Source organism: Myotis yumanensis, unplaced genomic scaffold, assembly GCF_028538775.1.
Source record: "Myotis yumanensis isolate MYYU_CA2020_CCGP unplaced genomic scaffold, mMyoYum1.0.hap1 SCAF_10, whole genome shotgun sequence".
NCBI classification, from domain to species: Eukaryota; Metazoa; Chordata; class Mammalia; order Chiroptera; family Vespertilionidae; genus Myotis; species Myotis yumanensis.
Window position 1 is genome coordinate 25,015,732 of NW_027223761.1, and position 576,716 is coordinate 25,592,447.

Consider the following 576,716-nt stretch of genomic DNA (forward strand, 5'->3'; position numbering starts at 1 on the left):
TTCACCGAGGTCACACACCTATGCTGTGGAGGGCATAGGATGGTGGAGGGAGAATTTCACATCTGGATTAAATCAAAGCATATTGGTTGCAGCTTGCAGACTGCAATTTCTTGCCAATGTACTTGTTATTAATCCCTTGGTACCATTAAAGAAAAAAAATATGGTTCTAAACTCTTCATAAACTGGATTTGAGCAACAGCCATGGTGGACAACAGGCAACTCAGACTTGTTGCATGTTAACAAAGCTCTTCCCTCACTTCCGGATGCTGAAACATGGGAGGTCTACACACGTGGAAAGAAGTAAAGGGGACAGGTTTTGCTTCTGGCCATGAGTGAAGTGAAGGGGAAAAAATGTGCAAAGCCTGAAAGGGCTGAGAGTAAGAAGTCTAGCTAAAGGTTTATCTTTTTTTTTTTTTTAATCTTTATCAAAAAACCCCAGCTTTAGTGTTGTTGATCTTTTCTCTGGTTTTTCTGGTCCCCATTTAATTCTGCTCTGGTGTTTGTTATTTCCTTTCTTCTGCTAACTTTGGAATTAGTTTACAGCTATTTGGTGCTCTGTAATATATTTTTTTTCCACTCTTCTTTATGTTTTGGTTTGAATATTTTCTATTGCCTTATTTTCTAGCCCAACTTTTTGAGGTCCCTATGAGTTCTGTGTATCAATAGTTCTTTTTTTTATTGTTGCTAATCATTAATCTATTTTGAATTGATGTATAATTTACATACAATAGCCTATTAGTTTCAGGGATACATCATAATGTTGTGATATTTACATACATTACAAAATAATTTCACAATAAATCTAGTAGAAAATTAAGTGTTTCCTATTTTGGTTTTGTCCTTTCTAAAGTACTTTTCTTCAGCATTGTAGGTTTTCCACCTCTGCTGTCATAACCATGGAATACTCTTCTGAACCTCCAAAGTTTGCTTAACTTGGCATAAATACCTAGAAAAATTCCAGCAAGGCTCCCTGTGGCCACCATCCAGAAACAAAGCCCAGATTCACTACTGGCCTATAACTTGAAACCTTGACTGCTAAGTCAAAATGCAGGGTTGACTTCAGCTCAGGAATGAAAGTATGGCTCTGTGGAGTAATTATGTTTTTCTGGCCTTTGCTTCCTTTCATTCTCATTCCAGTTTAACTAAGGTACTATACAGCATGACTTCATTAGACAAGAAACCCATACTTCTTTCCAAGGAAAATGGTATTTTCAACACAATGTAATGTTTTAATCAAGACAGATCTGAGTCTGCCTTTACTCTGCCATTAAGAACTGAGTGCCTTTGGGAAAAACCACAGGAGTTCTATGAATCTCAGTGTCCTCATTCATAAACTGAATAATAATACATATCTTGTAGAGCTATTGTGAGAATTAAGTGAATAGGTATAGGGAGGGGAAGGTGGGTTGGAAGAGATCAACCAATGATCTTGTATGCATATATGCATAACCCATGGACACAGATAATGGGGTGGTGAGGGCCTGGGAGTGGGGGATGGGAGCAGGCAGGAAGAGGTTAATGAGGGAAAAAGGAGGACCTATGTAATACCTTCGACAATAAAGATTTAAAAAAATAAAAGCATGGAGAACAATGCATGAACATATGTTAGTTTCATCTTTTATTTTCTTATTTTTTAAAAATATATTTTTTATTGATTTTAGAGAGGAAGGGAGAGGGATAGAGATAGAAACATCAATGATGATAGAGAATCACTGATTAGCTGCCTCCTGCATGCCTCACACTAGGGATAGGGCCTGTAACCCGGGCCCTGACTGGCAATCAAACCATGTGCTCTGACCGGGAATTGAACCATGACCTTCTGGTTCATAGGTTGATACTCAACCAGTAAGCCAAGCCAGCAGGCATGTCAGTTTCCTCTTTCTAAATGTCATGATGATGACTTTTCATGGTACTTAAAAAATGATAGTACTTGCAGTGTTGAAAATAAAAAATAAATGTATAATTCTATACATATGGTTAGGCATATGTATTTAAATATGTTCATATGTTTTCCACAACTATAATTTATTTGCACAATTTTTTCCTAGTCGGCTGCCCAAAATATTAAATGTCTTTGGGGAAGGCAAATGAAACAACACATGCTCTGACTTGTCCCAGCCAATTCTTTATTATTTAGACAGACTATGTCAAAATGCCATTGTTCTCATGGACTATATATAAGTAAGTGTACATGAGTGCTCACACCAGACCCTTACTCAGTCTTGAGAACTAATCTACATTCTTTTCATGCATAGCATGTGATGATTTTCTCCTTGACATCATTTAGGACAAAGATTCCAATTTTTATAAAGATGAAAATATACTGTATATTCTACCCTCTGTACACAGAGGACTGCATGATAAAGGGATTTGGTACCATAATCTGTACTCTCTGCTCATTTTGCTGTGAACCTAAAACTTCTCTAAAAAAACAGTCAGTTAAAACAAACACACAAATAAAATAAAACCATAGAGATTCATTCTCTCAGAGATCTGGAGGCCAGAAGTCTGAAATCAAGGTTGTCATCAAGGATGCACTTCATCTGGGAGAATCTGTTCTTTGTCTCTTCCAACTTCTATGGCTGCAGGCATTCCTTGACTAGTGGCCATATCACTCTAATCTCTATCACTTGTATGGCCACATTGCCTCCTCTTCCTCTTTTCCTCTGTGTGTTTCTTGTAAGGACATTTGTCATTGAACTTGGGGCCCACCTGGATTAAGTCAAGATGCTTAACTTGATTACCTCTGCAAAGATTTATAGGTTCCAGGGGTTAGGACATAGAAATACCTTTTTGTAGGCCACTCTTCAGACCATAATAATGGTCACTAGATCCAATCTTGGTCAATAGACCTCGGAAAGTCTATTCAAGTACTTCTAGGAAAGCTTTTTTTCTTTATTTATTTTTCTTCTACTTATTAAAAGGGATGCACAAGAGGGAAAAAATCAACTTCCTTTTTATCTTTCTGTGTAGTTGTAAGAGGACAAGATGCCAGGAGCAGCAGCAGCCACTCTGGGTCTAGGAGGTAACAAGTCTGAAGACTTGTTTGAGTTTCTGAAAAAAAGCCTGAACACATATACTTCTGAGTTTTATTCCATTTGAGGTTATAAATGTTCTTATGGTTTAAATGGTTGATAATTGTGATTTTTGGTACTTGCAGATCAAAATATCCTGATTACTGAAGTGGGAAAATGCAGATATAAGGAAAAAGCTGATATCCACAGGTATAGAAGTCATTTTTATAGGGTTAGAATGCAGGAACATAAACAGCTATCTCAACTGTCAAATTAGCTAAAGAGAAAATTATTTGGGGGTTATGCTAAGAACACAGAAAGAATCATATTTATACTTAGGAACAGGCATGAAAAGAAATAGCCTAGCTGGAGAGGTAAGAAGAATTGCAACAACCTAGCCCCGTGGTCGGCAAACTGTGGCTTGCGAGCCACATGTGGCTCTTGGCCCCTTGAGTGTGGCTCTTCCTAAGCCTTAGGAGTACCCTAATTAAGTTAATAACAATGTACCTACCTATATAGTTTATGTTTAAAAAATTTGGCTCTCAAAAGAAATTTCAATTGTACTGTTGATATTTGGCTCTGTTGACTAATGAGTTTGCCGACCACTGACCTAGCCAATGTGGCTCAGTGGTTGAGTGTCGACCTATGAACCAGGAGGTCATGGTTGATTCCAGGTCAGAGAACATGCTCTGATTGTGGGCTCCATCCCCAGTAGGGGGCATGCAGGAGGAAGTCAATCAATCATTCTCTCTCATCATTGTTGTTTCTCTCTTTCTCTTTCTCTCTCTCTCTCTCTTTCCATTCCTCTCAGAAATCAATAAGAACACATTTTAAAAAAAGAAGAGTTGCAACCAACTTATCCTATCTAATAAAGAGGGAATATGGTAATTGACCCTCATGCTGTTGCAAAGATGGCAGCGCCCACAACCAATAGGAGGGAATATGTGAATTGACTGCTACGCCTTCAAAGATGGGGATAGCCCCAGCCAATGAGGAGGGAATATGCTAATTGACTGTCATGCCATCAAAGATTTTGGCGCCCACAGCCACAAGATGGCGATGCCCAGTCCCCTTAGCCCTGTTGGGGTGGCAGGTGCACAGCAAGGCCGGGCGGGCCTAGCCGCTCCGCGCTTCTGCCTCCGGAGTCCCCAGGCCCTTCAGCCCCCCAGCCCCTTCAGCTCTGCGCGCCTGCCCGAGGCGCAGGCAAGCCTCAGATGGTGGCTGCCCAGCCGCCCAGGGCTGCCTGAGGCTAGCACTGCCGGCAGTGGCAGCAGCAGAGGTGTGATGGGGCCTCACCTTCCCCTGATCACTGAGACGCCTCCCGCCCCTGAGGGCTCCCGGACTGTGAGAGGCTGGCAGGCCAGGCTGAGGGACCCCCCCTCCAGTGCATGAATTTTCATGCACCGGGCCTCTAGTTGACTATAAATTCCATGAAGTTAGTTAGAATTGTATTCACATGAATCTATATATATAAAAAGCCAGCAACTGTAATGCCATAACGACTGGTCACTATGATGTACACTGTTGCCAGCGAACCGACCAATCATGTTTTCTTTTTTCCCCATTGACCCAAGAGCTCTCTATATGGTTTGCTGATGCTGATCCCTGGCCAGCATTGCAGCTTCACTTATTCCTCTGCTCAAATTTGCTCTTTTCCCATTCTTCCCAGTTACTGTTCTCAAAAGCATCCTTTAATAAGTACTGCCCACTACAGGACTCTCCCATCCTGACTCTCCCTCCCATCAAGGGCGGCCGGCCAGCCAAACACCCCACCTCCTTTCCCCCAGCCAGCCCCGCCCCTGATTGGCCTGCCCCACCATGATAGGCCTACAGCCTCTCTCCCTGGTTGGCCCCATCCCTGGTCGGCCCCCACCCCAATAGGGGGTGGGACTGGCTTGCCAACCTCTTGAAGCCCCTCCCCCCATCCAACCCCCCCCCATGGGTCCCCACCACCCTGATCAGCCTGTAGCCCTTCCCCCAGCTGGCCCCACCCCTGATTGCCCCCAAACCCCAATAGGGGACAGGGCCAGCCTGCCAACCTCCTCCAGCCCCACCCCCACCCGACCACACCCCAGATTGCCCTCCCCCCCCCATCAGGGGCAGGGCCAGCCAGCCTACTACCCATGGCCCCTTCCTCCCCCAATCGGCACGCCCCTCCCCCTTTGGGGGTGGGGCTGGCCTGATGCCCACAGCCCCTCCCCATGGCCAGCCATGCCCCCAATTGGCCCCCAACCCAAATCAGGGGCAGGGCCCTGTGGCCAATCACCGCAGCCCCTGCCCCCAGCAGGCCCGGCCCTGATCAGCCCCGATTGGGGCGGGCTGGCCAGCCAACCTCCCACCATCTCCTCCTCCCGACAGGCCCAGCTCTGATCCTCCCCAATTTGGGCTGGGCCGGCCGGACCCCACCTGTGCACTAATTCGTGCACTGGGCCTCTAGTGTACACATAAATTATATCAAACATAAAGGTTCTACTTGTCTTGCTTCCAAACTTCAAGATCCCATGGGCAACTTTTGAAATCTCGCTGGGTATTGTAGTGAAGCTATATATTCATCAAATTGAAAACCTCAGACTTTTATTTGTAGCAACATGTAAACACTCTTGTGCAGTGGACAGAGTCTGATGTAAGTACTGCATAATCAGAGCTGGATTTAACACAAATCTTTTGTAATAAAATGCCAGTCAATCTTCTGCTTCTATTTCTACTGCTGGCTCCCTTAGCAGTAATGAAAGGGTGATCTAGACAAGTTCTCTTGTATACACATAGCCTGACATGCAGCCAGGGAAAGCTTGTGAAGATTATAAAATAACCCTCCATTATGAAGTTCATGGATCATCCCCTCAGTGTGATTAAGTGAGCTTTACAGCTTTCAACGCCTGCAGCTCCCTGGTAGACTTGAGATAGGTCTTTTGCAAATTCTGTTTCTTTTTAACATCTATAAAACAGAACTTGATTTCACTGCAGCTAGGGCAGATCTATTTTGCAGTCAGCAGGTCTTCGACTTACATAGACGAATTAGGTCCTGGTCTGACAGTCAGGCTGTCTTTTTTGCTGCCCCACCATTGTCCTCATTTTCTGCCTCTCAAGGCTGTCTTCACTCTTACACACATCTTAAAAAAGTAAAGCACTATTCTTGCCTCATGTTAGAATCATGAGATATTCTCAGAGGCTCAGTCACAGCATCATGAAACTCCGCTTTTGTGGTAGAGACTTCCCCGTACCATACCTATCAACCCGAATCAACAGCCCTCCAATCACAAAGAAAATAACCCTGTAGTTTTCTTAGTACCTGAAGAATAGTCTCTGACCATTTTCAAGTTTTAGGTCAGAGGACAGGTAGCTTCTAGTTTTAGAAAGAAAGATATTACATAATACTTAACCAAGACAGGTGTCTTGTCTTCATAATAGCTGGCATTTATTGTGCAATATTTATGACTCCTTTAATCAAGCTATTAGTAGGGACTACAATGATCTATTTTCTAGCTGAGAAAGTCCCCCTTATAAGTCAAATCACTTAAGGAGCATCACTAACTAGTAAATGATGGAGAGGAAGTTCAAATTTAAGTCTGCTTATGCCTTTTTTTTTTTTTTTTTTTTTTTTGGTTAATCCTCAGGGAGGATTTTAAAAAATTTATCTTTATTATTGAAAGCATTATAGATGTCCCCCCCATAAGCCCCCTTATTCCCACTCCTGCTTCCTCCCTAGGCCTTCACCACACTATTGTCTGTGTCCATGGGTTATGCATATATGCACATATGTTCTTTGATTATTCTCTTCCAGGTCCTTCCCTCTTCCCTCTGAGAGTAGAAGGGAGGGAGAGAGGGAAGAAGAGAGAGAGAGAAACATTGATGTGAAAGAGACACATGGATTGGTTGCCTCCTCAGGATGGAGGATCAAACCTGCAACCCAGAAAGGTGCCCTTGACTGGGAATTGAACCCAGGCCCCTTCAGTGCACAGGTGGAGGCTCTAATCACTGGGAAACACCACCCAGGGGTGTTTATGCTTTTAACTTTTGTATCTTCTCACACTATTGAGATATTTCCTGGAGCTACATTTACATGGTAGATAGCTCTGCCACCCTGAGCTCTAACCTCCAGAGAAATCCCTGCCTAACCAAACTCTTAAAAGTAGTGGGAAATACTTTCTGCAGGGCCTATCAAGGCAACAGTCTGTCAGTTCAACTTGGCAAAAGCGACCAACTCCAATTATGCAATTTAATTTCAGGCTCTGTCTACTTCATAATAGCTTTTACATGCTGACAAAGGGATAGGACCAGAAATATAATATATAGAGAGTTTGGGTCATGATGAAGATAGTTGCTTTTGTCTGGCACAGAGGGTATAACTCCAGGGAGAAGGGGGGGAGTGAGTTTAAAATTTTGGATATGAGATAACAATCAGTGAATGAAGGAAGAGATGGAAGTCCCTGGAAGAGGCCACATGTGTGTACTAGAGGTGGGCTGGGCAGAGGATGCAGGTAGATTTCAATGTCTCCATGCACAAGCAATATTAGGATCTAGGATGCCTCCTGGTCTTCAACGAGACAACTGGGGAATCAAATCTAGATGCCATTTCCCCCCAACCCCACACACACCCACACCATCTATGACAGTAAACCTTATTCCTGCCCATTGGTTTTAAAATGATGGTGTCTTTTTGGGTGTTAGCTGTGCTAAGCAAAATACACGAGTCACCTTAGTTTGTTTTTATGATACTACTACAAAGGAAATTGTTCTGTATCTTTTATTTTCAAAGATTCTGAAGCTCAAAGAAATTAAATTCCTTTACCTCCTTCTGGTGCTTATACTTGAACTTTCATTCTGATTTAAAAGATGACAGAAAGTACCACAATTAAATGATACGTGTTCATATCTAAATTTGAGTTCAACTATCATGTACAACATCCACACAAGAATGAAAGGCTGGGCTCCAACAGGTGATTCAAATGTCGGTCCACAGATGGTGATAGCGTGTCTCAGATATCCCGATATGCCTGGATAACTTTAGATATTTTTTTAAGTAGCTTCAACATTTTGCCTTTCCAGGATTTCAGGAATATAGCCTTCTAATATAACATGGAATAGGAATAAGATGGCCTGGGAATAGCCCATGCAAAAAACTCAAAGAATTTAATCAACTTGAAATGTGTCTGTGGTGTGAACAAGCTGCAAAGTGAACTAATTAAATTTAGACTTTCAAAATAAATGAATCAACATGTAATGAAAACTTATTTTCATCAAGCCTCTATTTCTTTTCTTTGTATGCTACACACTGAACTAAACCACAATGGCTGGCCAATTGTTACAGAACCACCCTGTATGGCCCTCATGTGTCATGCAATGTACTATTCACTAAACATTCCAAAACATCCCAGAGACTTTTCTGGTGCATTGGGAGCAGGCTCTTGTTGACCAGTTCAGAGATCTGTTCGTTTCCTTGGAGCCTTTATATAACACATCCCTTCAGTGCAGCTATGAACATTCCTCCAAGATCTGGAGCTCTGGGAACCTCTCAGGGTGTCAGAAGCAGCTACTTGAACAAAGCCTTTTGAGAGAAGGGGCTGTGATTTTTCAATTGCCACCACCATTGGATGAATCTTAACATCTGGGAGCTGCTCACTGTTGATTTATATGTGTTGGTACGTGTCGAATTTGGGAAAAGGCCCTGCTTCAGCATGACATTTAGCACCTGTAACTGGTTTTAAGAAACAAAAGCCATTCTATTGAAATCTTTTATTAGAAAACATATCCCACAGTTTACCCAGTTCATTCCAGGCCTTTTAGCCAATGAAGTGTTTATAAGTTTTGAGTTGGGTAAAAAAGAATTGGTCAGGGGTATGTCAGTGTTTCCATTACACCCCTTCTTTTTTTACCCCAAAGTAGCACAAGTTTATTAGTGTGTCCATAAAAATTAATATTCCACTGAAACCTGGCACCAAACCATAAAGTAAATGTTTACATACCCCTTCAAATATTAACTTAGTGGTTTCTACAAAATGATAGACCTTCCAGGTGTGAAAATTCTCAATTCATAGCCTTTCTCAGCTAACTCAGTTGAACTAGTCTTTCAATGACTAAACTTAGCTAAAAAAAAAAAAGCACCTGAAATGAACAGAATGCCAGAATAGGGCTCAGAGAGAAGTTTATTAATTATCCAGAAGCTTCCAACATGAGGTCATCCTAAAAAGTGGAAACTATCAAACTAGGCAAGTATAGCCAAGCAGGAGGGTTATTTTCACCCAAACATACATCCCTGCTCTTTGTCATCTACATCTCAGCTGTCAGGAAATAGCCTGAGGGCCAACTAACAAGTGGCTGCTGTGGGAGAGGTGTTTGAGACAGAGTTGCAGATGGAGTGCTAACTGAGCTCCTGGCTGATTTGGCTGACCCAATGGAGGGGAAGCCAGACCTCCATCTGTGCTTAAGACTTTAGGTCTATTGTAGGAAAATTGACAAAGCCATTCTCTGGATGAGAGGGGCCAGTGAGGACAGGGGGAAGAAGAGTGTGGTGAGATCATGAGTGAAAATAGAAAAGAACTAGAGAGCCCGAGCCTCTTCTTTTGTCAACCCCTATCCTAGTTTTGCTTGGAAGGCATCCTTGTGCTGATATTTTTGTCTCCTTCACTCCTCCCATGTCTTCCTCTAAATATCTTTTATAGTAAAGAGTATCAGAATTTGAAGACTTATTTGCTTTAAGACCTGCCTCCACTACTTACTAGGTGTGAAGTTTTGAGCCAGATAGTTTCTTACCTAAATATTCCTTTTTTATTCATTGAGTAAACAACTAGTAAAGAGTTCTCAAGAAATACTTGGTGGTACACAGTGGTATCACTTTTACCTGACATGGTTAGGGTCAGAATCACATGAGCTGACACATATGAGACTATTTGGGTAATAATAGCAATAGTAATAATGATAAGCATGTATTATGTGCCCGACAAGATCAAGAATTTCATATTAAATATCTTACTAACCTATACAAGCAATCTATCTAAGCAATTTTTGTTTTTTTTTTTATTAGAGATTAGATACTAAACCATCAGAGGAAAGGTGGGCATAATGCCCATAATGGGCAGCAAGGTCGTAATGACCTCCAGATGATCCTGATCTATAAGGCTCTAGGGATCTATGCCTTGTAGAACATGTTGTTTCTAAAGTCAAAATAGATGGGTGGCCAATAAAAATCAATAGATAGTCAATAACTCATGATCTATGCATTGCCTCGTTTCAAATATCAGGTCAGTTCTAATCCCCAGAACCTATCAGTTGAAAGAAAGTCCAGGTCTTCTTAGTAGTGAGTCCTTTGATCCTTCCCCAAATAAACTTATGGACATTTGTTATGGAGAAAGAGAAAAATATCAAATTTTCAATGTCTTTTGAGTAAAGTCCAAGCTGATATGAACCAAAGTGCCATTGTGACTCTCCTGTTAGAGTACAGGTGTATGGAAACAAAGTAATAAATGGTGTCCTATCACTGGCCTGTCTCACAGTGGGTTTACTGCATTCAAGGGTGTACCCAGTGTTCATTTCTCTGGTTTCTGAATATGTATTTGGAATAGACATACATGTGATTGGCAGAGTCCTAAAATTGACTCCTCTACCCATAGAATAAAAACAATTATAGTAATAAAGTTACCACACTTGTTTAGAACCATATATAGCTGACTAGACAGAATTGGTTTTATGAAATCCAGAATGGAAACATCTAGGCTGGCTTCCCAAGATAGATGTCTATTTTGAGATCAAATAACTCAACTTAGACATATTACTTAATCCCTAATTTCTTTATTTTTTGATATCCCTTTGAGTAAAAACCTTTTTATACATGAATATCAAGAAATAGTTTATCCCATGGCTTTAACTAGGAATTGTCAAGAACTGTGAAGGGTCTGAGATTTCACCCTACTTGTAAGCTAACAGGTTAGTCTACGTCAGTTTCATGGATGCTGACAGAAGATGTGATAGTTTTAGGTCAAAAACTGCATAAATCTTGGCATAGCATGTAGCATGAACTGTATGTTTATATTGATTCCCTTTGCCCTCCAAGTTCCATGGGAGTTAGATGGAGCAGCCCAGGTGGATCCTGCACATGTGGTCCGTTGGCATCACAGTTCAGGAAACTCAGACTTCAAAAACTCCATTTAGTGGACCCATGAAAAACAGCCTGACATCTGCCTTAGTGAGAGATGCTATCTCTTTATACCTGACACAAAACAAGTTTTCCCTCTGCTCTACAGGGAGACATTGTCTTTATCTAAAGCTGTTCACTTTACCAATATACTTGAAAAAGTAATCTCAGAAAAAGGCAAGATGTGCGGAAACATGGAGATTTGTCTCCCAACATTAATATATCCTTTTCTGTCAAATTTTGTTAGAAAAATAAATATATCATATGAGACACAATCGCTATTGGTAGACTTTTGATTATTAAAACACTATTGATTATAGTAAACCCTAAACATATCATCTCAGCCTCCACCATTGATAAAAAAAAAAAGCAGGTACTTTTTTCACATTAATTTCAACATTTTAAAGGAGTTTACACTCTTTCTGTTCTTACTTTTTCAAATACCTTCAGTTATTTATTTATTTATTTATTAATCCTCACCCAAAGATATTTTTCTAGAGAGAGGGAAAGACAGAGAGAAACATCGATGTGAGAGAAACACATCAATTTGTTGCCTCCTGCATGAGCCCTGAACAGGGCCCAGGCCAGGGAGGAGCCTGCAACCAATGTATGTGCCCTTGACTGGAATCAAACCCAGGACCCTTTGGTCCACAGGCCAATGTTCTATCCACTGAGCAAACTGGCTAGGGCACCCTCAGTCTAAATTTACATTCTAGATCAAGACTGGGATTTTTTGTGTAGCTGAGACCATTGTTTTTAGGTCTCAAGAGAGTTCCCATGGGGTTAATGTTAATACATTTATTTGTCATGCCATTCCATTTGAAACCTTCATCATCAACTGAGAGTGGGATTTCCTAAAGGGGCCATCAACTGAACTCCACATTTTTTCCCAACCCATTTCAGCCAAAGGATAAATTGATTGTTTGATTCTTGGTCAGGGTACATGCCTAGGTTGTGGGCTCGATACCCAGTGTGGGGCATGTAGGAGGCAGCTGATCAATGATTCTCTCCCATCTGTGGGGAGCCAATATAGGGTTAACCCTCGGACTGACCTGTTGGCAAAGTCACAAACAAGTCCCAGCTTAGAGGGCACAGTCCTCTTAGCATAATTAGGCTTGACCTTATGATGCTCCCTAGATCTTATCTGGGAAGCTAATGGGCTGAGGAAAGTGCAGCAAGAACAAGAACAAAAACAAGTGAAACTCACAAGAACAGTGTAACTTTGGTAACCACTACCGTGTTTACCTCTGACTATAAAATAAAGGCTCAATTTGCCTCGAGATCTTTCTCTGTGGCCTCAGCCAGGCACAGGAAGATTCATGGAGACTAAAGAGAGCTAGAGAGCTATGAATGCTGTCTCCATGTAAATCATTCTTCCCCGACTCTGTCCACACCTTTGGGAACCCCTGGCCCGCCGGGGCTGGACCCTGGCACTCATCATTAATTTTTATATCTCTCTCTGCCTCTCCTTTCATCTATGAAATTAATAAAAATGTATTTTTTAAAAAGAATCATAGCCTAGCCTTCCTCTGGATTATACTTAAATATTAGCTAATGGTCTATAGTTCCAACTTTGAAGTCCTCATGGCTTTAAACTTCCCTCCTTATAATGACCTGGATATCCCTCTACATTGAATGTGTATATGTATATTAGTGAAACCACTTTTAAATGTATATTTCCCTTTGACCAGGAGATTACACTTCTCATAGTTTCTAATAATTAAATAATAGCACATGTTATTTATATATTCATTCTAGATACATTTACAGGATGGTCATTAGGCACAGTTTATAATTTTGAATAATTGCCAGTTAATTAAATGAGCAATGTGTTACTGAAAGTAAAAATTAGTTGGTAAAACAATAGTTATATAGTGAGATTTAAATGTTAAAGTAGATGTTTGTATGTATGACTGAACTAAATTTTAAAATGTGGATTACTGAGTATCTGTTCTCCTCTCCTTATCTATACACACACACACACACACACACACACACACACACACTTCCTTATACCCAATGATCTTCTAGACCAGGAAGTTAACATTTCCTTCTCACTGCTTTAAATAGTCTTACATACCTACAAGATTTGGATCCAACAATCCTATATAATAAAGAGGTAATATGCAAACTAACCATCATAACTTCACCCAAGATGGCTGCCCCCATGAGGTCAAAAGATGGCCACCACAAGATGACCGGCAGGGGAGGGAAGTTAGGGATGACCAGGCCTGCAGGGGAGGGCAGTTGGGGGCAATTGGGCCATCAGGGGAGCAGTTAGGCATTGATCAGACTGGCAGGGGAGTAGTTAGGGGGTGATCAGGCTGGCAGGAAGAAGCAGTTAGGGACAATCAGGCAGGCAGGCAGGCGAGTAATTGGGAGCCAGCAGTCCTGGATTGTGAGAGGGATGTCCGACTGCCAATTTAGTCTAAGATTCCCCGACCAGCAGGTGGACATCCCCCGAAGGCAGTGGTTCTCAACCTTCCTAATGCTGCGACCCTTTAATACAGTTCCTCATGTTGTGGTGACCCCCAATTTCATTGTTACAAATTGAACATAATTAAAACATAGTGATTAATCACATAGACAATATGTAATTATATATGTGTTTTCCGATGGTCTTAGGTGACCCTGTGAAAGGGTCATTCAACCCCCAAAGGGGTCGCGGCACACAGGTTGAGAACAACTGCCCGAGGGGTCCCACATTGGAGAGGGTGCAGGCTGGGCTGAAGGACACCCCCTCCCCCAGTGCATGAATTCCATGCACCGGGCCTCTAGTCATTTTATAATTCAGAAGGGCAGATTTTGATCTCCCTCACAAATAGAAATTACTATAACAGAGAGCAATAAAATCTTCACCTTTTTATTTAGAACACCTAAGGAAGCTCTCTATCAAAGGCAGTTTCTGTACTCACTAGAAGCTTAGAACCACTAAAAGTGATTCTTATCAGTCTTCAAAAAGCTATGTCCTCAATCTCTCTGTGGACAAAAGTAAAGGGACATAGAGGGAGATCTGAAGAAATGTGTGAAAGAGATGCTATTTATAGATCTCATTCAAACTCAGAGCTGATGGTGGTGCACAGTACCCAGATGGGAAAAGAGGTACTAAAACAGTCATGAACAGCATGCCTCTATAGTGAGCAAAACAACTAGTTGTGGGAAGATGTTGCTGATGCAAGGATTAGAAATAAGGCGAGCCCCTAAATTCAGGGGTCCTGGTAGAAGACAAAACATACTTGGGAGCCAGGCAGCAAGGCAAATATCTTTACTTCTAGAAGGGTGCACACACATGGTCTGGAAGCAGGTGCACACCAAGCAGGCAGTCTGCTCAGCTTTATAATCTCTGATGCATGTGACCTGTCCCTTGTTCTTGATTGGAGCTCAGGTGCACAGTCTTTTGCAATTGGCTAATTCAAAGGGAGGGGTTGGCCTTTGCTGTTTCAAGATGGCGGCCCCAGGGGAGCTGTAAGCCATGCAGCCAACATGGCGGCTGCCAAGTCATGCAGTCCAAAATAGTGGCTGTCTAAACTGTTCTTTGACAGAAAAGATGATTTGTTTATTCTCACACCAAGATTTAGCTGAACTAAAAGGAGAGGATTATTTTATTTTATTTTTTAAATATATTTTATTTATTTATTTTTTTACAGAGAGGAAGGGAGAGGGATAGAGAGTTAGAAACATTGATTAGAGAGAAACTTTGATCAGCTGCCTCCTACACACCTCCTACTGGGGATGTGCCCACAACCAAGGTACATGCCCTTGACCAGAATCAAACCCAGGACACCCCACTCCACAGGCTGACACTCTATCCACTAAGCCAAACCGGTCAGGGCAAGAGAGGATTATTTTAGAGATCTTGAGGGACAGGAAGGGAGAATGAGGGAACAGTTGACTCTAATATTTAGGATGATAATCTAGAAGGGAGAATTGAGCGATGTGTTAGATAAATCTTCAAGTGAACAAGAAACTAGAGTAGAAGCCAGGAGGATCAGAAGCAGTTTGTAGAGTTGCTCAAGTCAAGCAATTAGGGAGTAAATAAGATGGTGGCCAAATATATGATGCCAGGATGTGACAACAGGTCTTCATTGGGAGGGGTGGTTTTATGATGCAAAGATGGAAGGGAAAGTTTAAGGAATTCTACCTTAATTCATGGGTGACTGACTCTACATTTCTACTACTGTGGGCTTGTTCTATGTTTCAGTCATGATTACTGGATTCCTGCTTCTAGTTCCTGAGACTATATCTTTACCATATGCCTCTTTTGGTAATTGGGTCATTGACTCCTTCTGTTACTCTTTAGTACCATTCTTGATAAACTAGGCAGTGAGAATCTCATGTCCTTTAGAATGTTGGACTGAACTTCTTTTGCAAGGAACCAAATTTCCATATTTGAGTTTCAATCCTATCTATAGTCCTGAGTATGCAAGGAAAAATAAAGACTTAAGAGAACATTACTTCCCTGCTAGTTTATCACAGGCATTTGTTGTCAGGATATTTGGCATATTATTTTATTATAAATTTTCTGTTTTTGATTCCTCATTACCTTCCTTGTATTACTGCACATTTTCACTTCTCTCTAAAATAGTTTTAATCAAAAAATTTTGGGGCATAATGGAAATATTTTGTCTCTGTCTGAAGATTAGCCATTAGCTAAATATGACTTATTGAGCATTTGGAATGTAGTTCCTGCACCTAATTTTCTCTTACTTAATTTTAATTTATACTTTCATTAAATAGCTACATATGTTTTGGAGCTACCATATAGAACACTGTAGTTCTTGAACTTGACTCAGTGCAATAGGAATGTCTACTTCTGAGTTCTAATCCTATCCATCTTGCACTTGGCTTTCAAGTGCAATATCACAGAACAGAATAAAGCATGAATTCCAGAATTTGTCACTCAGGCTGCTAAATCCTATGAATAAGCCTTCAGTCACTGGCTGGAGTTCAACCAAATGAAAGGGGCCAATCAGGAAAGGAAAGGCTGCTGGATTCTAGTGCATCCCCCATTTTCATTCGACAGTCACTTTGATTTTGTTTGACCTGCTATCAAATGTTCCCATTGTGCTGGTAGCTTTTAATATGAATCATGACTGTGGATTAAGAACTAGGCAATAATTACTGAATAATTCCAGCCAGGTCATGTTCCCAGCCACAGAGATTATGTATTAAGCTTAATAGCCTTAGGTAACACTGAATTGATGCCCAAAAAAGATGAGGTTATAACTCCTTTTTCCAATTGTATCTGACTTTCCTGACTCAGTCAAGTCCCAGGAAGTTATTCACTGTTCCTTTATGCTATTTTTCTGTGTCTTGTCACCAGAAAGTTTAGTTGCTGTTATTCTCCTATAGCTTCTTTGTTTGAGCTAAAACTTTTTTTTAACATTTTCACTGTTTGAAAATTTATTTTTATTATTTAAGGAATTTGTACAATCATAGTATAGTATAATTTAAAAAATCAGCGTTTTAAGGATTGGGCGTTTACTAACTTTTTAATTGTTTTACATTAATGTTCTTTTTTCATATGTGACAATATTGAAAATTCTACTTTTTATTGGAAGATTCCAGGTGATGATTGACTTCTTTATGAGGAAAGTGTGCAATCAATATTTGGCTTAGAAAGTATGGCATTGAGAAAACAATTTAAAATGAGTGGGCAACATCAATGTACTATTTAACCTGTTAAAAATGATATAACTAAAATGAAAAATAACACCAAATGCTGACAAGGATGCACAAAAAGTGGATTGCTTATACATTGTTGGTTAAAATTTAAAATTGGATGACTATGTTAAAAAATAGGTTGACAATTTCTCTTAAAACTAAAAATGAACTTACCATGTGACGACCCACCAATTGCACTCTTGGGCATTTATCCCATAGAATTGAAGACTTATTTTCACACAAAAATTTATACACCAGTGTTCATAGTAGCTGTATTTGTAATAGATCCAAATATTGACATTTCATGGAGTCATTTTTTGTTTGGGGCTTTACTATCAACCTAAGACTTTGGCTTCAGAATAAAGACCAAACATGTTGCTTGTTTGCCTAGATGGACTCTTTGGAGGAGCAGGAAAAGTACTTCAGGTGGAATAAAAATTATGTGCAATGAGAGAATTGTGTGTCTTCTCAAAATCCCTTCCAGTGGTGAAATTTCATAAATCCATTTCTTAGGTCCCTCATGTTGTCATAATGTTCTTGACATCACTGCCCTCTTTCTGGTTTTGGGTAAGCCACTAAACCACTCCGCTGCTAGTTTTCTCATGTGATGAGTGAGAATTCGGGCTATGTCTCTCCAATGCACATTGTGGGACTGATGTAAACCCATGGCCTTGGGTGATGGAATGGGACAGCATGGGGCATGGACTCAGATGACCTGTATTCAATGCCTGGCTGTGCCACATCCTAACTTGATGATCTTAGAAAAAAACAACAACAAAAAAACCCCCAGGAACTCAACAGCCAGGAACAGGGCCATGAAGATGAGCAGAGACAACATACTATTTCCTGGCAACAAAATAAAGGAACTTCATTCCAGCAAAGAAGAAAATTATTCCTCTAAATTGCTTTCAAATTTCATTGGCATTCCATTCAACTGGGCTTGTTAAGCATAGCTTGCTAGGCCCTACCTCCTGATTTAGGAGGTCTGGGGTGGGGCCCGAGAATTAGCATTTCTCACAGTTCCCAGGTGCTGCTGCTGGTATTGGGGATCACACTTTGAGAACCCCTGTTTCAGAATACATTGTCTACTAACTAATTTTCAAGCTGTTCCTTTTTTAAACCAGTGAATGCAACTATTTCTTCAGCTCTCACGACTCTTCATTTCAGATACTACCAACTACCACCAGAAAAATGCTATAATGCGAAGATATGAACAAGCAGATTTTTAATCATTTTAATATGCCAGCCTCTATCCCAAGCCCCTATCTTGGCTGGGTCTTTCATTTGGTCATTTTTTTTTTTAAAGTAAATGGAGTAATTGGTCAAGTCATCAGAAGCTCCAGAGGGTTTAAATTACTCAGCACAACTGGTTATTTTTGTTAAGGGCTAGGAAACCACTTATAATGATTTTCTTGAGAATTTAAATGAGGAGAAATGCAGCAGTATTCAAATGGTATTTTATCTCCTCTTGGCTGCCTTTTTATGTCATTTGACAATTCCCACTTCCACATGATGAGAATTCAGAGGTTTATATTTCTTCACTAAATTATATCTTCTTTTTCACAGTTTTTGTTTCTTCCATCCTGGAGGAATGGCTCCTAAAAAATTTGCTTTTCATATTACACCATTAAGAATTCCTGGCATGAAAAAGTCAAAACCCAAGCCATAAATAGTCAATTGCTAATTCTCCATTTGAAGCAGCCAAAGTCTCAACATCCGTGTAGTTTATGTTTATACAACATAATCTTAGGATAACATCAATTAACTTAGGAAAAGATTGGGTTTGACACTACAGTATCTTCATCTCTGCTTCTCCTGGTAACTTCAAGGTGCCTTGCATTCTCCTAACATTTGGGAGGCATCACCAATGGATGCAGGTCTGATAGAGGACCAGTTGGGAGAAAAAGAGGTAGCTTAACATGTACAATGTAACAGAATAATAACACCTCATTGTACTCAGGAGGCCTTGAGTCATTTTTACAGTTAATATAGGCAGAGCTGGACCTACAACTTAGGATTCCAAGCTCCTAATCATGCTGCTTTCTGAGTTTTTTGGGGGGTCTCTCATTACTTCTTTTTAAAAATATATTTTTATTGACTTCAGAGAGGAAGGGAGAGGGAGAGGGAGAGATAGAAACATCAATGATGAGAGAGAATCATTGATTGGCTGCTTCCTACCGGGGATCAAGCCCACAACCTGGGCATGTGCCCTGATTAGGAATCCAACTGTGACCTCCTGGTTCATAGATCGATGCTCAATCCCTGAGTCTTACCGGCTGGGCTCTCGTTACTTCTTTCAATGTCCCTCATTCTGCTGAATACCTTACTCCTTGGCTCTACTCATTTTCTGCTCCACCCAATAATATAATTGCCTTTAATAACTACTTCAAAGTTCCATGGTGTCAAACCTTTTTTTTTTTATAAGCAATTCACAAAATTTAACAGCTTTTAAGACCTAATAAAATTAATCTTTATTGGCTAAAGTGGATCTCCTTGAGTAGCGAGTTTTCCTTAAGTGTGCCCATCACTGAATTAGCCTCTCTGACTTCAGATCAAACCTGACCTGGAGTCTGTAATTATCTACTTTCACTTTGTCCCAACCCCAGGTCCCCACAACCACCAGGGTTTCTGGACTTCCCTTCTACTCTAATAAATAGGGTATGCCTTCTCTTGCTCCTCCAAGAGATGAGACTGTGTACTTGAATAACAAACTTTAGCTGTTGCTCAGAGTGACTAAAGTCCTGAGAAACTGCCCATGGTGGATACTGGGGAAGGTGAAGAAAACATTTCAAAGATTAAAGAAAACTTCAGCCTTGAACGGGAGGACTCGCTAATATGATAGCAGAGTAAAAACTCTTTTCCAGCCCTGATTGCTCTTAGGCTTAGTGGATAGTGTCAGCCTGCAGACTGAAGGGTCCCAGGTTCGATTCCAGTCAAGGGGCCTGGCCCTGGCCCTGGTTGGGTGTGTGCGGGAGGCAACCAATCGCTGTGTCTCTCTCACATTGATGTTTCCCTCTCTGTCTCTTTCCTTCCCTTCCACTCTCTCTAAAAATCAATGGGAAAATATCCTCAGATGAGGCCTAACAACAACAACAACAACAAGAAAACCTCTTTTCCATGTGACTTAGTTAACTACAGAAGAAAGAAGCAAGTTTAGAGAGGAGCATATCAATTCATTATGTTTAATTTAATGTAAGGTCTCTAAGTGCCCACAGTCACGGTGACTGACTTCCCTTTTGACAGAAATTTTTTCCATTTCCCGAGCTTCTTCTTCCCCGTATTAATCTCCAGCTACACAACACGGAGACATTCCTCTTATAAAATAAAATACTGTATTTACTGGTCGCCTAAGGCCACCACATGCACACATAGAAAGTGGTAATTTAATAAATAAATCCTGGCAATGTAATTTATACTCATATGATTGCATCTCTTAGTAACATTAATAACAACTAAAATCAGTAGAAATAAGTAGCAAATTAAAACAAATACTTCTGGCTTTATTTATGGAAAAACCTTCCATCTGTGTAACAATCAACAGTTTACAAAGTGTTTTTGCATATTATTCTAATTGAAGTCCCTTGTGATATATGTGAGAGGAAATTATTATTTTTATTTTACAGATAAGAAAGTTTTATGACTTACCCAAAGTCACACATCTGATTTATAACAGGTAAAGGCCTCAAAAACATGTGCACCTCTTTGAACTTCTGTGCTTATAATATGTACAAAAATATTGGAAAGATGGGGCAAAAATGCCTGTATTCTCTTGGTTTCCCTAAGAAGGTAATATGTTGTTTTTTTTTCCTTCTTTCTAATCGGGTATTATCCTTTCTGTATCTTGGCCAGTTGATCATTGTCTGCCAGAGTATGAAATGTTGGAATTCCTCAGTTTCTGACCTGTCTTTTCACCTCACCTCACACGCTGCTTAAATAACTCTATCCATTCACATGGATTTAAAATTATGCCCACATGCCAACAGCTCATAAATATTTTATTTCCATCACATTCTCTGTACATACATGACTGTCATCCTTATATCTTCACATACCAGTGCAGGTTTAATTGGTCAACCATTGACCTCTAAACTTATTTTCTACCCACTTTCCACCTGCTCACAGACACTTGTTTCTTACCCAGTGTGCCCCAAACCAATAATGACACCCTCAAATAACTAGATGCCAAAGTTCCAAACCAGGGGTTATATCTATGACACCTTCACCTCCTTCAATTCCCACCTCAAATTAATAAGCAAGTCCTCTTAATTTTCTATCACTCAAACAGGTCTTAACTCTGTCCAATTGCCACCATTCTCATTATCAGCATACTCTAAATCAATGATACCAATTCTTTCTAATTTGATCCCTTGAATCTAATATCAACAATGGAAGAGAATGAATTTTTAAAAGTAGAAATTAGGCCATGTCACTCATTCTCTGCTTACAAATCTTCAATGGCTTCCTTCTGTCTTTTGGAAGACAAATTATTAACATAACTTATAAGGCCCTTCTCTTATCAGCCTTCATCCAAACCTCCTCTCATGGCCCTCTTATCCTTCCCTACTTCACTACATTTCTGAACCCTGCACTCCTCTTATTTGTTTCAATGTGGCAATGTCTTTAATGCCCCAGAGCTGTTCTGCATGCTGGTTCACTTCCTATAATGTTCATACATCTCACATCTCATCATTCTTTAAGTTGCAGAGTAAGTGTCATTTATTCAGAATGACCTTTTCTGACTCTCTTCCCTTGATCTAAATTAAGTCTTTCTTTTATACTATTTCAAGCATCCCAATCTTTTCTTTAATAGTACTTCTAACAGTTTTAAAATATTTAATTTCTTGTAAGATTATTCCTGTTCTTTTTTATTCTATAACTAGAGGCCCGGTGCACAAAAATTTGTGCATGGGGGGGCGCCCTCAGCCCAGCCTGTGCCCTCTCGCAGTCTGGGAGCCCTCGGGAGATAACGACTTGCTGGCTCAGGCCTGCTCCCAGGTGGCAGAGGGCAGGCCCAATCCCTAGGTGCAGCCCCTGGTCAGGCTCAGAGCAGGGCCGATTGGGGAGTCGGGGCTCCGCCCCCTGTCATGCACAGAGCAGGGCAGATCGGGAGGTTGCGATGCCACCCCTAGTCACGCTCAGGGTAGGGCCGATTGGGGGGTTGGGGAACCGCCCCCTGTCACACTCATGGCAGGGTCGATGGGGAGGTTGCAGTGCCACCCCCTGTCACGCACAGAGCAGGGTCAGTCAGGGGGTTGTGGCGCTGCCCCCTGTCACTAACAGAGCAGGGCCCATCAGGGGGGTTGGGGCTCCATACCCTGTCACACACAGAGCAGGATCGATCAGGGGGTTGGGGAGCTCCCCCCTGTCACGCACAGAGTAGGGCCGATAGGGGAGTTGGGGCACTGCCCCCCATCACACACAGAGCAGGGCCGATCAGGGGGTTGGGGCGCCGCACCCTGTCACACTCAGGGCAAGGCTGATGGGGAGGTTATGGCTCTACCCCATCACACACAGAGCAGGGCCCGTGGAGGGGGGGGGTTGGGGCGCTGCACCCTGTTACACACAGAGGAGGGCCGATCAGGGGGTTGGGGAACTGCACCCTGTCACAGACAGAGCCGCAGGGCGATCAGGGGGTTGGGGAGCTCCCCCCTATCAGGCAAAGAGCAGGGCTGATCAGGGGGTTGGGGCGCCTTCCCCTATCATGAACAGAGCAGGGCGGATAGGGAGGTTGTGGCCCCGCCCCCTGTCACACACAGAGCTGCAGGGCAATCAGGGGGTTTGGGCGCTGCCCCCTGTCACGCTGATCCCGGGTTCGGGAGGCCTGCTGATCCCAGTGCTGGGAGGCATATTACCCTTTTACTATATAGGATAGAGGCCTGGTGCATGGGTAGAGGCTGGCTGGTTTGCCCTGAAGGGTGTCCTGGATCAGGGTGGGGGTCCCCACTGGGGTGCCTGGCCAGCCTGGGTGAGGGGCTGAGGGCTGTTTGCAGCTGGTCACACACCCTTCAGGGTGGGGGGTCCCCACTGGGGTGCCTGGCCAGTCTGGGTGAGGAGCTGAGGTCCGTTTTCAGGCTGGAGGGTGACTGAAGCTCCCAACTGCTCCTTTTGTTTTTTTTGTGTGTTTTTTTTTTATTCTGGGCCAGCTTTAGCTCTGAGGCTTGGCTCCAACTTTTAGGCCTCAGCTGGTGAAAGCAGGTACTGGTTTGTTTGGGTTCTATAATCAAAACACTGTTTCAACTCCAGCTCTGAGATCCCGGCTGGCTGAAAGCAGGTTTCTGGGGTTTTATTTAGCTTCTATATTTGTAACAATGTTTCAAACTGCAAGCTCAGAGGCCGGCAGCGGCAGGCGGGGAACGTTGGAGTCCTCTGTCACTGAAGCAAGCAAGCCTCATGTTCGCTTCAAGCTGCCTGGCTTCCGGCCGCCATCTTGGCTGGCAGTTAATTTGCATATCACCCTGATTAGCCAATGGGAAGGGTAGCAGAGTGACACCAATTTGCATGTTTCTCTTTTATTAGTGTAGATTATCAGTAAACTATAATATTGGTCACAGCAGGTATCAAATCTGTTTTGCACTCCTATGACCAGTAACCTAGCATAGTCCCTGCAGGTATAGATATTAGTTATATCTGAATAAATAAGTAAACAAATGAGTTTGTAGAATTTATTACATATTCACCTGGAAGTGAAAAACCCTAGTATCTAGTTCTTATTCTGAAACCAACTGGCCATATGACCCAGAGCAAATCTCTTTTGTGCCCTATTGTTTTCTTATCTATATAAAGAAGTGACAGTCTGGGTTTTCTAAGTTTCTTTTCATCTCCAAAATTTTCTAGATCTATAAAATTAGTAAAAACATGTCTAGCAAGTGAGGTTGGAGCCTCAGAACACATTAGTTGATCTTCAAGTGAAGGGGAAATGTGTTTAATAGTACTCTAATGACATTTTGCCAAATTCTGTTATTTTTGTATATTTAGAAGTAAATTTAGGATTATATTGCCTGACTATGCCTCTCTCTCTCTTCTACAAGGTTTATTTATTTATTTACTTTATTATCTACTTTATTGGGGTGACATTGGTTAATAAAATTATATAGATTCAAGTGTGCAATTCTAGAGCACATCATCTACACACAGTATTGTATGTTTACCACCCAAGTCAAATTTCCTTCTATCCCCATGTATCCCTTCTATTCCCTCTTCTACCTCCCCTACTCTCCTTTCCCTCTGGTACTCACCACACTGTTGTCTTCTACAAGATTTAATAAGATAAAGCTTATGCTTGTAAATCATGAACTGGATTGTGTGTGTGTATGTTGTGGTGTGTGTGTGTGTGTGTGTGTGTGTGAGAGATCTCATCCAGGTCTCTATCTAAAGGGCACCTTGTATAAAGTTCATTCAGAAACTTAAATGTCATCTTTTTAGTTACGTCTTCCATTCCTTATATATAAAGTCAGAGGCTATTTTATTAATTTGGATAATAAAAATTATAAAATAATCCAAATGTTTATTTTATAGGCTCTTAGTGGTCCCAGCAAGTAGGAATCTGTCATGTTCATTTTTATTAGCGTCTGTCTGGAAAACATTACAATAAAATGGACACCCTTGTATTTATAAGTAAATATTCAAACAAGTCATCACCACTCAGAAGACAAAACACTCCTTCCAAATTACCAGTGTTTATCTTCCTCTGTGTTTCCTTGCCTACATATGATATCTCCTGTCTTACCCAAGTCTTGCTCTCCTTCTATTATAGATCACAGATGTTGGGCTAATGGTTTTATAAACTAGTCCTTACATTTTGCTTTAAAATTGGTTCCACATTTATAAGACATTTTTGGAAACTTGTATGAACTAAAATATTTATGATTGTTGCTAACCTCAGAATTAAATATGGCCTTCCCCTTAAACATGAACATTTTTAAAATTAGGTTCTGGAAACTTACTGGCTCTACTCTCCAAGTAGAAGCTTAGGATCATTTATCCTAAAATTATCTGGTAGTTGGGAAAAGTAAAGGGGACATTGGGGAAGCCAGCCCTCCCACAGAAAGAATGGGGCATGAACAATGAATGGCATGCTTTTGGCTTGGCAACTGACCCACTTAGGCTCATCTCCAAAAGCTCAAGTTAAATACATGACATTTTTTTCTTTCTCCTGCTTAGGATCTGGGTAGAGGAGTAGGTGTATTTTTGCATGTACTGGAATTTCCCAGAGTAAGGGATTCATGTATATGACTTCAATTTTTTAAATTATTATTTTACTACATTTCCTTTGAAAAGATTTTTAAGCAGCAAAATATAGGGTAAAAAACACACATGTGTTTTGAAACCACATAGAGTCTGTTCAACTCCTGGTCCTACCACACTTTGTTCCAAGCCTTCACATTCTCATTCATGTGCTGAGGACTATGCTACATATCTCACCAGGATGTCCTAATTTTTAAAATGATGTTTTTTTCTGATACAGTGTTTACTAGTTATTGTTTATGGACTCCAAGATGCAACTTTCTACAGAAAAATCATGGTTAAATGATGTGTATCTATAGTGAGGAGAAATGAGGCAACTTTCAAGAACTGTTGAGTCATTGCCTTTTGGTTCTTTGGTAATAATAATTTAAGTAATTTCACAGCTGCTATGCTACCTTTTCTTTCAACCACTTATCTAACATAGTTACAATAAGTAATGTGCTTACAGTCACACAACTAGGAAAGTAGTAGATCCAGGAGCCAACCAAGATTCTTGAGTTATGGTTCTAGGCCAGCCGTGGGCAAACTATGGCCCGCGGGCTGGATCCGGCCCATTTGAAATGAATAAAACTAAAAAAAAAAGAGACCGTACCCTTTTATGTAATGATGTTTACTTTGAATTTATATTAGTTCACACAAACACTCCATCCATGCTTTTGTTCCGGCCCTCCGGTCCAGTTTAAGAACCCATTGTGGCCCTCGAGTCAAAAAGTTTGCCCACCCCTGTTCTAGGCCCTTTCTATTTTGACAATAGACTTTTTTCTCCTAATTTAAGAGAACAAGGATAGCTTTCCACACCTTCAAAAACAGTGATTTATAGTGTGTGTATTGAATAAATATTTGTTGGATAAATTAATGAGATTTTTGTACCATTACTGTCAGGAGCTGGGAGATTAGTTAAAAAACTGAAGGGTCTATTCAACCATATCTGACAGGAAGACAACAGAAAAGAGTTGCTGTGGAACACTTCTCATTTATTAAGGGAAATATTAAGGCCAGAACATCTACCCTACACCCGTAGTGATTCTTAGCTCTATACATGGCAACATCATAAAAATTTTACCTGTAGCCTGAGGAGTTAGCTATAGCCAATAGATTGGAAATACGAGAACCAGGGATGAGGAACAGATGACCACAGGTTTCTAGCTTATGAACACAAAGGATGACTGAGATATTCACTGAGAAAAGAAAACAGTAAAGAGGAGCACCTTTAGGGAGGCTGGTAAATTTAATGTTGGGAATCAATATGAGATTCTCTGAGCCATATGAATGGAAAAGTCTATAGCTTGTTTGCAGTATGAAATCGAAAGTCAGGTCTAAGAACAGGATTTTGGATCCAAATTTGGCAGGTACTGAGGCCACATTGGTTGCTGAAACAATGGAAAGAGTTACTGTAATACCTGGATTCTTAATATGTATGCAGACACAAATATACACTGAGTGGCCAGATTATTATGACCACCCCATCAGTACTTCATTGACACTTCCAAAAATACTGAGTATTAAAAACTTCTTAAGCAAATACTCCCAAGGTTTTATTATTATTATTATTTGCATGACTAATTCACTTCATTGTACTGATGAAATGGTCATAATAATCTGGCCAGTCATAATAATCTGGCCTCTCAATGTGCATTATAGTAGATAAACAGAAATTACAGAAGAAAGAGGTGATACATAACTATCCCACTTACTTTGCATAGTAAACATGAGTATCCTCATTGCTACTTACCAGCTTGGTCAAGTTACTGAGGACATCTGTACCTCTGTGCTATCTATATGAATAAAAGCCTAGGTGGCTCTCATGCCCTCGTGCCCTCACGTCATCACAAGATAGCCACTCCCATGTCATCACAAGATGGCTGCTCCATGTCATCACAAGATGGCCGCCCCTATATTGTCACAAGATGGCTTCCACAAGATGTCTGGCAGGGGAGGGCAGTTGTGGGCGATCAGGCTGGCAGGGGAACAGTTAGGCATTAATCAGGCCAGCCGGGAAGTGGTTGGGGGGTGATCAGGCTGGCAGGCAGAAGCGGTTAGGGGCAATCAGGCAGGCAGACAGGGGAATGGTTAGGAGCCAGCAGTCCCGGATTGTGAGAGGGATGTTCGACTGCCGGTTTCGGCCAGATCCCCATAGGGGGTCGGACAAAAAACCGGCAGTCGGACAACCCCCGAGGGGTTCCAGATTGGAGAGGGTGCAGGCTGGGCTGGGTAACACTCCCTCCAGTGCATGAATTTCGTGCACCAGGCCTCTAGTCTATAATAATAAAAGTGTAATATGCTAATTAGACTGGACATCCTTCCGGACAACCTTCCAGTTGAAGCTGCAGCAGCGGGTTCCAAGACAGTTGCTATGGCGGCAGGGGCCGAGCCCCTTGCACAAATTCTGTGCATTGGGCCTCTAGTTAGCTATAAAATAAGGCTGATACTAGTACCTATGTGACAGGTGGTTGAGAGAATTAATACATTATTTTATGCTTAGAAATTATTCAAATAAGTTCTGGAATATGATAAGATCTAGATAAATGTTAACTTTGATTGTAATGAAAACATGAGCACAATGCTTTGATTTTAGAGAAGAAGGGAGAGGGAGAGAGAGAAGGAAACATCAATGATGAGAGAGAATCATTGATCAGCTGCCTCCTGCACGTCCCACACTGGGGACTGTCCTGAAACCGAGACATTTGCCCTGAATGGGAATTAAACCTGCACTCCTGGTTCATAGGTTGATGCTCAATCACTGAGCACACTAGCCAGGAGAGAAAATGTATTTCTTCCTGAGAAAGTCAGGAAAGGCTTTTCTCTTTCTCTTTCTAGACTGCTCTTTCTTGATCTTTTCATCTGCCTTCTCATTTACATTTGTCCCTCAAAACCCACCAGATTTCATTTTTTTATGCAAAGCCTTCTGGTTTCTCTGCCTCTCTTTGTTATCATAATGAATCACTCTACTTTTTATGCTACTAGCTCCTTCCATATCTCACCACCATTGGTTGAATTGTTTCTGTTTGCTTTACCTTTCATTCTTAACTTTGGTGAGAATATTGATGATTATCCTTTGAACATGCTAGTCACTTAGAATATTGTATATATAAATAAAAAAGATAAACAGTAGAGAATTAACATAAAGGTCTGAAAATGTACATAATACATTATATTATATTTAAGGTGGTATTGTCGGTGATTTTTATCTTCTCTCTTCATATGTGTAGAGAACCATGTTTTCTGGAATACATGTGTAATGCATTTATAATTGGAACATGCTATTGTTATTATGAAAAAAGACATTGCCCAAAACCAAATGGATTAAAAATAATACACTTCTGTGGTTTCCAATGGCATTAACTAAACACTTGGAAATGGTCATCTTAAGGCCTTACCCTGTGTAATTAGAAACACAGCTGTGGAGCCTTGCACAGGAATAATTCTAGACCTCAGATTATGTTTTCCTATTTTCCCTTCTTTTCTTAACTTTCCAGAGCCCAAGAAAACAAAACACCATGAATTATTAGTCCATGGAAAAATTACCAGGGGAAAATGGCTATTTTTAAAACCTTCAGTCTTAATAAATAATTTACTTTTTTTCTAGGACCTAAATGTTCAAAACACCCATGATTTATGGTTTAGAATGCCAGAACAATTTCCCATGGGATGCCAGATACATTTTTCAGATGTGTTGTTTGTGAGACTAGATTATTTATCACAGGTGTCAAGGGTTTTTTTCTCTTTAAAATTGTTTAATTAGCCAAAAAGGAAAAAGGAAGCCTGTTTAATTCATTTTAGAAACAGGATACAGAGGCAACATAAACAGCTCAGTCTCAAGATAGATGGGCAAGAAGCTGCCAATTGTGGACATATAACAGTAACATATATTTGGGGTGGATTTTGTAAAGATAGCTTTTCCTAATTAAAAAACATATATTGCTAGCATCCTACAAATGACATGATTTTATTTTTTATTTTGTAATTCACATACAGTGTGAATGTCCAATAAACAAATGATAGTAGGGTTCTAGCTTATATTGAGATACCTTTACATTTCTTTACAATATTCATTAAATATTAACTACATTTAAATATTTTTATCATGTCTCCTCTCCATTCCTTTGTTGAAAGTGAACTCTCTGTCCCTTATTAGGACTCTTCCTTAGGATAATAATGTTGATTTTTCTACTGCTGCTAATAATAATGACAACCTCCACCACAATAAAAATGTCTATATTTAGTTATTTTCTTTATAAGAAACACAGCAAGTCTGTTATTATTATTTCCATTTTATAGATAAGAAAACTTACCTGTTAAAAATGTCTAGATAGTAACTGGTGTAATGGAATTCAAGTCCAGGTTTGTCTGACTCTGACTTAACCATGGCATAAAACTTGTCTTTGCCAATAGATTCTGGAATTTAAAAAAAAAAGATGTTTTTATTTTTAAGAAAAAATAGAATGTAAATGTAAAGTGCCTTTTTGTACCATCCAGTATATTCTTGGATCTACGGTTCCAATTTCTTTATGGTATTCTATAAATTCTTGTACACCTGTATAAATCGGGTGTAGAGAAAAATAATACAAAAGGTGACATCTGTACTTAAGATATAAAACACTAGCCTAGAAGAAACACAGAATGATCTCCAGCTAATACCGAGCTTTGGCCTACAAGCCTAGTGCTTTATTTTTTGGGCCTTATCTCATAGCCTTTCGGAAGCTATTTGGCATATCATTCTCAAACATGCTTGATTGTATCTCTTCCCTCCGGTTTATCACAGGAACCCACATTGTGGATCTCAGATTCTAAAGGTGTTCTTTGGAGTTGTTTTTTTGGGGAAGAACTTTAAGAGGAACACAAGCAGTCATGTGCTGAGTGAAAGCAAAGAAATTAAACAGTCAAGACAGAACTGTTTTAAGCATATACATATATAAACATTATTGCTTTCATTCCTTTAGCTCAAAAGTTCCCCTACTTTTCCTCAAAGTGTATCTTTTTGCCCATGATCTGGATTCCACAACCTCCTATCTATCCAGCCATCTTGATCTGTTAACCTTCTCTTCCCTGGATTCTCAACACATGTTTTCTATTGGCTATTTCCTTTCAGCACATGTTCTCACTGTTCCATAACCCTTCCTCTTCCAAAAATCTTTTTCCAGCTCTGCCTCTACCTCTTTCTCTTGTTATTATTCTATCTACAAACTTCTAGTTCCAGTTGAAGTTTCCCTTATTTCCTGTTTAAATTGTTCTTTGAAATCTCTTTCTGGTCTCTCCAATTTCCAATCCATGCTCCATCCCGCTAAAAGAGATCTAACACTAAAGGGGAGTTGAGTAGCTCCCTTCACCTTCCTGCTAAAACACAATCCTTCATGTGTCATGTAGCGTCCCTTACTCAGATCATCTGCCTGTTTTGCAGCTCTTTCTCTGCCGTTCTATATACTCTTTCAGTGTTTGTGTTCTAAGCATCTGTGTACTTATCTCATCTGGCCTGTCAAACTGTGTCCTCCTTGAGAATAGGACTTGAACCTGGTAATCAATGTTTATTAAAATAATTAATGACTACTGGCTGGCATGGCTCAGTGGTTGAGCATTGACCTATGGACTAGGACAGGGGTCCTCAAACTTTTTAAACAGGGGGCCAGTTCACTGTCCCTCGGATCGTTGGATGGCCGGACTATAGTTTAAAAAAAAACTATGAACAAATTCCTATGCACACTGCACATATCTTATTTTGAAGTAAAAAAACAAAATGGGAACAAATACAATATTTGTATTTGCATTTGGCCCGCGGGCCGTAGTTTGAGGACCCCTGGACTAGGAGGTCATGGTTCAATTCCCGGTCAGGGCACATGCCTGAGGTGGGGGTTCCATCCCCAGTGTGGGGCATGCAGGAGGCAGCCCATCAATGATTCTCTCTCATCATTGATGTTCCTATCTCTCTCTCTTCCTCTCCCTTCATCTCTGAAATCAATAAAAATACATTTACAAAAATGAGTGACTTACATCTGAATCTAACATTGGCCTGGTAATAAAAGATCAATATGGTTTCTATAGCCAGTGGCTCAGAGTAAGGTCATGACACATATGTGGAATTTATTGGCAAAATAACCACTCCAAGAATTTTAGCAAAGCAGTATACAGGCTTGTTCTATAGAATCAATATTGTAAATGTTCTGTCTTTTGGTCAGATTGTTAAGTATTTACAAATCTTAACTATGGTGTAACTATGCAGTAGCATGTCAACTAAAGATCAGTCCTGGAAGTATGTGCCTTTAATTTTGGTCCTTTTTCACACACCGGGGCTACACACCTATTTTCAGAGCTGTTCTACCTCTCACAGCATTGTTCCTCCCTTGGCCTCTGGGAGCAGTGAAGTTCTAGGAGAACTGTTCCTTTTTCTTTTACTCATGTTTTCCTTAAGGTCTAAGTAACTTGTATTCTAATTAGGGAGGACATGAGTAAATGCTATTTGCACTTAGAGAAAGAGACTATCTTGGGTATTAGCTAAATAGCCCAGGAAGTAGAGCAGGCATGCCTGAGAAGCTGTAACTCAGTGCATATGTGGACTCCCAGTTAGTCTAAACACCCTTATGTGACAGCTGCTCTTCATTATATATTGCAATCTTTAAAGTTTATTTTTTGTGTTTATTCCATCAGAATAAAAATCTTCTCCATTGGCCTTGAGCAAACAGAATTTCATAGTCTGCAAGGGTTAGACTGTGACCACAAGCATTGTAATTAGGTCAATGAGTACTAGAAGCAGTTGTGCTTATGAAACTTCTGAAAATACTATGCTTAACATTGGGGTGTTGTGGAATAATCCATCTGGAAAATAACCCATATGGCCTATACTCTTGAAGGTAGTTTTCAAAGGGCAGTGTTTCAGAAGAGCATGAGCTCAAGAATCAGGTTCACAGGGTCCATATTCTGTTTCTCTGTTAATAGCTGTGTGATTTAGAACAAGAACAAGCTACTTAATCTCCCTGCACTTTGTTTTTTTCATTGAAAAATGGGAATGAAAGGGTGCCTACATCACAAGGTTATTGTGAGGATTAAATCAGATGATTCATATAAACCGTTTAGTCCTCAGTAACCACTGAATATATGAGTTCTTTTGATTATTATAAAAAATTTTAAAGATTAATTAATGGAAGCATAGAAAGCTTTAAAAAGTTGCCTGAGATTGACAGCTGGTAAAAAACAATTAGAAATAGGGTTTGGATCCAGATGTCTTTAGCACCAAATTCTTTGCATATTCACTTCAGCATGCTGCTTGAAACGAAAACATCCCATGGCATACTCAACCATATGTTTCACAACTCCTTGCTATGAGACACCCAAGTTCAGGTTCATTTTATCTGCTTCCCTTCTATGCGAAGCTGGCATGGTATGGGAGGGGTTGTGTGGGAGGGGTCTAGAGAAGGCAAACCCATCACTCTTTACTTGGTTTCCTGTGGTTGAACTTCAGTCAGTTAGTAAAAGAGCCAGAGGATGCCATGTTCACTGGGGTAGATTCAGGGATACTAATAAAAGTAGTTAGTAATTGGTTTAGCATGAGCACCAAAAAAATTAGAATCGACACTGTGACTAGCCCCAGATGGAGATCCTGGAGGTCCCTTGCTTTGCCAAGTTTATATCCTGTAGTTGCTAGATTGTTGGGAGGTCTGTGGGCTGGCTCGGGGGAGAGACTCTTACAGACCAAAGGAAGTATTTAAAAATCTTAACTATGGTGCAACTATGCAGTAGCACGTCAGCCTGGAGGTACGTGCCTTTCATCCTGGTTATTGGTTTGTCTTCCAATTCTTCATTTAACAGCGGTTTTTAAGGTGAGTTATATTCAGTTTATTGGCAAGTGAGAGCTATTTTAAATCCAGGCTCAAATCTGATTTCATAGCATGCATCCTCATTCCTATGTCACATTAACACAATCTCAGGATAATAAAATAACAAAATTCAACAGCTTCAGTTCATAGTTGAAAAACTGTGACCTTCATGGCTGATAGTGAATCAGAACTTGAACTCAGAACTTCTCACCTTTCATCCAGAGCCTTTTCATCACATAACATTTGCCTCTCTAATCAACATCCAAAAAATAATATTAGTCTCCCCTGTAAAAATCTTGCTCCTTTCATTATTTCAGCACCCTGGTTGGAAGGACTCTGATAAGAGAATGTCTGCTACACTTTAAATCAGGGGTGGGCAAACTTTTTGACTCGAGGGCCACAATGGGTTCTTAACCTGGACCCGAGGGCCGGAACAAAAGCATGGATGGAGTGTTTGTGTGAACTAATATAAATTCAAAGTAAACATCATTACATAAAAGGGTACGGTCTTTTTTTTTTTTTTAGTTTTATTCATTTCAAACAGGCCGGATCCGGCCAGTGGGCCGTAGTTTGCCCACGGCTGCTTTAAATCCTATAAAGTATTTTCAATGATCAAGTCTCAACTTATGCAATAACTCAGACTCCTGTGCAATCCATCCTTTCAAACTATTCTTTTTTTACATGAGTCATGGGGGCTAACTACACTGTTCAAACCAAATAAACACATTTTTTTCATTTCTGTATGACATACATAATGTGTGGTATTTCCAAAACTCAGAACTTATCACAAATTCTCTCATATCAAGATGAGCAACCAATTTGTGGAACATATTGGCTTAGTCAACTACCCTGACATGCTTAATGAAATGGTACTCTCTGGGTCTGTCATCTCCATTTCATGAAAGGAGAAAATCAGGGGATGAGCAGGGTGTATATAAGCACATGGATCAGACAAGTATCTGCATGAGGCAAACTTGGCTACATGTTTGTTTATTCTTTCCTGTCTTGCTTAACAATAATTTTAATTAGGTTTAATTTTTCTTTATCCAATTTCCCATTTTCTAATTGTCTCTCCAGATTTCTGAGGCATGAAAAATAACCCGTGAAACTCATGCCTCTAGAAGTAATATTAAAATGGTTGACAAGTCCTTTAAAAACAAACAAATCTAAGTTCAAGGCTCTGGACAACTCTCGGTTTCCATAAATAATACAATTTTTAATGTTTTCACTTACTTATTGTGTATTTTCCTAAATCATATCATTATTCAACAGTTCACATTTTGCTATGATTATCAGGCTTAAGTTGAATTCCTATTTACCTAGCAGTCATATGTCATAATAACTAAAATAGTTTGTTTATTTATATTTCTACTTAGTATCTTAGTTTTCTGTAGGACAGTCCTTGTATCAACATTACAAGTTTGTTGTGAGTTTTAAATAAAAGTCCATGTAAACTCCTTAGAAAATTGGCTAGCATTCATTAGTTATTAATAAATTTTACTTCTTAAAAGAGATTTCAGGTCTAGTCTATGAAATGAAGGGAGTACAGATCCCTAGGTATTCTTTCAGCTGATGGTAGGAATGTCTACACTTTGGTTTGGGGGCATCCTTGGCTATTTGATTTAGGATGAGCCCCGAGATGCCAACGCTGGTTCTGCAAGCATTGTGCTGTCCAGTTCTAGGAGGCACAATTCACACATCCCTGAGGCTTACAGCAGCTTCTGGGTAAAAGCCACTGCTGACTACCGTTCCTTCATAATCAATGGGCAAGTTGGGAAAATGCCATAAAGAGTTAGTTTCTATACTTCAGTTTTCTTCTTTTCTGTCCTTTCAAGCTATGTTCTCTGTCTTGCTGTCCCCACTTACAGTTCCATTGCTTCCTATTCAGTGTTTATCACTCTGGACTTCTAGATGGACACATGTTGAGGTTGTCTTTCAAATGCCTTTGACACCACATCCTGGCTCCATAAGTTTTCCCATCCCACGCACATATGGATCTAGTGCTAATATCTGGATTTCCTTCTTGCCTGGACATGAAATCCACATACCTGTATCTATTTTTTCATCTTTCCCAAGTCCCTAAAGAGAGCTACACTCTATAGAATTTATGGCTCTTAGGCTTCCCTCCCTCTGGCATCCCTCATTGCTCCATCTCATTCTTATTAACTCAAGACTTCTCTAAGTGTGATCCCCAACTGTTGCAGAATTATCAAGGAGTGAGCCACAGGAATCTGAATAGTAAACTCCCTTGAGATTCTTTTACACCTTGAATTATGAGGATGACTGTTTTAAAACTCATTTACTTCAGCATCAGATTGCAACTGCCTTCCGTTTTATACCATTGCCTTTCTTTCAAAACATCCCTTCTTGTCCTCCCTCCTCTTCCTGCCACCTAATATATACCCTACCTGCATCTGTATCTAAATGCTCTTTCTGTTACTTTGAATGGACTCTCCTTGAAAGTTGTACAAATAAGACACAGATTTTTAAATTGATTCCAGAGTTAAATTTATAGTAGTATAAAAATATGTGTCCTTTTTTTACCCAGAAGAAGGAAGCAGGAGCGCTCCTTTGATGAAGTTTTATTACTGAAAGAAACTGAACTGCTGGTTCATAAATGGCATAATAAAGAAACATAGCCTGTCAAGAATTTTGAGAAAATAGAAAGGTATCTGGTGAAACATAAAATACCCAAAATGAAACAAAAACACTGAAAATTTGAGTATGGTAACAATTAAATAAATAAATGTAAATATTGATTCCAAACCACCCTTTTCAACACCCTTCCCAAAAGGGCACTGAAGAAGTGCTTTGAAAGATGAATTTCACTGAACTTTTAAGAGAAAGATAAGTTTTATTTTGTGAAGAAAATAGTAAAAAAAAAAGTTGCTTAACTAATTTTTTGTTGTTGTTAGTTCTCACCCCAGGATATTTTTTTCCCATTGATTTTTAGAGAGAATGGAAGGTAGTTGGAGAAACACTGATGTGATAGAAACACACCAATTGGTTGCCTTCCCCTTGTGACCTGATTGAGCCTGCAGCCAAGATACATGTTCTTGACTGAAATAGAACCTAGGATCCTTCAGTTCAAGGGCTGATGCTCTATCCACTGAACAAAACCTTCTAGGGCTGCTTAACTAATTTTATAATGAGAGTCTGTTCTCCATATCTATGAGTCTGTTTCTATTTTGTTTGTTAGTTTATTTTGTTCGTTAGATTTCACATGTAAACTAAATCATTTGTCTTTCTCTGACTGGCTTATTTCACTTAGCATAATACTCTCCATATCCATCATGCTATCTTAGAAGGTAAGATTTTCTTTCTTTTTTTCTTTTCTTTTTTTACCACCAAGTAGTATTGTATTCTATTGTGTAAATGTTCCACAGCTTCCCCCCCGCCCCCACTCATCTATTGATGGGCACTGGATTTCCAGAGAGAAAGGGGGTGGGGGATGTAGGAGAGTGTAAAGAGGGAATAAATGGTGTCAGAAGAAGATTTGACTTTGAGTGATGAACACACAATACTATATATACATGATATATTAAAGAATTGCACATCAAAAGTCTATATCTACTCTTACTGATACAAATAAGAAAAACTCAATGGATACATTTGTAATGGTGGCGTGCTATTCAGAAGTTAAAAGTAATGAACTAGATTGATAAAAACAACATAGATTTAAAGGAAAAAAGTCCTGATATTTTAAAAAAGAGAATTAAATGCACCCCTATGTTCATAGAGGCACAATTCACCATAGCTAAGATTTGGAAACAGCCCAAGTGCCCATCAGCAGATGAGTGGATTAAAAAACTGTGGTAGGTCTACACAATGGAATACTACACTGCGGTAAAAAGAAGGAATTCTTACCATTTGCAACAGCATGGATGGGACTGGAGAGCATTATGCTAAGTGAAGTAAGCCAGTCAGAGAAAGATAAATATCACATGATCTCACTCATTTATGGAATATAATGAACAACATAAACTGATAAACAAAAACAGATCCAGAGACAGAGAAGCACCGATCAGACCATCAAACCTCAGAGGGAAGGTAGGGGAGGGTGGGGGTAAAGGGGAGAGGTCAACCAAAGGACTTGTATGCATGCATATAAGCCTAACCAATGGACACAGACACCAGGGGGTTGAGGGCATGAGTGGGGGGAGGGGGGTTGGGAGGATAATGGGGGGGATAAGGATGCATATGTAATACCTTAATTAATAAAGAAATTTTAAAAAATAATAAAGGGAATGATTTTGCCACAAAAAATAAGACCTAGAATCTAATAGTTTTTATATAGATTAAAAACATAAATACACATAAAATAGTGCTACAGCCCCGCCATGTGGTTCAGTGACTGAGTGTCAACCAAACAATCGAGAGGTCACTGGTTCAATTCCTCATCAGGGCTTGTGCCTGGGTTGTCGGCTTGATTCCCAGTAGGGGATATACAGGAGGCAGCTGATCAATGTTCTCGCTCATTGATTTTTCCAACCCTCTATCCCTCTCCCTTTCTCTCTCTTCTTAAAAAATCAATTAAAAAACACACTTTAACAGTTGATAACTCACTTTCCCCCCTTTTCAGGTTTAACTGATTTGAAATAATGGGTGAAGTAGACTAAGCTTTGAACAAAGAAAATTTATCCTCCAGACATTTTTTATGGGAATACATAAATGGTAAAGTGTATGGTACAAAACCAACAGCAGTAGATGAATTGAAGGCACACAAATACCAAACGGAATGATTCTTGATATTTGCAATTCCATTGCTTTGCATCATCAGCAGTGCCTGGACCAGAATGATCATCAGTTTGAAAGCAGGCATTGACCAAAAAATTATTCATTTCTGTAGATTCTTTTAAATTTTGAAAATAAACTGTATGTTAATAAACATTGACTTTATAGTCATTAAAGGGTACATATATATTTTAGGGACACCTTGTGTATGTGAATATGTATCTGTATATATATCCCCATTGAGCACTTTGGAATAGGATTACCTCAAAGGTAGGGGAGTAGGAAATGACAGCAAGAAAAAATAAGGAGAGTATAATAATAAAATAAATACAACTAAATAAAATAAGAAAGGGGCCTTACTGGGATAACTGAGTATCACATGCAATAAAGTAAGAATCGTGAGTCATTTTTTTCTGTACCTGCTGTCTAAGCAATGAAGTTGCCTGAGAAACCAGGATATTTTGCCAGAATGATTAAATTGTGAAGCTGTGCTCCACTTTTATTTCTTGCCATCAGAATTTCTCAGGAGTTCAGTCTCTTAGAGACTTATGTTTCTCTTATGCCAAAGAATATGCTTTTTTTTGGTCCTAAAACATATGGAACACCCATTATTATTAATAGAATTTGAAGATATACTTGAGGGAAGCCAATAACCATCTGGTGAATTACTAACAAAGCCCATTTTCACATGCTATATAGCATTTCTTCCCAATGTTGTACTTTTAAAGATGCTTATTTATTCATGTGGCTCAACATTTCTGGCTGATAAAAACTGCATGGTATTTCTGTAAGGCTACTTGATAGACAACAGTAATGATACAGTCTTCTAGTTTACTAGTGCTTTCCTGTGTGTGTGTACATATCATATCTATATCTATATATATATATATGACCCTAATATGCAAATAGACCAAACATCAGGACAGCCGAACAACTGAACAACCAGTTGCTATGACATGCGCTGACTGTCGGGGGCACACACAGAACATGGTGGGTGTCAGCCGCAGCAGGATGGTGGAGCAGGTGAGTGGGGGGGCGCCAGACCAAAGCACACAAATATCAAATGAAATTATTCTTGATATTTGCAATTCCATTGCTTTGCTGTCATTGGGGTGAGCCTCTGGTGGTTACTGAAAATTCTTTGCTCCTGCGCACCATGGTCCTGCCCGGCGCTCACACCTGCTGCTGGTACTGGAGTCGTTGCTCACATCTGCTGCTGGTGAGGGCCCCCCTCACACCCACTGCTGGCACCAGCCCTGCTTGCACCTGCAGCCGGCACTGGAGCTGCTGCTCGCATCCACTACCAGCGTCCAGCGCTGGTCCTGATCATTCAGCGCCATCAGCGGGTGCGAGTGGCAGCTTCTGGCCCCTATCACTCCTGAGGGCTTCTCCACCTCCCCTGCTTCTGAGGGACAATTGGGGCAGTAGCAGCTGCTCACACCCGCTGCTGGCACCAGCCCCAATTGCTCCGCACTGTCGTGGGTGTGAGCATGGCTGGCACCATCAGCACGTGGGAGCGGTGGCGGTGGGAGCAGGGCTGCCGGCAGACAGGGGACCCGGGCCATGGAAGGAGGGGCTAGGTAGGGGCACAGAGGATGGGCCAAGTCCCGCTCCTGTTCCCACTGCAGCCTAGAGGCTCACAGTTCCTTTCAAGGTGCATGAATTCATGCACTGGGCCCCTCGTATGTATATAAAACACGTGTGAATATAAATGACACACATGTATTATTTTGAAGTTGTGTGGAACTACTGCAGAGCAAATCATAGTCTGAATATAGATGTGAATCTACTATGTATGTAATTTAAAAACTTTGTAAGTATAGAATAGAAATAGCAAAGTAATTTTTATGCTCTTCACTGAGCCCTTACAAGGCTAGCTGGTCCAGAGAATTAAGTGCCCAGTTGTGTATTATGAGATGAAACATGCTAACTTTACAGAAGTTCCCTTGCCAAGTCCTTGAGATGCTGGAAACTGTTGGGAAACTTTCAGGCAACCTTATATAGTGGGGAAAATTCTGGACTACAATTGTGAGACCTTTCCTTTGATTCCCCATGTTGCTTCTTTCGAACAACTTTCGAAATCATATGATATCCCCAAAACTAATTTCATCATCTGTAGAATGGGGGATAAGTAGTTCTTAGTTGCAAGATAACTGTAATATTCTAATGACATAGCAAACTTCAGCTGTTACAATGTAAGGGAATCTAGTAGTAATCCTGGGAGTGTACCCTACCCTAACCATATCACCTCATCTGCTTGAAGGTGAAAACAAAGCAAAACAAAAAGTGAGAATGGGAAAAAAATCACTTTGTAAGTAAGGCAAAAACAGAAGAGATTCTGAGGAACTCTGCATCCATTGAGACGTTAAGGAGAAAAAGTACATCAGCCCAAGAACCTAGCACAATCTCCCCTGGTTTCTTTCCAGTGTTAAGCTTTGGGCAGACGGAAGCCCTGAAGTTGAAGCTTACTTCCTGGCCCTGTAAGTTTAGGTTCTTCAGCCAGATCAGAGTTGAACATTTCTGTTTCAAAAGGTGAATATTATAGTATGGAAGGGAAAAAACTGGGTGAAAATATTATTTTTTCTTTCATACTGAGGCAATTCTATGAGTTATGGAAAGTACAAGCACAGTAGGGCTATTTCTGGCAACTGAGACGTACTGGTATAGTCCCTCTGGGTAAAGCTCACATTGGCGTTTCCAGGGTCTCAGTAACTTATGGCTTAAATCAGTTTACAAATGCAGTAGCAAAACTGACTTCCTCTAACTCTCTTCTCACTAACACAATTATGAGAATCATGGGATTAGTGCTTTTTGAATTGTGTTCCTTCCCAGCTAGTTTATGGAGTCCCTGGAGAGGAACTCCAGTGCTTGTGAATTCATTTCACTTCGCTTACATTGGAATTTTTGCCATTTCCTCGGACAAGTGTTGCGAATGTAGCAATTTCCACTGCTACGTTACGGTACCAGCCATTTTCACTCTACCCAGACTTCCCGAGTCATGTCTCGGGTTGCCACCTCTGGTGTGCTCTTGGCTTCTCCTCCCATCCTGAGCTTGTTCGCTTGCTTCCCCTTGTGTGTATTCACAATGTAGCCATCATCTTTTCTTCCAGTTGTTCTTTATGCTCCCTGTCCTCTACTGGCTATGAGACATCACACACAAGGTCATAATCAAAATTTTAGCAGAATCACTTATATTTTAAATGATTGTGTCTGCTCAAGACTCTGGCACAAGTGCCTGGAGAAAAACATTGAACATGTGGATAATACAAATAGCTCCACCACTATTGTTCTAAAATGAGTCCCTCCATTCTGTAATTGTATATTTGTCCTTTTAATAGTTTAGGTGCCATATCTCTCTCCTCTGTGGACTGATTTTTTTTTTCATAGTGATTATTGGCTCTTTATAACAATGCAAACAATTGAGGAAAATAGTCTCTAAGGGGGGAAAAGTTTGATTAAAGACATAGCAGCAGGAATACTTGAGTTCATACTATAAGATTCCCAGGCTGCTCTCCTTGAAGGATACATTTTTGGGGAAGCAAATAAAACCAGAGTTGGCTCAACTAACAGTTGTCACTCACTTCATGCAGAACCCTGGAGTTGAGGCAGTAGAAGAAGGAACCATTGTAGATTTCTGAGCTATAGGTAGCCATGCACAGTCATATTTACAGGGTTGGTTGGAATGGGTAAAGATTATAAATAGAACAGCAAGGAACATATGATGCAAATTTATGTGATATAAATTTGATGATATAAATGTAGAGTCTTGTGGCAGTAGGGGGACAGATAGGGTTAGAAAGGAGCACGAAATAAATTTTAAAAGAATAATTGACATAGCTAAGTCCTCAGGAGAATATAAAAATCCCAAGTCCATTTCAGGGAGTTGAACAAATTGAAATTCATTCATTTCCCCTTGGGAGTGTTTCCCATAAGGTGATTTCACACAAAGGAATCATATCTTAGAGTTGCTCTCTCACTTTACTATCCTGGGATGTAGAATCAAGCCCAGCTGGATGCAGCCACTTCATCAGGATCATCTGATAATGCCTAGATTTAGGTTTATAAGCTCCTGGTTCTCCTGGCTCAAGGCTAAATGTCAGCTCCACCAGTTACTTACAGTGTGGTATTGGCAGATTTGATGTGAGCAACAAAGTATACTAACCATCAATAGCTTCTAGATTTTGACTCCAAAAAGTTGGAAAAATCAAAGCAGTCCTGCAAACATGGGAAGACGGAGGTGACATCAACATCGAGGGCAAGGTGATAGCTTTGGTTTTGAATATGTGATATGATTTTGGATATGTAGCTATGTGGTGAAATACACAGTAGACAAAAGTAAAGGATGGCACCTTCCAGAAGGTCAGCAGTAAAGATAAATATTTGAGTCACTGGCATAAGGGTCCTAACTAAAACTCATCACCTATCACAGTGGAGAAAGTACCTGTGGTTTCCCCTACAGAACATCCAGCCATGAGAATAGGCTATTTTGACTGCATGGCTGTATTAGTGGTGTGACTTTTTAATCATATTGCTGATTGCCTGAATTGTTCTTAGTCACCTAAGCTGGGTTTTTGCATCGCCTTGACCCTTGTGGTCTTCCACGGCACCTGATCTAGTGTTTCTGATAGGGGCAGAAATAGAATGTTAGGGAACCAGCTAGAAGTATAAGAAATATTAATCATGCCTTGTTAACCATAATTGTCTTGTTCTGATAAAAGAAGGCACATTCTAACCTGGCTGGCAGTTTCACACAGGGGACTTGGGAGCTCACCTGGAAATGCAGCCCATTCTCCCCATTTGGAGCTGCCTATCATCATGGAAAGATGAACAGCTTTGTTGCAGAAACCAGAATCACCAGCCCTTTGAAGACCCCAGCCCTTGCATATCACTAGCCCTTTGAAGACTCCAGCCATTGCATACCCACAGGCCTTTGCAAATCTCCAGACCTGCTTGGCATGCCTGTTTGCTTACTTCCCCAGATAATCCTTGCCCTTTTATCCAATACAAGCAGCTGGTGGGGTATGGTGGGATGCAGAGCAGGTTTTTGTGGATGACCTGTTGCTCTCCCGTACTGCTGGCAGTATTGGAATAAAAGATTCAACCCTGTCTCTGCTTAATTGGCTCAAATAGTGACGGGCAGCACAGACCCATCGTTTGTCCAGTTACATTTCCAGATGGACTCATGTATCCTTTAATGTTTGCCCAATTACTGCTGTATGAAGATTTACCCCAGAAGGAGAGTTGAAATACTACTTTCTGAGTTTTGGAAATATAAGGAAATCCCATCATTGAGTAAATTAATGCTTCTAGTTTCCCTCACTTCCTACACAGATGTCATTTAGCTTTCTGCCTCTGACCCCTCTGTCAATGTCTTGGGGAGTGGGACTGAGAGCACGCTGGGAGCCACCACTGTCTTCAGGAGGTCACAGCAGTTTTCAAAATGCCAGCTCAGCAAAAGACACAAGCTTCAGAGGCCACAGCCCATGATGTAATATTCACAACCACAGTGAAATTGGCTCAAATAATTTATTTTGAAAAGTTCCAGACTGTGGCCAAGGTATAGAAAAATAGCTACATAATTTATAGGTCCCATTTAAGGCTTCCCCCTGTAAAATTAAAACCCACCCTTTTCCTACTTCTTGAAACAGCAATTTCCTGGCATTGCGGACAAGCATTGCTCTGGAGAGTTCAGTGAAGACTGTCCACAAGCTCCCGATGAACCTGCCAAATAACTGAATTTGAAGCCATCGTTTGGGAAGAATCAAAAGAGTCCTGACTCCATTTTCCAGATGGATTGTTCCAAGGGCCAGAGCATAGCTGGCCTAGAAAAAAATCACTTGTGGTTAATGAGAAGGAAAGCAAAGTATGGAGCTTTGGGATGATATAATTCTGGAATCTAGTCCAAACTCTTTACAACCTCAGGGTCTTGGCTTTGCTGTGCCCCATGCCCAAATCACAGTTCTCTTGGCTTAGCTTGTTACATTGCTGACATCTCAATTGTCACTTCTCCAAAGAGGCCTTCCCTGACCTTTCCTATTCTTCCTCTCGTTATTATCATCTCAATCCCGAGTTTAACTCCAAAGCATTTTTTCTTTAACTGTATTTTTTTTATTTATATGTTTACTATTTTTTTTTTAGCTTTCTCTTCCCTCTAAGGGGCAACTTACTTTTGAAAAGCAGAATAGATAGTATATGGTTCTCAAACTTTTAGGTCTCAGGATCTCTTAAAAATTAATGAGGAACCCAAAGAGCTTTTATTTATGAGTTTCACCTATCTACAATTACTTTATCAAGAACTAAAACTAAAACTAAGTTTAAAAATATGTTTATTAAGTCATTCAAAAATAAGAATAGTAAAATCTATTGCATCTTAAAATAAATAATATTTTTTATTATAGAAAACCTATGTTTTTCCAAACACACAAAGATAATTAGTGCAATTAGTGGCAATGTTTTATATATTTGCACACCTGTTTAATAACTGCCTTGGTAGATAGAGCTACATTGCACATATTCTTCTGCATTCATTTTGTTGTGATATACTATTTTGGGTGAAGAACAAAAAATTAAAATATGGCATAAATTTTTTATATACTAGAAATTGACAAGTGGTAGTTCTTTAAAAGTTAGTTGCAAAATGGAATGTGGAATCATATCAATGAACTTCTCATGCTATGTTACATTATAATTCATTGGTCTTGTACTTTGAAAGAATCCTTTAGGAATAATTTAGTAACATCGTGCATTGATCAGCTAAACAAATATTGGTTAACTGTCTTATGCCTTTCTCTCAAATGCTTACATAGTTTATGATAGGATAAGAAAATGTTTCATCTGTAAATATCATCACTAATCTTATGAGAAAAAATGTTAAATATTAAGAAGCTATTAAATTCACAGTGATGATATATATGGTTTTCAAAATTCTGGTTTTCACTTAAAATATTAAATTTTATGAATGGCAACACATACTGTCAGCTGTTTGTATGGCAGTGATAAGCTCGCTTGATTCATTTTTTTAAGACTTTATTTTTTTAGAGCAATTTTAGGATCACAGTATCATTGAGGGGAACATTGGAGCCCTTGGTATTATTTCAGACTATCACCACTCAGCTGAGAAGTTATAAAAGACATCTGATTACATGATTTGGGACCAGACAGAAGTCTTTGAGTCTTCCTTTGTGTACTTGAAAACACTGCTGATGTACATAACATATCCTCCATCTATCTACTCAGGCCACATAGAACCAGCACATCACACAATGTCCAGTCACTGCAAATGTTTTTTGTTCTTGTTTTTACCATTCAAATCTCTGAAATCAGATTGAAAAGTTAAGAACCAGACAATCTGATGTATTCTCCCTTTGCACTGACAGTAATTCTTGAATAAAAACCTGTATCTGAAATGCCTCAAGTCCTACTCACAGGGCAAGAAAGAAAAGGGTGCAGGAGTAAAGGAGATGGAAAGAAAGCAGAGGAAGAGCAGAAAGGGCTGTGACATAACCAGGGCTCTTTTCCAAGAACTAAGACAAAATTACAAGGCAAATGTATTTTCCCTCCAGGAAAATCAACCCTCTCTTGTTTCTTTCCATTGTTTCTGAGGGGTTTTTTGTTTGTTTGTTTGTCTGTTTGTTTTTTCTTTCTGATCTTTTTGTTGTTTATTTTTAAATTTTTCTTTGTCATGGCTATTTTTTAAGTGATCCAAAGATAGCACTAATGTGTCCACATGGCAGTGTTCAAGTAACCTGGGGAATTTAGCTAAGCAAGTTGTGGGATCAAAGCTGCTTTTTTGGTATAAACGTTTTTAGGAAAATCACCTGTAGACAAGAGCAGGGCTCAAAGGGCAGCCATTGGCCTTCTACCTATAAGTCAGAATCCAGACAGCATGTAAAGCGGTCTCACAATCTAGGAACACAAAGATCCACTGAAACAGATCATAGGACTGGTTTCCTTTTCTTGGCCTGAAAAGCTACTTAGGCTTAAGTGATAGTCAGTTGAGGACACTTTTGTGTCCCTGGATATCACTTCCCTTCTCTCTGCCTCTTTTTTATTTGAAATAAGGTTAGAACTGTTGCTCACCCAAGGTCCCTGGGATCCTTGAGGATTTAGGAAAGGAAGGTAATGACAAGAAGCGTAAATTGTTTTACATATCTCTGGAAGTTTAATGGAAATCATAAGGCCTCAAAAGTAAGCTCTGTTAAATTTGATTTTGTTTGGAATTTATCAATGACTTGAGATCATATTGGTTATTTAAAGGTAATGGAAATTGCTAGCTGGCTATTGTAATTTTATGTTTCTGGGATGGGATTGATGGGTCAGAGAATGGTAACAAAACATAGGCACCTTGGTCATGACCAAAGAGTGAAGCTATTAAATGGAAAAATAGACAAAATGAGTCCTCACTCATGAATAGATAGGAAAGTTCTGAATAGGCAATGTGTAATTGTCCCTCAAGTCCTCACGTTCTTTAGTCTTACGTTTCTGATTTCTATGGCCTAAATTTGTCATGTTCATATTTTAAATTGTTTATTTCACTTCCCAGGATTAACTTCTGAAACTCACCCTCCCATGAAGAGGCCAAAGGATGACATTTTTCCCTACAGAAGCAGTAAAATTTCAATTATCCTTCTTTACTGCATGGTAGGTACAATTTAAAGAATAAAAGCATTTAGAAATGTGAATATCCGTCTCTGGGGGGCACTATTGATGTCCTTAAGCACACTGAGAATTTTTTCTCTGTTTTTTTTTTGTAAAGCTTTTTTTTTTTTTAAAGAAATATTTACTTCAGTCTTCCTTCTGGTTAGTGACAGAGATAGAATTGACAACCACAGGAAAAATCTCAGTGCCCACCTTCTCAAACTACAGGTGTTTTTGTGGCCAAAGCACAGTCCCTTTCTTTCCATAATGTACTATTTTAGGTCTTCAACATCTGCCATTGGTATTATTTTAATAATTGGTTTCCTGGCCTCCACCTTACTATCTTCTAGTTGCTGCCAGATAAATCTTTCTAAGCCACAGTTCTGAAAATGCTTCTTGCTCAAAATCCTTCAATAGTCCTCACTAAATGTAGAAAGAAATTAAATCTCTTTAACCTGGGATTCAGGGCAATGAAATATATATTGGCCTTGAAATTTATTTCAGACTTCCTTCCCATTACAATCTTCTCCACTTTTAACTTCAGCAACAATACTGTACTTACTGTACTCTACTTTACCATGCATAGCCTCCAAGTTTGTGCTCATGCTGTTTCCTATAGCTGGATTTTTCTTCTTTTCCATTCCTTCATTTTTTATTTAAATAAATCATTAACTATCTGGGAACCAGCTTAAATATTTCTCAAAGAAACATAAAATATTTTCAGCAATTCTTCCTCTGTATTTTTATAGAACTTAGCATATATTTTAGTCATCCTCATGTGGTATTATATAAACCTGCTTGTCACACTTGTTAACTGCTAGAGATTAATAATTAAGTTGTTTCATCTTTGCAAGGTCTTAACAGAATCTCTAAAATAATTTATTAGCTGTCTTCAAAGCGGTGAATTGCTAAATTATCCCCTAAAACTTCTCATAGAGTGACACAATGACTATGTAAAACAAACAAAAGAAATAATCTTCCAGTTACTTTAGAGCTAAAAGGTGAGACTTTATTCAAAAATGTTCATGTTTAAGATAAGCCCCACGAATCTTTATTAAAAGCTTTTCTCAGCCATCTTAGCCTTACCAAGTTCTGAAGTGGCATGACAAAATAATCTAGGTTTCTAAATTAAAAAATAATAATTTATTTCAGAGAGGAAGGGAGAGGAAGAGAGAGAGATGATGAGAAAGAATCATTGATTGGCTGCCTCCTCCACACCCCTACTGGGGATGGAACCTATAACCTGGGCATGTGCCCTGACTGGGAATTGAACCATGGCCTCCTGGTTCATAGGTCAATGCTCAATTACTGAGCCATACCAGCCAGGCTCTAGATTTTTTAATTTCATTTTTTCCAGATCAGGAGGCTGGGTCTCTGGTGGCTGCTGATGGGAAATCACCCCTACACCAGGTACTCACAGAGGGTCCTGAGCAAAGAGTCCACCTGAATGCAAGGAAGAGCATGCTCCCAATTAATAACAAGTAAATGCCTTTGCATTTCTGCAGGAGCCAAGGAAGAGAAGCCTGGAATTGTGGGTAGGTCTTACCAGAGCTGCTTAGAGGTAACAGGTACAGAGGAGGGTCCTGAAGAGAACCCAATGTGATCAGTTCCCAGGTGGGATGTGGGAAGTGAAGTGAGCTGGACAGTTAAACACAGGGTAGAGTTCAAGAAATACATGAGACTCATTGTCAAAAGGAGGTTAAAGGTTCCATTTCTTAAGGAATTGTTAATTATTTGCCGTTGTTATAAAAAGCATACGAATTTCTATGTTAGGGTGTAGAAGGATGCATCCACCTGAGCTGAGATGGTTCTAGGCAAGGAAAAACTCTTGGCATTAGCGCTATTATGCAGCTTTATTGTGATAAAATATATGATTACCATTCGATTTCAAAAATATTGAAAATGGCTTGCAGACCCTTATTATAATCTTTGTGGATCCCTAGGAGGCTGCGTTCTAAATTTGGAGAAATCATTTGAGTAGATCAATCCCAATTCTTTTTTACCTTTATTTTTGCAACATAAGAACTTAATATTTCCCTTAGCTTTACTGCCAGAAAGTAAGGTCTTCATTTTAAAATCCTCTGTTCCCTCTGAAGCCACCCATATATTCATGACTCAGGTTTGCTAACCCACCATTCCTTCATGAAACCTCATGCTGCCATCTGCGACTGTTTGAAGATAAAGAGGTCCAGATCCAAGCTTGACAAAGAATTTTCTTTAAGGGGCGCTTAAGATGCACAGTATGGAACCAACTGGGAATAAGGCCTTCCCAGGCTGCTGGAGAAAGTCCTCGATGGGGTGAGACCAGAGGGGCTATTCCTGTCAGTCAAGATTTGCGGCATCACCCCCACCTTCCTTTCAGCTCATGAATAATCTGTACTCAGTGACCTGACATTTTCTCTTTTTATTCATTTATTTTTAGTTATAAAAACAATATTTTGGGCATGTTATAAAAATTATAAGGACAGGAAAATATCAAATACAAATCTAAATATTTTTTTTACCATGCCCTTAAATTCCAGTTTTAAAGCCAGTCCCAATTCAGTATGTATCCTTCCATCTCTTTTTTTGTCTGCATGTAATTGAATGTAGCAGCATATGTGTTTTTTTTTTTTATCTTTATACTAGAGGCCTGGTGCATGGATTCGTGCACATTGAAAATAAATTAATTAGAAGGTGGCTGGTAGGGTGGGACCAGACGAGATGGGCCAGACACACCCTGGAGCCAACCTCCCAAGTTCTTCCCCAGCCAGCTGCACCTGTGCACCTGGGCAGCGCTCGAAGGGCATCTGTGGAGTGAGCGGGGTCCCTCCGGCAGGTGGGGTCCCTCAGCCTGGTCTGTGGGGATTGGGCTCCCTCCTCTCTGGTTTCGAGGTGGGTCACCCGAGAACCACTGCTGCCCAGTCACCGCAGCTCGCAGCTCGGCAGCTCTTGCATTGAGCATCTACCCCCTGGTGGTCAGTGCATGTCATACTTACCGGCAGGTCAGACGGTCAATGGTCACTTAGCCTTTTATATACATAGATAGTTTTTTAAATTTTAAATATGATATAATTCTATTTCACAGACATAATTTCATATTAAATATCATGTCAGGGATGAATATTGTTTTCACAATCTTATTGTGGAAATGAACTATAAGTAGAAATGTTGTCTTTTTTCCCCAGGCCAATTCCTTGTCAGAGCACATGTCTGGGTTACAGGCTTGATCCCCTGTGGGGGATGGGGAACATGTAAAAGGCAGACAATCAATATCTTTCTCTCATCGATGTTTCTAGTTCTCTATCCCAAAACAATTGATGGAGAGAGACCAAAAGATGAAAGAATCATGAGAGTTCAGTGTCTTTGAGTACCAACAACAGCAGTATAAGCAACATGAATGTCTTATTCATGAGAAGAAAATCCAAATTCATTATTTCTGATAGTTCTTTATAAAAATATTTCTCCATGATCATATTAAATCATAGTTTGCAGCAACCAAACACAGGCCATGGACATTGTCATCTACATCATTTTGGAAACTCTAATTGTAATGCAAACATGATCACAAACTGCTTGATTAAGCAAGTCAGGCCAGTAAAGAGTTCCTAGGGATTCTGGGGCCTTTTACTGCATTGATTCTAAATGATATAGCCCTGTCTGAGTACTTCATTATGATGTAAAGTGACCAAAGCTCACCAAGTCTCAATTAATTTTATACTAACCCTCAATACTGTGCTTAGTGACATGACGCCAGAGAATGATACAACAGTATGTCTGCCATCAGGACCACAGTTCAGTTGAAAAAAGTGGGAAAGACATAATGAAACAACTAGCAGGTTTTGGTGGGCTGTTACCTCTGAGACCCAGGGCCTTTGTGAAGGAACTATGGCTTAACTGAGTCTTAAAAGTTGAATTGGATTTGAATTAGAGAAGAAGAGCAGGAATGGTATTCTAAGTAATGGAAACTGCATGAAGAGCATCTAGGAAGCAATAGTGAAGATGGCATTGCTGTGGAAATATTAGAAGAAGAAAAAAAAATATGGACAAGCCTAAATCACTAGCAATAAGTAATAGTTAAATAAATTATGCACCCATGAAAAATATTTCTAAATAATTTTTAATATCAAGCATAAAAGCTCATGGTATTAATATTTAGTGAAAAGGGTGGGTTGCAAACTGTTTCTATAATGTGAGTTTAACCATGATAAAAATGTTTAAGCAGAGAAAATAGCTTATAAGTAATTAGGTTAAAATATTAAAAATGGCTATGAGATCATAAGTGATTTTCTTTTTCTAATGTATAATTTTATTTCCCAATTTTTCAATAAAGAATATAAATTGTTTTTATAATCAGAAAAAAAAATATTCAAAGAAGAGGAACTGACGAGAAAGGTTCATGTTGGAGAGCAAAGAGAAGAATGATATGGTAGAAGTAAATGAGACTAGCTAATTAGATCTGTTGGAGTCTATGCAAAATAGTTTCACCTTAAAATGAAAAATAGGGGTTCTTGAGAAAGATAAAAATAGCATTTCAAGAAAATTACTTTGTATAGATTAGCAGGATGGATTAGAATGGATGGAGATAGGAGGTAGGAACATTGTTGAACAGTCACTGTAAAATATTTTGTAAACTAGAATGCATAATTCAAAGGCTTATAAATGTGAAGGAGAACCAGAAATAGACTAAAATCCCTTGGAATGCAAAAGGCAGAGTTTGTTTAAGAGAATTTAGAGGAAGAATCCAAGTGAGTTGGAGGCACCTCTCAGACTAACAGCTAAATTCCACATCCAATCTATTTCTGGCTCCTGGCAAACAGTGAGCATACACAAAACTTGTTATGTCTTTAAAAAAAATCCCTGAAATTAGTATAGAGGTATTCATTTAATTTACAATTTAAGGACCTTCTATTGATACCTATTTACTATTTCAGAAGGTGTAGAAATGAGTTATAGAGCACAATAAAATATGATAAATTAGCCTGGATTAAAAAATGAGGAGAGAAAAAAAACAGGAAAATTATAAAAGACTGGATATAAGAAGAAACCATAAATAAGGCTTGTCATTCAAACTATAATGTGCCATACATATAATATGGGTGTGAGCCAGATAATTTGGCTTTAAACTTTCAGGCAGCTAATACCAAAAGGGGAAAGAAAACTTGGCAATTAAATAAACTAACATTATCAGATAAAACCATATGAATTATTAGATGGAAGTTTATGTAATCTTGGTTTAAGTGATGTAATTTTAGCAGGATAGCCTCTAATTATGTGTATTTCAGGTGAAAGTTATTTTCCTCTGCAACAAACTCTCTTTGTCATTGTTTCTCTCAGACTCTTTTTCTCTACCCCCTTCCCTCCTATCCACACACAGTCTACACACAGATATACACACAGAGAAAAGCACTATTATGTAGAGAATAGCAATGTCTAACTTTGGCCAAATTAGCTAGTTTTGATGGATAACTCAACACTCCTTTTCCTCCTCACCAAAAGATAAAAATAAAAAACCCCATAAAATAGTCGTTTGAGGTAAAAATATAGAATTGCTTATTGTAATCTTATGTCTTGTGATGGACTTGATAAAATTAAGAATTTACAGATTGATAGGATGGGTAAGGAGAGAAGTGGGAGAGAAGAAAATGGGGTTTTCATTTAGATTTTTTCTATAATATAAAAACTAAATCATAAGCCAGTATTTGACCTTGATTGCAATAGGGAATTTAACTGAATATATTCCAAGAAGTTATCTAAATTTGGCAGGCAGATAATGTTGCATACCTGAGGAAAGATTAGGAAACTTATGCAAGTCAAATGTGAAGAAGATCAAGTGCTAGTTGAAATAACATTTAGAAATAAGAATGCAATGTTATTTGTAGTTAAGTACAATGACTGCTTGATTTGCTACTGTGATCTTTGGAGAAGAGTGAAGAGTTTATGTGCAAATCCCATGCCAAAGTGAGTTCCCCAAATAAGAAAGGGCTCATTTGAGTATAAGGTTCCTGCTTCGTAGTTTTGTCATAATGATAATCAGGTCCTTCACAGCAAGGAAGTGATAGATTCTTGCGTTTATAGGCAAGACCACTACAAAGTCTTGGGATATTTTCATTTTTGTTACTTCCCAGCTACCGATCCCAAAGGATTCTCTCTTTCTAGTTAGGGAAAGTGAAATTACAGCTCATACAGTAGAAAGAATGTTTTATTTTAACAAGGGGGAGTTTTATGGAGGCTATTCAATAATATCCTCTGAGCAAAAAGGGGGCATGACTGTGGTTAGGGTTTGAAAATGAATTAAGACTAGTACACATATTGGGTAATATCCAAGCATATTCATTATTTGAAAATTGAAAGAAAGCTCATGTGGAAGAAAGCAGTAAGTCATAGTGAAAAGAATTATACAGGCCTGGATCTGTGTGCTGCTTCTGGCACTTACTAATAATATGGCCTTGGGAAAGTCAAACAACTTTCTCAGTCTCAAGTTCCTCACCTATAAAATGGGAATAGTGACACCTATTGCCAAGGGTTGATGGAAAACATAAGAAGACACACTACTTAACACACCTCATATAAAGCCAGGCACTTAGGAGGTAATCAATACAGATGGCAACTTTTCTTTTTCAATATAGTTTTGGATATTCTGGGAGTATACAGACATAGTTCTTATTCTCAGGAATGCAGAGTTTTACACAGTGGTTCTCAACCTTGGCTGCACATTAGAATCACCTGGGGATCTTTTTAAAATCCTGGTTTCTGGGCCTCATCCTCCGGAAATTCTGTTTCTTTGTTATGGGTGGGGCCAGAATTAAGTTAGACTTTGAAAGGGAAGATACATTTTTCTAAAGCTATGGAATTTGTTTTTTTGCCAGTCAGAACTATGGATGGTTTTTACCAATTTTAAGCAAAAGAATGACTGGTTCAATCTGCTTTAGAAGGAACTCAGACTTAGCATATATTATCTCATTTAAACCACTATTAGAGTTTGCATTTTACAGATGAGGAAAAAAAATTCTGTAGAGGCAAAGTAATTTGTGTCAAGTCATAGAACAATTAAGTAGTAAAGCCAGAGTTTCTACTCACGAGGTCTGGCCATTCTATACATGATAGTGCATGATACAGTCTAGTTCTAGTAATTCACTGTCACACTTGACCAGATCCAATTTTTAAAATATGTTCATGAGCCAAATCTCATTTGAACCTCACAGAAAATCTTTGAGATAAAATTAACCCTTTTGATGGATAGCACCATTTCATAGAAATTGATGTGTCCAGAGCAGAGGCCCACTGGATCACTATTCTGCAGATAGTGCAATCCTCTTTCTCATATTCAGGGGTGAGCAAAATAGGCTTACAGTTATGAGTATGTGAGACATGGAGTAAATAAAGCTATTGTAATAATCATAACCTGCATGTCTTCTCCCATATGAGTAACTGTAAACCTACTTTTGCCTGCCCCTGTATAACCATTGCTCTGTGAAAGCCTGCATTCTGTCAGAATGGAAACATCAAAATCCTAATATATAAAAGTCCAGGGTCCTAACAACCAATCACAACCAAAGGCTGACCTACCCGGAAGTCCTTCATTCAGCACTGGGTTTCCCCGCTGCAGCCTGGCGACCCAGCACTGACTGCCCAGGTATTTGAGACCCAGAGAGAGAGGCAGGGTCTGATCCGCAGCCTCAGTGGCAGCTGTTGATCAGTACTTGCCTCTCTCTTTCTCTCCCTCTTTCTTTCCGGATTTTCCCAGCAGCTGGACTTTTTTTCTCTTCCTGCCTCCTGCAGGGCTGCTATTCAGCCCCGCCTCTCTGATCAGGCCTGGAGATAGGCCCGGAGATGCTGACTGGCATAGGAACCGACCAATCAGAACCAAATGTGGGTGCTGTGAAGAACCAATGGCTGCCTAGGAGGCGGAGCTTCTGATGCTGATGGGCATAGACATCGACCAATCAGAACCAAATGTCGGTTCTGTGGATAGCCAACGGCTGCCTAGGAGGCAGAGCTTCTGACGCTGACTGGCATAGAAACCGACCAATCAGAACCAATTGGCCAGAAAAGGAGGGCAGCTGGGGGCAAGATCAGGCCTGCAGGGGAGGGCAGTTGGGGGCAACCAGGCTGGAAGGGGAGGGCAGTTGGGGGTGATCAGGCTGGCAGGCAGAGGTAGTTAGGGGCGATCAGGCAGGCAGGCAATTGGAGAGGGTGCAGGCCAGCTGAGGAAACCCCCTGCTCCATGCATAAATTTTGTGCACTGGGCCTCTAGTATCTATATAATTGTCTGATGCTTACACTTCAATTTCCAAATGGCAATGTGAATGTATCTGTTATGTCTTTTACTTTTGATCAAACATTATTTCTAATGAAGTCTAAAATATATACATGGCTCAACTTCAAATTACTTGGGCAGTGTAAATTCCCTTTCTTCTGTTAACAACCACTAAAGTCCTTTCACCAAGTTATAACATGTTGGATGAAGAAACAACTAACAACTAACTCCTTTTAGCAGAGTGTGAGCAGGGGGGCTTTACTACACTTTGCTGACTAATACCCTCATTCATTTTTAAGCTCCAGCAAAAACACAAGCCTATTTTTACACCTTTCTTAATAGGCACATTCACTGCAAAAAGACATAGTCATCTTATAAATAAATGGGTGATGGTGGGTATAGACATACATATTTATCTTGTTAATATTTCACATTAAACATTGGCTCTTAAGTATGAAGCAGAAAAGGAAAGAATGAATCCTTGTGCTTGCTGTAATTTCTGAAAAAAATATGGGGAGAGAGAGAGAGAGAGAGAGAGAGAGAGAGAGAGAGAGATTTATAAAAGATTTTTGAAAATTTCCTAATCCAAAGTTTCAGGAACAGCAGAAGTAAAGTGAAGGGAAGGGCAATTGTCTGGTTCACTCAGGCCATAAATTCTTCCATCCAAAATAATGACATGATGAAAATTACTTGGCTTTTGCTTGAATGATCAGAAAAAATGCATGAATACTGCACTTCACATACATATGCTAGTAAATATATTTTTTATACCATATGCCTTACCATTATAGAATCTAGAAGAGGAGCTGGCAAACTCTTTTTATAAATGAACATGTGAGCAGAGGTATTTAGCTAGATATTAATAAAAGGAGAGAAGCAAAGGGAACCAGAGTTTATTAAGCATGATCAATTAGGTAGCATAAGCCTGCTTCACTCCAGCATTCATAAGCTCCCTAGGAAATGCAGCATCCTCCACCCTCAGGACCTAATCCTGAGCAGGCGGAAAGGATCATTACTGGTCATTATCAGGGGATGAATAAAAACAATAAAAGGAAATTGCCCTGCTGGGTGCATGCCCAGTAGAAGCCAAGATGGTGCAGGGACAGATGCTTCTACTGTGAGGCATGTGCAATAAAGCTAAGATAGTGACCATACAGCTCTGTTGGTCTAGCCCAGGAAAAGGATGAGCTTGGATAAGGGACACAGAACCCCAGAACATCTAGGAAATAGATTGGTTAGAGGGATGATTCAACACCAGCCCTTTAAGGAATGGGAATTTGATGGGTTAGTCTGATAAAGCTCCTGTTCCTTTCCAAACCCAAGATAATACAATCCAAGCTGAATTACTCTGAAGAGAAAAGTAGGAGGATTTTTATTTAGTTAGTTGGCTGATGGATTTTGCTCCTGAGGAGAAAAAAAGAGAGAGAGAGAAAAGGAAAGAAAGGAGAAGGGATGATTAACCAAAATGTAAAATGGCAACAAACAAATAACTTTAAGAATAAGGATGGCTGGTATTCAGTTTCAAGTTGTTTGCAGGTGGTGATATACACGACCCTCCCACCCTCATTGTCCCCCAGAGGTTTAGTAAATTTTGCTCTATTACAAGCCCTATTCAAGCTTTTTTGTATGTGTAAATCAAGAAAAGAAGACAGTGTTTCTTTTTTTGGATGGTGCTGTCTGAGGTTATGTGCACAGGAAAGAGAAACCCACAGTTGGATTAAATATGCATTTTTTTTTCTGAGAATGAACCACTAGGATTTCCAAGTTTGAAAGTGGCCCCACAGTAACCAACCTGCCACCAAGTGGCTTATTGGTCTATTTGAGCAACCATGCCAGAGGCTACTCTAGGTGTGGCTTCCACTTGTACACCAAGTTGATCCATCCTTAAAGCAAACTTGGTCCTGCTTCTGCTCCATCCTGAAATTTCTATCTTATCATGGATTTCTGCTGGAATTCCTGCCTGGCTTTGTGACATGGTCAATCCAACAGAACCCAGTTGAGGATGGGAAGTTTCAAAAATATGGTCACTGGTCTCTGTGACCAAGCTTACTATTTCTTTCTTTTCTTTTTATTTATTTTCAAAATATATTTTTATTGATTTCAGAGAGGAAGGGAGAGGGAGAGAGAGATAGAAACGTCAATGATAAGAGATAATCACTGATCAGCTGCCTCCTGCAAGCCCTTTCCTGGGGATGGAGCCCACAACCTGAGCATGTGTCCTGACTGGGTATCGAACCATAACCTTCTAACTATTTCATACATTGGTGCTCAACCATTGAGCCATGCCAACTGGGCCACCCTTGGTATTTTCTACTGGAGTAGAGACTCAGGAGAATACCCACTGGTTCTGCTGGGGCTTGACAAACTCCTCCATGCATCTTTTTCCACCAGTGGAAATACTGTTACCCACGTGGCAGGTCCTTAGACACTGCAGCTTAGATTTGCTGCAGAATGCTTTTTTTTCCCTCTCTGGGCCCAAATAAAGCTGACGTCCTTTCACAGCATCTAATACATAGGCCAGAGCAGTATTCCTAAGTGTGAAATAAGTTGCCCTCAGAGAAAAGAGACTTCTAGGAATTAGATTTCTTTGTGGAAGAAGAGGCAGTGTGCATGGTTTGTTCTTTACCATAAGGGAAAGTCACAACACATCCCTGACTTCTGGCTTCCTACAGTATTTTATTAAACTGGCAGGTCTCTAAATATTCATAGGGTTTATCTACTAGTGTCTGTAGCACTTGTGACTTAAAGGTTTTTGCATGTTAGTCACCTCTAGCTTATTCTGGTCGATCAGTATGATGTCAGTGATGGGTTAGATCAGTGTGATACTTTGTAGGTGCCAGGATAGTCCAGATCTCTTCCCTATACTATGACAGAGAGAAGAGTTCCCATAACCCTCGGGTAAAATTGTGAATATATTGTTGTTCGCTTATTGTGAATGGCAAGTAGTGAAAAGGTGGCCCACAAAGGTGCAGTCCTTTTCTTCTCCTCTCCTTCCATGGGCTGGGAACAAGGTTGCATAGTGCTCCCTTATTGAGTCTTCTGTTATGTGGAAAGATGGGATGTAGAATCAACTTATAGATGGATTTCTTCTGACATGGTTCAGATCCTAAAAATTACTGAGGATGTCTCTTTTACTCTAACAAGTAATGTTAATTTTTCTTCATACTGAATGACTATTCCCTGGGTTGAAACTTTACAATTCACGACCTTTGGTGTAGATAGGCAGCAATATCTTATTACTAGACAAAACAATGACTAACAAAAGCCAAAGTCCAAAAATAAATGTTTAACTGAAGAAAAAATAGGCCTGTGTGTATATAAACTATTAAGCAAAGTTTTTAAAATTGCAATGAAGTAAGATTTTCTTATAAGTTGTGTCTTCATGTTATCCTCAATTGTAAGACCATATATTGAGTTATTATTTATTGAACCAAACCTACAGGCCTGGTACTGCATTATCTTAACTCCGTTAGAAGCATTGTTTTATTAATCCTTACAGTTACACTTCATAGTGTAATTCCATTTTACATCTGAGGAAACTAAGTCTCAATGTTTCCATAACTTTTCTCAAACCTTAATGTGGGGCAGAGCTTGGGAAAGAATCCAAATTTGACCAAAGTTATGATACCCTGTCTTCTTAAAACTAAATGTTTACTTCTGCCTTACAAGGTCACTAGTTGATTTTTAAAAGCCACCTCCCTCCTTTCTTTTTTTTTTAATGTCATGCCAGATTTGCAAGTTCAGTTGGTTACTCAAGGCCAAAAAGAAAAAAACCCTTTAATCAAATATAGTAAGACCACTCTGAGGATATCAGGCTTATAATAAAAGGACAGGCAGAGCCACACTTTCTAAAAGTTGAAAGTTGAATTGTTCCTCTTGAGTAGGATCAATGGCTGTTGATTCTTATGAATAAATTACATAGATATTTCTAAGTCTAACACACACGGATGTTTCTATTATTAGGTATTATGAGGTCTACTCACTCTCTGTTTTCCTCCTTTGAAAGTGAGGTTGACGTTAATCCTAAGGGCATATGGGGCATTTTTATTCCTTGGGGACTAAAAATAAACACGTAATAAAGTCAGGGTTAGTGGCAGGAATCAGGGCATCAAAGCACATCAGCTGCAGTGTGTAGGCTTTCCTCCACCTGAGTGAGAATGCTGTGCGTCTGTGGGAGAGAGCTTTCTCACAGGATGCACCCTTTCTCGATTGCAAGCCTTTCCCCAGTGGAGATATTACCAGGGCATGGGGGCTGCAAAGCAGAACATTCTGGAACCTCCAGTGATCAGAAACAAAGTACCAACTACTGGCCTAAGAGTTGGCCCGAGGCGATTGCAGGAAGTCAGCGGAATTCATGCTCCCTTTCCAGTGCCTGACATACCCCTTGTTGACCATAAGTCTTGGTCTTATATCTCTGCCCCAGTATCCTTGTATAACGCTTTTAGAGTTCATAATACAGAATAGTACGAAACCCTCAAAATAGCCTTTTGAAATAAGTTATAGTGTCTTTATTTTAACAAAGGTTTTTTGTTTGTTTTTATTCAAGTTCACGCTGCAGTTTAGTAGTAGACTCAGTTCTTTTCACTTCAAATCCCAAATTCCTTTCATTCAATATTTTTTAAAATATTGAAAATGGGGAAAATAGCTTACATGGTGATATCCTCAACATTTTAGGATTAATTGCACTCTCCCACTCCATCCCAACCCTCCTTCATCAGGTTCACTAACCACGGCCTTTCTATTTATACAGATAATGAATTCTTAAAACAAAAATCAGTGCATAACTTTGGCTTGCAATGTTTTTACTAAAATTATTCTCAAAAGTGCTTTTAGCCCTAGACGGTTTGCCTCAGTGGATGGACCACTGGCCTGTGGACTAAAGGGTTCCAGGTTCAATTTCAGTCAAGGGCAACATACCTTGGTTGCTGACTTGATCCCTGACCTTGGTCAGGGCACATGCGGGAGGCAACCAATTGATGTGTCTCACATCGAAGTTTCTCTCTGTTTCTCCCCTTCCCTTCCACTATCTCTAAAAATCAATGGGAAAAATATCCTTGGGTAAGGATTAACCAAAAAGAAAAAAAGTGCTTATAATTAAAAATTTCACAGTATATCTTTCTCATTTGATAATTTTTGCTACTAACCCATGTTTTCCCAATAGAAAAGCAGCCACTATCCTGGACAGATCTCACAGACCTGAAGCAAAGTCTAATAATTTGAAAAGGTACTTGGCAGGGACAAGGCGTAAGCTCTGAAGTTGAAATGTAGTAGGTAAACACATATTATAACCTGATCCATATAGCCATTCCCATATATAGATATATTTTAAAACTAGAGGAAATTAGCTTCTTCAACCCATGTTTGTCCCATGGAGGCACTGATACTATATAAAAATATTTTTATAAACCTTTCTTTATAATGCTCTAGAAATGTAAAATATAGTACATAGCAAGATTTTTTTTTTGCAAATATGCTTTCTTACATATTCTTCTCTAAGTTCTAGTTGTTATGATATTCCATAATGTTTTGCATCATGGTAGGCTATAAAAACACTGATTTGGGAAAGCTTAGTACATTTGCAAAGTGGGCCATACACTTGCTTTCCTAGTTTAAAGAAGTACAGGAAGTTATAATGGCTGTAAGTACCTGTAGTATCACAGGACAAAGTCAGTTATAGGCTTGCCTGACAGTTTCAGCAGAGCTAGAATTTTTAGTACATTTATAAGGACATTCCAATCCCAAGAAACATGAGCTTGTGTAAAAAGAAAGAAAAAAAGTCATATTAAATGAAAAACAAAAGACGAATTACATAACTGCAAAGAATTGTGAGGACATATTACAAATAAAGAACAGAGCAAATAGCAAGGGAACTCCAGATCAGAAATCTGACTTTTGTCTCCCTGGATTGGGAAGTAAATATTTACAAATAATAATGAAGTATCTCCTTTGTTATTTCCCATAGTCTTTGTGCTTTCCAAAATAGTGTTGAAAGTTCCTGGTGCAAATGTTGAAATATGACAGCTGTTCCTAATAGGGATATGATAGGTACCATTTATGAAGTTCTGTTGCTGTGTAAGCTAGTTGATACCTGTCTCAAATACTCACAACGATGTAGTGAAAGAGATTATCGCTATTTTAAAGATGAGCAACTAAATATCAAAGAGATGAAATAAATTGTTTAAGGTGATAACATTAGTAATTGGCTGAGTGAAAATTTGAGCCTCGCTCTGACTCACATCTTCTATATAATAAATGCCTAATATGCTAAGTGTCCAGTCATCTGGTTGGCCATTCAACCAATCAAAGTGTAATATGCTAATGATATGCTAAGGCTGCTCAACCGCTTGCTATGATGTGCACTGACCACCAGGGGGCAGACGCTCTGACCGGTAGGTTAGCTTGCTGCTGGGGTCCGGCCAATCAAAACTGAGTGAGATGGGCTGGACATGCCCTGGAGCCCTCCCGTGGTCCCTCCCTGGTTGGCTAACCTCCCGCATCCCTCCCTTGCTCCAATCCTGCACCAGTGTGGTCCCTTGACCTGACCTGCGCCCTCTCACAATTCAGGCTAATGGACGCCCCCCCCCCCCCCCCCCCCAGTGCACAAATTCATGCACCGGACCTCTAGTTATTAATAAGAGCTTCCACTTATTGACACTTAAATATGTGTCAATCACATTTAAGTTTGTTAAGTTATTCCAAAATTATAAGCAGAGCCACCAAGAGCCAGCTTTTATATATATATATTTAAAATATATTTATAAATATATTAAAATTAATTAAAAATGAAACTTTTAATCTAGTGAGGAAATCAAGTCTTAGAATCAAATTAGAAATCATGGAATGATAATAGAAATCCAAAAAATGATTTTTTAGATTAGAATTCCAGGAGGCACAGAAACAAATATTACTGAGAAACCCAGCACTTAGAGAAGAGTCAGTGACCAGTGTGGGTGGACCTCTGTTATTACCTCTTGACCTCTTCTGAAGGAAGACAATGATGTCTTTGATGTCACTAAACACTTAACATAATCACCCAAATCCTGGCTTCAGATGAGTCACCATGGAAGAAATGTACTGTGTAGTTACCATACACAACACATTTTTGCAAAGTTGCCTTTGAGGCTGGGACAGATTTATTTGCATATCTGTAGTAAGGACAACTATTCCATAAATTTTAGTATAAGAAATATGCCAAAGTTATTCATTCATGGTGGTAGGTAGTGATGGCAGGAGTAGCATGATAAAATTGGTAGGAAATGAGGGACTAAAGTGTTTTTGTGGTAACTGATAAAATTGTGTCTGAGCTCACCAACTATATTATATGTTCAAATGCATGTCAAGAGAATCGGAGTATTAACAGTCACTCAATATTAAAACTATTTCAATTGAAATTTTATTTGTTTATAAGGTACTTGAGAATATGACAATATCATAGGTTCGACACAAGAGGCCCTGGGTATCACTGCTCTATTTCACTTGATTATCAATGCTCAGCTCAAAAGGTAGACCCAGACTTCTCTCTATTACATTTAAAAGGCCCCCTATCAGAGCTAGAAAACTGAGTAAGCTCAAATAATCTGTTTTTAAAAAAAAACTCAGTAAAAAAAACAAAACATTGAATTTGGAGTAACCCAGGTTAGACTTATGATGAAAACTACAACTTAACAGCTGTATGACCTTGATCTTGACCTTGGGCAAAGCACTTTAATGTGCTTTTATTTTTTTCATTTGTGAAATGGGACTATCAACACATTTTTATAGCCTCTCATTGCCATATAAAGTCAAAATTATATCATATATAATAGTGTCAGACACATAGTAGATTCTGTGCCCTTTTGAAGCTTATTCAAAATTTTTATTTTAATGCCTAGAAGCCTGAATCAAACAAAAAAATCCTCTCCTTTTATGCTTATTTAACAAAATCAAGCCCCTAGTAAATCATGATGTGGTTTCCACTTTGCCATTCTACAACAGTGGAATTGCTTGGTACCTAAGGACAATTAGCAAAGGACTTTGATCATCATGCTCAATTGCCCTCCCAATTAGACATTTCCTTTAAATGTTCTACTTGTTTTCTGTAGAACTTTGCCTCCATTAGTCTGTTTTAATATTAAATAATGTTCTCTACTGGACTCTGAGATTTGCCTTTTAAAGTTGTAGTTACCATTTCTTCACACAAGTTAAGTCTATGTGAACTGAGTAAATAAAGTTGTAACTGCAGTCACATTTAACTAGAATAAATTCGGGAATCTGATAGGATGTCATATAAATTTCAGTTTTTATTTAGATGGCAGATAAATATTTCAGCTTTTTAAAAAAAGATTGGAATATTTTTTCTTATTTATTTTTCCCCAGTAAAACAAGAATTAAGCATAGATTATAAAGGTGGGTGACACCACTTGAATTCATATAATTTAGTTTAATTTATTGAGAAACTTCTAGGTACCGAGAGTACTTCAGAGAACAAAATAAACAAAGCCATTAGGGAGCTTATGTTCTTGTGGAGGAATGTTAACATTTAAAATATCATGTAATATATTAGTAGGAGATATATTTCTTGGGGGAAAAAGAACAGAGTAGAAAGAAATATTTAGAATGTGGTTGTTTGCAATTTAAGTAGATTAGTCAAAGAACATCACATTTGAGAAGACTTGAAAAGGTGATTTAGTTACTTACATTAGTCCCACGATATAATTACTAATATACTATACCATCATTTTTTAAAATTCTGTAGCTAAAAACTAGAGAAATTAGTTATGTCCAAAATCATACGATGGCTTAGTGAGAAGGTACACAAAAACTTGGTCTTTTGTTGCAGATAAAGGATGTTTTCAACTATGTCACAAAGACTTGGAGAACAAATATTTTTCTAGTATATGAATGAAATTCAAGTGTCAGCTCATGGATGTTCTAAATCCTCCAGCTAATTTATTTATTTATTTATTTATTCATTCATTCCTCACCCGAAGATGTTTTTGTTGGTTTTTAGAGAGAGAGGGAGGGAGAGAGAAAGATAGAGAGAGACACATTGATATGAGAGACTCATCAATTGCTTGCCTGTGTTGTACAGGCCTGGACTGGGATAGAACCCACAACCTAGGCATGTGTCCTGACTGGGAATCGAACCTGCAACCTCTTTTTGGTGTATGGATGATGCTCCAACCAACTGAGCCACTTAGACAGGGCAACCCTTTTTTTAATTTCAGAGAGAGAGAGAGAGAGAGAGAGAGAGAGAAGATTTTGAGAAATGTCCCTGCCACCAGCCAGATTCCTGTACCATTTCCTTGTCTTCATTCTTATGCCAATTTTCCAGTACCATTCCCCAAGATTTTAAAAAGAAAAAAATAAAGCCTGTTGTCTATAAGCGGAATTTCATTGTCTTTGCCACTTCGTCCTCAGACCAACCCTTTCTATATCCATAAAAGTGCCAGCCAATCAAGAGACCTCTATTATGTGTCATGTCCTTTGCAGTTCAAAGGAAGAGCAGAATCTCTGGATTTTCAGTATTTTTGCTTCATGATACAATTCTTGGATATGGTCCATTTCTCATCAGTCTTCATAAGCAGAAGTAAGCATTATATAGAATTATCTTCTTCAAAATAGGAATTATTCAATGTAATTGGGAGGCAGAAATGGCTATAGTCCTTTTGCAGTTTGATACAAAGCAGTAATTCCTGTTCCACTATCACTTGGCGTCACCAGCTTGTGTCCTAGGGATTTGTTAGATGGCATGCGTGGTGAGAGCAGCACTCTGTGGGAGGACAGTTTTCTCAGGTTTAAGCAGCTTACTCACATTGTGAGGAGTTCTTGGAGACATCCTTGATAATGTCCACTGGAGGGGAAAAATGCATCATGTAAAATTATTAGAGTAGATGAACCTCTCTGAGGCACACTTTTTAAAAAAATATATTTTATTAATTTTTTACAGAGAGGAAAGGAGAGGGATAAAGAGTTAGAAACATCGATGAGAGAGGAACATCAATCAGCTGCCTCCTGCACACCTCCTACTGGGGATGTGTCCACAACCAAGGTACATGCCCTTGACCGGAATCAAACCTGGGACCCTTCAGTCTGCAGGCCGACGCTCTATCCACCAAGCCAAACGGGTTAGGGCTGAGGCACACTTTTGATCTTGCTACTTCCTGGTTTAAAATCAAAACCAAACCAAATAACATCCATTTACCTTACTACTCTACTCCTGCTTCCACTGGCTTTTGGAAGCAGTGCAGTCTAGAATGGCCAAGGCCCATCCCAGTATATTTTCCTCCTTCCTATCCCAGGCCAAAATACTAGTAATCACCGTGTGCATTGTACGGTATTAGCAACATGGTTTTCTTTGGATGCTCTATCTTTACAGGATCCTCCTGTTGGTAGCAGTCCATATCCTCAAACTCTCTTCCTCTTTTCCAATATAATTTACTTTCTCTGTGCATCTTGCAGAACTATTTTACTCTACAGAAACTATTAATGACAATCCTAAATCTAACCTACTTATTAGGGGAGTGTGTATGTGGCAGGTGATGGTGTTTACATTCTAACAACCTTACACTAAAGGAATAAAGTGTCGATGGTGGCATTCGTGGCACCTGCAAAAGGGTGTAGGAAATATTGGGGTTTCCTCAGGCCAAAGAAGCATGTTTTCCCTTCCTCCCCACCCCCCATGTTAATATTTCAGATATAGGGATGTGCTTTCTAGTTGATGTAGCAATTGAATGTATTGGTTCTTTTATTTTCCCTGAAAAGTTATTAATAAGTTGATGCTATGCCTTATAATCAGAAAAAACCTTGCATAGAGTGAGTTTTTATAAGAGAGTTTGAAGACATGGAATGCTACCAATCCTCTCTTTTATACCCTTACCTCAAGTGAGAGTTAAATGAACACATTGATGCAATGCCTTATAATCAGCAAAATGTTGCAAGCGGAGGCACAAAATTTCCTTCACATCCCAAACGATTAGCTGCTCTGCTTCCAGGGTGTTTTGAAATCCAAGACTAATGGAGTTCATGTAGATGCAGGTTAATTAAAACTAGCAGTACTCATTGATGCTGGAGCTTCAAGCTCCTGGTATTTAACTTGGGAGCATCACTGATGTAATAATAGTGTCTGGAATTAATATTCACCTAATTTGTACAAGTTGTTTATGTGCCTTGTGGCTTCAATACTAATGCTTAGGTGGTGTATAAAATAGTCAAGCCTCTGAAAGCCAGAATTCTGATTTTCTGCTGAGATCATTACAAACAAAAACCTGTTATACAAGTGGAATACCTTATGATGAAAAAAATGAAAAGCTTTAGGTTAAGGTAAAAATATTAAAGACATCCTTTTTTCCTTAATCCAGATCATATCAACTCTGCAAACTTAGAGGAGGAAGGTAAGCAACATGTCACAGACAGCTCTTGGCAGAGTTTTTGCATGTTTATTTGTAACTAAAAGCACATTTCAGCCATCAAAGTTTTCTGTGGCTTAAATTCATGGAGCAAAGTAGGGAGTGAAGACAGTATCTAGACTAAACAAATAATCAAAGATTTATTCAGTGACCTGGGTGTCCAAAGCAAAATTAGAGTTTCTTATGTTTGATAGGAAACGTTTCTGGCCTTGGGCATAATGGATATTTTTTTTCTTTTTTTGTTTTTAAAGTATTTAATTTAAATACAATTTTAATTTTCTACAATAGCTGTTACTCATTACACTCTATTGACAGGGACTTGTGCCTCTATCTTTAATGAGTTGATTATCTGACCAACTCATATAGACATACATATAGAGATGCTTTGAAATAGGTGAGGGTACTTACAGATTACAAAGTGAGTACCAAGGAAGGTCGAATCCTACAGGAGTTGGGTGGGGAAGCAAGAAGTGTGAGTCAGGAAGGGCTTCCAGGAGCACAGGAGACATGAACTATATCTTGTGGCATCGATAGGCTTTGCTGAGGTGGGGCTGGGAAAGGCCTTGAGAAGAAAAGAGAAGCATAAACAACACTGAGCAATTGCCACCAAAGGCTTGCTGGGGATACTTCAGAGCAATCAACAGAGTTTAACAAGAGCACAAACAAGTATCTATAACTGGATTTCTACCTTTTCTCATTTGTCTTGGTCCTAATTCTAACTAAGCCTCTAGGACTGGGGTGGGCAACCTTTTTGTGAGTGCGTGCCAAAACCAGCAAAATCTCTGACTCAAAATTCTTCTGCGTGCCAACCCTAATTTTTTGAGAACATGTTACACCTACTTGATATCTCTTAAGTTGTACGTATGTGAAGAACCGTGAAGAAATAGTAAAATTCATTCGAGCGACAAAAACACAGTGTATGATGATGAAAAAATACATTTATTTTTTAATGTATACATGTACACTGATAGTCCGACAGAAAACTTTATGACTCTGTTTGATATTATCAGTGGGACTTTTGCTGCTGCATCACTGATGACAGAGATTTTACATCAGGTTTATATTTCGTGACCTTCAGAGATATGCACGAGCTACTACTTTCATCCGTCAGGCTACGCCTATTATGAGACTTAACAAAATTCATCACTGAGAACAAAGATTCGCAAGTGTATGTGGATGAAACCAAAACACTGGTCGGATCTAGGAAGACAGGGAGAGTTAAGGCAGAGGCATAGAAATTGCTCTTCCCCTCTCTCGTCAATCCATGTCTATGGTCTTTAAGATAACTTGTTATGTAAAATTATTTATTTATCTAAGATGCACCTACACTGAATTTATCTGAAAAATAAAAAAGTCGATATTAAGAAAAAAATTGTAAATGGAAGATTACAAGAGAGGGTTTTGTGTGCCAGCAAAAGTTACTGGCGTGCCATGTTTGGCACGCGTGCCAGGGGTTGCCCACCCCTGCTCTAGGTACAAGTATTGTAAATTGGTCAAAATGAAGGAGAGATGGAGACGATCAAGCTGAGGACTACAAATAATTTATTAAATTTTTGGTAAGTATTTTTTAAAGCCTAGACTGGAGAGAATCAACTGTTAAGTTCAGTATGCTTCCCTGTAAGCCAATAAGGTAAATATTATTTTTTCATTTTAAAGATCAGATAAAAGAGGGAAAGGAAATTTGAGACTCGTAAAGACTCATAACAACCCTGTAGGATCATTATTCCCTTGACCATATGAGTCTCAGAAAGGTTAAATGATTTGTTAACAGTATCACAGCTCACTGAAGCTTCAGCCGACTTGAGCAAAGGTCTCCTGATTCCTTGGTCTTTGCTCCTTTCCCTCCACACTCACTGCCTCAGGCGATTGCAGGTTCACATCCTCCACCCTTCCTCACTCAGGACAAAGACACCACTGAGGGGGTTGTGTTTGCATTTTACAGATTCCATTTGACTAATTTAAAATGCTGAGGTGGTCAACCTGTATCACCTCTGTTTCCCAGTAATGTTTAACTTTAAGTTTTTTTTAAAAAAATCTAGCAGATAAAAGAGCATGTTATCTGGCAAGTCCATTCCACCTCCAATCCCCCACCCCCACCTCCCACTTGGTTATTAATTTCAGAACACATCTGAATTCTTTCTCTGTGGCATATGCTTGAGTAGAGGAACAGACAGCTCCTGGTCAGGGGCAGATTTCAAGTTCTCATCTGTTGGTACCAACACCATTACCAGATTCCTCCCTGTAGTCAACCTTTGAGATCTTCCCTGAGTACTGCTTGGTGTCTGAAGATCCACAAAGGTGTCTCTGGTCATCGCTCTCTTCACAGAATTAGTCTGCTCTCTCAGCAAAGCATCTGCTGTACTGAGCTTTGCTTCTGGAAGCAACTTTTCCCTGAGACCTGGTTGAAAGCAATTCTCTGGTGTTAAACTTCCCGGCATGGAGGTGAAGAACTTTGCGGCTTGGGATTATGTCGTATTTGCAGCCCTCTTTATCATTTCTTCTGGAATCGGGGTGTTCTTTGCTATTAAGGAGAGAAAGAAGGCAACTTCAAGGGAGTTCCTGGTTGGGGGGAGACAAATGAGCTGTGGTCCCGTGGCGTTGTCTCTGACAGCCAGCTTCATGTCAGCTGTCACTGTCCTGGGGGCCCCTTCTGAGGTCTACCGCTTTGGGGCCTCCTTCACACTCTTCTGCATTGCGTATACTTTTGTCATCATCTTCACATCAGAGCTCTTTCTGCCTGTGTTCTACAGATCTGGCATCACCAGCACTTATGAGGTAAGACAACTCTCCCCTTATTCTTTGTTTTGGGAGGAGTTGCTATTTTCTCTCCACTTGATCAATCTTTTGTTGTTTTTGCTTTTTTCTCTAATAATACACATCCTCTTAATAATAATATGTGGTAATTAAAGAATACTCACCTATTTTTAAGAAAAATATTATAATGCTATTGGAAAAAGCTTAAGCTTTGGATACAGACACAGTTGTTTTTTCTTATGTAGAACAAAGTCATGGAGTCAACACCATGAGACTATTTCAAGGATTAAATGAGAACCTGTGTATGACTACTGAATGCATTGCCTAACTTTTAAGAGCTTCTCAATGAGAGAGCTAAAGTTATTATTTGTATTATTATTAACATATTCTGAAAAGCCCACAGAATGAATATCATGAATATTGTCATTTTCTGTAGGAAAACAGAGATAGTACAGGTGAATGACTTAGTCTAGCTTGTATGGTGAGTGAAGCCTACTGTGAACCATTTTGTCTGTATCTTTTTCCATCAGATAGTAGAAATGAGCATTCTAATACAAATTATTACTATGCTCCAGTTTTTAATGGGGAAATGGTAATGTTTTCAAAAAATAGAAAATATTTTAATGAGAAAGAATTGCTCAATAATACAAATATGGGGATTATTTTAATGAGAGGAAATGAGGTAGTCGTGTTTTGACTTTGCAATAATTCTCAAGAAAAATGTCAAGTTAAAAATTGAATTTGCATGTCCAATATTTAGTTCCTATGAAAAAAAGTGTTTATTTTCCTCATCAAACATCCTTACTAAGTCACAGCAGAGGACTCTTAACAGAAGAGGGCTGTTTTTCTTTTTCTTTTTTTTTAATCCTTTAAGCTAAATGATTATTAAATTAGTACAGAAATAGAAAAATATTTACAATATCAGTGCCTCCATGGGACAAACATGGGTTGAAAAAGCTAATTACTTATTGTTTTAAAAATATATTTACATATGGGAATGCCTATAGCGTTATAGTATATAAATTTAATTTACAAAGTTTGTTGCCCTCAACATATTTTTAAATTCTCCAATAGTAAGAAATCAAGGTTATGTAAAGTACATATGAAGTTATTTTGGGATTGTCTCTTGCTCTGTAAGAACTGGCAGTGTGGCATAGGGATTAAGAGTATGGACTCCAGACTCAAGTCTATTTGGCTTTGAATGACAGCTCTGCTATGACTTTGGGAAAACGACTTAACTTCTCTGTGCTTGATTTTTGCATATGTGAGATAGTGATGATAAAATCACCTATCTCAAAAGACATCTCTGAGTAGTAAATGCAAAACCTTTTTTATTATTTTTTCAATTACAGTTGACATTCATATGCAAATACTTTTAACACATCCTGGCAAACAGTAAATGCTACATAAGAGTTTTGTATTGTTATTGTGGTTGTTGCTACTGTCCCCAGATTTATATTATGACTTAGTCTATCTATCGAAGCTTGAATTTGTTTCTTTGTTCATCATCCATTCCCTGTTCCTGATCCATACGGTAAATATTCTTTCTGGGACTGTTTAAAGCACTAAATATGGGAGGGGGTAGAGTCTATTTCCCCAGCTCTTGGCCTTGTGATTTGTTTTGACCAACAGGATGTGACAGAAATGATGTGTGTAGCTTAGGCTTCATTAGGCTCAGAGTTTCTGCCTTTGCTTTCCTGGAATGCTCTCTTGACACTGCTATGCCAGGAAGCTATTCCATTTGGTCTAGCTTCTGGAGCATGAGTGGGAACACAGAGGGAAACAGAGACACCCTAGTCACCAGCCATTGCCAACTAACAACCAACCAGAGGCTTTAGTGACCTTCTCACCCAGCTGATCTTCCAGGTGATTTCAATCCCACGGGAGCCCAGGGGAAAAAGTAGAGGAATCACTCAACAGATCTTCAAAATTATGAGAAATAATAAATCCTTGATTTTTAAGCCCATGAGTTTTGGGGTGGATATTACACGGCAGTAGCCAACTGATTTAAATGCTTTGATATACAATGAGATTCAAGACTAAGATATGCCATCTGTGCTACTTTATCACCACCCTGTCCCCTGTCAAAGCATAAGGAATTGTTCTCACCCTCAAGTTATATATTAGGCTCAGCTCATTTGCAATATCATACATTTTCATTGTCTCCACTTAGTTTATAATTAGTCTCATCATGCTGTCTCCACTTCAATTAATGTTATTTTTTATTTTTTATCACACAGTAATAAATCCAGTTTGTTGTTTACATCTAACACTAGTTTAGAGACTGGTGTCTGATCTACCTGCTTTCTCATTTTTCTTGGACTTATCAAACTGTATGGCTTCTAAACTCCTTACTCTTCAATTCAAACTTTTTTGTTGTAAGAATACACAGGATATTATTACTGTATATCTTCTTTTATAGTGGTTTTAAGCATTATAGATTACTTTTTTGGTAAATTTCTTTCCTTTTTATTTCTCTTTAAGTTAAATTTGTGGTATCATAGCAATTATATATAAATTTTGAGAAATTAGATGGATAGGTATATGATATCACTATTGATTCTTATTTTAGCATAGTAAATGATATTACAAAATGTTTGTTGTGAAATAGATATTTAAGGTCTGATAGGGTCTTAATCAATGTTATGAAGCCTTTTAGGTCATTGTAAGAATTGATTTTTACTGTGATATGTGTCATTACCATGTTTGGGCAGAGGAGTGAGATGATGGGATTTGTATTTTGAGTGTTACACTACCTGGATGTTGAGAATGATTATAAGGTTTTAACTGCTGAAGAAGGGGGTCTAATTAGTAGGGTATTGCTATAATCTAGGCAAGATATGATAGTATTATAGTGGCAGCAGAGGAGATAACCTAAGTAACTGTGTTTTGAAATTGGGGGGTAGGCCCCACAATTATTTTATGAACTGGATGTGGACAGTGAGAGGAAGTGAGGAGTAACCATGTTCCATATTATTTGGGCTTGAACCAACATGAAAAGTTGACTTGCTATTTCCTGAGATGGAAAATAATGTGACTAAATCAGGTTTGGGGTTTTGAAAATAATCGAACATGATGTTAAATGTTACCTGTGCAAACCCGAAGCGTGCAACTTTTCTGTTGAACTTTCAGTTTACTTTTGACTGCAGTAATAGCTGTAGACACAGCAAAGATGGCCATTGAATGCTCTGAATAAGCCAATACATTCTTTCATATGTAAAATTATACAGTTGGAACAGTCTCTCTTATTTCACGGATGAGAAACCAGATGCTTAGATCAATGAGTGAGATAGTGGCAAAGCTCAAAGTAGAATTCAAGGAGTCTTTTTATTTATCTAGTTATTTTTTTCATGTACCCTTTTCTCCATACTGTCTTTATAGTTTTACTTAAGATAAGAAAAGCATGGCTCAGACAATAGAGTGTTTGGAATATAAAGCATCCACAATGCAGAATAAAGATTTTGAGGAAAAGAGAGACATAAGCAGAGTTCCATTAAGAGAAGCAATGTGGCTTGATGTGTGGTTAATAGAATGGTGGGAAGGATTGGAATTCAGGAAATCAGTTATGGAGCTACTACTGTAGTCTGGGAAAGATTAAATAAAGGCCTGAAGTGAATTTTGCAGCAATGGGAACATAAAAGGTGACAATGGCTTTAGTATATCCAGTAGGAAAATCCTGAGTAGCAAGCCAGAATGCTCATATTTTTTTAAGCAACCTATTTATCTTCCCTGATTATCTTGAGAAGCTTGAACAAGTATTGAGCTTTAATATATATTTGACTTTAAGCAATCCATATTTTTTCTTGTTCTGCCATGTATGTACTAGTAGCATACAAGCACACGGCAAGTCCAAAGCACTAAATTCCAAGGAATAACAAAAAAATGAAACTTCTTAGCAGTTCTAGGTAAGACTCACTGACTCTTTGCACGTTCTTTATTCTTTCTAGTACTTACAACTACGATTCAACAAAGGAGTTCGCTATGCTGCAACAGTCATCTACATTGTGCAGACGGTAAGGATAAGGGCAGCTACAAATGTGGAATTGTGGGTGACAAGATACAGGTTAATTTATTTCAGGTGGTAGTTAACTCAGTTAAGAGAGAAATTTGATGCCTGACCGGTTTGGCTCAGTGGATAGAGCGTCAGCCTGTGGACTGAAAGGTCCCAGGTTTGATTCCAGTCAAGGGCATGTACCTTGGTTGCAGGCACATCCCCAGTGGGAGGTGTGCAGGAGGCAGCTGATTGATGTTTCTCTCTCATCAATGTTTCTAACTCTATCTCTCTCCCTTCCTCTCTGTAAAAAATCAATAAAATATATTTTTTAAAGAGAGAAATTTGATACTAAGAAGAAAATAGTTTCTTTTAAGGATAACACTTTTGAGATATGTGATTTCATCTAGTTATCCATTGCATATACTCCATATATACATACAAATAATAGCAAACCAATGTATATCATAAACCACAAAGAAAAATAAAACATTTTCTTAATATTTACTTCAGCTCTTTTTTAAAAAAAAATCTGTATATGTTGCTTTGGATATGAAGATATGAAATGGTCTGTTAACTGATTAAGAAAAAGTCTAGTTAACTGAGTTGAATCAGAAATACTCGTTTTGTTGAAAATTATTTGTAGACAATATTTCCACTCCCACTTGCCCCTTCTGGACTCCTCTCCTCCCTCCCAGGCTCTGGGGTGCCCTCATGCAGCCTCAGCTTGCATGTGGCACACCTTTGGCGAGTTTCCTACTACTCACCAAGCATGTTCTGCTGAAAGATAACCTTCTTCCTCTTTCTTAATCAAAACTCCCATTCACACAGGCTGAAGGATTTGAGAGAAATAAAAGGATGAAAAGAATGATCTACGATCTGTCTATAGGTGTTTACCTTTTAAAGCCCTCATTAAATCTCTAACTGGTGAAATTTCATATAGAATGAAATGGCACTGCACCCACTTCCATCAGGGCAGTGGTCACAGTTCTGGGAGTTAGGAGCTATACTCATTGTGCAGATGACCCACATCATTAGTCTTCTCTGCACAGTACTTCCTCCTCACAGATGCTTTCCATCTTCCTAAAATCCATAGCTTACAAACTGCTAAAACATATTTGTGTCATTATGATATGTGTATGAGGGGAGAGGGCGAGGGGGAGAGAGAGAGGGAGAGTGAATCAAAAACTTAACTTGAAGCCCATTTTTCTATCCTTTAGAAACACACCAGATCTAGCTATAAAATCCCAAAATTTGCAGCGATCTTAAAAGCCCAACCCTATTATTCCTCCACCTAACACTTATACCCCTTCTGCAAACTAGCTACAGTGGTCAGCAACTTTCAAATTAGAGTAGATGGGAATGAAATGCTTGGTGAACAAGTTGAAGGAAATTCATTTCAGGTCAATAAGGAACTTTCTAGGCAGCTTTCCCTTCCATGTGTCTTCTCTCAGTGTTTACCTCATGCTTGTTTCTCCACCAGATTCTCTATACGGGAGTGGTGGTGTATGCTCCTGCTCTGGCGCTCAATCAAGGTGAGTTATCAACAGTTCCCTGGGCACATTCCACCACTGTTATGCCTGCATTCTGGCCTTGGGAAATATTCCTAAAACATGTTGGGGAGACATTCCTGTGTTCGGGGTGCCCTGAATTACTGTGGGAGTCACAATATAAACCTCTAAAAGTTGAACATTGAAAGCAATGCAAATAATGAGTTACCTGATTTTGCCCACATGGTCCAAAACACACAGTTTAATCATTTGTTTTTTGTAATCACTGCAATGATGGGAGCTTTGGTATTATACATGCACAACCACTACATAAGATCATCCATAATATGCGGTGATTTCTCAGTGGTTTCATAAAGCAGATAATCTGAGTATAATAATAAACGGTGCTTATAGTCATTACTTCAAGATTTATTCTTGACCCTTTTTGAGAGAATAGAATCCCAGAAACAAAAAGGAAAAAGAAAGTGAAATCAATTTTATAATGGTATCTATGATATGTGGAAGTTCTCAATATTTAGTTTAATCATGCTATCTGCTTATATTCAGAAATATCAGTTCATGGCTGATGTTTATTTGGTTTTGATATACTCAAAGTAACACAAAAACAAAAGACAAATAATTGGTGCATATCAGAAGCTTCAGGATTTTAGGATAAAAAAGTTGGCTTTTAACATTACATGAAATTTATGGACTCAGTGAAAGTATAAGAATGTGGTAAAAGAATCTTTGTCAACGTGAGAACATTCAAGAGAAAACTCTAATTTGATTTTCATTTGCCCATAAAGAACACTGACAAAAATATTGTTACTTTTTACTGGTCAAGCTTGCTTTTCTCAGAAAAACTTCTTTCAATATTCTTTCTCTTTTTGTAGTGACTGGGTTTGATCTCTGGGGCTCTGTGTTTGCAACAGGAATTGTTTGCACATTCTACTGCACTCTGGTAAGTATCTAGCTGTGAAAAAGGATTTAGTCCTATCTCCTAATACAGGATAAGGGCAAATCTCCAGCAGCAGGGCATCTAAATATAGAAATTGCTATTCTAAAATTAAGTAGAAGTATGTGGGCTTATCTGTTGCAGTTTCCTGAGGAAAGTGCTGATGTTTTATTTAAAACTATTTTTGGTATCAACCATTAGTGGAATTTAAGCTCTGAGCTCATTTGAGAAAGTCAGGGCTAAGAGAAGATTTAATGAATAATGTACCTCCTTGATCAGAGGATTAGGTGACCAAATATAATTTCTTTTTTATTTTTTAATACTTTTTATTGATTTCAGAGAAGGAGGGAGAGGGAGAGAGAGATAGAAACATCAATGATGATAGAGAACCATTGATTGGCTGCCTCCTGCATGCCCCCTACTGGGGATTGAGCCTGCAACCCAAGCATGTGCCCTTGACCAAAATCAAACCCAGGACCCTTTAGTCCGTAGGCCCACTCTCTATCCACTGAGCCAAACTGGCTAGGGCCCAAATGCAATTTCTGAGAAAAATACAAATTGCTCAATTATAGTGATTATAAACCATGGTTAGAGTTTATTATTCACTGTGCAATGGTTGAGTAAGCAAGGATGGCTGGTATTTTGTAAATCTGAGCATTCCACAGCTTGCTTTTATCTCTTATTCGTGGAGCTACTATGATAACATTTAACATTTAGCTTTACACAAGCTCAGTCTTTAACCAAGAAACCTGGTTGTTATTGGCAACATTTATATAATTGCTATAATTCACTTAGTTCAACAAACTTTCATTGAGTACCTATTATTTGCTATGCCCTGCCATGGGAACCTTTATTCCTCTAAGCCATTTACATCATATACATTGGCTATAAGTATCCAGCTAAGAATACAACAATGGGTCTTAAGTAGCTGGATTCTCTTCCCTCCTTTCTGTAGAGAACAATAAAGTACTTGCTGTATTATCGCATAGCAGACCTACATGTATTTTGGCATTATGTGCATACCACATACTCTGTTAACATATATCATGAGAATATGCAACTTTTAAATTAATTTATTTTTATTGTAGAAAGTATTATAGATGTCCCCCTTTTTCCCACCTATTGACCCCCTCCTCCCTGATCCCACTCTTTCCCCAGAATATACTGTTTTAAAATGCCCTTATCTCTCTTTTATCATCTTTGCAAATCTCACCAGTTGTTTATGCTACAAAGTTTCCATTCTGTTCTCTCTACCTTCCATTCCAGGCACAATTCTCCCTAAGTTAAAAATAGACTCCTGCTCCTTAAGCATCTGGCTTTATCTGAGATTAGTTGTTCTGAGGTACCTGCCTATACAGTGATGAGGAGATACAGTGCTAGGGATGCTAAAGACTGACTTAGCAACAACAGCAGAAGACAGAAAGAGTGGAATAACATCTTCAAAGCAGTGAAATAAAACAATTATCAACCTATAGTTGTGTATTTAGCAAAATGATATTTCAGGAGCTGACTGTGAAGAACCAAGAATATTTACCACCACCCAGCCAGTGTGGTCAGTGGTTGGGCATTGACCAATGAACCAGGAGGTCATGGTTCAATTCCTGGTCAGGGCACATGCAGAGGGTTGCAGGCTCGATCCCAGTGTGGGGAGTGCAAAAATCAGCCAATGAATGATGCTCTCTCATCATTGATGTTCCTAGCTCTCTCTCCTCTCCTTTTCCTTCCTCTCCGAAATCAATAAAAATTTACTTAAAATAAAAATTTATGGCAAAATTTCAAGGGAACTCATTTAAATAAAATGATCAAAGTGGAAAAATGGAATTAAAACAAAGCAAAACCTCAACTGATTTATGCAAGAGAAGAAAAGAGAAAAAAAAACAAAAAACAGAAAAAGTAGAACAAATAGAAACCAAAAAGTAAGATGTCAGAAACAAGTAAGGATAGTTTAATCATCACAGTAAGTTAAAATGAACTAAATGGACTATTAAATTGGTGTCAGTTCTTCCCTCTACCCTGCTAGCTTCTGGCAGATTAAAACATCCATTTCTTCATGCCACTTGACTGACCTAATTCTCCCCATTGTTTACATGATGAAGCATAAGCTTCTTAGCCTAGTGCTGAAAGTCTTTCATTAAGTGAATAAATCCACCCTTCTAATCTCTTCCCACCACACCTCTGTCCCTTCTCCACCTTCTAGCCAGGTTAGGGGCTCCAGTGTCTCACCAAAATGGTGGGTTCTTTATCTAACATGTTTGCTCACATATATCGCAGTCTCTTTACACAGATAATCCCATGGCTGCATAGCCTAAGACAACGGAAAGATAGTAAAAGAATAAGAAGTGATTCCTGCTGCCCAGGGGTATGCACTCTAGGAATGTAAGCCCTGGTTGCAGTCTAGTAAACGCAATTTAGGAAAGTAAGCAACACAGACTGATTAAATATTTCAGTGACACTCATGGTACAATGATGAAGCCTGTGATCTTTTCACAGAAGTTCTTGGCACTCTGGAGGAGTAGCAAAGGAAGATCATTCTATTTTTTATTGTTAAAAATACCATGTGCTTTCTCATAGTGCTATTCATTTCCAAAGCTCTTTTATTTTTATTGATCTATTTATTTTTATATATTTATTATTGAAAGTATTACCTATATCCCCCCTTTTCCACCATTAACCCTTCTAGCCCACCCCCACCCCCAGTCTCAGGCCTTCAACACCCTATTGTCTATGTCCATGGGTTATGCATATATGCCTACTAGTTCTTTGCTTGATCTCTTTCTGTTATGGGTTGGCTCAACGAGATAGACCACCGACTCAGAATTTAAATTTAATAGCCTTTATTAAGCTGGCCAGCTGACCACAGCCCGTACCTTCCCCCTCTGGGAAGCCTTGCGGCATGTGGCAGAGACCAAGGGTGCAGTATGATCCTTTATAGCAAAACAGTGTTACCTTAGAAGTTCACAGAAAGTTCATAAGCACAAAGGGGGGGTAAACAGAGTCACACCTGACTGGTCTAAGACAATCTAGCAATTTTTCTTCCATGGCTCCTAACCCTGCAACCCCCCTCCATACGTCAGTCCCTCCTCCCAGCACATACACAATCCTTCTTCATATCCTGGCAACACAATTCTTCCTCATACATCCCCCTCCCTCCGAGCACATTCAATTTCTCATGTTTTATTTCCTCCCCTTAGCACATTCTGTAGCATTCTGTAACCCTTCCATGCCGCAGTCCCTCACCCTAGCACATTTCCACCCACCTACCCCTGCCTTCCACTTCATTCAATCTTTCCTAATTTGCTTGTTCCACCTTCACCATTGTTCTGAGGGACTTTATACCTAGATTATTCTAGCAGCTTCTTTCTTTCATGTTTTCCTCTGGTCCACATGTTCTCAACTAGAACTGTACACTAGAATCACTTGGGGATTGTTCAGAAAACACTCTGAGGACTGATTTCTACCCCAGATCTCAATTTTCCTCCCGGGGATGGGGTTCAGACATTGTTCTTTGTTGGTTTGTTTTCAGTTTCTCCAAGTGACTCTAAAGAGGAGCCAGGTTTGATAACCCCCTTTTGTTGGGTCTTTCCTTCCCACGTCCCGCGTGGGTCAGGGTTCAGAACCTGGAAGCAGAGCCGCATACAAATGAAAATGAAAAGACAAGAGATAATTTGAAATATCGGGGGACCAGGCGGGCAAGTCCAACTCAAGGGGAAGGACTTCCTCCCGTGCTCAGGCTTCACCAAGCTTTTATTGATCTGGGATGCACCCATAGTATAGCCCTTAGGCAGGCGACCCCTGGCAACAGGCAGACTAGCCCATCAGCAAGGATTTACATAATAATGAATGGGGGAGTAGTTTTAGCTACCACTGTCTGGACAAATAGAGGTGGCTCCTAGCTCTGACTTTTGCTAGGGCTTCAAAGGCACCCAGCCTTGGAAGGGGCGGGGGAGGGGGGGGGGGCGGGGGGTGTCTTATGCTTATCAAATAGTGAAGGCAATAAACAGTTTCCCACACCCTTTCTAACCTTTTGTCCAATCACACTTTGTTCTATGGTTAGATCCATCTTCTCGACACTCTAGTTTGTTCATCTCACTATTTGACCAGCCTTCAGCTCTTAAAACTCCTTTCTCCATTAATATCCAGATTCTACCATTCCTTCCTAGTTCTTCTTTTCTTTCTAACTATTCTACCATCTTGGCTTTCCAAAATTTATTCACTGTCACTACAAAAGAAAAGAAATCTCAGGTTGCATAAGTCAGACATGGGTGATTATCCTCAATTTCCTCACTTTCTCCTCAAATGTATTCAATTAATCACAATCTACGTTGGTTTTACCTCCCAAATATCTTTGAAATCCATCAACTTCTATTTCTTCATTTGCAGTCATTTTGCACATGGGCTACTGAAATAGACTCTGAGTTGGTCTCTCAACTTTTCTCCTGTGGTCCTTGCAATTTATTGTCCTCACAATCATTACTGCAACTACTGAGAAACAAATAAAGCTTTCATTATATAAATCTATTTAATGTTCTCTTATTGCTCTTGAGAAATCATTTAAGTGGCCTTGTCAAAATCTGGTCTCTAGCAAATTCAGCCACCTCCCTTTGGGCATTCTATATATTCCTCAATCTGTACATTCTAGCTCTCTTACTTCCTCAGGCAGCTTCTCCTTGCTTCACACATGCTGCTCCCCTTTCCTCATTGTCCTCTGTCCCTGATAAATTCCTACTCACTTAGAACTTAGCTCTAGTGACACTTTCACAAGACCAGGTCAGGACTCCCTGCTCTATGCTTTCATAGGAACCCTTCCTTTTTAATTGCACTTTCCACAATTTTAAGTAAAATGTTACATTATTGTCTAGTATCTGCTTCTCCCACTGGATCCTAAACTCTGAAATTAAGGAAGAAATCTATCTCTCTTCATCCCATGCTTAACATCATAGTTGACACATAAAAGGGGCTCAGCAGCTGTGCTGAAAAAAAGAAAGAAGAAAAGGGAGAAAGAAAGGATGAGGAAGGAAGGAAGAGAGAAGAAAGAAAGAAATATGGTTCATGTTTACAGCGATGGAAGTTTGCAGGCTTCATTTTTAGAACTCTCACCCATTCTCTCCATTTCAGGGAGGATTGAAGGCGGTGGTGTGGACAGATGCATTCCAGATGGTGGTCATGATTGTGGGCTTCTTAACAGTCCTCATTCAAGGATCGGCTCAAACTGGTGGATTTTACAATGTATTAGAGCTATCAACAAATGGATCTCGACTACACATAATTGAGTATGTCCAAGGCTACTTTTTCCATGTTTTATAAAGGTTTAGCCGCATGATCTAATCCCCTAAAAAAAAACAAATCTCTGTTCACTCACTTCTCCCTGCCTCGTAGCTTTGATGTCGATCCTCTCAGGCGGCACACTTTTTGGACCATCTCAGTGGGAGGAACTTTTACGTGGCTCGGGATCTATGGAGTTAATCAGTCAACCATCCAGCGATGCATTTCTTGCAAAACAGAGAAGCATGCCAAGCTGTAAGTTATGAATAAAGAAACATCTCTATGTTTTCTCTGCCCTTATTGGGCACTCATCATATGCTTCCTAATGTTGTGTGTGTAGAAAAGAGACAGAGAAACAGAAAGATTCGTTTAATTCTTCCAACAATATTTTGAAGCATGCATTACTATTCCCATCTCAATAAGGAAGTGGTAGAGCTGGGGTTTGACCTTAATAGTCTGTCTGCCATGGCTCTCCATCATTTCCTGCCTCCATTTATTGAGAAGTAACTAGGTTAAATTAGGTGTGGGTAGTGAGTGATGCAGAGGTAAGCAGCACGTATTTCTTATAGTTTCTGTGACAAGTTGACCTTTGTCACTGATTTGATTCAGCATGGATATACCTTTAAAATGTCCAAGGGGAGATTGAAAAAGAAGACAACCCAAGGTAATGAGGCAGGTCAGAATGGGGCTCTCGGTGCTCCAAGTCCTGCCAGGATATCCTTGCCAGGCCTGCTCACTCCAAAGGACTCCAGCAGACACACAGCTTGTCAAGCCTCTTCCAGGCCCTGCCAGCCAGCCCACGCTCTCCAGTGGGGACCACAGGAAGGTACACACTCTTTTGCAAAACTGATAGGAACAAACGAGCATAGCTTATATCCCCATTGCTGCTGTCCAAGGTTCCAGACTCCCCTGACTTGTCAGGATGCCCTCAACTTTTCTTAGAGTGAGAATCAGTCGCTATGAATATTCCTGCAACTGATTTTAAAGTACTTTCAATGCACAGTGTCTTAGGTAGACTGAAAAAAAAGATAAAATTGCCTGGGCATGGTTTACCATGTTGTAACTTGCATTCTAAAAGGGAATATATCACTTTACGTGTTTCACACATTCTCAGAAGTGAAAGTATTATCTAGTGTTTCAGCAATTCACTAGTAAATACTTATATCCTATGATAATAAATAGTATTAACAAATCCTCTACACACATAATCATCACTTTATCAAATAGCTGAATTTCTGAAAATGCATTTAAGATTAAATGTGTCTTTGATCTTGATATTCATCTAAAATTAACAGTCGTTTAAAATTCTGCTTTAAATTGAACTAGAATTGAAGGTATCGTTTATCTGTTAGCACTGCTGGCAGGAAGTGGTGCTCTGAGGGTAGGAGGAGTTGATGTAGGTTATAAGACCCTTCTTAGTGCCATCCCATCTCCCAGCTCAGACCAGCACATCCAAGCACAGTCACTTATTTTCCATTCCCATTGCCTTTGTTTACTTTCTTTATATTTCTTATTTATTTATTTATTTATTTATTTTTGGTGCCTGTGACCGGAATCGAACCTTGGACCCTTGAGTCCACAGGCCAATGCTCTATCCACTGAGCCAAACCAGTCAGGGCTATATTTCTTATCACATCAAAGATAATCTTATTCATTTAATTGATGTCAGCAGTTATTACTTGCCTCCAGTCCTAGAATATCCAGCTCCATGAGGGTGTCTGTGTGCTCACTGCTATATCCCATGTACTCAGAAGAAGCTGGTACACAGAGTTACCTGGATGGAGGAATAGTGAGAGTGCAACCAATGCCATTCATAAGTATTGGTCACCTTATGTATCAATGGTATTCCCAAAAGGCTATCTCTAATTCAAGCCCCTACCAATAAAAACAAACAAATGAAACTCAAAGGTAAACATGGTTGGACTACTCCCAAGGAAGCAACTTTTGAGATAAGACCCTTTGCTAATGTAAATCATGTAAAATAAAAACTTTTCAATGGGATAATTACTTAACTTATTTGCTTAATAAATAAATACTTTGATTGAAGGGTTTTGTGAAAGTTAGGTATAGCTGTACAGCACAGGTTTTGGGGGCCTTTGAAATGAATGTGTGTCCTTACAGTTGAATGTGGATGTATTTAATTCCCTTCAAACAATGAGTGGATCCAAGAAAATGCTCAGTGTTGCTCTCCTGGTCCCTGCAACTAGAGACAGATTGAGATTTATTCTCTCAGACGAATGTAAGTTTAGCCTACTTTCAAGTCTCCTCTGAGATTAAGAAAATGAATAATTGACTTTCAAAGGTCAGTCATAAATGCAAAATAACCAAAGAATGCTGCAAAATTATATGCATAATTATCATTAAACATATCTGTATATCACAGAATAAAACAAATTGCTCCAAAAAAAGATAGGTAAAATGACCTTGGGCTTGTCATACTTTCTATTGCCTCTTTAAAAAAACACTTCAATTTTCATGTGAATGAATCTCCAAAGTGTGTGTTTACAAAACTTGTCTATGCCTACATTTATCTTCTTATCCCTCTGGAAGGAAATATGTTAAAATGTAAGTTGGCTTTTTGACAGTTTTGTTAATTGAGTGGGAGGAACATCACTTGAAGCTATATGTGAGTGATTGTTATGTGAAATTTCATCTAAGAAAATAGATCTCACACCACACATTAAGGTTTTGCAGAAAAACTCCTAATTTCAAAAAGAAAATCCATCAAAAATCTATTTCATTCAACTTTTGTAATCAGTCTAAAAAATGTAATGTTGTCAAACACACAGAAAAGCAAAAATATAAGATGTAATAATTCTTGAAGACTGTAGACTGTAGAATTTTATTTTTAAGCAAAAAGGTGCCCCAAAGTTTTACTGTGAGTGTTTGGTGGTGACTTCCCAATAATATGGCATAGAGGCTACCAATATACCCATGTGTTCTTCTCTAGAGCCTTGTACTTCAACCTGGTGGGTCTCTGGATTATTCTGGTGTGTGCTGTCTTCTCTGGCTTGATCATGTACTCCTACTTCAAAGACTGTGACCCTTGGACTTCTGGCATTATCTCAGCGCCAGACCAGGTACAAGTTCCCTTTGGGAAATGGCCGAAACGAGCATGCTTTTAGCCATTGATGGGTAATGTGGGGTCTTTCTCTTTTTCACCTGGATCTATAACCACTTTCCACACCCCAAAGACTAGATGGCTTTCATCTCCTCTGGGGTGTATTACCACACATGAGGTTCTAATATAAGGGAATAAACATGTAAAAAGAAGGTATCTCACCTTTTCCTTGAAGACAAGGCCAGGAACTAGAACAAGGCTGAGGAGAGAGGAAGGTGGGATTAATGAATGGGTTTGGTTGTCAATGCTACCAAAAGGTTTTGGGTTCAATTCCTAGTCAGGGAACATGCCTAGGTTGCAGATTCGGTTCTGGCTAGGGCATGTGTGGGAAGCAACAGATTGATGTTTCTCTCTCGCTCTCTATTTCTCTTTCTCTCCCCCTTCCTGTCCCTGAAATGAATAAACAGATCCTCAAGTGAGGATTAAAAAATTATTTTAAATATTTTAAAAACCTCCCTTTGTGTGCAATATGATCCCCTATATATTCAACTGTCTTCCTGTATCCTATGGGGACTTCTCTCTCACAAATCTGACTACAGAGTAGAACTGTAATACCTAGATTCTCTGAAGACCTGGTTTTTTGTGTTTGTTTTTTTTGTTTGAAAATATATTTTTAGTAATTTCAGAGAGGAAGGAAGAAGGAGACAGAGATAGAAACATCAATGATAAGAGAGAATCATTGATCGGCTGCCTCCTGCCCATCCCTCACTGGGATAGAGCCCACAACTGAAGAATGTGCCCTGACCAGGAACGGAACTGTGATCGCCTAGTTCATAGGTCGTCCCTCAACCACTGAGTCATGCCAGCTGGGCTAAAGACCTGTTTTAAGCATTTGTTTCTAGGGTTTAATTGCTAACTTTAACAGTAAACAAAAGATGTCATACTTTGCAAAAAAAAAAAAAAGAAAAATTTTAAATTTTGAACCTTCTAAATTTTTTCCAGCCCTTTTTCCTAATACTATCTCTTTTCTCCCCCTTCCATGCCCCTACAGCTGGACCTCAGGTCCATGGAATTGGATTGATCATAACATCATTTGCTAGTATGCAGCTACCTTAGTCCAGGCACACTCCTCTATTATTATTACATTTGTATTTTTTTTTCACTTTCTTTTGCTAAAAAGCTACATTCTCACAGTTCAGACACTGCTGATGAGACCACTAATCCTATCTTGTTTTCGTCCTCTTCAGCTGATGCCGTACTTTGTCATGGAGATATTTGCCACGATGCCTGGGCTACCAGGACTTTTTGTGGCTTGTGCCTTCAGTGGAACTCTGAGGTTAGTGCTGTGATGATAATGATGGTAACTGTAAGGATGATAAGGGGGATGGTGGTAGTGATCACTAGTATTTACTGAGTATTTACTGTGTGCCAACTGCCCTGCTAAATGCTTTATTTGTACTTGCTCATTAGTTGCCACACTTTACATGCAACTGAAACTTTACTCATATTATCATCAGTTTATAGATAAGAAACGGAAATTTAGCAAGGTAGCTAAAACTTACCCAAGGGGTCATAGTAAACTGCAGGGGCAGGATGTAAGCCTAGGTCTGAGCCTACACTAGACCTCTCTGGTTATTTTCTCAACCTTGTCTGATGCCCGCTCTCCCATAATTTCACATCACCCTATCACAAGGCAGCTCGCCCAGTGGCATTTATCATTCAACAGATCTATCCTTTGCAATCCATTCTCCCCATTTTCAATAGCACACTCAGGCAGCTAATAACGCCCATCCTCCACATGTAGACATTGTTCTAAATACAAAATTATTCATACATTTATTCAGACACATATTTTAGAAGGTTTATATTATGCCAGACACAGTTGAAGACTGTGGGGAGGTAGGGATACTGCGCAGAAACAGGACTGACATCGCCCTCATATGGAGTTTGCATTCTAATTGACGTGGAAGATAAACAATATATAAGTGAACAAAATAAACTAGATATAGTTTGATAATGACAAATAATTTAAAGGAAATAACAGAGTGATATCTGAGAGAGAGGTGAGGCCTGGGGGTTATATTTTTCATAGGGTCTTTAGGGATCTCCCCTTTGAGTCGGTGACTTTTGTGTTGAGATCTAAAGCATGTGAAAAAGCCAGGTATTGAAGAGCATGGGCAGGAACCTGTACAGGCAGGTAGAAGAGCAAATTCCAAAGTCCCTCCCCAACCCCCGAAGAGAAACTGCATAGAATATTTTAGGGATGAAGAGTTAAAGCATGAGAAACTGGGAGGAGAGGAGAGGAGAGCAGATGAGGATGAGTTTGAATTGGGGAGCAGGCATCAGATCATGGAGACCTTCCTGAAATGGTAGAGTTGGCATTTCAAATGAAATGGGAAGGCATTAGAAGGTTTGAAGCAAGGGAATGAGTGATGTCATACAGTTAAGACTCAGTTTTCCATGTGGGGAAGGGACTATAATAAAAACATGAGTGGTGCAAGTAAGTAACCTGTTAGGAGGCATTTGTCTTAATTCAGGTGAAAGATGATAATGATTTGGAGGGGCAACCGTGTTAGGAGCAATGCTCTAAAACAGTAAGATAGTGTCATTATTTTCCTTTAAGCAGGACCCTCTGCCTTCCTCCACATGTAGACATTATTCTAAATTCAAAATTATTCAGAGAAATATTTTAGAAGGTTTATATTATGTCCCTTTATGAATCAGAGACTCAGCTGGTGGGAAAATCTTGTTTCCTTTCTTGGAGCTCAATTGCAAAGAATCAATTACAGAATTGTTAAAGGCCAATTTTAACATAGTTACTTTATCAGGGTCAAAATTCTAGCAGTTTCAGATCATAAAAGTAAAAATTTTATATCTTATACCTCAAACCCCTTGTCACAACCCACTGTATTAATCAGTGTTAATGATTTATTAACAAATCAGAACATTTTTTACTTATGTGAACATATATACCTTTTAGTGTATAAAAAAAGAGATCATATTGTATACACTATTTCTTTTTTCAGAACATTTAAAATATTTATTGGATTTATTGGGGTGACAAGGGTTAATACAATTATGTAGGTTCAAGTGTACTAATTTTTTTTGCAAATTGTTATTTATTTTCATTTATTTTTTAAATTAAAAAATAAATTATTCACCACCACTGGGGCTCCAGGGAAGTTGTTAGGCCTGCACCACACTCACTAGGCACCTGCAAGGACCCACTGTCAGTGGCAAACTGTCTTTTATTTAGTTAAAAATTTTAATGTTGACATTATTTTAGGTGATACCCTTTCCCCTGCCCCCTTTTCCTACCTGCATCCAACCCTCCTCTCCCTCTCTAGGCCCTCACCAAACTATTGTCCTTCCTTTTTTACAACCAAGTAGTATTCCATGGTGTAAATGTACCACAGCTCTTAAAAAATGTTTTTATTAATTTCAGAGAGGAAGAGAGAGATAGAAACATCAATAATGAGAGAGAATCATTGATTAACTGCCTCTTGCATGCCACCCACTGGGGATAGAGCCCGCAACCCAGGCATGTGCCCTGATCAGAAGTGAACCCTGACCTCTTGGTTCATGGGTCAACACTCAACCACTGAGCCACACCAGCCAGGCTACCACACCACAGCTTTTTTACCCACTCATCTACTAATGGGCACTTGGACTGCCTCCAGATCTTGGCTATTGTAAATCATACTGCATGAACATAGGGGTGCATATGTTCTTTCTGATTGGTGTTTTGAGATTCTTTGGATATATTCCTAGAAGTGGTATCCCTGGGTCCAAAGGAAGTCCCATTTTTAATTTTTTGAGGATATAGAACTATTCAAACTAAAATGAATGGCTTATTATTCTGCATTATCAAAGAAGAAAAAGTTTGAATTTTCTTTCATACCTTTGGTGTAGCTATAGCAAGTCTTCAAATGTGCAATGGAGGATAACAAAATAACTACTCATGAATGTCCATGGAAAACTGAAAATAGCTAGTCAGGCTTCATTCATTAGCTTGTTTCTGTTCCAGAACTTTGGTTTGTAGTTGTGATTTTGCACCATGTGAATTTAATATGGTTATCTATTCTCTGGCTGAGATATTGCTGGTCTCTATAAGGAATTCAATAAGATCCCATGTCATTCCACAAAGAAAACCACAACTTTCAGGTCCTCTGTCACCTAAGTGAGTTTTAGGGCCATACAACTGAATTCTGATTGGAAAGTCAGAGCTTTCATGAGTTTAGGTCTTTGGCTCCACCCTAGGCTTACCCTTTGTCTTTTACTCCCTTACTAATTACACAGGAGCCCCTCTCATGGCTCCAGGCTGTTGAAAGCAAGGAGCTTTCAGGAATTTAAATGTAATTTTCCTTTTGTTCTAGAACATCATTTCCCCAAAATGCATGGGTATCTTCAGTGCTTACTGTAACCATCAATTCCTAAGGGGAGAATTTTTTAATTTCATATTGGTTTAGGTCTCTGAGAGACATGTTGTCATAGCACTTTGTTATTTTCCTTTGTCACAGTTTTTACAATTGTTATCAATTACTTAATTGGTTGTTAAATTTCCCTGTGGCCAAATGAAGTGGGAGATCTTTGTCTTTCTTGTTCACTATTGTATGCCTAGTGCCCAGTATGAATAAACAGATGCATGAACGGTATTGATGAATGAATGAATCATTACTGAATGGCAAAGTGAACTGACACCTGGGTTAGGGCAGTCACCACTTCTTGCTTTAAATCCAATCTAAGCTGTCCCCACCTTGCCACACCCAAGCAAACACCCACATACACAATTTCTGTTACTCTCTGCTAACTCATTTGATATCTTATTAAAAGAAATTAGTTGGAGTTAAAACATGAAAAACTAGCTTTTTCGGTGGACTTTGTGGAAGAATTAAAAGAGCATTAAGCACAGAAGCAGCGTGGAAGAGTGAGTAGATAGGCCATGTGGTTCCCCTGGAGTTCTGTTTTCTTAGAGCCCTTATCTATTTGCCCTGGAAAACAGTGCAAGTTGGTGGCTTAGCTTTATTTACTTGGACTATGTTTTTGCTTTTCTCTCCCTGTAGCACCGTGGCTGCCAGCATCAATGCCTTAGCAACAGTGACCTTTGAGGATTTTGTCAAGAGCTGTTTTCCCCATCTCTCCGACAAGCTGAGCACCTGGATCAGTAAAGGCTTATGTAGGTATAGCCAGGGGATCTTCATTCCATGTCACGAAATGTACATGTGCTACATGTCAAAGTCCTGCACATGCCATTCAGGACACAAATGGAATCTCACATGTAGATTCTTATACTTGCAAAGATACCAGGAGGGGACCAGCTAGCTTACCTTTCACCATTCTTATTTTTTACCTCCTTTTGTGTATATTTCAGATTCATCACATCAACATCTTTTGATTATGCTATGCATTGATCATATTAGTTCCTCTACATGGAAAGATATTCTGCTCACTGTGGCCAGTCCCTTTCTAAAATCAAATTCTTTTCTAAAGAATCCTGTATTACTCAACTCCCAGTAACCTCACCTCAAATAAGAATTTCTCTTTGTTTAGTCATAAAATTGCATATTACATTTTTAATCACAATAACACTTATTATCTTGAATTATAGTTTTATACATTTTACTTCTAAGTATGAACAAACTATATGCTTATTTACATATTATAAAAATTTAGGTATTTTGGAAGACATATGAACTTGAAAAATTATAGCTACCTAATGATGTCACCTTTTTTTAGCTTAAAATTTAAAAATGTTTCTATTATTATCTCTTTTTTAAACAAAAAACATTGCCTATTCATGTGTAGTTTTTCTTTCAGATTAACTTTAAAATAATATATTGCATGTTACCTAACTGCACTCTCCCCCATGGCATTGCATTAAACCTGAAAATGTATTTGGGGAGAATTGACATTTTTGTAAGTTGTACACCTAAATAATAATTTATTTTTTTCCATTTTATAATATAACAACTTTGATTCCAGATATTAATTATGCCCATGTCTTTTTTCCCTCCTGCTTGACCCCCTCTCCTCCTCCTCTTCTTCTTCTTCTACCTCCTTTTTTCTTCTTCCTTCTTTTTTTCTTCTTTCATTGATGTTATCAATGAGATGCTTTCCCCATATTTCCTAAACTGTTTATGATCAATGTGGAAAACCTATATCTTTTTGTTTTTATTTTATAAAGCATATATATTGCCATTTCCACAACTATTATTGATTTTCAAAATTTCAATTGTTTTTCTAGTAAGTATGGTAATTGCCTGCTAATATTGGTAGTTTAATCATCTCCTTCTTCTCAAATGTTCTTCTCATTTGGGTTGTTTGTTCTCCATTTCCTTCAGTGTTTTTCCTATTTCCAAAACTTGGCTCTTTTCCTCTAAAAACATTTAAAGAAATCAAGTTTTTTTTTAATGCCAATTTTTAGTTCTCCACAAAAAAAGTTTAACAATAATAATTTTAATTGTGCTATTTGTGTTTGTTCCTTACGTTTTACTATAAAAATTAAGTCATGCAGCAAGGTTTGGATACTTTTGCCATGAATGCCCAATATATCTGCCACCTGAATTCTCCATTAATATGTTTCCAAACTTACTTTTTTACATATCCATCCAGATCTCTAACCATTCATTAATCAGCATGTTAAAATACATTTCCCCTAATTTTTTTCATTCATATTATTAACTAGAATTCAATAACTGCTTAAATTTGTCTTTAATGCAAAATCTATCTTTCATTCTACAATGAAATGGACACATGTTAAGTTTATGTTTGCTAAGTTTTGACATATTCATACACCTGTGCGATACAGCCATTGAAGATGTAAAGCTTTAGCATAACCCTGGAAAGTCCTCTTTTGCTCATTCCAGTCAATCCCTGCTCCCACTCCCCTCCCTTAGAGGCAGCCATTATTCTGATACTTTCCTCTTCTAGAATTTCACATAAATGGAATCACACACTTTTTGTAGGACTCCTTTCACTCAACATAATATTTCTGAGTTTAATCCATACTTTGTATGTGTACCCATGGTCCATCCCTTTCCATTGCTGAGTAGTTTGAAATTGTATGGATGTACCACAGGTTTTTTAAACTTCTACTTCTATTGGTAGACCTGGGCTATTTTAGTTTGAGGTTATAATAAATAAAGCTGCTATGAATACTTTGGTACAATCTTTTTTTTTTAAAATATATTTTATTGATTTTTTACAGAGAGGAAGGGAGAGAGATAGAGAGTTAGAAACATTGATGAGAGAGAAACATCGATCAGCTGCCTCCTGCACACCTCCTACTGGGGATGTGCCCGCAACCCAGATGCATGCCCTTGACCGGAATCGAACCTAGGACCTTTCAGTCCGCAGGCCGATGCTCTATCCACTGAGCCAAACCGGTTTCAGCCAATCTTTTTTTTTTTTTTTTGTAAATACATAAGAGTGGAAGTGCTTGGTCAACTATCATGGTTTCTATTTTCTTGTGTTCACTCCTGAATCCATCTTCACCTATATATATTGATGTTGCACCCTGTCTTGTTTTTTTTTCATCTCATTTGTTTCCTCTTGCCCTTTTCTTATTTGCTTCATTGAGTTTACATATTGTTGCATCCTATTGAGATTGCCAAACAGTTTCTAAATACTTTTCTTTTCTGGTTCTTAAGGTAAATTACTTCCAGAAAGCATAGTCTTTACTTGAGCATTTAGATGAATATATTTATTCCCTTGTTTGGCAATATTTGCCATGAATCACATATATTCTGTTTCTTTGTACTTATGCTTGAACAAGGAGAGATCAACACTGACCAGATGCTTGTTATCTGGTTAGTTGAATCGCCTGGATCTATTTACTACCTTGCATAATGAATTAGAGCTAATAACAGGTGGATGGGCATTGCTCCCAGTATGATCCCAATTTCTAGCAGACATTTATGAGTATGCTGGGTTGAGGTACAAGTTTCTTTATGCCCATGGTTTATTGTCTGATCCTCTGGGCTGATGCAGCACTGGGAAAACCCACAGCATCTGCTGCAACTGTGGAGTTTCCTTTCCCTCTCACATTTGCTGCTTTGTCTGTAGGTCCATGTACTCCGGGTCTCTACAGAACCCCCACCAATTTCTCTAAACCCCCTGACTTGCAGGTTGCTATTGATTGCAATCTGGTGGAAGTATAAAGATTTTTGGGAGAGGAGGCTGGATCAATTCTCTAGTCAGCACAAAAGCAGAATTCTTGGGTTGAGGGGTGGTTGCCTAGATTCTCACTTGAACACATAACTGTTGGTCTAGCAAAAGGGTAATCAATAGTCGAGAGGAAACATATCTTTTGTGACTTTCCTCAGGAAGGTAATGTTGTTCTCATTTATAAAGCAACACGGAATCAGGGCAAACATTGTTTTCTGCAATCTAATCTATCATCTTTAAAGATAACAGGAACAATTTTAGAATTCTGAAATGTGTTTATTGATCAAACTTGGTTTTAGTGTTTTGTGAGTTTCCTTATTTTTCTGTGTCAGATTGAGAAGTTGGGAAATACAGCATAAAAGTTGCCAACCTGATTTAATTTTGAATGAGTTCCTGATCATAGCAATCATTTACTAAACCTGAATGTAATAATAATAAGTAATAATATTGGCAAAACATAGTACTTGCCTGTGTATCAGACACTGTTAGATATATATTTACATGTATTTACATGTAGTCCCTTATTAGAATGAGAGATCCTTAGGGCAGGTGTCAAGTTCTAACTGTATAGCACTGGCATCTAGTAAAGTGTCTGACAAAATGGAATTAATAGTCCCATTGGAAACTGAGCTAGGTATTTAGCTGAGAGAGAATTTCAAACAGAATGAGCAAAATCATTTTCTCTCTGTTTCTGTCATTGTGTTTCCCTCTAGGTCTATCTCCAACTCTGTGTCTCTTTCCTCTTTTTTAGTTTATGGGTATCAAGTGTACTCTTAAGGTGATTTTTAAACAAAAATACACTAAAAATCTATTTTTAAAAGATGATTTAAAAGAATACATGTTATTTAAAAGATGACTAAGACGTATATGCTGATTCACTCAGCAAGACCCTATGATGCTAGAGGCACCATTCAAGGACCTCCAGAGTATGGTACCCGATGGCCATTACGGTTCTCCAACATAGATATGCAAAACAAGTAATTCATTACACAATATACCATAAGGATAGTATGCATAAATACTATTGGGAAATAGACCAGGAAACTTTCCAGATTTGCAAAACCTCTGAGGTAAAATATATAGATGTTTAGTGATTTCCAAGTTGAAAAACTATCAGAATCCCAGAGAGGTTAGTATCTTCTTCAGGTGATTGTTGGTTGGTCGAACTGAAATTAGTTTCCACTAATTTAGTCTGGATTAGCCTCTGTGAGCGCCCTTTCCATAGTTTCATGTTGCTTTCACATGACAGTTTTCTTCTTGAGTCCTGGATAGAAAAGTATGTGACACTTGCTAGGTTCTAGCTCTTTCTGCCTGACCTAGGAGAGCTAGTTCTGGGGAGAAAATCTCCTAAATGCCCCTCATGGGGCTTGTGAGGACTGAGAAGGGAGGATGGTTCTCACTGACATCCCTTCCAATAGGGCCTGGTCAGAGGGAGTCCTGGGCAGAAGCTAAAGGAACCCCTCAAAGCCAGTTTGGATAATGGTAACGAGGTGTTTTGTTTTTTTTTTCCTTTCAGGTATCTTATTTGGCGTTATGTGTACCTCCATGGCTGTGGCTGCATCCTTCATGGGTAGCGTTGTGCAGGTAATAAAAGAAGGAAAAGACACATTTATTTCATAGCAATATTTTACCCATGTCTTTGCTAATGTTTTGCCTATTCCTCCAAGCCACTCTCTGAGGCCGGGTCCAAATTAGACATGCATGTAAAATTTCAACCAAAATTACCTGCAGAAGAGGAAACTGTTAAAAACTAATAATGGACTCAGGTATACAGCTGTGTGTGTGTGCACATGCTCACTGCCTGCATGATAGTGCCTGTGTATGTTCAACAAAGCCAGGGAACAAGGCTGTAGGTTGACAGCAAATTGGTTTAATGAAAATCTTTTGCCACTTCTCTGGGTTCAACACCTTAGAGACTAAGAGACGTGGAAATGCATTTGTCAAATTCCCTTAGTTTGCAAAAGGGAGCCATAAAAGTGGTATATGGAATATGCGTGCCCAATGGCTTCCCCACCATACCTCAACTTAGTGCTTTAACATTCTTGAGGTGTTCTGAATGAGATGTCAGAGGCAGGGTAACAGACAATCATTATCAAAATACAATTGTGCCCGGCCACTGTGGTTCAGTGGTTGAGCATCAACCCATGCATGGTTCCATTCTGGTCAGTGCACATGCTCAGGTTGGGAGCTCGATCCCCAATAGCCGGCATGCAGGAAACAGTTAATCAATGATTCTCTCTCATTGTTGATGTTTCTATCTCTCTTTCCCTCTCCCTTACTCTGTCTGAAATCAAGAAAATCATGTTTTTAAAAAATTTAATACAATTGCTCAAATAGCTGATCAACTATGTAAGATATGAAATATGTTATAGGTATATTTATTTGGTACATTATATAAAAACTTTTTGATAAAATAGAAAATACAAACAAACCAATGAGTTTTAGCTTGAGAAAACCTATTTCTAAAAATCATGGTTACCTGTGCATACACACATACACACACACACACACACACACACATGCACGCACATGCACACACGCACACAGGTTTGTTTGTATGTATTTTTATTTTATTTTATTTTTAACAAAATACAACAACTTTTATTGTTTATAGTATTACATGTCTCCTTTTTTCCCAATTAACCCCCACCACTCCCACCCCTGAGTACAAGTCCCCACTGCCCCAGTGTCTGTGTCCATTGGTCATGCTAATATGTATGCATACAAGTCATTTGGTGGATTTCTAACCCCCTGGCCCCCACCTTCTCTCCAAGGTTGGACGTCTTCTCAGTGCCACCTTGCCTCTGGATCCATTTTTGCTCATCAGTTTATGTTGATCATTATATTCCACATATGAGTGAGATCATGTGATATTTACCTTTCTCTGACTGGCTTGTTTCACTTAACATAACGCTCTGCAGTTCCAACCATGCTGTTGCACATGGTAAAGTTCCTTCTTTTTTACCTCAGCATAGTATTCCATTGTGTAGATGTACCACAGTTTTCTAATCCACTCTTCTGCTGATGGGCACTTAGGCTATTTGCAAATCTAAGCTATTGTAAATGTGCTGCTATGAACATAAGGGTGCATATATCCTTACTGATTGGTGTTTCTGGTTTCTTGGGATATATTCCTAGAAGTGGGATCACTAGGTCAAATGGGAGTTCCATTTTTAACTTTTTGAGGAAACCCCATACTGTTTTCCGCAGTGGTTGCACCAGTCTGCATTCCCACCAGCAGTGCACAAGGGGGTTCATTTTTCTCCACATCCTCGCCAGCACTTGTCGTTTGTTGATTTGTTGATGATAGCCATTCTGACAGTGTGAGATGCTACCTCATTGTCATTTTGATTTGTATCTCTCAGATGATTAGTGACTTTGAGAATGTTTTCATATGTCTCTTGGCTTTCTGAATGTTCCCTGTCGAAAAGTGTCTACTTAGGTCCTTTGCCCATTTTTTTTTATTGGATTGTTTATCTTTCTTTTGTCAGGTTGTATGAGTTCCTTGTAAATTTTGGAGATTAAACCCTTATCTGAAATAGCATTGGCAAATATGTTCTCCCATGCAGTGGGCTTTCTTATTGTTTTGTTGATAGTTTATTTTGCTGTACAGAAGCTTTTTATTTTGATGTAGTCCCATTTGTTTATTTTCTCCTTAGTTTCCATTGCCCTAGGAGCTGTATCAGTAAATATATTCCTACGACATATGTCTGTATTTTTATTTTTTTTACACAATGTTTATCATTGAGTTCAGATGGGAGAAATTATTTCCAGAAAACACATGATTAATAAATGGCACAATCAGGACTAGGACTGAATTTTTTTACATATATTTTTTATTGATTTCAGAGAGGAAGGGAGAGAAAGAGAGAGATGGAAACATCAATGATGAGAGAGAATCATTGAGTGGCTGCCTCCTGCATGCCCCTTACTGGGGATCAAGCCTGTAACCCTGGCATGTGCCCTGACTAGCAATACAACCATGACCTCCTGGTTCATAGTCCGATGCTCAACCACGGAGCCACACTGGCGGGGCAAGACTAGGGCTACATTTTATCCCCAGTGTAAGAAAAAGGTGGTCCCCTATGGTTTATGAAGTCATGATTTCGATGTACTTTCTCCACAGGCTGCGCTCAGCATCCACGGCATGTGTGGGGGGCCAATGCTGGGCTTGTTCACCTTGGGAATCGTGTTTCCTTTTGTAAACTGGAAGGTAAGGATCCTGCACCTCTCTCTTCTCTCAAATTGTCCTGGTAATTTGTCTTTGCCAGGAAAAAAACCAAAACAAAAACACAACACAGTGGCTTCTTTCCATGGAACTAAACAAAACCCGAGCCCTCCTATCTCTGACTTCAGTGAAGCCATTTCAGAAGCAGAAAACAAAGAGATGGTCCTGAAATAACAAATGTCATGGCATCAAAGCTGATTATTTTTTAAATATATTTTTATTGATTTCAGAGAGGAAGGGAGAGGGAGAGAGAGATAAAAACATTAATGATGAGAGATAATCGTTGGTTGGCTGACTCCTGCACATGCCCTGTGGACCCTACTGGGGATCGAGCCCACAACCCGGGCATGTGCCCTTAACCAGAATTGAACCAAGGACCCTTCCGTCTGGAGGCCAACACTCTATCCATTGAGCAAAACCGGCTAGGGCCCAAGCTGATTCTTTAGGGTTGACATTGTCTTCCCTAAAGTAAGGGCTCACCAAATGAAATTTAAAACATACAATAAATTCAGAAATAGTTTGTTAAAACAAAATTTTTAAAACTTCAAAATATATGTAAATGTTTTCTATATTTGTACCTAAATTATAACTAATTGAAGTTAATGAACTAATTTAAGGAGGAATGTGGAGATGAGCCCTGCATATTCTGAGAGCTGAATCTTCTTAGTTTGGCTAGCTGACAAACTAATAGGTTGTCTTTAAGTAAATATTGGTTGGGTGACTGTGTAGTAAGTATAACTCAAAATGAACATCTATTTGGAAAAATAATAAAAAATATTTAAAATTTAAAAATATTTTAAATATCATAATCTTTTCAACGTAGCATGTTACTGGTTTTTTATTATTGCCATTTATTCATATATATATAATTTCGAAAGTTTGCAGAAAACCTGACTCTATGCATATTTTTAATATACTATGGGGTGCTAGAATGCCTGATCCAATGGTATACCTAAGTAGATATTTGTGGCCACCTGACCATTATTCTAGATAAATCTTATGAGGCTAGGTAAAGAGATTGGACAGGAGGGAACTGCACTACTTCCCCTGCAGTCTTATTAGAAGATATTTTGTTTTCATCAACTTTTCTGATATCAAGGTTGACAAGGATAGGCATATCCTTGGAGATACAGAAGTGGGAAGGCAATCTCTTAGCCACAAAAAAATTAATAACTAGCCATATAATACTTTAATGCATTCTAAAAATTATTTTGTTATGTATGTTAGTGAATTATGGCCCTTCTATTTAGTTGGGAAAACTACCTTGTTCTAGATAAAAAATAATAAATACTACAAATCTGTATCACCTCTCCCCTTGCCATTGGCCATGGTGTATCCTACTAATCAATCCTGGCTCCCTCTCCACAGAATGTGGATGCAACCTCAGAATTCTTCTCAGCATGGCTTTCAAGACAGCTACGCTAAGTCAGCCAGGGTTGAACTTTCTACTGAAGTCCATTCACCCTTTACTGGTAGGCCCTATAGACCTCAGCAAGCTGCACTTTTCAAGCCAAATTGAGCCATCTTCCCGTTTTTGGTGTGGCTTGCAAGCTAAAAATGATTTGACGTGTTTAAATTGTTGGAAGGAAATCAAAAGAAGAAGAATGTCCCATAACACATGAATATTACATAATATTCGCATTCCAGGGCCCATGAATTCTACCGGAACACAACCAGTCTCCTTTGTTTGCATATTGCCTATGGCTGGTTTTATGCTAAGTGGCAGAACCCAGTAGTTGTGACAGTCCTGCATGGTCCTCAAAGCCTAAAATGCTATTAGCTGGCTTTTTATAATATAAGTTTACAGACCTCTAGTCAGACCAGGGTACAACTATTCAAATCGCATACATGGCTTTAGCTTTCTCAAATAATGGTGAAAGGAACATTTTAGTGCTGTTATTGGAGAAGCTTTATTCTGAGTAAATAGAGAAACCAGCAAGTTGCTTTCTCTCCCAGAGAAGGCTCAGCTATCCAGGAGAGCCAGGAGAACCGAGATTTTGTTTTCCAGTGGTGCTGGTCTCTGTTCAACTGTTTCCTTTACAAAAAAAAGGTGACTTTTCACTGTTTAGCAAGAAATATAACCCTGCAATGAAAGGGCTAGTAAATACACATGCTAGAACTTAGACTCAACACTCCAAACCTGGGAATCAGAGACTCTGCCAGAAACACTTGGAAGAGCATATGGGAGTGGAGCTTCTGTATTCTAGCTCATAATGACTATTAATGATAAATTACCGCAACTGTCTCCATTATCTGAAGTTTTCCAAAACGTCTGAAACTCAGCTACTGGGAACTGAGGTTTCGACAGTGTTTTAAGTGAGTGATAAGTGAGAGAAAGAAGCCAAATGGAGAGAAGCAAATTCCTGCTAGGAATTGAAATATAATAATCACTATAAAATTATCCAATATTTTCATTTAAGGAACCAGTTATTTCTAAATAAAGCAGTGTCGAGGGAGTTGGAAGGAAGGCAGTTTGAGTGCGCTGTTTCCAGAATGTGTGGCTGAGATTTGGGGTGGAAAGCCAGAATCTCTGAGGCACAGTATTCCTCACCTCATTATGCTTTCAATGGCTTTGCCATTAACTTTTCCTTTCCTTCATCAGGGTGCACTAGGCGGCCTTCTGACTGGAATCGCATTGGCATTTTGGGTGGCCATTGGGGCCTTCATTTATCCCGCACCAGCCTCCAAGACATGGCCCTTGCCTTTGTCGACAAACCAGTGTGTCCCATCAAATGCGACGGGGTTAGTGCCTCCAGCACTATCCAGCAGGTATGGTGTCTTCAAAGGCAGAGGTAAATCCCAGAGGGTGAGCCACCAGGTTAAAAGAAGGAGCAAGGCAAGACCAATATTGCTTTCCTGTGAGACTCCCTCTGGGCAGCACACAGCATTGACGTCCATGATTTCTGTAGATATCTATTGCTCTACATTCCAGTGTGGAACAGTAAAGGTGACAGAAGGATTAGCTGGAATATGAGTGCAAATTAGAAAAAATAGTGAAAAGTTTGAAAATAGAATATGAAGATTATAAGTATTTTTAAAAGAATAAATGCTCTGAGTAGAATAGTTTTGTGGGCAAGATGGAGAATGATGGTGGACATACTACTGAGATGGGAGCAGTGCTGAAAACTTATAGTTTCTAACTCAAACTGTACAGGGACTAGCAAAGGGTTGTCTTTTCTATTTCTAGCTGGGATAAGTAATTTAAAATACCAAAATACAGGAGATAATGTAGTGCAGAGAGAGGACCATAGACTTTGAAATCCAAAATACCTGGTTTGGATTTTGGTTGTATGATTTATCCATGCTGCACAAGTTAGTAACTTGTCATGTCTCGATTTCTCACAATCCTTAGAGAAGGTAATAATTACTGGGACATTGCTAGGATTAAACATTAGTAAATCATATTACATTTATATCTCTATATTAAATTATATCTGTCTATTGAACTCTAGCTATTATCTATCATCTATCTATCATCTATCTATCATCTATCTATCTATCTATCATCTATCTATCTATCTATCTATCTATCTATCTATCTATCTATCATCTATCTATCTATATACAGGGAGAGAGAATGAGAGGAAGAGAGAGCAAGCCAGGGGCACTGTACCTGTCTCTAGTAAGTGTGCATTCTCACATCTAACTATGGTCCTGAGGAGGTGATCCTTTCTATATAATGTATGAGAACTACATTATCTTGCTGTCATTTGCCTCTGAGTGTCATCTAGTTTAGACCTATTCTCTCCACAAATCTTATGGACAAGCAATATTTATAGTTCCCAGGTCTACCATGTTGTTTCTTTCTTACTGCTTATGCGTATAGTATCCTCTTTTCTTTACTTAGTTAACTCTTAACCATTCTTTGAAAATAAACTAAGGTGTCATTTCACACATCAGCCTGGGTTTTATACCCTTTCTAATACTCCCAGAATCTTCTGTGTCTATTCCACCAACGCATTGCCACTCCATTTTATGATTGTTAACTCCAATATATAGCCTGTGGCTTGCTCATCTTTTAATCTTCAGTGCCTGTCATAATTTCTGGCACTAAATCTGGATTTAATAAATGTCTGAAGAATAAATAATACAAAATAAGTGGAAAGCATAGTTCTCATTGTCATTGTAATTCAGCAGCAATATTTGTAATCCTGGGATAGATGGGCTACAAACACAACTTGTCTAGCTTTGAGTTTTCAAAAAATAATCAAATGACAAAAAGTTGAGCTTTGGGGTTTTGAGCAATGCCAGGCCTTAAAACGAACCCTGAGCAGTTCTCTAAGTCACTGTGAATCGTAACTTCAGAACCCACAGAACTGGTGACGTGCTGTTGTCCTTCCTCCACAGGCCTGCGATCGCTGACTCCTGGTATTCGATCTCCTACCTTTACTACAGTGCAGTGGGCTGCCTGGGATGCATTGCTGCTGGAGTAATCATCAGTTTCCTCACAGGTTGGAAACTGGGTCTTCTCTTTGGGGCCAAGGAAGACATGGCCTAGTTTCATGCATTGGTGGTCTTGGTAGCTGGCTAACTGGTGTGATTTTGGATCCACCACAAAAATCTCCTCTTCTCCAGACTAACATGCAAAAAAAAATCTCTTTTTATATAATTACTAGAGGCTCAGTGCACAAAATTCGTGGTCTGGCGGGGGGAGTGTGTCCCTCAGCCCAGCCTGCACCCTCTCCACTCTGGGACCCCTCAAGGGATGTCTGACTGCCTTTTTAGGCCCGATCCATGTGGGCCTAAACGGGCAGTCAGACATCCCCCTCACAATCCAGGACTGCTGGCTCCCAAATGCTCGCCTGCCTGTCTGCCTAATTGCCCCTAGCCGCTTCTGCCTGCCAGCCTGATCACCCCCTAACCACTCTCCTGCTGGCCCGATTGCCCCCAACTGCCCTCCCCTGCCAGCTCGGTCACCTGTAAATGCCCTCTCCTGCAGGCCCGGTCCCCTGCAACTGCCCTCCCCTGCCAGCCCAGTCGCCCCCAACTGCCCTCCCCTGCCTGCCTGGTCGCCCCCAACTGCCCTCCCCTGCTGGCCCGGTTGCTCCCAACTGCCCTCCCCTGCTGGCCTGATCACCCACAACTGCCCTCCCCTGCAGGCCATCTTGTGTCCACATGGGGGCGGCCATCTTTGACCACATGGGGGCCGCCATTTTTTGTGTTGGAGTGGTGGTCAATTTGCATATTAACTCTTTATTATATAGGATAAATCATATATATCTAATACATATGATTAATAATGATTCATATATATAACATATATATGATTAACCATATGTAGCATATATTTATAGATATCTCCCCTATATATCTGATTTGGTTCACAACTGAGAGCTTTCCTAAAGAAAGACATTGTATAATTTCTGCTATCACTTCTGTTGACCTATAAAGGGTACTAGTAGTAAGGTTTTCCATAATAACTATTTTAACATAAATGTGTTCTCTCTGTTTAACTCTATAGCCAGGATCTTGCCTGACCTGACAGCTTGTGGATGTTTAAAAACCAACTCCCACCACTTTGAGCAGTGACTAATGTCTGTCTATTAACTAATCGGGCCTGATTTTACCTTGACAACTAAGTCATGACCTGCTTCTCAAGTTGATGATGCCTCAGTCCTCAAAGGAAGTCCTGGAAGGGTGCAACCACCTAATCCATCTGTTCTTTCATTTATAGGACACCAGAGTGGCAAAGATATTCAGCCAATGCTGATCAGACCCGTCTGCAATCTATTTTGCTTTTGGTCTAAGGAATATAAAACACTGTGCTGGTGTGGAGTACAGCATGACCGTGGGTCGGAGCAGGTGAGCTGATGTTGAGCTTCTGGAAAATAGACACTGGCTCAAAGGGATTCCCTTTTGCCCCTTTAAACCATCTGCACAGGCAGGTGTGTGGAGGGAAGGCAGTGAGTGTTAGAACTTGAAGGAATCTGGGTCTCAACTTCAGATATCTCACCCAATTAGCTTTTTTTCTTTTTTACAGCTTTAATTTATTTATTTTTATTGATTTCAGAGAGGAAAGGAGAGGGAGAGATAGATAGGAACATCAATGATGAGAATCATTGATTGGCTGCTTCCTGCACATCCCCTACTGGGGATTGAGCCCACAACTGGGCATGTTCTCTTGACTGGAATCGAACCTGGGATCCTTCTGTCCACAGGCTGACACTCTATCCACTGAGCCAAACCAACTAGGGCTCAGCCAATTAGCTTTTAAGCAAGTAATTGTGTTGTAGCTAAATGTGCCTCTGGGCTAAATTGTTATCTTTGCAAGTGATCAATTTCCAAAATTCCTTTGAACCCTTCTGAGGGTGAATTGTAGGAAAAATATAAAAATGAATGCCAGAAAAGGGGAAAAATAGGAGCACAGTCTCATAAAATGGTGAAAAGTATGGGCTTTAGAGTCAGCCCTGGGTTTAACCCTGCTTCCATGTCTTACTTTCCTTGGGTTAGTTACTTAACCTCTCTGAACTTCAGCTTTTATCTTAGAACTGGGGTGGACTGCAGCACAACCTGTGCACAAACATCTCTAGTTCCATGGAGAATGAATATAAAGTAAGATTTATTGGGGGCACTTCTTCAGTTAGAGAAGCAGCAGCAGGATACAAAATTCTCCCCACTGCTCTTACCCCACTGAGAACTGTGTTTTGGCCAGGCAGGGCTAGAGACACTGTCCAGGTACTACCGGGATCACATCATCCAAAGACCAAGGCCTGTGGTTAGACCAAATTAGACTTACTGACTTGATGCAGCAAGAGTGGGGGGCACTCCAGGGGAACCAGGGAATGCCACCCTCAACAGGAGGGGAGATCGGCATGTATTTTGGGTTTGGGTTGCTGCTGAAGGATTCTGGGAGCGGTTGAAGGGAAGCGAGTATGAAAACAAAGCTGTCTGCAGCAGCGTGGGCTAAAAAGCACTAACCACTAGAAAGTTGCTGTGGCATTTGACAAGTGCAGAACCTTGAGGGGAGCAATGTTTCTGTTACATTTGTGTCTGGTCTTATGTGTGTCTATCGTTTTAGCCTGACTAATGGCCGACGTGTTGTATTTTTTTTCCCCTTTTTAGATAGAGTTTATTATCATCCTTTCAGTCCCAGACATTTCATTCTTTTAGCATTGTAGGAGGGGGACTCCTCACCCTAACCACATCACCTAAGGCAGGGGTCCTCAAACTATGGCCCACGGGCCACATGCAAATAAAAATATTGTATTTGTTCCCATTTTGTTTTTTTACTTCAAAATAAGATATGTGCAGTGTGCATAGGAATTTGTTCATAGTTTTGTTTTTTTTAACTATAGTCCGGCCCTCCAACGGTCTGAGGGACAGTGAACTGGCCCCCTGTTTAAAAAGTTTGAGGACCCCTGACTAAGGTGTCAATTGTTCTCCTTTCCCCCAAAACACCGTAAGAACATGTCCATGAAGTGAAGCTGAGTTGAACAGTTACTTCAGTAAGATGCGCACCATCTGGACAGGGGTTCCGGATGGGGAGGAAACCTATTCTGCTGAGGAGGCAGCTGGCTGAGCAGTTTATTGTTTGGATGAGTGGATTTTGAATAAGTTCTAGAAGGAAGGAATCAAGTTATCAAGTAGTTTACATATTTATCTTTCTGGGCAATATTTTCTTGAAATAAATGGTGAGTTCTGTTGATGCAAGCAGTTTCTGGTCCCAAGGATGAGTTGAGAGTGGGAGGGAACATGTAGCATGTCACTATTAGGCTCCGCTGCCAAAGAGTATCATCGAGCAGCCTCTGTATAGGAGCATCTGTATACAGGTACCCAGTTATGCCCCCACCATACCACTATCAGAGACACAGGTACTCTCTCCTTGGGAGGTAATGCCACTATGTCACAGGTTTGCTTAATAAGATATATATATATAATTTTTTTCACACAACACACGACATACTGTAAAGGCTCACTAAATTATTCTTTTTGATTGTATCATCATTAGAAATAGTACCTACATGGATTGAGGCGTCAAAGTTATCAATTAGAAAGTGCCCTGGGTCAGTTAATTGTGATACTTTCATATTTACCAGTACATATCATTTTTTTTGATCAGGAGGCCTAAGTAACAGTCCCTCGATTTGCTTCCTAATACATCAAGACGATTTCACTAATATGTGCCTTTTCCCTTTCCCCAGGAAACGCTTGAGAATGGCAGTACCTGGAAACAAGGAACTGAATCTGTCTTACAGAATGGACTCAGGAGAGAAAGCCTGGTCCACAGTCCAGGCTACGATCCCAAGGACAAAAGCTACGACAATGTGGCATTTGAGAAGATTACCCATTTCTAAGGCAACACGTGCATGCGTGTGCACACAAACACACACATACACACACGTAGACCTACACAGTCCACATACTTCTTGCTTATTGGTTAGTAGACTTGTGTAGTTGCCATTGCTAGAAGACAAGGATGTCTAATGTCTATTTATAACTTATTTATAACCTCAAATAAAATGACTGTTTCCCAGGCTATTCTTTGGATATCAAACTTTCAGGTGAGAAAAACAACCAAGCCTTAAGTGCTCTGGCAATGGACATCCTTCTTGAATAAATTAAGACTGGATTTCATCATAGAACAAGAAATTATTCTGTTTGCTTATTTCTTAGTGTTTTGAATAGTGCCTGTAATATGGGAGCTACCCAGGGTTTAGGACAAATGTGTGTACACACACACAAGCATATACACAGAAGTTACTATTAAGAGATTTTTATGACTTAACTAGTGGCCTAGTGCACAAAATTCATGCACATTAAAAGGAAATTAATTAGAGGAAATATTTTAATATTGCTTTTTGCCCTTTCTCTGTAATAGCAATGTCAGAGATGAAAGAATATTAGTAAAAATGTATATGAAAACCTTCCACTTGTCAGAGTCTGGGGCATGCCGTGGGACTCAGAGTCAAGTTCCTGCCCACCCACATGCGCCTCGAAAGTGCACGAGAACCAGACCCGGCCGGCCCCACCCACATTGGGCAAGATCCAGACCTAGCCAGCCCCACCCTCGTCAAGCCCCGCTGGGCAGGGGTTAGAGCCTGAGTTCCCCTGCCCCAGGCCAGGGCAGGGGGCGTGGCATGAGGTCCCCCAGCCCAGCGCTGGAGTGGGGGGCATGGCCTGAGGTCCCCTGGCCTGGTCTAGGCTAGGCGGTGCACTTTGAGGTCCTCGTCAAGCCCCGCATGGCAGGGGGCATGGCCTGAGGTCCCCCGACCCGGCACTTGGGTGGGGGGGGCGTGGCCTGAGGTCCCCTGTCAAGCCCCACTAGGCACAGGGCACAGCCTCAGGTCCCCTGCCCCAGCCCAGTGCCACGCAGCCTCAAGTTCCTGCTGATTGCTCATTAAGGCTTGTTATGGGAACTTGGCCTCCACTGTGGGTACGGCCATCTTGACCATTACAACATGACAGTCAATTTGCATATTCCCTCTTTATTAGATAAGATAGGTTACCTTGTCCTTCTTGTCCTCAGAAATTTCCAGAAACAGCAATATATCTGTTTTGTTTTTTACATTTTAGAGCAAATGTTTACAAAGCTGTTCACAACATTCAATTAATTCCCAGTTACAGAATCTGCTTTGACACATTAAAAAGCTAAGAATAATCACACATAATGTATTGATTTAATGTCCTACTCTAACTGCCATGTAAAAAAATACATGAGCAATTCCTAAATTTCTTATTTGTAACAGTAAAATATAGTCAGTCAGAAGGTGTAGAGAAGTGAGCATTGACTAATTTGGAATCAACATCGTTAAGGTTTATGTACCTTTATTGTTTACTATTTTCCAGAATGCTGACCCAAAGACACTAGCTTAAAAACTGATTCAGTTTATTTCAACAGACCAACGCTCCCTTAAATTGGCTTTCAAATATCTTATGAGAGTTTGGAAGAAATGTGTAATGGTTAACAATAATATATACCTACTAGAGGCCCAGTGCACAAAATTTGTGTGTAGGTATGGTCTCTAGGCCTGGCCTGTGATTAAGGCCACCTTCCCTGGCTTCCCACAGCTGGCCCCACCCCCTGCCGCCACCTCCCCCCAGTTCCCCTTTCACCATCAGGTGATTGGCGCCTGATGGCCGGGGGAAGGGACTGAGAGTTCAGCTGTTCCCGCCCACTTGCCGGCCCTGCCCCTGCCATAGGTCACCCTCTGTGTGTGGGACGACTGGCGGGGCAGGGGCCTTGGCCTTGCACCACCCACATCCCCCGCCACCCACCCTTGGTTCCCCGATCACCACCAGGAGATCAGAACCTGCCAGCCAGGGAAAGGGACCGAGAGGTGGTGAGTGCACCTCAATAGTGACTAGTCTAGCGGTAGTTCTGGTTGTTCTGCCTTTAGGGTCAATTTTCATATTACCCTTTTATTATATAGGAATAGAGGTCTGGTGGATGGGTGGAGACCTGCTGTCCTGCCCTGATTGGGGCCCTGGATCTGGGTGGGGGGTCCCCACTGGGGGTGAGGCCAGCCTGGGCAAGGGGCCATGGTGGTTTGCAGGCTGGCCACACCCCTAATCAAGGTGGGAGTCCCTTCTGGGAGGGCAAGGCTGTCCTGAGCAAGGGGCTGCGGTGTTCTGGTCTCTGGCTTTTTGTCTATCTATCTATCATATATATATATATATATATATATATATATATATATATATATATTAGAAGCCCATTGCATGAAGATTCATGCAATAAGCCTTCCTTCCCCTGGCTGCCTGCACTGGTTTTCCTCCGGCACCCAGGACCCAGGCCTTTGGTCTGGCCGCAGCAGAGAAGCCAAGCCTCTTCAGTCGTCAGTCTTCACTCCGGCCTGAGCCATCAGTCTTCGCTCTGTGCCTATATATGCAAATTAACTGCCATCTTTGTTGGGTTAATTTGCATAGTCACTCTGATGGGCTGGTGGGCATAGCAGAGTGACACCAATTTGCATGTTTCTCTTTTATTAGTGTAGATATATATATTTATATGGATATAGATATAGATATAAAATCAATGTCTATCTATATTTAATCTATATCGATATCTTAGATATCTAGAAAGAAATAAAAAACAATATTTACAAACATCTGGCTAAATATATGGCTGCAACATAATTCCTTCTATTGAGAATAAAAATGGCGAAATCCACTCTCTCCTCTGGCCTTTCCCATATCCCTCTTCAAATACAGGACTCTCAGCTCTTTTCTACTTGAAAAGTACAATACAGAAGCCAACAGCCACACATCCTAGAAAGAAATCATTGCTTATATTTTTAAACACAGTTTCATCTTTAACATTAAGCTCGGCTGGCATGACTCAGTGGTTGAGCAGCAACCTATGAAATAAGAGGTCACAGTTCAATTATTCCCATTCAGGACAATGCTGGGTTGAGGGCTTGATCCCCAGTCATAGGCATGCAGGAGGCAGCAATTAATGATTCTATGTCATCATTGATGTTCCTATCTCTCTCTCTCACCTCTCCCTCTCTGAAATAAATAATGATTTTCATCTTTTAACATTCGAAATAAATAGTTTTATTTTCTTCATTTGTTGTCTATTTTAAGATTTACAAGGTTAAATATAATAAGCTTAGTTTTCAGTGGAAACTCCAGCTAATGAACAAATTTGTCAATTTATTTTAAATGAATTGTTTTTTTAAAATATATTTTTATTTATTTCAGAGAGGGAGTGGTGATACAGAGGGATAGTGTTAGGGTTAGGGTTAGGGTTAGGCTTTAGAGTTAGGGTTAGGGTTAGGGTTAGGCTTTAGGGTTAGGGGTTAGGGTTAGGGTTTAGTGTTTAGGGTTAGGGTTAGGGTTAGGGTTAGTGTTTAGTGTTTAGGGTTAGGGTTAGGGTTAGGGTTTAGTGTTTAGGGTTAGGGTTAGGGTTTAGTGTTTAGGGTTAGGGTTAGGGTTAGGGGTTAGGGTTAGGGTTAGGGTTAGGGTTTAGTGTTTAGGTTAGTGTTAAGGTTAGGGTTAGGGTTAGGGTTATGGGTAGGGTTTAGTGTTTAGGGTTAGGGTTACGGTTAGGTTTTATTGTTTAGTGTTAGGTTTAGGGTTAGGGTTTAGTCTTTAGGGTTAAGGTTAGGGTTAGGGGTTTGGGTTAGGGTTATGGTTAGGGTTAGGGTTTAGTGTTTAGGGTTAGGGTTAGTGTTTAGGGTTTAGGGTTAGGGTTAGGGTTAGGATAGGGTTTATGGTTAGTGTTAGGGTTAGGGTTTAGTGTTTAGAGTTAGGGTTAGGGTTAGGATTAGGGGTTAGGATTAGGGTTAGGGTTAGGGTTAGGGTTAGGGTTACGTTTAGTGGTAGTGTTTAGGGTTAGGGTTAGGTTTAGGGTTAGGGAATAGATTTTGATGGTACCATAAATTGGATCTGGTGTGAAATATGAGTCTATTCTCTATCAACCTGTCTGCTTTCATTTTACTTTTCGGAAAAAAGATGCTTTAATGTAGATGTGTCTTGGATTCTGTGGCTATAATTCTTGTCCTCTCTAGAAAGAGAACCATCAAATGTAGTCATGTGGGTGCTTTTACAGATGAACCCAAATGGCAAGTTTAATTGATGGTAACATCACCATAGCAAATACATACTAGTAGAAAATGAACCTAGACTGGTCACCTTTCAAGCAAAAATCCAACCAACCTTCCCTTTGGACTCTGTATTGTTGTCATATTTCACTCTGATTGGAAATGCCGTATGGAAATGTTTACCTCAGAAGCTGGGTTTCTCAGACCCTTCCAAAGGTTCCTTTCTGAGCTATTGAGAAGACCAAATATGAGGTAAGATTTTAACAAATTCCCTGGATATAACCTACAACTATTTCAAAGTCTGTTATAATACTCTGATTTGGGAGGAAATGGAGTGGAAAAACTTGATGATACTCGAGAGTAAGTGTTCACTGGCTTTACACACTGAAAGATATGCCTAGCAATATGTGTGAGTACACACAAACCACACACCCTGAGCCTATATCTATCTGCCCCATATTGACAGACTAATCAATTCGGCCATATCAGTTGAGTAACTCATTAGGCAATCTCAATTTTCAATTTTGAATATCAAGTAAAGCAAAAAAATGGCCCTAACTGGTTTGGCTCAGTGGATAGAGCGTCGGCCTGCGGATTGAAGGGTCCCAGGTTCGATTCCTGTCAAGGGCATGTACCTTGGCTGCAGGCCCATCCCCAGTGGGAGGTGTGCAGGAGGCGGCTGGTCGATGTTTCTCGCTCATCGATGTTTCTGACTATCTCCCTCTCTCTTCCTCTCTGTAAAAAATCAATAAAATATATTTTTAAAAAAGTAAACGAAAAAAAATGGTGAATTTGTTTGCCTGTTGTTGACAGTTGGCTGTGGTGCCCTTACATGCATGCCCTCCTGCCCTCCGCATGAACTATATCTGTGCTAAAATTCCTGTTCTAAAGAGATTTTGATGATAATTAGTACCGCCAGCACAAGGGTGAAAAAGAAGCATTGTTACCCTTGTAAGAACTAAGCAAGCTTTCTCTCCCATCTGTTTCTAGCACACATAAAATAAATTGATCCTACTATTAGGATCAATATGATACTCCACTACAGTTTCATGGGCAGATGTCTTGATTATAATGAATTTATCAGAAGACAAAGTTTTTAAGAGTGGAATAAAGTGCTTGCAAGAACAAGAAGCTACTGTCTTGAAGAGCTAAAGAATGAGCAACCCCCTCTCCCCATATACACTCAACAAATCCCAATATTAAATTTAAATATTAAATTTTAATATTTAAAGATCAAGTAGAATTAAATTTAACATGCAAATCATCAGAAAAAAATATCACATGATAATTTATTGAGTGTGAAAGATTCCTTTTCATTCCATTTTACAATAAATTGTGCTGAGAGTTGTTTTAGGGGAATGTGCAGCACTTGGAAGTTGTACCCCATGCAGTCACTCAACAGCATTTTATCTAAAAGTGCATGCACAGGCTCAGACAATTACAAATGATTTCTGTTACAGTCACAATGATTTTCCACACACAATACTGTGAAAGCACTTGGGCTTTGAACAACTTGTCAAGGTTAACTACATGCACATTTGTAATAATTTGCTTGAAAAGACAACAATTTAGAATATGAAAATATATAAGCAGCATTCATGTAATACAGAATTCCTGAGAAGAGTGTGTGCTATATAAATCTTTGAGAAATAATTTGTATTCATATGAAAACCATGATATAAAATATTTCTCTCAACTAAAGCAGAGTGGTCTATAACTAACATACTGGCAGGGCTGTCAAATTGTCAACCATGATGAAGGCATAGCTAGATTCTTACTACATTGTTTCACAAGAGGAAAATTCCAGATACTTTTTCATTGTTTCTCTAATTTTCTATCATTTTAAAAAAGATCAGAAAAGGCGCTTTCTAAATCAATGCATTATATTTTTATTAAATAATAGAGGCCCAGTGAACAAATTCGTGCACAGGTGGGGTCTGGCTGGCCCCAGGCCTGTCAGTAGTAGGAGATAGCTGGAGGTTGGCTGGCCGTCCCCCCCCATTGGGGCCCGATCAGAGCAGGGCTGGATGGGGTGAGGGGCTGTGGGTGATTGGCCGGCAGACCCCAGCCCCAATTGGGGTTGGGGGTCGATCGGGGGTCAGCAGCCAGGGGAGGGGCTGTGGGAGGTTGGCCAGCCAGCCCACTGCCAATTGGTGAGGGAGAGCTGATAGGGGGTGGAGCTGGCTGTGGGGCGGGGCTATGGGTGGTGGGCTGGACAGCCCCACCCCCAAATGGGTTGGGGGGCCAATCGGAGCCCAGCAGCCTGGGGGAGAGGCCATGGGTGGTTGGCCAGCCAGCCCTGCCCCAATGGAGTGGGGGCACCAATCGGGGGTGGACCTGACTGGGGGGAGGGGCCGCAGGCTGATTGGGGTAGTGGGGGACCATTGGGGACAGGGCTGGCAGGGGGTAGGGGCCACAGGCATTGGCCAGCCAGCCCTGTCCCTGATTGGGGTGGGGGGTCAATCTGGGGTGGGACCGGGTGGGGGGAGGGGCTGCAGGAGGTTGGCCGGCCCCACCCCCTATTAGGGCAGGGGGGGTAATTAGGGGCAGGGCTGCCCATGGAGAGGGGCTGTGGGCTAATCAGGGTGGTGGGGGTTCATCGGGGTGTTGGGGCCCCTTCAGGGGTGGGGCCAGCTGGGGGGAGGGGCTGCAGGAGGTTGGCCGGCCCACCCCCTATTGGAGTGGGGGGGGGGTGATCAGGGGTGGGGCTGACTGGGGGGAGGGGCCTGGGAGGTTGGCCAGTGGCCCCACCTCCCGATCGGGCTGGTTTGCTGGCCACAGTGGGCGTCATAGTGACTGGTTGTTATGGCGTTAGGGCGTTAGGGTTGCTGACTTTTTATATATATAGATACTTTTTTGTTTTTCATATTTTCTCTCTAGCCAATCAACGTGATTTTAAACTTTTATGGTGTTTATATAAAAATAATCCAGAAAGAGAAGAATTCTTAATGGCATGGCTATCAATATTCTATTCTCTACCATAAGATAAATGTCTTTGTCATGTGTCCCTAATTTGGAAAAGACATTTATGTCTTTAAGGGGCATAGAAAGTATTTATTCTCAGGTATGTGTATACATTTAACTAAGAAAAAAGAGCAAATGCAGATCCTATGGCAATAGAGGAGTTTAAAACTCCTGTGTGCAGTTAGTTGCTATGGTAACCAGATGGCAGAAACAGAACATCTGTGGACTCTGGAAGAGTTGTATGTGGCAAAGGGCATGGAGGGACATTTAAAATCCGAGGCACTTCCTCTTGCTCCAAATCAGAAGACAAGTAAGGAAGTGAACGTTTTTGTCAAAAAGCAACCAACCAATATTATCTATCAGCTTTTTCCTAGGAAAGAAGGAAAAGTCATTTTTTTCAGTGTTAGAATTATAGAAATAGTTTCCTAGTAAGAAAAACATTAAAATTTTCTTACTAGAGAAAACCTAGCATATATACAACATAGCTTTATTGCCATTGTGTTTAATTTGGCCTTAATAAATTTTGAAAAATACTGTGCTTTGTTTAATTGGACAAATAATAATAATAACCACCACCACATGTATGTATAAATGTGTATGTATTATTTCTCACCTCATTCCCAGGGAAGCAAAACTGAGATTAGTTTTGACTGATTTGCAAGAAAAAGTATCTTGAATTCTACCATACATTTCCTTAATTCAACTCTTCTCTTTCTTCTCTTCCTGCCCCATAGCTTATACCTTCACCAGACATTCTTTAGTTCAATGTCCCATCCTTCCAACCTCATCCATCTGTGAGCAGTCACACTGACTGATACAGAGTTGACATTGAAAGAGCAACTCCACAACAAAGCAAATTTTTCACAATTTGCCTTTTCTACTAGAGTTTTCAAAAATAAACTAAATCAATCTATCAAAGAAATACTATCCGAAAACTCCCTTCAGTAATGAAAAGAGAGTAAAACTCAAAAATATGTGTGCCAGTTCTACAAATAATATATATTTATATTCATGCATTGTTTTCATTAGCTCATGAGCAAGAGTGAACATTGGTGGGAAAGCATAAGAGTTGCAAAGCATCTGGCTTTAGTTTTCCTGAATAACAAGTCACAATGGTGTACGATGTAACTGGTTTCAGAGCTGCATAAACTAACTCGCATTACATATTGTCAAGGTGCAAAGATACAAGGGAAACCAAAATATTTACAGCATTTCAAATTATTCTGTGAGAGTTGATGTAATAAATCAGAAAGGGAAAAATTAAATATACAATAAAATAACCTTCCATGGTTAAATATGAATTAGTATTATTGTAAATGATATGAGAATAAACATCCATATTTTATAAGTATGTGGCTCTTTTGGCATTTTGTAAAAAAAAAAAAAAATCTAGTGCAATTGGTTATGCCAGTGATACAACAGATTTGAATAGAATGTTATTCTAATGAATAGTATTCTTTTTAGAATCTCAGATTTTTGGTTCGACAACTAAAGCTGATGTGCAACTCCTCAACTGCATAGTCAATGTAGAGCAGCATAAATTTCCTGTGGCACAGATCCATAACCTCAGCAAGAAACAAGGGACATTCTTGTGAACGTGTAAACTGAAGGGACCTGGATTTCTGGCAATAAAGGCAACAACTTCAGTCATTTCTTATTAGTATCTCAACTCAAGCTAAGGTTCCAATGTCAGATTAGCATGTGAGCAAAAACCACACATGCCTGGCTTGTGAGCATTTACATGGAAATCTGTCTCTGGAAACCTCACCATCGCCCTTTTGGATTACGCTATAGCTGATGGAAGGTGGAGGTCTCCAAACACACAATTCCCTGAGGCTTCTTCTGAGAATTAGATCCTGGCTTCCTACAGTGCCCACCTAGTCATTTTTAATGTCCCGAGTCACCTTTTTCTTTTCCCTGGATGTTTGGATATTCTAAATCCAAGAGATGGCTGTGATGCATTTCCAAGTATCATATTAGACACATGTTTTGGCAGGAATGCTTTCCTCCTAGCTCCCACCTAGACTTGGAAGTTGCTATCATTCCCACTGATGGCATTGCCCCCACTTGGCAATAGGTATCTACTAAGGCCATTCATGGTGAACAGGGTGACCACTTTTTCTTCGCTGTTGTTGCAAATGCTCTAGCTCAGCTTCATACATCATTTCTTGGACTAAGTACTTTTCCCGTCGTATTCGGTCATAAAGGTTCTTCGGTACATCTGGAATCAGGTATGCAATGAATGACTTGATTCCAAACACAAGGTGCTGTAAATTTAAGAAGGAAAAGTACACTTTTCAAAGATTCTGAAATGCCAACTATAAATCAGAAAAATCATGAGCAATGCTGCATTTGCCTTACAATCAAGCATCAAAACTCAATATGTATCATCTAGAATATTAATATTTTAAAAATTACATTGGGAATACTACTGTTGCCTTATATCCCATAGGTGTTAGAAGGAAACCAAATTATTTCATCTTTTCACTGCCACGTGTTGATATCACCTTTTAAACATTGAATGAACCTTAAATTCTTTTATGTAAAATCTTTACACACCATGCAATGCTATTATGACATGCATTGTCATACATAGATGAGAAAGATCACATCCAGGGAAAAACCATGTCCCATGGATGATAATCCACAGCCTACACACTGAAAGAATACAGTCTGCCTGCGATGCTGGGATTAGACTCAAACTCTAGCATGTGCATTTTTCAGAGCTTTTACTCTACTAAGTTCTATATCATTATAACAGCTTTAAAATTTTTATGTCCATTGCACAATCATTCTATGATAAAGATATTTTAAAATGTAAATTGACAAAGTATTATATATAAAAATCAGGAGCAAAAATCTAAAGTTAATATGCTGTGGTTAAAAGTACAGATGCTACACCAGCTGGTTTTGCTCAGTGGGTAGAACATCAGCCTATGGACTGAAGGGTCCCAGGTTTGATTCTGGTCAAGGGCACATGCCAGGTTGTGGGCTCGATCCCCAACAGGAATTATGTAGAAGGCACCCTCTTCCTTCCTCTCTCTGAAATCAATCCTATATAATAAAAGCCTAGGTGGTATCACACCCTCCTGCAACATCGTCACAAGATGGCCACCACAAGATGGCTGCCACAAGATGGCCTACAGAGGAGGGCAGTTTGGGGGGACCAGGCCTGTAGGGGAGGGCAGTTGGGGGTGATCAAACAGGCAGAGGAGGGCAGTTGGGGGCAATCGGGCTGGCAGTGGAGGGCAGTTGGGGGCCATCAGGCTGGCAAGGGAGCAGTTAGGCATCAATCAAGCTGGCAGTGGAGTGGTTAGGGGGGCGATCAGGCTGGTAGGCTGGCGAGTGGTTAGGAGACAGCAGTTCGTATTGTGAGAGGGATATCCAACTGCCGGTTTAGGCCCAATCCCTAAACTGGCAGTTGGATATCCCCCAAGGGGTCCCAGATTGGAGAGGGTGCAGGCTGTGTTGAAGGACACTCCCTCCCCCCCCCCCCCCCATGCACTAATTTCACACACCGGGCCTCTAGTAAATATATATTTTTTAAAAAAGAAAAATTTGATTTGGGGTTCAAGTCAAGAACCCTGTAAAAAAAAAAGTACAGATGCTGAATAAGACTCCCTATGTCTGAACCCTACTCTGACACAGCTGTGCAACTTTCTGAAAATCACCTATTCTCTGTGTATCACTTCTAAAGCAGTGATAATAACAGCATCTCTTAAAGGTTTGCATAAGGATTAAGTGAGTATAAGCACTACTTAAATATAACATACTAGAGGCCCAGTGCACAAAATCATGCAAGACCCAGACCCCTTGCACTGCGGGACCCCAGACTCCCTCCCATCGCCACTGAGAGACCCTGGACTCCCTCCTGCTGCTGCTGCGGGACCCAGAGCTCCCTCCCGCTGCCATCGCAGCACTCCAGACTCCTTCCTGTCGCCGCCATGGGATCCCGGACTCCCTCCCGCTGCCATCATGGGACTCCGGACTCCTTCCCACTGCCCCCGCGGGACCCCGGAGTCCTGCCCGCCATGGCCACTGCAGGACCCATCAATGCACCTCCTGGTGAGTCTTGTTTTTGGTCATTACAGTGTTATGGTCTCAGGCCTTTTATCATATAGACTAGAGGTCTGGTGCACAAAATACATGCACTCGGGGGAATCCCTCAGCCTGGCCTGTGCCCTCTCACAGTCTGGGAGCCCTTGGGGGATGTCTAACTGATGGCTTAGGCCTGCTCCCTGCGGGAAGGGGGCCTAAGCCGGCAGTTGGACGTCCTTAGTGCTGCCACAGAGGCAGGAGAGGCTCCCACCACTGCCGCTGTGCTTGCCAGCCGTAAGCCCGGCTTCTGGTTGAGTGGCGCTCTCCCTGTGGGAATGCACTGACCACCAGGGGGCAGCTCCTGCATTGAGCGTCTGCCCCCTTGTGGTCAGCGCGTGTCATAGTGACCGGTTGTTCTGCCGTTCAGTCAATTTGCATATTAGCCTTTTATTATATAGGACTAGAGGCCCAGTGCACAAAAATTTGTGCACTCGGGGGGGTCCCTCATCCCGGCCTGCGCCCATTCACAGTCGAGGACCCCTTGGGGGATGTCCACCTGTCGACTTAGGCCCACTCCCTGGGGAATCAGGCCTAAGCTTGCAGTCAGACATCCTTCTGGCAGCCAGGGAGCCCTCGGGGGATGTCCAACTAAAGGCTTAGGCCCCCAAGGGATTGGGTCTAAACCAGGGGTGGGCAAACTTTTTGACTCAAGGGCCACAATGGGTTCTTAAACTGGACCGGAGGGCCGGAACAAAAGCATGGATGGAGTGTTTATGTGAACTAATATAAATTCAAAGAAAACATCATTACATAAAAGGGTACGGTCTTTTTTTTTTTTTTAGTTTTATTCATTTCAAACGGGCCATAGTTTGCCCACGGCTGGACTAAACCATTAGTTGGACATTCTTAGTGCTGCCACGGAGGTGGGAGAGGCTCCTGCCACCACCACTGCGTAGGCCAGCCATAAGCCAGCTTCTGGCTGAGTGGCACTCCCCATATGGAAGTGCACTGACCACCAGGGGGCAGCTCCTGCATTGAGTGTCTTCCCCCTGGTGGCCAGTGCACATCATAGCAACTGGTCATTCTGCCATTCAGTCAATGTGCATATTAGCCATTTATTATTATTATATAGGATGTCCCTATTTGCCCCCTTTTGCCCTTCTACCCAGATCTTGCCCCCACTTCTCTCTGGCCATCACCATACTGTTGTCTGTGTCCATGGGTTGTGCATATATTTTCTTTGGCTAATCCCTTCTTTAAATTCACTTCTTTAAATTTTTATTTTCAGATAAGTGCTTATAACTGCACTATATTTTCTACTATATCATTTAGAATTAAGATATCTTTTAATTGAACCCTTGTAAATTTTAGCACAATTTAATAAATTATGCTAGAAGCAATTAGGAGATTTTTCATGTAATGCATACACATTTCAATTAATATTTTATTAATTTTTAATTTTTTAATATTTTAATTTGAAATAATCTCATACATGTAAAAAAACTATAAAATACTACAGCATATTATATGTACCCTTCACCCAATTTCTTAGGTGTTAATAATTTAAACATAATCATTATACAACTAACAAAACTTGGAATATATTTTTCTTATAATCTCTTTAATGTTACTTAATCCATTTACTTTGTTTTTGTTAATCTTCACCCAAGGATATTTTTCCAATGAATTTTAGAGAGAGTGAAGGGAAAGGGAGAGACACATTGATTGGTTGCCTCCTGCACATGCTTTGATAGGAACTGGGGATCAAGCCAGGAACTGAAGTACATGCTCTTGACTGGAATCGAACCTTGGACTCTTCAGTCCATGGGCTAATGCTCTATCCACTGAGCAAAACAGCCTGCAGCTTAATTCATTTACTTTTAATCTATATGTGTCTTTATATTTAAAGTGGGTTTTGTTTTTGATTCACCCTCATAATCTGTCTTTTAATTGGTGCATTTATGCCATTGACTTTCAGAGTGCTTACTGATAGAGTTACTACCATATTAGGCGGCTGCTGGGGCTTCTAGGGCGGGCGTGCCTTACCGCCCTGGGACCCGCCAATGGGGTCCCGGGCGGCTGGCCTGCCCTGGATGGCGGCGTGCTGGCTGTTGGCGCTGTCCTGCCCTGTCTTCAGTACGCAAATTAGCCGCCATCTTTGTTGGTGGTTAATTTGCATATCATGCTGTTTAGCCAATGGGAGGCATAGAGAAGGTACAGTCAATTATCATGTTTGTCTATTATTAGATAGGATTATCATTATAAATACATCCTCCTGTTTTCCCATGAAGTAAAGATCATCTTTCAGTTTCTCAGGAAAGAAAAAAATCTAATATTTATAGAGTTATCTCGATCTATGGAAAAGAACTTCTTTTCCTGAAGGACTTTGTGGGAAGGAAGAAATCAAGGCACTTTTAACTGAGTTGCTATATGTGTCCCAGGAAACTGCATTGCACAGTGGGTCATAGTAAGCAGGGTATATTTTCCCATAGAAAAGCAGGTCCCCACTATTCTTTTCTCTCTCTGATTTTGGCCATAGGAAACATACTCATTCAAAATTTGTCCACTGTATTAATCCAGTTGCTGTTTACAACACTGAAAAAAAACAATAATTCTGTAGCTTCTCTAAAATTTCTTCATGGGACTACAATTTAATATTATTTCCTGATTCTGATAATAAAAATATATGCACTTTTTATAAAAGTGTTTTCAGGTATAACTGACTGAATCATGCGATGTCCCTTATACAACTATACAGGACCAACTGTAATTAGAGTTGGTTCTTCAGAAAATAAGTTTTTGATATGAATTATTTTATCAGATGATGAAAACCAACCTTTTCTTTTTAAATTTTGTTGCTAGGAGGCTCAAAACCATGTTTTCAGTTAAACTATGAGTAGCTTATTTTATCCTAGTTTTCTGGTACAAATACCCTCTAACCCAACTTCTTACATTATTGTGCTCTTGCTGTTTTGTGCTTGTTAACAGTGGTTTCATTTTATCTGAGCCTTTCACTAAAACATACTCAACTCCCTTTTCGGAAGTCAGTGAGGAACTTACTTCAAAGAGGCAACTAATATATCAGTTGGAAAAATGTCTACCTATAGTTATTTCACCAGTTTGTGACTAACCTCAAACACGATAATGAAGGCCAACCGAGCAGCGAGGATGTGCCAGTACTGTAAGGTGAACTCATAAGGTTTGGAACTCCAAGGGGGACCTCTGTAGTCTCGGTACCTAAAATCCACAAAAAAAAAAAAAAAAAAAAAAAAAAAAAACACTTTGAAGAACAGAGATCAAAGTGTGGAGGTCCCAAATGTTCTTGGTTTGCCCAAACTCCAAAATGACAGTTTAAATGAGCTCATCAACATGTAGAGGGAAGAGATGGAATAGTGAAAGCAAGAAGAAAACTATGATTTATAAGGCAGTACCTGCAATAACCAGATTTTCCCAGGCCAAGCTCACTCAGGTCAAAGAAGGATAGGCTATTGTTGACATATCCCTTTAAACAACTGGGAGAAAAGGAAAGCATCCGGTGATTCAGAGATTCATAAACTTCTAGTCCAATTTCTTAATTACAAATGACAAGATTTAATAGCTATCATCATTTCTTTCATTCTAATTAGAAATTCCTAGTGTCTCAGCTCTGATTCTATTCCCTAACTTGCATCTATAATAATAAAAGTGTAATATGCTAATTAGACTGGACAGCCAAACAACCATCTGGACACCTTCCAGACAACCTTCTGGACGAAGCTAGGGCTGCCAGGGCTGAGGCAGCTGCCGCAGCTGGGAGGACTGAGCCCCTTGCACGAATTTCCTGCATTAGGCCTCTCGTCCTATATAATAAAATGCTAATATGCAAATCGACCAAATGGCAGAACTGCTGGTTGCTATGCGGTGCACTGACCACCAGGGGACAGACATTCAATGCAGGAGCTGCCCTCTGGTGGTCAGTGCGCTCCCACAGGGGGAGCGCCGCTCAGCCAGAAGCTGGACTCACCCCTGGAGAGAACAGTGGTGGTGGCAGGAGCCTCTCTCGCCTTCATGGCAGTGCTAAGGACCCCTCCGGGGATGTCCCCAGAGAGCAGGCCTAAGCTGGCAGACAGACATACCCCGAGGAACCCCAGACTGTGAGAGGGTGCAGGCTGGGCTGAGCAACACCACCCCCCAAGTGCACAAATGTCGTGTACGAGGCCTCTAGTTACATCTATAATTAATGAGACAGACTAATTTTCCCACCAATAGTTTCTATCTTACACTTTCACTTGGCTTATATTTAGTTAGTGTTTACTATGCACTAGGCATTGTGGTAATTACTTCTTATGTATTAAAACTTTATAAATATGTTTTATAAATATGCATGTAATACTATTTTGTTAATTATAATTAAGTGGCCAATCAATAAATATGTCTACTTGTTATTTATTAACTCATTGAATACATTATTTATTAAAAACCTCATTTTGTTAGAAAAATTCTACATGCTTGGTATTCAACAGTGAACAAACAGGTAAAAAGCCCTATCCTGGCAATTAGATATTAAATTGAGGTCAGGGTTTTTAAATAACCTGAGGATATATATAGTCTTAATCTTCATCACGTAAATTAAAGAACTAAGGTTTACAGAGACTAAATAACTTTATCTAGGTCTGTAATTCTTTAAAAATGTTTGGTCCCAGGTATCCTTTATATTTTTTAAACATAAAATCTCAAAGACCTTTTGTCTTATGGGTATATCTACTGACTAGAGGCCCGGTGCACAAAATTTATGCAATGGGTGAGGCAGGGAACCCTCAGCCCGGCCTGCACCCTCTCACATCCGGGACCCCTTGGGGGATGTCCAACTGCCCATTTAGGCCCAATCGCACAGCGGGATTGTGCCTAAACTGGCAGTTGAACATCACTCTTGCAATCTGGGACCGCTGGCTCCTAATTGCTCACCTGCCTGCTTGCCTAATCACTCCTAACCACTTGCCTGCCTGATCGCCCCTAATCACTCACCTGCCTGCCTGATTGCCCCTAACCACTCACCTGCCTGCCTCCCTGATGGCCCCTAACCACTCACTTGCCAGCCCCTAACCACTCTGCCTGCCTGCCTGATCCCCCCTAACTGCCTCTGCCTCGGCCCCAGCCGCTGCAGCTTCATCCAGAAGGACATCAGGAATGATGTCTGGAATGACATCCAGAAGGTCATTCAGCTGTCCAGTCTAATTAACAATTATGCTTTTATTATTATAGATATTTAACACATTAGAAATTAAAACTGAGAAATTTAGAAATATGTCTCTAATAATTAACTTAAAATAGCTATCAACTCTATTGTAAGTTAATAGAAATAACACATTTTTAAGAAAAAATAGCTATATTTTCAAAGAGGAAAAGTGTGAAAAAAAAAGATAGTTTTACATGTTTGCAAATTTCTTTAATGCCTATCTTAATAGAACAGCTAGACTTTCATATTTGTTTCTGCAGTTAATCTGTTGCAGTATGGTTTGTGAGTTGAAGAGTAAAAAGAGAATCTGTCTTCAAAAATATAAATGTTTGGGAAAAGGAGGACTATTTTAATCATATTTCAAATAATTTTCAACATTTTTCTTTGATATTACACCAACATTCTACATCTGGTCATTTCTTATAATTTAGTTACAGTGTAGAATCTAAACATATCAATAAAGTTTCCATATGTCATTTATATTAAAATCCATAGGTCTATCTTAAACTTTTAATTAATTTCTTACCCATAAATGATATTGTAACATCCAATATGGGTCATTTGGAAAAATTTATTCCCTCAATTATATAGATCTCCCAAATGTTGATATACTCTTACTATAATCTATGAAACATCACAAATATTAATACTACCATTGATTTTTATTAGAAAAAATCTGACTTCTAGGAAGCTTTTAAGATCACAGTGGTAGATAAAAGTTATTTAAAATTCTAATTTTCACTTCAAAGTCTGAACTTTATTAATGGTAACAAATACAGTCAATTATTTTCCTTAAAATGATAAGATCATTTTGTGCATTTTATAAAAGAGTGTCTGCTAAATACCCAAGTCTGAGTAATCATAGTTTGGCTATCCTTATTTCATACTAAAAAAAAAAATTGTTTAGTTTGCAGCTCCAACAAGTACAGGGTGTTTTTCTTTGAGGTGACAATCCCACTTTGATACGTAACAGACGTGCTTTATGCATATTTTGCATTTTGTCATATAGAATATTAAAAAGATATTTATTCCAGATTAGAGATTTGATAAAATTAATGGTTATTATGTTTTCATCAAAGACTTTCTAAAATTTCTCACTGGCACTTTTAAAATGGTGATTATATAGCTGTGAGAAATACAATCATTACCAGTACTCCTTGGTACCACTGCCTTGAGTTAGAAAAATGTATCCCCATTGCTCTTACATCACCAGTGACAATGTTAATATAGTGAGAAAAGGAAGTTATGTCTTAGTATTATTATTAAAATAGTATTGGCCTCATGGAACCTGAAAGAGATCTGCAGAGCCCACATTGAGAACCACTGTCCCAGGGTAACAGTTGTTAGAACCCAGGTTCAAATGCCCATCTATCTTATTCCAAACCTGGAATTTTTAATTATAAGGCACACTGGCGTCACTCCCTTACCTATCCTAGACCTCATAATTTATCATTTCTACTTTTTTTCAGGTCAATATCCTCCTCTTCATTGCCCTTTTATCCTTTGTCACTTTGTCCTGAAAATTTACAATCTGAATGAATTTACTCCAATTTAACTGCTAAGCATAGGTGGGAAAAATTAAACAACAGGCCTTAAGTATATGCAGTTTCAACTTCACATAAGCTCTCCACATCTCTTGAAACTATTCTACATCCTTCGTAACAGTTAAGATGAAGAAAGGATCAGGTGCTATCTACCTGAAAGGCAGGTCCCAAGCAATCACATTTTCTTTTGCCTCTAGGTGGCAGTAAAGACACCAGCAAATGATGCTTCTAAGAGCTGTTAAACATGTTGTCCACACATTTTAAAACCTTAAAATCTGCTTCTAGAGCATTTTGAATTAATAATAAAAAAATAATATTTTTGGTTTTCCACTATTAATAGTACAACCACTTTATATTTATATAGTGCTTTACAGCACATAAAATGTTATCTCAGACATCATTTCTTAATCATAGGTCCAGATTGATGAATAAAAGGTAAAGTTAGAACTTGAACCTAGGGTGTTAGACTTCAAGTTAAAATCCCTTGAAAAGGCTCTGAAATATAAAATAAAATTTCATGCCTTTATTACCTTTCTTTGAAAAACTGAACTATTTATGTTCAGTAAGGCACTACAGGGTTCTGAGAAAACGTCATCAGCAGATATAAGGGCTGATTTTGCGCTAAATCAGGGCTCAGCCTATTGGGGCACATGCCCTGCAACTAGATAAGACACATGCCTCAAACCACCCCTGAAGGCAGAAGAAGAAATAGCTTCTATCACTACTTTGTCTCCTATCACGACTCCCACACCTAAGGCTAATCTCCTCCTAAAACTCAGTCTCTTATTTTCCCCTAATACCTCCATGCAAGGAGGAAAGAACTGAACACCCTATAGCCCCTGAAGCACTGGTTCTAAACTGGCTGACTTTGTCATCCAGGAGACATCTAGCAATGTCTGTTCACATTTTTTTATTGTCACAGCTTGGGGAGCAGGGAGGTTGCTACTGTTAACTACTGGGTTAGGGCCAAGGCTGCTGCTAAACATCCTATGATACACAGGACAGCTCTCTGTAAATTACTTTTGAAAAATCTCTAGTCATAGAGCTGACGGTTCCTTCAGATTCTGTATGTCCCCACCAACTAGCTTTATTCCTTCAGCAATTTCCTGAACCAGAGTGGGCCTCAATTTCCCCATCCACACAGTCAAACATTGCACTGGATGATTTTTAAGGTCTCTTCCAGTTCTAAATTTGATTTCTAAATACACTCTAACACTTTAAAACAATATTTTGATGTGTGATACATTTACAAGTGAAAAACACAGAGATGCTAAAGTTATTTGCTGTGAAAGAGTTGTTCTTTTTATCCCACTTGATTTCATTTAATAAACACATTATAACTGCAATGATCAGAAACATTGCCCTTAATGGTCACAGAACAAAACTTCCCAATAAGTTCCCACTTTAATTGCGAACATAAAATATATTAGAAGGATGCGTAAGTTTCAATCTTACTTTTCACCATATTCAAAATGACCTGCACAGGGGCCATATTTGTATTCATAGACAAAACGTGGGATGTAATCAGATGTGATAGCAATTACAAATGCATTGGTGATCACAGCCAGTATACCAATTCCTTCAAGAATTCCATACCAGATACCTAGTAGGAAAAAGATTAAAGATAGTGAATAAAGTAAAATAAAAATAAAAACCTTTGAAAAGAGTGTTTTATTTATGTTGGAATCAGAGCTCAGTCGATTATTTAATTTCTGGGTATAGTATTTCGCTGCAGATTAAACAACTATTGAATGCTTTGCCACAGAGGGAAGGTAGACTCCCATCTTGAAAGATTTGAAAATTAAAATATCATTAGGAATTGGATCTTGCCTATAATAATGAGGCATGACAGTTGCTTCAAAGCCTAATTAGAACTTACTGAAGTAATACTAATAAACAAAAATCTTCAAGTTCTACATCATTAGGTAAAGTATGAAATATATGTATTCACTATGGGCTTTGCCTTTACCTATGTCAGTTGCTCTGGCCGGCAGAGGCCTCCGCCACTGGGTGACAAATTTGTATGCATCCAGCCTGATTTCAATGATGTTGTTTAACAAAGCCAAAAGAGGGGCCAGAGGAAAAGCTGCAACAAATATGGTGGTAAAACCAAATTGCAGAACTGTAAAAGGAGAACATTAGAAAATTAGTAATGTAGTGTCATTTATTGAATTACTTCATTGTGCAATATTAAGTGATTTATATAAATTGCCCTTAATCTTTTCAATATCTCTACAAGATAAATATGTTTACACCACTTTAGAGTTGGGAAAACTAAACCTCATATGCGTTCAGTAAACTTTCTAAAGGGTAGATAGTTAAAAAATGTTAAAACCTGCATTAAAATTCAGATCTCAGTAGACTGGAAGTCTATGTTCTTTTCACCTTTATACCATGCAGCACGAAGAAGGAGTAAAGACAAAAGAAGCAGAAATCAAAGAGGCCTTGAAAAATGCTTAGCTCTCGAAGGGACCCAAAAGACCTAATCTTGCCCTCTCTCTGTATAGCTGAGAAAACTGAAGGGCAGAAAAAAAGTAAATGCTCCTTTAAACTATGTGCTCAAAAGCTAGGTGATTTACAATGAATCTTCATTTTTGTTAAATATTATGGCTGGCAAATGTTACGAGGACAACATGTGGTAGACTTCCAAGGGCACTACTTTCATATCTTCTCTAGCTCTGTTGAGATAAAGTTGCAGATGTCCTTTAGAATGCTGGGTTAGAAAGGAGAGATGGCTTTCTCTCTTGAACAAAGCCTGCATGAAATAGAAAACTAGTATCAGAAGGTCAAATAGCTCTGCAGAAGGTTCTCTCCTTACCCATTTCTAAGTATTCATCCATTAGTCCGTGAATATTCATGGGCTGCAGATTCCAATCATTTTCCCACTGAGGTATAGAAGCATCTTGTATTCCCCGCCTGATTTTATGTCGTGACCACCAGTTCTGGATCAACCTACACCACAGAGCAGACAAAGGACTTTTGAGCTCTTTTTTAAGTATTTGGTGAGCAATTTATAGTATACTAGAGGCCTGGTGCATGAAATTCTTGCATGGGTGGGGTCCCTAGGCCTGTGGGCAATCAGGGCTGATTAGGGCCAGGCCAATAGGGGCCTGAAGGCCCTGGCTGGGTTGGGAGAGAAGGTGATGGTCGCTGGACTGGGTGTGGAAGGAACAGATGCCAGATGCCAATGCTGCCCTTGGCGACCTGCCACCCCCTTCCCTTGGTGCTGCACTGCCACTGGGTCCTGCTGGCCGGGGGAGGGATAGGAAAAGGGGCTGGGGAGGTTTTGATCCCTAATTTGGAACATGCGGGAGGCAGCCAATCAATGATTCTCTATCATTGATGTTTCTATTTCCCTCTCAAAAATCAATCAAATATATATTTTTAAAATGCAGTATTTTTAGAGGAAGAAAGATAGGGCAAGGGAGCTATGACAGGGGGGCATTTGAGATCTTGCTCACGTTTCAGATAGGATAACATAAGGTGGTCCTCAGGGGGTGACAGGTGAGGAGTGGCAGTGGGTGGAGCAGGGCACTGCAGGCTGAGGAATGGGCTATAACGACTGGGTATGTCTGTGACAGTGATACTGAGCGTGTGTTGGGGCCATCGCTGGGATCATTCATCCCCAAGAGGTTTCGATTCTGGATGGTTGGAGAATCACGGAGATCAGTGGGTCTTTCTTAGCCTACATACAGTGGTTCTCAACCTTCCTAATGCTGCGACCCTTTAATACAGTTCCTCATGTTGTGGTGACCCCCAACCATAAAATGATTTTCGTTGCTACTTCATAACTGTAATTTTGCTACTGTTATAAATCGTAATGTAAATATCTGATATGCAGGATGTATTTAGGCGACCCCTGTGAAAGGGTCACTCGAACCCCAGAGGGGTCGCAACCCACAGGTTGAGAACCGCTGGCCTAGAAGGTGAGGCGGGTGGCAGGAGTGGGCAGCCCTGCTTCGTTACAAATGTTAAACACACAGTGTAACTGCACATGGACGTCAGTCAGCAGCCAAATCAACGCCCAGCCAGCCCTGGTGGCTGTGTCCTGCCACTCTCTGGCTGTGCTGCAGAGCTATTGGCTGGGAAGGCTGAAGTCACACCCCCAAGCGCACATAGTATATGAAGGGGAGGGCAGGAAGCCAGAAGCTGGAAATCAGAGTTGAGGAGGTCCAGCAGCGCTGCCTCTGCCATGGAGATGGAGGGGGAGCAGCTGCCAGTGAGACTGGCTTTAGAGTCTTTAGAGTCAGGGGGCTGTGCTTCCTGCACGTCACCGGTGAGTCCCCGTGAGCCTGTGGTGCACCAGCTGGGCCTGGCGGGGCCTGGGTAGGCCCTTCCCTCCAGGCAGGCTGTGTGGGCTGCTTTTTTTTTTCCAATTTATTTATTTTATTGGAAAGCAAGTTCTGGGCTTGCAGTTCCTGGGTTCCCTGGGCCATAGCATGTGCCTCCAGGCCTCACTGTGTCCCTCTCCTCCTCTTTCTGTGTTGAGCATCTGGCCCCTGGTGGTCAGTGTGCATCATAGTGACTGGTCAACTGGTTGTTCTGGTTATTCCGCCATAATGGTCACTGGGTTTTTATTATATAGATTAGAATCAATTACCCTGAGACTACACTAAACATTCCTGGGAACTGAAGATATTTGTATGGTCTCATCTTTCAAGTTTAGCATGAGAGTCCTCAGCCTTCCAGAACTCTCCTAGATCCTATAAACATCTACATATTTATCTACACTTAGATGCTTCCTGATATTGATTAGACAAACATTTGTTTATATGACTGCTTCCCACAACTCATCTATATAAATACTTAGACTCCTATGTTGCCTGTTGTGGTCGCATCTGAGCCCTTCATTTCTCATAACTCCAAATCTTCTGGGCTATGCTTTCTGAACATGAGTAAAAGCATGTTCCACATAAAAAAAAAAAAAATGAGACCTAGAGAGAGTTTCAAGACATGCAGTTTCCAGTCCCTATCCTTCAATCATTACATGGTGAGTTTTAGCAAGTCACTTCACTTCTCTGAGTTTATAAAGTGAAGGGTTTGGGCATTAGTGATTACGTTCTGTTACTATAGTGAATGATAATTTACAGGCAATTGGTGTGTGTGTCTGAATTCATTTCTCAGATTTGTAAAGAAAGTAACAATACTCTTTCCTAAGCCCAGGGACAGTCTTGAAATTAAATGACTCAGAAATATCTCAATATGTATATATTGTGGACTTTTGGGCAATTAATTATTTTCAATTAGATTAAAATGATCTCCGGGGTGAGCTAACTTTCACAGGACTTGGTAAGCAGTACACAACTCTCAATTTTCATTAATTATGGACCCAGAACTTCAGTTGGAAGAACCAAAGGTAGACCAAAATGTCAGGCAATGCTTCAATATGTTCCCCATGGGGGCTGCCTCTGAGAGCCCATGAAGATAAAAAGGGGGTAGAGGTTAGAATTGAGGCAGGTCTGCTTGCTTCTTTTATTTATTTCAGTTCTGCTTAAGATTTGACTTGAAAAAAGAGAGCTGTGGTTTAAAAGTTTGAAAAACATGCTTTAGTGATTGGTTTACCCCTGTGAGATTTTCTTCAACAATGTCTTTGCCCAACTATTGGACAAACACCAATAATATTTCCCTTGTCATGGTACCGTTGGCACTTGATATGCATAATCCAGGTTGACAGCCGGGCAAGGCCTTGGTAAAAATGTGCTGTTCAAAGTACATGACTTATACAGAAGTCCAGGACAATGAGTACCATAGAATCATTCTTCATACTATAATTACTACACCATCGTGATGGTGCTTGTAAAGAACTCACAGCATGTCAGATCCTGTGCTAGGCAATTAATACCTAATTTCCTTGGGCATTTTTAAATGATATTCCCCAAACCCTATGCTAAAAGGAGATGAGCTAAGGACAGGAAGGGATATGAAGGAAAGACTAGGCTTCCCAATCCTCATCCCCTATTCTCTGTTTAGAAGAGATTCATTTAAATGTGTTATAAAAATCTCTTCACAAAAGGGATGTCACGAATTGACAGTTAATGAGCATTGGGACATCTCAATCTTCATAAATACTTATCTATATACTAGAGGCCTGGTGCACAAAATTCGTGCACGGGGGGGGGGGGTGTCCCTCAGCACAGCCTGCACCCTCTCTAATCTGGGACTCCTCAGGGGATGCCTGACTGCTGGTTTAGGCCCAATCCCTGCAGAATCTGGCCTAAACTGGCAGTCAGACATCCCTCTCGCAATCCAGGACCACTGACTCCTAACCACTCACCTGCCTGCCTGCCTAATGCCCCCAATGGCCTTCCCCTGCTGGCCTGATCACCCCTAAGCTCCTGCCAGCCTGATCTCGCCCCTAACTGCGTCTGCCTTGGCCCCCACCACCATGGCTTTGTCCAGAAGGAAGTCAGACATCTGGAAGATGGCCGGCTGACCTGGTCTAATTAGCATATTGCCCTTTTATTAGTATAGACTAGAGCCCGGTGCACAAAAATTTGTGCACTCGGGGGAGGGGTCCCCAGCCCGGCCTGTGCCCTCTTGCAGTCTGGGGCCCCTCGGGAGATAACGACCTGCTGGCTTAGGCCTGCTCCCAGGTGGCAGAGGGCAGGCCCAATCCCTAGGTGCAGCCCCTGGTCAGGCTCAGAGCAGGGCCGATTGGGGGGTTGGGACACCGCCCCCTGTCACACTCAAGGCAGGGTCGATGGGGAGGTTGCGGCGCCACCCCCTGTCATGCACAGAGCAGGGCTGATCAGGGGGTTGGGGCACCTTCCCCTGTCATGAACAGAGCAGGGCGGATAGAGAGGTTGTGGCCCCACCCCCTGTCACACACAGAGCCGCAGGGCGATCAGGGGATTGGGGAGCTCCCCCCTATCAGGCACAGAGCAGGGCTGATCAGGGGGTTTGGGCGCTGCCCCGTCACGCTGATCCCGGTGCAGGGAGCCTCGCTGCTCCGCTGATCCTGGTGCCGGGAGGCATATTACCCTTTTACTATATAGGATAGAGGCCTGGTGCACGGGTAGGGGCTGCCTGGTTTTCCCTGAAGGGTGTCCTGGATCAGGGTGGGGGTCCCCACTGGGGTGCCTGGCCAGTCTGGGTGAGGGGCTGAGGGCTGTTTTCCGGAAGCGGGTGACTGAAGCTCCCAACCACTCCTTTCTTTCTTTTTCTATTCTGGGCCAGCTTTAGCTCTGAGGCCTCACTGCTGAAAACATCGATACAATGTTGCGGTCCGGCTGGCTGAACCTGGCTGACTGAAAGCTGGTTTCTGGGGTTTTGTTTAGCTTCTTATTTGCAACATAGTACATAGTTGCTTAGAGTTGCAGCTGAGAGGCCAGCAGCAGCAGGCGGGGAACGTTGGAGTTCGCCATCACGGGAGCAAGCAAGCCTCCCTGCTCGCTTCAGTGCATGGCTGCCGGCCGCCATCTTGGCTGACAGTTAATTTGCATAAGGATATGCTGATTAGCCAATGGGAAGGGTAGCGGTCGTACGCTAATTACCATGTTTCTCTTTTATTAGTGTAGATATAAAAAGGCAGCTATCGTAACGGCCATAACGACCTAACAACTAGTCGCTATGACATCCACTGTGGCCAGCTAACCTGCCCAATCAGGGGGTGGGGCCGGCGGCCAACCTCAGGGCCCCTCCCCCCTGCCAGCCTGCCCCTGATCAGACTCTCCCACCCTGATCAAGAGCAGGGCCAGTCAGCCAAATGCCCCCTTCCTTCCCCCCTGGCCAGCCATGCTCCTGATCAGCCTGCCCCACCACAATAGGCCCGCAGCTCCTCCCCCTAGCCGGCCCATCCCTAATCACATGCCCTCACCCCAATAGGGGGCGGGGCTAGCCAGCCAATCTCCTGCAGTCCCTCTCCCTGGCTGGCCATGCCCCTAATGGGCCCCCACCACCCTAATGGGCCCACAGCCCCACTCCTGATCACCACTCCACCTCAATAGGGGACAGGGCTGGCCAGCCAACCTCCTGCAGCCCCTCCCATTGGCTGGTCATGTCCCTGATGTGCCCCCACCACCCTGATTGGCCTGAAGCACCCCCCTGGCCAGCCCTGCCCCTGATCGCCACTCCACCTCAATAGGGGGTGGGGCTGGCTGGCCAACCTCCTGAAGCCCCTCCCCCCACCTGGCCCCAACCCTGATCAGCTTCCCCACCCTGATCAGGGGCAGGGCTGGCCGGCCAACCACCCATGGCCCCTCCCCCAGGCCGCTGGCCCCTGATTGGCACCTTGCACCCATTCCATTTGGGGGCGAGGCTGGCCAGCCCAGTGCCCACAGCCCCTTCCCCTAGCCCGCCCTGCCCTGATCTGGGGCCTTGATCGGCCCTGATCCAGGCGGGCTGGCTGGCCAACCTCCTGCCATCTCCTCCTCCTGACAGGCCCAGCCCCAATCCGTCCTAATTGGGGCCAGGCCAGCCGGACCCCACCTGTGCATGAATTCATGCACTGGGCCTCTAGTTTTACAAATAAAAATAATAACATTTCAGTAAGGTCAAGTAAGTTATATTTTTAGCAAGGGACAGAGAAGGAATTTGAACAAGGTCTCGGTAATTTCATACTCCATGCTCTAGGACTGCTTGGAATTTACTACAATACTTTATGCTTGATTTCAGGGTTAATATCACCTTTACAGCCCCAAGGTCTCTGCTGAGAAATGTCCTGATGCCATTTGTGGGCCAGCAGGGAGAAAGAATCATGGTATAATTTGATGATTAACCCTAAACTATTTTTACATCACCTATCAGCTAACCAGTTCTTCCCTCATCGTCAGGATATTCCTCAGAATAGTCTTATTTCTAATCTTGATTTCCCCAAATCTTACATACAAAATTGTTTAAGATACACTGTTTCACTGTATTCTGTAGGATAATCTATTTAGTAGATGTAAGAGTGGGGATTCAGGATCCTTCCATGTCAGCAATTCAGACAGTTGAAACTAACCTAAAAGGACAAAAAAAAAGTGGTGTTGATCTGATGTAATCACAATCAATCTTGTTCTAGTGTGTGTGTGTATGTGTGTGTGTGTGTATGTGTAACAAAGAGTACAAACCTCATCCATCCATGAATTTATCTTTGTTTTACTCATTTTTTGAGGGAGGGATGTGTGGAGATGGAGTCTCTATTACACAATAACCGTCTTGGTCTTTTGATAACCAAAATAAATCAGAAAGTTATTTTTATCCTCAAGAACCTGTACTATCAATAATGTTTTAAGAATAACAAATGTCTTAATGTATTGATCAGAGTACCAGTTACTCTATATCTATTCGTATTTCTTTAGTTCTTACAATTGTTCTTGAGGTAGCTATAGCTGTTGATCCGCTTGTAGAAATCCAGAAACTGAGGATCAGAAAATTTTACTAACATACACACAGTCACACATTTAGTGAGAAGCACAGCGAGAACGGAACCCTCACCTACTGCCAAGCCCAAATTCTTAAGAACTATTCACACTACCTCTATCTTTTTTGTAACTATATATAAGGCAATTTTAAAAATAAAGTGCTCACGGATATCCCAATTCCATGAAGTTGTTCCATATTTGCTTCAAAAACATGATAACACCCATCTGGAGGCAGAGGTCTATCAAACAGCCACTAGGATGACACTGAAACAGAACAAAAACAGAAATGATATCACTTTTCTCAGTTGTCTCGAGCATCCCCACCTTCAAATTGTAAAGCAAATTCTTATGTCAGGTCACACTAACTATCTCAAGATGAGGACACTTGATAAGGGAGTTTTTTAAGATTTATATTGGAATTTTATTTTATTTTTTCTTTTGGATCTCTTATTTTTTTAATTTCTTTATTGATTAAGGTATTACATATGTGTCCTTATCCCCCCATTACCCCCCACCCCCCACTCTATATTGGAATTTTAATCAAAATTATAACAGCAATAACATCAAATATAACTCTTAATGAGCACATACTATCTGCTAAGCTCTGTGTTAGGCATGATTACCTTCAATAAATGTTCTGGAATACTACCTATCTATTAACAGTCAGGAGACAGACAAATATTTCATTCTATGGAAAATGCTTATAACATATTCTTTTTAAATAACCTTTTTATGTTAGAAAACTTTAAATTTCTAGAAAATTTGTAAAGGTGATACAGAGAGTTCCCTCCATTGCCCCTAATACTATCAAGGTATATTTGTCAAAGCTAAGACACCAACATTAGTACATTGCTATTAACTAAAATCTAGACTTGATTTAGATTTAAATTTTCCATTTACAGTGGGGCCTTGACTTACGAGTGTCCCGACTAACGAGTTTTTCGAGATATGAGCCGTCTCTCCGCCGATTTTTTCCTTTGAGTTGCGAGCTAAAATTCGGGTTACGAGCCAGCTTCAGATACCCCACCGCTAGTTGGCGCAGCGAACGTCACAGTGAATGCCACAACATCAGCCCAGCATCACGTGTCATTGTAATGGTGAAAATTGATTTGACATATGAGTAATTTGAGTTACGAGCTCCGTCACGGAACAAATTAAACTCTTAAGTCAAGGACCCACTGTATATCCTATTGACCCAGGATACACAAAGAATTTATTTGTCCTGTCTACCCAGTCTCCTCTGATCTAGACAGTTTATGAGTTTTTTATTCCTTGATACTTTTAAGGACTGCTGGACTAGTATCCTGTGGGAAAATCCCCCAATCTGGGTTTTTCTAATGTTTTCATATGTTGAGACTGTGGTTATATGTTTTAGGGATGAAGGTAGATCACAGAAGTAAAGTGCCATTTTCATCAAATCCCATTAGCAGCTACATAATTTCCACTTGATGTCACTAGTGATATTTTATTAACCTTAATCACTTGATTGATGTAGTAGTGTTTTTCAGGTGTTTCTACTGTAAAGTTAGTCATTTTTTTTCCCATAATCTTTTCTTTAGAAGTAAGTCACTAAGTCTAGCCCATTCTCAAGATGAGGGAATATCTAAATATATTAGAACACATTTTTAAGTGATAAAAGCATGCCCCCAAATAGTTTGTCAGTATGATCTAGATTTTTCCTTGTGTTCCTCTGCATTTTTAGATGTTCAACAAAAAGTTAGCATTAGACAAAATTGGGCACATTCAGGGTAGTACTGCCTTAACAAAATAGAATCAATTCATGGAAATAGACTCATGGATACTGACTGGGTGAAATAAAAAAAACAGATTAAGCAAAATTTAAAAAAAAAACACACACAAAAAAAACCCCATAGACACAGACAACAGTATGGTGATTACCAGAAAGAAAGGAGGGTAAGGGTAGGTAGAAAAAGGTAAAAGGGGAATAAATGGTGATGGAAGGAGATTTGATTTGGGTGGTGAACACACAATTCAATATACAGATTATATAGAATTGCACACTTGAAACCTATATAAATGTCACCCCAATAAATTCAATACAAAACAAAAGAAAATTCTACCTCTTAAAAAAACATTAGCATTAGAAACCCACACAAACAAAAATGTGATTACAATGAACAGTGCAATCAATGTGTTATGCTCGTAAACTATGCACTTAAGAAGACATCTGGGCAGAAAAACATGAGTCTATTTCTTTGGAAATGGGTTCATGTCCTGCTCATAAAGATGATAGACTCTCCAGCTTTGATCCAGTTTCTATTTCTATCAAATAGGTACCAGTGGGACTTCAAAGAGAACAAATAATTAGGACAGGAAGAGCCTGATTTTCCAGTTTCAGCACAGTAATTTAAAACTCCCTAATCTGAGCAAGTGATAGGGTTTGCCAGTGGTGATTTTTATTGTGTGAAAAAGTCTCAATTTTCCCATCCAAGCCTGCCCCTTCTTTCTAGGATGATTTTAGGACCCCCTGAACTCTGCCACATGTATACGATAAGTGGGTAGGTAGAATGTCTGAGGCAGAATAATTACTAAACTACAGAAGCAGATCACAGATCACAGCTGCAAGCTGAAACTTCATTTTTGTGGTCTCAAAGAGGCAAATTAACTTGTCCAAGGTCATGCAGTGTGACTGGTAGTGTGGGAATGAAAGCCTTAGTCTCATTGTACCCTAGTCCACTGCTCTTTTACATAAAGCTAACGGTGACTTCTTTTTACCAAATGTGTTTGTTGCCTTGAGGGGCTGGTTCAGAAAAGCCTACACTTAGGAAGACCCAGGCTTCCATTCCCATTGCACCACTCAAAATTCCATGACCATGGACAACCCAAAGAAAGCTGGGAGCCTTCATCAATTTATAAGAATGTTTCTATCATTAGAGGCAAATTATATAACTTTTCTAAGCTTCTGTTTTCTCATCTATAAAATGAGTGTAATAACAGAATTTTTGTGAGAAATAAATGGATTAATGTATATAGAACACTTGGAAATGATTGCTGGAATATGCTGGCATATAGTAAGTCCTAAATAAAAGTTAGCTATTATTGCCCTAGCTGGTTTGGCTCAGTGGATAGAGTGTAGGTCTGCAGACTGAAGGGTCCCAGGTTCGATTCCAGTCAAGGGCATGTATCTTGGTTGCGGGCACATCCCCAGTAGGGGGTGTGCAGGAGGCAGCTGATCGATGTTTCTCTCTCATCAATGTTTCTAACTCTCTATCCCTCTCCCTTCCTCTCTGTAAAAAAAATCAATAAAAATATATAAAAAAAAGTTAGCCATTATTAACATTTTATGTAGATTTACATAAAATCTTATGTGAGATATTATAATAGCTATTCAGAAATATCCTAAATTGTAGTATAGTACTTTTTCTCTGTCTTTATAATGAATCCCATTATTTGTGCCAGGGGCTTTACATGCATGATCCAATTTGATCCACTTATCACCAATACTACTAAAATAGCCATTAATATTACAATTTTAAAAAGACTAAACCTGAGACAGAAATAATTAAGATCACGCATCTGGGTGGGCAAGAATTAGTATATAGACTGTCAGACTTGAAAGACAAAATATTTATTAATTACCCAGCAGAGGCCTTGATTATCGTATGTGTCAATAAATGCTTATATAGTTGAATTCATAGGGTCAGTTCTTATCTTCCATTATATATACTTTTTATATCTATACTTCTAGGATTTTTAAGGTTTATCACAAACCCAAATTTTTCATTGCACAGATTTTTTTCCAAAATAATCCTTTGTTGAAAAATATGGCCTCTATCTATGTCATATGTATATATATGGTGGAAAATGTCTTAGATGGCTATAAAACATTTTTCCTGACACTAGTATTATAATTATTTCCTTGGGACTTTCAAAGGAGAATAATGGCTTCTAATAATTTCACAAGAATATCTAATTAAACAAAATTATTGGTGGCACCAAACATACAGATCTACCTGCCTATAGCCACTCCGTTCCCCACACAACCCTTGCTAACTTCAGTTGGACACTCCTGGAAAAAAGTAAGCATTAGTTCCCAAATTGGATAGTTGGATAGCCTTTTAGCAGATTTAGTCATTCTTCTGAGCTATGAAAGAAAACTGCAGGTTAGATTTGGGGGTTTTCCCAAAACCTGGGATTTTGAATGGCCTTAGTCTGCTATTGGCCAATAGAATAATACCTGGTTAGCTATGGAGACAGAACATTGATAAATATCAACTATAATTTATAGAGTATCTACCACAGGGGTTGTGCTAATTCTGTTAGATAAATTATTTCTTATCTATAACCAGCTTTGCAACCTAAGTATTACTATTACCAATTTACAGATAAGGAGAAAGATATTCAGAGAGGTTAAATGAAGGGCAAAGAATTAACAAGTAACAAGGTTAGCATGTGAGCCCAGTTTTCTATAATATAAAGCATATGTTCCTAGAAAGGTTTAGGCTTCCTCAATGTAATCCCTTCTACCTTCTCTCTCCTGTCCCTCCCACAGTCATTGGCCCACATCCATGCATATCCCCACACCCACCCCTGCAAGGTTACTTACTTCCTCCAGCCTCCACCGGTTAAAGAGTTTATTGTAATTTCCTGGGTGGCCTACAAATCTGTAAAAAGCCATTTTAATTCGTTAGCATTTATGTGGGTTGACTGAAGAACATCTAATACATCACAAGTGCATCTGTGGGTAGACATAAAGGTTCATTGGTGCAACTTGTTCCTAAGTGGTTGACTTAGGCCAAGCTTACACATCAAAGTACTTGACAATATAAAGAATATTATAAACTGTTGAACAAAAATAGATAGAGGCAAAGAAGCATCAAACAGATTGTCAAACTACAGGGGGAAAGTAGGGGAGGGTTGGGGAGGTTGGTAAGAGATCAACTGAAGGACTTGTATGCATGCATATAAGCACAACCTATAGATACAAGACACTGGAGTGGGGGGTGGTGAGGGCAAGTACGGGGCGGGGGGTAGAGGAGACCGGGGGGAGGTCAATGGGGGAAAAAAAGGAGACATATGTACTACTATTTGTAATACCTTAAACAATAAATTAAAAAAAAGAAAAGTGCTGTGTGAATTCAATACCAATGAGTTGAGAAAGTACAGAGAAACCAACTGAATGTATTTTTCCACTTTCACCTGTAGAGTTTTAATGTCTGGTTGACCGAGTTAAAGAATATTAACATAAGAGCTAAATAATCTAATTTAAAATGTTTCTAACTTCAGTATGCTTCCATAACACTGGCTGTAGTGTTAATCATATGTCAAACTAGAACCAGTAATTTAGTATGATTTGTTTCCATATTTTGCAGCAAAAATAGAAAAAAAAATGTTAACATGATTGGTAGAAGAAGTTTCCACACTAAGGAGCTGTAACCTAGGGTTATTCAAAATTTATTTCCTTATTTAAAAAAACACATTACTGATGACAGGATAGTCATAATTCAACCCATGTAGGTATATAGGTTTTATTCTTTTATGCCAGCTGTAATTGGTTGTGGCAGCTGGAAGTAGTATTCTATAATCTTTTGACTCAAACATGTGAAGACTGATTAGCCCAGTTTTCCATGGCTGGGGATCAGAAAGTGCCACCTTTGTTAACAAATTGGAAATGGAACTGTTGAGAGTCTTTTTCACTTTATAAAGATGATGTATATAAAGCTGACTTACCTCCCCAAGAAGAAAGCGATATAGAAGATAGAACTGTTTAAATTAACAAACTGGAAGAGGAACATCTTCAGGGCAAAACTGTTTTCCCATTCAGATTCTGTTCGAGGATATTCTAAAAGGAACATAGAGTTTGTTTATACAGATGAGGTGAATGACAATAAATGCGGACACAGAATCAGAAGCCCATGTTTAAGTTCTGGTTCAGTCATTTGCTAGTTCTGTGAGGCACTCAGTAAAGTGTCTGTCAAATGTGAATGACAGTATTTGCTGTACAGAGCTGATGAAAAGTACCAATGAGATCATCTGCAGACTTTTCCCACAGGTCCAAAAATATGAGGCCTGATATTAATATCTACAGGTTTTTCAGGATTCTCTCTGTTACTGTCATTTAGCAATAACTATAAATATTAAATCAGTCTTTCACCCTGCCTAGCTAAATTGTCCATAGAGTTCTTTGAAGGATGAATATTTCCTGTGCAGACTTAGTGAATACTTAAAGAGAGAAAAGAGGGCTACACCCGTCAGAAGAGCTGAGTTCTTATCTCAGCTTTACACCCAACTGCTGGTCATCTCAGGCAGGTCTCTTAATATTTTCTGTAATAAGTTTCATCATCTATGAAATAAGAAACTTACATGAGATGATTTAAAGAACCCTGTCAACTCTCACATGGTATGGCTCTAGGACTCTTAAAACAAAACAAAAGATAATGAGAGAGATTGGATGAAGATGGCTGCTGAACAGCCTTTGCTCCTACCCAGTATCCAAATAAATGACAGAAAACACACACACACACACACACACACACACATGTGTGTGTGTGTGTGTATAAAATACTGTAATATAATTGAAGAATTCAAGAAAGGTAGAAAATTAGATGGGACCTAATTTAAGAAAAATAAAATATGCCAAAATGTAGGCAAGAGTCAATCACAGAATAAAGAGGGAATAGGTCCCAGGGAACTTCAAGCCCAAAGGGAGTAGGCTGCATAAATAGAAGGGTCTGTGCGGCACCCACAGAGTGACTGGTTGGTGGGCACTGTGACAGCACTCGGGAGAGCGGACATTTCCTCCAGGAGTATAAGGAGTATATATTATGGTATTCCTGGTTCTTAGCACAAATAACTGTTCTGTTTCATACTATTAATTAAAGCACCCAAACCACTTCCTTAGATTTGCTGCCATCCTGGGTATAAGTTCTTTAAAAGAAAATGAATATAGGTAATCAGAGCTGGAAGAATGCTTTGAGACAATCCAGTTTAATTGCTTCATTACCCAGCTGAAGATACTTTAGCTCAGATAATGAAATGTTATTCCCATTTATTGAGCACTTGTCATGTATCAGGCAGCCAATCTACAATGATGAAATAGGATCTGTTCTCATTCTCATTTTCCCAATGAGGAAATTGAGATTCATAAAGAGGAGGCGAAACAGAGGGAAGAGAAGGAAGGGGAGTAGGAGGAGAAAGAATGGGGAAAGGAGAAAACTTGCTCATAGTCACATAATGTCCTAGTAATATAATCATTTAGCTCTAGAGCATGAACTAGGGCCCAGTTGTCCCCTCTATACAATTTTCTTCTATTATCACTTGTCCTTGTAACTACATTACAGAAGTAATATATTACAATAGAGTATATAGTTTCTCCAGCAAGTGGAGAGTATCACATCTGTATTTATATTCTACTTATTTATCTTGTTTCATAATCCATAAAATAAGGATCCTACTGTCATAGATATATGGTTACGATAAAACAAAATGATGAACAAGAAGTGTTTAGTACAATGCCTTGGATCTGGTGAGTTCTCAAACAATAAAAGATAGCTACTCAAATAGCTCTGTAACAAAAATTCTGTCCCCCAAACTGAAGATCAAACATAAAGCTAAAATACAGAAAACAAAATAACTTTTTGACATACAAGGTTTCAAGAAATTTATTTTCCAGGGAGCAAGAAATAAAGCCAAGACAGATGGCGATATAATATCCTGAAAGTAGTATCTAACTGAAAAATAAAGGTAAAGGAATTCCCAGAGCGCTGGTGAAAGCAAGAGTAGATGTGGCTGACCACAAGCCTAGAGGGTAACCCATTGAGACTGGAACAGACAGTGGGTTCAGGAAGGATAACTCTAAGAAGAAAATAAAATGAGTAGAATTCTTGATATTTTTTAGTATATTTTGAGAGAATTTAGAGTTGAGGCAGAAAGTTTGGGATAACTTAAGAAAATATCTAGAAAATTAAGCAAAATGTGCTTTTTAAAAAACTATACCTTACTTAGATAGGAAAACAGAAATACAGACACAATAATGTGGACATCAGTAACTAATCTGGCTAAAAATGCTGATGTGTACTTCCTTTGGAAGGAGGAGAAATAACAGTTGTGTATACAGGTGATGGATAGGGAAGTATGTGAAGACAGGACACTGCAGGGAACATTGTGACCTAAGTTGTCTTTGTAATTGGACGGCAATAGCTGTCTAAAACAGAAAAATCCAAGAATGTCAGTAGAGGCGTGTTATTTAGAAATAGGGTAGGGCATACAAAAGAAACTGATAAAATTGGTAAAATGTAATCTGTTGGGGACATAAAAAATAAGAATGGGTATTGTGGCAAAGGACAGGTTTTCACTATAAATTTTTTAATATTATTTTGCCTTTAAATTGTATACATGAACAATATATAAATAAATGTATAAATAGTGTATATGTTGTAAAATATTTTGAAAAAATAACATTGGGGTGGAAAAACAAAGAACTGAAAAGGTAGAAGAGAAGAACATTTCAATGTAGGAAGAACCAAATTTGCTGATTCTCTATACTTACTCAATATGGTCCAACATCCTATGGTGCTTCTTTTACTTTTATTGACAATTATATAACTAAAGTTGATATTAAAAATATTAAAGTACATAAACCAACTATAAGCTGATAGGCCCCAATAAACTATTCTTCTAGTAAGGAGTGAAGAAAAATAGACTTACCTAAATTAGTGAGAAGATAAGCAATTTTTTCATAAGCCTGTAATAAGAGAACAATAGTTACTATTATTATTTTCTTTAGAAAAGACTGTATTTACATAATCAAAGAAACATCTAAAGTGTATTCTACAAAGTATCTACATTTTTATTAACTAAAAGCATGTTTTTAGGCTAGTGCTTTACATATACACACACAATGCATGTGATATAAAAGTGTTGTAAATATATGATTTCTGAAATAACAAAGTCTTTTTTGGTAGCTATTGTTATTTCCATTTTATAAATAAAGGAAATAAGACTGGGATTTGATTATCAAATTATACGTACTTTCTTTTTTACTACACTGGAGGGGGCTAAGTGGAAGCTTCACTTCTTTTACATTGATAAAACATTTTCCAAATAATGACAAAGACAGTGTGCAAATTTGCATTTCTAAAGAACAAAATTGGTTTGGTAGTTATTTGAAACAAGATTCATAAGTCAAATCTGTTTAATCTATAAGCTAGCCAGGCACATGCACAACCTATTTTTATAACGTTTTTCATCTTCTGCCACCTTCTCCCTGTCCTGACATGCTCTGTCCACAACTCATGCAGACTCAAGGAAAGAAAACATCCTATATAATAAAAGCCTAATATGCTAAATGTCCGGTTGTCCATTCAATCAATCAAAGCATAATATGCTAATGATATGCTAAGGCTGCTCAACTGCTCGCTATGATGTGCACTGACCACCAGGGGGCAGATGTTCCAACTGGTAGGTTAGCTTGCTGCTGGGGTTCAGCCTATAGGGACTGAGCGAGACGGGCCAGACATGCCCTGGAGCCCTCTCACAGTCCCTCCCTGGCTGGCCAACCTCCCTCGTCCCTCCCTGGCCCCAATTGTGCACCAGTGGGGTCCCTCAGCCTGGCCTGCACCCTTTCACAATCCAGGCTTGAGGGACCCCAGGCCTCTAGTGTTTTATAATAGTCTAAGTAAATATAGTTGGAAAAATATATTTTCTACAGACAGTAGGGTTTTATTTGTTTGTGGATATATGTGTTTCCATATAAATATTACTATGTAACCCTGTAATTCTACAAATTATTCTTTAAATTTCAATAACCCTGCTTGTTGTCATGCAAAATTAAAAGGTAGGTATCTGGACACTTTAGAAGTTGTTCACTTCCCTGTCTGTTCTTTCAATAGAACTATTGTGGATTATTCATCGTAGTCATGATTCAAACCTACTTTGTCCTAAGATCTAAAGTGTTATGTTGAGATTGAAAGATTATATTGAATACAATAGTCTCACTCTATCTCTTGTGTAGGTGCTTTGTTTTTTTATTATTCTGAAGTATACACACAAGTAAATTTTAGGACAAGATTAGCCTGAATTCATGAGCACCTGATTGCAAAATATTATTTTCCCCACCCTATTTATCAAGTCAAATGATTATAGAAGAATCTCCAAAAAATATAAGACTTGTCAATCAATAAATACTACCTAAGTGGTATTGTGCCAAATATCAGGCTCCTTACCTGAGATGACACTACTAAGTAAGTAACAAAGTCAGGATTTGCACAATGGCTCTCTTGTTCCATCTGCGCTATGTCTTGTCACATAAACTATTTCAGATTTTTGTTTTAATTCTTAGCACATAGAACCTGTCTGCAGGCCTGGGAAGGTGATGTCTGAAGCTGATGCCCCAAGGGAGCACAGAAATGTTTGGAAGAATGTTATGAATCACAAAAGATGCTCCTCCACTTCTGGAAATATTACTCTTGTGAAGCTTTCTGGGGCACTTTGGAACCTGCATCATCCAAGGCCCAGATGCTAGCCGGCTGGCACCAGCATGAGGATGACTCACAAAATCTGGCCACGCAGAGTGACTAGTCAACTCTGAAACCACCACAAAGTCACAAAGTGCACGAAGATCTATAATGTGAACACATCCAACTGTATGGTGCATGGCAGCAATCATTTTGACAGGAGAGAGAGATAGATAGAGATAGAGATAGAGATAGAGATAGAGATAGAGATGATAGAGAGCACTCGTGCAAGAAAGATATGAAACGAATATGTATTTGGGGAAAGAGAAAATAAGGAGCGTCAGTATTAACTGTCTGGCCACCACATTTATTAGTATATATAGAGAGAATACTCTTTCATGGGACTTCAATGCCAGTGGCCAGAAAAAAATGACACACACTTGTGCAATTGGTCAGGAGACGAACATTACGATAGGAAGATAACGGCTTTGTGGATAGAGAGTGGTGGTGGGCACTGAGTATTATCTTAGAGATTGGTCAGGGAAGCCTCTCCAAGAGGGTGGCATTTGAACAGAGAACTGCATGAAATGAGGGAGCCAAGCAAAGATCTGTACTAAGTTCCTTGGAGACCCAGGAACAGCAGGTGCAAATAGCCTGAGACAGGAAAGCACTTGGTGTGTTTAATGAAGGGCATGGAAGTTAGAGGAGAGGAGTGGAGGCAGTAAAGAAGCAAAGTAGGAGGAGATGAGTCAGCAGGTCCTCAGAGGAAAACAGTATTTCAGGGCCTGGGAGGCCATGGTAAGGATTTTCATTTTGAGCTTCCCACTAATGCTTTGTTTTGAGGTGCTATGCACAAATCAGCTGGGAAAAATAAGAATGGCAAAGGCAGGGAAAAGACAAGGTTGTTGTGAAGGGGCATATTTAGGAGTTCTACACTTGTCTTATTTTCTTTCTTTTCTTTTCTTTTCTTTTCTTTCTTTCTTTCTTTCTTTCTTTCTTTCTTTCTTTCTTTCTTCCTTTCTTTCTTTCTTTCACTGTTCAATGCATGTTTACTATTTATTTATTTTTTAATCTTTATTATTGAAAGTATTACATATGTCCCTCTTTTTCCCCATTGACCCCTTCTAGCCTACCCCCACCCCTCACCCCAGGCCTTCACCACACTATTGTCTGTGTCCATGGTTTATGCATATATATGCATATAAGTTCTTTGGCTGATCTCTTCCCACCCACCCACTACACTTGTTTTAGTATTCTTTTTTTCTGAGTTAGAGTCTCACCATCTAACCTTCACTGTAAAAATAAGCTCCAAATAAGCTTTTGCAGAATCAAAAGGAGATTGCTTTTCCTGAGTAATAAACCTTTTTTAATTTCTAGAAACTGTGGACATAGACGTGAACTAACTAAGCAAATACACTTTTTAAAAGAGCCAGCCATTTCATCAAAGGAGTCAGTTGGCATCCTTTCTAGGTTAAGATGTGAGGCCCAACTCTTTGATCCACCCTATTCCCTAATAACCTGCATTGTAATTGGTCACCTGTGGTAAGTAGGTGTTAAGGAAAACTAGGTACATTTTGAGATCTTCAGTGATCAGGCCCATAAAAGAAACAGGAATGTATGCTCTGGATTCTAGGGATGGAAAGAGATCAATAATGTGGGAGAGTCCAGAACTAGCACAGACTACTTACATTAGTCACATGTATTTAGGGCTTTTTGTTGTTGCTGTTACAGTGCACTCATTACTTGTTACATGCACTTTAAAGGAGTTTATTCTTTTATTGACCATGTTGAAATGGCTTGGTTGGCTTAATCCCAGATATTTCAAACTACAAGAGTACTTTTACTGTGACTACACATTAATCATGAGCCCCAACAGCTATAACCTATTCTTAAATTAATTAGGGTATAATTGACAAGCAACAAGAATATACATTTTGGAATAATTGCACATTTTAATTTTTCATTAAAATCTTCTTGGAAATATTTCCTGATATTGAGGTGGAAACTGGTCTTGCAAGGCGTGTCAGGCCATAAAAACTGAACAATGCACTGCCCTGTGGCGGGGGTGGGGTGGGGGGGTGGGGGGGGGTGGGGGGGGTGGGTAGGGAAGGTCATTATCGCTGGCCCCAGGAAGATCATCTGATAAGACCTGGGAACCCCCAACACCTGGGGGCCTTCCTGTAAACCCACAAGGGGGCGAAACCATATCTGCAAGACAAAGACCCCAGAAGATTATAAAAAGCAAAGCCTCTGTATGTTACTCACTCTCTGATTTGGAAATTACTTTCCTGAGTCCACTAGTCACTAGTGTTAATAAATGGGTCCCTCCCTTTCTCTAGGAAGCCTGCTTGGTTTTTCTTTGCTCTTCTGTAACAATATGATGGTAACATTTATGTAACAGTAATCCTGCTACCTTTAAATAACACAGCATTTTCATGGGTGGCAAAATAAAGAAGAAAAAAGATGGGATTAATAAAGAGCAACTCATGGTTTCAAATCCTGGCTTTGTGGGATTTTAGCTATGTGCCTAGTAAACAGATGTTAAAAATAATAAGTTAGAGTTTTGATTATTGTTAAGTTATTTCCAATTATCTTTGGAAATGTGGTATCTGACCTTGGCTATGTATTTAAATTACTTAGATCCCTTGAATCATTGATTTCCTAATGCTATTTTAGGGACTGAATGAATCAGAATCACTTATACTTTTTAAAATATAGATTGCTTAGCTCCACAAAGGAGATCCTGAATGGAACTTTGGATCTGTCATTTTGCAAGTGACTCAGCTGATTTCAAGCATAGTAAGAGCAGAAAACATTCCTTAAGTTACTCTCATGATCCTTAAGATGAACTTGTAATCAAATTTTGATTATTTTAACCCCTATTTTTATCCCAAATATTTACTTAGGGATACCATCATGTATCTGCTCTTAAATCTTAAGATAATGTATATTATTTGGTTACTAGTTTGAATAAAAATAACAAGTGCTGTTAACTTGGAAGACACTGAAAACATAATTTCAATAACAAATAATTTTGAACACATGAAACATTCAAGATGCTAGGATATTTGGAGAATATAATAATTAAAATATAGTTTAAATATAAATTGCCTAGGCAGTAGGCAGGGATCTGGAGGTACAAAAATGAGGAAGCTACTACGAAGTTTACACCCTGACAGAGGCGGAGAGGCATGCCTGTATAGAAGAGTATTCACAAGAGGACTGTTTCCTTCCACCAGGAGAATCTGATAAGGAGGGAGAATAGGCCTGTCCATCCACCTTGTGAGGAGAATGGACACAAAGAGAGATTATTCAGTTCTACATATGGGACTGAAAGAAAACTTTATTGAGGAAGTGATCCTTAACTAGAATTTTCAAAGATGAAGAGATATGCTTCAAGAAGTCAAAAGAAAACACACACACACAAAACAGCAGATAGAGGAAACACTGTGAACTAAGAGACAGGGTTGTAAAATAGCAGAATGCCAGGGAGCAAGCAGAGTGGTTTGGTAACTGTAGTGCAGCCCATGAAAGGGAGGGAGAGACACTCCTTTGGACCAGAAGCTAAAGGAAGGATGGCTTTAAATAATGGAGGGACTCGTGTGCCATGAAAATGAATTTAGAATTTATATCAGAGGCAATGGCAATCTGTGGAGCAGTTTCAAGTACAAAATAAAATGATCAAATACAGTTTAGAAAGATCCTTCCAACAGTAATGTGCTAAGGAGAAAGGAAGAGTTGAAAATAGAGACAGAAAGACTAATCAGTTACAAAGCTGCTGCACCAGTCCAAGCTAGAAATGTCCCAAGTAGTAGTGAGGATGGTGAGGAGGGAATAGATAAGAGAGATGCTACAGAAGCAAAATTTACAACAGTCACTGATATGATGAAGGAGACAAAAGAAATGCATGAAGAATGACACAAGGTTTCTGCCTGTGTACATTAAACATCGAAAGTTCCTTATTTAACAAATATTGTTTGGTTGATTTAAACTATTTTTGCCAAGCCTACATGCCATAATTTCATGGATTATAGCTGAAAGGCACATTAGATTAATAAAATATTTTTACTGAGGCCAAGTCCCTCATTCGAGGGATATGGACGCACAGGGATCACAAAGTAGAGCTATTAAAAAACAAAAAACTGTATATTTAGTGTTGGTTCAAAAATAACAAGTAGCATTTGGTTTTCTAGGTGAATCTTTTTAATGGTATAGTTTTTTAAAGAGTCTAGCATTTTGATATTAATTATTTTAATTTATACATATTGAAGCCCTGAAATTAATCCTGCGTGCTCAAGTGAGTCAGAAGGGCTGTTTAGTAATCTGTGAAGTATCTTAACATCCTGAGTAGGGAGGGAATGCATGAATTCAGAAGGGAATTATTGTTTTACACTGATAAAATCTGAGGAATATAACATTCTTTTCGCATTTGTTGAGTTGGCATTGAGTTCACTTCTTTTATGCTAAATCCATTTTTAAATCTGCGTTAGTTCAAGAGCAAAGAAGAAGTATTTATGGTCTATCCACTTTCAATCATCTTTTAATCTTTGTGCTGAAATGCAAAAAGACACATGACAACAGTATGGTGATTGCCAGAGAAAGAGAGGTGGGAGGAGTTGGAAAAAGGTAAAGGTGGTGGTGGTGGTGGTGGTGGGGGGAATAAATGGTGATGGAAGGAGACTTGACTTGGGGTGGTAAACATATAATACAGTATAAAGGTGGTATATTGTAGAAGTGTATACCTGAAATCTATATACTTTTATTAACCAATGTCATCCCAATAAATTCAATTAAATAAAAAGGAAAGTCAGTCCTGTCTTCTCCCAGCAACTATGGATGATTATTATAGCACTAGGCAGTTACTCCTGTCTTTAATAAAACAGAACTAGTGGAATTTTGAGGATCTGAAAAGATTGTTTTTGGGACAAAAATAGTACTATCTTCACCTCCCTATTGAGCTCTTATTTCCATAAGTAGAGATACACTCCAGTTCAGTCTTTGTTATCTGAGAGATGCATTAGTTTAGAAGAAAGAATATATTAAGCCTCATCATACATAGAAACTTAGAATAAGCTGCATGTGAACCTTCTGCCAGAGAGGACTGACTACATGTATGAGGGTCAATTGAGATTCTAGGGAAGGGGGTAACTGAGGCTAGGAAGTAGATGTGGATCAGGGTCAGAGTTTAAGGGATTGGTGATTAAGAAGCAACTGGAATAATATAATACAAGAGTCTGGAACAAAATGGAAACCTCAGCCAAATTCAATTTTGCAATAGGAGTGCCTTTTATATGGAAAATGTTTGAGGATAAAAGTTTCTATTTTTTCAAATGTAGATCTAATCATGACAAGTTCTTCAGTTTAACTGAAAAGAACTTGGGTGGGAGCTAAGGCTTGAACCCTGGATCTGCAGGTTCTGTTCCCAAAGCTGTCATGCTTGTTTTCCCAAGCAAAAGTTAATTAATCACATTTGGCTTGTCTTGTCTGTGAAATATTTTCCTTCTTCAAAGATATTAGGCCAGTTCATTAATTCACTCAAGATGTTTTTAAAGATCAGTAGATCTTTGGAACAAATTGTCAAACACAGGAACACAGGGTTCTCTATTGAAGATCGGTAATAAATAAACATGAAACCATTAACATTGATTATATTCAATGGGTACAATTAGTTTATGGTAGGAAGGGAGATGAGTGGCATTTTGGATCATATCAAGTAACTTTCTTAATATTTTTAATGTTTTTATACTGTTAATAATAATCCTATCTAATAATAGACAAACATGGTAATTGACCATACCTCCGACACACTTCCCATTGGCTAATCAGGGCGATATGCAAATTAACTGCCAACCAAGATGGCGGCCGGCAGCCAGGCAGCTGAAGCAAACAGGAGGCTTGCTTGCTCCAGTGATGGAGGAAGCCAAGGTTCCCTGCCTGCCGCTGCAGGCCTCTCAGCTGCACTCTAAGAAACAATGTTGCAATTATAGAAGCTAAACAATCCCCATGCTTTCAGCCAGCTGGCTGAGCTGAAGTTGCAACAGTGTTTCAATTATAGAAGCCTCAGAGCTAAAGCTGGCTTTCAGTTCCAGTGACAGCCATAGCAGGTAAATAAATCCCAGAATAAAAAAAAAAAAAAAAAAGGAGAGGTTGGGAGCTTCAGTCACCCGCCAGCCTGAAAACGGCCCTCAGCCCCTCACCCAGGCTGGCCAGGCACTCCAGTGGAGACCCCCACCCTGAAGGGGGTGTGACCAGCTGCAAACAACCATCATCCCCTCATCCAGCCTGGCCAGGCACCCAAGCGGGACCCCCACTCTGATCCAGGACACCCTTCAGGGCAAACCAGCCGGCTCCGACCCGTGCACCAGGCCTCTATCCTATATAATAAAAGGGTAATATGCCTCCCAGCACTGGGATCAGTGGAGCAGTGAGGTCTCACTGCCCCGGTGTCAAGTGGAGCCCTGAGGCCTCCTAGCATTGGGATCAGAGGAGCCGCGAGGCCTCCTGGCCCCTAGAGCAGCGTGAGAGGGGGCAGCGTCCAAACCCCCTGATCGCCCTGCGGCTCTGTGTGTGATAGGGGCAGGGCCACAACCTCCCTATCCGCCCTGCTCTGTTCGTGACAGGGGAAGGCACCCCAAACCCCTGATAGGCCCTGCTCTGTGCCTGATAGGGGGGAGCTCCCCAACCCCCTGATCAGCCCTGCTCTGTGGGTGACAGGGTACGGAACCCCAACCCCCCTGATGGGCCCTGCTCTGTGCGTGACAGGGGGTAGTGCTGCAACCTCCCCATTGACCCTGCCTTGAGTGTGACAGGAGGTGGCGCCTCAACCCCCCAATCGGCCCTACTCTGAGCGTGACTGGGGGTGGCATTGCAACCTCCCAATCCGCCCTGCTCTGTGCATGACAGGGGTTGGCGCCCCAACTCCCCAATCGGCCCTGCTCTGAGCCCGACCAGGGGCTGTACCTAGGGATTGGGCCTGCCCTCTGCCACCCAGGAGCAGGCCTAAGCCAGCAGGTCATTATCTCCTGAGGGGTCCCAGACTGTGAGAGGGCACAAGTGGGGCTGAGGGACAACCCCCTGCCCCCGGCCAGTGCACAAATTTTTGTGCACCGGGCCTCTAGTGTATGTATAATCCAAAGTTAAGAAAAATAAAAATTACAGACTTTAAAAAAGAACAAATAAGAAGACTAAAAATTAACATAATAGTTACGATTCCTATATGAACTAATTAAAATTTCAAATTTCCTAATATTTAGACATTTATTTGATAAAAAGACATAATACAACAACTTTTTTGTGCTCTTTTCACAGATCACTCTGAGTCCTTAAAACTTCATGAATCAGTAATAGATAACATTTAAAGAAATAAGAGTGAGAACTTATATATAAATGCAAAGTTGGTCTGAAGAATTTAAAAAGACCAAAGGAAAAATTATCAGCATTTCTATCTCAGGGACTTAAGGGACATAAACTAACTTTATTATTTATAATGAGAAAAATAGGGAAATAAAGAAAATTTTGGTATTTTGAAAGAAAGGAAATACAGACTTAAAATAAGAATACATTTTTAAAATAATTAAGGGCAACAAATAGAAAGTTAACATTTCTTGATCTATTTTTCTAATATATTCCATAAATGTATGTTTCATAGACACTTCTTGCAATTTCAAGACAAACAGCATACACTTCTGTGTCTCTTTACATCTGTAGGATGAATTTCTTCAAATGATGATCCAGTTTCTGCAAGGATCCTCTTTTTTTCCCTCTGAGTCTCTGATCCACTATCACAACCCCTGCTGTACCCCACCCCTCAATTTCAGATGCAATTGATGGCTTCCTTCTTATCTTACTTAGGGCCTTTTGTGCTTCATCTGTGAGGCAATCTTCATTGTGCATTGGTTCCTTATTTCCACTAGTCAATAAGATAATGGGTAGCAGCACTATGACCAGTCATTTTTATGTCAACCAACTTACTAAGAATAATAAATGGATTCAAGTTAAGATCAGGCTGGCTGACTGCTAGTGTTGCCTAGAAATAAACACATCAGCCACTTAGCTTCCTTTTCTTGAGATAATGGGGCTCTAACCACAATCAAATCTGTCTACTGGAAAACCCTCATAATATAATGATGTTAGAAATGAGATCTTTCACCATCTACCACAAGAGTATTATCATAAGTATAAGAATCTAAAATGGCTATGTGATGAATGGTTCTCCTTCAATGAGGTAACTTTGAGCAATGCACAACCTATACTATCATATAAACCTCCCAGTCCTAGTACTGTATTTTTTTTTCAGTGTTTAATGTTCACTTTAATTATGAGCCAAGGGCATAAACTAAAATACTGTATGACTTGTTTCAAGAAGCTGTAAACAACATTCTCCTTTTACAAATGAAAATGAACCTGAAGAAAGCAGACTACAGTGGAAGGTATTAACTATAACCCTTGTGTTAAAACTTACTCATTGATTACAGTGACTATTCACCTTTCTCTTAAGGCCTTCTCTGATTATTTTTAAGTTAAATAGCAAATGGTCCTAAGCCTCTCTAAGCTAAATAAACATGTAATATCAGTGTCAATCCATATTTGGCTCTAAATACTTATTACTGGTATGTAATATCAACATCATTTTTGTAGTACTGATAATCTATTTACATGAATTATCTCATTATGTCAATATACTCGCACTGACACTTAATATATGCATGATTTGGAGCAAGTTTTTAAGTTTTCCAAATCTCAGTTTCCTCCCTTACCTAATAGAGAGAATACTGGCCTTGTGGAGTTGTTGGATGAATTGAAGACATTATCTTAAATGTGCCAATCAGTATCTCCTGTCTTCAGACACAGAGAAAATAGAATAATGCCGTCCATAAACCTTGCTAAAGAGGTAGGCCTAGGCCTAATGTGACCCTCTCAGGTATAGACACTGGTTCACAAGTCAAATAGTGTATGTGATGTTAAATAAAGCAGGTGCTGTCTTTGAGAAAGTAGCACATTGAAATAACTGGATGATCCATGTTAAATAAATTATAGATAGCTGATCATCATGGTCATGTAGTTAGAGCCAAAGAAGAAAGCATGGTGATACCACAGCACACTGGACTATGAGAGAAAGACAGGGCATGACTAGGCAAAGATAGCTATCTTCCTGATAGAGCAGAGTAGACATGCAAATAGAAGCACATGCAAATAGGAGAGAGAGAGAGAGAGAGAGAGAGAGAGAGAAAGAGAGAGAGAATGGAGAATAGAGAAGAAAAAGATTAGAGAGAAAGGAAAAGAAATAAAAATGCTAGTTTCAGAGAAAGAAAAATGGAGTAACCCTTCACTTTCAAGATGTTCCTTTACCTTTCCAATAAATTCTCCTCTGAGTTTAAATCTGTTGGAATGGTTTTCTAATTCAAACAATTCCTTACTTGAGTGAAAGGAAGGTATCTTTCTAGCACACACTAGACATTTAGGAATGATCACCAATCAAACTATAAACTCAAGGGAAAGGAATTTTGATATTACAACTTTTATTTATTTTAATTTAAAGGAATCTATCATCTGAACCATATGGATAAAATATTTTCTGCTAAACTGAATAGTCTTTGCCAGAAATGTGGCTTGCTCTTATTTTGGCTTCCTATAAATACAACCTAAGTGTAAAGGAAACATAGACCTCTATCCCTTTGCACATATTGAAAAATTGTAAACACTTACAAGATTCAGGACCATGATGATTACAAAATTGATACAGACAGCAGCAGCAGATGTTGCAAACTGCCAGTGTTGTTTGATGAAATTCCATTTGAAGGATGCAAACTGTTCCATGACAACCAGGCGATACACCACCACTGCAAACACTGCAGTGATCACCAAAGAAATCTACAGCATGGAAGACCAGAAGAGACAGCAGTATTTTGTATTATTAACAAAACAGAAACCTGAGCTGAAGACATTTATTTTTCTAAAAATGAATACATAAATTTCAGTTTTTCCTTTAAGGAACTAAGCTACTTGAGTGTCAAAATAAGTAGAATAAAATTTAAGTTGTTATTGTGTAATACAATTACCACACTAAAATGAAAACTTTGTTTAAATTTCTACTATTAAATGGGATACTTCATTTTAAAACAAGATAACTAATTTATCAGGGCAACTCATATAATTTCCATTTTACCTTAGATCTGAGGTTCTCAACCTGTGGGTCGCGACCCCTTTGGCGGTCAAACGACCCTTTCACAGGGGTCGCCACAGACCATCCTGCATATCAGATATTTACATTATGATTCATAACAGTAGCAACATTACAGTTATAAAGTAGCAATGAAAATAATTTTATGGTTGGGTCACAACATGAGGAACTGTATTTAAAGGGCCAGAAGGTTGAGAACCACTGCCTTAGATGATCTCTTGTTTCTCCCACAGAGTGTTTTACTTAAGAATATGCACAAACTCACTTTGTGACCTGCTGTGATTTTCATTCTGTTTAATAGTGTGTATTGCGAAAGCATTGAACAGGATGTGGTTTCTAGCATTATCTGGGTCACAAAATGAGTTGGCATCCTAGAACTTCCTTCTAACCCTGGAAGCCCACAACGTTCTGATATTATATTAACGGTTATACTTTACCATGAAGAATATTCCTGATATAGAAACAAGAAGACGACTGACTTTGTCTGAAGATGGCTGATGTGGCTCAGGTTTTCCACTAATGGGATTCACTCTCTCCATCTTGTAATATTTTGCTTCAAACTGGGGACGAAGTGTTTCCTATGAGAGAAAATTACAGTTACCTAAATATCAAAGTAAAAAAAATGTTTAAAATTTTACCTGCGTTGATACAACATTCCCTCATCTTGGCCTATTTTTATATCAAGTTTTGGCAAAGAAGCATATTTTGAAAAATAAGATGCAAATTACTTTCCAGATAACCCTAAATTATGTTTTAATTAGCCCAACTTTCCAGTAATATAGTTTAAGAAAATATCATAGAAATGCTTTGAAAAAAATTACATGATCTCATCATTGATTTTTTTTCATTAAATAAGAAATCTTGTTAGTCATAAAGCATCAAGGGAAAGCCTAATTGTGTTTAGCTGCTTCCACTTTAGATGTTAAGAGCAATGAACACTTGTCTGCAATATTTGTAACCCAGTTTCCTTATCTTCTGTTTCCTAACATCTTACCTCTTCTTCTTCCCATTCAATAAGGTCCCAAGTATAGGTCAGTGTACTTCTTCTTCTTTTCCAAAACTCCAGGAAGACTGTGGCTATAAATAATAATAACATTATTATAATTATTTACCCAACTGCATTATGTTCTTTCAGCATTGCTCTTCTTCTTTGGATGCATTTTCACCATATTATTGAATTATTAAAATTAATTAAATTCACAGTAAATTCATTCAACTGGAATTTTGTTTTCTCTCACCGTGTTCTCCCTGTCTCTGTACACTGCATTCCTAGAGAGGAAGTAATTTTTTCATTGGATTAAATAATTGGAGACTTCTGTTAGCATGACCTATCAAAGTGATGCTATGAGAAGTCAATATTAGTGAACAAATATTTATTGTTCTTTTTGACTTGTTCATGCTTATTCAAAATTATCCAAAAAGCCTAAATAAAGCGTTCTCCAGGAATGACAATAAAGGCCAGACGCATCTTCTCCAAGATTCCGAGAGGAGAAGGCTAAGATGGGGGAGAGAGAGGAAAAGAGCAAGGTTGTCATGTCTCAGGCAACTTCTGCTCAACAAGTAGGGTGCTATGCATTAATCTAAGCTTGCAGTTTGGCCAAAAGTAGGTATAATTGATACTAACAGCAGTATGCTTTTGGTGCTGCCCATTACATTAGTACACTCTGGAAACAGAGAAATTCTTAACTTCTTCCAGAAAACAAACAAACAAACAAAAAACAGTTCTTATGTTTCAGAACTCTTAAAGATTATCCAATTAACTACAAATTTATCAAACATAAAAATCTCTTGACATTCAAAGTAGAGGTAATCACTCGGTTGACATCGCTGCTAAGTTAGCTGTATTAAAATAATCGCATCCCCTAATGAAAGCTATGCTACCAGTTGAAACAAATGGGGATATAAAATATAACATTATGGAAGCACACTATTTATCTGTTCAACGAAACAGCAAGAAATGGTTAGGAAAAGGCTATAAATATCACCCTAAAACAGGGATGGGGGACATCTGGCCTGTAAGCAGTAGAATGCCCACAAAATCATTTGTTCTGGCCTTGTCAAGCCATTAGGGGTGAGTTAATTAAATGTTTGACCAAAAATAGCAGGCTAATTTTTAAGTTGATAATTTTACATTGCCCATGAATGATTTTATAAATATCCAAATGGCCCTTGGCAGGAAAAATGATCCCTACCCATTCTCTAAAAGAAACTGATGGGCAGGTCCAAATGACCTACCATGCCTCTCTGATTGCATACAATATCATATGTTACAATATGTATATGACTTACTTTATTGGGACACTCAACTGACAAAATGGTTTCTTAGGGAAACAATACTACTGAAAGCCATCACCAAGATAGCTTCCTAGGTATACGACAAAAGCCAAATCTGGCTAATGTACAACCCAGGAAATCCCATTCATACCTGTATGGGGCATTTTCCCTTGTGCTAATGCCCCATTGAGGACTGGCAAGTCAACTCTATTCAAGGATACAAATACGTGATAGCAATGATTTGTATGTTTTCTCCGTGGTAGAAGCATTTGTATGCTGCAGAGCCATAGCCTCAGTAGTAAAATAACTCCTAGAACAGCCTTCCTACTTGGGGAATCTCCTCAGAGCTCCATATTGACTGGGGAACTCACACTATAGGACACATTATTCAATGTTTATAAGATCTGGCTGATCTGCAATATTTCCATTGTGTACATCATCACCAGTCCTCCAGTCTCATAGAGTGACTAACTTGGTAATCAAAACTCACCTGACAAAACTGGTGTAGTCTTCTAATCTGCCTTGGCCTAGGGCTTTTCCCGTGGTATTGCTCAATGTAAGATCTACTCTTTTCAGCAAACACAGACTGTCTCCTTTTGAAAGTATTACCAGCAGACCAATGAGATTAGATCAAGGGATGTATGAACTTGCACTGCTTAAAGGAAACCTCCTGATTTACTGTAAAGAATATCAGGGCCCTTAAGATTAACTCTTATAGATTAACCAATTAACTACAAATTTATTAAACATAAAAATCCCCGGACATTAAAAGTAGAGGTAATCACTTAAAGAAAGCTCCTGGAGCCCTAGCCGGTTTGGCTCAGTGGATAAAGTGACAGCCAGTGGACCAAAGGGTCCTGGATTCAATTCCAGTCAAGGGAGGTACCTCAATTGAAGGCTCTTCCCCAGCCCAGGCCCTGATTGGGGCTTGTGCAGGAGGCAACCAATCGATTTGTTTCTCTCACATCGATGTTTCTCTCTATATCAATGTTTCAATATTTCTCTCTGTCTTTCCCTCTCTCTTCTACGCTCTCTAAAAAATCAATGGAAAAATATCCTCAGAATCTTTCCATTACACACTTCTGGGAAATGGAAATCTATATCATGATCTCCAACTCAGAGCATTAAAACTACCATCTCTGCCCTAACCAGTTTGGCTCAGTGGATAGAGCTTCGGCCTGCGGACTCAAGGGTCCCAGGTTCGATTCCGGTCAAGGGCATGTACCTTGGTTGAGGGCACATCCCCAGTGGGGGGTGTGCAGGAGGCAGCTGATCATTGTTTCTCTCTCATCGATGTTTCTAACTCTCTATTCCTCTCCCTTCTTCTCTGTAAAAAATAAAAAAATATATTTAAAAAAATACCATCTCCATAAAGATTCCCCTTAGTCCTGATGGAAAGGGCCATATCAGATATTACTAATTAGCCTATTTGCCACTAAACTTAAGGATGCTGACATATGCATTCATGTTTCTCATTTAAAAAGTACCCACACACCTGAGTGGTTATGTCAGCCTACTGGGTATCTGAAACATAAAATCTTTAAACAATCTAAGACTAACACTAGAATTCTCATTCTGGGATCAAAACAGATGGCACCTGACATAGATGGTTCTCCCAAGACCCCAGACCAGGCCAGGCATACATGATGCCATCCAGCAACTTTTACACTTGGCCTTCCTTTTGATCACTTTTTTTCATTTACTAATACTACCATCATAACCTAATTTTTGCCTGAACAAAAACTCCTAAGAAAGCATTATTCATTTTCATAGTTCTTTAGTCTAATTTCAAGATGAACATACTCAGAATCTTATGTCTGCTTACTGCAATGACTATTCTAGTTACCTTTCAACACCCTTTTGGTCCCACTGCCCAACAATTATCCAACAGTGCCAATTTAACTCACAGTTGGATACACACCCAAGCTAACCATACTTATGATAAACCAGATCAGTGGCTTGGCACTTATGCCTTGAAAGCTTACAAAACATAACTGGAAATAACACTGAATTTAAAGTCCTTCTTTATTCTTAAGCCTCTGTGGTAGGCAAGTGTGTATGATCTACAGAAAATACAGTAAGAAAAGTTAGAGCCTACCCTCAACTATAAGTTCTTGGTCCATCTAAATATACTCAAATTCTAATAACAGATAAAATAAGTCATCAGCAAGATTTGTCCCACTTGCTCACATTTTTCTCCTGGATTAAATAGTAGATTCTAATAAGTAAGTTAGAGATTCTAGATGTGATATGGCGGGTTAAAAGTTTTAAGGCTTCAATTCAGTCATTTTGTTCTCCCAGAGAGTATCATGAATGTAATCCCATTCTTGATAGAAGAGAATGAGAAAAGGTGTTGAACTAGTAGCTCACTGAGGATTGACTAATGGGTTTGGAAATTTCAAGGAGAAATGAGAATCTCTCAAAGACTTCATGAGCCAGTGACTTAAATAAATGTCTATAAACCATGAAAGTGACAAGAAAACATATTCATTTTATTATAATTGCTGGTGACAATTTTGTATGCACAGTTAACTCTGGGATCCTGGCTAGACAAGGTGGTCTCTGAGGCAAGTAGCAGATTGAAAGAATACAGGAGTATTAAGACAGAGATCCCAACAGGTTTTAGCAGGGGTGAGATTGTGGGGAGGGTGGAAGAGCTGGAGAAGTGAAGCAAGATTTATATAGTTTTAACATCACAGAGCTTTAAAAATATCCCAATGCCCATACTACATCTCAGAGCAATTAAATCAGAATCTCAAGACAAAACCCAGCATCAGTTTATTTTTAAAGCTCCCAAAGATTCCCAATGTGCAGCCAATGTTGAAAACCACCTCCTAGAGGAAAAGCAGCCAAGCTCATGAAAGGTGAAATGGAAATCAGTCATGGTTACTGAGGCAGGAGAACATTACCACTAACATTGTTTAAGGTCAAGCTGTAAGAAATAATGGCTGTTGTTCTGTTTTGATTTCCAACTATTTATAAAGCATTTTAGCAATCATTTTAGATACATTACTTCTAATCTCTATCACAGTCATTCTCAAAAACTAACAAGAATATAAATAGCAACATGTAACAAGTAAATATGAGATGTGGCATAAAATGGCTATTGTTATTATCCTTGTTTTTTTTAAGATTAAAAATTGTGGGGAGCTGATATAGGGTTAAGCCTTGGACTGACCTGTTGGCAAAGTCATAAACAAGTCCCAGATAAGAGGGCACAGTCCTTTTAGCATAATTAGGCTTGACCTTATGATGCTCCCTAGATCTTACCTGGGAAGCTAATGGGCTGAGGGAAGTGCAACAAGAACAAAAACAAGTGAAACTCACAAGAACAGTGTAAACAAGTGAAACTCACAAGAACAGTGTAACTTTGGTAACCACTACCTTGTTTACCTCTGACTATAAAAATAAAGGCTCAGTTTACCTCAGGATCTTTTTTCTGTGGCCTCAGCCAGGCACAGGAAGATCCACAGAGACTAAAGAGAGCTAGAGAGTTCTGAACACTATCTCCGTGTAAAACATTCTTCGCTGACTCCGTCCACACCTTTGGGAACCCCTGGACCACTGGGGCTGGACCCCAGCAAAAAATTTTGGGGTTTTGAGAGGTTAGGAGACTTGCTAAAGTCACACAGCTGATTGGAACCTAAATCATTTTAACTAAAAAATTCATGCACTTTGTATCATATCACAGTGCCTTCCTGGATAGAGTTGAAATTGGAGATGCTAATAGGTGGAATGGGGATGTAAGAGCAAGCTGTAAAAGTCTTCAAGAAATAAGTATCCTGGAGATTGGCAGATGTGAAATGTAGAGAGAGTAGTAGAAATTGAAGAACATGGGGTTCAAAAGATAAAACTATAATACAGTAGGGCAAAGAACAATGGCTCAGAATGAGCAATGTGACAGAGACTGGGATGGTAAAGAGGAAGGGAAACATTAAACTTACTTAATATTATTTAAAAATGCTTTAAAAATAAAGTATATAAAGTGAAATTAATTTCACTTACTAAGAATGAAGTGTCAATACAGATATAGATGTGTAGATAAAGTAATAGAAATGCATATATATATATATATATATATATATATATAATATCTAATAATAAAAGTGTAATATACAAATTGACTGAACGGCCATCCAGTCGTCCTTCTGGACGACCTTCCGGACAAAGCTGGGCTGTAGCCATGCGGCTGCGAAGGCCTACTCTTGCACGAATTTTGTGCATTGGGCTTCCAGTATAATATGATATGATATGATGATATATGATATATATGATATGATATAATATGTAGATAGATTAGATATATCATAGTTATAGATACATAATGCCAAAAAGAATATACCAAAATGTTAATACTGTGATAATTACCTACGGATTATGGAACACTTTGTACAAAGTATACATTGTCCCTGGAGTATCCACTGCCTATGGTTTTCTTACCATTCTATGTGGAAAGTTTAGCAACTATTCCCATTGGCCCCATGAAACTGGATTGAGGGTGGAGTTGGAGGATGAGGCCTCAGTGGAGAAGGACAGTTTGTTATCAGGGGAAAGCCAAGTTTCACATGAGTCATGGAGGTAGAAGGAATATTGTGAAAAGGCTAAAGATGATACTTCTGTTCCTTAGCAACCATACATTGTACTTATTTTTTCATTCCTGCCTTTCTATGACAAACTTTTTCCAACATAAAGAAAAAAAAACCCAAAGATGCACATGCTGCATCTATCCAGTCCTTGTACGTCCATTTCCTCATGTCTATTCCCAGTGGCTTTCCTTTGTGATTAAAGTCAGTGGCACAGAGGAAAAGAACCATATGGTCATGTATGTAAAAGAGGTTAGATTCCATATGCTGTTTGTTCCAAGTGGTTTATTTAAATTTACAGAAAACAAGGCCCAGAGTGACTGACATATTATCACTGACCTTGTCCAGAAATCTGCAACACTTTATTACACTTGTTCCCATACCTGCTTTTTCTTACACTGGAAGGTAAGTTTCCCAAAGTGCCTTTTTTCCTCTAGCATTTTGAGTTGTTGGCAGACTGAAAATGCTCAATGAATGTCAGTTAAATTGAACTGATTGACTAAATGGAATCCAATTACTGTGACCATAACTCCTGGTCAAGTGTTCTTCCCATTAGTCCAGACCTTTTCAAATTACACCCCCCTGGAATTTCACTGGAGATATACAAAGGGGCCCTCACCAGAGAAGCCCCATATTTATGTGTTGCATATATTGATAAAGTTCAATTTTACTTGGAAAAATAATGATTAATTTAAAAGCTTGAAAATGACTTCCCCATACTTAGGCATGAGGGGGGAGTGTGTCATGGAGGGGTGGTGCAGGGGAAAGAGGTCAATGAGGTCAATTCCAAACACAAATGAACTTAAATATATTTGAATATGGAGAACAAAAAAGAATTCCAGGCATTGTTTTCATCAGAAGAGATAAAGATTTGAAGTCTTCCCAAAACAAGGCCCAGCTGAATCAACAGCAACAACTCTGAGACTGCCAATTTGGATAACACCCAGACACTACTAAAGACTCACCTCCATTTCCCAGATTAATTTTCAGCAACATCCTCAAGCATATTTGTGCTTTCCAAAACACATGGTATTGCAACATCACCATCCATGAGGTAAAAATAGAAATCTCACTAAACAGGTTGGACAATTAGCAGAGGGGCTATGAAAATGGAACATTTTAAATTTCCATGTCTGTGGAATGTTACTGTTGATTTTTCTATTTGGGGGGTTAATACCTTACAGGTGTGAAATTAATGGAGTTCTGTATATGAATATAGTATAAGCTAGTCAATATAAGGAGCCTCTAAATATTTGTGAGGCAGCAAGTTTTGAATATTTGAGCTGAACTGTACTTGACAGTCACACATGTCTGGTTAAATTTCCTCTGTGTCTAAGAATATGGGATTTCTCTCTAACTTTACTTCCAATTTCCTTCCCATCCTTCTTTCTCTCCAGCAATATTAAATGCGAAACAAATAACTAGCTTCTAAGATCATGGTATCACCAGCATTTGAACCTTAAACACCAAAAATCTTCACCAATTCCTAAAATCAGACTTAACATTTTTCCTCCCTAATAAAATTCATTTAGAAATAACAAGCTACATGTAAACAGCATCATGTTATATTAAAACAATGAGAATTTGCACCACAGTCTTGACTAGAGGAGACTCAAGTTTTATGTAAAAGATCTCACTAAAGCTAACTCTTCCAGTTGTAACCATGCAGAAATTTCATTTCTTCAATATGACCTTTTCTCCTTTCTTTCATTTTGATTCGAACTGGCCATATCCAGCATCCTGACTCACCTGCATCCTCCACCCTTGCATGTCCACTCCCTTAATCATTAAGCCCTCAGTACAATGAGATTCTGATCAATATCAAATAATCTTTTGAATAAAGCCTCTGCTCTGTTGACCCCAGTGACAGAGTTTCCTTCAAACAAGAGATAACATCTAGGCTTCAATTGTGTTTCAGCTCCTGACCTAGGAAATAAGCCAAACCAGATAAAGCTACACCATGGCTGACATCAGGAGTACTGATCAACTACCCCTACCCTAGCCTGATCAATTGGTAGAGACCATAACCCTATGGAAGGTTACTGGATTAATGTACCTATTCAAAAGCAGAGGATTTCCAACCACCCCAGTCATTCTTTTTAAAGATTTTCTCCAGATTCAGCACAAAAAATATTTTTCTGTAGTTACTAACACATGCTTTCATTATGCCCTACAAAGTGTTTAGGGCCATATAGTCCTTTAAATGGATGTGAAAGCCACTTGTCATTGTTATTTGCTGCCAGTAAACTTGATTTCAAAATCATCTTCAGGTCATGAAAAAGTTTTCTTTTTCTTCTACCCCAGATTTTGAACCAAGGAACAAATCCAGACTCTTCAGAGTGAAGAGACCTAGCATAGGCATTTCATTCACCCTGCCCTCACTCTGCCCCTCTCCAGGTCATGGCTCAGTGCAGAAAACACTTAGCAAATCAACTCTGTGCACTGTTGCTACTGAGGTTGTTGTTTAGCTATTATAACTTTCTAACCAGAAAGAAACAAATTAGAAAGGCTAGAATGTTCTAATTATCTGACTTAATATATATTTTTACAAAGCATTAATAAATCACTTGGATTTTTCCTAAAGGTGGCGAAATAAGTTATATTATCAATCTAGTAGTTTTTGCCATCTTTATATTATATGTATGCCTAGTTGTATCTTTACTTAAACCCATATAAAATTGATTACATAATTGATAAATTGGTCAACCATAATCTAAAGAGGTTATACTCTATAACTAAGCTAGTGTTCTAGAATAAGGAAACATATAACAGTATACTCCATCATCTAGGAATGAATCAGTCATGTGCCATTCCCACACAACAGAATATCTTGTCCTTGCTAAAGAGAGCAATATTACTTGCTGCTACTTGCAGGGTTGAAAAGTTGATTCGGGTACTAGGAATAAGAGGCTTCACTTCAGAACTTGTCTATGCAGGAACCCAGAGGAAACCCAGAACTCTCAATCTTGGCAAGATGTCCCCATACCCATATCCTACACACACCTTTATGTCTTGTCTCACTCACACTTGGATCCACCAGTATTAAATCACTGTGCTCTTCAACTGTACTCATATCAGTTACCTCAAGAAGACCAAAATTTTCACATCATCTCGTACCCTTCTGATTTTAATCCTCTAGTTCTAGGGAAATGGGGTTTGCCTCCGTGAACATCCCTACTCCTTCCAACTCTTTGAGATACTTTCACTATGTCCTCTTTTACTCAGTCATCAATAGCAAAGTCTTTTATGTCCCCTCACCTTCTTGCTCTGAAACCTGAGATGCTCCTGAAACCCCACTTTCCATGTGGCATTCTTAGCTGATGGCTATTTGTCTCCCACACTAATAGGTACTGAAGATGAGGTAGAGAATTTCTGGCTCCTCATTGATACTTCAAGATCATTTTTCTCTCTCCTCCTTCAAGATTCACAGATTTGAGTCTCAGATTATGAGTCCATACTTCTACTATCTCTTCTTGTGGAAGTCATCTAACACTTTCTGGAGACACTTCCTAAAACTTTTCTGAAGATTTTTAAACTGTTGGCTTACTGCAACTGTTACCAACATGGCTCACAAAATCATTATTGGAAATTATGATATACGCAGGTAATCTTTCTAGGACCTTGGCTTCTCAGTTCTTTTACTTCTACCCTCAAAGTTAGTTTCTCCTACTCTACATCACTCATGTAATTCCCTGGAATACTTTTGATCAATAACTGCAACCCCCTGCTCTTACATATACAATCTCCAATTACCTTATCACCCTGACTATAGTCAAGCCCGGGACCCTTCGGTCTGCAGTTCAACACTCTATCCACTGAGCCAAATAAGCTAGGGCATGACTTGTCTTATTTTAAATTGATTTAAGTGGATCCTTGGGTCTGCCATGCTGTCATCCTTTCTCTTCTCTCTTAACATCCAGCACCTACAATCCTCTCACTCTCAGTTGCAATTTTGCTGTCAATCTCATCATTAAAAATAAAGCAAGAGAAATACACCCAAATTATATCTACCCACTTATCTACACTTGTGCCTATTGCCTTTTATTTTCATCCGCTAAAACAAAAGATATGCATCCATGGCTAAAATCAGCTCTTCTTATCAACTAGCTTCTCTCTCTTATCTCTTATCTCAGTGGTTCTCAACCTTTCTAATGCCACGACCCTTTAATACAGTTCCTCATGTTGTGGTGACCCCCAATTTCATTGTTACAAATTGAACATAATTAAAGCATAGTGATTAATCACAAAACAATATGTAATTATATATGTGTTTTCCGATGGTCTTAGGTGACACCTGTGAAAGGGTTGTTGAACCCCCAAAGAGGTCATGACCCAAAGGTTGAGAACTGCTGTCTTATCACCTGCTAAAGGAAACTGGTCATATAAAAATAAAAAGGCAGATTTAAGATCTGCATGAACCAAAAATTAGAATAATATTCTAGGTAGAAGAAAAGTGAGCTAGCAGATATCTTAACCTTGGTATATTCTTTTTTTGTTTTGTTATTATTGTTAAACATATTTATTTGTTCTCAGATATATATATATATATATATATTCACTCATTTCTTAATTCATTTATACATTTATTGATAATTTAGTCTTTGCCAGGAATTATTCTAGCTCTGTGGATAAAGTAATGAAGAAAAACAGACAGAAAATGCTTGCTTTCATGAGCTTTCTAGTACAGGAACAATAAATAACAAAATAAGAGAGTATGCTACTTGGAGTCAAGTGCTGTGGGGAAATTAATGCAGGGAAAAGAGCTAAGACAAGCCTTTAAATTTATTTCCATTCTATTTCTACCTCAGAATAATATCCTATATAATAAAGGCCTAATAGGCTAAGTGTCTGGTTCTCCAGTTGGCCATTCAATCAATCAAAGCATAATATGCTAATGATATGCTAAGGCCTCTCAACTTCTCGCTATTATGTGCACTGACCACCAGGGGGCAGAAGCTCTGACTGGTAGGTTAGCTTGCTGCTGGGGCCCAGCTGATCAGAACTGAGCGAGATGGACCAGACACACCCTGGAGCCCTCCCGCAGTCCCTCCCCGGCTGGCCAACCTCCCACATCCCTCCCCAGCCCTGATCATGCACCGATGGGGTCCCTCAGCCTGGCCTGCACCCTCTGCAATCTGGGGCCCCTTAGGGGATATTGGAGAGATGATTTCAGCCTGACAGCAGAACAACTGGTCACTATGATTTGCACTGACCACCAGGAGGCAGATGCATAATGCAGAAGCTGCCCCCTGGTGGTGAGTGTGCTCCCACAGGGGGAGCGCCACTCAACCAGGAGCCAGGCTCACAGCTGGCAAGCACAGCGGCAGTGGTGGATGCCTCTCCCATCTCTGCAGCAGTGCTAAGGATGTCCAACTGACAGCTTAGGCATGGGGAGCAGGGCTCCCGGACTGCAAGAGGGTGCAGGCCGGGCTGAGGGTCCCCACCCCAAAGTGCACAAATTTCATGCACCGGGCCTCTAGTCTATATATATAAAAGCCTAAGCAACTGGATGACCAGCCAGTAGCTATGATGTGCACTGATCACCAGGGGGCAGACACTCAATGCAGGTACTGCTGAGCTGTGGTCACTTGGCAGCAGCAGTTCTTGGGTGACGTACCCAGAACCAGAGAGAAGGGAATCCGATTCTGGAGTGTGTCACCTGAGAACCACCCTCTCACAATCCAGGACCTCTGAGGGGATGTCAGAGAGCCAGTTTCAGCCTAATCCTCACAAGCCAGGCTGAGGGACCACACTCGTGCAAGAATCCGTGCACCGGGCCTCTAGTCCTTTACATTTATGTCTAAAAGTGTTTACTGATTATCTTGTCATACTTCTCTGAAACAACAAAGAATATAGATAGAAATTAAAATTATTTTTTAAATTTCTTGTGAACATGAGGCTCTTTAAAAAATAATTTGGATTTACTTATCATTAATATTAATAATAAAACAATAGAATTTATTCTAAAATTTAATGAATATTAAACATAAAATCTAGGATTTTATTATTAAAATATCTCCTAAGGATATCATGTTTTTCAATTAATTCAGGTATCCTTGTATACCTTCTAGTTCTTATTCCAATGAGATAGGTTTCAGCATCAACTCTATTCTAGTTTATTGTATTTATGAAGATATTTACCAAGGAAACACATTGACATAAATGTGTTGATAGGAATGCAATAGGTTTTGCTATAATTATGTCATTCAATTCCTTGAACCATGGCTGAATTAAAGTTTGTATGTGATTTAGCAGATTTATAAGATTTCTTTAGCTCTCCATTTGTACCCATGAATATATGTATATACTATGTCACAACTTCTACTTAATGAAGGGCATAGATCTAGAAAGCTTTTAGTGGCCAAAATGGAGTTTTTAATTTTTTCATAAAGTTAGTCAAATGAAGAAGACCATATTATAACTCCATGTGATTTAATAGGAAAAAATAAGCTTGTTTGTTAAACAACCATTAGGTGAGAATGACCCCTCTATTTCTCTTCGCACGGAATACTGAAACAACTATCATCATCCCTAAAAAAATTTTCCAGTCATCAATTTCCATTGTATTTATAATGAACATCATAAAATATATAACCATTGTTATTTATTTTTTTATTAATCAAATATGTCTTTGTTACGTAGTGTCCATGCTTCTATATAAAAAATATGAATTCAGTTTCTATTCTGTTTCAAACTCATCACATGCTATTAATGAATTTGATCTATGGAAACAGATTCCCTGTGTGTGGCATCAGCATCAGGCATATTATGTTATAGGATTTAAAAAATAAATAAATACCATCGTAAATCTAGAACAATGTTTTGATTTTGAGACATGGTCCCAAGCTACTGTATTTTCAGACCCGTCAGTGACAATGTGTGTTTCGTGTTCTGGAAAGTCCACTTGTGAATGGTTCCACTATTTCAGACAAAGAGAAGGTGTTTCTTCTTCCGATATGTATTGTGAGACTTAATTAATGGGTGTGAAGCAGTTGGTGAGTGCCAGATGTAAAGCACCACAGTAGGTAATGACAAAAGAAAATATGTAAGCATTACACTACGTGTCATCTCAGCTGCTTGAGTTAATCTGGCGAAAGAAGATTCAACATGGGAATAGTTTTCCTAGAACATGGTATATACCTGGAAATGTATCGAAGTGAGACTTGTTTGCTTGCTAAGAAAATACTTTTTAACTTCAACTCAGGTGATTTTAAAGGTTTCTGATCACAACCAAATGAGTAAAGTAATAACTAAGGCATTAAATTTACCCATAGTTTGCATTTTTAGCTCTCTTCCAGTATGCTCATGACAGGAGAGTAAATGGGGTCTATTTCTAGGGTCAGTTCTAATCATTTGGTTATGATTGTCAGGAGGACAATGATGAAAAGGATTCTGAGGCCATAGGGCAGTGAAAGCAGATAATTTTAGCAAAATTGCCTTGTAATTTCTATGTATAGTATAGGCCATAATTAATGGTTAAGTCAGAAAATGGTAATGATATTCATATATTTACCTAGGAAAACTCCTAAGGGGGTGACACACCCAATCCTGGCAACTCATGTTCAGTTCTCTAAGTATGGATATAAAATATGTTTTCAGTTGAATTTTTTCCCCAGTAACTGACTGATCTGAAAAGAACCAATTGAATTCTATTAAGCCATTGCTTAGTAACCAGTGTTTGATCAAATTTAACTTGCTTTTCTTCATACCAGTGCAGTTACAGCTTAAATATCCTTTGAGCGAACATTTTTTTAGGGGTTGGTTTAATTTATAATCAAACTCTAAAAGGCCTTTGGGCTTCAGAAAATTGAAAACTATAGAATTACCTTGTTCTTTCCTGGGGCCAATTAACTGGGCAGATTCTTTGCATTCAACTTGAAGCTCCTGGACCTTAGCTAAAGTTTCATTTTCTCACTCAGCAACTGGAAACCTATCTCCTTGCACAACAGAAACTAAGCAATGAACCTCAGGCATACTGAGTTGAACAGACCTTGGCGCCAGCCCCCAAATATTGATGTGCAGAATATCCCAGAAAGCGCAGTTTCACTCTTCTCCCTTTCATAAGCCTTGAAAGGAAGTGAAGGAAGTGTGCCAGGTTGTTATTCAACTCTCGTATTTAATCAAGCATTACCTGGGCACTTCTGAAACTCTCCAGCTTCTGAATTGAGAGTAAAAGCAGAGAGAACACAGGATGGAAACCACTTAACCGAGAAAGCTCCCAGGATTACTCAGGATCATGTGGCCATTTTGAGACTGGCCCAGGTCCTCTCCAGACTTCTGAAAGTCAGCAACAAACCCCATCTTGGTCCTGGTGATTATTTTTAACTTAAAGCTTACAGCTTTCAAAAGGATCCCAAAACACATCAATTCACTTTGTGTTAAGTGTAACTGTCTCTAAAACGGATCTCAGTGCACTGCAGACCAGGCTCCTCGCTACTGAGTCCACTACATTTTCTCCACTCAGGTTATAAGTTCACAAATAAAACATCCTACTATGGGAAAGGAAGTTTTGTTTCTGAGTCAAGAGAACGACATGCGGCCAGCACACAGCAACAGGTGCAGGGCGTGACTCCTTTTGGTTTCCTCACCTGCACAGTGGGAACCCATTATGGGTTAGAAATTCCTGATATACCAGGGACGTTACCAAAGTCTTTGTCCCCCCCCCCCCTTTTTTTTTACTTAGGGCTAGAAATAAATGCCCCTTGTTTTGCCACCGTTTAAGACAACTAGCCTGCCCTGAAATCAAAACAACCAGCCTATGAAAGCTGGAGGGTTGGACTTATTTTTTTAAGGCCTGAATGGAGGTGGTATCTTCATGCTGACAGCTGAGAAGCAGGTCAGTCAGGTTCTGGGGTGCTGCATTACACAAGCAAGATACAGCCAGCTCCGCCTAATTTTGTTTCTCTGGCACCCTCCTGCTTAGTGGGACGGCGCCACATTTAACCCATCTGCTTTCTCTAATGCACGGCAGACTCATTTTAGCCAGGACAGCTGTGATATTTCAGTTCCTGTTTGTAAATACCTCCTAGACTTGAAGGTAAGTTTGTGCTGGGTGCTGGGTTACACAGAATCCCTCCCTCCCCCAACCCTGTGTCTGTCTGTCTGCCCCTCTCTCTTTCATTGATTTTCCAAAGAGAATAAAAATGATCTCAACTTTTGTCAGAACAGTCTGGGAAGTAGCTACAAAGACCTTTATAGAGACAGGTAGCTATTTCATTAAGTAATTACCTTCAAAATGAGCATTTGCACTGTCAAGTGAGTTAACTTTAAGAATTACTGCCAAATTTGCTAGATGACGAAACCAACTGAAGAGCTAAAATAAAAACATTACTTAAAACATACATGACTAGGAGAGCCTACAGGTCATAGCTTAGTAAAAGTTTTAAAACATTTAAAGTGCAAATTGTAGCAGGAATAGAAATTGAATATTTAGATTTAAATTATGCATTTGGCCTTCCAGGTTGTTGTTAAGGTATTGGAATATGATAGTTAAAACAACAACAACAATTTTCTAACATAATGAATTACATTCCCAAAGATTTTCTTTAAAGACTGGCAAAATATTGTGTATATAGTTTTACTTAAGCATGGTGGGTACACATGTCCACCACTCATTGGAGATCGAAAGGCTAAGTCATTGCTACAGAAGGCATCCCATGGAAGAAAGATGTAAATACAGTTTCTTAAAATTAGTTTCAGTTGTAGCTATGTAAGGTTCCTATGTGAGATGTTGGTTTACCGTTCACCCACCTTCTATTTGATCCATAGAGGCTGTTTCTCTAGACAGTGAAACTTAACAGAAGGCTGCACAGCCCATGCTTGGGAATCTGGGTCCAGAATATTTCTTTTGGAGACATGTCATTCTTTCATTCTAGGCATGACACTCTTTTTACCTAATTATTTCAGTATTGAAATTTATGACTGAGAACACCCAAGTTAGCAGGGAGTATGACAGTCTATTTTTCTTTTCTGGATTTATGCATCATACCGTGATTTAAATTAGATGATGTTCACAAACTTCTGAAACTTGTTTGTATGTGTTTTTTTCTGAAGGAAAGTCAGGGTTTTCTTCCCCCCCTTTTCTTTTAAAACAAATAAAAGTAAAGTGAAGTACCTACAGTTCTCAGGTACAGTCCTACTTTGTGTTAGATAAGTCTTCTCACCTTTCACAAAAGAGGCATATATAGAGGCATCATTTCTTATGTCCTCATTTATTGTGGCTCTTTCATATAAAAAAAGTAAAATACTGCCCAAGATTGGAAAAGCCACTCATAGTGACGCTCAAGGTTTGCCTGGGACACTGGCTACATGTCAGACTGAGTTTCCCATGACAAAGACAAACAAAACCCATCTGTCTTACTTTGTAGCCTGAAAGCTATAACTAGATATGATCAACAGCAACTGAGAGAGAAGTAGCACAGTAAATACTCTTTATTTCACTACAAAAACATGTTTTTATATTATCCTCTCAGCCTACCTGAACTAATGCTTTTATTTAAAATTTCTGGATTTGATTGAGTTTAGAATGACTAGCATTTCCCTTCCCTTGCCCGGGTTGATTACTTGACACAAAGCAGGATACTCCCTTACTTTCAAAGCTTGGTATAAAATGGGCATGACTCAGAACAGGGACACTGGGCAGAATAATGACTTTGTGCATTTAAGGAGAAGCAAAATTATGTACAGAGAGTGTGGATTTGCCTCTCTGAATGGCCACAGTTGCTTCCTCTCTCTCTCTCTATCTCTCTCTCTCTCTCTCATCACCCCCTGCAGCCCTCCATGCAAAGTAGAAATGTGAAACCACTTTTTAGTGCCAGCACCAAGGAAAGGGAGAAAATAGTGTTCTTTTTCTCCTGTAAAGGAATTATTTAAAAAACAGTGAAACTCACACTGTCTGAATGTATATTATACAAGTTATTAAATACTAGACATAAGACAAACATTTCAATATATATAGAAAGGATTAGAATCTGTGTTTAAGCTGTCACAAAATGGATGGAAATTCTCTTTCTCTGTTCCCTTTATGGTTGGTAGTTCTAATCTTAGAAGTTGTGTGTGTGTGTGTGTGTGTGTGTGTGTGTGTTTGTAATGATTAGAGCTTTGTTCCTATGTTACATCCTCAAAATCCTCATTACCACCTAGGGGCAAAAAGAAGCAAAGAACAGGAGAGTGAATGATGCTATCTGGTTGGTTGTCCTGAATTTCTCTCCCATGACAACTTCACTTTTCTTTCATCCCACCTTCTGTTTCCCTCTGTACTGCACCTGCTTGACAAATGAACTTGAGCACACACAAGCATGCCATCCATCATCCAGCATAACTTAATTTTTTACATAACAAGTACGCAACATCCTCTAAGTATTTGAATTCTAGAGATGGAGACAAGTTGAGAGGAAAGTGCAAAGAGAAAGAGTACACTTTTATTTCTTTGCCTTCTGGAGCTCCTGTACCATCTCCATTAGCTTTTGCTGCTTACAACACGCTTATTCAATTCAGAATAGATTGAACATAAATGAAATTGCTTAGTCTTTGCTCCAGCAAAAGTCTGAGGCTAAAATTTAATTCCTGGCTGCTTCTATCCCTTTAAGATGAAGGGGCCTGAGGAAGAGGTATAAGGTGGTTCTCTTAGAAGCCAGAGAACAGAAGCAAAGTTGTCCCCCATTGCCATGCTTGGACAACATGAATAAATCAATACAGTGGGGGCCTTGACTTACGAGTTTAATTTGTTCTGAGACCGAGCTCGTTAAGGAGCTTGTTAACTCAAATTACTCTATCAACTCAATGCAAAAAATCGGCCGAGAGACAGCTGGTATCTCAAAAAACTCGTTAGTCGGGACACTCATAAGTCAAGGCCCCACTGTATTCCCAAAAGCCTTACCCACACTGGTATTAATTTAGGAATAAACTGAAAATAGTATTTACAGCATCTGACTTATCCCTCTCTGCCCTTTCTTTTCCCTGGAGGTAAGTTATAGGCAGTAACAGAATGCTTAGCCCATTTGGGGTATTCATTCCTTAGGTTTTCACGTTGCAATCAAAAGCTGGGTGAAGGGTAGAGAGATCTTCTTGGTTGCTCAATGTTACAGGCAAAGGGAAACAGGAACTCACTTTGTTGACTCCTGATATATGGATTCTCATTATGGAAAGGGAACAAGAAAACTCTACCATGTTCCTCGTGTAACATTATGAGAAAGTTAGAGGAATAGCTAAAATATGTTTTCCCCTCTAGTGACCACTTCATTAGGAAGATAAAATAACCAGAAAGCTTGGGTACATAAAACCTAAATCAAGCTGCATAATAATAAAAATACAGGCCAAGTACAGTTCATAAACTAACCAGATCACTGGTAGTAGATAAAAAAGACTATAATGTTTGCCACAAACGTGACAGAGTTCACAGGAGAAGGGAGTTTTTGAAAAGGTCCATGTGAATATTTTTCAATTAAATGGAATCACATTTTAAATGTGCTAGGTGAGGAATCAGCTTAATGAAATGTTGCTGAGCTTACATAGGTCTGGGGAAAATCACTTGTTTTGTTACTGCTAATCTGTAAACTATACACTACAGGTGTCCATCTAGAACACATAGAGACAATTGTTAAAATTTTCTTAAATTAGGATAAAAGTGTATTTAGTATGTTTGAGAGGTATTTAACATAGAAGGCCCCATTTTTCCAGTATTTAAAAATGGGGTTATAAATTGCTCTGATTAAAATAAAATTTGTAAAAGCTGTGCTAAGACAATGTTGATGGGAAGAGTTCTATCAAGCAGCTAAGTACCAAATTCTGTATTCCTTTGTAACATTTCTGACATAGTTGAGTGATTACTAGCTTTAATGCCAAGATTTGAATCCTAACCCTATTTCTTTTTTAAAAAAAATATATTTTTATTGATTTAAGAGAAGAGGGGAGAGGGAGATATAAAAACATCAATAATGAGAGAGGACCACCCTAGCTGGTTTGACTCAGTGGATGGAGGGTTGGCCTGCGGACTGAAGAGTCCCGGGTCCGATTCCAGTCAAGGGCACATGCCCTGGTTGCAGGCTTAATCCCCAATAGGGGGCGTGCAGGAGGCAGCCAATCAATGATTCTCTCTCATAATTGATGTTTCTATTTCTCCCTTTCCCTTCCTCTCTGAAATCAATAAAATATATATTTTAAAGAAATAATGAGAGAGGGCAATTGACCAGCTGCCTCCTACACACCCCACACTACGGATTGAGCCCACAACCCAGGTATGTGCCCTGACTGGGAATTAAACCATGACCTCCTGGTTCATAGGTCAATATTCAATCACTGAGCCATGGTGGCCAAGCCTAACCCTATTTCTTTAGTGTGTCTCTAGCTGTGTGTCCTTGGACATATTATTTACATTTTATGCCCTATTTAATCATCTGTTAAATAGGATTAATAATCCCTTTCTCATTGTGTTTTTAGTAAGAATTAAAGGAGAAAAAATGCGAAAAATGTGATATAATAAATGCTTAATAGCAATATGTTTTCCAGTTATTTTTAGGACCTAAATCCATTTTCTTGGTAATGACAAAGAAATAAATGAAATGTAAATAAACAAACTTATCACAAATACAGGCACCCATGTAACCCCTCTCAGGTCAAGAAACAGAGCATCCCGAGCACAGAGAAGCCCTTTCCATGCCTACCCAATATTTCCTCTCCACAGTGGCCACTTTCCTGACTTCTAACATTCCAGTTTGTTGTCTGTTTTTGAACTTTATATACAGAGAATCACCAGTACAACTGGCATTTCAACTCTGCATTAATATTTCTGATAATCACCCTTATTTCTGTATGCAGCTCTAGTTTGTTAATTTTCACACATGAATCTACACAATTTATTAACCATTCTGTTAGTGATGGATGTTTAAGTATGTCTGCTAGCCTTGATTTATAAGGAGGTTTTATATGTCTGCTAGCCTTGCTTTATAAGGAGGTTTTTCTAAAGTGATTAGTATAGGGCATGAGAGATATTATATCCTAAAACCCCAGGAATCCACAAGTATGGACTGCTTGCTAAAAGCTTTTGAAGAAAAAAAGTATAGCAGTATGTATTATAGGTATATTTAAGTTGTACCATTATGCAAGAAATTGTTACGCAAGGATGACAAAACCAAAAGATAACCAGAGGTGTACACAGGAGCTCTTCAGATCCTACTGAAAAATCATAATGGTTGAAAATAGTTGTAAAACATTTCTGGGAGAGCTTTTAAAAGAATAGCTGGTAATAGTGGACCAAAATAATAGCAGTAGCACCTCCTCCTTTTTCTTATCTCAGTCATTTAGGAGAGTTTTAATGAAGAATAAGCTCTGAGGTTTAATTCAAAGAATACAAAATCAGTTTTCAGACTTTTTTTAAAAGGAGAAATAGCCTAATTTTTTAAAAAAGAATAACTTTCGCCTGGCTGGCATGGCTCAGTAGTTAAGGGTTGACCTATGAACCAGGAGGTCACAGTTCAATTCCCTTTCAGTGCATATGCCCAGGTTGCGGGCTCGATCCCCAATGTGGGACATGCAGGAGGCAGCTGATCAATGATTCTTTCATAATTGATGTTTCTATCTCTCTTTGACTTCCTCTCTGAAATAAATAAAAATATATTTGAAAATAAAATAATAATTGTTTCAATGAAAAACACTTTACATTTTAGCAGCTAATTACTTTGGAGTCAGTAGACTTGCCTTTCAGTGTTGCCTCTTCCATTTACTAACTTCCATTACTAGCCACTATGAACCTCAGTTTCTTCATCTGCAAAATGGGAATAATTAATTAATTAATACAACCTATTCTTTTTGTCTGAAGAGATCATTGTGATGATCAAGTGAGATATTATAAACTTGTCCAGTGCAAAACACTTAGAGAAAATTATCTTTTAACTAGAGGCCCGGTGCACGGATTTGTGCATGGGGGGGGGGGCGGTGTCCCTCAACCTGGCTTGCACCCTCTCGCAATCTGGGATCCCTCGGGGATATAGCAGTGCACCAAGTGGCAGTTGGACAGGGAGGAGCCCGAGCCGGTGCCGCACTGCTCGCACTCATCCCGGCCCACTGCACCTGCCACTGCTGCTTGGTAGCACTGATGCGGAGTTGGGAGAGGCTCCTGCTGCTGCAGCTGTGCTGGCCAGCCATGAGCCTGGCTTCTGGTTGAGTGGTGCTGCCCCTGTGGAAGCACACTGATCACTATGGGGCAGCTCCTGCGTTGAGTGTCTGCCCTCTGGTGGTCAGTGTGCATCATAGCGACTGGCTGACTGGTTGTTCAAGTCCTAATGGTTGCTTAGGATTTTATATATACAGACTAGAGGCCTGGTGAACAAAATTCGTGCATGGCGGGGGGGTGGGTCTCTCAGCCCAGCCTGTACCCTCTGCAATCCTGGACCCCTTGGGGGATGCCCGACCGCCAGCAGTTGGACATCCCTCTCGCAATCAGGACTGCTGGCTCCTAACCGCTTACTTTCCTGCCTGCCTGATTGCCCCTAACCATTCTGCCTGCCTGATCACCCTAACCCCTCTGCCTGCCTGCCTTATCGCCTCTAACCACCTCTGCCTACCTGCCTGATGCCCCTAGCTGCTCCCCTGCCAGCCAGATTGCCCCTAACCACTCTCCCCTGCTGGCCTGATTGCCTCTAACTGCTCTGCCTGCCTGCCTGATCCACCCCCGCCACCATGGCTTTGTCCAGAAGGATGTCCAGAAGGACATCTGGAAGACATCTGGTCTATCTGGTCTAATTAGCCTATTACCCTTTTATTAGTATAGATAATTAGAAATAAAGTTAATGTCTATTAACTGCTTACTTTAGTCCAGATAGTTTTTAGTGTGTTTGAGAGGTACTTAAGGTAGAAGGCCCTCTTTTTCCAGTGTTTGAAAAATGGGATTATAAATTGCTCTAATTATCTCAAATGATTTACTCAAATCATTCAATTTAGAAAAACAATGTGAAGTCAGTGTAATTATGATAATGATGATGATGATAAAGCAATTGCTTGTTATGATGATTGTTTTTCATAGATTATTCATGACAGATGCCTGAATTTTAATATAAATCTAATTTCAAAAACCTCTCCCCCTATCCTGCTATCTATGAATTTGTAGTACTTCCACACTTATAAGTAAAATTATGTGCCTGGGTTGGAGGTCAGGACTATGGTTTCAAATCCCAACTTTGCCACTATCTAGCTAAGTAATTTATTCCACACAAACTCCCAAATATATCCTTCATTGACACAATAAGGAAATATAATTAAAGATTATCATAAAATCCAAGTCTTTCTGATTTTCCTAATCTGAAATTAATAGAATGGAGAGCATCATAAAAAGTATTTTGAAAAACAAATGTTAATTTCAAATTCAAATAACTCAAATTAGGTATAATAAAATCTTTTCAAGTGGGGTCCCTGACTGACTCACTTTAAAGTGGTACATTTAGTGTATATTCAGTAACATCATTTTCATAATATTCCAAATTACATCTTTAAAAAAAACATGTTTTCCTAAATAGGTTGAAGAAACCAGCCAGCTCTACATACACTGTATTTATATTTTAAAAATTTTACTTAGCAGTCCATATATATAGTGTGTGTGTGTATTTTTAACTTGGCCCAAGCTAAATAATCCTTGAAATAATGGAATAGTGGTGTCTGGCCTGACAAAGTTTCTGCATGGCATTTCCTTAGAGCAGCGGTTCTCAACCTGTGGGTCGCGACCCCTTTGGGGGCCGAACGACCCTTTCACAGGGGTCGCCTAAGACCATTGGAAAACACATATATAATTACATATTGTTTTTGTGAATAATCACTATGCTTTAATTATGTTCAACTTGTAACAATGAAATTGGGGGTCACCACAACATGAGGAACTGTATTAAAGGGTCGCGGCATTAGGAAGGTTGAGAACCACTGCCTTAGAGGAAGAAAAATGTTATACAGAATATAGAACTCAGTCATTCTAATTTTAGTACACAATTCAAAGAAAAGAAACTTATGGAATTGAGAGTATGATATTATCATCTCAGCATTATGTATCTAGATTTTTCACCACTTAAAAATGTAGATTTTCATTTAATAATTCAAATGGTTGTTATTTTCTTTCAGATCCCCCTATACCAAAGAAGGCTACAATGTTGACCTCAGCCCAAACTCTATTGCTTTCAACCTTGTTTAGTTTACTATTATTTGTAAGCCATGGAAAAGAACGTCTGGAAGTAAACACAACACAAAACATTGCAGAAAGCTTAAAAGACATGGCAAAAGAATACGTTCCTTTGAAAACTGGAGCAGATTTCAACTTAGGTAAAGAAAATAGAGAAACTTCCAATCCCAAGGCAAGAAATTCCTCTCTTTGGGATCCATCAAGTAAAAGTGATGAAACAACAGATTTTGTGGATAATTTGACCACAGACTCCCCCAGGAGTCCAAGACCCACACCTGTATTTTCTGAAAGCACTTCCTTGATCCACAGCTTTGTTTCTAAACTGCCTCAGAACTCATCTGCAGGAGATGAAAATTCTCTGTCCGTTTCATCACCTCCCAATGCTACATCTGCTGTATCCTCAGTGGGATCCCTGGCCAATGATACCATGAAAACTGACAACAGTTCCATTACAGTTAGCATCCTCCCTTCAGCGCTAACCACCATGAGGCCCATGACAACGGAACCAGATGGATGGCTTAACATTACTAATGATAGCTTTGTGGGGTTTACCCCCTATCAGGAAATGACTCTACAGCCCACCTTAAAATTCACCAATAATTCAAAAATCTTTCCAAATACATCAGATCCCCAAGAAGGTAAATATAAATAAATTTAACTTTCCTTTGGTGTGAAAGAATCTCCACGTAAATCATACAGATTACAACTATAGAATATGCCATACCAGCAGGGTTGGGGAATGTCGGGTCAGCAGGCCATGTAAGGCCCGGAAAATTTGGTCTGGCCCAAGGCATTAAGGGGAGGTAATTAAATTTTTGACCAAATATAGCAAGCTAATTTTTAAGTTAATAATTTTGTATGGCCCTTGAATGATGTTATAAATATCCAAATAGCCCTTGGCAGAGAAAAGGTCCCCCACCCCCGTGACTAAAGAAAAAGAGGCGATCACAGTAGCACAGGTAGTTCTCCCTTTAAGGGTAACCATGATATTCACTGGAAATAGTGAAGGGGTTTTAGAACTTAAGTCAGCATATACTTAAGTGGGACAAAATGAGAAGTAGGGTAGGCTGAAAAGACTGAAGTAGTGATACAGCTTGGAGATACTGTGTAACAATTTTTACTGAATTTTAGAAAGACTACTTGAAATTTCACATGCTTTTAAGAATACTGTACAACTGAACTTTAAAAATATATGAATGTTGGTTTTAAAAATTGAAGTAAATGAATTTATAAGTTATCAGATACCACATAATCACAGGAAAATAGAACACTGATATTTTTTTAAAAAGTAAATAAATTCAACAAAAGGAAATCCTCAATTTTTAGTTTAGTACTTAATGATCACCACAAGAAAATTGTAATATGGGGACAGTTTTATGTTTCATTCTTAGGAATTATTACATCAAGCTTTAAACACAGAAAGTGAAAAATTGCTAATATTTAATGAAAATTCATTATATTTTATTTTTTCAGGTCTAACCATGTTTCTGCTTCCCTGAAACTTAAAAATATACTAGTTTCCCCTATGAACTCACTAATTTCCAATAGAATTTATTTACAGATTATATTAATTATATAAACACCAAATCATCCATATATCTATATATACTTATATATATATATATATATATATATATATATATATATATTCCTATTTGAAGTTGTTGCCAGTGAACAGTGAACAGGAAAAGTTTTAAATACTGAAATCTAGGCTTTACTATAGCTCTGCAACCAATGTATTGTATGTACATATATTTTCATTTTAACTTTAATTAAAAAAATTTTAAATGTTTTTTAAATTAATTTCAGAGAGGGAAAGGGAGAGAGGGATAGAAATAGCAATGATGAGAATCATTGATCAATTGCCTCCTGCATGCCCGCTATTGGGAACTGAGCCCCAAACCTGGGCATGTACCCTGAAGGAGAATCAAATCATGACCTCCTGGTTCATGGGTTGACACTCAACCACTGAGTCACACCTGCTGGGCCAGTTTTAACTTAAACATATCAGTTTCATTCATACATACTCTAACATCCCATCAGAAATGTATTGCTTAAAAATACTATCTCTTTTGTCTCTCTAAACTTAAAATACATATTGAAAACATATTACTTATTCCTACCAGGTAACTTTGCTTCATTTTTGTTTTAGTAATAATTTTGTTAACTTCCCAGTGTGGAGGTTAATTTTTTAAATATATAAGGTTTCATATAGAATCAGAGACTCTTTAAGACACTTTACCTACCTAATTAGTAAGCTTTTCAAGAAATTTTAAAAATCATTAAAAATAAAATACACTAAATTTGAGTTCATGGAGTGTAAGTAGTTTATTTATGATAGTTTTCAAATAAGGTACTTAGTAAAGGGGATGATAGGATGAAATTTTGGGTTCTCTTAAACTCAGACCTACACATCTGTTCCCTATGTGTAATGCACTGACAATATATTGCTTTGATCATTATTCTGATTTTTCCTTATAATGCCTTTTCACTTGGAATTTTGTGGATTCATTTCCTATTCCCCACTTACTCCTATTAGCTTTTTACTTTCAAATTATTATAGAAACAAGATCAAAGCTCATTTTACCATTAAAGTTCATCAGAGATTTAGAATTGATTAAAGACAATATAGCATTCAACACAGAAATTATGTCCTAATGGAGCACACTCATGGCATTTCAGTACTATTCATGTTGATGAGTAATGAGGCATAGTTATAAAACTAGGACTTACAAGTAATTCAAAATAATTCAATATTTAAGGTTTGGTTTTATTAGGAAATATATTTTGCCAATATATCCCAAATATTCAGTTATTCAGTACTTTATTATATATATATATATATATATATATATATATATATATAAGCATTATCTAATATTTTTTAAAATGCTAAATATTCTTTGTGCTACACATGTATATATGTCTGTACTTTGAACAATTATTGCTATTTCTTGTTTATAAATTATTTTTCTTTTTTCTCTCTAGAGAATAGAAATACAGGAATAGTATTTGGGGCCATTTTAGGTGCTATTCTGGGTGCTTCCTTGCTTAGTCTTGTTGGCTACTTGTTGTGTGGAAAACGAAAAACGAATTCATTTTCTCATCGGAGACTTTATGATGATAGAAACGAACCAGGTAAAAACAACTTTCAGAACTTCACCTTCAGAACTTTCATTAAGTGGGGATTGCTAATGGTTATTACATTGTCCAGATAGGGTTCAGAGATTCATACAATAGAAATAGACCAAAGATTTATTCTGACCTACTCTCTGTTCCTCAAATAGTAATGGACCTGTGAGAAATAAATTTAAAATAGTTGAAACTGTTGTTAATTGCATAACAATTGATTTTAAGTAATAATCCCAGAACCTAAAATAAATCCATAAAATTGGAAGAGAATGGTATGATATTAAGAAAAAATGCGCAGTTTTGTTAGTGATTGCAAAATCATCCATTGTCATTATTGTTGTAGTTTAGTAGCAGTAATTTGAGCAAAGACATATTCTAATAGGAGATCTTCAAAAGTTTTACAGATATAGTAACCTCATATTAATTATCTTAATGAATCTCTAAAACAGGATTTCTAATGAGTTGCATATGTAGCTACATAAGTCACAATTTACCTTAATTCTGTAAATTCATGTGGTAAAAAACCATAATACCTATGAATAAAAAAATGGAACTGTTATGAATGAAGCACTGAGTAGGACCTTAATAACAATGTATAGAATACAAATGAAGTCACTTCAAATGCTTGATTCTTCCCTTTATTAAACTTCAGGGGGAAAAAATCACAACTGTTTTCTGGTTTACAGGAGGGATTCTTGCTTCCATAAAAAAATAAATGACCCTAGTGAGTCCCATTGATAAAGTTTTGTTGATTTTTGAGAACCTCAAATCATGTGACATATGGTCCTTTTCAGAATCAAATCCACCACTTATAAATTTGACTGAATTCTGTCTAAGGGATCCTAGCAATAAATGTTTTAAAAAGTGGCATTTTTCAAAATAAAAGGATATGATTTTGAACAACATGGGTTTCCAAACTTCTTTTTTAAACCTCTGAATTTTTTATTTATTTGTAATCACTGTAATCATCTGTAAAAAAGCTCAGTTTATTAAACTGATATAATTCAATATATTTTGATTGAGGCCTAAGAAAATAATCATACCACCTACTTTACTCCTTCAAGACAGATTAGGGACCCTCTCCCAAATCCCTCAGAGTTCTGGGAGACTAGTTTGTGAAGAGATGGCTGAAGAAATTGATAGGATATGAAAATACCTCACTGAATAATTAGATTACTAATCTAATTAGTAGTTAATCACTGCTTCAGTATTTAAAAGTACCTACTTATTTTCTTTGAAAATAAGTTCAAGCTCATTAAGGAAATAATAATTGACTGTTGAAAAAGAATCCTTTATTATCAGTCATAAAACCTCAAATACATGATAAGTTGGATCTATCAGCAGGAAACACAAGCTTTTACAAATAGATTTCTCCTGTCTCCATGTTCAATGGCTCAGCCATAAAGACATGGAGACATGGTTTAGAATAATGGCACTGATTTTCAAATTAATGCTCTTCACTTTTTTTAAAAAAGTATTTTTCACACCAGAAGTGAAAATTCTGAACTAACTGATAAGACTGTCACGAGATTCAACACAATGAGACATATGTCTATCCTCCCTAATACAAAGTATTACTACACTTTCGTTGTGCTCGCTCCCTTGGTTCCTTTAGTTTTGGTCCACCAGCAGGGAAATTCTGAAAGTTAAATTGTTCTCTTAGTCTTAGAAAGAAATGTGGCTTGAAAATATTTACTCATTTAAATTTCAAAACTAATATCTGAAAAGCCCATATAAAGGCCAGGTACACTTACCCATCTAGAACAGTACCTAAGGCCTGGCAGATGCCTGAACACATGTGCATCTTTCAAACTGTGACTGAAATACCTTTTATAAAATACCTTTTCTTGGTTACTTTTTTTAGTTCTGCGATTAGACAATGCACCGGAACCTTATGATGTGAGTTTTGGGAATGCTAGTTATTACAACTCAACTGTGAATGATTCATCCATACCAGCAGGTCAAGAAAATGCACGTGATGGTATTCCAATGGATGACATACCTGCACTCCGTACCTCAGTATAAAACTAAGGGGAAAAGGGTTTCAGATGGCAAGTATTTGCTTACATCCTGGCCTTTTCACCAACCCACCTTCCAAAAGCTGAAGCAAGATCACCGTCATGTGGCTTGTGCCAAGAAGAACTGTAAAAGCCTGAGCCTAGTAGCAGAAACATAAAGAGATGACAAATCATCCAAGGGGTCTCCTTTCTTGCCATTTCTGGCTATGCTGAAGCTTATATGGAGTAACCTTCATTTGTATTTTAGTCTGTTTTCTTCTTAGTAAGAAATGTTTGTGGGATCACATAAAACTAAAAGATTGTACCTTGATTGCCCTCCTTGATAATTTAATTTAAAAACTTCTTCACTGAAAATAGAGAACCAAATCTACATTTATACTTTGTTTTGGCCAAAAATAAGTCAATGGATTTGACTCTTCACTGCTCTCCCTGTAGCTCTAATGCCATGCATCACAGTTGACATTCTGTTGAAGAAGCATTGGAAGTAAATTTTTTTATTTTTTATTTTTTTACATAAATCTAGAAAGACAGATGGCACAGAACCTCTGTTTCTGAGAAATGTAGAGAATGGGAGTGAGAGACCTGTCTTTTAAGTACATTTTACTTTGCTGCCTTAGCTCTTACTAGTACATGGTCAGTCCCTTGAACTGCCAAGTTGACAATGACTTTGCATTCAACAGGGCTGTTAGGAAAGCTGACTCTAACCAGGAAAGTAATTGCTTTTCTTCAAAGGATGTCTGATTTACTTTATGCCTCAATTAACTGGGTAACCTAAAAACTCAATGAGAAACATGTTGAAAAAAGTCAGCCAAATCCTGTACTTGTACATAATTTTTACAGTTTTAAGATGTTAGATAGGAACATAATTTATTATGTATTAGACATTACTGATCAATTGTATATGGAATAGATTCTGCATCTCCAAATAGATGATGAATGAGATTAAAAATAGATAAATGGAAATGTTAAACAAATAAAAAAATTTCTGAGCATCAGTTGCAATAAGTTTAACTTGGATTATGTTTCAGTTTGTTTTTAATTACTATCTGCTTCTGGCATGGAAAAAAACACACAAAACAAACAAAAACTCTTTAGTATAGGTAGGTCCAAGGCTTTAGGGAATCAGATCAAGAAATATATTCCAAACAAAGCAGTGAATGTGGGAAGAGGACAAACAAAGCAATAGACTTTGTTGAATTGATACATAGGGTGTGTGTGTGTGTGTATGTGTGCGTGCGTATACGAGTATGAAAAAATACAATAATAGCCTCAGAGAATGAGGGCTAGGAAGTAATGGAGAATTACTTACCCCATATTGCCATAAAAATAGCAAAGAAGACTGTCCCTCCATTATCAAACAAGTATGTCACCTTAATGGAAAAGAAACAAAACTATTAGTTACAGTGTTGGTTATAATAAGCAGGTGATTGCAAATACTCCCCCTTGGAATCACATTATTCTATAGTTTGTAAATATAAGATATAGATCACTTCATGATTGCTATAGCTATTTCATATAATTTTTCTCTTGGAAAGAGGTAAAGGATCGGCATTTTTCCCTTTTCTTTCCTCTTCCCTTTTATTCCTTATGGACTCCATCTTCATTTCTGCTTAGAAATTGTTCTAGCACCTCAAGGAAGTATTTGTGAGCCACAGAGAGTCAAGCTATAGTGTGAACTGTAAGAAGTCAGCCTTTCAGTTGAGGAATACCTAGTTGGACTTTTTGTTAGCAAAACCACCAGGATTGGAAAAGTTGCAAAATGCAGAATTCCACTAGTGAGGCAGACTCTCAATGGCATGGTATCACAGTGCCATCCCTCCTCTCTGATAGCTTTCAGAATGGGCCATGGCCCAGTAGTGGCTATAGAAGGTAATAAATTCCATATTAAGTTGTTTTTCAGAAGTTTCATAAATCACTGACAGTAGGATATAGTCCAAGTGTTTTTGAATCAGACATTACCTGAAGTTTTAGAGAGAATAATGTACAGTTATGTGATGTTATTGAATACAATTTTCAGGGTTGCAAGAATTGTTTGATTTTAATAAAGTATAAATTTAATTTACCTTTGCTTCCTTTCATTTGCATATTGCCCTTGCTATGTTTATAAGTAAGTGAGAGAGATTAAATGTATACAGTCAAGACAATACATGTTTGGTAGTCAAATACATACTGTATCATCTAGAGAGAAAATAGGGACACTAATCTCATGGGAGAGAGAGAGGCTAGTTAGGGACTAAATAACATTACTAGTATTATAAGGGAAGTGGGAGTAAAACAGTATCTTTTTTGCACAGTCTATAGTTCAGAGGCTGCTCAACAAAAGATGTGCTTATTCCCTGCAATGTAGCAATACTGGAAATATCAGTGTACAAAAGATGTGCTAATTTTGATGGTTTGTGGGGAGGTGCAAGATATCCTAATAGCTGTAAAACTTCTTTGATTGTTAAGGCTCAGAATTTCTAAAAATGCTATAAAAAATGGTTTTCATAACAATCATCGGGTACATATTATGTACAGGAGAGAAAAGGACCATAAAGGAATTCTCCTACAGAGCTCATAAAATTACACCCAGCTGGAGAATCCAGATTTTTTGTTTCCAGAGGCATCCCACAGAGATACCTGCTGCTGCCACACAGCTCAACAGCTGTCTGCTCTCCCTTATCAACAGACCTACTGCAGGGAATGGCCTCTTTGAGTGTTAGAACAGAGATTTTACAAAAGGGCACTTAAAGGCACTAATAATGGCTTTCAGAGAAGTGGCAAGTAAAAACCCATACTTAGCAACAACCAGGTTGCATAGCCATCACTTGTCATAGTTTATACAATATTCTCTGGAAAAAACTTTTCATTTTTTTGATGTTTGTTTACACATATCAGATATTTTTTAACTCAATAAATTTAAACAGTAACTTTTTTAGAAATCTATATATATAAAAGCCTAAGCGACTGTCCAACCATCTGACCAGTAGCTATGATGTGCACTGACCACCAGGGGGCAGATGCTTAATGCACAGGCATGGAAACATGGAACAGACTGATGAATCTCAAAGGAAAGGGGGGTGGGGGAGGGCAGGAAGAGATTAATCAAAGATCTTATATGCATACTAGCGGCCCAGTGCATGATTTGTGCACTGGTGAGGTCCCTTGGCCTGGCTTGCAGGGATTGGGCCGAATCCACGCACTGAGCCTCCTACATCCCCCAAGGGGTTTCGGATGGCGAGAGAGTGCAGGTCAGGCGGAGGGACCCCACTGGTGCATGAATCTGTGCACCAGGCCTTTAGTATACCCATAAGACATAGTATGGTATACATGTAATATTCTTAGAATGTGAGAGTGCATACATGTAATGGGAGGTAAAGGTAGAATGGAAGTTAGGAAAAACTTCAGAACTTGCCCTAAGAAGGACAGTAAAAGTGTAAAATCGCTGTGTTAGAGCCACTAAGCTATTACACGCAGGATGTATTATGATATGGGAGACAATGCAGACAAAAAGAGCAATTATAAGCCTGCAGTTAAAAATGGAAGTGCTAAGGGATTTATTTAGGATGCTGATATAAGACCTGATGAATAAAAATGGGGAAGAGGGAAAAGGAAGCATCAAGTCTAGAGTTGATGGCTCCAGGTTAGATCATGGATGTTTGGCAACAGAATAAAGGGGGAAGAGTCCTTATGCCTAATAGGACAGGAATACTTTCTCAATAAAACTCCAGATGAAATAAAAAGAAAATTCCCAAAGCAACGTAATAGACTTTTCTAAAGCAAAAAATAGGCTTGTCCAATCTACAAATGTATATTTACAAGAAATTATTTTATTAGAAAAACAGCTTACCTTTATGCATAGAGGGACCTATGGACAAACATTTTATTCAACACTGCTGGTGTGAGTGTAATATATGAAGAGAGAAGCAAACTAAGCCTTCAAGAAAGCTGTGTTTAAGCACAAATTCTCCATTAATCTTTAACATCTTATTTCTCTTAGAGAGCTGAGTGTGGCAAGAAGTCAATAAATGTGGGCATTGTTTAAGGAGATAAATTTCACATTAGGTTGGAAGCATAAAGTTGATGTCTCCTCTACTGTAATTGCTAGATTTCTCTCTAAAATTGTTTGATGGGTTAAGAATAACAGAAAGTTCTGGAAACTGCCACTTACACCCCATTAGAGGCCCTCTGGGCTGAGAACAAGGTGCCTTCTTGGGCAGATTCAACCCTGTGGGCCAGGCAGGCTATTACAGGAGAGGGGGCTGGGGGCAGGTAGTCAGAATGTAGTCTGGAGCTTGGGCTTCTCTGACCTCCTCAGTCCTTAATACTGAGACAGGGAAAAATCCATACAGGTGCCCACAGCCCTTGGACCTGGGCACAAGCTACATCAAACATGGACACCTCATTAGCTTCTCCCCCTCCCCATGACTTATTTAGGGCAATATCTTATTTAAATGTGCTCCCAGGAATCAGAATCAGCTGAATCGCTTGTTAACATGTATATTTCTAAGCCTTACCCTTGAGGCCCTTAAACATTCTTTTTTAACAAATGTTCTAGGTCAGTGGTCGACAAACTGCGGCTACCCAAACCGCGGCTCGAGTGCCGCGTGCGGCTCTTTGGCCCCTTGAGCTTGGCTCTTCCACAAAATACCGACATCTGCGCATGGGCAACGAAGTTTCAATCGCACTGTACTCGCACCCGCACATGGTATTTTGTGGAAGAGCCAAGCTCAAGGGGCCAAAGAGCCGCATGTGGCTCGCGAGCCGCGGTTTGCGGACCACAGTTCTAGGTGATTCTGATGAAGAGTCATATGCTGATGCTTCCATAAAGTTTCTTTAAGAATAAACAACCTCTGTCCTGTTTCTGTGGTAGCCTCACTGTCCTATATGATCTGAGGCTCATACTAGGTATTGAATAAATGTTTGCTGCACAAATTAAACACACACACACACACACACGCGCGCGCGCACAAACTAAGAACTATTATGAATAAAGCTCACTTCAAAGGTTGCCTCATTTTTAGAATTACATGATGAAACAATGCAGGACCCTTCTACCTAATGATTTCACTTTAAAATCCTTGCATAATGGAAATTGACAGTGTGGTGTCAGGTGCTTTTAAGTGAGTTTGCAAACATCACAGACTGACTTAATTGCCCAAGTTTCTCAAGTCCCATACTTTTAAAATGTTAAAAATGAAAACAATCATCAAAGAAAACAATGTACTTACATATCATTTTTACACGAAGGAACCGGTTTTTCATGAAACACATCCTTGGAATTATTAAGGGAATAATTACACGGATACACACGCTTCCCAAGAAATAAACACGGCAGATTTACTTTCCTATTACTTGCTGCAAGTGAGGGTGGATGCCATGAGGAATTAACAAGTTCCTAGATAATGTGGCTAAGCGATCATGACCCCACATTGCTTGGCGTGTTTCTTTGATAAAAATCTATTCCCTTATATCTGGCAATGCCCATCAAGTAACTTCTAGGTGTTTATATAAACTAATATTAAAGAGAATGTTGAGGACGCTGACGGCCGCTGAAGTCCAAGATGGCGGCGCCGGGCTGCTCCTGTTGCGGGTGAGGGAAGTGCCGGAAGTCCCGGAAGTGCCTCGGGTGGCCGGAAGTGCCATCTATCACCGGAAGTGCCGCCATTTGACCAACCGGCCAACGGTCTTTCGGGGCCCACAGAGAAGTTGAGCCTCGAGGCCGCAACCGCGCTTAGAGGGCCCGTCGGTCTTGGGGACATCTCTCTCCCGGAGGAGATGGACCTGAAGGTCTTGCGGTTCAAGAATAAGAAGCTAGCAGAGCGGCTGGAGCAGCGCCAGGCTTGTGAAGATGAACTCCGAGAACGCATCGAGAAGCTGGAAAAGCGGCAGGCCACCGATGACGCCACACTCCTCATCGTCAACCGCTACTGGGCCCAGCTGGAGGTAACTGTGGAAGCCCTTCTCCGACGCCATGAGAAGCAGCGGGAGCTGTCGTCAGGTACACAGCCACCTGGGACCCAGGGGGGGCCGAGGTCAGAACTGAGGGAGACCCTGCCCGCGCAGCGACGGCCCCCCCTTAGCGAGCCGGCGTTGGCTTTCCCGGTGAAACAGGGCGCCAGCAGCAGTGAGGAGGTGGGGCTGCAGGGCCGGATGGAGTTCTCCAAGGCCGCCGTGTCGCGGGTGGTCGAGGCCTCAGCCCGCCTACAGCGCCAGGTGGAGGGACTCTGTCGGCGCGTCTGCAGTCGAGGGGGAGGTGAGCCCCGCGGCGAGGCGGCTCGGGCACGCACCCGGGAGCTGGGCTGTGAGAACCGGCGACTTCAGGCCTTGGCCACCCAGCTGCAGGAGAAGCACCACTGCATCTCCTTGGAGTACGCTGAGCTCCAGGATAAAGTGACATCAGCAGAGACCAAAGTGCTAGAGATGGAGACCACAGTAGAGGACCTGCAGTGGGACATTGAGAAGCTGCACAAGCGCGAGCAAAAGCTCAATAAGCACCTGGCAGAGGCCTTGGAGCAGCTCAACTCTGGCTACTATGTATCTGGTAGCTCCGCAGGTTTCCAGGGAGGCCAGATCACACTCAGCCTGCAGAAGTTTGAGATGCTGAATGCGGAGTTAGAGGAAAACCAGTTATTGGCCAACAGCCACATGGCAGAGCTGGAGAAGCTCCAGGTCGAACTTCAGGAGGCTGTGCGGACCAATGAGCACCTCAAGGTGGCCCTACGCAGTCTTCCTGAGGAGGTGGTACAGGAGACGGAGGAGTACCAGATGCTGCAGGCCCAGTTCTCACTACTTTACAATGAGTCTCTGCAAGTGAAGGCCCAGCTAGAGGAGGCCCGGGGACTGCTGCTGGCCACCAAGAACTCACACCTGATGCACATTGAGCACATGGAGAGCGATGAGTTGGGGCTGCAGAAGAAGTTGCGTTCAGAGGTTATCCAGATGGAGGACACACTGGCCCAGGTACGCAAGGAGTATGAGATGCTGCGCATCGAGTTTGAACAGAACCTGGCCGCCAATGAGCAGGCAGGGCCCATCAACCGTGAGATGCGCCATCTGATCAGCAGCCTTCAAAGTCACAACCACCAGCTAAAGGGGGATGCCCAGCGATACAAACGGAAGCTGCGGGAAGTGCAGGCTGAGATTGGCAAGTTCCAGGCCCAGGCCAGTGGCTCTATGCACTCTATCCCGGAGGACTCTGGTCTCAGTGCCCCAGACCCAGGGCAAGAAGAGGGCGGGCCAGGCCCTATTGGTGACCACGAAAGCAGAAAGGAGATGGTTTCAATGCCTGGTGCCACCATGACTACCTCCTTAGCAAAGATAGAGGAACTGGTCCCCTTTGAGGAAGATGCCCAGGCCTTAACTCCCAGGGCCCCAGGCCCCTCCTCTTGGGTCCGAGAACCTGAGCCCAGGCCCCAGTGGGAGCTTCAGGAGTGGGAAGGGCTTGGCCTGGGACCCCAATCTATGGCCTCAACATATTCAAGAGCTGATCGGGAGAAGGCCAAGGTGGAGGAGCCCAAGAGGAAAGAGTCCAAATTTCTCAAATGTCTCCGAGCAGAGCTCAAGAAGGCCCAGGAAAGCCAGAAGGAGATGAAGCTGCTGCTTGACATGTACAAAACAGTGCCTAAGGAGCAACGAGATAAGGTGCAGCTTATGGCAGCTGAATGCAAGATCAAGGCCGAGGTCAATGAGCTACGGAATCACATCCGGGAATTGGAGGAGAGAGATCAGAGGGAGAGGAAGAAGATTGCGGACGAGGATGCCATGCGGCGCATTCGGCAGGCAGAGGAACAGATAGAACATCTGCAGCGCAAATTGGGTGCCACCAAGCAGGAGGAGGAGGCTCTGCTGTCAGAGATGGATGTGACAGGTCAGGCTTTTGAGGACATGCAAGAGCAAAATAGGCGGCTGCTACAGCAGTTGCGGGAAAAGGATGATGCCAACTTTAAGCTGATGTCAGAGCGGATCAAGGCCAACCAGATTCACAAGCTGCTGCGAGAGGAGAGGGATGAGCTGGGCGAGCAGGTTCTTTGCCTCAAGTCTCAGGTGGATGCCCAGCTGCTGACCATGCAGAAGCTGGAGGAAAAAGAACAGGCCTTGCAGGGCAGCCTTGGAGGTGTGGAAAAGGAGCTGATGCTATGCAACCAGGCCCTGGAGCTCAGTAAGAGGAAGGCTGTGGAATCAGCCCAGCTGGCAGAAGACCTGAAGGTGCAGCTGGAGCATGTGCAGACACGGCTGCGAGAGAGCCAGCCTTGCTTGGCAGAGAGCCGTGCTGCTCGAGAGAAAGAGAGCTTCAACCTCAAGAGGGCTCAGGAGGACATCTCACGGCTGCGGCGCAAGCTGGAGAAGCAGAGGAAGGTGGAGGTTTATGCAGATGCTGATGAAATCCTCCAAGAGGAGATCAAGGAGTACAAGGCACGGTTGACCTGCCCCTGCTGTAACACACGCAAGAAGGATGCGGTGCTTACCAAGTGCTTCCACGTTTTCTGCTTCGAGTGTGTGCAGGGCCGCTATGAGGCCCGCCAGAGGAAGTGCCCCAAGTGCAATGTTGCCTTTGGTGCCCATGACTTCCACCGTATCTACATCAGCTGAACCTGTAACTCAGGGAACTCTGGAACACCTATGGACCCTAGGTGCTATGCCCCAAGTTCCTCCCCATCCTTTGTTCTGGATCCTGTGGGCCCAGCTTCTCCCTCTCCCCATCTAGTTGTTTGAGGTCCCTAGTACATGTTAGTGAGCGTGAGGTCAGCCAAGTTCCACCTTTTTCCCTGTCAGAGCCGAGGCACCTCCTCTGCTGGAAAGATACGCTATGAGATATCAAATGGGCCCAGAGCATCCAACTAAGCTTCCTGAAAGCTGGCCCCAACTCTTCTGTCTCCACAGGCCTATCCCAGCCCTAAGGGGAAAGTTCCCCAGGCTGTGACCTCCATGAAAAGGAGGTTGACTACTTGCTTACACACCCACAAGTGAGGATCAGGTGGGTCAGGTCTCCAGTCTCTTGCTCTGAGATTAGACCCTGGGGCCCAGAGAGTCTTTCTTCACTCCCTGCCCTCCAAGCATGGGCAAGGTTTCCCTGCCTGTGGAGTTCCCTGGGCTCTTTGGTGTGGCTCTTGGGATAAGCTCTTATATTCTTTATGGGAGGATAAGGAGGGTGAGGGTCAGGGGGCATGGTCCTCTTCCTCTGAGAAGCTCTATGGTTGCTGCAGTCACCTAGTCCTTATTTTGGAAGTGCTGAACCAAGATCATCAGCTTCTATTGTAATCAGACTTCTCCGAATACCTATTCTCCTAAGCCAATTACCCCTAATGCTTAGCAAGTCTCCAGTGGGTCCCCAGCCCTGACCCTACTTTCATCCTGGTGGCCTTAACTGCAGTGGAGGCAAAGGAGGGGAAGGAAAAGACTAGCAGTTGGATCAACTTTCAATCATTCCAGGTAGAAGATCATCTAACCCTGTGACTGAGCCTGTACCCACAATATTTGCTATGCTGCTGCCCAAGCAAACTCTGGGCTCTGGGGGCAGCAGGAGGGACCTGCAAGGTGGAGCTGCTGACAGGTTCAAGGGTCCATTCAGACCCACAGCCACTGCTCTAGAGATGTTTTGTATAGGTTATATGTTATAAATAAATGTTCAACCCTAAAAAAAATGTTTATTTGCATCCAATGAAGGAAGTGTAGTTCTGATTTTTAAGGTGTGAAACAAGTAGCTACATTTTATTTTAGCCAGAGAAACAAATACAAGACAAATATTTCATCCTGATGGGTTGTATTTCTATATTGTTCCCCAAGGCAATATTCTCCTTTGCAAGCTCCATTTTCCACCTTTCTTTAATAGTTATTAAGTGAATTCTTTATGAGTCATACCTGTCCTTAAATATACTTTTTTTCTACAAGGGAAAGGAGGGATGTAGATACAGCGTGATGACAAAAGCCCCCTAGTCTTTGGAATGTTTCTTCACTTTATCACTTTGCCATATGTGGATGTTTCTTATATTTAGTGCTCAGATAAAGCCAGTGTGTTTCATTAGATCTGTTCAGGTAAAAGTATAAGTAACCTATATATGAATTCGTTGGTGTCCCTAAATCTGTCATATATCTTTAAAATGCATGGGCTAAGACGTGTATATACATTTAATAATTCTAACACAATTGGTTTTTGCAAAAAAAAGTTGACAAAATGCTTCCCAAAATGAGACATCTTTGTGGAATATTTAAAATAATTCAAAACTAAGTATATTTTAGAAATTGAGTAGAGTCCACAGAAAGATCTTGCTTTTGCTATGGGAATAGTGCTAGATAGAGCACTGCTGTATGCCCATGTCACAGCTCTTAAAAATCTTCAGATTTTTTCAAATAACTAAACTACAAAAAAAATCACTAGATATCTATTAGAATAGTTAAAAGGACTGCCCATCCTAAGGGTTTATGATTATATAGAAAACTGAAACTCTCATACACTGCTGGCAACAAAATAAATGGTATAAACATGTTGGAAAATAGTTTGGCAGTTTTTAGAGAGTTAAATATCTACCTATTCTATAAACCAGATATTTTACTTCTAAGGAGTTTACCCAAGAGAAATAATACTTACCTATAACAAGATTTGTAGATAGATAAATGTTCATAGCAGCTTTATTAAAAAATGGTAATAACTTAAAACAGTTCCAAAGTCCATTAATAGATTAATGGATAAACAAACTCTGGTATGGACATATAATGCAATACTACTCAGCAGTAAAGAGGAATAATCTACTGATACATATTACAACATGGATGAATCTCAAAATGATTGTGCTGGGCAAAAGAAGGCAGAAAAAAAAATCACACACTGTATGATTCCATCTACATAAAAGTCTAGAGAGTGCAAACTTATCTATAACTAGAGGCCCGATGCACAAAAATTTGTGCACTCGGGGGGGGGGGGCGGTCCCTCAGCCCGGCCTGTGCCCTCTCGCAGTCTGGGACCCCTCGGGAGATAACGACCTGCTGGCTTAGGCCTGCTCCCAGGTGGCAGAGGGCAGCCCCAATCCCTAGGTGCAGCCCCTGGTTGGGCTCAGAGCAGGGCTGATTGGGGAGTTGGGGCGCCGCCCCCTGTCATGCACAGAGCAGGGCGGATTGGGAGGTTGTGATGCCACCCTCAGTCATGCTCAGGGTAGGGCCGATTGGGGGGGGGGGGTTGGGGCACCGCCCCCTGTCACACTCAAGGCAGGGTCGATGGGGAGGTTTCGGCGCCACCCCCTGTCATGCACAGAGCAGGGCCGATCAGGGGGTTGGGGAGCTCCCCACCTGCCATGCACAGAGCAGGGCCAATCAGGGGGGTGGGGAGCTTCCCCCTGTCACGCAAAGAGTAGGGCTGGTAGGGGAGTTGGGGCACCACCCCCTGTCACACACAGAGCAGGGCGGATCAGGGGGTTGGGGCGCCACCCCATGTCACCCACAGAGCAGGGCCGATGGGGAGGTTGCGGCTCCACCCTGTCACACACAGAGCAGGGCCCATGGGGGAGGTTGGGGCGCCGAACCCTGTCACACACACAGCAGGGCTGATCAGGGGGTTTGGGCGCCTTCCCCTGTCACACACAGAGCCGCAGGGAGATCAGGGGGTTTGGGCGCTGCCCCCTCTCACACTGCTCCAGGGGCCAGGAGGCCTCGCTGCTCCGCTGATCCCGGTGCTGGGAGGCCTCGTGGCTCCGCTTGACACAGAGGCAGTGAAGCCTCTCTGCTCCGCTAATCCCGTTGCTGGGAGGCTCCGATGATCCCAGTGCCAGGAGGCCTCGTGGCTCCACTGATCCCGGTGCTGGGAGGCATATTACCCCTTTACTATATAGGATAGAGGCCTGGTGCACGGATGGGGGCCGGCTGGTTTGCCCTGAAGGGTGTCCTGGATCAGGGTGGGGGTCCCCACTGGGGTTCCTGGCTAGCCTGGATGAGGGGATGATGGCTCTTTACAGCTGGTCACACCCTCTTCAGGGTGGGGGTCCCCACTGGGGTTCCTGGCTAGCCTGGATGAGGGGATGATGGCTCTTTACAGCTGGTCACACCCCCTTCAGGGTGGGGATCCCCACTGGGGTGCCTGGCCAGTCTGGGTGAGGGGCTGAGGGCCGTTTTCAGGCTGGCAGGCGACTGGAGCTCCCAACCTCTCCTTTTTTTCTTTTTTACTTTTATTCTGGGATTTATTTACCTTCTATGGCTGTCACTGGAGCTGAGAGCCAGCTTTAGCTCTGAGGCTAGGCTCCAGCTTGAGGCCTAGGCTGCTGATAGCAGGAATCTAGGGTTTGTTTGGGTTCTATAATTGCAACATTGTTTCGGTCCTGCTCGCTCCAGCTCTGATGGCTGAAAGCAGGTATCTGGGTTTTTTTTTAGCTTCTATAATTGCAACATTGTTTCTTAGAGAGCAGCTCAGATGCCGGCAAGGCAGGTGGGGAACCTTGGCTTCCTCCTTCACTGGAGCAAGCAAGCCTCCTGTTCTCTTTAGCTGCCTGGCTGCTGGCCGCCATCTCGGTTGGCAGTTAATTTGCATATCGCCCTGATTAGCCAATGGGAATCGTGTCAAAGCTACAGTTAATTACCATGTTTGTCTATTATTAGATAGGATTATAATTTAATAAGACTGTTTTACATAAGTAACTGAGATTCAGTTTCTCAAACTTGTATGCATAGTAGAATCACCTGAGAAGCTTTAAAATATGCTGATGCCCAGGTTCCAAACCCAAACATTCTAATTTATTTGTTCTGGGTGTTACTTGGACTTAAGGAGTTTTAAAAAACCTTCAGTTAACTATGAGAGGCAGCAATTTGAGAATTTTTGGCATGTCATTTCATTTTTCCCCCTGTAAAATTAGAAGTATTTTAATTTCATGAGACTTCATGGAAGATTCAAATGCAATCATTAGTAATAAAAATAATCTTTTCCTAAGAAGACTCTAGACATCATTCTAAGAGAAGCTTTGTGTCAATGATGACATAATCAATGAATAAAAACAAAGGAAGACAATAATATTTAAATAAAAATATACTCATTTTGTAATTGCTGTAAGTGACATCTTATTCCATTGTCAATGATGTAGATTGTCTAAACTCTTGGGAACATTTACCTTTGATATAAAGCCATTCATTGGAAGACGTTTTTCCTACCTGGAGTTCAGGAAGGAGAATGTGAGCGTCCACACTCACCTTGGCATAGATACAGCTTTCGTTGAGTCTCTGTAGTGAGCAGTTCTTTTCACAGAGAGGGCACATGAAGACTTCAGTAGCCTTGCAAATTTCTTTGCTTGAGAAATCAAAGAAGAAAAAGAAAGCATAAAGCTTCATGTTTAGGAAGGTGCTTAGTTCCTACAGTCAATCCTAAGGGAAGCAGCAACACAGACAAAAAAAAAAAAAATGGAAATAGTGGGGCTGCAGAAGAACTGAAAACTGTGGCTCCAACTTGAATTTTAGGATATTTGTGATATAGAAATTTCTGTTTGCTTCTTTATTTTTAGATATCTCCACCCAGATAATGTAATGATCATAGGCCATATTTTTATACTTGGGAGACAGTTGTGGTGCTTTGTTGCAAAAACACATTTACACATGATGTTATGACACACAGGATAATTTTGTGAGGAACACCCAAGGGAATTTTAACCAAGTTCACAGGCTTGGAAATGGTTGAGTTGAAATCAAATCTAACTATTCTGATTTCTCAATCTATCTTTCACTTGTATCTTGCTGCCTTAGAATCACAAGAATGAACAGCATCCATAATTCACACAACTTCATAACATCCACTGCAGTAAATCAGTGCATCATGTCCAGTGGAAATTTGAGGGAGTTGACTACCTCCCTCCCCTCCCTTCCTTTCCTCTCCCCTCCCCTTCCCTTCCCTTCCTTTCCCTTCCCTTTTTTCTGTGTACCTGACACACACTGTCATGCAGAACTGACAGTTTTTATTTACTGAAATATGTTATATTCTCTCTTAGAATGTAACTGTGTAATATTTGTTTCTTCAGTTTTATGCCACTACTTTTAAAAACACCTCAGCATACATTATAGATGACTTTGTGACAGGAGTAGGGCATCAAGAATAACTTCTCAAAAGTCTCACAGCCTGAGAGTTTACAGCAACCTATTTTTAAGATGTTTTGTGCCTTTATCTGTCATGCATGGTTCTTTCCAACTGAGTATCCCCTGAATAAATTGTCTTGAAGTAAATCTGCTCTGGAAATGATGAAAGTAATTTCAAGACTTTTGAATATATGTCTGAACATAAAAGTTTAATAGGTGATGTTTGCAGCAAGAATGGCAATTTTCTAAAATGTCTACATTCAAATGAAGCAAACAATGTGAATTTCATGTGTGGACTATGTATAATCTCAAGCCATAATCAGAATAAATAGCAAGTACAAATACCATATAGTAATATAGTGCTTTGCTGTGAGCAGAGATGAGTTCGTGTCCATTACATTTAGTCCTCACTGCAATCTCCTGCCAGGATAATTATCCCTATCCCCACAACTGAGAGGAAACTGATATTTCTCAAGGTCATACAGCTAAGTAGTTCAGGGGACAGACTGTAGGTTTTTTTTTTCTGATTTTGGGTCCAATTCTCCATCAACTATAATATATCTAAAAGAAGGATATATTTGCTTTATATTAAAAAGAATTTTCCTATCAAAAACCAATTTATTAGTGATGATGATGATGCAATGAGTCTCATATACACTATAATCCTCCCATGATCACACATCATATTTCTAGTAATCAGAATGCCTATATGAAGTAGGAGGAAAGAGGCAAAATAGTACATTTTAAAAGCACCAAAGAACAAGAGGGTTATATCTTCTCTTAGTAATACCACATATTTGTACAAATAAGAATTGACACACATCTTTAAGGAAATTTTTATTAAAATGGGCTTGTTATCATAATTCATTGTGTTTCAAGAATGACATGATATGCTCTGCATTGAAATCTCATACTAAGATGGTATTATAAAGTCGGTTGATACTATGTCATCTTCCTCCTCTTCCAAATGGTCAAACAAAAGCACCAAGTCTAGAACCCAAGCCATAAGAATAAATCCTATTTTTAATTCCAGAATCATTAAACTCATTTTCTATAACAGGCTCAAGTTTAACTCGATACGTAATAAAAAATGTTAAACAATTTTTGACAATGTAATTTGTAGCTTTATTTGAGACTATGGAGAATTTCTTTGATTTCATTTAACCACTAGAGGGAGGAAGAGTGCCAGCATGAGTGTTTCTTAATTTCTTTTGCTGAGCAGGATAATATAACCACCCCTTTAATTGTGGCTTTCTTTTGTTTAATATCTATTGTCAGATATACTCATAGAAACAGAGAAGAATATTGTTTGCCAAGGGGTAGGGGAGAGGGAAGTGGGAGTTGCTGTGCAAGAGTATAGTGTTTCAGCTATGCAAGATAAGTTCTAGAGATCTGCTCTACAATATGTGCCCACAGTTAACAATACTGTAATGTGCACTTAAATATTTTGATTGACTTAGAGAGAGTGAGAGAAAGAGTGAGAGAGAGAGAGAGAGAGAGAAACAGAGAAACACTGATGTGAGAGAGAAACATTGATCAGTGGCCTCTGGTGTTCACCCGACCAGGAATCGAATTCACAACCTTTTGGTGTACGGGACATTGCTCCAACCAACTAAGCCACCTGGCCAGGGCTGCAGTTAAACATTTTTGAAGAGGATAGATCTGTTAAGTATTCTTGCTACAATTTAAAAAATATATTCGATAGAGGTTTGAAAATGAGCTGCCCATTTGAAATAGAACATGCTGTTAAGAGCCTTCAGGGTCAGGGTGACCAGTGCCTCCCCTGACCAAGTCATTTACTTCTCCGAGGATCAATATTTTTATCTCTAGTTAGAGATAATATCTAACTGGGATATTACATAAGGGTTATTGGTAATAAAGGCAGTTAATAAATGAAAGAAATCCTTGTTGCTAAGGATGTTGTCAGGAGACAGCTTCAGAGGCCCTTTAGGACTCAACTGCTTTTGAAAAGCTGGTCAGTACTGAGCCCCATACACATTTCTTGGTAAATTCTAATGCCAAAGAGGAAAGAATGGACTAGGAAGTTGGGATTTTTGTTCTTTGCTCTGGACCGGAAACCCAGGGCCTGAGGCCATATCTACCTGCTTGCTCATTTTCATATTCTTATGATATGTCCGCTCATATGCATAAATCTGACCACATTTCATTACATAAGATCAATGAACACATGTGAATATATACATGTACATATACATACAATAAATCTATAACTTGGTTACATAATTCACTGCAGGGCAATTGAGAAATATGACTTTAACTTATGTGAACTTAGCTGGTAGAAACATAATAAATACAACCAAATCCTCAGCTTTTTTACATTTTAAACAAAAAAGAACTTAAAAATTATACTAAAACAAAGCAATACAAAATAAAGGCCCTGTATTCTCCCTCACCCGCAGTGATAACACCTACAACTTAATCACATCTGACACCTTGAATGGAAAATTTCAGCTCCATGAAATTTTGAAAGTCAAGATATTCAGTGAAGCTTATCTTGATTTAGAATAGAAAGTCTGACAGGATCTTAATTACAGTGTGACAGAGGTAGCAGTTATATAATACCATAAAGCACTGAAGAAAAGAGTTTGCTAACGCCTTTTAAAACACTCCTTGTACTAACGGTTGAAGAGTATTTACCTCATACAAAAGAGGCCTGATTTACCCCATGGGTACATAAATCAACAGGAATAGCAAATCTATTCCTCTCATCGCCTTTTGTTCATTTTCAGCTTCGGAGGGGTGGAGGGGGAGTCTACACGGCGTGGTAAAACCTTGTGAATGTGTACCCATGGAATCAGCTTGAACAGTAGGTCTGTCTAAGAATAATTTTCTGTTTGTGTTAATTCATGTTAAAGAGTGTTTTTCTAACACCATCAAGACTCCACCAGAGAACTGTTAGAACTAATAAGCACATTCAGTAAAGTTAAAGGGTATATAATCAATAATATAGAAATATCATGTGTTCCTATACACCAACAACAAGCTATCAAAAAGAGACATTAAGAAAAAAAAATCTCGTTTATAACTGCATTAAAAATAATAAAATGCTAAGGAATAAATTTAATGTAGGAGGTGAAAGATCTATCCACTGAAAACTATAAGACAGTGATTAAATAAACGGAAGGACAGGAAGATGCTATCTTCCAGAGTGGCAGTGAAGCTGCCAAATTCTGAAATAAACCTATGACTAGATGAAATGCTTTGGAACAGTAGGTGTTTTTTGTTTGTTTTCATGATAATTATCATTTGGATTTCATGCTGAGATACCAAATCAAGGAAGTTGTCTGTGGAGCAGGATTCATCTCTAGAACAAAGAAAGTACTTTGTTTTTAGGGAAAACTGTGTGTGTGTGTGTGTGTGTGTGTGTGTGTGCTAATTGGACTGGGCAGCCAAACGACCTTCCAGATGTCCTTCCGCACAACCTTCCAGATAAAGCCGGGGCTGTGAGGCCCAAGCCCCTTGCACAAATTTTGTGCATCGGGCCTCTAGTGTGTTTGTGTGTGTATAAAATGACTATTATATACATATTTTTAAAAATTCAAGGAAATGAATTTTCATGGTTCCCTCAACTGTCCTGATTACTACCCAGTGCCAAGGCCATGGTTAAAAGTTGGAACAATAACAAAAAGTGCTGAGCTTTGGATGGAAGAGGTGTTTTTTCATATTTTGAGTACCACACAAGGTTGAACTAATGATACCTTTGTGATATATGAAGGAGAACATGCTGTTGAGAGTCTTTGATGCCAGGGTGACTGTTGCCTCTGCTGAATAATAATGTACTGATCCTATATCCAAATCTGGGGTCATTCAACTTTAACAAAAGAATCACTATTCTGATAAATGTGTGATTTTTGTTGAACCTTATTTCACTACTACTTGATATCTTAAGTTGATGCAAAACTATTACAATATCTGTTCCTAGAGAGTAAGAGAGTAGAAAGCAACTTTCTGTTCTCAGGGGAGCAGGCTGCTTAGAGAAAGGCTTTTGTGGGATGAGTATTTTGTTTAGACATCTTTAAGTATGTAAGGTGCCCTCATCAGCAAAAAGGAATACTCACCTCAAAGGCTGGTAGTAAAGGGTATATTAAATGAAACAACATATTTGAAAGGTCTTTGTATATTATAAATTTTTTAAATTTCTTAATTGATTAAGGTATTAGATATTATAAGTTTTAAAAGAATTATAACTATATAATTATTTGAACTAATGTATTGAGAAGGCATTCTAGACTTCTAAATGCTATGCAAATATAAATTATATAAAACTATCTAATGCATTATTGAATTACTATGTGGCATATACTAGAAAGAAAAAATTGACATACACAGAAATAATTTCAGGACTTATGCAAAATAATTGTCATATAACAGTATTATTGTCATAATCAGCTAGCTAATATTAATAATAGAAATAAAGCAAAGGGATGGCTAGACATTATAAGCATGGTCATCTGGGCAGCTTCAGCAGGAAGCTAAAACTTCACGCTCCCTAGGGAACCATCTATGTATTCTTTGCAGATCACTGGGGTAAGGAATCAAACAAAGGGAGAGATGGGTGCATGTGCAATAAAGTGATGTATGGAAGGTGCTTTTGCCTGTCAGTCTAACCTGGGAAAAAGATACTTGGATAGGGGCTAGAGCCACTGCAAGCATGCAAAATCTTGGAAGGTTAAAATCCTTAGACTAAGAATTCTGTTTCTCTTGTTCTGCTCCTGCTCTCTTGTGCTCTTGCTCCCTTGATCCATGACCCACACTGGCGTGTGGGTTAGCACACCATGTGGCCCTAGTAGACGTGTGGCCCTTAGCCATGTAGACCCCACACGCAATGGACTGCAGTTGGGCACACAAGCTAACCTGGCCAAATGCTGGACTAGATTGCGCTTTAATATGGAGCGGAAACTCTGGGCAATGACTTCAATCCTAGCTCTGCTGAAGATAAGGCTGGACTTTTTCCATGACGAGACAGAGGTTGAAACGGGACCTTGGAAGGAAACCCCCTTAATTTTACATCATCAATAAAGCTTTCCATGATACCCCATCCTCCCATGGAGGCCTGAGGAAATTCTTTTTCCTGTGGCACCCCAAGAAGCCCACTTCCACCAGCCACAGGAGGGCAACCCACCAGTAACAATAGTAGAGAAATTACCTTTTTTATTGTGATGCTTCCCTACAAACAAAAAATAAACAAACACAAAAAACAGCAAATATATTATAGTACTATCACTTGTTTTTATAGTTAGCATTATCATAAAGCTTTTGTCCCATCAGAAGAAAGGCCAACAATTTTCAACAAGTCTATTAGTAGCTTACCTTACTTGACTTGCATTCATTGTAAATATTCCATAGAAGAAAACACACAAGCCAACCAGTGCTGCAGGAATCAGCATTCCAGTATACCATCCCAGCCACGCAAAGTATAGCCCAATCTTCTCACCAAAATACAGCCTGCATGAGAAAGCAAATTTTTAGCTTAAGGCAACATAAGTGACACTATACATCGTCAGAGTTTCAGATAGACACTTGTGGCTTCCAGACCAGTCCCTTGGCAGCTCCACCTGGGTTATCTTAATAGTCATGGTGGCTAATGATTCTAATAATGGTGACGTTGTTTATCTTTAAACATTGTCCTCATAGGAACAATTTTATAAAATATATTTATTCCTGTATCAAACTTAATATGGTTCATAGAGCTTTTTGCAAGCAAATTCTTGCTTTCTCCATACTCCTAGAAGAATCCCTTTTTGTTTTCTACACACATATCTGTGCCACACCGTATTGCTTTCACATAAATTAGAAAAAAGTCTCCTCTGTAAGTGGATGAGGAGAGCAGAAATGATTTCAGTCTCCATCAGCACCCTTGGCCAGACTCCCTTATGCTACACACAATCTGCATAATTATGTCACATCTTCCTCTACGAAGTTCAAGTCGGCAATTCCTGCAGCACATGATTCTTTTCTTGGTTCATGCTTTGGAATATTACATTTTATCTTTATCCTGTGCCTGGCTTGTACTTACCCTTCACTTTATATCACTGACTTCCACTCCAACCCTGGGTTAGATGTCCCACCCTTAGCCACGTTTCCGTGTCCTGAATTTATATACTGCATGACACTGACCCAGCACTCCTCCACTCCTTCCCCTTCCCATGACTGAAAGCTGCTGAGAAGTGGACTGTGTCTTGTTTTACTAGCTCTCACCACAGGAAGGATCAAGTGAAGATAAGGGAATGAATGTATTTTATTTCCCTTCAGCTGATGAATACAGTTTACTAGTATGTGGAAATGGCAGAAGAATAACGTGGTTCTAAAAACTACTAAATCACTCTTTCTTCACCAAGTCTACTGTCAATAGTAACTGTCATACCATTTCTAAAGCTCTGGTAAGAGATAAAAATTTTTTGAATTCTCTACTACTAATTGGTCTCCATTTTCTTAAAATGGTTACTTAACACACAGCTTTTTTTTCCCCAGCAGTAGTCTTAAAGCCTGTTGTTTTATAGTTCATTTGGGCAGTGATTCTTGCTGGGAAGAAAATGATCTTATTTTTTTTTCCTTAACAAGACTTGTCTTTCTGAAAATTATTCCTTTTCTACTTTATTTTCTATATTGTTCCAACTAAAACTTGTGTATATTCTACCAAGTGTGGACATAAGGTCATCCTCCTTTAAGCATCATTTACTAATATTTTGATGTTTTTGTCCATTTATTTTTCCTAGGAGACATGGATCAATAGTCTATTCATTTTTTATACAATATACAATATTTTTATATAATACTAGAGGTCCAATGCATGAAATTTGTGCAAGAGTAGGCCTTCCTTCCCCCCTACTGCTGGCACCAGTTTCCCTCTGGCACCTGGGACCCTGGCTGCCAGCAGGCACCCGGGACCCTGGCTTCCCTCCGGCCACTGGCAGGCACCTAGGACCTGGGCTTCCCTCACAGCCCCAGCTTCATCCGGAAGGTTGTCCGGAAGGACATTCATTCTAATTAGCATATTATGCTTTTATTATTATAGATTTTTATGTTCTACTTTGAAACAGAAGATTATTTTAATAACATGTATTGCAACAAGATGTTGTGCCTTTAAACAAGTATCCTTTGAAGGTTGGAGTCTTACTAATATATTACTAATATATCAAAATATCTTTAGAATATTTATAGAAGACTACACAGATAGACACCTTACACAGACAGTATTATATTGAGATTTTAATTTACACATTGTTAAAGGTTAAATAAGAGGTAACAATATTATTTGACAGGAGTACATATATTTATCTGAGTTACATCAAAATAAAATAAATCATGAATATAACAGAATTTCAAAACTAATTCAAGTTGAGGATAATTATTCACTGGGATAAACTTCCTGAAATAAAACAGATACTGAATCTTTGTTGAAAGATAAGTAAATGTATAGATGCTTTGTTGTCATTTTCCTATTTGCTCTCAAAACCATTTTCTGCTTCTTGGTTTTGATTTGTTTTCAGAGGAAAGTAGATAACACAGGTTGTCTCATAAATTGCTCCTGGTTAAGTTGAGCCAGGAGGTACTGGGAGACCCCAAGGAAGGGAGAAGCCATGAACTTTTCTGCTCTCTTGGTTTTCCTCAGTGCTGTCTCCAGAGCAGCCAAGGCTTCTTCATAGCTCTACTCCCTACACTTCCACTTCGTTACAGGTAGTCTAATCATGGATTGCACAGTCTAAGTTTTAGGCACTGAAATATACTTCATTCTATTTCCCCTTCAGCTTGAGGGTAGTTAGCAATCTTCTACCGTTGTTAATCTCTGGTTGTCTTGTTATTCCTGTTTGATTTCTCAGCTTTCCCATCCTCTGTGTAACCTATTTCCTAAATTAAATTCCCTTAATTGAGAAGACCCATAGTGGATTATTATTTTTTTTTTTCTGATTGCATCTTTTTTTTTTTTTAATATATTTTATTGATTTTTTACAGAGAGGAAGGGAGAGGGATAGAGAGTTAGAAACATCGATGAGAGAGAAACATCGATCAGCTGCCTCCTGCACATCTCCCACTGGGGATGTGCCTGCAACCCAGGTACATGCCCTTGACCGGAATCGAACCTGGGACCCTTCAGTCCGCAGTCCGACGCTCCATCCACTGAGCCAAACCGGTTTCGGCTCTGATTGCATCTTGATGAGTAAATAAAATAGTTTTCAATCTAAGAAAATGACAATAAAACAACATATATCTTCCATTATTGATCCATCGCCAGTACCTGATTAAATCCAGGGGCTGGTGCTTGTACCACATTCCCCAGCGTGCCCAGCGCTCGTATAATAGATGTCTGTTATTCTGAGGTCCATGGGTTTTGATGGGCTGGCTACTCTTGTAGGCTCCCTGAAACAGATGAAATAAGATAAATCAATACCCATTCTCTTACTGGAATTTGAACTACATAGGAATTGCTTTTGCTTTTTCCCCCAATATAGAGTAATTAAATAATTTATTGAAAGCTTAAGAAATTGTATATTTAGCTTATCTCTGGAATGATGATGACTTTACATGTCTCTCCCTCATTAAAATATTCTGATAGCTCCTTTAAAATCCTTTGTTAAATTCCTTTTCTTAAAAAAGAATAGTTTATTGATTTTTAGAGAGAGAGGAAGGGAGGAAAGAGAAACATTGATGGGAGAGCTGCCTCCTGCACACCTCTCAATTGGCTACCTCCCACACACCCCCTACGAGGGATCAAGACCACAACCTAGGCATGTGCCCTGACCAGGAACCAAAAGACTTAAATCTAAGACGGGAAACCATAAAAATCTTAGGAGGAATCCACAGGCAGAAAAATATCAGACATATGTCAAAGAAATATGCTTACTGACACATCTCCTAGGACAATGGAAACTAAAGAGAAAATAAACAAATGGGACTACATCAAAATAAAAAGCTTCTGCACAGCAAAAGAAACCATCAACAAAACAACAAGAAAGCCCACTGCATGGGAGAACATATTTGCCAACGTTATCTCTGATAAGGGTTTAATCTCTAAAATTTATAGGGAATTTGTACAGCTTAACACAAGGAAGGTAAACAATCCAATCAAAAAATGGGCATAGGACCTAAATGGACACTTCTTGAAAGCAGACATACAGAAGGCCAAGAGACATGAAAACATGCTCAAAATCACTAATCATCAGAGAGATGCAAATCAAAACAACAATGAGGTACCATCTCACACCTGTCAGAATGATTATCATCAACAAATCAACAAACAAGTGCTGGCTAAGATGTGGAGAAATGGGAATCCTCAACCCTTTTACACTGCTGGTGGGAATGCAGACTGGTGCAGCCTTTGTGGAAAACAGTATAGAGTTTCCTCAAAAAATTAAAAATGGAACCCCCCCCCCCCCAAATAAATAAATAAATAAATAAAAATGGAACTACCAATCAGAAAGAACATACACACCCCTATGTTCAGAGCAGCACAATTTAAATAGTTGAGATTTGGAAACAGGCTAAGTGCCCATCAGCAAATGAGTGGATTAAAAAACTGTGGTAGATATACTCAATAGAATGCTGTACTGCTGTGAAAAAGAAAGAGCTCTTACCATTTGCAACAGCATGGATGGACTTGGAGAGCATTATGCTAAGCGAAATAAGCCAGTCAGAGAAGGATAAATATCACATGATCTTACTCATTTGTGGAATATAATGAACAACATAAACTGATGAACAAAAATAGATTGAGAGACATAGAAGCATTGAACGGACCATCAAACCTCAGAGGGAAGGCAGGAGAAGATGGACCATGGTTCCGGGGCGGGGGGGAGGGGAATTGGGGGGCAAGAGTAAGAGATCAACCAAGGAACTTGTATGCATATAAGCATAACCAATGGACACAGACAATGGGAGAGGGGTGAAGGCCAGGTCTGGGGGCGTGGGCAGACTGGGAAAGAGGATAATGGGGGACAGGGGGACATATGTAATACTTTCAACAATAAAGAATTTAAAAAGAGAGAGAGAAACAAGGGAAAAAAGCCATAAAAAAACAAAAACCAGCATCCACTTGGTACAAGATGACGCCTAACCCACTGAACCGTACCAGCAGGGCTTTAATTCCTTTTTAAACCAATGAGGTTTCTTTTAACTTAAAGTAAACTAGACTTTACTGTTTGGAATCTAAGGTCTATTAATAAACACAATAACTTTACCATCATTGAGAGAAAATGGAGTGCGGCTTCCCGGGCTCAAAACTGTACCTTTGATATTTAACATTTCTATGCCTCAATGACATTTACAGAATGGAGTTAATATCATTGTCTATCTCAAAGATTTTCTGCAAGGATTGAATGAGATGATCCATAAAAGACATTTGGCTCAGTGCCAAGTAGTAAGTGCTCAACACATTTTATCTGTTATGAGTTGTGTGGTTCTGTGAATTCCTCAGGCTCAAAGGTTCCTCAGGCAAAAGCTGTAAGTCCTTGGATTTGTACACAGAAGAGTGACTAGTTCTGAAAGTACAGAAGTGAAACCTCTAATGACCACATTCTAAAATTAAAATGCAAAGTTGCCTTAAAATTAATACAATGTGTATGTATGGGTGCGTGGGAGGGGGTTAAAACGAATTCAAATTGAATTCATGACTCAGCAGGCAAAGCCCACCACAGTTTAGAACAGGCTCTTCTACTTAAAACTAGTAGAGAAGTAATAATCAGGCAGAGAATCGAGTACCTAGTGAGCTGTAGGGTTTTTTGTGGGTTTGTGTTTGATTTTCAGGTATCCCAAAGTAGTTTGCACAAACCAGGAATCTGCCCTGTTTGGGAGTGGTGTGGTTCCCAAATGGTCTCTGTGTTGGAGTAGAGGGCAGTAGCCAGAGTGGCCAAGCAATGTCCATAAGTTGCCTCTGAGGCTGGGATTCCTGACGAGGGAAAATCACAGGAGGATTCTGGGCAAGGGAACCAGCATAGAGACAAAATATAATGGGGGTTTAAGAAAAGACCAGGGCCAGTCATTGATTGAACCCTCCTGGGAGAGGGAAGCAGATTTAAATAAAATAAAATAAAATAAAATAAAATAAAATAAAATAAGGGATCAAGCACTGAGCATGAGAACATTTTTTTTTAAATGGAAATCATATTTTAAAATTACCTCATGTGGGGGAAAAGCTGCTATATATGAGCCATTGTTTATCAGTTTACAGATACCTGAAAAGAGAAGAAATCAACAGTTCTTGAGTTTGTTTAAATGAAGACTTCCTTCTGCAGCAACATATTTAACTTTGAATATTAAGTTAATTTGAAAACTGAAAATAACCCAAATGCCTTCCATAACCACCATCACCTATAAGGACAGTGAGGTTTTGAAAGAGATTGATACCAGGAGTTGAATTCTATCCGTACAACATTAATAGATGGAAATTTGCAGGGTGCCAACAAACAATTTCACTTTGCTACATCATGAAATGGGGGGAATATTAATATTCACTCACATGGGATCACATGAGCCTAGAACAACTTTTCTTTTTACTAAAAAAAAAATTAGTCAGAAAATTGGAAGAATTCCTTACCCTTATCATATCTCAAAATAATATTTATTAGTGTTGAGAAATCTTTGAATTATTTCATTTTTAATAGATGTATTATGTGGATGTAGCCTAACTTATTTGTCAGTTCCTAATGATGGACAGTTAACGTATATCTAGTTTTATTATATTACAAAACCACAATGAACAAATGTCTTTGTATATTGTTATTAAAAGTCTGATTATTTTCTTGGGTTAAATTTCAAGAATACAATTTCTGTTCTAAAGTGTTTGCACAGTTGTCATTTTGATACATATGGCCAAGTATTCTTCAAAGATTTTGTTTTATTTTGTTTTATTGAAAGGCTGAAAACAGAATGTTTAGAGTTTGTGCTCAATGTGTTATATATTCATATTTAATGCACGAAGGCAAAACTTCAGTCAAATATTTCTGGGTAATATCAGTAACAGCAAATTCAACGTTCTCTACATTTTCCATTAGCATTCTTACCCACTTTTGATATTCCATTTTCATATTTGGTGTGCTGAAGCATGTGGTAGACTATCCTGCTTCGAGTAGCATTGCTGAAGAAGGTGTCCTTATTGTTTATTATGAAGCTGTTAAGATAAGGGGATCCATTTTAGTATTCAGGGCAGAGCCCAGAATCCAGCAACAGTAACAACTTCCTGGGAAGTCATCCATCTGTTTTCTCCTTTAAACGAATGCATGTGAAGTAGAGCAAATCAGAAGAGAAACCACCTTCTTAAAAAGATCAATTGGCAGAGAAAAATAAGCATAAATCATACAGAGCATTATCAAATATGCATTTTAATATCGTTTGGTTTACAAGAAAGCCTGGATGTCCTCATATTAGTTGTTTGGCATCGAACGAGGAGAGAACAGAGTTTCCATGGGCTCCCATCTATTTTAATTATGCAATGTAATTTTAAACAGAATACATTAAAAATTCACGTAATTCCCCACGCCACACAATCCAAGCTAGCTTTTTTGTTTATAAAACATTAGCAGCGAGCAATAGTCCTTCCTTCCCTTCATGCCCTATTCTGTCCCTACAAAGGGAAAGTTGCAAGGAGAAACTGCCTAAGAGTCAGTGATGAAAAGAGCAAAAGGGCGATTCCAGGAGGGAAGGAAGGGACTGTTTCAGCATTTACTTTATGATATCCCGGGAGCCTCAAAAAAAATGGAAGTGTCCTGGTCCTCACTCAACTGCGGACAATTTTTGTTTCAGTTGCTTTTTTGTGTGAGTGATAAACCACCATTTTCTCAGACTCTTAGATCTCAAGTATTGGGTCTTCTATGGTCCTTGATTTCTTTTCATCTATATTCAAACAGTTGCCAAAGAAAGTAACTTTTATAACTAGACTGAGTCTCTCTTGGTTTCCATACACATCTTGCTTTGGATCTCATAGCCTCTTGCATAGGTTATGAAAAGAATGCCCTCTTTACCCCTAATCAGCCATGCAATTTCTCACCTGATTTTTAATGCACAGCTCTGACCCCTAGAGGGCTCCTACTATTAACCTGTCAGCAGCTCTCCAATATTATTTTCCTCAGAGGCTCTCTATTCTTGCATTTCAACCTCCCCCCTTGGTTTTACTTCTTATAGGTCTGACTTCTTGTATTTGTTAGTTTGTCAAAGTGTAGAACTTATCACCTCGGAGTGCCATCTTTTTTACCTTGAGATTTTGCTCTGTTTCTCATATCTGTTCCCCTACCTCTTACCACCTCTATCTACATTTTTAGTGGCTTGAAAAGAACTAGCTTTTAATAAAAGTTTCCTGGGTCTTCTCCTCTGGATGTAGCTTTCCCCTCGCTTACAAAAATGTGCATTTTACTTGTCACTCCTAATGCATTACTTTTACTCTGCCCTGTATTATGGTAATCTGTATACCTGTCCATGTTATTAGACTCAGAGCCCCTCCAATATTCTGCTATTGTGCTTTTTATTTTTGTACTTAGATGCACCGAGTTAACAGTTCTGTGTCCTGTTAATGATAAGAATCAGAAGGAATATCCACCAAATATTTTACCATCATATTGATTCAGAATTCCCTGAATACATATTTTTTATGGATAAAAAGGATAAATTCCTTTTCTATGAAGGTACATTACAAATAAAGGAAACAGATAATGTAGAAGCAAATAAATCAGTTACATAATTTCAGAAATTGCTATGAAGAAAAATGAAACTGCCTAATGGCATAGAGAATGACTGGGGCAAGGGGACTATAGATAAGATTTTCAGAGAAGGTCTCTCTGAGCTGGTGACTTTTGAGTGACAGCTGAAAAATATAAGAAGGGATATTCCATGTGAAGATCTGGGAGAAGAGCATCTTAGCAAGGAGAACAGCAAGAACAAAGACTATAAGATAGAATTAAGTTTGAGCTTTTGATGGGTGGAACCAAAGCATGTGACCTGAAAGTCAGTAAATGGTGTGGAAACTGTAGAAGATGAGGTGATAGTGTTGGGAGGGACCACAGCATATATGGTCACATGGTAAAAATGTGCATTATATGCTAAGTGTAAATGGGAGGCCATTGGGGTGGTATTAAGCAAGACAGTTTCATGATCTAATTGATATTTTTCAAAGATCACCTTAGTTTCTTGGGTTCAAAGAGAAATGGCAGGCTTTTTGTTGTTTTAATTTTTGTATCACAGAGCCTGAAAAAGTATGGCAAAAAGCTAAAAGTCAATGTCTTTCTAAATTTGGAATTCATTTGGATTTACACTGCTTCCTCCACTTCTTAGCTGGAATTAAAAAGAATGCTTCTAAATCTGCCTCTAAGAGTAAATAATAACATAAATGTTTGGAAAGAGGGGTTTCCCATTGATTACTGGTTCTGTTACATGTTTAGTGGCCAGGAATTCTGGTTCATCCTGCCTCTCAACACCCTACATCCCAGACGATGTCAGTCCAAAACTGCGTATAGAAAATTGATCTTGCAGCTATAGATCTACTGTATACTGTGCATTTCTCCATCTTTATGTTTATACTATTGTGTTTAATTATTAACTTAAGATTTTTGTTTGACCCAGTAGCCTGGAAGAACTGTGAAAGCAGGGACTATATCATCACCTCATTCTGAGTCATGTAGAAACTTAATAATTGAATAAATAATTGAGTAGAGATATGTTGGTAGTTAGACAAAGAGATAGGCTTGTAAAAATTGCTAAAAAATTCATATTCACCTTAGTTTAATAAAATTATGCTACAATGGATTAAATTAATATATACAATTAAGTGTAATTATAAATATAATTTAATTAGAAAAATCCATTATTCAAGGATGTTATTTAATAACAACTCTATTATTATCATCATTTTTGTTACTTTACCTGAGTGACTTACTAACCATGATAATTATTTTGAAAGAATTGGGAGCTAGCTCAATCCATGAGTTTACTAGTACAATTTAATCATTCATTACTGGAATGTCTCCACAACAGAGTTGATAATTAATCATGTTCACTGAGTTTTATTCTAAGTGTGCATTTTAATAAAATGATACATTCTCTGACTTATTTGGAAAACAATGGAACTGGTCCCAGCTATGTTTATTCTATCAACGACTTCCAGATAAAGACAGATACCAAGGCAGGTCGTGGGAGAAAACAGATGGGGACTCACTGGTGAATCCGCGCACGGCTGAAGGGGCCAGTGTAGCAGTCTGACTCCTCCAGGTCTGGAAACGCTGACTTGTCCAGAACCATTGGGTTTTGGGACATCCATTTTTTGAGTCTTCTAAAATAATTGTGCATGCTGGAACAAAGCCACATTTTAGAATTAGATTAGGTTGCATTCCAGAGTAATGCCTACCTTCCACTGCCATTCCAAAAATGACTTCTCAAAAGACACAAACACACTCACACTCACAACCACACACATGCAGGAAAGAAATCTGAATTAAGAGGTCAAAAGAACTTGGTGAGAGCCCCAACTGTACCACACCAGCTAGGAGGGCTGGGGGATGAGTCCTGGGTGGTGGGGAGCAGTGAGGACGGAGTCATTGAGTTTTCCTGATCTCCACACAGACATCTGTTGCTATTTTAACATGCAGCATTTTGCCCTTCCGCAAGTCTCTGTAAGAAAGATGCCTGTTTATCAGAAAACCCACAATGTGTTCTGCTGCCCTGAAGGGTCATTTTGAAGATGCTTTGTTAAGGGTCATTTTGAATGCGAAAGTGCAGTGCCAAATGATAAATAGCACCAACAATAAAACTGTAACTATTGCCTATCAACCTGTCTGGAGAAACGATGAACTTCAAAAGCTGGATAAGTGCCTGTACATTAATTATCCCCTCATGTTTATTGGCTAAAATATCTTTGCACAAAACACCTTTCCCACTTCAAGAAAGAATAAGCACAATTGAATCAAAGTACAACTTTTCCCCTCTTTCCAACTATCCACAAATTGGTTTTGTAATTTTGCCACAATGATGATCACCCCCTCCACACACACACATCTTAATTTTCTCCAAATGTATTTTGAAAAAATCAAGATAATTCATTTTCTCAATTGAAAGTCTAAATTAAAGCAAATAACATGATATTCTTTTTTTCAGTTTAATATGTAATATATTTTCATAATCACCTTTCCTATTTATTAGCTACCCACCCCACATGCATCCACAAAGTAAAGGAACATAGAGAATATTGTAAAAAGTAAATTGTAAGGAAGTTTGACTATGGTAGTGCTTAAAGGACTTTAATGGTCATTTGAAATAACTTATAACTGAATTTTTATTTCATGAAATAAAAAAAATACAAAATATAATAAAACATAGGACACACAGTAGAGTTTTAATTTTTCTAGTTTACTTTTAAATTTGACCAAAATTGAAACATTTTTTCCCCCACTACTAAAAATGTGCCCTGGTTGGGTGCTTGGTTGGTTAGAACTTTGTCTTGTACACCCACCAAGAGGTGGTGGTTTGGATATGGTCAGGGCACACACCCAGGTTGTGGGTTCAATCCTGTCTGGGCATGTGCAGGAGGCAACCAGTAGATGTTTCTCTTGCACATCTATGTTTCTCTCCCTCTCTCTTTCTCTCCCTTCCTCCCTCTTAAAAATAAAACAATAAAAACAATAAAAATATTATAAAAAATAAAATGTTTTTTAGGATTTAATATACACAGATTTATTAGCCATTCTAAACACATTTATGCTAAAACTAAATTATGACAGTACTACATAAATAGACATCTGTTGCTATTTTAACATGCAGCATTTTACCCTTCTGCAAGTCTCTGAAAGAAAGATGCCTATTTATCAGAAAACCCACTAATTACACGGCAGAAAAATCTCACTGATTCTATAGAGCACATGAAAACAAACCCAGACATTTAGCAACATGTCCAACATTGAGCAGGCAATGCAGAAAAAAAGAAAAACCTGCAGTTGTGAATTTATAAATTACAATATTCCAATGACTTTGGCTTTATTATGCAAAAATAACTTCGGAAATTGGCTACACAGACCAGGACCAAATAGGAACAAGGGCAATGATCAAAGCCCATTCTAAATCCAAGCATGCTAACCGGACAACAGAAACCTGACTTGGCTGAAGATCACCATTAACAATCGTTTTTAAAAAGAGTGATTTGAATACTGGTTCCTTTAGTACTTTTTTAATATTATGTCTCCCTCCCCATGATTTACTTATCTTGTTACCAATCCTGACCACATCTATAAGACACCGATATTCCCCTATTTTAAAACTGAATTTTTTTCTATTGTAAAGTTCTAAATTATATTCAGCCATTTTCTTGGTAAAAGAACTAGATTTACTGAATCCTTTCCTAAAATGGACTGATATTTGCACTATATGCTTCGGTTTTCTGTCATCTGACTTGTAACATCCTGCAATACTAATCAATAGAGCATACTCTACCACATTCACATTTTGTTTTTGGTAATTGATTATTTTACAATGAACAGAAAAACAGCCAAGTGTAAGGAGCCTTTTGTTTTAGTATTCAGTAAAGGCAAAATCATTTCCTCTAGTGAAACAGGGTCAGGCATTCAGGTGGGATAATTTCTTCTCTTTCAGGCTTGTAGTTTGATTAATTCCTTTGTCATAGCTACTTTTACCCAAATAGGCAAGAGATGAAACACTTTGAAAAGAAGTTTGTTTTAATACTAGGCTAAGAAAGATTCAGGTGGTGAAATAGAGTAGGTCTTTGATTGAAAATGTGCTGCATGGCTATTCGATTCATCACTGTGAATGCTGGTCTTTCCTTTACCACCTGTCAAATAAGAGATTTGGATCATCTGATCCAGAAGGTCTCTGTTGGGTCTGTTGTATTACTCTACTGGGTCAAACATTTACCTATAATTCTGGTTTTATAACTATTTCTAAAAGTAAAATCTCCTAAAATGGGAGATATAATTGCAATTATGTCAAGTGAGGATTGCAAGAATGTCAATGGTGCATAAAAAAACATTTACCTGTTTTTAAACATTGTTAAATTTGGCACAAGTCATTTTTGAAATCTCTTAAATAAATCAATAAAGTATGTTTTTTTCCCCTAAAATTTACAACTGCTGATAAGGGTAATTGAATGTATTTCTATCCCTTCCCCCCCAAATAACAAATTAGTCATAAACAAATTAGGCATCACCCACCAACCTGCCCGTTGATTTGCTCCGTGGGTCAGTGTAGTAGGATCTTTTCCTGAAAAATAAAAACATCAGCGGGGGAAGTCAAATGAAAATAGTGAAACCAGTGAATGACAACATTCAATTATATTTAGCATTTCAATATTCCAACTTCCAAATGCTTCAGAAAGACATAAAATCAGCCAGTATAGTAGGACAGACTGTGGGATCTCAGATAGAAGGCAGAGGTGGGTGGATGGGTGGGAAAAGAGTAACCAAATAATTTATATGCAGATATATATAACCCATGGACACAGACAACAGTGTGTTGAAGGCCTGGGGCAGAGGACGGACTAGAAGAGGTCAATGGGAAAAAAAATGTAACATCTGTAATACTTTCAACTTTAAAGATAAAATTTTTAAAAGTAGAAATAATTCTGAATTTACATTGTTTTAATTTCAGAATCTAAATTACTAATAACAAAATCACTTTTATAAATCAATAAATCACTTTAGAATTCTGATTTTTAATTCTATTTTTTAAAGGTTTCACTTCTGCTACACAATGCATATTAACTGGATCATTTGTTATATGAAGTCATCCATCCATTCATCCATCTATACAAACATATATGTAATGAATATTTCTGATTTTGCAAGGAGTAATAAGGTATAACCTTTAAAGATTTGGAAAATAAGGAGGGTCTTTCCCTCAAAGAGCTTCCTTTACCATTGAGGAGACAAGTGGTAGTTACAATGAAATGTGACCCTGCAGGATAACAGAGTGCTGTGGATGTTCCCAGGAAGGGATCCCAATTGGTTTCTGTAGATGGAGGAGAAAGGAGACAGGGAAGGCTTCCCAGAGGATGTGTTGTCTGTGTGGAATCTTGAAGCATGAGTGGGAATAGTCCTCTAAGTGAGTACTGAGGGCACGGCTTTCTGGCCCGCATATGAAATGGTTATGGGAGCAAGATCAAATGATGTTAAGGTTCAGGAACTGCGACTAATTTGGTAATCACTGGAGTATAAATTGCAAGTTGAGGATCATTTATTGACTGTACTATTTGGGTACAGAACTTTATTTTTTCCTTTGAAAAGAGTCTGCTAATTTCCACCTTGCATCAAGATAGCATTTATCTACCTATCGACCCACCTATGACAACAACCACTCAAAATTAACCATAAATAATTATATCAATACTGTTTCCAACCAGTGTTTCACAGAGCCAGGTGGCCACATGTGGAGATGATTGTGGGGCCAAGTGAGGAGGGCAGTCACATGGCTGGGACCCAGGATCCCCTTCTCCTGTCAAGCAGAACTACTCCACTTTGATCTATTCTACATATTGGGCTTCCTGTATGTTTGTGTAATTTTATTTTTTGAGTAAAGTATCTTTTGCATCCAAAAAGTGATCAGAATTTAATCCTAATTGTGATTAAAAAGGAAGATTGTTCTTCCATCTAGAAAGAAAAGATCGTTCTTAATAATTTTTAAGTATCCCCCCAAATTTTCTATATTTAAAATATTTGTGGGAGGAGAAGCTTGAGGAAAAATGTAAGGTTGACCCCATCTGGGAATTCACCCTGAGAAGCTACAGGATGACTGAATCATCCTAAAATATGTTTGAAACTTTTAATGTGAAAGTGGGCTAAGAATGAATAGGAAACACCTCTGAATCAAGAGAAAAATCATGAAATCAGGACTTGATATTTCTAGACTATAGAGGAGACAGATTAAGTCCTTCCTGATAGAATAAAAACTGGGAAATGTAGATTATTTTAATTCTCTGAAATATTCTTGGTTAGTTTTAAAACATTAAGTCCAATATGTAGGCCATATTTACTTTGGACAAATAATCAAGTAAAGAATTAGCTAGAAAATATAGTACATACAATTCTGTACACACATTCAAGCTGAAAATTAGATAAATTTCTCAAAATTCATGTTTATTCAATAAGTTAGCTGAAAAATTTGCAGATAGGTTTATAATTCCAATATCATTTTCCTAAATAAATTTGCAGCTTTTCTTTGTGGAATGTAATATGTACATTTCAACACTGAATAAATACATAGATTAGCCACACATAGCTAACATTTTTATGCATAAATCCTTAAAAAGAGATATGTATTTTTTCTATTTAAGTTCATTGTTATTCTTGTACATTTTAATTTTAAAACAGTATACTAGTATATGTTCTTAAATGTGAGAACACTTGCCTAGCCATTGTGGTTCAGTGGTTGAGCATCAACCTATGAACCAAGAGGTCATGGTTCTATTCCTGTTCAGGGTACATGCCTGGGTTGTGTGTTCGATCCCAAGTGGGAGGCATGCAGGAAGCAGCCAGTCAATGATTCTCTCTCATCATTGATGTTTCTCTTTCTTTCTCCCTCTCCCTTCCTCTCTGAAATCATTGAAAATATATTTTAAAAAAAGATGAAAATTTCAGACAACATCAAGAAAAAGAGATGGTAAACTGCATAGGTTTTATGGTTTTTATATTTCTCTCTTCAGATGTATCAGAACTCTTCTTTTAAATGCACCGTTACCAGAAAATAAAAAATTAATATCATTTTTTAAAAAGTGAATAGCATAGGTCTTAAGGATGTCAGCACTCTTAACAGAGTTGGCCTCTTTCATGTTATCAGGTGTGAGAAATATCTCCATATTTATGACTTGCACCCTTACTGTTCTTTCATTTTTATTATCTAGATGCCTGTTTTAATGGTACCTTGTTACTGTGAACCTTTTAAAACATTCTTAGCAGCTGAGAAAGCACATTGAGCTCCAAATAAATGTAAATATTCATATCTTCAATCTGAGTTAACACTTTGTGCATAGTAGGAACATTGTTGAATTTTATTTTGAGAAATGATGAAGGTGAAACATTCTGCATATAATACAAGATATACAATATCAGAAAATATGTCTGCTCACTATTTGCTAACCTATAGGAAGGACTGAAAAATCTTTAACTGAGCAGGCATCTTATTACTATTTTCCATTGTTACTGAGGGCAGAGCTAAGAAACCATCTGATTGAATTGCACCTAAGGGATGATTCTTGCTAACCAATATCCAGAGAACACTGCATTTGTATACATAAGGATGGTACATTTTACACTGCCTTCCTTCCACAAAAACAGTAAGAGTTCTATCTCCTCACATGAAATAAGAAGTGAGATTGATCTTGGGAATTATGTTATCAGTTACAATTTGAAAACGACTGTTTTTCTCTCCCTCTAGGCAAGTCCACCTAGCAATGATATAAAGTATCTAAGGAAGCAGAAAGTTTACCACATTAGATAAAGATACCAGAAAAGAGAAAAAGTGTCCAAGATTATCCAACCTTTGGAAGAAAAAGCATTTCCCTTGTCGAAATGGTTACATTTATTGCCCTAAGGTTTTGCAAAATGACCAATCTTAATATACACTTAGAGAGATGAAATAAAATTGGAAAGTACCTGAAGGGCATCCTGATATTCAGCCTCTCTGCATACTTGCACAATGTGTCCCATGGAATGTGAATTTTAATAAACATGATATCAGCATTTGCAACGGCTGGCTGCAAAGAACAGCAGGACAGGCACCATTACTGAGAGTCAGAGTGGGTGATATTATGGGGCAATTTGATTTGAGAGAAAAGAACATTGTCCTCTTGTCGATACATGTATCATTGCCATGAATTTAAAAGTAATTTATATGAATAGCACTTCTTAGTGCATACAAATCTTAAGTAAAAATCTAATAATGAATTATATACAAGGAATAATCATTATATGAGTTAGTGCATTTTCTTGTGTTAATCATTATCAAAATCCAGAATCCCCAATGAGAAAAATTAGGAGCCAATTAGGAATCTAAATTATTCTTATTGGATACTTTGTCAAGTTCCTCTCTTTCTTGCTCACAAGTCATTCATTAATTCATTCACTGATTCTTTGAACATATTTTATTGAGTAATTACCACTTGCTCGGTACTACAGAAATCCTGGCGGGGGAGGGGAATGAGTATAAATCATACAAGTCCATTACCTTACAAAGGTGTCAAATTTGCAGACTTACTCTAATCTTTCTGTCTACTTTTTCCCATATCAAGAGATCATAAGAAGTTGAGTGTCTTTGATCTAGACAAGAGTTTTTAAAGCAGAGTCAGGTGTGCATCCAATTTCTCAAAGGAGCTTTTAATAAAAATGTGTACCTTGGCCTCATTCTTCAGAAATCTCAAAATTGGATCCCATTGTTCTGAATATTTTGCTCATATCATTAACAAAGAATCAGATACCTCTTTGAGGCCACTAGTCATCAAGATTCTTAGATGTGGTTCAATAGTCTAAAATAAGTCTATTAATAATTGACTACTTTGGTTTATATATTATTCACATTCATATTTTGCTTTAAAAATTAAATATAGACAGTTATTTTCTGAAGCTCCTACTGTATCTGAGGACCACAGAGCTAAGAAAAAGTTTGTCACCTTGTGAGTAGTGAACCCCACAGGGCTTCTCCTCCATGTGATTGGAGGAGCTGAACATAGATAAAGGAAGAACTGCTATCTATTCCCATTTAGACACAACTGCCAGGTTAGACACAGTGGGACTCCATTTGGTTAGCATTGTTCATTTGAATTTCAATTAGATGGAACTTCTCAAGAAACATGCCAATCTTAAAAACTCTAAAGTATGGAAGAAATTTATTGGTTTAATTTAAAATCATATAGCTCTTAAAATGAAACTGTAAAATTTTATATTCATCTACTCACAAAGCCCTCTATTTTAGATATGGATAATTTTATAAGTTTGCCAGAACAATATTTCCGATTTATATTAGCAACATTTTTAAACAGGATTATTCAAAAGCAATGAGACATTCATTGGGTTAACACTCTGACGTAGAAGGCAGCCTCACCACTGATGGCATAGGGCAGGCACTGTCACAGACTAGCATTTGCCAAAGTTTGTTCCAAAGAGTACTATATTATGAAAAAAAGAGGGGTGTGTGTGTGTGTGTGTGTGTTTGCGGGGTATATCCAATGGTCAAGTTTGTTCTAGATTTCTTACTAGAAAACTTGTGAGACAATTTAATATGCAGGTAGTTGCTAAAAATATACAAGTTGAAAAAAGTAATCTGAATGTCCAAAAATTTGGACCATGATTTTTTTTCTTTCTCATAGCTTATTGAGGTATTTTGCAAATCACCATGGGAAAAGCAGTAAAAAATACTTTCACCTGAGTACAATTTCCAAGGACCTTCCATACTTGGCATATGTTTATTTTAAATAAAAGTAAAGAATTAAAAGATACTAATTGATAAATGTTCAATAAATGAATGGATGTAACTTATTTTGAGTACATTCTTTATAACTTGTACCTAAGCATGAGATAGTGGAGATAAGAAAGCAATTACTAAGCCAGAATGATTCTGGAAGAGGTGCTACATGAGGAATCAAATTAGCATCATGAATAGATGGCTTAGCACTGATTATTAATTTATTCCAATCAACCTTTAAATGTGAAATAATCTAATGCACCTGAAGGGGTGCTTTATAAGGATGTTTCTGCATTAACTCTATCTATCACCAATGAGTAAAATGTCAAGCTTACTGCACACAGAGCAAGGACATTTCTAATTTTGTATGTCTTAATATTAGTATAGATCTTTTCAAGCAGCATGAACTATCTTTTTTTATAATTCCCTCAACATAATTTCTCTTTTTTTATACCTTTATTTTTTAAAAAAGGAGTTTCACTTTCTTGTAGCTACTGAGCAGGTTTTGGTGAAGGGATGGGGTTGGCATGGAGAAACATTACTTTCTCCCTTGCAATCAAAAGCTCTCAATCTGGCACTATTCTGTGTGGCTCTGGGGAAAGCAGGCTTTTCTGAAGGAACAAAACACCAACTGCCCTCACACTTCACATTATTATTTAATTACTAGTGGCCCAGTGCATGAAATTCGTGCACAGGATGTGTGTGTGTGGGGGTTCCCTCAGCCCAGCCTGCACCCTCTCCAATCGGATATCCCTCTCACAATCTGGGACTGCTGGCTCCTAACTGCTCACCTGCCTGCCTGCCTGATCGCCCCTAATTGCCCTCCCCTGCCAGCCTGATTTTGCCCCCAACTGCCCTCCCCTGCCGACCTGATTGCCCCTAGCCCCCTGCCAGCCTGATCACCCCTAACTGCCTCTGCCTTGGCCCCCATCACCATGGTTTTGTCCGGAAGAAAGTTGGACATCCGGAAGATGGTCAGTTGACCCGGTCTAATTAGCATATTACCCTTTTATTAGTATAGATAGATTATATAGGAGAGGATTGCTTGTGACAGGCAGAAAGGGGACACTGAAGTGGTGAAAATGGGGGTAAAAGCCTTTTTCAGCAGGTGGAGATGCTCTTGGTAGACAAAAAAACATAATCCCTATATTTGGACTGATAGCCAGTCATATGCACTATACTGCCAAACCAGTCATTAAAAAATTGAACTGCTTTCTTACACCTTAAACCAAACAGCTTTTGCCCTTAAAACCCCTCCTCAGCCTCCACCTTGATTTCTGCCTTCACACTTCACCCAGATTAAGTTCTGATTGGTCGGTTTCTGTGCTAGTCAGCGTCAACAGCTCTGCCTCCTAGGCAGCCATCTTGTGAGGGTGTGAGGATTAATTAGCATATTACCTCTTTATTATATAGAAATTCCATCCAAAATTCCCAAGAGGTAGAGCATTCACTCTTGAGAGAGGAGGAAATTTAAAATCTGTTTCTATAAAGTCACTCTGGCAAGTTGGTGGCAGATAACTAAAATAAAATAAAATGGGTTTGCTCGTGGTATTAGGTATAAGATAAAGACAAATTGCTGATATATTCTGGGAAGGTATTTGGATAACAAAGAACCTATGCTGACAGGTACAGATCACGTACCTATTTATCTATGTGACCTTCAAATATGCATCATATCTGTTCATGATATGACTATCTAACAACTGTTCACATCAACATACAATTTAATAAGGATATGAGGCCTATTCAGTGCCAGGCTCTATGCTTAGCTCTATTAAATATAAATTTAAAAAATGAGGACTGTTCACTAAGAAATACTCCCATTTTTTTAGCTAAAAATCCAACCTTGCAGACATTTCACCACTTCAGTGTCCCCTTTCTGCCTGTCACAAGCCCTAAATGCTTTCAATAATATTGATTAAAGTTAAATTGCCACCAAAGGCCATAGCTTTTAATAGTAGAAACTTTGACAGAAAACAAATGTTTATGATAATGCAAATGCTCAGTTTGGTAGTTCAAATAACTGTATTTACAAAACTTTTAGTCATCAGTAAAAGTAATAAGCTTTAAACTAAATATATACTTAGATTCTATTTTGTCATCATAGAGGTAAGTTTCTTTCTAAGTCTGTTTGCTTAGAAGGGCTGTACACTTCTTCATGATGCTGCTGTTTTTTAATAGTGTGGCTTGCAGAATTCTAACAAGTTCTCCAAGATCCTTGTCCTCTGTGGCTGTCCTTGTCCCGTACAATCCTGGGGACATGTCAATAGGATGGGATATTCATTATCATAATTGGGTTTGTTATATGTCACATTTGCTGTTAAGGAAAATAGATGATCCTCCATGGCAGATGAGCCCCTAAAAGGAACTGAACTCTTCCTGGCAAGAAAGGTTCAAAATAGGAGAGGGACACAATAAAGATTCTCCATCATTGGTTTTGAAAATGGAGGTGGGGAGCCATGTGAAAAGGAAGGAGAATGGGCTCTAGGCGCTGAGAACAGTCCCTGGCTGACAGCCAGCAAGGAAATGGGAACCTCAGTTGTACAACGACAAGGAATCAGATCCTACCACAACCACATAACCTTGAGAATACCTGGAGCTCCAGGTGAGAATACAGGCTAACACACTGATGTAAGTCTTGTGAGAAACTGAACTATGTGTTAATAAGTGGCTTTTGTTTTAAGCTGTTAAATGGCTGGTAATTTGTAAAGCAGCAATAGGAACTCAATACAAACAGTATTAAAATATTTTAAATTGAAACCTTAAGGCAATCATTTGTATGATATAATGTTAAAATGCTTTTTATAGAGATATGTTTTTGTTCACTCAAACTGCATTTGTCACAGCAGGCTGATTTTTACACACTAACATTGGGATAATTCATCGAGTCCTAATGAACTCAACCATTAAAAATCAATGCCATTACTTTTAGAATTAGAAACACAAGTAAAGATAAACCTTTTGCAAAAATATCTTTGACAAGAAGTAGTTGTAGAAAATTGACTTTAAAATATAATTCAGAAATCTTGATTTCCCTTGTATTATACTTGATATTATAATTATTACTAGATCGTCCCTTCCACCCTTACCCAAAGGACTTTAATTTTTTTTTATCTCATCTCTCTCCTGTTTCTTTAATCTTTCTATCCCTTTCCTTTTCTCCTGCCTCCCAGACAATAGAATAGTATTCCAGACTAAAAAGAAAGGAGCTATAAAGCCATGAAAAGACATGAAGGAAATATAAATGTGTACAACTCTGTGAAAAATGCTACCTGAAAAGGCCATGCACTGTGATTTCACTATATGACATTCTGGAAAAGGCAAAACTATGCAGAGTAAAAAGATCAAAGGTCATGAGTGTAGAAGAGATCTCTTCTTTCAACATTTCATTTTTCCTTTCATAGGGATTTGTACTTTATATAGGTACTAGTAGCCCAGTGCACGAAATTCGTGCCTATTAAAAGGGAATTAATTGCCCTAACCAGTTTTGCTCAGTGGATAGAGCATCGGCCTGTGGACTCAAGGGTCCCAGGTTCGATTCTGGTCAAGGGCATGTACCTTGGTTGCGGGCACATCCCTAGTGGGGAGTGTGCAGGAGGCAGTTGATCAATGTTTCTCTCTCATCAATGTTTCTAACTCTCTATCCCTCTCCCTTCTTCTCTGTAAAAAATCAATAAAATATTTTTTTTTAAAAAAGGAATTAATTAGCAGAGATATTTTTAATATTGCTATTTGCCCTTTCTCTATAATAGAAATGTGAGAGATGAAAGGAAATTAGTAAAATGTATATGAAAATCATATATAAATTTATTAATAAATAAACAGTAACAAAAGGATATAACAACAGAGGCATGATATAAAAACGACAAAAACATGATATGAAAACAACAAAAACATGATATGAAAACAACAAAAACATGATATGAAAACAACAGTGATGCATACAATCACTGATAAAGTGATTGAACTTATTCTAATATCTCCCTGTACACCACATTAAGAGTGAAAACACTTTCAGAGTGCTTGACTAATTTCCCTTGTGATGAAGTACTTAGAACTTTAACTGTAACATCACATGCTCTTCAAACTCGAGAGAAAGCAACATATAACTGCCCATGTGCAAAAACGGGTTCAGGTAGGAATATGCCTACTCTGTCTAGAGTTTGTCCTTGTGATTTATTAATAGTCATCACAAATGCTGGCATCATGGGAAACTGTCGTCAAAACAATTTAAATGGGAGGCCAGTTTCAGATGGGGACAAATTAATTCTTGGAACCAGAACAGCCTCTCCCTCTGCAGATCCTGTTAATACTTCAGCTTCGATAATGTTAGGTTGTAATCTTTTGATAATAAATCTGGTACCATTACAAAGACCCCATTTACTATTGAGATTTCTCAATAGCATGATGATTGCACCCACTTTCATTTTAATTTATGACAAGGCATTCCCGAAGGAGTAATACTATTCAGAAATTCTATGGGGAAATTTTCCTTTGTTTCTTTGTTATGGGGTGCCGCCACAACATTAGTAACAAAGAAACAGAATTAAGACTTTATTGTGCGGAGCTGCTACAGTGTTTTGGACAGGTTCAAGCCTTGGACTGATGAGAGGGCACAGTCCTCTCATTGCCATGTGCAAGTCCCAGCTTGGAGGGCAGGGTCCTCCCAGCACAATTATAGCCAACAGCTGTAGTTGTAATCTTGAACCTATGGTCTGAACATGTGGCCCCACATGCCTGAGTGATGTGGGCTTGATAGAGTTCAGGCGCATGTAGTTGAGTAGGATTGAAACCCAGGAGAATGTTTGTAAACATCTTGGTGCTCTAAAATAAAGGCATGGCTGTGGGCGTGGTCACTGTCTCTCAGAGAAGCAGTGCCCCCCCCACCGAGACCCGGCTTTCATTCTCTTGTCTGTCTTTTCTGAGCCTTTCAGCCGCCCCACTCAGGTTCACCCAGTGCTGGCACAGCACTCTTTAGAAAGATCTGCTTCCATGCTCCCAGGGTGTGTTCCTGCCTCAAACTCCGCCCTTACAGGAAACAGCTCCAGGAAACAGCTTGGGGGAGGGCGCAGCCGTTGCCAAGACAACCCCTGTAGGACTGACTTCCTTTCTGCTTGGTCATGGCTGTTTGTCTGTATGTGACGAACACCACCCATGGTTTTTATATAAGTAGATAATTATTTCTCCTTCAATTTAAAAAAATGTAATAACTGTTATTCTCTTTGAAAAAAATAAATTTACAGAAAGGCACAGAGTATAAAAGGAATACAAATTTAAATGGACCATACATAGTATGTATATCTTTTTCATTTGGGAGAAAATAACTATACATTTTATAAAGCCATGTGCTACACACTTTTCATACTAAAACCTAAAAGAGCATCTTTCTTTCAGCATATTATATCACATAATTAAGATTATTAAAACACCTACCTCCTTTTCCAACATCAAGCCTTCTGCCCTGAGGTTCTTTTCAAATGTGTTTCTTTTGTCAAACTGTATATTTGACTTTCTATAAACCAGAATGTAATCAATCCGCTTTTTGCCATCTTTGAATAGAAGTCCACTGGATGCTATGTAATTCATGTCATTCTGCAAACAAAACAATGATTGTTAATAGTGGGGTTAGACAAGCACACACATTTTGATTTCAGTCACTTCTATTTATGTACTAGCAATCCAATATCAAAATATGGGTTTTTACATTCTAATTATAAGGTAGGTAAAGATTATTTTAAACATTTGCAAGCCACTGAAGGAGACAAGCTAGGAAGTGATGAAACAGGATTTGGAATTGGGAAGTCTAATACCAGAACATGGGTTCTCTGATGCTGGCATCAAAATGCACATATTTTATTCAATATAGCCCTGTATTATCTTATTTAACATTCACAACTTGCATTTCAAAGTTAAAGGTACTATGGCTCGCAGAAACCGGTTTGGCTCAGTGGATAGAGCGTCGGCTTGCGGACTGAAAGGTCCCAGGTTTGATTCCGGTCAAGGGCATGTACCTGGGTTGCGGGCACATCCCCAGTAGGAGATGTGCAGGAGGCAGCTGATCGATGTTTCCCTCTCATCAATGTTTCTAACTCTCTATCCTTCTCCCTTCCTCTCTGTAAAAAATCAATAAAATATATATATTTTTTAAAAAAATAAAGGTACTATGGCTTAAAAAGCATGAGTACTGAGAACTGAAATCAACATTATTTCCTTTATTAAATGATATGTAGACCAGACATTATTTTCCTAAACCTCTGTCCAATAACACTAAACCAAACAACAGTTTCTGAGCTGCCTGCACCATGAGGTTCCCATTTCCTGGCTGGCTGTCAGCTCCCAGAACATAAGGTTGTGATCCAACTAAAACAGCTGACTTATCAACACCACTTTAAGGTCCGCACCTTGCTCTCCCCACCCACTTAAGCGATTTTTCACAGATTCTGCCCAATTTTCTACCCAATTTCTGTCTTGTGAGACTTAGCCTAAGGTCCTGGAACTGTTTGAAAACTCCTCTCTGACTTCACCTTTTAAAACGCTACTAATACTATCCAGGTGGTATCCTTATTTACTGTAACTTTAATAAAATCAGCCTTATTGATCACAAGATTCTCCTGATAGTCTTCAAAGAGTGGGGGCTTTCCCGGTATATTGCCCAAGATCACTGAAGAGCCAGGACTTAAATCCAATTTTGACTCCAGCGCCATGTTCTTAGCTGTTGTATACGTTGGCCTTCTTTCTCTATATTTTCCATCAAACTACTTAAATATTGTATCAACTCTCTATTCCATTTTCCCCATAAAGGCATCTTTGAGATTCAAAAAATTTCCTAGCAGTTCGAGAGCTATCTGGTAATTTCTACTTAAGTCGAGAAACAGAATTTCACCAACTCATACAGAAGCCCTCCCTTATCGCCTCTTATCCATGATGCCCTGGACATACCCCTTCCCCAAGGTAATCACAATCCTATGATTATGGCACTCTTTCATTACTTTTCTTAATTTTATCACCAAAAAACATATCACTTAAACACTTTATTTAGTTCTGTCTGCTATAGAACTTTATGTAAATGCAAATTATACAATGAATACTTTGTATCTGGGCTGCTTTTATTTAATATTATGAGCATAAAATCTATTCCTAATTTTCATATATTTATAGTTTCATATATTTATAGTTCACATTTTCACTATTATAAGATTATATGAGCACAACAAAACTCATTTATGCTTTCTACTAATTGTGGATATTTAGGCTATTTCCAGTCTTGGCTATTACAAATAAAGCCACAATAAATATTTATTAATGTATCTTGCAATACACATGTGCATCCATTTCTACCAAATCTGTAAACTAAGAGTAAAATTGCTAATTCATAGGAAATGCTTACTTTCCATTTTGTTAGCTAATGCCAAACACGCTAAGTCAACTTAAATATCTACCAGTAACACTGAAGTTTCCCCTGCTCCATAACTTTTTCAGTCTTTAAAAAATATATAAATTATGTTTAGTCATTTTGTGGCATGGTGCTTAGTCATAATTTGCTGGAATTTAATTTATGCCTCCATAATTACTGATGCCATTTCTAATGATTTGTTTTTCTATTCTGGATGAGCCCTTTGACAGTAATATGTATTCACATTTCAAATGTTTGTGGCTGGACTTTATACAATTAGATGATGTTTTGAATTATTCAGAAATTATTAATTTTAATGCAGTCAGATTTATTAAGTATTTTTCCATAGTTTATGTTTTTGTTTCTTTCAAAAAAACTTTTCCCTATTCCTAAGTCATGAAAAATTTCTCCTCCATTATCTTCCAGAAGATTTATCATTTGTCTTTGGCATTTAGATTCAAAGTCTACTGGAATTGATTTTGTTGCATAAGGCGTGTGGTAGAGGTCACATTTTATTTATTATTTCTATGTGCTTATCCAATTGTTTCAGCACCTGTCCCAAAAGATTTTTCTCCCCATTGCTGCAATCTTCCTTTATCCTAAACGTAACTTCTTTATATGAAAATATTGAATATTACAAAAATATTTCCCATGAAAATGTATTTGTGGAATATGTATAGTTCATTGACTGACTCTTTGATTGTTGAGATTCTATTGGCTATTACAAATAAAACGCTAATAAACATTAACCTGTATATTTGCAGTACACATGTACATACATTTCTATCAGTTATGTACTTAAGGAGAAAAAATTGCTGATATATTATTATATAAATACTTGATTCAATAGTCATAACTATAGCTAATGTTTATCATAGGTTTTCTATATGCTAAGCAGTTAGCCAAGCAATTTTATATATCAACTAATTTAATGTTTATAAGAACCTGGTATGTGAACTCTATCATTAGCCCAGAGACCTATACAAGACAATTGTGCCCAAGGCCAGCCAGCCAATCAGAGGTGGAGTGTGGAGTAGAATTCAGGGAGTCTGCTTTGCAGCAGCAGCTCTTAAGCATTGTGTTCTGCAGTCCTTCTGCGTTCAGTGAGAGGCTTTTACTATTTTCATTTTACTATCTTCTCCTCTGACTCTTGCTCTGTATTACATGTGTATATTTCATAACTGTGACATGCTACTGATCAAAAGCCATTACTGACCATGGAATCAATCATTTTATAATTAACAGGGTATTGATTTCATTTTCTCAGAGACAACATGTGATATCTTGGCAACGAGTTCTCCATAAGGCGTTCTGCTTACTATTCAGCAGGCGATGGATGACACACTGACTTTGAAAAATAAAAAAATATTTTCAGATTCACAACCCTGTACATCACCAAAGGAACCCAAACTGTGCCTTGTCATAGAGCCACCGAAGGCCCAGCAGGATAACAGCACACACGGGGCTTAGGGCACAGAAGAGCGGCATTGCTGATTGATGTTCTTCGGCACAAGGTGGGCCTAAAGCAGAATTCCTAAATCTGACGTGAAGCTTTTTCACTGGTAGTGGGCTACCGGCAACTTGTCCCATCTGGGATTTGCATAGGGATTTGTTCCTCTCCCTTTTACTTGACACTCAGAGGATGTGCAAGCTGAGTGGCTGTGTAACCCCCAGATTAAGGAGGTTCTGAAAAAGCAGGGCTGCACCTCTTCTTTCACTGCTTATGTTTTGGGGGATGTAGGGGAGGAAACGAATCACTGCTCCCTCCCTTGACCTGGAGGCAGGTGCTTGCTTGTGGATTCTGCAGCTCCACCAGCCCACAGGATATGTAATTGATGGGACAAGGCTGTTTGCATCAAGTGGCAGCTTCAAAATAGCATATATGTTGAAACAAAGCAGTAACAGACAGCGCCGCAGACATTCCAGACTCAAGCCAATCTTGATCTCCATCTCATTCTTGAGTTTCACTCTCCCAGGGAGAAGACTTTTTTTATTGTCTAAAGTTTTACATATGTCTTCTTTTTCCCCAATTGACCACCCTTCCCCACCCCAGCCACTCCCACTCCGGGCAAGCCTCCACCACCCCAGTGTCTGTGTCCATTGGTTATGCTAATATGCATGCATACAAGTCCTTTGGTTGCTCTCTAACCCTCCCCTCCCCTACCATTTGTCTCTGGATCTATTCTTGTTCATCAAATTATGTTGATCATTATATCCCACATAAGAGTGAGATCATGTGATATTTATCTTTCTCCGACTGGCTTATTTCGCTTAGCATAATGCTCTCCAGTTCCATCCATGCTGTTGCAAATGGTAAAAGTTCCTTCCTTTTTATAGCAGCGTAGTGTTCTGTTGTGTAGATGTGCCAAAGTTTTTTAATCCACTCATCTGCTGATGGGCACTTAGCTATTGTAAATTGTGCTGCAATGAACATAGGAGTGCATATATCCTTTCTGATTAGTGTTTCTGGTTTCTTCAGAAGAAGACTTTTAGAAGAGAGACACTTGGGAATGAGTAGTACGTTATCAAACAGTGTTTGATAACTTCACAGCATTTAGAGCTTCATAGTTTATTTTTAAATCATATTAACATTTTAAGCACTTTAAAAATGACTGAGCTGCTAAGTGAAAGAAGCCAGTCTGAATACCAGAGGGCAGAGATCATTTAGGTCATCTTACAGTCTGTCCCAGTAAGGTTATGAATTAATTAAAATTAAAGAACTCGTTTAAAATATTAAAAGGTTAGCTCAGTTGGTTAGAGCATCATATGGATATGCCAAGGTTGTGGGTTTGATCTCCAGGCACATACAAGAAGTAACCAATTCACGTATACATAAATGGAACAACAAATCATTGTCTTTCTGTTTCTCTCCAAAATCAATAAGTAAAAAATTAAAATAAATGAATTTTTTAAAAGATTAAAAGTTTTATTTAAAAAAGAAATCTTGGGAAATGCTAGATGAGGGAAGGAAAGCTATGGTCTCATTCATCAAACTCCTCAATAGAACTACTGGGGGATAACTTCACAGTATGGGAAAATGTCATAACAGAAGAAAGAAACAAGAAAAAAAGAAGAAAAAGAAGAAAATGAAGGGGTCTGGGTTTTACTCCTGATTCTGTCCCTGCTGAAATGTACTTAGGCAACTGGCATTTCTTCCTGTTGCTCAATTCCTCTACCATGAAATAAAGTGTGGGTGTTATTATAAGTAAAGGCCTTTGTAGCTCTGACATTCCATGATACTCTTCTCCTGAAATGTTTCTCCAAGGGGCTGTTTTCTCAGATCTCTCACCTCTTCCCACTGACTCTGGCTAGGGTTTTCATTTCTGTAAAGAATGATGCTCACATGAATGTCTGGCAGCTGAACTCACTCTGACGTGATCCCAAGGTCTTCTCAGGGAAACCGGTAAATGACATTTGAGATCTGTTTTACTTCTACCTGAGTAAGCACCTTTAACATCATGAAGGAGAAAACAGGAGTCTAGGGCTTCTCTTATTGCAAAATAAAAAGCAGTCTCTGAGCTAATTTAATGTCATCAAATTTCACAAATCAATTGGAATATGAAGCATATACTTCGGAATGTAGTGCTCTTTTTTTTTTGAGCACTGAAAGAAAGTCTGAAGGGGAAAATGGGAAGATATAAAATCCTCCTAGTAAAATTTAGCACCAAGTTGGAGGGTCAGGGCATAAGAAACAAAAGCAGGGCTGTGATTCCAGCAATATGTCAAAAAACATTTCAACACCCTCCTGCAATGAAAACTGAGAAGTGATGGATCAAATAAAACATACATATGTTGAAATTCTTAGAGAAATTAGCAGGGAGGTATGTAAAACTGGTTTCCAGGCATGAAAGAGGAGGAAAAAACCATAAAACATGCAGGCAGGTTCATAGTGTGGCTGCTCTGCACAGGATCTAATATTCAATAACAAAAAAATAAGAGTGAAAACAAACATTTATAAATTTAAAAATAAAACATACATAAGTAATAAGCTAAAGAAATAAAATTCAATGAGAACTAGAAAATATTGAAAGCTAAGTTACAGTCTCTTTATTAAAGTATGCTGATCCAGATGTACTAGATATCCACATAAAAACATTAGTTTGGCTCCTTTAGGTTTTATTCAAACACCAATTCTAGGCTAGAAATATACCTACAAATTTATGGTAAATTGACTTTCAATAAGAGAACTAAGGAAACTCAAAAGGAAAAATGGTCTTTTCAACAAAATGATAGACAGCTGTATATCCATGTGCTAAAGAAATTGGACCCCTATTTAAACCACATATAAAAGTTTGATCAAAATCGGTCTTAGACCTAAATGTAATAGAACAAAACTATAAATTAAACTAAAACATCTTAAGTAAATACCTGGGGTCCTGGGATAGGTAATGATTTCAAATAAAACACCAAAAGCACAAGTAACAAACAAATACCCAAAACAGATAATTAGGACTACATAAAAATTAAACATGTTTGTGCTGCAAAATTACCATCAATACAGTGAAAAGGCAAAGTACAGAATGGAAAAATTACTCAAAAACCATATATCTGATAAGGGACTATATCCAAAATATACAAATAATAAAAAACACATAAAGCTATTTTAAATAAGTAAAGGTTTGAATAGAGATTTCTCCAAAAAGATATAAAAGTGTCCAACAAGCACATTAAAGTTTCTCAACATAATAGAAAATCATTAGGGGAATGCAAGTCAAAACCAAAGTGAGATACCACTTCTCACCCATTATGATGGTTAGAATCAAGAAGACAAAATTAAGCCAGCATTGGCAAAGATGTGGAAAATTGGAAGCCTCATACGCTACTAGTCATGATGTAATATGGTGCAGAAGCTTTGGAAAATAGTTTGGCGATTACTAAAAATGTTAAATATAGAGTTACCACATCATTAATTTAACTTCAACATATATAAAGAAAATAACTGACAGTATTTATTGCTAACCATAAAACTTGAAAGTGATGTCAGCATGATGGCCACATAGAAGTTTCCAGTGTATATATATCCAGGAGAGATGAAAACACACAGCCACACAAAAACTTGTACATGAAAATTCGTAATAGCAGTCTTCATAATGTAAAAAAGAGGAAACAATGCAATGTCTAACCTATGAACACATAAATAAAATTAGGTGTATCCATGCAATAGAATATTATTTGGCATTAAAAAGGAATTAAATATTCATACATACTGCAACATAGATGAGCCTTGTAAATATACTAAATGACGGAAGCTAATCACTAAAGACCTTATATGATTCATTTATATGAAGTTCAATAGTAGGTAAATATATAGAGAAGGAATATAAATTAATTTTATCTCAGAGATGGAGGAGGGGTAGGTGGAATAGAAATTAACTATGGGTACAGGAAATTTCTAATGGGTACAGGATTTCTTTTTGGGGAGACAAAATGTTTTTAAGTTAATTTTATGGTGATGGTTGCATAATCTTATGAATACACTAAAAACATTGACTTGTATAAATGGGTGACGGATTGTATGATAAGTGAATTTTATCTCAATAAACCTCTAAATATCAATAACATAAATGATCAATTGTGAAATGAACAAAATATTGCTTTTAGAAGCTAACATAGTAACTCAGTAGCTGAGTAGCTCTTAAGTAGAACACAAAAATAAAAAGATGGATAAATTTGCCTATAATACTTGTAAAAACATCTGTTTATCACAGGAAGAGTCATTATTATAAATATCACATTCATCCTATAAAGCTGTTATAATTTAAATTAAAATCTCAAGAGAGTTTTATGTGTATGTTTGCAATTTAACATGCTAATGTTAATATTTATATGGAAGATCAAGTGTGAAAGGAGTTTGAGAAAATAAACTTTGTACAGACTTTGAAAAAAAAATTGGTAACGCTGCTTGAGTGTCATATTAATAACTTGTAACATCGGTGTAATTACTGGTGATATTGACGCATGAATGTCATACTCTCTTTTACGGAGCTCTCAAAACAAAACAAAAGTATGTTTAGGAAAAAGGGGCACTTGGTGATTAACATGTGTTTAGAAAGCTAATGTAAAATATTGGTAATCTCACACATCCAATGACTATATTCCTAAAAAGTAAAGCAGTCATTCAGATCAATCTTTTCCAAGAACAAGGGACATTATGCAAAGCAAATTATCAAAGAATCACAAGATAGTGAGGAATTGCTAGGTCAAGTCCAGGGCACAGTAGAAATCAGAAATGGGAAGTAAACTGCATACCTGAGCACTTAGGTAGGTTTTACCCCAAGGACATGTGCACATCCTACAAATGGGGGCTTTTCTATAAGCACTTTTTCTGGGGGCTGGGAGCCAGGAATATGAGGGGTGAGTGAGCCAAACAGCCCAGTCTGCCCAAGATATTTTTAGGATAACTCAGTAGTAAGTATACTTGATATATTAAGATATTCATTTTATTTGGCGTGAGATTCAATAACAGATGAATGAATGTAGATACCTAAAAAGAGGAGGCAGTTCAAGACAGAAAGGTCAAATTCTACAAGGGCAGGTTAAATTCTCGGCATTTCTGCAAGTTCAAATGAAATTGTCAAGTCAGAAATATAGAACATGGAAAACATGTCTCTGAAACACGGGAATGGCCCAGAAAGTTACTCTGATCAAAGGCTATGGTTTCACTTGAATATTTATCTTGAAATGGCAGACCTTCATGATTAGAATATCTAAGTTTCTGGCAATAAATAGTTTCTTAGTTTCATCATCCATGTCCTTGACCATGTGAGGAAATTAGGATAATTCACCTATGCTCCAAGATAAACTATTTTAACCTCTTAGGTGTTTATCACAAATCACACACTCTAGGAAAACAGAGAATAAAGTCTCCCATAACCTTCACATCAAGATGGATTTGATCTGATGAGAACTGTATTGGCTTCTTCAGTAAAGATGAGCCCTAGGCTGTGTTCCTTACATTTGCAGAAAATTTTCATGACCCAGCAGTCCTATGTTCCTCTTTCTTTCTCCCTAAAAGCCCTATCAATAAGGTAAGAAACTCTTGAGATCAAGCAAGAGGAAGACAGATGATCAAACAATGATTTTTTGCTAAAATCATAAAACAGAGGAGCTCATCACATTGGCTATGAATAACCTACTCATCATAAAAATGTATCAGGTCATGTTGGAAACTTGGGAAAGTTGGCCTTGGAACAGTACACTACAATATCAATGTCTGTTTTACCAGAAGCTTAGTTCATTCCAGTACCAGAATTACTCTTGTTGTTAAAAGTTAGACATTTCATAAAGAGATAGAGAGAAAGAGGAACTCCATGAGATCTCCATAGGTACCATTTGAGAGCATGGCCCTGGCTGTTTGTACTTATATAGGCTTCTTTCTTGTATTATTTAATTTTCTAAACTGTAAGAGGATGGGTCGAGACAAAACCAGCAGTTTTTAATTCTGCTTTGGAACTAGAAAATATTCTGAGAAAAAAACCCCACATACACACATATTCCTGTAACTATGCATACAATTTCAGAGAGTTTGTGGGTCCCCTGGAGCTCACGTGGGAGCTCTGGAGAGCTTCCTGGGCAACCAGGCTAAGAACTGGATCAGGCAGGCTCAGAACCCTCCCAGTCTGAGAACACCTGCCTCTGTAACTCAGCTCCTCTCGCCAGCCTTAGGAGGAAGGAGTCGAATCTCTTACAGCAAACCCTCTAAACACTTTGGAGCCCACGCAGCTAAATAAACAGTGTATCAATTTGAATGTATAAGAAAAAGGGGCATAAGTGAAGGTAGCCAACATTTCCTTTTCACCTACCAGTCATTCCTTTTTGGAGACTGTGAACAACCAGCACACAAGGCCTCATGTTTGAAACCGAGTTAAGTAGAGGCATTTGTATTTAAAGTTGTGGAGACAGCATGACTTGCAGTTGGGGAACCAGAGTTGACGACCCACTTCTATGTCTTATTTCATGTTACTGTGCACAAATACATCTTTATTTATAAAATAATAATAATAGGCCTATTTACTTCCCTCAAAAATTGTGAAGATGGTGGCTGATGTGTATAACATAAGCAGCGTGAGTCTCATGAGATTTCTGAAGCTCTGGACAAATGACAACTGTCACCTGCAAAGTACCGTATGCCATGGTTTCTCAAACTTTAACATATCTGTATATGTCGCCATAGCCACAGATCACGTATTTAATATTTTTTCTTTAGAGTGCACCCTTCCTTTAAAAAACAGCCTTTGCCAAAATAATGATAACCTAGAAAGAACTTGTTTAGTGTGTTTGTTATGTTTTTCTAATACACATTCAAATGAAGTCATGTTTACTAAAAATCGTTTCAATTGTTACTGTGTGGCTTAAAAAACTATTTTGAAAACTATGCTTTGGCAAACATGTGGCTACAACAAGCCATTAACCTTAGCTTAAATTAAACCTAACCTGGGTCTATCTTCCCTGTCCAGGTGAAAGACTTGAGCAGGTGGAAAGGGAAAGCCCTAAAGAGACCAGATGGACGTGTCTTGGGAATTTGATGTTCAGCCAGTGAGTTACAGTCCCTGAGGGCTGTGAGCAAGGAAGGAAGAGGCCAGGAGGCCAGGACAGAAGTAGCTCTTTAATCTCCTGCTATGAAGAAGCACCATGGTGTAGGAATAAAGAATGCATGGGTGTTTGCACTGAACGATTGTTGTGACTGATTTCTTGGAGGCTTTGGAAGCCAAACAATTGTAACTCACCAACGAGTCCTTGCAAATCACCTTGGGATGTGCAGGGCTGTGGCAATCACATTAAGTACTGGTGAACTAGGAGCACGCAGCATTACAGAGGATTCTTGGTAACAGTGTGCAACAAATACTTAAATAATGCTATTTTTCCACTAAATGCCTCCCCTCCTGTCTGCCTTTTTTGACCCAGTATCACTTTAACACCCCATCAAACATAGATGACAGGTCCCAAGGTCCAAGTTCATCGAGTAGTCATTTCTATAATCTTGTCCTTGCCCCAGAATCCCTTTCCTTTTTTACAAATGGCTGCTTTATGTTCAATAATGAAAAACATTTTATTTTGGTGTCAAAAATGCCAGTAGCCTCTGCTAAACTCCCAAGATCTCATGTCAAGAGGAGAAATCTCTTGAAGACAGTATCCTGAACACTTTCTTGTTACCAAAGGAAGAGCAGCTTACCTCAAAAGGACTAAGATGAAAATTTACATGTATAAACACACAAACATTTTGAGCACTCTGGCAAGCATTTATAGTTTTGAAAATATTGCTTGTCAATGCAGTGACACCACAAAAAAAAAACCACCCACAAGAACCCATAAACATAATTCTAGATGTCAGTCCAGAGGCCTTTATTTCGGAATCCTAAAAACATTCTTTTCTAATCACTTAATCCCTGTTGTGATTTTTTGGATACATTAGAAAATGTATAACATTTTCTAAAGAAAATGTATAACATTTTCTAAAGAAAATAACACTTACTTTATTGATGCATACATGTCTTTTAAAACATATTAAATATATTTTTAGAAAATACACAGAATAAATACAAATGGAGATTTATATGCATATATAAATTTTCCTTATATGCAGATATAAAAACATCTGAAGTCAGATAATTTCTCAGTAGAAAGTTTTCCTAGACACACATATAAAATACCTATATCCAGCTTCTAAGTGCCTGGGCTGCTGCACATACATGATCTAGTCCAGACTGTGCTTTTGTTTATGCTGCTTCTCCAATTGTCCAAACCCTTCCTCTGTTCTTAATAATGGCATTTTTTCAACCCTTTTTTTTTTTTACTTTTCCCAACTCTGCGTTTGTTTTCCCAATAATGCATGATCAATACAAAATAAAGAGTGCAAGTATGTCTAGAGAAAACATCTCAGAGGTAATTGCTATTATAAGTTCAAAATTCTTTCTCTCATTTACTTCTCTCCCCAAAATATATAAATATATGTGTATATGCATATATATTGTATATTATGTTTAAAATTCAGTATAGAATGCAGACACACATGGCTATATATATATATATATATATATATATATATATATACTAGAGGCCCGGTTTATGAAATTTGTGCATGGGTCTCTAGGTCTGGCTGTCAATCAGGGCCAATTGCGGCCTTCTGGCTGCTGGCTTGGCCTTCCTTCTGGCTGCCAGCTAGGGCCTCCCTTCCCCAGCTGCCGGCTGCCATCCAGGGCCTTCCTTCATTCCATGCCGCCCCCTGTGGTCATTACATGTCATAGTGAGTGATAGAACTCCTGGTCTCCTGGTCGAACTCTCGTGGCAACACTTTACATGTTAGATATATATTTATATATTCTGTTCTTATATAACTGTATGATACAAGTATCTGCATTAATCAGGACTCCTTTAGCTCAAACTGATAGAAATCTAATGCAAGTCAATTATAACTTCCCCCAACCCTCAAAGGCTTCTTCTGTTCATACAGGAAATATTATTCAGCTTTCTACCTCTAAAAAGTCCAGAAATAGAGCTAGATAGCTTCCAGAACAGCAGGTTTTAGAAATCATTCAAATATAGCTGTCAGAACTCTCATTATCTCAAGTATTAAATCTCTACCTCTTAATTCTGTTTTTGTTTGTTTTTCTGTTTGCATCATTGCTTCCTTCTAAAAATAACGTTTTCCTTGTATCTGGGGAAGGAATATCTTTCCCCATTGTTCAGAAGAAGATCCACGAGTAGAATTCAGCTTAGACACCTTGTCCAAAACTATATCTGTCATTATAGATGGAGAGTTCTATTGGCTATCTTCGGGTAGGGAAAGATGGTCAGTTCCACCTGAACCCCAAAGAAACTTTTCCTGGGTAAAACAACAGGAAAAGTTCACTATACATCTCTACATTAATACGTAAAGTTTTATCTTATCTCATTTAAGTTAGGCAGATAACAAAGGCTGTTCTAAGTGAGAGTGAGGAGTTATTTTTATCTTGTTTATGTGCAAGAAATACAGGAGATCAAGGATACATGATATTGGGCTTCCCTAGACTTATACTTGCTTTTTAGGAAAGGGTGTCTGAGGTTTGATGGTTTCAGCAGCTCAGGTGGAGTAGATCCACTGGGTCAGGGTAGTCCAGAACCAGGGTTGGAAGTTGTATATTCCAATACTTTATTTATTGTTGTGCCATTGGCCCACTAGAGGATTAGTGGTGCAGGTGGGCTATGTCCTTATTGCACTTTGAAATAGCTGAACACCTTTCTTTTTCTTTAAATTTTCATTAATTTCAGAGAGGAAGGAAGAAGGAGAGAGAGATAGAATCATCAATGATGAGAGAAAATCAATGATTGGCTGTCTCGTGCACCCCCACTGGGGTTCGAGCCCACAACCCGGGATGTGCCCTGACTGGGAATCAAACTGTGACCTCTTGGTTCATAGACGCCCAACCACTGAGCCACCACGGCCAGGCTGAACACCTTTTCTTTTTATGATTATGTCATCATGTATTTTCCTTCTACTAAAGGATATTTAGACATGTTTGGCTAAATTATTCTTTGCTGTAATTCATAACAATGCAATGGCTATCATGTTCATACATGTATGTTAAGCTCTCTGGTTTTATGGATACAAATTTCTTGAAGTAAAATTACTAAAAAATTATTCCTTTTTAAACACAAGCTTAAATGCCTTAACTCTTGAAGGCCACACTCATAACTCTATTCCACCTAAAATTGCAATGTTTCCCTAATATTCTCTTTCATGTTTACTCATTTAACAAGTTCACCGTGAGTTCCTATTATGAGTCAGGCTTTGTGCAAGGTGCTAATGTAATTACAAAGAAAAATAATCCATGGTCATCATCCTTTAAGAGAGAGTAATTTAGTCAGGTAGAAAGATAGGAGGACAAGTAATTACAATTTGGTGTGATTTGTGCCATCAGAAGGTTGAGTGCAGGTGTTTTGAAAGCAAAGATATACTGACTGTCCGGAGAAAGAAGTCTTCATTCAGAAGTGTTATGTCCTCATCAACAAATGGTGATGGAACTGGAAATCCAAATGCAAAAATATAAATCTAGGCACAGACTTTACATTTTACAAAAATACAAAATGGACCACCAACCTAAATGTAAAATGTAAAACTATAAAACTCCTATAAAATAACATAGGAGAAAACATAGAGGACCTTGGATATGGTGATACATTTTAAGATGTAATACTAAAGACATGCTCCATGAAAGAAATAATTCCTGAGCTGGACTTCGTTAAAATCCTACTCTGTGAATCCTACTCAATATCAAGAGAATTAGAAACTAACCACAAACTGGGGTGGGGGGGGGATATTTGCAAAATACACATCTTCTAGAGGACTATTATTCAATATATAGAAAGAACTCTTAAAACTCAGATATAAAAAAACAAAACAACAACCTGATTAAAAATTGGGTTAAAGGCCTTAGCAGACACTTCACTAAAGAAGACCTATGACAAATAAACATATGAAAAGATGCTCCACCATATGTCATCAGGGAAATATAAATTAAAATAATAATATTTATTAGAATGGCCCAAATCTAGAATACTAACATCACCAAATGCTGGTGAGGATGTGGAGCAACAGAGACTCTCACACATTACTGGTGGGGAAAAAAATAAAGGTACAGCCATTTTGTAAGACAGTTTGAGGTTTCTTAAAAATTACACATTTTCTTACCATATGATCAAGAATTGTGATTCTTGGTGTTTACTCAAAGGAGTAAAAAAGCTATGTCAATACAAAAACCTGCACAAGATGTTTACAGCAGCTTTATTCATAACTGCCAAACTGAAGCACCCAAGATGTACTTTAGCATGTGAACGAATAAACTGTGGTACATTCCAGACAGTGGAATATTATTCAGCACTAAAAATAAATGAGTTATTAGGCCCCGAGAAACCTTAAATGCATATTACTAATTGAAAGAAGCCAATCTGGAAGGCTACATACTTCACGATTCCAATTGTATGACATTCTGGAAAAGGCAAAACTACAGAGAGTAAGAACACTAATATGAAAATCAGTGACTACTGAAAGGGGTGGAGGGATCAAGAGATAAATAGGCAGAGCACAAAGGATTTTTACGACAGTAAAATTTTCCGTATGATACTATAATGATTGCTATATGTTATTATACATTTGTTCAAACCCATAGAATGTAAAACACCAAGAGTGAATTCTAAAATAAAAATAAATTATAGACTTTGGGTGTAAATTCATCCTTGGCATAAAAAAAGTACCATTCTGGTAAGTGATGTTCATAATGGGGGAGGGTGTGCATGTGTGAAGGTAGGAGGTATATGGAAAATCTTCGCACCTCCTTCTTAATTTTATTGTAATCCTAAAATTGCTTGAAAAATAGTCTTTAAAAAGTGATATGTGATTTCTGGAAAATGAATAGAAGGGGGTGTGTGTGATCATTCCTAAGTAGAGGAACACTACAAGAAAAGGCAGGGGCCGTGGAAAAGGGAGAGTGTATTCAAGATCTATTAGGTTTGGTTGTGATAGGAACAACTGGTACCTGGAAGGGCTGTCAGACAACTTAAAGATAATTTTTAACATTTGAGACCCATTGCTCTTATGTCCCTATTGCTTATGCTCATCAATAAACTGCAAACTTTTTGAGGACAGGAACAACATTTTATTCATTTTGCATCTACTATACTTTGTATAGTGCCTGAAATGCATATGCAAGCACACATACATACACACACACACACACATGCACACACACGCAAATTCACACACAAGTGAATGACATTCAAATTGTGGTTGTCTTCTCAAAGTCACAGTTTTTTCTTTTCAATGAAATATTTCAATTTAGGAATTTTATAATAATCTACATTTTTCTTATCTATAATAATAAAAGGGAAATATGCTAATTAGACCAGGCTTCTTCTGGACGTCCATCCGGACAAAGCCACAGTGGCTGCAAGGGCCGAGGTGTGTGGGACAGGCAGGGCAGCGTGGGAGAGGAGGCAGGGCCACAACCGCTACCACCACCGCCTCTTTTGCAGAGACTGCACTGGAGAGACAGTGGTGGTGTGGGAGAGGGCGCAGTGCAGGCCGGTCCAGTGCCATGGCCCCTTCTGCAGAGGCAGTGGGAGAGGGGGCTGTACGGTCCCAGTCCCAGTGCTGCCCCTTCTGCAGAGGCAGCCACAGAGGCAGCGGTGTGGGCCTGGTCCTGGTGCCACACCTCTGCAGAGGCTGGACAGGGTATGATCTACTGGGCCTCAACATCCCATAGCCTCTCCCCCAGCTGGCCTGGCCCCAGATTGCCCCCACCCACCAGTGGGCAGGGGCCGGGGCTGGCAGTCGTGGTGGCTGGCAGTGGCAGCAGTAGCGGGGTGATGGAGGCGGCACCTTCCCATAATCGCCCGGTCGCCTCCAGTCAGTAAGACATCGCCTGAGGGCTTCCGGACTGTGAGAGGGGGCAGGCCGGGCTGAGGAACTGCCCCCCCACCCAGTGCACGAATTTTTGTGCACTGGGCCTCTAGTTGCATATAAAAGGGAATAAAAATCACCTATAAAACTACCACTATAATTGCTCTCTCTCTCCTTCTCTCTGTCTCTCATGCACACACACACACACAATTATAACTTTGCTATTTTCTTTATTTTTCCACTTCCTTGACATGCCATGTTCCCATATCATTTTAATCAACCCCACTGTTACTTTTAAATAACTGCTACCTCTGTGGTTAGGTAGCCAAGTGATTTCCACATTTTGATGTTGGAAACTGATGTATCCAACTCAACTGCACTATTCCTGGCTAAACCACCATCATTTTTTTTCAGCTGAACTGCTGTAAAGCCATCCATCTTCTACCACTGGTCCTGCACTCTCATGTACAGAGTGATCTTATAAAAACAAAAACCTATTCAAAATCCTTTAAACTTAGAATGAAATGGAAACTCCCCATCATAGTCCCCCTGCAACATTGTGCTTGCTTACCTCTCTCTCTCCTCTCATTTCAGCCATCCTGGTGGTGAGTCTCTGTGTTCCTGCCACACAGGCCACACATCAGTTTCTCAAATACTCCAAGCTCTTTCCACCCCAGGGCTCTCACAGGACACACGCCACGCCTGGAATGCCTCTTTCTCCCACTCTTCCCTTGGCTGACTTCTCATTTTTCAGAGGCCGCTTCCTTGATCACCCTGACTAGCCTCCTCTTCCACTACTTAATGACACATTTATTGACAACTGGCAAATAAAAGATTTATGTGTTGGTTTACTGATTTATTTTATGCCTCCTCCACTGGACTATGAGCAGTTCAAGAGTAGGGACTTGGCCTGTTTCATTCATCAGTACATATCGAGACCGAGTATAGATTTTATCACATGGGAGTCACTCAAAGTGCAGAGTACAATGGAGACATTAAGGGGGATTTTAAGGCAGTGATTCTCAAATGTGGCACCAGCACCAGCAGCATGAAGCATCAACATCATCTGAGAATTTGTTAGAGATGGACCTGGAGAGTATTTTGCTAAGTGAAATAAGCCCTACAGATGATTTTGACATTCACAGTTGACAACCACTGTTGTAAAGTATCTGTTTGAAACCAAACCATACATACTTTAAAAGTTGCCATAGCATACATTTCTTAGAATGTGAGATTTGAAACTTAAATATCACTGAAATTAATCTACCATTTAATGATAAAAATTTGTTTAAAAATAATTTTTAAAATATTTTAATCTCATAATTTGTGATAGTTCTGGTTTTAAGTTTTAACATTCTAAAACATACATATTTCTTATAAACATTCAGTATAATTTTACAGCGCATATTTTCTCTGAAGAGAGTCCTCAAATGTAAAGTTACTTTCATACTGATGGCTGGGTATTAATTCAGCTAAAATCAGGTAGAACTACGAAAAATGGTATTTTTGTCTCAAGAAGGTTCAAACACTGAATGGATCTGGATGACTTATCAGACACTTTGCCTTTGATGTGAATTTTTCTCAAACTGATTGTAGTTGTTTTATTTAAGGGGAATTATTCATTTTTCACATTTGGAATATTGCATGAAAAGAGATAGTTCACTGGGCAAAACTATCAATGGGATTTCAAAGAAGAAAGAAAATTCATTGAAGACTTCAGACTGCATCCAAAACACCCGAATTACCTGACCTACATAACTGGATCAAGTGTGACTATGGATACCATCTAATAAAACATATATGCATGGAAAGAATAAAAATTCTCTTAAAACATTAAATGGGAACTAAAAAGAGAGAAAATATATTGATTGAATTTCTGTAATGTAATAAGCATTGTACTAAGTACTGTATTTTAAACTTATATTGTTCTCTCTACTATCATTTTTATTTACTCCAATGCAAAGGTTTTCTGGTTTGCCTAATGAAAACTAAAGGCAAGCCTTTCTAAATAGAACCATCTATGGTGGGGCATACACTGGCTTCCTATTGGGTTCTCACTGAAATAAAAATTTTTAAAAAATATATGAGCTTTAGATATCCTCTTAGTGGAAGTAACTTATAGAGAATAAATATGAGTATATCTTCCTGCTCACTGATCTTTCTGTTTTAAGTAATATATAAGAAATATTTTAAATACTTATTTTTAAAAGAAAAGGACACATTTCCAAACCAGTGATTATCCATATCTAACTTTGAATACATGATTCGAAATTAAACCTCTCATTCCCAAAGGGAAGCAGTTGACATTTTTAAACGAAGAAATAAAAATAAAGTTTTCAGAATAGGACAAAGTTAATTTTCTTATCACCTTTAAAACCATGAGAAAATAAAGATGGCATGTTGAAAACCTTTTGTCTCTGGCTTAAGTCAGTTAATTTCATAGTTGTATTACTTGTTTATTTTAACATTTAATGATATAAGATATACTTTAAGTTCAGATTTTTTCTCAGGTTTTATACTTTGACTGAAATTTTTTACTAAAATATCTTGCATAAAATAATTTCTTAAGAACATTTCAAAAATAAGTACTTTCACAAGCAATTCCATTACATATATATTTGAATCAACAACTAATTTTGGAGTAGAATTTGTGAATAACTATTTCAATGAAACTAATATTCTAATGAATTTAAAAACAGTCAAAACTGGAGAGGCGGCATTTGTTTTACATGCAAGACAAACTGATGCTTAAAATATAGATCATATATTTCTTATTTTTAAAGACAAATTTCTAATATTTGAAATAACATACACTCATCACCAATTCTGAAATCAATATCAATTATTCTTAAATGGCTTCTCTACGTACTTTTAAGAAAACAGAAAAGTAATGTAAAATTCCCAGATTGATGTACTTGAAACATACCAGAGTCAGAATTCTGGGTTCAGCCGCATTGGGAATCCTTCATTGCTGACAACAGTCTCAAGTGACAGTCTTCTCTAAAGCACTGCTCAGCATGACAACAGAAAGTTCTCTCTTCCACGCCTGCCTTTTCCCTCAGCTGGAGGGTTACATATTGAATGATGCACAAAGCTTGTGACTGGAGGGTTTTTAGACAACTCTTTAAACTCCTGAGTCTGAATAATGAATTTTTTAAAGACAACTCATCGCTTTATGAGAATATCTGTATTGTTTTTTATTACCTTATTTTAAGAGGGTTGGTAATGGGGTGTCATAGAGGGGCTGCCTTCACGTGTCATTGGTTATTAGTGTCTATGTATGATTCACCTAGGTGACATTTAGCCATACAATTGTCAGTGACATTTTGATAATTTTATTGTCAGTTTTTAATAATTTATTGCACTTTCTTATGTTATTTGAATGAGCTGTGCAGATTAATATAGAAGGTAGGAGGAATGCTTCAGTCTGAATAATAGCGGCCTGACAAACAAGACTTTTTTTTTAATTGGTGAGCCAGGTAATGCTTTATGATAGCTGAGTGGGGTTCAGTAGGAATTCTTAGGTACTTTTCAGCTTTTCATGGAAATAATCTCATTTTCTTGTTTGTTAGAGAAAAGTACAATACAAGCCTTTGTAATTTCTGAAAAATCCTGCATCTGTTAAACTTGGCATTGCTTTATATTGGCTCTGGCCTGAATATAATGGAGTGACTGTAATCTGAAAGTGAGTGGGTAATTGTTATGTAAAAATGAATAAACAAGCAAATTAAATTGAACTCCCCCCCCCCCCCCCTTCTTCCCCCTCATGCTTAACATGCACTTGATGAGATGCAATGGAGAATTACACTTATTTCTGTCAAGAAAGCCTCCACAGGACAACCTGGAATTGGCACTGACAAGACACTTAATGGATATGGCCTTGAGTTGACCACCAGACTTAAATACTGATTTTCCAGTAAGCTCACAAAATAGAAAAATGTAACTCCACACAACACTCCAAAACTTTTCAATGAATGATCCATTACTGCAATCCCTGTTTTTAAATTGCCTGCAGCATCAAGGAATTAATAAAACCATATAGGTTTCCATCACAGGGACCCTCATCTGGAATCTTGATTGGTATCTTGCAAAGACCTCAACAGCAACAATTTTTTTTTTAATTACACAAGCATCAGAAATTATTTAATGAATAAGTGCTTAATTTTTATTTTTTTAAATATATTTTTGATGAGAGAGAGGAAGGGAGAGGGAGAGAGAGATAGAAACATCAGCGAGAAAGAAACATCAATCAGCTGCCTCCTGCATGTCCCCTACTGGGGATTGAGCCCGCAACCCGGCATGTGCCCTGACCAGGAAGCGCACCAGTGACCTCTTGGTGCAAGGGACAACGCTCAACCAACTGAGCCACACCGGCCAGGCAAGAGTACTTTATTTTTGTTGACATTATTTTCCTCTGAGGTTAGTGATAGCTGCTCAAAATATTCATTCTTTAAAATATATTTTTATTGATTTCAGAGAGGAAGGGAGAGAGAGAATCATTGATCAGCTGCCTCCTACACACCTCCTACTATGGATTGAGCCTGCAATCAAGGCATACGCCCTGACAGGAAATCAAACCATGAGCTCCTCGTTCATAGATTGATGCTCAACACTGAACCACACTGGCTGGGCAAAATATTCATATTCTGATGGACTCATTTGGTGAGACTAAGAAGTCTGCCTGGCAAAGTGAGGGGAGGAAAAGGGCATGGACAGGGGAAGGGCTATAAACAGCAGGGAAGGGGTATTTTATAGTTGATCAGGATCTGAACGCAGGAGTCTCAATTTTATTATATATTCTCTTGAGCATAAAACATCAAGGAAAGCACAATATGCATAGTTTGTAATGTACATGATCATTCCCCAGTAATGTACACATGTTCTCTAACTACCTGATATACTTGTCCTGTCGCTTCTATAGCCCTTGTGCATCCCTCCATTATATACAGCATCGCACAGTGCACAGCATGGCACAGTGCTTAACACTGAAGTGGCTTCTATATAATTCCTGGCACTGCTTACCTAATATATGATACCAGGGAGGTCACTTTGCCATGTTAAGCCTCCATTTCCTCACTTACAAAATGGGGGTAAAAATCGACCATACTGTTTTTGAGTTGCTGTGTGACTAAAATAATATAGGTCATCAATAAAATCCCTGAAAGATCCTTAATAAATGTTACCTGTTGTAACTAATCGTTGTAATTTAATAGTATCATTATTATTAACTAGAGGCCTGCCCAGTGCATGAATTCATGCACATTGAAAGGAAATTAATTAAAAGAATTTTTTTTAAATTAAGTCATTTGGTATTGAATTTCTTTTAAAAAAATATATTTTATTGATATTTTTACAGAGATGAAGGGAGAGGGATAGAGAGTTAGAAACATGGATGAGAGAGAAATATGGATCAGCTTCCTCCTGTACACTGCCGACTGGGGATGTGCCCACAACCAAGGTACATGCCCTTGACCAGAATCGAACCTGGGACCCTTTACTCTGTAGGTCGACACTCTATCCACTGAGCCAAACCAGCAGAAGAAATATTTTAATATCACCATTCGCCCTTTCTCTATAATAGAAGTGTCAACTAAATTCATGATCAACAATGACAGATCAAAACACATGCGTGTGACTGGCACCAGGGAGAGCTTTGTATGTATCATGCATGCACAAGTCAACTTAGCCTTTAATATATAGAGAATAAACTTGCTTAATTAGACCTGCTTTCTGAGTTACCTAAACTTTTTCCAGCCCAGTGAAGCACCCCAACTTCATTTTCAGGTAATTATCAGCAACACCGAAGTAAATATCAACACGAAGCAGATTATTGTAGATTACGTAGGGAGAACAAAGGGTAAAATATATAACTGTAGCAGTGTTTGACTATATTCTGTGTAGTGAGAAAATCTGAAGTCATTTTCAAGGTCCACTTTCTTTTCAGTCAGGTCGAGTTTCTAAGCTTTCTAAATCTCTGTTTTTCTGGCTAATGAAAAGAAAATAGGATTCTACCGAGTTTCCTATCTACCTACTCCAGGACTTCTGTGAGGATCAAATGCGATGAGGCATGGGAAAATGCTTCACAGACATTTGGTTAAAGTGTGAAATTGTTACAGAAGACTGGAGAAAAACCAAGCAATGCTTAGAGAAAGGGGAGTTACATTTTATCATAATTATGCGCAGGCCAAGAGAAAAATGTGTCTTTCAAATTCTGGGCCCCCAACATGGAGGAAACTTTCCCTATTTATACCTTTTCTAGTTCTTTGTCTTCCAAATTTGGAATGAGACTTCCAGACCTTCTGAGAAAGAAGGCCTATGTGCTGGGAAGGGGCCATGAGACCATATCTCAAGGCCTGGCCTGGTGCCAGCACTGACAACTCTGTCTGGGGCATAGTTTATGGCTTCTCTGGAATGGGAGTAGTCTTATTTTCCTTATTATTTAATCAAGCAAGTGTGTACAGAAGCCAAAATAGCAGGTTTAAAATTTCAAACAGCAGTTTTTATATAAGATGGATGCTTTAAAATGTTTGCACCTGGCTATAAAGCAAGTCGTGTTCCTGGGCTGAAGAAACTTTAAGTAGGCTAGTTGTTGCTAGAGAGAGGAAGCTGGGTGTTTCTACATGAAATCATTACCCGGTGCCCACAGCCACCATTTCCTGGCTGGGCTGGGCTGTGGGCCATATTTTGTGCCATGGGGGTCTCGGCAGCGTTGGCTGCAATTTGGTGGGCTGTAGCTCCAGGGTGGTGACAGGGCCTGTGGCCCACTTGGGGGAAGTTGAGTGTTGCTTTGTGGATGACAGGTCTGCAGTGCCATTTCTCTATGCGCATCATGGCAGCTCCTTTGTTGAGCATCTGCCCCCTGGTGGTCATTGCATGCCATAGCGACCAGTCAGATCATTGACACTTAACATATTAGCCTTTTATATATATAGACTAGAGGCCCAGTGCACAAAAATTTGTGCACTCGGGGGGGAGAGGGGGTCCCTCAGCCCATCCTGTGCCCTCTCGCAGTCTGGGACCCCTCAGGAGATAATGACCTGCTGGCTTAGGCCTGATCCCGGGTGGCAGAGGGCAGGCCCAATCCCTAGGTGCAGCCCCTGGTCGGGCTCAGAGCAGGGCCGATTGGGGAGTTGGGGCGCCGCCCCCTGTCATGCACAGAGCAGGGCGGATGGGGAGGTTGTGATGCCACCCCTAGTCACGCTCAGGGTAGGGCCGATTGGGGGGTTGGGGCACCGCCCTCTGTCACACTCAAGGCAGGGTCGATAGGGAAGTTGCGGCGCCACCCCCTGCCACGCACAGAGCAGGGCCGATCAGGGGGTTGGGGCGCTGCCCCCTGCCATGCACAGAGCAGGGCCGATCAGGGGGTTGGGGCGCTGCCCCCTGTCACACACAGAGCAGGGACCATCGGGGCTTGGGGCTCCGTACTCTGTCACACACAGAGCAGGGCCCATCAGGGGTTTGGGGAGCTCCCCCTTGTCATGCACAGAGCAGGGTCAATCAGGGGTTTGGGGAGCTCCCCCCTGTCATGCACAGAGCAGGGCTGATCAGGGGGTTGGGGAGCTGCCCCCTGTCACACACAGAGCAGGGCCAATCAGGGGGTTGAGGAGCTCCCCCCTGTCACGCACAGAGTAGGGCCAATAGGGGAGCTGGGGCACTGCCCCCTGTCACATACAGAGCAGGGCCCGTGGGCTGGGGGAGTAGTTGAGGCGCCACATCCTGTCACACTCAGGGCAGGGCCGATGGGGAGGTATGGCTCTACCCCGTCTCACATAGAGCAGGGCCCATGGGGGGGTTGGGGCGTCGCCACTGTCACACACAGAGCTGCAGGGCTGATCAGGGGGTTGGGGCGCTGCCCCCTGTCACACACAGAGCCGCAGGGCAATCAGGGCGTTTGGGCGCTGCCCCCTGTCACGCTGATCCCGGTGCCGGGAAGCCTCGAGGCTCCGCTGATCCCGCCCGGCAGGGTCACAGATCCGGGTCCCAGACCGCAGACAGCCTCGCCTGCTGCCGCCCGCCTTCAGCATGCAAATTAGCCGCCATCTTGTTGCTTCAGGGTGGGGGTCCCCACTGGGGTGCCTGGCCAGTCTGGGTGAGGGGCTGAGGGCCGTTTTCAGGCTGGCGGGCGACTGGAGCTCCAAACCTCTCCTTTTTTTCTTTTTTTTTTATTCTGGCATTTATTTACCTTCCATGGCTGTCACTGGAGCTGAGAGCCGGCTTTCTCTCTGAGGCTCGCTGAAAGCAGGTTTCTGGCCTTTGTTTTCTGTATTCGAAACAATGTTGCGACTCCAGCTCTGAGATCCTGGCTGACTTACAGGAGCTTTCTGGAGTTTTGTTTATCTTCTGTAAATGTTACTATGTTTCCAACTGAAGCTCAGAGGCCGGCGGGGAACTGAGCAAGCCTCCTGTTAGCTTCCAGCTGCCTGGCTGCCGGCCGCCATCTTGGCTGACAGTTAATTTGCATAAGGATACGCTGATTAGCCAATGGGAAGGGTAGCGGTCGTACGCCAATTACCATGTTTCTCTTTTATTAGTGTAGATTATATATATAGAAGATGCTCCAACTCTCAATCCTGTGATCCTTTTGATATGTGCATAACCTGAAGAGTCTGGTTACCATGTTACCTCTATAACCTGGAGGTGGCAGGTTAATGAAGTAGCTTTGACTTTTAATGTCTTCAAATGACATTAGTTTTGATATGACTTCTCTAGCTGCTTTCATGTGTAAGCAGCTAGAGAATTAGTTTAATGTGAACCTATCATTGATTGAATGTATACATATCAACTGGAACAATTATCTGTACAATTTAATTGGTATGCTCACACACTAATATATTGAATTTACTTTCCCATGCCATAAACATATGTAAAATTTCTGCAGAAAAGTTATTGCAGCTCTCATTTTAGAGTGTAAGTCCTCCAGGGAGGCTTAGGAGATAGATTTCCCAAAATGAGCTCTTAAGCACTCATGGGGAAAACCCACAAATTGGTATTTGGGGCAGCCTGCTGTGTGTCTAATTACCAAGATATTAGTTTCAGGAGAGAGAAAACTTGTTTTTTTTTTTTTCCTGTATTTGTTATGAAGTAAGACTTCCCTAAGCAGACAGGTACATTTTTCCTTTATAGTTTTGGAGGGAATGAAAGATCTGCCCCAGCATATTCATCCCTCACCTAAATCTACTCTAATAATTCAAATGTCTCCGCACCTTGATATCCTAGTGTTCTGCTCTAGACATAACTGTTGGCAGCTGTGAGGGCTTTTGTGGAAGAAGTGCGTGGACTGTTTTTTAATTTTTCTTCTGATTGACAAGGAGAGTTCCCACACTGTGCAGCACATGCAGTTGAAAATATTTAGTGTGGTGATTATTATGTAATCCCAAGGAATATATCCCTTTTCACTATTTTTGCTGAGGTTTAGTATTAAATTGTAACATATTCTTGGTCTACTTTTATTTGTTTATTGATACAAAGGTGAATTAAAAACAGGTCAACCCATTCTCAGAATATTGTGAGTTAGCCACATAATTATTAGAATACAGAGCTGCCTACTTTGGAGCAATGTTGTAGGGTATTAGGAAGATATGCTTAATACATGGGAGTGGTGAGTTCTTACAGTTAACTATCGAACTGGAGGCAGAGAAGCAAAGGGTTCTGGAGTCAGAGAGACATGATACAAGCCAGCTCTGTTTCTACCTAGCTCAGAAACTGGCCTTGAAATTTGCCTCTTTAAACTTATTTCCTACATTGGTAAAATGAGACCTCTACTATCTACTCTCATTGAGTTAAGACAATTACATGAGATGTGGCATACAGAGTGCTTACCATACCCTCTGGTGTGTAGGTGATCAATATATATTAGGGGGAACTAACTGAAATTCTACCTACGATGGTTATCAGACTAAGGAGGTAAAGTTCTGAATTGCTCTTGTTTTGCCAGTGTAGCAAAGTAGAAAGACACTTTTGGGAAACAGAATCATCTTAGTTTAAATCTTAACTCAGTCATTTACTAGCTATGTAAAATATAAAAATATAAATGATAATATGATAATACATGTGGCCTAAAATTAAGAAGACATGAAATAAACATGTCATTTGAATTTTGCCATCCAGTGATAAACACTATAAAAATTTGTTGTATAGAATTCTAAGTATTTTCACCCTACCTGGTTTGGCTCAGTGGATAGAGCATCAGCCTGCAGACTGAAGGATCCCAAGTTCAATTCCGGTCAAGGGCACATGCCCGGGTTGTGGGCTTGATCCCTAGTAGGGGGTGTGCAGGAGAGAATCAATGATTCTCTCTCAACATTGATGTATCTATCTATCTCTCCCTCTCCCTTCCTTACTAAAATCAATACATTTATATTTTAAAAAATAAGTCTAAGCATTTTCTCAATAAATATGAGCTAGACATTATTATATAACTAGAGGTCCGGTGCATGGATTTGTGCACTGGTGGAGTCCCTCAGCCTGGCCTGCAGGGATGGGCTGAAACCGGCTCTCCAACATCCCCTGAGGGTCCCAGATTGCAAGAGGGTGGTTCTTGGGTGACGTACCCCAGAATCGGGCTCCCTCCTCTCTGGTTCCAGGTGCATCACCCGAGAACTGCAACTGCCAAGTCACCGCAGCTCAGCAGCACCTATGTTGAGTTTCTGCGCGTCAGAGCTACCAGTCAGACGGTCAAATGGTCGGATGGTCACTTAGGCTTTTATATATATATAGATTGGTATTGTTCACATATTGTTTTTTGTAACCACCTTCTCATGTAACCATACTGGGGTTGGGGGGGCATGTCTTTTTCAATTGCCTGATTTGAGGGCATTTCTATTTTTAATTTCATCTTTTATTCTTGAATATTTAAGTGCTTTATTCCCTCCCATTCCTCACAAATTACAGTGTGAGAACATCCTTAAACATAATTATTTGGGCTAACATTTAATTATATTCCCTGGTTAAATTCCTACTGTGGGTCAAAGAGCAAGATTCTTTTAAGGATTTTAATGCTTACTGTCAAAATGTTTTCCAGAAGATTTGGATCAATATATGCATCTACCAGCAAGAACTAACACTGAAAGTTTATAGTATCAATTTTGGGTCTTATTTTGTTTTAAAATGTTTTCTAATTTGGTTTAAAAGAATATTACATTTGCATTTCTTCAATTATTAGTATTGCTAATCATTTTACATGTTAAAATTATATTGTTTTTCAGTACTTTTTTACTCTTATAATAATTAATTATATTATTATGATATCTTTGCAGATTAAGAATATTAACCATCATTATATACATCTGTATTCAAGTATGTCAGCTTATTTCCACATGTTAAGTTTATATCTTACTTCTAAATGTTATTGTAATTTTGATACTGATTAGTATCTAAATAGTCAAATCTATCAAGCTTTCCATGATTAATTTTATTGCCGATTTACAAAAGCCATTTAGAATAGCCCATATGAAAGGCACAAATAAAAGACCCCAGAGGCCATCTCATTCTCACCTTCTCCACCCAATGATCACTGTTTCCAGTCTTAACAAAGAGTTTTTCCTGTTACCAATTGAATTAAAGCTGAACATCATCTGCCAAAGCCAGCCAATTTGATACAGTCAAATTGAATGGCCTTGTGATTGAAATTTAATGAACTGCTGAAATATTCATGCCAATATTTTCCTAGTCCATAACCTTTTTTCTGTCTAATTTGATATCCAACATTCTGTAAGAGGATACATCACTGTCATTTGGAATATAGATTCATATTCCCAGACTCATTATTGGCAACATCTGTAGTTATTTTTGACATTCCAAGAGAGAGTTGCAGCAGCAAACTCTTCATTAATGGCTACAACAGAAATCATGGATTCTGCTTCAGAAGTTCATTTTTTTCTAACCCAGATTAATTGTAGACATCCCTTGTACACTGTCCACATCCAGAAGCCTCAGTTGGTATAGAGCATGGCTCTTTGACAGAGAGGAGGATTTTGCTTCTGAGAATCATCCAGTTGGCTATAGGACCTTACCTTCAAGTGCTATTCACAGTGCTCTCTATGTTAATATGACAGACAAAGGCAATATTTACCTAAACTATGTTAAAGACAATCCCTCTCTACTTAAAAATGGTGCTTGCAGACAGCCCAGGTACTCCAGTCTATGAATTTATAAAATTATTCCTTTTCTTACATTACAAATTTAATGTAATGTAATATAAACTGGAGACAGTTTCCTGGATTTCTTATCCACACAGGTGTGACAGAATATGTTTGTCAAAATGTTCAAAGGAAATAAACTTGCTTATAAAAATTAGTTTATGATTTTATTGGGTGTTTGTGACTGTTGCTAACTATGCAAAGATAATTCAATTAAAAGTAATCTTAGAATTTTGCCTCTGGCCTAGGCCTTAGGCCTGGGCAGGGGACCCTAGCCCCCTCTAATCGCTGGCTTCACCATGTTAACTCAAAATCATTCAGGAAATGTTTACACAATAGTTGACAAACCAAATTCTCAAACAGATGTAATGTCACAATGCCCAGAAACTAGTCAGATATAGTTCTAGAAGTACAATAGCAGATTATGCAATTGATAGTTTCAGTAAGACATTAGACTAAAATTTCTTGAATTGAACAACTGTGTCCAGCTACCATCATCACACACCATCTCCTATTTTAATGTCAAAACCAAATTATGCATGCAGGTTTAACTATTTCTTCTTAATTTTATATTCTGAAGTTCAAGTTTCGTCAGTGAGATTTGGGAAATGACTACTGTTGAGCAGAAAAGAAATGGAGGGGATCATTGATGGCTGTAAATCCTAGAGAAGCAGATCTACAGATTTCATTTAATCTTAGTTCATTTTCTAATTTCTTTGAATTATACTGTATTTGTCTTTCTGTTGAGGATATAGGTATCTTAAGAAACAACATGTGTTTTTACTCAATTTTTCTTATACTTTCTCCTGTCAAACTACTTGGAACAATGCTTTACCCATTGTGTTAATCAGATACAGAGACAGATGAAGGAAACACAAGGAGAGCAACAACTAGCTTGTGAATAATCTAAGAATTACTGGCACAAAATAATGGCTCTTTTAAACATAACCAAATAGGATTGAAGGAATTTGGTGCAAGCATATATTTATTAAAGTTTGTTTCCTTTTGTAATAATAATATTTAAATTGTGCCATATTTCTTCACTAATATTTTGGTGGTGACTGAAAAGGGATTTGCAAAATTAATCCAAACCAAACCAAAGCAAACATCACAGAGAAAGATGTATTCATAAACATGATTATTAGCCATGCAGTGACAATGAAAGCTATGATTCCTTGTGTTAAACTGAAAATTTCTTTTACAAAAGCATTCATATTTTAATCAGTAAAAAACAACAACAACAACAAAATAAACTTGGACTGAGTCGGGATTTGTCTTGGAACCCATCAAAGGGTGTTGAACAACCACACTCAGATGCTTTGAAGAGTCCGATTTTGAGGGATGGTGCAACTGCTGGAGCCGGGGTTTTTAAAACTGAACTCTACCCAGTTACCCATTTGTTAATGATCTAAGCTTCAGTGAGTTTATACAAACCAACAATATAGACAGCTTTTACTATGCTCCAGATACTTGATTTATTATCTCACATAGTCATCAAAGCAGAAATGATTCTGATTTTACAGACAGAGAAAAAAGGCTATTTGAGTTTAACCTGTTCAAGTTAACACAGTAAGTAGTGGAAGTGGAATTCAAATCTTGGTCCATTTGATACCAGAACTCATACATTCATTAAAATCATACTGCCTTTCAAAAAACATGAAAAAAAATGGACTAACCCCCTAAAGAAGGTATTACTGAATAATTTTGTATTTCAGATTATTTGATAAAATTGTTTTGGATAATAAAATATGTCTACACATTATTTTTCAATTTTGAGTCCTTAGATATGTGCATTAGACTTTGTGCTTTCTTACACTTTCCAGCACAGTATAGATTACTATTGAAAAAAATTGAAAGTTTTTAGATGTTACGATCTTCAAATGGCTTTATTAATAGTTTAATTTACCTTACCTTACCTTAGACAATCTTTTCTTGGATTCAGAATCATCTTTGGGAACAAAATCTTTAATTAGCCGAGATCGGTCATAATTAGCATGTTCTGATTCATCCAGGTAATCCTTATCTTTTCCTAGGCCTAGAAAAGAGACAAAGACAATTAAATCCATTTTTTTATCCCTTTTCTCTCTCTTTACATGGACTAATCTTTCTTTTTTTCCCCCCAAATTTTCCCAAGGCTCAGCCAAGTATAATTTTTTTTATGACCCATCCATTTAATAAGTAAACAAAAAAATTAATAACATGAGACCTCACCTGTTAGTGGATTAATACCGACACTAAAGTAACTTTCATAAGAATTAAATGCATTTCTGCTACTAAATGCACTTAAACTTTTTAAAAATAAAATTAGAATTATGCAAATTTGATTGGACACCAAGTCTCTTCAACCTGAAGGTAGAGATATTTTGTAAGAATTTAATATCAAAATATATTTTATACAAATATAGATATTTGTAAGAATTCAAGATTCCTAAGCAGGTGTTGCTCCAAAGGGTCAACACTCTAACCATACAGCCACACAGGCCATGGCGCCAGGTACTGTTGATTCTAGGCTACAGGAAAAAGTCTCTGTCCTCTGAAAACAGAGTGAGAAAAATAAATCACATAATCTCAGGTAATACTTAAGTATTATGAATAAAAATAAATCAAGATTAAGAAACAGAAAATGAAGCTCGTATGAAATCTCTTTCTATCAGGGCTCTGGGAGAGGAGAAAGGTTATTATGAAGGAGGAACAAAAGATGTTAGGATTGGTGGCAGCATTCACTGTTAGTAAAAGGCAGCATTAGGAAATGTCCTAGAGAGGCCACGCCCACGTATCTTTTAGGACCTCAGAAGCCATAGTAAGGAATTTATATTTCAAATGTAATAGGAAATAGGGAGGGATTTGAGTAGAGAAAGAATGATATTTCATTTTCTTTTTATTAAAGCCTCCTATAACTGATATCAGGAGGTAAGAGCTAGAGCAGAGACCAATTAGGAGGTATTACACTACTCCGCCCAGAGATGGTGAAGACTGGACCGAAATGTAGTAGTGAGCACAGCACTTGTAGCAGAAAGTGGTGCAGTGTCAGATTCTGAATATAATTTCAGAACTGAGCCCAGAGAACTTATTTAATGTCTTTAACAAACAATTGAAAAGATTTACAGTGACTGTGAGGCTGTCGAAACTGGAAAAACAATATGTTCTTTCAGTACAATATTCTTATTTATACAATTATTAAATAGATTGGCAACATTAGTAGAAAGTTCTTGTTATACCATATTAATAAGAGACACTGTTGGAAAAAAATAACAAAAGTTGGTGGAAATTATCTAAGATTGTAGAACAAAAGCAAAATCACCAAGTACTCATTTGACTACAACTGTTTTAAGAAGATCAATGAAGACTCCACCATGCTAAACTATTATGATAATAGAAAGCAACAGTGCCTTAACTGTCTAATATAAACCACTTCCTGAGGGAGTTGTTTTATAACATTAGCAAAATGTTGATTTCACAAGATTTGACATATTTACATGTTGGTTCGTTGGACTCAAATTATGTTGGTCTTAATGAGCCCTATTTATTTTATTTCAAAGTTATCTGATTTTACAGCACCACAGGTATGGGCAGAATTAATCACCTCTTAATATGAATTGCTCTGTCCTGTATACTAACAAGAAAAAAGGGTGGATGATAGTACCAGGGTTTCTAGGATTGATGAACAGGATTATTGTCACACAGGATTTCAGATTGATTATCACATGGATTAGCACTTTCCCAAATGACTGTGTGTGTGTGTATGTATGTGTGTGTGTGTGTGTGTGAGTGACAGTGTGTGTCTTTGTGGCTGGGGGCACAGGGTGAAGTGGTGCCTGGCTTCATGACCTGCTCTATGAAAAGAATTAAAGGCTCAGAGATGCCAATAAAAAGAATGAAAAAAAAAAAAACCAACAACAACCAAACAACAAAAGTCTAAATCTATCAACCTGATTAGCTTTTTAAAATCAATGATCTCCGATGTATATTTAGCATGTTACCCCCCTCCCAATCTTTCACAGCTCCCATCCTGATACTTATTAACATCTTGCAGAGCTAGTGTTCTATGGACATCACTAAGCACTTTTCATCTTAGAGGCCTCTGTTCTCATTGTGGTGATGAAGAGAGAAGGCAAGGGATTAAAACTTCCTGAGTTGGAATCTCAGTTCTCCATTGGCTAGCTATGGCATTTGGCAAATTATTTTATCTCTTAATGAATCAGGTTCCTCATCTGTAAAAACAGGCTGATAATACTACCTGACCCAAATCATTGTTATGAGAATTGAGATAAGGCAGGTAGAGAGTTGTGCAGTAAGAGTTCAGTAAATTATTGTTATTCCAATCTGCCATTTGGGTGATAAGAGGAACAGCTGGTTTGTGAATATATCTTTAAGCTCAGCAGACTTTGGTGTTGAAAGATAAGCCTAATTGCTGCATAAAGCAATAAAACTCTAGGATGATGCACTATGCCTGTTCATTTAATTCAGCAATCTTGCAAAGTATGGATAATGAATCCCAATTTACAAATGAAATTACTGAGGCCCAGAGAGGTTAATGATATGCCACAGTCACACAGCTAGTAGGTACAAGAATGGAGATTTGACCAAAGTCTGGGTGGGAAAACAGCATTGCATCTATATTACACTAAAAGTCCTGTTGGATAACTTAAAGTGGAAATTTCCAGGCTTGAACCAATAAACTGTTAATATTCCTTCCTCTATAACTCCAATGTTGAACAATGAGAAATATCAATTCTCAGTGACCATACACAGTTCACTCTGCCACAGCATTAATATTCTCATGGGGCAGTTCAAAATAGTTCACTGTAAAAAAGAAAAGGCATTACTTAGATGCATCAGTGAGGTTCCAAAAATTAAATCAGAGCCTGTTAGTACTTGGAAATTCCCATGCATTAGCCAACCCAATGCTAGAAGCTAATAGTCTGAACACCAAAGGAAAAATTAGAGAATGTAACTGTTGAATTTAAAAGTGAGCATTTATCCCTAAAACACTCATGTTTTATTTAACTACACTCTTGTTATAGTTGATGCCATTTTGCTTGACCTCTTCTTAAAGATGACTTTTAAATACAAGTTATACATATGACTCTAAAATTGCATTTCCCATCCAGGTGTTATATCCAGATGGATTCCTAGAATACTTGGTGATATACTATCGTCAGCCAGAGCTTCATTCTCACTTTCATTATGAAGGCCAACACCTCATGTGTACATGTTTTAAATCCTTAAGGAGCTGTGATGTTTCCCTAAATTGAATAAATGATAGAATGATGCTGGGAAAGGCCAAAATATTGAGTATGAGGTACAGTGCCTGGAGAGATATAAATACAAGTCAAGTGTGTCAAATGATTGAGATATATTGAACAAAGAAGAAAAGAAACATGGTGATAGGGCATCCAATTATATTAAACATTTAGAGAAAATTTTAATATTTGTGATAGCAAACTGTTAACAACAAGCAGCATGAAATGAAATAGACAGGTTTGCATGATTAAAGTGACAGGTTATTAACTACTACTAATTTGGGAGAATTATTAGTGAAAGGTGATGTGCAAACTCTACCACCTATATGGATATCCTGGATAAGGTTTTTTTTCTTTTTCTTTATTGATTAAGGTATTATGTATGTGTCCTTTCCCCCCGATCCCCACTCCACCACCCCACTCATACCCTCACCCCCTGGTGTCTGTGTTCATTTACTAGGCTTATGTACATGCATACAATTCCCTTGGTTGATCTCTTCCCCTTACCGTCGCGCTTTTCTAACTTCCCTCTGAGGTTTGATGGTCTGATCCATGCTTCTCTGTCTCTGGATCTATTTTTGTTTTTTGCTTTTTTTTTTTTATCAGAAAATAACTAGCACTACTAACCTTTCAGAACTAATTACTATAGAAAAGACCTTTGTACTCTGAATGTATTTGTTTTGATGAAATGTTATTTTTGACATTGTATATGAGATGAATCTGCTGGTGACTGTCTTCCTTTAATTAGGGAACTTAATAAGCCAGCACTGTTTCTATGCCACACACACAAAAACAGTATCATAAGTAACACAAGTAATCTGCAGTCATTCCGAATGCTGTTATAAATAACCCAGCTCATCATTAAAAAACTATTAAAAAAGTGTCTTAACAATGTACTCAGAGAGAAACCAAGGTACAAATCTTAGGCTACACATTATTTAATATTTATGTAGGGAATAGTTAGGAGTATGGCTACCGACTGTATACCCAAAGCATTTAAAACCAATTTTCTGGAGGTGGGACCCAGGGAGTTTTAAAAGCTCCTGACTCTAATGTGGAGCCAGGGTAGAGAACCGCTGATGTAGGCAACAGAGCTGGGTCACCAGTGTGTTCACTAATGAAAACTCAGAGCTTAATGTCTGCAGGTTATAAATAAATTCACTTCGAGGTTATAAAATAAGTATTGTATTAAATTATTATCACTTTTTGATAAATTCTGGCTTTATTTGGGTTTAATTTATAATTAGGAAAAGCCCCAGTTCAAAGGCATTGATCACAGGCAATTCCAGCAAGCCAACATATTTAAATGTAAATCTTGCTCAAAGAAAATATAGGTACCAAACTTATAGACCTATAGAGAACATTTTATGGACTTGACCCCAAAGGAAAGGGAGGTAAAAGGAAAAATAAATGAATGGGACTGGATAAAACTAAAGAGCTTCTGCACAGCAAAAGAAATGGACAATAAAACAAACAAATAGTCAACCAGATGGGAGATGCTATTTGCAAACAGTAGCTCCAACAAAGGTTTAATTTTCAAAAACATATAAAGAACTCATAAAACTCAACACCAAACAAACAATCAAATCAAAAAGTGGACAGAGAGCCTGAAAATACACTTCTCCCCAAAAGACATACAAACAGCCAATAGATATATGAAAAAATGTTCAACCTCACTAACAGTTAGGAGAATGCAAATTAAAACTACAATGAAATAACACCTTACACCTGATAGAGTGGCCATTATCAACAAGACAAGCAATAACAAATGTTGGAGGGGTTGTGGAAAAAAGGGAACCCTCATTCACTGCTGGTGGGAATATAGACTGGTACAACCACTATGAAATCAGTCTGGCAACTCCTCAAAAAATTAAGAATAGAGCTACCATACGACCCAGCAACCCCACTCCTGGGTATATACCCAAAAAACTCAAAATCATTTATGCAAAGATACAAGCACCCCCCCTATGTTCATTGCAGCATTATTCACAGTGGCCAAAACATGGAAACAACCAAAGTGCCTTGTGATAGAGGACTGGATAAAGAAGATGTGGTACATATACATAATGGAATACGACTCAGCCATAGGAAAGGATAAAATAGCATCATTTACAACAACATGGATGGACCTTGAGAACATTATGCTAAGTGAAATAAGTCAGACAGAAAAATCTAAGAACCATATGATTTTACTCATATGTTGGATATAATACTGAAACATATGAACACAAACAGCAGTGTAGTGGTTGCCTGAGGGAGGTGGGTGGTGGGAGAAGGGGATCCTAATATGAGGTGACAGGAGAGGATTTTTCTTTGGGTGGTGGTAACATAGTACTATATACAGATTTTGTAACTTAGAAATCCACACATGTAACCTATATGTTCATGTTGAGCAATGTCACCTCAATAAATTTAATTTAAAAAATAATAAAGAAAACTTTGCATGAAAACAGAGAAAGGCCAAAGAGGAAGTTGAGTAAACTTGTCACTGTTATAAAAAAAATAAATAAATAAATTAGATTGCCTATGAATGGAGGGTCAGAATCGATAGAATCTTTCAGTATCAATATTATTCCAAGTACTAGGTGACTAAAAACTAGTTTTACATTTCATTTTTTGAAAACTATTCATAGAAATGTATTCTATTTTGACTGGTATTCTATTTTGCAGGTTTGAACCCTGGCCCCATCCAGGGTGAGTGCAGGAGGCAACCTGTAACCAATCAATGTGTCCCTCTAATCTCTCTCTCTCTCTCTCTCTCTCTCTCTTTCTCTCTCCTCTTCCCTCCCTCTATTCCACTCTCTCTAAAAATCAATGGAAAAAAATCCCGAGTAGGGATTAACAACAACAGAAAGTGAAGGCTTTCAGTTTCTAAGAGCTCTCCATGTACCCAGAACTCCGAGTCAGCTTTCCAGTTCTTTTATTCTTAAGTGTAAATAGGCAATCAAAGACCAGAAATTTTGGAAAATTCTACAGCCTAAAAGAGAATGACCAATTTAAATAAGCATAAGAACTGATTCTTAGAAAAACAGACTAAAATTTAAGAAGCAAAGAAAAACTTAAGATAATCACAAATGGTACTAGAGAGATTAGGGATGTTGTATTTTAAAAAATAAGATAGCATGCTCTGAAAATGTTCCATTCTAAGAACAAAAAAACTCTTAGAAATTAAATAACAAAATTATTTTATCCCCACATATATATGTACACAGATAAAAAGACATTTGGAAGAAAGATTTAGGGAATCTCCTACAACCAAGATAGAAGTCAAGACCACAAGATAAAAGAAAATGTTTAACTTTTAATTGGACTTCCAGAAAGAGAGGAAGAAACAAACAAATGGTCATAAATTGTGTATAAATTATACAGAAGTTGAAAGAAGGTAGGACACACATACACTTAAACATTAGGTTGTAGAGTTTTATAACACAAAAAGTTAAGATAGCCCAGCTGGTGCGGTTCAGTGGTTGAGCATTGACTTTTGATTCCAGGCCAGGGCACATGCCCCGGTTGCAGGTTCAACCCTAGTAGGGAGCATGTAAGAGGCAGCTGATCAATGATTCTCTTTCTCTCTCATTGTTGATGTTTCTATCTCTCTCTCTCCCTCTACCTTCCTCTCTGAAATAAATTATATATATACTAGAGGCCCGATGCACAAAATTTGTGCATGGGTAGGGTCCCTAGGCCTGGCTGGTGACCAGGGCCGATCTGTGGGGCGACTGACAGGGCGATCAGGGAGGCCCTCGCTGGCACCCGCCTTGGCTGGCCTGGGGCCTGCGGGCTGGGGGCAGCTCCTGCATTGGGCGCCTGCCTTCTGGTGGTCAGTGTGCATCATAGCGACCAGTCATTTCACTGGTCATTCCACCATTTAGTCGATTTGCATATTAGGCTTTTATTATATAGGATGGATATATATATATATATATATATATATATATATATAATAAAAATGTACAGAGAGAAAAAAATATCAATTGCAAAGGAATAAGAATCAGCAGTAACAACAGAAGTTAGATGACAGTGAATTAGTCTCCAAATTTAAGAAAAATGATTTTTAATCTAAAATTTTATGACCAAACAAATACCAATCAATAATAAGAGCAAACTGAAGTCATTTCAGATATACAATAACTTAGAAAATTTTCACATTAATCAACTTTCTAAGATAGTTGTTTAAGGATTTACCCTGAAAAAAAATAAAACAAGAATGGAAACTAACAAAGAATAAGTGTGACATTAGAAACTGGAATTATTCAGTAGTCCAATGAAACATCAGTGGAACCAAGAATTTCTTAAAAAAGAATGAGATGAAATATATAAAAACAAGAAACTGAAACACGATAAAAGTATTTAGAAAAAGATGTATTTTTGTTCTCCCAAGGAGACAAAATATCACATAATCTAAGAAAATAAAACTATCAAAAGCTTGTAGTATAAACAATGAAGTAAGTATAATGTTGTGTGATTTTGACTATTTGATGGACGGTTAGATAGGGGAATCTATTTGACCTTGATTCTAGGAATACTCAAAAGAAGACAGAGGTGCTGGTAGCTTGGCACTGTAGCAAAGGAAGTGATAGTGCATCTGCAGAAAGCATTCTTTTTACAGTTGTAATGTATATGCCAAGTGAGGAGTTAAGATAGGGTGTTGAAATGTGATAGAGTATGATGTAAAGGTGCAAATATACTATTTAAAGTTACAAATTTAGTCGGTAGAGAGGTTTAAATTTAAAATGGCAATATAACTATGAAAAATTAAAAGGTTACACAAATGAGCTAAGCATTCATCGAGCACAACAGAAAAATCAACTACAGATAATGCTAGACATAGTAATATAAATGTACTCATTCATAGAATCTTTCGAGAAATTTTCCAATGAATAATAGCAGAAAATATTTGTTATTTTTTCAGTTATAGGACTGTTGTTCATTACAAGTTTTCAAATATTATTTGACTGTCACACTGCATATAAAACACCTTAGTAATTTAACCTCAGAATATTCCACATACCCAACAAAATATTAAGGACCAAACACAAATATTTTTTCCTAAAAATATAAATAATGTTCTAGGTTTGAAGAAGACAGCTTACCTTAGAGAGGGGGGAAAGATAAAGGAAATATTAGCAATCAACTCACCTAAGCAAAAATCACTGAGGTCAGCAAAAGAACATTTAAGTACAGAGTCTTTTTTATCTTCCTCAGGGTTAACTGAAAAAAAAAATGAGAAATTAAAACACAGTAACAGTTTTAAAAAAATGACCACAGTGACTGATATCTGATGATAGCCAAACATAAATAATTTTTAGTTACTGAGCTAAAATTAGGTAAAATTTCACTCAATAAGGGAAACAAACATCTGTACTATAGTTTATAATACATTTATCCTCTGAACAATTAGCCTTTTTCCTTATTGGACATGGATTGTAAGAAGACCATTTATTAATAGATAGTGATTTCACAGTATTATTGAAAATATAATCTTGGTATTTGCAAGTTATCCAAAGGAAGAAGCAACCCTAAGAAATTATAAGGAAATACAGTCTAATAAGACACAAGCCTTTTAGAAAGGGATGGGAAAATAAAAATACACCATACCCACTGAAGAACATGGTAGTCTGGTTTTATTTTGACTCCTGACTCCTGTGAATATAATGGTGTGCCTCAGACAGGCAGATCTATGTGTAGAAAGGGCAGCCACAAAGCCTGTTTAATGTGGCATCTTGCTGGTGCTTCCCTATATTTCAGCCCTTCTATTATGTAAGGCTTCAGTGCCAATATTTGGTTGGCAACACTTGTCCAACCACATGTTCATACAACCAGATCCTCACTGCTTATTGTCAATATTATTTAAAGACTTTGGTCTTTTTAGGAAATTAAATTCATTATTGATGACATACTCTACTCAATTTCTGTTTTCTGTTTATAAATTTTCACCAGGAATGGTAATGAGCCAACAATTCAGATGAGCTGGTCTGTCTTTCCCTGCAAACAGCAAGGACTAGGACTAGGTTTGCATGGGGTTGGTTACCTTCAAGGCAAAACAGAATTCAAAACACATCTGGCTAACAAAGGCCTTTCCTCTAACTGGCACGGGGTACTGTTCTTCCTATGCCAGCCTCCTCCTAAAGAGCTTTATAAATACTAGTGAAATGGATGAAGAAATGAAAAATAGATGGTTTTGGTGGGGAAATAACATAGTCTTCACAATTTGAACAAGAAAATAGAGCTCACCTTGCTCTGCTTTGTCAGCGGAGATTGAGGTCACAGAAGTGTGAGCCTGAGGTTCACTCTCAATGGAATTGAAGAGTGAGGTGGACTGGCTCAGGCTCTTCGAGTAGGCAAAGCTCTGGGCCAGGCAAGGCAGCGACCTCCGAGACGGTTTTAAGGGGGTTTCTTTTGCTATTTCACTCTTGCTTATATTCATACCTAAAAATCCAAGTAGGTGAGTGTTAGCAACAAGAAATGATCGGAAGAGGTCAACAAGTAATTTCAATTCTTGTGAAGGCTGCTTCTGGAAAGGACTTTGAAATAACACCATTTAGGAATGAGAATGAATTGAATTAGTTTTGTTTGTATTTTGCCAGGCAAAATGTTTAGAGGTTTTTGTCAAATAGTTCTGAGAAATAAACGGTTCCTCATTCAGTTTAGCCTTTCACCATGTTTAAAGGTTCTGTATAAAAGAAATGAATGTTGAAGTTCAGTTAGGGAGTTATGAGAACAATGATTTGGATAGTCTTTGGGTAAATCTAACTAACCATTTAGGTTTTCAAGCAGAAAATAAATAAAACCAAATTCATAAACATTAAAATTACCTTTAATACTCAGAGCCCGTCTTTCTAAACCCTACCTAGCCTCCCTTAAACACATGCACCCACATCAATGGTGACGAATGGTGATGAAGAAGCTGGAGTTAGCATGGTGTAATACAAAAACTTGGCAGCAGGTAGAAGTCAAGAGAGAGCATTCCTGTGCTCAGTGTGACAGTCCCTCCCTCCCCTCATGCAGAGAGTACTGATTTGCTAGAAGAATGCCACTCCACAGGACTCTGACTCCATAAGGGAAAGCCCAGTAATTGTATGCTACAGCAAAAAAAGCTCACCTCAGATGGGAAGTGAAACAGGGAATGGATAAGAAATTTACTTATCAAAGGTCATGAATCTAGCAGCTGGCAGAACTGCATGTTAAAGCTACAGCTATTGGATTCCAAAGCCTATGAACTTTCCAGAAAACCCCATGGCTCCTCATGAACCCCAATCTCAGATGGTTTGTTACTATTGTTTGTCTTGGTATAAATATCACACAAATTTTAAGCAGAGTGCTCTGAAAGTAGAAACCACAGAGCTAAAGCAAACCTCAGAGCCTCTGATAATTCTATATCTGCAGTCTTGGTGAACTGTGGAATATATTTGATGAAAAAGGAATACGTGCTGCTAAGTACCTATCAACAGGAAATGTCTACCCACCATCTATCAAACTGTATTTCTTCTATTTTAAACTGCCCTATAAAGTAACAGATACGAATAATAATTTGCTATGAGGTAACAATGTGTGTAAATGAGTTTTAATATTACTTTTTATTCATTCAGTTTTCCATTATTTATTTAATAATTTCAAAAAAAATTATTTTTGAGTTCTTTCTCTGAGCCAGGCCTTAACTCAGTATTGTGAGTAAAATGGTGCTCACTCAGATGGGAAACAGATACATAAAAGCAGACCTTTATATTAAAAACCATTAAAATAATATGCATAGGCCATTACGAAATCATCCGAGAGGAACTTCTAATCCAGATGGTGGTACCGGTGTAGTCTTATCAGTGAAGGTCATCTGAATTGATTCTTTTGGGCATATTTCTTCTCCTGAGTTTTTATTATTTGTAATCATTGGGTTTAACACATTTTCTTCAAAGGAATGTATACACAAGAAGAAATTCCGTAAAAAATTCTTCATAAACACATGAATGCTAAAATATTTGTCAAATGAACACAAAGAAAATTGAGAACATAATGTTGAAGATGAAATCTCATTAATGCAAATGCAGTTTTCTCATCTTCTGAACTATTGTTTCCAAAGATATTATACTGATCATCAAACTGAAAGTCAGATATCCTGTGTTCAAAAGAGTACAAGTTTCTTTTCCAAGTTCCCCATCAACTGCCATCATATTCTGCTTGGCATAACCACCAGTTCTGTTCTTTGCTTGGCGTGATTAACATTTACTTCCCCAGAGCAAATTCAGTCTTTTTTTTTCTATATTCCAAAGTTCCATTTCTCTTCTTATATGGCTTTACATGGTACCTTTAAATAATACTTGATATCTACCCATTTAAAGCTAATAACTAGAAAGCAGATCAAGGTAATGTTAGGTGGGTAAGCATATGAATTCTTGAGTTCAAAGATAAACCTGTAGAACTGGCAGAAAATGTGTCATTCCCTATATTTAGAACAGATTTTTCTAAAGAACAATTAGCACCACTTCCAACTGTTCTAAGAGCATTTCATAAATGCTCAGAAAATTAAAAGAATTTAATAAAATGATGATTTCTCTTGGGTATACAAAAAGATCCAAGAGGTATAATTGCAAAAAATATATTTTCTAAAAATACATTCGCATAAGACATCAAAAGAGAAAAGATTACTATTTATGATACTGTATATAAGAGAACTCTAAAGATTTTACCAAAAACTTCTAGAACTGATAAATGAATTCAGTTATGTAGCAGGATACAAAATAAATATCCAGAAATAAGTTGCATTTTTGTACATCAATTCTAAACTATCATAAAGAGAAACTAATAAGGCAATTCCCATTTACAAATACATAAAAAACAGCCTTGGAATAAATTTAACCATGGATGTAAAAGACTTGTACTCAAAAAAATTACAAGACACTAAAGAAAGAAACTAAAGAAAGTACAGATAAGTGGAAACAAATACCCTGTACATAGATAGGAAGAATTAACATCATTAAAAGGTCCATACTACCTAAAGCAATCTATAGATTCAATGCAATATCTCTCAAGATACCAATGGTGTATTTTACAGATCTGGAAAAAAAATATTCCAAAATTTTATATGAAGTATAAAAGACCCCCAAATAGCCACCTCAATCTTGAGAAAGAAGAACAAAATTGGAGGAATCAAGCTTCCTGATATCAAAATATACTACAAGGCCATATTTATCAAAACAGCATTATTCTTACATTAAAAATAAAAAAACAGACATAAAGATCAATGGAACAGAATATAAAGCCCAGAATAAAAGCCCATGCCTTCATGGTCAATTAATATTTGACAGAGGAGACAAGAACATACAATGGAGTAAAATTAGTCTATTCAATAAATGGTGTGAGGGAAATTGGAGAGATACGTTGAAAAAAATGAAACTAGATTATTTTCTTATACCATACACAAGAATAAACTAAAAATGGATTAAAGTCTTAATGTTAGACTCAAAACCATAAACATTCTAGAAGAAAACATAGGCAGTAAAATCTTGGTCATTTCTCGGAGCAATATTTTTCCTGATATATCGCCTCAGGCGAGGGAAACAAAAGACAATTACAGTACCTATGTGCTTAGAGGAATGTAGCCACTGCCAAACCACAGACTGGCATGGAGGGAGCCAGGGAAATAAAATACCCCAACTTCTCTTTTCTCAACTTCTGGTCTGCTGTTGCTGTCTCCCACTGGTTCAGTTTAAACAGTGGCTAGAGGTCCCGTAAACCCCTGGTTGTTGGCGTCCATAGACACCTGATTTGGAGGACACACAGAGATTATCCACTACACATGAAAGATGTATAACTGCAATGGAGCTTTCAGCATAATCTTTGGATGCAGAAAAACCACATACACACTTTTTATTTTTTTACCACTAGAGAATAAAATTAAATGTTTTGGTCATAAACTGTAAGTATTCTAAGATGCTTATAAATTAATATGGGAAAAGCAACATGATGTTAAAATACTTTTTTTTGAGTTTGCTTGCTATGTACATGACTCTATGCAGGAGGCAAAGGTACATAAAACACATTCAGCCTTTAAATAAGTAACTAGCAAAATCAAAATTTATCTCATATAATTACAAATATATTAGGATAAATAAGAAAAGCTCTAAGTTTAATGGGAGACAAAATACTGTAAGAAAGGCACAACACTATGAAGGGGTTTGTAAATTGGTGAAAATACATTTTAAAGGTCCTGAAGATGACATAAGTGCCCTCATGTTTACTTTTATCTTTGTTTCCTGTTTTCTAAGTCGCATACAGTATGCAAATAAACACTCACAAATGAAATGCAACTGATTTTTGTTTATTGATATTATAATGAGTGAACTTGCAAACAGTTCCAGGAACAGTTTTGTAGATTCTTCGATATTTTCTACATAAACTACCATATTGTCTGCAAAGAAAGGTAGCATAATTTCTTACTGTTTAATTTAATACCTTTTATTTCTTTTTCTATCTTCATTTAATATTCTAGGATTTCCAATACAGTATTAAGTAGGAGTGGTGAGATCAGTCCTTCCTAGTTCCTGATTTTAGAGGGAAACATTCTCTCATGATGAAGATGATGTTAGCTGTATTTTACAAATGCCCCATGTCATATGGAGAAATTTTCTTTCTATTCTTAGGTTACTAAAGGTTTTATCATGATGGATGTTGAATGTTTTTTTTTCTGCCTCTAGTGATATACTATGTAGTTTTCTTATCAACTCTGTTTTAGTGTGGTAAATTAAAATAATTGATTTTTGAGTGCTGAACCAACCTTTCATTCCTAGGTGATATGTGATATATTTAATTCTCACAAACAAAGCTTTAATTATGACTATTTAACAGTAAGAAAACTAAAGTTAACTAACTTAAGGACATTCAGCCCCGTTACTGACAAACCTATGAACTGAACTCAAGACCATGGGATCTCCAAGCTATGTTCCTCTTACAACATAGCACCTGTCTTTCACAGATATGCAAGAAGTATTTTGATGGTCTCCAGGGCAACCACAAAGCCTTTCTCTTCCTATTGAAAGGGAAAATAAGACATTGGTGGGTGGGGCAGGGCTGGCTATCTGAATCTGTGCCAGTAACCTGCATTCTGAAGCACACTCTTGCTAGCTGATAATTAACTCCATTCTTATCTGTGATGCCTGTCCTGCCTTGCAGATCCTGTTTCCCGGAATACTTCCATTTTACAGAGGCCATCAACCATGAACCATATACAACCCCCAGGGGGGGTTGGCAGTGCTGCCACCAGACAGGCCAAGACTCTGAGTGGAATCTCACTTCCCCTATCCCAACTCACGGGGGTGCTGCAAAGTCCATGAAAAGTCCGGAAGCCTGATCCATATGTGGGGGACAAAGAAACTAAGGGTATAAATGGAAAGCTTCACCCATATTCATCGCTCAGGATTTGGAGACTGACTCCCCTGAGTCACAGCACTAGTGCATCTGCAGTAAAGGCTACTTTTCTGAATATCCTCGGAGTGCCCGGCTGATTAATCTCCTACACTGCCTGACAGCTTATCTGCAACACTATATTCCACATCCAAGGTAAAAAGGCTCTGGTAAGCTTTTAGGAAATGGATACTTTTGTTCCATTCAAGCAGAGCCCAGTTCAGTGGAGCCAATATTTTCTTTCACCTAGAATTTTTCAGCCAAGGCCCTAGTTAGGTAAGACCCAAACAACAAAACGCTGTTATTTTGCCAGAATGTGTCTTCTCTACATTTCTTTCTAATGAAAGAAATAGTTAAGATTTGAAAATACATCTTCTGGGTCTCAACTAAATCTTTGTTTTAACACAAGAAATTCTTACAAATCTTCAGGAATTCTATGCTCACAATATTTGTCTAGTTCAGCAGCATTATTGGAACTTATCTACTGAAGAGACATAAGATCATTCAAATAATGTCTTTGGGATAACAAAAAAGTTTTTATAAACATCTATACACATTTTTATATAAGAAAACTAGTTTGAATAATCTTATCAAGATATTATTACAGGATCTAGGGCAAGGGCAATTGCTACATAAAATGGAAATCAATAGGAAAACAATTGCTAACCTACATAAAATCAATGCTGAGCACTTTAATCATTATAACAGAAGGAAATATAAGAATAAGTCATTTAATGCAGTCAAAGTCTAATGTCAAAAACCTCCAGGGAGTTTCATCGCCTCCTAATTTTCTTTTAAAAGCTACCTGATTATAAATGTTCTAATCTTGTCACCATAGAATGAATAATGTATTCAAAATTGACAGACTGACATTGTAGAAAAGAATGACTTCAAAGTCACTTACGTTGTGCAGAGATTTAACATCCAGTTCAAAGATAAAGAAAAAGAGAACATGTGCCTTTATTTCACTGTTTTCCTAGTAATCACTATCCTTGATAGGTTTTCTTCCAAAGTGCCACACAAAGGAACAAAAAATGCCCTAGAATTTTCTTTTCTATTCCTTGGAAAGAAAATGAGCTGGTGGATAAAGAAGAGGCACTTTTTGCAATGAGAACAATGAAAAGTAAAGAAATGCAAAGTTGAACAAATTCAAAAGGAGTCCACTAGCTGTTCTGTCTCCTTTAGCAGAAGCTATACCCATCATTCCTGATTCAGATATACATTTTCAGTGAAAGTTTCTTTCTCTCTGTTTAGCTCAGTGACTGGATTACAGGCCCTTTGCAGTCAAAGAGTCAGCAGTGGTCAAACAGATGACTCTGAATTCAGTGTAGGTCACAAACCGAGTTCTGGGTACAGCACAGAAACTCTGAGTGTAGCATCTTCAGTAAGGCTCCACAAGGCCTTTCTGAGTACACACTGTTATGTAAATGAGTAAGTTAAGAAGGAATAAGATCTTCTAGAAATTCCTATCAGATCAAGCCTATGGTATGTTTCCATATACCAACTGGTACAGTGGCCTTAGAACAGTTCTAGGAATACCCAAGGGCTTCTAAAGAGATTCTTAGTAGACCTGGAAATATAAAGGCCTTAAAGTAACTTGTATGACTTCCAAACACACACACCCACACACACACACACACGTCTCTTCTCTCATACCTACCCCAAATATTATTTGGTCCTGATAGGGGCAGAAATAGAATATTGGGGACCAGCTAAAATTGTAAGAAATATTAATCATGCTCTGTTAATCGTGATTGTTTCATTCTGATTACAGAAGGCACATTCTAACCTGGCTGGGAGCTCACTTGGAAATGTAGCCCATCCTTCCCATTTGGAGCTGCCTATTATCATGGAAAGATTAACAACCTTGTTTCAGAAACCAGAATTGCCAGCCCTTTGAAGACCCCCCAGCCTTTGCATACTTGCAGACCTTTGCAAATCTCCAGCCCCCATTACCTGTAAACTGCCCATTTGACATACCTTTTGCCTACTTTCCCATCTGATCTTTGTCCTTCTACCCAATATAAGCAGCTGGCTTATGGTGGGGGGAGAGCAGATTTTTGTGGATGACCTGCTGCCCTCCCATACTGCTGGCAGTATTGGAATACATGCTCGTAATGATTCAACCCTGTCTCTGCTTAATTGGCTCAAGTAGTGACAGGCAGCATGGACACATTGATTGTCCAGTTACAATCAGTCTAGCTCTGCCTTGTTACCTGTGGCTACTTCTTTATGACCACAAATGTGTATAGTGGGGTTAGAAGTGTGGTTTCAGAATGAAAGAAACTACTCCTCTAAATCATAAACAATTTTCCCCAAATCAAAACAAATTGGCTGGACCATAATAGTGATCAACAATTCTGAGGAAGTATACTGCACATTAAGAAGAAAAAAATTCCAAATCATGGGATTACTCCAACATTGAATTTCTATTAATTTCCAAATTCTGGACTATTTCAGTTCCAATATTGTAATTGTCCATGGTTAACTTCAGTAGTTAACTTTTGTCATGCTGTTTCTAAAAGAAGTCTGGAGGCCTTTATTTCAAAATTGCTTCTACTTATTTTCGTCTCCACTTTAATCTATTTTCAAATTAAACCTCTTCTACTGTAAAGCTTCCAGTAAATGTAAAAGGATTTGGGCTGGAGCCATTGTGGGTAATTTCTCTCCACCAACTCAGTCCCTTTGTTCTGTTTTTAAAGGAAATAACAACAACAATAATTTAAAGATCTGAAAGGGGTATATAAGTACGGTATATGACAATAGTGCTTCTTCCTAAAGTAAGAAGTTAGTTTCATATTTATTTTAAATGACATTTAAACTGGTTAAAATAACATTTTTTCCTGAAAAAATAGACAGTAATTATACCGAAATTTCAAATATTAGACAACTTCTAGGAATTGCATTTAAGCCATCTTCAGATAATAGTTTTACCCAAAATGCATGGTATATTTGCCTTGAAATATTCTTATTTAGGGATTTAAAAAAATACACTGTACAATTTAATTATTACCTTTAGTTAAAAAATTGAAGGAATGTCTTCAGTAAAGTACCTATGGTAAAGATAGTCTGGGATGAGAGGATGACAATTTGCAAATACCTGTGATTCAACCAGACACAACTTCTTTTATTTCCTCTTCCTGTTTTTATGAGCACCTTGGGAAACATAGTGCCAAAGCAGGACTAATCACTGATGAGTGAATATAGCTCATGGCTGCCATGGGATTGTAGAGTGAATTAAGAATGTTCTTTCCATTCTCATTGGAAGGCACACAAGTAAAATATTCTGTCTTACGAATCTCTTTAAAAAGGACTCCTGGTGTCTGGAGTAGTAGTGACTGCATACAACATTCATTTTCAGAAATATTGGGAGATTTTTCTGACTCCATGGATGACATTAGAGGTAAATAAGGAGCAAAATGGACCAGATTTTAAGTTCAGATTAAAGAGGGATGTGGTTCTGTGCTCCTGTTGGTTAATATACCCAATAGTGCATCCATAAATATCCCTGCATTTATATAATCCTTATTTATTCTGCCCTTAAAAGTAGTCTCTTTCTTCTGAATATTAATAGCACTTAATCTGTTTAATGAATAATAGTGCATTATAATTTGTGTGAGCAAGCTATAACTCTACCATTGGACTCGGCCCCTTGAGGTCAGGGACCATAGACAATTATTCATTTCCTGCATAGTAGCGTGCTCAGTGTTTTACATTTAAGGGGCAACTTGAAGCATTATGCAGATTTCGTACACCAAGGGCCAGTCATACCCCTTAAAATACAGCTTCACTGGCCCTAGCCAGTTTCGCTCAGTGTATAGTGTTCACAGAAATCTTTGAACTGCTGTTCCAATCCAGATTTGTATTTCTTTAAATCCCATGAGATCTTCACAATAACTTCCATCTCTGTAACTATTTTAAAAATTTAAATTATAATTTAAGAAAATATTTGTTTTCGAGATCATATTAAAATCAACATATATATATATGTAAATTATTTAATTGTTTTCCAAATAATACACTTCCAATTTTCAGGATCAACCAGTTACCATATTGGGAAGTGTCCACTTCACTCCCTATCTTGAAAAATTACTTGATAAAGCCCATCTATTGCCTTTTTGCATCTAAGATAATAAGTCTTTGGAAGGTCAGAGTAGTCCATTTTTATTTTTTATTTTTATTTTTTAAAATATATTTTATTGATATTTTACAGAGAGGGATAGAGAGTTAGAAACATCAATGAGAGAGAAACATCAATTAGCTGCCTCCTGTACACTTCCCACTGGGGATGTGCCCGCAACCAAGGTACATGCCCTTGACCGGAATCGAACCCAGGACCTTTCAGTCCGTAGGCCGACACTCTATCCACTGAGCCAAACTGATTAACCGACCCTCAGAGTACACCCACAGCACCAGACCACAGAACCCTTCATTGTTATCTTTTACCCCAAATACCATCTCTATGTATTGTAAATGTTAAGTGTTAAGTATCTTATACCCATCAAGTAAAAGAGGTAGTAATCTCTCCTTTTCACTCTTTATCCAATCTCAGAGATTTCCTACTTTGCTTTCTCCCACCTCCCTAATCTACACCAGAGGATTTCATGTAATCCCCCTTACATCATAACTGGACAATCAATGGGTCCATGCTGCCTGTCACTACTTAAACCAATTATGCAGAGACAGGGTTGAATCATATATGAACATTTATTCCAATACTGCCAGCAGTATGGGCGAGCAGCAGGTCATCCACAAATATTGGCTCTGCCCTCCACCATAAACCAGGTGCTTAAATGGGTATAAGGACAAAGATTACATGGGGAAGTAGGCAAAAGGTATGCCAAATGGGCAGTTTACAGGTAATTCAGCCTGGATATTTGCAAAGGCCTGTGGATATGCAAAGGACTGGGGGTTTGGTTTCTGCAACAATGTTGTTAATCTTTCCATGATAATAGGCAGCTCTTGGATGGAGAGGATGGGATGCATTTTGAGGTGAGTGCCCAAGTCTCAGGTGCAACTCCCAGTCTGTTAGAATTGTGCCTTCATTAATTAGAACAAAACAATCATGTTTAACAGAGCATGATTAATATTTCTTACAATTCTAGCTGGTCCCCAATATTCTATTTCTACCCCTATCAACATCTCCTCGTTTGATTGTAATGTATATTTCGTAAACTGCAAAACTGCCATTCTCTGGAGCATTTTCACAATCTGTTGAGATTTTGCTTCCTTGCAATTGTTGTCAATTTGGCTCAAATAAACTCATAAAAAAAATCTCTACAGGTTTGGACATTTTTTTTTATGTTGACAGTATATTTGAAACCCATATATATATATCTTTGGTCAAGGTCCATATATTATGCAACATAAATATGCTAAAATTTGTTATCAGTGATTTTGTTTCAAAATGTTTTTCAGAATTGTTTTACATTTTCAGAACACCAAAAATAAATTAGAGTATTTTTCAGAATAATCTCTTCTTTTTGCATGCTGTCATTTTTTTCATGCCCTGTACACATGGACTTGCCTTATGTCTGTGCTGGCATACATGATCAGTTGAGTGCTTCCTTAGAATTAAGATTTGATTATGAAAGTGCCCCAGCAAGCCACTGTAAGCTCATAAGCAGTAAAAAGCAGAAAAGACTTCTCCTGATGACCTTGCATATTAAAGTTTCTTTAACTGTTGGGTTAATGCCCCAGATTAAGAGCACAAAGGCAAAATAACATCTGCTTTGCAGAATTACTATTTGTAGAAACATAGACCTTACCACAAGGGTGTCATTGTGGCAATAAGTATAAAAGCAATAAAGATAAGGAAGTTATTCAACCTCTATGTGGTTAGCAGAATTGTATGCATTTTTTAAGCCTTCCTAAATATTATGTGTTTTATCATGCATTTGGCCTTTGCAGACTACAGGAAGTAAATAATTTAAATCCAGAAGCCAATATAACATATCTCAGATTCCAGGAAGACAGTTGATACCATGAAGAGGAGAAAAACAAAAGAAGAGACTAAGAAGAATGTCTTATTTCCAGTGTGGTAAGGGCAGAATAAAACATGTCAGGTAAACCCATTAAAAATAGGGGGTCAAATATTTGGTGATGGAAGATTTGACTCAGGGTGGTGGACACACAATGCAATATACAGATGATATATTATAGAATTGTACACATGAAACCTATATAATCTTATTAACCAACTAGAGGCCCAGTGCATGAAATCCATGCATAGGTAAGGTCCTTAGCAGCTGCTGGCTGCCGGCTGGGGCCTTCCTCCATTCCCTGCCACCCCCTGGTGGTCAGCGCATGTCATAGCCAGCGATCAAACTCCTGGTAGGTCGAACTCCCAAGGGGACACTTTGCATATTGGGCTTTTATATATATAGATGTCATCCCAATAACATATATATGATGTGCCTGGCTTATGAGGACAGGAAAGAAAGGGGAAGGACTGAATCCATTCAAAAATCTACAAAAGTAAAGGGCTCCATTCAAAGACGAATGAGAACAAAAGGAAATAACCTTTTGAGAGTTTGATACCTCTAGAAAATCTAAGCACTTTACATCTACTTCATTTAAATATAACAATCACTCTGAACACTATTTTTATCTCATTTGCAAATGAAGAACCAAAGATCCCTGAGGAAATAATTTGCCTAAAATTAAAACTGCTAGTAAATGGTGAAGCCTATAATTGAGCTCCATTTGCATCTGAGGCCTGGGCTCCAGCATTAAGTGCCTCTCAGGAAGACAAAAGAAAGTGCAGGCAATAAGGGTGGCTGTAGCACATGGAGAGGAGAGAACTTGGTGGAATGATGCAGATAATTAGGGGGCGGAAAGTCATGCTCTGGAGTTTCACTTTATAGTCTTAGTATATTTGATGGGAGGTAACTGAAGCCTCTTAAATGAAGGGGGTGTTGCTTTAGAAAGGTTATTTTGGTGAGGGTGCTCTGTCATTAAAACCACCTTCACTAAAGTCCTGTTTTTCAAAGGCAAATGACCCTAAGGGAAGTAATATCTACAGTTTTAAGACATTAGCAAAAAGACTCATTGACGCTCACAGAACGAGACTGATGGATGGAAGAAGTTAAAAATGGGCTCCAGAGGAGAGCATAGAAAGTGTCTGGACACAGTTTTGCCTCTACAGATTTCGAGTTCTTCCAGGTAACTGTCTGGATTGGACAAATCTGAGCTGGAGGAATGTACACATAGCTTACATTCTCAGTTTCCAATTAATTGGCAATCCAGACTGTTCAATTCCATCAATTAACCCATAGAAAAATATTGAAAACCAAAGACAGAGTGATATGGGTGTTTGTGAGACAGACCAGGGTCTCAATCTTGACCTTAATATCTGTGACCTTAGAAAAGATACATATTTACTCCAAATCTAAATTTCCTCAGTGCTAAAATGATGTCACAAATATTTTATTCTAAAACATGTGATGTAGAAGATCTAGCATATCTGGAATTGAAAAAAAATCAAAACACTGAAATAGCAAAGGATCTGAAGATTACTCTGAGTTATTTGTTTCACGCAGTGGAAATGAAGTTCTCTGAAGACACATTGTAAAATGTTAAAATGGTTTTTTTTTGTTCAGTCCCTTGTGGATTATAACACCTTCAGCTTGTCTCTTACCTCCTCTATTCCTTGGTTTGTTTCAGCTCTAAATAGTGAAGAAAACCTGTTCTCTTTAATTTTTCTCAATCGTTATGAGGATGGGTAAAAAAGGCCCTTGAATATAAAAGATGCTGTACAACAGTATTGTATTGCATAAGAAGCTTGTGATAAAGCCCTGCAGAATTCAATAAATATTTAGGGAAAGAGCACTCTAAAAATACCCTGGTGCAGTGCCAAGTGGAAGCTCTGACTTACAATCCATTAAGGAAGACTAAACCCATATTCACATTCTACTCAGGGTTCTGGGCACATTAACAGTTTGAAAAGCCAAATGGTGTTAAGTCATTTTTAAAACAATCTAGAGTGAGTTTGTGCAGGAAAATAAAGAAGTCTCAGACAGTGTATAATCGAGGGGATGGGCTTTGCATTTTCAAAAGACTCCTGAGAGTTTGGAGAGAAATGGAGGGAAAAGCTGGAAAGAGGTAAAATAAATTCCATGTGTATGGGCAATATTTTATGACTTAAAAAACATGACCCAAAGCAAATTAAACAAAAAGTTAATGTTTATTAACTATGAAATTTTACTTGACGGATGGATGTTCACTGTATTATCTCCTATTATTTTTGTATACCTGATATAATTTATAATTGTAATTGATTTTCAAGTAAGATCATGTGGTGTATTGCATCATGGATGACTGTTACTGGGACTATGTGAAAGTGACTGGGTAAGGCATGAATGAAACATAAGTAAAGCTTTCATTGTCTGGTAGAGAGGGAGGCCTTCCTCAGAGAGCCAGGCAGGATGTGCCCTGCAGAACCCCAGGGGTGCTTTTCTTGTGGGTCATCCTAAGACTTGTGTGCCCTGATGTGTCCTATTCATCAGCCTTTTGGAGGAAAGATGAGAGAGAGAGAGAGAGAGAGAGAGGATATGTTTTCCATAGATTTCTGGAGAGAGTAGGAGAGTGGAAGGGAGGGAGGTGGGAGGAATAGAGAGAGAAACATTGATGTGAAAGAGATACATCAATTGGTTGCCTCCCTTATGTGCCCTACCAGGACTGAGGAACCTGCAACTGAGGACTGGAATCAAATCCATGACCCTTCAGTCCATAGGCCAACACTCTAACCACCGAGCAACCAACCAGGGCTTACATTTGTCTTTTAATATTGATACCTTCTGATTATTAAAGCAAAAAAATGTAAACTATTAGTATAACTACAATTTATCTGCCAATATGTTTCCATTAGCACTGTTAAATAGATGGAATCTAGACATGGTCAGGGATCCCACTGCATTGTAGGGGACCTGAGGCTTTTCATTGCATGACTTTGGAGAAAATATTTTTGGTCTCTTTCCTCTGCCTTTAGATGTTGATTCCTATCTTTTCTTTCTTCTTTCCACCTCTTTCTTCCCCAAAGAGGGAATGCTGCTGTGCTGTTGGGTTTGTGCATCCCTTGAGAAGGAAATATCAGGGAATGCATTCAGCCTGCATTTACTGAGTGATAAAGGTATACAGTCTGGGTGCTATGGTGGATGCTCACTGGGGAGAGGATCAACATGAGGATTCATCAGATCTAAGAAGAAGAAAGCAGAGACTCACAAAGCCATGAAGTGAGGCAGATTGTGATCATTGTCAGAGAGAGGCAGGAACGAAAGAGGATGGGCAGTATCTTAAAAGGACACATGTATCAAGTTGCCCTATTATCTACAGTTTTTTAGCATTAGAAGGCACATTTAAACTCATTCAGTCCAAACATTGCTGAGGAATTTTCTGCATATAAACAAAAGTGATAGAATCCCTGTCTATCCTTATTTCTCCACCTGAAAATTTTAAATATCTTGTTTCAGTCCTCAATTTCTAGACCTCTGACCTCTAACATGTGTTCCTTATAACTCTATCCTGACTTCTTTTGCAAGTAAGACTAGAGTTTCCTTCCAGATACCCCCAATGATTTCCTAATTTTAAAACCTATTATCTCTTCTCAATGTGCAGTGTTTGTGTGTGTGTGTGTGTGTGTGTGTGTGTGTGTGTACACAAATCATGATAAGGACAATCTGAGAAAATTGAAGAATTTTAGAGAGGGAACTTATTTTGGGAAAGAAAGTGAGATTGATTTTCAATAGGCTACATATGTAGTAAAAGCAAGATTTTAGAAGCAAAGTTCTAAATAGAAAAATGGGAATGGGGAACGTAATCTACTGTAGGTCATAGCTACGGAGGAAAACAAACATTGAAAAGAGATAAACACTGAAGTGTGAGGAGATACATCCTTCAGGAGCATAACATCATGAGAGAAGTTGAGAAATGATTTAAGGTAATGGCTCATATTTATGAAACAAGATGAGGGAGAGGAAACAAAGAAGGAAAAAAGATGAGAAAAGGAAGGGAAAGATGGTAGAAGAGCCCTGGCTAGTGTGGCTCTGCTGATTGGGAGTCATCCCTTATACACAGAAAATTTGTTGGTTCCATTTCCTCTCAGGGCACGTGCCTGGGTTGCGGGCCTGATCCCCGATAGGGGGCATGAAGGAGGCAGCCAATCAATGTTTCTTTATCTCTCCAAAATCAAATTTTTTAAAAAAAGAAAAGAAGATAAAGTGAAGAAAGTAGAAGAAAGTCAGATTATGAAAAGGAGAACCAGAAAAAAGCAAGTCACAGAAGTTTAGAAAGGTGAGAGGACAAGGAAGGCTGGTGGTTAATTAAGTCAGAATTATACATTTTCTAACCACATTTCACAATTAACCCCAGATGATTTAAAAAGGCAAATATTGATAAACACAAACTCTAGAAAAATAACAGGTGAAAGAAGAAAATATCTACCAGCTCTGTGGAGTCATATTATATTCAACTTTGAAGAAGACAAAAATCATAAATAAAAATTATATATTTATAAATGAAATATATGTACAAAAGTAATAAAATAAATTAAAAAGAAAATACACACTAGGAAAGTATTAATACCAAATATGATTGGCAAAATGTCAACATTTTAAGTTATTTAATAATGTAAAATAATCATTATTAAGTATTAATTAACAAATAAAGTAAATTATCAATATTTAACAAAACATTAACATACAGAATTAACTTATTAATTAATTATTTAATAATATACCATGGTACATTAATATCATCAAATTCCCAGTAAATAAGATCAATTAAAGAGTAACTGGAAAGATAATTCAAAAAGGAAAAAACACAAATGGTGTTGTTTTTTTTTAATTTGCAAAAACTGTTCAATCAAAAGCATACAAATTAAAGCACCATTGAGGATTCTAATAACAAAATCAAATAAACATTCAAAAACACCAAAACCCAGATCTGATGAGAGAGCTGAGAAACTGGTAAAATTACATACCACTTTTAGCCTAGAAAACTTGTCCAATAACTGTGGAAATTAACATGGCCCTAGCTGGTTTGTCTGGTTTGTCTTAGCATCAGCATGTGGACTTAATGGTTCCAGGTTTGATTCTGGTCAAGGGCACATGCCCGGGTTGTGGGCTCGATCCCCAGTAGGGAGCATGCTGGAGGCAGCCGATCAATGATTCTCTCTAATCATTGATGTTTCTATCTCTCTCTCCCTCTCCCTTCCTCTCTGAAATAAACAAAAATAAATTAAAAACAATATGGCAATACCTAGCAAGAATATAATGATGTTTATCCTTATGAATTGTTTAATCCTAGGAAAAAACTGAAGGGAAAAGTAATAAAGAAAATAAGTTTCAAAAAAAGAAAAAAAATAAGTTTCAAGTACTTTCAGTGGAGTTCTAAGACAAATTTTCATAATTCATAAAAGATAGATACAGATACTGGATTCCTTCATTTTTATCTATGTAGTTTTAGAATTTACAAAGCATTTTTGCGTGGTCTTAAATTACTCAATAATACATTTGGCTGAGTGTCTTGATTCCCATTTTAATGATGAGGTAGAGTCATCATTACCCAAGGTTATAGAGCTAGTGTGTAACAGAACTAGGGATTGAGCCCAGGCCAAAACAAACCAGTGCACAGTTTAAAGAGGGATTACAAATCACCTAACCTTTTCAATTATTTCAGTCTCTCTCTTTCCTTCTTCCCTCTTCCCCCTGCTACCCCCTCCCATTCCCCCCCCCCCCCCCCCCCCCCACACACACACACAGAGCATAATGCGAATTCCTACAAAATTCAAGGTGAAGACAGTTTTCCAGTAGGGCTTTGGATCTCTTTCTTATCTCATTAGCACTTTTATAACTTTACTAGAGGCCCAGTGCATGAAATTCATGCACGAGGTGGGGGTCCCTCAGCCCGGCCTGCACCCTCTCCAATCTGGGACCCCTCGGGGGATATCTGACTGCCTCTCGCAATCCAGGACCACTGGCTCCTAACCGCTCACCTACCTGCCTGCCTGATCACCCCTAACCACCTCTGCCGGCCTGCCTGATCGTCCCTAACTGCTCCCCTACTGGCCTGATCGCTCCTAACTGCCTCTGCCTTACCCCGTACCTGGGACCCAGGATTCCCTCCTCTGGCCAGAAGCAGGCACTGAGGACGGGCTTCCCTCTCTCTGGTCGGCTGCAGGCACCCAGGACCTGGGCCGGCTTTACCCAGGCCAGCCACAGCCACAGGCACCCGGGACCGTGGGGCAGGCAGCTTGTCCCTCTCCTGCGCCGCAACCTGGCTGGTCCCCATTCCTCTCTTGTGAGCTCATTTGTGCCTGGCTGGTCTCTATTCCTCTTTCCCCAGCTCATTTGTGCCTGGTTGGTCCCCATTCCTCTCTTCCTAGTGTTGAGTGTCTGAGCAGTTCTGGCTCGAGGGTGCAAGGGTGTGAGGGCATGACAACCATTTGCATATTAGCTCTTTATTATATAGGATTGTAATAACCTTCTCAATGTGTCTCTTACTTCTCTGTGTCTGTTGTTCTCTCCCACCTATAATTCACACTGTACACAACCACACAAAAAAACCTCTTTTGAATTATCCAGACCTTGATGTCCATCAAATACTAAAGAAAACTTAGGGCCTAATCTGAGTGCACTGTTCTGTAAAGCTTCACCAAAGGAGTTTTAAAGACACTCCTGGTGATATCCCAAGAGCTTGGAAGACTACTCTGCCAACCACAAAACCACTTACCATGGATTTGAACAGTTTGAAGACACTTAACAAAACCATCCTATGACAGGAAACAGTGAGTGGTTTATTGATTATTGATTGCCTTCTTTTTTCCTTCTTATTTAACTTTTATATCTGCTTTTGAGTGTTACCTCCTAATGTAGACCATTACACACACACTGAGCTTCCCAAAATAGCTTAGTACATACTTGAGTTAGGCAGCAGAAGCATATAATGCCTTTTCATTATAATTTTGTAAAAATAGATCAAGTTTATTATAAAACTCTTTTAAATTCTAGAATTCTGCAGAGTACATACAAAATTAGAATTTCAATGTTCCTCAGAGCCTTTTATTCAAGAAAAAAATACCTTTTCACTATGAATAATGAAAAGATAAATCACTATAAAAAGTGTCTTGAGATATTCAACTTTTAGACAAAATTAGCAAACATGTGTTAGTTAATACATATTTATGATTATAGAGTAAGACTATTAATTGGAATCAGAAATTTCTTTTCCAATTGTAGTCAAAGTTCACAGGGTCTCTAAAGGATGGTATCTATAATTATAAATTTGCATAGTGCCCATTTGAAAATGAGCAAGTCAGCTTGGCTAAGGTTGGAGAAATATAATTTAAAAAATTACACCATACATTGTGCTAATTATGTGTCAGTCCCTGAAGACATTTATTTATTCAATCACATAACTATATTTGCTCACATTTAAATTTCACAAAATCCTTACAAGATAGGTAAGATGTTAATATTCACATTATATTCTGAGGCACTGAGAGGTTAAGTTAGCCCAAGACCACAGGGTAAGTGGTAGAGCTGGGAATTGAACCCAGGCTGTCTCAGTACATGTTTTTGTACCTTGTTGTACCATTTTGTTTCTATGTTTTGTTTTTTCTAATAAAGGGGAGGAAATTTCTATTTGGAGTAGTGCTAGTATCTCTCTGACTCTGGCTTAATCTTGTTATTATGGAAATAGAAAATAAATCAATATACATGAGTTTACAACTTAATTTAACATATCAAACAAAGTTACCCTAAAGTTTTACTGCCTACAAAGAAATTCTGTGGGGTTTATCTCTAAGCACTGAATTTGCATTCTAAATACAAAACACCTATAGGTTTGTCTTGAGTTTTAACTCTTCTCAAATATAAAATGTTCCCCAATATTCCTTTCAATTGCTAACATTGTACAGAATGCTTTAACATTATTCTATTTGGGTAAAGTTTAAAATTCAGAATCCTACAAAAAAAAATCTAAGAAAGAAGCTATAAAGAAAGGTTTGGGTGTACAGAATGCATGTCCGTGAAAGCATATTTAAGTATTTATGTGTTTGTTTATGATTTAATCCCCCTTTATGTAGATGCTGGCCTTCTCTCAATGGGTGTCATAAGCAGTGCCTTCAAGTGGCACTATGACCAGGGGCATTAAAAATCTGTAAATTCCTAGAAACATACAACTGTCCAAAAGTAAATCAGCAAGAATTATATAATCTGAATAGATACCTTACACTAGTGAAATTGAAATAGTAATAAAAAAAAATTCCCAACAAACAAAAGCCCCATATCAGATGACTTTACAGGCAAATTTTACTAAACATACAAAAAAAAAAAAAGAAAGAAAGAAAGAAAAGAAGAACTACTAGCACCTATACTTCTCAAACTATTCCAAAAAATTCAAGAGGAGGGAAGACTCCCAAGCTCATTTTACAAGGCCAGCATTATCCTAATTCCAAAACCAGATAAAGACAAGACATAGAAGAAAATTATAGGCCAATATCCCTGATGAACTAGATGCTAAAATCCTCAACAAAATATTAGCAAACCAAGTCCAGTAAAAAGATCATTCAGCACAATCAAGTGGGATTTATTGCGGGAATGCAAGGATGGTACAATATCCACAAATTCTAAAGACTTAAATGTTAGATCAAAGCTAGAAGAGAACATAGGCTGTAAAATCTTGGACATTTCTCATAGCAATATTTTTTTTCTGATATATATCCTTGAGCAAGGAAAACAAAAGAAAAAATAAACACTGGGACTATATCAAACTAAAGAGTTTTAGCACAACAAAGGAAACCAACAAAATTAAAAGGCAACCCATTGGATCGGAAACATGTTCGTCAATGATATATGTGATAAGGGGTACATATCCAAAATTTACAATGAACTTATAAAACTCAACACCAAGAAAACAAACAATCCCAATTAAAAAGTAGACAAAAGACCTTAATATACATTTCTCTGAAGAGGACGTACAGATGGCCAATAGACATATGATAATATTCTCAGTATCACCAATCATCAGGAAAATGTAAAATAAAACCACAATGAGATATCTGCTCACAGCTGTTAGAATAACTATCAGCAATAAACCAACAATCAACAAGTTGGCAAGGATGTGGAGAAAAGTGAACCCTCCTGCACTGTTGGTAGGAATGAAGATTGGTGCAGCCACTGTGGAAAGTAGTATGGAGTTACCTCAAAAAATTAAAACTGGATAAAAACAAATTAAAAATGGAACTGCCTTATAACTCAGTGATTCCACTTCTGGGAATTTATCCAAAGAAACCTTAAACACTAATTTGAAAGAATATACAAACCCTTATGTTCACTGCAGTGTTATTTACAAGAGCCAAGGTTTGGAAACAGCCTAAGTGTCCATCAGTAGATGAGTAGATAAGAAAGCTGTGGTACATTTACACAATGGAATACTACTAAGCAGTAAAAAAGAAAGAAATCCTTACTCTTTGCAGCAGCATGGATGGACCTGGAGAACATTATGCTAAGTGAAATAAGTCAGTCAGGAAAAGACAAGAGCATATAATTGCACTCAAATGTGGAATTTAATGAACAAACTGAACTACCAAGCAAAATAGAGACAAACTCATAGAGAGAGAGCAGGGAGACAGCTCTGTTGGTGGAGGGTGTTTGAGGGGGTGGAAGGATTAAAGTCAATAAATAAATAAATAAGTTAATTAATTAATTTTCAACTATGATTATGCTGCTTTATAACTCATTTTTCCTTCTTTAATTTTCTATTTGGGACCAGTCACCATTTGTTGGATACATTATGCATTTTTTCTCATTCCTATTGTCTCTCTCTCCTAGTAGAGTATCAGCTCCCTGAAATAAAACAATTTACTGGTTCTGTTTATTGCTGGAAATAGAACAGGGTCTGGTCCTTGTATAAAATCAACCAGTATTTGATGAATAAAAAATAATTGAAATTGTATAAAAAGTACAATTAATTAAGTATTCATACTTGAATTAAAAGGAAAATGTATCCATTGATAATACTTTATTTTTTTGCATATGTTTTTATTGATTTACAAGAGAGAGGAAAGGAGAGAGAGAAATATTGATGTGAGAGATCAATCATCTGCCTCCTCCACAACCCCTACTGAGGATCCAGCCTACAACCTGTGCCCTGACCTAGAATTAATCCAGTGACCTTTGGGTGCATGGGCGATGCTCAATCAACTGGACCACATCAGTCAGGGCCATTGATGACACTTTATAAATGCAGAGTAACCTCTTTTATAAAAAGAACATTTATTTGTTTAAGTTCATTTATCCAGGTCTGACTTTTCATATGAAGAAAACAGAAAAGCTAGCAAGTAAGCCATTTTTAAGGGTTTCAGTTATCCCTAGTGCATATGCTGTTCTAAACAGAACAAGTTCATATTCATCTACAAATAGACATCCCTTACATCAAAGAGTAGCCTGGGTACATAGAACCAGAGGAAGGATGAAGAGGGTGTTCATCTGTTCGGTTTCATTTTCTCTTTGGGCAATCAGCAGGGCACAGGAGGTAAAACGATGTTCATAAACTGAAATTGTTTTCATTATCCAAGGATAACTCCCACATAATGATTCTGTGATGCACCAAAGTAGGAGAATTTCAATTTCGAAAACAACAGTAAGCAAGAGAGTAGGCAATATTGTTTGAAGAGAAAATGGAAGAATATGATTTTTTTTATGCAGGAATACAGTAGAGAAAATGAGGATAAAGTTAGAGAAAGAAATTGTGTTGAGTACGGAAATTAAGATTGTTAAAAAACAAAATCAGACCCTGTTGAAAATAAGAACTAATATTGGAGGAGTATCTTAAAGGTTGCCAGGGGCATTTGGACAACTCTTTAAAACAAATAAACAAACAAAATAATTTTAAAGAGGTCACACCCTGCTAACTGACAATGTGTTCTTACTTCCTATTTAAAAATATCAAAGCATTAAAAAAATCAGCTTTATGTTATACCTGTTAGCTTCAGAGCTCTCAAATGGAAACATTTTTTAAAGGAGGAGGAACACATTAGAAAAGAAACCAAAAATTAGAAAATGCCAAAGGGAAATGGTATAGTTTATTTGACATTCAAATGTATCCAGATAGCACAGATTTTGAAAGATTTCCTAGATTTGTTTCTGAAATCTGATATTTCAGGTTAGGCTTCTGCTTCCTTTGCCACCTTTACTATCACTCCTCCACACTGCCAACATGCCCGCGCGCGCGTGCGCGCACACACACACACGCACACACACACACACACCATTTGAAAAACTAGTCTGTTATGGAGTACTTTAGTGCCATACTTATCTGACTTAAAACAGAACAATAAACAAGAACTTATTTTCTATGAATACAAAGGGAGAAAAAATAACCTATGCCATGACTGTAGATCTTTGTGCTTTTTGGAACCACAAAGTATCATATACAAAGGCATGTTCTTTAAAAGGGTTCTCTTCCTTTCCCCTTTCCCCCTTTTCTTCTCCGTCTCTCTTCATCTTCTTTCCATCTTCTACCAGTCCTTCGTTCCTCCCTTCCTCCCTCCCTTCCTTCCTTCCTTCCTTCCTTCCTTCCTTCCTTCCTTCCATATATGGCAATGACCAAAGGTAACATTTCAAACAAAATTAGGTAAGATAGAGACAATTGAATGTTGCCAATTGTCTTTCTAGAAAATGTGTAATTTTATTTTAAATTAGGTTTGTTCATATTGAGGTTCTTGCCATAAACATTGATACAGAGATCATTCAGAAACTGATGTTAGAGCTACCTTTAAATTCCTGTAGCCAAGTCACAGCTCATAGATTCTCCTGGCTCGCTTTCCAAAACCCACAAGCTTTCTGTCATTAATATTTGTATTCACCGTGATGGGGCACAGAGAGCTCTCTCAGCACTTTTGGACAAGAGTTCTTTGTCATCAGGATTTGTTGCCCACTCAGTTGGAATTTAATACTTGTAGAATTCAGGATTTCAACATGAGAGATTATCAATAGAGATTTTGCTGTCTCTAAATGATAGCCTTGCAGGCATGAACCGAGAAGATTCAGAGAGAAGCCTTTTTAACCTTTGGCAATGGTGTTTTAGAATTACTGCAGAAATTACTGAAAATATTAAATATTACAAGGGGTGCACTGTTGAACCAAAGAGGTTCTCAAATGCTAGGACAAGGTGCAAACCGCCTGCCTCTGGATGATCCTTAAAGCAATCACAGGCCAGACGTGCAGCAATGGCACTGTTGGCCAACAGACCCATTCTAGGTGGAAGACAACAAATTAAAATCTCTTCTAAACTTGCTGGATTTGGAAGAGTATCCAGGACCCTGGAGCTATGTGGACCCACATAAGGTGGCACACGCCATGCTGTCATGTTGAAACTGCACAAAAGGGTGTGGTTAAAAATCTGTATTGCAGATGTTAAAACAGTATCTATTAGCCCATCTCTTCTTCTAAGGAATGTTACAAATGAATATACACTAAACCCTACTATAAAAGCAGCCTTCAACGACTATCCTGGTCATCGTTGAATGGACCTAAAGTAGGCACTTGAACTATGAAAAGGCAATCTCTTGTCTTCTCAGAGACCTATGGTATCTTCTTCCTTTGAGCGACAGGTTAGGCCAATTGGTTTCATCTCTTTCTTTCTTTTTACAACTTATATTAAGGAACATCAGAAAATATCATTATCAGCGAGAACTGAAGCTAACAGGACACTTGAAAGAAAGAGAAATACATTAGTAAAGGGTGTAGGTTGCCTCAATAATATGAAAACAAATCAAGGACATGTCCCAGAACACATACTTGGCATTCCAGTAGACAGGATTGTGTCCCCCAAAATTCAGTTAGAAATTCCTAAGCCCAATGTGGCTGTATTTGGAGATAAAGCCTAGGGAGATATAATTAAGGTTCAATGAATGAGGTCATATGGATGGGGCACTAATCCAGTAAGACCAGTACCCTTCCAAGAAGAGGAAGAGAAACTAAGGATGTATGTACACAGAAAAAATGAGTTCACATGAGGACACAGCATCTTCAATCCAAGGAGAGAGGCCTCAGGAGAAACCAAATCTGCATCACCTTATCTTGGACTTCCAGCCTCCGTAACTATGAAGTCTCAATTTCTTTTGTTCAAGCCATCCAGTTAGTGCTATTTTTGTTATGGCAGTGCTAAAAAGAACCCTAATACAGACCTTAACAGTGGACATCAATCAATTAATATTTGCACATGGATTACCTGATGAGTTTGTATCTTGCCATTAACAGCATGATTTATGGAAAGTTATTTAATATCTCTAGGTCACAACTTCCATATCTGGATGATGGAAGACTTGATCTCTAAGATATTCACAAATTTAAATTTAATGGGAATGGCGCGTCCTTACCTAGGCCATTCCACCTAGGTTTCTCATTCTCTTAGCAAATGTATTTAACAGATTACATTACTCATGGCAGTACAAATATCTAGCTACATTAATTTTTCTTGATTGATACATGCATATTTTAGTTCCACCAAGTAAGATGTAAGAGTCTTCAGAGAAGATTCCAGATCGTATATTTATCTACTCATTTAGGAAATATTTATTAAACATATCCATTAGTGCTGAGAATAACAGAGAATGCACATGAGACCTTTCCTCATAGGAGAACTAACAATCAAAATCATGCCAGTTAATTTGTAAAAATATATTAGTTTCTGTAGCAATCTAATTAATATTTGCTTAATAAATATCTGCAAAAAAACCAAAAACAAAACAGTGTAATGTTATACTAGAATTCACAGGAAGGTAATTCCTTCCTCTAAAGATATAATTAATCTAGGAGATGGACTGATAATCTGAGCATATACCAAAAGCACAATTTGTCCATGCATTTAAAATCAGTAGTGGAATTCCTCTGGTTAGGTCAGCCCTAACTGGCATGATTTCATAATTGCCACAGGCCATCTGCTCAAAAATCTGCAGCCTTTGCTTGCCACCAGCCATTCATTTAAGATAAATTGTCTTGCTTAATGGAACAAGAGGGATTTCAGGGTCAGATATAGCTGTTTTAGAGGTCATCAAGAACTGTCTAAACTTAAGTTACTTAAACTCTCAAAGCTTCAATTTACTTGACTGATGGAAAAACACAATCCACCTTGTAGAGTTGTAAGAATTAGAGATCATGTACACAGAACTCTAAGTAGACTATTTGACATACAGTAGGTACTCAGTATTTATCATTATTATTTTATTTCAAAGCAAGAATTACAAAATAACATTTAAGGATTGATTGTGACTTCCTAGAACACTATCAGGAGAATAATACAAGTGAGATTTGATTCAAGACCCATGGCCATGGTCAATGAGAAATTTCAGCCATGGGTATTAGCAAGAGAAGCTTCAATTTGGTCACATTTAATTGTCATCCTCATATTGAAAACTCCTTTTTGAAAGAGAGAATGGTAAATGGAGACAGTAATGTTCAGTTCCAATAACTCTCCTGCATCTATGAATCAGGCACTAAGTCCAAAGAATTAGCAGCTGCTCTGCAAAATTCTAATGGATCCATGTGGGGAGGGGTGGGAGTTCTTTTACAAAAATCTGGAACAGGGTTCACCACCCACAGGCAGAGACAAACAACAACTAGCTCTGAAGAGGAGATGAAAATCTTAAAGAAACAGGAGGCATTGCAAAAAGAAATCAAATTTTAAAGGACTAAAGATGAATAGTTACTGACAATTATGTAAGTCCTTTCCACTGAACTACCCAGGGCGTACTTCAAATAGAAGGCATAATCTTTCAGGAATACTACTTTCTCAATCACCAGGGCAGCAAGCACAAAGTTGGCAACTGAAACCAGAAGGCTAATTACCATGCTTTTGCTTTCCCTTAAGAATAAACATATTTATTGCAAATGATCTCTAATCTTTTTGCTTGACAATCATAAGAAAGAAGCATAAATAACAATGGTTCAACTAAATCATTACAACTACACCATCATTATAAAAGCCAGTTAGGTCATATTTCTGTTAAATGTAATTATGTTTTATTACAATAAAGCAGCGATTTTCAGCCTTTTTCATCTCATGGCACACACACATAATCTACTAAAATTCTGTGGCACACCAAAAATATAATTTTGTCAATCTGACAAAAAATAGGTATAATTTTGATTGATTTACAAAAAAGTAATAATAGCAATTACCTACCCTTTTTGCTCCAAGGTGACTTTTAAAAAAATCAGGTGTCTACACTTCTATGTAAGTATGTCTGGTACTAAACATTAACCAATTGGCTGCAACCTTATTATGCAATATGACCAATAAGATGCAACTCCATTATATGACCTACATCTTTATGGTTCAAAACAGGGAATTAACACTGGCCAGCTATTGTTGTGGCCAGCTATTTTTTATTTGACAATTTAAGGGAAAAGTGGTCAGTGGCCCTGACTAAATAGTCAGGTATTGCATGTTTTAAAAATTCTTCTGGCACACTGGTAGAAAATTGCTTCAATAAAGGATAAATCTCTTCAAACTACAGTTTCCTTTTGTTCTTCTGTGATGCAGGACAAAGCCTGAAACAATGAAAAGCCACAGGTATTTGAAATGAAAAATAAATCTAATACAGTATTCCCAAAACTTCCTTAAATATTAAACACTTCCAAAAGCACCCATGGACCTTTTCTTCCAAGACAATGGAACTCTTAACAAACACTCATTTAAAACACCACTTTTTATTATCCAGGCTATAAGCACTGACCTCTCATATGGTTAAACCCACTTTCAAATTAAATTAGACTAGCCTTTCCTGACTTCTGGCAGACAAGTAGAAAGTATAGTCACATACTGACTATGAAGCTTATAGGATAAATTTAGGGATAAAGTTGCATTTACACACCTAACATAGGTCCTTCTCTCTCTTTTATTGACCTACTAGAGGCCTGGTGCACAAAAATTTGTGCACTTGGGGTTAGGGGGTCCCTCAGCCCGGCCTGTGCCCTCTCGCAGTTTGGGACCCCTCGGGGGTGACCACTTGCTAGCTTAGGCCTGCTCCCCGGGGGATTTACATTCCCACCAACAAACAGTGCAGGAGGGTTCCCTTTTCTCCACATCCTCACCAACACTTGCTATTTCTTATCTTTTTTATAAGAGACATTCTAACAGGTTTGAGATGGTATTTCATTGTGGTTTTCATTTGTATTTATTTCCCTGGTGATTAGTGTTTACCAACTTTGCACATACTTGTTGGCCATCTTAAATCTTTTTTGGAGAAGTGTCTATTTAGATCCCCTGCCCACTTTCCATTTTTTGTGTGCTATTGAGTTCTCTAAGTTCTTTATATATTTTGAGCATTAACTCCTTATCAGATGTATGATTTGCAAATATTTTCTCCCATTAATTAGGTAGCATTTTCATTTTGTTGATGGTTTCCTTTGCTTTGTAGAAGCTTTTTAGCTTAATATAGTCCTGCTTATTTATTTGACTTTCAGTGTCAAATAAAAAAAAATCTTTGTCAAGACTAATGTCAATAGAGGACACTCTCTGGATTTGCAACTGCTACATAATCAAAGTTGTCAGTGCTACAAAGTTTTCAGGTTATCCAATTAATTTCAGAGGATTTATGGGAAACATATTTATCACTTATCCATCTACCTCCAAAACTTCACTAAAATAAGAATCAAATAATACAAATAGTTTTTAATCTACAAAATCAAGAAAAACATGATTAGATAACATTAACTAAGAGCTAGGGGTAAACTTTTATAATTCAGTAATCAGGTGATAGAGGAAACTAATGAAGTAGAGAAAGCTTCCAATAAAAACATGCAGAAGGAGGGAAGGCAGGAGAGGGTGGATGGGGGGTTGGTAATCAACCAAAGACTGTATGCATATATGCATAACCCATGGACATAGACAATAGGGTGGTGAAGGCCTGGGACAGGAGGCGGGGGGAGGTTGGAGGGTGTAATGGGGCAAAAAATGGGGTCACATGTAATACTTTCAACAATAAAGATTAAAAAAAAACATGCAGAAAGGATTCAATGAGACCTTCATTTAAAGATTCAGCATATTGATGAATTTCTTATTGTGGAAAGCTGGGTGATTCCTAAAGAAAAAATAGATTGGCTTCCTGAGACGTTCATTCTCCAGGTCTCCTCCCCTACTGCAGAGGGACAACTGAGGCACAAGGATAAACTAGGTGAGATTAAATAAGATTGTACCTAATAAGAATTATAGCCTCAGTTTCCTCTCATTGTTCCATCCCTAAAATGCCAGCACCTTTTGTATTTCCCACATCCACCACTATCTTAGCCTGGGGATTGAATGTATCTCCTCTACTATCTGATCTCCCTACGATGCAGTAAATCAGGAGCCAGGCCCAGCTGACAGACATCCCGGGTGGCTTTTTTAGGGCCTCAGATCCAGCCAGGAATTTGTGGATATCTAAGTTAGCAAAGTGAAAGACAGAAAACAGAGCTAAAGCATATAGAGTTAAAAAAATGTCAGGAGGCAACAAAAGCAATGTGGTATGTTAAAAAAGAGATGGAGTGGGGGAAGAAAGGGAAACTCTTATAAAAAGCAAAAAACAGTCACAATTAAAATTTTCAGAGACGTTAAAAATTTTAAGGAGGTTTTGTGTCCATAAATCAAGGATAGGATTCTGGGAAAAATAAAGAGAATAATAAATAGATATTAGCATTTAAATTGTATGATTTATACTTTGTACATAATTAAATATAAAATTTACATATTCATTTATATATATTTATAAGCATATATATCTATAACTATATCTATATCTATCTATATCTATCTATCTATATATATATATATATATATATATATATATTCATGCACATACACACATTAAGAGTATAGTTCCACTCTGACCAAGAAAGAATATTGGGGATTGGTATATCTTCCTATCTGAAACAATGATTAGCAAGAATCTAGAGATTAGCGTTAAGGGACAGTAACTCCTGAGAGATGGGTAACATATGAGGTGAGCCCTATAATTCTGCCAGTTTATTGTCTTGAGAGAGTTCCTAAAACATTGCACCAAGACAATCCAATCAGAGGTGTGAGGGGTTTTTTTGTTCGCTTGTTTGTTTGTTTTCTGGGAATAAGGCCTGAGGAGTGCAAAGGAATGTGATATGATATTGCTGTCTTTTTTTTTTTAAGTAACTTGTCACTATTCCAGTCTTTTGAAAACCATGCACATATATTGCTTTAATTTTTTGAAAATGTTTCATGAGAAATCAGCAACTGTAGTCTTAGCAACACCTCCTAATTAGTGCGGCTCTGCATAAGTTCTATTCACATGCGAAATCATTTATTTTCATACTTATGGTCTAAAGGAAAAAATAACTGAATAATGTTATTTTTTCATAGAAGCCTGGATTTCATCACCCTTGCATAACAATTTTTCTAAAATAAAATTAATATTTACTGTGTTATGCAATTATTTCAATTTTGGTGATAAAAAGTAATGAGAAACTGATGTCAACAGATTACAGTTTATCTGTGGGTGGTAGTGGAAGCAAGTAAACATACAATTAGAATTCACTGTGATTATGCTCAAGGAAGTGGGGAAGGTGGCTGGGTTTAATTATGAAGAAATGTCAAAACTGGGATAGTGTCCAAGTTTATAGAAAAACTTCTTGGACGGACAAATATAATCAAGATAATTAAGAGACAAAGGTATGAATGATCTAATATTTATTGAACAGCAGGGACAGGCCAGATGGTTAGTATAATTTGAAGCAGTATATATACATATACCTTCCAAAATATTGAAAAAGTTGAAAATATAGCAAAGAGAGAAAGCAAAGTAAATAGTAAAGAATCTTAAAATCCAGGAAGCATTAAAACAAAATTTAAAAGGGCAGAACACATCCATTTTGAGAATATAATTTATCTATTGGTAAAGTTCTTCAGTTAAATTTCTGACATGAGAATTCTGGCCCAAGCTGGCTTGGCTCAATGGATAGAGCGTCCGCCTGCAGACTGAAGGGTCCTGGGTTCAATTCCAGACAGGGGCACATACCTGGGTTGCGGGCTTGATCCCCAGTGCAGAGTGTACAGGAGGCAGCCGATCAATGATTCTCTCTCATCATTGATGTTTCTATCTTTCTCTCCCTCTCCCTTCCTCTCTGAAATTAATAATATAAAAAAAAAAAGAGAATTCTGGGCAAGTCACTTTTTAAGGGAAAGCATCTAATTCCCTCTACTTGAAATTCTAAATGAAATGACCAAAGAGATGAGAGAGAGGGAGAGGGAAAGAGAAAGTAAGTGGGTAAATCCTTATTGCTATTTCAAGGCTAGAAACTAGAACAGTTTTGGAATAGACAAAGCAGGTTAAATTAAGATCTTTTGTGAGGTATTGATGGGAGAACGTTCAAGCGGTTCTGGTTTGAGTTTGCTAATAGCCCTTGGCTGGAACAACAAGGGTAAGTGGACAGAGCAGATTACAGAGACTTTTGCCATCATCCCGTGGTCGCTAGATATCAACGGCTTAGAAGCAGTAATCCAGGGCTTGTTCATGCCAAACTGAAAAACAAGTGGAAGTGGAGTTGTTCATTGGTCCTACTAGGTTTACCACGATACAGGAGGAAACAGGACTATAAATGAACTAGACAAAAATACACAATTTGCCTGAAGTAGAAACAAGGCCAAAAGAATATTTCATTAGTAATTGTGGCCGGAGGCGTAGCTGACTGAACAAACATAAGAAAACATGGCACCTAGAGAGACTGTCCAAGGACCCAAGATCCCAAGTTTTCTCAAGATTCTAGGTCGCTGAACTGAAAAATGAACTGAGACTAAACAAGTCAGCCACCTTAAGATCTGACTGATTCTCTCGAACTGCTTTCGGTCAAACACCTGGCTTTTATAAGGCCTCTTTTTTTTTTCTTCCCCCAATAGGAGAGGCTATAATATGTGTCAAAAGTTGCAGACAAGTAAAACTTTAAACAAAAGATGCTACAATAAACAGAATATAGACAGTACCTGTAAATTTCCCTAAAATAAAAATAGTACTCTCAAAAATATTGTTACAACACATTAAAATGAAAAAAAAATTTAGGTAAACTGAAAAGATAATTTAGAGCCCCTAATAATTTATTGGTAGACATTTAAAATGCTTTCTGAAGAAATAAAGAACAGAATCTACTTATGGAAAAACTGAATCATTGATAGAGAATACAATGTTAAGCAGCACTACCAGAATGTGTGTGTGTGTGGGGCGGGCGGGGGGGGGGGGGGGGAGAGAGACAAAAAATGTGATAATAACAAGAGAGAAGATAAATTTGGAAGGTGTATATCCTTGAGTTTATACAATTAACTTTGATGGTTGAAGAGCCAAGAATTAAAGAATCAGAAATAATAATAAATGCATTGCTACAATAAACTCCCTGGACTGAAAAAAGATACATTCTGCAGTTCAAAGGGGCTCCCCACATACCAGTCAAAATCAACAGAAAGGGATTCAATAGACATAATTGTTGAAGATTTGGATTTTATTGATAATGATAAAATCTATAAGGATTTAAGTAGAAAAGGGCAGCTTACTCCAACTAAAGAAAACCTTGGCCTGCAATTAGTTAGCTCCATGTTAAAACACGATGAGTTCTGATAGAAAAGGACGTACATTTTAGCAGAGCTTCTTCAGCAGATATCAAGTTTTATAAACTGTTGTCTTTTCAAGGTTTAGCATAGTGTCTGGAATACAGTAGGTATTCAATAATTTGCAGAAACACACAGTCCTGGGACTTAGGATAAGCCACATCGTGGTTCCTGGTGCCCTGTCATTTCCCATCCCAGTACATATAAACTTCACACACAGTATTAGTATCCAGAGGAAATAACATAACAAATGCCAAGTCCAGATTTGAAAGTGTGGGGTGAAGGATATGTGAGTAAAGGAGACTGTGTATTCTAGGAGAAAGGGGTTTAGAATAGCATGAGATTGGGAAAGTATCTTTCTGAGATGGTAAGAACATCTTCATAGATTGTGATCATCCTGTAAAAAGTGAGAAATAAGCTGTAACAGAAAGTCTGAAAGATTCTTTGTTGGTATTTCTGCTGTACCTTGTAACTGACTAAATTTGACAAGGGCCCATAACTTTCCCACTTTGTATGACATACAAAGATCATATCCTGGAGTGTCCATCATGTCTATTTATCAATAAACTTTTTCCTAATCCAGTTTTTTCAGGGTTAACATATGGCAGAAACAAACTATTCTTTTTTCTTCTTTTTAAAAATACTTTTATTGATTTCAGAGAGGAAGGGAGAGGTATTGAGAAATAGAAACACCAATAATGACAGAGAATCACTGATTGGCTTCCTCCTGCACGCCCCCTACTGGGGATCGAGCCAGTAACCAGATATGTGCCCTGACCTGACCAGGGATTGAACCCTGACTTCCTGGTTCATAGGTGGATGCTCAACCACTGAGGCACACCGGCCAGGCCAAACTACTCTTCCTACACATAATGTATCTCCTGGTGCACATCCATGAGACTTATTCCCAGGGTTGCCTCATATTAGCAATATGTCAGGGTGCAACTTATGTCTCAGTCTGTTGCCTTTTATTTGCAAAACAGATTTTTGCCTCAAAGTGTCAATATAAGAACTATGTGATGTAACATGTGTACAATGGACAGCACATTGATAGACACACAGTAGACCCAGATCTATCATCATCAGCTATTTCAGCCACCTTGATAAACCTTTTATCGTGTTACAGAGAACAAGGTTACAGCCATATTGTGCTTTCAATTCCAGCTCTGCTAAACCTTTATCTTATGTTACTGGGGTAAACTATTTGTCACACTGTAGTCAATTTCCTTATTTGGGAAGTAGAGCCAATAGAGCCTTCTTTGATTTTTTTTTTTTTGAGAGAGAATTAGAGGAATTAGTGCCCACCACGCACACAGTGATGAGTGGCACAGAGTAAATCCATTACAAGTCCTCCATAGCTTTATGGTGGGTATTTTTAAAAGTGTTCGATAAACACTTGATAACATCTTTTCATTTAAAGAAATTGAAAAAAAGATTTAAATCTGACAAAAACCTTTAGGCAGAAATAAAATTGAAATATATTAAACTTTGTATCTGTTGGGCACCAATCATATTAAGGATTTTTATCTTAGTGGAAGGAAGGAATATTCGGTAATTTCAAAGGAAGCCTTGACTGGCACATTTTCAGTGGCTATGGAAGGTTTTTTCAGGACTAGGTTTGAAACAAAGAAAGGCACAGAATCTCCCCATCCCTTTTTTACTTTTTAATATCAACTCATGCCATTCTCAAAGACAATGGGGCACTCAAGGACCATGCAGGTCTCAGATTATAGGAGGAAAATTATAAGAATTATGTTTTGAAAATTACATATAGACAGAATTTCCTTGTGTATAATTAATTGTTCAATTATATTATTACTAGAGGCCTGGTGCACAAATTTGTGCATGGGTGGGGGGTCCCTCAGCCTGGCTGGCAATTGGGGCCAATTGGGGCCAATTGGGGCTGTCTCAACCAGTCCTGATCAGGGCAGATCAGGGCGGCTGGCTGGAGGAAGGGACTGCAGGAGGCTGGCTGGCCATAGGAGGTTGGATGTGGGAGCACACTGACCACCAGGGGGCAGCTCCTGCATTGAACATCTACCCCCTGGTGGTCAGTGCACATCATAGTGACCGGTCGAGCAATTGTTCGGTCGACTGGTCATAACGGTCACTTAGGCTTTTATATATATAGATTTAGTGTTTCTAGAGCATAGAAAAATGAGTTTAGCAAAATATGAATTTATAAATCAAAGCAACTGTTCTCCATGATTTGAATTCTACAGTACTGTTGTCTAAATGGGCATCAGTGCTTCTGAGTGGGTGATTTCTTCAAATCTGGTAAGAGTTATAACTAATTGCAAGCTGTTCAATGTGGTCTGAACCACCAACTCACTCATCTTGGAGCAACATTGGAGAAAGGGAGAATCATCTTTCAAATACAGAGGCCCAATGGAGGCATTATACCAAAGACAGTATGCTAAAATCAGGGAGGAAATTAGAATTTACTGTTTTACCCCCAATTTTTGTCTATTTTCAGTGGCTGACATATTATAATAGGCACACAGTGCAATGAAGAGGAAGATGTAATTTGAACCCTACTTGAATAAAATTATGTTTAGTTGCTATTTTCCACACTCACAGCCCATGAAAAATACTGTTCTATAATTTATATAGGCACTACAACTGATCATAAATAACCATAAATTACTAATGTTATATAAGAAATAAGTGTGAATTGAGAGATTAACAATATATGGGGATTCTTTTTAGATAATTTTGTTTTCTAAACGTAAACATTGGTTACATTAAAATTCATTGAAATGCCATGATTTAATAGAAATCAGCCTAAGTACCAAACTGTAAGAAAAGTGTTAAATTTGACTTTTCCTGATCTGTTTTGTAGAAACATTTACACTGTAAGCATAGATCGTCCTGGAATGTCTTAGAAATTTTTAAGATCAGAAGAAATAGAAAAAAGGTGGGGAGGTAGATTGGTCAATGTCTTTTTTTTAGTCTACACTATAAAAAGTCATCCTCAAAAAACAAACAAACAAACAAAAAAACCAACAACCCTATTGGCCCCAGTTTATACGGAAAAAATGAAAAACTTAGAGAAAACGATGGCAAAGGTCAATCATACATACATAGCAAATCATACAGAAGTATCATTTGAACCCAAGCTGCTTGACTCTTGCACTCAAGTTCTTGACCATATTTAGCATCTTATTCTAAATCTTGTGTTTATATGTTTAGTCTGTACTCAAGGTTATTTTAGGCAAGTAGATGAACAAATCCTTGTTAGGTCTACATGTAAGTGTACATATATAATCGTACACTTACACTGGCGGCAAGTGTACATTATATGTGTAAAAATCACTACTTTACAGACATTTAAGTCTTTTGAATAGGCCTAAATTTTAGCCAATGCTAGTAAATCAAACTCACTTACCTAAACAGAAGTTGAATCTTTGCAAACAGATAAACTTTGGGAGAATTATTTGAAAAATAAATTGGGAAATGCTGGTGTAGCCAAGTGGACAAATAGGGGTTATACAGGTAAAATGCCTGTGATGAGTAATGGACACTATTTAATCTCATTGATTTGGAGTTGGGGTAAAGAGTACTGGTGTTTTATGAAAATACTAGTTATCAAGTATTGTACCTACTATATAGCAATCCCTGTAGGAGGAACTTACCATACACAATTACTAATTCACAACATTTCTACCTGACAGGTGGGTATCTTAGCTCCATTACTCCTTGTTGTGACCTTGAATACTTGCCTGACTTTTCTGTCTTTTAGAAAAAATATATAAATACAAATTAAAAATGAAATGATATTAATAGAAATTTCTCTTTATGAAGAATAATAAGTGCTATTAGTTGGTAGATTACTATAAATAAAAGAGTTTAAATAGTGTCTGGCAAAGAAGAAGCATTTAATAATAGGACTTAGTATTCTGATCTCATACATAAGGAAATTGAAACCCACTGAAATTGCTTAGCGTTCCAGGATCACTCACTATGTAATAGTCTTAAGATTCGAACACAATTAATGTTATGTGACTCTATATCACCACTTCTTATTACACACCTTGCCTTTCTCGAAATGACTTTAAATCATAACAGTGAATTATAAGGTAATACAAAACCTAAAATACACTTTCTCTTTACATAAATCAAGGAGAGCTATAAAATGTTACCAGTTATTTGATCTGAAAAAGACATTCTGCGATATTTTGTTATGAAAAACTACTCACCAAAGCCCCTTGTTTTGCAAAAAGTTATACAGCAAAAAATAGGAACTAAAACACCTTTAGCAAAGATAAAGACTTGATAGTGTTTGGAGTATTTACAAGGGTCATGATAGAACAACTGAAGACAAAGTCTGAGGGCTCTTCCCTCCAAGTTTCCTCACTCCTTAGAGGTGGCCACCCCACAGATATACACACAAGGTCTGGTGTAAATGAGGCAAGACAAAAGCTCCTCTTTAGGAACCTCATCAAACCTTAAAAAGGAAGGGTTGGGTTATAGGTATATGAGAAACACACTGAAGTTATATTTTCATAGTACTGCCTGCATGTACATAGCTTAATGTCTCTGACATCTATATAGTTTGCTTCTACTAATAACAGAGAGCATCTATCTACAACTCATTATATTCTACTCACTTAAGTTCATTATCTGACATATGGTTATGGTATTTGACAAAGTTGTTTTTCCAAATGGTCTCAATTGTAGAATCCTGTAGGATGCATTTTTGTTAAGAAAGCAGAGTCTCCCTTGGAGATGAGATTTTGTCAGCAGGGACTGAACATTTTGTATTTTAGTAGGAACTCCGGGTGATTCTTTAGATCTTGCAAATTTGGGAAACCTTAATTTCATAGTTGAGGGAAATGGCCTAAGGTAGATGAATCAAATTGCTCAAGATATCAGTCAGTGATGGTAACTGTTTAGACCAGACCTTGTGTGTGTGTTTGCAGAGCGGCCACACCCTACCTCAAAAGTGCGGTTAATAGTGCTTCAACGCCAGACATAAAATATGGTCTGTCCCGTTTTAGAAGTTATTTTGGGGAACTGCCTTTTAGGAAGCTGATTGACTTTATACCACAACTGATGCAGTGCATTTGCAAAATACTTTCAGCAATGCACTTTCACATCCACCCAATTTCACCTCTAAGCACGTCCTCTTCTCCACAGCCAACTGCATCTCGGTTATAGTGAGGATGTGAATATGTGACTCATGTTTGGTGAACTTGGATCCTGCAGCTGGTGCAAGGCGTCTTACATGCCAGTTGGGTTGAAACCAAACAGAATATAAAGTAATTGCCACTTTGAAAAAAGTTATACAGTGCAATTCAGGAGGAATGGCAATAACTGAAGGGACAGCTGGGCTGGTTGTACTAATGCACTGCCAGGTTTGGAATATGACTTCACACCTCTGTAACCTCTGATGAACTGTAACATCAGAAGAGAGGGTGGGGGTTATCCCTTCTGAAGTTTTTACTTTACTAAGGCTTCAGAAGGGATACTGAGTTACCCATGATCAAGCTTGAAAATTATAGAACTCCGCTTTGAACTCTGATATTTTTACAGAAAAGAGGTAGAGCAATGGATGAAGCTAAAGACATCTGTGGTGGGAGTCAGCTGGGAGTGAGATACCTTCCAGCTGCTTAAATTTTGTTTTCCTCCAAAAGACCTGCAGCAATTAGGCTTCCTGTTGGAATGAAGAGCAGGTAAAAAGGTGGACATTGGAGTTAGGAAATGCTGTGTTCAAACTCCATGGGGAAAATAATATATCTAACTAACTACTAAAGCTTTAGTGCATAAGAAATCCTGCAGTGTTCTTTCAAGCTGTTGGGACAGTTGGTAGTAAGCAGTATTCACACAATATTAACTGCTGCTGCTGTTTTTGTTGCTGTGACAATTATTATTTCTTCACTACAATCCTGAGAGGTAGGGATTATAATTCCAAAAGGATAAGAAACCTATGGCTCAGAAAAGGTAAATGCTCAAAGCTACAGGATTCATTCACAGGGAACTTTGAGTCAGTGTGCTTTGCATCAGGGTACAAGTATTTGTCACTTATCCACAAATTTTACATTAATAGTTTCTAAACATTTGTACAATTATAAAATGCTAAAATAATAAACAGAAAAAAAGTTGATTTGTGTGTGTGTGTGTGTTTTTAAGTTTGGGCTTGTTTTGGTAACTTGATTTATATAATCATGTCGCCTCAGATTTTTTTTCACTAACATCCATGTAAAGAGTATAATTTTAAATTCTATATTCAATGAAAATTTCAGCTCCCTAGAATCCTCAAGAAATGTGATGTTCTACATAACTGAAATTCTAGATGGCTTTAAAACACTCACATTTTTACATTATAAATACTTGGGATCAAGTTTCTTTTCAATTTGACCATTTATCTTCATTCCTAAGTAAAGGGTATATATATCTATCAAATAATGAATACAGTTTTTGCTAACTCAAAGTCATCCTTTTAAATATCAATGTTCTTACTTAAAAAAATAACAACATAGTATTTTGAGATATGCAGGAGCTTTGAAGATATGCCCCAGATATATGTAGTTTCTTTGGGGATTTAAATATCTCTACAATCTTTCCATAGTTTGGCTTGCCCTTACTGAGAGATTATCAGAGGGGAATTAGACTTATAAATACCTGGAGAATCTCCTATGGAAGGAAAGAAAGGAAAGGGTCGAAATTACGGACAGGGCAGAAGACCTGAGTGGCTCTAAATTAGACACTCGATCCTTTCTAATGATCCAGGTTAATATTGATTAAAAGCTAAGAAAAATATAATTTCTGATCCTAAAATATCTACACAACTTTTTTTTGCCTTTACGTCCAAAAATATTATAACAAGAAACAAAGCTTTCTCTTCATTAGTCATAAATGGAACAAACTGCCAAAATTCCAGGGAGAGTTAATACGTGCCTGAATGAATTTCTGTAATGTCTTCAGATTTGTTTTCTGGTTTCACCAGGGTAAAAGTATATGAAGGTTCTAGATCCTGAAGATATCAATGAGGAGCAAAGGAGGCTGTAAAAGCAGATACCAGGGCCTCTGAAACGAGGCATTTCTCCCAACACTGTCTTCTGGGTACTATGAAGTAGGAACTGGGCACAGAGGAGGATGGTTGCTAAGGAGCTTTACAGGTGTGCACCTGCAACAGTAAACGATTTATTTTGAGAAAAAGAGAATGAAAATGCTTTGCCCAGCTGGTGTAGCTCAGAGGTTGAATGCTGACCTATGAACCAGGAGGTCACAGTTCGATTCCCAGTCCGGGTGCATGCCCAGGTTTCAGGCTTGATCTCCAGTATGGGGAAGCTGATCTATGATTCTCATCATGCTTTATGGTCTATACATCCCATGTAAGTGTAAAGATTATTATTATCAAACAACTTATTTGAGTAGGAATTGTTTGATTCTGTGGAATCATTAAAAGCACCCTTTTCATGCTCAAATAAATGTCCTTCAGGATAACGATGAAGCACCTGACAGCTTCAGCTGATTTCATTAAGCCCTGACCCTTAGGGACAGACTGTGTTTGATGTGACCTATGGTTTCACTGAAACTCAAGCTAGCTATGCTGGTAAATAACAGCTACCAGAAGCCAAAACCGGTATTGTCCTTTTCTCGCTCACTCTTGTGTGACACACAAATCCATCATAAATCAAGTGAAACAGAGCAAGCCAGGCTGGGAAGCACAGTTGGACTTTCACCAGAATCACTGCTGATTTGCCAGCTAATGTGTTCCTCCCATATGTGCTGAGGCAGAGGTAAACACACACTCCCAGTTGTCTCTAAGCATAAACCACTCTACTGCCTCCCCCTGCCCACCCATCCACCAAAGATTATCACTTTTTACTTCCTGGCTTATTAAGCCTCTTATTAAAACAATCTAGAATTTAATTAAAGTGTAATAAAAATTCAAAAATATACAGGGTAGGGCAAAAGTAGGCTGTAAAACACAGAGTTTATTCTTGTATTATTATTACTTATTAGTTGTTGTATTATTTTTCATATGAACAACTGTAAATCTACTTTTGCCCCTCTCTGTGTGTAGATGTCTTCTTCGGAAAACATAACTGGCATTGCCAAGAAACAAAATGTCAACATCTTTCTAGAAAAATGTAGAGTTGCCCACAATTCTCATAAAGGTTGTGTCTAGCAAAGCTCTCAGACTTCCTGTTTACAAAGTTCTCTGAAGAAGGAGGTTTTGGTAGCAATAGGTTCGGGAATGACATGTTCTTGATAATGCCATCACAAAGCACAATGCCTGGCACACACAAGAGCTTGGCAAATTGGGTTGTGTGCAGAGTGACTACATACCATTTATTTGCAATGAAAGTTTAAACTTATACAATAAACTGAATATCTAAATTTATGGGAATTTTGGAAGTTTTCCTGAGGAATGGGCATATAATTTGGGTACTTTGTGATTGAAACTCAAGAGTATTGTGACTATATTTTGGTGGTCTGTAATCTACTGTTTTCCTTAAGATAAACCCCAAAGAAATTAAATGGACGAAAAAAGTAAATGAAAGGCAGAAAATTACAAGGAAACTACTAAGGATTTACTTCACTCCTGAGGAGAAGGAGGATGAAAAAGAGGGAGAGGAGGAGGAGGAGGAGGAGGAGGAGGAGGAGGAGGAGGAGGAGGAGAAAACTATTGCCTGGCCTGCATGGCTCATGAGGTCAGGGTTCAATTCCTGGTCAGGGCACATACCTGGGTTGCAGGTTCAAGTGTAGGAGGCAGCCAATCAAGACTTTCTCTCATCATTGATTTTTCTATCTCTCTCTCCCTCTCCCTTCCTCTCTGAAATCAATAAAAATATGTATTTTAAAAAGAACAATGATTATTATTATTAACTAATTTTTGAGCCCCTACTGTGTACCAGAAAAACTGCTAAGTATATTACAAATCAGCAACATAAATATTATCTTCATTTCAAAGAAGTGGTAACCAAGGCTTGGAGATATTAAGGGATGCAATTTGAAAACAGGATATGAAGTATTAAAATCCAGGACTGAAAATGAGGATCATGGATTAAATTATTGGACAAATTTGGCTTTATATACAGTGTTTAGTTTTACAGATAACTATACTGACATCTATACTGATGTGTTAAAAAGATTGAGTAATACTAGTGAGGGAGTTTGGATCAGGGTTGGATTACACATGTATACAAAAATCTCCATGCCTTCAGTGAGATTAAATACAGTACGGTCTGTTTTTCAAGTGAGGGTGAAAATTTTTCAAGTCTTATAATAAGGGTGTTTATTGGATCTCAAGCTATTTCTAGGTGTTATAAATTTAACATCAAAATAACAAAAATTAATCAAGCCCTGGCCGGATGGCTGAGGTAGTTGGAGTGTAGTCCCATGCACCAAAAGGTTGCAGGTTCAATTCCCAGTCAGGGCACATACCTAGGTGCTGGTTCAATCCCAGGTCAAGGTGCATATAGGAGGCAACTGATCAATGTTTCTCTCTCATATTGTTGTCATTCTCTCTCTCCCTTCCTCTCTCTAAAATCAATAAAAAAACATCTTCAGGTGAAGATTTTAAAAAATGCATTGACTTCACTTGACTAAAGCCAAAATAATCTCCACGAACTGGATTACTCCATTAAATTATTTCCTAAAAGTGAACTAAGAGCAGTGCTTTTCTCTTTATCTGACCCAGGAAGAAATCATCTCCACTGTCACACTGCCACCTGCTCTTCCCCATAGAACAGAGGAGGAGAGATAGAAAATGCCAAAGGGTTGGTCAGTAGTTAAATCTTTTCATATTATATATGAGCCAAAGTCCAAAGCAGTTAAACACTTTTAAGCTAGTTATAAAGGCAAACATAGAATTTAGGATTCTAGAGATCCAACACAGAATTGTCTTCACTTTTACTGTGTGGATTTCAGGTTAATGTTATGGTGAAAAGCACAAGTGTTTTGTCTCATGCCTCTTGGGTCAGAAAGCATTTAGGAAGAATATCATTTTGTTTCTTTCTCTTTGAAAAATTAAAATAGTTAATCTTCAGTTTGGTCTAATCCTTAGGTGTGTCTTTTTCCAATGCCCATCCAAAGTTAACAAGGAATTAAGCAGAACCACTTTAATGGTATGTGGTTCCTATCCCTCCTCTCCATATTATCTTTCTGCTAATCTTGCCTTTTGTGCCAAAAAGTAAAGACAGACTTGAAAATAAATAGTTCATAACGATCATAAAGGAAACAATATGAAGTGCCAGGACGAGCAGAATTTGTTATCACTCACACTGAGCAATGACCGTTGGTTCTAAAGTTGGCAATCGTTTGCTTTTAAAAACACAATGTATATCAATACATAGTAAATTTTGTGGAGACCATTCCAAGGTTCCAGGTCCCAGAAATGAATCACCCACAGTTATGTACTAAAGGAAGACATTGATTGTATGAAGCTGGTGCAAAGTTCCTATAATCTTTGTCTTCATTTTGAAAGTTTCTCTCTGTTTAAGATAATAATGAAAGAAAACACAACCTCTTGAAGCAATGTAATTTTCTTTGGAACATTTATATTTGAAGTGGAATTATATATTAGCTGAAATTTTTGTCTACTTGGGCAGTCTCTCACCCCACTCTCACCGACTATCAACTAAATCATATATTTTTTAAAGAACCTAGATGTCTGGAACAGTATAAAATATGGAATTCAAAGCTCACTTAGTCGAATGTTCTGCCCAACACAAAAATTCCTTCTAAATTACCCCTGGGGTGGCCATCCAGTGTTTGCTTTCTAAAAAAAGGAAAATATCTATGTAGGAACAACTGTTGACATATGTATGTATGTATGTATGTATGTATGTATTTAAGTATAGTTGGTATATACTATTATATGTTTCAGGTATAGGGTATAGTGATTTATATACATTAGGATTTGATCACCACATTAAGTCTAATAATCATGTTATCATATATAAAATATATATATGGCATCTGAGGGAAAGTAGGGATATTTAAGTAAATATTTACTTCATTTGAATGAGCGAATTTACCATTCCAAAAGTCACATAGCTCAGATAGCATACAGTCAACTATGGCATTATCGCCATTATTAATACAATAAAAAGTCAATGTTCCTGTTCAATAAATGTTTTCAGGCAAACTCCAGAAAACTGGGAATATGCCTCAATATAAATGCACCCCATAAATTACTTTTAAACAACACAAGAAACAAAGAGTGAGGGGATAACTTGGAAAAATTACTGATTTGACTATGAACATATAGACTGTTATGACTGCATCCATGGAGAAACATGAACTAGAAGCTAAGAGAGAAAATATAAAGCTCCTAGATACCGAACCTACCAACCATTACAAAATCCTGAAACCCAGAATCAAGCAGAGGACAAGGACAAAATAAAGTTTCCCAAGGAAGTTTCTGAGCCCCTTAAACAGGCCAACTTCTTGAACTCTCTAAAAATTAATGTATTCCGTCAAAGCTTCTCAATTAAGACATCTGCTTGCATGAAACTTATGAGACATTTGAATCACAGATGGGCAAACATGGTCCCATTCCTTTGTCTTCAAATCTCAGAGTGCTGGTAGGACAACCCCACTAATGTAATGTATGGAATCAGTCTTAGCAGAAATTCACATTAAATCAGGTCCCCGAGATGACGAATTCCCATTTCTCCCACAGACCGTGCGGAGGCTCAGAATTCAGACTCATCTGGAATGCAGAGTGAAGAGGCATTAAAACAAAGAAAAATTTAAAAAAGAAAAAAAAAAAACTTCACAGAGTTCTCCACCTCTGCGTTGCATTAGCCTGCAAAGGATGCTCCTACACACTGCAAGGGCACACAGAGGGGACGTGACAATCACAGGGAGGGAGAACAATTCCAACTGACCTTTTTGCTGTTTAAAGGATTGAATGGAGCCTGAATGGTGGACCATTTTCACTCTGTGCGTCCCCGCCGGGTTAGGAAGCAGTCCGAGAGGGAGGCTGGGGAACAGTAGCCAGACTTTGAGAGCGACTCCTTGGCTGCACGAAATACCGGAGCCCGCGCGAGCGCGCTGCAATCCCACACTTGCTTTAGGGAGCGCATCACGGGCAAGGCTGCCTGCCCAGCGTTGTCACGGCAACGTAGGAGGGCGGGCCAGCGTCCGGCTCCCCTTAGTGGCTACTTGCGGAATAACCCCGCATCCCCTGCCTCTAGTGCCGCAGTGTGGGTGGGAGTAGCGCGGGGTTTGCTGGGACAGGCAGGGGGGCGACCTTTTTTAGTCACTATAACTAGGTCCCAGCAAATCTCCAGAGCCGCTGGTCATTACCTCTTTTTCAAATTTTGAGGCTGGTAAATATCCAGACACAAGCATTGATTTTCTAAAAATTGGTCTGTAAACACTGGAACTTATGGAAGGGTAAAGTTGGGCTCTTTGAGAGAAATGCAAAGGCAGACGCAGAAACGTTTTTTTCGTCTTTCCATCTTAAACTTCAATATGGAAAATATGAAGAATTTACTCAGAAGAATGGGTTCTTAGATAAGCAATGTTAACGTTTAGCACATTACACTGAAGTTCTCTGCTCGTGCTGCAGCTGTAGAGACCTTGAATCATATATGATAGTGCCACTGGACCGTTTATTCCAGATGCTGGGGGGCAGGGGCTGCTCTCCATTATATGTCATTTAATCTTCATAGAAGTTCTACAAAGTAGGTAGAATATTATTATTCTAATATTATAAAATAAACTGAGGCCCAGAGCGACAAAGAATTCTCAAGATCACATAAACCAACACCTTATTTGAAAGAGAAGGCACCTGATACCCAGAGAGAAGGCCAATCCTCAGTAGCTAATATAGGATTAGGACTCAACTCAACATGTTTTTCAGTACAGTCTCTTTTCCTCTTATCACTGCTGCCTTATTCAAACCTCATAAGTTCCTCCTGAAAGATGGAACATTATTACTGAACAGACACAGAGCAAAAGAATATAGTTTCTTGAGTTTCAAAGGTTTTTGAGATCAACTCAGACCTAGGTGAAGGATCCAAATAAAGGCAGATGAGAAAGAGAAAGAAGCAGATATTCAAATTTTTCAGCACCTGACATAGGCTAATCTATGAAATGGTCTTTTATTTCACCTGTGGGTAGGTGTTCCATATTTATATGGCTGCATAACAAACCACCATGAAACTAGAGGCTCAAATCTATAGTTGATTATCTCTCATGGTATTCTATACATTGGCTAGGCTCAGTCTGGTGGTTGTGACTCAGAGTCTCTCTTGAGTTTTCTGTGAAAAGGACTCCACTCTCAGTGGGAAGTGTAGCAGAGAATGTACAGCCTTCTTTAATGACGGATAATGGTCCTTTCAGAAGGAAAATACTGAACAATCAGTAAGAGCTCAGGATGTAGGCACTGAAGAAGTACTTAGTTATGAAAAAATGAACTCCTTGTGAATTTATCTGCAACTGAAGATCTAGAACAAACCTCAGAGACTATCTCCACAAAGGCTCATTTTACAGATATTTTATAGCAGAGGGCACTGAAATCCAGAGCAATAAATAACTTTCCTGGGGGTGTTTTTGTAGTTTTATTCATTTGCAATGAATAAAATTCTAATACAACTCAACAACTCATTGGCTTCTAGTACAACCCAATCCTCATAAGGGAGGATTAAATTTGATTATGTATTTAAGGAGTAGTTCATAGCAGAAAATCAATGCCCAATAAATGTTAGATATTATAATTATAACCAATGAGGATATTATCTTTTTTAAACCCTTTTAAATCAGAGGGATTAGAATAAATACTTTCAAAACATGAACATTAATTCAATTCTTGATCAGGAGGAACAGGGGAAAGAATCTACTTGACACTCCCAGGCAGAGGTACCATCTTCAGTTTTCTAGAACCTCTTCTTTCTGGGGATGTCTGATTATCTCCAACCATCCCCCTTACCTATAACCCAGCAGGAGGCACAGATGTGTGAGGCGGGGCTAGAAATGAGTTAAGAATTTGAACCACTTTAAAAATTAATTCCCTCTCCCAAAGAAAAGGAGTTTTGCACCATTTCTAACACGATTGCCCCCTAACCTTTGCACTTATGATTACATCATCTTCCCATAAAGTTTATTAATGTTAACTAGTTTATTAACAGTTTAGGCTGGGCTGACAGATTGACTAGCAGGGGATTCAAGGAACATCTTTACTTGTTTTAAAATAAGTGTTTTAGGGAAGGTTGCTAGAGGAACAGCTTTATGAGGGACCTAGGAATTTCAAGCACCATCTGCTTTACAGGAAAGACGAATGCAAAGATTAGGAAAAGTTGTGTATGTGTGTGTAAACAGGCATAGTGTATGTTTTGGAAGTGGGAGTGCAGAAAGAGAGATTTGACCAAAGACCTTCTTGAAAATCAAATCTTCCTATAGTCTGATAAAATGAAATATTTGTATATTGACGTCTCCATTGTAGAGAGATTAGGAATGAATGTTAAATAGCCTCATTGTGGAAGGCTAACCTGATTGTTGGGTTTGTTTTCTTACTATTTTTGGTTTTAAACATCTTCAAATATTAGTGAGAAAATGATAAGTATTGATTTTATATTCATTATATACATATCTTTAAACTCTCTCCATAACTATCTTCTTACAATTCCAATTTTGGTTTATTTTTCCTGGCTTTGTATTTCCTTGTGGAGGTTTCTGCTGCATTTGCCCTCCCACAGCTCAACACCTGCCTCCTGTCCTCCTAAGTAATTAATTTATCAGGTTCCATATTAACTTTTGCTTCCAAAAGAGGTAAGGACTCTGTTCTTTACATCACCAGGAGGCTTCTTACTTCTTTAATAGCTGAAAAGGTGAAGTTGAATCCTATATAATAAAACCCTAATATGCAAATTGACTGAACAGTGGAACGACCAGTTGCTATGATGCACACTGATGACCAGGGGGCAGACGCTCAATGCAGGAGCGCTACTCAGCTCATCCAGAAGCTGGGCTCATAGCTGGCGAGTGCAGCGCTAAGGACCCCTGGGGGATATCTGCCTGCTGGCTTAGGCCTGCTCCAGCAGGCGGACATCCCTCAAGAGATCCTGGACTGCGAGAGGGCACAGGCCCGGCTAAGGGTCCTCCCCCACCCCACCAGTGCATGAATGTTGTGTACTGGACCTCTAGTATAGTCAATAATAGTGTGATACTTTGCATGGTGACATTACTGGACTTAGTGTAGTGATCACATTGTAAAGTATATAAATGTTGAATCACTATGTTATACACCTATAATTAAAATATTGTATGCCAAATATAATTACATAAAATAATAATAAAAATATTTTAAATGAATTCTGACATATGACCCTCAGCTTAGGCAATTGTGAGCTTCCCTATATTGTTTTCTATCATAGGTACCCAGAGAGTTCTGTAGAACCGCTTTGTATCTTGAATCTCTGACTTAATTGAAATTGAAATTGCCAGATCTGCTTCTCATTGCCTAGGTGGAGACAAAAATAGAGATAGAAATTCTCTTTGCAGTTATTTCCTTTTTAGAACCCAATTATGTAAGGTATTAATGGGTGAAGTGAAATAGCCAAGTCATGTTGGCAATGGGTTTATCTGCGAAGAGTAAGGAGCAGAGGAGAGAGAAGTATCCCTGGGAGATATTATTAAGGGAAACAATGGTTTCCTTGAGAGAATATTAAGTGTAGAGTATCTATTTCTTCGGCGATCAGTATAGTTCCTGCCACACAAGCTTAATAAATGCTTACTATTGAATAAGTAATTAAGGGAGTAAAGTTAAAATTTTTAAATGACTTCCAGAGAAATGCTTATTTAGTGCCCTGAGCAGTTGTCTTCTTTCTTCTGTAAAGCCAAGAAACATATATTTTATATGTTTAACATTTATTTATATTTTATATATTTAAATTAATATATTGAGCACTTTCTTGGTTTTAGTTGCTATCCATACCATATTAAAGACACATACAAGCTCTGAAAAAAAAACAAACAGAAAACCCACACAATGCTGTGCTAAATGGGAGGGTGGAGCACACTTTAACAATTGCTTCCTAAGAAGTCTGTTTCCTGGCCACATGTGACAGTACAAGTACAGAATTAAGCAGATTAGTCCCGCTGATATCCAGACTGTATGTCCAGAGAAGCCTTCAGCAATAACATTCCTGATGACAATAAGACTTAGAGAAAGCAATGGAGTGAAACAGCAGCCTGTACCTTCTTTGAATCCTGCCCAATGTGGTCTTATTACATAGTATTTTGAATTGACAGGAACACAAAATGATTTGCTTAAGAAGACACCATCAAGAGAAGACAGATGTGTGGGACAAAGTAGGTAATGATGGATGAAACAGCAGCTTATATCTTATGTCCCTGCTAAAAACTTATAATTACTTCTTCAAGTTGCCTTAGAATCGAGTCCATTTTATTGTTCTACCAGTCAGGGAGCTTCGTGACACGCTCTTAGCATTTTTCAATCTTGTTTCTAGGACTCTACAAACTCTTCTGATCCTGCAATGTTTTTCTTCCTCAGAGGCCTCTCTGCCTTTGCTGCTGCTGTTTCTTCCACTTGGAATCCTCATGCTAAAACCTTTATTCTTCTCATAATTTTCTCAACCCATACTCATCCTTCAAGGTTCCAGAGCAATGCCATTTCCAGGATGAAGCCGTCCTTTATCCACACCCACCCACTGTAAAGTCAGTTAGATGGTGATTTATCCTCCTCTAATGCTATGGGGTATAAATAACCACACTTCATGGCATTTTTACCATATTTCTACCAATGTCTTATACATACGGGGGGGGGGGGCAAAAGTAGTTTAAAGTTGTTCATATGGCAAGTATTATGATAATTAATAAATAATAATACAAGGATAAATTCACAACTGTAAAACTACTTTTGTCTCCCCCATATATAACCTTTTGAAAGTAGGCTCATATACTTTTCTCCTACTTCAGAAGAAACACTTTAAGGAAGACTTTGTGTTGACTCATTTATCTATTTCTCATAGTTCCCAAAAGATGGTTTGACATAGAAAAGCTAATTAAAAACACATTTACTGAATAAATGGTTTTCTGTGATTCTCAATTACATTACTATTTTTTATTTGTCAAAGAAGTCTAGTAATAAGACTTTCAAATATAAGTCCAGTATGTGAATTGACTTTCAAGGTTTATATGCAAGACTGTGGCCTTCCATTGCTTTGTGAGTTTATTTCTTCCAGGCAGATAATTTCATAAAAATTGTTTTTGACATGATTTTTTTTAAATCTAAGAATGTAATGATTATTAATTTTCTACGTCTGCTCAGGAGATGGAAAACCATAAAAATACTAGAGGAATCCATAGGAAGCAAAATCTCAGACATATGCCGAAGCAATTTCTTCACCGAGACAGCTCCTAGAGCAATGGAAACTAAAGAGAAAATAAACAAATGGGACTACATCAAAATAGAAAGCTTTTGCACAGCAAAAGAAACAATCAATAAAACAACAAGAAATCCCACTGCATGGGAGAACATATTTGCCAATGTTATCTCTGATAAGGGTTTAATCTCCAACATTTACAGGGAACTCATACAACTTAACAAAAGGAAGATAAACAACCCAATCAAAAAATGGGCAAAGGACATAAATCAATACTTTTCGAAAGAAGACATAAGGAAGGCCAAGAGACATATGAAAACATGCTCAAAGTCACTAAACATCTGAGGGATGCAAATAAAATGACAATGCGGCACCATCTAACACCTGTCAGAATGGCTATCATCAATAAATCAACAAATGACAAGTGCTGGTAAGGATGCAAAGAAAAAGTAACCCTCCTGCACTGCTGGTGGGAATGCAGACTGGTGCAGCCACTGTGGAGAACAGTATGGAGTTTCCTCAAAAAACTAAAAATGGAACTCCCATTTCACCCAGTGATCCCACTTCTAGGAATATATCCCAAGAAACTAGAAACACCAATCAGAAAGGATATATGCACTCCTATGTTCATAGTGGCACAATTTACCACAGCTAAGATTTGGAAACAGCGTAAGTGCCCATCAGCAAATGAATGAATTAAAAAACAGTGGTACATCTACACAATGAAATACTATGCTGCTGCAAAAAAGAAGGAATTCTTACCATTTGCAACAGCATGGATGGAACTGGAGAGCATTATGCTAAGTGAAATAAGCTAGTCAGAGAAATAAAAATATCACATAATCTCATTCATTTATTAACTATAATGAACAACATACACTGATGAACAAAAACAGATCCAGAGACAGATAAGCATCGATCAGACTGTCAAACCTCAGAGGAAAGGTAGGGGAGGGTGGGGATAAGGGGGAGAGATTAACCAAAGGACTGGTATGCATGCATATAAACCTAACCAATGGACACAGACACCAGGGGGGTGAGGGCATTAGTGGCGGGGGGTGGGGGGGGATAGGGAGGCAATGGAGGGATAAGGACACATATGTAATACCTTAATCAATAAAGAAAAAAAGAAAATAAAGTAAATCTAAAAAATCTAGGGAAGTCTCACTGAATAATTAAAAAACTTTCACAAATCAACTTTATATCCTACTGGGTGGGGCAAAGGTAGGATTACAGTTGTGAGTACACAAAACACAGGGTTTATTCTTGTATTATTAATTATTGTACAGTAGGTCCTCGGGTTATGTCAGATATCCGTTCCTACGGTGCAACGTAACACGATTTTCACCATAAGTCAGAACCCAACTACATCACTCACATGGAGCACATACACAGCAGTAATGAAGTGAAACAGTAAAAAAATAAAATAAAAGAAAGATACCAATTCCTGACCTTTACTTGTGGTAAATAAGTAATAAAAAACATAAAGCACATATGGACATATGTCAAAATGACAGAACTATTTTTTATAAATAAATGGGAAATAGTGACGTAACCATGAAATGATGTACGTGGAGTCCTACATAACCTGAGGACTGTCTGTATTATTTTCATATGAACAACTATAAACTTACTTTTGCCCCACCCTTTCTAATGTTCTTCTTCCTCCCCTCATATAATTTCTACAAGTAGTAGAATAAAACTACATGTTTTCCTTTCTGTACATTTAACAAATATATACTTGAATCTATGTGCCAAATTCAGACAGGATATATATTTTTAGTCCTTGTAAGCTTTATACCAGAAGAAACAGTACATCTTTGTAATCTACACTAATAAAAGACAAACATGCAAATTGACCATATGTTTGCTACACCTTAAGCCACGCCCACCAGCCAATCAGAGTGACTATATGCAAATTAACCCAACCAAGATGGTGGCCGGCAGCCACAGAGCTGGAGCAAGCAGGAGGCTTGGGTTGCCCCTGGCCATGGAGGAAGCCAAGCTTCCTGCCTGCCCTGGCCGGCTCTGAGCTCCACTCAAGGCTACAAAGTTACAATTATAGAAGGTAAATAAATCCCAGAATAAAAAAAGAAAAAGAAAAGAAAAAAGGAGAGGCTGGGAGCTTCTGTCGCCAGCGGGCTTGGCCAGCCTGAAAAGAGCCCTCAGCCCCTCACCCAGACTGGCCAGACACCCCAGTGGGGACCCCCACCCTGAAGGGGGTGTGACCAGCTGCAAACAACCATCAGCCCCAGAGCCAGGCTGGCCAGGCACCCCAGCGGGACCCCCACCCTGATCCGGGACACCCTTCAGGGCAAACCAGCCGGCCCCACCCATGCACTAGGCCTCTATCCTATATTATAAAAGGGTAATATGCAAATTGACCCTAACAGCAGAACGACTGGGAATGACTGGTCACTATGACACACACTGACCACCAGGGGGCAGATGCTCAATGCAGGAGCTGTCCACTGGTGGTCAGTGTGCTCCCACAGGGGGAGCTCTGCTCAGTCACAAGCCAGGCTGATGGCTGCCAGCACAGCGGTGGTGGCGGGAGCCTCTCCTGCCTTCTCAGCATCACTAAGGATTTCCAACTGCAGCTTAGGTCTGCTCCCTGCTGGTAAGTGGACATCCCCCGAGGGCTGTTGGGCTTCCAGAGGATGTCTGACTGCCAGCTTGGCCCGATCCCCCAGGGAGCGGGCCTAAGCCAGCAGGTGGACATCCTCCAAGGGGTCCCAGACTGCAAGAGGGCATAGGCCGGGCTGAGGGACCCGCCCAAGTGCACAAATTTTTGTGCACCAAGCCTCTAGTTATTTAATAATAGAAAGCAAATGGTTATATAGGCCCAGTTCTAAGTCTTCTAAGTTTGGGGTGTTTTATTGTAAAACAATGATTGAACATTTGGGAAAAAATTTTATAGCATTATATTACACTATAAAAACAAAATTTGAAAATGGTCCTTTTCAGGCAATTTTGCCTATTAACTATAGTGATTATATTTTCCAATTCCCAAGCTAGATTTTGTAGCTTGGGAGTCAGTAAAATATTGGCTAAGAAAAACAGAAAATATAATGACATCAGACTTTTGTTTTTAATTTAATTTTATTGTTTAAAATATTACAAATTGTAGCACATACATCTTCTTTTTTTTCCATTGACCTTCCCCCCAGCCTCTCCTCCCCTACCCCCCGCAGTGTCTTGAGTCCATTGGTTATGCTTATATGAGTGCATACAAGTTCTTCAGTTGATCTCTTACCTCCCCCCACCAACCTTCCCCAGCATTCCCACTGTAATTTGACTTTTTAATATGCAATGCTGGAATCTAGAATAGCCTTTTCAGATTGATAAAAGTGATTTCATCCCAGAATCACATACCTAGACAAATTATAACTTATTCTCAAGTACAGGAATATATCTGAGGATCTGCAATAATTTTAGGAATATGTAATTTACATATTCTGTATTAAGAGAAGATTCAACTAAAAAAAGATAAATCAGGAGAGCAAGAACTCAAGATAAAATAAGAAGAGTAAAATATTTATCGATATAAGACCCTAATATGCAAATAGACTGAACAGTGGAACAACTGAACAACCAAACAACTGAAAAACCAGTCACTATGATGTGCACTGAGCACAAGGGGGCGCATATGAAACATGGTGGTTAGTGGCTGCAGAGGGATGGTGGGGCCGGTGAGCAAGGGCGCCAGACCAAGGCGGAGCACTCGTTGCTGTCACTGGGGCGAGCCTCCGGTGGTTACTGAAAATTCTTTGCTCCCCTGCACTGCGGTCCTGCCAGGCGCTCACACCTGCTGCTGGGGCCTGCCCCAATCGTCTGAGGGCTTCTCCACCTCCCCCTGCTCCTGAGGAGTGATTGGGGCAGCAGCTGCTGCTCACACCCACTGCCGGCACCGGCCCCAATCGCTCTGAGCCATCAGCGGGTGCCAGCGGGGCCAGCACCATCAGTGCGTGGCAGTGGCAGTGGCGGGAGCTGGGCTGTAGGCAGACAGGGGACCTGGGGCCGGTGCAAGTGGGGCCAGGCGGGGGCACAGAGGATGGGCCGAGACTTGCCCCTGTGCCCACCACAGCCTTGCAGCCCACAGTTCCTATCAAGGTGCACAAATTCATGCACTGGGTCCCTAGAAGTAGTATAAAATGTTTATCTATTTGATTACATTCAAGTGGATAATAATACACTGGAATACTTATTATAAGAACCAAAGAAAGATATTGAAAAGAAAGGAAACACTATAAAATAAATTCTTATTATCAATTATTTCAACAAATCCAAATAGTTGGAAGTGGGGGTGGAGAAAAATGTTACAGGAGTATAATGAAGGATCAGGGAAAGAGAAAGGAAAAGTGGAAAGTTAAAACAATCTTAAGACCTTCTTTTGTTGGGGAGGGGGTAAAATAAGAGGCAAATATAAGCAGTACTTTAAGAGACAAAACAATTTGTTTTAAAGCATATGATTATGAGCACAAGAAAAAACTGAATGTCATATCAATGAATGGGAAAATAACTGTAATATATCCAAGGAGAAAATAAATGAAATATATTGCACCTTGATCAAACCAGGCAAAATAAGAAAAAAGGAAAATGTATACTCAACAGTGAACATAAATAGTGGGTTCAAAAAATAGGTTCAAAGCAAAATGGAATGAATAAAATCAAGTATGTCAACCAATATTTCAAATTTAAAAGGACTTATTTTTTTCACTGAAAGACAGAGACTTAAATATGATTCAAATAAAAATGTGTACTTTATAATGAATAAAAATATTTAAGGCAAAGTAAAAAAACATTGGTTAAAGTGGTTCCAGGTAAACGAAAATTAAAAAGTAAGCAAGTCTAACAATATTAATATAGTCAAGGTGAAATTTCACATTAGGAGGATAAATATTAAAGAGGAACATTAGGTAAAGATAAAGGTACAATTTATAAATAAGATATACAACAGTCATATATTTTATGCATCAAACCATATGGCTTTGAATACAAAAGTAAAATTATCAGGTAATCAATAAATTAATAACTTAGCATTTATAATGGAGACAGTATATGTCTCTAAAATTTTAATGTAATTGATTAAAGTAAACACAAGTATAATAAAAGACCTATATAAATTACTGCAATCAATGAACTTAATTTAACAGAAGTTTATAAGTACATATATTAGCTTGTACTTTGTGTACATTTACTAACGTTGATCATATGCTTCATCACGTCTGTTTTGTGTTCACTTTGCTAGCCTACAATTATGTCTTCAGAATTTCCTTTCCTGTGTGGCTCCAGGTTCAAGCTGGACAAAAGAGAAATTTGTGCAAGAGTAGGAATACTGAGAAGCAGCAGCCACTGCACTCTGAAGGTCATTGTGTTTAGGAGCAATGACAGAATGACACAGAGGTGCCAGCAGATCTAAAGTAGCCCTTGTTCTTCCTAGTATCATGTCCAGCTCTTTTTTCCCATGGAAATGCCAGGCCACCAGCAGATACAGAGACAGTAGCCTTTCCATAGGCTGCTCCACCAGGACTCCATTCTGGTCCCACTCCCAATTCCCTAACTAGCTCTGAAGTGTCTGCCACACCAGTGCTTCAGCAGGGCTGGCCAGTGCCTTCACTCTGATCCCCCAACATCCCATCTTGGACCATTAATCTCCAATAAGTCCTATAATTGTGTAAGTTTTTATTCCTATAATAAATGCCTATTCCATAATACTTAATGAATTTCTCATTCTGCTTTCCTGACTGATGAAAGCAACCAAAAAGAAGAAAAAGGAAAATAAGAGAGAGAGAGAGAGAGAGAGAGAGAGAGAGATGTAGAATATTTATAGACCACATTATCAAATCCTAATATAAAAAATTACATTATTTAAAATGGGAAAGATATTTTCTCTGGTAATCAGGGATATATAAATCAAAATTACATGGCATACATTTAAGCTTTTCACACTAGCAAAAATGGAAAGAAGCCATACTTATTTTTATAGGGGATATTGGAAAAGTCTTCTTTCATACATGGTTTTGGAACTGTGAAGCATTTGAACTATTTTAACCAATAATCTAGCTCTTAGAAATCTATCCAAACAACACAGTTATATATAGTGGCCTATATGTCAGAATGTATATTGCATTATTGGTCTTGGTATCAAAACACTAAAAACAAAACTCATACCCAGCAATATGGAAATTATGATTTATCCTACTACAAAGTCTGATTACTTGAACAGAAAATATATATATAGCTACAGCCTAGGTTGTTAACATGAGGGGGTGGGTTAACATGGCTGGATAGAAGAGGAAACGAAGAGAAGAAAAACAAAAAAAAGGAAAAAAGAAAAGGACTATATATTTCAAAACTAGTGTATTACCACATTTATGCATTTATAAAGTTATGTAGATGTATGGGTAAAACAAAATTAAACATTTAAAAAATTCTAATCTTGACAAAACTAATTTATCTACCCGATTTCTCTCTATTCCCCAATACATTCTCTCAGCTTGGTTCAGAATGTATTCCTTTACCTGCCTCACAAAAATAACCAAGTACTTCTCTCCATTACTTCTTTTAGGAATGTTTCCACTTGCTGTTCATCATCCAAGTCCTCTGAGGCCTGGTGATGCCCCACCTCTTCCCTGAATACACCCACCCACACCAAATCTCTTCTGAGCTTCTTTATCCTTGCTAGATAATTCAGCACTTAATTATATAGAACTATGAGTTGTTCTCTGATTATCATATGCCAGTTGGCCATGTCTCCCCAACTATTAATCCTATTTTAAGTTTTCTTTTTTCAACAGATGCATCACCAAATTGTACCTTCAGTCTGGTGATTGTTATGCATAGCATAATGCTTGGTCTTTGGTTTCCAAAGGGAGACAGCTAAGAAAGTATACAGCCTTCACCTCAGAAGATTTCAGTTAGAGTTTATGCTGTTACTTCCTAAGGGATGTGCCTGAATACATTTTATTCCTCTGAACCTTAGTTATAAGTCTCTGATACTTAATGCAATAATGTTTTTAAACAGCCTGAGTTGTGAAAAGAGTGCTAATTTTAGAGTCACCCAACCTGGCCTTAAATGTGGATGGGGTTAAATCACCTAGCAATTAAAATACGTCTAATTATGATTTCTACAATAGATAGAAATTTTGTCTGTTACTAGTTTGTAGGATCAAGCCAATATTTATGAATGGTTGAGAACTCTGTCTCTTCAGGAGACAGACTGGGTTGCAAATCCTGGTTCAACCCCCAATGAGGGCAGAAGTAGTGAGACCACACACAAGTCACATCACATGTATAATCTTCATTCACTTTACCTGTATATGATAGTAGTCCTGGCCTCATAGAGTTGCTGGGAGGAATCAATGAACCCACACAAAAAGTCTTAACACAGTACTTGGCACATACAATAATTCAGTAAATACAAGTTCCTCGTAATATTCTTATTGTCATAAATATTAACTAACAGTTTGCTTTTATACATGTGATTATTCATTAGTTTACCATTTCTCCTTGCTAATTTCCACTTAATAATCTTTTTGGGGGTGTGTAGAAACTTAAGATATATCTCTATATGCCACTTAATATAAGAAAGCCATTTAGACACAAACTGGTGAGTAATGTTAAATAGTAAAGAAAGAAGATAATAGCAATATCAATAGCAGAGGAAAGCTAACGTACTGGTTGCCATGGGGCATGGTGGATTTTACTTATATATGGTGAGACTGATTTTCAGAATATGATTTTGAAAGAAAGAAGCAGAAACCTTTTCAAAGGTCTGACTCGTGGTAACCAAGTTCAGAGGCTATAGTAATAATCCTAATACTGTGTTGGAAGAAACAAATAACACCATGCCGATGAGTGAAATTGGACCCTTATTTTATACCACTCACAAAAATTAACTCAAAATGAACCAAGACTTAAATATAAGATTTGAAATTGTACAACTACTAGAAGAAAACATAAAGAAAAAGGTCCTTCACATTGGTCTTGACAATGATTTTTTTTGGATGTGACAAAAATATTGCAACAAGTGAACACAACCAAAGCAAAAATAAACAAGAGGAACTTCATCAAACTAAAAAGCTTCTGCATAGAAAAGAAATCAGCAAAGTAAAAAGACAACCTGCAGAAACTGGAGAAAATAATTTCAAACAATATACCTGATAAGGGATTAACATAAAGATCTATAAAATATATACAACTCACTAGCAAAACAAACAAGTCATGCAATTAAAACATGGGCAAGCAACTGAATAAACAAGTCTTTCCAAAGGCTTACAAGTGCCAACAGGTACATAAGAAGATGCTCAATATCACTAATCATCAGATAAATGCAAATTAAAACCACAATGAGATATTGCTTTACACCTGTCAGAATGGCTATTATTAAAAAGACAATACTTCTTACCATTTGCAACAGCATGGATGGAACTGGATAGCATTATGCTAAGCGAAATAAGCCAGTCAGAGAAAGATAAATATCACATGATCTCACTCATTTGTGGTATATAATGAACAACATAAACAGATCCAGAGACAGAGAAGCATTGATCAGACCATCAAACCTCAGAGGGAAGGTAGGGGAGGGTGGGGGTAAAGGGGAGAGATCAACCAAAGGACTTGTATGCATGCATATAAGCCTAACCAATGGACACAGACACCAGGGGGGTGAGGGCATGAGTGGTGGGTAGGGGGTAAAGGGGGGATAAGGACACATATGTAATACCTTAATCAATAAAGAAAGAAAAGACAATAGACAAAAAATGTTGGAGACTGGAGAAAAGAAAACCCTTGTGAGCTGTTGGTGGGAATGTAAATTGGCACAATTACTATTAGAGAAAGTATGGAGGTTCCTCAAAATTTTTTTTAAATAGTAGAAATACCATATGATCCAGCAATCCCACTTTTGGGTATATATACAAATGAAATAAAAAAAAACAGATTATTCAAGAGATATTTGCTCCCTATGGTCATTGCAGCATTATTCACAATAGACAAGACATGGAAACACTTTAGTTAATGAGCGGATGAAGGGCTAAAGAAAGTAATGTGTGCAATATAGTGTTATTCAATTTCAAAAAATAAGAAAATCCTGCCCTTTGTGACAACATGGATAGAGCTTGAGGGCATTATGCTAAGTGAAATGAGTCAGAGAGAGAAAGGCAAGTTCTTTTATGTTCTTACTTATATGTGTAATCTACAAAAACCAAACTCAGTAGAAACAGGGTAAAATAATGGTACCAGGAACTAGTGGTGGGGGAAATGGAGAGATGCTGGTCAGAGGGTACAAACTTCCAACTATAAGATGAATAGTGTTCCGGGGGCCTAATGTACAGTATGGTGGCTATAATGAAAAAACTGTATTATATACTTGAAAGTTGTTAAGAGAGTAAATCTTAAAAGTCATCTTCACTAAAAAAGCTAATTATGTGAGGGGATGGAGGTGTTAACCAACTTTATTATAAAACCTTATCCCATCTAATAAAAGACAAAAAAGGTAATTAACTGTACCTCCGCTACACTTCCCATTGGCTACTCAGCAAGATATGCAAATTAACTGCCAACAAAGATGGCGGCCAGCAGCCACACAGCTGAAGCAAACATGAGGTTTGCTTGCTCCAGTGATGGAGGAAGCCAAGGTTCCCAGCCTGCCGCGGCCCAGCTCTGAGCTCTGGAAGCAACAATGTTGAAATTATAGAAGCTAAACAAACGCCAGATACCTACTTTTAACCAGCCGGGGCCTCAGAGCTTAGAGCACCAGTGATGGCAACAATGTTTCAATTATAGAAGGTTAAAAAATCGCAGAATAAAAAAAAGAAAGAAAAAAAAGAGAGGCTGGGAGCTTCAGTTGCCTGCCAGCCTGAAAACGGCCCTCAGACCCTCACCCAGACTGGCCAGGCATCCCAGTGGGGACCCCCACCCTGAAGGGGGTGTGGCCACCTGCAAACTCACCCAGGGTAGCCAGGCACCCAAGCAGGACCCCCACCCTATCCGGGACACCCTTCAAGGCAAACCAGCGGGTCCCCACCCATGCACCAGGCCTCTATCCTATATAGTAAAAGGGTAATATGCAAACTGACCCTAACAGCAGAACGACTGGGAATGACTGGTCACTATGACACACACTGACCACCAGAGGACAGACGCTCAATGCAGGAGCTGCCCTCTGGTGGCCAGTGCACTCCCACATGGGGGAGCTCTGCTCAGCCACAAGCCAGGCTGACGACTGCCAGTACAGCGGTGGTGGTGGGAGCCTCTCCTGCCTCCTCAGCAGCACTAAGGATGTCTGACTGCAGCTTAGGTCTGCTCCCCGCTGGCAAGTGGACACCCCCAAGGGCTGCTGGGCTGCCAGAGGGATGTCTGACTGCCATCTTAGGCCCAATCTCCTGGGGAGCAGGCCTAAGCCAGCAGGTGGTCAACCCCGAGGGGTCCCAGACTTCAAGAGGGCACAGACCAGGCTGAGGGACCCCCCCCTCCACCGAGTGCACAAATTTTTGTGCACAGGGCATCTAGTTGAATACATATGTATATTGCATGTCATGTTATACACATGCAGTAGATCATCACATTGTATACCTTAAACTTACACATATTATATGTTAATAATACCTCAATAAACCTGTAATAAAATAATATGAATAAAATACTAATAAAATTATGATTATGCTAGGGAAAAAAGCACTGCTTTGAGGACAAGCAGTCATAGCACATATTCAGGACATATATTTTATAAAACACACTTCCACACCACATGCACTGGAAAATAGATTCTGTAAAGTCTAAATCCAAGGCAAGGTAATGATTTGAGAGATTAGGCTAACATTAGGCTATGATGGCTCCATGTACTCATCTCAAATAACATTAGGCTATGATGGCTCAATGTACTCATCTCAATTTGGTGTTGGGACAGGGGGATCTCTTGGGCCAGAGTTAATTCTTCCATGAACAGTTCTCTAACAAGTATTGCCAATGTCTGCTTCTCTGATTTCATGTTCTCTTGCTTGAACTATCTACCTTCTGAATGATTTCATCTCTGTTTACTCTTAAAATGTAATTGATTATTAGCTAATAGCCAATTATTTGGTTAACCAATAGGCTTGTTCTCTTGATGACTGGACCTCAAAAAGTAGTTGATTGGTAAGTATATTTTGCATTTATTTGATTTTGTCTATTGTGCCAGTTTATTATTATTATCATTATTTGTATGTGTGTGTACTAAATTTTAAAGGCTTTTAGGGCATTTTTCTCTTTAACATATACGTATGTGTGTATTCATGTCTATATAAGTTATATAGTTACTAAATAAAATTTACACTAAATATCTTATATCAAAAGTTATAAGAAAGGGTATATTAAATGATTTGCACAGTGGCCTTTTGCTGATTAATTTATTAATACTTACTATGATATCACCAAATTATTATCTTTTCATGTAAATACATTTCTTAAAACAAGTGTTGCAAAGATTTTTGATGTAAGCTCTTGTAGTAGACATTTGGAAGTCAAAGCCATTTCACTAGAAGCTTAGGATGAAAGGAAATAAATTACAGAGGTGAATGTGCTCTGCAAACTGCATGATGAGCTACATTGATAATTAATAATATGATACTGAAAATTTGTGTTAAATTTTCACAGCCCACAAAGACTCTGAAGTTGCTAATTCATTATACTGAAGAGCCAAGGTGGCAGGATTGCCTGAAACTCCATCCTCACCTTCATTATATATGCCATTGGCAGCCCACACACTCTTCTCAAGCCCATGATGAGATGAGTACTTTTGCAGGCCTGTGAGAGGGAACAAAAGAACATTTGCTTAGAAACTCAGTAGACCAGAAAGAAAGACAGTAGAAAAATTATTAAAAGGAGCTTTTCATGTTCACTATAGCTGCTGTAAAACTGCTATGTGGTATAGATCAAATAAATTAGTTATGAAAAGTATGTAGGAGGACACGACTTTCAGTTAAATGGGTTAGAAACTAAGCAGGTGGGTAGGCTCTATTTGCTGTTATGCAAGCTGATTTAGCTGTCATCTTTGAAAGAGCTTAGAATGGTTACATTTTCCACTTACATTTTCCCTGGGTGAGTAACACGGTCTTTTAATAACCTTCCCACCCAACCTTAAAAGCTGTATCTGACAATTGTATGTAGAAAATTATGGAAAAGTCATAGGTAGATCCTCATAGGTCATCCAGGAATTCCTAAAGTTAAGTAGAAGCTCCAATTAAGGTTGTGGAAGTATAAAGTAAAATATATACGTAACATTACAAAAGAAACATCAGGATTCTACAGTTGGCTGAAGAGTGTAGAAAGGGAAGAGATGGAAATTTTAAAAAATTGTGGTTTGTCCTAATTTTGCAGACACTAGGAGACCTGAACATGACAAATGTTTTCTGTTTACCAAGTCAGGGATGAAAGCTGAAAATTCAGGCTGGTGTGAGGAACCATAGGCTGTTTCAGACATAACTTTGGTTAAGTTTGGAGCAATTCAGTACATGTTATAATGGATATAAATAACCATTCTGTAATTTGTAATCTATCAGGAGCCTGAGAGAGAGGTAAGAGTGGGAGACATAATTGAGATGTTGTTCACACAGAGGTCAGGACTTAACCTATATGAGGAGTAGGTTCTTGGAAGAGAAGAATAGGAAGAAAAAAGTACAGGAGGTCAAGACAGATTCTTAGCCAATAGTTTCAGCAGGTTGGCAGAAGAAAACCAGTGAGGTAGTGAAAAGCCTTAAGTGAAATGTTTTTGGGGAAAAAACAACTATGATATTTTCAACTCTATATTGAAAAAAAAACTATATTCTAAATGTAGTTGTCCACTTTGTATCACTTACAAATGCTAGTCTGTGTCAGGATGTGTATCTGGCCAAATGTTTCATATTGTGTATGAAAAACAGTAATAAAAAGTTCAATAAGGAATTTTGAAAGAAGAGAATTACATTTGACTAGTTCATCTTCAGAAAAACAAAAGTGAATTAAAATATTTCACTAAAATTTTTGTTTTTAAGTAAAAGTCTCTCCAGACTACTTATTAAATATTAGATATTAAATTAGCCATTGATGGGATACTCCTCCTTTTTCAGGCTTCATGACTAAGGCAAAAATTGTTTGTAGTCTGACTCCATGGAAGAACTTACACTAGTCTTACTAAATCCCTTAAATAAACTGGCCAATATGGACAACAAAATCATGGGAGCTACTAATAATCTTGAAAGAGGTGGGGGAAGGGAGGACAGCCAGTGCCAGAAGTTGTTTATTTTAAAATGCTGAGACTATTCAATGATGCTTGCAACCACTAACTGATTCAAGGAATGATGATTTCTAAACTTGACTGAATCTAAATCACATACTATCAATGCTGAGACACAATATAATTTATAATTATTTTCTTGATTAGGATCAAAGTTGTGTGGAATATTGTTATTTGTTGGTTTTTATTTGTTTGGTTTTTTTTTTTTTCTTTTCAAAGAAATAATGAAGCAGTTCAGGATGAAATTGAGTCCAGACCAACCAACTGGATAACCTTGGGAAGTTCACTCTTCCTTAACCTCTCTTTCTGTATCTGAGGGGATTGAACTGAGTGATCTAAACTCTCTTTTCTCTTTAAAATATTAAGTTTCCCACTTACTTAAATGGAGTTATCATAATTTTCTTATCAACTTGGTGTAACCTGACCATTCACATAGTTGTAATATAGATATGGATATAGGTATGATATATGCAATGTAGGATGGTATGACATTATATTTAAGCATTAGTTTTTAGTGTAATAGATTTTTTAGAAAAGTTACTTATGGGAGGTTTAAAGGAAAACATGCTATGAGCCATGTGGGAAATAGAACACTTTATGAAATATAAGGTGGCAAGAGTCCTGCTTCTAGGTTGAAAAACTTTTAGGAGATAGGGAGAGAAGAGTAGATGGTTGTTTAGCTCAAAGACAGTAGTGTGTGTGTGTGTGTGTGTGTGTGTGTGTGTGTGTGTGTTTGCTATTGTGAAATATTATATAGAAATGTGAACACACCATATAAACACAGAGGCTTTTAAGAACTTATGAAACAAATACTCAGAAATGAGCATTTCCTTGTTGGTTGGACCACGATAGCAACTCCATTCATAGCAACACGAGGTCACAGCAAGTACTCAAAATGTCAGTACAAACCAGGGTATATCACCAGGCTGAGAGAAAGAGAAAACCATAGGATTTCACTTTTATGGGGACAAATAAGAGTGTTTCAGAGCATATTCTGTGACTACAATCCAGTAAAATTAGAAATTAATTATAAAAGTTTTTAAAAAGATAATCTTAATTGAATGAAGGAGGAAATCAAAACACTATTACAGATGGCAGTCATTTCTTAGAAAGGTCACATTTTTATTAAGAGAGTGGCCAACCGAGCCATTCTACCTCTACTTTAAATAAAAACATAATTTACTTTACTTTTATTTCTCATCCAGCCTGGATGCTACCATTTTAAAACTATTTAAACCACTCATCAAGGCCATTTTATTCATTTACTAGGTTAAGAAACAAGAGGCCCAGAAAGCCCAGTTATTTGACCAATGTTACAAGGCTATGAATGATATAGGACAAGAATCCATGTGCCTAGACTTTTAAAGTTCCATATGGAAATTAGAAAGCTAATCACAGGGGGTAATTCTGGATTTTCTACTGGGTTGCTTTATCTTATGAAACTCAACATTATGAAGAGGTAATTAAGTAGTGCCATTTTCCTAACAATGATATGAGGGATATGATGCCAGGATAAGTTACTTTTGCTCAGCCGAGCTCTTGAGTATATATGAAAAGACAGGTTGGGCACCTGCTGGGAATTAACACAAAACTTTTTAAACACACCTGTTCTGAAGAAGAATATCACCATGAAAGCTCCCAGCTGGTTGTTCTTGTATAACTGCCAAAATCTGAACAAGTAACACCCCCTGGTCCTATAATAACATAAGGCAGAGTCTGATTCGTGATCTGGCTCTAAAGAGAACCAATAAGGTAAAGTGTAATCAGGAAAGTCCATGGATAGAACTGTACAAATCTTGTGCACCATGGACCAATCTCTCTCCTCTGGGCTATAGCTTCCCTATGTGCAGTGAGGTGGCGGGGTTGATTGTTAAAATCACTTTCAATTTGTATATATTTGGTTAAGCTAGTTGAGTGTGCAGTTTTTGTTCATATTTTTTGTGTGTTTTTAAAATCAGGATCAATGTTGTCCAGAGAGGAAACAGCCCCTCCCCCCAAAAAAGAAAAATATTAGCAATTGCATCATGACATTGAATCAAGCCCTTGAATTCTTATTTTTAAAAATACCATATCTGATAGAACTGTAATGTGACATAAGTATTATTAAAAATTATTTTGAATAGAATAGGGGAGATGCAAAGTATTACTTTTAAATATGAGGTGTGTGTGTGTGTGTATGTGTCACACTTACTCCATACATATATACCTGCACACTTAAACTACAACTGGAGGTAAAATCATGCCAAAATGGGAACTGATCTCCTTCAAATTCATAACAATAACCTCAAGTGGTACTTAATGCGGCCTAACAGTCAAAATATATTTCCCTGATTACCTTCTTTTCCCAGTCTCCAACAAAACTATTTCATATTTTATTTCCTCACTTCAAACTCTGTCTTCTAACACCTCCTCTCCAACCCTCACTTTGAGTTGATGATTTGGCTTCCTATTTCACTCAGAAGATTAAAGCAATCTGAAGAAAACTTCCACAGCTCCCACCCACCTACCAGCATTTGTACTAATAGATTCTGACTTCATTGTCTGATACTCAGATACACTAACTGCCCTTCCAACTAAGCCCATCTCCCCTACTTATGCCATCCTCTCAGCAACCTTGGGACATCAGCCCAATAATTTCCCCATGCTCTCGCCTTACAGAATCAAACCTAGATTCTGTTCCTCCCTCTCACCAACATGCAAGCCTGCTGTTTCAGTTTCTGAAAACACCAACCAAGATAGTAGTTCTGGTGGCTTCTCCTCAATTTGTGTGCTCTCATTTGCTCCAAAATTCCACAAAAGCAGGGTCAATAGTCACTATTTCTAATTCCTCTTCTTAAATGTTCTACAATATTTTTTTTGTCTTGTAACTCTACTAAAACTACTAAAGTGCCCAATGACTGCTTCAATGTCAAAGTCAATGGTCAATTCTTAGCCTCCAGCTCACTGATATATTTAGGGCATTTGACATAATTTATTGTGCCTTTCTAGTGGGTACACTTTTCTCACTTGGCTTCCGGAGTCACGCGTTGCCTTGGCTCTTCTCCCACCACACTGCATGCTCCTTCTTAGGCTCCTGTCTGCATTCCTCTCATCTATTGACATGTTAACTATGGAAAGGCCCATGGATCAATCTTTGTGCCTTTCTCTTCTCTGTCTTTATTCTCTACCCTTGATGACCTCATCCTCTCTCATATTTTTAAATATTATATATACATGTATATCTCCTAAATGCACACCTCTGGTCCAGATATCTCTCCCTAACTCCAGGCATATGTCACGGGTCTGCCTTCTTCACATTCCATTGGATCTGAAAGAACCATGTTCAAACTCACTCCAAATGAACTTCTGATATTGCTCCCAGACCATATTCGCCCACAGTTTTCCCATCTCAGTTGAAAGTAAGTTTGGGGTTGACAGTAAATAGACATGAGACAGATGGATCTAAAATGAAATCCAGCTAATGTGACTCCTTTGCTTGAAACCCTTCACTCAATGTAACTCCCACTTCACTTCGAGTAAATGTCTGAGTCCTTGAAATTATTATATGACAACAATCACTACCAAGCCTGACATAACCTTGCTTGACATTGCAGATATAAAAACACATCTGTTTCAGGGAAAAAATTTTCCATAGCCTCCAGTTTCCATGTGTAGAGATTTCAGTAGAGTATACTTATGACCTCTCATCTGTTGGGAAAATTTTAATTTATCTGAGTTATGTGATTTGAAAGTTTGGGAGAAAAGGGAACTAGTAGTGCTTGCTTCAGTAATTTATTCTTCTTCATTTTAGTCTGTTCCCCTCTCTCCTGCCACAAAATTTATTGACACTATGGGGTCACCTGAGGTTCCCAGCTATTGATGTCTAGGTGTCAGATTCAGGAGAGGAAATTGGGCAAGCTCATTTGGCCACACATCAAAGTCCCAGTCTTCTGGCTTTCATCAATTATACAACTGACCTTTAGATATCCATCTGTCAGTATCTAAGTCTCTATTTCTCAATTGTTTCAGAATTTAGGCAGGGAAGACAAAGGTGATATCCATGGACTCCATTAAAATACCAACATGTTCAAGGATTGAGAAACTAGTTTCTAAGTTCCCATTGTTGCATGTATATTTTGAGGGCAGGAGGGTTTAGTGGAAAAAATGGAGGTCTGGTTCAGTCTTGGCTTGTAATGTCAGATGTGTTACTTACTATATCACCCTGAGTCCAGTAATTCATGTATCTCAACCTCTTTTTCATGATCCACACAACGAATAATGAGTCCTTTGTTGCATTGTTGTGAAGTTAAAAAAAATATAGAATCAATTTAATAAATGATTGAAATAAAGATAGAAATCATTTCTTACCAGTATATATGAGAAAGTTGTCTATGACAATCAAAATAATTGAGTGGTGGCAGCATTTTGGGGGAAAATGATCAGTATTTTATTTTGAAAGGAATGAAAAATAAATTTTCTTCTTGCTAAACTGAAGTTGATTAGTGAAGGAAAAAAGGCATCACAAATCTGTTCAAATCTACAATAGCTGATGGAGGTGGGTGGAATAATCTTGATTTATCCAGCCCCCTGCCTGTATCATTCATAATTACATGTTTTAAAGGTTTATGCAAAATTATTGATCATTATTGGATAACAAACCAATAAGTATTTGTCTGTGTTAGAACAGTGACACTCCCTGGTTATTCCTGATATTGACAGAAATACTCACTACTAAAAAATATCCTGTTTATAAAGCAAAATTGAAAATGTTTCTGATAGATGTAGCAAAGTAAAAAGACAATACCTAAGGGCATCTAAAGGTAATAAAAGGAAATACTTAAATACTATGGGGTAAGAAGGAATTCACATGTGGAAGAGTTGAATAATGGGGCATACTAGTATTTGGCCAGAAGAAAGAACAGAAGCATCCAATGATTGCTAACTTTAATTTATGGGTAGCAATCTCATTAATTAACTCCTAAAGTATACTTTGTAAATATGTGAACCAATACAATTTTTAGAGTTATTCAGTATGGAGTGAGCCACCTTGTTTGTGTCTTCCTAGCGCTAGAGCTCCCTAAATATATTTGGACAGTCATGAATTATAGTAGCCCAAGAGAGGGTTCATTACAACGTTAGTAAGTCTAGATGATCTATATCTGTTCCAGCTCCCAGTTCTTCATACCAAGGGCTCAGAGCAAACCCATATTCATGTACCTTGGAAGCTAATAATATTTTTCATAATGAAACATGTCTCCTTTGTTTATATGTGGATTATAAAAAATTAAAAATTGTTATGGCCCTATTCATTTTGGAAATAGGGGTGCTTGTCAAATCAATGTCTTTGCTATCATTCATCAATAATTTCTCACTATAGCTGGCAGCTGTGGCTCAGCAGTTGAGCATCAAACTACGAACCAAGTGGTCACAGTTTGATTCCCAGTCAGGGCACATGCCCAGTTGCAGGCTCCATCCCCAGCAGAGGGTGTGCAGGAGGCAGCTGATCAATGATTCTCTCTCATCATTGATATTTCTATCTCTCTTTTCCTCTCCTTTCCTCTCTGAAATCAATAAAAATATATTTTAAAACATAATTGCTCACTGCAGTGAAATGTAATAGAAGCATCTACAACTTCTCACCTATGTGATGATTTTTCTATCACCTAGCACAGAATTGCAAGAATGACTGACCCCCTCATCTTCCTCTAACCTTTAACATCAGCTAGTCTTCAAGTCTCATGGTAAAGCTAACCTCAGGCTTAAGAAGGAACTCCACCTGTGTGAGTAACTGGGAAGACTGTATCATGTCAGCACATTTACTTTTGCTCTCCCTTGTAGATTGCTAAAAGACAGATGTGATTTAAATTTCAATGACTTCAATATGTTGCTTAATATTAGCCACCCATCCAAGCATTAAAGGGAGGGACAAGTAGCCTACATTCAGCACCAGCACTGTCATCGCATATAGGCATTTTCTCATCTCTTATTTTAGAGATGTTGACATTCAGTGACACAAAAAACAAACAAACAAACAAACAAACAAACAAAACCCTGCTAACCTGCCCAAGGCATTAGGGTTTTAATAAACTCATTCTTGTAATAAAAGCTCGTTTACCTTAGGCACCAAACACACACACACACACACACACACACACACACGCACGCACGCATGCACGCACGCACGCACATAAGATCAGTTACCAATACTAAAAGAAAAAAAAATAATCTTACTGCCCACTGCTATTTGATTACAGAGAATATTAAACCAATTCATTTTCTTTTCTTTGTTAATCTTCCCCCCCCCCCCACACACACACATATTTAGGAAGTGAACATCAGTGGCAGTACCATTCCAGTTAGCTTTGCAGTGTACTTATCACAAGAGAATTTCCAGGCTCATACATAAAAACAGAATCTAGAGGGAGTAAGCTCTGTAGTTTGAAAAAGGGAAAAAGCAATCTCATTAAGAACGTGGAAGGTAGAAGCATAGGTGAGGGAGGATGGGCCAAGGGAGGAATTTGGCACAAAGTGCCCATTGGGCTCTGTTTTCTCAGTGTTATTTTCAAGCAATGACACCTGTGAGAGCAAACCCAGAGATATATTAAAAGACGACTTTCAAAGTTTCAGACTGATCTGTAGCCGATGGAAAGATGAGTTGATCTACTTCCAAAATATTCAGATCTATCAAATACATATCTTTTGCGGTTAAGAAAGCTTTCTTCTGCGATTGTATTTTCGCATTCTGTTTTCAGAGCCCCCTGAGCTATTCCTCCCACTGTCACTTCAGGATGTGTAGAACCGACCTGTTTGTTTTCCGATGGGCAACGAAAGGTTGATTTCCCAGCAGGCTGAGCTAATAGCCATCTGTTAGGGTGGAACAGGGCCGACTCAAAACACAGTATTTGCCACTTTGATATCAGGAGACAACACATGAAATCCAAGGGCCTTTCTGAGCCACAGCACCTTATGAGTCAGACTCCTGGGAGGAAGGCAATCCCAAATTAGAAACACCCGACTCACTGGAAGGGCACTCATCTACCTGCTGGTGCCTTAGGGACTCTCTGAGCAAGGCTTTTATCACTCATGCCCTTCCGTGGACCGCTGCGCTGGCTGCTGTTGTCCTTGCACAGTAGTTCATGATGCAGCACCTGACCAAGGGTAGGGACACCCAGGGTTGCCCTGTCTTACATGCATCTGAAACCAACACTTCAGATCTAACAGAAATGATTAATATTCTATATGTACAGTGATTAGCAGGTCAACTGGCACTCAGATGGTTGCTGTTATTATTGTTGCTCTGTTTATGCTTATTTCTTGTTATTTATTAAGTTGGAGATACCCTGTATGACTCAAGTGCTTTGAAAACTTGCTATGGTAAAAAAAAATTATATTCATTAATGTATATAGGAAAAATAGATTTGGGGATCATGTTAAAAGTACCCTTTAATTTTTCTTAAATATTTTATTAGATATTTGCTTAAAATAAAAAATGTGTCTTAAGGTAATAACAATAGTTTTTATTAAATTTTATATAATCTTATATGCCTTACTTACTAAAATATTTTCAGATTGTTTCTCCACCAACAGTTTATGTTAGATGCTTTGTTGCCAATTATGTACATGATGAGTTTCTTCTCCCCACCCCACCACCCCTTCATTTCTTACATTTTCTTCTTTCAAAAGGATTTGATCAAGACACTAGGCACTTGTGCAAAATGGGCATACGATTTTCTAAAAGATCACAAAGTTATTAACTTTATTAAGATTTAGTCTGAGGGTGACTAGTAGGTATTACCATTATCATAGTTATCAAACGGAATGCTTTAGTAAAAAGAAGATAAAACGTATTGTGGTGGTGCTCTCTAGTGGAAATTCTGAAGGCAAGACAGCTTTAGCAATAGTTCTGCTTTTCATAGGCTTGAGACTAACTAGTCCAAACATCCAAAAACTTAATAGGAGGATGGAAGATCAGTATTTGAAATGTGCATTTCTTAAGGCAATAAATCCATTAAGAAATTAGGTTATAGTCTTCCACTTCTAAATTGAAGGATAAAAAGGAAAGTTAAAACTCTCTCATTGGTATTCATGTAATGGTTATAAAATCATTCACCTCACTGGCTTGCTTTAAGGATAAATAAAATCTGCTTCTCTTTCAATCTTGCTCCACAATTAAGTTTGAATCCTCTTTCTCCTGTACTTTGACTCATGTTCTACTCACCAGCCGTTACCATTTATTTTATGCCACTCTGCTCCAACTGCAATCTATTACCTACTGCAAGCCACCACCACCTCCTACCCACACTGATGGATCAACCCCTAACTGCCCTCCTAACTGCCCTCTATTGTGTTCAGATGGTCCATGCTGCACCCAGGACATTTAGCCCAGTATACTGAATGGAGAGTATGTCATGGCAGCCACAGATTCGACTAGGAAATGGTTCCCACTGCACATAGACCCCTCCTTTCCCTGGCTGCCAAGGCTGCAGTGATCTGGGGTTGCCTGTGCCCCCCGTGTGACATCATACCACCCATCTACCCACTCAATTCAGCACAATGCTTTTCGCTAAGTTGCCCCTGATAGGTTATGGTATTTTATTTTAAGTCTCAAAGTCTTTTCACAAATGAATCCCCACCCCTGACCATACTTTTCTCATTTTTCTTATATCTGGTTCTCTCACATTTTGCAGGTCTGAGCTTACATAATATTTTAGAGTTATCTATATCTAGATTTGGTCTCCAATCTCTCAATTTTTTTTTCTCATAGCATTCTATTTGTTTCCTTCAGAGTACTCATTACTATTTAATTCTTTATTATTCCCCATTAGAATTTAAGGTACCAGGTCTGTCTTTTTGATTATATATTTCTAGTATCCTGGATAATTGGTGTTCTTAAGTATTTATTGAATAGATTAAAAGATGGATTCATTAAAAAAAATTTCTCCGTGCAGGTTCACCTGAGTGGGCCCTCACAAAAGGTCAGTCCTTTTCTCTTTCCTGGAAGATGTGGGCTCTATTTTTAGTATCAATTATGAGCTACTCTTTATGTTGAACTAATTGTTAAATGCTTTAAATAATTAACTAAAGTCGTGGTGCTTCTGCTCTTGCTTGCAGAGCAAATGCATGGTGAAGATAATAAACTTTAAGCACCAGAATCCCTCATATTCCTGGACCTTCCAAGAACAAGAAAGAACCTTAGAAAAATACTCACATTGTCATATTTTTTTTTAGTTTTTTTTAAAGATACAGTTATGCTAACAGACTGGTACATGAGTGACATCGATTCAAAGAGGATTCAAGAGTAGCTCCTGCACAAGAAAATGTAAAATTCAGTGACATCACATAGCACATATATGAAGGGGAATCAAAAGAGATTTTTCCCTTTTTTATAGAAACCTAAAAATTGGCATGGAAATATTAATAATGAGTTGTGGGGAAAATTTTTAAACAATAACAATATTAAATATTTGATCAATGAATTTGGGGGAAGCAGTGAGTTGCATTTCAATTTTTTTTTCTGTAGAGAATGTTATAAAAATCCATTCAAAATATTGAAGAAGTATGGAGTCAAAATGTAAGAAAAGTAATTATAGATTCATGACAGGTAGTTACTTAAAACACATTATTTTTCTAGACTTTGTAATTTTTATTTTTTGACATATTTTAAAAATTTATAAATTGTTTTTGGTTTATCATTCACTTTATAATTCTATATTTGTAATTTTGTATTTTTTTTCAAAAGCCCCTCAAATTAAAGGCTACTGGGGCTTCATAAAACTTGAATTTTCTCCTGATGCTTATTTGAAGTGATAAATAAGTATTGTTTCCAACTGGATGTAGATATACTGTGTTTTTTATTTTATTTAGTCATTAGAATCATTTTTTAAATGCCACAAACTGATCTGTGCAATGCCAAGAATAACAGATTAAACTTCTTTATTAAAAATATATATTATCTTTTTTAGGAATTAATACATGCACATATTTAAACACTGAGAAGAAATAGAAAAGAAAATATTTTTAGGAAAAGATGAATCCAAAGTGAAATTAACATACAGAATGCAGACCATGGGGTCTCTAATTTTATTAGAAGTTGGCAACACATTTGCCCCTGACACATTTCCTACCAGCTAACAAGGAGAGATACACACAGGCACAGGAATCAAATAATCTATTAAGGAAAAAATAAGAAGAAGAAAACACAAAAAAATCTGTTTGCTCAGGGAAAGCACAGTTCAGATCAGTCCCTGGGCCTCAGATATATGTTTCTCTTCAGTATATTATGAGAAGGACAGTCTATGATCCTATGGACAGCATTGCCAACTATATTTCCATTGAAAATAAGTAGTTTTAGAATCTTTTGTCCAACATTCTGCATTTCAGGCTGATGGTATAATAATTGCAAAGTGAAATTCAGGAAAAAAAATAAGGAGTTCTATTGGTGACCAAGTTAATGTAACCCCAAGCCCTGCTTCACAGTCCCCTGCTGCAGATATTAATTCCAAAACAGGTTAAACAATGTATATATGCAGAGTAATGGATTCTGTGTTTTTGCTTTGCCCTGGGAAGATATGAATTACAGCTGATCTAGGTGGTTTTATCATTGCTGAGCTATAGTTTTCTTATGGGGATGAGCTGGGTTTGGGCGACATCTTTCAAAGGAGATGAGGATCCTACAGAAGATAGTTGATTGTTATAAAACCTGCCCACCCCTCATTGTAGGAAGGCCCACAGAAGGACAAAGGAAAGGTTATGTCCCTTCAACAAGATTTTCAGGAACCTATCAGCACATAACCTGGTACTTGGGCTTTGTAATTCTATGTACTCTTTTGATGAACATTAAATATTTCATACTTTTCTTGCCAAAATATGTTTGATAAAAATGTCATATAAATGTTTTTGCTGACCCTGGTTTACCTAAGTAAAAATTACTGTAAGGTATTAAAAGTTGTTACACATATTTACTCCTGTTCAGAATATCGTTGCCAAATTTTAGTTTCTAAAGCTTAAAGTTTTCCATAATCTTTTAAACTATGTGTGAAGAGGAATCTCTCTCAAGTCATCTGAGGTAGAGTTTGAACAGAGTTGCATCTAATAACATTTTGGGAGGAGGGTCCCTTTAGGCCTACTTTAATTATTTTAGTCTCTCAATTTTCCTATTCTCAACAGGAATTTAGATTTGGCTTGAAATGTTTCAACAATGAAGAGAAAATAATTATTTCCTATGCGTTCATTATTTTTAATGGAAATTGAATGCCTGCAATAGTATTATGTACACCTGATGATGTTGAAGCCAGTCTGTAAGCTGGGTGACCTTGGACAAGTTACTTAACCTTTGTATGTCTTTATATCTTCATCTGTAGAAGAGAGATGATAATGTTAATTACTTCATACGTTTATAGTAGGAATTAAGTGAGTCACTACATAAAAAGTACTTTTAACAGTGTTTGGTACACAGTAAAGTATTATCACTCCTATGTGCCAAGCGCTGGGGATAAAACAATGACAGTGACAGATATGACACATGTTCTTACTGACGTTGGCAGCTGTGGGAATGAGCCTGTCAGATCTCTGACTCCAGGGAGCATGAAAGACCGGCTGCCCTGTTGCTATACTCTAAAATCTATTACTGCTTTCGGTGAGGAGGCTTGTCAGCTGCTCCTGACGATAACTGAGTGGAGTGGGGATGCTATGGAAGCACCCTCCTGGGAAATGGAGACCTGTTCCCTCAGGGGATGTTGATTCCAGACAGATGAGCAGTTAGCAGGGTTGAGGAGTGGTGGAAGGTGGGGGGCAGGGGGGATTTGACTATAAAAAGGAAGCACAATAGAAATTTTTGAGGTGACAGAATAGTTCTGTATCTTGATTTAGTAGGACTACACAACTTTATACATGTGACATGACATAGAACTATACACATGCTGTCCCATATAAGTTTCCTGATTAAAAAAAAAAAATGTTTTCAATGATTTTTAGAGAGGAGTAAGAGGAGGGGAAGGGGAGGGGGAGGGACGAGGGAGAAAGGGGGGGAAGAGGAGAGGAGGGAGGGGGTGGGGGCGAAAAATTGATTGGGTGCCTCCTGTATGCACTATGACTAGGGACCAAACCCACAACCTGGGCACGTGCACTGACCTGGAATCGAACCGGTAACTGGCAACATTTTGGTTCATGGGACTGGACCATGCTCAACCAACTGAGCTACACCAGTCAGGGCAAGTTTCCTGATTTTGATATCATACTCTGATTCTACATGAGGTAACACTTGGGAAAGATTGTCATAAAAAATGGTAAGAGTAAGGATCCCCTATAAAAATTCCCTCTTTATAAAATGCAATGAGAAAACTGGCAAACCTTGTCAGAATTAACTTTTTAAGAACTTTGGAAAGGAACCAAAGATTTTCAGAAATCCAAGAAGAATTTATTCAAGAAAAATGGCTGAATGTCATTAAGAACAGCAAGCTATGCCCATCCAATCTCCCAGATTCACAGTAACCTTAAAATACAACAGCCCATATTGTCACAGGGATGTGAAGTACAGCATAGGGAGTGTATTCAATAATATTGCAATAATTTTGGACGATGCCAGGTGGGGACTTGAAGTATCAGGGGGACTACTTTATAAAGTAGATGACTGTCTAACCACGACGCTGTACACCTGAAACTAATGCAAAATTTGGAATATAAATTGTAATTGAGAGATAAAAAAGAATCAGTAACTAAATAAATTTGATTTGAACATCTTAAATAAATACAACAGTGCAAACTCACAGTAACAATCAAAAGCCTGGCAATTACCAGAGAGGGGCAGAATAGGGCTGGACCCCCCTTCAAAGACTCCTTCCCAAACAGTTGTCCTTATTTGACCTCCTGACTGTCTGGTGGACACCTGGAAGACCCACTTGCAAGCTCTCTTGACTTGACTTGACTCAGAGCTTGCACATTGCAACAAGACTAACCATACTGAGTGTCTTTTCATGTACTTATTGAACATGTGTATGTCTTCTTTGAAGAAATGCCTCTTCAAGTCCTTTGTCCATTATTTTATTTTTACTTTTTTGTCACAGTGTAGGGAAGTTCTTTATGTATGTTTGTGTAGGAACCCATACACAAACAGCCTTAAAGGCTGAAGGGATGAAGCACTTATTTTCTCTCTCTGGGCTTACTGTTATGGCCACCAGACTTGCTTTCTTGCCTCCAATTTCTCCCACATTCCTACACAGTTACCTCTTCCCAGGACACTTGGATTTCCCTGGACTAGCCCTTGGATGCTATGTGATGACTTCTAAGAACTAGAGCATAAAGGTGTGAAAGTAGAGATGTCTACACAGCAGCGTGTTCAAATCCCAGGATTCAGTACACACATCACATGCCTCCTACCCCCCACCCCCCCACCCCCACACAGTCTCCATCTGAGTTTGGGTTGCCCTAGAAGAAGATCCTGAGACAAAATTTCAGATGCAAGTAGTTTCCTTGGAAGGTACAGAGAACACTAATAGAGAAGTGAGAAAGTGATATAGGGAAGACAGATAATAAAAGGATATATTAACTAGAAAGTTACTACTATTTAGAGTTCAATCTATTGGGGAACTTGGAGACACCAGTGCAAAATTCAATTCTCTCAGAATTAGGACACCTGAGGCCAAACCAGCCATGATATGTTTGTGCCAACTACTGAAGACTATCTATTGATGTCTGCTTGCTTTGCTTTTTTTGCTCTCTGAGACAGTTAAGTAAAAATAAATAGTAAGATCTGAGTAAGGATAAATAAAATGTTTATAATCAACTATGACTCTTTGGACTCCATAAGGATAGAAAAGACAATATTAACTGGATTACATTCCATAGTATGTTCTATTGAGCCAGGACTTAATTTATACTCTCAACATCAGCAACACCTTCATTTCTCTGCCTCTGCTCTATTATCATAATGCTGCTTCATGTGGTAGTAACATCTTTGAGGATTCATAGTTAGTAGAAAAGTACAAGTCTCTTTTCCAGAAGAATTAGCAAAGGTCTCAATTTTGCCCTTTTAATAAACACATACACACTCTTAAGGCATTTGCTAACTGCTTATTTTTATTAAAACAATGTCTGTGTCATCTCATCAAAAATAAAACTATGAGAAAAATACTCACACCAATAACTTATTATTTGGTAAACTGTGAAATACCTATTTTTTTGTGTGGATGAATTTATTTCTGACTTAAATTGTTCCCTATCCCATGAATAAAGGCAGAAGCAAACACCTTCAGCGCAATTTGAATGGCGACCACTAGAGGGCAAGCTTACCTCACACTGTGACCCCCTAGCAAACTGCTGCTTTCATTCAGGGCATGACAGAGCAATGCAAGTGACTTCGACCTCCACAGAGATTATGGAGACCCCATTACTCTTAAAAGGAGAGGTCAATCTTTCAAATGACAGAGATGAAATGTCATTTGAGTGACTCTGAATCCAAGCTGACCAATTATACCCATAAAACCCAAAGGTCATGAAAAGCAGAGAGGCAAAGAATGTCATTTTGAGGGATATAACCTCCAGAGGGAGGAAGGGGGTGGTGAGTTAGCTTAGACAATTTTAGCTTTACAGAAGACAGGTGGAGGCACTTTCAGACACATTAATGTGACTATGAAAACATGTTCTAGCCCGTGGTCGGCAAACTGCGGCTCGCGAGCCACATGCGGCTCTTTGGCCCCTTGAGTGTGGCTCTTCCTAAGCCTTAGGAGTACCCTAACTAAGTTAATAACAATATACCTACCTATATAGTTTAAGTTTAAAAAATTTGGCTCTCAAAAGAAATTTCAATCGTTGTACTGTTGATGTTTGGCTCTGTTGACTAATGATTTTGCTGACCATTGGGGATGATTGAATGTGGGAAATACATAAATGCGCAGACCCTGTGATGGGAGGTACTATAAACAGTACAATGAATGGACAGAGGGAGTGTGTGGCTATAGAGAAGAGGTCCATTGAGAGAATAAACCAAACAGATCACCAAGGTTTGGACTATGTGAGGTTTTCAGCCATGGTCCAGTGAGTCACTCTCTCTCAAGGGAACCAGGTGAATATAGACATTTACACCAGACAATGGCAACAGCTGAACATTTTAATTCTCTAGGGTGCTATATCTCAGAAGAGCATAGGACAGGAATTCTTGTTCCAACCAGAGTCTGGGTCTCATTTCAAGGGAAAGTAACCAATAGCTATGAGAAGAAGATGTCTGCTGTGTAGACATATATACTTTCACAACAGGTGACACACTAACTTAGCTATGTGACTCTGAGCAAGTCATGTCCCCCTTCTGAACCCCACCTCCTCCTTTAGCCACCAAGAATTTGGGCCCAATACTTCGTAAGAATTTGTTGAATCTTTGGAGATAAATAGACTCACTTTCCTGCCATGAGCTTTGTCGAGAGTGGAGCTCTTATTTTTCCCCTTTAAAAGGTCTCTTGAAATACAAGAACATCATTTAAAAGTGAGATCTTGCTGTAGATGGATATGTTCTAGTATTAGATGAGAAGGGGAATAAAACCACATCCATTTAAAATCTGACAGAGGACCAGGGAGAATAAAACCCTCTTGGTCTAATGACAGGACTAAATTGGGTTCTGTTTCAAGTTGCCATTGAGTTTCTGAGTTCTTTAGAAGAAAGGTAAAACAGTCTCAAAAAGAATGATGTATAGAACGGATTAATTTCCAGAGCATTCACAGATGCCATTTATGTTGCAAGTCTTCCTTCCTGAATTGTTTTCAATTTTCAATTGAGGGGTTATTTGAAAGCAAATGTGTGAACCTGGTGAAAGGGAGAAAGAGAGTGAGGAGGGAGTGTGGGAAAGAGAGACTTTGTAATGACTTCCATGTGAGGAGAGCCTTGGAACCTTTCTCCAACCTCACCTCCCTCCATCCTTTGTTTCACTTTATGGTTGGAACACATCATAATTCCCCAAATTATACACTATTTTACTCTCCAAAAACCGGTAGGGAAGATATTGTTATTTCCTTTTACAAATCAGAGAGAATACAGCTTCAGAGAGGTCAAGACAATTCTTTACTGAAGGTTACTATTGGTAGAGCCTGATAGCGATGATTCCCTTGGATAGTATCAATTTCATTTCAGGTGCATTTTTTAGAACATATTCTTTGTGCAGAATTCATATAACTTAGTAATTCATATGACTACTCCTAAGTATTGTTAAGTATCTGCCTTATATATTATGGGATTTCTATTTCTATAATTTATTCAGAAATAAACAACAGAAATTTACTTTCTCACAGTTCTGGAGGCTACAAGTCCAAGGCCAATATGTCAATAGGGTTGATTTCTTCTGAGGCTTCTCTCCTTGTTTTGTAGATGGCTATTTTATCCCTGTGTGCTCACATAGTTTTAATCTGTGTGTTTCTGTCCTAATCTCCTCTTCTTACCAGGACAGTAGTCATTATTGGCTTAGGGCCCATCCTAATGACCTTATTTTAACTTAATTACCACTTGAAAGGCCTCATTCCCAAATAAGGCCACATTTTGAACTACTGGGAGGGGAAGGGCATATTTCAGCCCATAACAACTGTCAGTACTAAGGCAGAACAGGGATTTGAACCCAGTCATCTGACTCTGGATTCTGTGTCTGCTCTGGACAACACCTGGTTCCTCCATGCCCTATGGACCTGGATGATGATTGTCAGGAGCTAAAAAGCTGAGCTGCTAGGAACTGGAGAAGCCAATTAAAACAACAAGCCAGCCTTAGCCGGTTTGGCTCAGTGGATAGAGTGTCCTCCTGTGGACCAAAGGATCCCAGGTTTGATTCCCCTCAAGGGCTGGTATCTGGATTGCAGGCTCCTCCCCAGCCCACTCCCTATGTATTTCTCTCACTTCGATATTTCTTTGTCTTTCCCTCTCTCTCCTACTCTCTCTAAAATCAATGGAAAAATATCCTCAGGTGAGGATTAAAAAGAAACCCCAAAACAAAGAAAGCAACACTCAAGCCTTCAATCATTTACTATGATAGTATAAGGATGAGCTTAAACCAGAGAAAACACTGGCTCTCCCCTACCCCATTCCATTTCCCCCATCAAATAGTGCTGATCTAGGAACAGCTGGATAGGCAAAGGTGTGGTAGTCATCTCACTGATGAGAGAACCCAAAGAGGGAGGGGAGAGGAAAGATGGGAAAAGGCTAAGAATACACAGCCACTGAATACTGAACCAGAGAGGACAAAAAGTATCTTCAAGATCCTCTTCTACCACCCCTTAGACCACTTGGCAGAGTTGCCTCAGTAAGGCCTCTGCCCAAGGCCCCTGATAAAGAAGCCTTTGCATAGAAGTGCCTATTCTATGAATGCAGATTATATGACTAGCTTAGGGGGTGAGGGAGCTAAGTCCTTGAGTGCCACTTCCCTCAACGACTACAGTGCATTGGTTGGACCCCAAAGCTTGTGTGAGAAGGGCAGTTTCCCTTTGTGAGGCTTGCTAGGTAAAGCTTTTGTAATTGTCTATGGCTGGGCCTGAGAGATCACACAGAGGTTCTTGCGCAGGATCCAGACTACTTAATAACGGAGTTTTTAAGGGCTGAGGGCTCCTCCCCCATGACTCTGAGCTTGCTGGTTGTGGGAAAGCCCATATTTATACATGTGGAATAATTTTTCCTTTGACCAGATCATCATTTCATTTCTCTTCATCGCATTATTGCAAAGGCTTCTTCTTACTCCCTTCCGTTTCCATTAAGCCTCTACTGTGATGAGTGGGACTGTGGAGAAAATCATGTTGTCCATGAAATCATTTAGGAAAGGAGTCTGCTTAGCATAATGTATTTCTTGAACTGATCTGGAACTGGGAAATTTATAACTTTTTTGGCAGCCAACAGAGATGGCAAACAAGACCCTTGGATCATTAGTTCTAGCAATCTCCTCTTAATTTAGATGATAATTTAAAAAGTCAATAGGCAGTGTTATATAAATATGTCAAGGCTGACAACTTTGGCTTAACGCTCCAGTAGATTCAATTTTTCAGGTGAAAAAGGCCTTGGGGAACCTCATACGCTACCTTTCTGCCTTTAAGAAGAACCTAGTATGTCAGAGGTCTCTGGAAGGCGCACATACATGGATGATTATATGAATTAAATACAAGGCACCATCATTAGGGCTTTCAATACATTATTTCATACAATGCTCACAAAGATCACATGGATAGATGATGTGACCACCATTTTGTAAATGTTGAAACTGCCAGAGACTAGACAATGATACTATCAATTCCATTAAATGACTTATCTATTGTTGAATTTGAAAAGAGACTTCTGGCCCTTACTTTCAAAAGAAGAGAATATTATAGAAATGATTTTTATTGTATCAGTAAATATTTTATACAGTTAGTATAAAATATTCTATACTATGGTGGTTTTTTTTTTAACTCATTTATAAAACATGAGCAAAGGAATTTTGTAATATTACCTGGTGAACCAAAGATAAAGTAAACTGATAAAGCAGAAAAATATTTAAAAATGTTTATTTCATATCCATATGATTGAAATAATTGCTATGTGATATAAATTATCAGTGATGAATTTCTGGCATAATATTTTAGGTAACATCAAGCATTTAGGGTTTTAGCGTGTTGCCTCTACTTTTCTTCACACATACTCTCGAAAAAAAAAGCTTTTGATGGCTTTGGAGAGTGATGGAACAATCTCAGGTAAATTTAGTTTGAATAATTGCAGATTTGGGTGCGTGCTTGAAGATGGTTCTTATACATGCTCAACTTGGACTTCATACATCAAAGCCTTTTTAAAAATACCAATTAATACTCTTTACTTAGAAATATTTACACTTATTGTTTGAATTAAGTTTTAGTTACTCGGATTGAAGCTCCATAAGAGCAGGAATTATATGCACTGTCTGGCATAAGTAGGTGCCAGGAATAGTGTTAAGATTAATTAACGGATACATTCTAATTAAAAAACCTTTAAAATCTAAACCATGGGGAAGAGGAAGTGATGAAGGACAGATGGGAGAGATTTAAGAGTAATTGAATGCTGGCTATGAGCAAGTTTGAAAGTATTCCACTTCTTAAGTTGAACAATTTTGCAGAGGTAGACTGAGAAACCTTCTTAGATCATTCCTAGAGGGATTTGATGAACCCCAGTGTAATTATCTAGATACAAAGTTATATTGGACCATGAATTGTAACCCAGATATGAGAGGCAAAGAGTGATTTTGAAATATTTTATTCCCCAAAAGGTTTCTAATAAATATGGGCTGACACTGACAGGATGTCCCCCTCCATTGTGTAGCTTGTGAAGTAGGCTACTCAGTTGGAATTAAATGTTTACTTGACATTTAGTCCTTTCATTATTGCTATCCTTTGAATTGTAACCATTTCATCTCTAGATTTTTGGGTTTATAATTTATCATACATCCTTCCAGGATAAATGTATACTCACCTAAACTTTAAGAACTGGCCCTACATTTCATAGTATTTGACTCACTACACAATTCAAGTCTTGAACTCACAATTACTTATGCCTTATAGTATTACTAAAATGGCAGAAAATCCCTGCCTAAAGAATATAACGCATATCCTAAAATTCTATGTGCCTATAAGAGAAAATATAAAGGATATTTTTCCTGATTATGGATAGTGATGTTGCTGTTAGTGGAGATGTGTGCAGTATTACTGCTCTGAGATTCTTTTATTAAACTGTTTCAGTAAAGCAGGGACTGTGTCTTATGTTTCTAATCATTTTGTGTCTTCTACAACCCCCACAAAGAGGATGTTGGACAATATTTGTTGGGGCAAGAAATTATGTGAAGGTAGGACCTACTTGGTGCCAAGCCAAGCATTGATGACATAAAGTTGAAACAACTCATCCTAAGTCCTCAAGGAACTCTCAGTTTAATGGAGGAAATACTAGTAGATGTATGGACAGTCCCCGACTTAATGATGGGTTGACTTCATGGTGATGATATGCATTTAGTAGAAACTGTACCTCAAATTTTGAATTCTGATATTTTTCTCAGGTTAGGCATACGTGGTAAGATACTCTCTCATCATGCTGGGCAGCGACAGTGAGATAATTTTTCCCAACTGTAGTGTTCTGAGCAGGTCTAATGTAGGCCAGGCTAAGCTATGATATTTGGTAGGTTAGGTGTATGAAACACATTTTCAACTTATGACAGGTTCATCAGGACATAATCCCCTCCTTAGTTAAAAAGCATCTATATATAGTTGTTGTACACGATGACAGTCCGTCAGTACTGATAAACATCCAGGTGCTAAAGCAGTACAAAGGAAACCACTGAATTCAGATCAATAAAGGTGGAACATCAAAGCAGAAATGATTATTATTGACAGAAAATGCACAAAAATGCAGGGGGAGATCTAACACTAGTACATATCTGACTATACTACAGTGAAATGCAATTCTACTTTCTTATTTGCTCTTTTTTGATTGTCTCTTATTTTCCTCTTTATTTTGTCCAAAAAACCCAAACCACCAAGTTCAATGTATATTTTCTTCAAAAGGGAAATTCAATTACTACATGAATATTATAGGGTGAATTGTGTCCCACATCATTTTTATGTTGAAGTCTTTATCAATACCCAGTACCTTGAATTGTGACTATTTTGAGTGAGGATCTTTCAAGAAATAATTATGTTAAAATGAGATCATTTGGATGGGCTCTCATCCAATAAGACTACTGTTCTTATACAAAGAGAAAATTAGGACAGACACATACAACGTGCCCATCGGTAGATGAGTGGTTAAAATATCGGCTGCCCATTTATACCATGGAATACTATGTAGCTGTAAAAAAAGAAGGATCTCCTGCCCTTTGAGACAGCATGGAGGGACCTGGAGAATGGGTGGGGGTCAGAAGAAATTAACTAAAGAACTTATATGCATCTATGCCTAATCCATGAACGTAGACAATAGTGTGGTGAAGGCCAGGCAGGAGTGTGGGGTAGAAGAGGTCAATTAGGGGATAAAAGGGGGACATCTATAATACTTTCAACAAGAAAGATAAATTTTAAAAAAAGAACAGTGCTTGGCACATAACAAACAAACAAAAAAAGACACAGAGAGATGACTTCCTACAAACCAAGGAGAGAAACACTCTGAAGAAACCAATACTGCTGGCATCTTCATCCTGACTTGTAGCCTCTAGAACTGTAAGAAAATATGTTTCTATTGTTTAAACCACCTAGTCTATGGTATTTTGTTAAGGCAGCCCTATCAAGCTAATATAATGAGCATGTACATATCCCTCTTCTACTGCTATAAAGGCGAAGATTCTCACGAAAAAGCATAAAAATAACAGTCCTTCATTTGTATCATAACAATGAAACTAAAGCAGTTGGCACATTTTCACCTGGGTCTTGTCATCTTTATTTTTGTGTTTCCCTGGAGTTCTTTTAAGGATTGTATGGTGTCAAATTTTTATTCAGGTACATGATTTGAGATTATTACTCCAACATTTCTATAATTATTTGATTCATTTAATTAAAATTATTGAATAAACTAGGCTTCTAGTTAAGTCTAAGCTAAATGTCCTTGCTTCATTTCTTGGAAATATTAGAAAATCTACTGTATTTTTTTTTCCTTTGACTAATTTGCAGAATTTTCCAGGAAATCTATTTTTACCACATTAGTCCACATGACCCCACCACCCTGAGTAGTTTAAGAAAATATATTATCTGGCATTTCAAAGAACAGAATCAATAGTATTTAATTTCAATTTTTTAAATGAAGTTGCATAATTTTACATGGAACTAAATGCAATTTATTTACTTTTAGCAAAATAAACCTGAGATTATTGAATCATAAAGTAATACTTGTTCTACCTGAATTTAGGTCTTTGACAGAGTAAGAAGTTATATTAGTCATTTTAAGTATAAAATGATAATTGTGTCCATTGTTACTTTCCTTTACCTTTGCTTTTTTTTTCAGTTTCCACAGAGCTTTCAGTAACTGTTGAAATCAATATGATGTGAATGAATTATATAGAGTCACTGCAGTCATTCAGAAAATATGGGGTTTTCTTTGTAATTCAAAAATAGGCCAAGAAAAATTTTAGCCACTTTCTTCCCATATCTCTAAATTCACTTTACTATTCAAGATGCAATCAGAACAACAACAACAACAACAACAAAACTATTCTAAGTATCTAAAAATAAAGGAAATTTAAGTCAGTGAACTAAATACTCAGGCTTTGGAAAAGTGGAGGAGCTAAACAAGAAATGAGTAACATTAGGCAGGAAACTCTTCATGAAGTAGAATGACAACAGGAAGAGACAGTGCTACTAGAGATCCAGGCAGGGAATCCTGGTAGAATCTTAAAGTAGGACATGCTTGTCAGGTAGGAGCTGGAACTGAGGAAGAGTGCAGCCCATGCAGAAAAAGTGGAGCAAAATCCCCTGGTTTCTTCCCTTCGGCTGTCCAGTGCACAGCCACTGCCTGCAGAAGCTTCATGGCAATGGAAATGGGTTAATGTGACTCATAAAAGGATGGGGGTGGACTTGGACATAACTACATAATTGAATAGTATTTTTAAAAGTTAGATCTCAAATCATTTTTATCTGATACATTCTGGATGCTGGAGAGTAAACCTGGGACAGGGGACAAAGGTAACCGTGGAGGAAACAGAGGTCTGGAAGGACTTGCTGAGAGAAAGCTTGGTGTTGGAATGAAGAGGATGGTCAACCAGGTAGAAGAAAATCACACTGCAGATGAAAATAAAGACAGAGAGTTTAGGAACCTCATTCATTCAGTCACCCACTTATTCAGTAAGCATTCAATGAGTACGATCATATTTCAAATACCATGTCACTCAAGGAAACACGTATAACAAAATATCAACCTCTGTGGTCCCATAGCGCTCCCAGCATAATAGAAGCTGAACGTACAACATCAATTTTAATGCAGGCTCCTAAAGGCTGATAAAAATAAGCACAGTGGGTTATTGGGCCTCAGAGGAACAGCAGCTAGACAGAACAAAAGTCAAATGTGCCACTTGATTTTTGTCTTAATGAAATTTAGCTGGCTGAACAAGGGTGTTGGGAGAGTAGGAAATTGCTTTCATCTAAAGAAAACATGCATAAAAAAAGGACTGTGAGGAAATGCATTTTCACAGCATTGCAAGGAGTTTGGGATGAATAAAGAAAAACATTCTTATAATTTTGATGATGCTATAAAGGTCAGAATGGGCCACGTCATGAACGGTCTTGTGGGCTAAATGCCTCTATTCTTTTGTTTCAGGCAAGAATAGGTAAGAAAGAACCATCTTCCTCATTTATATCACTCGGAAGATTTGTAGCACTTGCCATCATGGACAATAATGTTGGTTCTAGACTTGAACATTTGATTCAAAGTGACACAATCGCAAAGACCTCATACCCCTGACCACCCTGTGACAGCCTGTGCTTCTGGTCCACTTTATACCACAGAGCACACATTATCCTGAGATCTATAAACACCTGTTGAATCCTAACCTAAAAGTTTCAGAATGCAGCTATACACACAACTTATTTGATAACATGCTCTCTACACCCTTTATGACACCAAGGCATGACTCTTAATTTTCCAGAAATGAATCCACTCTTCTTCTTTCAAAATGCCAAGGTTTCTATCAAGTTTAAGTAAAGCTTAAGGCCTATCTAAACTGGGATATTTTGTCTTGATGATGGCTTGGTAGCTGTGGGTTGTGCATAAAGTGAGTAGCTTGGGGTCAGCATGGTCAGCCACGGGTCAAGCAACAGAAAAGACTGTTGCCACAGGTGGGCAGTGCCAGGTGAGACATATAAACATCTAGGAAGGAGGCAATTACAAATGTGGGGAATAGGAAGGTAGAGGAAAATGGGGTGTCAGTCTGAGCAATAGAGAACTTACTTTGAAATGGAGTTAAAATATGTTTGAGTCTCTCTCCATATGCTTCTTGTTATGGTCAGATGACCTTTCATAGTGTGGTTGACTTTAGAATGGTAAGGAACAGAAAGGTGGTACTTTTTGATGGAGGGAAAGGTAGAAAAAATGGAGGTAAAAGGCTAATTTTTAGATACCTGTGCAACCGTTAGGCACATAGATCATTAATGAAATCATATACAAATGTTGTCTTTTCAGTGAAAATAAAGAAAAATGGTGAAAAGCCATCCCAAAGTGACTGACTGAAAAACAAATTACTCATTCTCTTTTAACATGTTCTTTAAAAGGTATTTCAGCCCCTCATAATAGCCCAAAAGATACATTCTCTTATTTTGTCTATGGAAGGTTCTCTTCTGGCACAGAGAGACTCTTAGAGGGGCTGTTGATAAGTTACGTGATGTGTAAGATTCGCTGTTTCACTGACATATTATACTACTCAAAGCTAATTTTCTGGAAAGGCACATCCTTTTTTAGTAACTTTCTTCTGAGACACTTCAAAGAGCCTTCCCAGCACCATAAATCCACCCACCAAAAGGAGGCTCTGCCAAGGGCCTGCAGAATACGAGAAAAAGAAAAAAAAGAACAAAAACCCACCACACAAAATAACAAAAACACAAGGGAAATTTGTGCATTATGTTCATTAAAGTGATCTGTAGCCATGGAACAACAACAAAAAAAACCCCACAAATAGTTGTGTGAACTTAATTTGGGGTTGTGAGACACAATACCTTTTCTCCTTGGTATTGGAGATATTTATTTGGGGGTTAATGAATGCAGTGCCTGAATGAGTAGAGTTAGGGACTCTAGAATCAGATCTTGGCTCAGCTCCAGGATGTCTTCTCTTTCTAGTTTCTGGTTGTTTTTGTTGTTCCCCATCTAAAAGGTCATTCTGCTTCTCTGAGAGTTTCAGACTTCCCCAAGAACTGTTGTATGCTGGGCTCTCTCTTTCTGAAATTTCTATTTACTTACAGTCTGTTGTTATATACAACCTTGTGGTGAGCAGTACTCAAGCAACTCACTACTTGTGGTATAGAATAAAACACAAAAACCTCTTTGAAGTCTCAACGTCCTCATTTGTAAAATAGGATGATACTTATACTTACAACTTATAGGTGTGCTATAGAGATTATATAATATTTATGTGAAAATGCTTCATCCAATTTTAATCTTGTATCTGAGTGCTATGGTAAGACTCTGAATTCATAGGAATGGACTCATAACAGATTAGGGATGTCCCCAAGGAGTATGAGTAGAACAAAAGAATCTAGCAGAGAATAAAAAGGGGCAGTTATGACTCAGTAAATAATTCAAATATGAGGATCTTATAAACCTACAGAGTGGCTGTAATCCAACTTCAAGTTTGGCTCTGAGCTTCCTGGAAGAGCTATAAAAGCTTATGAAATCATTTATTTTCAAAAAGTGAACTTCTTTTTTATTTCCAAGTGTCCTTGCACAGTAATAAACATTTATTTCATAAGTATGTGTTAAATAGTTGACTGATGTAAGTGCTTAGTGAATGTGCAGTATCATTATATTACATTTTGAGCAATAAGAATGCTAAGTGAAGCATCTTTCTGTAAGTTAATCGTCCTGATCTATATCAGATAGGAAACAATATTATACCATGGAGACATTACTCAAGGAAAAAGTCATAAATGATTAGTTAATATATACTTACTCTTGTAAGAAACAATACATCAATTTTTGCTCTGCAAACTAACATTAGTAAGGATACATTATGTGAACATATTGTAGTATTAGTATGAAAGCTTCATCGAATGAGTACTCAGACTACCATGTCTGAAAGACAAATGAGACCACAAATATAAGCAAAGAGGCAAACTTTATATTTTTAATAATTTTAATAATTTATACTCTTTATAATTTTAAAAGAATTCTAAAAGTCAGCGGGAGACAATACCCAAAGCCCTTGTATTCAGTGTTTTGTTGATCCATTCAACAACAGGGAAAACCTCCAGACTCAGTCACAAATCCAACATAATCTTTGAGACTAACTTTCAGAAATGTCCATTACTGTGATGGAGCAGAAATTTTCTCACAAGTTGTTGTATGTAAGCATAGAGTTATTTCTCGGTTTGGGGTAAACAAATTTATTTTTTTGTGCTGTTTTTGTTTTTCTGGGTCTTCGCATTTTTGTTATGGTGTTGACTTTGGTCTTTACATTGAGTGGTCAGCCTTACGTTGAAGGCTGGGAATCTCACACAGGATGTCGAAATGAAATGAGAAATCTCTCTCTTCACAATGTGGCAGAAGTTCCAGTTTGGGTGAATGCCTGATCAAGGGAATTATTAAGTTGCTATAGTTGCTATCACACATTAAGTTTAGACGAAATGTGACTCATGCCATTTACCCAGGCAATCAAAATATTTTTTTATGAAACTGAAAGCCAAGAAGCTAAAGTATTTTTAAAGATAATTCTGATATTTCATGTCTCTAGGGACCAGTTTCAATGAAAAAATTCCCACGAGACCAAGGAACATGGGGACAAAGTGCAACCACGGTGCTTTATATAATTTCCAGCAAACACCGTTTTCAGCACTTACTCAGCATCATTGAAATAACCCAATGCTTTGTTTTTCTATAATAAAACTGACCAATGGGACCTCTGACAACAGCTATACTATCAAGGAAGCACAGGCCTGATTAAGAGTGAGTTCACTGCTCCCACCTGAATCTTAATGAACAATCTTTATATTTGGAAGTTGCATGCTCTTTTTATTATATGCACAGAGGCCATCACAGGAATTAAAATTTTAATCGTTGGATAAATAACAGTAATAGACAATAATGTAAAATGTGTACTACATATCACCATACGCATTGCATTGCAGAGAGATACATTCATTTATTCTTCACAATAGTTGTGTGATGTGGGTGCTATTGTTATCTTGATTTTACAGATGAAAGGGAACAGCAGGGTTAAGCAATTTGTTCAAGTAAGTAAGCCAGAATTTCAACCCTGGACATCTGGATCCATAGCACATGATCTTAACCTCTATACTATGAAATACTACACTCCACTACACTACACTAGTCTATCTATTGTAAATACATGGTTTTCTTCCCAAAGTGTCCATTTAACTTAAATTCCACCTAATCTGTGTAATTCACATCCAGTTTTGCCAGACTTCAAAATCTTAGTCATTCTAACTTACTGTGCTTGGAATTATGAGGGAGGAGGGAATCATTAAGAGAGAGAATATTCTAAAATTAAAATTTATGAATAATTGAATTTAATACCAACGTCTATGTTTTTCCCAGGTTAAAATGTCTTTTGGGACTGTATGTTTCCCTATTTCAGACTCAATAAGGGGCACAGAGCAAGTGAACCTAATATTTATGATGGTTTGGGATGTTTGACTCCTGGGTTGTTTCATACCATCAAGTCTCACAGGTATGAAAACACACACACACACATATCTCCATTTAAAATATTTTATTATTTTAAAAAAAAATCCAAAGTGAAAAGCAAAACTTTTCAACTCATTGGTTACACACAAGTGGAAGTGGCTGTGTGAACTGTTATGCCCAGAAGGAGTGTAAGGTATCAGAGGAAGAGAGTGATATGGTTGAAGACAGCTGTTTGCCAGAAGCACATGAGGAATACAAATAGAATCGTGCTAATAAAGAATCTGTCTTCATCATAGAGCTCCGGGTATATCAATGAAAGTTGAGAGCTTCTTATAAGATGCAAGGAGAATAAACTTAATATTAAGTGCAGAGATGAATTACTGATTACTTCATCTCTGTTTCCTACAAATGCATTTAATTTTACAATACCCATTTATCAACCAACACCTTATACATTTCTTAAACCAAAAAGATGCAAGCATGTGCTCTCAACTACGACCAGCAGATGGCAGTAGTAAACAGACTCTCATACAGTAGTTGCTCAAAGAAATATGTTTCTAAATGGAGGCAGATGTCTGATGAAAATAATTAGTCATAAAATGATAGTAAATGCATGAGGCAATAGTAAAAATTTTCAGTAGTACATTTAATTTTTTTATCAGAGCTTAATATGATTTTTTTAATTGAAATTTAAGGATGATATATTTTAGTTGTAAAATTCATTTAACTAAAATAAAATATGCCATATTTCTTTCCTTTTATTAAAATGTAAACTGCCATATGTGTTCATATGACTCAAAGAAAAATTCATCTAATCTAGAAGTGCTCAATATATAAAAAGGAAAGTGTAGCAGGGTAACAACTTCACATCATTTAATTAAAAGACTAAATATGGTTATAAGGGGTTAAGGAGAGTATTGAGGGAGTTGTACACACTAAGGTGACCCAAGCAAAAACTGCTCCTTGTGGCACTTGAGCCAAGAGATGATGAATAGTTGCAGCACAGAAAAAAATGGATGTTTTACTTCTCTGCTTAAACAATCCAATGGCTTTTATTAATTTACTAGAGGCCCAGTGCACAAAAATTTGTGCAGTCGGGAGGGTCCCTCAGCCTGGCCTGTGCCCTCTCACAGTCTGGGACCCCTCAGGAGATGTCCACCTGCTGACTTAGGCCCGCTCCCCGGGGGATTGGGCCTAAGCTGGCAGTCAAACATCCCTCTGGCAGCCTGGGAGCCCTCGGGGGATGTCCCCTTGCCAACAGGGAGCAGGCCTAGCTGCAGTTAGACATCCTAAGTGCTGCTGAGGAGGCAGGAGAGGCTCCCACCACCACCACTGTTCTGGCAGCCATCAGGCTGGCTTGTGGCTGAGCAGAGCTCCCCCTGTGAGAGCACACTGACCAGCAGGGGGCAGCTCCTGCATTGAGCGTCTGCCCCCTGGTGGTCAGTGTGTGTCATAGTGACCAGTGATTCCCAGTCTTTCTGCTGTTAGGATCAGTTTGCATATTACCCTTTTATTATGTAGGATAGAGGCCTGGTGCATGGGTGGGTACCAGCTGGTTTGCCCTGAAGGGTGTCCCGGATCAGGGTTGGGGTCCCACTGGGGTGCCTGGCCATCCTGGGTGAGGGGTTGTAGGCCGTTTTCAGGCTGGCCACACCCCCTTCAGGGAGGGTGGTCCTGCTGGGGTGCCTGGCCAGCCTGGGTGAGTGGCTGATGGCTGTTTGCAGGCTGGTCACAGCCCCTTCAGGGTGGGGGTCCTCATTGCGGTGCCTGGCCAGCCCGGGTGAGTGGCTGATGGCTGTTTTCAGGCTGGCCACAGCCCCAGCCACCCAAGCTCCCAGTGGAGGCTGGCTGGAAGCAGGTATCTGGGATTTATTTAGCTTCTATAATTGAAACTTCGTTGCCTTTTGCGGAGGCCACAGCAGGCAGGAAGCTTGGCTTCCTCCATTGCCAGGGCAATCAAGCCTCCTGCTTGCTCCAGCTGCATGGCTGCTGGCCGGCCGCCATCTTGGTTGGGTTAATTTGCATATAGTCGCTCTGATTGGCTGGTGGGTGTGGCTTGGGCGTAGCGAAGGTATGGTCAATTAGCATCTTTGTCTTTTATTAGTGTAGACTAAAGGCTCGGTGCACAAAATTTGTGGATGCATAGGGTCCCTAGGCCTGGCTGATGATCAGGGCCAATCAGGGCCTTCCTTCCCCAGGGGCCAGGGCCTTCCTTCATTTCGTGCCGCCCCCTGGTGGTCAGTGCACATCATTGCGAGCAATCGAACTCCTAGTGAGTCAAACTCCCAAGGGGACAATTTGCAGATTAGCCTTGTATTATATAGGATGAGCAAGTTGGTAGTATACATTTAACTAACTACCTTGGCTATCTGGTTGCTGCTCACTTCTGCTTTATTGTTTTCTATTGTCCTATTTGTACCCCATGCTCCAGATATAGAGCATTATTTTCTGTGCCTTGTATACATTGCTTTTTTATGCACCTCTTTCCTTAATTATCACCTATTGTGCTGCCCACTGGAATACACAGCTCTCTTCCCTGCAGGTTCATTCCTACTCATACTTCAGATCTTCTCTCAGGCTTCTTCCCTGGTGAAAGCTTTCTTAACTCTCGAGAGGATGGTTCAGTTGTCCTGCTACTCTGCTTCCAGACTGTTTTGTCCATGTCCCCCTTGAGTTTTAACCACACCCTGTTCTCCTTGACTGTTTACTTCTCTGATCATTTCATCAGGCCATGGGCCTTGGACAATAGTGGCTATTCATTCACTTGCCATTACCATTCACCAAGCATTTCAAAGTGCGCACTACATGCCATCTGTGAGGTACCAGGGGTCCATTTGTGATCAAGCTCTGTGACTGTATCTGTAGGAAAATTAGTCTCTGGGCTCATTATTTCCTGCTGTTCTTCCCTCTTCATGTCCTGCTTTGTATACTTATTGGCTAGCATTTGGTTTGGTTCTTTGATTGCCTTCTGCCCTCTTTCATTCTGCATCCTCTATTCATGAAGCCTGGAGCACACATCCCCATGTTAGCTAGAACAACAGCCACTGCTTTACCTTCTTTTAGGAGTCACTATCTCAGGGCAGCCTACTGACTGGGTCATATCCACAAGTTGTACTACCACTCCCTGTGCTCCTCATATTATATCAGATCTTATAAATAAGAAATGAGAGAGGTACCTCCAAATCTGACATTAATCCTCAAACCTTATATGGCTTTACCAAAATGATTGTGTACCTAAATATAACTTTTTTTATGAAAATAAGCTACTTCAACCAAGCACAATAGAGGAGATAATAAATAAAGGAAGAGACTATAAAAGATTATGAAGCCAGAAATTATAGGGAAATGTGATAGAGGGTGTCATGTATTATTAATAAAAATAATGTATTATTTTTCAGGGTATGTTTTTGTGCAATTTGTCAGCATTGAAAAAAGTGTAATTGTAGTAAATTACTTTTTTTCACTAAAAATAAATGCTTCCTTTCTTACCAACTATTGCATATATAATTTAATATTATGATTAATTTTAAGAGGCCACACTAATTCTATAAGCTTCTGGTTCTACAAATCCTGGACTATTCCTTATTCTCCAGCCAGAAATTCCATTTGAATTTTCTCAGAGACATTTATGGATTCTATCTTTTTCTGGCATTTACTCATTCTTGAATAAAGTTGAATTATGCTAGTTCAGTGCTTACAACATGAAAAAAAAAATGTTGTTACACAGAGTGAAGAAGGGTTTTTAAGTAAAGAATCTTTGCTTGACATGACCTAAGTAGTCAGCAATTACAAAATGGCTATTTTAAAATTTTGCCATCAAGACAACATGCCTTTTTTCATTAAATTTTATTGGGTTAACATTAGTATACATGATATAGGTTACATGTGTGGATTACAAATTTATAAAATCTGTATATAGGACCATGTTCCCACCACCCAGAGTCAAATCTCCTGTCACCTCATATTAGGATCCCCTTCCCCCACCACCCACCTCCCTCGGACAACCACCACACTGCTGTTTGTGTACATAAGTTTCAGTTTAATATTCTACATATGAGTTAAATCATATAGTTCTTAGCTTTCTCTGTTTGACTTATTTCACTTTGCATAATGTTCTCAAGGTCCATCCATGTTGTTGTAAATGACGCTACTTTATCCTTCCTTATGGCCATGTAGTACTCCATTGAGTATATATACCACATCTTCTTTATCCAATCCTCTATCGTTGAGGATTGATTTGGCTGTTTCCAACTCTTGGCCACCGTGAATAATGCTGCAATGAACATAGGGGTGCATATATCTTTGCATATAAATGATTTTGAGTTTTTTGGGGGTATATACCCGGGAGTGGGATTGTTGGGTCGTATGGTAGCTCTATTTTTAATTTTTTGAGGAATAACCAGACTGCTTTCCATAGTGGTTGTACCACAACCTTTCCAACACTTGATGTTGCTTGTCTTGTTGATAATAGCCACTCTAACTGGTTTAAGGTGGTATCTCATTATAGTTTTAATTTGCATTTCCCTGATTGCCAGTGAGGTTGAACATCTTTCATATATCTATTTTGTTTGTATGTCTTCTTGGGAGAGGTGTATTTTCAGGTCCTCTGCTCACTTTTTGATTGTTTATTTGTTTGGTGTTGAGTTTTATGAGTTATTTATATATTTTGGAAATTAAACCTTTGTCAGAGCTACTGTTTGCAAATATCATCTCCCGTCTAGTTGGCTGCCCTGTTTGTTTTCTTTTGTTGGCTGTTTCTTTTGGTGTGCAAAAGCTCTTCAGTTTGATATAGTCCCATTCATTTATTTTTGCCTTTACCTCCCTTGCCTATGGCATCAAGTCCATAAAATGTTCTCTACCACTCAAGTCCATAAGTTTGGTACCTATATTTTTTTCTATGTGACTTATGTCTTATGTCTTGGGTCTTATGTCTAAGTCTTTGATCCATTTTGAATTAATTTTTGTACTAGTACACGGGGACAAACTGCAATCCAGTTTCATTCGTATGCATGTGGCTTTCCAGTTTTCCCAGCACCATTTATTGACGAGACTACCTTTACTCCAATGTGCATTTCTGGCTCCTTTGTCGAAAATCATCTGTTCATCTATGTGTGGTTTTATAGCTGGGCTCTCTATTCTGTTCCATTGATCTGTGTATCTGTTTCTCTGCCAACAACATGCCTTTTTAATGCTCATACTAAAAACACAACCCAAAACAACAGCAGTGAGTGGCTTTAAACCATAAGCAAAAGAATAGAGGAGTTGGCACCCCAGGTGTCCTGGCTCTGGGTATCTGTTAGGCTCCATAGGTGAGTTGCTACCTTTAGTGTTTCACTTTCCTCAGCCACTCAAACTAACAAACTATTTAGCATTATCCTGTCTTGAAGAAAGCGTTCATGAAAAAAACACTAAGAGATTCCAAAATAAACAGAGCTTTGTTTATTTTGCCATAATAAAAACAAGATATGACTTCCTTTTGCACTGCTGGTTATTGCAGATTTCTGCTCAAATAAAACAAATACCAAGTGCAAAAATGGAATGATTAAGCAGGCTCAGATAACAATAACACTTGAATATAACTCTTTGAAGTTCTACCCAAGTTTCTAAACTCATATTTAAAGTCATCTAAGCATATCTTTTCCCCATCAGTTTAACCATGTCCTGGAAAAGAATGTTTTATTTTTTTCTATTTTATTTTATTATTATTATTTTTAATTTTGTTTTATTGCTTAAAGTATTACAAAGAGTATTACATATGTCTTTTTTTTCCCCTTGACCTTCCCCCGGCCTCCCCTACCCCCCCGTGTCTTGTGTCCACTGGTTATGCTTATATGCATGCATACAAGTCCTTCTGTTGATCTCTTACCCGCTCCCCCCCCCCCCCCGCCCCCACAATCCTCCCCGGCCTTCCCACTGTAGTTTGACAGTCTGTTCAATGCTGCTCTGCCTCTGTATCTATTTTTGTTCATCAGTTTATAATGGTCTTTATTATCCATAAATGAGTGAGATCATGTGGTATTTTTCTTTCATTGACTGGCTTATTTCACTTAGCATAATGCTCTCCAGTTAGCAGCACAATTTACCATAGCTAAGATTTGGAAACAGCCTAAGTGCCCATCAGCAGATGAATGGATTAGAAAACGGTGGTACATCTACACAATGGAATACTATGCTGCTGTAAAAAAAAGAAGGAATTCTTACCATTTGCAACAGCATGGATGAAACTGGAAAAGAATGTTTTAGATGTGCAGTACTGCATTCTCAACCAGGGACATCTGGCAATGCCTACCAACACTTTAGCTGCCCAAACTGGTAGTGGTGATGGTGGTGGTAGTGGGTTCTACTGGCATCATTGAGGCCAGGGATGCTCTTAAATATCCTACAATGATATCTTGCAGCAAATAATTTTCTGACCAAAAATATCAACAGTAGCAAGACAGAAACACTGATGTAGCAGATGGCAAACACACAAGCTGAGATGTAATGTGACAAGTTTTCAAATGATGACTGTGACTGTCACTTTGCAGGACACCAGCTCTCCCCTCATCTTTCCAGCTTAGTTTTCAAATAAAAACTATGTATGTGCCATGGTCTGGGGTTAAGGGTGTACATATCTTTTTCTTTTGAAAAAATTAATAGTTTGGAGGTTTCTTCACTTCTAGTTCTCTTAAGAGCTTTGCACATTTAGTTACTTTGGAAAAAAAAAAGAAAAGAAAAAAAAAGAATGCTGTCCTTTGAGGAAGTTCCTATCAGCATAGCTGTTTGACAAAAGCAAATTTGCAGTGAGCTGAACCCTGATATGAAGCAGCCCTGAGGGACTTAAAGGGTCAGGAGGTCTGACTGAACATAGATAATTGCTAGGGAAAAAGTGAGAGAACAAGAAGAGCCCTGGGAGGGTGAGTGTCACACAGTAGTTGAAATTGTTGTTGGTTAAACAAAAGTAGGAAGTAGCATGGGAAAATATAGTAGAGAAAAATTCAAAAGATTGTACATTTAAAACAGAAAGTAGAAAGGGGGTGGGGGTAAGTAGAAGAGGGTAAAGGGGGGATAAATGGTGACAGAAGGAAACTAGACTTTGGGTAGTGAACACACAATACCATATACCAATGATGTATTATAAATTGTACACTTGAAACCTATATAATTTTATTGATCAATGTCACCCCAATAAATTCAAAAAAAAATAAAAAAACTAAAATGTAAAAAACAACAACAAAGAAAGTTGAGAAAAAGCAATCAGTCAAGGGTTCTAAATGTGTCCAAGAGAAGGTCATCTCATTAATACTACTAGGCACACCCAATCTATTCCTCCAGGCAGCATTTGGAATTGGCTGTAACAGCCAGTCTTGGTCAGATGTGTTTGGCATAAAGTACCAGAACCGCTCTTCCTTAATAAACTGTAATCCTGTTAATGTGTACCATATAAATAAAGTTCAAAAATGGTAAGGTTATTGAAAGGACGAGTTCCTTATAGGATAGGATAGCTGAAGCATACATCCTTGGCTACTCACAATTCAATAATTAACATACTGGTCACAAAAGAGATGACCTTCTCCACTTAACATTTTCATCCATTCATGGACACAGACTTCCCCAACTCCAGTCATTTAGACAAGGACATAAACACACACATACACACACACACACACACACACACAAAACCAACACCCTAGTAATGATTAAGGATTTTTTTTTAAAAGTCAAAATGTTTAAAGCAAAGTAACAAATATCTAGAGATAATTTGAGTTTAAATTTGCATGTATATTTCAAATACTTTTATACCATGTGCTATGTCCCAAGTTTTTGTTCTAATCACTTAACAAATATTAGCAAATTTGACTTTACATCATCCCTATGAATAGGTACAACCATTATTCCTATACAGAGGAGGAAACTGAGACACAAGAAGCTAATTAAAGCTTGTCCAAGGTCAATTAGCTGGTAAAGGGCAGACATGGGATTCCAACCAGGATGTCTGAGTTCAGGGTCTACGATCGCACTATGACTCCCTAATCTTTACTTTGAGGCCCATCTAACTCCCATAGGAAGCATATCACCTGGAAGAGGCTATTTTTACCTCAATCTGTTGGCAGGACCCATAGGAATTCAGACTCCTGAAAATTCAGACTGAGAGAGAAGGAGGGGAAGAGGATCTTTAAATACTCTGTCCTGCCCTGGCCGGTGTGGCTCAGTGGATAGAGCGTCGGACTGCAGACTCAAGGGTCCTAGGTTCGATTCCGGTCAAGGGCATGTACCTTGGTTTCGGGCACATCCCCAGTGGGGAGTGTGCAGGAGGCGGCTGATCGATGTTTCTCTCTCATCAATGTTTCTGACTCTCTATCCCTCTCCGTTCCTCTCTGTAAAAAATCAATAAAATATATTAAAAAAATAAATAAATAAATACTCTGTCCTACCTCCAAGCACTACTTCCACATTTTCATTGCCCGTCTATAACAGCTAAAGGACTACAGGTAAAAACTAAGGAGATCTGAATATAGTATGGAATTTAGTAAATAAAAACATATCAATATTGGTTTATCAATTATTAATTGTACAAATGCACCACACTAATGCAAAATATTAATAATCGTGAAAACCAGGTGTGGTGTCTATGGGAACTCTCTGTATTATTTCTTGAATTGTTCTCCAAACCTACATCGGTTCCAAAATATTTATTTTAAAATGTTGAGAAGGAAAAGGAAAAATAAATTGAGTAAAGGAGGGAATATGAAGAGAAATCAAAATATTCTACCAGTGTGGCTCCAAATTTACCTGCATATTCCAAATAATGTTAGTTAATAGTGATGCCATCTATGTTGTGATTATTACTAGTTTGTGATTATTTTACTAAAACAATTATCCTTCATTGTAAGACCAAAGAAAATATCTGTTCTTCTGGAACTATCAATCAACAGCACTGCTCAGCTCACGTCACTAACCTGCTTAACCACTCTTGGTAGCTTGTCTTCTCTGAAAGAATAAAAGCTAACCTGCTTGTTCTGACATTTTTTTTAATTGGTCCTGGAATAAGGCCAAATAAAAGTCCAACTGAAGACACTAGGATAGAAGGAAAAACAAAGCCAATACAAATAATAAATCCTTGGTTCTCAGCCGGGGTATAATAGTTTTAGATGTTCTCAAAAGTGAATTGTCAAATTCACTCTTGACCTATCACTTCAATATAATTACAGTTTGGTGTGCATGAAAATAAGAAAAAAACATTTTAAAAACTGTTTCAATGAGCTATCTAGTCAATGTAATATTTTTACAACATAGAAAAGAAAATGTGAAAACTAAAACGTTGGCAAGCATGGGTTGTGGGCACATGGTGGTATATATGTGACTGACATTCTGATTCAAGGAGAATTTATCTGCTTTAGAAAATATTTCTGCAATGTTGTTTTATGAAATCTTTAATGACCTGAGATATGTGGCTTATAAATGCCAACCACTAATTCTCAAATATTAACAAATAAATGAAGGCAAAGGTATATATTAAATGAAGGTTTAAAATATTTTTGGGGCGGTATTAGTCTAGAAAGTCTCAGAGATGAGTATGTTTTGAATCATGTATTAATTCAGTAAATTGGTTCATGCTTCTGTTGTATACAAGAAATGAAATGGCTCCTACTCAATTAAACAAAACACCATGATGAAGAGCCACTCCTGGTCCCTAGGAATCATAATACTTAGCACTTTGCTTTCCCCCTTTTTGTGATTACTAAAACATATAACATGTGTAATCATTTGTTTACTAGCCATTTTCCATAGTTCCCTAGTTCTTCCTTTGGCTAAACCACATCGTATCTTTAATGATCAATAATCTGTCAGTTCAAAAGTTCACTCAGAGCACAACGTTTTGCTCCAAATCCCAAAAAAGTAACACAATGTGGCACAGAATGTTCTAAATAAGTGTTATAACACAAGTTACAGAAATCTACAATGTGAGAAATACAGAGAAGTAAACATGTCATTGTGTTATATGATAAAGATTTTAATAGACTGACCAGCTACCAAGCTGTGTCACAAAAAGCTTCCCAGAGGAATACTTGGGAGAGATTTTGAGAAAAAGGAGTTTTCCAAGGAAAGAGGCAGAGGGGAAACATATTTTTACAGTACCAAAATATAAATAGCTACATCAATCCTGATATAATATTTTTTAAGAAAACAAAATCAACTTAATTGGACTGAGCTCTGGGTTCAGTATAGCTTCAGTTAGAGCCTGATTTGTACTTAAACATTATAGTAGCATCTATCTCTTGGCTCTGCTTCCTCTGGGTTTTCTCTGTCATTAGGCTGCACAGACATTCCTGACAACACCAGGCTCTCTCCTCATCCTTTCCCCAAGCCCAGAAGGTAAGCCCAGCATTCCTAACTAAAGTCCTAAAGTCCAAAAGTCCATTCTGATTGGACAATCTTAGTCTTCCTTTTAAAACAGTAAGATACTCTATGGTCAGATGAACTCACAGAATATGTTTTTATCTACTAACATCATGATTAGAATGGGCAAAGGAAGGTTTTTTTTTCTTTTCTTTTTTTTGTAAGAGAACATTTATTGGGTATAAAAAGTAATGGCTAGAAGAAATGGGCTTATCAAACAAGTTCTAGAGGTAAAGAAAGGACCCTTGGAACATGGGAGTGGGGAAGCTAAGGGTAACATGCCTGGAGTAGGGGGTAAAGGGAGAAGAGAAAAGGAGAGGCACACTGGGTTCTCTGTCCTAAGGGTTTTAAGGGTGAAGATTTTAGGGGAGGTCCCAGAGGAAGATCAACAGAACATTCAGCAATTTTCTATGTGTGTCCTTTCAGGGTTGTAGTCTCCACTGATTGACTGGCTGGCACCAGGGAAGGAGGGCACTATTCCATGCAGACGGTCCTGACATCAGCAGTGGCTGGTTTTATTGCTTATCTGGGCCTGAAGCTGAAATACAACTGAGGTACAGATGTTTTCTCTAGGGAGGAAAGGTCAAGGGGTCCAAAACTCATGACCAGAATATGCTAGGGAAGGAAAAGTCAGCCTGGGAGCTAGGTCCTACCCTATGATTAATTGTCCATTGTTAGGCACCTAGGGCTTTACACCCTGGTATCTGGCCCGCTGTCCTTGCTGTGCTCATGTTTGTCTAACTGCCTACAGCATCCCCCCTTCAAGGATCTTGGCTCTGAAATCTTTCCAAGAAAATGAGTGCAGGGTCTCTTCTATAGCTGCTTCATGATGAAAGGGGACAATGTATTTCTTCAGAGTCAAGAGATCCTTGCTCTCTGTCAGAGGAACGATGAAGCCTGGGCATGGAAGGCGGTTGTGATGTGTCTAGAGGTGGTATTCCCCGAGTACTAGTAGGACTTGTAACCTGGTGGAGACAAACTGTGTTATAAACCTTACAAGTAGTATTATGGGGAAGTCAATTTACATTTCCAGAAGAGATCCTCTTGTCCTCATTATAGATAGGAGGCTTTGCAAAAGCTAGAACAACAATAATTACGACAAATGGTCCAGTGGAAGGAAAAGTGTTTTAGTTTTCCCTAATTCCAAGTCAAAGGATGAAAGAAATGTGAAACATTAATCTTATTAACCAAGACTTTGACTGGAATGTCATGTCTGAGAGAGACATGCCCGGACTCAGAATGTCTCTCAAAAGCTTTAAGGAATGAAGACTGACTTTGAAGCCAATAAGAGCCCTTTGAAGAAAGCCTGGTACCTTGCTTGGTTACATAGTTCATGGCAGTCTTTCCAGGTAAGGAGTGAACGTTGCTTTCTTCAGAGATGGCAAGAAAGGAACCTCAAGACATTTTGGGAACCTCCAGAACGTGAGGAATTCACCCAGTCTATAGATATTGAAGGGTTTTTTAAATAGAAACTTGGCTAACAGTTTTCATAAAGAAGGGGGAAATGTATACTGCTGTAATTGTTATCACCACACTGCCAAGATATGTATTTAGTTCTAAAACCATTTATTGAAAAAGAAAAATCAGTTTCCTCATATAAGAAAGGTTTGCCCCCAAGTTAACCCGAAAATAGAGAAACACAGGAAGTCATTAATATCAGCAACTCTAGAGCTACAGATTCTCAGTGAGGAAGACTCTTTGGCCCAGTTCCCAACCAGATGGTTAAATATGATATCTTAGTGATTATGTAAGTATACATTTTTGCCTAGGTCCCATCCCTGCATGAAAAAAGGAACATGAAGGACCCTCATGGATTCCACCCTGAAACAGATCTGAATCAAATAAGCTAGGCCAGTCTGAGGGCACTGGGGGAGTTTCTGTAAACAGCCTAAGATTAGCCACTTCCTCCTCCTCCTCTTATAAATTAAATAAAAACCTCTCTTTAGTGGGAGGAAGAGAAAATCTCAGGGACACATTAACCTTTTATATGAGGCTTAATTTTCATATTTAGCTGGAAAAAAATATAGAGTCAGGAACCTTCAGAGCAGAGGTTAAGGCCAGAGTTTGTTTGACTTCTGTGAGTTAAGAATGATTATTTAGCTGTGGGTCAAGCCTGATGTTACCAGGTCTTGACTAGAAAAAAAAGAAAGAAAAGAAAAAAAAAGAGCAAATCTAAAATGGAGCTCCCATAAATAGCAAGGTGTCTATCAATCATATTGGTCAATGCTATTAATTTAGTATTTGAGGATTACTTTTCTACCTGTACTTTACTTACTTTATATTACCCTACAACATGGATCTCCCACTCTAGCCCAGCAGGTCTTTTCTTGTCACTATTATACCAAAAACTGGAAATTTATCACCACACCTACCATTTAACTCTTCCTGTTGTAAATAATAGAAGGGTCAAATAAACTGACAACCAATAAGGAATCTATTGGCCCAATAACTGAAATACTTGGAAGACAGGCTGATTTTAGTCACAGATTAAATTAGGGGCATAGAATATATCTTCAAAGAGTAGGAAAGGGGTTAATGCCATAAAGCAAATCCAGAATAGTCATACTGAAGCAAGAGGTATGTATGCAGGGGTGGCAAAAAATAAACTAGCAAACACATGCATACAGAGGCACACAAATGAATACTTTATCATAACATGTTCTGTGGTCAATCTATAATACTCAGGAATTCCCTTCTCCTTTCTCTTATAAAGTCTATAGCCCTTTAAAATTTCTTTCCTTTTCCATTCTCTTTGGGACATACTGATTAGTTTTCTGAAAGTCTAGAACACATATTCTTTATCATTTATTTTTTCTCTTTGCCATACACTACAGTGAATGGTTGTCTCATTTTTCCCTTGAGTGATCAGTCCCAACTTACAAGCAGTTGTGTGTGCTGTCATAGTTAAATTCTAAAGTCCACTACATGGAAGATAGAAAATCTTTCCCATAAGAAATGATACAATACACGGTTTTAATTTTCCAGGATAGCTTGGCAAGATTTAATTAATTCATCATGTGACTGAGGTATGATATTGAATTTCTAGGTTGACTTTCCAGAGCAAAGCTAAATCCTTTACCATTCTTTAACATCTACCACTTATATAGGAGAGGGAAGAACACTGCTTCCACCTCTTGCCTCATTGGACCCGGGCGGTGGAAAGAGGTCCTGATTTCCAATCATTTGTGATGGCTCCCATATTCTCATGAGGGTCTTCAGCAATATAGATGCTGTAATTAAGCTCCAAAAGGTGGGCTTGAGGGAGATGGCATGGGGCAGAGGATGCAGAATGGAATGTGATATCTGTGGGGTATAAGCAGTATAGTGTGGATGAGAATTAAAATGGCGACCAAGTCAGGATCCGGAAGGGTGAACATTAGAGAGAAACAGTAGGGAAAGAATAACACAAATAAAGAGATATTATGACATAGGAATATAGAATATGAGCTCTAGAAGAGACTCATCTCTAACATAACTTTCAGGAAACTAAGACTAAACTGACATGAGTGTCCATACAATCACTCTATTGCAAAACCTCCACGTAGGCTCTCCTTTTATTCTTGGTTACCTTCTTTTTTCTAACTATTGGCTATTGAATATCTTAATACTGACCACATTCAGGGTAAGTTGAGAACATGAGCCTAAGACAAGGGATGGTCTAATCAGCCATGGGCAAACTACGGCCCGCGGGCCGGATCCGGCCCGTTTGAAATGAATAAAACTAAAAAAAAAAAAGACCCTACCCTTTTATGTAATGATGTTTACTTTGAATTTATATTAGTTCACACAAACACTCCATCCATGCTTTTGTTCCGGCCCTCCGGTCCAGTTTAAAAACCCATTGTGGCCCTCGAGTCAAAAAGTTTGCCCACCCCTGGCTACTGTTGGATACTCATGGATGAAAACGAGGTGAGGGATGCCAGGGATGACAGTGATGTCTGGATGTCGGGGAGAATAGGGTTGTTACTAGCCCAGGCAGTACACACCTGTACACACACACACATTAATGAGTACACTGTATACTCAGTAAGTATTAATTTAAAGAGTGACATCATTAATACTAAGAGTAGATACCATGTTATAGTCTCCTTTTAATTAATTCCTATTCTTGTACAATGTCTTACATTTTAGTAGATCTCACAGTATGTATATTGTTGACCCATGTATAATAAACAGTTTATACACTAAAACTTCCACTAATTCCACTTATTCTCCTCACCATTTTTTGGTAATAAATGGTAACTTATTTTATGGAACTACTAAAACTACTTTTAAAAAATTCATTTTTTAAAGAATCCCTATAATATATGGGAGTTAGATTGTTAAGAATTATTTTGACTTTTAAGGCAAAACAAGCTGAAAAAAAACTAAGCTCTCTGTGGTTATATGTGTGTTCATCAGATATTAGGAAATATGTGGTATTTGTATGTAGAAGTCGGTCTGAAACCCACTCTCATGGCTTTGCTACAGAATTCGGCACTTCTTTAAATACTTTTGCTTTGGGACTTGTGCTATAGAATTAACCAGTTCTTTAAATACTTTTGCTTTGGGACTTGTCTCCATTGTGGCCTTGGAAATGGAGCCTGAAACTTAAATGACTGAAACCAAATGTTCAGTGGAAAGGAAAAACTATGAAACTGAATCATGCTCGCCTACTGTGGAATCTGATACGAATTCTAAAGAAAACATGTACTGGACAGATAAAGAAGAAATATAAGTTCTTCAGTTTCAATGGAAAATAAACCAACAAATGATAAGACCAGGATTCTTATATTACTAAATATATTTAGGCCAATACTCCCAGATCTTTGTCCTTTTTGGAATTTATCATAAATCATTTTCAAGGGAGTTTGGTCTAAAAGTCATGTAGTTGTAAGAATTGGGACTCTCACAGTGATATGTGCATTTAGAAAACACTTTTGGTTTTCAGATTCATTATCTCCTATCTTCATAGCAACACATATTTGGGTTGAGAAGCCAATGGGAGTGATGTATGTAGGCAGACCACTAGAAATTAGATATGGGGAGATATCTCCTATATATTAAGTATCTGTTCTAAATCCATTCCCTGAAAAAGGCATTTTTTCAGACGTTTCTCAATCTCATATTCAACTCTGCAAAGTGGATATCCTACTAAAAATAGACAGGTAAGTATTAAGTAAATTGCACAAGTTCTAAAAATCTACCATGTGTCTGAGCCATAGCTAGAACTATCCTATGATTAAGCCCATGCCATGTTTCTTATCATGATAACCCCTGGGAGCAAGAAGGCTCCTTAGGGTCCGACAATGTAAGATATAGAAAATTATAGATTGACCTCTATATCTAATTATTTACATGATCTTAGTCAAGCTACACAGGCTTCTTGACCTCACATGTTCTTCAGAAGAATCTAGCTCTTCCCATCTATAAGTTCAATTTAGTCAAGTTAATTTAGATAATACATGATTGTCACTGATACATCTGCCTCCTTATTTAATGCATTATTCAAAACTCAGAGTAAATATCTCATTTCTGCAGCTTTGATTACCCGTTTAAAGATGAACACATGGAAGACTTTCCATTACCTAGTTTTATGTGGGATGGGAAGAAAACCATTTGCAACAGCATGGATGGAACTGGAGAGCATTATGCTAAGCAAAATAAGCCAGTAAGAGAAAGATAAATATCACATGATCTCACTCATTTGTGGAATATAATGTCCAACATAAACTTTTGAACAAAGACAGATCCAGAGACAGAGAGGCATCAATCAGACCATCAAACCTCAGAGGGAAGGTAGGGGAGGGTGGGGGTAAGGGGGAGAGATCAACCAAAGGACTTATATGCTAGCACATAGGCCTAACCAATGGACACAGACAACAGGGGGGTGAGGGCCTGAGTGGGGGTGGATGGGGGGTAATGTGGGGATAAAGACACATATGTAATAACTTAATTTTAAAAAATAAAAAATTGAAAAGTTTAATTCCAAGCACTCAATAAAGATCAAGTTTTCCTTGTCCAACTCCTAAAGTAAAATTCCCAACTGCTTCTGAAAACCTGATATTCTGAGATGACTGTTTCATGATGTCATTGCTTAAAACTAACACAGCCTCGTTGCATCCAAGACAAATCGCTGATCTTATCAAAAGCACTGAACACCCACTGCCATCATATATACTTCATATATGCAGGGTTTTACTAATTTCATGGTACCTATTTTAAAGGTATATTTTCCACTTTTAAAAAATATTGGATTTAAAGTGAGGCTGATTAACTACAAGAGAATCTTGAATCTACTGTACTTTAAAAGAAAAATATTTGTAAGCTACAGTAAAGTACATGTTCTATGATTGGCTATAAATTATGGGTAGCATACCTGATTCCATGCTTTAGATGAAAACCCACCCACTACTTAAAAGAGAGCTCCTTGTCAATTGCTTCCCAGAAGGAACTTTATGAATAAAGACTGTGGCTCTATTTCATTATGCCAACCTGAGAATCTCATAAATATTTCACCACAAGGCTTGATTCTTTTTGTATAAAGTATTGGATAAGCCAAGGTATCAATGTCTATTACAAAAAACAAAAACAAAAACAAAAACAAAAAAACAGAGTAATTATTTTCCCATCTGGTATCAGGAAGATATGATACCCAGAAACCTTTAAAATATCTATATAGCTGTGTCTACCTCTATCTCTATCTCTATGCAATTTAGTGAATTGCATTAGGTATTATGCAGTAATGCAATGACCACTTAGCAATATTTCCATCAGCACTCCCTTGTATGTTATCAGAAAGGCCAGTTTTTAATTCATGATTTCGATTATGTACTCAATGTCTAATAGAATATTTTCATCAGGCTTTTAAAGAAATGATAGTTGTTTTAACTTTTCATTTCTGCCAAGGCAGTCAAAGTATGCATATTATATAAACCTAGATTGCTCTTCTTGAGGCAGAATGAGTTGAAGGCCGCTAGGCAGAACCATTAAGAGATCAGAGTTATATTAAAAAATTCCATAAAGGAAGTAAAGGTTTCTATCAACTGGTCCATCTTTGTAAAGTCATATCAGGAATAAGAAATCAAGCTCCTTTCTGTTCACAAAGTACATTATTGGTCCTTTGAAGAATAAAAGAGAGTACAATACATCTCTTATTCTGTGGGAGTTTATTTTCTATTTGATAAATTTACAATGAAATCTACACCTAATATCTAACAGCTAAAAGACTTAACATTAAGATCAAATGCTGAAAATGAACATTTTATATTAATGTAAGTGCCACAGAAATGGGCACTCTTGGCATCCAAATACAGAGAATAGTAGAAGTTTTATATGAAGGATGAGAAGGAAGACTTTTTAGTAGGGTTTAACTGAAACCTGTAAAATTTTATTAACCAATGTCACCCAAAAAATTCAATTAAAAAAGAAAAATATTCAAATAAATAGAAGCTTTTGAATTTGCATTCACCTGAAGGTAATACATAAATATAAAAATGGGAAAATATTCTATGAAGTATACAACTAGATCAATAAACATTATACGAAAGACTACTGAAATAAGCTATAGTTTATTATAGGTTACTATCATCAAAAATTATCTGAGCCCCGGCCAGTTTGCTCAGTTAGTTGGAGCATCCTTCCACACACCAAAAGGTTTCAAGTTCACTCTGGGTCAGGGCATACCTAGGTTGCAGGCTCAATCCCAAGAGGGCCTAGTATTGGAGGCAACAAATCAAAGTTTATCTTAACATTGATTTTTCTCTCTCTCCCTTCATCCTTTCCTCCCTCATATTCCCCCTCATACCCCTCCTCTCTCCCTGCCACCCTCTCTTCTCCTCTCTAAAATTAATAAAAACATATTCTCTGGTGAGGATTAAAAAGATATCTGAAGAGAATGTCATAATGGGAAGATCATTGTACAAAGCCCTTGTCAATGAACCTATCATGACCATTGACAAAAAAAATGATTTTCAAACTTTTCTGCATATGTACATAACACAAAGGACTTTTAAAATCTAGATTTCTTGATTATATATATAAAAGGACTGGAATGGGAACCTGAATCTTTATGTATTGCAAGCATCCTGTTGAGTCTAATGCAAGTGCTTCAAGGGCTATACTTTGGCTTTTGGGATCTACCTTGCTAAAAATCTCTATTCTCCCTGCTCATATGTTCCTGAATAAGATTGGCAGGATGAGTTATTTCAATCATATAACATGGAGACCTTTTTCTTACAATTGAAAGAAAATATACAAAAGGATGTGATACCTCCTGTTTATAGAACCGCCCATATTGTAAAATAAGCCATATATTACAATATAATCTACAAACAACAAATCAGGAAAACTTCTTTTCAAACATTTAAAAATAAATGTGTGCCAAATTCTCTTAGAAGAATTCTGTGGTTGCAAAACAGAATTGATTATTTCTACAAGTACTTTTCATTGGACAAAGATTCACATCTAGTAACATCCAGAGATATAAAGTTTTGCTAACTTTCACATTCATATCACATGGCCTTTTTAAAAAATGAGATAAACAATTAAATCATAATGGAATTTTCTTTTTGAACAATATTTAACATATTTATTACACAGAATTATTCTACACAGCACAATTAATTCATTATCTACATATCATAGCTGTTCATTATAAACAAAACCTGCACAATTTTTTGACAACTGCAAACTATAAGTGTATATCATTATTTACCAAAATTGCAGAACAAGAATGAAAACTGAAATTTTGGATAATAAGTAACACCTGTACGTATCAAAATAGAAATTCTACCCATTGAATTCTATCAATGCTGTCATATATAGAATCTAAGTCAAGTCATATAATTACATAACCAAAATGAATATTCTCTTGTTCTTAACGAGAAGGTAAAAAACACATTATCTTTCATTTAATTATGTAAAATGAAACATAAATAGAAGAATTGAATGGAAGACAGCAGAACTTTTTTCTGTAGTTTATGAATAAAATTCCCAATTTCATCAGTCATCCCAAACAAAACTAAACCTTGAAAATCTTGAGCATTTAAAAAAACCAGTATCAACTTCACTATTAATATTTTTCTGAGTTCACTGAATTTGTTTTCTGACATTTCACTCTATTGGCAAAACCCTCTGTTCTTTTTGTGAAAAATTAGTTATATATTTCTTGAGGAAAAATAAAATAAACTAAAATTAGCATCAGCTACTAGTATACCACCAAAAAGTGACATCAAGATTTCTTTTCTACATTTCTGACATTAAACAAGTAAGTTAAGATACTAAAAAATATCAATCTAAAGTTTAGCTTACCAGCAGGGACAGAATTGGAGTGCTGAAGTTCCAATTGACTAGAATCACCGGAGAGTTCAGTCAAAGAGGTTAAAGTAAAATCTGAGTTTGAAGCATGCTCAAGTCTGAAGCCTTCAGAAGAAAGATAATCCAGTTCAAACTTCACAGTTGACATTGCAAAATTCATTGAGAGCTATGTAAATCAAAGTTCACACTACTGAAATCTAAAAAATCATAGGAGAGAGAAGTATCACTATGTTAGAATCAGTCATAACTCCAGGCTTTGCAGTAATTATTTTCACTTGGACTTCTAAAAAGAAATAAAATAGGCAGAGCTGGTTCTCAGGAGTTTTCTGTACTCACGCCTCTCCCAGGCAACTGACTGTAATAGGATGGATGAATTTTAGAGTTGTTTTTCTTGAAGATACAGTGCTGCCTCTAAGTGACTGCACTAACCCCATCTCAGAGAGGCTGCAGTGAAAAGTAAAATGGGCTTAGTGAAGAGATAGAGAAGGCTGCAGAGAGATGCTTTTATTAACTTGGTATTGTAAGTTCTCATTCACATTCCTGCATACAAAAATCAGCTGGGTGGGGCTAAAGACTCAGAGAGTGCAACTCTATTCCACTGGGCTGCTCATCAGAGGAATGTTTTAATGTGGAGGGAAATTCATCCTAAATGATATTTCCTGGGTCAGGATTATGAGCCTCTAGCCCTGCTGCTTATTGAAAAATGACTATAATTGTGGAGATTGAAAGGTGAATTAAACAAAAAAGCTTCTGCACACCAAAAGAAACAACCAAGAAAATGAAAAGATGACCTATGAAATGGGAGAAAATATTTGAAAATCATATATTTGATAAGGAGTTAATACACAAAATATGTAAGGGCTGCAAAGTAACTCAACAACAAATAAATAAATAATCTGCTTTTAAAAATATAAACAAACAATCTTGCATGTCTCCAAAGAAGACGCACAACTTGTGATCAAGCACATGAAAAACTCAAGGTCATTAATCTGTAGGGAAATGCAAATTAAAACCACAATGAGATATCACCTCACAAGAGTCAGAATGTCTATCATCAAAGAATCAACAAATAACAAGTCCTGGTGAGGATGTGGAGAAAAGGGAACCCTCTTGCACTGTTGGCAGAAATATAAAGTGGTGCAGCCACTGTGGAAAACAGTATGAAGATGCCTCAAAGAACTAAAAATAGAGCTGCCATGTGACCCAACAATTCCACTTCTGAGTATTTATCTTTAAAAAACAAAACACTAATTTAAAAAGGTATATGCACCCTTATGTTCACTGCAGCATTACTTACAATAGCCAAGATATAGAAGCAACCTAGATATCCATTTATAGATGAATGGATAAAGAAGACAAAGAAGATACAATGGAATATTACTCATCAATAAAAAATAATAAAATCTTGCCATTTCTGAAGACATGGATGAACCTAGATGGTATTATGTTAAGTGAAATAAGTCAAAGAGAGACAAATACCATAAAATTTCACTTATATGTGGAATCTAAAAAAGAAAACTAAAACAAATGAATACACAAATATAACAGAAACAGGCCAATAGATATAGAGAACAAGTGTTATTTTCAGCCCCACCTTTCAGACAGATCAATTGTTTTCTTCTGCTTTTGTGTTATTCCTATTTCCTCGTAATGTTATTATGCAAACTTTGATCTTTGCTTAGTGATTATCACACTTATTTGAGTTTAATAAATTGGTACTTTGTCTTCTGTTAACCAGTGCCACCCCAATAAATTTGATTAAAAAGTTAAAAAATAAATAAATATATTGGTACTTTGTCATTTCTCAAAAAGTGCATAGGCATTAGAACCCTTCTACTTACCTCCCTTTATTTGTCTTGTGACTTTTGGGGCTATAACTCTAATATGTATATTTGGTATTTATAAGAAAAATTATCATGGTTTCATTTAGATTTTACTAAAATATTTACTCTGTCCTTGGCTCTTCATTTATTTTTGCAATTTCATGTTTTTCTAGGACAGTGATGGCGAACCTTTTGAGCTCAGCGTGTCAGCATTTTGAAAAACCCTAACTTAACTCTGGTGCCGTGTCACATATAGAAATTTTTTGATATTTGCAACCATAGTAAAACAAAGATTTATATTTTTGATATTTATTTTATATATTTAAATGCCATTTAACAAAGAAAAATCAACCAAAATGATGAGTTCGCTTGTCACCTGACACGCGTGTCATAGGTTCGCCATCACTGTTCTAGGACTTCTCTGAGAAATTCTACTTATTGAGAAAAATCATACATTTAACCTCAATTTTCTTATTGGCATTGTTTATTAGCTATGTCCAGTGAAATTAGCTAATTTGCCTATAATTTCAGAATGAGTTATGATAAAGAAAACCAAGGCAAACTCCAGCTTGAATTCTGAGGTTTTTAGAATCTTCACAGCCAGGGAGGGAACATGCATGAGAATTAAAAGACTTTTTTTACTTGGTTTCCAACTTTAACTATATTTAATGTTATTTTATCTTATGGCTTTTGATCCTGTCTATTGATAAATGATTTTAACCTTATATTCCCTGGTATCATTTTATATACTACCTCACTTATAACAGGTTCACACATTGTATTGAAGTTGCTCAAAACCCTAAAATAAATCAAATTAATTGTACATCCGGATAAATATACCTTCATCCAAAGGCAACAAGTACTGATAGAACACAGTGTTCTGATCTTGTTATATTTACCACTCACATAAATAATGCGTATTTCCAAAGCTCTGGAAATGTGCATTTCTAAATGAGCTGCTGAAAATTCTCTTATGAGAATCAATCTCACACACCAATGTATTTTTTAAAACTCTACATAGATTTAAAAATATTCAATTTAGCACAAGTTTTATTAGAAATAATGGAAAAGTTATTTGAACGCATTAGCTTCACATTCCATCTGATGAACTATAGCCACAAAAATCCTTTTTGTCAGACCACCTCTACACTTATTACATCACATGACTATTATCTTAAACCAAAGATGCATTCTAATACATGAAAGATGATATTTGCTTGTTCCTAAAAAATGAGTTCAGAGCCAATCAATGAAACACTTTTAAGAAAGTACCAAGATAATATCATAATTATATTTCTCAAGAATATAAAGGCTTCATAAAATAAATTTGCAAGAACAAAATAAAAAAGGAAATATTTATTTTTCATGAAATAGAGCACAGAAATAGGTTTGGCCACTTGTGGGGTAGACTTTTAATTCTGCTATAAAAGGCTTACAATTGACTTGGCCCTGGGGCTCAGAGGGTTAAGGATGAATATGCTCTGAAAGTCCCTAGATTCAAGAAATTGCACATTATTTTTTAATGAGATCTTAAACTGCATATCTCAGTAGAGTTACTAAGAGAGATGAAAGTATATCAGAGGAAAACAATCAGAGCTTTGATTGTAATAGTTTGGAGAAACATCCTTGCAAGACTACAGACTTACTTTAATGGTATCTTACTCTAACACATATTGTCATGCTAAACAATAATGGCTTGCAGCAGAGATAAAACCTCCATTTTCCTGACTTTTCATTTCAAATAAGAAGAGAGGCAGCAAAGTAATGGGAAAAGCTGGAACTCTGAATCATGAATCTGGATTCAATCCTGTCTCAGTTATTAAATGCTTACAGTCATCTGTTAAATTTATTTGACATATTTAAATCAGTTTCCTTACGTGTGAAAGCAGAATAATGATATCTATGTCCAGCGGATTGTTTTAAGAATAAATGAAATGATATATGGAAAGCTGCTAGCATTACATTTGGCTCATGACTACCTATTCATTCAACACACTTAAGTGTTTTCAATATACCATTCATTAGTTCATGCATTGTTTGTCAGAATAGTTGGAAAGATAGAATAAAGCAGCAAACCTATGTGACATGAAGAGCAGTAAGCATTATTTGAAAGCATACACACATATTAGGAATAAAGGTAGCATACAATAGAGTGGTCAAGGAAGTGCTCTTGGGAGATGTTGTCTGCATGGGAAGTAAAAGGAAAGAAGGAGTGTGCTTTATGGATATGTGTAGCAAGAAGCTTCCAGGCAAAGAGAATATGTCCATGAATAGGCTTATGTGCTCCATCTGTTTGAGGACAGACAGTAGGTTTAAAGAGGTTCTAATATGTCCCTAGAATGTAAACTGGGAGAGAATATAATAAATAGGACATAGTAAACTCTATAGCTAAAAACAAGGACACTGGGGTCAGACTGTCTTGTATCTGTGTCCTATGTCTACTCTTGGCAAGTCACTTAGCCTTCTGGGTTTAGGTTTCCTCATCTGTCAAGTTGGAACAACTACCCCCTAAGGGTGTTCTGAGAACTAAATGTGTTAATAAATAGTAAGGTACTAGTACATATTAACTATCAAAGAACTGTTATTTTTTAAAATTAATAACCAACATAGAGTCACATGTTCTTCTTATTGAAAACTCAACCTCCATTTTCCTATAATATATTCCAATCAGAATTTTTTGACTTGATAATTTGAAATATGTTTTACTCATGTGAATTCTATTCTGAAAATATGCTTTCCCTCTTCTTATCTTGTTTTACTTTTAGGTTTCTTTTGGAGTTAGCATTTTGTTTCTTTCTGAACTTTAGAAATCTTAAGAACTTTGTTATCTCTTGGACATTAGTGAGCTATACAAATATTCTGAAGATTGATGAATCATAAAATTCAAAGAAGAATCTAAAATTCAAGAACAAATAGTTTTGATGTTTTATTTTGAAAACTGTGACATGGGTTAAATAGTTTTATCTACTTCAAATATGATTGGAATTTGGCATTCAAATAAAATGCAGATCTCATCTCCTATATTAATATCTTTTGTATTTAGACTATATATTTGCTTCTTGCTTTCCCACACAATTTGTTATCCAATCCTGTCAGCAACATAGGGAATTGCATATTATTTATCCCATTTTAAAGATATAGAAACTAAGATTTATACAGAGTAATTTAGAATAACTGTGAAGTTAAATGATAGAGGTAGAATTGAGTCTGAGGCACCTTAAGTCCAACACTTATTCCTTACTATGGTCTGAATATTTGTGTCCCACTAAAAAATATTAACATGTTGAAATCCTAACCCCCAAAACTGATGTTATTAGAAGGTGTGGCCTTTGAGAGGTGCTTAATTCGTAGGGGTAGAGGCCTCAGAAATGGTTTAATGTATTATGAAAGAGGTCCAGGGAGATCTCTAGTCCCTTACACCATATGAGGACACAGGGAAAGTTTGGTACCAAAAAGAGGCCCTTCAATTAACCATGTTGGCCCTTCATTTTGGACGTTCAGCCTCCAGAATGGTGAGAAATTTCTTACATTTATATGTTATGGGGTCTGTGGTATTTTGTCATAGCAGTCTAAACAAACTAAGACAACAAATCAAAAACTACTGTCGCTTTCTGCTTTGCATGCACCCAACCTACCACGGAGGCCATAGTAATAACTTCAGCTCATAGTATTTTTAATAGTCATATAATATACAACTGGATTTTTGTTTAATAGCTCTTTGTCTTAACATATAGGGGTTACTTAGAAATCTTTTATAAACAAATTAAAACATCTGTACTTGAAAAGATTACAGGGTTAAAGCTACACAGATTTAGATTGAAATCTGCTCTTTGACATTTCCTAGATCAGTGATGGCGAACCTATGACACGCGTGTCAGAGGTGACACGCAAACTCATTTTTTGGTTGATTTTTCTTTGTTAAATGACATTTAAATATATAAAATAAATATCAAAAATATAAATCTTTGTTTTACTATGGTTGCAAATATCAAAAAATTTCTATATGTGACACGGCACCAGAGTTAAGTTAGGGTTTTTCAAAATGCTGACACGCTGAGCTCAAAAGGTTCGCCATCACTGTCCTAGATCTATGATACTGAATATGATTGCGAGCCCTTATTATCTTAATCTACTAAATGAGATTAATAATCTCTTTCTACCATGGTCATTATATAGCTTGAATGTGTAGTACAGCAAAAAACAGTTTTCCCTCTACTATTCCGAGTTCTTAGCTGAGAACCCTATAATAAAACTTTAGAAAGAGAAAAACAAAGAAGTTTATTAACATGTATACCTTATGTATTCATGGGAAATAACCAGGGGAAAATGAGTAACTACTCAATGTGGCTTAGAATTCAGGCTTAAATACCATTTTAATAGGGAAAGGGCAGGGAGGATGTAGGCCTCTTAGGGAAGCATATGATGTCTGTCTGAGTGTGGTATAAACTTCTAGACTCAAAAGAATCAATCTTCCCTGGTTGATGAAACTCCCAGGGAGGAATGATGACAATTTAGCTCCTTTTGGAGTACCTTTTGTTAAACAGATAAGGCGTGTTTCAGATAAAGCCTCTCCCTGCATTTGCTGTTTTTCAAAATGCCAACAGTTCAAAATAATCAATATACCAAAGCAACATATTTTGCAGTGATATGGTTTAAAATCCTACAGTCATATGTTTGGGTAGCATATTCTGCTACCCTTCAAATATGTTACCAAGCATGATCTTGGCACATTGAGGCCATTCCGAAGGTGTTAGTATTCCTCACCCCATAAACCCTCACATCTGCTGGAATAAATTGAACAAATAGTGTATGTTAATCTTTTACAACAAAAATAAGTCCATTTTAAATTCATTCCAAAGATCCATTAATGCTCTTGGTTTGTCTTTCAAGTCATTTAGTTTTGAGAAAAGAAAATATGCTTTTCACTCTTAACAACAGATTGTTCTCCATTTTACTTATAATTCAAATTTAAGATTTTCAATTCTTTGTCCATTTAAATAATCTTTATAAATGTTCTCATGAATCTTATCCAAGAACATGCAAGATATTGGAGATGCATGAGAAAGTCTTTATACATTATGTCATCTAGTTACCAGAGAGTTTAATGTATAGGGTAAACAGTGTCTGGTAATTTAAGAAAAGGAAAGTTTATATAGCCTTGGAAGTCATCTGTGGCAGCCATGAGGATGTACCTTGCAGATGTGCAATAATACAAAGGCTGATTAAAAGTGCTAGCTATTGCATTCTAAGATCCACTGCAGTGTTTTTGCCAAGTTACTACTTCCTATGGTTGATTTTAGCCAATGACAGTGTGGCAGGGCTACTAAGGCACACCCACTCCCAGAAGAGTTGGGACTCCTGGAGGACTTTGATCTTTCCCAAAGTTTCATAAACTGTACTGCAGTCTATGACAGTTCTACGCAACCTTCTCTCCCTTTCTTCTTCACAGGGAGCTGAATTTGCTTCACACTCTACTACTCTCCCAGGCTTTCTAGGCACCTTCCCTATTTTCTTTCCAACAGGCATTTACCTAATAAAATGCTTGCATATTTAACCCTGTTTGTTGACTGAAAAGTAAACAAGAAGAGCAACTAGGTGTTCTAGGAACTAATACAAAACACAAAATAATTGAAAATATTTAGCTATCATCTACCAGTAAACTATGCCAAAAGAATCCTTCCAGAAAGTGAACTTGAATATATATATATATTTTAATATATTTTATTGATTTTTTTTTTACAGAGAGGAAGGGAGAGGAATAGAGAGTTAGAAACATTGATGAGAGAGAAACATCAATCAGCTGCCTCCTGCACACCCCCTACTGGGGATGTGCCTGCAACCAAGGTACATGCCCTTGACCAGAATCAAACCTGGGACCCTTCAGTCCGCAGGCCGATGCTCTATCCACTGAGCCAAACCGGTTAGGGCGAACTTGAATATATTTTAAAAGACTTTAAAAATATCTTAAAATCTTGAGGGCAAAAATTGTGGATCTCAAAGTCGGAAAGACTGAATTTGAATTAAAGCCCTGCTACTTATGGGCATATACATGCAAAATTAGGTAAGATACTTAAACCTTTTGAGACTCATTTCCCTTTTATACAAAATAGGAATGATAATAAATATTGATGTAGCTATCACCAGTAAAAATGCTTTCCCAGTACCCTTGCTTTGTTATAACCTAGATCTTGAATCCAGTGACTCCATCTAGATTTGCTGCTTTTATAGTGTCACCTGATCCATTATCTCCCATCTTTACTTCTGTACTTTTGGACTCAAGGCTTAATACTGCTTCTCTTATTATTTAAGCCAAGATTTGCACTGATCCAATATATTCCATCTGCTTCTGACTGATCTATGTAGAGAAAATTTTAAAATCTGTCATTCTCTTCTGGTACCCAGTCACAGACTAAATGAAAGTGTTTCCCCCTGCCCGCGGGTTTTCTTCAGCTCTCAGACGGAAAAAGAATAAAGAGAAGACTTCAAAGGGAAAGGCAGAGTCATAGGTAGGCTCCAAAACTAGAAAGACTGTGATGCAGTATGATGTACCTTCTGTAAAGATTTAGAGAATTCACTGACATCAAGGGAGATATAAACACTACTGCTAAAGCCTCCATGCCCACCTGCATTTCTTGAATACATTACATGCTCTGACTGTGACTTTCTAATCCCTTACAGATAATTCATGTCAACATCCTTATTTTATGCCCTATAAAGTGGCTTTAGTCTTCTTAGTTCTTGGTGTTAAGCTTTCTGCTCATTAACTTTCCTTTAATCACTGAGACTGGCTCTTATAAAAATCCAAGAATTAATTTAGAATTGTCATACATTATGCATGGTTATTTCCTACAATAAAAATTTTAACTACAAATTTTAACACGAAAATATATCTAGTTTCTTGAAGGAACACCTCCAAATCACTGTATCAGAAAGGACTGCATTGAGTAGGATGCTTCTCTTGTATAAAACAGTAGTGAGTTTGTGAACTCAGTCTCCTACTGTCACTGCTTTCAGTTTGAAATATATCACCTCTATCTAGGTATTTGCTTTCATCTCCTACCTAGTATTGCTGCCCTTATTCTTAGCTTCATTAATCTGCTATTCAAATTTCCAATTATATAATCTCTCTTGGAAGTGGATACATTTTAGATGATTTCTAAAATATTTAAAAAAATAATTCCAGGGAGAAAAAATCTAAATGGTCATCTTTCAGAATCAACTACTTTTAATATTTTGACACAACTTTTTTCTGAGATTTATTTTTAGGTTTACAATTTTGAAAAAATAGTAGTATAGTTATTATTAAAATAATAGTTAATTTTCTCAGTTGGTGTGGCTCAGTGTTTGAGCATTGACCCAGGAATCAATAGGTCTTTGGTTGATTCCTGGTCAGGACATACTAGTATGCTGGTGTTGCAAGCTCAATTCCCAGTAGGGGGCATGCTGGAGGCAGCTGATCAATGATGTTCCTTTCTTATCGGCGTTTCTATCTCTCTATCTCTATATCCATTTTCTTTCCCCTCTCTCTCTAAAAAGCAACAAAAACATATTAAAAATTTAAAAATGGTTAATTTCCATTGGAAATTACAGAACATTACAGATGAAGCTCTCCTTTGACCATCACTGACCCATTGTCATTCCTTCATCTCAGCACTTTCAAGGGAAAAATTAGGACAAGGGAGTTATTCAAACCCCTTAGACAGAATAAAGTTCTCATATCCATTCAAAATCCAGTTTCAAACAGTAGTGTACTATGATCCCTTAGCCTTAAATCCTACAGAAGATCTAAATATTTGTTGCATTTTTCCATTCCAGAGCATACTAGTATCTGTTAGTCCTACCTTCCCTTTTTACTCATAAAAATCTGGCTCAATTCAAGGTCCTTTAAAAATTATTATAGCATATGATATATCTTTCTCTATTCATTAAGTAGAGATGATTATCTCTCTGTCATGCTAACCCATGATTATACTACCATCATGGAACTTGTCACACTTCTCTAGTGTTATTAATATTTGTGGGGCCTTGGCTGCTGGTCTGTGAAGAACCTAAGAACAAAGGCTATTTCATCTTCATGTTTCCAGCTCCTGAATCAAACATGCTATTGGTCCTTTGCCTGGATTCAATAAACCTCCAGCCAGAAGTTTCCATTTTGGACTATAAAATAAGATATATGGGTAGAAAATTGAATGATGATTAATTTCTGTTTATCAATTTGGTAATTTTTAAAGCAATACTATTTTCAGTATTGTTTTAATCTGGAAACTCACATAATGTTGCAGTTACTAGCAATTATTTCCAATATTGTATAAAATCTAGTTTCATTAATATGGTTTTATATCCATTTATTCAAATTATGGTGCTATTAGATATTTCAAAATGATAACTCTGAGTCATTTATCAGCTGATGATTTTAGATCAATTAGATCAAATGGTGCAAGAAAAAGGGATGAGTAACAGGAAATTTAATTTAGGATGTAGATTTATAGTTGTGGGGAAATGCTGGTTGATTCTTTTTGGATTTATGGAGACTACCTCATCAATAGTAAATTTTCCCTGAAAGATATATGTTAACCAATCATCTGTATCTTAAATCTCAATCAAACTAAAAGTTGCTTCACAAAGTTGCTGAGACTATCTCACTTTCTAGGGCTACAGAAAATAAAATGACAAGGGAATTCTTACTAAATTAGCCTTTTGAGCCCTTCTTGAAGTTTTTCTACATGTCAAAATGAATTTCAATCTTGCCAATTACAATACCAGTGGCTATAGATTAAATATAAGGACTAATCCAGATGAGAAACCTAAATAAATGTGCCTCAAAAATGAAATTACTTGGTGGCTTTTAAGTACCAGAATTAACCCAGTAGAATAATTATTAAATTAAAGAAAGGGAAAGTAGCCAACTATTAACTAAACTTGCTGTGTATCAAACAACTTTGAAGTCCTAATGTTCATTTATTGCTCGTGTGCCTGTGTGTGTCATACAGAAATACAGATTAATCTAGAACAGATATTTTTCAATCTTTTTCATCTCAAAGCACACATAAATCACTAAAATTCTGCAGCACACCAAAAAATACATTATATATTTTTGCCAATATAACAAAAAAATAGGTATAATTTTGATTCATTCATACTGAAAGACTAGCATTGTGCTGGCTGCTGTCATTTGTTTGTTTGTTTACAATCTAAGGTAAAAGAGGTCAGTGCCTCTGACTAAATTAAATAATTTATAGGAAGAAAATAATACTTTATGTCCCAGATGGAATTTTTCCAACTTTGCTTCCAATTTAATAACCAATTTATGACCTAAATTCATTGGGTCAAATGGTGGGAAACTTCTGTTTTCAGTTTTACATTAAATTTATTTTCTAATTGATTATTCAAACATCAAAACAGAGAAATGGACTTCAAAACTCTGGATACACTTTAATCTTTAATCATTTTAGATCTTTTTTTTTCTTCGAAGTCAGTCAAGTCCCCTTGCACTAGCACTGTAGGATTTTGTAAGTGGATGCTTATATAGTTAGGTAAAGTTGATGATTCTCCAAAAGGTAGATTTATTGCACTAACTGGATAGGTATCCTAGCAGGGCTCTAAAAGCCTGTCTGCTAAAATTTAGGAGCCTCTATTTCACTGTGAACTCATTATCCATCCACTGAAGAATGATGACAAGTGCTAATATTGTATACTTAAATAGAACATGTTTTTTGATAAGTGCACCAAATGAATTATATTTTATAACCTCACAACTATAACAAAAGGGGCATTGTAATATTTACTTTAAAGAGAGAAGAGAAAAAGGCTCAGGGAGGTTAAATAACACCCCCAGTTTATTTAGGTAGTGATGAAGGAACCAAGATGTGACCCTTGGTCTGTGTGACATGGAGCTTGCACATGGAACACTCTAATGTTCATTCTATGTTTGCTGTGTCACACATACAATCCTAAAACCAATACTGCTGTTAAGTAAGTGTTTATATCACCATCTTATATGTGAGGAAACAAGTTAAATAATTGTCACAAGGTGACATTTTTATTTAGAACCAAGTTTTCTATTAATGTATTTATAACTCCAATGACCAATTCAGCACAATGTGACTTGACGTTTAATATTCACAACTTCAAGAAGGATCATGTAAAGAAAAAGAGAGATATAAATTCAAGAAATTTTGACCAATAAAATGCTACAACAATGTTCAGAAATATGCAAGGGAGAACATGGTTCTTAATTAGACATAAAGTGAATCCATTGAGCATGGACTGGTTTTTAATTGGCCCATCAATTATCTTACTTGGGAGCAGAAGTGAACACAATATTTTTCCTTGATTTCATTTACTCTTTTTCTTTAGTCTTAAAAATCCCAAAGGTATCACTTGAGTGAAGCTAATGAGTACTTTTTTTTTAATGAGAGCCAGAAAACTGATATATTTAATTATAAAAGAACTGAATAGTTCAAAGTAATATATTTTGGCAGATAAACCTGAATTGAATCCTGGCTCTAGCATTCATTAACTACATGATTTAGGGCAAGTTCTTTCACCTCAAAGAGTTACAGTTGCCCACGAAATAAAATGTAGATAACTTTAACTCACAGCACTTTTATAAAAATCAAATGAGCTAAACCTATGCAAATCATCTAACAACCTTCCAGGCATATAGTAATTGTTACATTGTTAGCTTCTTTTCCATTCTTTCTACAAGCAGCACACATTTCTTTGCTCAACTCAGCATTGCTATTTTTTCTTCTATATAGGGATAGAAAAAAGTAGGTTAAATTAGCAGCCATCATTACCTAAAACATAAATCATAAGTAAGGATACAAAATAATAACAATAATAATAATACAAATAATAATACAAGAATAAACTCCGTGTGTTGCATACTCACAACTGTAAACCTACTTTTGCCAACTACTGTATTTTCCAACCCAACTCTATTTCCAAATACCACATACAATGAATGGATATATTGAATATACTGAATATTTACTGAATATAACAAAGATTAAAATATTATTTATTAAAATGATTTTTCACCCTGGCTGGTGTGATTCGGCTGTTAGAGCATCAGCCTGTACACCGAAGATCTGAGGGTTTGATTCTGGGTCCAGGACATGTTCCTGGGTTGCAGGTTTGATTCCTGACCCCAGTCAGGGTGCTCTGGTAGGCAACTGATCTATGTGTTTCTCTCACATCGATGTTTTGTTTTCTCTTCTCTCTGTCTCTGTCTCTGTCTCTCTCTCTCTCTCTCTCTCTCTCTCTCTCAATCTCTCCCTCCCTCCCTTCCTCCTTTCCACTCTCTCTAAAAATCAATGGGAAACTTATCCCTGGGTCAGGATTAACATCAAAAAATATTTTTCTATTATATATAAGAAGAAATGTATATGTGAATACTGGATTATGATATAAAGCAAACTTGTATGTGGGCCACATTCAAAACAGTTTAATAACATAACTTACTACAGTCTGAGGGCCAATAGGCTCTAAGAAACCATGTAGAATATTTGCATCAGAAAAGCATTAGGCTTGGCTTCTAGAAAAAAAAAGATCCTCTTTAAATATTTATGGATTTTTTCTCTTGTGTAAAACAAGTCAAAAGGTAGGCAATCCTGAGTTCATCTAATGCTTCATAAAATCATCAGGAACCTCAACTACTTTTATATTTCTGTACAACCCACTGCTTGTTTTCATCTTCAAGCTTCTCTATCTGATGGCCACTGTAGTTCCAGCAATAACATCAGTATTACAGTTAACAATAAAGAGAAGAGTAATGCAAATGTCTTCTCTTCCCTCTGAAGAACAAATCCTAAGTCCCTTTTAGCAATTAATTCCACTTCATTCGCCAGAACTTAGTGACATGGCCACAGAAGGTGAAAGCAAATGACTAAGCAAGATATATCATTCATTTAGTTCAGTTACTAAGAAAGACAGTAAAGTGTATATTAGGAGGCTCTTTGCCTAAATGGGGGCAAATTGTAATTTCCCTTGTTGTATTACCACAAGGGAAAGAGGACACTTAGCATTGCAACATTAGAGCTATGCTATGTGAGAGAGGCCATCAATATTAAGAAGAGAGATTTGTGCTTTCCTTGTACATGTTCAACTATTAGCAATTAAAGGAATAATTATGAGATAATTATAATGTAAAATATCCTGGTGTGAAGTTGGTTAAAAGAATAAATGCAGGTGAAAGGACGAAGGAGAAGGGGATTAGGTTAACCATGAAGGGTGAGCAAACATCAATGGACAGATAATATTAGGTGACTGGAAAATAAGTTTTCTCTATTCTTTAGACTCCAAGATGCACTAAGACCAGATCCGTTTTGTACTCACTGAACTTGTGCATTTTCTCAACTACTACAGGGTTAATATCAAAGTTACACATCAATGAAAGGATCAATGAGTGGCTGAATAACTTATGGAGTGATATCTGCCTATAGCCCCACACTACCACAGGAATCAGTGGCTTCATTCACCTCAAAGGGATTAAGACAATATAAAAATGTTGGCAATCTCTCTTTTATTGATTGACCATTTCTACTTTGTCAAATGACTGCTATTTTGTCTTAATGTTTTTCAGCAAGTAACATGTAAACACTTCCCCTTTAAGTATTTGGCTAAATGGCCTTTTAGGAACATGTAGCTCAGTGCTTTGGATAAGCAAATAACTCAAAGTCAGTTAGCACTTCAGGAGTGCACAATTCCAGTCAGTACCATTTTTGTTTCTATGCCAAATCTTTATTTTTACAGGTCCTGGCCAGTATGCCTTAATATTTCTATATTACTTTGAAACCACTGTGATGCATGCTAACGTTTTCTTAATATGATCAAAGGTTTTGGAACACTAAAATCATCTAATGTCTTGGTCAGTTAAGGAGGAAAGACACTGACGTGGTCAGGTATGCCAGGTCTTGGACTAGTTCCAATAGTCATCCCCATTGTCAAGAAACTTAAAGCTTATGTGCTCGCTCATAAATTTTTTCTCTCCTGAACTTTCAGGCCACTCAACAAATATTGATTGATGATGCCCTGAACTGCATAAGGCTCTGAAGTTCAGTATTAGTGGAAAGAGAGTTTTAAAGAGCTTTAATTAAGAAGGACCACACATAGGGACAAAAGAGACCTCTTAAATTGCTATGAAGGTATTAAATATACAATCACAGAATGCTGATATGAAAATGAATTTCAAATGTTATTTAGGGGTGTGTGTGTATGTGAAAGAGAGAGAGAGAGAGAGAGAGAGAGAGAGAGAGAGACAGAGAGAGAGATCCTCAAGTTCACAGAGTAAACTGGTTTAAAAAAAAGATGAAAATTCAAATTCCAAACTGTCATCCTTAGAACATTACTTTTTTAGATGTTAGACGTCTTCTAATAAATTTGAAAATAAGCACTTCAAAGATATATAAAATGCCCATTAGAATGTTAAAATCTCTGATATGTTTTTCAGAAAAGCATCAGATTAACATTAATTCAATATCTCTGTGATAAAAGTATTTTAAAAGAGACACGCTTTTTTTGGTTGAGCAATTACTAGCATTTTGGGAAACTCAATGTACCATAAAACACTGTGTGAAAAAAAAAATAAATTCATTAAACCAGGTTGTCACCACTATTACAACTACTAACTAGTAGGAAGAAATTACACAGCAAAATGGCATTTCATTATTTTAGTTTTCTAAAGTTCAGATTGGTTAAGAATAATATAAGTTACCAAAGCATGTAGCTTTCAGGGAAGATTTTATGTTGCTTTAACTATGTCATTTTCCCATGAGGATAAATCTTCCTTTCCTCTTTTTTCCTGAAAGTACACAATATAATTTACTTGAACTTCAGAAAAAATTCAAGCCAAGGAGGATGCTGATTTGGCATTTACTTCTCAGAGTACCTATCTATGAATTTTTTTCACATGCCTCATGTTTATAGAGTGCCCAGGTTTTGCTTGCTATTACTGTCTATATTTAAAAAGTCAGACGGATTTATATTGGAAAAAATAATCTCATTTCTCACAAAGTCAAGAGTTCAAGTTAGTGTGTGATGGCAATCACACTGCAAAGATAGTAAAATCTTTTAGAAATTGAATTTCTAGAAACAAACTAAAAATATATGCAAGGAAACAGAAAAAATAAAAGTGTAAAAATAACTTCAGGAAAATCCAACCAATGATCTGATCTCTCAATGAGTCTCTAACATATTATAGCTTTGATGAAAAAACAAGCCAAACATTCTTTATTCCTTTTTCTTAAAAATCTAATGTGTACGGTGACAGTAAAGGGATTTAGATGAAGAGCTAGAACTAAGTTTGCTAAGTAACCACACGTATTATGTGAACATGTATCAGCTAAGTTGACTTTTGATTTCAAAGCCCAGTGGCTTTAGTCCTAAATATTTAGTTATAAATGTAACTAAAAAGACAGAGGTAGGGAAGGTTCACTAGTTGCAGTGAGGTTCAGTTCATGAAGTTTTTGCTGTTTCTCTGTTGTATTTTTAGGCTGCTTCCCAGCCTCTCATGGCCTCCTCATGGACAACAGAGGAGAATGGATTCTAGTCTCCTATCAAAATAAGTGACTGCAGTAAGTACTGAATTTGACCCGACCTCTGGAGTTAAAGCACATAGCTGCTGGCCGCTACATAATGGCAAACAGATAAAATGAGTCCTACAATGTTCAGAATGCTTGTGAAATCAAATGAGGAAAGTGGTGACAGGATTCCATTTTGCTTACATTCATCCACTTATTTATTCATACAAAAAATATTGTAGATACAAGAAATACACACACACACACACACACACACTGTGCCCCCCAAAATGTATACAAACTTTAACAGCTGATAGATCAATTGTCGTTTCTCTTTTTTTAGACTTAACCCATTGAAAGAGAGAGAGAGAGAGAGAAAGAGAGAGAGAGAGAGAGAAAGAGAGAGAGAGAGAGAGATCTTACATCCTATCCTGCTGGGATCCAGACATTAAATAAGTATAGAATGCAGTTGCAAACAGCAACAAGAGCTGTGAAGCTAAATCCAGCAGAGACAAGAGACAGAGACTCAGATGTGCTTTTTCCCCCCAATAGAATAATCAGGGAGGGCCTTTTTGCGAAGACATGCATGAAAACGTGGTGAAAATCAAGGGGAAAGCATTCCAGACAGGAAAAAAAAAATAGTCTGAGGCAAGAGTGAACTTTGCCTGATTTGGGTTTCAGAACTAGAAGAGGGGTATGAGGCCGGAGAGGAAGCCAGGAGTCAGAACCAAGTTTGGCAGGACAATTTTGAAGGGTTTTGAGCAGGGCACGATATGATGTGATTTACATTTTCAAAACCCTGACCTGACTGCTTTTGGGAAAATGAGTGTAGAGGGTCAAGAGTGGAGTTGAAAAAGCATTATAGTAACATCTGCAGTGTTACAGGCTTAGACAATGGCTTAGACTAGTACACTATTTGTGACAACAATAAGAAATGGTAGAAATCAGCATATATTATTGAAGGCACAGTAAATCCATCAGATTTTGAAAATGTCACATGGTAAATATACTTCCATGGAGACATTATCCTGAACAGTGCTATGCTATTTCATCTATCTTTTAGTAAACTAACAAGCAGACAAAAATGCAGTCTCTTTTTCTGTCACAATGTTTACCTCTAAAGTTCCATCTTGAGAGGTGTTCAATAAATGTTTTTTTCAGACTGTGTTCTTATAGCAGAAGAATTAATGCTATTCAGTTCAACTGACACAAGTCCAACTCTTTGCCTCCCTTACCAGATTTATAACTTTGGACAAATTGCATAACTTATGTGATTCAATTCCCTCATTTATAGAGTCAAGATAGTAACATAATCGATGGACTGTCTCAAGTAGTAAGTGAAAGTGTGAATTACTAAGCACACTCCCTATCATGCATTAGCAACAACTTAACAGGTATTAATTTATTTTCTCCTATAGTCTGAGTAATTATTCCTAGGTTTTAAATGTATGAAAGTTTTCACTATGTGTGCACAATAGGAAATGAATGCCAGGGGTTTGATATGCAATTGTTATTAAGTGAGAGGTGGTCTTAATTATGCCCAGGGATCCAATAATTTTCTTGCAACTGTCAGAGGCTCTTAGAATAAGATGTGACTATGCCATGGAAATGAGAAAAAAATATTCATGTTCTGGGAACTTGTCCATTCTAGGCATAGATAATTTTCCTTTGGCAGGAGGCCTGAAAGTTTACTGGCTCTTTCTTTCTATTCTCTGAAAAAGAGAAAAATATTTTTTTCCCAGGAAAATTCTAAGTTCCCAGAGCTATCTACCAAGAAGATTTTGAGTAGATAAACTTTTTTTAAATTCAGGCATTCTGTGACTTTCAGCTAACACTGAATAAAATCACAAATCTCCAGAACCATATTTCAAATGTGCACATTTTATTAAAATATATGTATGATGATAGATGTTCATTTGAAAAGTATTGGCTTTTTAAAAGTTTACAACAGGGGACTGAACTAAGCTTAAGTCTTGCAATGTTCCTTGATGTCTATTAGTTATGGTCCTTGTATTAGTTAAAGAACAAAATTCAACAGAGTCATTTGGAAGATCTAACAGCCTTCATTAAGCAATTCATGAATCCTGCAGCATCCTATCTAGTTACTAGACGGGCACGACAGAGTGGTGGTACAAAAATAGAAGGTTTGTATAGGAAGAAAGGTGGGCAAGGGAGCTGTTAAAAAATTACTTTTAGGCCAGAACATCATCTTTTGGGGGAAAAGGCAAGGTTTTTTTTTCATGCGGACTGCTTCTTCTTTCTATTGGGAAAGGTGGGATGGAGAGGGCCCATGTGGTAGATTGTTTCATTGATTCTGACCAGAAAATTGCAGACTGGTTGATTAAGATTACTAGAATGTTTCTTGGAGAAGCTGAAATAGCAATTAGGGAAGGTAATAAATCTAGGTTTGTTATCATGGGCTTTAATACAAGTGCTGCCATTTTGGGTCTATGATTTTCTCTTTAACACAATTAATAATAATTTTCATGTAGATTAAGTTATAGTTAAATTGTTACTAGCAATCTGGGAATAGGAATGCTGTTCAGTAATTCTCTGACCATTGACACTGGATATTGAGTCTCCACTTATATGATGGAGCTATTGATAGATTTAAGCAATCCTCAATCAGGGCACATTAATAACAGAAACAGATAAAGTTGAATTAAAATATGTTTTACTTAACTCAATATACATGCAAGTTATTATTTTTGCATAAAAATAAATTAAATTACTAAAATATTTTGAATTCACTTTTTTAATAAGTATATCTTTGAGATCTGTATATTTTAACTTACACAGCTCAATTTTGATGCTAAATTTCCATTAGAAATACTTGATTTATATTGACATTTAATAAAGTTAAAAATTGGAAAAGTCTATTCATATTTTCATCTGGTTAAAACACACTTAAAAGTTTCCCAATATATGAAATAAGTATTCATTTATAAAATTACAATTTAACAAATTTAACTAAAATATAATTAAAACTTCAGTTTCTCAGTCCCACTATTTCAAATGTTTATTAGCCTTAAGTGGCTAGTGGCTAGCGGCTACTATAATAAATATTGCAGACCTAGTCACTTAAAAATAAGGAGGGTCTGAGTTCTAGGAGGCTGTGGTGTTGATAAGAAATATTAGATACCAGTAACTCTGAAGTAGTGCAAATGATCTGATTTGGAGACTGATTAGATATAGGGGTAATAAGGTTTAAGAGGAAATTCCAAAATAACTTGCATTACCTAATCTATATATATAAAAGCCAAGTGACTGGAACAACCAGAATGACAGTGCACTGTGACGGGCCAACCAGCCTGATCCGGGGCAGAGCCAGCCGGCCAACCTCCCCTGCCCCCCTCCCGGGCTGTCTTGATTGGGGCAGGCCAGCCAGACCCCACCCATGCATGAATTCGTGCGCCAGGCCTCTAGTATATTATAATTCTGAACAATGTTTCTGAGAACATTTAGTGTGAAAAATTTTCTATAGGAACTACTTAAAAATACATAATTCCTGTCCCTCACCCAGTTCCCTCAGAAAATCTGATTTACAAATTAGTGGAGCTTACAAAATTACATTTTAGTTAATTCTGCCTCAGATAGTTTTGGACAAAACTGAGAAATACTGCCATCCAGAGTTTGACTGCATTAAAAACAGTTTTCAATCCAGTATTAAAAATATTTATCTAGCAGCTAATGTTTTACTACATTGACTAGGCAATGTTGAGCCAGTATCATTGCCACTGTTTCATATAGAAACACACCTGCAGTCATAACTCACAGACTTTGGAACCTTGCCCAATAGATACAGATAAACACTGAAGCTATTAATTAGATCATAAAATACAACAACGATAAATTGTCTAGCTGATTCTAAACAATGAAGTCTACTGCTACACTCCCCCAAGTTTCCAATATTCAAATTGTGTCAATGTTTGTAATACACATTTTCACGGGTTACAATTATAGGAGATCAAGAGAAGCAGTGCTCTAAACACTATCCAGAGAGTATACATTTTCAAAAAAAATTATTAATGTTTTGGTCATCCATACATTGACTTTCTGCTTCATTTTACATTGCTTTGTCTTCTTTCCAAAGCTTCATTAAAAGATAATGAAGCTTCCAAAAGCTTCATTAAGATATATTAAAATATATCTTGTATGACTATACTTAAACTTGCGTAATTATTTAAATATTAAAATTTTGTATTATTGTATCACGGATTTAAAATGGTGTTTTCTGTTTACCAATATCTCATGTTTCTTAATGACTCATCACTCAGTCTTTATCCTAATTATCCTGTAAGAAAACTGCAAGACACTAAAGGGAAAACAAAGCTCCGTTCAAGTACTTCTGCATTTAGCTTCATTTCATTACAGTTGCGGCCATATTGCTTAAAATTTAAAAGGGGAAACTGAGAATAGGAGATAAAAGGGAGTAAAAGGTGTGATTTGTGTCATGGCTGCCTGACTGACATTCACAAAGTTCCCCTGCAAGTGCTAACGGGAACCGTAGTGTCAGACAAACATCTGAGGGTATCATCAACAGAACACTAGAGGACAACCTTTTGCCTCTCATTAAAATAAAATGGCAGCATTGAGGGTGACGTCTGCTGTGCTCAGGCGTGGTCCTTTCTGAAAACAAAGTTAACTGTTATGTGACAAAAAAACCTCTGCTGGCTACAGTATAATTGGACTAGAGACCCCAAGAACCTCTAAATGTACAAATCGTTGCTAAGAGATGTGCTACACAGATGCCAAGATCAAAGATGTACCTTAGCTCACCAGCCAGGTAGGAAAGACTGGGTCCAAATGGAAAAGAATGACAAACCCAATAGGACTTCAGGGCTGAAATTTAAGCAGGTTCATATGGAGCATATCTCTAAAGGAAGCGGTGAGTTTATTGTATGTCAGAAAATTCCTCCAACCTGACACAACCATCAAAGGCAGACTTCAGTCCCCTTTCACCCTTTTATTTAACAATTTTGTCTAGGCAGTTATTATAGGTCACCTCTCATTTGACACCTTGAACCAACAGTAGGTATCTCTCAGTTTCATTCCTTTACACATACCTACAAGTTGATCTATCCCTAGAAAATCACCCTCCATAGATTAACATCCAGGCTATTCTTGATTTAAGGCAGAGTGGAGAATGTGTTCAGAATGCTAACGACTGTAATAATAGCAGCAGCAACAACAAAACATGATCATCCACTTCAAGTACTGAGAAGCTCATTGGGCCTCTCAACTCACCTGAATTGGAGCTATTTTTTTAGAGATTTTTTCCAAGTATCACCATACTAAGGAGAAAATTAAAGCTGCTGCCCTTAGAATATGGATAGTCTACAGAAAGAACAGAGGACACCAGAACATTACACAAGTTTCTGAAAGATGATTTGATGTGTGTATGTATATGTACACACATAATTACTATACATATTAAAGATTTTACATTAGGAGAATTAAAGGAAGTCAAGAGTTAAGGACAGGGGGAAAATTTAGTTACAAAGAGCTTTCAACACAAAATTGGTTTTAAGGAGGCATGAAGTATAAAGCAAAAGCAATTTTGTGGGGAAGGAATAAAGAAACTGGTCCACCTGTATTTAATTATTACACAGGTACCTCAGATTCAGTATGCTTAATACTATACCTTTGATTCTCTCAGTACTGTACCTTTGATTCTCTAACTTCTCCTCATGCAAACCTGGCTGCAGGGCTATATTTCCTAGTCCAGGAAATAGCATCACCACCAGGGCATCATCCAACCTGGGGCTCCCACTCATCTTCTGACTCTCCGTGTCTACTCCGTGGCAGAATCGCATCTAAATGTCTTCCCCCCTTGCAACTGCCAACGTCTTGTTTTTGACGCTTTTCATCTTTCCCTTCTAACTAGGAATATGCTTAGGAACATGGCAGAATACCTAGGCCAGGTGGGCTGTCTTAGTCACCATCAAACACACAATTAACTGGGCTGTCCTTCCTGACCAATCCAGGACAAGAGCAATAGTAAATGATGCCGCCCCTTCCATGGGTTAGCTTTAGCCTGAATAAGTTGCAATTTCTGATGAATAGGCAGCAGTAGAATGGGGCCCAGGGGTCCTCACCCTTAATGAATCCTGGGCAGTATTGAGTAGAAGGCTCCCAAAAGTAAACCCTCCCTCCAACCCACCCCCTCCACTGCAAACATTCAGCTCCCAGCCCTCCACCTCTCCAGGGTTTCAGGGAGTTCCTCGGGTTTTCCCGCTCCCATCCAGACAGCCTAGAAGCCAGAACTCACCACGGACAGGGAAACGATGCATCTTGCTGCCTGGTGGGATAGCGTGGCCGCAGCCCTCACTGAGCAGCTCCTGCACCGCGGGCTCACGACCTGCTCCAGCCTCACGTGGATGGCATTCTGCACAGACCACCGCTGGTCCCAGAGTCCGTGGTCCAGGACAGATTGGTGCCCCGGCCTCAGAGACCAGGCCACTGACCAGCCGCCAACGCAGCAGCAGCAGCAGCAGCAGCAGCAGCAGCAGCGGAGGAGGAGCAGCCTCAGCCACCACCTCATGCAGTCCTCCTGTCCTGAGGCATGCTGGGAACTGGTTTTTGATCCTCCAGATTCCAAACCACGTGATATCCAGAGAGTTCCTGGGAACTATGTCACTGAGTCTCCAGACTCGCGAGAATGTCAGATGCCCAGAACTAGAGGAATTACAAAGAAAAATGTATTTCGTGGTTTGGGAATCGCCTATCCGTGTTATTGTCAATAGGACCATATTGTCTTCTAGGTCATTTCGCCAAACTCCTTTATTGGACAAACAAAAAAAAATGGGAATTTAGTCCATTTATTCAATACATACTTATTGTGCACCAGGCCCAGGAATAAGGACGGCCCTGCCCTCCGGGTCACAGAGCGCTGCAGATGAGGGCAGCATCCTGTGCTCAGTGCTATGATGGGACTAAGTGGTTCTCAACCTTCTGGCCCTTTAAATACAGTTCCTCATGTTGTGACCCAACCATAAAATTATTTTCGTTGCTACTGCATAACTGCAATGTTGCTACTGCTATGAATCGTAATGTAAATATCTGATATGCAGGATGGTCTTAGGCGACCCCTGTGGAAGGGTTGTTCGACCCCCAAAGTGGTCGAGACCCACAGGTTGAGAACCGCTGGAAGGAACCATGGACTGGGGAGGCGGGGAAATTCCAGCAGCAGGTTTAAAGGAACAGTCCCGAGACAGCATGAAAATCCCTTTCTCAGGTCCTCTTTGTCCGCAGGAGGCAGCAGCACCAGCAAAGACCAGGAGGAGAGAGGACTTGAGGGGAGCTGCTCCCTTTGATGTGTGGGGGCGCAGTTAGGTTCAACTGGAGCCCAGAGGGCAGAGACGACTGCAATGGGAAGCCAGTCAGTGGGAGGAAGAAGAGGCAGAGGCCAGGACCACGCTGGGCCTCGCTGCCTTGTGAAGTGGTTTTGTCTTTATCCTAGAACAGTGGGAAACTGGTGACGGTTTTAAGCAGGGATGTGACAGAATAAGACATTTCCGAGATGATACACAACTATTTAAATGTATTCTAATTGTATTTAACATTCTTAGGTATTATTTTTTGTATACTTATTTATATATACCCAAGGAGTTCCCCCAACTCCTAATTTTGAAAAATTGAATAGTACAAAATAAAATCCTCTACCCTTTACTAAATTCACCATTTTTTACATTTATGTATATATTTATACATTTTTATATGTATGTGTATATATGTTTATATTAATAGACCATTTTAGAGTAGTTTTGTATATACTGAAAAATTGCGTGGAAAGTATGGAAAATTTCCATATGCTCCCTCACTCTCCACCCCCATATACTTCTCCCTATTATTGACCTCTTGCATCAATGGGTACATTTACCACAATTGATGTGCCTTGTCCCTTCTAAGGTTTTGGCAAATATATAATGGTATGCATCCACCATTACATTATAGTATCCTACAGAGTTCCACTCTCCTAAAAATCTCCTGTGCTCCACCTGTTCATCTCTCCCTCCCTCTAAACCCCTAGAATTTACATTTTCTTGTCTATAACTTCTCATACAATATTGATTAGAAGTGTGAGTAGACATCTTGTTTTGTTTCTGGATCGTAGGTGGAAAGCACTCACTATTAAGAATGAAATTATATGTGATTTTTATATATGCCCTGTAAAAGGTTGAGGAATTTCCCACAGTTCCTAGCAACATCTATTAAGTTCTCAGCAAGACGTATTTGTTATACTCAAGGAAAAGTAAGCAAACTGCTATCCAAATCTGGCCCACCACTGGCTTTTAAACAAAAAGTTTTTGTTTTGCTGGAACACATCCATGCCCATTTATTTGCAAATTGTCAAATGGTGCTTTGTTTCTAATGGCAGAGTTGAGTAGTTTCAATAGACAACATAGGCCAGGAAAGCCTAAAATATTTACTCTGGATAATTGGAGGGTTTCTATAGCAATTTTTAAAAATTGTTTTATCTCCGTCATAGATAGGGCTAAAAATCCATCTCAAGGTCTGGAGCTGGAACATGGAAGATGAAACACCAAAGATGTCAAGTGGGAACAGAGGAAAAGACTGGTGCAGGGCAGAGCAGACCAGAGCAGAGCTGTGTAGTCAGAAAGGAGCCTGGCCCCAGGGCCAACTCACAGCCATGCTTTTCACAGCTGTGCTGCTTTATAATTGAGCTGCTAATTCTCTTGAGCTGTTCTGCAGCTTTTCGGTATCACAATCTCCAGCCTAGGTTGGGGATTCCCGTTAGTGTTGAATTGATGCCAATGACCATTGGTTGACAAGAGATAGGAGTGGAAGTGATTTATTCATACATCCCTCTAATAAATCATTTTTAAGTCAAGCATGCTTCGTAGACTTACGTTTTGAAGTAGACATAAAATGCCATGTTTTTTATATGCACCGAAGTTCTACCATTTTTTTTTTTTTTACAGAAGTTTATGTTTGTATGTATTTGAAATAATTATAGTGGACCAAAATAATTTGCTCTAAGAAAGGAAGAACACAGGGCTTGTAGCTAGAATTTTCTTTTTGGCCTTGAATCTAAGTGCAAGGTTTCTCAACTGAAAAATGGAAAAGGCAGTATATTCCCTGCTTACTTTGCAGGATTTTTAAAAGTATCTTTGAAGGTAGCCAGGTGAACATGCTTTACAATCAATATGTGTTTATAAATAACAGCTACATGTCATGCACCATCCTAGATGACTTTGAATGAAATCGCCCATAAAATGAAAGAGAATCATAAAATTCAACACCTATGGGAAACAATGAAGACAATCACTCCCTATCTTATAATTTTACAAGTAAATTACACCTAGTGACTTTTTCAAGTTCAAGTTGGACAGAATCTACACCCTTGACTATTAAGACAACATCACTGAGGAAATAAGTGCTACATTGAACAACATATTTTTATTTTAATATTTTTGGACAGTCAAATAGCCTTTTCCATCAGCCCTGAGTTTCAGGTGAAAGTAAAGCTCGCTGTGTCATTTTCAACACCAGCATCACTCACTAGCCTTAGCTCAGATTCTTCAGTGCTGCCTAGATAGATAATCAGCCCATGAACAGAAGAGGCTCTCAAACAAATGACTCCAGCAGCAAACATTGATCATGTCAGAAGATGGCAGTAAAGGAACAGAAGCAAAGGGTCTTAGATTTCAGGTTGCATCTATTTCAGTTCCTCTTATCCCTCAGTGGAACAGAACTCAATGTGTGGACGTTTTGGTTTCTAAAATTTAATGTATACAGTTTTAATAGAATTAAGAGCAATATTGGAAACATTGTATTAGGAAAAAAATAAAAGCTGTCCCTGCAGTTGGCAATGAGGACATGGGATGCAAATTAGAGTAAAATTTGGTTAATTATGAAGAGGTGCTTATAGTTTGGTGGGTGAGACGGAAGATATGTCAGCAATTAATGTGTAAGCAGAAGTAGACACAGCATGCTACAGAATTCCAGAAAGAGAGAATATGTTAACAAGTCTAAGGACAGTAGGAGCTTTTCTGGAGGAAGAGATGTTTGAACTGAGCACCAAAAATCAAAAAGAAATAAGTCAGAAAAAAGGGATAGAAGGGTTTCTTGGTTAAAAGAACCACATCATTAAATGGCTGGAGGAAGTAAGGTTACTCATTCAGTAACAGTGGGATTATTATGAAACAAAAACGAAGCATGTGATAAACAGAGGACTAATATTTATTTTAGTACAAAGGAGATAGGTATATAGATATATTAATTTCTTTCATCTTCACCATTTCCTGGTTTGGAACATTCCCAATTACCCATGTTTTTTGGAAGAGGAAATTGAACCTAAGAAAATTAATTAATCTGCAAAAGTTATATTACTAAGAAACAATAAAACAGCATTCAAACTTTCTTTTTGACTCCACAGGCTATTCTTCAGGGATGTCCGGTGACTGAATAAATAGTGATAAAGTCAATTCATGAGCACAAGAGGCTTCCAAATGTCCAGCTCCTTCACTTCTCTGTGTTCCCCTTTCTCCTCACAATCCCGAGTGAATAACAGCATCAGTATTAAACATTTGTAAGACAAATTCATTTAAATCCTTTGTCACTGTCTTGCTAATCTCAGTTTTATCCACAAAGTATTATGTAACACTTTCCTGGAAGTGTTGTTTGAGGATTAGTTGAGGAAAGATTATGTAAAAATGCTTGTAATCAAATGTAAACTTACTACTCAGAGCATTTAGACCAGAGTTAAGTCTCACTGCACGGATCTTTCTTTTCTCAAAATATATTGATTACTATAGGATGGAAGTTTGACATAAGTTTCCTTGCACAATTTTTTTTCACTGAGATTCAGAGACATTTTCATTGACTAGGTGAATGTTGATTGAGTGGTTTTGTTTTCCTTTTGCTAGCTAAAATAATAGGGTTTTTATTAGGCAAGATTTGTATATTCTTTTCAATACTCTGCACTTAAAATAAGGATGATTGCGATAAAAAATAGATCTTAAGAAATCATTTTTCAAAAAAAGTTTGATAGATTAACAATTTTGGAGACATTTTTACCTTTAAAATCATATAAGCCACTGAAGATGTCCATGAAAATAATGAGATTTATAGCTGGATCTCACCATAAGCTGGAATTATTTTCTTCTCAATATTTTTCAGTACAGTACAAAAGTCTCTACAAAAGTGATTTATCTTTTGTGAGTAGAAAGCAAAGGAAAAACTGCATATGTCAAAAGGCATATGTGAACTTAAGGTGTCATTTTCTATTTTTAACATGAATTCTGTAATTTTGGGAGTTAGTAACTTTTACTTTAGTATTTTTCTTTACTTAGGAATTCTGTTATTTTTTATTTCATTATTATTTTTTAATCCTCAATAGAGGATTTTTTTTTATTATTATTGATTTGAGAGAGGACGGAAGAGAGGGAGAGAGGAAAAGCATTGATGTGAAAGAGAAGTATAAATTAGTTGCCTACCATACACAGCCCAACCAGGGATTAAACCTGCAACCCCAATATGTGTGTTAGAAATGCTCTCAATGATGTCACAGGAATGAGACAAAATGAGACATGACATGTCGAAACTGGAGGGGCAAGGCAAATTCTCTCCTTCCCAGGAGGGTGCTGTTGCCAGCTGGGCATCATGGGCAAAGCAAGCCCAATGGCAAGTCCGTTGGGGGTTTATTTCCTGATGCGGGTCTGCCCTGCCCCTCACGCTGAACTCTGACTTGATTGGTCAGGGCTCAGAGCTCGGTTCCCATTGTTGCATGATTGGCTAATTCAGAGGAAGGGGAGGGGTAAGACAGGGCCTAAGATGGCAGCCTGAGAGTCTAAAGGTCAAATCAAAATGGCAGCCAGCTCCTTTCTTTGACAGAAAAGATCTCTGGTTCACTCTCACATGTGCCCTGACAGGGAATTGAAATTGCCACCTTTTGGTGTATAAGAGGACACATGGGCCAAGCAATTATGTTGTTTTTTTAAAATTAATATATTTTGAATGTCACATGTTAGTAGAAACTTCCGTGACTCAAAAATAAGTATTCCCTTCTGGTGAATGGTTCTCAAGTGAAAAGTTGGATAGTTTACACGGACAATGACTTTAATGTATATTGCCCGTAAAGTTATGTGGACATGAATGTAAATACAGACACAAAAGAAAGAGAAATGTAACCTTTAAATATCCTTCACTTGTAACTCAGAGGTCACCCTTGTTTTTTTTAAAAAAATTCTTTTTATTGATTTTAGAGAGGAAGACACAGACACATCAATGCTGAGAACCACTGATCGGCTGCCTCCTGCTCGAGGGGCACTGGGGGTCCAGCCTGCAACCCGGGCACGTGGCCTGACCCGGAATGTAACGAGACCTGCTGGTTCATAGGTCAATGCTCAACCCGAGCTCCACCGGCTGGCACCCCTAACTGTTTGTTTTTTTCTTTATTGATTAAGGTATTACATATGTGTCCTTATTCCCCTAACTGGTTTAAAGAGAGGTTGGCCAAGTGATCTCAGATGTCTCTACAAATCCCAAGTTTAACTCATGTGGAACCTTAGGTGGTGACCGCTCATTTTTGCTGTCTCATGGTTTGGGGACAAGCAGGGTTCGCCTGTGTCATCGTGAATACACAACTCCTGAAAAGGGCTCTGAGGCTCAAGTCCAGTGCTGCGTTCTCGGACGTCCGTGCCCTCGCCCAGAGTTTCCACCCTCTGTCGCTGTGCTTGCAACGCTTGTCCACCTGTTAGACTTGGTCTGGCTGCTTTCCACAAACAAGGTCTCAAATCCCAAGCTGCTTTCTCGGAGACCTTTCTGACACACTATTTAAACGATCCGCTCCTCTCTGACATTCTCCTCAGATTAACGATTTTATTTTCTTTATCGCCCTGAAGGTAAATAGTTTCTTCTCGCTTCCTTATGTCTTGCCCTCCTGATCCTCTATCTGAGTGTCCTGGGAGTTGCCTCCTGTCTGCCTCGCTCAGGGTTATCACAGCAGCCCCTGCACACAACAGAGTGGATAATAAACATTCGTTAAGTGAATGAGTGTCCCCAACTCCCAGGGTTAAAACCTTCAGTCAGGGTACATTTCTCTTTAGTTTGGTATTTTCGCTGTAGCTAAATTATTAGTCCTAGAGTAGATCCAATTAAACAAACAGACCCTTGGTTCAGGAACTAATGCCTTGTGGAGTCTAACTTATTCTAAAACAGTATGCTCAGGAGTTCAAAGTCTAGATTTTATCTTGCCAAACTTATTTAAAATTTTGTGATTTAGGCCATTAAATTTACTTTTCTATGCCTCAATATCCTCATCTGTAAAATGAAAATAATAATATTAGTCATCAGAGTGACTTTATAAGGGGATAATTCTTTTTTTATATATTTTTATTTATTTCAGAGAGGAAGGGAAAGGGAGAGATAGAAACATCAATGATGAGAGAGAATCCTTGATTGCCTGTCTCCAGCACACCCCCTACTGGGGATCAAGCTGCAATCCAGGCATGAGCCCTTGATCAGAATCTAACTCAGGACCCTTGAGTCCACAGGCCAATGCTCTATCCAAACCAGATAGGGCAGGGGATAATTCTTGAAAAATACCTGATATACAATAATAATTCAACAATTATTTTTTTACTTTATAGAGTGACTATAATTTTCAACATTGTGGTTGTACCTGTGCATCTATAATAATAAAAGCATAATATTCTAATTAGACCCATCCTTCTGGATGACCTTCCAGATGAAGCTGGGGCTGTGAGGGAAGCCCGGGTCCCGGGTGCCAGAGGGAAGCTGGTGCCAGCAGCCGGGGGAAGGAAGGCTTACTCTTGCATGAATTTCGTGCATCAGGCCTCTAGTATGATTAAAAGAGAATAGGAATATCTATTGCTTATGCAGTAAGACTGTGGCTAAAGATGTAGGTCATTGCATTTACAGCCAAACTGGTGCTTCTCTTGATGGTTCAACTGTTTCCAGAGCCCATTTAGGATGGTAAATTGTAGAAAAGAAGTTGAGAAAGATGTGTCATCTCAACGCTGCAGAATACGTGACTTCTGAAATCTATATTTACTGCAAATTGTCTATAACCTCTACAATGCAGTTTCTTCTGATATTTCTCAGTAATGTATCTATGGGAATTATTTTTCACTGAATTGGGTCCTCAAAGACATGACATTTCAGAGTGAGACTTTGCTAAAAATACACTCTTTCTCATTTTTATTCCAAATATCTGAACAAAAATGTTGTTTTTTGCCTGAGTAAATAATGTGAGTAGAATTTCAACTACACTTTAAAGATGATAGGAACAATAATTCTCTTTGCCCAGGCAGTCTCCAAAACTTACATTAAACTAGAACTACTCTGTGAAAGAGACATTCTTTATTACATCTAAATGCCTGTATGAGATTCCTCAGACTTCAAATGAGTCCATCAAGTCCTCTCATAAAAGTAGAGGTGAGACTCAATGGCATCATCAAAAGAGGGAAACCAGATATAATTTGCCTCAAAAGACCAATACATTTCTTCAGGACTGAGAAAACAAAATGTTTCAAGAGGGAGAAAATGGCCTTGGAGAATGATATTTAAGAATTTCAAATTGCAACAATATGTGTCGAGAGAATTGCTTATCCATGATGACCTGTGTTAAATTTTCTAGTCTCTTTAATAGCATACATTTTTGAAATATAGGAGTTGACAAGAGCTCTGGCTTCAATAGTTATACAATTTGTAGAACTTAGGAAAAACAAAACAAAAAACCTCCTCTACTTATATCCCTAAATTCTCATACTGGTGATTCATTCTGGAATCTTATGCATTTTTCTAGTAGTTTTACTCATATATTCCCCAAAAACCTAACCAGCCTTAACTAAGTTTCAATTAACCACAAGTTACTTATCTTGGTGATTTATCCATTTGCTCTCAGACACATTTCTTACCTTAAAAAAGCCTTCTCTATTTGTACATCAGATATCTGGTAAGAGACTTGAATCCAGAATATATAAAGAACTCTTAAAACAATAATTAGAAGATAATCAAGTTAAAATTGGCCAAAGGATCTGAAGTGACTACTTCTCCAAGAAGATACACAAATAGCTAAATAAGCATATGAAAAATGCTCAATATCATTCCTTCTTAGAGAAATGTAGATCAAAACCATGAAATGACATCCATTCTACTAGATGACTGACTGTGAAGCTTTTCATACCAGCACTGACACTGAAATAACATTTAAATTTATTCATTGGGCATTTAATGAACTCTACAATGTGCTCTTACTCTAAATTTTCAGTCCTGTGTTCTATTATCATCACTCTTTACTCACTGATTTACTTGCTACTCTCAGTCCTGCTACCTATTGGTGTGGTACAGTAACTCTATTTTTAATAGGCGTCCAGTAGATGGTCTAAGAAGAAAGGTCATCTGTTGTCTTAGGTACAATAGCTGTGAAAATTGTCACTTGGAAAAGTGGCATGCTTATTTTTCCAAATTTTGTCAGCCTGCATGTAGTTCATTGGTTTCCCTCTCTCAGTTATTTTAAAGGAAAAATGCTCCCCTCTTTTTCTTCACACAGTATCTAACCGAATTATGTGTACCTTGCAAGTGGAAATTCCTTCATGGTTATTTGTTTGATTTATAAAGAACAAGGGATTTGCTGTAGCACTACTACTAAAAAAAATTTATATAGTAGCAGTGAAGGTGAAATTGAAGTTATTGGCTAAAACAAATGCTCACTTGAATTTTGCAAACTAAATTTATCTTTTGCTCCTAAAAACGCAACTTAAAGCAACTTCTTGAGACATAACTTTTCTCTAACAAATCATACCACACTTCATTTGACAGAAAGCTAACAGGAAAGTTAATGGGCATAAAATGAAACATATTATTGATTCCCAAATCAGAATCTCATAGGGGATTGAGAGTTTGTTTGTTGTTTTGCTTCTTTGAATTTTTTAGAACTCAAACTCTGGGTATCATTCTGGAGAATCTTAGTAAAGTCCACTGCAGTTTTGTAATCTGTGCACTTAAAAACAACAACAAAAGAACAAAGACAACAACGAAAAGCAGCAACAACAAAATACCTCCTCAGGTTAGTCTATCAACCAGTTTTGGAAACCATGTAATGTGTGATCTTAGGTACTAGGTTCAAAATCTCCCTGAAGCACTTTTCTGAAATTCCAGATACTCAGCTATATTCTACATTTACTATATCAGAATCTTGGATTGTGGAAATTTAGGAACCTGTACCTAAAACAATTGTTGATACATATATATGCAAACCTTCGAGCACTAATGCAAAATAAAGTGTCCATATTATATGTATCCCATAGCAGCATCCAGAACTAAAATATATAAAGGACCAAAATGTCTAAAGATTATTACAAGGGAAATATTTAAAGTAGAATGATTATTTTTCCTATTTCTGACTTTTATAAAAACTTTAATTTATAGAAACATTGAAAGAATAGTAAAATTAACACCCATACACCCATCACCTAGATTTTTCAATTGTTAGAAATTTATCTCTCCCTTTCCCTTTGGCTGAACCATTTGAAAGTCTTTTGCAGACATCACACACTTTACTCCTACATACTAGTATTCCAGCCAGTATCACCTAAAGAAGGGTGTTCCCCTGAATAACCACAATACAATTATCACCCTGAAGAACTTTAACATTGATGTGATGCTCTTATCTAATATATAGTCCATATTCAAATCTCCCCAATTGTCTTGATAATGTCTATTGTAATTCTTTGTTTTGTTTCCATCAAGTTTCCAATCAAGAATTACAACTTGCATTGTTTCCCTAATCTCATTTTAGAACAGTTTCCCTGCTCTTTTTGTTCTTCATGACACTAATACATTTTAAGATTTCAGATATTATCTATAATGTCTGAAAGACTTAATTATTTCTTTGTAAATAATAACAGGTTAAATAATTTTGGCAAAAATTCTATAAAATGATAAGCTGTTCTCTATATTGAGATGTCAGGTTTTACTGTTATCGGTGATATTAACTTTTGATTTCTTAATTAAGATGTTGTCTTCCAGATATCTTCATTGTAATGGTACATTTTTCTTGTCATTAATAAGTAATCTGAAGAGTTAGCCCAGTGATTTTAGTATCTATTTACAATAACCGCTTGAAATTTTTATTATGGATTTAAAAATGGAGATTTGCCTATTTAATAATTTTTAGCAAAATTCTATCAAGTTGCCCACCGCAAATTATTAAAGAGTCAATTTTTCTTCAGTGACTTGAGATCCTTTTATATCCTGAATTTCCAAGTGCACGTTAGTATATTATTTCTGAACTTTGTCTTTTGTTTCACTGATCCATCTGTATATTGATGTGCCAATAGCAATAGGAAGTAATCCTCACAAATTACTCAGTGACTATTAAAATTGCAAGTACTTTTGCTTATTGAAATCATTCAAACATTAAGATAGAGGGTTTTAGATGTCCTAGAAAATGACATATCTAGAAAAGTTTTTTAAATCAAAGTAATTAGTCTCAGTTTTTATAAATCACCATCTCTGTGTTATATCTACTTTGAAGTCAGGGGAGGCTTGTTGGTAGAGCCAGTTGTTTAGTTATAGCTGAATGGCATGTAAGAAGAAGCATTTAAAAGCTTAATATCCCCCAGGCTGGCCAAGTTATTTTTAATTTTCCTCCAGTGAGTAGGCAGTTCTTTTTGTCTTCAATTTAACTTATTTTGATTTTTTTGGTATAAATATCTCGAATAAACAATAAAAATAGATAATCGGCATAAAATCGTATAAAATGGTGTTCCGAGGGTAAAAGAAATAGGAGTTCACTCAAAGGACCTTTCAGATACATCTTAGTTAATCAATAAATGATACTAATTACATTATTTATGTACTTATTATTTCACCAGACACAAACATTCTGTTGAAATAGCTTATTTTTCATAAGTGCCTTTCATTACCTACCTTTACCACATTGTACATTAGGATGTTGATGCAATAGTTGGTTTTGATTACATGTCTGCAAGTTTTCTTTCAATCTAGAATTTTCTGAAGACAATATAAAGGCTAATTACTAATATTTGAATTCACTCTACAAAATGGGAATTACATACATTTTCCTAAGCTGTTAACTTAGAACAGAGGTCAGCAAACTATGGCCTGTAAGCCAAATCTGTCCATCTGCCTCTTTTTTCTAAATAAAGTTTTATTGGAATATAGCCCTGCCATCTGCTTACCTACTCTCTGTCACTGCTTTTGCACTATTGCCAATAGAGGTAAGTAGGTATGGCAAAGGCCATATAACCCTCAAAACCTGAATTATTTACTATTGGAATCAAGATACCACATAACAAAGCTGCTTTCAAAACTTAGGGGACTAAAATAGCAATTTAGATTTTCTCATCCTGTGATTTTATTGGCATTCCTTTGCTGGTTTCACTTGGGCCACTAATGGAGTTGTATTCTGTTGGATAATAACCTAACCCAGAAAATCCAAGGTGGCCTCACATATACTGATACTTTTATCCAGTTCTCCACTGAGTAGCTGATTATCAGTGTGGTGGTCTGGCTTCTTCATATAAGTGGCTCAGGATTTCAAGGAAATGAAGGCAGAAACAATGTGAAACATTACACTGAATATCTGTGAGCTCCATCAGGGAGAAGCCAATTTTTAACTGCCATTATGTTACTAGTAGTACTTGTCACTGTACATGTTTCTTAGATGTGAGAGAAGAATAGATAAAATTATGGATCACAAAGCAGAATTTGAAGAGGACGGGCTTAATCATGACCATTATAAATTTTGATGGCAAAAAGTTAGAGATGAACCCATGCCATTCCTTGAATTCTATGAGTTTCATGGGCAGGGCTTCTGGCAAAAACTGCTCTGTGCTTGTTCCGTCTTGTTAGGTATTGATCAGATTAGCATTAGGGAACATAATAGGTGTTTGGGCCAAATGTAGAGGAAGGTGAAAATACAAACTTCCTGTGTGCCTGTTCACCATTAACACACAAAGCTAACAAAGCTTTTTAGCAGGCTGTAAGTTCAAGACATAATTTCAAAACATGCATTGTGATTTACTGTGTGTAATTCAGCCATCTGGTAAACCAACTTTAACATGGCAGGCCCTGGATCTTCACAAGGAGGGAATGTTTCTTTTCAGGCCAGTGACTTGTGAGCACCTATGTTTACTTGAAAGGTCTTATCAGGTTAAACCGTGTGCTAAAGTAACAATCATGCTTGCCCCATTTGAGTCAATTTATTTGGGTCAGAGAGCCTAAATATTTTAAAAGTCAACTATATTACAACACTCTCTGTTTCTAATTGGGGCAACCTTGGATAGTAAAAGATAAATGAATATAGAAAAATTGAAAATAGGTCTGGAGAAATAATGTATGTGAACCAGATATCCTTTTATTTTAGAAAATATCTAAATTAAAACAAATGGCATTAAATTTGTCTGAAATCTTTTAATTTATTATTGCTTTTAGTGTTTCAGTCAGTATTTACATAGAGATTTTAAATGATCTTTATACATAGTCCTCTTTTTGGAAGCTTAGCGTTAGTTTTATTGGAGACTGGAAGTATTCAGAATCCTCTTTTCAATGATGCATTTCAATGTTATGTACAATTAAATGACTCTTCTTATGCTCTGCAAATATCAGCTTGACACTGGATGGATTTTTAGCATAGAATGACTTTGCAAGGTACTCATACATACCAACCAAGCAAAACCAGGACTTAACAAATATTTCTCAGACTAAATTTCTTAACTTTCTGTATCAAATTTAAGAGTATTGTATTAAAGATTGTCATTTAATGGCTTTATTCTAGACATCTTAGTAATCTACTTTAGAATTTCTATATTTTCTCAAATAACACTACTTCTTGTTTTCCTTGAGTTCCAACAGCAAGCATTTACAGAATAGTTTATACATCCAAGTACTAAGTGAGTATCTGGGATAGAGAAGTAGAAAATTGAGGAGGAAGAGAAAGGTGATAGATAACTGGATATGGAAGGGGATAAAGTTGTTTGAGCAGTTATAGTTCTGAGTAACTGGGGGAGAAATGAAACTCTTTAAAAGGAAAAGGAAAAGTATAATTCCAAAGGCAGAGATTTAGCGTTTGGTCATGTTGAGGTTGACAGCATAGTTCTGGATAGGAATTGCTCATCCTGTATTTGGAGCTTTCAGAATAGAAACTGGACAAGCTATTTTGACTAAAAATTTAATTTTATAATTTGGTAGACTGAGTGACAGTTGAACTAATAGTAACAGAAGTAACTATATAAAAATAAAATTGAAATATCAGGTATGAAACTACAGGAAATTTTCTCATTCAGAGGGAGAGAGAAGTCATGGAAGTCTTTACATGAATTTGAAAGATCAGATATGAGAGGAGGAAAGAGTCTGCAAGGGCAGACCATAACAGAAGCTGTTGAGCCTGGAAGGTGTTGCTCAGTGGTTGAGCTTCAAACCAGGAACAAAGAGGTCACAGGTTTGATTCCAGGTCAGGGCAGATGCCCAGGTTGTGGGCTCGATCCCCAGTAGGGGGCATGCAGGAGGCAGCCAATTCATGATGTTCCTCTTTCATTGATGTTTCTATCTCTCTATCCTTCTCCCTTCCTCTCTCTCTAAAAAATCAATAAAAACATATAAAAAAAGAGAGAAAGAAAAGCCATTCAAATGCCATAGCATGCTACATACTAGCTGTTTAACTTAGCCCTCTGAACTTGTTTATAAAATGGAAACAATATAATACACACATGAAAAGGATGTTATCAGAAATAAAACAAGTAGAGAAGGAGCCAGTGTGGTGGGTTGGGTAAGAGTAGTTCTGGAGCCTGAATGCCTGAGTTGGTAATCCTGCCTCTGTGAACTGTAAACACGTGACAACCTCAACATCTCAGGTGTTTTGTTTTATTTTTGCATAGATGTTGTGAAGGAATTCCTTCTATCATGTACACATTCATAGCCTCACATATTTTTTTTTTTAGTGAGAACATTTAAATTCTACTCTCTTAGCATATTTCAAATGTATAATACAGTGTTATGAACAGTAATCACCATGCTATACATAAGATTCTCAGGTCTTATTCATCTATGGCTGAAAGTTTCCACATTTTTCCAACCTCTGCCTATTTTTTCCACTCTCCAACTCCTGGCAAAGATAACGAAAGGAGAGATCCTGCCCATCCTGTGTCACTCAATGGTTGAGTGTCGACTTGTGAACCAAGACGTCACCTGATCCATTCCCAGTCATGGCACATGCCCAGGATGCAGGTTAAATCCTCAGTAGAGACCAGGCAGGAGGCAGTCGATCATGTTTCTCTGTCTTGGATGTTTCTATTAGTATATTCTATCTCACTCCCTTCCTCTCTCTCTAAAAATCAATAAAACATGTTTTTAAAAAAATAAGAAAGGGGAGATCCCTCCATAGAATCAGGTAACCTTAAAGGATATGCTAGACATGACTTGTTTTCCATTGAAGATACCCAGTAATCTTTTGGTCCACTTGAAATTCCTTTACAATTTCCCTACCATACCCATTTCACAGACTAAGAAACTAAATGTGGAGAAGTAATAGCATAACTTAGATACCACAGTGATAGAGCTTGGAGGAAACCAAGATCTGTTTGATTTCAGGAACATTCTTTTATCCTGTAGGGAAGTAGTTTTCATCTGGACAAGAATCTGTGCCCCGGGGCAATGGCAGGAGACACAATTAATAGTTCCAACTGGAGGGTTTTCTGGCATCTAGTGTATAAAAGCCTGGGATGCCACTAAACACTGTATATATAGTACAGAGACAATCATTCAGCTCAAATCAGTAGAGCCAAGTTTGAGAAAAATTTATTTAAGGAATAAACTTACCCAATAAATTCTAACCTGAATACCAAATTTCTTTGTATATCTACTTATCATAAATTACACTTGTATCAAGTGGAATAACACATTAAAAGTAGCAATTGTCTCCTAACATGAAGTCATAAAACCACTTGTGGGCATTTTTCCCTCCAAGAAATCAGATCACTTTAGAAACACATTTTTCTTAGTCATATTCGTTTTATTATGTGTGAGGCCCTTGAGGAGTGTATGCTGGTGAGGCTGGCTCTTTGCAGTGGCACTGGAGTCAATCTTGAAAACATAGAAAGCGAAGAGAACACTGTGCTTTGAATAAAAGAATATGTGAATCACAACAGGTGATCCTGCCCACCATATAGCTTAATGACAACCCCTTAAAACTCTTATTGTATGCCAGGAGAGGTTGGTAAAGTTTCATGGAGAGCTATTATAAAGAAGTAGGTGGACTTGACTTTCAGGCTTTCTTAGAGACCTAAAAGAATTTTTTCAAATATGTCAAATCAGAACTAGAACTTTTAGTGGGTCACATTGTGATAGTTTCACGCCACTGTTGCCTTCTTTGTCCTGGAAAACGAAGTCCTGGTATTGCTCAGGTACATAAAGTGCAGCTTTGCTTCTTTTCTCCTCTATCTTGCCCTCCATGAAGATGTACCTATTTTACGTCCCTTTAAGATTTAAACTCAGCCAACATCTGATGGTTTTACTGTCCCAAACAAAAAAAGTGAGAGTCTCACAAAGGTTTTGACTGTGTTTCAGGGACGTATCTAATTACCACAATTAATTTTCCTTGACTAGTTTCTCCCATCCCTGTAGATCCACTCCCTCAGTTATATTTACTGTATATCTCCCATTATGTAGGGTGCGGCTATAGCAGGGGTGCGCAAACTTTTTGACTCGAGGGCCACAATGGGTTCTTAAACTGGACCGGAGGGCCGGAACAAAAGCATGGATGGAGTGTTTGTGTGAACTAATATAAATTCAAAGTAAACATCATTACATAAAAGGGTACGGTCTTTTTTTTTTTTTTAGTTTTATTCATTTCAAACGGGCCGGATCCGGCCCGCGGGCCGTAGTTTGCCCACAGCTGGGCTATAGGGTTAAGCCTTGGACTGACCTGTTGGCAAAGCCACAAACAAGTCCCAGCTTAGAGGGCACAGTTCCTCTTAGCATAATTAGGCTTGACCTTATGACCTCCCTAGATCTTATCTGGGTAGCTAATGGGCTGTGGGAGGTGCAGCAAGTGCTGCCAAAACAAGTGAAACTCACAAGAACATTGTAACTATGGTGACCACTAGCTTGTTTACCTCTGGCTATAAAATAAAGGCTCAGCTTGCTGTCTGGTTCTCTCTCTGTGGCCTCAGCCAGGCACAGAAAGATCCACCTGACCGAGCTTATTCTCTTTGTCTGTCTTTTCTATATCCTTAGCAGCAGTCCCTAAGCCTCACCAAATGATTGGCTGAGCTGGCCTTGCACACCATTACGGCTTTGCTACCAGTGCCTACTGCTTCCTACAGTTACCTTCTTGACTTTGTACCTATGGCTGCCCGGATTAGGAGGGGATCCAGCTCAATTTATTTCACTGTAACTGCCATGGCTCCAGTATGGCAAGATGTTCCATCTACAGTGGATGTAACATTGCCTCTGGCAGAGACAGGAGAGTAAAGCTTGGCATTTTGAAGAAAGAAGAGAAAATATTCTTTTTTTTTTTTTTTTTGGAAAACGAAGTACTTGAAAAACTAAATGAGCACTGTTGTCGTCTATAAAGGGAATTAAGATTATTCCATGAAATATGTTTGCATCTGTTTGTATCCTAATGTTTTGGATGAAGCAAATGTTCTTTTTATCTATTGATCTGTAACAAATTATCCCAAGATTAACACTATTTTATGAACTCTCATGATCTTATGGTTTAGATTTCAGTTAGGCTAATTTCTGCTTCATGCAGTATTAACTAAGCTCACTTAGTGGAATTCAGCTGTTGGCTCAGTTGGTTGGAAGGGTTCAAATTTGTTTCTCTCACTTACCTGACACCCGGGCAGTGGTGGCTGGAGAACTAGGCTCAGATGGAACTGGTCACTAATGTGCTTACAGATGCTTTTCCAGCAATGCAGTCTCAGGGTTGTCAGACTTTTTGTATGTTGATGCAGGACTTCCAGAGGGCATGTCTCAAGAAACAAGAACTAAAAGTTGAATAAATTATGGACTATAGTTATGTATAAATATTGGTTCATTTATTGTGAAAACTATACATGTTGTGAAACTATACATATTGATATATTTGTAATAACTAAACTGAATGTGAGATATAAGGGGACTCTGTAGTCCCTTCACAATTTTTCTGTAAACCTAAAACTATTTTAAAATAAGTTTATTTTTAAGAGATCTAGTTTAAATTCCTTAGCTAAATTTAAGACAATCCACACTCTGCCACATACTCAACTTCTTTAGCACTGAAATATCTTATTAATCTATTCAGGCACAGAACTATTTTTTTTTCTTTCTTTAAAAATATATTTTTATTGATTTCAGAGAGGGAAAGAGAGATGGAATCATCAATGATGAGAGAGAATCATTGATCAACTGCCTCCTGCAAGCCCCATACTGGGGATCAAGCCCACAACCTGGGCATATGCCAGAATTGAACCAGATACATCAGTACAAATCTAACTCCATTTCTCCATATCTCCACCTTTCTGGTTGCAAGCAACCAATACCTTCTTCTTATCTGCCCAGCTTCCAAAACACTGCACTTAGCTAATAAAAGGTTTAGATGCAGCAAGTTGATATCCTGTGGATCTATTTAATGCTCAGCTTGAGATGGAAACTGAGGTATTATTTCCAGCTCATTATAAAACATATTTTGATAGGCTATTTTGACACTACACAGAGCATTAAGCACCTGTACACTCATGAAATATGGATTAAATTGGCTCTCCAGGAAGACCATTCTCTAAGCTAAGTGGAGGATGAGAGGTGTGGAAACTGAAAAACAAATCAATCTTTCCTACCTTTACATGAGATGTGATAAGCTGCTTAAGGCTACTCACCAAGCAAGAATATCCTGGAAGCCATTAGAAAAGAGCTCAATTCTCCTTCTACTCTCTGCTCTTGTTTATCTGGTCCCAATGGGCTTGGCAGTGTTTATTACTGAGGTAAACACAATTTAATACAGATTATTTTTAAAAATTGCTCACTAAGGGTAAATGTTGAGGTACTAGAAAACCCAATTCAATATTCTCCAAAAGGCCTAAAGCTAAACTCATGATTCTCTCCAGAGATGCATTTTTAAAATATTTCTTCCAAGATGCACCAAAGTCAATAGAGAAACTGTTTTCAGAAAATATATACATATTGTAATATACATATATACTGTAACATATTGATTCTAAACTAAATATATCAATATAAGGGCTGCTCTCCCTAGAGAATTCATTTTATACACAAGGAAATCGAGCATTCACACAAAAAAAGAAGTGAATTCTCATATAAAGCTGTTGTTGCTCACATATTTCCAAAGCATAAAGAAGTGACATTTTCTCTCATTCCCCTAAGTTATTTCTTAACAGAGCTATTTGGACTTTGCTATTCATTCATTTATTTATGTATTACACAACCCTATATGCCTAGATCTGGGTTCTAGGTATATAATGAGCATGGGGAAATAAACAAACTCTGATTCCTAACTTTAAAATATTTTTTATCCCAAGTAAGCAATACTGATATGTAAACAAACAATACTAATCTTATATAAGTGATAGGATACTATGTTCACAAGGGAGACAATGATAATAACAATAGGAGGCATTTGTTATTATAGTAGTAGAAACATGATAGAAAGAATTCCACTGAAAACAAAGAGGCAAGTCAGGCCTTATAGAAAGCATAAGTTGAAATGGGTCAAAATATAAATTAATAGTAGCCAACAATATAAATCCAATACTAAATGCTGGGCATTTAGTATGTTTACATATGTTTAGTATGTTTAGTATGTTTTACATATGTTTTACATATGTTAAAATTGTATTTCACCCACACAAGCTCTCAAAGTAGATATTATTACTTCCAATTTGAAGATAAGGAATAATGTTTTGGAAACATACTTAGAATGAGAGCAGAGTTGGGATTTGAATACAAGTATTGTGGTATCAAAACTCTTTCTCTGACTACTAAATTCTGCTGTCTCTCATGTGAAAGTAGGGAGGGAATTTCTTTCAAAAATAACATGTGCAAAGGCTAGAAATGTGAAATTTGTACCTCAGAGAACTGTAAGTACATCAACATGACATGGAAAGAAAATCACAGAAAATATATACTCTTTTCTTACCACACAAATAAGTACTTGAATATACTGGCATATCTTTTGCAATGAAAACATGATTGGCATCCTAACATAAATAGATTTGTTTCTGTTTTGTTCTACCTAACCTATCATAAAGATTTTTCTAATCACATATTCTGGGTAAATATCTTATAAATAGTTGTTTATTGTATCATCTGACCCTTATCTTAGGTTTGCTAATTTTTTCTCTATACAGATTCTGGGGAGAGGGTGTCATCTAAAGATTCCTATTACCAGCAAAATGTTAAAATCAATTGTTTGTTTTCTGTCTGTGTTGAATAGTTAGAAGAATCATCTTGATCCCAGTTATCTATGAAATATTTACATTTTCTTATAGTTGTTATTTTTGACAAACTGAACTTTAACAAACTAAACACAATATTGGTAAAGGGAATGAAAATGTTTTTATGTTTCTTGAGATCATTTAAGTTATCAAGAAACCCTACATGTCACTAACTGATGACTGAATTGACAGGAATATTTACTCAGTTCATCCCTAGTTAATCAGGATTTTTTAAAAGAATATTTGGCTCAATCAAATGTCCTTGTTAACAAAAATAACACAAGTTCAAGTCATTTTCTTCCCTCCCCATCCCATGAAAATAAGATACCTTTATCCTCTTAACAGCTATAAATTGTAATCCTTCTAAGCCCCCAATGATTGATTTCCTTTAACAGTAAACTCCTTGAAAATTTAGGACTTTTTCAGGGTCCTGAGCCTCATCATTTTGAGGATTGGTTCTCATTATGAAAGATTTAACTGCTGCAGTTCAAGAAGCTGGTTACCTATTGATTCTGGCAAATTCAATTCTTTGCATCAGCTCTTTCATCTGTAAAACCAAGATAATCATACTCTCCACCTCTTGGGTTTATTATGAGCCAGAAATAGTATGTGTGTAAAGTGCTTAGAAATGACAAAGACAAGATCAGCATCCATTCATCTTAGTGTCTTCACAAACATTATTATTTTTCTTCTTTTGACCTAATGTGAAATTGGAAAAAATATCTATCTTGTCATTAAGTGGTTATTTTATTTCTAACTGTTAAAAAAATTAATGAGGTGCTGGGTCATGTTGCTAGGGTGGGTTCTGAGTTAATGGTTCTAATTCACTGGTGATCTAGTTTGTCAGTTTTACTGACCTTTCTCCTCCCTGGTAGTCATCTTTTTTATCCTTTTGCATGATGTTAAATTTTTAACAGAAACGTGATAATTTGCATATGCTAATTACCCTTTACTACTCATAAAATTAGTCCCTCAGCACAATGCACTTGATTGTGGTGTATCTGAGGCATCATCATAATCACTGTTATCACAGTTTGTATGTGCTCTGGGTACAAAGCCTGGGTCACAGGAAGATCCTGTGACAGGGAAACCACTTCAGTGGAACAATATGCTGCATTTATTTATTCACCTTTCTTCCTCAATGCCACTCCCCATAATGACACATGCCCCACCCAAATCAATGACACCACTTTAACCTGCTCCTCCCACAGGATTCTTCATCTGTGGAAGTTACTAAAACATGACCAACAAAACAACAAACCAAAACTTCCAAGATTGCATTTTTTATGCAATCCTTTCAGTTTTACTTTCGATAGACCATACTGGTCCAGCCACCATTCCCTTTTCTCTGTATTATTATGAAACATCCTAATTGGTTTCCCTGAATTTACTCCATCTCTCCTTAAGACAGAATCGAAGAAATGCTATTGAAATATGTTCCATGTGCTTTTACTAGTGATACTGTTGTAATTAGCTAGTTATTAATAATCGGAAAGGAGAAAAGGGGAAAGACCAGATATTATAGGCATGACATTTGGGCAACTTCATCAGGAAACCAACTTTGTACTCCCCAGGGAACTCCCTGAAAATCACTGGGGGGAAGAGATCCAACAAAGGAAAGACAGATGCATGCCCCTGAAAGTTGAGGTGACTGGGGAAGGTGCCTGTCAGTCAAACCTGTGAACAGAGATGGTTGGCCAGAATGGGCATGGCCACAGCAAGCACTAGGAAAATTCAGAACACATAATCTAAATAAAGGAGCTCTTGCTCTTGTGCTTCGTGTTGATCTGGACATGCTTGGTTCATGACTTGTTGACTCTTGGCCCTCTTACATTTGCCCTTATGGCCCACAGCCACGAGGACCCACATGCAGTGGACTGATGAACTGCAGCGGGAAACAAGCTAAGCCAGCCTGATGCTGGACTGGCCCCAGGTCAACAAAGAAAGGAAACTCTGGACACTGGCTCTGATTTTAGCTACACTTCTTCTATGGTGGGACTGAGGGAAACGAAATCTTGGAAACTCAGGGGTACAATTCCATGGAAATAAAGCCTTCTACTATATATTATCCTTTGTGCAAGTCTCAGAAAATTATTTCTCTTGGGATATCACAAGAAATCTACCCCCTCTAGCAACCGGGGGAGATGAGGCCCTCGCCCCTACGTTAACACTAGCTGCTTTTAGATGCTGTAGCTGTTTCAATCATTGTCAGAGTATTACTTTTGCTAACATTTCTCCTTTCTCTTTTGTGCTCAGATGATCATTAATCATTTATTCTTAGAAAGGAGAGAAACATACAATCATTTCAACACTGAGTTTGAGAGGAAAGTGGAATCTATTTTTATTAACACTGGACTTGGATTTCTCATTTCAAATAACCTGAGCCTAATAGGACGCTTTTAAAATGTCAAGTTATCCACTGGCTTGGCAGAAGGTTAAGAGTAGTATCAACAACAATAAAAAATTTAAAAAGACTGTAAACCGAGAGCCTAGCCACTAGTGCTTTGGTTGTTTCAGAAAGAATTATTGAAATGTGATGTTTTTTCAATCTAGGTAAGGCACAGATAAAATATTAATTGCAACAATGGAAGAGACTTGTCAATAAAATTGTTGTGGAAACAAATAGATAGCACTCAAATGACACCAAGCAAAGGCTCTTTACTCAGCATTTCCTTCATGTGGGCATTAGCCCACCTTATTTGGCAAAGACTCAAATGCAGACAGGGGTGTTGGGTAAATTTAAAGTGGAGAAAAGAAAGCCTGCAGTGTGCACTAATTGGAGGTTGTGTGCACGGTGAAGTTAAATGTTAGCTAAATAGATAAGGGGCATCCTGTGTGATAGGGGAGCATATTTGGCTTGGTCCTAAGTTGAAAGCAGAGGCAAAAGTTAAGGAAGTTAACGGTTTATTGACCAAGTTTTATCCATTTTAGATGATTTGTTGCAAAGATTATGGTTTGGCTTCCTGGGCTGGCTGCTGCTGGTTATAGGTCAGAGTTTTATTTTTATATATGGTTTGGCCATTGTGCCCTTGTATGAGTCTCACGGTGTATAATTAATTTAATGAACAGACACTGTTACAAACCATAGTAGTGAGAAGGTGGAGCTGTGCAGATTTTCGGAGTTCTTGATACCATTTCAGAGCACCCCATATCTTCCTCTTTCTTTTGTCTTACATTTCATATTTTTCTCCTCCATCCCATCTTACCCTCTCCCCCCCCTGCCCTTTTTATTAGAAAGAAGAAAATAATTTGTCAGAATTGGAATTTGAAAATGAGAGAACCATTCAACTCTTCTCCCCCTATCCTCTCCACACACACACACACCTGAAGCTCTGAAGGTATTAAGACTGAAAGCTGTCCCCCTACTATAGACTTCTCATGAAGTGTTTGTTTGGGCATCTTTGTGAAGGAGCTTTAAGGCACCTTCCTGTTTCATACAACAAACAGAGCCAGATTCTCGACCTTGGGTCACAGTGTATTATACTGTGATGTTTACTACCCACTAAGTTTAAATTCAATTGTTTTAACAAAACCAACCCAGTCTGTGACATTATGTTATCATCAACATCAGCTGAATGGATAAGATGCAGGACAACAAACCAGGCACAGGCTACTTAATAGTCAGGGATGAAGTGCACGCACATTCTGCATACCGTGTCACACTCACTTTCAACCCAGCAGTGCTCCAGGAAAACTAATGTGTCATTTGGCTTCCATATCATATTCTCAGTCATGTCCAATGTACCTTTCATGCTGGGAGAATGAGTAGCATCTGACGGGACTGATGTCTGTGATTTTAGATGATGTGCCATGAATATACATTTAACCGAGGGCCCTGTTGGATGTTTTTCTAAAGCACAAAAGAAATTATAAAGTGTAATATCATCTCAAAATCATTTTCTATGTGAGGCCAACATTGCTGTTCTTAAAACGCCTCCTCAAACTCTTCTCTGGAAGGTGAATTTTTTTAAAGGACTTTTTTTTTTTTTTTTTGCTTTATTTGCACTTATTTTATGGTTATAGTGTTAGTGTCTAATGTATCACACCAAAAGACTACTAGGAATTGTGTCTGCATTTACCCCCAGAATAAACATGGTTTAGAGCAAAAGTACAGCGTAGATATAATCTTAGTAACATTTCTTGGTTTCATGCCACATCATGAAATCTGGGTTTGTTTCTATTTTTAATTTGCTTGGCTCCAACATTTATATTTGTGAAAAGGACCTTTATTATAATGCAATACTCTCTGATGGTTCATGTTATCCCATGGATTGCTGCTTCTACTGAATCAGCCATACTACTTATCACCAAAGGTATCACGGGATAATTTCTAGAAATACCTTCGAGATTACATTTTATTAATCAAACACAGGGAATATTTTCCTATTCTAGAACTAGAACTGTCTAACTTTACAGCTCACACTCTCTGTGTTTACAAAAAAAAAAAAAGCCTTCTTGAAATACCATTAAACCATCTTTTATTGAGGTCATTAATAGTAATGGTTTCCAGTTTGGGGAGGTATATTATGCTTTAGGAATAATGTCAAGCACTTAGATTTGCTATTTAATCAAATCCTTTGACCAAGTGAGTACTATTTTTACCCTACATTTTGTTTTGTTTTTGAAACTTACAGCAATTAAATGTGTTCCAATGTAATACAGCTAATGAAAAATGGGTCTGTGACTCGGAAATCTGGGAGTTCTCTTCATTAGGGATTTATTTATCACAATTTACAAGGACAACGATAAAGAATACCTACTATGAAATGCTGACAAACTGTTCCAACTTTGTATATATGTGCATAAATGCATTTATTTATTTTTAAAGAAAAGGAGTACAATATAATAAAAAGACTCTGAGTCATACATGCTTAAGTTTCTGTAAGATGAATAAATACTAACTACCTGAAATTATTTTTTAATTTATATGAAATGAAAAAATATATAAGAAAAGTCCACCATAGTGCATAGATCAGGCTCTCAAAACTGGGTTATTAAATATAAAGAGAGCCTTTTAGTCACAGCACTGAAGGTGAATTTCAAGGACTTAGCAAATGAATATTTTGTCGATATCTTCCAATCTGAAATAAGCAGGAGCCCTAGTCAGTTTGGCTCAGTGGATAGATCATCAACCTGTGGAATGAAGGGTCCCAGGTTCCATTCCTCTCAAGGGTACATGCCCGGGTTGCAGGCTCGATCCCCAGTAGGGGGTGTGCAGGAGGCAGCTGACCAATGATTCTCATCACTCATGTTTCTCTCTCTCTCTCCCTCTCCCTCTCTCTCTCCCTTCTTCTCTGAAATCAATAAATATATATTTTAACAATTAAAATAAAATAAGAAGGAGGATAGAGAATGGTACTGAGAGACTAAATTACTGGAGGCTAGTGTTTTGAGCAAAGTCAGCACAAGTATCAGTCAACTGAGAAGGCAGTGGACAGACAACCAGGATACTCAGTTAAAGTCTAAAATTTGATTACATTTTCCTCAAAATAAAAAGATTACAGAAAGCAACTAACTTCATTGTTTTTTCTTTTTAAAACATCTATTTGTAGAGCTCTCAAGGGAAATTAATTTATTCAGAAAACATTCAATGATTCATTCATGTCAGGTCTTCATACACATTCTCTTGAAGTATTTAGGCCATTCAATGTAGAGCTGGAGATGGCCATTGAGATCAGTTTACCAGATGTGGTGTCTTAGTTCGAATTCCCTCATTTTATACCCCAAGAAAGCTTTGAGTGCAAGTAGTGTATTTAAAAGTGAAGGTAATACCAATGAAAGAGTGAAGAAGTGAGAAATGGAAAGGAGAGCAACCAATACAGGGTGTGTTCTCAACAAATGGAGCTTAATACTATCAGGGAAACAATAAAAGCTGCCCAGGGATGAGGAGGTTGGGGCATTTATATATCAATTTCTCTTGGATAACGCTGACAGCTGGCTGCCTCTGCTGGGGACACTTCTACCAGGACACATGTTAGTTACTGCCCCTTTCACAGTTGACATTGGCCAGAGACTGTAGAGGCCAGTGGTCACAGTGGTAACTGTGCAAGTTGAAGTCGAGGTCAAAAAAGAAATAAAGGTACAGACATCAAATCGAATTTAAGTCACATCAGAAATACTTTGGGGAAGGTTTTGCCAGAATCTGGGATGCTGCCTATTGAATTGCTAAAGGAGCTCTAAACCTGAAGTCATCATAATAGTAAGAGTAAAAATATGTAATATGTATTTTTAAGCCCTTTGGCATTTACAAAACAAACTCACACATATGGTGTCAATTTAATTTCAAATAATTCAACTTTCCCTTGAAAGAGACAGAGGAGACTCATACATGTACTTTTGTCATATCCTTGAGCCCAGCTACTTCAAATTACATTTGCCTATAGAGAGAAAAAGTATAATTTATATCCCTGACGCAGTCACGATTGTGTCCACTATGTATTATCAAAATGCTTTTTAGTACATGTGGAAGCTAATTTCAAGGTTGGTAGATTCCAATATCAACAATTACCACTGCTAGCATATCCATTACCCCTTATCCAATAAAATGAGCCTAAGAAACTTTATGTTTCTTTGTCAGGAATTGCCAGTCTGTAAACTGTCAGAACCAGAACACTAACCAAAGTGCAGAATCTAAACTATAACACCACACTCTTCTAGCATGCATGATAGATTTAAGAATACACAGTTCAAAGCATAAAACTTTATTTTATTTAAAATCACTAGAGAGCAAGAATTTCAGGAGTTAATTCATGTGGCACATGCATTACCTTAAAATTTGCCAGAGTTTACCTTATAGGTTGGTTTTCACTACCACGCAACACAAATTTTAAATCTATATTTCTAAACTGCTACTTAGTCAAATAGCCATATCATTTAACACAAATTAGTTTTAGTGCTAAATGTAAGAAAAAAATGCTATCTTAGAAGATAGACACATGTGTTAAAGTATTGCACTTTATTTTTATAGATATCATATAAACAATATATAGCATAATTTTAACACATAAAATCATATTCTTACCTTATTACTGTTTAGTAATAATAAAGCATATGATGAGTTCCTACAATTATATAGATAACTTTCCACTTGACGATATTCTCAGGAAGACCAATGTGAGTATTTTAACATTAGACTCTCCCTCCTTTAAAGTGAAAGGAGTATGAGGCGTGGGCATATTTTTAAAAAGCTACAGAAATCGAAAATATGAATTTAAACATGTAAAGAAAGGATATCTTCATAAAATGTCTGACAACTATAGGCCATAATAGCTAGAACCTGAGAGAAGGTGCTTTTCTTTCAGATTTGACTCAGTAATATCTTTTGGGGTAGCTAAGACAGGCTAGAAATTTCCACCAATCTATCATAATAATAAAAGGCCAAGGGGCGTCATGACCAAAACAAGCAAACGACTTGTCACCATGAGGTGCCTGAAGCACCTCTAGGGCCCTCCCCTGTGGCCCACAGGTTCTGATCGAAGCAAGGCTTGGGGCCAGCGGGTGGGCATGGTGAGGTGGGGGCAGCTGCAAGCATGGCAGGTGGGTGGGTGGGGCTGTGAGTGCAGGAGGGCAGTGGGCAGGTGGGTGGGGTGTGTGCAAGTGGGCTGGGCTTCGAGTGCAGCAGGTGGGTGGGCGGGGCAGCAAGCACAGGGCGACGAGGGTGGGTGGAGCTTCAAGCGCAGCAGGGTGCGCACTGGTGGGTGGGTCTGCGAGATTTCACACACTGGGCCTCTAGTATATATATAAAAACCTAAGCGACCAGCTGATAGCTATGACGCACAATGACCACCAGGGAGCAGACACTCAATGCACAGGCGTGGAAACATTGAACAGACTGATGAATCTCAGAGAAAAGGGGGGAGGTTGGAGGGTGGGAAGAGATTAACCAAAGATCTTATATTAATACTAGAGGTCTGTAGGGTTTCTCAGCCTGACCTGCAGGGATTGGGCCAAAACCCTAAAACCGGCTCTCTGACATTCCCCGAGGGGTCCCAGATTGCGAGAGGTTGCATGCCAGGCCAAGGGACCCCACCAGTGCACGAATCCGAGCACTGGGCCTCTAGTAATTAATAAAACAGGGAGTTCTGACCTTTGTGGACTGTATAAATTGCTACTGAAGGAACTATATATGCTGAAGAGACAAGTTTCCCTATGAGGTGAAGAGTTTCATTAGAGGAAATGTGCCATCCTAGAGTTGGGGAGAAAACAGAAAGTGAAACAGCTTTAGTCGTACAAAGCAAAGCCTCAACATCATAGAACAACTTGCAATGACAAATGGAAACTGTGAGAACAATCTGTAACATGCATATTTCTCTCCTTCCCTCTAACCTCAAGAATGCGGCCTGGCTTGCAGAATTGGATCCCTTTGCCACAGAGATACATTATGTGCTTGGCCTCAAACCAGGGAAGCTGAAAGGAGAAATGCAATGTCAGACAGAGAAGATTGGATATTGCAACCTTCCATATTTACAAGCCAGCAGATTAGTGAAAATGTGTGTGAGTTGCAGCAGAACCAGGCAACCTGCATCAACATTTAGTGCTTATGGGCTCTTGCTTACAAATGCACCCCCCCAGCCCCCTGTGGTCAACCCTAACTTGGAAATATACAGATATACAGAAAGAAATTGTGGGAAATATTATCCCAGATTAATCAGTTGACATAGTACAAAACCACCATGTGTAAGTAGTTACATGTTGTGTTTGGAATGCAGAGAGGAGAATGAGCTTAAAGAATACACCTGGATTTAGTCCTTTAGAGGTGGTACACAAAGTAAAGCAATTGTATTACATCACCTAATGCAGTAGTTCTCAACCTTGGCTGCACATTAGAATCACCTGGGAATCTTTTTAAAATCCTGATTTCTGAGCCTCATCCTCCGGAAATTCCGTTTCTTTGTTTCTTTGTGCAGCCAAATTTGAGAACCACTGACCTAATGGATGCATGTAGGTAGAAGAGAGAAATGTTTTCCATCTTGAAAATGGAGATATAATAACAATAAAAATAATAATATCTACCTTAGGGTTTTTGTTAGATGCAGATGAGTTAATTAATACATAGAAAACATTTAGTACTATGCCACGAATATAATCAATAACTAATACTGTTACCTATTATTATTACATTTAAGCCAACTCAAACTTATTGCTTAAGTTCCAATTTGGTTTCTCTCTCTCTCTCTCTCTCTCTCTCTCGCTCTTGTTTGGTGAAAACTTTTATTGCATTTCTTCCTCTACTATGAGGATAATCAATCACTCCTTTTTTGCACAAAATTTTTATATTATGTAGATAATTGTATAATATAGCACTTAGAGATGATTGGTATTATATGTCTATTTTGCCTCCTGAACTATGAAACTTTCTTAAGGTTGGAACCTAGGTTTTATGTATTTTTTAATTTTACTTTTTGTTACAAAACCTGCTGTAAGATAGATGCTTAATAAATACATTAAACATATGAATGAAAAGTACGGTCAAGAAAGATTTACTAAAAAATATTTCCGGAGAAGTGTCTATTTATGTCCTTTGCCCATTTTTTTTTTTTTAAATCCTCACCTGAGTATATTTTTCCATTGATTTTTAGAGAGTGAAAGGGAGAGGGAGAGACATGGATGTGAGAAAGGCACATCAGTTGGTTACCTCCCACACGTGCCCCAATCTGGGATTAGGGATCTAGCGTTTAACCTAGCCTACATGCCCTTGACAAGAATCAAACCCAGGGCATTTCAGTCCGTGGGCCGACACTCTATCCATTGAGCCGAATGGCTAGGGCACCCATTTTTAAATTGGATTGTTTGCCTTCCTTCTGTTAAATTGTATTATTATATACAATTTTTAAATTATATATTTTGGAAATTAACCCCTTATCAGATGTATCATTGGCATATGTTCTCCCAGGCAGTGGGATCCTTTCTTAATATTATGATTTAATCACATGTTTATTTTCTCCTTAGATTCCTTTGCCCTAGGAAATGTATCGGCAAACATTGTTATGAGATATGTCTGATATATTGCTCCCTATGGTTTCTTCTAAGATTTTTATGGTTTCACCACTGACATTTAAATTTAAGTCTTTTATCCTTTTTGAATTTATTCTTGTGTATGCTATAAATTGGTGGTCTAGTTTCATTTTTTTTGCATGTTCCTATCCAATTTTCCTAACACCATTTAGAAGGCCAAGGGATATATGAAAAAAATGCTCAAAGTCACCAATCATCCAAGAGACAAAAATTAAAGTGACAATGAGGTATCACCTCACACCTGTTAGAATGGCTATCATCAACAAATCAGCAAATGACAAGTGGAGAAGATTTGGAGAAAAGGGAACCCTAGTACACCACTGGTGGGAATGCAGACTGGTGCAGCCACTATGGAAAACAATACAGAATTTCATCAAAAAATTAAAAATGGAACTCCCATTTAACCCCGTGACCCCACATTCAGGAATATATCCTAAGAAATCTGCAACACCAATCAGAAAGAATATATGTACCCCTATGTTCATTGCAATGCAATTTACAATAGCTAAGATCTGGCAAGAGCCCAAATCACCACCAGCAGATGAGTGCATAAAAAAGCTGTAGTACATTTACACAATGGAATACTTTGCAGCATTAAAAAATAAAGATCTCTTACCATTTGCAACAGCATGGTTGAACCTGGAGAGTATTATGCTAAGCGAAATAAGCCAGTCAGAGAAAGATAAATATCACATGATCTTACTCATATGTGGAATCTAATGAACAAAATAAACTGTTGAACAAAACAGATCCAGAGACATAGGAGCATGGAATAGATTGATGAATTTCAGAGGGAAGGCAGGGGGTGGAGAGATGGGTGGGGAGAGATTAACTGGGGAATTTATATGCATAAATGCATAGTCCAGAGACACAGACAATAGTGTGGTGATGGCCTGGGAAGGGCAGGTGCTGGGTGGAAGAGGGTCAATGGGGAAAAGACAAAGGGGACATCTGTAATAAGTTCAACAAAAAGATAAATAAAAAATAGAAAAATAATCTCTCTATATAAAAGCCTAATATGCTAAGTGTCCAACCCATAGGTTGACCATTCAGTTGACTGCTCAACCAGCCACTATGACACACACTGACCACCAGGGGACAGACGCTCTGACCAGTAGATTAGCCTTCTGCTGGGATCCAGCCTATCAGGACTGGGTGAGATGGGCCTGACATGCCATAAAGCCTTCCTGCGGTCCCTCCCTGGCTGGCCAACCTCCTGTGGTCCTTCCCTGGCCATCCAGCCAACCTCCCACAGTCCCTCCCCAGCCAGCCGACCCCTATCAGCCCCAATTGGGACTGGGCGAGAAGTCCCCTGATTGGCCCTGATCGCTGGTCAGGCCGAGGGACCCCAACCATGCATGAATTCATGCACTGGGACTCTAGTAAATAATAAATAAAATTTAAAAATAATATTTCTGGGATATTCATTAAGAATCACTGATATAATTCTGGGGAATATAGCACTTTAAAGCTTGAAAGGATATTTACTTTCCTCAAACACATGAATGCTCTTTTTCCTAGTAGTGTGAAATGAATACTTAAAGAAGAGGAGCCCTTTTTCTTTCAGTTTTAACTTAGGAGAAGTTCTTCCTCTGCTTCCAAATAATTGAGTTCATCATTGACCAAAAAAGCTGAAACGTTTTGTTCATCAAAAAATCCCAGATGGCTTTTGGCAAGTTATAGCTCAGCACAACAGGGGAGCACAGTAGGAGAGATTTATATTGAAATATGGCAGAATTTTTACACTGTTCTGATAGCTGCAATTTGGAAGCAACATTAGTTACTATTCAGCAATATTTTCTGAACCATTTAAATTTAACAAGTTGAAAATGAGACAGTAAGGTTTTAGCTTTATTATTATTATTATTATTTTACATCACTATTTTTTTGTTTTGTTTTAACGACTTGCTTAATTAAACTGAAAATGTAGTCATATACCCATAATTAGATTGCAACACATAAACAACCTTATTTAAATGACATTAGATTTATATTATTTTTATAATTTTATCACAAACTCAATTCCACAAATTTAAGCGAAAGGATTATTAATGAATACCAAGTTTTAGTTCTCATAGGCAATGTCCCTCTAATTTTTTTTTCTGAAAGCATTTTCTCCACTGTATGTTGTGCTTGTTGAAAGAAATTTTTTAAATTATTGCAGTCTTAACTGGTTTGGCTCAGTGGATAGAGTGTCGGCCTGTGGACTGAAGGGTCCCAGATTCGATTCCGGTCAAGGGCATGTACCTTGGTTGTGGGCACATCCCCAGTAGGGAGTGTGCAGGAGGCAGCTGATTGATGTTTCTCTCTCATCAATGTTTCTAACTTTCTATCCCTCTCCTTTCTTCTTTGTAAAATATCAATAAAATATATTAAAAAAAATAAAAATTATTGCATATGATAATTTAATCAGGAATTTAGCTTTAGATATTTGGAAGAAAATGAATCAATTTTTTAATTATTTTGATATTTGAACTAAGTGCATAGGTTTTGAAAATAATTTTATTATTATTTGCCTCAACAATATAAACTGCCCACTACAATGGTACTTTATGCATAATGTGAATAAAAAATATTTTTTAATGGTTTCAAGGAAATACTTGCTTTTTTTCAGGTAAGCTCTGAGCTACTTTAAGAAAAATATCTTAAATCAAGGAAACGGGTTTGTTTTCAGCCTTCAAATGTTTTAACTTCCACTCAGTAAGGGGTCCTCAAACTTTTTAAACAGGGGTCCAGTTCACTGTCCCTCAGACCGTTGGAGGGCCGGACTATAGTTTTAAAAAAAACTATGAACAAATTCCTATGCACACTGCACATATCTTATTTTGAAGTAAAAAAACAAATGTTTTCGGCGGCCGCATGTGGCCCGCGGGCCGTAGTTTGAGGACCCCTGACTCAGCTTAATCAGTTACCCTCAACAACCACCAATATATATCTTATGTAATTACTTTCAATGTGCAGGGGTGGTGAAGGCCTGATGGTGAGGGGGATGCGAGTTGGCTAGAAGAAGTTAATAGGGGGAAAGGAGGACCTATGTAATACTTTCAACAATAAATAATTTAAAAAAAAAAACAAAATATATGGGCAAAATATGAAGGGTGAAGAAAAGATAAAATATATTTGAAACATAGATTTTACTGATAATTAACCTCACAATCCTATTAGAAAAACTTCCAAGTTGTTTTATACTCCAGTTCTTATCTGTATTCTAGGTTCAGATTGTCCACTGAAGTTACTAATACATATTTACGTTTAATAAGGTTCTCTACTTCGTAGAATGAATGATGGCATCTGGATAACTTGAATGACCTCTAAGCTTATTATTTTTTCAGTTTATCTATCCTTCAGTTCATATTCAGTCTCCCCCAAATACTAACATATTTCTAGTTTGAGCTCCAAATCTTATGGACTTTCTTACTTCCATTTTCTGTACCAATTTCCCAACCAACCAGTTACCAAATATTATCAATTTTGGAAATATTCTCAATTTTTTATGTTTTCACCATTCTCATTTCTAATCCCTTAATGTCAACTGTAATCATACCTTTCATTCAATTTTGTCTCCTCCCAATACATTCCCACATGAACTTTGAATGACCCTGATTAGAACAGGGGTTAAAGGTTTCTTGTTGATTTATATCATCTCTGAAAAATGAAATCTACACTCTTATTTCTGCAGCAAGTGATCTAAAGCCCACTGTGACTTGCCTCCTCCAGCCTAACTTTGTAGCCTCAAAACCTTTTCCTATGACTCCCTCAGTTTGTAATCCCAGCCCCATCACTCACATATATACTTAGTTTTCCTTAATGTGACACACATTTCCTTTAATGTGACATACCATTCTTTTTGTCATCCCTTTCAAATTATTTCATTCTCTCTCTTCATGCATCAAAGGCAAGCTCTCATTCTGCTTCCCTGATACACCTTTGCATAAGCTTCACAGAGAGTCTCCTTATGCCACTATGTGATGAACCTACAATAATAATTCCCATGCTTTATTATAAAGGACCTTTCCCCTTTATTTCTCTCACTAGAATAAAAGCTCTTTGAGTGTATATGCCAAAAGTTATTGTTTTCTCATGATTCCACAAAAACATTAAAGAAAGCCAAGACTGTATAAAACACTCAATAAACATCAAGTGAGTGAATTAAATTCTATCTCATTTTTACTCTCCTTAAAATATATACCATCTCCAGTGAGTTGTATTTATGATTAATTTTAATTTAGTACCTGTCCAAGAGGCAAAGAAAATGGATCTCTCATTTTCTATACCTAATATCATCTCCTCTGCTTTATAAATGTTTCAAATAAGAAATATTCATTGTGGGAGTATTTTTTGAACAGTAAGATCTCAGTGTAAAGCAACTCTGAAACTTAACTTTCTAATAGACATTGTTTCCATTAAAAAAAATTACCATTCTGAAAAAAGTCCTTGCAAGGAAAAAAATGTATGTTGAAAATTGGAAAAGGAAAGAAAATATGACTTTTGGGAAAGCAATATGAATCAGGTTAACAAAAGAATCACTATATATATATATATATATATATATATATATATATATATATAAAAGCCTAATATGCAAAGTGTCCCCTAGGGAGTTCAATCACTCACTATGATGTGTGCTGACCACCAGGGGGCAGCACAGAACAAAAGGAGGCCCCAGCCGGCAGCCACTAGAGACCCTACCTGTGGACAAATTTCGTAAACTAGGCCTCTAGTGTGCCATAAAGATTTTATGTGTTATAAAATGTGAAAAGTCATTCAAAGTTGTGAATTGACAGACAAAAGCCTAAAATCCCCAGAAAAAATTTAATCTATAGTCATAACTATGAATTTACATTCTGCTAAGGATTTCTGTGCTTCTATCTCAAAAGATATGTCTAGTGACTAAGGTGTTTGGATATGCTAGGCATATGGTGTTTGGATATTTGAAACATGAAGCAAATGCTCACCTGTAATCCTTGATAAGAGTATTTTTTTTTACTCTCTCATATAGAAATGTGATCCTATTATTCACTCCCATTATCTTCTCATCAACAGGAAGACATAAATAAAATGCCTTTTTTTTGTTGTTGTTGTTAAAGAAGCTTTTTCCCACCAGTGTTGGGAGGCAATTACGTAAGGCATTTCTATCGGCTTCGTGACAGTTTGTTCACAAGGAGGTTTACATAGTAAACAGCCTTGGAAACCAGAGATAGTTTCTCCCTCTTGGTCAGAGGAGGGTATGTTTCCTTGCCAGATTAATTAGGACAATGCCTCCCTGCTTGGGTTTCCCTGTATAAACATGGGTTTATAGCACAGCTTGTCAGCCTTGCAATAGATCTACTGCGTCTGCATTTACTCACCAGGGTCTGCTTCACGTCGCCCTCATGGGACTTGGGGACAAGGGAAACTGCTAGGAACATGAAGTTCATGCTGCCTGTTACACAGTGAATATTAAATGGCTGAAATCCATTTGGCTCGTTGCTTCCTTATTGGCAGAATATTTGACAGTGTGAGTGCTGACCTAGCAGCCACCGTCAGCATGGCTGCTTGACCATTAGGCAACTTTGCTTCCCTGGACTCCTTTCCAGATACTCTGTTCCTCACAGTCTAGGTGCCAGTCTCTAGTTCCCTGGATAGTCTGTGCTTATATGCAGTTTTCCTTTCACCTGTCCTGATATGTCCTTGATCTTGGTTATCTTTCTTGCAGAGTAAATTTTATCTTCTTGTCTCATCTCTATAGAAATGTCCCTGACTTCTACAGGTTTACCCAAATTATGGGCTTCTCTTGTATCTTTTAGGAATTCTTCATTTTATGTATTATTTTATTTTATTTTATTTTATTTAAATCATGCATGCTTGATCTCTAGAACTTGACAGAGAATTGGAAAAGACAACATCATGAATGAACAATGGTAATATTTATGACTGATTCATGATGGTAAATATTGTCATGTATGACAAGGCATCAAAGGGTAAAAGTTCCACTCTTGGAAGGCTTGTCTGTGAAAAAGGTGCTTCAGTTGAGGCCTGAAGAGAAAGTAGAAATAATTAATATAAATATTTGATAGACATTGTCTAATAGAGAGCCTGGCATCCAGCCAGCACTCAGTAAATATTTGAGGAAGGAAACAAACTAATAAAAATTCAATTTTTCTTCAAATTTTAATATGTTTTTTTCTATTTCCTGACATTTTGGGGAAGAAATAAATTTTTAAGGCAGTGTGATCAAAATTATCCTCTTAAAAGAAATATTTTCAGGTTCTCTAATGTCTATACCTGTCACTGCAGAATGTCACTAATGTCACTGCAGAATCTATCAATTCTAATGTCACTGCAGAATCTATCAATTCTTGGCATAGAGTAGCTAGAGTAATGTTCAATAAATATTTTTAATAGCTTAAGAACTAAATTAATACTCCTATCTTTGTTTGCATTTGTTGAAATAGTTGCATAGTTTCTAGACTGATATTAACCACACTTTAGAAATATTAACTAGTTTCTTGCAATGAAATTTGTGATTGAGATATGCTAATAATTTAAATGAAGCTAGAATTTTTGTAGGGCCTTCAACCTTAGGGCAGTTCAGTTGGAGTGCATGGTAATCGTAAGCTAGCTATTTCAAGGCGCAGTAACTCAATCAAAGTATTTTTTTTCTTCGCATTTACAAAACTCCAAGAGTCTGGCTACAGATTTTCTGTCTCTACTTACTACCCTCTCTAGTATATCTTTTAACTCACTCTCAGATTAATGATAATGGTCTTATAATAACAACATTGACAGCACCAAAAGATAATAATGCTATGAGTATGTTTATTTTCATTTTAATAGTACTTTGAGATCCTGAGTTTTATTTTATCCTCACCAAAATCACTGAAGTAAAAATACCTTGATTAATATAGAGCTAACAAAAATAAGCTTTGAGAAAATTAAGTGACTGAATAAGGAAAACATAGCTAATAAGTGATGATTCTGGGCTTCAGATTCATATCTATCAGAGTGAAATTAATTGATATTTCCACAACAATAATGTACAGATTGAATATTCACCCAGAAATGGTATTCTGCTCCCAAACTGAATTGTGAATGATTTATCTGAAGTACTCATGGACTATGAAGTACTCTTGCCCTACCACAACACCTCCCACCCCCAAGACCACATGATTTATCATCATCATCAGTGCTTATCTCCAAACTTTTTCAAGACTAGATTTATGCTCTATAATTCTAATTGTTTTCTCTTCCATTAAAATCTGTTTTTTAAGGGAGAATAATCCGATAGTCTCTGTATTTCACTGTTTGGTTCTCTCTTTCTTGTGTACATGAGTACACATGTGCACTTGTAAATTTGTTCTTTGAAACAAAGCACAGCGTCTATATTCATTTGAAGCTTTACTTCCCAGTGACTTTACCGACTTTAACTTTGTCTTTATTGTGCCTTTTATATTCACGACACGCAATAATATAAAATTTTAGTTTCTGCTATTAAGGGTATTATATTTTTGTCAAAGAGAAAAGATGGGCATACACAGAAAATTAAATAATGCAAGAAAGAACCAAAGAGTGGTAGAAATAATAACAGATATAATTTAAGCATGGTGGTGATGATGATGATGATGGTGATGACAGCTAATGTTTAATTCAGCATCTAATAAATGGCATATGAACTGTCTTATATGTTTTGCATAAAAATCTTATAACAACCTTTACCAGAAAGCCTCTGAGGGTCAATATTTCAGATGAGATCGGGTGTGTTCAGGGTGGTATGGCAATAGACTGAGGGTTAATATTTCAGATGAGATAAGAGAAGTTGGGTAACTTTCTTAAGTCACACAGTTAGTGATAAATGAAGTAAAGATTTCAATGCAGGTCTGTGTGATTCCTGATGGTGACTGAATGAGTTAGAACAGAGAAAACTCAGAGCCAATTTTTAAATCACATCATTTCTTCTGGAAGTTACTTGGAGGAGGTAGAACCTGAGATGATCCTGAAAGTCATTTAAAATGTGGGTTAATGGAGAGAAGGAGGGAGAGAGAGAAGAAATATATGTAGTGCAGCATTAGGAAAGTAAATATATTACTTCTGTATCTTAGCAGTGATCAGTTTTCCCTGGCCAATAATTTCAGAGATTGGTGAAGGATATGAGATGAAGATCTCACTATAAATCTTGGTTTTGATATTTACTCTTGTTAATTATGGTTCAGAATGAAGACAGAATGAGTTTGCAGGATATTAGGCTTTACAGGTTGATAATAAACATATCATCCGGAAAAGTCTCAATCTGAGCATATTCCTTTCTCTATCACTAATTGAATAAAAGCAAAAAGATAATAGATGTTTCTGATTTAGTGAAATGCAGGGAGCCTCATGTCTAGTACTAAAAGATTCATCATTCAGTTAGGGCAGCTACATTTTGACAACTTGTACGTATATATAATCCCCACCAGTGAAGATAGAAATGTTTGTGACAAACAGTAGAAAAAAAACTCAGATTACTGAAGACTGTAGTGATTTGCTCACAAAATACTATTGCAATAGTGTCAAGGCATGGACAATAAAACAGCTTATGAAAGATTAGAAGTGATAAAGTTCTGGAATCAAAACCCTGACATTTATTGCATCAGTGGTTTGCTTCCATTAGTAAGAAATTGGAGGAAGTTGCCTGATGAAGCTCTCCGGAGGACATCCAGCAACAATTCAGCATCTGCCTCAGATCTATTTAGTCGCAGGGGATGTATCACATCTGCTTCTATCTCAGAAAATCAAGCAATTTTCAAGGTGATTTCTTGGCATTACCAAAAAAACCACCTTGAAAATAAAAAAGTTTTGCAAAACCAAATGCTATGGTGCAGGGCTTTGTTTGTTTGTTTTAAGGAAAAGAAAAAGAGAAGTTAAGTTGTTCTCTAAAATAAGTCACAATATGCATTCCTGCATTCATACACTCCCCGCCCCTCCTCACATCTTGAATTTCTACTGGGAAGTAATTGCCTTAGTAATCTTTGCATCTGTGCTCCACAAGGTTGCATAGGTCCTAAGTACTCACTAAACATGAAATGTATTACATGATTTTCCCAATGAAGAATGACGATCCACACAGAGAAAGACTGGGGGTGATGTTGATAGGCCCAGATGTCTCAGATTCTACCACAAGAGAGAAAACGTGGGGCAGCCGTAATGTTTCTCATCCATTCCACCCAACTAACAGTGCTTTGCCATACTGCCAACTGAAGCTTTAAAATTATCCAGGGCTAGTGATTTTTTGAAGATAGCATACATCTTTTCATCTTTATGTTGCAGAATCTCATTTTTCTCTGGGTACAATTGTGCCTTTGTGTTCAATACACAATAAGAAATTAATTTGTTTTAGCATATTGTCATATGGCTTATATAAATTTTCTTTCAAGACGCAATGCTCAAATAGCAGCCCAGGGTAAATCTAACCATAGTTTAAGAATCAGTTATTATTCATGTGACTTTCGGTAAGTCACTGAACCCCTCTGGGCACATAGATCTATGACACTGAAGTATTTTTATCAGATGCTTCTTAGGGTCTTTGTTTGTTTAAAGTTTCATCATGTACCATCTAGTTTCCAGAACAATCTCCAAAACATGTTGACCAGTGTTCTGTTTGCTCCCAAACAAATCTTCCTCAAACCTGTGTCATGGATTTCTCCAAATATGCCTGGTTTTCTATCAACGACTCCAGCCCATGGAGCTCCCCTGGGCAGGAGAGAATGAAAAAATGTGTATCTTTGTATCTCATGTTGAATGGTAATGTCCCTTGAAAATAATAAAGATCTATTCAGTAAATGTTGGATATACTTGCAGGATTATCAAATGATTTTGACAGTACTTTAGAGCAAAACATAATTTTGATGATGCTAAAATGTTCACTGTGATTATTACTGGGGGCTGAGAATTACAGATGATTTTGTAATTTTCTTCTTTATATGTTGTGAATTTTGTTTTATAAACATATTGTGTGTGTTAAAAGCCTTATGGCACAACCGTAGAAATGCAGTTAATGCCACTGAACTGTGTATATTTTACCACAATAAAAACAATACCAAGAAAAAAGAATCAGTTAAGAAATAGAGATGAGAAAAGATTCTGCAGCCCAGCCATGGTGACTCAGTAGTTCAACGTCGACCTATGAACCAGGAGTTCATGGTATGATTCCCAGTCAAGGCACATGCTCAGGTTGTGGGCTCGATCCCCAGTGCGGGGTATGCAGGAGGCAGCCACTCACTGATTCTCTCTAATAATTGATGTTTCTATAGCTTTCTCCCTCTCCCTTCCTCTCTGAAATTAGTAAAAATATAATTTAAAAAAGATTCTGCAAAATCTCACACTTACTTGTTGTACTGAGATATAATTATCAAATTTCTAAACATTAACATTCTAGTCTGGCAAATAACCAACATACTTTTCTTAATTATTTTGCATATATAACATATAGAATAGATCATGCTCTCATGGTTTAGGTTATTTCCCATATAAGTAGGAAATAATTTTAAATACTAGTGATAAAAAAGGATACAAAGATTAAGGACAGGAATATTGAAGGAAGTGAATGTGAATCATCCAATTGTAGTAAATGAATTTTCTTTCAATTAACTCTCAAAAAAATAAAGGTGAGTCAATACATACACCAGCAACAGATAACTCCACTGTGAAGGCAAGTAATGCTGAGACTATGTAGATGAGGCTGATCCAATTTTGTTAACTAAGTCAACAAATGTTACATATTCTGCAATGGATCATGCATTTGATAGACAATGTGGATATAGAGATGAAAAAGTATGTCAAAATCTCTAATCTCATGGGTGATTAGTCCAGTAGGAAAAGCTAAACATTAAATAATCCCACAAATAATGATGTAAATGGTGAGGGTTTCAGGCTAAAATGTTTAATGTACCAAAATGTTACAGAGACAGAAAGTGAGCAAGTGCTGTTGGAAAATAACACTGGTAGACTTGCTCAACATGGGGTTGCCACAAACCTTTAATTTGTAAAAAAAAAAAATCAATATCTCTGAAGCATAATAAAATGAAGCAAAATAAAACAAGATATTTCTATATTGTGGTTTAGAAAAAAAATAGTAACTTGAAATAGTATAGATAGTAATAAGAGGTACCAAATGAATTCTATGCCTTCTGCTTAAGACTTTTGAGCTTTAGTTTCTGCATATGAAATGGAGACACCATTAGCCCTGCTGGTGTTATTGAACTCAAGCAGTTTATTGCTTAGGGTCTTCTCTTCAAAAACAAGTTACAGTTGTGTTTAAACATAAGATGTGATTGTGGCAAGGTAGTTTTATTTACTTGCAGTAAGTAAAGGAGACAGAGGATTATATCCAAAGCTCTACCTCCCCGAAGGAAGGTTTAGCTATTGCTTAGATCCACTATTTAGTCAATTACATGTTGATTTCCTCTTTCCACTCATCTACTAATGGGCATTTGAGCTGTTTCCAAATTTTAGCTACTGTAAATACTACTGCTGTGAACATAGTGGTCTGTATATTCTTTCAGATTGGTATTTCAGTTTTCTTAGAATATATTCCTAGAAGTGGGATCACTGAGCTATGTTTTAACATTTAGCAAGAATTTCATTTAGTAAGAATGACCCAGATGCTGAGATCTTTGTCCTATGTAACACTGGGACTCTCATCTCTCACTGCAATGCCTTAATATTTCCCCAAAATTCAGTTATGATGACTAACAACTGATCTTTATTGAGTGTTTACTATGTACCAAGAAGTCTTTTTATGTGTTTTACATGTATTAACTTTTTAATTTTTATAATCCTATGAGGTTCATATCATGATAATCTACATTTTACAGATTAGAAAACCAAGCCACAGAGAGATAGGTAACTTGCCCAAGTTTATATACCTAACTAGTAAGGAGCAAGAGCTGCTCTCAGACCATCCGGTTCCAGATCTGTACTCTTTAATTTCTGCTATCTCTGCTATCGTGATTCATATCTCTTTAACTTTGTGCTTGGATCTAGGTCTGATGAAAACGTTTTTCTTGCATTCTTCCAAAACACAATTCTTTATCTCATTTTAAGGATCTTTACAGCTAAAATCTCTTTCAGAAATATTTAACTCAATTTCCCCATCCCAAGCTTCTCTGTGCTGTCATGGGAATTAGTGTCAACAGCCTGAATCACACTATAATTAAATTTCTTTTTCTAACTTTTCTGTTTTCCCTAACTAGTATGAGAACTGTAAGGGCAGCAATGTTGTAACTTCTGAATAAGTATTTTCTGCATGTGAATAGCAATATGCAGCAATAACATCAGACAATTTGGTAAAACTGTTTTATGAATCATAAAGTACCGGGCAAATGTTATATACAATGATTATTCGGTAATAAGGCACTCAGAAATGTAATCTCTATATTGAAAAGAAAATAGGGAAATCATAAAAGGAAAGTAATACAACAATGCAGGCACTGCTAATTTATGCCTGATAAAATAGAAAACATGAATTTTAACTGAATAGCAGATACTAAATGAAGAGAGTTTCTGTCAGTGCATACCACCCTGTGATTCCAGATGCTGATAAAGATGGGCAATGCAGTTCAAATCCTTTATATACTTTGTTGAAAAGCTGAGTAAGAATTTTCAAAAGGCTAGCTACATCAGTGCCTTAAAGATATATGCAATAAAGATGGAAATATCTGTACTCCTGAAAGAATGCACGGTGAGAATGAAGGCAGGATGCCAAAAAAGACTGGCTAGGCTCAACTTCAAAGGGAAGGTGGAGCAATCACTGGCATCTTTGTCTAAAGTGAAACAAGAATGGGAAAAGTCTGAAAGCCAGCTTAAAAGAAGAGAATCTAATTGGTTTCCAGAATCAGAGAGACCCTTTTCTTACTAGAGATTTGCCCTCGTAAGAAAGTTATGATACAGTTCCTGTCTATCCAATGTGGATAGTAATATCTATCTCGCTGGATTCTTTGTACATTTGACAGTAATTATGTAGGTTAAGTTTCACATCAGCATACACATTAAAGGCATTTTAGAAATATCAATGTTGTCTAACACACAAACCCATGTTTTCTTCTTATGTATAGTGGCCTAGAGTAATTAGTAATCCAGAATTAAATGTAATTTTAACATTTTGGTTTTGAGTAATTACACCTATAGGCCTGCTTTAATTTAGTGTTCCCTTTAAAAATATTTCTAACTAATACTGTTTATACAAGCATACTAAAAGTAATTGATTTTGACAGCTACCTAAATTATAGTTGTAATTATTCTCAGTATTTGTACTAATCTACAATGGTTTAAACCAAATTTCTTACTAATCAATGCATTATAAGCACTGTCCAAGAACAATAGAAATTAACCATTTATTGTTAGATATAAATATGATGCATAAAAAATCAGATAGAAAATAGTTGTGAAGAAATAAAAAATACCAAAAAGGACAGAGTTTACTTTACAATGTTTATTTCCAATGTTAGTAGGATATTTGAATTTTTATATACCATATGTACTAGACTTAAACATAATTCAGAACTTATCTTGAAATCAATCCTGGTTACTTATTTAAGAGAAAGAAGAACAAAGTTGGAGGGATCACAGTATCAGATATCAAGCCATATACTACAAAGCCAATGTTCTCAAAACTGCCTGGTACTGGCATAATAGCAGACATATAGACCAGTGGAAGAGAACAGAGAACCCAGAAATCGACCCAAGCCATTATGCTCAATTAATATTTGACAAAGGAGGTAAGGCCATACAATGGAGTCAAGATAGTCTCTTCAATAAATGGTATTGGGAAAATCGGATACATGCAAAAAAAAAAAAAAAATGAAACTAAACCGCCAACTTACACCATACACAAAAATAAACTCAAAATGGATAAAAGACATAGATGTAAGATGGGAAATTGTAAAAAATCTTAGAAGAAGTCATAGGCAGCAAAATAGCAGACATTTGTCATAGCAATATCTTTACTAATACAGCTCCTAGGGAAATTGAAACTAAGGAGAAAATAAACAAATGGGACTACATCAAAATAAAAAGCTTCTGCACAGCAAAAGAAACCATCAACAAAACAAGAAAGCCCACTACATGGGAGAATATATTTGTCAATGTTATCTCTGATAAGAGTTTAATCTCCAACATTTACAGGGAACTCATACAACTTAACAAAAAGAAAACAATCCAATAAAAAAATGGGCAAAGGACCTAAATAGACATTTTTCCAAAGAGGACATACAGAAGGCCAAGAGACATATGAAAACATGCTCAAAGTCACTAATAATCCAAGAGATGCAAATCAAAACAACAATGAGGTACCATCTCACATCTGTCAGAATGGCTATCACCAACAAATCAACAAATGACAAGTGCTGGAGAGGATGCGGAGAAAAAGGAATCCTTGTGTACTGCTGATGGGAATGCAGACAGGTGTAGTCACTGTGGAAAACAGTATGGTGTTTCCTCAAAAAATTAAAAATGGAAGTTCCATTTGACCCAGTAATACCACTTATAGGAATATATCCAAAGAAAACAGAAACACCCATCAGAAAGGATATATGCACTCCTATGTTCATTGCAGCACAATTTACCATACCTAAGATTTGGAAATAGCCTAAATTCCCATCAGCAGATGAGTGGGTTAGAAAATTGTGGTACATCTACACAATGGAATAAATGGAATACTACACTGCTGTAAAAAAGAAGGAATTCTTACCATTTGCAACAGCATGGATGGAACTGGAGAGCATAATGCTAGGCGAAATAAGCAAGTCAGAGAAAGATAAATATCACATGATCTCATTCATTTGTGAAATATAAAGAACATCATAAACTGATGAACACAAATAGTAACAGAGACAAAGAAGTATCGAATAGACTGTCAAAGTACAGTGGGATGACAGGGAGGGTTGGGGGGAGTTAGAGATCAACCTAAGGATTTGTATGCATGCATATAAGCATAACCAATGGACACAGACACTGGGGGGGTGGGTGAGGGCATGTGCTGGGGGGAGGTCAATGGAAAAAGGAGACATATGTACTACTATTCATAATACTTTAAATAGTAAAAAAAAAGTGTAGATTAGATGACATGCCTGAAGGTATGCATATATTATGGTTTATTCAACTCTCAGGGACTAGGAGTGGAGAGACGGGAAGTTTAGAATTATAAAGCAGGGCTTTAATACCCATTCACTTTCACATGCATCATCACAGATGGCCAGGGCTTACATTACTTTTTCTGATTTTTACAGATAAGAAAATAGGTTCATAGAGGATTAATGTCCTAGGCCATGCCAAACAGAGATAAGAAAAATCTTATGAAACTTTAGAGACAGTAAGGCTTTTATAAAGGTAACACTAAACATCTATGAAATGCCAGACACTGTCTTAGAGGTTAGTGTTATAGTGTTAACTTAATAAGGCAAACAAAGTTCTTGACTTTAATTTTTGGGGGTAAGCTTGCAATAAGGAAGTCATCAAGTGAGTAACTAGCATAACTTTTAGAATGGTGAGTGCTGTGTCATAAACGAAGCTGGAAAAGAAGGTAGAATTAGGATGAGAGAAGTGTCATATTTTTAAAAAGTTTAGCTATGGGAAGCTTTTCTGAGATGTGAGATTGGAGCACTATTCAGAGGTGTGAAGTAGAAGCCCCATGGCTTCCAGGTGGAGGCCCTTAATAAAAATGAGCCCCTCATGTTTCAAGAACTGCAAGGCCAGTGTAATGGGATCAAAGTGAGCAAGGGGAGGGGGAGTGATAGGAATTGAAGTCAGAGAAAGAGGCAGCAGCCAAATTATACATGGCCTTATAGGGGCTTTGAACAATTTGAATCAGAGAGTAAAATAATCTGTGATATTCTCAACAATAAAGATATTTAAAAAAGAGACAATGGTTTTTAGTAAAGGAAATTATACACTCTCAGCCTAGAGCCCATTATTCCATTCTTATGTCTTTTTGTAGTTGTTATCATTGGTCAAAACCCAATAGAAAGCAGAGAACAAATGAACCATGAAAACACCTCTGGGCCTTTTTTTTTGGTGGCGGGGTATATAGACGAAGGTGGAGAGTATGGAAAATGGGCCTAGAAGAACTAACAAAATAATCATAGCACTGTCATCTTTCCCTTCTATGCATAACATCAACATCTGGCAATATGAATGCAAAGAACAAACTTAGGCCTGAGTTTGGATGTGAAGCTTCAGCTACTGAGAACCAGGCTAAATAACTCTCACTTACTCTCACACTCTGAAACTTCAGTGCCTCAGTCTAAGAAACAGGTAGCTGCGCCACAGATTCACAAGCATCCTGTCAGCGGTTCTGCTTTAGTTTCATTTGTCAGGGACAGTATCTTATATTGATTTCTTGAAAAACAGCCAGGCAAGATGGGCACTAAAATTACAATTTACTGAAATTGCTATAGCTTTAATAATTCTTATATAAGCCGCAATTCTACATGAACTATCAGAGTCAGTGCTCCATAGAATCCCTTATTATGCCAGTTTCTTGTCATACCAACTGTCGTATAATACAATAAATGTAAAAAGAACAGGTTTAAGTATAATTCACCTTAGCAAATATGTTTTTATCTGTTATGGGCCATTACTACCTGCTTGCAAAATTAAATATTATCCTCAAAAGTTATTCCCAAGAAAGTTTCTATAATTCAGTAAGGTGGTAAAAACAATCCAACATTATTTATTCAATAACTATTGTATATATAACATTGTATAAGACCGTCTTAAAGAACTGGGGAACTACTACACACTTCCTTTTAAAGGTTAATTAACTGACCCCCGCCCCCCACACACACACAGTATGAGGTGCATCAACTCATACTGCTGATATAGGGCACTGACTGTCAAAATTGAAGCTTAAAAGAAACAAAAACATTATCACTTCAAAACTGATATTGTGTCAAAAGTTCATACCTATATCTCTGTATAAAACAACTTCTTTTTGTTGATATATAGAATAAATCTAAAAATTTGTTATATACCAGGTATCTATTTTAAATACAAATTAAGGAAATAAAAATTGAATCAGCTTAGAAGAAATTGTTCAAGGAATACTAGCACACATTACACAAATGACATTATGAATATGGTATGTGGATGAATGAAATTTGGGGAATATCACCTTATAAAAAGCTACTTACAAGGATAACAAGGATTATAATTGGGTACATATGGTGGGACCAATTAGGAAAAAGGGTTTTATGGGGGGCTTAACATCACACTGCACTAGGCCAAACATGATGTTAATGATAACCTACTGAATGATTAACAAGTAGTAGATATTGAGTCTACCTTCACTAGATTGGAATTCACAACTACATACAAACAAAATACAGATTATTATTATTATTATTATTATTCATTGTAGAGAAATAATATTTCTGGATCTCCAAAAATTTTCCACTTTTTAAATTCTATTAAACAGGGAATTCAGATATGAAAGACACAGTAAAAATAGAAAGTGTAAACTAAATCTGAACAAGAACAATGTACACAAAAATAGACAGTGATTGCTGACCCAGAGCAGAAACTGTGCTCAGCATTTCAGAGAAGAGGCTTTCAATACAATCAATGAATAATCACTCAGCAGAAGCACTGCTTAATACTTAGTAATGAGACCTAAACAAGACCAAAATCTTCAATGCAAACAGTAGAGGACATGGGGCATATTCAAGAAGACTTAATCTGGACAACAAGTATCCTCAATGATTGAGGTTCATTGGCTTTTTTCAAAGAGAAACTGAGAACTGATAATGAAATGTATCACAAAATTTTTATACTCCATTGTCCAAAATTATATAGAGTGAAAGTAAATATTTTGTATTAACAGATGATGAGCTCATTTTAATTTTGCACAAGCCCAGTGCAAAATGAAAATGTAAGGCCTTTATTAAAAATAATGAAGGCTTTCAAGATCATTACACCAAATGTGGGGACCTCCTAAGTGTGGGGCTCTGTGCAACAGCACATGAAGATGTCCTTGGGGCTAATTCATTATGAAAAATCCACTTGCCACTTATGTAGTTAAAAGGTAAAAATCTATACAGTTACCTGCATTGGATGTCCACCCTCTGACCACTCAAATGAAATTTCAGGGACAATATAAAAGTCATAAAATTATAATAGTAACCTAATATTTTAGAGGGGAAAATGTGTGTGTGTTAGAAAGTTTTAGTAGAGAAGGAACTTTGTCTCATAGAAATAATTGATAAGGTTTGGACATCCAAATATTTAAAATTAATATTCATATAAGAATCAATTAAGCATTAGACATTCACAATATGAGAAACTATCATTCTTTAGCATTACAATAAAACTAATAGCTACTACACTTTGGCTGCTGTCTGTCTATCTATCTATTTATCTATCTATCTATCTATCATCTATCTATATACTAGGGATTTCAGTAAAAGTTTAAAATATATGTTCATATACCCCAAATAAGTTTTATTTCCCCCATTAAATATAGGTGAGGAACTCAGCTTATTGCCTTTTTAGTTTAGGTAACTGCTTTCGATGATATAGCTAATAAGTTAGACTTGATAACCAAGATTATTTATATTAAAACCCATGCCTTTTTTAGGCATCTCTGTCAAGGTCTACTTATGGGGTACAAGCAGAGAGGAAAACCATGAAGATGCATTTATCCACTCTGATTTAATACTGTGTTGGCCACTCTCAGCCTTTTCCTCTGCTCTCTTCTTTAGCCCTGGGTTCCATAATACTCAGGATCCCCTTGTTCAGATTCCTTTGGAAGTGAGAGAAAGCCCCCATCTGGGCTGATTCACCTGACAGTTGACCAGCGCATTGTTCCATGGAGAAAAATAGAACAGCAGGGAGTTGGCACTCTCTCTGGGTTAAACTTGTTTATACTGTCACAGTAAGTAATGAAAGACTTCACTGCTACTGTCATTTTGGCTCATTGTTTTTAACCAGTAACTCCAACACCTGACAGCTCAGCTCTCTTGCCAGCTCAACTGAGCTCCTGACAGACAAAAGTAATCTGTTTATGTTTCCTTACTTTGTGAAAAATACTTTAAAATTGGATGAGACATAAATTCCCTTCTAGTTAGGATATAGAAACTCACTAGTGACTTCCATTCTCAAAACAAGGCAGATGATCTAAAAAAGAAGTCAGTTAAAATCAGAGAGCTGAAGTAGCTTGGGTCTCCCAGAAGTGCAAATATAGGCAGTCTCCAAAAGCAGGGAAAAGTACAGGAAGACTAAGAGAAATCCATCCAATCTCTTCTATCCAAAATTACAATTAAGAAAATGAATAGGTATCCAGACCATGTTGCTCAGTGGTTGAGCGTCTACCCATGAACCAGGAGGTGATGGTTCAATTCCCAGTCAGGGCATATGCCCAGGTTGCAGGCTCCATCCCCAGTAGGGGGTGTGCAGGAGGCAGCCGATCAATGATTCTCTCTCATTGTTGATGTTTCTATCTGTCACTCCCTCTCCCTTCCTTTCTGAAATCAATAAAAATATATTTTACAGAAAAGAAAATGAATAGGTAGATACACAAAAGGCAAATGTATATCCACAACACATTTCCATCAATGGACTTATATTAAAGATAAGAAAAGAAATCAAGCTGTCAGCTATTACATCCATCAGAAGGGAGCATCTGGAAGAACAGTCAACTTGGAAGTTTTATGCAGTAATGTAACTGCAGAACGTTGTTAGCAGTTACAAACATCTCCTTCCCTTGTGTGTGTGTGTGTGTGTGTATGTGTGTGTGTGTGTGTGTGTGTGTGTGTGTGTGTGTAGGGAGCCTAAAGTCTTCCCTCTCTTGGACATGGTAGAAATATCTGAGAAAAAATTGTCACTGATTATAATTAAGTTTTGAAGGAAAAATTAAATGTTTGTAAGTTAAAGAATAAAGGTATAGTATGAACTTTAAAAAATACAATAAAATAAAGATATGAAAAGAATTCTTAAACATCAACAAGGAAAATACAGTACACACCAAAAGAAAAAAAAATAAGTGAATAAAAGACAAGATATATCAATAGCACATAAACACTTTTAAAAAGGAGCTTAACATAAACATTCATTAGGGAAATGCAAGTTAAAATGACAACTATAAACATTTTACAATTAATAGAATAGATGTAAAACAAAACTGGAGGTTTCATATGTTCTGTTGGATGAAATTATGAAACCAAACAGGACCATATTGTAGCACATAGGATCCTTGATAAGTCATAAAACATGGCTATCTGCCCCAAGTCTATACTTTAATATTACTTATATACAGAAATGTTATTTACTCTTTCTGAAGTTCAACTTCATCATGTGTAAAGTACCTTGAAGAGGTAGCTGTAAGATTTTACAAGCTCTCAGGTATGCATGTGATCTATGCAATGAAGACATAGAATAAGCATCAAGATAACAGATTGCATCCTAAAGACCATAAACAACTAACAGATAGAATGAGAACAAGAAAGACAAATCTAATGACAAATTATTCGGCCAGAATTGGAAACAATCCAATATATAAAAACCCAGGGTCTGTAACATCCAAAACAACCAAAGGCTTGACCAACCGGAAATCAGTCCTACAGTCAGTGCTGGGTTGCCGTGGCGACCCAGCACTGACTGCTGCCACTACAGGCGCTGCGACCCAGCACTGATTGCCAAGAGGGCTGCAGATCAGGCCCGAAGAGAGGCATGGAGAGAGAAGCAGGGTCTGAGCCATAGCCTCCATGGCAGCTGTTGCTAGCACTTGCCCTTCTCTCTCAGGGACTGGCCAGCAGCCTTGCCTCTCTCTCTCTCTCTCAGGCATCCACTGGGACTGCTGATCAGCTCCACCGCTCTGATCAGGCTCATTGATAGGCCTAGAGATGCTGACTGGCATAGAAACCGACCAATCAGAACCTAATCTGAGTGAAGTGCAAAGAGCCAATGGCTGTCTAGGAGGTGGAGCTTTTGACACTGACTGACATAGAAATCAACCAATCAGAACCTAATCTTGGTGAACTGTGAAGGCAGAATCTAAGGTGGGGGCTGAGGAGGTGTTTTAAGGGCAACAGCTGTTTGGTGTAAGGTGTAAGAAAGAGGTTCAATTTTTTAATGACCGGTTTGGCAGTATAGTGCATATGGCTGGCTATCAGTCCTGATATAGGGATTATGTATTTTTGTCTGCCAAGAGCATCTCCTCCTAATGAAAAAGGCTTTTCCCCCTGATTTAAGCAATTCTATCCTATATAATCTATCTATACTACTAAAAGGGTAATATGCTAATTAGACAGGGTCAACCGGCCATCTTCCGGACATCTGACTCCTTCCAGACAAAGCCATGGTGGTGGGGGCCAAGGCAGAAGCCATTAGGGGCGATCTGGTCAGTAGGGGAGGGCAGCTGCTGGCAAGATCAGGCCAGCAGGGGAAGGCAGTTAGGAGCGAGATCAGGCCAGCAGGGGAGGGCAGTTGGGGGTGATCAGGCAGGCAGGCAGGTGAGCGGTTAGGAGCCAGCGGTCCCAGATTGTGTGAGGGATGTCTGACCACAGCTTTAGGCCCAATTCCACAGGGATAGGGTCTAAAGCTCTGGTCAGACATCCCCTAAGGGGTCCCCGATTGGAGAGGGTGCAGGCTGGGTTGAGGCAACCCCTCCTCCCATGCATGAATTTTGTGCACCAGGCCACTAGTGTCTACATAACAGAATAGGCAGCTTATACATCAAACTGTACTGGTTATTTTTATAGGCTACTAACTAAAGCTTTATAAGACTAATATGAACTCCCTCCCCTGCTTTCTCTTCTTTTCTCTTGATTCCTGGCTTTCTGGTTCATAAGCAGATGCCTAAAGTATGAGATTGAGACAGAGTTTTTATTTCTTTGTGTGTTTTTCAAAAAATAAGAAGAGGGCCCTGACTGGTTTGGCTCAGTGGATAGAGTGTCGGCCTGCAGACTGAAGGGTCCCAGGTTCGATTCCGGTCAGGGGCATGTACCTTGGTTGAGGGCACATCCCCAGTGGGGGGTGTGCAGAAGGCGGCTGATCGATATTTCTCTCTCATCGATGTTTCTGACTCTCTATCCTTCTCCCTTCCTCTCTGTAAAAAAATCAATAAAATATATTTTAAAAAAATAAGAAGAGGATTCTACAGTGAAAGTATTCAGTATTTTATGTATTGGTTTTTTACAGGATCAGGAGAGAGTTGGAAAATAAATTTGAGAGACAAATGGGGAAAATGTTCTTTGGGCTCAGCAATTTTCCAATGTCTTTGGGATGGTACACCTTAATGCACATAGCTAAAGCTATGTTTCATTTCCAGGAGAACAGCAGGCAAAATTCTTCAATATCAAATCATCCTGAGTTCCCCAGAGACTTCTTGCTTCCAGTTCTTGCTAAAGCCCAGGTGTGTTCAACCTTTCCCTGGATTTCAAAATTCTTTTATTAAATGCCATGTTGAATTGAGAGCCTATGGGATCAGAGCCACATTAAACCTTAATACTTCCTACTGCTGTGGTTGAATGGCTTCACCAGCTGGTCTAATATTTCTCTTAGGACTATTGGGAAAACGTTTTTGGTGAACTTCTTGACAAAATTAGATAATTTCAAGTTACTAAAATGTATAATATTGCCAAATTATGCAATAACTTTATTATGAAGCCTCTTCAGTTATTTGAGTAATTGAGCCATGCTTTGGAAAATTTCACAAGTTTAATCAGGTAAAATATTTCACTTTTATTTCTTTTTGTCAGTGAGCTGTGTGAAAAGTACGGTAGATTCAAAACCTTTCCTGGGCAATGTAGTTGTATCCAAATGCAAATCAAATTCTGATTTGAAAGTTTGTAGGAGGGAAGGCGGGAGAAAGATGTTTGGAAAATGCTTGCACTAAGACAAGCAATCTTGATCATATGTGTTTTTAAAATGATTTGGAAAGTTTAGAAAACTCAACTTTTTTCTAAGGTTTTTCACTTGAAGTCATTAGCCTGTTTTGATGAGGGTGGTTATGATGACATGAGGATAGTTTTTGAATGAGATTTCTCTCTACTTTCATCCATGTTTTAGAAAGTTGTGAAAAATTGCCCTTAATGTTCTTCACAGACCCATTTTCAGTTGAGGGGGGAGTAATGGTGGTTTACAAAGAATTGTTTTATTTATAGCAGAGATTTTAACAAGGTGGGTACAAACCCACCCTTGGTTTTATATTTACTCTAGGCCAGTGGTTCTCAACCTTGGCTGCACATTAGAATCACCTGGGAATCTTTTTAAAATCCTGATTTCTGGGCCTCGTCCTCCGGAAATTCTGTTTCTTTGTTACTAATGTTGTGGCCCCACCCCATAACAAAGAAACAGAATTTCTGGAGGATGAGGCCCAGAAATCAGGATTTTAAAAAGATTCCAGGTGATTCTAATGTGCAGCCAAGGTTGAGAACCACTGCTCTAGGCTGTTCTTTAGTTTCAAGAATTCTTATTGGCCTCAGAAAATCCTCTGGATCTTCTCCATTTACTCTAAATTCTCCTTGAAACTGAAGAATATTTTCTTTAATTTATCTCCCTCTTTTAATAACATATCATATGCAGATGAAAGAAGCCAGTTGGAATTTACATTATCTAGTCTCTGCAAGTTCACTAGGTAATGTTATATCTTCCAAGTTATAACAGCCTCTAATAAAAAATTTCCCCCTGTTCCTCATACCTTTGCTAACAGCATTAACTCCCTTCAAGCCTTTCCCTCACTGCTGCATTCTAAAGCCATTGCCATATACCTCTGGTTTTAGTTATGGTAGCACCCTTCCTCTGGAACTGATTTCTGATTCACTACCTATGATTCTGAAGACAATAAAAGAAAGCTACCCAAACGTAGTGACTTAAAACAGCAAGAGTTTTTTATGCTTCACAATTTTGTTGGTTGCCAATCTAGGTAATTATTTGCTTTTCTCTCAGGATTGCTGTTGAGGCTGCAAATATTTGATAATTTGACTGGGGTTGGGAAATCCAGTGTGACCTGCCTCTACTTAACTGTTTATACAGGCTGTGTGCTATGCTGCTTTAATGTTCACCCATGTGGCTATTTTTCCTCTCAGCTGGCTAAACTCGGTTCATTTACAGCAAGATCGTTTTCAGATTTCAAGAGATTTATTTATTTTTTATTTTTAAAAAATATTTTATTGATTTTTTTACCGAGAGGAAGGGAGAGGGATAGAGAGTTAGAAACATCGATGAGAGAGAAACACCGATCAGCTGCTTCCTGCACACCCCCTACTGGGGATGTGCCCACAACCAAGGTACATGCCCTTGACCGGAATCGAACCTGGGACCCTTCAGTCTGCAGGTCGACACTCTATCCACTGAGCCAAATCGGTTAGGGCAGATTTCAAGAGATTTAGAATGCAAATTATAAGGCATCTTAAACTAAAAAACTCGTATGATGTCTCTTTTGCTCCACATATGGCTCCAAGTAAGTCACAATGCCATTCTAGATTTAACGGGTGGAGAAATCACCTCTATTTCTTGTTGCAAAGAAGTATGAACATGCTGAGCTATGTTTAATTGGAGTCATTGTTATAATTATCCAACACACTTTAAAAATTTTTGTTCAATAAAATTTTACAGAGTTTTCTTCTGGTTAAATGGAGCCTGTGAATATTATTACATCTTTCCTAACAATCTGCTGGCATCACTCTGTCTTCTTCCTACCCAATTATGAAGGTCATCAATGCTAAAGTTCTGCCGACCTGAGTATTTCTCTCCTTGTATGTTAATGGTCAGAGTGGCTACTCCAAACAGCATATGTTTTGCTTGAAGTACTGCAAATTATTTATTTAAAAAGACTTATATTGCAGAATTATTCCATTATATTTTTGCTTGCATATTTTCTGACTGGAAGACTATAATCAATCGAATCTTTATTTCTCTCTCTGTAATATGTCTTCCATCCAGGTCCACCACAATTTTGGCTGCTTTTATATGGTTTCTTTATAGTTTTCAGCAATTTAATTTTAATGTAAACTAGTGTCTGTGTGTGTGCTGTGTGCACATGTGCTTGCATGTACACGTGTGTGTGTGTGTGTGTGTGTGTGCACGCACGCGCGCACTCGCGTCTTGCTTTTTCCCTGTTAGCTTCTTGGGCCTGTTGTTTTCAACAAATTTGGAAATATTCAGCCATTATTACTTCACATTTTTCTCTACTATGTATCCCTTCTCTAGGAGTCTAATTATACATTCATTAAATTTGTATATTTTTAGTTATAAATGTTTCAGTTTTATAGGGTCTATTGATATATATTTAAGTACATCAATCTTCAGTGCCTACTCTATTAATGCCGTCCAGTTAGATTTATATTTTAGATACTGTATTTTTTTTTATCTCTGAATGCTTTATCTGTGTTTTTTTTAATATCTTCTATTTCCCACTTCAATACATTTCTGCTATCTTTTTAAACCCTGTAATACATTATGTTATAGTTCCTTCATATTTGTTGTTACCCCCCTCTCTCCTCTTTTGACTTATTCTTATCCTGGTTAAGGGTTATATGTTTCTGTTTCTTGGTGTGCCTAATAATTTTGCTTAACCTTGTTAAATAAGGTGTTTTGGGGGTTTTTTCCAATTTAATTTAGAAGCTCCTAAAAGAAAGAAGTCCAAATGTGACTAGAAAGAAGAGCAGCCTTTATTTAAGATTAAGCTGTTAGACTGAATATCTTGTAAGTCCTGTGATTCCTTCTACCAAATCATGGAAATCTGAGGCAGTTTCAAGGACCCCTGACAGCAATGTGCATCTACTAGAGCCTGGTGCACGAATTTGTGCACCAGTGGGGTCCCTCAGCCTAGCCTGTGGGGTTGGATCAAAATTGGCTCTCTGACATCCCCCGAGGGGTCCCAGAGTGTGAGTGCAAGAGGGTGGTCAGTGCACATCAGAGCCAGCAGTTGAGCGGCCTTAGCAACTGAACAACCGTACACTTAGCATATTAGGTTTTAATTATATAGGACAATGTATAACAGCCCAACATTCTATGACATTATACCACTGCATACATAGAATAAAAATACTGCAAAAATTGACTTCATTTCCCCACATCCCATCCTTTGTCTTTTCTATTTTTCATAACTTCTATTTTTATATATGTCGTTACCTCATAATGCATTGTTTTTGTTTATTTATTTTTGATTGCTAGGCAGCCAAGCCTTGAATACAAAAAAAACAAACATAGCAGTAATAAAATCATTACTTTTCTCTACACAGAGGTGTTACCCTTGAAAAAGAAACATTTAAAATCGTATATTTTAAACTTCCTACCACCACCTATCCCAATTTCTCCTTAGTAAATTGTGCTCAACATATCATTATTAACTATAGTCATCATGATGTACATTAAGTATATGTATTTCTAATTAATTTTAGTTAGTATCCATGAAAACATTTCTGGAAAGTTATAATTTTCCTAACATTATATGTAGATTTTTGTGTATAAGTTCACTTGTTGAAAATAATAGTTTACCTCTACTTATACAACTTTCTCAGTTTTCCATGGCTTCTAATGATAGAAAATACTGATTAATTAATAGCTCAATACTAATCAATACTTGTAAGTAGATTTGTGCTTACACAAGAAGTCAGAGAAACCAATGTGTTCTCCCTTTTAAAGTGCATCTATACAGAATATCAGTTTATAATTTTAAAAAATTTGTTTGAGAATTATGGGATTAAAGAAAAGGCTTTTCAAGATGTCATAAATCTTTTCTAAGTCTCAGAGGTGTTTTCATCTGGAAAGATTCCAAAAAACAAAGTTGCAGTTGCTAGTGTACATGTGGATCTAAGGTGAGATCTCAGATGAGACAGATTGAATCTTCGGGTTCTTCCTTAGACACTTGCAGTGATATCCTATCTAATAAAAGACAAAAAGCATAATTGACTGCACCTTCACTACGCTTCCCATTGGCTAATCAGCGCCATATGCAAATTATCTGCCATCAAAGATAGCGGCTAATTTGCATACTGCAGGCAGGGCTGGCCAGCGCCAGACGCCATCCAGGCCCTGTGTGTGGCCCTGGCAGCCAGACTTAGGCAGCGCAATTGTGTCACCTAAGCCCCGCCCCAGCCGAGAACCCTGTGTGCTGCCTAAGGCCCTGCCGCCTAAGCCCCGCCCCCAGCCGGGACCCCCATGTGCCGCCTAAGCTCTGCGCTGCCTAAGCCACGCCCCCAGCTGGGACCCCTGTGCGCCGCCTAAGCCCCGCTGCCAGCTGGGACCCCATGGTGATTCCAGAGCAGGCAAGTGCGGAGGGTGGTCGGCCCCCAGGTGGGCCTGCTCATGGGATCGCCATGGCGATCCCAGAGAAGGAAAGTTCCCCACAGGCAGCACCCAGCAGGGCCTGACCCCAGTCTCTGAAGTGATCCAGTGATCCATGAGCAGGAAAGCGCAGCCTGCAGGCAGCACCCCACCCTGGCCACAGCTCAAGGGAGAGAAAAACACGCAGTGGAGGCCAGGAGCCTGAGAGATCAACACAGAGGGGCGCCTACTCCAAGCCTCCACAGTGTGGCTGGGGGCAGGCCCCCAGCAGACACACACACACACACACACACACACACAGCACCTGCTCTGAGCCTCTGCTGCCAGATTGTGGCCGTCAGAAGGACATCCACTGAGGGCTCCCAGACTGTGAGAGGGGCAGGCTGGGCTGAGGGAATCCCACCCCCCAGTGCACGAATTTTGTGCACCAGGCCCCTAGTTATATATAATTGGGTCTCTGTAGTAGGAAGTGTCCAACCTGAGCATTTTGACAGAGGATGCACTGATCAATCAAAGAGCTCACATAACTTAGATTGTTTTGGAGGATGGTGGGAGTAGATTCTCAAAATAAAATACCTCCACAATTCTCAAAGACTACATCAGAATGATTAAACATCATTAGTTCATATAATTTTATAAATAGCAGCATTGTATGAATTACTTCTTAGCAGTGGATACTCATGCATTAACTCAAGACAATGAGTTTAATGTCATATATCAGTAATGTAGGGGTTCACTCCAAAATGTGCCTCTGGGGTATGCAGATTATTTCAGGTGAAAGGGAACTGAGATGGTGAGGGGGCGCAGGGAAAATCTGACATAACCCACCTTTAAACTACCTAGAAAATTTTTAATTAGGGGCATTATCCAAAATAAGCTATATGAAAGGACAAACTTCTAGTACTAATTATTATTTGCTCTCATCATCATGCAATGATTAATCGAAGCCTCAAGGTATCTTACCTTATTCTTAGCCCAGAATGCCATATATACCTCATTTTAACTTTCTGTCCCTGAAACTCTCTTGTATGTACGTGGGGTCTCTTGTTTCTCTCAGATATGTATGGTTCTCACACATGCATATATATTAAATTTGGTTATTTTCTCCTGTTAATCTTTTTTATGTAGATTTATTTATTAGACCAGCAGAAAGAACCTTGAGCCAAGTTATTTCCTCTACCACAGTACTAATGCTGGATGCTGTGCATTCAATTCCCTGGTAGAGAAGTGAGATGTTGAAATCAGTTTAAATAGAGTAGGTGATACAGGTAGTATTGCAGACCTATATGTGATACACCTTCCCAGCCAAATCGAGGTTAGCCAGGGGAAATAGAAATGGGAAGAGCATTTCAATTAAATGTAAAATTAAGCCTTTTTAATAGGTATCTACAAATAGAAGGAGCCACGCATAGGGGTAGTAGATTGTTATTCTTGAATAATAAAACATATTCAGAGCAATGTGACTATGAAGGGAAGGTAGTATAGGGACTAGGTAATGGTTGGGTCCCTTTCAATCCCAGGAGTCAATGACCATGAGATAATTCAGTGAAAGCTGATAGGAGCACACTTGATACTTTAGTGAATAAATGGAAAAGGAGAGGCATTTTTATTTCTGTTGATAACGTACAAGACTGGGTCACATAGGGGAGAAAGCCTTGAAATTAAATAGACTTAGAATCCTGACTTTGCTTGTCCTTTGGACAAGTGGTTATTATCCTGCATGTTGGCTTCCTCATGCATTTAATGAAGATTAATGTTCTCAATTTGAGGGTGAAATATAAATACACAGTGAACTTGTAAAAATGGCACTTATGTGTCTGCTCTCAATGTTTTTTGTTCCACACTTTGAGACTCATTAATGTTAATATATTGTAGATTGTGTCCCTTAAAATAAATGGTAAATACATAGTGTTTGAATAAATATTAAAACCATTAATGTCCTTATCAAATAGCTGCTCTGTGATTTTAATACTCTAGATTTCTGAATCCTTAACAGCCATTTTCCTCAGAGGTCATGATTATTCCAAGATATCTCTTTGGGTTCATTCCACATGCTCCATGTAACCTCTATATGTCCAGTGGGGCCATTTAGGAAATCGTTTTTGTATTCTTTGGTAGTTTTTTATGTTGTTGTTGTTTGTTTTTTGTTTTTGTGTGTGTGTAGTTTTTTTAAGTAGACTTAGAAAACTTGAAATGGATCATGGAGAGCTCAGGGGCATATTGAATTTTCAGTTTGGGGTATGTTTAAATTACTTTAAAATGACTGGTTATTTTCAGCAGCTTTCCTTAAAGGATACTATTGGAATCACATGGAGAAAATAAAGGATATACCTGTTCCATCCTATTTCCTTGCAGCTTAAAATTGTGCTTCATGTTGTTTAATAGTGTAGCATGAGTTAAAAAAAAAAATTGGGCATTTAATTTTCATTTTCACCTAGGGATTAAGACTTAATGCTCAATGTAAGTGTATTTTCCAATGTTTTCAATTCCTAAGTGCAACCGATATTCATTTGTTCTTAATAAGCTGAGGGAATGAAAAAGAAAATGGCAAGCACTGGCAGGTCTCGCTTGGTTTCCTGCTGTTACGTTCACATACACATCTTTTACCAGGGGAGCTATTACACATCAAGTCATCATCTAGAGACACTGAGAAAAGAAAAATGTGCTGAATGTAAGCCCTGTAATAAAGGAGAGGTAAGTATGCCTGGCTTTGTAAGTTGCCACTGATTTTTTCCCCCAGGGATTTGTGAAGCTCTCATTTGCCTTTATTCCCAATGGTTTACATGTATGTCACAGTTGCAGGCTTTGATGAGTTTTTGACCAAAGTTTAATTTTTTCCAGGTCAATTGTGCTCTGTTGCAATTTCACCCAGAGAACAGATGTCTAGAAACATCACTATGGCTGCACTACATTATATAATCTGAAGAGGTTGCTTCATACGAAAGTTTTCTGTTACTGTGTTTTTTTACATAGGAAGTGGTTGTTTCTCTCTATAGTACAGACCTGACGGAGAGTTTTCACATTTTTTAAGTCCACTTAGCTGATCTGCCTATTAGACAGCCATACCTTTCTCCATTGTTCATAGTACTACCATGCCAGAACTAAACACTGTCAATCACATTATTCTAACCTGACATTAGCTTTCTTGCAAACAAGTGCCAACTCTCAATAATTAATAGTTCAAAACTTATTTCAAAGTGTTATGAGATTTGCCTTTACTACCTTTAGCTCTATTTTACTAAAATGGAAATATCTACTTTGTATCTGCGATACACTTCCATCTTTTCCTCCCTTTTTTCTCATTTACATCTGGTTCCCTTCATAATTATTCCTAGCCTTGTATCTTGGAATATTGACAAAATAAGATGTATTATCGTGAGGCATTACCTAATTAGTTTATAACAATTATTATTTATTGAAAAGTTTGTTTGTTTTTTTATGTTAGCCCCCTGAGGACAAAGATCACATTTTAAACACTGGCAGATGGATAATTTCATATATATCTTGTGATCCTTACTGGCTAATGAGGTTTGATTTATTGCTCAATTTGTATTTGCTAGGCAGGTTTATACAGTTTAAATATATTTACATTGTATTCATTATATTATTAACTGCATACCTCGTGTTATAATATTGATATCCTTACTTTCTATAAAAAAACCTTATATGTAGGCAGCAAAGGACTTTTGGTCAAATCATTGCAAGTGTCAAAATGTTATTTGAAGAGAGAATTTATTTTGAGTGCCATGCTTCCTATACTTGCTGCCATGTGTTGACAAATATACCACTAGACTTTGTATATTGAGTCAACTTTGTTTGAAAGATACTTTAATTCTATTACTATACTTATTTTAAATGTTATAAGGCAATCTTGCAGCAAATGAATTTTGTTTCATTATGGTTGAGGTTCATGTCAAAATTAAGCCATCAATCACTGTAATTCTAAACAGAGAAGCCTGATACTGCTAGAGATTGAAAGTTTAATAAATGGGTATGCTATGAATGTCACTCCAGATGTGAGCCAATGAAGATACAGGTAATGATTCAATAGTGTATTTTTAAAATTATATTTATTCTGATTTGTAAGAAATACAGTCATTCATATTTGGAGTGAATTTTATGGAACCAATTTATTTGAAAATCGTAGCTAGAAAATGGTATGTATGTGACATTACCTTATTCATTTTTAACTGAAATTTTTAAAAAATGAATTTTATCTGGAAGAAAAAGACATTAACAGAAAACCAGAATAACACAGCCTGGATTTTATAGGCAATTAAAGGGCTATCTATTTGCATAAATGAAGAAAAATAAAGATTAAAATAAGAGTTTTGAATATGTAACATGAGTTAATTTTTAAGAAGAAAATATTAGGTACAGAAATTTAGATAAAATTCCTAGGCATTCATATATCATTGGGACCTGCAGGCGATTTATTTTACTATTACTTTCCTGCACGCTACTACTACCATTTCTTACATTGTTGAGCTTGCTTAGATCATGCAAGACTGATTGATCCCCAGTGATTCTGGCTTCATTTCCTCCTTGCTGCCACTGATTTACTCCAGACTCTGGTCTTAGCAGCCTTACTATTAACCAGACTCAGACTCCAAAATATGGTTTTGCTTTAGCATCTGTGTCTGGAGTCTTGGGTGGATTATGCCACAAAATATGATTAACCCAGCCATGATTTCTCCAAATTAAATACCATAACCTTTTATTCTGCCCAAGGTAGATATACCCTATTGGTTTCATTTAAAATTGGAGAATTGAGCTCCAAAAACCTGAGCACAGGCACATGGAACCATAGATTTGGATGAAAGGACAATGGGAATAAAGACCACGACACAAAAATATTCTGGGCCATTGTTTGTATGTTTTGGGAGTTGGGAGAGGAAAGCCGAATCTGATGTGATGAGGTTAATGTTAGCATTAAGATAATATACAAGCTCAGCCCTACTGTTAAGTCCTCTATTTTGAAAAAAAATATTTAAGAAGTACATATTTTGAGACAGAATCTAGAGACAGGACTTGGCTGGAGATCCTACACAGAACCTAGAGAGAGAACCTAGAGAGAGAACCTAGAGAGAGAACATGGCAAAGGATCCTAGACAGAACCTGGACACAGAACTTGGAGAGACAGAACCTAGAGACAGGACTTGGCTGGAGAGCCTAGACAGAACCTAGAGATAGAACCTGGCCACAGAACCTAGAAACAGAACCTAGCAAGAGAACTTGGACAGAACCTAGAGACAGAACCTAGAGAGAGAACCTAGGAAGAGAACATGGCAAAAGATCCTGGACAGAACCTGGCTATAGAACCTGGCTGGAGAACCTAGACAGAACATGGCGGGAGACCCTGACAAGAGAACCCGGCTATGATGATCAACTGAACGCAGCCTCCATGTCATTCCTTCTTCGCCGACTCTGTCCACACCTTGGGAACCCCTGGACATGCTGGGGTTGGACCCCAGCAAGTTGGTGCAGGATTTATATCCTTAACACCAATTTAAGACTCAAATCTTTTTTTATTGAAGTTATAATCTTGATAAGATGATAAAATAATTAGAATTACCCCCCTCCAAAAAAAAGAAGTACATATTTTTATAGGACAAATAAAACAACCATTTGTTTCCAATAATTATGGCTCTTCTTTATATATGCCTGTTAACATATGCTATGTTTCATACTCTGTTGCATTTAATGGGAAACTGAATTTTCTGTTCTTTAAAGGTTAGAAATTTTACTACACTTGTGTTTTGGGGTATAAGCTCATGAATAATGCTACACTATTCTTACCAACATCTTAGTTTTGCAGAAATGGAATGGCCTAATAATCAAGGACAACTGAAAGAGGTCTTTAGTGGTTCAGAGAAAGGGAAGAAATAACTACCTAAAGGCAAATTAAAAGGATCTTCTCTCTCTGCTGGGGAAAATGACTTTCTGTGAGGTGCAAAGATAATTGAACCTCATGCTCACTGTGACAGAACATCCCTTGTATGCTCATATGTGGAATCTAATGAACAAAATCAATGGATGAACAAAACAGATCCAGAGACAGAAGCATGAAACAGACTATTGAATCTCAGAGGGAAGGAAGGGGTGGGAAGGTGGGTCAGTGGGAAGAGATCAGCCGAAGAACTTGTATGCATATATTCATAACCCATGGACACAGACAATAGGGTGGTAAAGGCTGGGGGTGGGGGGTTGGGACAGGATAGAGAGGTTAATGGGGGACACAAGGGGACATATGTAAGACTTTCAACAGTATGATTTAAAGTCATTTTTTTAAAAAGGGGAAAAAAAGAAATAGTTCTTAGTCATGAGTTATGCCAGTATCTTTGCTAGTCACTGAATATGATCTCTACCCCAAGTAACATAGTTAAAGAAGGTGAAAAATGTTTTTGACATAAATAATTGTTATAAAAACAATAGTTATTAGGTAGAAATTTACATAACGTGATGTGAAATCAGTGGTAGGAATGAACAAACACAAAGTCTACACGTGAGGATAGTAGTTTGAACTGAGACTTAAAGGCTGCATTAAGTTTATCAGGCAGAGAAAGATAATGAACTGTGATAGAAAATGTAAAGCAGTGTATAGCAAGGCATGGGTGAATGGAATCACCCTATAGACTTATACTGATTTCAGGTATATAGAAGCTAGTTAATTATGCTCATGACAGTGCCAGGTTATGTCTCTAATTTCTCATTCTTTTCTATCTATACATACTATATTAATTATTAAACTGAAAAGGTGAGACTTAAAAATCTGGACACATCTAGGGTTAAATGCTGGGAAATCACATGCTTTCCTAATATATTGAAAAAAAAGTGGAAAATGTCTTTTGTTATTTCAATCTGTCTAAAAGTAACCACAGCTATTTGAATTTTAGAGATGGTGCTTGCTTTTTGCTTTTGGAAATTTTTTATTGTCAGAGAACTCAGACATAACAATTTATATTTCAATATAGAAGAAAAAGACAACAGATCCATGCATGCTAGAACCATCCTATAGAATAAAGAGGTAATATGAAAATTGACCATCACACCCTCACACAAGATGGCCACCCCCATGTGGTCAAAAATGGCCGACAGGGGAGGGAAGTTAGGGGCAACCAGGCCTGTAGGGGAGGGCAGTTAGGGGCAACCAGGCCGGCAGGGGAGGGCAATTGGGGGGGACCAGGCCTGCAGGGGAGGGCAGTTAGGAGCAACCAGGCCAGCAGGGGAGCAGTTAGGTGTCGATCAGGCTGGCAGGAGAGTGGTTAGGAGGTGATCAGGCTGGCAGGCAGGCAGGAGAGTGGTTGGGAGCCAGCGGTCCCAGATTGTGAGTGGGATGTATGACTGCCGGTTTAGGCCCAATCCCTGTGGGCCTAAACCGGCAGTTGGACATTCCCTGAGGGGTCCCATATTGGAGAGGGTGCAGGCTGGGCTGAAGGACACCTTCCCCCAGTGCATGAATTTCATCCACCGGGCCTCTAGTATAAATATGTTTGGGAATGGAGCTAAAAGATAAGCTTTTTCTTTTTTTTTTACTAAATTTTTAACTAACAGGATCCAGTGAAACAGACACATTAAAATTAGATTCATTCCATATAGCTTAATAAAAATTATTTTTGTGAATGATTATTTGGATTAACATTACAGAACACAGTTTTGGGACCTTCTGCTATTTAAATTCCCCTTTCATTTTTTTTTTTTTTCTTACTAAACAACTTCCAGAAATTCAGTCTCTCTAGGAAATTAATATTTTAGCTGAGATCCAACCAAGAGTCTGAACCGCATCCAGCACAGCCAGGGGTGAACCTGAGGAGGGGTGGTGAAGGATTAAAGCAGACAGACAAGAGAATACAGTTGGGGATAGATGGGACATTGTTCTCAGATGGAGAGATAGTGCCACAAACTGTAAGTTGAAGCTTTATTTTATAGTCAGATCACACAAAGCAAAACAAGGGCAAGATGTTTACAATGTTCTTGCAAATTTCAAATCTGCTTCTTTCCTGTTGTTGCCATTCTCTGCTCTCTATTAAGCTTTGTTTAGGCAGCACTTGCTGCACCCCGCCCCCTGCAGCCCACATCCATCCCTTAGCTACCTAGGACTACAGGGTCAGCCTATAAAGTCAAGCTTACAACCATAGCCTTTTGGCTATAATTGTGCTGGGAGGGCTTTGACCTTCAAGCTGGGACTTGTATGTGGCTTTGCAACAAGTCAGTTCGAGGCTTGAACCTTTCCAAATGCTGTAGCCACTTGCCACAAGAGTCGACTAACATTTCAAGATGAAAGCATACACTGATGTAGGTTTTCCTCCCATTAAAACTTTCAAATATTCAAAATATAAAAACAAGATAATATACTTAAGGAGTCTATGATATTGCTTAATTCAAAGTTAGATGTTTAAAATATTAGCATTTCTTTCTCTTTCAACCACCAATCCCTAAAAAGTGAAACCATTTTGGCTGCACTACCCCTCTGTACAATTCTGGTAGCCATGAAAATATTTGCACATGTGTTCCATTATGATGCCTGATTCATGATATGATGCCCCGTCTGCAGCTTCTGCCAGAAACAGCCTGCCACCCAGCAAGGGTTTGATGACTACCTCCTTGATTTTTAAATCATGACAGAATTTCAAAATGGTTCTTACATTTAACTAATTGGGTCATTAACATTTTGCACAAAATTAATTGCCATGTGATGGTTTTGTTCTCTGGCTTGCTTCTGTGCTAACCCCCAACCAAATGATATTAGAGGCATATTATTTCTGACTTCTTCATATTAGAATGCATTTTGTGATCATGTGCCTATCTTTTTATACACCAGTGCAGAATTATTCCAATTTCTCCACATTTTTTTTTGCCAATACTTGTCACTTTTTAAAAAATTTAAAAATGCATTGCCAGTTTTGGCAGACTAAAGAACAACATATCTACCCCCCGTCATTAAGTGGCACATGACTGCACATGGCCTTATTATTCTACTAGAGGCCAGTGCACAAAATCGTACACTGGAGGGTGGGGGGTCCCTTAGCTGGACCTGAGCCCTTTTGCAGTTTTGAACCCCTTGCTCCTTACCACCCACCTGCTCACTGCTCCTTACCGCTCAGCTTGCTGCTCCCTAGCACTGTGGAGGAGGCAGGAGAGGCTCCTGCCACCGCTGCTGTGCTCCCAGCCGTCAGCCCAGCTTCTGGCTGAGTAGCGCTCCCACTGTGGGCGTGCACTGACCACCAGGGGGCAGCTCCTGCATTGAGCGTCTGCCCTCTGGTGATCAGTGTGCATCATAGCAACTGGTCATTCTGGTCTTTCCACTGTAAGGCTTTTAATATATATATATATGGTGTGTATGTGTGTGTGTGTGTGTGTTTGTATAAAATTCCCTAAGAATTATAGCATTCTAATTCTGAATATTATAGTTATACTAGAGGCTCGATGCATGAAAATTTGTGCAAGAGTAGGCCTTACTTCCCCAGCTGCTGGCACCAGCTTCCCTTCAGCACCTGGAACCTAGGCTTCCCTCCTCCATCCACTGGCTGGCACCGGGACCCAGGCTGCTTCCCTCCTCTGGCTGCCCACAGGCACTTGGGATTCGGACTGGCTTCCCTCTGCTTGGTCAGGAAGGACGTATGGGATGACATCCAGAAGACGTCAGGTCTAATTAGCATATTATCCTTTTATTATTATAGATACAAATGTTTATTATAGTGGCTTCAATTTTTTAAAGCTTTTATAATATCAAAATTAACATAATTTTACAAGAAAAACATTTAAAAAGCAAAATTTTGCAGAAGTCATTTTTAACACTTCTTATGGAAAGGAAAATTTTAGAGCACAAACCTACACATCTTAAGTAATACTATTATTCCAGATACCATAATCAAACCCATATTTATTGCTATAAAGAAAGGAAGATATGACATTAATTTCAGTCATCATTGCATTATTTATAAAACTAAAAAAGAAAGTTTCTCTTACAGAAACATTTAACCTGCATCTCTGCTGGAATAAACTGAATCTGGAAAGACAGTGAAATGCATACCATAGAGCCTATAATTCTAAAACAGCTGTTTCATTTTTCTTTTATGTCATTATGGACAAAATAAATTATGGGATCTTATGCTACAAATGTATTGAGACATTTTAATTTTTTTAAAATTCTGCAAATGGTATTTTTCTAAGTAGGATAAATTTAGTTAAATCAACTGACACACTGCATACAAACTCAGTAGTGAATTATATTAAGACTAGAGGCCCAGTGCATGAATTTGTGCATGGGGGAGAGGTGTGTCCTTTAGCCCAGCCTGCACCCTCTCCAATATGGGACCCCTCAAAGGATGTCCAACTGCCCATTTAGGCTTGATCTCAGTGGCAGTCGGACATCCCTCTCACAATCCAGGACTGCTGGCTCCCAACTGCTCACCTGCCTGCCTGCCTGAATGCCCCTAACTGCATCTGCCTGCCAATCTGATCACTCCCTAACCACTCCCCTGCCATCCTCATCGACGCCTAACTGCTCCCCTGCTGGCCCGAATGCACCTAACTGACCTCCCCTGCTGGCCTGGTCACCTCTAACTGCCCTTCACTCCCAGCCTGGTTGCCCCTAACGGTCCTCCCTTGCAGTTCTGGTCATTCCCAACTGCCCTCAACTGCTGGCCTGGTTACCCCTAACTGCCCTCCCCTGCTGGCCTGGTCACCCCTAACTGCCCTCCTCTCCCAGCCTGGTTGCCCCTAACTGTCCTCCCTTGCAGTCCTGGTCACTCCCAACTGCCCTCCCCTGCTGGCCTGGTCACCCCTAACTGCCCTCCCCTGCTGGCCTGGTCCCCCCGAACTGCCCTCTCCTGCAGGCCTGGGTTCCCACAACTGTCCTCTCCTGCTGGCCTGGTCACCCCTAACTGCCCTCCCCTGCTGGCCTGATCTCCCACAACTTCCTTCCCCTGCTGGCCATCTTGTGGTGGCCATCTTGTGTTGGAGTGATGGTCAATTTGCATATTACCTCTTTATTATATAGGATAGAATTATCAAAATATATCAGTGATATGCATATGTGTGTGTTAGTGTGTGTGTGTGTGTGTGTGTGTGTGTATGCCCAGATGATTTCATGGCTCAGTAAGTACATTTAAGCTGTGTCTCTTAGTTTTTGTAAAATATTCTTTGATAGACTAGTCATTTTATGCAATATTCTTTCCACTACTTTCAAAATTAATTTTTACTTGAAAATTATTTTTTAGAAAATACACTAGTAAGAGTAAAATAGTATATTAGTATCCTATTCAATAAATTGAATTTTTAAAAATATGTTCACTCGTTTTATATGTTCAAATGAAAACTTAGAATTGAAATCCAGTCTTAGATGTTAAAAAGAATTAGTAGGTCAATTTCTTAATCAAATGCCTCTGAAAAAAATTGTATTAAAAATTGTATTAAAGTCTCCCTTTGCTCTATATCTCCTTAATACACTGCCTTTGAATGTTTATGTGTCTTTAATATGAGCTTTGCCTCTTTATTAGTTGTGTTGTGTGTTTGTGTGTGTGTGATCATCTTGTCAATGTGGAATGCATGCTGACTATCTAATCTAATAAAAGACAAACATGCAAATTGACAGTACTTTCGCTATGCCTTAAGCCACGCCCACCAGCCAATAAGAGTGACTTCATGCAAATTGACCCAACCAAGATGGCGTCCGGCAGCCACAGAGCTGGAGCGAGCAAGAGGCTTGGTTGCTCCAGTGATGGAGTAAGCCAAGCTTCCCGCCTGCCATGGCCGGCTCTGAGCTCCACTGAAGGCAACAAAGTTTCAATTATAGAAGATAAACAAACCCCAGAATAAAAAAAGAAGAAAAAAGGAGAGGATGGGAGCTTCTGTCGCCAGGGGGCTTGGCCAGCCTGAAAACAGCCCTCAGCCCCTCACCCATGCTGGCCAGGCAACCCAGTGGAGATCCCCTGCCCAAAAGGGGGTCTGGCCAGCCTGAAAACAAACATCAGCCCCTCACCCATGCTAGCTAGGCACCCAAGCAGGACCTGCACCCTGATCCCCCACCCATGCACCAGGCCTCTATCCTATATAATAAAAGGGTAATATGCAAACTGACCCTAACAGCAGAAAGACTGGGAATGACTGGTCACTATGACACACACTGACCTGACCACCAGGGGGCAGACACTCAATGCAGGAGCTGCCCCTCGGTGGTCAGTGCACTCCCACAGGGGGAGCTCTGCTCAGCCACAAGCCAGGCTGATGGCTGCCAGTACAGCGGTGGTGGTGGGAGCCTCTCCCTCCTCCTCAGCAGCACTAAGGATGTCAGACTGCAGCTTAGGTCTGCTCCCTGCTGGCAAGTGCACATCCCAAGAGGGCTGCCGGGCTGCCAGAGGGATGTCTGATTGCCAGCTTAGGCCCAATCCCCTGGGGAGCGGGCCTATGCCAGCAGGTGGTCATGCCCCGAGGATTTCCAGACTGCGAGAGGGCACAGGCCAGGCTGAGGGACCCCTCCTTCCCCCCGAGTGCACAAATTTTTGTGCACCGGCACTCTCGTTTATAAATAAAGACTAAGTGATCATCTATCAGGTAGATTAGAGGCAGGATTGAAATATTTCATTAAAGGTAGATTGGATCATATCCAAGGGCCAATTTAATTATGAGAGTCCGTAATTTAGTGATTTATTTTTCATATCGGTAACCTGGGATTGTCTTTCCTCTTATATTAATTAAGAGATTCCTAACTTATTTGATTATTGCATTGTTTCATCAACTTACATTTACAATTGTCTTCATGTTTACAAGGTTCTTTTGGAGAATAGTGGTTATTACTATTGACTTTTTAAGCTCAAAGTATGAAAATATGGAGGAAGTTTACACTGTAGTAAATATGACTATTCTAAATTATTTTTGGCATTTATCCCAGGTAACTAAAAGTTTTCATAGGAAGAGTTAAAACCTTTGATTTGTAATCTCTCTGAGCTCCTTTGAAGACCAAGAGTCTCTTCGAAGTAAAATATTCTCTATTTATTCTTCATTATTTTGCTCCTGTATATATTAGAATAATTACAACTAATGTAAAAAGTTAACTTTTAAAAATCATCTAATTAATTTCAGTATTTTGAGGGGGAAAATATGTTTATGTATGTGGGTACATTATTTTTAGCAGACAGAGAAATAAATTTGTGAGCTGGTTTTCTTATAGAATTTTTCCATCTTTTTGGTTGACTTTAAGCATCAAGTACAAGTAAAGGAGGTAGAGACTTGTAAATAATATTTGACTCAATAACCTCTTAAGCGGAGTGTAAGACAGAGATCCAGTGGCTTCTTTGTCAAGGATGTCACAGATAGGATACAAGCATATCATGGGGCTAGATAATCTTAGTGGTCTCTAAGGTAGTTCCAAGAATGAGAGGGGTTAATTAAATAATTATCTGAAATATCATGTTTTCTTTCACAACTCATTTTGAATTAGTAGATATGGAGATCACCTCTTCTTTAAAGCTCATGGGGAGTACTGAATTTTTTATATTAAGAGTTTTCTACTTTGCATAATGATTGCCATAAATTCACTAATTAACATTTGTTAATTGCCTTTTGAATTTAGAAAAACTTGCCTAGATTTGTAATGTTTACTTGAGTTTACCTAAGCTTAAATATGAGCAAATATGACAGGTGTTTTCTCTGAAAGCAAATACTTTTTTTTTTATCATTCATGTTTGGCACTTTTCCTAAGTGTCAAACACTTGTATGTGACAGTGTTTAATGTAGGTTTATTAACTACATGTGCATATTCAGAGATCTAGAAGACAAGGATTCTATAAAGCAGGAATATTTCAGCTGCATCCCTGTGGGAGGGTGTGTAATTCTGTGTTTACTTGTTGTTAAGCCCATGAGTAAAATTTTAAATTTGGCCATTAAATAAAAACTTTGAATACCTCTGCTCGAATTATCTGGAACAGAATTTTTTAGTGAGCACAGCAAAGCTCTGACATCATGAAGTTTCTATCCTAGTATATTTAATGGATTATAGAGATAAATAAATGTCAAAATCACCTAAATATTTATACATAGTTTCCTTAATGATAAGTTGTGATCTACATAGAGATCAGTGCAATGTTTTGGAATACAGACAGAATTCTGTCAGAGGCTCTATTAAGATTTCAGTACTCTTACATCTTATAACCAAGGAAGAGTAACACAGTCTAGCATTCATAGCATAATGCAATTTATATAAGGTGTTTAAACTTATCCAATATAATAAAAGCCTAATATGCTAAGTGTCTGGCCATCTGTTCAACCAATCAAAGCATAATATGCTAATGATATGCTAAAGCTGCTCAACCACTCGCTATGGCGTGCACTGACCACTAGGGGGCAGAGAGCCAACTGGTCAATCAGTCACTATGATGTGCACTGATCACCAGAGGGCAGACACTCCGACCGGTAAGTTAGCTTGCTGCTGGGGTCCAGCCAATCAGGACTGAGCAAGACAGGTTTGACACACCCTGGAGCCCACCACAGTCCCTCCCCAGCTGGCGAACCTCCCACATCCCTCCCCTGCCCTGATAATGCACTGGTGGGGTTCCTCAGCCTGGCCTGCACCCTCTCGCAATCCAGGACTTCTCGGGGGATGTCGGAGAGCTGGTTTTGGTCCGATCCCGCAGGCCAGGCTGCCGGGACCCCACTGGTGCACAAATTCGTGCACTGGGCCTCTAGTTTTTTATAAAAATGATCAAATAGTTTATCAGAATGTTTGAATCTAAATTTTGTACAAAGGCAAACCAAGTGCCCATCGATAGAAAAGTGGCTTTTAAAAGTATAGTATTTATTACCCTAGTAACAGCATCACGCTGCTTCAGTCTCTGTCCTCTACTAAAAAGTTAACTCTCCAAACTCCAGAGGATGCATTTTCCCAATAGGATCGGAGGTTCTGCCTGGTGCTAGTTGGTTCTACATTCTTGGCCCACATAGTGGGAGTTAAGGCCCTTCTTTGTCGAGAAGTACCCTTTTTGCTTAACATTGAATTGTAAATGGACTAACATTTATTGAGTGTTAACGTTGGAGTGCTATTGACATATACATTTATTTATTCTTAATAATGACTCTTCAAAGTCCACAAGTGGCCTATCCTTCCAATAGCCATCAACTATGTCCCTTCTCCTCATATGTCCAGGCTTGTGGCATACCATGATTGGTCCAAGCCAGCTGAGACAGTCCTGTTCTGTGATTTCTGAGCCTTCCTGAAGCCAGGGAATGGCCACGTATTGAAATTTTGGGCCATGATAACTAAGGGGCCAACTTCTAAGTAGCAAGGAGAATTAGACAAAACTCTGCTTTTGGAGGCAGTAAAAAGGAGGCAGAAAAAGGAAAACCTGGCACTCTCTCTTCTCTTCTGCTTCCTACCTTGAACACTAATAATAAATGGGGAGTGGCAAACGCTATCTGGGGATATTGAAACAACAAATATTAGGCTAGAATTCAGCACATGAATGATGATTGGGTGTGAATGCAGAAAGAGTTTGAATTTCTGCTTGCATCGAGAAGTGGAATCAACAACTGCAAGGCCCTACATCTGAATTTCTTGTAAGAAAATTGATCCTTTTTGTTTTGCTTAAGTCAGAGATAGCTTGTTGTTGCTACAGATAGCTAACCACCTTTATAATTAACATATGATTTTATATTTTTGTAGTTTTGTAAAGGGAGAAATGAGGCCTAGATAGAGGTTCAAAATGACTCAAGGTGAACCCAAAATAAGTGAAGGAGCTGAGACCTGAGCTGAATCTGAAATCCACACTCATTTCATCACAAATACTGTATTTCAAGAGGGTATAGTAACAATTTGTCCAGGAGATCAAGGAGGATTTTGCAGAAATCCTTGATCATCCTATGGAAAAATTACATTACTGATATTGAGAAAGTAATTGTTATCAGAAGGCATTTACTGAGGATCAGTGTTGTCCAGAAAACTAGAAAACTTAAAGTATTACTAAAAATTAGGGAAGAGGTAAAGTAAACAAATGTTAGAGCTGGACATAATCTATCTCTTTTAACTTATTTTGCCAAAACTAAAAATTTCCATTGCTTAGTAAATATTCTTATCTAAGCTTTTTAAAAACCTTAAGTGAAAAATTAGCTTCTATCTATGAATTCAGCTGGACATCTCTGAGGACATTCTCTCCTTGTGACTTTTCTGCAGCCAATGAATGATTTGCTGACTAGTTACATGAACTTTTCACCAAGCGAGTCAACTCTGATGGGCCTAAGAATTATTGTATTGCAGATTGTGCTCTAAGTCATTTTATTATCTGTCTGTTCATATCCTGTGGTATGGTAAATCAGATGGGGAAAATAAATTGTGAAGGATAGTAGATCACAATCTTCCATAACTAAACAATGGACTACGTGACCTCAGAGGTCATTTCCATCATGACTGTGTATGGATCTTTGAGCTTAAATGAGCTCTCTTGGTGTAGTTGCTGAAAACCTTATTTTAAGTCAGTTTTCTATTTTCAGCAAGTCTTTAAAGATTTCTTACTCATATTTTCCTCCAGTAAGAGTCTTTCATTTTTGCCTCTGTGGTTACATTATGGGTAGCCAAGCTTATTTTTTATATTTCTCACTTTAAAAAAATTAATCTGCACTATAAAGAAATGAGTGATCAGGGCATGAAGAGACATGGGATGGCCTTGAAAGCATGTTATTAAGTGAAAGAAGCCAATATGAAAAGCCTACATATTGTATGATTCTAACTGTATGACATTTTTGAAAAGGCAATACTATGGAGACAATAAAAAGATTAATAGTTTCCAAGGGTGAGGAGGGTGAAGAGGCAAACAGGCACGACACAGAGGATTTTAAGGTGGTAAAAATACTCTGTGTGATGTTATAATCATACATTGGTCAAAACTCACAGAATGTAAAACACCAAAAGTCAATGCTAATGTAAACTATGGGCTTAGGGTGAATGTGATGTGTCAACGTAGGTTCCTCCTTGGTAAAGGGGTATTTGGAAAATCTCTAAACATCCCTTTTAATTTTGTTGTAAACCTCAAACTGCTCTAATATATAAAGTCTTAATTATTTTAAAAGTCAATAAAACTTTTTAAAATTTTAAGGAACTGAATATTAATTCATTTGTCTTCTCACCAATACTGTGTTTGAGTTTGACTAGTTTTCACACAATAAAATAATAAAGGCAGCTTTTAATTTAATAAGATGGTCTAAAATAAAAAAAAATAAGTGATTTAGGAGCTTCAAACATATAATTTAGAAAATAGAGACTTGTAGATAGATAGAACCGATACATAGGTCATATGATTATAGTTTTAAAAATGAGCTTTAGCCCTAACCGGTTTGGCTCAGTGAATAGAGTGTCGGCCTGAGGACTGAAGGGTCCCGGGTTCAATTCTGGTCAAGGGCATGTACCTTGGTTGCAGGCACATCCCCAGGAGAGGGTGTGCAAGAGGCAGCTGATCAATGTTTCTCTCTCATCGATGTTTCTAACTCTCTATCCCTCTCCCTTCTCCTCTGTAAAAAATCAATAAAATATATTTTAAAAATGAGCTTTAAATATGTTTTCTATTTTTTCTTTATTGATTAAGGTATTACATATGTGTTCTTATTCCCCTATTGCCCCCCCCCACTCATGCCCTCACCCCACTGTTGTCTATGTCCATTGGTTATGCTTACTACTATATGCATGCATATAAGTTCTTTGGTTGATCTCTCCCCCTTCCCCCCACCCTCCCCTGCCTTCCCTCTGAGGTTTAACGGTCTGATTGATGCTTCTCTGTCTCTGGATCTGTTTTTGTTCATTAGATTATGCTGTTCATTATATTCCACAAATGAGTGAGATCATGTGATATTTATCTTTCTCTGACTGGCTTAATTAAATGTTTTCTAAAGCTAACATTTATGGAGTTATATGCCATATGTTGAATGGTGTATTGTCCACCCACCAAACACCTGCCAACACCACCATGTGTATACAATGAGGTAGTTGCTGCCTAAGCATAACCAAAGCTGGGGAAGTCACCATATCATATATCCCAATCAATCTGCCTCACATAACCATACATTTGTTTCAAAGTGATTGTGATATGGAAGGATCTGAGATCTCCTTACCATTAATCAAATTGATTGAGTTGTATTCAAGTTAGTTAAAAATTTAAGGTACCTGTTCAGCCAGTGTGGATCAGTAAATTGAGTGTCATCCCATGTCCTAAGAGGTCACCAGTTCGATTCTGGGTTGCGAGCTCAGGGATCATGCAGGAAGCAGCCAATTGATGTTTCTCTGTGACGTTTCTCTCTCATCAATTTTTCTCTTTAAAATCAACAACAACAAAAAACATATAAGGTACCTACTTTATACATTAACTAGAGGCCCAGTGCAAAAGAAATTGTGCACTGGTAGGGTCCCTACTGGCCCCCTGGTCAAATTCCTGGACAACTCCCAGTTGAGGGGACAATTTGCATACTACTCTTTTATTATATAGGATACTAATGGCCCAGTGCATGAATTCATGCACATTGAAAGGAAATTAACTAGAAGAAATATTTTAATATTGCTATTCGCCCTTTCTCTATAATAGAAGTGTCAACCAAATTCATGATCGACAATGACAGATGGAAACATACACGTGCGATTGGTACCAGTGAGAGCTTTATATGTATCATGCATACACGAGTCAACTTAGCCTTTTATATATATAAAATAAACTTGCTTAATTAGACCTGCTTTCTGATTTAGCTAAACTTTTTCCAGCTCAGTGAAGCACCCCAACTTCTCTTTCAGGTAATTGTCAGCAACACAGCTGTAAATATCAACACGAAGCACATTATTACTATAGATCACACAGGGAGAATAAAGGGTAAACTATTTAGCTGCAGCAGTGTTTGACTATATTCTGCGCAGTGAGAAAATCTAAAGTCATTTTCAAGGTCCACCATTTCCTCAGTTGGGTCAAGTTTCTAAGCTTTCTAAATCTCCATTTTCTAGCTAATGAAAAGAAAATAGGATTCCACCAAGTCTCCTATTTACCTACTCCAGGACTTCTGTGAGGATCAAATGAGATGAGGCACGGGAAAATGCTTCACAGACATTTTGTTATAGTGTAAAATGTTTGCACCTGGCTATAAAACAAGTCATGTTCCTGGGCTGAAGAAACTCTAAGGAAGCTAGTCACTAGGGAGAGAGGAAGCCGGGCATTGCTACATGAAATCATTACCTGGATGGACACTTAGCATATTAGCCTTTTATATATATAAATATCGGGGCACACACATAAGACCTATAAAGAAGCTTGTATTTTTTTCTTTTTATAGAAGTGAATGCATTTTTTAGCCAATAGTATGGCCTGATATAAAGTCTCCTTTTAATGTGTGCTGATCCTCCTCTGGTTTGTAATTCTTTGCTCACCCCAAGTGTAAGGATTTGCAATATTATTATTTTACTAGAGGCCCGGTGCACAAAAATTTGTGCACTCGGGGGGGGAGGGGGGCCCCCCAGCCCGGCCTGTGCCCTCTCCCAGTCTGGGACCCCTCGGGAGATAACAACCTGCTGGCTTAGGCCTGCTCCTGGGTGGCAGAGGGCAGGCATAATCCCTAGGTGCAACCCCTGGTCAGACTCAGAGCAGGGCCGATTGGGGAGTTGGGGCGCCGCCCCGTCATGCACAGAGCAGGGCGGATCAGGAGGTTGCGATGCCACCCTCAGTCACGCTCAGGGTAGGGCCAATTGGAGGGTTGGTGCACCGCCCCCTGTCACACTCAAGGCAGGGTCGATGGGGAGGTTGTGGCGCCACCCCCTGTCACGCACAGAGCAGGGTCGATCAGGGGATTGGGGAGCTCCCCCCTGTCACGCACAGAGTTGGGCAGATAGGGGAGCTGGGGCACCGCCACCTGTCACACACAGAGCAGGGTGGATCAGGGGGTTGGTGTGCTGCACCCTGTCACACTCAGGGCAGGGCCAATGGGGAGGTTATGGCTCTACCCTGTCACACACAGAGCAGGGCCCGTGGGGGCGGAGGGGGGGGGGTGTTGGGCTGCCACACCCTGTCAAACACAGAGCCGCAGGGCAATCAGGGGATTGGGGAGCTCCCCCCTATCAGGCACAGAGCAGGGCTGATCAGGGGGTTTGGGTGCTGCCCCGTCACGCTGATCCTGGTGCCAGGAGCCTCGCTGCTCCGCTGATCCCGGTGCCGGGAGGCATATTACCCTTTTACTATATAGGATAGAGGCCTGGTGCATGGGTAGGGGCTGGCTGGTTTGCCCTGAAGGGTGTCCTGGATCAGGGTGGGGGTCCCCACTGGGGTGCCTGGCCAGTCTGGGTGAGGGGCTGAGGGCTGTTTTCCAGAAGCGGGTGACTGAAGCTCCCAACCGCTCCTTGTTTTCTTTTTTTTTTTTTTATTCTGGGCCAGCTTTAGCTCTGAGGCCTCGCTGCTGAAAACATCGATACAATGTTGCGGTCCGCTGGCTGAACCTGGCTGACTGACAGCCGGTTTCTGGGGTTTCGTTTAGCTTCTTATTTGCAACATAGTACATAGTTGCTTAGAGTTGCAGCTGAGAGGCCGGCAAGTTAGGCGGGGAACGTTGGAGTCCGCAGTCACTGGAGCAAGCAAGTCTCCCTGCTCGCTTCAGTGCATGGCTGCCGGCCGCCATCTTGGCTGACAGTTAATTTGCATAAGGATATGCTGATTAGCCAATCGGAAGGGTAGCGGTCGTACACTAATTACCATGTTTCTCTTTTATTAGTGTAGATTCCTATTTGAAAATTGCATAAAATGTAATACATGAAAATGCTCAAAATTTACTTTTAGATGTATCTTTATCAATTATTTATATAAATATTTTTTCTCCTCTGTAGTCTCTACATCTACACTAATAAAAGAGAAACATGGTAATTGGCATACGACCGCTACCCTTCCCATTGGCTAATCAGTGAATATATACAAAGTAACTGTCAGCCAAGATGGCGGCCGGCAGCCAGGCAGCTGATGCGAACAGGGAGGCTTGCTTCCTTCAGTGACAGAGGACTCCAACGTTCCCCGCCTGCCTCTGAGCTTCAGTTGGAAACATAGTAACATTTATAGAAGATAAACAAAAGCCCAGAAACCTCCTGTCAGTCAGCCGGGATCTCAGAGCTGGAGTCGCAACATTGTTTCGAATACAGAAAACAAAGGCCAGAAACCTGCTTTCAGCCGAGCCTCAGAGAGAAAGCCGGCTCTCAGCTCCAGTGACAGCCATAGAAGGTAAATAAATGCCAGAATAAAAAAAAAGAAAAAAAGGAGAGGTTTGGAGCTTCAGTCGCCCGCCAGCCTGAAAACGGCCCTCAGCCCCTCACCCAGACTGGCCAGGCACCCCAGTGGGGACCCCCACCCTGAAGCAACAAGATGGCGGCTAATTTGCATACTGAAGGCAGGCGGCAGCAGGCAAGGCTGTCTGCGGTCTGGGACCCAGATCTGTGACCCTGCCGGGCGGGATCAGCGGAGCCGAGAGGCCTCCCGGCACTGGGATCAGTGTGACAGGGGGCAGCGCCCAAACGCCCTGATTGCCCTGCGGCTCTGTGTGTGACAGGGGGCAGCGCCCCAACCCCTCCCCCACGGCCCTGCTCTATGTGAGACGGGGTAGAGCCATACCTCCCCATCGGCCCTGCCCTGAGTGTGACAGTGGCGGCGCCCCAACCTCCTGATCAGCCCTGCTCTGTGTGTGACAGGGTGTGGCACCCCAACTTCCCCCCCCCCACAGACCCTGCTCTGTGTGTGACAGGAGGTGGTGCCCCAACTCCCCTATTGGCCCTGCTCTGTGTGTGACAGGGGGGAGCTCCTCAACCCCCTGATCGGCCCTGCTCTGTCCGTGACAGGGGGGAGCTCCCCAACCCCCTGATGGGCCCTGCTCTGTGAGTGACAGGGGGCAGTGCCCCAACCCCCTGATCGGCCCTGCTCTGTGCGTGGCAGGGTGTGGCGCCACAACCTCCCCATCGACCCTGCCTTGAGTGTAACAGGGGGCGGTGCCCCAACCCCCCAATCGGCCCTAACCTGAGCGTGACTGAGGGTGGCATCGCAACCTCCCCATCCGCCCTGCTCTGTGCATGACAGGGGGCGGCGCCCCAACTCCCCAATCGGCCCTGCTCTGAGCCTGACCAGGGGCTGCACTTAGGGATTGGGCATGCCCTCTGCCACCCGGGAGCAGGCCTAAGCCAGCAGGTCGTTATCTCCCAAGGGGTCCCAGACTGCGAGAGGGCACAGGCTGGGCTGGGGGACCCCCTCTCCCCCCCCCCCCCAGTGCACAAATTTTTGTGCACCGGGCCTCTAGTAAATATATAAAAGTCTAAGCGACCATCCGACTGGTAGCTATAATGTACAATGACCACCGGGGGCAGACACTCAATGAAGGAGCTGCCAGGGTGCGGTGATGCACTAGAATCAGAGAGGAGGGAGCTCGGTTCTGGGGTGTGTCACTCAAGAACTGCCCTCTCACAATCCAGCACCCATGGGGGGATCTCAGAGAGCCACTTTTGGCCCGATCCCCACAGTCCTCTAGTGCATTTTAAAAATGCTAACTTTTCTATTTATCTGGGAGTTATTTCTTAATTGGTATGATCTATCTATTCTGGATCTCTGTTTGTTTTTTCTGCATTCCTTTTTCTAATCTTTGAGGCTCTTTCATGGAAAAGTGGGCCTTACGCTGTTACATTTGAGGAGGTCATATTTGGATTGGTGTTCAGTCTGGAAACAAAATTTTTGTCTGATTGCTTTTTGTCATGATTTACCCTACATAACACCATTCAATACTAGTTATTAGCAGAAACCAGCAACACTACTTTGTAACCATTCACACCAGATATTTAACCATTAATTTCATCTGATGACAAAGCTTATTTGATAGATATTTGTTAAATGTGTGAAAGAATAGATATGTAAAGAAGACAGCTGCTAACTAAAGAAGTTTAATATCAGTAACTGCAAACAGCACACAAAACAAACAAACAAAAAACTGAATGATCACTGTTCCTTAAAAGATATACTAAAGATATAAGATAAGAACATTCATGTGATCTGATTTTTGACACTCATGAAAATTCATAATAGTTCTCCTCTGAATAGGAAGGTTTCATACTGGCTTCTTCATTTTCTCAGAAAAATTACTTGCATGATTCTCAATACAGTAAACTTTTATTAGTTCACTTCTTCATAGCAACATCATTTGCATTATCTTTATGCACAAACAGTGTCCCTTTGTATTTGAAAGCTAAGGGCTTTGCCAGAAATGGAAGTATCAAACAATTCCCTGAAAGGACATTCAGGAAGATGAAAAAAAAAAAAAAAGAGAGGTCATTTTTGGTAGCTGTCCATTCATGCAGAACTTTCTTGGATCAAAACATTAATTGATACACTACAATCCAAATGTACTTCTTAGCTTTTAGGATTAAGGAATTTTTTCCTTCATCGTTTTAAAGTATTTTGAATCAAAGGAATATGAAATGGGGGAACAAAGGAGCTAAGGTTTTTTATGTGTGTGTTTTTCTTATTTTCAGTGGCTCAAAGGTTTGAGTTCTTAAAGGGTCTTCTTTCAATAACTCAAATGTTTGAGTTCTTGAAAAGGTTATCTTTTACCAGTTTTTAGGTACCAAAAAGCCCACTAGCAATCAGAACAGTGCAAGAATGTGGAATGCTAAGAAAGCTGTATGAGCTATTCCTACTCTACAGCAATTCACACTACGGTGTCGGGTGAATTTCCCGCCAAAATATAAGATGGCGCGGGCAATTATTTCGGTTTCCCACGCAAAATCAGGGATTTTTATGATACCTATTACCCCAATGGGTATGAAACGGTTCGCATACGCAGGTAGGTATCTTTGTGAACGGCAAACAAACAAATATTTGGTAATACGCAGTTACAATCGGCCCGAGTTTACACGTTTCCCGCACTCCACCGCAAATCTATATGAACCGAGTTAAGACGGCTCCCGCGGAGTACACGCAATTCACGCGAGCCGACTTAACTCGTTTCCCGCACTCCAAGTGTTCAAATATCCTTCAAATTTCTCTATCCCAATCCCACATGCTTTGCTTTGTTGATAATTTTGTTAAACCCATCTGTAGTATATTTGGTAATAGCTTGGACCTAATTGTTATTAACTAGAGGCCTGGTGCATGAAATTTGTGCATGGGGGGGGGGGTCCCCTCAGCCCAGCCTGCACCCTCTCCAATCCGGGACCCCACAGGAGATGTCCGACTGCCAGTCAAGACTGGCAGTTGGACATCCTTCTCACAATCCTGGACCGCTGGCTCCTATCGCTCATCTGCCTGCCTACCTGGTCACCCCTAACTTCCCATCCCCTGCCAGCCTGATCACTCCTCACTGCCTCAGTGTGCCGGCCTGATTGCCCCTAACTGCCCCCACTGCTGGCCTGGTCACCCCAACTGCCCCCTGCTGCTCGCCAAGTCGCCCCCAATTACCCCCTCCCTGCCATCCTGGTTGCTCCTAACTGCCCCCACCAACCTGGTCACCCCTAACTGCCCCTCCCGCCAGCCTGGTTGCCCCCAAATACCCCCCTCTGCCAGCCTAGTCACCCCTAACTTCCCCCTTGCTGGCCTGGTTGCCCTCAACTGCCCCCACCAGCCTAGTCACCAATCACTGCCCCCCCTGCCAGCCTAATTGCCCCCAACTTCCCCCCCTGCTGGCCTGGCTGCCCCCAACTTCACTCCCCACCAGCCTCTTACTGCCCCCCTGCCGGCCTGGTCACCATCAACTGCCCCCTTGCCTGCCTGGTTGCCCCCGAAAGCCCCCCCTGCTGGCCTGGTGGCCCCAACTGCCCCCCCTGCCAGCCTGGTTGCTCCAAAATGGCCCCCCTGCCGGCCTGGTTGCTCCACGTAGCCTGCTTGTTCAGTTGCTTGGTCATCCCTCAGGCCGGCCCTGGCTGTCTGGGAAGCCACCATCTGAGGCTTGCCTGTGCCTTGGGCCCGCCCTGGGCGGTTGGGGGGTGGAGGGGACTGGGCACCACCATCTTGTGGCTGTGGGCGCCTCCATCTTTGAGGGCTTGGCAATCAATTAGCATATTCCCTCCTTATTTGCTGTGGGTGGCACCATCTTTGTGATGGTGTGAGGGTCAATTAGGATATTCTCTCTTTATTAGGATGGTTATGATCAAACTATAAAATTTTGGTTAGTTTATCTGTATTATAGCTTTGTACATATAAATACAATCATGTTGTTCTTAGTTTTTAGTCATGTTATGCACTTTGGTATAATTATACCTCTTTACTATTCTTTCAGTTAAGTTGACTTTTATAGGCATCTGTTCACATCTAGTTTAAACTTTAGTGATAAACATTAAACTTAGATGTGACTGAAAATCGCATGTATGTATATGTTGCATTAGTGAATTAGCCCTGTATGAACCAGGCTCCCTTCAAATAGCTGAGTCAATTATGGAGCCAACATCCCAGTCTATTGCAAAGGGATAAGATAATATTACTTAAAATTATACATTCAATATATAAGACACCTCATGAGGCTTATGCTATTTTCAGGTAAAATATGGATGAGAGTTTGAGAGGAGAGCGGCTTTAACTGATACAGATCAGATAGTAGGAGCATTTCATGCATTATTCAGAAATGAGGGTCTTATCCTAGAAGCATAAGAGATAATTTAGCCATTTTTACATGCTTATATGTTAGAAAGAGCAATAGCATAAATAAAGAGTACAATTTGGTAGTGATGAGATGAGAAATCCAAGGTAAGAGAAAGACTAATAAGACGAATCTCTTGCAACAATCTGGTAAATAACTAAGGGGGACACACAATCACAGCATAGAGAGAATCCTGGGAGAATTGTGGGAAGGGTGTATTAGGATTCTTTAGAGCAATGGTTCTCAACCTTCCTAATGCCGCGACCCTTTAATACAGTTCCTCATGTTGTGGTGACCCCCAACCATAAAATTATATTTGTTGCTACTTCGTAACTGTAATTTTGCTACTGTTATGAACCATAATGTAAATATCTGATATGCAGGATGTATTTAGGCGACCCCTGTGAAAGGGTTGTTCGACCCCCAAAGGGGTCGCGACCCACAGGTTGAGAACCACTGCTTTAGAGAAACAAAACCAATAGGATGTGTATGTAAGAAGATAATTATTATAAAGAATTGGCCCATGCAATTATGGGGGCTAAGAAGTTCCACAATCTGCCATTGGCAAACTGTAGAGTCAGGAAAGCTGGTGCTATATTTCAGTCCAAATTAAAGGCCTGAGAGACAAGGGAGCCAGTGGTATAGATGCTTAGTCTGGATCTGAAAACTTGAGAACCAAGAGCACTGAGGGCATGAGAAGACTGGTGACCCAACTCAAGCAATCGGGTAGGAAAAGCTTAATTCTTCCTTCTCCTTCCTGTTTGTTCCACCCAAAACCCTCACTGAGTTGGATTGATGCCCAACCACATTGGGGAAGACAAAGCACTTTACTATATCCACCAATTCCAATGCTAATTTTACTCAGAAGCACCTCATTGACAAACCTAGAAATAATGTTTAGCCAAATATCTGGGCACCTCTATATTCAGCCAAGTTGACACAAAATTAATCATCAAAGTACAAAACTGACAAGTAAGAAACTGCTGGTGACAGAAATTGCTTGAAACAGATGACTTATAATAATCTATTATAATTTTTACTCTTCTTTTCTATAATTTATAAAATTTTATAATCCTCTTGTCTAATGTCATCCATAATTTTTCTCCATTATTCATCATTATCTTTGCAAAATATATAATCTATCACTGCATTGAGTTGTTGGTATTTGGGTTGACACAGAGAAGAAATTTAATATCCATAAGAATAAATCCTATATAATAAAGAGCTAATATGCTAATGGATGTCACACCTTCACACCTTCACACCATCACACCATAATGGCTCAGACACTCAACACTGGGGAGACAGGAATGAGCTCGTGATTGAGGAATGGGGACCAGCCAGGCTGTGGCCCGGGAAAGGGACAAGCTTCCTGCCCCGTGGTCCTGGGTGCGAGTGGCTGTGCCTACGGCCAAGGAGAGGGACAATCCACCCACCCTGCGGTCCTGGGTGCCAGCAGCTGTGCCTGTGCCTGTGGCCCAGGAGAGGGACAAGCCTTCAGCCCCGTGGTCCTGGGTGCCAGCACCTGTGTCTGCAGCCTGGGAGAGAGACAAGCCACCCGCCCTGTGGTCCCAGGCACCTGCGGCTGCAGCCTGGGCAAAACTGCCCGCCCACGGTCTCCTGAGGTTGCAGCCAACCCAGGCAAAACCGGCCTGGGTCCTGGGTGTCTGCGGCTAGCCAGAGGGAGCGAAGCCTGGGTCCTGGGTGCCTGCGACTGGCCCGAGGAGGGAATCCTGGGTCCCAGGTGTGGAGCGAGGCAGAGGTGGTTAGGGGTGATCAGGCCAGCAAGGGAGCAGTTAGGGGTGATCATTCCTGTAGGGGAGCAGTTAGGGGCACTCAGGCAGGCAAGCAGAGGTGGTTAGGGGTGATCAGGCAGGCAGGCAGGTGGAGGGGTTACAGGCAATCAGGCAGGCGAGCGGTTAGGAGCCAGCAGTCCCAGATTGCGAGAGGCAGTTGCACATCCGCCAAGGAGTCCCAGATTGGAGAGGGTATAGGCTGGGCTGAGGAACCCCCCCCCCCCCCCCATGTACAAATTTCATGCACTGGGCCTCTAGTATATAATAATTCAAAAAAAGTCAAAAGAAGTTGGATATTGAAGTGGGAGTGGACTAAGGGACTCTGAGAATTCACAGAACTATGGATGTGGTCTTGAATATAAGTATGTGGGAGGGGCTCTCCTTTGTTTTCTATTTTTTCTCCTAAATATTAAATAGAAAGTGATCCCCAAAATCTTAGCAAACATGTGGACATACAAACCAGGACCATTTAAGTTTCATTAAAGAAGGTGGGGCCCTTGTAATAAGAAGACATATACTGTAAGTCTAACCAATTATTGTGGCCAAAGTCAATATTATCTGTATTAAATTTAATAAAAAACAATCCACCATCATTATTAAATCCTTTCCCTAGCATAGGCATTGAAAATTACTAATAAATTAACATTGTCTTAAAGTCATGTCTTTCTGTGTTTGTTAGATTTTCCTTCCTATATAATAAAAGGCTAATATGCAAATAGTCCCCTTAGGAGTTCAACTGACTGGTAGTTCGACCACTCGCTATGTTATGTGCTGACCTCCAGGGGGCGGCGTGGAACAAAGGAAGGCCCTAGCTGGCAGCCAGGGGAAGGAAGGCCCCAATCGGCCCTGACCACCGGCCAGGCCTAGGGACACTACCTGTGCATGAATTACATGCACCAGGTCTCTAGTTGTATTATAAAATGTTGTCTGAGTAGCTTGGCAAATGTGAGAAATGCCCACTATCAGAAAGTTTAGCTTTAGGGAAAGTGGCTTTCTAGAGGGTGATTGGGAATTTTCATAAGTTCTCTTAACCTTTTTCAGCCCTCCACTACCTATTCTAACTTATTTAAATGTAATCTAAAGAAAACATGACATAATGGCAGAGATAAGACAGGAAACAGAAGGAAGGGAAATTCCATATGAAATGTATGTGCCACACTTATGTTTGTCTCCCCTTACTCAGAGATAATTTACCTATTTTGCCAAAACAAAGACACAAACAAAAAGCAACAGCAATATATGCATGTCAAAGGTATTTGGTTTTTTTTTTGTTTTTTTTTTAATATATTTTATTGATTTTTTACAGAGAGGAAGGGAGAGAGATAGAGAGTTAGAAACATCGATGAGAGAGAAACATCGATCAGCTGCCTCCTGCACATCTCCTACTGGGGATGTGCCTGCAACCCAGGTACATGCCCTTGACCGGAATCGAACCTGGGACCTTTCAGTCCGCAGGCCGATGCTCTATCCACTGAGCCAAACCGGTTTCGGCGGTATTTGGTTTTATTGCTGACTGTTGGAGATGCTTTCTCGTGTTGCCTGACACGATGGTGGCCAGAGGAGGACATTAGCATATATACCTGAATTTTAAAGGCTTTGTAATTAACTCAGGGTAAACATAGATACTTTTACTTTTAGCACAATAAGCTGCTTGAGATACTAATTCACAAGAAATACTAATACAAAGTTTCTTTAATAATGAGAATATGAATACCTAATTGAGGAAAAAACTGTGAGATGTGGGGAGGAGTTCAGAAAGCAAATATTCCTTTCAGTACAGACCTATTTTGATTTATGAATGTAACAGAAGGAACAAACCCAGACAGACCATAGGACTTAGCATTATTTCTTAAAACCCCAGATTCACAGGAAATCTCCACCAGCACTTGACTACCTCCCCAAAGTGTCCAACATTGGGGAGTCCCTCCCTCCAATGGCAGTCAATGGGCAAATTATCTTTAATATGGGAAGAGAAGTCATTTACAGATGGAGACTGAAACTTGATTTTTACTTAGAGAAGGTTGGGGAATCTATATATATAAAAAGCCAGAGTCCATAATGCTAGAACCTGATGACCAGTCGCTATGATGCCCACTGCGGCCAGCGAACCCAGCCCCTCCCCCCGGCTGACGCCACCCCTGATCAGCCACAGCCACTCCCAACCTGATGGGGGCCAGACTTCAAACGGCCTGCAGCCCCTCGCCCAAGCCAGGGGCTGTGGCCCCTGATGGGGCTGTGGCCGGCCTGAAAACCACTCATAGCCCCTCACCCAGGCCAGCCCTGACTCCAGTGGGGACCCTCATCCAGATTGGGGTGTGGCCCCTTGCTCAGGCCAGCCCCGCCCCCGGAAGCAATCCCCACCCTGATCGGGGGTGTGGCTGGTCAGAAAACCACCCAAGGCACCTCGCCCAGGCCAGCCCAGCCCCGCAGTGGGACCCCTACCCCGAAGGGGGCATGGCTGGCCTGTAAACCACCCATGGCCCCTCGCCCTGGCCAGCCCCGTCCCCCCAAGTGGGGACCCCCCACCTGGATCTGGGGCCCCCATCAGGGCAGGCCAGCTGGCTCCCAACCATGCACCAGGTGTCTATCCTATATAATAAAAGGGTAATATGTAAATTGACCCTAAAGGCGGAATGATCAGAAAGACCACTGGACCAGTCACTATGAGGTGCACTGACCACCACTTGGTCCATTTCCCCAGCTGGCAGGCTCTGATAGCCTGATGGTGAATGGGGAACCAGGGGTGGGTGGACAAGGCCCCCGCCCCACTGGTTGCCCCACATGCAGAGGGCAACTCGCAGCGGGGGTGGGGCCAGCAAGTGGGTGGTAACAGCCAACCTCTCAGTCCCTTCTCCCAGCCATCAGGCACTGATCACCTTATGGCAAAAGGGGGTACCGGGGGTAGGTGGCGGCAGAGGGTGGGGCTGGCTGTGGGAAGCTGGGAAAGATGGCCCTGATCGCAGGCCAGGCCTAGGGACCATATCCGTGCATGAACTTTGTGCTCTGGGCCTCTAGTTCTGAAATAAAAATGGAGTATGGTAAGGTTGTAGTGGTAGGAAGAGGCCAGATCAGAAGAACTGTGAAAGGCATAGTAAGAGACTGTGGATTTTATTCTAAGGGCAATTGATTTTATTCAGTAGGCAATGAGGACTCAGGATTTTGAGCAGGAATATGGCTTAGGAAGAACAATTATTGGAATAAATACCTTGGTTGTATGGGTAACCTTTTGTTGTTAATCCTCACCCAAGGATATTTTTCCATTGATTTTTAGAGAGAGTGGAAGAGAAAGGGAAAGACAGAGAGAAATATCAATTTGAGAGAAACTCATCCATTGGTTGCCTCCTGCACGTGCCCTGACCAGGGCGTCAGCCTGGGCCGGGAGGATCCTGCAACCAAGGTACTTGCCCTTGACTGGAATCAAACCCAGGACCTTTCGGTCCAGAGGCTGATGCTCTATCCACTGAGCAAACAGGCTAGGGCTGTATGAGTAACTTTTATGCAGTCTCACATTGAGCCCTATTAAAAGTCTGATCTTTTCTAAATAAATTTTATAAAACAAATGATTTATGTTGATAAATTTCTACCTTGTTTTCAGAGATGCTATGCCACATGCATGACAGAGCACCATTAATCATCATTACTGAAGCTTAACTCAATTTTATCTCGGTATCAAGAGTCTTCATGTACTTTCCAGGCTACAAGACAAATATAATATCAAACTTTTGTTCACATTAAAATGACAAAGGCAGATTGCTCAGTATTTATCTGCTCAGTATATAAGTGATTAAAAACTACTAATTATGAAGAGATTACAGATGGCTAGCGATAAGGATAGGACAATAATGGCAAAATATTGATAATTTTTGAAGTAGGCACAGGGATTATTAATACACTTCTTTATTTTGCATATATCTGTAAATAGTTCAAACATTGGGAACCTTAATTTATTCATCTGAAAATTAGGATAATATTCCCTCACAAACAAAGGATAAAATTAATAGTAACACTTTCAACACTCCAAGCACAATAAAGAATCTAACCATATAATATTTTTGTGTGAATATAAAATATATGTATATTATATTCTTCCCTGAGACATTTTCCTGCCATTTATGAAGAAAATGTCATAATAAATGCACAAATTTATAATAACATCAAGGAGAATGATACCATCAGTATCGTGGGGTACATATCCTTCCAACTTTATGTTGCAACATTAAATGTCTGGCATACAATAAGTGCAAATATTTATACTAATAAAACCTAGGTGGTCCTCATTCCCTCGCGCGAGCGTGCCTTCGCACAACTCCCTCACATCATCACAAGATAGCCGGCAGGGGAGGGCAGTTGGGGGCGACCAGGCCAACAGGGGAGGGCATTTGGGGGTGACCAGGCCTGCAGGGGAGGGCAATTGGGGGTGATCAGGCTATCAGAGGAGGGCAGTTGGGGGCGACCAGGCCGGCAGGGGAGCGCATTTGGGGGCGAGATTAGGCTGGCAGGGGAGGGCCGTTGGGGGCGATCACACTGGCAGGGGACCAGTTAGGCGTCGATCAGGCTGGCCGGCAGGGGAGTGGTTATCTAAACCGGCAGTCAGACATCCCTCAAGGGGTCCCAGATTGGAGAGGGTGCAGGCCGGGCTGAGGGACACCTCCTCACCCCCATGCACGAATTTTGTGCACCGGGCCTCTAGTGTTTATAATAATCCTCAGTGACTGAAGCGTATGACAGTGGTAGGAGCAGTGACACTCCAGGGCCAGTGCATGGGAGAATTCCAGAGCATAGGAGATGAGTTGGAAGATCATCATTAGGCACTTAATGTTCCCAGTTCCCTCTGACCTAATCAAATATCAAATTACCTATGTTGAAATGTTTCCTTGTTAGTTCATTTTAATTTACCTAGTAGGAGATTGTAAAGTGTATTCCCAGTGCCAAACTTTGTCAGCTGAACCTCTCCAGGGAAGACGGTGGGCTGCCTCAGCACACTTTCCACAGTTGCATTTGGCTTTCATCACTAATTGTCTTATATTTATCTTGGAAACTGCTTCAAATTGTTTTTATTTAGAGAAAAATGTGGTATAAACCCTGAATAAATACAGCAACAAATACAAATTATATTTCAAATGAAAATTAAATGAAGTTTCACATTTTCTGGAATTGCTTAGCAGTGACACATTTTATGAATTGTGAGACTATGGAATAAAGAAATGCTAATGAAATAGCTAGACTCAAGCAACTATGTCACCTTCCTCCACAGTTAGATTCTCTGTGCTTTTTGAAGCTGACGCTCAAGAATAAGCAGATGTTGTTTACTTTGAATGACATGAAGTGAGTGTGTTTTGTTTTGTCTTTATATTATCATAGCTCTACTTAGTAACTCTACGGACTGAAGACACTTTTTTAACAAAACTTAAAAATTCAGAGATGGGATTATTTTTTAGTTCAGTACTTTTTATTAAACCTAAAATCTCTTTAGAAAGTCAACTGCTGCCCTAGCTGGTTTGGCTCAGTGGATAGAGCATCAGCCTGCAGACTGAAGGGTCCCAGGTTCAATTCCAGTCAAAGGCACATGCCTGGGTTGTGGGATCATCTCCAGTGGTGGTGGTGGGGGGGGGGGGGGATGCAGGAGGCAGCTGATCAATGATTCTCTCTCATCATTGATGTTTTTCTCTCTCTCCCTCTCCCTTACTCTTTGAAATAAATAAAATTATATTCAAAAAAGAAAGTCAATTGCTAATTGTAGTTATTTTTCTCCAAGTTTAATTCATTTAACTGTTTATAGATAAATATAATTTATTTTAATTATTATTGGATTTTATTTGTTAGCCACATCTTGCTGAAATTAATAAAGATTAATTAACTTCATTAATTTGTTTTAAATTTTATACTAAGTTTTAATGACAGCTTTAAATGTTATCATAAACATTTAATAGTGTTTAATCACTCTGAGAATATGCTATTAATCAGCTTATTGTTAATGCCAACAATAATGGATAAAATAGATGCAACAATCATATTAAAATAAACTGCATGCACATTTTTATCACATATAGTTAAAGGAAAAGCTGATCTCAAATGCTGGGTAACTAAGCATAAGAAAATTAGAGTTAGAAAGGAATAAAAAAGAAAATTAGGGCTATACAATTTTTAAATTATTGATTGCTAGTAATTTAAAATTAGGGCTGTACTGAATATAACTTTAAGGATTTAATATAGTATATGAAAACACTAGGTACACACTGACATCAACATTTGAACTTGCGCTATAATAATTGGTAATCAGAAGGTATTCCAGTTATGTTTTTATTTTTTAAATACATTTTTATTCGTTTTAGAGAGGAAGGAAGAGGGAGCGAGAGATAGAGACATCAATGAGGAGAGAGAATCCTTGATTGGCTGCCTCCTGCATTCCCTCCCCCACTCCCCTGCCCCACACTGGGGATTGAGCCCACAAAGTAGGCATGTGCCCTGACCCGGAATCTAACTGTGACCCAAAACGGGACCTTTTGTTCACAGATTGACATTCAACCACTAAGCCACACAGGTCAGGGGCTCTAGTTATGTTTCTTATAGTTGCTCAGTTAGGACTCAGGAAAAACAATTTAAAATACTCGTGTTACTTTACATTTCTATAATATTATGTTGTTGAAAATTCCTTATGTGAGGAATGGTGTATTATTTTTTCCATTAATTGCTAAAGTTGTCTCCAGAACTCTCTTCGGCTTGCATGGAGTCAGTGATAAGTGATAGGTAAAATAGTAACCCTGGTCTTGTAATTTAAAATAGTCTTAAAAGAAACCAAGCTGAAATAATAGCAATTATTTGAGTACCTATAGAAATTAATTTACTAAATCTTAGCTTAATTAATTATTGACATAAACTTCTAGATTAGCATTTCTTATTCTTATTTTACATAAGAGAAAATTAACTCTAATAGATCATATTCAAGGGATGATCAAGAAATAGTTTAGACTATATGCAATAGAAAGCAGTTAGAAAGACATGTTGCATCCATAGATTACAAGTCAAAACAATCATGCCATTCACCTGGTACTCTTGGTACTCTTTATTAAGGCAAGAGGGACTTCTGTTCCCAGGAGCTCTTGATTGTCTTCTCAATGTTTGTCAGAGATTTTATTCTATTGGAACAGATTGAAATAGTGTGACAGCAACTCTTAAGGGAATTGTATGCACACCTTGCAAAAACTTACAATGTAATGCCACTTCACTTCTCTAGTGTCCTGGGACTGTTCCCAGCTGTTCGTCTATATATCTGCTTGCTTCAATCAATATGCTTTTAGATACAGCAGTTTTGTAACACTGAGTCATGAAATGGTGTGACCAGTTTTTCCATTCTGTGCTTCTTTAAAGGACAAATGACTCAGGTATGTCATATTACTAGAAAACGATAGAAAATTGGTCTATTTGATTATTACAAATAAAATCAATCTTACCCATATTAAATTTAGTGAAAAACAATTCCTACCATCACTGGAACATCATCTGGATTCTCTTACTGGTTTAGCTGAATTTGCTTAAGAAGCTATTGACATCATGGCATGTATTGACCACTTTTTACGTTGCTCCAAAGGACTCACAATTCAAAGTTTTGATTTGTACAGGCTGCTTAGATCAGCTCTTGGAAGGCAGGCAAATTATTACTAAGTCATTTAGTGAGAGATTCACAAAAAATTGTCTTTGTCCTTATAAGAAATCCATCATTGGGTTTTATATGGTCCAGAGGATTATGAAGGTTTCTGACATTTTGATTGTAGGATAATATCCCAAGCAGAGGAAGTATTCTAAATTAAAAATAGTAGTAATATCATACTTAATGGGCAAATTTATTGACCATTAAAGGCAAGGATAATGGCATTTTTTTAATTATTGATTTTTTTACACTCTTTATTCCAAACGTTTTTGAAGGAATTTGTCATAAAAGATATGTGGAAGATTACTGATGAGATGGAAATAAAGTAAAATGGTATAGAGGTCATATGAGTGTTGTTATTACAGAAACTGCTGGGCTGATACAATAACTGCGATTTGGCATTCCTTTTACATTTGATGAGGTACTTAAAAGTCAAGGAATGATGAGATAGGTACATAGATGATAGATAGATAGATAGATAGATAGATAGGTGAAGTTTTAGTATTTTTTATTTTATTCATAATGCCTAGCATTATTTGGATGTTTATAATATTGTCTGGATATTATGAAAAATTTTTATACTGTTAATTCACATGACAAATCAGAGATGTATTTAATATTAAAAATGTCCTTTATAGGAACTGTGATTATTACATTTTTCAAAAGCACATTTGGATTAATTTGTGTTTATAGGTTAGGAAAAATAATCATATTGGATAAGTAAATGTGATGTGCATTCACATACAGACTTCTTTTCAGAATATGGTGTCTTCAGAATAATTTATGTAAAACAACCTACTTCTCCAGTGAGAGAACACCACCTTGTTGGTGTGTTATATGAGTGACAAAGCACCGTCTATCAACATGGCTATTGTTCCTCTTGACTTTTATATATCAAGTACATTGGTACATACTTCCAGACATTTTCTACATTTATAGTACTAGACACTTTATTCACACTAAAATACTCATAGCTGAGAGCCTCTGCATTCATTATTTAATTTGTATTTGTTAATATATTTTTATTGATTTCAGAGAGGAAGGGAGAGAGAGAGAGAAACATCAATGATGAGAGAATATCATTGATCAGCTGCCTCCTACATGCTTCACACTGGGATTGAGCCTGCAACCAGGGCATGTACCTTGACTGGGAATTGAACCATGACCTCCTGGTTCATAGGTCAATTCGCAACCACTGAACTATGCTGCTTGGGCCATCCTTTTAATTTAGAACTTTGGTTGAAAGTATGGGCTTTGGAATTACAATGCCCTGCCTAGTTTCAAATCCTGGTTCCGTTAAGTAACTAACTCTTTGATTTTGAGCAAATAAATACCTTTTTTGTCCCAGTTTCTTAATCTGAACAATTAAGTTAATATTTCTTCATTATAAGAATATTTTAAAGGTAAAATGATAATGTATGTAATATTTAAGCACAGCTCAAGGAACTAGTAGCCTATATAGTACCTTTGTATGGTGTAGAAGAAGCCTCCTCTTCCTCACTACACTTCACTGCCATTTACCAATGAATCATTATATTGAACTAGAGGCCCAGTACACGAATTTGTGCACTGGTGGGGTCCCTCAGCCTGGCCTGGGGGCATCGGGCAAAACTGGCAGTCCAACATCCCCCGAGGGATCCAGGAGTGTGACAGGGCACTCTGCAAAGTTGCTGTTGCTCGGCAGACCCTGCATTGAATGTCTGCCCCCTGGTGGTCAGTGTGTATCATAGCTACCGGCCAGCTGGTTGGCCAGTCACTTAGGCTTTTATATACATAGATAACTTAAATGATCACCAAGTGAATGGTATTCCCAAGAGTTGTGGAGCATACAATGAGCACAACAGTCCAATGAGCACAACAGCTAACCCCAAATGGCTGGCACACTGTAGGTGCTTAATGATTATCTTATTATCATGACATAGTTATGATAATAATATCCCATCCCCAAAGCCTTACAAAATGGGAAGAATTTCAACCTGTTTGTGGATGGCGGGTGAGTGTGAAGATTACTGCATGGTGCCCACTTCCTCCATGCTGAACTCTGCTCCAACTGATTTTTGGCCTTTTTCTATCCAAAATTACACAGTATTAGTTAGTGAAACAGTACAAATAATGTGCTAAAATCCACCCATCTTACTTCAGCATCAGGAAAGTGTGAGGTGGGTTCCCTGTGTTAAACTGTAATCATGGGTTTCTCCTGGGACAAGGCACTAGCCACTTAGTGGTTCCTTCTGATCTTCAGCTCCATTTCAGTCATTTCTGTGGACTTTTATTTCTAATGACCTTATCTTGCATTTTGTTTTCCTTATAGTATGCTCCAAATAATTTTGATTTGGGGAAATGAGGATATAAATCCTAAACATGTAAAAACATAATTATGCATTATATTTTCCAGAATTATTCAGCAGAGACACATTTTATGAATTGTGAGATTGTGTGAAAGCTAATGAGTAGTGAGACCCAGTAAACTTTATTTAATCTTCCTTCTATAATTTTGTTGCCCTTATTAAACTGAGATTTAAAAATGAGAAATGCTTTCCACTAAATGTTTTATAATGGTTGATTGTTTCCTTGATATTATCATATCTCTGCGTGGAAGTTGAACTAACTAAAGGCACACTTTCTACAAATTCAAGAACAGAGTTGGAAATATTATTCTTTTTTGACACTATGTTTACTTTACACTAATGCATAGTTTAGAAAGTTGTTCTAAATGTTATTTTTCTTTGTATAACACTAGAAAAAGTTTTTCATCTTCATGAAAATAGGTTAATTTTGTTAATGCTGAATATTGCAAGTTAACTATTTCCCAATGATTAAAATACCTTATTTATTGTTTAGAGCTTTCTACCAAATATTAAAGGTGATCAGTTTTAGTAAATTATGCCCTAACATTTTTCAATAGTCTACAGTGAAAATAAGAAGAAAACTGAGGCAGCAAATTTCAGATATCTCACGTAGCAGAATTTTCACTGATACAATACCTTGGGCAAGAGAAACAGAGGAAAAAACAATCATATGGGACTACATCAAACCAAAAGACTCCTGCACTGAAAAAGAATCCAGCATCAAAATGAAAAATGAACCCACATTATGGGATAACATATTTGCTAATGATACATCTGTTAAGAGGTTAATTTCCAAAATATATAAAGTGCTCATACAACTCAACAAAAAGAAGACAAAAAATCCAATTAAAAAATGGGCAAAGGACCTAAATAGACACCTCTCTAAAGAGGACATACATATGGCAATAGACATATGAAAAAATGCTCAACATCACTAATCACCAGAAAGATGCAAATTAAAATGACAATGAGGTATCACATCACGCCTGCCAGAATGGCTACCCCAATAAATCAGCAAACAAGTGCTGGCGAGGACATGGAGAAAAAGGAACTCTAGTACACTGCTGGTGGGAATTTAGACTGGTACAACCACTATAGAAAACAGTGTGGTTTCCTCAAAAAATTAAAAATGGAACTGCTATTTGACTCAGAGATCCCACTCCTAGGAATATATCCTAAGAAGCCTGAAACACCAATCAGAAGGAAAATATGCACCCCAGTGTTCATAGCAGTGCTATTTACAATAGCTAAGATATGAAGCAAGTCCAAGTGCCTATCAGTAGATGACTGGATAAAATAATCTACAGTACATTTACACAATGAAATACTATCTATATTATAAAAGGCCAGTGGCCGTAACACCATAACGCCGGAATGACCAAACAACCGGTCACCAGGAGGTGCATGGAGCACCTCTCAGTCCCTCCCCCGGGCCCGCTCATCACTCATGGTGGCGGGACAGAGCTCGCAGTTCATGTGGCATGGTGGGGCTCTTGGCTCACACAGTGAGGCGGGGCTCGCAGCGGCTAGCTACTCGCATATTGTGGGTCTCGGGTTTCGGGCATTTTCGTGCACTGGCCTCTAGTGCAGCTATAAAAAGAAGGATCTCACCTTCTGAGACAACATAGAGGGTTCTGGGAGGTATTATGTTAAGCAAAATAAGCCAGTCACAGAAAGACAAATAACACATGATCTCACTTATATGTGGAATCTAATGAACAAAATAAACTCACAAACAAAATAGGTACAGAGACATGGAAGCATGCAACAGACAGACGATTCTCAGAGGGAAGCAGGGTCGGGAAGGAAAAGATTAGCCAAAAAACTTATATGCATAAGCCATGGACACAGACAGTAGTGTGGTGAAGGCCTCAGGAAGGGGGGGGGGGGGGAGTGAGGAGGAGGGGTCAATGGGGAAAAAACAGGGGACATCTGCAATATTTTCAACAATAAAGATATATCCAGTTATTATAGAAAACAAAGTGTATACTTTTAACAGGATTCATAGTAGGAAATTTAGTGGGTTTATTGAACATGTAACATCTTTTCAGTTTAGTCAAATATAGAATAGTAAAGCTATACTTCAAAAAACAATTACTTTGTGTCAAGCAATTTGCATCTGCCATCTCATTTGGTCCTAATGACAACCTTATAAAAGGCAGAGGACCCATCCTTTAGTATTATCCTCAACTTACAGATGAGAAAGCCAAACATCAATAAAATGACATATCTGCCTTTGGTAGGCACAAATTTAATATATGTTTAGCAACACCAAAAGAGATAATTTAGCCCAGTGTAGTATAAAATCACTGGATCAGGCAAATAAGAATAACTGAAGGGCCGCTATTAAATTACAAGCATATGTGGTTATTATATACATACTAGAGTCCCAGTGCATGACATTCGTGCACTGTGTGTGTGGGGGGGCGGGGGTGGGGGTGGGGGTTGTCGCTCAGTGCAGCCAGTGCCCTTTCACAGTCTGGGATCCTTCAGGGGATCGGGGGATGATTGACTGTCAGACATCCTTACCGCTCCCACTGAGGCAGGAGAAGCTCCCCCCAGCTGCCCTCCCTCGCTGGCCAGATCACCCCTAACGGCCTCTGCCTTGGCCCCCACCACCATGGCTTCATCCAGAAGGAAGTCGGACATCCGGAAGATGGTTGGTTAACCCAGTCTAATTAGCATATTACCCTTTTAGTAGTATAGATAGATTATATAGGATAGGATTGCTTAAATGGGGGGAAAGCCTTTTTTATCAGGAGGAGATGTTCTTGGCAGACAAAAATACATAATCCCTATATCTGGACTGATAGCCAGCCATATGTACTATACTGCCAAACTTGACATTAAAAAATTGAATGGCTTTCTTACACCTTATACCAAACAGCTGTTGCCCTTAAAACCCCTCCTCAGCCCCACCTTAGGTTCTTCCTTTGCAGTTCACCCAGATTAAGTTCTGATTGGTCGGTTTCTATGCCAGTCAGCGTCAAAAGCTTCGCCTCCTAGGCAGCCATTGGCTCCTCACACTTCATGCAGATTTGGTTCTGATTGGTTGGTTTCTATACCAGTCAGCATCTCCAGGCCTATCAACGGACCTGATCAGAGAGGAAGGGCTGATAAGCAGCCCTAGCAGAGGCCTGAGAGAAAGAGAGGCCTGGCCAGCAGAAAGAGAGAGGCAGTGGCTGATCAACAGCTGCTACAGAGGCTACAGGTCAGACCCTGCTTCTCTCTCCAGGCCTCTCTTTGGGCCTGATCTGCAGCCCCCTCGTCAGTCAGTGCTGAGTCGAGGTGCCCGCAGTGGCAGCTGTCAGTGCTGGGTCGCCATGGCAACCCAGCACTGACTTCCAGTTGGTTGAGACTTCAGTCGTTTTGGATGTTATGGACCTTGGTTTTTATATATTAGGACTAGAGGCCTGGTCCACAAAAATTTGTGCACTCAGGGGGTTGGGGAGCGGGGGGTCCCCCAGCCCGGCCTGTGCCCTCTCGCAGTCTGGGACCCCTCGGGAGATAACGACCTGCTGGCTTAGGCCTGCTCCCGGGTGGCAGAGGGCACGCCCAATCCCTAGGTGCAGCCCCTGGTCGGGCTCAGAGCAGGGCCGATTGGGGAGTTGGGGCGCCGCCCCATCATGCACAGAGCAGGGCGGATCAGGAGGTTGCGATGCCACCCTCAGTCACGCTCAGGGTAGGGCCGATTGGGGGGTTGGGGCACCGCCCCCTGTCACACTCAAGGCAGGGTCGATGGGGAGGTTGCGGTGCCACCCCGTCACGCACAGAGCAGGGCCAATCAGGGGGTTGGGGTACTGCCCCCTGTCACTCACAGAGCAGGGCCCATCAGGGGGTTGTGGCGCTGCCCACTGTCACTCACAGAGCAGGGCCCATCAGGGGGTTGGGGCACCACACCCTGTCACACACAGAGCCGCAGGGCGATCAGGGCGTTGGGGACCTCCCCCCTATTGGGCAGAGATCAGGGCTGATCAGGGGGTTAGGGCGCCTTCCCCTGTCATGAACAGAGCAGGGCAGATAGGGAGGTTGTGGCCCCGCCCCCTGTCACACACAGAGCCGCAGGGCGATCGGGGGGTTTGGGTGCTGTCCCCTGTCACGCTGATCCCGGTGCCGGGAGCCTCGCTGCTCTGCTGATCCCAGTGCCAGGAGGCATATCACCCTTTGGGGGCCAGCTGGTTTGCCCTGAAGGGTGTCCTGGATCAGGGTGGGGGTCGCCACTTGGGTGCCTGGTCAGTCTGGCTAAGGGGCTGAGGGCTGATTTCAGGCTGGCGGGTGACTGAAGCTCCCAACTGCTCCTTTTTTTCTTTTTTTTTTTCTATTCTGGGCCAGCTTTAGCTCTGAGGCCTCGCTGCTGAAAGCAGGTTTCTGGCCTTTACCTTCTGTATTTGATACAATGTTGTGGTCTGGCTGGCTGAAGCCCGGCTGACTGAAAGCCGGTTTCTAGGGTTTTGTTTAGCTTCTATATTTGCAACATAGTTGCTTAGAGTTGCAGCTGAGAGGCTGGCAAGTCAGGCGGGGAACGTTGGAGTCCGCCATCACTGGAGCAAGCAAGCCTCCCTGTTCGCTTCAGTGCATGGCTGCCGGCCGCCATGTTGGCTGACAGTTAATTTGCATAAGGATATGCTGATTAGCCAATGGGAAGGGTAGCGGTCATACGCTAATTACCATGTTTCTCTTTTATTAGTGTAGATATGCATGTACATATTCTTATATTCTATACCTTTACATTAATTCTAATAAAAAACATCCTATCTAATAAAAGAGAAACATGGTAATTAGCCGTACCTCTGCTACCCTTCCCGTTGGCTAATCAGGGCAATATGCAAATTAACTGCCAGCCAAGATGGTGGTTAACCGCCAACAAAGATGGCGGCTAATTTGCATACATAGGCACAGTGATGGGAGGCAAAAGGGGAAAGACGGAAGAATGGTGGCAGGCGAGTGCTGGGGGGCGGGCAAAGGCAGCCAAAGGGAGGGGCAGGGCAGCAGGCATGGCAGCACCCTGGGCACAGGGTGCAGCCCCAGGGTGCAGCCGTGCCTACAGCCCTCTGATCTGCAATGGCAAAGGGAGGGGAGGGGCCACAGGCATGGTGGCATCCAGGGGACTGGGTACTGAGGTGCCTGTGGTCCCCTGATCTGAGATCAGAAAGTGAGGGGCGGGGCCACAGGCAGGGGAGATCAGGGCTGGTGGAGTGACCACAGAGGTCAAGCACTCACGCCCCCAACTGGCTCTCCCTTGGAGTCCAGAGTGGAGGGTGCTCTCCCTGGGAACCTGGAAATCCACCTCCCAGGGCAACTGCGCAGAAACCAAGCCTGGGGAGCCATGGAGAGGGCGACCTACCTGGAGGCCATGCAGCTTTTATAGTTGAAGTCGCCCTGGATGGAAGACTGGGGGTAGCAGGGATCAGAGTTGGCCAAGTCAGCCATGGAACCCCGGGTCCCCGCCGAATGACTAGAGCACATGGACTTCAATGGTCCTCGGTCACTTGCTGAGCAGCAGTCAGCCTGGACCAGGAATCAAACCCAAAACCTGACAGAATGGAACCCAAACCTTTGCTGTGGCAGAGGAGCTCCGACCCACAGCAGGGGCCAGGGCACACCAGAGGGATTTTGTTGAGGGGCCCTGACAGGCAGCACCCTGAGCAGTGGGTTAGAACCTCCTCCAGATACAGCAAGGTTGCAGGTTGGATCCCTGGTCAGGGCACAGACAAGAAGCAACCAAAGAGAGCATAGTAAGTGGAACAACACACTGATGTTTCTCTCGCTCCCTTCCTCTCTCTAAAATAATCAATCAATAAAAATGAAAATAAAAAGTAAACCCTCTGGCCCTAACCAGTTTGGCTTAGTGATAGAGCATCGGCCTGTGGACTGAGGGGTGCTGGGTTCAATTCTGCTCAAGGGCATATACCTTTGTTGCGGGCACATCCCCAGTAGGGGGTGTTCAGGAGGCAGCTGATCGATGTTTCTCTCTCATCGATGTTTCTCACTCTCTATCCCTCTACCTTCCTCTCTGTAAAAATCAATAAAATATATTTTAAAAAAATAAAAATAAACCCTCTGGCTTGCAGAGTTGCTAAAACAGTTAGAAAGCAAAGTCTCATCCCTTCCAGTTCATTCAACAAATACTTCATATGCTCCTTCAATAATCACACTGGGAATGGGTGTTTGTTTGTTTGTTTTGGTTAATCCTCACCTGAGGACATTTTTGCATTGCTTTTTTTTTTGTTTATTTCTTTTTTTTTTACAGAGAGTGAAAGGGAGGGAGAAAGACAGAAACTAATATGAGAGACATCAAATGGTTGTCTCTTGCTGAATCCCCGACCAGGGCCCTGGATTAAGCCGGCAACCCAGGTATATGCCTTCGATTGGAATCCAACCTGGTACCCTTCAGTCTGCCTGCAGAAGCACTATCCACTGAACCAAACCAGCATTTTTTTTACCTTTTTAAGTCCTCCTCTAAGGATATGTTCTTTTCATTGATTCTAGAGAGAGAGGAAGGGAGAGGGAAAGAGAAAGAGAAACATCGATCAGTTGCCCAAGAAACCCACAACCTGTGTATGTGCCCTCACCTGGAATCGAACTCATGACCCTTTGGTGCGTGGGAGGACACTCTAACTACTGATCCACACCAACCAGGGCCTGGAGGCACAATGAGTTCCCTCAGGGGGAGTGCTGCTCATCCAGAAGCCGGGCTCATGGCTGGTGAGTGCAGCAGAGGTGGCAGGAACCTCCGCGGCAGCACTGAGGAGCAGCGAGCTGAGTAGTAGGGAGCAGCAAGCAGGTGGGCGGTAAGGAGTGAGGGGTCTCAGACTGTGAGAGGGCACAGGCCGGGCTGAGGGATTCCCCCCACCCCCAGTGCACGAATTTCGTGCACCGGGCCTCTAGTTTATGTATATGTTTCTCTATGTTCATGTGTGTATAGAGAGAGACCTTCAGTTTTTAATGTAATGTTTAGTAAATTCTTATATTATCTAGTACCATCTCACTAAGATAATTGCTCATATACCAAAGGAAAATAGCACAGAGCTGATGGTACCTATCCATATCCTTTTGTTTTTAGCTCATCACAATTCTGTGCCATCTATTGATCTTCAGATTCTCATATCATTTTGCACTGAAATGGCTATGTTTTATACTGGAGTGTCTATATCGATATAAAGAGATCTCAGTCTGTATTGTGGCTCAGTCAAGGTCTCTATTAGCTATTTATGTTGATGCATCTAACCTTACACTTATTAGCTACTGTGCAGGTTCGATAAAACATAAGCTTACAAGAGTCTACTTTTCAAAAATGCCTTTCACACCTGCTTGCAGCTCAACAGCCCTGGGAGATAAAACAGAAGCTGATGCTTAGCAAGAGGATCATGTCTAGATAGAATTATCTCTATGAAATGACCTGATTCTGTTCAGAAGTTTCTGCCACTTGTACTTTATATATTATAATAGTAAGTCTCTCATCCTTCCTACTGCAACAGCCCAGAATTTTGATGTCTATTATTTATACTCTTTCATATTAAATAAAATATGTAAATGATAACAATAATTGTGTTTGTTATGTTATTTGTAATTTGCTTTAAGGCACTTCAGTAAAAGTAATGTAAAATGCCTTTATATGTTAGTTAGCTCTTATCTCCACCTTGGGATGGTTAATTTTGCAAGATTTCTACTCAGTAATGAACCCTCCAGTGGAGCTATGCTTTATTACAGTTATATTACAGACTATTTGCTAATTACAATAAGAATGATACTTATTTTGAATTGGTGAAATCAATGCTATTAAAATATGGGGATTGGTTAGAAATATTGTACTCTGATATTATTTTTTATATTATTAAGATACAAAAATCTGGTGAGCTTAGCAGCCAGTTCTTTTGAGTGGAACTCTTACCCTAGAATTCAGAATTGATCCTGCCCCACCATCTGTGCAGAGCTATGCTGTCCAATCTGATAGAAGCTGGACACATGCAGCTATCTATACTAATAAAAGCCTAGGTAGCCAGGGGGGTCCTCACATCATCACAAGATGGCCGCCCCCATGTCATCACAAGATGGCTGCCCCCACATCGGACACAAGATAGTCACTGCCATGTCATCACAAGATGGCCACCACAAGATGGTTGCCCTCATGTCGTCACAAGATGACCACCCCAACATCATCAAAAGATGGCTGCCATCCCCTGAGGGGTCCCGGATTGGAGAGGGTGCAGGCTGAGCTAAGGGTACTCCCCCCCACCTTTCATGAATTTCATGCACCAGGCGCCTCTAGTATAAGTTATAAGAGTGAAATTTAATCACAAAGTTTTTAGCAATATCCAGTCAACTATGTTGAATTTTATGGTATAGAAGATATTCACCCAACACATAAAATGTAGGGCAATATGACCTTTATGAGTCTTTCTGTATTTTACAATTTATGATTCTCTCATTTTACTTTTCATTACTTGAAAGTCTTATAATGCTGAAAGTGTAAATGGAGTGTGAGGGTGAACAATCTTCAATTTAAAAGGAGGTTGAATGTTATACTCTTGCTTAATATCCAAAATTGTCAGGATCTGGAAAGCAGAGTATAAAGTTGTGATGGAAATCACTATAACAAAATTTCCTTTGCTTTTTTAAAAAAAATCAAACATTTTTTTTTTTTTTTTTTTGCTAAGCAAGCATCAGTGGAAAATAGTGTGCTTTCTTTCCCTTGTGATGAGTTTTGAATTAACGTAGTCCATGAAAAATAAATATCCCTTTAAAGCACAGGCCACAGGAAAGGAAAATTAATAATCTAGTGTTATTTAAGTGAACTGCATAGTAGTTCTCTCCCTTCCTTTAATATGTGCTATTTCATTTTATTAGGAAAGCCTTCTTTCCATTTTATTGCTTCTTACTCTTAATTCTTTTTTTTTTAATTTTTAGGAAATAAATTAACAGAAACAAAAACTTTCATATCATACCTAGACTTTTTAGTACATTACCTGTCTGAATTCCTGTAGCTAATGGCCAAAGGAAACCCAGATTTTATTAATTATATTAACGCATGGCTATAAGAAACTGAATAAATCCAAACCAGAACAAAGAGACAACCACTAAGTAGAAATCTCACAACCAAATTGTTAAATCAACAATAGAAAAAAAAATTGAAACAGCAATAGAAAAAACATAGACTTATAAACACTGGATGTAAAATAAGAATGAAGAAAAAAGGATAAGTTATAATTAGAAATAACATAATCCAAAGCACATTGAATTGAAACATTCTGTCTAACATACATTAAAAAACAATCTATATTGAATTCTAGATCTAGTTTCTAAATTGGCAGCAAAATAATTTATATTTCAACAACAAAAGCTGAGAACTTTCACCAGCATATCTACAATGGAAGAAATGTTAAGCATAAAACGGACTAAAAATCCCAACAGTGTTCAGCTGGAGAAAATAAGTCCAGAGGTAAAATGGGATTTAGATAAGTAATGTAGAAATGCAATTAAAAGGTGATTTTTGCAATTTCTTTTTTTAAAAAAATCTTATTTCTCTCAGTGTTTAAAACTCATGCCAAGATCCTTTGAAAGAAAAGTGTGTCACCTGGGCTTAGTTTGGTTGCTAAGCAATTGTCTGGTGCAAATTGACGGGTGCATTTGTCTAACACAGCTGTGCCCCTGATGCCAAGAGACCTTAGACTGTCCCCTTTCTCACTCTGGGCTTCAGTTTTGCATCTGTACCAAAGCAGAACAGCTCCAAGCACCCTAGTTAATCTTAAGGAGATGATAAATGTTCCCAATCCCCTCACCACAGCTGTAAGGATGGAGGAGGAGGGAGTAGACACAAATACAGATTGTGATAAATTGTACACAGATGTATAGTTTTGTTAAAATTCATTGTAATATATACTTAATATGGATGAACTTAATAGTATATAAATTACACCTCAATAATGTTAAAAACAATAATGGTAATAATGTGAAAACTATCACTATCCACCCTATTCTCTCTCTGAGGTGAGAGATGCAAAAATAAACGTATTTTGAGATGGAAATTGAAACTGGTATTGTGGTGGCTGATTTGACTATATTTCTGAACCAATTTTCACTTATCTTGCTTTGTTAGCACAAAGGATTTAGCTGAACTATTAATCAGACACTAATCCTTCCCCACATAATTCACTTCAATGATTCCCCTCCTCTTTTAGCATGATATTCATGTTTCTGAATATCATAACCATAGCCTTTGGCTCTATTCTAACCTACTCCCATGAACTTCTACAATGCAAAATTATATATTCTTCCTTAAATATACCACTGCTTTTAACTCTGGTTTGAGAGATACTATTCCTTAACCATACTTTACCTTCCTCATTTATGTTTTAATACTGATTCTTTATTCTACAAATTGACAACTTCCACTGTATTTGTTATTTCCTCCTCATATCTGGATAATATATCCTTCAGAATTCTTATACATCAACTTCTTTCATCCAATCCTCCTCCCCCTTCCCTTCTGACAGCTGTCAGTCTGTTCCATGTATCCATACTTCTGTTTCTTTCTTTTTTTTTTAATGTACAGTTTAGTAGTTTTTTAAAATATATTTTTATTGATTTCAGAGAGGAAGAAAGAGGGAGAGAGAGATAGAAACATCAATGATGAGAGAGAATCATTGATCAGCTGCCTTCTGCACACCCCACACTGGGGATCGAGCCCGCAACCCGCATGTGCCCTTGACCGGAATCGAGCCTGGGACTTTTCAGTCCACAGGCCGATGCTCTATCCACTGAACCAAACCGGCTAAGGCCTCTGTTTCTATTTTGTTTGTCAGTTTAGTTTGTTCATTAGGTTCCACATATAAGTGAGATCATATTGTACTTGTCTTTCTCTGACTGCCTTATTTCACTTAGCATAATAATATCCAGGTCCAGGGATTAGCCAAAAGCACATAGACACAGACAACAGTGTGATGATGGCCAGTGGTAAGGAGGGCCAGGGGCTAGGTGGGAGTGGGAGAATGGGATGAGTGGAATGGGGACATTTGTAATAGTGCCAACAATAAAAATAAAGCTAAAAAATAATCCTTATACATCAAAATGAGGTTAATTTTCTTGGACACTTGCTTTCTGATGAAAACATAGTACTGCAATTTATTATTAAATTTGAAAACTGGTGTGGTTGCCAAGATATGCAGGATCATTTATAGGTCTAAAATGCATTGCAGGTGTGCTAATTGCAATTAAAATCAAAGGATGACTGTTCTTCCTGTTTCAGAATATCAAAAAGGGGTGGCTTTGAGTCATTGCCTAGACAGCATTGTCAAGCAATGCGGTTTAAGGAGGACAGAATATTGTTTGAATTAGATGAGTCCAAACAAATATCCTGTAATTCAAGAGACAAAGCCCTTGCTTCCTTGAGAGACATACTCTATCAGGATCTGGTTAAACGACAGCATGGAGTTTTGCCTGGGCTGGAGCTTATGTTCATGTATTACTCTGCTAGTACTGCCATAACAAAGTAGCACAGATGGGGTATTTTTTAAAGATTCTAGAGGTTGAAAATGCAAGGTCAAGGTGTCAGGGTTGATTTCCTCTGAGGACCTCTTTCCTTGGCTTGTATGGCCATCTTCTCTCTATGTCTTCCCATGGTCTTTCTTCTATGCATGTGTGTGCCCCAATATATTCGAATAAGGATACCAGCCAGGTTGGATAGGACTTGTTCATATGAATTTATTTTAATACAATTAACTCTTTAAATGGTTGCCAAATACAGTGACATTCTGATGTACCTGGAATTTTAGAAGGACACATTTCAACCCATGCCAGTTCTATCTAAGGAGAGTTATTTTGCCTAGCAGTTGAGCTAAGGGATTCTTCTAGTCACTTGGTACCTCTCTGAACACCTCTTTTGTAGCAACGGCCTGTGTAGTTCACAGCTTCATGAAATGTCTAATCTATTTAAATTGTATTTGAGTGAGGATTCTATCACATAACATTTGACTTCTTGTCAGAAAGGAGCATTCCTGAACAAGGGAACTTCACCACCAATGCTGACACATTCTTTCTAAAGGGAAGACATGGATTGGCTATATCATTATATCATAATGACAAAATGCTCATTTGATTCTAGCAGACATTTGTCTAACACCAAAGTTCCCATCAGCACCCACAGAGCATTCCAAAAAAATCTCTGTGAATGCTATTCATTTTGCTAGCAAAACTGATGATGTTATTACTCATTTTTCTCATATGCTTAATTTGTCCTTAAACAGGATGTGGACATTCTAATCACTACACATAAACAGAATGTGCACATCCTAATAACTACACTATGATACACAGAAATGCTTACAAAACAGCTCTCTAAATAATGTCAATGCACAGCAAAAGAAACCATCAACAAAACAACAAGAAAGCCCACTGCATGGGAAAATATATTTGCCAATGTTATCACCGATAAGGGTTTAATCTCCAACATTTATAGGGAACTCATACAACTTAACAAAAGGAAGATAAGTAACCCAATAAAAAAAATGGGTAAAGGACCTAAATAGACACTTTTCAAAAGAGGACATTCAGAAAGCCAAGAGACATATGAAAACATGCTCAAAGTCACCAATCATCTGAGAGATGCAAATCAAAACAACAATAAGTTACCATCTCACACCTGTCAGACTGGCTATCATCAACAAATCAACAAACGACAAGTACTGGAGAGGATGCAGAGAAAAAGGAACACTCGTGCACTGCTGGTGGGAATGCAGACTGGTGCAGCCACTATGGAAGACAGTATGGAGTTTCCTCAAAAAGTTAAAAATGGAACTCCCATTTGACCCATTGATCCCACTTCTAGGAATATATCCCAAGAAACCAGAAACACCAATCAGAAAGGATATATGCATCCCTATGTTCATAGCAGCACAATTTACCATAGCTAAGATCTGGAAACAGCCTAAGTGTCCATCAGTAGATGAATGGATTAGAAAACTGTGGTACATCTACACAATGGAATACTACGCTGCTGTAAAAAAGAAGGAATTCTTACCATTTGCAACAGCATGGATGGAACTGGAGAGCATTATGCTAAGTGAAATAAGCCAGTCAGTGAAAGATAAATATCCCATGATCTCACTCATTTATGGATAATAAAGACCATTATAAACTGATGAACAAAAATAGATACAGAGGCAGAGCAGCATTAAACAGACTTTCAAACTACAGTAGGAAGGCTGGGGAGGGTTGGGGGGGATAAGAGATCAACCAAAGGAATTGTATGCATGCATATAAGCATAACCAATGGACATAAGACACTGGGGGTGGGGAGGGGAGTCTGGGAGAAGGTCAAGGGAGGGGAAAGGAGATAAATGTAATACTTGTAATATTTTAAGCAATAAAAAAATCAGACAAAAAGTAAATAAAATAAATTTTAATGCTCTATTGTGTTTGAACATAATAATTAAAGAATAAAAATCTGATGACACATCATTCAGAAACAGTAGGTATTGGTAAGCACAAATCTTCAGTTTAATCTAGGCATGGGTTTGTTTCTACATGGCAGGCCTATGCATTTTGGAAAGTAAAACAAAAACAAAATAGAGTGGAATCAATATTTATATGCTCAGAAAATCAGTATTATTGCCTCAAAAAAAAAAGAAATGGTGTTAAGACTGAAATAATGTTTTCATGGATTTTATTGACCTCAGTTACTAAAGCCAGGAAAATATATTTGGACAGAGCTATCCTTATCATTTATATTTTGGCCATTTAAACCAGGAATAGATTTCATTCTTTACAACCATTCATTTTGAGGAGACATCTAAGTTAGCTTTTAATGTGAAAAAAGAGACATAAAATGCCATTGTAAATTAGGCTGCTACTTACGCTGTCTATGGTAAGAAGGAATATTTATTTGGAAATCATATAACAGAAGAAAAAATACACTCTGGAATAAGCATTCTTAGTTTCTGGTACTATAACATTTCCAAAAGTTGTTCATAGATCAGAAGTGATTGCTTCTGATCTCCCAGTATTTAGCCCAGTTTCAGAAATGTGAAGTAGGATGTTTATAGAAAGTCCTTTTCTTTGTTGCTTTCAAATCAATTTAATTAATAAAAATAGAATAATCAAATGGTTTACAAGCCAATATTAAAATGCATAAACCTGATGTAAATGGGGAAGGAGAGGGCAGATGCTCACAAGTGAATGCTACTCCTGCTCAGACAAGGATGATTTTGGGCTTTTCACATAGGCTTCTGGTTCTGGAATGCCAAAGTGCATAGGCAAAGTATTTACTTTATTTGTTAACAATAGAGCGCTGTTTAAAATTTAGAACTATTTATTATGTTCCAAAACCTCTAAAGGATTGGCAAATCTGTCTGTGAAATGTTCTGTTTCCCATGAGCACATCATCTAAGTAGAGCCTGTCAGAACGTGATATCAAAGGAGAGAGCATGCTGCCAAAATAAATTATGTAGTTGTCAAAATATGACATCCACTTAGCCTGTAATACTTGGGGAAAGCAGCATGAGAAGCAGGACCTGGTGAAATCTACTGGAAGCTGTGACGTTATTGTCTGTACAGTTGGTTGCACCTTATTCATGAAGGTAACTCATCATTCGAAGTACCAGAATTTTAAGAACAAACTGACTTCGTGGTATTGAAGGGCAGGTCAGGATGCTATCTGCAAGAACTGTTCATAATGTTGTGTTCTCGATTTTGTCAGAGGGAGATTCTGAAGGAATTTTCATTCTCATGTTTTAGTATGTGTGTCTCCTTTTAGTAAACACCCTCCTTTTCCCACCATCTGCTATAGGTTAAGAAGTGCTGATCCAGGTGTTACTTTACCCATAGAAATGAGATCCTGTGACTTTTGAAATCTAGAGAATATTGCATGAAAAACAAAACAGATATTGATGTGACTCTAATTTAATTAATAAACATCCTTTGAATAATTTTTCTTTCTCAAGTACTTTGATAAACCAACCACTAGGATAGGAAATAAATGACATGTTTTTCTTGCTATCAAGGAGCTCTCTGTCTGGTTCAGAAAACATGCCACGCAAACAAATAAAAAATAATCCAATAAAAATATAGAAGCAAGAGTGGAGTTCTGAGACAAGTCGGGAGTCATTAGACCCAGTATGGATGAGTATTTCAGGGTCAACTCACTGGAAGACATTGCATTTGTATATTTTGCTTGTATTTTGAGCTTGTATATTTTTAATCTTTATTGTTGAAAGTATTACATATGTCTCCCTTTTTCTCCCATTGACCCCTTATAGCCTGCTTGTATTTTTTTAAAAGTATTTTTTTAAGAAAACAAAGAAGAAAAGCTGTTCCAAGATGAGTAATATCTATGAGCAAAATATATATATATATATATATATATATATACATATATATATATATATATATATATCAGTCATAAGTGGATGGGTAATACATGGAAAAGAGAGGGGAATATTTTCTTTACATAACCTGTACAGTGTGGTCCATCATATGTCATGGTTTGCAGAATACATCCTACCCTATTTATATTGTAGTCTGTTCTGTAATCTATAACCTGCATCATCCCAAAGTATAAAACTAAACCTTAAAATTCACATTCTAATATTGCTTAGTACAATATGTATGCTAACTAAAGCCAAATAACTAAAATACGCCCAGTAAAATAAGTTCTGAACAATGTACTATAATTAATGGAGTATTGGATGTGCTCTAATTATGATAAAAATCTACTCAGAGCCCTTGATCTGAGACTCTCTCTGTACGGCTCACCACTCAGTCAATACTCGAAGATTAATAGCCTTTTTTTTTTTTTTTTACCGAAGCATAGTATCTGATTGTGTAGATGTACCACAGTTTTCTAATCCACTCATCTGCTGATGGGCACTTAGGCTGTTTCCAAATCTTAGCTATGGTAAATTGTGCTGCTATGAACATAGAGGTGCATATATCCTTTCTGATTGTTGTTTCTAGTTTCTTGAGATATATTCACAAACACCAGGGAGGGGTGAGGGCATGAGTGGAGGGTGAGGGGTGGAGGGCAATGGAGGGATAAGGACACATATGTAATACCTTAATCAAGAAAGAAAAAAAAAGAGCCTTTCTCCTCCAGCCCTGACCAGTTTGGCTGAGTAGACGGAGCATTGTCCCATGGACTGAAGGGCTCCAAATTTGATTCTGGTCAAGGCACATACATGGGCTGCAGGCTCGATCCCCGGCCCGGTTGGGGTGCATGCAGGAAGCTGTGTCTCTCTCTCTCACATTGATGTTTCTCTCTGTGACACTTCCCCTCCCTTCCACTCTCTCTAAAAATCAATTGGTAAATATCCTCAGGTGAGGATTAACAAAAAAAGAAAAAAAGGAGACTTTGTTCTCTAAACATGAGTTATCATCTCAAGAAATAACATTCTCTGGAAGAAGTGAACAAGTTGCTCATGGGAATGGGTGACCCTCTTGAACACATTTTAGATTAGATCACGAATTTTTTAATTGTTTAAAGTAGGCAATTTCATTTTCATGCTGGGACAAATGATCTTCTTTGAGCCAGGTTCTTTTACTTTAAAATGGGTTATGGTGAGGAGCAAATAAAAGAATCTGTGCAGAACTAGAAAAAATAGATATAATTCCAAATAACTCTAGGAAGTCATTTAACCTCTCTATACCTATTTTACTTTACATATAAATATCAGTAACAAAAAGGATTTTCTTGCTTAGCTGGTCAGTGCGTCATAGAAAGCATTCAGTACAAATTATTCACTATTGTTAATTCTTATTTCATAGCATTGCACACAGAAAAGGCATAGAAGATACTATATAACTGAATACACTTATTCCCTTGCTTGTCTGTGTAGAGTAGAATCTTTCTGATGAAATCAGTCTGAGTTAAGTGATAAGTCAGTCACTTGGTTAAAACATGTCTTGCAGCTGTAAGACTCCAGTCAGCTACTATAATCTTGGTTCTTTGGACATCCCAAATTTGGATGTAAGTGGCAGTACCTCCCAAGAGTTTTCTTTCATTTGTCATCTGTGACTTGGCAATTTATCCACATTTACTTTCTAGGTAATTCTGCCAGTGAGGTAATGCAGGTACTCTGTGAGAGCTTGACTGCTGATAACTAAGAAAATAAATGAAGAGACACAGCTCACTTGAGAAAGTAAATCACTAGCCTCACTCTGAATGTGCTCTGTTTGGAATGAATAACTTTAGTTCCCTGCAGACTGGACAGTGTTTCAAACATCAGGCTATTCTTCAATAGCCTGTTGAATGCAGGATGAAACTATTTCATGTAATATCTTTTTCAACCAAATTATATTTTTACAACTTTCATTTAAAGCTGAATAAAAATAAGTTTACACAGATACCATTTTCTCAACTGACATTTTAAAAAGAATTAGTTACATAAAAAGTATTCTAACAAAATAACTATAATTCTGAACAAATTACCCTAAATACAGGTTTTAAAATACAGTTTGAAGTCATTAACTGCCTTTTATTGGCTTATATCTGAATTGCCGCTGATAGCTGTAGAATTTTTTATAGAGCACCCCTCAGCTATTAAACTTCTACTCTCAGACAATTTCAGACTCCTTTGTGTGAAATTCAAGTGATTAAAGATCCTCAATCTGACACGATACTCAAGTCCATTAGTTTCGAGTTCTCTTCTTACATTTCCAAATCATTTTGGAAGTTGAATTAAAATATCTTTGAAGTTTCCTCTAAATTATGAAGTTTTATTATGTGCAGAAGTTAGAGAAACAACCAACACTTCTACAAATGAACACCTTTGCATTGTTTTAAAAGAAAAGCAAAACTTAAGATGGTCTACTTTCTGGTCACCATTCTGCCCATCTGTAAATGTTAAAGCCATTTATTTGCTGTCTTGCATCTCAGTTTTATTTAGAAACAAAAATATATCAATATTATAACATGTAATTTTCAAGAAAATGATTAATGAAACACAATTGTAATCATAAAAAATGTTCTTGGCATTCAAGTGTAATACACATAATATATAATTTCCCTTGTAGGTTAAGATCATATATTTTGTATATACCACTTATTCATCCAGAATATATTGATGACATTTCTTTCTACTATAGATCAAACATGCTCTCTAATTTATAAAATAATATACAATAAATTGTTAATATTATGAGCTAAGATAATGTCTTCATACTATCAAGAGTCTAAGATGCAAACTTAGTTACTATTGGGAATAATTATAAAAGATGGAACTCTGTTGTCATAAAAAGAGCTAGAAAAAAATACCTAGCAGAATAGGTATATATATTCTACATTAAAGACATAACCTCCTCTAACTTGTTTTAACCTTTGTAACCTGCACCATCTGGGATTTGTTATCCTCTGGATGCAAAAATTCAATGGAAGAGACTGGTAGCATATCAAACAGTGGAGGGAGGGAAAGATTGGATTAATTAAACAAAAAATAGAAAAGATGAAGATTACTGTGAATTTTATGTTTGAACCAAGTCTTGTCATTGTTGCTGGAGTGATATTCTTTATCCATGCCTCTCCATATCAACTGAGTGAAATGGTGGTAGGTGTATACTTTCCATACCCAAAGTCTAATCAAATCGCATAGTATCTCCTGGAGGCCCAATGATTTAGATCATGTTGAATCATTTGCTAAAAAATAAAAATGTGCTATATCAAATTTCATTCTTTGCCAGTAGTAGGAGACATAGTATTGGTTGGCTTATTTGGTTTTTGGAGACAATTATCCACATATGAATATGTAACTTTTAGTAATTTATCTAATAACTTTAGGCTTGACAGATATGAATGGAGCTCAGCATAAGAAAAGATTCTTCCACAAGATTTTTTATAAAAACTTTGTTATATTCGCAAAATAGCTACTCCTTGGTGAATGGGACATTATCAGCAAAAACTAGCTAAATTATATTCCCAGTTTGTCTCTCATCTGAAGGAGCCTCTGGTACTATTTTCCATTATCTAGTCTCTTTTTTTGTTATTTATTTAGCCCATGCCCCTGATTTTATATGTTGTAAATGAGTAACAACAAATTCCCATATCGTCTTTCTTCCCATTTTTGCACATTTTTCTCTAGCCTTTTAACTACATCTAACACCTAAGGTCCATTTTTGTAAACAAATATTTTAAATGTAGTATCTCAGAACAAACAGAACAATACGTGATCTCCACCCTCCCCCCCACCACCAAAAAAAGGAGAAAATTTCCATTTGCTACTTAACATTATTTTAGTCATTCAGAAATATTTATTGAGCACTTACTATGCATATTCAAGTCCCTGAAAAAAAGGCTAATTTTATATTATGAATATGTCTGAAGCAAAAGGTATAGCTTAATTCATGCCAGACTTCTCTATGTCTGTTAGTTGCCCACTTAAATGAATATTTTTATGATGATAATGATCATTGTTATTTAAAATTATTTTGTCCAATGTGTATGGCATTCTCTTTCAATTTTTTTTCTTCCATCAACATCAGATTCTTTGACCTTGCTTTTTTTCGGTGAATCCCCATCAATTTCTGGATTAAAATTTTTTTAAATATATTTTTATTGATTTTTTTACAGAGAAGAAGGGAGAGGGATAGAGAGTTAGAAACATCGATGAGAGAGAAACATCGATCAACTGCCGCCTGCACACCCCCACTGGGGATGTGCCCGCAACCAAGGTACATGCCCTTGACCGGAATCGAACCTGGGACCCTTCAGTCTGCAGGCTGCCGCTCTAACCACTGAGCCAAACCAGTTAGGGCTTGGATTAAATATTTTAATGGCTATTTTCATGCATTAGGTTACATCATTTACATTCTGTATTCAATGTAATGCAGAAACCATATTAATTAAAAATAACAGAATTAAATGTGAAGACAATGGTATGTATTGACAAATAGGTAGATAGATTAATGTATAGGTAGAAATTGGTAGTTCAAGATTAACAGATTAATACAGATTAAGATTAATATATCTCATTTTCTAAAATGAGGAACAAATGTCTGTTTCAGATATGTTTAACATGTAACAACATGATTAGTATGTAGGTGATAGGAGCCTCTGTGTTGTAAAATGACAATTTTCAGAAAAGTGAAACAAAAATATGAATAATATATTCAAAAAGAATGAGTAAGATAAATATGATTTGCTGAAACTAATTTTTAGTTGAAACTTCAACTTTGACTTAATGTTATATCACAGTACTCAAACTCAAGATACATTAAATTTTTTCTTCAATAAAGTATACCCCAGTGATTATGAGCTTAGGATGGATATGTTATCAGAGAATCAAACCCCCTGTCATTCAGGGGAGTGAGGTTCTTGGTGTGGAGCTGAAAGAAGAATTTTCAGAAGCCCTCACTGGAGGACGGGATGTGGAAGGAGGCTTTATTTGCATGATGTTACATTTCTAGGCTTTCAAAGTCCCCTGCCCAGTAAGCCAGTACTGGAAAAGGTGTAGCTGAGGTTCCACTGAGCCATATACAAGGCCACTGTTTCCATTACATATTGCAACTGTGTGTAATCTATTAAAATCTATTAGTCCAGATGTGGAGTCCAACATGGCCATATGTCATGTGGGTGCAGGAGAACCAGAAACCTAGTGCTCTAGAGAGAGAAGAGAGAGAAGCTCACTCTTTGTTTGGAAGTTTAAATACTGAGGTTTCACATGCTTGCAGTAGCCATGCCCATTGCAGCCACTAAGTTGTTCCCAGGTATGACTGGCAGACAGGTGGGCACCTTTCCACATCACTCAGAACTTACTGGGCATGCGCCTAAACTGCCTTTGTCTAGTCCCTTCCCCCATCAATCAGCGGGGAACAGACTTGGAGAATGTTAAGTGCAGTTTTGGGCAAAGCTGTATAAATGGCATGCCTATATTATTTGGTTTTTCCTTTTCTCCTGTCATGTTAAATAATAACCAGGTTATCATAATGACATCAGACAGACATGGATATATATCTTATATCCATGGATTGGAACAATCAATATTGTTAAAATATCCTTACTACCCAGAATGTTCTACAAATTCAGTGCAATCCCTAAGAAAATCTCAATGGCATTTTTATAGAAATGGATTCTTATGAAACTACAAAACACCTCATTTAACCAAAGCACTATCAATCAAGAAGGAAGCTGGAGGCATCACACTTGGTGATTTCAAAATATATTAAAAAGCTACAGTGATGCTATAACATGGATGAACCTAAAAGACGTTTTGCTAAATGAAACAAGCCAGCCACAAAATCACAAATACTGCATGATTCCACCCCGATGACTTACCAAAAGTATTTAAACTCATAGAAGCAGGAAGTGACATGGGGTTGCCAGGAGTTGGGAGATGTGGGAAATGGGGACTTGTTCGAGGGTTATAGGGTTCCAGTCATGCAAAATGAAGAAGTTATAGAGATGTGTTGTATAACATTGTGCTGATAGCTAACAATACTGTGCCATGCACTTGAAATTTTAAGAGTATAGATCTCATGGATTGTGTGGTTTTTTACCTCAGTAAAAAGAAGAAGACATGTGTCTGGCACATTGCAAAACTGTGTAATAGCTACAATTTTGGAAACAGTTGCAATATATTCTAAAAGCCTGTGCCCAGCCACTGTAACTGAAGAGCCATGGGAACAGTGAGTGGCAAGGTACAAAGCCAGAGAAATAGCCAGAAGCCAGATTCTGTGAGCCTTATGTCAACCCTGGTCAAGGAGTCTGGACCTTAAGTGATTTGGAGCTTCTGGAAGTAAGAAGAAAGAGTGACATAATCTAGTTTTTCTTTCCTCTATTCTCTTATTAAAGATTCAAGCCAGTGATTCAACTCTGAGTTGCCTATATAAATGGCCCCTCTAAGAGTAGTGCCTGAAGTTGAATTGAGAATCACTTGTGGAATTTGGCATTTTCTTAAGGGATACGAAGCAGAACTTCTTCACGGAATTTCAGCCCAGCTATATCCTTAATCTTTCTTGTAGACACCGAAAGGTCTGAAGCAAACACTGTGTTATATTCAAGAAGTTGCCCAATATCAAGTAATTTAATGATCTACCCAACAGCTAGCTCATCACAAATTGTTACTGTGTGATCCTTTTCACAACCATTGATATTGGCCTAATTATTATTTCCAATTGCACTCTGGCTTAGATGGAGATAGTTTTTTGTGTTGTTTTTTTTTCCTACTGAAACTGGTTTCCTCCTGTCAAAAATTTATCTGAAATGTGGAAATAGGCAAACAGATTACTGGGTATATTTTCTTTAGTGTAATTCTAGGCTTGCAACTCTGATAGAATTTACATTGACTGGGCTATTTTATAATTGTGTAAAGACAGATACTAACTTGAAGATTTTTGTCAGGTAGAGAGGCAAATAATTTCTTTTTGGTACAACAGATAACCTCAGAGGTTATGGTTTATGGCCCCAATGGACACTGATTAGATTTCTGTATAAGCCCGCACTCTTAACCTAATATTAATTTTCTATATTTTCTATACACGCTTAGCTTCCCAACTGTTCTTTGAACTGGTTTTAACATCTTACTTTTTATTTTTAATGAATTTAATAAAATCTTTGATATGTGCACATTTTATATTTGTATGGAGTAATGATTTTTTTCTTGTTTGAAAATTGTATTTCACCATCCCTCATGTCTCCTTTTTCATGATCAAAGTTGTAGTCCTTCTTATTCCCACCCCAATATAAATCTCCAGATTTGCACAATACTTAATATAAAATGTCAAATTCAAAACATTTTATTTTTAAAGGAAGGTAAAATCACAGTTTATTATGATCTACAAGCACATAGCAAAAGACAATGAAACCAGTACTTTCCAAAAGGGGTGTTGCTATGGAGATCTCAGCACAGGCATCGTGCATGGAGGATAATTAGTTGATTATTAGAATGATTATTATTATTTTCAGGTGTCAGTTTCCACCTTCAATACTATTATACATTCTGGCAAGAAGAGTCCTTGTGATACAATCTGGTATGCTATTTGCTATGCAAAAGGTAGACTAGGAGGGAGGAAAAAAACAAATTTCTTCAAATCTAACTCAAAAAATTACTAGGGAACGAATATTTCCTTTGCAGGGAACTTATAATTCACTGCTTTTTCCTTGGAGCAGAACAAATTTGGATAACAAGATAGAGCTTACATAAAGAGATATAAAGAGAAAATGTCTAAAAGAATATTGATTACATAGGCAGTATGGCATATATATAACAGTAATTCTTTTTCAAAAAATGTTTTTATTGATTTTAGAGAGGAAGGGAAAGAGAAATATCTCATTGGTTTGCTGCCTTCTGCAAACCCCCTAATGGGGATCAAACCCACAACCTGGCCAGGTACCCTGAGAATACTAAATGCTTAACTAAATAATGACTGAATCCAGTGTGGAGATTATAGTGTAAATGTCAAGCTCATATGCAGTACAGGGCATGTGGGTTTTAATACAGATTAAACATTAACCATACAACTAACCCTAATAAGTCATATTTTTCGTGAACTGTAATTTTCTCATCTTCAAAGTGAAAGAGTAAATGGATTAAAATCTACAGTGCTATCTATCTTGAAAATTGTAAAATTATATTCAACAAATATTTTTAATATATGCTAAAGTACAATATTTTGCTAGATGATGAAGTTAATACAAATTTTTATGTCAAGTAATCACAAGCGGCTAATGATATAATGCAAGAAGAGAAGTCATAGAAATAACTAAGAAAGCCTAAAACAAGTACACACATAGGCTGTGATACTGGTACTAATACTGCTACAAACCAAGTATTCTGGAGATAGCATTATGAGTTTGCTGGTGGGGGGTTAGGGTGTGAACAGCCACAATTTTATAAAAAAATATAGAGCTTTGTATTTGTACATGGCTGATTTGGCCATCACCTTATCATACATTTTAGCAAACTTTACATTTTCAATTTTATTCCCTTAAATTAATAAATTATCCCCCATTTATAATAAAAAAGAAAATTAGAGTAACATTATGACACATTATAGATTCATATGTTATATGAGATGTATCTTATGAGAAAGCAGCCAACTGATCCAAAGACCTTGGAAGCTATCTATACAACAAGTCTGCAAGACCTATTTCTTAAATAAAAATGCCACAGTTGTTAGAACACTAGGTATGAAGCCAACCTGTTCAGGCGGCCTGATGAAGTGTTGCCCAAGGTAATGATAGTATGTGGTTCCTGGCCAATACTTTGAGGTGTGAAGAGCCTATGCCTATATGGAATGTCCATCTATCTATCTTATCTATCTATCTATCTATCTATCTAGCTATCTATTTAAAATAACTGTATTAAAATTTTAGACATAGAGGAAGAGAGAGGGAGAAAGAAAGGAAAATACCTATGTGAGAGCGGAATATCAATCAGCTGTCTCCTGCCTCCCTACCAGGGACCAAGCCCAAAACCCAGGCATGTGCCTTGACCAGGAGTCAAACTGGCAACCTTTCAGTGCATGGAATGATGCCCAACTGACTGAGACACACCTGCCAGGGTTGGATTTTTTTTTTAAATAAGCATCTGCCAATAACTTATTTGAGCCTGCAAATAACAGTAAACATAGCATAATAGCAAACAAGGAATTTGCAACTCTCTGCAAAAGTTCAGTTTTAACTTGAGAAACTGGCACAATTTCTCTTCTCTGCTCTAGGACTTATTACTTTCCTCAGATTCTCTCCTCTCATGTCCCTGGACAATATCATGTTATTGAATAAGCTCCCTCTAGTTAGGGATAGGCAAGCAAGCGTAACAGTAGAAAACTGAGCAGGTCTCCCAGTGCTAAGCAAAACCATTGTTGCTTTGCATTTTCTTAGAAGCTTTAACAAAAATTAAATGATATTTACCTCTAGGAGTTGGGAACATTACAAGACCCATTTTAAATAGAGCATTAAATAGTAATCCCTAAGTTAAAATCCACTCTGTTTAATTGATGATATGCTATTAAATAATATCAGACATGTTTACAAGTTGGAGGAAATGGGATGTATGAAGGTATATTCTTTTCTTCCTTCATTGACATAAATGTTATCATTTAAACAAAACTGCTGAAAATAACATCATTTTTCAAGTAATTTAAACATACCTCAAATTGAAAACTTAATATTCCCCTAAGCTCTCCGTGATCCATTAGAAATGTTCTAAGTCTATTAAAGAGAATCAAAGGACCAAGGCTAATTCCTATATTCTTTGAAGAGAGTACAGGCAATACATGGAACCTGGAAAGGAATTTAAGAATGAGTATGATCCCCGACACCAATCTAGAAAATTTGTCCATGGTACACAAAGCTTTAATATTAAAATTCCAAAATTATGACTTTTGAGAGAAAGAACTAATAATGGTAACTATGATACATAGATGATAGGTAGGTAGATACTAGTATAATATTAAACTTGAAAGGCGTTGATGTCAATATTTCTTAAAACACAATATAAACCATTTATTAAATAAAAATCTAAGTCTACTTCTAAAATGTTTTAGATTCCTGGCCCTTACCCCTGACCTACCACATTTTAATAGATAAGAATAGAACCTGAGAATATACTTTTTAAAAACATGTTTGTCAGGGGATTTTTAAGTATCATAAAGTTTGAGAACTATAGTTTTATAGTATGTAGATGAGAAATTCTGAATATTAAAGCTAGTTGCCCAAGGTAATACAATTAGGGGTCAGCAAACCTAGGATTACAATGTATGTCCTCTTGAGTCCGAGGCCAAAGTGTTGTCCCCTATATGGTTAAGTCTCAGATGTGACCACAGGGGTCACATGGGCTCACTGTACTCTGTATTCACTGAGCACTCAGGGGTGCACGAGAATGTACCTTGTATAACTACCAGCACAGAGATGGTCATTTTTAGTGTTTTTCCCTCTTAGTCAAAAGTATTTCCCTCATTTTGAACCTTATTAAAGGTATGACTTTATTTGTTTGCTTTCCCAAATGAGAGTGAACAGGATAGCTGAGTGATCTTGAGGAAAAATAATCGTGACCCTTGTAGTTTTAAAACAGGGACTAGAGTTGTCTTGTGCTTCTGTTCAGAATGAGAAACAACCATGTTTCCACTGAGAGACCAGAAAGGCTCCTATCAGCTTTTGTTGAGGTCATTGCTAGAGAATCTTAGAATTGAAAGGGTGCCTTGAACATAGTTCTCTCCCCTTTCAGCAATGCTTCAGTGTCTAAAAAGATCTCTTAGTACTATATGTATATTTCTGCTATTTAATAGTATATTCTCTTATTACAGTCCCTCCATGTACCCTACAAAAAGTAACATGAAACTAAAAACAGGTAAAATATTAGCAGATAAACCCATATGAAACAATCATTTAAAATCATATTATATAATACCAATAATATTAAAAAATGTGGAAACTAACAGTTAGCAAATGTCTACCATGTAACAGAGGCTAAGCATACTCATTTCATTCAACCTCCTATTCTTCAATGGCCTATTGGCAATATCCCACCCCCAATACACACACAAGCATACACACACTTAAAAGATAAAGAAACTGATGCTTTGTTACCCAAGCAGAAAGAGAAGTATTGGAATCTAGATTGTTTTCCCACCTTTCAAACACTAGTCTTCCACTTATATTATGCCATTGAGTCTTTTTATAACTTAAATAAGTTATCTCAGAGCGAGTGGAAATGTAAGAAATCCTCTGTCTTTTATTCATATACTCTATGTCTCCCTGTCTGAAACTCTGCAGTCCCCGTACTCTGTTAGGAATACAGCTGCAGATCCCTTGCCTTGCAGGAAAACACAAGCCAAGCTGTTTTGTTATTGCAGCAGCAAAGTGGTAAAAAAAAAAAAAAAAAAAAAAAAAAAACACCCTCCAAAGACAGACTCCCTTTGTTCAGCTCTCAGCACCCTTAAAAGTGTGAAGCTTTCGGCACATTTCTTAATCTCTCTAAGCATATTTCCTCAGATTACATCCAGGGGTGGTTGGAAGGTGCAGAGGAGACGGTATGTTTAAAATAAAGTGTTGAGCGGAATAATGCCCCCGCAGCGGTGGTTACAGTATTATTAGTGCAGTTAGTATTATAGTTAGCATCAGACACATGACCTTGGGCACACTGCTCACTTCTCTGAGTTTTCTGGAATATTAGAAAAGTAAAATAACATTTCCTACACAGTTGTGTGATGATAAAGGAGAATTATATTGGATGATTTATGTAAGGTGTCTAACAAAATACCTGGAAAAGAGCAGATACTTAATAAACGTGTTTCCGATGCCCTGTGGTCCCTCTTTCTACCCCTTTATGGCTCTTACTGATCTCAGGGCTAATCTAAATGTGCTGTTCAGTTGTGCTCAATACAAAACAAGTAGGCCAGTTGTGACCCTGTCCATGAGGCACTATCCTCGCTCCAAATTAGATTTTGGTTCTTAAAGTGATAAAAAAAAATGATTTTCTTGGTAGGGTTTTAAAAGATTCTATCTCACATCAACTTTGTGATCAGTTTTATAATCTCACAATAGAACATAACTCACCTGTAGTTACATAACAAATGGGATCAGTCCACCTAGCCACTGTCAAAGCTCCATAGTCTAAAACCAGTCTCAAAAGCCATAGTCTATCATGTCTACCAATAAACCCACCATTTTGGAGGTTTATTAGAGCATTGACTACCTTAAAATGCAACTATGTCAGGGCAGGGAATATGAAGCACCTATTATTGTACTAGGAAATATGTGTTTATCTAAAACTGTATCTGAAATATTGGTCAGTAAGTCCTTTGTGTCGAAAACCTTCTTGAGACCTGTGATGTGGGGCTGTGGGGGGAGAGGCTTGTGCTAAAATGATTTCTGATTATCATATATTTCTTTCACTTAGAATTTGCTGAGAATTTCTCTGGGTAATCTGCACTTGTAAAACCTCTTCAGGTTTTAACTTGTGCTCCTTTACGTTTAAGAACAATTGATTACATTTTTTAACCTTACCTGCACATCTGTTCTAGAAAACTTTTTTTAAATACTATGTCCTGACTCCAGCCACAGACATTCAGTTTTAATTGTTCTGGGATTGCTCCTGAACACCAGTGTATTATCAAGAAACAAAAAACAGCAACAAGGAAAAATAGGTGATATAACTATTCAGGAAGAGAAAACCATTACTGATCTCAGCCTTGCTAACAGATTCAACATTACCCCGATAAATACCTTCCTTCTTATACAGGCCCATTTCACTCAATTCCATTGCTAACTTGGCCTTTAAATGTATTTGATCTTGCAGCCTCTGAATTTTGAACATTCCCTACATTTTGGAAGAAGAGACAGAAAAACCATGCAACTCATTGGGGCAGGGTTAGAGAGAATACTTCCAAACTGCATCAATGGAGTTGAGGTTGCTGAAATGACCCAAGAGTGGGACTGTGGCAGTTGTGGATGGGAGAAGAGGCCAGAAGAGGGTAGGACACTGGACAGGAAGGGATAGGGAATGAACTAGGAAGAAAATTGCGATTGTGAGCAGGCACCACCCTTGCCATGTAAAGCAGAATTGAAAGTCATTTAAGATTTATCAAAATCACACTTAGTGGGCTTGATCCCCAGTGTGCTGTGTGCAGGAGGCAGCTGCTCAATGATCCTCTCTCATCACTGGTGTTTCTCTCTTTCCCTCCCTCTTACTTCCTCTCTGAAATCAATAAAAATACGTATATATTTTAAAAATCACACTTAGTGGTCTTATACATTTTTTTTATTTTTCAGAAAAATAGGAAAATACACTAACACATCCTGTTCTGTTATGTTCTGCACTCCGTTCTGGGATCACCCAACCTAAAATATTATTTTAAAATTTGCATGTATTGAGTTTCACCGTTTGTGCCTTTTAAGTCCTATGAGTTTTGATATATTGTATAGGGGCATATACCCACCATTACAGTTTTGGACACAGAAGTTTCGCCACCTTCCCTAAAAGCCTTGTATTTCACCTATTTAACACCCTCCCTTCCACACAACTCCCAGCAACCACTGATCTAATTACATTCTCTATCATCTTCCCATTTTTACAATGCCATCCCACTCTATTATCAGGATAATTTCAGTTTTGGATAAGAAATTAGAGGCAATAAATTTGCCCTTAACAATACTTGGAAGCCTAACAGCACCAATAAAGTAAATATTTTTATACCCATTATACTAATATGCATGACATTGAGGCTCAGGAATATAAAATGTGTTGTAGGAGTTAAAATAATATTACACAGTAGACTATGGAAATTTCTCATACAAATATTAATATATTTGCAATATATTCATGAAAATTTTTATTATGCAAATAATAAGGCTCATTTTGTATCTCATGTAGGAGTTAGCAGAGGCAATGGAACAATCTGAGAAAGCTATTAAGAAAGTTCCAAAGGAAACTGTAATAGCAGAAGATGCTAACATTATAAAAATGTGAATGGCTTCAAAAATACAGCATGCATTTATATTTTTCTTTAAAGGCAATGCTGATTTGAAAGAAAAAGAGAAGAAAATAAATTGTACTTGGAGATAATGGATGTTGAACCAAAGTCAAGATGCTCAATAACTGCACACACCATTATTGTCATATGCAGCAACACTATGATTATTATTCTTGGCAGATGATAATAGAAGAGTTGACACAGTGAAAGTAGGGAGAAACTTTAAAAATAAGAATCAAACATTATGTTATATTTAAGCTTAGTTTCAATTTTATCTATTTAATAGTTCCATATATTATGCAAGATAAACTAGCAAACTGAATCTCCAATGGAAATAGTGTATGGCAAATTATATATACATATACATGCATACATAAATACATACACATATATTTATTTATACACACACACCTATTTAAGTTTAAAGCCAAGGAACAACATGCATTTTTTAAAAAGTAAAGGATTGGCTTTGGTATTGTTATGTTATATATATACACTAGAGGCTCTATGCACAAAATTCATGCAAGGGGCTCGGCCCTCACAGCCACAGCGGCTTGCCTTGGCCCTCCCAGCCTGGGCAGCTGCCTCGGCCCTCGCAGCCCCAGCTTTATCCAGAAGGCCGTCCGGAAGGACGTCCAGAAGGTCATTCGGCTGTCTGGTCTAATTAGCATATTACACTTTTATTATTATAGATACATAAAGTATAGAAATAAAGAGAAATATTCTTAAAGGTGTGTGTATGAGAAGAAGAGAGAGAGAGAAAGAGAGAGAGAGAGAGAAAGAGAGAGAGAGAGAGATCTGTTTGAAACACACATATATTAGTATGTCATGGTAACTTTCACACACACAAAAAAGACAGCAAATACCTGCTAATTCTGCCTTTATATGCCAACTATATTGAGTTCATTTAATACCTCCTTGAACCAATAGTATATAGGGCCTCAGAGTTAATCTACATTAATCTCCCATTGTATAAACAACTACAACTTTTGAACCATGTAAATACTGAAGTTGAACCAAGCTAGAAAAACAGGGCACATGGCGCAATAAACAGATCTTGTAACAGAAAACCACACCTGAAACATGATCATGTCGACCTATGTCACCCGAATAAATTTAATTTTAAAACATTACTGAAGGGCTATGTCAAAATATTGGGGCTGGGAAAGAAAAACAGGGAGGAGGATTTTTCCGTGACTTCTGGGTTTACATTCTGGCAAGAATCTCAGAACATTAAGGAACTGGAGGAGAAAACTCTAGAAATCATTGCAAAATAGTCCAACAGCTTAGAGGAAACTTTTTAAAATTGTAAAACTGATCTTTCTCAAGTGTGAAAATATAAAACAACAGAGTGATTGCAATGACAGCAGACAATATGCAATAAATTCCAAGGCAGAGCTTAGCACAGTGATACATATCTTGATACATATTTATAAGTATATGACTCAGAGAAGTCTTATTACAGGCATTTAGGCTAAATGGTGTTGATTTGCCTGCTACTGTGGCAAATGAGGATTAAACTTTGAATTTTTGCCTTCTGATAACTAGGATTTAACTGACCACGTTTCATAGTCAGATTCTTGGTTTACTGAATATGTCTTTTGTGTGAGATTTATAGGCACTTTACACCCTATAGAGTTAGCAATCTTTCAATAATATATAGTTTATAGTACTGGGGAAAATTGGCAATAAATACATGAATATTTGGGTTTGAATAATAGCTATACATTGTACCTATGGTGAAGACTTGATAAGATACAAGGACCAAGAAGGTTACTCTCTGAACTATAATTTTCTTTTCTGTACATTATAAAGATTAAAACTGGGATAACAGGCTCTCTGCAGCACTAAAAAACAGAGGACAGGAACATTGCCTAGGGGCATTTTACAACTCAATTTGCTTGTTCCTACCAAATGCAGATAGGAACTTCTGGTCATGAGCTTGTGTGGAGAATCAGGAGAAATGGTTTTATAGACTTAAACGGAAGAGCATAATGTCTTAGTGGAATTATAGAGATTGTAGGATACATGTATTTATTTTATTTACCTTACAGGAACAGGCCCACAGCAGCATAGGCTAATATAATTTATTATATTGCATATTTAATATTTTCAAAGAATAATTTTCCAAAGGTTAAAATCTGACTGTCACATATATGCACCCATTGATATTTCTGTCTTTCTCTCTTTCCCCGCTCCCTTCCTCTAAAATCAATAAAAAAAAGGGAAAAAAAATCTGAAAGAAGGAAAAAAATAAACAGGACTACATTAAACTAAAAAGCTTTTTCATAGCAAAGGAAAGCATCAACAAAAATGAAAAGGGAACCCAGTAAATGGAAGAGCATATTTGCCAATGATACATGCATATGCTAAGGGGTTAATCTCCAAAATATATAAAGAGCTTATACAGCTCAACACCAAGACAAGAAACAATCCGATTAAAAAATGGGTAAAGATACCAATGGCCTTCTTCAAAGATCTAGAACGAACTCTCCAAAAATTCATCTGGAATAAAAAAAGACCCCGAATAGCTGCAGCGATCCTGAGAAAGAACAAAGTAGGTGGGATCTCAATGCCAGATATCAAGCTGTATTACAAAGCCACTGTTCTCAAAACTGCCTGGTACTGGCACAAGAACAGACATATAGATCAGTGGAATAGAATAGAGAGTCCAGAAATTAGCCCGAACCAATATGCTCAATTAATTTTTGACAAAGGAGGCATGAACATACAATGGAGCCAAGATAGTCTCTTCAATAAATGGTGTTGGGAAAATTGGACAGATATATGCAAGAAAATGAAACTAGACCACCAACTTACACCATACACAAGAATAAATTCAAAATGGATAAAGGACTTAAATGAACGACAGGAAACCATAAAAATTCTAGAAGAATCCAAAGGCAACCAAATCTCAGACATATGCCAAAACAATTTCTTCACTGATACAGCTCCTAGGGCAGTTGAAACTAAAGAGAAACTGAACAAATGGGACTACATCAAAATAAAAAGCTTCTGCACAGCAAAAGAAACCATCAACAAAACAACAAGAAAACCCACCTCGTGGGAAAACATATTTGCCAACGTCATATCTGATAAGGGCTTAATCTCCAAAATTTATAGGGAACTCACACAACTTAACAAAAAGAAGATAAACAATCCAATCAAAAAATGGGCAAAGGGTCTAAATAGACACCTTTCAAAAGAGGACATTCAGAAAGCCAAGAGACATATGAAAACATGCTCAAAGTCACTAATCATCCGAGAGATGCAAATCAAAACAACAATGAGGTACCATCTCACACCTGTCAGAATGGCCATCATCAACAAATCAACAAACGACAAGTGCTGGAGAGGATGTGGAGAAAAAGGAACACTTGTGCACTGCTGGTGGGAATGCAGACTGGTGCAGCCACTATGGAAGGCAGTATGGAGGTTCCTCAAAAAATTGGAAATGGAACTCCCATTTGACCCTGTGATCCCACTTCTAGGAATATATCCCAAGAAACCAGAAACACCAATCAGAAAGGATATAGGCATCCCTATGTTCATAGCAGCACAATTCACCATAGCTAAGATCTGGAAACAGCCTAAGTGCCCATCAGTAGATGAATGGATTAGAAAGCTGTGGTACATCTACACGATGGAATACTATGCTGCTGTTAAAAAGAAGGAACTCTTACCATTTGCAACAGCATGGATGGAACTGGAGAGCATTATGCTAAGTGAAACAAGCCAGTCAATGAAGGAAAAATACCACATGATCTCACTCTTTCATGGATAATTAAGACCATTACAAACTTTTGAACAATAATAGATACAGAGGCAGAGCTGCCTCAAACTGATTGTCGGACTGCAGTGGGAAGGCCAGGGAGGGTTGGGGGACAGGAGGGAGGGGAGTAAGAGATCAACCGAAGGCCTTGTATGCATCCATATAACCATAACTAATGGACATAAGACACTGGGGGGTAAGGGAGGGCAGGGGCTTGTCAAGGGCGGGGGGGAAAAAAAGGACACTTATGTAATACCGTTTGTAATACTTTTAACGAAAAAAAAAAAAAAAACCATAAAAAATGGGTAAAGCACCTGAATAGATAATTCTCTAAAGAGGACATACAGATGACCAAGGGACATGTGAGAAAATTCTCAATGTCATTAACCATCAGAGAAATGCAAATTAAAACCACAATAGGATATCACCTCACACCTGCCAGAATGGCTAAAATCAACAAATCAACAAACAACAGGTGCTGGAGAGAATGTGGAGGACAGGGAACCCTGAGGCACTGTTGGTCACAACACAGACTGGTGCAGCCACTGTGGACAACAGTATGAGGTTTCCTCAAACAATTAGAAATGGAACTGCCTTTTGACCTACTGATCCCACTTCTGGGAATATATACTAAGAATACAAAAACATTCATTCAAAAGAGTATATGCACCACTATGTTCACTGCAATATTATTCACAGTAACCAAGATCTAGAAACATTCCAAGTTTCCATCAGTAGATGAGTGGATGAAAAAGCTACATTACATTTACATGGTGGAATATTACACAGCCCTAAAGAAGGAAAATCTTACCTTTTTCAACAGAATGGATGGGCCTGGAGGTTAGTATGCTTAGTGAAATAAACCATTCAGAGAAAAACAAATGCCATATGATCTCACTTATATGTAAAATTTAATGAACAAAATAAACTGATGTACAAAATAGAAACAGAGTCATGAATACATGAAACAGACTGACAGCTGTAGAAGGCAGGGTTGAGGGAGACTGGATGAAAAAAGGTGAAGGGACGAGCAAAAATATATTATCTATATAACATATAGACAGACAACAATGTAGTGACAGCCAGAGGTAAAGAGGGTGATGGCTTGGTGGAGGTGGGCAAGGCAGGGAGAGGGGAGGCATGGGGAAAGAAAGAGACTGTTCGAGGCAATGGCTACACAATGCAGTGTGCAAATGATGTCTTATTGAGTTTGACACTGGAAACTGTTATGGTTTTGCAAACCAATGTCATCCCAAAAATTCAATTAATAAAAATATTTTTAAAAAGAACTTTCATAACTGCAAAAAAACTGGGAAATAAAATGTATAGAAAATTCAGTAATAATCTCTTTAGTAATAATCATTATTTATCATTGTGATGTATTATTTTTCAGGTATTTTTCCTTAGCATTTACATTATGTCTTTCAAATTCATTTTTAAATTAGAATAGGAATCTTAGGGGGAATAAAGGCTGCAATATAAAAATTTAAAAAAGAGCTATCGAATGCTGTTAACCAATATCTAAGTAGCTAATCTAGAGGCAAGAAAACTGTGAGAATAAGCAGGTTTATTTTAGAGTCTATTTAATTCCCAGGTTAAGGATCTTGGTTACAAATAGGCAGTAAATTAGAATACCTAGGGGCTTTTGAAATCTCATTTCCCAGAATGCACTCCAGCCAATTAAATCAGCATCTCTGGAGATGAGACTTTGGTATAAGAATATTTACAGCTCCATGGTGATTAACATGCATTGCACAGGTTGAGAATCACTGATGTATTATGACTCCAGGTGCACCTATTAAGAATTTTTGGAAAATTCTCTCCAGCAGATTTTTGGCAAAGGAGAAATAAAAATCTCCTTGCTTTCAGCTTGCAGATGCCAAGCAGAATTTAATTTACATTTGATGCCTTCAATCTCCTGGTTAGAGCTTGATGCCCTAACATAACTTTAGCTTCTCAAAAAATTTAAAAAATTGACAAATAGCAGTTGTCCAGGTTAGCAGTCTCAAGAGTCATGACCTTTAAGTTGTAAAGTTTAACAATTTCTAATCCAGGGAGTTACATGGGAGTGAAGAAAACAGCCTGGGGTTGGGGTTAGGGGTGGAATTCTATGTTCTTTTTAAAAATATATATATATTTTATTGATTTTCTTTTTACAGAGAGGAAGGGAGAGGGATAGAGAGTTGAGAGAGAAACATTGATTAGCTGCCTCCTGCAAGCCCCCCACTGGGGATGTGCCCGCAACCAAGGTACATGCCCTTGACCAGAATCGAACCTGGGACCTTTCAGTCTGCAGGCCGATGCTCTATCCACTGAGCCAAATCGGTTAGGGCAGAAATTCTATGTTCTAATAACGTTATGTCATTGTTTTTAATCTGTGTTTCTTGTCCTATCTTTTATTCTGCTGTATTTTATATCATTTGCTGCTATTATCCCTAAAGTTAAATATACTGTGAGGATGCTGTACTTTTAAGAAGATCAGAGTCATACTTAATTGTTTTGATGTATTTTCCATGAACAATAAAATAAGGTTAGAGCTTAATTTGTAAGGAAAATGATTAGCATCCTATAAAGGAACATTCTTTGTATCTTTTCAAAGTATTACTCAAGCTTCCAGATATGATGATACTAATTTTATACATCTAGCACTTGCTTTTTTGGTGCCTATTTGATTGCATTCAGAATGATTTTGCAGTAAGAACAGAGAACTTTGTGGCATTTTAACTTACTCCAGTTTCATTCCCTTTCCCCAGCTCAGGGGTAGTTGTGAAAATAATAGCCTGAGTTCCTAAAAAAGGCAGAAAAAAACAACAGAACTCTCAAAGAATTATAATTAAGGGGCTGAATAAAGCAAAGGAACTACAAATAACTCATGTAGATGCTCTTCCCTCAGAGAGGTGCAGCACAAGTTCCTTTGCATAATTACTTCTTTCCAAACACCACAGGATGGAAAAGGGGATAGAAAGTGGAGAAACCTGACAGTAACTTCTTCAGCCTCGGGATGTCAAGGTCAACACCAGCAATCATAATTCATGTAGATAGTATGCACCCTTACTGTGCTCTAATGAAAATAGCATTTCGTCTCTGAGATCTTTCTTCCCCAAACCCATAACCCCAGTTTTATCATGAGAAAAACCTCAGACACATTCTAATAGAGGGGCATCCTACAAATCTAAAAACTGATGTATAATAAAATATTTTTTTTCATCTTTGGGCTAATTAACTGAGATCTGGAGTGTAAGCACTAAATATTTTTGTATCCCTCTTTTTGCTTCCCAAGTGATTTTTTTTTTATATATATATATAAAGAACCGCTTCATTTGTGTAAGCCTGCTTCATCTCTCCCTGGTCTTTATAATTCAGTTAGACAACATCACTTAAAATCATACTTAAGATGTCAGAATGTTGATTCAACCATTCTTACAAGTGGTCATTACACTATTTTTACTTTAGAACTTTCTAGGATTGAATTTATACTATTATTTTAATCTCAATCTAATTGTGGGTAGTATCCAACCAGATACTTAATTAATATCTTCAAAAATAAGCATTTTTACCAAACATGAGAGAGAGAAAGAGACATGAATCTGAGAGAGACATATTGATTGGTTGCCTCCTGCATGTGCCCCGACTGGGGCCTGGGATTAACCTACAACCCAGCTATGTGCCCTTGACCAGGAATTGAACACTAGATCATTTGCTGTGTGGGCCAATGCTCTTCTAACCACTGAAGAACCAGTTAGGGCCCACCTAATTTTTAGCAAAACAAATTATAATTTACACATTAAAAGGCACTGAAGTACAAGAAATAAGTGCATTGAGTTTATCTAGACAAGAGAGAAACACTAAATATCCTTAGAAGATTAAGAAAAGTTTGAAAATGTTTCTCAGAATTCCAATCAGAGTGCAGTTATTATCTTTTACTTTCCTAAATAAAAACTCCTGCCCTGGCCGGTTTGGCTCAGTGGATAGAGCGTCGGCCTGTGGACTAAGGGGTCCCGGGTTCGATTCCGGTCAAGGGCATGTACCTTGGTTGCGGGCACATCCCCAGTGGGGGGTGTGCAGGAGGCAGTTGGTCGATGTTTCTCTCTCATCGATGTTTCTAACTCTCTATCCCTCTCCCTTCCTCTCTGTAAAGAAATAAATGGAATATATTTTTTTAAAAAAAAACTCCTTAAATAAATTATTCTCTATTTTGGCTGTACAGAGAAACTATCCCGAGTATTTGCAAAAATTGTAGATACTTAGGCTGCAAACTAAATGTCCTCAAATGATATCCTACAGCTTAGATAAGGTATCAATGTTTTTATATATCTGCATATAATTTTGATGCACATTCAAAATTGAGTTGGCTCAGAGCAAGCATATGATGTAATTTTCATTCAATGCAATAATTTCCCTTGCACAGCTTAGTAAAACACATATATTTAAAAAATTTTAGCATCTGATATAAACTTTATGTAATCCAAAGGGAAAGGGAAATTGATATTAAAGTCAATAATATGTAATAAGTGTACTGTTTTAGGGGGGTATTTTATTTAATTTTATTTTGATCTTTACTGTTAAGAGTATCACACATGTCCTCCCTCTCATTTTTCCCTCACTGCCACCCTCCACCCTTTCCTGCCCTGCCCAAGGCCTTCACCACCATATTGTCTGTGTCTATAGGCAATGCATATAGGCATATAAGTTATTTGGTTAATCTCTTCCTGACCTCCCTCCTCAGATTCATGTAATTTTAAATTTTTTTGTCTGTTTTACAACTTTAGTGAGACAAAAGTTTACTGGTGGAAAACCAAAAATAATGTAAAGAATTCTTGTGTATAGCCATACAAATACATTTTGTCAGGTTGATGTTAAATTGACTCCCCTCCTCCACAGTGGAGGGAGCTAATTTTCCATCTACTTAGAATGTCCTTTTGGGTGTGTTGAGGGATCTGTGGAAGGTTAGAGTATGAAATATTATAATTAAATAGTAGTGTTTTAAAGTGTGAATCCTTATCCAAAGCTTCGTTTATCCACATAAGCTTCTTATGTGCAAATGTCATAATTAGTTTCATTCGTGCTATATAACCAGATACTCAATGAACATCTGTTGAATGAATTAATCTCTGCTTGAACCCAGCTGTACAGCCATATCATACCAAGTATTCTTGTTATTTTAATTTTAACATTTAAAATTCATGAATCATAATTATTTTCTCCATTAGCAGAAGAAAATAATTAACAGCCTCCTTATTTATTGCTTTAAAAATGAAAATAAAATTTCCACTAGAGATTCGGGAATACATAATACACAGAGAAAAAATGCAAACTCAACCATGCGATAAAATGTGACTTGTTAAAGGTTGTGAAGTGGAATGAATTCATAACCAATGCCATGGGTGACAGCAATTACAGGTGACTGCCAAAGTGACATGGACTTTAAGCATTTACAATGATAAAATAAAAGACTATGAAGCACTGCTCTCTGTGGATTACCTTGAGAATGCAATTGTGTCCCTCATGTCTAAAATAGAAATGTGATTATCAAGCCTATCTCAGATTACATATGAAGTATCATGAAGAAGGAAAAACTATTTTATTTTCCACTTTTTGTTTAGTAATAAGAAATGATTTGAAATGTGATTTTGTTAAAGTAAGCTGAAAAAATAAAAAGGGTCAGCATGTGGTTAGTGCCTGCTATGTGCCAGGCTTTGTGTCAAGTGATGTGCAAACACTTTCTATTTTGAACCACACAATATTCTCAAACAATAGTCATGAGTTTCACTCAGTTGCAGAAACTGACTCAGAGAGGTTAAGTTCATTCTGGGCCAGTAGGCTAAAGGCAACTGAAAATGAGAATTTAATCATTCAGATCTCTATCTCCAGAGGTCAAATAAAATTATGCTAATAAACTGAATTTATTTCTTGGTATCTACATCTATTATTCTTCTTTAATAAGGAGACTCATGTAAAGCCTTTATCAGAAAAATAAAGTCATAATGAAAACCTTATTTGTAAAAAGCTACTATGCCCCTTTTTTGATAACCTAAGAAATTAACAAACCATTTGAGTCATGAACTCTACTGAATGAGTTCAAGAGGCTTTTAGCTTTTATGATGTTTAATTAAACTAAACAAAGAACTATGCCTTAGGTATATTGGTGGAAGGTAAATAAGAGGGGAATCCAAATATCCTAGAATAGTCTTGCATACATTCCAGAGACTGAAAGGTAAATACCTTGGATAAAGAAAGTGTTTAGTGAGTGAAAGATCATTGTTTTAAAATCTGAAAAAGTGGTCAGAAAATTACCTGAAGGGGACATTTCTCTCAGAAAAATAGAAACCAAACCATTACTCTAGGAGAAAGGGTTTACACATCTTTAACTGAAAATATTTTCTTGGGTAGCAAAATATTTTCCTCTGCGCATTTACAAATATAATCACATTTGTTCCTGTCAAAATACTTGGGGGGGGGGGGGAGGATATGTTAATCTTGTTCCTGTTTACATCCTGGGACATTGAAGAGACCTGACCAAGCCACATTGTGAAGTTAGCTGAGAAGGAACCCAGACTTTTACCATATATTTAGCTCACCAAATAAAATGTGTTTCCTAACTAAGAATCTAGGTAAAAATATTCAGAGGAAAATGTTAAGTGTAGATGCAATTAAAAATATCTATGCAGTTTACTCATGGAAACACTATGAGCTGCTCCTCTCTTAAACACAGAGCTGTTTCTCTATTAATTTCAGCATGCAATGCAGCCCTGGATGCTGGGGCTGATGCTCCTTAACCGTGGTGGGTAGATCTCCTAATTGATATTAGGGAGCACTAATTGCACAAAAAGTTTTAGGTTGTTTATAAACACAGAGTTTCCATACATCACACAAGGGAACAGAAAACCACTTACACCAAGAAGTTAAATTCTTACTGGGGAATGTGAATTTAGAGAATAAAATAAGTAGATAGACACAAATAGAAAAGAGACCCAGAGCAGAAGCCTGGAGGAAGAAGCGTGTTTTATCATTTTCATGGATAAGAGTTTGGTTCATCAGGGAGACTCTATAAGATCAGTTTACACCTTGTATTGGATGAGGTTCTATAACAATCAGAACTTAGCTAAAGATATCCTTAGCAGAAGAAGATAAAAAATGTGTTTAAAAGTGAAGTTATGCATTGTTTAGAGCACATCATCTGGGTTATCTGATTTTTTTCTTTGGGTACTCTATGCCTTTCATTGGCTATGAGCTATTTCACAAATATCTAGGTTGTAGATAACTGATACAAGTGCAAAAATAATTCCTGTCTATAGACATGCACGTATATTGTGTTCAAATTTCAACTGATTTGTCTACCCAATTGTGGAAAATACTGGTTTTGCATCCATTTCTAAATTAATTTCATTATTCTGAATTTTAAATGGCTATGTCTTTTGTTTTTAAGAATAGTTTATTGGTTTTTAGAGAAAGAGGAAGAGAAAGGGAGAGAGAGAGAAACATGGATGTGAGAGAGAAACATTGATTGGATGCCTCCTGCATGTCCCCTAATGGGGATCAATCCTACAACCCGGGCATGTGCCCCGACTGGGAATCAAACCTGCAACCTTTTGGTGCATGGGATGATGCCCAACCAACTAAGGCATGTTTTTAAATTTTTTCTTGCACTGGTTATAATATCTGCCCGTTTCCTTCTTAATAAGGTGTTAAATAAAATCATTAACACATTTACGTTATATCTGTAGGACAGTCATATATATATATATATATATATATATATATATATATGATCATTCTTTAATACACAGAAGCGAATGACTAGAACCTAAAGAAAAACATTCAAAGGAGAAGTACAATTTGCTCCTGTTTCCTAAAATTACCGACAGTATTGCTTTTAAGGTAAAAAGGAATGCTTTAAAAAAGATTTAATGAATAAAATCAGAGCATATTTTTTTCAATGACCTTTTTTATTTTACAATAAAATTTTATAATAAAATTTGCTGCTCAGTATGCAGGTCCACATTGGAATTTTCTGTCTTAAATAGGGATCATATGCTATTTATGGATATAGTAATTCCCTGGGCAATAATTCTACAATGTTTTACTACAACTCTCAAAAAGGCCATAATGGCTAACAATATTTCAGAATGTGATATATTCTCAAACAGCACTGACCTTCCAAGTCACTCAAAAGATTTAGAAGACGCATTACAATTTAAGTTTTTTTAAAAGAGTGACTACCAAAAACAGCATGTAGGGCCAGAAGAAATGGTTTGCCAATAAAATGCTGAATTGCTTAATAGAGACAGTAGTAATGACGGTAATTTCCACAAGTTGGTAATTTCCCCAGAAAGAACTGATGAGAACTCTACTGTTACCATATGTATTATCAACTGTAGTTGTATTCATACTTTGATCAATGTAGGGTTACTCTGTGGGCCCTCCTAGGATAGCCTGCTAACTAATGAGACCCAGGTAGCCTGATTGGGAGAGAAGACCAATACGATAACCCACCTTTGCCTCCCAGGAACAGAAGAAATGCTTTATAGCTATTCTAAACTCTGGTTTTCTTTGTCCTGCTTCCCTGAATAAAGGTTGTCTCTGTGTCCTACTGTCTCACATTCTGTAGATTACAAACAATATTCTGAATAACATTTGGGCGAAGTTAATGAATGTAACTTATTGCCCCCATCAAAACAATGGAGAGCAAATCTTCATGGAGAAGCTGCCTGGAAACTCAAGACTGGCTACAGGGAAAACATAATTAGAGCTCACCCAGAGAAGACAACAGTTCAATGCTGACTTCTAACATTAATTAGTTTTTAGGAACTGCTTCAAGTCCTAGATAGAGAAAGATTCTGAGCCTGGATCCAAGCTCAGTAGGAAAGATTGCCATGACTAGCTTGTAGACAGACTAGGAAATACATCTGTTAATAGATTGAAATATTTTTGTCATACCTGATTATACCAATTAACATTTATATTTTCTTATGAGATATATCAGAATTCTTCTTCAGAGTTGGAATTAATGGAAAACATATATATATATATATATATATATATATATATATATAAATGTATTTATATATATGTATATATATGTATATAAAATATTTTATTAGCTTATGCGTCAGATATTTTTGGTTAATAATCCATTTCTTGGGGGAAAAAGGAGACATGTGTAATACTTTAATTAATAAAGAATGTAAAAAAAAAGAATCTATTTCTTAAATGGCTACTGATATAACTACCAACTTTACAATGAAATCACCCACTTCAATCCTCAAATGAACAAACTGAAAACAAGTAAGAGAAAAAGACAGAAACTTGGAATCAAGATTATATATATGTATTTTCTTTTTCCAGGCAAAGTAAACTTCCTCAAGAGAATGACACCTTGTTAACTAGAATGAGCACTTCTCATCATCTCATAGATAATAGAGCCTCAGTAAGTATTCCCTCAATAAATAAACAAGTGAATAAACTTGAATTATGAGATTCACATTGAAGCTTTGTGACCTTATATGAGTTTCTCAGTCTCTGGGTTTGCTTTATTTTTCTCTGTTTGCTTTTAAAATATGACAGGTGGGATAGATCATCTCTAAATTTTTCTCAGCATTTTGTATAGTTAAGATAACTTTGTAAAAAAGAAATTATGTCTATTTTGAACTGGCCTGACATTTGATAAAGAACATATGTTTATCTATGCATACATATAAGTATGTATGTTTATAAATATACATAATAAATATACCCTAATTTATATATCTATCACTTTATATGGTAAGTGATTAAAATTAACAATGGCCAATTGGCTTTTAGGTTTTTAGCCTGATGGTAATGTGGCCCAAATGGTTGGTTGGTTTGTCATGTGTTTCCTAGACATATGATATATAATTTAAAGTCTGTCCAAAGATATTTTGAAATACTATTATTAATCCTAAAGGTTAGAGGAAGTAGGAGGTAGGTTGTATATGTCTGGGAAAAGACTTATCTTTCCAAACTTTGCCTACCCTGTAGATAAAGCATCATTTTCATATGAAATATGCTAATATTGATAAGGAAACATACTGGATTCTAGTTACCCATTGATATATTTCATTATTTCTAAACTGTTATCTCCAACAATGTGTTTGGAATCTGCATTATTCAGTGTATTTTGAACTACTTACACAGATGTTCAGTACTATGTACTACTTATACATTAAACTATGCATTCGTTATATATTAAGTAATTATAGAGGGAAATTAAATCAGAAAAGATGAGAATACTGCCATGCATTTCAATATTTTACAGTATCAATATATGAAGCATCAAGCCCAAGCTGATTTGGTTACTGATTCCCCAAAACATGTTCCCATTTGCATATTTATCTTTTCCCCCTTTTATTAGTTTGATACTTATTCTGTCTTTAGCACCTATTTTTCTTTCAGAACATTTTCTATTTATCCTCTGTAATACTTCTACACTGTGAATTTCTGACACGCATATTGTGTATATTTGTGATTTTATGTTTAGCAAATAATGCATTTATTCACTCAGCTCTTCCCAGGTACTTAGGTCCTGGGATACAACTATTAACAAGGAGGTCCTCTCCTTTCACACAGAGCATATTTTAGAGTAAGGAGGAGTCAGATAGGGAGCACAACTGAAAGAGTATCTGCACTGCAAATCATATAGCTATTAAACACAATGAAGCTGACTTGTAAATGATACCTGGAAGGATGCCAGCATTTCTTTCTTATACAAAAATTACAGAAACATGTGGACTATTATTTCATTTCTCAAAAAATTAGTAACTTCTTTAATGTTCATACATATATGTTTAGCTGCAAAAAAATTGATAAGAATTAGAAGGATCATACAACAGGTTGTTAAATATTACTGCAAAATTTGGAGTTAAAATGTGAAATTAAAATCCGCTCTGTAACATTAATTCAAATACATAAACAAGAAGACATGAACAATTAGATTTTCTGATGAGCAAATAAAAATTTTTATGGAATTATGTGATATGACTAATTTTCTTCAGGATCATTGCAAATTTAGTAAAAGATAATATGTCAACATAGTTTTCATAATTTATACAATGTTTTAATATAGTTTTTGAAATTGAATTTTAAAAATAAAAAATAGTAATTAAAATGATATGCTAGTACCTCTAGAAGTATATGAAAGTAATAAATACTCAATTGTTAAAACCTGAATTCTGCTACTGTTCCTGTTTATATTTAGGTCCTGTTTCCTCGCCCAAACTTATAGTGTAATAGATTTCTGACTTTTATCTACATTTAATGTGTCAGAAGCAGTATTCTACTTGTCATTGATGCTCAAGAAAGATTTGTTTACTGAAGACAATCAAATACTAAATAAGAGGCTTGGAATTATGTGCCTCTGATGAACATTATTTTGTTGTATTACCTCTTTTGGCAAGAGGTGACTATCTTAAATCTGTACTTGGAAAACTCATAAAGCTTCTACTATATTGGTTTACATTTCGCATGACCATAAAGGAGAGTAACTTGTCTATAAATATTACACAATGATTTAAGTCATGCTTATTTCCCTAATGTTTTGGCACTCCTGAAAACTGCAGTAGGTTTACAAACACGGTACTGTGTTCTTCTAGTGAAATATCCACCTTAACCAAACAGGACTGTGTCAGGGTTCCCATTTGGGCACTTCTCAGGAGGCTGGGAACCCCTTTAAATTTAGAATCATGTTTCCTTTAAACAAATATACTCAGGAAATATGCTCAGTGAATAGCATAAAGGAGGAGCTCAATAAATGTATTGAACGAGTAAATTAAACACTGTGGAATAGATTGTAGGCTCATTGGGAGGTCCTTTTACATAAAACACGCAACTGAGTCACAAATATTCACATTACTTATTAGTCAGGATAAAAAGTAATGAACTGCTTGCAGAGTAAAAACACCTTCAAGAAACTGGCATTTAAAAGCAAGCATTGTAGGAGAGATGGAAGACATAGCCTGAGTAGGTGGAAGCTACACTAACCTCCTCTCAGGATCAAACTGGAATTACAACTAAAAGATAGAGCCATCAATCTGAATAGCCAATTAAAGACTAGCTGAATAGTCTTATAACCAAGGATTTACAGAGAAGCTATTGACTGGTAGAAAGGGCAGAGATGTGAAAAGGGCTGGCCCCATTCACACAGGTGGCTGAGAATGGATATCTCAAATGTAAAGGTTCCCCCCTGAAACCACCATGCCAGCTTCCCAGCCCAGAGCACCAGAGTCAAAAAGAGGCACCCAGGATATATCTGGCTGTAAAAAGCAGTAGGGTTTATGTCTGCCAAGTGTTAGCTACATTCCTGCCCCTCCTGGCGATTTTCCTGTTATTCTCATTATAGGTTTCATGATTAACAGCCTTCAGTTTTCAGTAAACCACCTCACCCAATTTCCAGTGGATTACCTGCCCACGCCTGACCCCCATCTGCACCTGGTCTGACTGGTTACTCTGACTGACCTTTACAAGAGACATAAATATCTGTCCTGCTGATGCCATTTTGGTCTCAGCCCTTCTGCTAGCAGATGTAACAATCCTATCTTATCCTATATAATAAAAGCCTAATATGCTAAGTGTCCGGTCATCTGTTCAACCAAAGTGTAATATGCTAATGATATGCTAAGGCCGCTCAACCGCTTGTTATGATATGCACTGACCACCCGGGGCAGACAGTTGACCAGTTGCTATGACATGCACTGACCATGAGGGGGCAGATGCTCCAACTGGTAGATTAGCTTGCTGCTGGGGTCTGGCCCTTCGGTACTGATCAAGACAGGCCAGACATGCCCTGGAGCCCTCCCACAGTCCCTCCCTGGCCCCAATCATGCACCAGTGAGGTCCCTCAGCCTGGCCTGCACCCTCTCAATCTGGGACCCCTTGGAGGATGTCAGAGAGCCGGTTTTGGCCCGATTCTGCAGGCCAGGCTGAGGGACCCACTGGTGTATGAATTTGTGCACCTGGCCTTTAGTATATTTATAATTCTTTACCCTTTTTGGCCTTAAGCGTTCCTCCTTCTGTGAACCTAACACCAGGGAGAGATGGAAGTCTATTAGAGACACAGGTATCCTCTTCAAGGGCCAACACACAAAATCTCATTCCCAGCCACTCCTTCCAGACTCCAGCAGAGGAAGCGGGGAGCGGATTGGAGTCCTGTGAGGAGAGACGGGGTTTGGAGCTATGGGGAGAGAGCTGAGAAGACAGCCACCTGGACTCCTGAGCTCAGTCACTCTCCCGAACGCTGGATGCCATCTTTCTTGGGTGGAGCACTCCCCTTTTTATAGCAGGAGCCTGGGGGAAAACAACAGACCCACCCTCTGAACTCCCTGTTGCTCCTGGGCCAGGGTGTAGAGGTCAGGGAAGACTCAGGGAGTGTCAGTAACTGATTGGTGTGACTTTGTGGTGGGGGGCCCTTCCCTCCACTTTCCTGTGAACCTCACTGGCATCACCCCTTCTTGCGAGATCCACTAGCACCACCCTCCAGGCCCCAAGTGCCCCACACACTGGACTCCTGGTGGGCAGGATCTGGAACAGACTGAGTTGTGTGTCTCTGAGGTGAGGGTCACTCCTCCCATCTTCCCCCAAGCCTGATCAGCACCTCCCCTTCACGGCATTTAGTTTTGAGAATTAATTTTGCCATGTAACATTATGTTTTACATTTAGCTGTAAGCCTTGTTATTTTTGTTTTACCTTGTTTTGTATAACTGGTAAGTTTTTATGACTGCAGTTCCTGTACCTTAGAAAACTCACTGGAGCCCTGGTACCCGCCTTCACACTGCGCAGAGCCCCAGGAACCTCTGCCTTGCTGGGCGGAGGCGTGGGACCCCCAGCCTCGCTGTGCTGAGCTGCAGCACCTGCCTCGGCGCTGCAGGCACAGCATCAAGCCCCCACCCACCCGCGCACGCACACAATCCCGCCCACCTGTGTGCACCCGCTGCGCATGTAGCCTCCTGATGATCGCTCATTAACACATAGGCTTTTATTAATAGGATAGAAAAGGAGCAAAGGGAAGGCCAGACATTATAAACTTGTCATATGGCAACTTCACCAGGAAGCTGCAACTTTACACTCCCCAGGGAACCACTGGCCCATCCCCTACAAAACACTGGGGGGAGGAGCTCAACAAAGGGGAGATACACACATGCCAGATGAAGTTGGGGTGGCATAGGGAAGGTGCTTGTCTGTCAATCAAACCTAGGACAGAGATCATTAATTCTTTTTGCCCTCCCATGAGTATTCTCTGTATTTTTAAAAGTGTTCTGTTAGTAAATTATAAATCAAAATAGCAGACAAGAATAGACAATTGGCAAAGCTTAGATAAATGTCTATAACATATCTGTGAGAAAAAAAGGAAAAAAGCGACATCTTTGTACTATTATGTAGAGAAAGCAAGAGGCAGATCCTTCATTCAAATATTTGGAGACTACTTCCAAATATGAAGTTTGGTTAATTGCTAACAAGAACAATTGTGCACTATAAATTTTCTGAAATACAACTTTATATACTTGTAAAGTTCTGCCTAACCCTAACACTATTTATTTTATTATATTTATTAATTAATTTATTATAATATTTTAATCCAACAATGATTTAATAAATTCTTACTAAAAATCAAAATCATTTAAACTAGGTTTTGACTGCTGAAAGAAAACCTAAAATATTATAAAATTAGTAGAGCATTTGTACATAGATAAAATACCCCCAAATTTTGTAGTCTGAAAAACAAGTGAGTCACATGATTCTAATAAATGTCTGTCATCTTCCTGAAGAAAATTCAGTAATTGTAAAATTATTGTGAACCTCCCACATTTGGGCTACATACTAACCAGGGTTCTTTTACAATTGTGGATAAGCAACAAAAAAATAGAGCATCTTAGTATACAACTAAGGTCAAGAGATTGGATTAAATCACAATATATAACTGTAAAGCGGAATAAGTTAATTCCAATAGATTTTCATGGCATACCTCAGAATTTCAGACTAATTATGGTTGCATAAATTATAAATTATAAAAATATGTGAATCATACTGCTTTTTAGATCTAAATAAAATTTATCATTGCCCTTAGCTGAAAACATGTCACTAGATTTCCTAATTATGATTAGATTTCAAATGATAGCAAAAAACCTGCAGAAGCTTTTCATCTAAAACTACAGGGAGGTAAGAGATCAATGGAAGGACTTGTATGCATGCATGTAAGCATAACCAATGGACACAAGACACTGGGGGTGGGGGGTTGAGGGCATGTTCCAGGGGGTAGGGGAGGTTGGGGGAAGGTCAATGGGGAAAAAAAAAGGAGACATATGTACTATTATTTGTAATACTTTAAACAATAAAATAAAATTTAAAAAAATTAAATAAATAAAACTACAGTTTGCTATGTCTTACTGAGGAAAGTACCTTCTATTTAAAACATACTGAACTGACAGCACAGAGCCATTTTATGTGATGACTTGGGTTCTACACATAGTCATATATTTTTTAAATCCTTGAAAAAGTAATATGTGCCCCCAAGCTGAAAATGTATAAGTTTGCAAGTGATTAGGCATCCTATCTATCTATATTATTAAAGCATAATATACTAATTAGTTTAGACGTCCTTCCTTGCAGACAAAGCCACAGCAGGTGGGGGCCGTGGCAGAGGTGGCAGAGGCCTCCAGCCACAGTGGTGATGGGCGGGGCCCAGGCCCTTGCATGTATTTCGTGCATCGGGCCTCTAGTATAATCTAATAAAAGACAAACATGCAAAATGACCGTACCTTCACTATGCCTTAAGCCACGCCCACCAGCCAATCAAAGCAAATATATGCAAATTAACCCAACCAAGATGGTGGCTGGCAGCCACTGCCCTGGAGCGAGCAGGAGGCTTGGTTGCTCCAGTGATGGAGGAAGCCAATCTTCCTGCCTGCCACGGCCAGCTATGAGCTCCACTGAAGGTAACAAAGTTTCAATTAAGAAGGTAAATAAATCCCAGAATAAAAAAAAAAAAGGAGAGGCTGGGAGCTTCCGTTGCTGGGGGTTTGGCCAGAATGAAAATGGCCCTCAGCCCCTCACCCAGACTGGCCAGGCACCCCAGTGCGGACCCCCCCCCCCCCACCCTAAAGGGGGTGTGGCCAGCCTGAAAACAGCCATCAGCCCCTCACCCAGGCTGACCAAACCTCCATGGGGCAAGAGTCCCCACTGGGGTGGGCTTGACCAGCCTGCAAACAGCCATCAGCCCCTCACCCAGGCTGGCCAAGCACCCCAGCGGGGACCCCCACCATAAAAGGGGTATGACCAGCCTGCAAACGGCCATCAGCCCCCCACCCAGGCTGGCCAGGCACCCAAGCAGGACCCCCAGCCTAATCCGGGACACCCTTCAGGGCAAACCAGCCGGCCCCCACCCGTGCACCAGGCCTCTATCCTATATAATAAAAGGGTAATATGCAAACTGACCCTAACAGCAGAATCACTGGGAATGACTGGTCACTATGACACACACTGACCACCAGGAGGCAGACGCTCAATGCAGGAGCTGCCCCCTGCTGGTCAGTGTGCTCCCACAGGGGGAGCTCTGTTCAGCCACAAGCCAGGCTGATGGCTGCCAGTACAGCAGTGGTGGTGGGAGCCTCTCCCGCCTCCTCAGCAGCACTAAGGATGTCTGACTGCAGCTTAGGCCTGCTCCCCACTGGCAAGTGGACATCCCCCGAGGGCTCCCGGGCTGCCAGAGGGATGTCTGATTGCCAGCTTAGGCCCAATCCCCCGGGGAGCGGGCCTAAGCCAGCAGGTGGTCATCCCCTGAGGGGCCCCAGACTGCGAGAGGGCACAGGCCAGGCTGAGGGATGCCCCCCCCCAACCCGAGTGCACAAAGTTTTGTGCACCAGGCCTCTAGTATATATATAAAAGCCTAAGAGACTGTTTGACCATTCGACTGGTAGCTATGATGTGCACTGACCACCAGGGGGCAGATGCTCAATGCACAGTCATGGAAACATGAAACAGACTGATGAGTCTCGGGGGGGGGGGGGGGGGGGAGGGCAGGAAGAGATTAACCAAAGATCTTATATGCGTACTCGAGGCCCGGTGTACAGATTCATGCACCAGTGGGTCCCTTGGCCTGGCCTGTGGGGATTGGGCTGAAACCAGCTCTCTGACATCCTCTGAGGGGTCTCAGATTGCAAGAGGGCACAGGCCAGGCCTAGGGATCCCATCGGTACATGAATCGATGCACAGGCCTCAGTATGTCTATAATTAGCAAAGTCATAGGGTATAGTGATTAATATAAAAGTAGGAATATTTAACTTCAATTCTTAGATATGCAAGTTTTTACTTTTAAAGTTTTTCATCCCAGGATGTAGCTGGAAAAGATGAAAATAGTTCATGCATGGTTCCTTTTTAATACTAGACAGTTATCGGTAGGTCTACATCTTAGTTAAAATTCAGATTGTAAGAGAGACTATGGTCAACGATTCACAGAAGTTTTTGTTTTGAAATAACATGAGCTAACTCTCTATAACCAAAATATATGTATTGAATTAAAATTTAATATGCTTTTATTGTGATAATTCTCCAGTTTCACAAGCCAGAGACACTCTATATTAGGAATATAAGGTGTTATGACTCAAATAAGTAACTTATAGCTAAAGTAGTAACGAGGCAAGATAAATTTGTTGTGAAATCATTTGGAAGATTAGTTAATTCACCATAATTACTGGGGATATTTTTGCCTTGCCTTACTCAGTTAAGTTCTGCACACATGTCCCTTTTCCTTGGTGTTCTGTTGGGAATCCCTTGGGCAACCAAACATTCATATCCTAGGAACACAGCTAACTGACTACAGTATTAAAAATAGATCTCACTCTTATCTCAGCTTTGTGGAAACCTCTTCTTAGAATTACTTTTCCTTATTTTTCTGGCCAAAGATATAAAAATACACATTTATAAATTTATAGGATACATTTGTTACCTGCAGAAAACATATAAATATCATTTGCTTTAAAAATGCTATGCTCATGCCCAGCTGGCGTGGCTCAGTAGTTGAGCTTTGACCTATGAACCAGGAGGTAAAGATTGGATTCCTGGTCAGGGCACATGCCCGGGTTGCAGGCTTGATCCCTAGTGGGGGCTGTGCAGGAGGCAGCCAATCAATAATTCTCTCTCATCATTGATGTTTCTATCTCTCTCCCCGTCTCCCATCCTCTCTGAAATCAATATATATATATAATTCTGTGTTCAAATACTGACAGTAAACAGGAAATAAAAAGGGCATCACAACTAATTTATTAGATGAAATAAATCAACACTTTATTACTTGTTCATTGACTGAAACTTATCAAATATCTACTGTTTTGAAAATTTCTTCTTAATTGATTACTAGCTAGGATTTTATGTATCTCAAACAGATAATAAAATGGTTTTTGTATATAAGAAACAAGATGGTTTATATAATGCATTTGGTTTATTTATTTCCATCAGCATCATTTGAAGACTTTCATTGCTGGTTAGAAAGGGCAGGGACATATGAATTGCAACGTCACTTCCCTTAATATTCCAAATCACAATAAGTTAGCCTTGTCTACAGTATAAACATTTGCATTTATTGAAGGTATCTTGATTCCATGAGTTTTGACTGAGATCAAATAAAAAAGGTATTAAGAGTTTTTTATAGAAAGAAAACATCTAAAACCCATCTACTTGTGATTAAATAAAAACTACAGAATATATAATGTTTAAAAGTCTGTTATCTACAATTAAATATACAAGGTTTGTAATCCTGACCCCTGAATTTACCAGCTATTTGACCTTATCTACAAGTTACTTAATTTCTCTGGCCTTTGTATCCTATCTTTAAAATGCAGGATTGAGCCCTAAGGGGTTTTGCTCAGTGGATAGAGCATAGGCCTGTGGACTAAAGGGTTCCAAGTTTGATTCCAGTCAAAGATACATGCCCGGGTTGTGGGCTCGATCCCCAGTAGGGGGTGTGCAGGAGGCAGCGGATCAGTGATTCTTTCTCATCATTGATGTTTCTATCTCTTTCTCCCTCTCCCTTCCTCTCTGAAATCAATAAAAATATATGTTTTTAAAAATGTGGGATTGAAATAATGAAGATAAAGTAATTAACAAGTGATAAATATTAACAACAATCCTTCAGATATATCACTTCTATTCTCAACAACTTGCTCCTTTCTGGCTATATTTCCTAACTCATAAGCAGCAGCCTACAATGTCTATTATTTCTCCTCCTTATACCTTCCTAACACAGCGTGTTCTTCCAGGCCTGGTGAAAATTTGCCTCATTTGAGAAGCTTTTATTCTAATTAGTGCTACATTGTTGCATTTTCCTTAAGTCCATTTTCACATACTTGATTAAACTTTATGTTCTGCTATTTTTTAGTTTTACATTCTAATGACTTTTTATATATTTACTCTTTAATAGGACTGCTCATTCCTTAAAGTTAAATCCTATTACTTCATTAGCCTTTTCTTTCCTCGATGTCAGATGCAATGTTCTTCACACAGAATGCATTTAATAAAGACTTGGCCGAATATCTACACTCAAAGCCTGGAATTTACATTAGGGGAATATACAAAATATAGATTTCACCCATTTATATATAATAATTTACAAATTGCAAGTTTCTATAAGATTTATGGCTGTGATATCCTCCTCCTTAATTCTGTATGTAGTTGAATAAGTTTAAACAATTTTTAAAAGAAAATGTTTCTTAAAAGGAATTCTTTTGATAATTTTCAATGAACTTCTTTTTCAAAAGATAAATATAAAATTGTATTTTATTTCAATCTATGCTAAAGGTATTACAAACATAATAGTTTCATAAAATCCAGTATGCTGTGAAGTGTGAACTATATTAATTGTTCTCAGCACATATCAAACATCCATTTGCAAGTTAAGTCTTTTGGGATTAAAAAGTAAATAAGGATTCTTACAATAAGAAATCATGAAAGTTTAATGTAAGCACATAGGGAAATAGAGTTGAGATAGGAAGATTTTTAAATTAAATTTATTGAGATGGCATTGGTTGATAAAATTATGTAAGTTTCAAATGTATACTTCTATGATACATTATCTGTACAATGCACTGTGTTTACAGCTTCAGAGAGATATGCTGAAGTCAGAGATAGGTATAAAAAGATCTCATGAACAATAGCAGTATTCAGACCAAGATTTCACTGCTTTAAAACTTATTTGTTCCTTAAAAATACATTAGGACTGTTATATTTCAATTTTGACAGAGAAATTTGGACCCCACTGGAATTAAAGAGCAGAAAAACTTAATCTGTGTTAGCCCTTACCACTGGTTAATTTTATCTGAACATCTCTTGAAACCATTTTTGAATCTGTGTAGAGATGACAGACAATTTAAGATAAAATACTAGAATTTTTTACTGAAACCATTTAAAAGAAATGAATTGGGAAATTTAATTTGACCAAAATCAATGGAACCATATCTGTGTCACATTCCTCTGCTGTCTGTCTTGGGCACAGGTTTGCTCATTCCTGTCTTCATGGCTTTGTTCCTAATCTTTAAATAATAATTATGCTGTCAGTTTCATCCCTTTCCTAATTCTTATCAAGCTGAATGTGATAGCTTTACAGCAATTGAACAGGGAATGGCCAGGCATGCTTTGATGAGAATTAGTGCTCTTTAAAAAGTAATATATGTTATACAGGACAGATTTTCCCTTTGAAAAGTTCTTTCACTATGTACTTTTCTGCATACAAATGATTATTTTCTGCTTGGAGGAAGAAAGCGTGCTCAGAGTGCACTTTATTTGCTGTGGAAGGCACAGCTCCTAATAGGGTGATGCTGACACACTCCATGGCAAGGCCCCTCTGTCCATGTCAGTTCTAACTTCCAAAAGTGTCTGAAATGTCATGTCAAAATCAGTGCTCAGAACTGTAACTGTGATCTGTGTTCCATCATTTCTTATTCCATTACATTCATTTAGTCCTCAAATCTTAAATGTGTCTTTGAACTATGCATTGAGAATAAAAAGAATCATGAGAAACTATGTATGACCTCAGAGGTCTCACTGTCTTTGGGGAGATAAACACAAATAATATAATACACTTGATTATTAAAAAAACAGTTGATATGACCATTAAACAAATCACACTGGACTTCCCTGTAAAATACCTGTTCTCTAAAGAAGTTACCTTTGGAATAACTACTGGCACCCTGACCAGATTTGCAGTTTCCAGAACTCAAAAAATCTCTAGGAGAGCCCAGCCGGCACGGCTCAGTGGTTGCACATCAACCTTTGAACCAGGAGGTCGTGGTTCAATTCCTGGTCAGGGCACATGCCTGGGTTACGGGCTTGATCCCCAGTGTGGGGCGTGCAGGAGGCAGCTATCAATGATTCTCTCTCATCCTTGATGTTTCTATGTCTCTCCCTCTCCCTTCCTCTCTGAAATCAATAAAAAATATTAAAATATATATCTAGGAGTGAGCTAGACAAGAGATGTGGCTGAGTCACCTCTGATCATTCCTCTTGTCCCTTTTATTTTTTTAAAAAATATATTTTATTGATTTTTTACAGAGAGGAAGGGAGATGGATAGAGAATTAGAATCATCGATGAGAGAGAAACATCGATCAGCTGCCTCCTGCACACCTCCCACGGGGGATGTGCCCGCAACCAAGGTACATGCCCTTGACCGGAATCGAACCTGGGACCCCTCAGTCCGCAGGCCGACGCTCTATCCACTGAGCCAAACCAGTTAGGGCTTGTCCCTTTTCTTTACACAAGATTCAACCTCCAAAGAGCAAGAAGGTCATTGGAGAGCTCTGGTTTGGTCATTTCTCCGGCTGGGACCACTACAGGGTAGGTGGAACAGGTGAATAGGACAGGCCATTACCTGGAGCTACAGTAATGTCAAAAGCAGAGGGAGCAGCACCCAGATACTTCCCTAGGGGATATGGATCCTTTCCTTGCAGACTTCAGTCCACAGCCAGCAAGGACATGTGGCCTGCCAGCACCCATGTGCGTGAGCTTGGAAGAGGATCTGCCTGATGGAGTTCTGACATGATCAAAGCCTTGAGAGACCCACATAGAGGCAACCTGCTGGGTTAAACCTGGATTCCTGACCCACAAAAACTGATATAATCAATGTTCATGGCATTTTTGTAAGCTAAAAAATATACTGGAATATCTGTGCCCAGGAATGAAAGATAAGAATGGAATCACATGGTTAAAATACTATGTATTTCCACCAGTGTTCTACAATTTTACCCTGTCAGACATAGTTGCCATCCTGCAATTCCACTTAATAACTCACCTAAGAAGGTATTGCATCTTGGCCCTGTAACATTTGGGTCAGTGAATATAGAAGACTTGGTGCTTAAATAGGAAATTTTTAAAATTATGGTAAGATTTATTTATTTATATATATATATATATATACATATATATATATATATATATATATATATATATATCTACACTAATAAAAGAGAAACATGGTAATTAGTGTACGACCGCTACCCTTCCCATTGGCTAATCAGCATATCCTTATGCAAATTAACTGTCAGCCAAGATGGTGGCCGGCAGCCATGCACTGAAGCGAACAGGGAGGCTTGCTTGCTTCAGTGACTGCGGACACCAACGTTCCCCACCTAACTTGCCGGCCTCTCAGCTGCAACTCTAAGCAACTATGTACTATGTTGCAAATAAGAAGCTAAACAAAACCCCAGAAACCAGCCGGACTGAAAGCCAGCCGGACCGCAATATTGTATCGATGTTTTCAGCAGCGAGGCCTCAGAGCTAAAGCCCAGAATAAAAAAAAGAAAAAAGAAAACAAGGAGCGGTTGGGAGCTTTAGTCACTCGCTAGCCGGAAAACAGCCCTCAGCCCCTCACCCAGATTGGCCAGGCACCCCAGTGGGGACCCCCACCCTGATCCAGGACACCCTTCAGGGCAAATCAGCCAGCCCCCACCCATGCACCAGGCCTCTCTTCTATATAGTAAAAGGGTAATATGCCTCCCGGCACCGGGATCAGCGTGACAGGGGGCAGCGCCCAAACCCCCTGATCGCCCTGCGGCTCTATGTGTGACAGCGGGCGGGGCCACAACCTCCCTATCTGCCCTGCTCTGTTCATGACAGGGGAAGGTGCCCCAACCCCCTGATCAGCCCTGCCCTGTGCCTGATAGGGGGGAGCTCCCCAACCCCCTGATCGACCCTGCTCTGTGTGTGACAGGGTGTGGTGCCCCAACCCCCACCCCCCCATGGGCCCTGCTCTGTGTGTGACAGGGTAGAGCCATAACCTCTCCATCGGCCCTGCCCCAAGTGTGACAGTGGCGGCGCCCCAACCCCCCAATCGGCCCTGCTCTGAGCCTGACCAGGGGCTGCACCTAGGGATTGGACATGCCCTCTGCCACCCGGGAGCAGGCCCAAGCCAGCAGGTCGTTATCTCCCGAGGGGTCCCAGACTGCGAGAGGGCACAGGCTGAGCTGGGGGACCCCCCTCCCCACCCCCCCGAGTGCACAAATTTTTGTACACCGGTCCTCTAGTATATATATATATATATATATATATATATATATAATCACAAAATATACCATTTTAACCATTTTAAGTACACAGTTCAGTGGCATCAAGTACTTTCTCAATGTTGTACAACCATCAGCATCATCCATCTCCTGAACTGTCTTCATCTTCCCAAACTGAAACTCCATACCCATTAAACAATAATGCCCTACACATCCCTTCCTCCCACCCCATTTATCAACATTTCCTTTTTCAAAATATATGAATTTGAAAACTCTAGGTACTTCAGACAATCAGATTCATACAATATCTGTCCTTTCATGTCTGTCTTATTCCACTTATGGAATGTCTTCAAAGTTCATCCATGTTCTAGCATGTCTGTATTTGTGAGTGTGTATGTCTGTTGTTGGAGCTATAAGACTGTGTTCTCACAATAACCATAACACAAAACACAAAATATTTTCCTAACCCTTGATTAAAATTAGACTCAATTGTCCTGTTACTTATGTTAGCTACTTATTTCAGGGAATACTTGTTCTCTCTATTCCTAAAAGGAAGTAATAAAATAAAATAAGGTGTCCCCCCCCCCCCAATTTCTTATTTTTAAATTATGATCCATAGATTTCCTAATGTGAAACAACCCGATTCATTTTTTTCCCCTGTAAGGTAGTAATTCATCTTCCAATACAAAAGAGACCTGAGTTGGGAGCTGATGGTGGTTGAGCATCCTTCTGAGCATTCCATCTGAGCATTCCATCTGGACACAGTTCTTTCTTTTGTCATAAATGAAAACAAATTATGAAAGCCTTGGGCCAAATTTTAGTTTTCAAACTTTATCACTTCTACTCTTCCACCTGCATAATAGCTCATCTTCGGCCATTTATTGCAACAGTATCTTATGGAAACATAACTGCATTTGTTATTAACTTGAAGTGTTTCCTGAGTGTCTTCACCAACATTTCTATGTGCCTTGGGAGAGGTTATGTACAATTTGTGGACATTCAGCTGTCATGACAGAATGATGGATCCTTCAGGCCCTGAAATCTGGCTTCATGAATTTGTCTGGACAGGCTGAAATCACTTGTCTCTTCACGTTCATACAAATGAAGATGAGAGAAAGAAATTTCCTTCCATACTCAGTTCTCCTGAGTGTTATCCAGATGGTATGATCAGTATCAGGCCAAAGATCTAATATCTTTCAAGTTCATTTTGTTCTCATTTTAATGATTAACAACAGTAAATACGAAGCTATTTATAGTCAACCTTCCAATACACTTCTGTTGCTAACCCTTAAAAATACAAGCTCAGAGAAAATATTCTGATTACTGCTAAAATGAAAAAGTAAAATACTTATTTCTCTATCACTGGGCTAGATTTGTTATTTTTCTCCTTTTATTCTCCCGTGTAAGTCAAAATGAATTTTAAGATCTATGGGCTTCTCCCCAACTCCGAAAGCTATTTTTGATCATTCTGCATCCCAGTAGAAGTTATGAGATTTATAGCTTTGTCTTCGGAGGAAGACATACCTGAATTGAAATCTTGACTTCATCCTTTATCAGCGGTGTGACTCGTGTAGTTACTTAATCTCTCTCATCTCATTTTCTTCACCTGAAAAATGAGGATACTTTCATAGTCTTTTCAGTAAAGTTGTTAGAAAGATTTCATGTAACTTGCATTAGCTGTGCATATTCATATGTTGAATGCTCAACAAATCTTAGCTGTCAACAGCATCATGATCATCATTATCATCAGTATTACTGTCACTAATCCTTAAATTCTGTCTATACCACTTAATATCTCTGCAAAATTTAGTTACATATACATCTATGTATTATATCTTTAAATAGTTTGTAATTCCTTGATAGCAATAACTGAATTCTTATATTTGTTACATGACTGGCATTAGTATCAGAAAATTAGTTACCGTCGAAACTGGTTTGGCTCAGTGGATAGAGCGTCGGCCTGCGGACTGAAAGGTCCCAGGTTCGATCCCGGTCAAGGGCATGTACCTGGGTTGCGGGCACGTCCCCAGTAGGGGGTGTGCAGGAGGCAGCTGATCCATGTTTCTCTCTCATCGATGTTTCTAACTCTCTATCTCTCTCTCCCTTCCTCTCTGTAGAAAATCAATAAAATATATTTTTAAAAAAATTAGTTATTATTATTGCTATGACAAATTACCACCAATTTAGTGGCTTAAAACAACATCTTTTTTTTGTTGTTTCTCCCATAGAATGTGAGGTCACAAATTCAAAGTAGGTTTCACTGGGCTGAAACTCGGGTGCCAGCATGGCCACACTGCCTCCAACGCTCACATCGTCTTATCTTTTCTGTAGTGATGTCTCCATCTGGCCTTTTCTTATAAGAACACTTGTGATTACATTTAGGGAGCCCACCCATAGTCTAGAACAGGGGTGGGCAAACTTTTTGACTCGAGGGCCACAATGGGTTCTTAAACTGGACCGGAGGGCCGGAACAAAAGCATGGATGGAGTGTTTGTGTGAACTAATATAAATTCAAAGTAAACATCATTACATAAAAGGGTAAGGTCTTTTTTTTTTTTTTTTTAGTTTTATTCATTTCAAACGGGCCGGATCCGGCCTGCAGGCCATAGTTTGCCCACGGCTGGTCTAGAATAATCTTAGCTCAAAATACTTAATCCATTTCTATTTATACATTCAAAGCCCCTTTCAATATAAATTAATATTCACAGTTTTCAGAAATTATGATACAGACGTCTTTTTTGGGATAAATGTTCATCCTACAAATATCTACCCTCTAGTTCACAAAGATTCATGGCCCACCACATACAGAATGCATTCATTCTATTCCAATAATCCCCAAAGTCTCAAATATTTATAAAATCAACATGAAGTCCTAAATCTCCCCTAAATACCATGACTTCAACAGTCCCCAAATCATTACTGAAATCTAAATCATGTATGAGTAAGACTCTGTATAATTCACCCTGGGGCTAAATTTATTTCCATCTGTGAACATGTAAAGATAGAAAACAATTTGTGTTATAAGCTTTCAAGTTAAAATGATGGGACAGGCATAGGATAACAATATAATATTCCCACTCCAAAGGAGATAGAATGGAAGACAAGATTCACTGATTCTCCAACATTTTGAAATCTAAATGGCGAAGTCCATTAGGATCCAAAGCCTGGGAGCAATCCTCTGTGGTTTGCAGCTCCACCCTTGGACCTGGGGCTCCACATTCTGTGCCCAAGGCTCCAACCTCTGGGCTGAAATTTCTTCCCTCTGCAGTTCACAGTCAGACTCCCATTGTCTTAAAGGGTAGCATATATTTACTGCTGAGTAGATTCATCAGCATTTTTCCTGCTGGTAGAATTTTAGTGGTTAATCCTCACCTGAGGATATTTTTCCATTGAGGGAGCTGGAGCGGGAAAGGGTGAGACTCCTGTCAGTCTCTTCTCTATCTAGACTGTTTCTACCTTGTTAAGTTTATTTTGTTCATTAGATTCCACATCTGAGTGAAATCACATGATACTTGCCTTTCTCCGACTGGCTTACTTCACTCAGCATAACGTTCTCCAGGCAAAATAGTGTCCCATGGTCCTGGGGAACATGTACCAGTATTAATGGAAGAGTTAAACTTGCAGGAATTATTATCTTTACCAAAATGGAAAGCATATACTTCTGAATATTTTTTTCAACTCCTACCTTGTGCCTTATATTATAAGCCAGAGAGGAAAAAATTGTTTAAATATGTCCAATTTAAAATATATTGTAGACTAATCAACCCCAGGAAAAGCATTTTGCATAACTTTTCTATTTAGCAGTTCCTTTCCAGTATCTGTTCATATTAGCCATGACTACTCTGGAAAATATTTGGGAAATTTAAATACATACTTTATTGTTTTCTTAGAAACTTGGGATCACGTTTTCATAATTGTCATGCTGTCATCCCTTCCCCTCTTTCTTTATAATTTTTCCAATCTTATTTTGCTTGTCTCGACTTATGTTTGCATGTAAACATTGAAAGCAAATTATATGTTAAAATGACAAGTCTACTATTTGCATTATGGGCTTCAGAGGAATTCTATCTATTCAAAATGCCATCTGAAGGGAATGTAACTGGCTTACTTTTGTGGCTTTGCCTTTTCAATGCTTTAAAAATATACCTTTCATTTTATGTTGGCCTTTACTCAACTAAGCCTAGTTAATAAGGAAGATTAAGCAAACTCCAAACATGCTCCAGTTTTATTCCATAACTGTCAAAGTTACCTATCAAATGCCATGTCATCACATTTCGGCATCTCATTATTTTAATAGACATAACACATTTTATATGGAAATGCCAAAGGAAAGCTTTTTTTTTCCCCTTTTACTCTTGCAAGTGAATGATGAACACAAAGAAAATGCCTATTAATGTCCTTTTCTACATTTGGTGCTGAAATTTTAAAAGTTAAATGAGTACAAAAAGGTCAACCAAGATAAGAAAGCACTAAACAATTCTGAAAAAAATAACTCTTCTGAATAATTTTTTAAAAGTATATTTTATCAACTGTGAGGTACCATGTTTATACCATGAACATTAGACAATAGTACAATTATAATGCTAATTGCTAGAAAATGAAGTGAATGAAACCATTAAGATACTTTTCAAAATTGAGATAGTTTTAGACATAATAAATAAATAATATCTATATTCTTATAACAACCCTTTCTGGAGAAGTGGAATCTAAATTTTACAGTGGAGGAGTCTGAGTTTCAAAAAGATTGCAATTTGCCCAAAGATACAGACCTAGCCATTAACTAATAGAGGATTTAATCCCTAATCTACTCCTGAAGTTCTTACATACCTTTTTATTTACTTTTCATTTTGTACTTTATAGCTAACATTTTCAATCACATAAAAAGTAAACAAAATACACCCAGGTGACCCTCACCCAGTTTTGGCAACCTTCATTATTCTACCACTCATTTCCCTATATTTTTAGCCACTTACCATCTTCTCCACTTGATTATGTTTAAAATGTTCTATGTTAAGAAGATAAAAACATGCCTATTCATAAGTTAGTGTGAATAGTAATTTTGGATTTCATTTAGGTTATACCTGGGAAAGTATATTAAGGCATTTGATACCTTGTGGACCCCAGGGAAGTCCCAGCAATATTGGTGACTAAGGCTTATCACAGTGCGGCATAGCACCAGGATAGCAAGGCATATTTTTCTTGGTAGACATCAATTGTTTCATATAGTTTATTCTGGAGAGATCATATTCTCAGTAGAGGTCACTCTGAGAATACAGGTTACATTTATTTATACAATGTAATTATATACCCCTAATCTGCACATCTAAATTATCCCTGTAAAGCAAGCATGTCAAACTCAAAGGCTAACTAACACGGGCCAAATAAACAAGTTTAAGTTTATGTGGCACCCCCCCCCCCCAAAAGCTTCAATTTCCATAGAAATGTAAGTTTATTTCAATAGAGACATGCTGAATACAAATAGCTGAAATAAATAAGTAATGATTAACATAAAATAGAACATTTTAATAAAAATTGATATCTTTTTCTTGAACATTAATTTACCAAATTACTGAATACCTGCACAAATTAATAAGTGTAACTCAAATAAACCTGTTTTTCTTGTTCTCTGAAAGCGAAATGTTTCCTGTTGTGCACACCAAACATGTCAGTCCAAGACTAATAACGTGGCAATCGGCTGCTAAAATATTCGCTGCTAGTATTAGTGGAGAGAAATGGTGCACCTGCGCGTAAGGCGTGTAAGGGAAATGAATGCAACATAGTAATCAGTCATTAGTGAAGGTTGTAGTATAACAGGATATTGTAAAAATTAAGTTACAACATTGTTATTAAAATGTATCTTACATACTGTTATATTCATTGTGGGCAATATGGGGCCAGTGGGCCGCATATTAGCAGATTTTTCCCTAGATGCTTGCTGTAGGGCTTCTGATGAAAACAAATAGCATTGTAAGTGATTGGAAAGGCCAATTTTCTTAACCCAAAGCCAAGCTGATGAAAAAGAACCTCATTTCAAATGATGTTTTGTTGCCTGCCCAGAATTTCCAATGTTCATTTTTTAATGCACCTGCATTTTCATATCTTGCATTCATAATTGACTACTTTCATCAAAATCAGCTGACTCTGGAACAACTGAGAACTCAGTATGTCTGAATGCTTCTTCAAGCCCTAAATATAAATTTAAACACAAAAAAGTGCCTGCCCTAATAAGTCTGACCTAACTCTTCTACAGTTTAAAGATCCAATTCTTGGGCTATTTTTTATTAAAGACTATATTCTTAGAATTTTAAGAATAATACACTTATCTTTCTTGACACATTATCCTATGGCCATTCTTACACAGACAGTAAACCCATTAATTGTATTAAATGAGATATACTTAGTAAATTTCTTAAAGTATTAGTAGAATATTTTAATAAAGATAATATAATATCTTACCATATGTAAAAATGCACTAGCATTACTTAGCCTCTCGTATGATTCAATGACTATGCTATACTCTCCCTAATCATAGCTGCTATCATTATATACTCCTGTTCACAGTCGGTTATCACACGGCCTGCTAAGGTACCATACAGCCTGATTTTATCTGTGGTAAGCTAAAGAGAGTAACACAATGAGGAGGGGGCAAGATGAGTTAGTTTCATAAGGAACTACCTTTCTTTCTTTTTCTTCTCTATCATATTTGCATGTTCATGTTACATATAGTGTATACTGGGTGGTTCAGAGCAGGGTACTGAGATCAAAGAAGGAGAAGAAGGACTTATGCCATTAATAAAAATACTGCATGGACATATGAATATGCACCCTTCCCTAAGGTCAATCTTTCTGATACTAAACTCCCCTCATGCTTTGCTCAGCCACTAAGGTTATATTTATAAATAGACTATAGGCATTCCATAACTAAGGGAAATGCAACACATTAAGAGAACATGCACTTACCAGTCACCCTCAGAAATACAAACTATTACTACCACTGTGTTTTGTGGTGCTATTTATCCACACACAATTCTATAAAAATTCCATACCCTGAATAAGGAAAAAGTTAAACTGAATTCTGAATTCAATATATCACCATTTTTATCCTTTACTTTGAAATAAAAGTTAAGCAAATTTTTCCCTAGTTAAAAAAAAGAAAGTTATTGGTTTACTCAAAATATTCACTGGAAACAAAAAATAATGCTATATAATAAAAGGCTAATATGCAAATTTTCCCGTCATGAGTTCAACCCACCAGGAGTTCGACCCCTTGCTATGACATTTGCTGACCACAAGGGGGCAGTGAAGAATGAAGGAAGGCCCCAGCTGGCGGCTGGCAGCCAGGGGAAGGAAGGCCCTGAACGGCCCTGATCACAGGCCAGGCCTAGAAACCCTACCTGTGCACAAATTTCTTGTACCAGGCCTCTAGTAATTTATAAGTGTTGGTACAGGATCTGATAAATAAAAATGGGATCATTTGTGATAACTGCAGCTACCTAATAAATGGCTCAATTTTGGAAAGTGTTTGCAGCTATAGGTGATATAACACCCTCTTCCCATCATATCTTTATTATGGAGGCCTTAAAGGGTTTGATTTAGCTCAGAGGTTAAACAAGATTGCATTTAAATTATGGATTTATCAATCCATTGTGTCCCCTTGGATAAAGTCTATAAACTTTTCTGACTTACCTTCCTAACTAAAAGTTGTTGAAAGAACTGACTCATATAATATGTGTCAGACTCCAAGCACAGTGTTTCAAATAACTTCTTTGTAGTGTTGGCCTAGCTGACAATGACATTCTGTTTGAAAATGTCACCCCATGGGAAGGATCATGAAAGCTATGACCCTATGCCCACAGCCACAGATCCTGAGATGATTATATAGCTGGTGGAAAATGGCTCAAGAATCCTAAAAATTTGTAAGAGAACCAGAGACACTTGTGAAAGAGAGAAGATATGAATTATAACACTATCTTAGGAAGAAGTAAATAAAGTAAAAACAATCAAACAAATGAACAAAAACCCAAAAGGAGATAGAATAAAACAATTAAAAGAGAAAAACAGAATAAAAGGGAGAAAACATTGCCCAGAGCATCTCCAGCTTCTGGTTTTAGTATAATCTGAACTGACTGGTGTTCTTGGGCTCCAAAGATATGGTAGTGTCTCACAATGAATTCCCTGGTCTAAAGCAAATGCTTACAACATGATAAATACTCAATAAATATCAATAAATATCAAGACAAGTACTAACAAATGCTTTGCCAAATATCTGATGATATGGAATAGATGTACATAGAATGCATACGTGTAAATGTGAAATTATGATTAAAAGATCAATGAGCTAAAATTTAAATCCCTTTTTAATAACAAAATATTGTTAAAAGCCAGACACATAAAAAATTATTTTTTAAAAGAGGAAATGTAGACAAAAAGAGAGGTTCTACAGAAAATAACCTGATAGGATGTTCTGCTTATCTATATATATAAAAGCCTAAGCCACCATTAAGGCAGAATGACCATAACGACTGGTTGCTATGATGTGCACTGACCACCAAGGGGAAGATGCTCAATGCAGGAGCTTCCCCCTGGTGGTCAGGGTGCTCCCACAGGGGGAGTGCCGCTCAGCCAAAAGCCAGACTCACAGCTAGTGAGTGCAGCTGCCACAGCGGGAGCCTCTCCCATCTCCATGGCAGCACTACCTAGTGGCAGCAGCAGGCACAGCAGGCACAGCAGGCCAGGATGACTGTAAGCAGAGTGGTGCCCAGCCCCAATTCGGGCCACTTGGCACACTGCTACATCCCCCAAGGGGTCCTGGACTACGAGAGGAATGTCTGACTGCTGGCTTAGGCCTGATCACCGCAGGATGATCACTGCAGGATCGGACCTAGGTCAGCAGTCAGACATCCCCTGAAGGGTCCCAGACTGTGAGAGGGCACAGGCCAGGCTGAGGGATCCCCCCCCCCCCCCCCCCCCCCGCCCACTACATGAATTTCATGCACCGGGCCTCTAGTAAATTCCTAATTGGACAAGTCATGCTGGGTAGTCACATGGCAGGCATGTAACTTCTTTAGTAAAAAGTTTATCTTTGCCTTAATAGGCCCTGTCCACTGTTTTGTGCATCTATGTTATTACACCTTTGAAATGCCTGTTTTCTGAAATCACTGAAATACAAACCACCCTCAAGAGAGCATATAATCTCCATAACTATCCTCTCCTCACTTTACCCACCTTCCTTACTTTCCCTCCATAACTTCAAATGCATAAAAGAAACTGCAAACTGGCATTCAGAAAAGCATTTTTCTCAGTCTGAGAGCTTGCTTCCAGGCATATCCTCTGCTTGGCTCAAATGAATTTTTCATAAAAATTCTCTATAGGTTTGGGTATTCTTACTTCAGCAAAAGACGTGGCAAAAAAAGAAATTGTTAATAAAAAAAAAACCCACAAAAAAACAAACAAACAGGTGTTAGGAATAAGAGGTAGGCTTCCTTAACCTCGGGCAAACTTTTCTAAAATGAAAGGTTTTCAATATGGACATTCACAGAGTTTAAATTTACAGAAAAATCACATATCCGCTCACATGGAAGATGGGAAATACCTGTGAGGTCAGTCACATAGTTTGCTCTTCAACTTTTGGAGGATGGTATTTTGAACTGTTGACATAGGTGGAGCCACTTGAAAATAGAGCCATGGCAGCCATCCCAGAAGAACTACTTGCACATCTTACTCCTTACACTTTTGGAAAGTTTGAATGGGACAAAATATCTTTGGACTGAGACAAACCAACACTAGCTTACAATCAACTGCTTATAAAGCTAAAAAATAAACAACTACATAAATGAAAAACAACAACAGACCTCCTGATCACAAGGACTAAAGATTATGAACATTATTTCTGAAGATAGAATCACTAATCAGCTCTGCATAACTAAAGAGTAAGTCAGCTTGTTGGTACTAATAGAAGTTTTTCTTCAACTCATGTAATAATTTCCCTCCCTTTCCTCAAAACAATAAAAAACAAAACAAAACAAAACACACCCTTATCTTCATCTCATAAATGGGACACAGTATGGGTTTCTGTCTGAACCTGTGGACCCAAATTATAATTCTTTTGGATGCCAAATAAATGCTTTTGCCTCTTGTTTTGGCTTTTTATTTTTGTTAACATGTTCTACCTTAACTTGAAAGCATATTTGTCCATCAGATAACATAAATCAACACAGGTAAAACTGCCATCACAAAGTCTGATTAGCAAATACCGGATCATAGCAATACACCAACATTCGTTTTTGCTTCGGGAAGTATCTTTATAATTTGCCTAGTTGAACAAGTATACTAGTATCTGATAAGTCAGTTAAAGATTTAGCCTTTTTGCTTCAGGAAGAATGCTTATAATTTTCCTTCTTGAACAAGTATACTAGTATCTGAGAAGTCAGTTAAAGATTTAGCCTTCAAAGATTCCTGTCTTTAGAGAAAAGAGCAAAACTTTCAGATAGGATTTCAAAATGATTTTATATGAATACACAGCTTACTAAAAAAGCAACAACTTTATTTTGGCAAATTGGGCTGAGAAAGGCAGACGTATACACATCCCTGTACTTCAAATGATGCCTTTCAAATCCTAAGGAAGTCTGTTTTATCAGTCCTGCAGTATTTGAAGCAAAATATGATTTTTAGGAAAGAATTCCCTTTGTGAATGAATTACTAAAAACTATCATTATTCTCCACGAAGATGGAACATCCACAATTTACTCTCTGAGGAAACTTCCTTGATCTTCTATATTGACATAAGAAGTCATCTGTGCCTTTTCCCAGCAAACTATGCATGAGAAAATGAGCATGAGTTTTAGAGTCTTCTCAGATCTCAGCTTCCTTATTCATTTCTGTGTGATACTGACAGATCACTTAGTGTATTCCTTTATCCCTAAAACATCTCTGTACATCTTGCACTATTTAAGGTTAAAGATAATCTAGATATTGCCAAAGGTAGATGTCTAGACTGCAATACACTATTCGGTTCTTAGAGTCAAGTCCTAGAATCAAAATAGGCATAGGTGAATAGGAGAGCTCCTCAGAGAATTCTGAATGCCCTAACACAGTGCATCAATATTAATGAGACTTCTGATTCTCATTAGGGGGAAAACAAATCTGCAAATATTTGGTTGATTTATAAAGTTTCCTCAGGGATCTGTGAATTTTAATAGAATGTAAATCCATGAGAAATGAATCCTTGTTTGTTCACAAATAGAACCCAGATGCCAACAGTGTCTAGCACATAGTTGGTGTTAAATTAAGAATTCTTGAGTGAATGAATACATTTTTAAAAATAAAATCTTCTTAGTGAATAAAATAAAACAAAATAAAAAGAGTGAAACTCCCTGTAATAGGAGGCTGTTACACTAATTTTCTAGACTTACAATATGCATGTTGAGAAGATATGCCCAAGCCTTTACTGTTATAGACAGAATTTTGGGTCTCTATGAGACAAATTTGGCTGGTGATAAAGCTATAATTACCTCTGGAGACCATATATCTCATGTTTACTTAGGATGAAGTCATCACTAGCACACATTATAAATCTGAGTAAGGCTTTGATATACATAAGAGGCAAGAAGAAAATATTCGTTAGTGAGTTGATAATTATTATAAAGCCAGAGAGCTTAATGAAAGGAGACTCAAAAATGCCTCTATGTCTCCAAAAAAAGTAATATCCCAAGTTATGCTGTTAGTATGATTCCTGAAAGAACCACATAGGTTTTAGATAGAGTTATCTGAGCCTCTAGAACAAACATCCTCCATAGTTACTCATTGTAAGCCCCTACAACAGAAGATAGATTAACAAGAGAAGAGTATTCCAATTTATTTATTTAATTTAAATGTTATGTGCTCCTCAAGCCTTCATAGGAAAACGAAGACCTAGGCCAGAGGCTGGCAGGGTATGGCCACATACATTGGACGGGTGCTGTCAGTTTGCTGTGCACTGGCCCCAAACTGTTGTCAGTCTTTCTTCCAGGGATCCTTGAATAGTTTGATCAAATCTTTGAAGAGAGGAAGCTCATAAAGCCAATGGCTAACCTGTCCAATGAATGTTCAGCAGAGCTTGACTTTCCATCTGGTAATGCGTTAGCTCTGAATGCTTATATGTGCAGAGAATCATGAATAGAAAAAGGCACTGGAAGAGTGGGAATCAGCAATTTTGCACAGGAAGCTCTGGGAGATGTTGTTTACTGTAGTCTTCCCTGAAATTGGGATAAAACTGAACAAACAAAATGAGTTCGGTGCTTTGGAAAGTGTAAAAGCGGCTAGTGAACTTCATTCCCCTCTGTCAGGAGAAGTAAGTGAAATTGATGAAGCTCCTGCAGAAAATCCAGGACTTGTCAACAAAGCTTGTTATGAAGATGGTTGACTGATCAAGATGACACAGTGTCACCCTTCAGAACAAGATGAACTAATGAAACATATGAGAAAAACATAAAATCTACTGAGGAGTGAAAAATGGAACCCACCTAAATAAAGCAGCATGAGACAACAACAACAAAAAGAAAATGAAGACCTAAAAAAGAGGTTGAACTTTATGTTTTCATGCTCAGGTTGAGGGAGTATGGACAGCTGTGGAAAAGTGTGATAGAATATAGAGTGTGAGTTAAGTGTATAACACTGGGGGAAACTTAGCAAGGCCTGTTTGTTCAGATTGATCTCATAGTCTCTATGTCTCCAGAAATAAGGATGTTCCTTTCCTTCAGGTATGGAGGGTCCTCTCACACTAGGGGCTTAGGGCTTGCTTCAGAGGAAGGCCAGAAAGTCATTCTTGCATCTGTGGTTTCTCAAATTCCTTTAACTTAAATTACTCAATATGGGAAGGTAGCATGTCCTGAATCTTCTCATCTACAATAACTAAATAGGCACTATTCTGGATATATATACACACCCACACGTTTTATATATAACTAGAGGCCTGGTGCATGAAAATTCTTGCACTCGTGGGGGTCTCTCAGCCCAACCTGCACGCTCTCACAATCCAAGACCCCTCAGGAAGGGTCCAGTCCCATCGCAGCATGGCTCTGGTTTCCTGGAGCCTGCGGGTGGGGGGAAGGACCCAGAGGCCAGTCCGATGGCAGCATGGCTCCATTCCCACGGCTCCCTCCTGCTGCCACGCCATGGGAGGACAGGATCCACAGCCCCCCCCCCCCCCCCCCCCCCCCCCCCCCGCCACCGTGCTATGCGCGGCTGGGACCCAGGACTGACTCCTGCCGCGCTGGCCGGGATCCAGACCCCTGAGACCCAGGACTGACTTCTGCTGTGCTGCCAGGGCCCAGGACCAACTCCCAACATGTGCCGCCAGGACCCAGGACCTATTTCTGCCGCGCTGGCTAAGATCCAGGCCACCTGGACCCAGGACTGACTCCCGCTGCGGGCTGCCAGGACTCAGGACTGACTTCTAGTCTGCTGGCCGGGACTCTAGCTTGGTGTTCGGCCATCCAGATATTTTGGTTGTGACGGACCCTGGCTCGTTATATATTAGGATATGTATTCCTATCTATTCTCATTTTTCATATATCATTGATGAAATAACCTACACTAGACTTAGAGATTATGTAAATTTAGTGAAGGCAATTTAATAATTTGACATTCCTGGTATGAAATGGCTTGCTTTTATTCCAAGATACCGGCCAATTGCTTTGGAACTGCTTTGGATCTCAGCTAAAATAATAACTTCAAAGAAAAATTTCTAACAGTGAGAGGAAAAAAAAAAAGCAATGAACATCTAAATATCAAAGAATCTCAAAATGTGGTTTTAGTACTTAGACTTTTTTTTCTAAACAAGTTACCTTATTGGATCCTGTTACAATAGCAGCAGTGCCTGCTGCAGCTTGGGAATGAGACAACACACTGATGGACCACTGGACCTTTAAGGCCCAGATCCTAATTCAGGTCATTTAGTTTTCTGTGCCCGAAGCACATATTAAAAAAAATAAAGATTTAAAAGCGGATTTGTAAAGGGTGTGGTGCATTTCAGACATCAGAGAAAATTTTATCCTGTAGGTAGTCAGAGTTATCCAATATACTTCAAGAACTGCTGTATAGAAAATTGCATCAAAATCTTAATTTCTTAAATGTGATTAATAATAGCATGAGTTTTCAGCTTTAAAAAGATTAAGGTAGCCCTAACCGGTTTGGCTCAGTGGATAGAGCGTTGGCCTGCAGACTGAAAGGTCCCAGGTTCCATTCCAGTCAAGGGCATGTACCTTGGTTGCGGGCACGTCCCCAATAGGAGGTGTGCAGGAGGCAGCTGATCCATGTTTCTAACTCTCTATTCCTCTCCCTTCCCCTCTGTAAAAAAATCAATAAAATATATTTAAAAAAATTTTTAAAAATATTAAGATAGAAAGAACAGAAACTTCTTAAGATGAAAAATCACAATTTTGAATCATGTAAGTTGGAAAATTTGACATGCTGAATTTTAGAGAAATAAAGAAAAAGAATTGCAGCTAACCAAAGCTACCTAAGAGAAGGCAGATATCTGCATGTGGCCTTGCATAGTCAGCCTTTAGAAAGTTTTATCTTTGGGCCCAAAATATTAAGTAGGTATGTACTGGAGAGGAATAAAATGGTGGCGTGGCTTAGCACAATACCACAAGCTGAAAAAGGATACAGAATTACCCATATCTGTTAACTCAGTATGAGATGATAGGATGATGTATTCCTCTCTCTCTCCACCCTCAAAATAAGGCCAGTTCAAACATAGGCAAGCTTAATAGATTTAGAATATTAAGAATGAGGCACATGTTAATTTATCTCACCTCTTCTGTAATCAGATCAAACACTGAATATTGGATTTCGTTTTGAAGCTCTCATCTTGGTGAAAATCACCAAAGTGGAGTTCAGACCAGAGCATTCAAAGCGATTAGAGTATGTGCATACTATGTCATTTGAGAAATAGCTGAAGGAACTGAGGAACTGAGGAACTGTCCTAAAACATGGTATTAGACTTACTATAAGTCAAGCTAGAGTGAAAACTTCGACTAGTTGTAACAGAGAAGCAGAATTTGCCTTGATGTAAGAAAGAATTTTAAAATAATTAGAATTGTTCAATGATGAAATAGTGTACCACTAGCAATGATTTCCCAGTAATTGGAAAACGTTAGGTTAGAGTTAGGAAGAACAATTGGAGGAGATTCTGCAGAGCAGCATTTCTTAAATTTAATGTGTCCAAAAATCACCTGGGATCTTGTTAAGATGCACATCCTGATTATATAGTAGAGAAAGGAAGAGATTGATTTGCATTTCTAAAAAGCACCATTTTGTGCTAATATTGCTTGACAATGGACCATACTTAGAATACAGTGTTGAAGAGGGATTGCAAGGACTCCTTGAAATTGTACTATATCCTGATAGGCACGCCATGCCTATTTAAATATCTCAGGTTGGAAATTTTCTCCCCCATCTCACTTTGATAATAGAAAAAGGTAAAAAAGAAATTCACGGAATATTCAAGAACAAGTGAGATTACATTGCCTAATGGGAGAAAATCTTCATTACATTATATGTTACCACATGCACTACATCATTTTTGCCTTCTATATTGAAGTTCTGAAACCAAAACCTATTCATATGATATTTACTGGTGCCTTTTAGTAAATCCTCACATTTTGTATCACTGTTCCTTGATTTTCATTAATATTGTTGGAAGAGAAAGTATTTACTAAGATGTTTACATCAAGGTCATGCTTAACTGTTATGAATTTCCATAAATTGCATGGACGATTTGTTAACCTAAAAACAAAAGGCCAAAGTGCAAGACAAGTATTTATGTGAGATAAAAAAAAAGTGCAATTCTGGGAAGCACTGATTCAGACAGAAAACCATATAGTGTATCCATTAGGAGGTGAAAGCAAAGGGTATTTATGAAAAAAGTAAGGGGGAAATTATATGAATAGAAGTAAGAGGTTTCTATAGAAGTAAATAACCCAAGTCATTTTTTAGCTGTATATGATGGTGTTAATTCTAAAAAAATGCCTTTGATTTTTAGTCTTGAAATTATTATATCAGTTTTCCTCTTAACCCAGTTTAAATACTCCATAGGTTTGAGAAGGAAGATGTGTAAGACATTTCCAAGACATAACATTCGACAACTTTCCTGTCTCACTCTGAAACTTCAAATTATATTTAATAAAAATTCATTATTTCTATAGTTCTAGTTTCAACTCATATTTCATTCTTTTTAATATTAAAACTAATAACTCTATTCATTTTTAACAAACTATTCAGTACTCATAAGTTCTAACAGGCTGAAGGGGTAGGATAAGAAAAATTAGAAAGTTTCTAATTTTTTAACAGAAATCCCCAAGATATGTACTAATTAAGGAAAAGCCAGGGAGAAAATATAATTGGCCTGTTTTAGACTGCAAGGCATATCATGATCACTTCAATTTGGAACAAGGAACTCTTCTTCAAGCTTTGACATAGAAACCCTTTTCTAGTTTGTCAGATGAAACAGAGGATATTTTACTTAGAAGAATTTAGGTTGACAGACTTGATTCACCCTATTTGGGGAAAATAAAATCATATATCCTTTGGGTTCAGGTGTCAATCAATGAGGGAAAAAAACAATTCTAATAAAGAAATGGGTTCTTCTTATTTCACCTATCTTTCTGCCTGCCTTAGGATGAGACTGTCACAAAAATACTTTAGAAGAGCAATTTGATACAGATCCATGTCTCCAAAGCTCAAGATGTCTGTCAAAAACCACTTCTGTGGAAAATTAGCTTTATGAAATCTAGTAAAATAAATTTCTTCAAAATTCATAGGGGAAAATAAAATTTTGGGTGCTTTAAGTCATAGGGAAATACATAAAATCATCCTGCTATTTATGTAACGTGTGTGTGTGTGTGTGTGAGAGAGAGAGAGAGCGAGAGAATGTGTTAGAGTTAAGATCATCTAGTTTTCTTATTTACAAAGTGATCTTTAAGTTCTCTTACAGCTCTGAAATTTATGATCCTCATATACTAACTGAAGAAATCCTATGAAAATCCACTAAGGTAGTACAAATCACACAGTTGCTTACTGAAAGTTTTGAAGAAATTTTCAAAATGAGTAGTTTTTTTTCCTGCCATGGTCCCTGGTTGTGTTATATTCTTATGGCTTTTATTGTATCTATAGAAGAGAGAGTCAAGGTTTCAGTGTTTGTTACACAGTGGCATTGGCAAAACCCAGATATAGTTTAGGGTTAACTGACACACATTCCAAAAAGATAGACAGTTGACAGTTGATAGATGATAGATAGATAGACAAATAGTCAACAACAATTGGTATTAATTTTAGAAATGTATGTGTATAGACTTCACTAAAACCAACAGCATATTAGTATGTGATAAGGAACAATGAATAGCCCTGCTGTGCCAGCAGCTCATCAGCAATAGGATATTATTTTTCTCAAAAACTTATGTACCAACATAATTGAGGTACATTGGAAAAGAAATAACTGTCAGCACAAAGTATGAAAAGGCAGTTTGTTTAACTTGTAAAATGACATAATTTCTGCAAAAAGAGATAGCTTATATACACAGTATTTATAAAAATATTCTCATTTAAATGCATATCAGGTTACTGGTAAAGGAGGGGAGGAGAGAGAGAGACAAAGAAGTGTGTGTGTGTGTGTGTGTGTGTGTGTGTGTGTGTGTGTGTGTGTTTCTTAACCAGTCAAATTGGTTACATTTATACTGCCAAATAACACAGAGGGTAACATGATTGTATGATGGATGTGAAAAACAACAAATTTAATGCTGTATTATATGTTTACTATGCCTGAGGCACACTTCTAAGTGTACTACATTTCTTTAGTCATTTAATTCTCACCACAACTCTATTAGATAGGTTTATTATCATCCTTAAAGGAAAGATAAGAAAATTGAGGTTCGAAGAAATAGAATTAAACCCAAGCAAGATCAGACAGTACATATTGGTGGAACTAGAGTTTAACCAAGGAAGTCTGGCTTCAAAGTTGCCTCTATTCATCTTTATATTGCACTTCTACACAGAAAGAGAAATTGAACCCAGCTTTTCTTAGGACAGTTAACACCATTCTGTCTCATCTTCACAAGGCTTTGGAAAGCGTGAAGTTGAGAATTTGGCAATGCTACTGCATTTCCACCCTACAATAGAGAGGGTTGATAAAAGACTCTCTGGCTTCTGCCTGAGTTGTGTTGCTGAATTGGGAAATTTAAATATAGCAAATGTACGTATAAATCAGGAGAATTTTAGTAGAAACCAACATAAGATAGCTGAAACAAACTCCGGGAATATCTTTAAAAGATACTGAGTTTTCTATGGAGGTTGGTACAGTAAAGGAACCTAGGAAGAATTCTGAATTAGAGTCTATTTACTTTAAGATGTTCTTCTCCAGTGTCTGCATCTCTCTCTAACAAATCAATATCAGTTCTAGGTCTCATTCCTTTAGCCTACAGACTTCTCTGGCTCATAAGACAGAAATATAGTGCTTTCTAGGGCCCACATTTGCACGTACAGTGAGGCTGACTCAATTAGTGTTTGTCCTAATGCCAATCTCCCAGCACAAAGGCTTAAATCAATATATGCATTCAAGTATCTGGGGATAGCACCAAGAGTTACTTGGTTAATCAAAACAGAAACCCAACTAAATTGAGAATTCTAACTCCTTTGGAATACTATAAATAATAGTATACAATGGCTTAAGGAGATCAGAATTTTAAAATAGAAATATTGTTAGACTGAACTATCATCTGTCTATGTCAACTAGGACACAAGACTTTGAAAAATATTTTAATATGGGGAACAATGACAACAAAGATTTCAAGAGCTCATTAGTGGAATTTTTCTACAGAAAGGGAATTAAAGTTCCTAGCTAGTCAAGTAACCACCAAATTTTGGAATCATCACCTTTTCAAATGTCGAAGAGGTAGCACTGCACAAATGTTTACAAGGGTTATATCCTCTTGCTCCCTTTTATCATTACATAGGGTCATTCTTTGTCTCTTACAGACATTAACCTCTTTTCTTAATCCTACACCCAAGAATATTTTGTATTGATTTTGAAATAGAGAGACAGAGAGAAAATAACTATGTGAGGAAGAAACATTGATCAGTTGCCTCCCCTACATGCCTGGAATGGAAAATGAATCTGAAATTTAGATACATGCCCTGACCAGGAGTCAATCCTGCCAACTTTTGGTGCACAGGACGGTGCTCCAACCAAATGGGCCACCCAGCCAGGGCAATAGCCTTTGTTTTAAAGTCTATTTTGTCATGTATAAGTATTGCAATACCAGGCTTTTTTCCTTTGTTTTGCATGAAATATCTTTTCCATCTTTTTACTTTATGTCTGTGTGTAACTTCTGTCACACACACACACACACACACACACACACACACACGCACACATTGTTTTCTTACTTAATTTCTTCTGAAAATCTACATATATAAAACCCTAGTATGCAAATAGACCAAACTGTGGAACTGAACAGTTGCTATGACATGCACTGACCACCAGGGGGCATGTGTGGAACAGGGCAGGTGTCAGCAGCACGCTGCAGAGCACAGAACGTGGTGGGCATTGGCCATGGTGGGATGGTGGAGCAGGTAAGCGGGGACACCAGACCAAGGCAGGGCACCAGTCACTGTCATCAGGGCGAGCTTCTGGTGGTTACTGAAAATTCTTTGCTCCTGCATGCTGTAGCCGCAGGACGCTTGCACCTGCTGCCTACACCAGCCTCGCTCACACTCACAGATGGCACTGGAGCCACCACTCACCCCTGCCGCTGGCGCCAGCCCCACCTGCACCCATAGATGGCACCGGAGCCACTGCTCGCACCCACTACTGGCACCTGACACTAGTCCCGATCGCTCGGCGCCATTAGTGGGTGTGAGTGGTGGCTGCCAGCCCTGATTGCCCCTGAGGGCTTCTCCACCTCCCCCTGCTCCTGAGGGGCAATCAGGGCAGCAGCTGCCAGTTGCACCTGCTGCTGGCGCCAGCCCCAATCGCTCTGCGCCATCAGTGGGTGTGAGTGGGGCTGGCACCATCAGTGTGTGGGAGCAGTGGCAGTGTGAGCGGGGCTGTCAGCAGACAGGAGACCAGGGGCTGTGGTGGGAGGGGCCAGGCGGGGGTGTGGAAAATGGGCCGAGACCCGCCCCTGTGCCCACCACAGCCTTGCGGCCCACAGTTTCCTTTCAAGGTGCACAAATTTGTGCACTGGGTCCTAGTTTTACAATAAAACGTTTACATAGAAGATTATGTTTGGTCAGAATGTTTTTCTCTTTGTATAATATGACATGATATTTTTTTCTTCCTCAAATGATATAAGCAATTTTTCTGAACTATTTATTAACAGGTGCATTGTTTCTTCATTATATGCTAAAATGATAACTATTATATATATATATATATAATTATTTCCTGGACTCCACACTATTTGCATTCTTCATTTGCTTCCTTTGTTTATTTTTGCACAACACAATCTTTTTGACATTTACATTCCAGGCTCATTTACTCATTGGAATGGAGTAATGAACAAAATAGGCAAAATAGTCAACTCCTGGAGTTAACCTTATTATAAAGAGAAATAGACAATAAAGATAATTTATTAAAAAGATGGTGATTTAAGCTTCAGAGATTAATAAATCAAGTAAGAATTGAGAATGGAAGAAATTACTACTTTTTTTAAAGAATAGACAACACCTTAATCACTGAGTGAAATATATTGAAGTAGATATAACAAAGGTGAGGAGGGATCCAGGTGTATATTTGGGGAAACAAATTACAGATACATAGAAGAACAAGGGCATAAGATCTGAGACAAGAATGTATCTACTGTGTTTAAGAAAATACCCAGATGGACAGTACAGAGGCAGCAGACTGAGATACCATTTGGTAGACAATTTTAGCAACTTTCAGTTTTATTTTGAGAGAAATAGGGAGCCAATGAAAGATGTTTGAACAAAAGAAAGATAATTGAACTTATGTATTAGAAGAATTATTTCAATGTCTATTTTGATAGTATAGAGGAGGGACACAAGAATAGGTACAGGAAGAAAATTTAGGAAGCTATTGCAATAACCCAGCATGGAGGTGATGAAAAAACTGATAAATAATATATATTTTAAAGGTGAAAGCAAATATATTTTCTGATAAATCATAAATTGGTTTGATTGAGAATGAAAAGTAAAGATGACTAGAGGTTTTGGGCCTGAGATTTAGAAGCATTTGCATTTTGTATTTGTTTCTTTGAAATGCATAATTTTAAAATTTATTAGATCTAGATATAATAGGATTGATTGTATATATATAATTGCAGTTTCATGGAAAAATATTATCCTTTTTGTTTTATATTTGAAAATCATTTCGGCAATTCTTGGCTCTTTAACCTTGCAAAATAATTTTCATATTAGCTTATTAAAATCTTTGAAAAATCTGATATTTTGTCATTATTTAAATATATTAACAATTTTACACTCCTAGAGAGTAAAATGCTAATTATTTACCTAGTAATGCATTATTAATATAACAAATTTATGTCTTTGTTATATAAACAGAGGTCTAAACTAAAATTAGCTTCAGATAATTTCCATTTTCATTAGACTGACTTATTTTAAAAATATTTTAATTAAGTTAAAATTGGTGTTCAAGTAAAATGTATACAATTACATATTTAACCAAGAAACTGAAAACTGTCACCTAAATTCTTTTAATCAAAACAGAAGGAAATAGCTTCATGAATCTAATATAAAAAGCATTCTTTACTAATTAAAGAATTAAAATTATGAAAATTACATGAGAATAAGTCATTTAAATGTTGTGAGTAGGAACTCAGAGATAGACATAATTTGATGCAATGACCTTTTATACATAAATGTTCTCTTGTAGACTACATCATAAATAATTTCTACTTGACAGACGTAGTAACTAAGAAATATTGCACTTAATTGTTACAGTTGGAATTGGATCAGATTTTTAGATGATTTTAAATAGAAAATATAATTGACTAGGATAATTATAAGTTGAAGTAGCAAAAGAATGTCAATGAAAATATTTTAGTGTATTCTAAATGGGACTTACATTTTTGAAAATTATACATAATTTCAGGATACAAATAATTTTAAAAACTCTTAAATTAATTATGAATAAATGTTACTTGCTAATTGAATATTAATTTTAATTATTAGATATATATGGGCATATATAAATGTAATTTGAATATTCAGATTTTTATTGATCACTTTGAAATTATTTTTAATAAAATTAAACACCTAGTTGATTTTCAGTCCCAAGCGGGGAAAAATAAAAATTTACAATTAATTATTGCCCAAGAGCGTATCTCTAATATGTCCCATTTAATAAAAATTATATTTCCAAATATTTATTCCATTTACTAGTAAATAAAAACAAAGCAAATTCTTTTTATAAATGACAATGAACCCAAAATTCTTTATACTATATATAATAGAAGTACTTAGTGTAGTGGAATTTAGTTTTCTCAGAGGGATTTCCCATCCCCAAAATTCTTTCCTTATATACTTTTACTAAACAAGGTCAGTGAGTTACTTCAATTTCTCTGGTTCAGTGAATATTAAATGTAAAAAGGATTTTAGAGATTAACTAAATCCAGTTTCCTCATTCGATCAGCCAGGAAAGCAAAGAAGGTCAAGGGTAGAGAAGTGACTTTTTCAAGATACTGGAACTCAAGCCAGCAGAGCCAGGTCAGGTCCCTGACTCCGGATACATCACTGACATATTACTTCTAGAAAAGTCACACTGCTTCTTGGATAAAAATCATGCTACTAGCATATCCTGATAAATTAAGTAAAAACAATGTAAATGTATTTATAAGAAGCATGATAGAGGTAGAATTTATAGATACAAATATACATTTATAGATAAACTCAGGGATTAAATGTTCTGCTAGTCAGGGAGGACAGACTTTAATTAAAGGGTGGGACTTCTGAGAAAGAATAACGGCTCCCCGAGTCATTGCATTAACTGTACTTCTCCAGATCAGAGAAACTACATTAACCCTATTTCTAGCAAAGCCAATAGGTTCTCTCATTCTTTAGCCTTTGGATTGAGTTTAACATGAAAGAATTAAACAACTGTGAATGGCCTGTAGGCAACTACATTCATTACTGGTGTCTCAGAGATCTCCCAAAGATTTTGACAAGTCAACTTGAGACCTGTCTCCAGAGAATAACTTTGAATCAACTACACTAACAGATTTCAGCAGACAGCACAGGGGGATGAGCTTAGCAAAAACATGTAGAGAGCTTAAAGAACATAGGAGAGACTGGAGGGAAAGTGATCTGGCCAGTGGCAGGAGAGTAAGAAGCAAGTAGATTCCTGGATAAGTGGAATAAGGAAACTGAGACAAGAGAATTAAATAAGGCCAAACAATTTGAACAACTTACAGCCAGCATGTGAATTACAAGACCTTATATTCCCTAACCAAGGATACTTGAGAAAACATGGTTCATACCTCTCCTCCCTCATCAGAGAATAAACAGCTTAAATCACCCTGGTTGGGGGAAAGGAGAAAACAGAGACCCAATTAATGCCATTTGTGCCAGCCAAACCCAAGGACAAATGAAATCAGAGGAACAAATAATAAAAATCCCATTAAAGCCAAAGAGACCCAAGATAAAATATAACAATAAAGCAAACCGAAGAATAATTCCAAATTCCCCTATAGGAAATTTTGATACCTTACCTTGGTGTATTATAAACACACTAGAGGCCCGGTGCACAAAATCGTGCATGGGTACAGTCCCTAGGCCTAGCCTGCAATCAGGGCCATCTTCCCTGGCTGCCAGCAGCTGGCCCCACCCACCACTGACACCCACTCCAGTTCCCCATCAGCGATTGGAACCTGTGTTATGGGGGTAGGGACCAAGAGGTCGGCCATTCTGCCTGCTCACCAGTCCCACCCCCCTCCCCCCACCACCCACCCTGGTTCCCCATTCCCCATCCTGTGATGGGAGACTGATGGCCAGGGGAGGGACTGAGAGGTTGGCTATTCCTGCCTGCTCGCCGGCCCCACCCCCTGCCACCGGTCACCCTCTGTGTGTTGGGCAACCGGTGGGGTAGTGGCCTTGGCCTGGTGCTGTCTGCATCCCCCGCCACCCACCCCAGGTCCCCGTTAGCCATCGGTGATTGGAGCCTGCCAGCCAGGGAAAAGGACCAAGAAGTGGTCAGTGTACCTCACAGTGACTGGTCAAGCGGTCATTCTAGTCATTCAGCCATTATGGTCACTGGGCTTTTATTATATAGGATGCTTGGAAAGCTAATGAATATTTTGCTAAAACCCTCCCCTAAGATTCTCTCCTACCATGAAAAGGATAAAAACCCCTCAAGACAAAGATTCAGTTCCTCTAGAATACTCCCATGCTCCTTCTAGGGCATGAACATTTTACTTCTTTATAAACTACTAGTAGCCTGGTGCATGAAATTCATGCACATTAAAAGGGAATTAATTAGCGGAGATATTTTAATATTGCTATTTGCCCTTTCTCTATAATAAAAGTATGAGAGATGAAAGGAAATTAGTAAAATGTATATGAAAATAATATATAACTTTATTAATAAATAAATAGTAACAAAAGGATATAACAACAGAGGCATGATATAAAAACAATAAAAACATGATATGAAAACAACAAAAACATGATATAAAAACAAGTGATGCAAACAATGACTGATAAAGTGATTAAACTTATTCTAATATCTCCCTGTACACCACATTAAGAGTGAAAACACTTTCAGAGTGCTTGACTAATTTCCCTTGTGATGAAGTATTTAGAACTTTAACTGTAACGTCACATGCTCTTCAAACTCGAGAGAAATCAATATATAACTTGACCATGTGCGAAAACGGGTTCAGGTAGGAATATTCCTACTCTGTCTAGAGTTTGTCCTTGTGATTTATTAATAGTCATCACAAATGCTGGCATCACGGGAAACCATTATTGAATCAATTTAAATGGGAGGCCAGTGTCAGATTGGGACAAATTAATTCTTGGAATCAGAACAACCTCTCCCTCTGCAGATCCTGTTAATACTTCAGCTTCGATAATGTTAGGTCATAATCTTTTGATAATAAATCTGGTAATATTACAAAGACCCCATTTACTATTGAGATTTCTCAATAGCATGATGATTGCACCCACTTTCAATTTTAATTTATGACACGGCATTCCCAAAGGAGTAATGCTATTAAGAAATTTGAGGGAAAATTTTCCTTTTCAGCATCATCTGTGGAATCAATGGAATCATCACTCAAATATGTGTGAAAATCTCCATCGAGTATATCCACAATTTTTTCATTTAATTTTTGAACATGCTTATTTTTTGGACAAAAAATTGCATGTTTAGATATATTTTTAATATTATCTATAGATTAATATTATCTATAGATATAGTATTTCCAGAGGTAGCTTCAATAATAGATCCATTACAAATCATTTCACAGGGGATTTCAATAATATCCATTCCTAAATGAAAACTGCTATCAAGTTTGCCATCTCCAAGTTTTACTAACCATCCACTATAAGCAGAATCCTCTGATCTCATATTTGTTGTAAGAGACAACTTTCTAAAACATCCCCAAACATTGCAGTACTTTAAACTAGTTTGTACTATGGCTGAACACATAGCATGTGGTACAATACTGATACATTGTCAAAAATCTCCTCCAAGAAGGAGAACTTTCCCACTAAATACAACATTCAAATTTCTCTTAGTAATCTGTCTATGGCGTTTATAGCATGACTGGATGCCATGGTGCATTCATCAATAATGAGAAGTTGGGCCTTTTTAATAATTTTAGCAACTTCACTCTTTATATTGAGTCTAGAAATCGAATTTTCATTTAATGGAATCGGTAATTTATATTGGGAATGAAAGGTGCTTCCACTGAGAAGTAAATTTGCAGCAATTCCTATAGACGCTGTGAGTAAAACAGTACCACCACGACCTCTAATATAATGTATTAAAACTTTATACAGATATGCAGGTGAATAGGATTCCTAGCTGGCAGGCCCCTGATAGCAAGCTGGCCACCTGTGGATTCCGTGAGGAATGGGGCTCCCTCCTCCCTCCTGTCAGGGTCCAGGGTGCTGGTGAATGGGGTTCCTGGCTGACAGGCCACTGACAGCAAGCTATACAACAGCAGATTCTGTGAGGAATGGGGCTTCCTCCTCCCTACTGTCAGGGTCTGGTTTGAAGGCCGGACTCAGTACTTCCATGCTCCGCTCTGAGGGCGGGTTCCTGCCTGAAACCTCCCCCTGAAGGCAGGTTCCTGCCTGAAACCTCCCCCTGAAGGCAGGTTCCTGCCTGAAACCTCGCCCTCCAGGAAACAGCTGGGGGAGGGCGCAGCCGTTTCCAAGATGACCCCTGCAGGACTGACTTCCTTCAGCTTGGTCACGCTACTGGACGTGATGTTACACTCAGGGTTTTTATATAAGTAGATAAGGGTCCCCAGAGGATCAGCGGGCAGAGTCATCTCATTCTGGGCTTACCCGCTTATCCTGTCTTCAAAGTCCCCTTTTTCTCAGACTTCCCAGTGAGCTAAAAGCAGCCCCACCTTGGCTCCATTCTATCACCGTGACCTTCACTTCCCAATGAGCTAACAGCAGCCTAGCTTTGGCTCACTTTTCCTTTAATGTTTCTAGAGAGCCAAAGCAGAGCACCACCTAGGCTCTTTCCTTTTGCTTTTTCTACTCTAAGTCCTCCCTTTGCTTCACTGTCCCCATCTTTAAAATATGTACTCTCAAAATCACCTGGACTCTTACTGTGAAATCTTTCCTATAGGAAGTCAAGAACCCACAAACTTTAGGCCAGCCTGAGGCTGAATCACTTTATTTACATTCTAAAACTCTGCTTTAGCCATGAAGCAAGTAAAAGCACATCTGATAGTGCATTACAGATTACAGATTATAAATAATGGTATTTTTGTTGTTGTTGTTTCTTACAAATTGAAGGTCTGTGGCAACCCTGCATTGAACAAGATTATTAACTCCATTTTTCCAATATTATTTGTTCACTTTGTGTCACATATTGGTAATTTTCACAAACTTTTTCATTATCATTGCATCTGTTATGGTGAGCCCCATCAGTGGAGAAAGTAACTGTGGAAATAGCAAGAGAAGTAGAATTCAAAGTGGACCCTGAAAATGTGACTGAATTGCACAGACTCATGATAAAACTTTTAACAGATGAGGAGTTGAGTCTTATGGATGAGCAAAGAAAGTATTTTCCTGAGATGAAAACCGCCGCTGGTGGAGACGCTGTGAAGACTTTTGAAATGACAACAAAAGGATTTAGAATAGCAGTGGCAGGGTTTGGGGGGACTGACTCCAATTTTGAAAGAAGTTATACTGTGAGTAAAATGCTACCAAACTGCATTACATGCTACAGAGAAATCATTTGAGAAAAAGAGAATCAATTGATGTGTCAGACTTCATGGTCTTAAGAAATTGCCACACCCACCCCAACTTTCAGCCACCAGCCTGATCAGTCAACAGTTACTATATGGAGGCAAGACTCATCACCAGCCAAAAAATTAGGACTGGCTAAAGACCGAGATGATGGTTAGTATTTTTTAGTAATAAATTATTTTTGTATTAAGGTATTTACCTTTTTAAACATTAGACCATTGTACACTTAACAGATTACAGTATAGTGTAAACAACTTCTGTATGTACTAGAACACCAAAAAATTTGTGTAATATTCACTTTATTGTGATACTCAGTTTATTGTGGTGGTCTGGAACTAAACCACAATATCTCCAAGGTATGCCTGTAGTTTATTTTATTTATTTTTAAACTTATCTTTATTGTTGAAAGTATTACAGATGTCCTCTTCTTTCCCCCATTGACCCCCTCTACCCCGCTCCTATCCCCCTACCAAGGCCTTACACTATTATCTGTGTCCATGGGTTATGCATAGAGGCATATAAATTCTTTAATCTCTTCCTGTCTCCCCTACCTCTCTTCCTTCTGAGAGCTTGTAGTTTATTTTCAAAAATACCTTCAGATTCACACTGTCAGAATTGAAACAAAGAGTAACATTAGACTAAATCTGCCACACCCGCCTTAGGCAGCTGAGTCTTAGTCTCCCTTTCACAGTAGGCGCGCTAAACATGATTGGAAACTAGCACAGGAATAGGGCAGCGGGACGTGATCAAGAAATGCATTCAAGAAATGGAAGCCTGATATCACACCCACCAAACACTGACATCAAAGCTATAATTAAAATTTAAAAAAAAATCAAGTACTAATACTGACATTCCAGAAAATTCCCCAAGAATCTAGAAATGCTTCATCACAGTATTTTCATTCAAGAGTGCATAATTTATTGAGTGGGTAAAAATTAATTTGTCAATACTTCCTTAGAATTTTCCTGCTAATCCTCCACCATGCTTTCACAATCTTTGCCAAACAATGGATCGGGTGTACTGTCACTGCTTATTTACCTTCCTCTAGAATGAAGTTGCATCATGCTATCATTTCACTTTTCTTTCTAACATGATATATCTCTCCTCTTGTGAACTGACCTAGGATTTTTGATGCAGAAAATGTTCCTGAGACAGGGAAGCAGTCATTCAGGTGTATTTCACTTAGTGAAAAAAAAAATTTTAAATCTGTTAAGACATGAGAAAAACTGAACTTGTCATCTTGTTTATTACTAGGTGCAATGGAGTTACCTTCAGTGCTTCTTTCAACTGTATTTTCTTCAATGAACACTATCATCTCATAGGATTTTGAAAATCTACTGAAGAGGAAATGACAGTGGAAAAAGTATCTTCAAATAAATATGGCTTTCCAAAGCAGATTTTGAAATAGCACAGATATCCACATATGCTATATAGTAACTTTAATTAATCTTTATTTTATTTTACTAATTAAATTTATTGGAATGACATTGGTTAATAAAACTATATAGGTTTCAAGGGTACATTTCTATGATACGTGATCTGTATATTGCATTGTGTGCCCACTTTCCAAAGTCAAATCACCATCACCATATATTGGGCTACCTTTACCCTTTACTATCCCCCATCTATTTCCCTCTGGTAACCTCCATACTGTTGTTTGTATCAATGAGTGTCAATTTTATAACCCACACTAGAGGCCTGGCGCATGAAATTCGTGCGGGGGGGCGGGGGGGGGGGGAATCCCCTCAGCCCAGCCTGCATCCTCTCCAATCCAGGACCTCTCAGGGGATGTCTGACTGCCAGTTTAGGCCCGATCCTAAGGATCGGGCCTAAACCAGCAGTCGGATATCCCTCTCACAATCCAGGACCACTGGCTCCTAACTGCTTACCTGCCTGCCTGTCTGATCGCCCCTAACTGGCCCGCCTGCCAGCCTCATCATCCCTAACTGCCTCTGCCTGCTGACCTGATCGCCCCCAACTGCCCCCCCTTGCCGCCTGGTCACCCCACACAG

The 576,716-nt window shown here is 38.4% G+C and overlaps 3 protein-coding genes and 1 pseudogene across 8 annotated transcripts; 3 read left to right on the forward strand and 1 right to left on the reverse strand.

Moving 5' to 3' along the window:
- Positions 1–68,021: 68,021 nt before the first annotated feature.
- Positions 68,022–104,530, forward strand: SLC5A12 (solute carrier family 5 member 12). Its single transcript, XM_070426634.1, has 15 exons — positions 68,022–68,627; positions 72,554–72,619; positions 74,081–74,132; positions 74,981–75,048; positions 80,158–80,312; positions 80,419–80,559; positions 83,255–83,384; positions 84,613–84,701; positions 88,429–88,541; positions 93,048–93,115; positions 95,658–95,744; positions 98,362–98,528; positions 100,107–100,210; positions 101,434–101,561; positions 103,901–104,530. Exons 1-15 carry the CDS (start codon positions 68,289–68,291, stop codon positions 104,051–104,053), a joined length of 1,860 nt encoding a protein of 619 aa, XP_070282735.1. The 5' UTR covers positions 68,022–68,288; the 3' UTR covers positions 104,054–104,530.
- A 4,978-nt stretch (positions 104,531–109,508) lies between these two features.
- On the reverse strand, positions 109,509–373,327 carry ANO3 (anoctamin 3). 4 transcript variants are annotated; one of them, XM_070428141.1, is made up of 28 exons: positions 373,162–373,327; positions 324,692–324,763; positions 263,904–264,098; positions 262,809–262,880; positions 254,343–254,461; positions 223,956–224,114; positions 216,719–216,819; positions 213,288–213,332; positions 210,286–210,417; positions 207,146–207,252; positions 206,262–206,317; positions 203,386–203,507; positions 200,460–200,594; positions 194,256–194,352; positions 182,419–182,479; positions 152,939–153,021; positions 152,382–152,522; positions 151,470–151,634; positions 140,017–140,053; positions 137,041–137,152; positions 135,917–135,974; positions 131,516–131,613; positions 124,824–124,957; positions 123,975–124,127; positions 123,461–123,608; positions 118,678–118,758; positions 118,378–118,483; positions 109,509–113,475 (listed from the first exon to the last, which is right to left on the reverse strand). In XM_070428141.1, exons 1-28 carry the CDS (start codon positions 373,325–373,327, stop codon positions 113,293–113,295), a joined length of 3,138 nt encoding a protein of 1,045 aa, XP_070284242.1. In that variant the 3' UTR covers positions 109,509–113,292. The 4 variants fall into 4 exon arrangements, with proteins under 4 accessions (XP_070284242.1, XP_070284240.1, XP_070284239.1 ...); XM_070428139.1 differs by lacking the exons at positions 324,692–324,763; positions 373,162–373,327 and adding an exon at positions 307,514–307,642 and having other exon boundaries at positions 152,424–152,522; XM_070428138.1 differs by lacking the exons at positions 324,692–324,763; positions 373,162–373,327 and adding an exon at positions 307,514–307,642.
- On the forward strand, positions 167,643–183,119 carry MUC15 (mucin 15, cell surface associated). 3 transcript variants are annotated; one of them, XM_070428144.1, is made up of 4 exons: positions 167,643–167,838; positions 175,902–176,597; positions 178,948–179,097; positions 181,049–183,119. In XM_070428144.1, exons 2-4 carry the CDS (start codon positions 175,928–175,930, stop codon positions 181,114–181,116), a joined length of 888 nt encoding a protein of 295 aa, XP_070284245.1. In that variant the 5' UTR covers positions 167,643–167,838; positions 175,902–175,927; the 3' UTR covers positions 181,117–183,119. The 3 variants fall into 3 exon arrangements, with proteins under 3 accessions (XP_070284245.1, XP_070284246.1, XP_070284244.1); XM_070428145.1 differs by having other exon boundaries at positions 181,052–183,119; XM_070428143.1 differs by having other exon boundaries at positions 180,956–183,118.
- On the forward strand, positions 182,869–189,680 carry LOC139017606 (E3 ubiquitin-protein ligase BRE1B pseudogene; annotated as a pseudogene).
- Positions 373,328–576,716: the final 203,389 nt, after the last annotated feature.

What these genes read in the sequence shown, in the direction of transcription:
- SLC5A12 (XM_070426634.1), top strand. Translation starts at nt 68,289, where the DNA reads ATGGAGGTGAAGAACTTTGCGGCTTGGGATTATGTCGTATTTGCAGCC. An exon ending in GCATCACCAGCACTTATGAG is followed by an intron (nt 68,628 to 72,553) that starts GTAAGACAACTC and finishes TATTCTTTCTAG; the next exon opens with TACTTACAACTACGATTCAA. An exon ending in TGCTCTGGCGCTCAATCAAG is followed by an intron (nt 74,133 to 74,980) that starts GTGAGTTATCAA and finishes CTCTTTTTGTAG; the next exon opens with TGACTGGGTTTGATCTCTGG.
- ANO3 (XM_070428141.1), bottom strand. Translation starts at nt 373,327, where the DNA reads ATGAATTTTGCAATGTCAACTGTGAAGTTTGAACTGGATTATCTTTCT. An exon ending in TATCAGGAATATTCTTCATG is followed by an intron (nt 151,635 to 152,381) that starts GTAAAGTATAAC and finishes TCCATGCTGTAG; the next exon opens with ATTTCTTTGGTGATCACTGC. An exon ending in TTATCTTCTCACTAATTTAG is followed by an intron (nt 137,153 to 140,016) that starts GTAAGTCTATTT and finishes TGTTCCTTTTAG; the next exon opens with AATATCCTCGAACAGAATCT.
- MUC15 (XM_070428143.1), top strand. Translation starts at nt 175,928, where the DNA reads ATGTTGACCTCAGCCCAAACTCTATTGCTTTCAACCTTGTTTAGTTTA. An exon ending in TACATCAGATCCCCAAGAAG is followed by an intron (nt 176,598 to 178,947) that starts GTAAATATAAAT and finishes TTTTCTCTCTAG; the next exon opens with AGAATAGAAATACAGGAATA. An exon ending in TGATGATAGAAACGAACCAG is followed by an intron (nt 179,098 to 180,955) that starts GTAAAAACAACT and finishes TACTTTTTTTAG; the next exon opens with TTCTGCGATTAGACAATGCA.